This window comes from Drosophila takahashii, chromosome 3L, assembly GCF_030179915.1.
Source record: "Drosophila takahashii strain IR98-3 E-12201 chromosome 3L, DtakHiC1v2, whole genome shotgun sequence".
Taxonomy (NCBI): Eukaryota; Metazoa; Arthropoda; class Insecta; order Diptera; family Drosophilidae; genus Drosophila; species Drosophila takahashii.
This window is the reverse complement of record NC_091680.1, coordinates 10,882,644-11,401,110: the sequence shown is the minus strand read 5'-3', so window position 1 is coordinate 11,401,110 and position 518,467 is coordinate 10,882,644. Positions and strand designations below refer to the sequence as shown.

The window sequence follows — 518,467 nt, the reverse complement described above, 5'->3', positions numbered from 1 at the left end:
GTGGGTGTATTTAGAGCTTATAGAGATAGAGGTTCCCCCTTTGTGACTTCTCCTTTTTCTCCAGCTCCTCCGTTTGCTTTCTCCGCGTTCTGATGGGAGATCGAGTCGAGCTCAGGCCAGTGGCAGCAGATCCTGATGCGCTTCCTCTGAATCCTGTTCTGGTTCCTCCCTCCTGCGGCATTAATTGCTGCTGCTGCTCGGCCCGTAATCAGGTTACTTCCTGCCTTCCCAGCTCTTAGGGACTTCTTTTTTTCGGTCTTCTCTGGCCTCCTTTATTTACTTTTAATTACTTCTATCCTGACGAGAGAAGGAGTGAGTGAGAGAGAGAGAGAGAGGGACAGAGGGATGCCCGCTCATGTGTGCCTGTGTGTGTTAGTGCGAGCGCTTTGCAAATTCCTTGAAATTGAGCCTTTCGTTGCCTTTCCTGCCTGCCTGCCTGCCGTCGTCGTCGTCGTCCTTTCGTCCTGTGGGGAATCTGTCGGGATTGGGCGGTCCTGGGTCCTGGGGCCGGGGGGTGAGTGTGTGTCAGTGTGCTAGTCGAGCTCCAGCAGAGTGTACATCGTGATATCCCGCTACGAATCGCTCTGTTCTGCGCTGCTGCTGCTGCTGCTGCTGCTGCTTCACCCCGCTCACTCTGCCCACCGCTCTATGCGCTCATTAATAATTACAAAATATCCGCACTGTTCATGGCTCTGCCTCTGCCGGTTATTTTTGGATTAGTTTTGGATTTCACTGATTTTCTATTTTCGTCGCCTTGTGATCCCGAGTTGATTTTGTTTCAGTTGCAGCTCCCTTACTGAGTTCCTAAGTTCGTCATCCCAGCGGACGCTCCATCTCATCGCTCGTTCAGTATCGTTGTGGATGTTCCGATTTGGCTGCTATCTGATGTTAGTCCTGCCGCAATTGTCCTTTGTGTGCCTGCAACCAGCTCGATGTGACCGATGTTGATGTTGTTGGCGTTGCAGGCGACGGGGCTCATTTTATTGGTTTCGATTGCCTGCGATTCCTTTCGCCTTAACTTTGGGCATTGTTTGTTAAGCGGTTACGGCTGTGGCTACGCTTCTCGGGGAACTATGGGACATATTAGCTAGATCTGAAAGTCTTGACTTAGTTCTTTGACTTTAACACTGCAAAAGTTTCAAATAAAATAATAGAAATTAATATAAATTGATTAAATGGTTTAGTTTAATTTTAATTTTTTCATCTGTTTATTTCACAAATATTTTCCAGATTTATGATCAAATGTAACATTTTATTTTGCTTATAATTTGTTAGGTTTTTTGTAATTTTTCCACTTTGTAGTCATTATAATTTCAAGTTTTTAAATCACTTTGGGTAAATTAATAGTTTTTAATAATTTTGTTTATTGCCACAATTTATATTAATATGTTTTATATTTTTAAATTTATTTTTGGTTAAGTGCAAGAAACAGGAATCGGGGCGCGTCGCTTTTTGCTTGAAAATTTCACGCTATTGCTAAAGAACATCCTCACACTCACACACTAAAACTAATTTGTACACCCATACATAAGCATTCCCTCAGAAACACACGCACACATACACAGGCAGACACTTTTGTATAGATTTTGTCGAGTTGCCGTTTCTTGTGGAGTCCTTTTTTCAGGTTCTCTTGTACCGTCTGTGAGTTTTGCCAGCCGCGTTTCGTCCGTTACATTTTCTCAGCTGAGCGTTTGAAAACCGTTTGGCAGGACAGCCAGTTGGCTAGCAGTCAGTTGGCCAGCTAGGAGCCGAGCAGGCTTTGCAGGACGAGAGAGAAACGGAAAGAGAGAGAGGGAGAGAGAGAGAGCGCGTGAGAGTTGGCCAAAAATAGCACGAGCCTGAGCCCGAGAAAGTGTGCTACAATTTCTGCAAAGACAGTCTCTCGCTCTCTCAGGACCTCTCACTCCTGTGTGTGTGTGTGTGTCGGCTGGCCTGGCACCTTTTGTGTGCTCTGGTGTTGCCTTGTTGTTATCCTTTTGGGCTTTTTGCAGAAATGTCACCGTGCACTCTCAGCTTTGGCAACCCCGGCAGTTACACTCTGTTTAGCATAAACGCTTGCTACTTGGCTCCAAAGTCGTCCTTTTCCCCTACCTCTCAAAACCTCCTTTTCCACCTCCCCAACCTCGTCTATCATCTAGCTGTGTGTGTGTGTGTTCGTGTGTCGTCGGCCTGCCTTTGTATTGGTTTTTTGTTTTTATAAATTTTTTCGCATGTGCTTTTTCCTAAGCACATTTGATTTGTATGCCACTTTTTGTGGGCTCCCTTCCTCGGGGTTTTTGTCCTCTTGCTAAATTTCTCGCGCTTTCTTGCACATTCGCACATATCTCGTTAATTGGTAAGCATGCGTTTTCCTGGGAATTTTCTTGTGCCTTTGCTTTGATTGCTTTTTGCGGCAAACCGAGAAAAAAAAGAAAGGATTTGTCAAGGCAACGACTGAAGAAGGGGGGACAGCGAGCATTGTTTCCTTCAGCCTGTTCAACTTGACAAAGAAAAGCGAGCTGGTATGTAAATTCCATATGCATATGCAAACCGCTTTCTCTTCGCTTCTCCCCTCCCCTGTGTGTGTGTGCATATTTTATATTCAATGATAAGAGTTTGACATTAATTAAAATGGCAAGAGTTGCGTGTGTGCGGGGCTCACATTCGACATTTTACATTTCACTTGCAGCTGAGGGAAATTTATGCCGTGCTCCTCGATGTTTTTAAAACGGCTTTTGTTTGGCTTGCATAAATACTTTCATATTGTATGCGAGGAACGACGACAGTTATTAATGAGTTTTGGCCCCTGCCCCCGTCGCTGCCCCTTTTTTCTCTGCTACATATTTGATGGCCCACAACAGGGCTTTTAAATATGCAGTCCCTAACTTGAACTTGCATACTTAATGCGTTGGCAACTTTCTAATTACTTAATCCGATTTTACAGGCCACGTTTTCAGGGGCAATCCGTCCCTCCATCTCCTGCCCATCGCTTTGCGAATACTTTCCTAAAAACTGATTAAGTATACGCCAATAAAACTAGAGGTCTTCAGTTCGTTAGCCCAAACGGCTCAATAAATGTAAAATTTCGGCTTTCATCAGAAATGAAAATTATGGATCCTTGAGTGCTCCCAAAACTGCGCTCTACTATTCATAAAACTGAACCAAATTGAGCAGAATATCCACGGTGCAAAAAAAAAACGGATAAACTAGCTTTTTTTGGATCTTTAACTATTATTTAAATTTAAATTTATTTAAAATAATTATTTTGTAAGTGTGAAATTGGGTTTGTGAGTACTTTTTGAATACTGAATAGAATTTTTATATTTGTAAGTTTGTAAATTATGAGTGATACAATTTTTTTTTAAATTTTTAAATTATTGAAATTATTTGTTCTTACTTTGAATATAAAAGTTTGAAATTTTTTTTAGATAAGTCATTTAAAAGTTTCCAGTTTTTAAATTTTTTCATAAGCATAACGAAATGCAATATAAACTTTTTGACACCGACAAATTGTAGAGCAAGTTTTTCAAAGAGGTCAAAATTTTTTCCCGTGTTTTTAACGGAGACGAGTGGCAGATTTCATAGTCAACTGCCATTCAAATATTCATGTGCAGGGCTGGAATCGGCTAAGACTTTAAGCCATTAACCTCGTGGCCGCTGTCATCATCAGGGGCGTAGAAGGGGGGTGGCAGCAGCAGCAGCAGCAGCAGCAGCCTGTGCCCTCCATCGCCCCCTCTCTGTCGCTCCCTCTGGCGCTGTCTCACTCTGACGCCCTGTTGATGTGTGGCTGGGCACGTTTTTGGCAATTAAAAGCATATGCGGGCTAGGCCGCCTCCTCCTCGGGGCTAATCAACGAGGCCGCCCCAACAATTTGCTTGAAAATTGAACAAAGCAAAGGGCGTGCATGGGAAGGGGGCGTGTCAGGGGAAGGGGAAGGGGGGTGGCAGAGGACGGGAGGAGCAGCTGCCAAGACGATGGAGCTCACGAAGACGAAGAGGCAGAGTGCCTACCACAAGCAAACACAAGCGAATACACACACAGAGAGAAGCGTCTACGAAATTCGCTCACCCACACATGCCCGCACTCACCAATACATACATACCACACGTTGCAGCAGCAGAAGGAACAGACTCCTTTTTGCCGTTGCCTTTTGTATTTATTTACTGCTTTTTTCTTTGACTTTGCGTGTGCCTGTGTGTGTGTGTGAGCCAAACTCGGCCAAATTTTATATATGTGTGAGTGTGAGTGTGTGTTAGTGCGTACGTGCGTGTTGGTGGTTTAAGTTTTGGATTCAAATTTCCCAGCAGACTGATGTGATTCCTGAATTTGCCTTTGCTATTGCACTACTTTTCTTAATTATAATTTCCATAATTTAAACGCAGAAATCGCAATTCGGGGTTTTTTTTTAAATATATCCAGCAGTTTTCTCTCGCTTTTTCGTGCTTTGATTTTCCATGCACACCAACACTAACACACTCGCGCTCTCCCCACACCAATACTGCAGCAGATACGCCTTTTTCGCGACATTTGCCAAAAAGTTGATTTATATTTCCTTTTTAATCCAGGTCACTTGATTGTAGAATTTTTAAGGAATTAAATTTAGCGTTTTTTGCTTTGTCGGTTACCAAAAAGAGGTGGAAAATGTATCTATGCCTGGGCTTTTTAACAAAATTTGTATCCGCTCGGCGTTAACGACTCGACTCGACTCAACTCGCTCACGGACTCAGCTCGGGCGTGTTTGATTTTTTTGCGGAGACCGAGACCGACTGGCACAGTGGCACTTACATCACGAAGCCGCGAAAATTCTGGGTGCGACCGGGCGGCCGAAAAGAGCCGAAAGGACGAACGAAACAAGGATTCTCTCGGCTGGGAGCTGAGTTGAGCTCGGCTTTTGGGTTTCGCATTTCGCGTTTCGAGTGGAGAGCTTTTCGGCATCGGCATCGCACTGCTGGCACAGTTGTTGTAGGTCTCAGTTGGTTGCCCTGCTCCTGTAGCCATAGCCTATATATGTCTGTATATATATATATATGTTTATATATACAGATTGTTGTTGGTGCAGGCTTTAAGCACACGCAACTGCTCCGGCTGTATGTGTGCGCTTTGTGTACTACCGGGAATCGTTTTGCCTCCCACTGCCAACTTTCTCGCACACAAATCAACATAAATCAGCTAAATCGTCAGGATACAAGTACACACACACGTACACACATGCACACTCCCCCGCCAAAGCACTGTATTAGTAGTAACATACGAGGGCTGAGCTGCAAGCACAGGGCTGGTTTGCATACAGTGCAGTGACTAGTGGCTGGATCTCATGGCGTATGCGTAATGCAGTTGATGGGCAAATCTGTTTACCCATGACTGAGCAAATTTTGACTGGGCAAACTTCATTTTAGCCTGAAATTGAACTTGATGTTTGGCAAGTGTAATCCGGCCTTATTGAAATATTAAATTATAATCTCATCGCGAGCTCAGCGTTAATTAAATCGTCCTGTAATTGCTCATTGATATAACTCGTTGAATGGCAGTCTGCTGAAATTTTTTACATTAACCTCTATAGATAATGGTGTTTCGATTTGCGACACTAAATTATAAATGGTACATATTTAAAACAAATTTTATATTTTTCTATCATATTTTCGGTTTTACAAGTTACTCAACAATTTTTTAATCAATAAAAATAAGTTTATATGATGACAGATTTGTCAGTTTTACCAAAATAAGGAAACTATTAACCAAAAGAGACTTTTCCGTAAAATATGATGTATATTTTATTGTGTTTTTTATTGGTTTATTGTGGTTTAGTTAAAAAAACTATTCATGACAGGACAAATTAGGTTAAAGCCACTGTTAATTAATTTGTAATGCATGTGGTTTTTGCCACAAAGCTCAATATGCAATAAGCAGCCAAAAAGTAGAGGAAGGCTTATTGTTTTTATTTCACAACTTTCCGAAAAAGTTACATGAAAATATAGTACCTTGTTATCATAATTTTATTTGATCTTAAAATAATTAGAAAAAAACTCACATTTGGTTCATTTTAAGGAGAGAATCTCTTAAAGATAATATATATATTTGAAGCAGTAATAAATTACAATTTTAAATATTCTGTTTTAGTCATATTTTCTAATAATAAATATTTTTAAAGGGTTAATGCATCCTATTTTTTCGCCATCCGCTCGCAAGCCAATTAATGATTAAAGCCGGCTCCGAAAGAGAGATTTAAATGTCGCGCCATCCGCAATCCCAATGTATCTCCCGCTGTCATATGCAGTAATGGCTTTTAAAATATATATCGCCGGCCATTAAATACATTTCCGTTCCGTTCCGTTCGGGGCCCCTACGACCTCATACATGCTATATACACAGAGTTAGCACACAAAACCGGTTGGCAAATGGACATCCAGGCGGCCATTTTGTGGCCACAGGACAACGATGTGGGAGCAGGCTGAGGCTGAGCGAGTCCTTTGCCGGCGATGTCAACCAAGTTGACTTTTCGATGCGCACTGCTGATTTTTTTTAATAAGCATAAATTTTGGCACGTAAAGCAATATGGGTAAGCCGCAGACACAGACTCACTCACACACACGCACACTGGCAAACCTACTAACCGTACTAACGCCTTCCAACTTGCCACGCCCCCCCCCGCTGCCCTCGAAGGGCGCAAATTGATTGAGTCTGCCGTTGTCATTTGTCGCTGTGGCGGTCCCAAAAATTTATGAAAATGAAATGCCACACAGCGCTTTTCCGCTCTTCCGCTTTTCCGCATTCGGCACGTGTGTATATGTGGAATCTGGGCTTTATGCCACCGTTCTCTGTGTGTGTGTGTGTGTGTGAGTTTCGCTGTAAGGCTGAGAGGCAGCGTCAAATTAATGAAACACATGCAGAGTCGCGTAATTTGTCATTTCGACAAATTTTTGAATTATTTAAACGGAAATCTTAACGTCAGGCAGCCAAACAAAATGTGCGCGCCGCGATTTATGCCACTTTCGTGGATTCGAAATGCGGGTGTAAATGTAACTGTGACTTCTACTGCGACTCACACTGTGACTGTAGCTGAAGCTGTGACTGTGACAGGAATGGATGGCGGTTTAAAGACGCCGCATGATATTGCCAAGCGAAAAATACCAGCCAAAGCTCACAATTTGCATTTACGCGGCATCATGTGTGTTTGTGTGAGTTGGTGTGTTATTCCACTTTCGTCTGGGAAAAGCTGTATGCATTATGCATATCCTAATATCACCGGGGATATTGGTCAGGGGAAGTCCCTAACAGGAACATTATATTGAAAATATATAGTTTAATTTTTTAGTTTTGACAACAAATAAATATAAAATGTATACAACTTTTATACTAACTTTTATAATAGTCCTTAAAAATATTTTATTTATTTTTAGAATGTTGTTTTGTTTGTAAAAATTTATAAAACGGTGATCAATTCAAACTCAAAATCTAGAAAAGTGTTTACTTCAAAAACCATCAAATTGCAACCAAGATCCAAGAGTTCCTCCTCCAACTGAATATCCCTCAAGTTAGGATTTTTGGCAGTTTGGTGGCATTGTTGCTTGTTTCCATTTGCTTTTATGCGCCCGAAAAATGTTGGCTTTTGGACAAGGACGATGGGCGGTGGAGGCGGGGCGGAAAGTGGGATGTGAATGTTGCTTGGCTTAATAGAAACGTAACTGCGTACAATTGCTGGCTGCCGTCTAATGGGGCACGCACACATCGAAAGCCAAGCCAACACACCCACAGGCAAACACACATGAACTCATGCATGATGCTGCCAAAAAATGCTGCCTTATCTCATTTGAATGCGCCTCGAATACTGCGCGTTAGTTGCTCTGCTTTCCTTTTTTTTTTGTTTGCCACAGCTCCTTTGGCTGCTGTGCGATTTCGTTTCGGCATTTGTTTTCATTCGCAGCGATATTTGGTGCTGTTTTGCATATTTTTGCCATAATCTGTATTATCGACGATTGCGACGCAGCAGCAGCTTCAGACCCGCCGCTGAATTATGGCCAAGTTGGCGGGGAAATTGTTTCGTTTCCTTCTGCCGAGATATTGTTTATGCAAGAGGCTCCGGCGGAAGCCCCCATATGGCATACTAATTGGGGCGGCGAAGAGATAAAGACCTATTGCCGCTAACAAATATTAAATATTTCCTCAGTCGCCGCCTGAAAATGTCACTCTTAATTGGGTGACTTTACATATATTTGTGTATGTCTTTGGGAATACTTTGCGGCAGCCTGAGCCTGAGCCCCCGAAAGAAAATTCATTCCGTTTCCACTCCGATTGCGACTTCCACTTCCATTTCCATTGCTTTTTTATATTTTATTTGACTTTCTCCTCTTTTGGGGGCAGTGCGGATTTTCTCTTTGCTCTGGTCGTTCCGTTCTGTTCTGTTCTTTTCTGTTCTGCTCTTTTTTCGGGTCACTTATGCAAACAAAGTTATTAATTACACTTGCCGCTAGTTGGGGCGGCTGATGCTGCGACGGCCCAAGGACAAATTAAGTGGTCACCAGTGCAGAGGGCCTGGCCGAGGCAAAGTTGAAAAACGGCGAAAAACTGGCCGAAAAATGACCGCGACCGTAGCCATTGGCCATCGACAAATAAAACGTAATGCCAGCTACAAATTTGACCCAAAAAGATAAATACTTTTGCGAAAGTTTTTGGCCAGGCCAGGGCTTTGCCTGTTCATTTTACGTGGCGCGCAGCACACGTTGCGTATACGCCATGGCCGATTGCCTGCGTTCACGTTACGTATACGCCACGCCGCCTAGTTCAGGCAGTTACTGCTCCCCTCTGTTAACTTTCCATTGTTGTTGTTCTTCTTATTTTTTTCCTGCCTTTTAAATTTATGTATCTAAATTGCTGTGGAGCAGAGTGGAGCATTTTGCATGGCCATAAATCGCTGGCAAGCCATGGACAACAAAAAGAACAACAAATAAAAAGCAGGGCAGCCGCACCGAGTGCGCTAAAAATAAAATGTGAATAAATAATTTGCACTGCGTCATGTCAGAAATTTTAAACACATAATTAACCGCTTATTTAACCCTTCTGTTGGCCCCGTTCCCTCTGTTTCCTCTGTTCCCGCCGCTTCTGCTGCGCCAGATTACTTTGGTTGGTTGTGCTGGGGATAGGGCTTTCCGAGGTTGGATGCTGCAGGGAGGCCACATGAGAAGCGAAAGCGCTGGAAATTCATTAAAGTTGTCTATGCTCGGGGCGTTCGCAGAACGACAATCGGGGCCAGCCCCGCAACAATGCCTTTTCTGGGACTGGGCCAGTAGGGGCAATGACGACAACGACAACGACAATGTTCGAAACAAAAGCGAAACAAAAACACCAACAGCAACAGTGTTGGTAATGGGCTAAAGGGGCGGGGTCCTGCCATATTTCCATTTGTAAAACAGCAGGAGCAGCGAGCTTCGAGCTGCGACAGGACACAGTTAGCCCCGAAACAGTGGACCTCTGATCGGAATACAAATTTCCACGCCACTATACCATAATGGAGATAATTTATTTAACTCAAAATGTAGCGAGTTGATTAGGAGAATATTTGGCAAGTGTTGCAGGGATTTCATTTACATCTCATTGAGCCACGAAATGAACTCACCGAAGTCTACAGAGCCTTGCAAAAATAGTTTGGGTGGCTTTAAAGGAATGTGCGATTCGTAGGGGTTTTAATCGAGTCTCTAAAAGTGAGATTTGAAAACATAAAAGGACTGTCTAAATAATTAATTTATTTGGACAATTTCAGTACAAAACTTAACAAATATCTACTTAAATGACAATCAATTTTTTAAAAATTACAGAATTTTCAATTTCCATATTTTCCTTAAGAAACCATATCCTTTTTTCCTTCCTCGTCCACTGTGCAGCATAAGCAATAAATGTGTCTCTGTGTCCATGTGAGTGCCACCTCTCTGCATGGGATAGGAAGGCGTTGAGAGGATGTTTTTCCTCTCTTCTTCCATTTCCATTTCCCACTCCATAGCCATTCCCACTGCCATTCCCTAACCTCCCTTACCTAGATATCCAACATGTGTTGGCTGCCGGTTCTGTGCCATCTTTTAATGTGCCATACACCTAACTCCGACATGGCCCGTTTCATAGCTATACCATACCATGCCATGCCGTCCCATGCCATCGCAATCCGATTCTGGGTTCCATTCCCAGCATGGCCATCATGATCATCATCAGCAGCATTGCCAGTGCCAGCTGCCGCCTCTTGATGGGTGGGCGTGGCAAGGACATGAACGCCTTTGCGCGCACTTAGCAGCTGGACATAGTGAAAAATGCATGTGCACAGCACAAAAACAGGGTAAAAAAAACATAGTAGAAAAAAAAAAACGCAGCAGCAGGAGAATAGCACACGAAATGTAGGCGACAACAACATTTTTTAACTTTGTCAATGGAGCAAAAGATGGGCAAAATAAGAGCGAAAAGAGCAAAACAAAACGAAGGAAAAAAATATCATTTTAGCTGGCACATTTTCCCTGATGCTGCTGACCCGCCCAGCAATATTCGATGCGGCTAAAAAAAAAAAAGAAAAACAGGCAGTTGCCTTACAAAGGAGCAGGAAGTGCAAATGTTTCTTTCGCTTTTCGCATGTTTCGTCCCTTTTTGCCTGTTACTAAATTATTAGTGTGACCCAAGCACACACACAACCAAACAAACAAGCTGTTGGGAAAACGTTGTATACAAAATGGCGCCTGAACTTTCCGCTAGTTTCGCTTTTTGCCATTTTGCATTTTTAAAGTGTTGGCGCGACACACAGTCAGAGATCCGAGTTTCCAGATCCCAAAAGCCACTGCCAAGTTCTCCAGATCCCCAAGTCGCGTTATGGGCGCGGCCCTGCTCTTATTTTTGTTGGACAGCTGACGAGCCATTAGCGTGAAAATTGGCTCTAGCCCTCTGCCGAAACCGAAAAACTTTCTGCTTTCAGTGGGCGGCGGTGGCGGCGGTGGCGTCGGTGGGCAAGGGGTCGTATACATAATTTCGTCTGTGCTGCATGAATTTTTAAACCAGCGAGCTGCGAAGCGCCCAAGCGCAGGTAGCGCAAAAAAAAGGAAAATAAATACAAAAAAAAATAAGGCAGCGTAAAAATCCAAGAGGCAAAAAGTAAAACAGAAATGGCAACACTTATTAATGTTTGAGCAGGCCAAAAGCAACAAGAAAAACAGCGAGAGCTTACAGCGCAAGCGTTTGCCCGGGAATTTCCTGAAAAGCTAAGAGAGAAGAGAGAGAGAAAGGATGCTGCAGAAACAGAAACCGAAACAGAAGAAGAAGCAGAGCCAGAGTTTTCCCTGCTCTCACTTTCGAGTTTTCCTCTCTTTGTTGTGCGTTTTGGCGCTTTTGTGTCTGCCCGAAATCACTTCGTCACTTCCCCTCGCTTTCTTCTCTGTTTGCTTTGTAGATTTCAATCTCTCCTTGTAGCTTGTTGTTTCTCCTGTTTGCTGTTGTTGTTGTTGTTGCTACTGACTGCTCGCTGGCCGGGCGTACATGTGTTTGTTTGTGTGCATTTTCCTTACACCTTACGACCAAACAATTTCCCACGCACCACGCACTCAACTTAATTTTTGTTGCAACATTATATTTTCGTGTGCCACCCGTGAAACACACATATACAGCCCCCCATCACCACCCCCTCCCCTTTCCATTTGCGCTTAATCTGAGGTTAAATACATGTGTTAGTTGGAAAGGCTCTTGTTGTTGTTGTTGTGGTTGCCATTTTTATTTTTACTGTTATTGCACGAGTGTGCGTGCGTGTGTGTGTGTATGCGCCATTTTCATTTTATATGCTGCTTAGCTTTCAGTGCGTGACCTTTTCTTTCATTTTTACATTCACTTGCCATCAGCATTGTTGTTTCTCCTGTTTTGTATTCTGTGTTTTTTTCTCTGTTTCGGTTTTTTTCCTCCTTTTTTATATTTTTGTGTGTGTGAGCATAATGTTTTCCTTTTTGCGCCTCATTGCAGGCGAGCCACAAAATCTGCTTTTGTATATCTGGCGTCTTTGAAGCAGCAAAGGCAGAAAAAGCAGCAGAAGCAGCAGCAGCGGCAAAGATCTTATACAAATTAGCATAATGGATTTTTTTTGTCAAAGCGGCGTCGTCGTCTTGGCTTTTGTAAAATCAACACCGGCCGCTCCCTTTCAAAAAACCGCCCTCCCCTTTTGCCCCATGTATTTTGCGGTTTTGCGTCCCTAATCACGATATGCATTCACATTTGCCTAATCATTTGGCTTAATTAATTGGCCAGGTGAGCTGGGGCCGCAGGATGTGCCACCGCAAACGGTTTTATTTTCTTTATTCCGGTCTGCCGGGCGAAGCGGTCGGGTCGGGGTAACATTTTAATTTATTAAAATCAAAATGTTTGAGCTTTGATTTGCGATTGAGTCGACCGCAGTTCAATTAGTCTAATGCGGTCTCTTTTGGTCGGAAGCGTCGAGTTGATTTCCGAAATTAAAAAGTGAAATTGAAATGGTTTGGGGGGATTACAGATAAGCTGATGATTTGTTTGAATTACAGATTCCGATGCTTACTTAATTCTCACGATTTTTCAGAAATAAAATAAACATATTATTGTTATAATTGAATTGGAATTGAAAGAGCGCTTCCTTTTAATTACCAATATTACTATAGAAAATTAAATTTTGTATTTAGATTTTTGTAGTTTTTAATGCTTTTCCTTAAAGTAATTCTTTAATCTAAAATGGTGTTGACAGTATTTTGAGTTTCAATTTTAATGTTAAATACTTCACTTTATAATTTAGGTTTTTTTTTGTTATTGTAATTTTTACATTTTATTCCTACTTATTTTGTGAAATTTTGTGTTTAGATTATTTAACTTATCCGTTTATAAAATCTTAATTAATTGTGTTAAAGCAGTTTTAAGCGTTTTATTGTCATCACAATTTAGCAACAACCAGGCAATGTATCTGGTAAATTGGAAACATAATTCACATTAATCTTCGCTAGCCATGGAAACTATAAACCAGCTTGCCAGACGTAAGCTATATCCAGAACAGCACCATAATTCTTGCGCCCCGAAATTCATACTATAAATATGCAAAAGCGCTGCTTTCATTAGATGCATCCGACCTTTTCCCGCCTGTCGGCTATAAATTCTCATTAATAAATCAAGTGAAAAATCAAAAGTGTCTCATAATAAAAACTAATATATGGCTGTGTAAACAAACACACGTACACATTTAAACGGGGATTCGGGGGAGATATCAAGCATACGCATTGTTGTACAGGTGCGAAAAGAGAGAGAGAGAGAGAGAGCGTGAGAGCGAGAGAGATGCTGCTCTCTGTCAGTCTGCACAGCATTCGAGATAATCAGATTGGAGCTTTGTTAAACTGATAGCTGCACACCAAGACGAGAGAAAGAGAGAGAGAGTATGCTCTCTGTTAGCCAGGTTAGCGGCCCTTGCACGCGATGTTGTGTTTGAGTTATGACGTCATTAAAACGCACAGCCTCACCTTGTTCAAATATGAAATAGCAAGCAGCCACGGCCGAAACGGAGACCCTGCCTCTGCCTCCTGGCATCTGTGAGATGTCGCCGCTGGTTGCCATACTATATATGTTAGACCCACATATAGGATAGGATAGCAAAGGATATCATAGGATAGTATGGGATACCTGACCATGTGTGTGTGAGCTTGAATTATTTGCGCGTTTTTACTCATATTTCCTGGCATTTTATCACTTTGGCAGCAAAAACCTAAGCATACTTTTTGGGCCATGCGTGCTTGGGACCGTTTGTCATGCATTTTTCATAGCCGAGCACACAAAATGTCAACGTCGCCACTTGAACAACAATAACAGCTCCACCACCATTCAAATGTGTCCCAGCTCCTCTTTTCTCCTCTCCTCTATCTGTATCTGTCTCTGTCTTTGTCTCTGTCGCTGGCGCTTCCTCCATCTCTGTCCCTCGTTCTGACATTTGTTTACATATTTATGTCAGTCAGTTGGTCGCTAGGTTGCCTAGCTTCAGCCTGCATCCCCTCTCCCCATGATTCCACTTCCCATTTTCATCTCACTTTTCCCCACTGTGGCTTTGGCTTTGGCTTCAGTTCACTTCATTTCACATCTCGCAGTCGCCGCTTTTCCTTTTCTGTGTTTGCCTGCCATTCACTCTCGCCCGCTGGCTGTCTTCACTGGGTCCTGGCGATGGCCCTGCTCCTGCTTCTAGTCCCTTGTCCTACGGCTGGTGTTGGTCCTGGGTCCTTTGTGTTTGCCTTGCCTCACTTCAGGGTGCCTACACGCAAAGAAAATATCGGAGAGCCTTTGGGAATTGATTCGTCAGTAGTTCAAAATTAAATAATTTAGGATTATTTGTACATTTAAAAATTTAATTTAATTTTAAATAACTCCACAAATGCTTTTTATTTGCATTTAAAATTGTATTCTTACAAAAGTATTTTGAAGCACATCTTGCATTAAAAAAACATTTTCTATACTATTAAGTAAAAAACGTTATAAAAGATGGCTCATTCCACGTGAAACGTGACAGGCCAATTTGGGTCAAATCTCAGAATCAATCGAAACTTTTTTTTTCGATAGAGGATTGAAATATAAGGATCGGTTTTTATTTTTTTTTTTTAACACTTACCGTTTATTTTTAAAAAATAATTTTCTAATTAAGCTCCGATTTTTCAGTTATGCATCACTTGAGACTCGTTTGAGTTATTTCAATATTTGGTATGCAACTTTGTGGGATATGTTCATGTCTTTCAGAAAAAAAATTTTAAAAATTTTTAATTTTAAAATTAAGTATTTTTTAACAGAATTTAAATTTTAAAAAATTCTGTACGCCGGAATACACGCGGTTTCTGAATAAAAAAATTATCCCCATATTGCTTCATCAATTCTTTACGAAGTGGTAAAATAAAAGTTTTGTATTTGCAAGACCTACTAGTAAAGACAACGATTTTAGTTTGGCAACTTTGCATCGAGCAACAACAGCGCAACGTGTAAGAAAGGGAAAGCACTATTGCTGCTCTCCCGTGTTCGTATTGCTGTTCTCTTCTATCTATTTATACTATTTATTTTTTTATTCAAACAAATTCACAATTTTAAATATAAAAAAAACTACATTTAACTTACTAAAAATTGGGGAAAATGGTCATTTCTAATTTTTAATCTATTAAAATGAATAACATGAAATCGAAAAAGTACTAAAATAGTTCAAGTTTTTTTGTTAAGTGCAGGCATCATCACGATGAACATCTCACACCCGTCTGGCAGCTTTATTTTGCAGCCTGCACTTCAGCCTTCACTCAGGCAGCGTTAGGTGTGGGCGTTGTCTGATCTTTCATCATCGTCAGCGTCAGAGGCAGCTCCATCTCCAGCATCCAGCATCCAGCATATAGCATCAGAATCAGAATCAGCTTTAGCATCAGCTCCAGCTCCTGTCCGTTGGCTTGGCGTCCGAGCAATGGACAGTTTTATGGGCGAATCACACATACATGGAGATGTGGCCATTACAAACGTGCATTATATAGGCCCGCATGTGCGCTCTTAAAAGTTTATTATGTACCTGAACTGAGCCCGCCTTCCGGCCGCCTCGACCATTTGACTTCTGAGTTTGTCTCTAATAAAACAGATTTCTGCTTCTGCTCCTGCCCGCCGCGCTCTGCTTTATTATACACGAGCGTCACTTCCGGCTTCATTACGCCACACGGAGCAGTTGCCAGTTGTCAAAACTCATTTCCAGCTGGTTCCAGTGAGTAAAAGCCCCAAAAATAGTTTCGCCAAAGGGGAGGGGGCTTTGAATAGCTCAACGACCAGCAGCAGCTATTAATAAACCTGTGTCAAACTTTTATGAACTCAGCTCAAAAACGCAACTTTTGTGGGCTCTCCCCTGCTGGTAAGCGTTCTTTCACTTTGCATTAAAAATCAAGTAGCCGCACTGTGGTGGCTCTCAGCTTGTCGTCCATTAACCCCTTCTTGACCAAAGCGGCAAATTAAATGAAAATAAAACTGAACGAATCGTTTTAAAAAAGGTCTGGAGTTAACATTTTTGTGGCTTTTACAAATATGCTTGTGGACGGCAGTCCATGTAGTGACGAAGCGCACGAGGAGAGTGTGCGAAGGCGACTACTATTATATAGCCGCAAAATTGAAAATCTGCTGTGATAGTCCGATCGTAATGAGTAATACACCAATCGAAAGGTATTGCAAAAACTTAAAGGATTGCATACCAAGACTTTAAGAAAATCAATTGGCTTGGGAGAGAGAGCGGTGAAAGTGAAAAAATGAAAATTTCGAAATTTGGAGCTGTTGGGGCCGGTGGGGATAAATGCCCCCTCGCAATGTTTTAGTTGTATTCCTTTTGAAAATACCCGTCGAATGAGGGGTCATTTGTCAAAATCCGACGCTCCGTTCAAAAGTTATAGCCAAAATAAGATTTTCTTCTTCTTCCCAAAATGAAAATTTAATTCTGTTTGTCAGTTTGTCAGTTTGTCAGTTTGTCAGTTTGTCCAAAACATGTTTCTTAAGTTTTGAAAATTTAATATGACGTTCATCCCATCGATATAAAAAACTTTTGTTCTACCACTTTTGGAAAAACTCGCTAGTTTAGCGGGAAAACAGCTATAAATAGCTAAAATTCGGAAAGTGTAACTTCTATTCTACTAAAGCTACAGACTTGTGCTGCATCTTGTTTGAAAAGTATTTTTAAATGCTATAAACGCCTTCTATTTGCAATTTGTGTAAATGTAATAATTAAAAAAATATGAACAAAAGACAATTTTTTAAAACTTTTTTTTTAGCTTTTTTTTATTTTTCTCAAAAACGGCTCTAACGATTTTGGTTAAAACCTTAAACTGTATAGCCCTTGAGATTCCTTAAATGTTGGTATATAACACATTACTGTAAAAAGTCACGTTTAAAAGTTATTTTTATTACGAAAATAGCCACTTTTGCCAGCTCGAACAATTAACGCTCCCTGAGTATTGAATTTTGTGGGAGGGTATCCGAACTGTATTTTAAGGTTATGGAATCAGTAAATTTGCACTTAAGAGTTCCATATAGGAATCTTTTGTTCTACGACTTTTGGAAAAAGCCGCTACTTTAGCGGGAAAAAAGCTAAAAATGGCTAAATTTCGTTAGTTTGTAAGTTCTACACTACTAAAGGTACAGACATGTGCCATACCTCGTTTAAAAGGTATTTTGAAATACTTTTTAACTTAATTTGTTTAAATACAATGGCTTACAAATTATGATTGACCAATTTAAATTTAAATGTATATATTAGCTCCTATGAGAGCAAATGTAAACAAACAAAAACTTCTGATATCAAATAAAAACACCTCTTAACGAGGTAAAAAACTAGTGACGATCGCACCTTCAACATACAAAAGTTCTGATATCAACATTTGTGACGAAAAATTATTACACTCGTCATTAAATAGACTTTCTAATATTTTTTTATTCGGCACGCTGCAATAGAAAATGCCTGTGAAGGGAAAAAGGCTGGAATAGTCTGCTAGGGCGGGCCGAATGAGAAAAGATTAGAAAGTCTATTTAATGACGAGTGTAATAATTTTTCGTCACAAATGTTGATATCAGAACTTTTGTATGTTGAAGGTGCGATCGTCACTAGTTTTTTACCTCGTTAAGAGGTGTTTTTATTTGATATGTTCTAAGGCCCCTTTGACCATATTGTAATATGTTCTAAGGCCCCTTTGACCATATTGTAATATGTTCTAAGGCCCCTTTGACTATATTGTAATATGTTCTAAGGCCCCTTTGACCATATTGTAATATGTTCTAAGGCCCCTTTGACCATATTGTAATATGTTTTAAGGCCCCTTTGACCATATTGTAATATGTTCAAAGGCCCCTTTGACCATATTGTAATATGTTCAAAGGGGCCTTTGACCATATTGTAATATGTTCTAAGGCCCTTTGACCATATTGTAATATGTTCTAAGGGCCCTTTGACCATATTGTAATATGTTCTAAGGCCCCTTTGACTATATTGTAATATGTTCTAAGGCCCCTTTGACCATATTGTAATATGTTCTAAGGCCCCTTTGACCATATTGTAATATGTTCTAAGGCCCCTTTGACCATATTGTAATATGTTTAAAGGCCCCTTTGACCATATTGTAATATGTTCTAAGGCCCCTTTGACCATATTGTAATATGTTCTAAGGCCCCTTTGACCATATTGTAATATGTTCTAAGGACCTTTGACCATATTGTAATATGTTCTAAGGCCCCTTTGACCATATTGTAATATGTTCAAAGGGGCCTTTGACCATATTGTAATATGTTCTAAGGCCCCTTTGACCATATTGTAATATGTTCTAAGGCCCCTTTGACCATATTGTAATATGTTCTAAGGCCCCTTTGACCATATTGTAATATGTTCTAAGGACCTTTGACCATATTGTAATATGTTCTAAGGCCCCTTTGACCATATTGTAATATGTTCAAAGGGGCCTTTGACCATATTGTAATATGTTCTAAGGCCCCTTTGACCATATTGTAATATGTTCTAAGGCCCCTTTGACCATATTGTAATATGTTCTAAGGACCTTTGACCATATTGTAATATGTTCTAAGGCCCCTTTGACCATATTGTAATATGTTCAAAGGGGCCTTTGACCATATTGTAATATGTTCTAAGGCCCCTTTGACCATATTGTAATATGTTCTAAGGCCCCTTTGACCATATTGTAATATGTTCAAAGGCCCCTTTGACCATATTGTAATATGTTCAAAGGGGCCTTTGACCATATTGTAATATGTTCTAAGGCCCCTTTGACCATATTGTAATATGTTCTAAGGCCCCTTTGACCATATTGTAATATGTTCTAAGGCCCCTTTGACCATATTGTAATATGTTCTAAAGCCCCTTTGACCATATTGTAATATGTTCTAAGGCCCCTTTGACCATATTGTAATATGTTCTAAGGCCCCTTTGACCATATTGTAATATATTCAAAGGCCCCTTTGACCATATTGTAATATGTTCTAAGGCCCCTTTGACCATATTGTAATATGTTCTAAGGCCCCTTTGACCATATTGTAATATGTTCTAAGGCCCCTTTGACCATATTGTAATATGTTCTAAGGCACCTTTGACCATATTGTAATATGTTCTAAGGCACCTTTGACCATATTGTAATATGTTCTAAGGCCCCTTTGACCATATTGTAATATGTTCTAAGGCACCTTTGACCATATTGTAATATGTTCTAAGGCCCCTTTGACCATATTGTAATATGTTCTAAGGCCCCTTTGACCATATTGTAATATGTTCTAAGGCCCCTTTGACCATATTGTAATATGTTCTAAGGCCCCTTTGACCATATTGTAATATGTTCTAAGGCACCTTTGACCATATTGTAATATGTTCTAAGGCACCTTTGACCATATTGTAATATGTTCTAAGGACCCTTTGACCATATTGTAATATGTTCAAAGGGGCCTTTGACCATATTGTAATATGTTCTAAGGCCCCTTTGACCATATTGTAATATGTTCTAAGGCCCCTTTGACCATATTGTAATATGTTCTAAGGCCCCTTTGACCATATTGTAATATGTTCTAAGGCACCTGTCGGGTCACGCAGCCGCAGCAGCTAATTAACTTGTAAATCCGTACTCTTATATCAATTGCATCACGAAAGGCATCTCTCTCTATTTATCTCTCCCATTTGTTGTATGCTTGCATTTTGGGCCCAGCATTCGGCTGGCTGGCCCTTCGTAAATTCAGTATGAATTCTGATCTCGCCATAAAACGCATTCTCGTCTCGCCTGCTGTACTCTTTCGATAATAAATTGTTAACAAGCATAAACCAACCCAATTTTCTTATTTTCGTTTGCATTAACTAATAAAAAAGCTTATTAGTTCAACATTGGTGACCCCGACGTGATTCGTACAAAAACAATATTAAGTGCAAATCACATAAATAAGTCTATTTATTGACTTTTCGTTGTTGCGGCTGCGGTGCATTGGCGGAGCCAGAAATCATTTGTCGAAAAAATAAAGCCTTGAATGCAGTGAGCGCTATAAATAAATAGCATTTTTGTGTTGCCGAAATTTGCATAAAAATTAGTTATATATTGGAGCGTACATAGCCAATTAACGGGCCGTTATTTCTTCGTTTGCTTTGCGCTCATCTTCCCGCTGAAACCGAATTTCGGGCATTTCGTCTGCTTGTGCCGTTGTTGTTGTTGTAGCCATGCCTACGGGAATTGCTGGAGATGCTACCGCTGATGAAAACAGGGTGATATTTTTAAAGCGCAAGGCAACTGCTTTATTTAATAGAGTGGAGCGTTTAGTGGATTCCCTTTCAAGTGCGGCGTTAACTTCATGCGACGAATCCGGGCTCCACGTGAGGTTGGAGCTGATTGATGAGCTTCAAGGAACATTTAAAAAGGTTCTTGGTGAGCTCGAAGAATTGGATTTCGAGGAAATTGAAAGTGATTTGAGTGAAAAATTTGATGACATTCTCGTACTTTTGAAGTCATCTGTTCGATCCGAAATTTCAAAGCGCGCCTCACAGCTCCTTTCGCACTCAACTCTTGCTGACGGCATCACTCCCGGAGCTTTCGGCCTCCAGCAGCGTCAGCCTCGACATAGGGCAACATTACTGCCTCCACTTGAGCTTCCAAAATTCGCTGGAGGTTATGCAAATTGGTCTGATTTTTATTCTATGTTTACCACTATCATAGATAGTCACCCTGATCTCACCAACATAGAAAAGCTGCAGCATCTACGATCATGCCTGAGGGATACTGCGTTGGAAACTATTCGCTCGCTGGAAATTTCGGACGGCAACTACGCAATTGCTTTGGATTTACTGCAAAATAGATTTGATAATCGTCGTTTGGTTTTTCAGGCACACATTACTGAGATCCTGGGAATAAAGGCGGTGCAGAGTGGTTCCGTTTCGACACTTCGGGAGCTGTCGGATAAATTCAACGCTCATATCCGCGCTCTTAAGGGGCTGGGCACGACGGAACAAATTGCAGGATGCATCATCGTCCAAATCCTGTTCCAAAAATTGGATCCGGCAAGTCAGGCCAAGTGGGAAGAGCGTTTAGAGGACCCTGCCTTCGTCAACTTAATTCCTACTTGGGAGTCAATGGCATCATTTCTGGAGCAGCGGTGCAGGACGTTGGAGACGATGGATTTTGCCATGGCAAACTATGCGCCGGGCATTCAGGTGGGAAGTAACAGAATACCCAATACGCGTAGATCAGCATTTGTTGCCTCGAATTCGAACCCTTGGATCTGTATATTCTGTAATGATGCAGGTCACTCCATTTCTTATTGCCAGAATTTTAAAGCCCTGTCTCCTACGAATAGGCTTCAAGAAGCAAAACGGCTCTGTCTTTGCATAAATTGTCTTAAGGTTGGTCATCAAGTTAGGCAGTGCAATTCCAGTAATTGTCGTGCATGCGGATCGAAGCATCACACCCTGCTTCACATGGGAAACTTAGCTTCCCTTTCTTCACAAGAAGGAGCACCTCTTCAAGAAGCAATTCCGTCTGCATCACCATCTGCACTGCCTTCCACCTCGACTGCTCTCATTGCACAGGATTTTAGTAATGATATTGTGCTCTTAGCAACGGCAAGCGTATTAGTAAAAAACCGCTCCGGAGTTTTCGTTCCCTGTCGAGTTCTACTCGACTCTGGCTCCCAGCTGCATCTAATAACGTCCCGATTCGCAAGCCAGCTTCAAGTAAAGAAGATAAAATCTTTAGCATCTGTTACTGGAATAGGAGATTCCAGTTTTGTGACGGATGGTCATTCGGTTAATATTACGGTTCGGTCCCGAACTTCCGATTACTCAGCCAACATTACCGCGGTGATTGCTCCGAACATCACAGAGCGGCAGCCTAGCTTCAATGTCGACATCGGCAATTGGAAAATACCTAAAAATATTCAGTTAGCGGACCCCAGTTTTTATACTCCCCAGCGGGTGGACCTTTTAATCGGAGCCAGCCTCTTTTACGAGATGTTATGCGTTGGCCAAATTAAGCTTCCACATGGATTACCCCTACTTCAAAAGACTCGTCTGGGTTGGGTTGTTTCTGGAGGTTATGGCCTCTCCAATGGCTCGTCCTTATTGTCGTCTCAAGAGTTACCCCTCGCTAGCAGGGAGAATAGTTTCGATCGGTTAGATGATCTTCTTCGACGATTTTGGGAAGTGGAAAGCTGCGCCGAGCCAATCATACGCGCTACTAAGGAAGAATTGGACTGTGAAGCACATTTCGTAAGACACGTTGTTCGTTTGCCAGCTGGGGATTATTCTGTTCGTTTACCTGCCAAGCTCAATCTAGACCTCTTGGGAGAGTCCTACCAGCAAGCTTATCGAAGATTCTTGTCCCTAGAGAGAAAGCTAAATCGTCAGCCAGCCTTGAAGGCTCAATATGGAGCATTCATAAAGGAATACCTCGATCTAGGACATATGTCATCAGTGTCTGCCTCTGACAGCGGGTTGTGCCGATACTTCTTGCCTCATCATTGCGTCATAAAGGAAGATAGCTCCACCACAAAGCTCCGCGTAGTTTTTGATGGATCGGCGGCCAGCTCCTCAGGGTATTCTCTCAACGATGTTCTTATGGCAGGCCCTGTAATTCAGCATAAGCTGTTCCAGATTCTTCTTCGGTTTCGTTCACACCCGGTAGCAATCACAGGAGACATCTGCAAAATGTACCGCTGTGTTAGGGTTCAGCCTGAGGACAGCTATTTGCAATGCATTTTGTGGAGGGATTCCCCCCAGGATCAATTGCGGGTGTTTAAGCTAGACACCGTTACCTATGGCACGAAGCCAGCATCATTTCTGGCTGTGCGAGCTATGCATCAGCTGTCAGCAGACGAGCATACAGCGTTTCCGCTTGGGGCTGAGGTCATTCGTCGCGATTTTTATGTGGATGATTTGATATCTGGAGCCAAATCCAAGGAAGAAGCAATCATCATTATGGATCAAACATCAAAACTTCTAGCCAAGGGAAAATTTAAGCTTAGAAAGTGGTGCTCGAATGTGTCAGCTGTTTTGGAGGGAGTTGCAGACAAGGATAAGGAGTCTTATTTGAAGTTTGATGATGGAACTGATTTTGCAAAAACCCTAGGTCTCGCTTGGGATCCAGTTTCTGACCAATTACTGTTTTCCTTTTCGGTCTTACAGTCAGCGTCAAGACCTTGCAGGCGATCTGTCCTGTCTGCAATAGCGCGATTTTACGATCCCCTCGGGTTGGTTGGACCTGTGATCACAAAATCGAAAATATTCCTTCAACAACTGTGCAAGGAGAAGTTATCCTGGGATGAAAGCCTCCCGGAGTCACAGAATACGGAATGGAGTGCTATATGCACGAGTTTTGGGCAAATTAAGCATGCGTCATTTCCTCGGCTGGTTCTTTCTCCAAACTCTGAGAGTGAGATTCATGGATTTTGTGATGCCAGCATAGAAGCATATGGTGCCTGTGTCTACATCGTTTGCAACGGCCGATCTCAATTGCTTTGCTCAAAGTCAAGGGTAGCCCCCTTAAAAACACTCACTGTGCCCAAGCTGGAGCTTTGTGGGGCTGAACTCCTGTCTAGACTCATCGCGGAAGTTGCTGGGACTAAGGCATTTGAGGGAAGGTTATACTGCTGGAGCGACTCTGCTGTTGCGCTTTCATGGATCCGAGACGAGCCCTCCAGGTTCAACATTTTTGTAGCGAACCGAGTAGCTGCCATTCAAGAGCTAACTGAGTCAGTAGAGTGGCGATATGTTCCAACTTCTTTAAATCCAGCTGACATTCTCTCCCGAGGTGCTTTTCCTGCTGAGCTTAATGACTCTCCTTTGTGGGCGCATGGACCAAAATTCCTTTGTGGCCCCAAAGCTGACTGGCCGGCCCCAATCATTGCTGAAAGACCAACGCTTGAGGTTCGCCGAAAGATTTTACTAATAAAATCTCCATACGAAGACATAGTGGCTAATTCAAAATTTGCCAATTCCTTCGCCGCCCTTCAAAGAGTTTTCGGATACGTCTACAAGTTTAGTAATCGCATCCGTCGCCCTACGCTCACGGTGTCTGACCTTCAAGGCGGTACTCGGCTGTTGCTTCGTCTGGTCCAGCGCTCACATTTATGGGACGACATCAAATCGTTGCAGTCAAAGGGATTGGTGCACCCATCCAGCTCTATCGCATCTCTTTCGCCATTTGTTGATCAATTTGGGATTCTTAGAGTGGACGGCCGGCTAAAGAATTCTTCGCTGGATTTTAATGGGCGCCATCCAATTATTTTACCACGGAGTCATTCGGTCACTGCTGCCATTATTACTCACTTTCACGAAAGCAATCTGCACACTGGACCACGGGCGCTACTCGGCATAATTCGATCCCAATATTGGCCTATTGGGGGGAGGAAGACGGTGATGAAGGCAGTAAACAAATGTATTAGATGCTATCGAATGAAGCCTCGACTAGTGGAGCATATAATGGCGGATCTTCCAAAGGAACGACTCGATGGATCTCATGCATTCGAAGTCACTGGCATTGACTTTTGCGGACCATTTCTCTACAAGTCAGAAGTGCGAAGTAAGCCTCCAGTAAAATGCTACGTTTGTGTCTTCATTTGTTTCGCCACAAAAGCTATTCATTTGGAGTTGATTAAGGATCTCTCTACAGTGTCATTTCTACATGGCCTTAAACGATTTATATGCACTAGAAGAAAGCCACGGCAGATTTGGTCTGATAATGCAACAAACTTTGTCGGCGCTCGCAATGAATTGCTCGAACTAAGGCGCCTATTCCTCAGCAATGATCATCAGAAAGCTACATTGGACTTTTGCCTGGCGGAGGCCATTGATTGGTGTTTCATTCCTCCTAGGTCGCCTCACTTTGGCGGTCTTTGGGAAGCGGCTGTGAAGATCGCTAAGCATCATTTTTACCGCGTTGTTGGCACTGCTGTTTTAGCCTTTGAGGAGTTGCGGACCTTGGTGTGTCACATTTCGGCGGTTGTTAATTCTCGACCATTAGTCTCGATTTCAGAAAACCCCGCTGATCTGGATGTGTTAACCCCAGCACATTTTTTGAATGGTGGTCCGCCTTCATCTTTCGTCGAGCCAGATGTGACCAGTCTCAACTTCAATCGCTTGGATGGATGGCAACGCGTGGCCTACTTGCAGCAGATCTTTTGGTCCCGATGGAAGGAAGAATACCTAACACTTCTGCAGCAGCGCTCCAAGTGGCGCACCCCCAAACCGGGCCTGGTTGTCGATGACTTAGTTCTGGTCAAGGACGAAAACTTGCCTCCCATGAAGTGGCCCCTCGCCAGAGTGATTGAGCTGCTGTTCGGTGGAGATGGCGTTGCTCGAGTTGCCGTTCTGAAGACAGCCTCAGGAGTGACAAAGCGAGCAGTGAACAAGCTATGTCTGCTGCCCCTTAAGGATGATGTTGAAACCCAGGCTTCCAACGGGGGGAGTATGTCGGGTCACGCAGCCGCAGCAGCTAATTAACTTGTAAATCCGTACTCTTATATCAATTGCATCACGAAAGGCATCTCTCTCTATTTATCTCTCCCATTTGTTGTATGCTTGCATTTTGGGCCCAGCATTCGGCTGGCTGGCCCTTCGTAAATTCAGTATGAATTCTGATCTCGCCATAAAACGCATTCTCGTCTCGCCTGCTGTACTCTTTCGATAATAAATTGTTAACAAGCATAAACCAACCCAATTTTCTTATTTTCGTTTGCATTAACTAATAAAAAAGCTTATTAGTTCAACAGCACCTTTGACCATATTGTAATATGTTCTAAGGCCCCTTTGACCATATTGTAATATGTTCTAAGGACCTTTGACCATATTGTAATATGTTCTAAGGCCCCTTTGACCATATTGTAATATGTTCAAAGGGGCCTTTGACCATATTGTAATATGTTCTAAGGCCCCTTTGACCATATTGTAATATGTTCTAAGGCCCCTTTGACCATATTGTAATATGTTCTAAGGACCTTTGACCATATTGTAATATGTTCTAAGGCCCCTTTGACCATATTGTAATATGTTCTAAGGCCCCTTTGACCATATTGTAATATGTTCTAAGGACCTTTGACCATATTGTAATATGTTCTAAGGCCCCTTTGACCATATTGTAATATGTTCTAAGGGCCCTTTGACCATATTGTAATATGTTCTAAGGCCCCTTTGACCATATTGTAATATGTTCTAAGGCCCCTTTGACCATATTGTAATATGTTCTAAGGCCCTTTGACCATATTGTAATATGTTCAAAGGGGCCTTTGACCATATTGTAATATGTTCTAAGGCCCCTTTGACCATATTGTAATATGTTCTAAGGCCCCTTTGACCATATTGTAATATGTTCTAAGGACCTTTAACCATATTGTAATATGTTCTAAGGCCCCTTTGACCATATTGTAATATGTTCTAAGGGCCCTTTGACCATATTGTAATATGTTCTAAGGCCCCTTTGACCATATTGTAATATGTTCTAAGGCCCCTTTGACCATATTGTAATATGTTCTAAGGCCCCTTTGACCATATTGTAATATGTTCTAAGGCCCCTTTGACCATATTGTAATATGTTCTAAGGCCCCTTTGACCATATTGTAATATGTTCTAAGGCCCCTTTGACCATATTGTAATATGTTCTAAGGCACCTTTGACCATATTGTAATATGTTCTAAGGCACCTTTGACCATATTGTAATATGTTCTAAGGACCCTTTGACCATATTGTAATATGTTCTAAGGCCCCTTTGACCATATTGTAATATGTTCTAAGGCCCCTTTGACCATATTGTAATATGTTCAAAGGCCCCTTTGACCATATTGTAATATGTTCAAAGGGGCCTTTGACCATATTGTAATATGTTCTAAGGCACCTTTGACCATATTGTAATATGTTCTAAGGCCCCTTTGACCATATTGTAATATGTTCTAAGGCCCCTTTGACCATATTGTAATATGTTCTAAGGACCTTTGACCATATTGTAATATGTTCTAAGGCCCCTTTGACCATATTGTAATATGTTCTAAGGCCCCTTTGACCATATTGTAATATGTTCTAAGGCCCCTTTGACCATATTGTAATATGTTCTAAGGACCTTTGACCATATTGTAATATGTTCTAAGGCCCCTTTGACCATATTGTAATATGTTCAAAGGGGCCTTTGACCATATTGTAATATGTTCTAAGGCCCCTTTGACCATATTGTAATATGTTCTAAGGACCTTTGACCATATTGTAATATGTTCTAAGGACCTTTGACCATATTGTAATATGTTCTAAGGCCCCTTTGACCATATTGTAATATGTTCTAAGGGCCCTTTGACCATATTGTAATATGTTCTAAGGCCCCTTTGACCATATTGTAATATGTTCTAAGGCCCTTTGACCATATTGTAATATGTTCTAAGGCCCCTTTGACCATATTGTAATATGTTCTAAGGCCCCTTTGACCATATTGTAATATGTTCTAAGGCCCCTTTGACCATATTGTTATATGTTCTAAGGCCCCTTTGACCATATTGTAATATGTTCAAAGGGGCCTTTGACCATATTGTAATATGTTCTAAGGCCCCTTTGACCCTATTGTAATATGTTCTAAGGCCCCCTTGACCATATTGTAAAATGTTCTAAGGCACCTTTGACCATATTGTAATATGTTCTAAGGCACCTTTGACCATATTGTAATATGTTCTAAGGCCCCTTTGACCATATTGTAATATGGTCTAAGGCCCCTTTGACCATATTGTAATATGTTCTAAGGCACCTTTGACCATATTGTAATATGTTCTAAGGCCCCTTTGACCATATTGTAATATGTTCTAAGGCCCCTTTGACCGTATTGTAATATGTTTAAAGGCCCCTTTGACCATATTGTAATATGTTTAAAGGCCCCTTTGACCATATTGTAATATGTTCTAAGGACCCTTTGACCATATTGTAAAATGTTCTAAGGCGCCCTGTGACCATATTGTAATATGTTCTAAGGACCCTTTGACCATATTGTAATATGTTCTAAGGCACCTTTGACCATATTGTAATATGTTCTAAGGCACCTTTGACCATATTGTAATATGTTCTAAGGCCCCTTTGACCATATTGTAATATGTTCTAAGGCCCCTTTGACCATATTGTAATATGTTCTAAGGACCTTTGACCATATTGTAATATGTTCTAAGGCCCCTTTGACCATATTGTAATATGTTCTAAGGCACCTTTAACCATATTGTAATATGTTCTAAGGCACCTTTGACCATATTGTAATATGTTCTAAGGCCCCTTTGACCATATTGTAATATGTTCTAAGGCACCTTTGACCATATTGTAATATGTTCTAAGGCCCCTTTGACCATATTGTAATATGTTCTAAGGCCCCTTTGACCATATTGTAATATGTTCTAAGGCACCTTTGACCATATTGTAATATGTTCTAAGGCCCCTTTGACCATATTGTAATATGTTCTAAGGCACCTTTGACCATATTGTAATATGTTCTAAGGCCCCTTTGACCATATTGTAATATGTTCTAAGGCACCTTTGACCATATTGTAATATGTTCTAAGGCCCCTTTGACCATATTGTAATATGTTCTAAGGCCCCTTTGACCATATTGTAATATGTTCTAAGGGCCCTTTGACCATATTGTAATATGTTCTAAGGCCCCTTTGACCATATTGTAATATGTTCTAAGGCCCCTTTGACCATATTGTAATATGTTCAAAGGCCCCTTTGACCATATTGTAATATGTTCTAAGGGGCCTTTGACCATGTTGTAATATGTTCTAAGGCCCCTTTGACCATATTGTAATATGTTCTAAGGCACCTTTGACCATATTGTAATATGTTCTAAGGCACCTTTGACCATATTGTAATATGTTCTAAGGCCCCTTTGACCATATTGTAATATGTTCTAAGGCACCTTTGACCATATTGTAATATGTTCTAAGGCCCCTTTGACCATATTGTAATATGTTCTAAGGCACCTTTGACCATATTGTAATATGTTCTAAGGCCCCTTTGACCATATTGTAATATGTTCTAAGGCCCCTTTGACCATATTGTAATATGTTCTAAGGCCCCTTTGACCATATTGTAATATGTTCTAAGGCCCCTTTGACCATATTGTAATATGTTCTAAGGCCCCTTTGACCATATTGTAATATGTTCTAAGGCCCCTTTGACCATATTGTAATATGTTCTAAGGACCTTTGACCATATTGTAATATGTTCGAAGGCCCCTTTGACAATATTGTAATATGTTCTAAGGCCCCTTTGACCATATTGTAACATGTTCTAAGGCACCTTTGACCATATTGTAATATGTTCTAAGGCCCCTTTGACCATATTGTAATATGTTCTAAGGCCCCTTTGACCATATTGTAATATGTTCTAAGGACCTTTGACCATATTGTAATATGTTCTAAGGCCCCTTTGACCATATTGTAATATGTTCTAAGGCCCCTTTGACCATATTGTAATATGTTCTAAGGCCTCTTTGACCATATTGTAATATGTTCTAAGGCCCCTTTGACCATATTGTAATATGTTCTAAGGACCTTTGACCATATTGTAATATGTTCTAAGGCCCCTTTGACCATATTGTAATATGTTCAAAGGGGCCTTTGACCATATTGTAATATGTTCTAAGGCCCCTTTGACCATATTGTAATATGTTCTAAGGCCCCCTTGACCATATTGTAATATGTTCTAAGGCACCTTTGACCATATTGTAATAGGCCCCTTTGACCATATTGTAATATGTTCTAAGGCACCTTTGACCATATTGTAATATGTTCTAAGGCCCCTTTGACCATATTGTAATATGTTCTAAGGCCCCTTTGACCATATTGTAATATGTTCTAAGGCCCCTTTGACCATATTGTAATATGTTCTAAGGCCCCTTTGACCATATTGTAATATGTTCTAAGGCCCCTTTGACCATATTGTAATATGTTCTAAGGCCCCTTTGACCATATTGTAATATGTTCTAAGGACCTTTGACCATATTGTAATATGTTCGAAGGCCCCTTTGACAATATTGTAATATGTTCTAAGGCCCCTTTGACCATATTGTAACATGTTCTAAGGCACCTTTGACCATATTGTAATATGTTCTAAGGCCCCTTTGACCATATTGTAATATGTTCTAAGGCCCCTTTGACCATATTGTAATATGTTCTAAGGACCTTTGACCATATTGTAATATGTTCTAAGGCCCCTTTGACCATATTGTAATATGTTCTAAGGCCCCTTTGACCATATTGTAATATGTTCTAAGGCCTCTTTGACCATATTGTAATATGTTCTAAGGCCCCTTTGACCATATTGTAATATGTTCTAAGGACCTTTGACCATATTGTAATATGTTCTAAGGCCCCTTTGACCATATTGTAATATGTTCTAAGGCCCTTTTGACCATATTGTAATTTGTTCTAAGGCCCCTTTGACCATATTGTAATATGTTCTAAGGCCCCTTTGACCATATTGTAATATGTTCTAAGGACCTTTGACCATATTGTAATATGTTCTAAGGCCCCTTTGACCATATTGTAATATGTTCTAAGGCCCCTTTGACCATATTGTAATATGTTCTAAGGCCCCTTTGACCATATTGTAATATGTTCTAAGGCCCCTTTGACCATATTGTAATATGTTCTAAGGCCCCTTTGACCATATTGTAACATGTTCTAAGGCACCTTTGACCATATTGTAATATGTTCTAAGGCCCCTTTGACCATATTGTAATATGTTCTAAGGCCCCTTTGACCATATTGTAATATGTTCTAAGGACCTTTGACCATATTGTAATATGTTCTAAGGCCCCTTTGACCATATTGTAATATGTTCTAAGGTCCCTTTGACCATATTGTAATATGTTGTAATATGTTCTAAGGCTCCTTTGACCATATTGTAATATGTTCTAAGGCACCTTTGACCATATTGTAATATGTTCTAAGGCCCCTTTGACCATATTGTAATATGTTCTAAGGCCCCTTTGACCATATTGTAATATGTTCTAAGGCCCCTTTGACCATATTGTAATATGTTCAAAGGCCCCTTTGACCATATTGTAATATGTTCAAAGGGGCCTTTGACCATGTTGTAATATGTTCTAAGGCCCCTTTGACCATATTGTAATATGTTCTAAGGCCCCTTTGACCATATTGTAATATGTTCTAAGGCCCCTTTGACCATATTGTAATATGTTCTAAGGCCCCTTTGACCATGTTGTAATATGTTCTAAGGCCCCTTTGACCATATTGTAATATGTTCTAAGGCACCTTTGACCATATTGTAATATGTTCTAAGGCCCCTTTGACCATATTGTAATATGTTCGAAGGCCCCTTTGACCATATTGTAATATGTTCTAAGGCCCCTTTGACCATATTGTAATATGTTCTAAGGCCCCTTTGACCATATTGTAATATGTTCTAAGGCACCTTTGACCATATTGTAATATGTTCTAAGGCCCCTTTGACCATATTGTAATATGTTCTAAGGCCCCTTTGACCATATTGTAATATGTTCTAAGGCCCCTTTGACCATATTGTAATATGTTCTAAGGCCCCTTTGACCATATTGTAATATGTTCTAAGGCCTCTTTGACCATATTGTAATATGTTCTAAGGCCCCTTTGACCATATTGTAATATGTTCTAAGGCCCCTTTGACCATATTGTAATATGTTCTAAGGACCTTTGACCATATTGTAATATGTTCTAAGGCCCCTTTGACCATATTGTAATATGTTCTAAGGCCCCTTTGACCATATTGTAATATGTTCTAAGGCCCCTTTGACCATATTGTAATATGTTCTAAGGACCTTTGACCATATTGTAATATGTTCGAAGGCCCCTTTGACCATATTGTAATATGTTCTAAGGACCTTTGACCATATTGTAATATGTTCTAAGGCCCCTTTGACCATATTGTAATATGTTCTAAGGCCCCTTTGACCATATTGTAATATGTTCTAAGGCCCCTTTGACCATATTGTAATATGTTCAAAGGCCCCTTTGACCATATTGTAATATGTTCAAAGGGGCCTTTGACCATGTTGTAATATGTTCTAAGGCCCCTTTGACCATATTGTAATATGTTCTAAGGCCCCTTTGACCATATTGTAATATGTTCTAAGGCCCCTTTGACCATATTGTAATATGTTCAAAGGCCCCTTTGACCATATTGTAATATGTTCAAAGGGGCCTTTGACCATGTTGTAATATGTTCTAAGGCCCCTTTGACCATATTGTAATATGTTCTAAGGCACCTTTGACCATATTGTAATATGTTCTAAGGCCCCTTTGACCATATTGTAATATGTTCTAAGGCCCCTTTGACCATATTGTAATATGTTCTAAGGCCCCTTTGACCAATATTGTAATATGTTCTAAGGCCCCTTTGACCATATTGTAATATGTTCTAAGGCCCCTTTGACCATATTGTAATATGTTCTAAGGCCCCTTTGACCATATTGTAATATGTTCTAAGGCCCCTTTGACCATATTGTAACATGTTCTAAGGCACCTTTGACCATATTGTAATATGTTCTAAGGCCCCTTTGACCATATTGTAATATGTTCTAAGGCCCCTTTGACCATATTGTAATATGTTCTAAGGACCTTTGACCATATTGTAATATGTTCTAAGGCCCCTTTGACCATATTGTAATATGTTCTAAGGCCCCTTTGACCATATTGTAATATGTTCTAAGGCCCCTTTGACCATATTGTAATATGTTCTAAGGCACCTTTGACCATATTGTAATATGTTCTAAGGCCCCTTTGACCATATTGTAATATGTTCTAAGGCCCCTTTGACCATATTGTAATATGTTCTAAGGACCTTTGACCATATTGTAATATGTTCTAAGGCCCCTTTGACCATATTGTAATATGTTCTAAGGCCCCTTTGACCATATTGTAATATGTTCTAAGGCCTCTTTGACCATATTGTAATATGTTCTAAGGCCCCTTTGACCATATTGTAATATGTTCTAAGGACCTTTGACCATATTGTAATATGTTCTAAGGCCCCTTTGACCATATTGTAATATGTTCAAAGGGGCCTTTGACCATATTGTAATATGTTCTAAGGCCCCTTTGACCATATTGTAATATGTTCTAAGGCCCCCTTGACCATATTGTAATATGTTCTAAGGCACCTTTGACCATATTGTAATATGTTCTAAGGCCCCCTTGACCATATTGTAATATGTTCTAAGGCACCTTTGACCATATTGTAATATGTTCTAAGGCACCTTTGACCATATTGTAATATGTTCTAAGGCACCTTTGACCATATTGTAATATGTTCTAAGGCCCCTTTGACCATATTGTAATATGTTCTAAGGCCTCTTTGACCATATTGTAATATGTTCTAAGGCCCCTTTGACCATATTGTAATATGTTCTAAGGACCTTTGACCATATTGTAATATGTTCTAAGGCCCCTTTGACCATATTGTAATATGTTCTAAGGCCCCTTTGACCATATTGTAATATGTTCTAAGGCCCCTTTGACCATATTGTAATATGTTCTAAGGCCCCTTTGACCATATTGTAACATGTTCTAAGGCACCTTTGACCATATTGTAATATGTTCTAAGGCCCCTTTGACCATATTGTAATATGTTCTAAGGCCCCTTTGACCATATTGTAATATGTTCTAAGGACCTTTGACCATATTGTAATATGTTCTAAGGCCCCTTTGACCATATTGTAATATGTTCTAAGGCCCCTTTGACCATATTGTAATATGTTCTAAGGCCCCTTTGACCATATTGTAATATGTTCTAAGGCACCTTTGACCATATTGTAATATGTTCTAAGGCCCCTTTGACCATATTGTAATATGTTCTAAGGCCCCTTTGACCATATTGTAATATGTTCAAAGGCCCCTTTGACCATATTGTAATATGTTCAAAGGGGCCTTTGACCATGTTGTAATATGTTCTAAGGCCCCTTTGACCATATTGTAATATGTTCTAAGGCCCCTTTGACCATATTGTAATATGTTCTAAGGCACCTTTGACCATATTGTTATATGTTCTAAGGCCCCTTTGACCATATTGTAATATGTTCTAAGGCACCTTTGACCATATTGTAATATGTTCTAAGGCACCTTTGACCATATTGTAATATGTTCTAAGGCACCTTTGACCATATTGTAATATGTTCTAAGGCCCCTTTGACCATATTGTAATTTGTTCTAAGGCCCCTTTGACCATATTGTAATATGTTCTAAGGCCCCTTTGACCATATTGTAATATGTTCTAAGGCCCCTTTGACCATATTGTAATATGTTCTAAGGCCCCTTTGACCATATTGTAATATGTTCTAAGGACCTTTGACCATATTGTAATATGTTCGAAGGCCCCTTTGACAATATTGTAATATGTTCTAAGGCCCCTTTGACCATATTGTAACATGTTCTAAGGCACCTTTGACCATATTGTAATATGTTCTAAGGCCCCTTTGACCATATTGTAATATGTTCTAAGGCCCCTTTGACCATATTGTAATATGTTCTAAGGACCTTTGACCATATTGTAATATGTTCTAAGGCCCCTTTGACCATATTGTAATATGTTCTAAGGCCCCTTTGACCATATTGTAATATGTTCTAAGGCCCCTTTGACCATATTGTAATATGTTCTAAGGACCTTTGACCATATTGTAATATGTTCGAAGGCCCCTTTGACCATATTGTAATATGTTCTAAGGACCTTTGACCATATTGTAATATGTTCTAAGGCCCCTTTGACCATATTGTAATATGTTCTAAGGCCCCTTTGACCATATTGTAATATGTTCTAAGACCTTTGACCATATTGTAATATGTTCTAAGGCCCCTTTGACCATATTGTAATATGTTCTAAGGCACCTTTGACCATATTGTAATATGTTCTAAGGCCCCTTTGACCATATTGTAATATGTTCTAAGGCACCTTTGACCATATTGTAATATGTTCTAAGGCCCCTTTGACCATATTGTAATATGTTCTAAGGCCCCTTTGACCATATTGTAATATGTTCTAAGGACCTTTGACCATATTGTAATATGTTCTAAGGCCCCTTTGACCATATTGTAATATGTTCTAAGGCCCCTTTGACCATATTGTAATATGTTCTAGGGCCCCTTTGACCATATTGTAATATGTTCTAAGGACCTTTGACCATATTGTAATATGTTCGAAGGCCCCTTTGACCATATTGTAATATGTTCTAAGGGCCCTTTGACTATATTGTAATATGTTCTAAGTCCCCTTTGACCATATTGTAATATGTTCTAAGGCCCCTTTGACCATATTGTAATATGTTCTAAGGCCCCTTTGACCATATTGTAATATGTTCTAAGGCCCCTTTGACCATATTGTAACATGTTCTAAGGCCCCTTTGACCATATTGTAATATGTTCTAAGGCACCTTTGACCATATTGTAATATGTTCTAAGGCCCCTTTGACCATATTGTAATATGTTCTAAGGCACCTTTGACCATATTGTAATATGTTCTAAGGCCCCTTTGACCATATTGTAATATGTTCTAAGGCCCCTTTGACCATATTGTAATATGTTCTAAGGCACCTTTGACCATATTGTAATATGTTCTAAGGCCCCTTTGACCATATTGTAATATGTTCTAAGGCACCTTTGACCATATTGTAATATGTTCTAAGGCCCCTTTGACCACATTGTAATATGTTCTAAGGCACCTTTGACCATATTGTAATATGTTCTAAGGCCCCTTTGACCATATTGTAATATGTTCTAAGGACCTTTGACCATATTGTAATATGTTCGAAGGCCCCTTTGACCATATTGTAATATGTTCTAAGGCACCTTTGACCATATTGTAATATGTTCTAAGGCCCCTTTGACCATATTGTAATATGTTCTAAGGCCCCTTTGACCATATTGTAATATGTTCTAAGGCCCCTTTGACCATATTGTAATATGTTCTAAGGCCCCTTTGACCATATTGTAATATGTTCTAAGGACCTTTGACCATATTGTAATATGTTCGAAGGCCCCTTTGACAATATTGTAATATTTTCTAAGGCCCCTTTGACCATATTGTGACATGTTCTAAGGCACCTTTGACCATATTGTAATATGTTCTAAGGCCCCTTTGACCATATTGTAATATGTTCTAAGGCCCCTTTGACCATATTGTAATATGTTCTAAGGACCTTTGACCATATTGTAATATGTTCTAAGGCCCCTTTGACCATATTGTAATATGTTCTAAGGCCCCTTTGACCATATTGTAATATGTTCTAAGGCCCCTTTGACCATATTGTAATATGTTCTAAGGACCTTTGACCATATTGTAATATGTTCGAAGGCCCCTTTGACCATATTGTAATATGTTCTAAGGCCCCTTTGACCATATTGTAATATGTTCTAAGGCCCCTTTGACCATATTGTAATATGTTCTAGGGCCCCTTTGACCATATTGTAATATGTTCTAAGGACCTTTGACCATATTGTAATATGTTCGAAGGCCCCTTTGACCATATTGTAATATGTTCTAAGGGCCCTTTGACCATATTGTAATATGTTCTAAGTCCCCTTTGACCATATTGTAATATGTTCTAAGGCCCCTTTGACCATATTGTAATATGTTCTAAGGCACCTTTGACCATATTGTAATATGTTCTAAGGCCCCTTTGACCATATTGTAATATGTTCTAAGGCCCCTTTGACCATATTGTAATATGTTCTAAGGACCTTTGACCATATTGTAATATGTTCTAAGGCCCCTTTGACCATATTGTAATATGTTCTAAGGCCCCTTTGACCATATTGTAATATGTTCTAGGGCCCCTTTGACCATATTGTAATATGTTCTAAGGACCTTTGACCATATTGTAATATGTTCGAAGGCCCCTTTGACCATATTGTAATATGTTCTAAGGGCCCTTTGACCATATTGTAATATGTTCTAAGTCCCCTTTGACCATATTGTAATATGTTCTAAGGCCCCTTTGACCATATTGTAATATGTTCTAAGGACCTTTGACCATATTGTAATATGTTCTAAGGCCCCTTTGACCATATTGTAATATGTTCTAAGGCCCCTTTGACCATATTGTAATATGTTCTAAGGGCCCTTTGACCATATTGTAATATGTTCTAAGTCCCCTTTGACCATATTGTAATATGTTCTAAGGCCCCTTTGACCATATTGTAATATGTTCTAAGGCCCCTTTGACCATATTGTAATATGTTCTAAGGCCCCTTTGACCATATTGTAATATGTTCTAAGGCACCTTTGACCATATTGTAATATGTTCTAAGGCCCCTTTGACCACATTGTAATATGTTCTAAGGCCCCTTTGACCATATTGTAATATGTTCTAAGGCACCTTTGACCATATTGTAATATGTTCTAAGGCCCCTTTGACCATATTGTAATATGTTCTAAGGCCCCTTTGACCATATTGTAATATGTTCTAAGGCACCTTTGACCATATTGTAATATGTTCTAAGGCCCCTTTGACCACATTGTAATATGTTCTAAGGCACCTTTGACCATATTGTAATATGTTCTAAGGCCCCTTTGACCACATTGTAATATGTTCTAAGGCACCTTTGACCATATTGTAATATGTTCTAAGGCCCCTTTGACCATATTGTAATATGTTCTAAGGCACCTTTGACCATATTGTAATATGTTCTAAGGCCCCTTTGACCACATTGTAATATGTTCTAAGGCACCTTTGACCATATTGTAATATGTTCTAAGGCCCCTTTGACCATATTGTAATATGTTCTAAGGCCCCTTTGACCATATTGTAATATGTTCAAAGGGGCCTTAGAACATATTACAATATAGTCAAAGGGGCCTTAGAACATATTACAATATGGTCAAAGGGCCCTTAGAACATATTACAATATGGTCAAAGGGCCTTAGAACATATTACAATATGGTCAAAGGCCCCTTTGAACATATTACAATATGGTCAAAGGGGCCTTTGAACATATTACAATATGGTCAAAGGGGCCTTTGAACATATTACAATATGGTCAAAGGGGCCTTAGAACATATTACAATATGGTCAAAGGGGCCTTAGAACATATTACAATATAGTCAAAGGGGCCTTAGAACATATTACAATATGGTCAAAGGGGCCTTAGAACATATTACAATATGGTCAAAGGGGCCTTAGAACATATTACAATATGGTCTAAGGGGCCTTAGAACATATCAAATAAAAACACCTCTTAACGAGGTAAAAAACTAGTGACGATCGCACCTTCAACATACAAAAGTTCTGATATCAACATTTGTGACGAAAAATTATTACACTCGTCATTAAATAGACTTTCTAATCTTTTCTCATTCGGCCCGCCCTAGCAGACTATTCCAGCCTTTTTCCCTTCACAGGCATTTTCTATTGCAGCGTGCCGAATAAAAAAATATTAGAAAGTCTATTTAATGACGAGTGTAATAATTTTTCGTCACAAATGTTGATATCAGAACTTTTGTATGTTGAAGGTGCGATCGTCACTAGTTTTTTACCTCGTTAAGAGGTGTTTTTATTTGATATCAGAAGTTTTTGTTTGTTTACATTTGCTCTCATAGGAGCTAATATATACATTTAAATTTAAATTGGTCAATCATAATTTGTAAGCCATTGTATTTAAACAAATTAAGTTAAAAAGTATTTCAAAATACCTTTTAAACGAGGTATGGCACATGTCTGTACCTTTAGTAGTGTAGAACTTACAAACTAACGAAATTTAGCCATTTTTAGCTTTTTTCCCGCTAAAGTAGCGGCTTTTTCCAAAAGTCGTAGAACAAAAGATTCCTATATGGAACTCTTAAGTGCAAATTTACTGATTCCATAACCTTAAAATACAGTTCGGATACCCTCCCACAAAATTCAATACTCAGGGAGCGTTAATTGTTCGAGCTGGCAAAAGTGGCTATTTTCGAATAAAAATAACTTTTAAACGTGACTTTTTACAGTAATGTGTTATATACCAAAATTTAAGGAATCTCAAGGGCTATACAGTTTAAGGTTTTAAAGAAAATCGTTAGAGCCGTTTTTGAGAAAAATAAAAAAAAGCTAAAAAAAAGTTTTAAAAAATTGTCTTTTGTTCATATTTTTTTAACTATTACATTTACACAAATTGCACATAGAAGGCGTTTATAGCATTTAAGAATACCTTTCAAACGAGATGCAGCACAAGTCTGTAGCTTTAGTAGTACAGAAGTTACGGCTTTCCGATTTTTAGCTATTTATAGCTGTTTTCCCGCTAAACTAGCGAGTTTTTCCAAAAGTGGTAGAACAAAAGTTTTTTATATCGATGGGATGAACGTCATATTAAATTTTCAAAACTTAAGAAACATGTTTTGGACAAACTGACAAACTGACAAACTGACAAACTGACAAACAGAATTAAATTTTCATTTTGGGAAGAAGAAGGAAATCTTATTTTGGCTATAACTTTTGAACGGAGCGTCGGATTTTGACAAATGACCCCTCATTCGACGGGTATTTTCAAAGGGAATACAACTAAAACATTGCGAGGGGGCATTTATCCCCACCGGCCCCAACAGCTCCAAATTTCGAAATTTTCATTTTTTCACTTTCACCGCTCTCTCTCCCAAGCAAATTGATTTTCTTAAAGTCTTGGTATGCAATCCTTTAAGTTATTGCAATACCTTTCGATTGGTGTATTACTCATTACGATCGGACTATCACAGCAGATTTTCAATTTTGCGGCTATATAATAGTAGTCGCCTTCGCACACTCTCCTGGTGCGCTTCGTCACTACATGGACTGCCGTCCATAGTGATATGCTTGGAGTTTTTATATTGGGGCACAACAATAAATATGCCCATAGCTTTGATGGGTTAATTTACAGAGTGCCACTTCCTCGCCGCTCCTTTTTCTCTGACTTTGATTAACCCTTTTCCCAAAGCTGCTTAAAACTGCAACAAAAGCAACAACGAATCCCCAAAGCAAGAGCAGTAACAAGATTGTACTCCAAAAAGCCGAGCAAAGTTATGTGCTTAAAATAAATAAAATTCATAAACGCCAGCATCGAGTGATGGGGTCGCCACAGGGGCGTGGGGCAGGCAGGGGCGGGGGTTAGAAGGGCGACGAATCGAGGGCCGCATGCGTTAACCTTTGGCATTTTTAATTAAACGAACAGGGCATAAAATATCGACACTTAATTTGCAAAAAAAAAAAATAAGAAAAAAAGATGGCAGGCAGAAAATTAAGCAGCCAGTAGCAAAAACAAAGCAGAGGCGTGGTGGGGAATTTTATAAAATGATAAAACGATGAGTTGTTGAATACTATTATATTTATTTTAATATTATAACGCGAAGGCAAAGTCAAAAAAAATATGTAAATTCTAAAAATAAATTAAATTAAAAAGGAACGAAATGTACCTGAAATACTTTATAGGAAATAGTAACAAAATTTTTTTTTTAATATTTCTTCAAGGAAAATTTTTTTTAATACTTTTTTTAACTCATGTATTAATTTAAGTTTGCTGTTTGTTGAAACAAGCAAAAAGTGTGTTTCAAAATCATTTCTGGGATTTTAAATAAAATAAATATTTATTGCAAGAATTTCATTATTACTTTATGAAATTTAAGGATTAAGGAAGCTCTAACCGAAAACCCTTCTAAGGGACTACGCTCATGTTTGGCAACAACAAGAACAACACTGGTCATAAAGCAGCTGGCTGGAGCAACAGCAACAGCAACATCAGCCGAGGCGATTTAACGAACCGCACCGAGCGCAGCCGAGTGTGTTGTATTGCATTAAAGGTGAGGTGAGGTAGGGCGAGGTCCTGGCCAAAACGAGGATACACGGGGGCCATCAGGGGGCGGGGCGGCAAATGAACGAGCCTATTAACGGCAACAAGGACGACAGCAAATGATTACAGCAAAAGCAACAACCACAACAGCAGCAGCAACATCAGGTAATGGGCGGGAAGTCGGGTAGTGGGGGTGCTGGGCCAAAAGCTGCGTCGAGCTCTTAATTAAGAACTCATGTTAATTGTAATTATTTGGCACATGAAATTTTTATTAATTTATGCCGCTGGCAGCGGCAGTGGCAACAAAGGTGTAAGGTGTAAGCCAGCTACATAGTTGGCCGATGTCGCCGCGTCGCTGGCGTAGTGTTAATGATGATGCGGCTGCTTAGTATGCCGGTGGAGGCGTGTGTGTAACGCCGTAATGCCATAATGGGCCTGGTCCGGGTTCGGGTCTGGGCCTGGGTCCACGGGTCCACGGGTCCGGGTCCTGGAAAAGTCCCGACCTGGCGTTGAAATATAAAACGAGCAAATGATGAGGCCGCCGCCGCAGCCACTGGCTTCAGCTTCTCATCATGAGTGTGTAGTACAAACACACGGCAGTACACACGTGCTATATAGTGCGGATCTCTGCAGATTATGGGCGTTGACAGCGTTGCCAGATGCCGGTCTAGAAAGTCCTTAAAGTTTTCCCCCAGGAGTTCCGCAACCTAAATCAACCTTGAAAGCGGGTTAGCACATTATATACTTTTTTTTTTTATTAATAAACATGTTTTTACCATTTTAAAGTGCATACTTTTCTTGTATCCCCCTTTCAGTTTTAAATTGAAAATTAAAACCAGCATTATTTATTTTAAGCCCTTATTTCCATTTTGTCATTCAAAGGTTTTAATTGTTTCACAAGGCTTGAAAGGGTTTATTTTGTGGAAAAGCCACTTTAAAAGCAGACTTAAATGCTATGTAACAATCAGTTAATCTTTGCGGTTTTAGGTCATTCGTTATACCAAATGTTTTAAATCATTTAAAGTCTCTGAGAATATTTTAATAAATATTGACAGTTCTTTATGCCGAGTACGACTTTCAATGATTTTCTCATATTCCCAAACAAATCCATCACATAAACTAGTTCAATATTGCACTCAGGAGGCGGAAACTGTATTCCCCCAGATCACTCTGATTTAAATCGACATGGAAAATCCTTTTCAAATCACCGAGAGAGGTGGAATACAATTTTAAAAACAATTTCCCCTAATGCACAGCCGCCTTAATGTATCCATTTGCGTTTAATCACTTTCAATTAAGTGGAGACTAACGTTGGTTCGGTTCCCTGGCAAACTGACACATTGCTGGAATATTAAAAATAGACGAGAACCGACACCCGATATCGGCGGACACCTAAGCACCAGCCAACAACAAAGGCGGGCTTAATAACAAGAAGCGGCGGTCAAACAAAAACAAAGTGTGGGAAAAAGGAGGAAAATCGGGAAAAGAGGAAAAGCGAGAGGCAAAAAAAGAAAGGAAAAAAAACAGGACCCAACCCAGCTCAACCCCTAGTGAGTTGTTATATCGTGGGCTACGTTTGAAGAATTTATAAATATTTTATTAAACTGTGCGCTGCTTTGGCAAGTTTTTGCGAGCGTGCGGGGATTTGCCTATGCGGGATGATGATGAGACTCGGGTTAGGGTCTCTGATACTCCCGGGCCCCCACCAGGAGCCACCAGGACCACCCTATGAACCCCACCTAAGCTCCACCCCAACCCCGACCCACTGATGATAATAAAAGCAAGCTGCGAAGCAAGGCGCGCGCTTTGATTGATTGATGGCTGAATGAGTTTCTGGTTGGCCTCATTTCATTGCGTAGTCATCATAAACTCACGAGGCCACATCCTCTCCATGGGCCAGCGTATATTTGCGATTGTTATTGTTATTTTTTAGCGCAGCTTAGCTTTGTTAATTGCGGACTGGGGTGAAAGGATGTTAAAGTGTGCGTGTGTGCGATGGGGCGACCGGAAATGGAATTTTGCAGTCACACGCACACGTTTCCGCTGGCTGTCTATGCTCATTTTCACTGATTAAACCAGGCAGCCGGAGCCGAGGGGCCAGAATGCCCCTAACTGGATTAGTATTTCACAAGCAAATTGAGTGACAAAGGTTGACAGTTGCTGCAAACACAGATACTCAGGCAGAGCCATCGGTGAATGGAGAAAGGCAGTCATAGCTAACACACAGTCAGCCATCTGCCTTTTTCCATTTAAATTTCATGCTCTTTGCATTCGCACAGGATATTGCTCAAGCATATACAAATATTTGACGATTATAATGATAGCACTCACACGGGTTGGCCCAGAGTGCGGTGATAATGATGATGTGTAATGCTGGTGTCAGATAATTTATGACATTTTTGCATGGGCTAAAAATAAAACAAATGTATTTGCACAGCCACACAGAGATTCCACTTGGATGTAACATCGATATCTCCATTAAAATGGAAATGAAATGGAAATTTTTCCAACCATACAGCCATATACACCAAACACCGCAAATTGCGACTGCATTTCGGTGTCATTTTCTGATTGAGAGCGATACAAATGCCGAGATACTGGGGATCCGAATGCGGATTGTTGATGCATATGGAAAAATCAAGGCTACACAAAATATCGCATGCATATGCGGGCCGGGGTAGAGAAGCTCCTGACAATTTTGCTTTTCACTCGCTTAAATTTTAGATGACATTTCTATGCGAACCCTGTCATCCATTCACCCATTCATCCATTATTTCTCCGGTTTTCGTCGCTGTTTGCTGTTGCAGTTTCGAATTTCATTACAATTTTTCTTTTGTCTCGTGTGCCGAGAGGAAATTGCGAAGCGCCCCTCGCGCCCCCGCTATTGAAAAACAAAAAGCGAGCAAATAGTAAATGAAACTGCTAACTGCTAAACGAGATGGGGAGTTGGTTCCTGCTACTGCTCCTGCTTTTGCTTTTTGAGCGACTGGCGGCTGACTGGCAGATGCAGCAGACGGCACTGCAGCACTGCGGCTTTTGCTGTGGCATCAATGGCAGCTTGATAAATGAAGCATTTCAATTAGTGGCAAAAACAACACCGAGCAGCGGCAAAAGAGAAAAACCAAATGGCTGCCGCGTCTAATGATTTTCCAGCGCGGTTCCTCGCATTGAAAGTCTCGCCTTGAGCAGTCTGTCATTTTTGCTCCAGGAGTGGACACGAAATTCCTTGGAATTTTTCGTTTTCTTAAGTTTTAACTTAACACGCAGTTCCTTAGATTGTGTGGATTTTTGAGGATCGCTAAAATAATTATTTTGTTTTAGCAACCAAACATTCTACATATTTTTTACGTCTATATACATTTGACAATATACAGCCCTTATTTTTTAAGATCTGAGCGTAAACTTTTTTAACCTGGATCTACAACCCAAATTTGGGTTCAACAGTATAATGGACATTTCCTTGACTAGATAAGCATATCTAGAATATTTTACTTTGCACCATATTTTACAACCTGCGTCATGTAAAATATTTTAATTTTCTACAACATGTAATGTAATAAGACAACCATTTGTAATGCTGGGAAATTTTACAGAACATTTCTTTCAGGGGAAACCTGGGAAAAGCTTTTAAAAGAAACTTGAAACTTTGGATAAAAGCTAACTTTTGTGATACAACTTTAAGGATAATAAGAACTTTTAAGGACATTCTGTTATATATATTATAATTAAATATAACAATATCGCAAATTATTATTATTTAATTGGCTTTTAAATTTATAGATTCTACCTATAAAAAACATTATTCAAACCAATTAAAAAAAAACTAATACCTTTAAAAATAGAAAACAATTGATTGTTATTAATTAATAATTTGTTAACTATTTGACTTCCTTAAATCAGGTGTAGATTTATAATATCTTACAGAAATTAAAGATAAGTTGCTAGATATTAATGCAGGTAAGGTGAATATAAACTGCTACTAAAGGCGCCCACCCTTTTCCTTTTATCTGCCTGAGCGGTACATCATTATAATCTTTGCTTTACAGACCCGCCCTTTAAGCCGTCCCAAAGCAACCTTTGCTCCCCGTTTGAGTTCGACTGCAGTTTGTTTTTATAAAATTAAAAGTTCTACAGCTAAAATCTTCGACCACGCAGCCCGGCTGGAGAGCTGAAGGAACGTGTTTTATCTGCAACAATTGCTTGTTGATTTGACCCGAGCCCGCACTCCGCACTCTGCACCCCGCATTCGGCCAACGTCCGATGGCCCTAAAACTTTTGGCATAGACTGAGACTGACCCCGGCCAAGGGAAAACCAGACAGCCCGCCTGCCAAAGACAATTTACGGCCACGACGACAGTCTTCTACAAATTATCGTGTGACAAAAAAGGAAAAGAACGTGGCCAAGAAGCTGCAGATGGAAGGGATGGGAGATCCTGCAGACCGACCGGGTGGACAAAAAACTTTTGCGGCCAGTTCGGTTTGATAAGAAATAATTTATTTGCGGTCAGTGCTACATAGGTGAGCTGGCAGGTGAGCATCGGATTTAAAAATGATCGGGAGCGAACACGAAATTGAATGCTGTGAACTTTCGTTACTAGCTTAATTAGGGTTTGTCGGTATAAATTTTCCTTCAATTTTCCCTAAATGGCAAATGGAACCAGAGGAAAGTGCTTTAAATTCATGCACTTCGCTGTGGCCGCCATACATATTATTTTAATTTTTATATCACTGCCTCGTGTTGCCCGGCAGCAAGTTTAAATTACATTTCTGATTTAAAAAGCGTAAAGAGCATTTGCATGACGGGGCTGGTGAGGCGGGGGATATAGTCTAAGGGCAAGCACATTTCGCATTGCAATTCACATTTCAACTTTTTCATTTATCAGCCTTTTGGCTTTTAAATGTCCCCAACGTAGCTGTCACTGACTGACTTTTGACTGTCCGGTTTTCGTTTTCAGCTTGGCTTTATTTCTTTTCTATATGTGTATACTTTTTTCCGTCGGATTTGGGGCACGCCCCCCTCGTGTACTTAGTAGACAGAGCAGCAAGGAGAGAGAGAGAGCAACAGGCGGAGAATCGGAGCTAGAACTGGACTTACTTTTTCAGAATCCAGAAACCACTCCTCTGCCGCCCCCGGCGTGTGTGCCATGTCATATGAAAGCCACAAGGTTGTATGCCAGTCGACAGTCGCCATGACATTTCAAATTTACGGGCTATGACAAAGTGAGTTAAATGCATTTTGAGAAGTACTCTCTCGGCCCAGGCAAACACACAACCCCTAGAAGTGAAAAGAAAATCCCAAAAAATAAGAAAAAAACAAAAAAAGGAGGGGAAACCAAGAGCAGCTGCATCTGCAGCGGCAATCTGCCCTTTTGATGTTGCCGCAGACCCAACTTTTACATATATTTAAAGATCATGTACTTACTAAAATTACAACGCATACACACCAACACCCCTAGCAGACTCACACACACACACACCAGCAAGTGTTTATGCACTTCGATGTGTGGCTCCAATAACCGACTTTCCATCCTCCGACTTTCTGCGCCTCCTGCAGCAGCCGCTCCTGGTGTTGTTGTTATTTGCAAAAGTTATTCATACGCCACGTTGACAATAGTAGAAAATGCAATTTATGTTGGAAAAACATTGCGTAAGTGCATCTGAGGCGAAATTCAAGTAGCTGCTGCTAGCACCCTCATCCAGGCAACGAAGACAACGGCAGACACAGCAGCAGGCAGGGGTGGGGTGTAAGGGGGATTTTCGGGGACTAAACCTGGCTTTCAATAAAAAAAATTAGACACACAATATTGTTCACTTAATTTGCTAACTAAAATGAGGAATCAAAAAATATTTTAAAAAATTTTAAATAAATTTTAAAAATACTTAAAAACAAACAAAGAAAATAAACCACAGTTGACTTAAATTATATATATTTTTTAAAGCATTAAATTTTTTTTATTTATTAAACCCCCTTTTTTTAACTCCTGCCCACACCCCTGCTAGTAGACACATGCTGAGGCTCAGGCTCAGGCGGTGGCAGGCAGTCATGTAAAAGCGTTGCCATATAAAACATCTAGAAATTCCAATAAAATTTTCATGCAATTTTCCTCGCACCGCTTTCACATGCAGAGTGAGCTGTTCCACCCCCTCGTTTTCCTGGGCTTCTCCTTTTGGCCAGCTCATGGCTTATGCCGCCTCCTCAACTTTCAGCCATGGACTATGTTCGTGTGTGTGTGAGTATGTGTGTTTGTGGCAAATGCATATCTAAGACACTCAATAAGTAAAATAAACAATGCCAAGAAAGTGCCAAAATCAATTGGCTTTCTAAATGTCAGCCAATGCGGAAGTGCACTCATCTCGGAGATGGTCCTCTTCTATAGACACCAACTGGGCCAAGGCCACAAGCAAATAGAGAGCTCTTTGGTGTAAACAACAAATTAATTGTGGCTCACCTGAACTTTGGTCCCCAAATCGATGCACAAACTTTGGGTCCTTTGAAATTTCCGAATAAAGTTTATGCAGATTGATGGCAGCAACGAATAAATTTTAATTTTGGTTCGAAAACATTTTAATTTATTCCCCTATTTGTGTGATGTTATTTTTTCCCCCCACGAACATGTAGTAAAATTTAACCTTTTGATGTTGCTGTTGGTATGTTTAAGATTTTGGGTATAAAGTTGATTGAAGCGGTTGGTGTATTTTTTGTATTTTTTCGGTGGGCGGCATTCATTGGTGGTCAGGCCAATTTAGCAGCGCTTAGCCACAGGACACGGGGTGAGTTGGACAAATTCCATTGGACGTGGCGAAAAAATTTCATTTAAAATATATTTTGCACACATCACAAGTGCGGCCGGCTGCAAGTGTAATTTATGCGTCTTCACACACTCGCACACACGCCGAGTGAAAATGTGTAATGTTGACCCGATGCCAGGGATGTCCTGGCTGGAGCTGTTGGATGCTAGCTGCTGGATGCTGGATGTCCTGCCAGCCATGGCTCGACGCTTTTCATTTTTCTGTTTTGGGGCTAAAATACCAAATTACGACATAAATAATGCATAGATAACGAAATTTATTACATTTCATGTATCAGGCCGGCTGGCAGTCAGTCGGGGCGAAAGTCCTGCTCCTCGTTCTGGTCCTGGGAACGAGTCCTGGTCCTGGTTTGGGCTACGTCCGGCCTTTGGGTCAGCAAAAGTTTCACATCAACTGCTGGAAATGTTTGAACGGGCGACACTGTCGCCTTCTTAATTTATGGCTCGTGTTAGTTTCTCTGATTTGCCAGGCAAAAGTTTATCGAAGCATTATACTCTGCTCCTGCAGCTTGCAATTTAAAAATGTAATTGTTGCAAGGATTAATCGACAGCCACACCCTCAAACCAAACATTCATGACAATGCAAATTCATATATTCAAATTCCAATCAAATTACTCTCAAACCGTTTTTATATCCCGCTTGTTTATGCTGTGAAAATTAAGTTAGCTGAAAGTGCGCCAAACAAAAAATGCAAAACTTTTTGCGGTTTTTTGTGCTTGGCAGGCAACGTCGCCTCCGCATCCGCATCCGCGTCAGCTTCACTTGACGGCTATGCGGATGCGGATGTCTTGCTCATATCGCAGCCAGTTGCTTATAATTGCATTTGCATATTATTTCCCTTTTATTGCACATGTCGCCCGGCTTGACATGCCATCACTTTGGGGAGAGGAGAGGACCAGCGGAAACCCTTAAACCATTTATTTTTTGCACCCTTCTCTGGCATTTTTTATTTTGCCCAGCTTCTCCTTCAGCTTGGACTGCCATTTTTATTTCGCTGAAATGTTTATAAAATGGCGGCACGCTTCCGGCAACAGCAATAACAACAAAAAAACTGAAAGAAGGGCATCGCCAAAAGAGTTAAAAGTTAAGCGTCTCTGGTGGGAAAAAATTATACCGAAATAATTTGCATATAAATTATGATTGAAGGCGCCGGGGCCAAAGGTGTCAAGCGTGTTGACTGAAGCCCCACGGAAGCGGTCTTAACGCTTCCCCGATCCCAATAAATAGTGATAGCTACCCATTTGGATGTTGACGAGTCGCAAATCCACCAGTTTTTGAGCAAAGCAATAAATATCTCGACAGCTTCCCGGTCAGATTCCACTAACTTCTGGTCAAATTCACTCAGAAAATAATTTGGTGTAAATAAGAATACACTAATTCTTTAAAAAAAATGAAAAAAACTTGACCCCTCTAAACAATATATTTGACTATAAAAATATTTCGGAAATACATCTAATATTTGTAAAAAATTTAATATTTTTTTTAGATTTTTAAAATATTTTTTCTTTGAATACTCATAAATCCAGAACAAGGATGTAGTTAAAACATATATAATTTTTTAAGATATTTAAGATTTTTTTTTAAATATTTAGTAATGGTTTTGAAATTCCAGTGTTTATATTTCGTTGAGTCTTCGACTTGGTTAGTGACGCCGCAATATCCTGCACACTTGTAAACGGCTGAGCCTCCCATTTCATCGGCAATCCTCGTCGTCAGGTAAACAATGCTAATGCATATGCTTTGGCCTGGCACTTTTGAAGGGGTTTTCGGGTTGGATTGTTTCCTGAAGGGAACCTGCACTTCCGGCACGCATGAGTTGGCGGTCTTACGTCACAGATCGTCAGCGTCAAGGAGCCAGAGATTTCGGAGGATTGGAGCGGGTGAGTAAATGGTGCACGTGTTTTCCTTTTTCTGGGGCTCCCAAATCAAATCTGAAATGAATTTACCTTTGTTGATTTGCGACGGCTTTTGCATTTTGCCTTATTACACGCAGACATGCAGACATATAGACACAAAACGAAGCGGGACGATGGCACACTAACGTGGCTTGTTGATTTGCTGGCAAACCCCTAGCGATTGCTCGCTCGGATTTCGAAATGAGCTCAAGACAAATGTAAATATTTTTTAGTGCTCGCTGGGAAAAGGGACGAGGACGAGAAGGATGGCCCTGGGTTGGGTCTTATGATGGATGATTGTGTGCTTCCTGCAGATTTGTAGCCGCCGATAAACTCAATTTGTTTGCTCTTAAGTGCGGGAGGTCTGAAGGGGGATAAAGCCGGTGGATGGGGGCCCGTGCTCACAGGATCTCACATTACGCATACGCCGTGTTGTGACTCCCGATTTGCCATACGAGGACGCTGCTGATTGTCAAAGTTTTTAAAGCCGATACTTACGCGCTAGTGCGACACTCGACTTGTCGTGAGGAGTTTATTTTCAATTTGATGAGAACTTCGCTTTTGTCGCCCATTTGCACTTTTCATGTCTTTTCTATTGCGATTGTTTGTGCATGTGTGCGGGTTTCGCCTGAATTTCCTTTAGTTTTATTAAGACAGCTGCCTTTTTACGACCCGCCCCATAACTTATGCTCTCTGGCAGGCAATGAGCCATATACTTTTTACTTATTCCTCAATTATTGTTTATGTTTTCATAGCCTTTTCCTTTGCCGCTCCCCCGAATACGAAGTGTGCGCAGCCAAGAAAAGAGCATTTAATTGCTTTATTCGACGTGGAACCTGAACTGTGCGCACGGAAAATTATTAAATGCTATTTATCACTCAGGCGACAACGGAAATGTGTCTCTGACACTTACAAGAACGCCCAAGGAGGGCGGCGAGTGGCATGTGCAGCTGCTAAGGAAATTGGCAGCATCTGGGAAAAAATTGCACTTGAGGAAATTAAAAGTTGCATTTGAATGCCACGCACGAGCGTAAAAACTAATATCCGCCCTTCAGTTCATTGTTTTTTCTCTGGAAGAAATGATTTTTCATTCGACAAGAGGGGTCACTTAAGTAGATAGAAAAATATAAAAAATAAATTTTAAATTCATATATTTCATACATGCAGCTTATGTTTTTAAATGATTACAAGTACATTAAACGCATCATTCTTAAAGTATGCCACAACAAAGTATGATCGCAGATACTGCCAGAAGGTAGGCAAAGATACTCAGCCAGCTACGTTTACGCTATGTAAAATTCATGTAAAATATCGGGGCATCAGCGCCCTAAATTCCTAGACATATAACACAAACAGGGCGGCGATGGCCGCCAAAAAGGACAGGAACGTCGAGGCGTACAGCACGGCACAGGTTGTGTTCATCCAGGATACCAGAGGACCCACGGATAAGGAGACAATCAACTGGGCGATGAACACCATGCTGCTTATGATGGCCACATCGGTGCCCAGACCTCGAGCCTGTTTCAGCGGCACAGTCTCGCCGTTTTTAATGCAGAACTGAAATATAGACAAAATATATATACACGGTAGCTTTAAAAATAATTACTATTTTACTTACACAATTTTTGGCGTGATATCTAGCCACCAGTATAAAAGGCACTGTGAAGATAGTTCCATAAAGAATTCCTGCCGACGTGCTGAACACCAGAACTCCCCATTTAGTGGGCCACAAGCCGAGCACCAGCATTCCAATACCATAGTAGATCATACCACTAATGTAGACAGCCTTTGTGCTGAAATTGTATGAAAAAAATTTAATTTACCATTATGAGAATATAAAATTAATCATAGTATATACCATGTTATGATTTATTATCATTATTTAATGTTGATAAGTCATTGAATGCAGCTAATATGACAAAGATTTGTAATAAATTTTGATTGCATAGCCGTGCCTAGAGCATTATAAATTCAGTTAGAATTTTACAAGCAACAAAGCAGAGATTTCTAGCCCTATAAATTATTTAAGCCCATGATTACAGTTATAAGACGAGAGTCAGAGCTTTAGCATTTACGATACGATTAAAAATTAAAAGGAAAATAACAGGAAAATATTTAAACGAGTAATATATATTTTTTTAAGATTTAAAAAACTGTATTGAATGACTCGACTTTTGACAGGAAGAAATTGTTTTTTAATTAAGATTTAGTTTGCAGACTTACCCGAACCACTTCATCAGCTTGGTGACGGACAGCGAGTAGATGGAGCAGGAGAATGCGTAGATGGACATTCCCCAGCAGCCAAATCTGACTCCGGCCTCGTAGTTGAGGGCGGCCTCCGTGCCGGGAGCAGCGGTGGGATCCCCGTGGAACACCGCCTCGCCCACAAAGTCGGTGAAGTAGAGGCAGTAGGTGACGTGGCCCATCCAGCAGAAGAGATTGGTGAGGGCCAGCATGCGCATCGAGTAGGGCATGATGAAGATGCTCTTGAGATAGGCCTTTAGCGAAACGGGAGCATCGTAGTCCGCCTGGGTCTCCAAGTCCTGACTCTTGCTCTGCTTCTCCAGGGCGGGTGAATAGCCATTTTGGTAGCTGCCCTGCAAGGCCTCCTCCCTCTTGGGATCATCACTGGCCATCTGCAGCTCCAACTGTGTGGTCTCCTGGATATAATAGATTGTGTTGTTCTTCTTCTTCAGCTCCTTCTTGATGGCCTGCTCGGAAAGAGGTCGCAACAGCTCATCCTGTTCGATCAAAGTCAGCGGAATCTCCCGGAACGTCGTCACCGTGATCAGATAGCACACTGCGAATATAATGGTGACCAGGGTGAAGACAGTGGGTATATTTCCGCCCATAAAGCTGCCAATGTGCGTGGTTTCCCAATCGACTCCTCCGATGGCATATCCAATGGTTCCTCCAAATCCTGCGAACAGGGCAAACATGGTCATCGCCTTGGGCTGCTCCTCCGGCACACACATATCCAGCAAATAGGTGCGAGCGGGGGTTTGACAGGTATCCGCATCGAAATCCAGCAGAACCATGCCCAAAATCGTAAGGATCACGGCGAATTTATAGTCGGAAGCTGAGGGTCCTACTGTGGCCTCACCCGAAACCAAGGCGGCCACTGATCCTGCCGCGGAGGAGGTAAGGTTCAGGACTGGCTCTGCGTATTCATATCCTGCGTCGCCGAGAAGCTGCCCCAGATCCTTGCCATAGGGCACCAGGATAAGGCCACACATTATGCCAAAGGATAGAATCGATATAATCGGACGTCGGCGACCCCAACGAAGCTTGCAGCGATCGCTAATACTGCCCAGTAGCGGGGACACAAAGAATCCAATCAACGGCGAGAGGCCCCAGGTCATGGACATGTGCTTGTGATCCACACCGATTTGCAGAAGGATCGGGGATACGAAACTTGTCTCCGCCGCGTAGGCAAACTCAATGGCCATTGCGATGGCGGACAAGCGGAACATCTCGAACCTCGTCTTCCGGCGGAAGACATGCGAGTAGTCGCGATCCTGTTCACGGGCATGATTCTCCCGGGTCTTCAGCATGTACTTGATCATCGGGTTCTTGGCCGAGGACAGCTGATTCGCCTGCGAGGCGTCGGCAGTAACTCCAACCATTTTGATCTGGATTTACTAAAAGTGGAGTGGAGAGGAAAAATTTAGAGAAAGTAATGATAATATTATAATGTACTTTTACTTATTTTATAATCAATATTTAATATTATTTAGTAAGTGATATTATGGGATAATCTTTCTATATCAGTTTAATCACGGTTTCGTGAACCTAAGAATCAATAAAAATTACGAAAGACTTTTAAGACTGTTTAGGGTACCTTAATCCGAAATTGTATATAATTCTTAATCCGAATCTCAGCTTAAGATGTTGCCGCATACCCGAAAACTTTCCACTGCTTGGGTGCAGCTTACAAAATCTATTAGGTCACATCTGGGCTTAATTTCCCCTATCGCAATCTTTAATTGCCAAACGGCGGTCGTGCTGTTTCTCATCTCACCCAAAGCCCACAGCCCAAAGCCCACAACCCAGAATTCAGAGACATTGAACCGATTAAACTAGAAACATCTGGTGCGGCACGTCGAAGCGTCGAAGAAGCGTCAAAGATCTCTGATTAATTGAGCTGCGCGGCCACGGTGCAGTGGCGAAATATAAGTATAAAAAAAGAAAACTGAATTCATTTCAATTCCAATTCAATTGCACTGAGCCCGCAATTTGTGTCACTGCCTATAGAATATGGAGTGCGAACCCTGAACGGCGTTATTTGTTTACAAATAAATTCAATCACAGCGAAAGACAAACGAGAGTGAATTGTGACTCGAAGGCTTATCGGGGTAGCGAAATTGAAATCGAAACTGATTGTATACCCCAAAATGAGTTCAAAAACCCAGTCGCAATCGGAATACTCAAATAATAGAGACTTTCTGAGAAAGATTGTAATGTGGGCTTTGTTGGGAACTAAGGTAATAAAAAAGTTTATTGGAAAAAAATATTCCACGTTTCGTAGAAGATAAAAACTAAAAAAAATACTTCTATAAAATTGAGACTTTTCTATAAAATTGCACTTAAATTTATGCTAAAAACTTACTTCGTTTCTTATTTGGCTAATATCACTATTTTCTTTATCTATTTAATCACTCGTCTTCGATTCGTATTTAGCTAATATCACACTTTGCCAATATTTAAACACTAGTCTTCGTTCGCTCAATTTCTCTTTTGCTTGAACTTGACAATCAGCCACATTTTCGAATTATTGCTAGCGAACACTTTTGCAAATTGACGGATCAGCGGTTTATATTGGGTTCAATTGTATCTTTGCGGGCGATCTGTAAACGGCTTTTCAGAGGCGGCACCAAAACTTTCCTACAACCAAAACGTCGCGTGTCCAAATCGCAACTGAGTCTGGGTCTCCGAATCTTCGAATCACCGAGTCTACAAGTTTCTCAATCTCTATCAAAAGTCTGAGCCATTGACCAAAACCTATCTGCTCCCTCACGTATGGAGCACTAACAACAAGAATAATAATAATAAAATCATAATAAAAGCTCGAATAAATTTAAAATACAAAACATCTAATTTGTACGCCGGCACTCGAGCTGTCCCATTCACATTGTCGCAAATCCGTGGTAATTGAGACAAGTTGCAGGTCATGTGGGTGTAGGCACTACTCTCTTTCTCCTGGAATCTCAAGTTAAAATCCAAATCGAAATCCCCATTTTGGCCACGGGTTAGATGACCGACGTTTTCTGCGCTTGAATATGTATATGAATATTCTTCGAAAAACAGCGGTTCGTAATTAAAGCGCCGCAGACTAGGTCAATAAATGTTTAAATAAACAAAAAGCAACAAAAAAACATATGAGCTTTGCAAATTAATTAAGTCGCCGCTGGCATTAATTGCCTGTTACGATTAGGAAGTCACTTGATAAGCATTCCGCAGTTGACAACTCTTCGCGGGTGTGAGTGAATCACTAGTCCGAAAGAGGGGTCAAGGTTATTTGGGGGATTTGAGGAAATAATTTACATGCCTATCCGCTATCCGTTAGCTAAATATTATAAGGCTAAATTCACACGTCTTCGGCTCAATAATCGGATGATTTCCATTGTTGCCGCTTTTCGCTTTTGGCTCCATGGTGATTAAAACGTTTTGTAATTAATATGATTATTAATATACGGCTGTTTAAAATGCATATTACTTTATTGTGGGGGTGTGAACCGGCTGTACTGTGGATATCCATTGCATATGTAGGTTAAAGCATATAGGCAGTTTATTTAACCGCCAATTGAGGCGTAATTGATCTTCTTATTGTGCGCAGGCATGAACCGTGTTATTAGTTTATTATGACTCCCTTAATTACGGGAGAAAATCACAAGAGATTTATTTAAATAAACTGCCTGGGAACAAAGGCGGCTCTTAAATCTTAAATCTGCTCAGCCACTAAGTGCTAGGTACAAAATCCTACTAAAATACCTATGTAACTGAGAATTTGTAAAGGAGTTCGAACTAAAATATAATATTTACTTGTCAGGAAAGGTATTGTATTCATTTATTTATATTTAAGCAAGTTTTGCAATGAGCGAAAATATTTATTTTTTTTTGTTATTTACTAACTTTTAAATATTTGTATTACAGTCAATAAAGCAGAACGACGAGGAACCGAAGTAAAAATATTTATGTTATTTACAACTCACATTCCAAAACTTTAAAAATAAGTATAAAAAGGCGTAACCACATTTTTCAAATAAATAAAGTGACCTTTAAAATGACTAGGAAATCTGTTATTATTTATGACTGTTCAGCCACTTTCCTTATTAAATATTTATTGTTTTACGAATATATTCTTTTATAAGTTTTCACGTTACATTAAAAATTGCCATTAATGTAATGCCAGCTTAAGAGTTTTTTTTTATTATTTAGATAGTAGATAAATAAATATCACTTTATTAATAGGTCAAACTAACCTCTATTTATAATTATCCTTGATCCGCTGACAGCCCACGCTCCCTCGCAATAGTATTATTTTCGGTAGTTTTGGTTCTATTTATTGGTGTTTTTCTAAATATGACTAATTTTGTTTATTTTTTAACGAATTTATGTTGATTGAAACTTTAACGATCACGGTTGTCACTGCTCTGCGGTTTGCTTCGGTAATTCACTCACTGTCCCGGTTTTGTTTTAGTGTCAATAACTTATACTCCGTTAAAGTTTTTCTCTTGCACAAGTTGTTGAACATAAAATATATTTCGGTTTTCTTCAATTTCAATTGTTTTTGCTGTTGTTGCTTGGAGCGGGCGTGGGCGTGGCAGTTGTGGGCGGGCGGCGGTAACGAATTCACTCTCATAACTTTACCCATGCAGTTGGTGCTGGCAAAAGGCTAACGAAATCAATTTTTGCACCCCCGTCGCAGTCCTCCGGTTTTTGTGTTTGCCGCGGAAAGTTGTTCCGCACTCTATCGCGAATCACTTGCACTCCGGCGAGTTATTAATTTTTGTAGATATTTTTTGGATATCCGGTCGATGGCCGTTGGATTTGTTATTCGCCTTTTTCTTTATTTTTTGTTAGCTTTCTTGTTAAAGTGCTGACATTGCCGCTTGTCGGACGCGGCGGCAGCTGTTTACTCCGTTGGCCTGAACGCAGCGAAGATTTTGGCAAGACATGAAAGAAGTGGTGGCCTGACAATTTCCCGAAAACTACGCAGTTTCGAATCTTGTCCCCGAATCGATACGCAGAAAATGGAAAATTTATGTTCTATTTTTTGCAGAATCTTTCAAGTGCGGTGCCTTCTTTGCCTCAGCTGCGATGACTTTGGTTTATTTTTGGACTGCCAAACGCCTTGGGACGACTGCTCGGGATGATCTTGGTCTGGTCTGGTTCGCTCTGCGACTGAGCGGTGGGCCTCTGGACGCACCAATTTATACAGCATATGTGCGGGTAGCAGTGGCAGCTCTCTCGCTCCCCAAACTACTGCTCTCTATCTCGCATCGCTATTTTCCCTCTCCGATCGAGACGTCTTATCGGGTCCGGTCGGGCCTTTCCTTTCTTTGTCTTAGGAGCAGTGGCAACACGGAGAAAAAAGATAATTCTTATTTTTATTTGAACTTATCAAAAGTGGCGAACATATGGTTATATATTTTCGGAGAGTTTTATTCGGCCGTTGTGTCCTATCTTGTTTTTATTGCTTGGATTGAATTATATTTGGAAAAACCTTCTAATCTATATTTTTGAACAATAGATGCATCATAATGACTTTTAAAATTTTGTTTTTTCTTATGAAACGGATCTTAAAATATTTTTTAATATTTAATATATCATACAACAACGTATTGTTTTTATGTACTAACATTTTCTAAAGCTAATTTTATCGAGCTATTTATTATTATCTAATTATTAAGTGACTCTACATAAAGACTATTAATAAAGGGTGAAGTATATGGAATGTAGTCAGTATTAATTCTTAATTATTCTGATTAAAATATCATATTGATTAGGGTCTGCATTTCTTTCTCTGCACTCAAATCTTGCCATAAATATTGATGTTGATATTAGGTGTTTTTTCTGCCTTGCTTCAGCTCATTCGCAATGCATTTTATCTGACGACATAGCAATCGGTGTGTAATTATGTTAATTATTAATTAGCATTAGCACAGTTCCTGGTTCTTGGGCCAATCTTTCGCCAGATTAGATCTGGCCCTAGTGCAGCTGCCTTCAGATTCCATGGACCCGAGGGGGCAGAGTTGGAGGACTGGTGGCTCACCTGAATTTCAGGCCACAGGGAGCACAGTGAACACACATGAAACTAGTTTACCTGACGACGACAGGTTTAAAGCATAGGCATTCATGGATGTAGTAATATGCACAGTGATTCTCGAGTGATTTTCCGAGGGTGGAAAGAAATCCTACATTACACTGACCGCATATGCTGGGAAATTCCACTTGATTTCGAGTGTTTGCTCTTGAGTTTGCTTATTCAGCTCTTTGCCTTATCACATTCGGGGTGTGGACGTTCGGTTATCAAATCTCAGCAGTCTGAGGCACTCGAAACTGCGAATTAGTTGAGTGACTATAAATAATTGCCAATGAAATTTTAATAATCATTTATCGATCACATGAGTCTGGCATTGAAAATGCGTTCTACTGCAGATGGGGGTCTATAATTTTCCCCAAGGTGGGAGCATACTCTATTCAAAAGGCAGATAATTGCATGTGCAAAAGATATTATTGTTAGGACTAGGAAGCATCATTTCTATGTAGTAACACCTCCAGTATTCCAACTCAGATTTGCTAATATTTAAACTGGCATTTAGAATCTATTAACTGATAGAATGGTACAAGTTTCCGTTGACGCCGGTGTCTCTTGTTGCCAGACAATAAACATATTCCACGTCAAATTATACATTTAGATGCCTTGAAATGGCAATGTGAGCCACGAAAATAAAACAGATATTAAAGTATGGTGTGCGATATGTGTTTGTTTTTGTTTTGACTACCGTTTATGACAAACTTTCCATCTCGTTTCGGGCTCATCAAGATGCTAAAATATTCCCCAAGAATGACAGACAACTTCTGGCTTGAAAAGGCGGGACTTTTTCGCTTTAAGTGCCGGCTTGTATGGTTCAGATTCGGATTCTCATATTTCGAGGGTTGTGTTTGCTTTAGTTTGCCATATGCCTGATGCTTTGTTGGCATGAACTATTAGCGGAAATCCGCGACTTTTGCCAGCGACCAGATCTCCAATTGAAGCGAGTGTGTGGCATCAAATAAGCGATTCGAATTATGTAAAAAAAAGTGGTTAGGCCTAGTCGGGCGGTGCGTTTATCAAAACCACTGAGTGGTGTCACCGCGGTTTTGGGTCATTGACTTACCTAACTCCTACTCTCATTAGGTGCACACAGAAAAATCATAGCCATAAACACACATTCTTAAGGTAAATAATATTATCTGTTGGACATAAAAAATTATTTGTTTGTTCTACTTTTTGGGAGTTTACAATGATTTATTATCACTTTTTGGGGTGTCCTACAAGAAATCTTCCACAAATACAAGGTATAAATAAATATGTTTTATATGTACTTACAGATTTGTTTTTATAGGTTTATAACTATTCCTAAAAATATTTTATTGATATGTTAATAAAGTTTTATGGATGATAAGCCCAAGTTGGAAGCCCATGTGATATGAGAAATATGGGGCATAATTCGTTTTATGGCCACAATATTTTGGATGAACTTACGGCTTCCATTTGCGATAGACGCTGCAGAATTGCCGTGCCAAATTAATAGCGCAAAGCCCGTCATTGTTTGCAAGGTTATCATTGCGACTGGATCTTCGATAAGACCGAGCAAAACTTCTCGTTTGTTCTCTTATCTCCATAAATCTTTTTGTTTTGCTAATATTTAGCCTAAGGAAAGTACACAGCAACGGATGCGCATAAATAATCAGCTGCAAAGTATTTGATAAGCTTTAAAAAAGACTCTGTCTGTAGGAGAGTAAATAAATTAATTGGGATTATATCAGTTTATAAAGTTTTTCAATGCTGAAAATTCCGTTAGATTTTATACTTGCACATTGCTAAATGCTACATAACTTTATTGCACTTGTAGCATTCACCTTTTAGTGGTGAATTTAATTTTTGATGAATGCCCAAAAGAAGGCAACATAATTTGAGACTTTTCTTGAACTTAAACACAAAAAAATTTAATAAATAAATATTTATAGAAAATGTTTAATTTTTTAAAATTAATATTTTGGTAAATTTTCTTCCCGGAAAAATGAATAATTTAATATGGACATTTTACTTCAGTTTTATTTAAAACTTCTATAAGGTATTTTTGTGCAAATCAATTATGCCCAAATTGACAGGGATTTTTATTTTTCCGGCCTTGAACTTGCTTGTAGGTAAATTTCCAATAACTAATGTTTCAATAACGATTCCCTTTAAAACAAACATTGCCAAAAATGAATTTTAATTAAGCACTCAGAGCGCACAAATCAAAGAGTCGAGACTGCCCAAATCCGCTTCGGACTTCAATCAGCTAAATTGACCGGCTGATTGAAGACCCTCCAGTAAGTCTCTCTTGAGCGGAACCCGGGTTTTGAGTGAGGAGCTCCTATAAAAGGCGGCCAGTGCTCTCCGATTTACTTCAGAAGCTTGTGTCCAAGGAAGGGCAGCAGACAGCCGAATAAAGGGGGAATAAACAAACCTAGATAAACACCAATTCAAAGGGAAATGTTGATGGAACGGTTCTCGATCGGCGGTGTTGGTTTACTGTGATTTTTGTTTCGCGCAAACAGTGAAAATTATAAAAGTTTCGAAGAACTTGATTGTTTGATTTTAAAGTGTTTGTTTTAAAATTCGTTGTAAAGGAGTAAATAACTGTGCTTTTGTGTCCATGGTGCCGATTGATAACATTCTGCAAAATCACGTTTTTCTCATCCAGGTCAAAAAATACTTAAAAGGTATTAGTATTGCGATATTTATAAATTTATTAAGAGGTTAGTGCCTTGGCCAACAATTGGCCCCTTCAATTGCCGCTGGATAAATATTAATATACGGTTTGCTGAAATCGTAATATGTGATTGCATCAGCTGGAAAACTGAGAAAGATACAGGGAAAATTCGACCACTTAAACTCTTTGTAATTGATGTATAACAGTTAAGTTACTTTATGGAGTCAATATGAGTTATGGCTTTTCCAACTAAAAATTATAAATCGAAAACATTTTTGATAATGCTTCTCTTTAAAGAAGTTCCACTGTATTCCGTTCTGCAGACGATTCGGCTCGTGCCGCAGTCCTGCAATTCAGCGTTTTAGATTTCAATAATTTGGAGCGCTGGAGGCGCCAATTTCGAAGAGCGTCTGGGAATTCGTACCCCGTCTCTAATTTTTTGCAACTCTTATCTTATTTCTAGCAACGCATTACGATGAAAGATTTGAAAGCGGAGACCCCAGCGAGCGGCAGTCTCCCAAAACTGGAGAACAGCAGGGTAAGTGCAACCAAGGCAAATCCCTCAAATTACTTGAGAACCTAGTGAATGAGGATTACACTGAAGTAAATGAATAAACATAAACAAATTTAATAAATACATTTCAGGAAACCTGATGTAATACAAGTTTTAAATGAATTCAATTGAAATTAAAATAAATCTTAAACAATTTGTATTAAATATAAACATTTTTTAAAGTTTTTATTATTGTAATTACATTTTAATCCATTAAATTTTCCCAGTGTGGCAGCAGTGGCGAGGCTCTGCTAAAGCCATCCTTGCTGCCCATGGCATTGGAATCGTCTGAGCTGGCGCAGGATCAGAAGGCCCGGGATAACTGGGGCAGTTCGCTGGAGTTCCTCATGTCCTGCATCGCCCTGAGCGTGGGATTAGGCAACGTGTGGCGGTTCCCGTTCACGGCTCTGGAGAACGGAGGCGGTGCCTTCCTGATTCCCTACCTCATCGTCCTGTTCGTGGTGGGAAAGCCGATTTACTACATGGAGATGCTGCTGGGACAGTTCTCGAGTCGTGGCATCGTGCAGGTCTTTGACTTTGCGCCCCTAATGAGAGGTGAGGTTATAAGGAAATTTAGGAAATAACTTATTATATTTTAATGATTTTATTTATTATTTTAGGTGTGGGCTACGCTCAGCTTTTGGCCCTTGGCGTCTTGGCCACTTACTATGCCTCTGTGATGGCTCTAACCCTTCGATACTTCTTCGATTCCTTCGCCTCGGAGTTGCCGTGGAGCTTTTGCCGTCCGGAGTGGGGTGATGGGTGTGTGAGTGTGGCTGGCGTTGAAAACCTTCAAGGTCATCTGGCGCAGAACTTTAGCTCCTCGACGCAGCTCTACCTGCAACGCATTGTGCTGAATGAAACGGATTCCCTGGATCAGGGAATAGGCTATCCGAGTGGCAGCTTAACCCTGATGCTGGCGATTTCCTGGCTCACCGTAACGCTGATCATCATCCGCGGTGTGAAAAGCTCGGGCAAGGCGGCTTATGTCCTGGCCCTCTTTCCCTACGTCGTGATGTTCATCCTTCTAGTGAGAGCCCTCACCTTGCCCGGTGCCTACGAGGGCGTCATGTACTTCCTGACGCCGCAGTGGGAAAAGCTCTTGGAACCGGAAGTGTGGTACAATGCGGTCACCCAGGTGTTTTTCTCCCTGGCCGTCTGCTTCGGTGTGATCATCATGTACTCCTCGTACAATCGATTCGGCCATAATGTCTACCGGGATGCCAATATAGTGACAACTCTGGACACATTCACCTCGCTGCTCTCGGGGGTGATTATCTTTGGGATCCTGGGCAATTTGGCCCACGAATCGGGCACCAAGGACATCGCCAGTGTGGTGAAGGCGGGTCCCGGTCTGGCCTTCATCTCCTATCCGGATGCCATTGCCAAGTTTAAGATGTTCCCACAGGTGTTCTCGTTGCTCTTCTTCGCCATGCTCTTCATGCTGGGCGTGGGCAGTAATGTGGGCATGGTCAGCTGTATTATGACGGTGCTGAAGGATCAGTTTGTGAACATCAAGCTGTGGATAATCGTGGTGTGCCTTTCGTTGATTGGATTTCTGGTGGGTCTGATTTACATTACTCCCGGTGGTCAGCATATCATAACGCTGATGGACTTTCATGGCGTTACCTTCGTCTCTTTGGTGTCGGCCATCTTTGAGCTGATTGCTGTGGGCTGGATCTATGGTAAATATTTATTAAAAATCTTTAAATTTACTATATGATATTTTAAACTTTTCTTCTAGGCACCAAACGTCTCTGCCAGGATGCGGAATACATGCTGAACATTAAGACCTCAAATTACTATAGGATCTGCTGGTCCATTGTAACTCCACTGGTAATGGTGGTCATTTTGGTCTATAGTTTGCTCACCATGCGTCCACTTAGCTACAATGGTCAGGAGTTCCCCTTAGCTTATAGAGGTGGGAAATATTACAAACCTATTTAAAAAAAAAATTACCCTTTAAAGCTCTCTTCTTATAGTTTTCGGCTGGTGTGTCTCTGGTTTCATTATTGGCCAGTTGTTCTACTGGGCCTTCTATGCCAACTGCCGGCAGCCCAAAGGATCACTGAAAAACCGCATTAGCAACTCAATGAAGCCGCACTGCGATTGGGGTCCTTTGGATCCCAAAAAGCTGATCGACTACCAGACGTTCCTGCGCCACAAGGATGAGGACGATTCCAGGGAGCTGAATCGTCGCGGTGTTTGCAATACAGCTGGAGATCGAATTTTTGGCTAAGCCAGAATTTTTATTTTACATTCTTTGCTTTAATATTTATTCCTAATTGGAACTTTTGTATGCCAACTTGTTTAGTTGTACTTAATATATTTGATATACAATTTTTTTTTATTCACACACACAAAACGAATGCAAACAAAAATCAATTAACTCAAAAGTTTACTCCTAAGCAATTCGAATGGCTGCCAGTTTGAAGTTTTACTTTTCCATTTTTGCCATGTCAGTTCTTTTGTTTTTTTTCTAACATTTGGCCAGACGGCAACAAATTGCTTCGACTGGCCGAAGGTAAGACAACTTTATTTGAGAAATTTTCAATATTTAAAACTAACAATTAGCAAGGCTGCCCCATCACTCCTCTCCTTTTTCCTTTTCGCACGGACATCTCACTGCACATTTGGCAGACATTTATTTGAGTTTCAATTTGTTTTGCAAGTTTGACACACTTTGCATATAGTTTTGGCCTCATTGTTGCTGCTTTTGCCGCCATTGCTGCTGTCCATCTGGCCATCTTCATTCGCCAGTTTTGTTTGCGTCAGTTGAAAATTAATGTGTCGGTTCTCTGGACCTGCAAATGTCTAAATTAAAAGTTATTTCGGCTCTTTCTTTTCTGTTTTTGGCGGTTTGGGTTAGAGAGACATCTAAATGCATTTTAGCAAATGCACATGGAGTTGTCAAGGACAGTCGTCGTTGCGTTTGCATGACATTTGAGCTGACTTGAGGCTGACGGGCGCATTACGTATACGCCGCGTGGAATATCATGCAGAATGAATGCACAGAGACAACGGCGAGGAAATTAAAAAAGTTCCCCTCCAAATGGCTTACGCTCTGATTTCACTGCTAAAGGTGCAAGAAACAATATCAACAGGGAAAAACTTGCCAGCAACAAGCAGCTAACAAGCATTGAAGTTTAATAAAATCCTCCTTTAAGGAGCCGGAGCCTCTCTCCTCCTTTTCAGCACGGCTGCAGCTAATGAAATAACTTTGTGGCAACTTTTGCCTTGCCGGAATTTGCTTAAAGCGCAAATAAAATTGCCGAGATTGCAACTGCGCGCAATCAAAGGCGTTCGAAATATTTAAGCAGCGCCAAAGCAAACAGGGTAAATAAACTTTTGGCTTTAAGCGCGCTGCCGCCGCGCAAATCATTTACAATAAACGGAAATAATTTGCCGAAAAACGCAGTGGGTCGGTGGCGGTGCGGTGCAGTGATGCACGTAACCGAAAAAGAGGAAACAATTGAGGGCAATTTATTAAACGGGTGCGCGGCTTGCAGCGGACAGTCGGTGGAGATCCGGGGCTCGGGACTCGGGATTGGGGATTGGCGAGCATCAAAATGAGTGCGGAAAAAATCCACGCAAAAGGGAACTTAAAAACAGAGAATATAGAGCAGTTGCGGAATGCTTTAAACTTTCATTTTCAGCGACTATCAACTGTGCATATTTTAATAAAACTTATATAATAAATCAAAAAGGTAGGAACGGTTTAATATTCAGTTCAGCAAGTATTGATTACAATTTGAATTGTCGGCTTGAATTTAAAAAGGTTTTAGAGTTGTACATTTTTTTAGTCCTAAATATAAAGGTATTTGAAAATTTACGCCCAGAAGCTGTGATGAATTTGCCGTCTTTTTGTGTTTGCCGAATTCATGGGATACGAACTAAGTGCAACTATACGAACATATTTAAGTGCAAAATTTTACCGAATTCCAACAGAAGAGATTTCAGTGTTATAGCCGCATTAAATTATTGTGTCATGTTTTTCGATCAAAAATAATATAATTACTGTTGTTTTCGGTTCCTGTTTTAATTTCGTGTTTCTGGGGCAAACATTTAAATATATTCCTTCCAAATTAAATTTATACAAAATGTTTAAAATTGTATTAGATTTAAAAACGAAGTTTAAAAAGTATGTTTAATATAGAGACAAAGTAATACAACCAAAAAAAGCGATTCTGTCCCTTAAAACGTAGTATATTTTAGGCCTTAAAGACCACAGGACTTTGTTAAAGGCTTTGTGTTTTTTCAGGTGACCAAAGGAGGTGAAAGTGCTGTTCACAGCGGGAGTGCGAAAGCTGCTCGTCATGCGTGCTGGCAGCGGGAATCGTTCTGTGACGTTTTCAGCGTTTTTGTTTTGCACTCTGCCAACTTCAGTGTTTTCAGGAGGTCCTGCTCCTGCTCCTCCACCTGCCCCTCATCCACATCCTTTTCCATCTCCATAGTCACCGTCATCGTCAGCAGACAGCGTCTACCTGGCTACGTGAGCCGCTTGAGTGATTCACCTGCTCGCCGACATTTGCATTTTGCATGCTGGAGCGACTCCTGCCGGCTTTTGATGGTGAGAAGGAGGTGCATGAGGTCCTTGCTGCCGGCTGTTAGCTGCTGGTAATGGCTGTGACAAGCATTAGGGAATTATTTTAGAGACCTCGCATGCGGCGGCCATTAAAGGAGCTGCCGCTGACGATTTGATTTGTAGGCCAAGCTCACTCTATTTTTTTGTTTCAGGAAAAGCGAGATAGAGATGCAAAGCCAGTGGCGTCCCAGAAACTATACCGAAAAGCCGAGAGCCCCTGCCAAATGGCGAATGCAAAAGGCGAAGCCAAAGCCGTCAGCTGCAAAAAGCTTGCCGCACCTTTTATTGTAATCTGCATTTAAGTGGCTTTCTTTTGTGCTCCATTGGGGAATGGGGAATTTACTATTTTTTCGTGTGGATCTCTGTTTTTTTTGCACCTTGCACCTTGCTCCTTTTTTTTGCACCTTCCAATTTGGCGCACTTTTCTTGGCGACCATTGGCAGCAATTTTTCGGCTAACTGCCGCTCGTTTGAAATGCTAATATGCAACTTTGACGCGATTGCCGAGCGCCGTTTGCCATTTGCCATTTTGCCGGCGATTGCCAGACAATTTTATTTTCGTTACGCTTATGGGCGAGAGATAAGGGCCGGATGCAATTTTCCCCACCAGGGAATCTAAAAGGATCTCTCTCGACCGCTTTTAAAGTCATCTTGGCTTTAAGAACCGTTTTGGCACCGCTTTTTCAGTGCCCGTCAAACTGAAATTTCTGAATTTCAGACTGCAAGCGAATTACTTTCGGCATCCGGCAAATTGATTGCCATCTGTGGGCCCGCTTTTTCCCTTCCCCTTTTTTTCCCCCCCATTCCGTTGCAATTTTCATACAATGCAGCCTTTGGCCTGAAAACGACTCCACCTCCTCCTTTTCTTTTCGGTTTTTTTCTGGAGCTTTTCCAGTGCATGCAAATATACGTGAACGTAAAAATTTCCATATAAACTGCAACTCGCTCCCCGGCAATTCAAGTGCAAATATGTTGGCATGCCGCACTTGAGTGTCAAGTTCCCGGCACATGAAACGCAATTGTTATGAATTGGCCGGGCTAGTCGACTCGGCCACGCCCGCCCGGTTCACCGCCCACAACAAACAGGACAGCACACTATATATATATGTGGACTCATACATAAGAAGGTGTTGGGGCGGAGGTGAGGCCACAGTATGCAAATGCAAATGGATAGATCAAACAGACGTCATCACAACTGAATGCTGATTGTTTGCCGGCATTTAAAAGCAAGTGCCGAAATTTATTTTCACTGTCCCCAGAAATAAATTGAGTGGCCAGCAATTCCGGGTGAAATACAAAGCCTTCTCGGTTGGGAGTTTATTTTAAGAATGCTGTTTACGGCACAGGAAGGTGAAAAATCAACAAAATTAGTGAGTGACACACCTTAAGGAATAGAAGAGCTTTTTGGTTTGCATGGAGAGTTTTATTAAAGAAAAGTAAACAATGCAGCAGGAGGAAAAATGCAGAATAAAAATCGTTTGGCTAAGGAAAAATAGACAATTGAATCCCAGCTCATGCTATGCAATTTTTTTTTCAATTTTTCTTGCTTGAAATTATTTTTTTAAATTTAGATAGGTTAAACAAAGGCATAACAACGTTAGAATATTTTTAAGAATAAGTCCCCCTCTTATATTATCTTTAAATTTTGGTGTAATATTTTCTGTTTTGGCCTTTAGCTGTGTAAACAAGTCAAGAGAGAATCAATTGTCCGGCTGAAAATCAACAAGTGAAGCCCCTGAAAGGCTCTTCGCTTCGATAGGCTGATAACCTGTCTGAGCGGCTAACTGGCCAATTTGTTGTTCCGATTTCCCAGCTTAATGCTGACAACATATGGCCCCTATCAATCGGCTAAAGCCCAGCCGCATCAAAGAGTCTTAGGCCATTCGATCTTCTTTGGAGAGGTAGGCACTTGTTTACTCCGTTTCCACACGCTTTGTTTGCACCTCTGAGCTGTGTTGTGTTGTTATTGTTTGTGTCACCAGTTAGAATCCCAGTTTCAGTTCCACTCGGAGTCACAGGAGTCTCAGTCTCAAGGGGCTAAGCCCGCCGAGCTGGAGGACAACAAATGCAGCTGTCAGAAAGAAGTTTACTGGCCAAACGCACTGAAATAACAAATGTGTAAGTGGTGTGGGGTGGAAAAGCCTGGGAAAATAGTAGGGAAAAGCCTGGGAAAAGCGTTGGGACAGCTGCAACAGCTGGTTCCCGTTCGTGTTCGTGCTCGGCTGATGGTTGTGTGATCCTGGCCACAGAAACGTTGATTGGCCGGCGCCGGAAAAAGAAGTTATAACCATCAAGGCGGAAACGGATGTGGCACAGACGTTTCCGCTTTTCCCCCAGTCAACTGCACTCACACACAAATGCACACACTCGAAATTATATTTCAGTCCGGCACATGCGAAGCAAACTCTTTTGGCCACCAACCTAACCCTTTCACCCGCTTTTCCTTTTCCTTCCTGTGGCAACACCGCACAATGCCTGTCAAATAAAATCATTTTGCATTGCACAAATAGAAAATGGGAAAGAGGAAAGAGGAAAAAAGGGAAACTCAACTGCGTTTAGCGGCAAACCACAAGCACTTCTAATCAAAATATTAAAGAATTTCTTTATGGCTGCCGTCTGCGGTTGCTGTGAGCTGGAAATATTTAAATTCTGCAACTTCTAATTGAATGAGCCGTTCTTGTTGTCTTGCCACTTTGTTGTGGCTTTCCGCCCACACACACATTGTTTATTGGAGGATTCGGGGTGAGCCATAAAAATGGCAACACGTGCTCATAAAACTAACATTACATGCCGCTAGTTGGGCGTTTTCCCTTGGCTCTTTCCCGGGTCTCTAATAAACAACTTCCTTTGATTATTTTTAGCAAGGCGAAAGCGCGTTAGCAGCTGCTAAATGGCCCAGAAAGTTCACAGGGTTAGCCAAACTGGCCATTCTTCGTTTGCCAACTTGTATATTTTATTATGGCGTGCATTCGGCTCACCACTGCGTATGCGCAATGTGGGATCTAACGAGGAAAACCCCTTGAGGTAGTGGAGTCACACGTGGCTGGCAAAAATGGGAAATATAATTGCTAAGGCCGGGCAACTATAACCGATCCGATCAGAGCATTCACTTTATGGCTATGGGAAAAGTTTTCAACTGCTCTCCAAGCGAGAATCCCTTAAAGCCACCCTCCTTCGACTGGGTGCACTAATTATTTGCATGCAAAATTAAACCGTTAAACAGCTCTGCTGTAGCACACGATTTTCCCTTTTTCCGAAAACTCACGTTTGCCGCGGGGGAGGGGTTTGCAAATTTGCATCTTTTGTTGCAAAACTTTCATGGGCCCAAAGTTACATGTTTTGCATTTGACTTGCGCATGGTTGACACGGTCGATGGGCGGGAAAATGGAGGTGGGGAGGGGATTTCAGGGGGCGGGAAAAGCGCGGAAAACTTTTGTACCTTTGCCGACGGGCGGCGGCGGCGGCGGCAACGGCAGCGAACGTAGCGCGTATGAAAACTAATAAAGTGTGCAACGTGCAATGGAAAATGGCGGCGTGCTCATTTGCAAACATTGCCAAAAGGGCGGGGGAGGAGTAGGGGGAGGGGAAGGGTTCTACAACAACTTGTGCCGCTTTAAAATGCGATTTCCCAGTTTCCTAGGCATTTTCCAGCTAACCAGCTAGCATCTTAAAGCTACATTCGCTGCCAGACAAATTAGATCAAAGTCGAGTCAGTCGCTTTTCGCTATCTCTGTGTTTTCCCACGCTTTTCCCGCGCTTTCCCCGGCCTTTCCTTTCCCTCTCTCTCACTTTGGCAAGCGCTTTGACAATTTATGGGGCCGGCAAGCGTTGCCAAAAACGGGACAGTTATGCCGTTTGAGATAATTGCATTTTATTGCCTTTTATGCACTCTCTCCCTGCCGGCTGCACTTAATGCCACGTCGAAAGGGAATTCTTTAAGTTGGCCATTTGTTCCGGCCCGATATCTCGGCTCTCTGCTAACGCTGCACTTTTATAGTCGGCCATCTAAGGGCGTGAAATTGTTTAAAGTAGAGGAAAGTAAAGTAAAGTTCTTGCCGAAAAGGAAAAACTTTTTCCCGCACCGCGTTGCGCTGAAAGATCGTTGTGAAAAGTTGAAAACACTGCAAAGCACTCGATCCTTATCGAGCATGGCCAAAACGTTTGGCAAATTGTCGCCATAAATAATAAATATTAACAAAAGCCGGCGATATCATTGTGCCGTGCCAAATTGCCCTCGCTTTTTTTCCCGGCTGGCAATTTGAATTGCATTTTTTCCCACTACCCCCTCATAATGGCGGATGTTAAGCAGAATTAATAGGATTGGATTAGCTGAATCTGATTTCCGAACTACGAACTAGTTGCCAGAACTTGACGTTAGCCCCGTTATCTGCGCCCTGGAAATTAGCCGGCATAAGCACTTCATATGGGAATGGAACCTGCCGACTTCGACTTGGGAAGTTGTGCCAAATGCCGGAGTCACGTAAGCGCCGCCAGGATTGCAACTGCAGCTAATTGGAGATGGCTCGGAGGAGAAGGAAAAAATGTTATGGCACCTCCTGCACGTGATGGCGACGAAACTCATTAGCAGAACTTGGTCTGCAGATCGCTTTAATTGCGGTTATTAAATGCGGCATATCAATAAATTAGTTGCAAATGCATAATTCCTGTTTGAATATCCTTGGCACTCAATCAAATTGAAATCCAGCACCCATACCGCCCCCCTTATGACTTGTGAACTCGTGAATAATTAAACCCAAGAAGGATAATATTTGTCTAGCAACTACAAGGCGGCTGTCTAATAAGAAGCCAAACTCTAGACAGACTCTAGACAAACTGACAGCCAGTCAATATGGCTAATACGACACAATACACTGGCTGTCGCCTGAGAAACGGATGCTGCTCCCACCAATTGGCTGGCTGTCTGTCTTAAAGGAACCAAGAAACTTGAGTGCATTTGCGCAAATTGAAAGCTGTCTTACAATCTGGCCAACTACCTGCCAAAATATCTCGAGACTTTGCCCATATTCTTGCGCCTTTTGTGGCTAATTATGTCATTTATTTGGGTGAGATGTCATTTGGCTCGGCAAATTTCTGACATTTCTGTCAACTATTTGGGTTGCAAACTGAGCCAGTATGCCAAATACTTGCCACAATCAAATATTCATTACAATATCCAGCTATCAATCAAGGGAAAGTATCTCCAAAATAAAAGAAGCAGTCGCGTAACTTTCCCGCCATTTAAATATGCCATGAGACAGAGGCTTGTACACATGTTTAACCTAATGAATTTGCATACGAGAGCAGCGAAGAGGGTCGCCGGGTTCCCGGCTTTCAGGGTTCCCAGGGGAATTGTAGATCAAAAGCGGAGTTTCGCCATTTGGGGATGGAGAAACATGTGCGATTGGCATGGCGACACACGTTCATTAACGTCAACCGTATTTATGTCTTACCCCAAGACGAGGACAAATTGGATGCCGTATTTCGATGGTATTTATTTCAGACTGACTAACTGAGATTCCAGCAAGATTATGGAACATTTAGGTGTTGATTTTAATGCTCAACTCTTGTCCGAACAATGGTCCTTTGTGGGGATTCTTATCTCATTGTTTGCACTGACCGGGGCAAAGGGCCTTTCGCATTCCCTGCGATAATTATTAAACAATAAAAACAATAAACTGCCACGACACCGAAAAGACAAAACCAAAAAAAACGAAAAAAATAAAAACAGATGAAAACTCAAAGTAAATGCTCGTTTTAAGAGCTGCCAAGGTGCGCAAAACTTTTATCTCCCGTTGCGTTTTCCCCGCGCTTCCAGTAAACTGTGACCACCAGCAGGGAAAACATCAAAAGAGTCTCGAGCGGAGGAGGATGAAAAACGGAAGATGGAGATTCCTGGGCGGACAAAAGCACCGCCAAGTGCACTTTGTAAGGAGAGCTGTAAAACGGGCGGCATAAAAGAAAGTGCAGAAAGGGTTTGTCGAGCGATAAGCAGAATTTATTTTTCTGCGGGTATTGACAAGCGACAAGTGGGGTCGAGTGAAATGTTGAAATGTCTGAGGGGAGATAGAGAAGATTGGATGCGATCCGGATTCACGGCTTTCACAAATGCTCCAAGTGCTCGCAATGCTGAAAAGTGTATGGACACTGGCGCCCGAACAGGGACCGCTGATTAGCGCCCGAGCAGGGACCTCCACTTAAAATTCCTAGCGACGCATCGATAATTTATTATGCAACTCTGTTTGGCGGACCTTTTGCCTAGGCATTTCGTGCCAATAAAAGATTTACGCAGTCTGAATTTTAAATGCCCCGAAATTCGGGGCAAAAGCTGAAGCTCAGTCACTCAAATGCGAAGCTGCGAGCCAACCCGAAGCGAAACTCGTATACACCTGGGAATTTTGTTAATTACGCTGAATAAATGCAGGAAATGCCGAGTAGTCGAATCAAAAGAGAGAGAGAGAGAATTAGATGTCCTTTGTGCCCGATAGGATAGCAATTTTCGATGGCTCATAACTCAAAACTGGATAATAATCGAGAGGCAATCTGAATTCGAAATACGCTTCAGCAATTGCACAAGACGTGTGGATTTATATATATTCTTTTTATTATTATTCTGCCTATGTTTTTTCCTACCCCTGCTTTAAAAAAATCCACTCATAGACCCATATAAAAATTCCTTTTGAGCCTTATTAAAAAATTCCTGGCCTGTCAGCAGCAGCAGGCCGCTTTAAGCGGGTCGAGGGAGTGGGGGCGACTTCTGGGCCAACTTCCCATTCTTATTTTCAATACTATGGCCACGCATAAAGAAATCAATCAGGCGGCACAATGCAGGCGAGCTACCAAGCGATAAGTTGCTCAAAATGACTCGACGAACTCGGCGTTTAATGGTCCGTGAAACGTGAAACACTTTTAGCTATCTTTCGGGAGTCAGGGGCACGGCTTCCTTGGCTTTTAAAACTCACATGTAAATGGCTGCTAATGCCCGGCTAAGCTAAGCCCCCATTTACTTTTTCCTAGTTCGGGCATTGAATTATGCATTTTAATTTGGGGCCAGCCCGTCAAAGGCACGGGCATGGAACATTTATTATTCGACTTTCGGCTATTTTCAACACTTTAATTTAACTTTCGGGCACTGCATTTCCTTCTTGGCCATTTCTTTTCCCCAGTTCCCCAATCCCAAGTCCCAAGATGGCCGACATGGCTCGTGTGTGGGGGATGGGGGATGGGAAACGAAAGTGGGCGGGATGTCCGGGCGTTTGCCTTTGTAATGGACATGTTAGACGATGGCAAAAATGATATATGACTTTTTCATTTCCTTAATGAAATTAACTTTCCCAGTTTCGGCTCCTTAGCTTTCGTTTTCTCTTTCCCAGGCGTTCGTCCTGGCTGCTTCTACATTATAATGCCAGCCAAATTGCGTTGATTTTTGATGTGGCAACAATTCATTTTGGCTCATTAGTCGGGCCAGCATGCTGCTGTCCATATATCATTATCTCGCCGGCAATCTCGGCATATGCAGTCGGGCTTTAATGGAGCGCGTTAAAAGCATTTCATTCCCAGCTGACGACGACCATCCGCAATTAAACTGGGCCAACTGCCCGGCGAAGGGCTTAAGCCGATGTACAATAATTTTAACTTAGCAGCCAGGAGCTTCCGTCCAGGTTTAAGCCTTCCTCCAGCCCCCCCTGGCCATCGTCCTGCCCGTTCACTCGATTTCATAGATTATGCGGCTTATGACTGGCCCCGGTAAATGGCCAACCCATGTAAGTTCCTGTTGGCAATCTGTGAGTATCTGTGTTCGGGCTTTATACGTTTGAGTGTGTGTGGACCGCTGACGGTGAGCAATGAGCTTTCTTATGCCATAACTCTGCGTTAAGATGGAGGTGCTGCACTTTAATTATTTGCACTCGGCTGAGCGTGACCTTAAACCGAAAAGAGGCCCAATTAAACCCCAAGTCGGTGGCTTTATAATTGAGTCTCTGGCTATGCAAAAATTCACAAACATTCCAGCTGCAAAATTGTTTAATAATCATAACTTGTATTCCTGGGCAAAAAGAGAAGCAGACAATGGGCCTGTTGGAAGAGAGGCTTTTTAGAAATACTGCTTTCAAATATTTGATTTTATTTTCCATTTTATATCACTTGTTAATTGGCTTAAAAAACCTACAAAAGTAGTTAAAGCTAAACGAAATGCATAAAAATAGTTATCACTGACAGCGCGCTTTTGAATATTTAAAGCAACCCACTTAATCCGCATTGTGGTTACCCAATTAACCCGCGGTTTCAAGTGTTTGGTCCCATTGTGCGTCTGGCGTAAAAAACGAGCCATTTATTTAATTGAAAATTGTCTCCGCTGTCAGCGGCAGCAGCAGCAGCAGAAGCCGAGGAAAAGCAGAAAACCAGCAGCCAGAAGGAAAAGCGTGAAAAGCAGAAGGGTCTACCAGGGAGCAGACTGTCGGCTCCTCCAGCGAAGTGAAGTGGAGTGCATGGGCCACGGCCACTTGAGAAGCCGGTTGCAGCTGCAGTTTTTCATCGCTGGGTAACCGGGAAAAATGAAAGAAAAAACCAAGTGAAGATCTCGAGAGAACTCGCAGCTATTAGTTGTTTAGAGGCGTCTGGAGGGGACAGAAAACTAGGGGGCTCCAAAAGGAAACTCAAACGGAAGGGATGAGTTGGTCGCACGTGGCCTGCTTCATTATACCCGGAAGTAATCATAAATTCCGCACGCATCGCACGGCAGTTGGACAAAACGGAATAATATTTCGCCCAGTGTGTCAGTCAGTCAGTAAGCTACCTTTTTGCCCTAGAACTGAGGAACCCAGGACTGTCAGGGATATAGAGTGGAATAGTGGTAGTTAGGGGGTGGCGAGTAGCATCGTGTTGCTAATTTATGGCCGAGGAAATGAAAGTGATAGAGCTGAAAGCAGCAGCCACCGGTCGAGTGAGTGCCTCTGGGCCATGGTTAACATGGAGGCATACTACTACCATACTCTACCATTTCTAACTGGCTGGTCAAAGGTGGGCGTGGTAGAGGGCGGATGATGCCCTGATGCTCCGATGGTCTATTGCGAAAGGAAAGTGTGACGCTTGACAACTGAAGACAGTGACAAATTAGCTTGGCGCGTGGTCGGTGCGCAATTTGCATAATGAGCCTTTGACAAAGATGTGTGGCCACAGCACTCGCAGCGTTCTATTTATGACTCCGCTCCGATTTCAGTCATTTCAGTCAGCCTGATGGCAATAAAGTCCCAAATGAAAACGTCAGCCGACGCACTTTGACACCTTTTGGCCTTTTTTCCGGGGAAGGTGGAGAGATGGCGAAAGCCAAAAGCCATCACACACACACATATCGAAAGTTTGGTCCGGGCTAAAAAGCATTTTCACGTTGAACCAGATAAAAAAAGAAAGGAAACTCTCAGCTTGCAGCTCGTTTTCTTCGTTTTCCTCGTTTTTTGCACTTTTGAATGCCAAGTAGCAGGAAACGAGCGACGAAATGTGCTACGGCCTAGAAATTTTTATTGAATGCCTGCAGGTTTTATTGATGTCATTTAAAGTCGCTCAAGTTGCGCTCGGCCTCGTAAAGATGTCAGCCAAATTACATAGTCAAAAAGAGTTGTTTCATTCGCAGGGCCATGAAATAAAACTCAACTCTTATTGTGCCCATGGAGAATCTGCAGTTAACCCGACCGAACTTATCTCATGAGCATTTGCCTTTTACGTCACTTCAGGATTCAGGACTTGGCCTTCGTTTAGAGCCGAAATTGCTGGGAAATGATTGAAAAGTGGTTGCCATTCAGTAAAACTGATACTGAATTTACAATCATTTTTGTTTGGCCAACAAGGAGAGCCAAAGGTATGCAAACTATTTTCCCAAAAAGAGCAGGCAAACTTCATTAGGCTGCAGCCCACAGGGCGGATGGGAAATTTTTGCCTCTGTGCCATTTATTAAAATTTTAATATTGCCCGGAAAATGGGCAACATAATTACACATGGCAATTGGCAGAAAGATTAAGACTTCAGGATTTGGGGAGCCCTTTTGGCCACCCAATATTCGACTGCGGTTTTGCTTCGATTCTGGTTGTTGGCCCATTGGCTGCTGGCCAGGAGCTTTGCTCCGCTCCGTGTGATTCGTGTAATCATTTGGCAATCACAATCAACTTGTTTGCTATCGAAAAAACCAATTATTGACCCGGCTACATGACCACGTAACGTGCAAACAATTGCGGCCATGTTCGAACTTGGCCAACACCGGACACCAGAAGACAGAATGTTGAGGCTTTCCCTGCTTTTCCCTCTTTTCTTTTTTTCTCCGCTTTTTGTCGGTTTCAGATGGCAGCTGCCAGGGAAATGTGTTACCCATGTTGGGATTATTTATTTATAGGCCGGGTGGGCGGGGTTTTTTGGTAGAGAACTTGGCAGATTTCTGCTCATTTTACTCATTTGGTTTTGTCAACATTTCGTACATAGTTCTGTGAAATGTGAGAGGGTGCAAATCTATGGCCATAAATTGTGCACACTGCCAAAAGTTTTGACACATTTGTTGCTGGTGGTGCTGGAATTCATTTAATACATTTAAAATATTTTCCTACCCCTCGGTAAAGTGAAGTTTTAATGCGCGGCAAATTGGTTTGAAAAGTTGCTGTGTGTGTCCCCAAGAATAGTGTAAATGGGCCATTAAAGTGTTGAGTAAATGCCTGAATAAATACGAATTCCCAATAATGTAATCCCTTAAACTGTGATCGATTGGCCCTGATTGACTGGCCAGAAATTAACTTTCTTGGCCTTAGCAACTCAGCCCGAATTCCCGAAAGTAATTGCAGTGATTGACCTCAGTACCGCAAGTGCGGCCGAGACTGAAGCAGGATTTTCCCGGCTTCTTCTGGCCACAAGCCACAGTCAAATCAGCGTCTGAATGCCAGGGAATTTCCCCTCCGTTTCTCATTCAGTCATTCACTCAGTCATTTAACCATTCTACCCTTTTTTCAATGCTTCAGAGCCACAAATTGGCGTCGGGCGCCTTTAAGTCTTAAATGATTCGGAGGCAAGGCCATAAAGGAGTCGAGTCGAGTGTCTCTCCAGAAACAAAGCACACTCAAAGTATTTAATAAACCGACTGGCAAACACCTCGGCAAACTCATAAACCACACATCAAAAGCAATGAGCTTATGATAATTTACTTCCACCCCATAACCCTTGAATACTCGTTTTTCCGGTTGGGGCCAATGCCTATCATTTGTCGCTTAGTAGCTGTGAGGCCCGAAAAGCGCTTTCACATGACAGTCGCGTTAATTATATGCAAACACAAACAGAAAGAGAAACAGCGGCCTAATCCTCTGATGGTTATCAGCAGGCAGGCCGACAAATTAGCCCGGCCAGATTGTGCGGCTCTCGATGATGAACTCAGCTCATATTTTTCTTGGCGGGGCTTATTAATTTATTAAGTCGGCGCTAACTTTTGTGGCCCCAAACAGACAGACGGCTTAAGTTTTCAGCCGACAAACAAACAAAACTACAAAAACAATTGGCCAAAGTTGGCAAGAAGCCGGAAAAAATGAACGAAATTCTGGGAAAAGCCTCTTTGCCAGCGGCGTTTGTCGCTTCAATGTCGCTTAATGTCACCAAACTGCGGGGCTTAATTATGCAGCATCACACATATATATAGCCCATATATATATAACCGATTTTTGGCTTAGCCAGTTTATGGTTACTTGAAAATTCAAAAGTTTTCCAGGAAATGAAAGTTGGCGCAATCGTGCAGAAAAGTTCAGAGTGGGCAAAACAAAGCAGAAAAAAATAAAAAAAATGGAAAATTACGGAAAAGGAAAGGCCAGGAAAAAAGTTTCGGGGGCGTGACACAACTAAATGCATTAACTTTGTTTTTTTTTTTGTTATTTTTGCTAGCGGCCTGCCTGCACTTTAATCTCATTAAGGGGAGCGCAGAGCAAATTATTGATTATGTCGTTAATAAATATTGACTCGCCACTCAGTACGGGCTATTAAATGCAATTTAATGAAAGCCGCCCATGCGGCGTATGCGTAATTTGATAGAGCAGTTAATTTAATCGATTTCTGCACTGTTTTCAATCAAATGGAAATGGAATCGCGAAAGAAATCGCAGCGGAAACTGCGGCCGTGGGCCCATAAATATTCATGGTTACTATTATTTATTATTATTATAGATTTTTTTAGTCCTGGTGCCAGCGACTAATTAACAACGCAGGCAATCCTTTTGCTCTTAGCTTTCGAGGACATTAATGATGTAATCTTCGGCAACCTGACCGAAAATGTTGTGCCCTCCATGTCCTGACATTAAATGGCTTTGTGCTTCGTACTTCATTAGGCTCGTGTCGTTGGCAATCAATGTCCTTTGTTCCCGGTAAAAGCAGGCACTCCTCCTTGGATTCCATTCCTTTGGATGGTGACGAAAATTAACTTAGTCACACATGGAATCTGGCAAATTTTAATGCTAATTTCGTTAGGCTGACACATTAAGGCAACGAGGAGGCGTCTAAGCCAATAATAGTATTCCCCCAACTTGCGAGCCATTAATGCTGCATGATCTAGACGACTAAATGCAGCGCCTAAGTGGCAGGTGCATTAAAACCTGATTCGGCATACGGAATCAAAGCGGGCGACATTAATCACGAATTTATGAGGCATTCAGAGGCACCCGTAGTAGAGACTTGCAGTATTTGCATATTAAGATATAAACCTTGACACAAACACAAACACACAACTGAGAGGTCCTTCGAAGGAGACGGTGGTCCTGGAACTTGCTGCCACAATTTGAGTGCGCGATTGCCACAGGATTTAGAGATGAAGATGGAGCCTGTAGCCTGCAGCCTGCAGTCTGAGTGACGTGGCTGGTTGTTGCCACATGCATCAAACATGATGCATTCGCCATTAAATGGCAGCCACTTAAAGCCTTGAAAACGGCCAGAGATTCCCCCTCTAAGAGTTCAGGGAAGTGCTCCTTCTTTTCTGCCTTTAAGAGACCAGAAACTTGGCTCTCAATTAACTGAAAACTTTAAGTGCAAACCCGACGACTTGATTGAAGATGCTGGGTCTCTTTCTTGGGCTCAGTTTGATTAGGCTGCAGTAACAGTAACAGAAACTAAGCAAAAACCCATCAGTTCAGTTTGGCCAAAAGTTTTGTCAATTAAAATATGAAAAATACCCCAGTCCAAAGTCCAAGTCCATGGACGGAGATGGAGATATAGATGGAGCTGGACAAACACTGGGTCCACTGAGCCCCAGTGCCAGTGCCAACTAATAAAAAGTTTCTGCTGCCAAGTCGCAAAATGACATTGCAAGTAATATTTTGGCTATATTTGGCCCAACTTTCACTTGCAACTGTTGCCACTCACTGAAGCAGCGGCAGGACGAAAAGGACGAAGAGTCGCCGGACTGGAATTTGCATGCGCCCAGAGAGTGCCAGAAACTTTTATAATTAATAAATTATTTATGAAGAACGAATGAAAAGATGGGGCCAAGGAAAACAGGAACAACCGACTGCAATTCACTTCATTTTAAATAATGAAAAATTGCTTTGCTTTTGCCTTTGGGTTTGCCCGCTCGGCCGGCGTCATAAATAAACAAGGACGACCAACAGGACGACGAGAAGTTTTGCGCACAAAGCGAAGGAGCCAAATGCAATTTCGCAACACCAGCCTCGAGTTCGACTGGTCCATTCAATGATCCACAACAGATCAGGGCCGCCAGTGGAGCAGAAATGCCAGGAGGTCCTCGTCCAGGGATCCAATGCACTAATCCATGCGGAATTGCGAATCGCCCAGGGCGCCAAATTAATAACAAAAAGCCCAAGCTGAAGCTGTGTAGCCCAGTGCCTCGCGAAAATCGTACAATTTGTTAGACGTTTGGCATTTGAATTGATTGAAAGCGCGGCCGAGTGAGCGATGCGATGCGGAACGTGAATGGAAATCGGAGGGGAAAATAAGGAAAGCCGGAATGGTAACGGGCGGGCATTCAATATCAATTCCTGGAATTTATAGCACGCCGAAAAAGCTAGTGCAGTAAATTGAAGTTCCAAATGTGGGCTACAAGTGAGGCGGTTTCCATGAGAATCCAAGAGTCCCTAACAACTCGATCATTTTTACATTTTTACAACTTTCTGATTGGATTGCGATTGCAGTCATCGAGCTCAAAGGTGGCTCCAAGTCTAAGCAGTTGGCCTACAGCTCATCCCTAATTCAATGGAAACCGGAAAGTTTCAAAGCCAATGTAAGTTAGAGTGGTATTCAGTTGGGTGGGCTTTGCTAGGGGCATCTAAAGTTAAAGAATTTATTTGCTAGTACTTAATGTTGATTTAATTTAAGTCATAAACATAACAAGAATTTAAAGTAATCATAGCTCGAAATTAAAATAAATTCTTCAGTAAATAAAAAATAATGTAAATACTAATCAACATTTTGAAAATCATTTGTTTGCTTTTAATTTATTTGGATTATTGCTCTGAATACCAATTTTAAATTAATTTAAAATTTGTATTTAAAATGTTTGTCCTTTAAAAGTATCTATCTTTGAATATTTGTTTACTTTGCATTAAATTTTTTAAAATTTTTTCAATAGTTTTATTGGTAAGTAGTGAAAGAGATGAGCAATTGTTATTAACAATTTATTATTAAACCATATTTATTTCCAGATAAAAAATTGACTGATGGTTTTATTTCTTTTATTAAGGTCCACTCTAGCCTAAATGCTTGTGCATATGGCATTTGATCGCCTTTGTGCTGCTGTGAGCTGTGAGCTGATGAGCAAGCTGCTGTGCTTTTATCCACTCTGGCACTCGGGCTGCTACCGATATGGGATAAGTGCTTCCTGCCGATGCAATTGCTGCATCTGGCTCTAATGATGCCATAATTGCCTTTGTTCTGCTTGCCAGACTGTAAGTGATACGAGTGCGAGTGTCTCCCCACCTGCTTGGTAGCTTGGCTTTGGTTGTCCTCGTCATCGTCATTGTGGAGCAGATAAATGCCGAGTCGTCATAGTGCACATAATTGCCAGGGCGGACAAAGCAGCGTCCTTAAAGCGTTTTCCAAAGCGGGGGTATCAGCTTCCAATCACGACGGCCCCCTGAAAAGGCAACAGGAAGAGGGTGGATTTTTTGGGGGATTTATATTGTAGTGGAGAGGGGAAAAAAACAAGGAAGCGCCTCAAAATAAAAGTCAAAAGTGTTGCCAAAGCATAAAATGGACGACAGTCCGTGAAATTAAATGCCAGCAGGACATTGAAAGCGAGCTGAGTCCTGCCATTCCTTCCATTCTCCCTCGACTTTCCACTTCCCACTCCCACCGAAAGCGATTTGTGTGTGGCAGCGAAAAATTCACGCACAATTATTTTGCAACGACAAAAGTCATTAAAGTTCCCTTTTGTTATGTGGCAAATGTTTATGTAAAATTTATTTTGTTTCCGCTTTATAAAAGCCCTGCCATCATGGAGTGGTACATATATCTGTAAATAAAAAAAAAACAAGAAAACTAGCTGCGAAAACGGCACAGAAAGTTGCATTGTTTATGTTTATGGCTGTTGGCACATGCTTTATTTTTACGCAGATTTATTTATGGCTATTTTTACTGCATACTTTTTAACTGCTACGGATGGAGAGGAGATGCCCCAGCTTCTGGTCCCGATGCTAACCTCAATTCCCCAGACAGAGTCCGACAAAAACGGAATCCTTTTTTCTATTGATTTTTCGCCTGGCCAGAAGCGATTATTTGTTTTGCATTTTCCACGCCGTCACCCAAATGACCCCAAACAGCACGCAGATTAGAGAGTCCTGGATTTCTGGGGAGCTCCACTGATACCCTGATACCATGATGGCATCTCGAAGCAGTTTCACGCTCCCCTGCGCCCCAACACTTTTGTGCAAATATTTATTATTGACTACTGAGCTCTTTTGCATTGAATTATCACAGCGTCGCTCATATGAGACTACATAGCATCCCACCCACTCACAATTCCCCGCCAATTCCCAGCGCCTATTAACTCATGACAACGACAACTGATTTCCCAGCGGCCTGCTTCCTACAACTTACACACAAATTCAAATTGCATTTATCTAATTTTGAGCTAAACACGCAGCCGCAGCCTTGGACTTGGACAACATGGCACTTCCAAATCCCCAAGCGAAGGCTTTGTTTGCCGATCCAGTTACAAAGCCCCTCCCCATCACTCAAAACAGGAGTGATGATTGCTTCAAGTGATTATTCAATGCCTTTTGCCATCGGCCAACCTGGGTATTCATTTCACTTCACTTCGCTGTGGAGGAGTGGAGGAAATCCCATTGATCAGGCGGCCTTTCAATTTAATAGACGCCAACGCCACGCTAATGATTCAACGGAATTCATTCACCTTTTGTCTGGCCTCTCATGCGCCATTACACCATTACTCCATCTGCAGATAGAGATTCAGAGGATATTCGATATAGGATATAGGAGTTGTATTGATTTGCATGGTCATGTTTATGGTACAAAGGCAAATCCGCGACTCAGCTCAACTTTAGCAGGTCGTGCATTTCAATTGATTCCCCTTTCGTCCTTGTTGCAGTTAGTTTTTTATCTACCATCCCAGAGAGAATGTGTGTGTGTGTCCTGTTTCCTGTCACGGATACCTAACTTGAAAAGAAAAAAAAAGAATGGAGCTTTGCAAATTACTTGCCAGCAGATGCACACACACAGTTGGTTAAGAGCAGCTGCTGGCGTCACTTTAAAGCCAATGTACCGTGAAATCGGGCCTGCAACTCAATTACGGGACATAGAATGAACTCCTGCCGATCAGACGGCATTAACATTAACATTCTCATTTGGCTTGCTGCCCCGACGCGGGATTTATATATTTATTAATGCATTATTGAAAAGCATTAAGCATTAAGAGATTAATGCGTCGGTAGACCAAAGCAATTTCATTGCGGCGATTGGAGGGGTTTTTCTGTTCAGGATTAAAGTCGGCAGAGGAAATACCCTTTACTGCACTCGCAGGCGCTTGCGGGGCTTTCCATCTTGGCTGGGAAAATCCCTAGAGATCTTTGTGTTTGGAATAGTTTCTTCAACTGCCTTTTCAGATTCTTGTTGGCCAGGTTCTCCACCGGCTACATCATCGTGATTCTCCTCGTTTTCCGAATCTTCACTCAGTATTTCCATGGCACAACAGCTTGGAAACCATCCCCTAACAGCACCCTTGCGTCTCATTCCCTTGTCCTTCTCATCCGCCGATAGCTCCCTTTCACCATACAGCCAGTAGTCCTGAATGCGAGTCACCAGGATGGAATCACCTGGTTGCAGAGCAATGCGAGGATCATCGGTGCAGGGAATCTGGAGGGATATCCACAGACCCTGCGACAGAATGGGCACCCAGTGACCGGTGGCAGGACGAGTGCAAATGTAGCGGCGAGTGCGGGCCCTCTTATCCTTTTTCTGTTCCAATTGTTCCTTTGTAAGAGTGTATTGATTACAACCCTCTGCAACTGGCCACGAAATGCCATCGCCTGAGGAGAGGAAAACCTCGCGGCAGTTAATCCACCAACCCAAATTGTAGGGGAAGACAAAGGCTTTGATCCTGTTGCCAGGATATGCGTTGCGACGAAACACCGCCTTCTTCACGATCCAACTTTCGATCTCCGTTTGGTTCCTGAAAATCACCTTCATTTGCATGTAGAGCAGCTTGATGCTCGCCAATCCAATGCCCGTCGTCACTCCAAGACTAACCACACAGGCCATCAAATTAGTTGGGGTCAAAGTAACCGTGGCCAGGTGATCCAATCCTTGGCGGATATAATGTCGCTTTTGTACTCCTGTGATAACGGCCGAGACTATAATGATACTTCCTTGAATGCTGGCCGAGAGGAAGAAGAGCAGGAAGTAAACGAAGCTGGCCTGATTGTACCAGCCCACACAGGTGTTGATCCACGGGCAATGGTGATCCATCTTCATCACACAGCGATCGCAGCGGCGGCAATGATGCGACCTTGGAGCCTTGTAGCCATCGCAGCGCAGGCAGAACTGCAGGAACTCCGTGTCCTTGGCGCTCTCAGGATGCCACTTGAGCGGAATGAAGCCAGGACCCACCATCAGCGACTTGATAAAGTGATAGAGGGTGCCGAAGGTGTGGAACCAGATCAGCGCATAGTTCACCAAGGATCCCGGACCCTTGCCAGGTGTCCACCACATTGCATTCATCTCGATTACCGTCCAGGTGACAATCAGGGTGAGAACCAGGAGAGTGATGGGTCCCCAGTGCAGGAAGCGAGCGAGATCATCCATTTTTCACTAGAGATCAAGGCAGTAAGTTCTTTGATTAACTTACTTTTTATTCTACTTATTCAGTGAGTGAAAATTCAGGGTCTGCTCTGTGTGACATTCCCAATCTTTTGAGTCCGGCATTTAGTGTAGTCAACCAGGTCCAAACGAAAATTCTCCTGGCCAAATGGCAGATTAATTAATGTGGGGCCCGCGGTGTTTGTGTGTAATTAAATAAAGCACAACTATTTAAAATTCCACGGCAATTCTGGGATAATTTATAAAACGTATTTAAGGCATCGGCAACAGGCAACAGAGCCACTGCCGAGTATAAATTTGCTCTTAAGCCGCAAATGAAAAATATTTTAATCATACAAAAAAATACGTAAATAAATTTAAAAACAATAAAAGTGCAAAGTGCAGGCCATAAATAAAGTGCAGCCTTAGTGCACAGTCGTCATCCTGGCAGACACACTGGCCCGACTTTCCCACATGGCTGCTGCTATTATTATTATTAAGAATTAATAGCAATATTTGCTGACGCTGTGTGGCTTAAAAAACGAAATATACAACCCTGAATACGATTTGCGGGGGCGGCAGCAACAAAGCAACGCACGAATTCAATTGAATTTAAAATGTGCCATAAATTTATTGCATTCAATATGCGAACAGTTGGGAAAGTGTGTGTGTGTGCGGGCACAAAGAACGGTATTTTGGTATTATTTATGGCGCTGCATATATAACAATAATATTTTGGTAGCGCCAAATTCTTTGCCAAACATTTACTAATGCCATTAATTGATGATAAATGTTTCGCCGCACGCAGACAAAATGTAATCGATGCCGGGCAATAGAACGCACTTCAAATGCACAAAGAAATGAAAAGGTATCGTATTCAATTGGATATACCTAATGTTATTCATGCCAATAGCCAATTATTATTAAATATCCATGGATATTTAATATTTAATAAGTGTATTAATTATTAAAAATTTACACACTTGTGCTTGGCGAGGGGTAAACTAAAAATATTAAAATATTAAAGCATACATATAAAGCACTCACCTTTTTTTCAGTGCACCGATTTCTGAATGGCGCTGCGAAATCAGAAAATTCGGTTAGCAGGCTTTGTAATCGGTTGGTCGGACTGTTTCGGCCTCCAGCTGGTGTCCTGATTTTGTTTATGAAATAGTTGCGTGGGCAGTTTGGGCCAATTACTCGCATACAGTGCGGCCCCCTGCAAAGCGCACACCCTTTGATTTTCCCGCTTGAGCGAACACATGGCCGTTGGCCGGTAATGAGTCTCCGAGCGGGGATTTGTGCGACTTGCAAGTCTCGTTAACTCGGCTAACAAGCGCCGTCATATACCACAATGCGACAATCGGGCCTAACAAGCCAACGGGACAATTGGCCAGCAGCAGAGGTGCAAAGGTGACAATGTTGTTGCCGCGTAGATAAAGCTTCCTCAATTGGAATTTAAAATGTATCCACAAGTGGCCACATATCCTTAGAAGTGGATAAGCAAGAGATACACTCATAAAAAAAAATCGAAGAATTTCCTTAAAATCTAGAAAATTCTTTCTTGAATTTTTGCCAAAGGCGACCTCACCGTTGTTTCAAGAAATGGTTTTTTTTTAAAGGCACCATTAAAACCAGAAAAAATATTTCTTGTTTTAAGAAATTATATTTCTTAAAACAAGAAAGGGTTTTTTAGAAAGCCACCATAAAAACAAGAAAAAATATTTCTTAAAACAAGAAAGGCGATTCTTGTTTCAAAGGTGGTTTGTTTCTTGTTTCAAGAAATTAAATTTCTTAAAACAAGAAAGGGTTTTTTAGAAAGCCACTTTTTAAACAAGAAAAATTCTTTCTTGTTTAAATTTCCTTTCAAGAAATTTTATTTCTTGATTTAAGAAATAATATTTCTTGAAAGGAAGTTTAATATTAACACTGAAACCCTAAAAATAAAATGTAACTTGGTTTTTTCTTTTGCATATTATATTTATTTACATTTAAAACATTTAACACTTAACATTTAAACATTTTTAAATAACACATTTTTGACTCAAGAAAACATTGTTATTACCCAAGGTCTGTTGAACTTCATATGACCTAAGGTGATCCATTTTCTTCGCCTTTCCTCATCTAGAAAAAAAGAGTTATTGGGATATATCATTAATCATTGATAGATTTGTTTTTAGATAAACAACTTTTTTGAAATAATGTAATGCTAATAATAGCCAAAATACAAACACGTTGGTCAGACGACCGAGAGAGAGGAGCAAGACAGGTAGAAAATGAAGGGTTGAAAATCGAATTTCAGAGAGAGAGAGAGGCACGGATGAGACACGTACATACATACATATATATTTACATACAGTCCTTTGCGCGAAGGGAGACCGAATGTAAGCAGGGCAGATCATGTCATTTTTAAGAAGGAGCAGAGAGAACTCGCGAGGCGTAGGTCAAGCGAGCGAGAGAGAGGAGCAGAATATGAAAGGGTTGAAAATCGGGTTTCAGATCGGGTGAGCCGCAAGTATGCCGTAAGTATGTCAAACAAATACAACATATTTTTCTTACCTTAGAATGTTTTAAAACAAAATTACAGCTTTGCCAAACAAATTATTTGGCTGATGCAACTGCAGGTATTTTCACTCTGAAAAATAAATAAAATGCGAGTAATAGGATAAAGTTATTATAGAACTCTACACCCACAAATTTATATACAAATGTATGTATGTACGTAGCTCTTAGCTAAAAAACAATTCAACTGAATGGTATACGCTTGGTAAAGAGATTTGAAATTTATCCTTTAATTACATACATACAATTGTACGCCCGCTACACAAAAAATTATATATTTACATACCTTTGAATATTTGGAAAAAGGCTTCACCTCTTATCCGCTTGAAAATCACGTCCATCACTCACGAATTTTTTTCACAACTGACGCTCGGGGGATCAGAGAAGTCGGTAGCCGGGTAGGCCTTCGTCCCACTTCGTTTTTCTTGTCGTTAACATTCGGCAGCCGAAGGAAGGCAATGGCTACTTTCCTATATTCTAGGGTCATTTCATTCATATATTCAAAGGTGACTTTGTCCTAAAATACGTACAAAAATGTTTTGGCTGCGACGGCAAAACAGACATATGAGATTTTCATTTTTCTATTTTTAAGAAAAATTCTTTCTTGAATTTTTTCCATCAAGAAAGGTTTTCTGTATTCAAACGCAAATTTTCTAATAACAAGAAATTTTTTTTCTATTTTCAAAGGTAGGCCGATTCAATGGCGAGATTTCCAAAATTTAGAAATTAATTTTTATGAGTGTAGGAGGTTCAAAAGCAAAAATTAAAAATTCAATTTGCAGCTGTGAACGCCAATCGATTGGGAATTTAATAACGAACTCAACGAGGTATGACTCTAAATATTTCGACAATGCAGTATTTCAATTAATCCTTACACAGATTTTCGGGGAAAAATAATATAAATAATATAAAAAATAATAATTCACGAGAAGACAGCAACTGAAATTTTTTCTTCAGCTCCATCCGAAATGCAATTGCTATTGGTAGGTCAACTGAAACAAGTGATATACAAGATCAAGCACAATTTAAATACAATAGCAATAATATAGCAAAGTTGCCAAGGTGAATGAACGGAAAGAAGGCGTCCTCAGTCGTAATTTAAAACACATATCCATGACTGCCCCATAGCTGGTGGCTACATATCCTCGAAGCCCTGCGAAAAAGCAATCTATTTTGCTCCGCAGATTAGATGGCAATAAAATTGATTGAAACATAATTGCAAATTGATACAATAGCCAAGGAAAATTGCCCGGAAATGCCAAGAGCCAAAGGCAATCTATAAGCGAAACGAAAATGACTTCAAAGCGAGAAACGACCAGAATCGTAACGCGTCGCCATCGTATCGACCATTATGTGCAGTTAGATGAACATCTGAGAGCAGCGCGGAACTCGAAACTCGTCCTCAAGTGAAAGGGGTTTCCAAGGAACAAGGAATAATTTCTAAGTCGGTAAAAACTCGTTGAAAAACAGAAACAGAAATAATACAATAGTTATGACATTTATTATAAAAATAAAATAATATAGGTACCCTCATTATATTTTCCCATTCATGGATACAAATTCAATTATTCCTTTCTTTTAGGAAATTATAATATAAATTTAATATATTTAATGGGATTCGATTTAAACATTTTATTTAAGCCTTTTTCTGTTTCGAACTTTATATAAATCCATGTGGACTTATTTTTCCCCAGTGCAACCGATGTACTTCTTTCTGCGAACCTTGTGGACTGGAATCGCTTCAATTATGCTTCAAGTGGCCCCGGAGCCGTTAAGCATCTTATAGTTTACCATATAATTTTTCGTCAATGCCAAGAGTTTATTACGGCTGCAGAGTGACTGCAACTCGCGAAGTGAACAGCCAAGGGCGGCTTTTGTGCACAGCTCGAGCTGCAGATGAAGATGTGGATGAAGATGCTCGGTCTCTGTATCCATAGAAACTTTTTACGCAAACTTATTTACTTAATTTGAAAATTAAATTCCGGCATTAAAACGCATAAATGACACTTGAGCCCAGGACCGAGCCCGACTCGCTGGCAGTCAGTGAGTCTGTGTGTGTGCCCGTTTGAGTTTGTTTTTCTTATCAAAATGCCTGCGGCAGAGTGCTGGCAAATACCCTCGCATACGCCAGAGAGTATATATCCCTTAAGACAAACAACGCGTGCAAAACGAGTGGGGCTTTTGCGGGGAGAGGCAGAGGGAGGAGTATATGGGATGCGGCTGAAACCGAGGCTGAAACCGAGGCTCTGAGCCTGGCCAAGTGCACGCTTAAAAGTCAAAAGTGCAGAAAAATGCATGGCATACAAGGGGGATGGGTTGAAAGGCGGGCAAAAACGCAGAAGACGTTGCCAAGACAAACAAGCCAGTGAGGAAGGCATATAAATTGCGTTACTTGTGCGGGTGGCTCAAAAAGAGTCAGAAAGGCGAAAGGGGAATGCCGGCGGGGGGTAAACGTTTTTGGTGTTTGACATACGACGTGCATTAGCAGCAAAGTCAAGGATTAGCGCCACTTGTCTTGAGAGCCCGGCCCAAACCAAACCAGCGCCGCATGAAATTTAAATACATTCCCGCCATTAAAGTGCCTGCGAATCAATTTGGCCAACATATATATGTGGAATATCTGCGATACATACTGCCCCAATGGGGCGCGAACGCTTAATGCGGCCAATTCAATTTGGCCAGCACACGGGAGTCCCATAAAAGCCATGCCCGCACATTGGACACAATTCGGCATTTAAAGCGTTTGGCTTTAATGGCCTGAACTGCGAACTGCAGGCCAAATAGATAACTCACAAAAAAGCCAGAAAAAAGCGTAAAAAAGGGTTTGAAAAAATGAGCGAAAGGCGGAAAGCAACGGAAAGAGCGGAAAGACGTCAAGGAAATGCCAAAGCTATCGCAAACGCGTTTCGCAATTTTTGAAGGATGTGTTAAGTCAAAAAATATGCAAATTCCACGAACACACAAACACACACACAGCCGTGTTCGGCCGGGCAGAGTTAATACGGCCCAAAGGCAGCCCCAGGAGCCCCTAAGAGGCCCCCTCCCCTCCCCACATACAGATGTATAGGATAGACAGGAGGCACACACACACAAACATATAGATGGGCGGCTGTGCGGGCGCCGTACGTGTAATGCATACGAAAGTAGTGAAAATATCATCAATGGCGAAATATGAATATCTAAAAGGGATAACGAAAAATGGAGTCAAAACGTACGGGGGAAAAAAATAAGAAAATTGCGAGCTGGAAGTGAGACGAGCGCCAAGAACAGAAGGCCTGGGCCTGGGAAAAAGTGCAAATGTCAGTTTCGAAGGGGAAGGGGAACGGCTCAGTTGAACTCGGCTCATGACATTTGACTGAAAACTAGACAATTTCCTGACTCTCCGACTGCTGTTGTGCCGACATGTTCTGGTAATCAGATTTCCCCGTAATTGCATCATGTTTAAACTTCGCGAAAGGTATTCAGTTTGATATTATCTCATTAATGGCGAATTCATGGGCCACAACTTTATTTTGGAGCGCAAAAGGAGCTTTTAAAAAACACTCAGCCGGAGTCTACGATTTTGGCTCGGCCTCTTTCTCCGTCTGAGATTCACAGATCCTGTGCCACGGCCCGCATAAATTTGGCGAGAGTCTGTTGTAAATTACATTTGAAGTAGCAGCTCGCACATAAATCTTTAGAGTCGAGACCCGAGGCCAGTGAGGAAATAATGCAAATAAAAATAACACGCCGATGGGACAATACTCGAACATTCGACTCCAAGATACCCGGGGCTGGAAATCGCTCTGCAGAAAGGTATCTAGGAAATAGCCTTGACATTTGAAGATCATGCATTGCTTGATAACAGAATACAAATTCTAAAAAGCATTTCAATGCGTTTTTAAACAACCTGCAATTGCAATAAATTATAAATTCTTTTTTGGTATTATAAGTAAAAATCCTTTCCGATTTGTCTTTATTTTTAAAAGAATTTTCTGAAAATTATTACGATCTTCAAGTATTGATAAAATTTTCAATGCCCATGTATGTAGATATATATTATGGCCCTTCTTCTTGGAGTCTATATAATATCATATAGATATTAGATATTTATACATACGATTTTGATAATGGCACGCAAGTCCAATAATAAATTGTTATGAACCCTACAGACTCCACGATAACCGGTTGTTAAGACAGAGAAATAAAAAAGCACAAATGCCCAGCCATGCAAACACTGTGCGACAAAACTGTGTCATTCCCAATTGTCGCCCTGCATCGCTGTCTGTATATGTGAGCAGCTGCAGCGGTGTCTGTGTCACACCGACAGTGTCCTGTGACTGCGTTTGTGTCGCCGTTTCTGTTTATGCTCCTGTTTGTGTGCTTGTGTGCATTCGCATCCGCCATTTTGTCCGAGGAGCAACTTGAATTACGTACGCCGCAAGTGAAGTAATGAGCACACAGCTGCAGCTTGAGGGACTTGGCGATGGGCAAACAAGGACGGCGCACCGGAAGCGGAAATAAATATTAAAGCTGCAAGAGGCAAGAGGCGGCAACGGGCAGCCACAATAAATACGATATAAATATGCGATATTTTCAAAAGTCCAACTAATAAATAAGCGCTGCCAAGAGCTCGCCCATAAAGCAGGGGCCTCCCCTCGTATTTTTCTTTCTATGGCCAGCCAATTGGATGGCGAGCTCTTGGACATTGCCTGATAAACGATGCTAAGCAAATAATATAAATGCCATGCAATTTATGTGGTGTAAAAGTTTGTATTTACCCGCTCACCCTAGCGAGTCCATATCGCTAGAGTGCGGCGAAATAAAAATAAATATGCGAATTCAAGATGTTTTATTGAGTTATGACTACAACTTAACTGAGCAAACTGAATAGCTCTCCCTGGCCATAAAATGAATAATATTTCTATTCCGCTTTTATTAAATATTCAACGCCACTAAATTGTATTTTATTTTATTACGGAGATGAGAAAGTAAAAAACCATTTTCCTTTTTTTATGATTTTTTGTTTTTAAGAAAAGAAAAAATATCTATTATATTTTTCCCAATATTTCAATTGTAACTGACTCTTGAAAGGATTTCTTAAATTGTAGCATAACCTCTCACCCACTTTCTTCCTGTAATTTGGCAAAAGTCTAATATAACTGTAAGAGCAAAGGCAAAAATTCGCAGAAGCATTTGCCATAAGTTTGCCAGCTCATTTTATGGCTTTGTTTCATTTTGTGTACTTGCTCTGCACCTCGGTCTGTTTATGGTCTGAATTATTGAAATTGACTGGCAACTGGCAACACGTTGTTGCCAAGGGGAAAGTGAGTCTGCTCTGGCGTAGTCGGAATAACTGAGGGATAACTGGGGGAATAAGGATGAAGTTCATCTCATTTCGGGCGGGACAGGTGCACCAGGTGCGTTTCATTTGCCATGCAAAGCTAAATGAATTGCACGTCAAAGTAGTTAAAAGCGGCCAGACAGTCGGACGGACGGATGGGAGAGCAGATGGATAGACAAGCTGGCTGACTGGAAGACTGGTAGACAACAAAGGCATAATGCCAAGTCATTTAAATTGCTCGAGGACAGGCAAATCAAATTGTGAGACAGGCGAAGGACATGCAAAAACTTAGAGCGGGCCACATGCTTAAGTAACTGGTGATAGACAACAACAGCAACATCCCCACCAACATCCAACATCCAGCAGCAACATATACCATCTATTGCATGTTGCAAGTTGCCAGCGGCGACGACATTGCAGCTTTGGCCAACGGAGCGACACCAATCTGGCCCAGAGTAAAGAGGATAGATACCCTATTTCCAGGCCCCAATCCCAATACCAATCCCTATCCCCATCAGCATCCCCAATCTCCCACCACCCACAACATCATCATCATCATCGTCTTCATCCTCGCCTGGAACCTCTGCATTGTCGTCATCTTTTCAGAGTGCTTAAGGGCTGCATAAAAGCATTTATTATTAGATTTGATTCAATTTTCTATTCACTTACGTTATGAAAATGTGGCTCGCCGTGTTTTCCCCACCAAGCTTTTGCCGCTTTTGTTGCTCGCTGCACTTAATTCACGGCGGTAAATAAAAATCAATGCTTTGCTTTTACTACAACCGAACGATACGATACGATGCTACGATGCGAGGCGAGGCGAAAGGAAGCGAAAAACGAGAGCAATCGCGTAATTTCATTTGCATAAAAGTCAATTGGATTTCGTGCCATGGAACAATTTCAATAATTGCAAACGCCTGCCATACATTTCGAGCTGCTCTAAGCCAACGTAGTAGGCCAGTCTTCTATTTCAGGACCTGGTTTTTAGGTTGTGGTCCTGGGCTCTCTCTCTGCTCTGTCGCCATTGTGTCGCCCGCCCACCGAAAAGGCCGCCCACTTTCGGGGCGAACTGAAGTTGCTGGCCAAAACACAGACACATGGAGACCAAAAGCCAAAGGCGACATCCATAAACTGTAATCAAAAGCTATTATCTCTGCTGGGTATCCCCCTTCCACCCCCCAACGACCACCCACCATTCCGGTCTAGTTTTTGGCAACATTTTTCTAAACCATAAATTTCGAAAGCAAATTCAATGGAATTCGCTTGCCAAAAATCGCAGGCTTCCGCTATTTCCAGCTAGCCGGCCATGTTTGAAAATTTAAAGAATTGGCCAGAAATTTAGACCGACAAGCGGGAATAATGGAAACTGAATGGTTTATTTTTTGCCTAAATAAATTATGAAAAACTGAAATGCTGCTCGACATAAGCTGATTGCCGCCTGTCTATATTTATTTATTTAATTATTCTTTTTTTGCCCTCCTTTGCCGCTGGCAAATCCCTCGAGCGAAATTGTAAATTAATTTGCGCGCAACAATTTCGATTTTAATAACTAGAAACATTGTCACTTAGTTTGCATATTTAATTACACGTTTTTTTGATAGCTTTATTATTATTTTTTCCACTTGCTTGCAGCTTAGTTTGCCAGGCATATTAAAGCGATTATGGGAGTGACTTAAAGCCTTGGAAGCGAGGTCACCGAATCACATCGGCCAGAAACTAATTTCAATTTGCAGAGCACATAATTAAGTTAAACTAATGCCAATGCATGCGGCGATAAATTGTCATGGGCCAGGCCTAAATAATTCATTACGCATTCTCCACGAGCAACGAGCTGACAAAAGCAGGATATTCGTATAAGGACCTTTGAGATGTTAAGAAATATTACTTAGATTTTTGGGGTCCGCCCGTGTGTGCATATATTAAGACATAAATATCAAGTGCAGGGCCAAAAGCATATTGTAATGTTGCAGATGACGAGCTGGGCAAGATGGCAAAGGACGTGCACATTTGCCAAAAATTACAGTTATTACTGCAGACAGTCGTCCTTGCTGGGCACCACCACCTCATGCGACCCACAAGACGCGATTGCGGCTGCATTGGAAAACTTAATTCAATTGCCGGGCGGCAGGCACATAAATCCTGCACTTTATTGCATCCGCAGTACGCAATGCACAGCCCCAAGCGATGGCGGCACTTTTGGCAGGAGCTCTTGGCCATTTTAATGAGCTAACGAAAATTTGGTTTATTAGATGTACGAATGTGGCACAGTGAGATATATCGAATCAGAGGCGGTGCCATTCGAAATGGGCCATCAATTTTTATTTACCCCCCGATGGCATCGTTTCCTCTTCTCGGCAAGGAGCAATAACAGTAAGCAGCAAGCAGAGCGACCGGAAGTGGAGCACTTTAGCGACTTCCGGCGACCTCGAATGGCCACTTCCTACTCTCGATATTTGCGTGCAACTTTTGAGTTAATTCCCCTGTATTTGCCTTGTGATTTCCTTATTACATTGGCCCACTGCCGCTCGGTGGCTTTAAGTCCCCAGCTGGCAGCTGAAAAAGGCTTAAACTGAGGCGCTTAGCCTAAGCCCCCGCCCGAGCTGAAGTCCAAAACGAAGCGAAATATCATATCGCACACAATGCAGCCTCGCAATTAGACTTAAATGCATGGAGCCGTGCAAGGAGCAGCGGATCCTGGATCCAGGATATCGCCCCTCCCGCCACTCCTGCCTTTTAGACAAACAATCCCGGGACCAGACCGAAAAAAATATATGAGAAATGCGCCAACTGAACGTCGCGGCGGGGTAATTGAAAAGGAAAATGAAAAACATGCCGCGAGCCAGAGGCACTGAAACAAGAAATGAAAAGGTGGAGCAGAGCAGGCCGGGCAACGAAGTCGGGAATACCCTTCAGCGAGGAATAACAAAGACAATGGAGTGCTGGGCTCCGCAGCAAAAATATAATTCTTTAAATATTCCCCGACCACTTTAAGCGAACATCTTCGCGGGGTTTTGGCATCGCGACCCCTTGGGAACCCATCAAACCCCGAGCTTCTCAGTTAATAAAAGGTAATAACGACAAAGTTACCTCCTGTTTGTTTGTTTTTTGCCTTTCAGCCGCCTCTTCCGCTTGTTTCCCGAGTCCGGCCAGCCACTTGCGCCTTGTATCTTGAGCCCGAATGCAGGTCATTTGGCAATTAGGTCGCCGCCCTGCCTGCCGGCGCTTCCTTTTGGCTGAAGCTCCCCAAAAAATACAAAAAAATACCATGCCCAGTGTCATTTGATTTATGCATTAAATTCACCACCGCCCACGATTGCTAATTAAATTCTACTCAAATAATCAAACAGACAATCTGCAGACGTCGCAACTTCCCGGCCACTTTAGAATTCGAGGACCGCCGCCACCAGCAGCCACAACAATAACCACGGAATGCGACTGCAACAGCAGCTGCGGCATCTGCAGCCTTTCTATTTACCCGTTTTATCTGGGAAAAGGCTGTCAGCCTCTGGAGCACTCGGAAAAAAAGGTACAGAAAGAGCAAATAGGACAGAGAGTGCAAGGCCTTGAAAAGAAAGCTTTTCTTGAAATTAAATAGGAACTTTTAAGAAATAAGAAATATTTTCCATAAGAAAAGGACTTAATAAAAATCATTCTTTCAATTATAATATTAAAAATCAACCTATTTATATTAATATTTATATTATTATTTAAGTTAGGTTCTTTTTCAAAATCTTTTATCATTTATTATTAAATAACCATTTATTGACGACCTTCCTTTCTTACAGAAAATATTTGTATTACAAAATAGACTCTCCTATAGAATTACAGGAAATATAAGCAACGACAGCTTTTAGCCTGATAAGATAAATTTCCTGAAATACCCCTTCCACTCTTAATGAATACCAAAGTCAAATAAAATCTACCAAGTTCAAGGACGAGTTCGTAATTATTTTTTCAAGTGCACGGAGTCCTATGGCTTCCACTTTTTCACACTGCTCAAGTGGCCAGCGGAGAGCGGCGTCCTCGAGCATAATGAACACTTGACTCCTTTGGCTTTTGCCCGTCCTGCAGATGACAATGCCCGGCGCAAACATTTCACCGCAGGCTAAGACAAAGGGCTGACAAAATGAAGCGAGTGGTTCGCGAGTCCTTGGGTCCTTGAGGTTTCAAGTGGTCTTTTGAGGCGCAAAATGGGCAGAGCCGGCTATAAAGTTCCGATGCTCTCCAATTGACCCAAATAAGGAATGCAGCAGCAGCAGCGTGGATGTGAATTCTTTATGCCTTCTTGGCGAACGAAAATATGCGAGCGATGCTGATACTTACCTGTTTGAAGCCATCTCTGGCCATCAACATAAGTTAATACAACTAAAAGCCCCCCGAGGGATGTGTTCACGTTCCGCCGGCATTCATTTGCCTATGTAAATTGTGGGTCCCGCATAAATTACAAAATTAGTCGGGATAGGAATAGGAACACACGAATTTCGTGTCGTGTCGTCATCTCAGTGTCTGCCGTGTCTGGCGTAAAAACTATTTCAATTTAAATTCTTATCGTATCGCAAACTAGGCAAATGAGTCGGCGAATCTCCGGCTTCATCTCCATCTGCCCATTGGCAATCTTTAAGAGGCCTTGTGCTACCTTATTCTCGAATGTCCTTGTTGCCAATGTTGCTGGGCCATAAGCCGCTTAGCTTTCACTATTGCCAGGCCTAACTTTTAACGTTTCGACGCCTTAAAGATTGCCTTCGGGCTCCAGTTTTCATCTGAGCCCTCACCCACTTCGCCTCCTGGTATCACATATCTTACTTAACGTGCCTGCGAGACTTTTTTCATTAGGATAAGTCTATTTTATGCCAAACATCCGCCCCACAAAACACACAACCCGGCACACATGGCACATGGAAGTTTTTGGATTCGTTCTGGATCCTGGAGTGGAGAGTAGAGAGTCTCGAGTCCTGAATCCCGTTGCCAAAATGTTTATTTGGTTCCTCGTGTTATTTATTTTATGGCACCTTTTGCCATACTTTATTTTTGTGCTATTTGGCTGCTTTTCGGCTACAGCTGTGACGCCTGCTCCTCGATGGCTGCTCATCGATATAACAATATCCTTTTGATGTAATTTCCGCTTATGGCTTATTTTCACAATGGCAGGTGTAAAGGTAATCGTTGATTGTAAGTGCCTGCCAAGGCAGCCGACAGGATTTTATAAGCTAGATGTGTGTGTGGTGTGCTATGGTGTGGGATGATTGTGTGTTTGTTTGGCTTTTATGTCAATTCTCAATTATATTTCAATCATTTTTATTACATCTCCTAATGCCCAAAGAAGATTACTTGCCATCATAAATAAGTTATAAATTTAATTGGAAAAGCTATCTCTGTGTGAGTGTGTGTGCTCGCCATTTTGGATTGGATTCATGGCTTTTGTATCTATGTGTGAGGGGTGGGGAAAAATCTCTGTCTGTCTGCATCCGTGCGCTTTCTGTGTCTGTGTATCATGCCTCCCCATTTCCGTCGCTTAATTAGTTGCTAAATTATTACCACTCCGGGCTGACACGGCCGCATCTCAAGTGACAGCCAATCGATACGAAACTCGACGCTCTGACCTGACCTGCGCCGCTCTTTATTGTTGCACATTTGATTTCAATTGATTTGCGGCACGCTTGACACTCGCGACACGCGACGAAAACAATGCCAATCATGGCTGGCAATTCGCGTTAATTTCCACATGGAATAAGGCCGCATAATTGCGGCACTCGTTCCGCTGAAAATTGGCTTAGCTGGCATTGCGTATACGTCGCGTGGTTACCCAGGGGTATGCGAACACAAAGCATACGCCCCATTGTGCTGGCAATGCTTGTCCGACCAATAAATTAGGAGCTTTTGTAAGGCTGGTCAAAATGATTGGTAATAAAAAAAAATGGCTATAGCATCAGCGGCATTAAAAATTAAATGTCTTTAAATAATTTATTTCACTTTAAAAATAAAACTCGATTTTAAATCCTTTTATAATGATAACTTTAATATATACAAAATATTATACATATTTTACGAACTTTAATTGTTAATGAGAATCAGTATAATAAACATCTGTATCCCCGGTATTTTCCGTGTGCCCAAGAAATTACAATTAAGAATTTATAATTAGCATATAAATTGCCGGCAGATGACCATTCAACACTAGAAGGCCTGCAAAGAGAGATCAAGAGTGCGCCTTAAATCAAATGGCAATAAGAATGAAATCTCATTACTTACCAATAAATTTAAATCCACTCGCCTGAGCTCTTGAGTTGCACGCGTTCGCTTGGCATTCAGGTGTTAAGATATACGGCAGCACGCACCGTGAGTTACGGGTTGCTTTATAAATAAATACGTTCGTGGCCCAGTTCTTTTTTATTTTCAGTCGTATTTTGGCGCAGCTGCTTGTTGCCAAGGTGCTGATTGCAATTACTTGTGTGTGACGACGACCCGTTACTGTCGAGTGGCGAATGGAGTATGGACTCCAGGACGCCAGGACGCCAGGACTCCACGCCCACTCATTCGCTGCCGCTTGTTTACGGCCGACCACATCAGCTGTGGTGAGGCAGTGCCACTGGCGAAAGCAACAGGCAATAATGCGGCACTTGTCCGGGAAATGGGAACCCCAGAACACAGGACCCGGCACCATCACCCCTACTTATACTCCGGCACCAGGATCGCCAGATTCCCAGCCGATGAATTGCGTGACTGTGCAAGTGAAGCTGTGGATATAATAAAAGTAATTAACAAGTGTTTGCGCTGCATGATGCGGAATTTCAGGCGCGGATAAGCGAGCATACGTGTGGCATATGGAATACGGTATATACGGTATACGGGAAACGGGAAATGGAGGTGTGCACAAGGCATACTGAATACGGGATTGGGTAGGGGAATTGCTTTAAGTGGCGAACTCAAAAAAAAAAGTCTAATAACGAGCCCGGAGATAAAAGGGAACCGGCGATCAAATCGAAATGGATCGGAACCCATCCCTAGTGGAGCCGAAAATCTCTCGACAAATACTTTTGACAGCCGGGGATATTTGATGCTCGAAAAACAACAGAACGTAAATTGAAAAGTTTTACACTTAATGCAGGTGAGAGTGTGCGTGTGCGAATACGAATGGGTGTGGGTCTACACCCAGCTATATGTGTGTGTGTGCCTCCGATTGTGTTTCGTAACTCCGCTCGAAGGCCCCGAGCTGGAAATCAATTTGTGTGCATTTATTGAAAATTGAATTTCCAATGAGCAGCGGCGCGTGCACACACATGTTGCTCCTGCAGGACGATAGCTTCATCCTTGAATTGACTGCTGAAATGGGTCTAGTTCTACACAGTATTGGGCAAGGGTCAGGGGTCAGGCTTGTTCCTGCATAATTGCCATGTAAAACGGTTTGTTCGGCTGCCGCTTACGTAATCCCTCCAATTTTGTTGCAGCCAATTCCAGAGGCACTCTAAATTCAGCCCAGTTAAGCGGACCTTCTGTTCACAGTGGAAGCGAAATACATATATAACATTTCAGAGGTTTGTTCTTAATGGCCTGAAGTGCTCTTTAATGACTTGAAGTTTTGGTCTTAGATATTTTATTCGTTACTTGAAATAGTTTTGTAATAACACTAGCAAAAGCTGTCATGAATAGTCAACACTTTTTGGTTTTACTACATTTATATTTGATACTCGTATATGCAGATCCTTGCAAGAACTTGTCTTCCACATCCCTTAAGCGTGTTAGGCGCCTGTCCTATGGCAAATTCAATGATGAAGCTCTCCGACTATCGAAATATGTGGTGTCTGTGAGGACAAGAAGTGCCAGCGTGTATTTTGGGGACAATCATTTCTGCTCCGGGGTTATCCTGACGCCATTGTTTGCTTTGACCTCAGCACATTGCCTGATTGAGTAAGTAAGTGCATAGTTTTCATTAGAAACTACTGATCCCTAATTAACTATCAAGCGATCGGAGGGTTGTGTACGACAGTCGAAATCTGGTCGTTGTTGCCGGATCTGTCAATAGGTTTAAATATATTCCGGGCAGGAGTTTTTTAGCTCCTGTAGACAAGATAATATTGCCTGATAACTTTACAATTTACAATAAGCAAAAAATGGCACTACTAAAACTAACGAAGCCACTTCCGAGGTCTGATAAACATATTTCTCTGGCTAAATTACCCGTTATACCTCCGAAAGCGGGTCTCAAATGTCTTGTCGGGGGCTGGGGACAAATGTTTGATGTAAGTTAAAATCGAAAGTATTTTATCGTATTGATGATAAAATAAATTAATATTTTCCTTTAGGGTGGACCGAGAACCGCGAAATTGCTTTATATAGACGTGACCTTGATATCAGCCAAAGAGTGTGACAAACAGCTGAACGTCAAGGAAATTGACTTCTTGTGCGCCATAGACCCTGATCCTTTTACGCACCAGAATCCGTGTATTGGGGACCTGGGAGCTCCTTTGATGCACGACGATGTGGTCTACGGGATCGTGAGTCTTCTCATGGGGTGCGGCAAAGGCGACTGGCCTTCTGTTTATGTCGATGTATATGCGAGTGTAAAATGGATCGAGGGAAAGATAATCAGCAACGGAGGTACCACATTATCTGTTCCCATTAAAATGGAATTTTTTACAGGGTCATTTTTACTTTTTGTAATCATATACAAAATTTGTGTGAATTAAAAATTTGTTAATGTATTTATAGAAATCAGTCCATTCGATTTTATAATATCTTTGTAATAAAATAAATGTAAAAAATAAAAAATAGCTTTTTCTTTTTTTTTACTTATTTTACAATTTGTGATGTTATTTGTAATAATTTGTTATTAATTTTAAATGCCTTTATATTTATTAAGATTATAAGAATACTCCACCAAAAGTTTTTTCTTGTTCATCATTTTGCTAGACTTTTAAAATAAGTCTTCTGTAAATTGTAAACTTTTCCAAACTATCGAAACGCACATAAATAAGTTTATTTTGTGTGAATAAATCTGCTGGCAATTGCCAGGGGTTTACTTTAAGCGCTTTAATTGATTTCGGCTCCTCAGCTCTCAGTTCTTGCAATGGATTCCGGCTAACACTCGGCTTTGGCTTAACAACTAACCAAATGCCAGCAGCAACAGCAACAATTGCGGATTGTGCTGCACTCACGAGCGGGCAATAAAAAGGGCAACCGACCAGAGAACGACAAGATGTACTCCAGTTGTTATTGCTGCTGTTGTTCTGGCAAAGAGTAAACTTGAAAGGCGGCAGAAGGGAAAAAAACGGTTACTAGGTCAGTAACACTGCCAGAAACACGCGTCTGCAGGCGGATTCTCTCGCCTTTTGGTCGCTTTGCAGACAAGTGCGTGTGCGCCCGCTCTCTCAGCCGGAAAATCCCTCTCGCAGCCGCCCTTTTTAGTACACTGAGCACAGCCTCCGAGTTTTCCGAGGCTTTCCGAATGTTTTCCGAGCCAGAGAGAGGGCTGGATTTTTGTAGCTTTGTCGCCCGGCCGGATTTCGATGCCCAACCACACCTGCTCAGCATCCAACTCAGTACTCAGTCGTGCGCGCGTCAAACAGGACGATTACGGCGGAAAGTCACAAGGATGCTGGCCCTCTAGCGGTCTAGGGAAATCGGAAAATCGCAAGAAAAACCCATACGAACTCCAGAGCGGATCGGGCCCAAAAAACCGAATTCGAGTCGAGTGGTAAAAGAAACCGCAGGGCAAAAAAAGAAAATAGAAAAAGAAAGGCAAAAATATAAACGGACGGGAGTCGCGCGCATTAAGTGATAATAAAGTAGCGGCAATCATTTTTAAAATTGTGTGCCAGCTTATGCAAATGTAAAAGTCGCTTAAGAGCCAATTCCCAAATATTCCTCAAGTTTCGCCCCGAAAAGAAAAAGCTAAGCAAGAAAAGCCGCAATTTAAGTGTGCTGTGTGTGACCAAACAACTTACAAGCCACCGACAAAAAACCAGAAAAAGCAAGAAAAAAAGGAAAAATAAATCTCAAGGACTGGAAGGAATTGTAAGCCGCAAATGAACAGCGACAAATGCTCGGCCCTCTTTTTTGTAAGTTGCCAAATTTGTCGAGGCCCCATTGACTGACTGACTGAGTGAGGGAATGACTGAGGGAATGACTGAGGGAATGACTTAGTGACTGACTGCCAGTTCCCCGACCTTTGGGTATTGACGAGCATTAATATAAACAGCGAAATTTGTGCTCATTATTTGTGACTTTGGACCTCGTTGGCATGGGAAGTTGTCAGAATCAGAATCAGACTCTGGGGCAGAAAAATAAATTATCAATTATCGAAGCACTTGTCTTCGAGTGCCACGCGCTGCTCAAATTTCTGCGGGACTTAAGCTAATTACAGGGGATGTATTTTTGCCATAAAGACATTAAAGTGAGTCAGGTATAAAGATATATTTTTGGCACACAGAACATAAAGGCAGATATATTAGAAATGATAGCAAATTGAAAATGCAGATATTGGCTGTGATGGCTGCCTTTGCTTTTTCGGCATGACATTGGCATACTAATCACCTCATTGAAATGCAAATGAGCTGCCTTATATTATGGATTTTATCTGCGGCCTAATAATTTTCCTGTTACATTTTTATCTCGCCGGCTCCGCTAAATACCTGCCATCGCGTTTTGTTTTCCATCCACGGTCGCTGGCACGTGCCCGTCGTCGAGGGAAAAGGAAAACATTTGTGTGGGCGCTCGTTATGCCTTTTGAAAGGCAAATTTTGAAGGTCTCGACTCTGGACGATGCCTATCATCTGGCTGTAAATTACTGGGGCACCGGCAAAGGTCAGTCCCGGATTCAGTATTATTTTCAGTTTCTCAAAACCCGAGAGCAACGTGTTAAGTTGCGAATGAATAGAGGCGAGAGTCGGGCAAAAAGTAATCAGCCAGTGGCTACAAAATAATTATTTAATTAACGGAAGTGCCTCGGCAGGACAGCAGTGCAGCAGCAGCTCCTTTTGCCCTAAATGTCCATTCATTCGTTTCACTTATCTGGGTCCGCCTGTGCTCCAAGACGCCCTTTTTGTTTGCGACCCCCCTTCGTCGGCCGACTCAACTCGCTGCCACTTAAACGTCCGTGACGTTCAACTTTAGGCTCCTAATTTAAATTTAATTAAGTGGGATCATTCGTTTAATGGAAACCGGCCGAGTCGCAGCTCTCGTCGCACTTTGCGTTAGTTTTGCCATCGTCGTTATAACGAATAAAGTTGCGAGTGCCAGTGCCTTCGAGGCTTCCAGGCTATATGAATACTAAGCGTCTGTTAACCTATTTTCTAAATGCGCTAAATAATCCCCTTTGTCGCCGGTGCTTGAACCACGAACCTCCGGGACTCTGGACTCTGGTTTTTATGGGCCCGGCTAAAATAGACTACCGACTGCAACTTTTCACTCAAGTGGTTTTATGTAGATTGCTTCGGTCAATGTTTGCCTAATGAATGAATGGGCCCAGTCGCTGGGAAAGGGTTCTCTTTTTCCCGCTTTCGCCCGGGGGATTAGTTACTGTAACTGATATGATTACAGAGTGGTTAGGCAGCAAAACAAACTTCAAAGGCTGGAGAATTTCAAGTGCGGGGGAATGAACTCTGGCTGGGGATTTTCTATTACCCTTTTACATTTACCGATAACTTACTTAGCCTTGCTAAATTTTAATTAGCATTTTCTTTTAAAAATAAAGGGGAAAAAGGAAAATAATTCGGTAATAACTTTCAAAGTTTATCTGAAATCCAATATTTGCCTTGCTCTGCATACTATTTTGATATCTCGTGAAGATAAAATCTGTGCATACATCGTTTACACAAATAGTAAACAACAACTTAAATCGATTTCCCCTGAATAAAATCAGATAGGCAATGCCCAAGTTATGAATATTTATCCTTGAAAAATACATGAAGCCCGAAAATGTTCAAGAGCTAACGAGAACGAAACGCACACAGATGGGCCAACTGTGTGCGGCATACCTCAAATAAGCCGATTTAAAAACAATTTCAAAAATTAAACCATTATTAAAGCCGGGGGGAATGCAAACGTGAAACGTAAAAAAATGCCCCACATATATGTAAAACGGCGATCCAAAAATAAAATTCCAATAACCGTGCGTTTCGGGTGGCTCGAATGTGGGCGGAAAAACAGGGAAAACAGGGTAAAAAGGCCAAAGGGATATGGAAAACAGACATTTTCGAGAGGACCCACAGACCGACAGCCAGAGTCACACAGCCAAGCGGGCAGTCACTCAGTCAGCCTGAGCTCTGCAATTTTAAATAATTAACAATAAAAGGCATAAAACAAAAACGTAAACAAAAATAAAGCAGCCAAGGGGAGCGCACCAAAAACAACATGCATAAAAGACATTTAAAATAAGCGCAAAATCAGCACAAAAACAGTCAGCGAACCGAAAGGATAACGACTGGGGGATATGCGCCCAGGGGGCGGTGGGCGAGGAAGGCGTGGCAGGGAGGGCTGATGGGTGGCAGGGGCAACAATAACTGCACAAGCTGCTGGCACAGTGACACACTGACAACGCACAAAAACAACAGCAGGAGCAATAGCAAGAGCAGTCGCAGGAGGAGATACTCCCCCACCCACACCCACACTCACACACCGCACACCTGCATATAGACCAGGTGTACATATTTGCATACAGTTCACTGGGCACACACACTCGCACCCACTCACACTCGCACACACACTCGCACAAATGCGAGCCTCAGCGGAAAGTGAATGGAACGCGACAGTTGCCAAGTCGGCTGCCATTGTGCCAGGTGGCAGTTGCCAGTTTACCTGTTGCTACAGAGCAAGAAAATACTTTCAAAATTAGTAATCAAATCAAGATAGCTAAAATATAAATCTATACAAATAAATCTTAAATTTTTGAATGACTTATCAGCCTTGGCAAACATACTTTTATCTCAAAGGTTTGTGAAATATAGTTTCTAAATATTTTTTTTTAAGTTGGTGTTAAAATGCTCATTTTTTTCAGAATTTCTAGTATTTTTAAGTTATTTTTCAAAGATTTAATATTAAAGGATTCAGAGGATTAACGATAGATTTGTTGTCACATAATTTTTCAAGAAGTAAAGTCTTAATCCAAAATTTAAAGATAAATCAATTTTATTAAAAATTTGATTAAAACATTTTTTTTATTTACATCACAAAAATAAATTAACGAGAAAAATATAAAAAATTTGTTCACTTACCAAGAGTTTAAAGTTGTTCCTTTCATGTTTTCATTGTTAATTAAATTTAAACTTTAATCTTTAAATTTATTTTATTTTTATTCAACAAAATTCTTATTTGACTGACGTACCTACGATTTATTTTTCGCAGTGCAGTTGCCAGCTTTCCAGGTGCCAGAGACACGTGCAGGCCAACGCGTGCCAAAGTGAATAGCTTGGGGGGTGGTTCAAAAGGGTGGTCTTAAAAAACACACTCTAATTTGCCCCAATAAGCAGGAAACGTTTAATTAAGCACACAAAGCCGAAAATTTAAGCGACTTACACGGACGCAATTTGCATGATAACCTAAAACGAAATCTCCCGAAAATCTTCTGATATATATTTAACATACTTTAATGCCGCCCAACCCATCGCTGACCCGAAAATACAAATGCAGGCAGCACAAATTATGCAAATGCTGCGCTAAGTGCGGCAAAATGCTCGCAATGCCAGCGACGACAAGCGAACTCCACAGCAACAAATACATCTACAACTACAACTACAGCTGCAGAAAATAAGCGGAAAAGCGGAATTAACAGCAACAACAAGAGGAGTCCTGTTCCGCAGGAATAGCAAGGATATAGCAATAACAACAGGGCAGCAAAGGCAGCGAAGGCAGCATCAGCAGCAGTATCAACGGGCTGCAAAATGCGCTTTGGCTTAAAGTTGAGCTGCCTTTGGCCAAGCTTTTTATTATGGCTAACATGGAGCAGTGGCGGCGACGGGGGAGTCAGCGCACAGCCATCATTAACCGAGAAAATCCCATTAGGTGAGTAACCGTAACCGTAAGCCCAATGCATCTGACAGCGACTCGAGCTGCAGCCTCCCTCCTGCCCCTCAATCCTCCTCCTCCTGCCATCCGTGTCCTGGTTTTGTCCTGGCACTTACTTTTATTTTATAACCGCTCAGATGCACACGCCTCAGCTGGCTGGAAAATGTAAGGAACGCCCCCGAAATTCCCATTCTCTCAAGCATTCGGAAAACCCACCTTTCAAGACTGAAAATATTGATTCAAGAACATTTTGCTTATAAACCCTTTAAGTGTTTTCCGTAAATATGTTTGTTTATCTTATTACGTTAAGCGGAATTCAGTTATGAAAATAAATAGCTAGGAAGTAAAAATATTTAATCCAAAGTCTAAAAGGAAATACATCTTTGAGCAAAAATGTTTCTATAAAATTAATTAGGATTATTTGTATGAAAACTCTAATAAGAATTAACACTTTCATATTTTTAAACAATATAAACCTTCTTAAATCAATAATGTTTTAAGTTTCTTGCTATTTTTCCTTTGGGAATCATCTGCCGACTGAAGTTTGCCAAGAGTCAGTTTCGTTTTATTCCCCAATTTTTCCTTGGCCACTTTGAAAACTGAAACGCCACGTTTATTAGCTTGCTGCAAACGCCACTTAAAAATTGGCTCAAATTGCCCACCACAACAATAACAACAAAACAGCAGCCCAGAATGGCAGCAACAAAGTTTTTTCCCAAAAATAAAAATAAAGAGAGAAGAAAAAATTACAAGAGCAACAACACAAATAAAATTCGAGAGCAAAAGCAATTACAAAGTTTAAAGTGCCTTTGCTTTGAACTTAATTGACAATTTCGATGGAGCAGCTTCCCCGAAAAACCGAAACTTTTCCCCGAGCCGAGCACTAACAGCACTTTTACACATCTTTGCATGCTGCTGCTGCCGCCTTCTACCTCTCACCTGGAACCGAAACCCAAACAGGTGCCATCTTCGAGCAGGGAACCGACGAGGTGCAGTCGGCCTTCAAGTACGCGATGCTCAATCACAACCTTAACGTCTCATCCCGCCGCTTCGAGCTGCAGGCCTACGTGGATGTGATCAACACGGCGGATGCCTTCAAATTGTCCCGACTGAGTGAGTATCTTGGGAGGGTGGGAACTCGATTCAATAATTCAATTGGGCAAAATGCGAACACAAAACTCTCGTTAGGCGATAATTATCTGAGCCATTGAATTTTGATTCTCCTCTGAATTGAATTCATGAGATGCAGTTGACATCCATAAATATTTCGTCGTTCCCGCAGACAATATAAAATGTAAATACACCACAAGATATCTCGTTACGCTGAAAATGTATTAATTATGCGCATTTTTAGCCAGTCTTTCATTTTATTTTGTTATTTTTCCATTTTCATTTATCATTTGAATTTGTGCCCTCCACTCAGAGGAAAAATCATTAAAATTGCTCATCCAACTGGTTGCGTTGTCGTTTCGAAAAAATGTCTATTAAAATATAATTAATCTATACTTGCAATATATTTTAAAGTTTAAATCAGAATATAGCAAATCATTAAATTAGTTAAATCAATCAAATTAAAATTAGTTAAAGTATGAATCCAAGCTTAAAATATAAAGTAGGACATACTTAATTTTAAATCAATATTCAAAAATGCCATAAATTAAAACTCATATTTTTATGTGCTTTTCCCATTCGCTTTCTGCAGTTTGCAACCAGTTCTCAAGGGGCGTATACTCGATGCTGGGGGCCGTTTCGCCCGACTCCTTCGATACACTGCACTCCTACTCAAACACCTTCCAGATGCCCTTCGTGACGCCCTGGTTCCCCGAGAAGGTGAGCCCATTAAGACATTAATAAATATTAAAGCGAGGCCGAGCGAGTGCCAAGGTCGTTTGCCTATTTAAATATGAAATATTAATCATACGCACTGTTGGCTCGCAATATAAATTGGTAACCTTGAAAAGCCGAGAACGCAGCCATAGCCAAAGCCCACCCAAAAAGCACTCCGGACACAGCTGGGCCAGTGGCAAATATTTATGAGCCGCCCAGGTACAAATCATTATAAATACTAGTGAGCTGGGACCCGGCCGGGCAACCTGGCCACTTGTTTCTAATGATGTCCTGCCTGCCCCACCAGTTGTGTCGTGTGCGTGCGCTTTAAAAATTTATAACACACTTTTGGCCTCGTTTAGGCCGAGCGTCCTATAAATCAACCCGGCAAATGCCCGAAACGAGCCCAAAAGAGGCTCCAACAACAATGAGCACTCAATAATGATTCATGTTTACTAACTCGCCATGTCCTTTCTCTTTCTGCCGCCTCGATTTGCGGCTGCTTTCCATAATTTTCGCGTTTTAGGTGCTTACGCCATCGTCTGGCTTCCTCGACTTTGCCCTCAGCATGCGCCCGGATTATCATCAGGCCATCATTGATACAATACAATTTTATGGCTGGCGCAAAATAATTTATCTCTACGATTCCCACGATGGTGAGTACGAAACCAGCATGCATACTAATACATGTAGAATGAGGAAGCGGATTCGAAAGGAGAGAAAGCAGACCGAGTCAATAAGCATTTTTCCGCTTTCGCTTCCCGCAACCTCATCTATGCAAACTATGTAGTCGGAAAGGGTCTGAATATAAAACACTTGAAGAAATAGTTTATTGTTTTTTTAAATATTATAAAATTTAGTTCTCTCTTAAATCGCCAAATGGGTGGCTTCTATTTCCCAATTATTTTTAACCTTAAAGAAGGTTTATTGTATTTTTTAAAAAATATACAAAATTATCTTTTTCTCTTCCTGCATTAAAAAAATATTTTCTTAATTTAGAACAAATTTGTATTGTCTATAATTGCTTTGCAAGTTTTCTTAAATAAAAGAAAAAAATTGCAATTATTCTGTAGTTTTCTGCAAGTGAAACTATTTTCCCCTTTTTTACTCCAGCGTAAATTTGCTTTGTTATAAGTTTCTGCAAGCATTTTCCATTTACCCAGTGCATAAATAAAGTTTAATGACACAGCCGTCTGCATTGACTCCCCTCTCCATTTCCCCTTTTGCTCGCTGACATTTTGCGCCATTGGCAGTCGGACAATTGGTTTATGTGGCCACCGAGGGACGGATGGACGGATGCCAGTGTCTGGCTCCTGCATTATTATTATTAATGAATGCCACGTGAAAATCTTTTGCGGTGGCCAACAGCACTCAATCAATTCGAGCCAGTTCATAAGCCTCATCCTCGCCTGTCTGTGTTTGCTAATCTCTCTTCATTTTCATCCCGCTTTCACTTGTATTTCATCGGCTGTTCTAAGCCGTGCCAAATGCTTAGTGGCACTCAATCAATTTTGTGGCTTCTTGTTAGCAGCTTAATAAATTCTGATTGCCTGCATATGACTTTAAGACCAGAGAGAGCCAGAGATATGGCCAATTAATAGATACGGGGTAGACAAAATTGCCCGGCAATTTTTCATTTTTCATGAATTCTCCTTTTCGGCTACTTGGTTTATGGCCATGTTTACATGGCAACTTCTGGCACGTAGCGCCTACGCCTCTTAACGGCCTTTGTTTTTGGCCAGGCAACTGTTGTGTCCTGGAACGGCTTCCTCTTTTGTTTATTCCAAGCGCCAACGAGTTTATTACAAAGAAATAGGAAAAACATTTTGCGCCTTGCCATCCCAAAAAAGAGAAAAAAAAAGCAAAACAAAATTGGGCCAAAAAAAGAACTATTTATGGGCAATGGCCGGCTTCAGATACGATTTTTCGAGTGGCGTGTAGAACAATCACAACAGAAACAACCATCGATGCAAACACAAACAATATTTCGTTATGGGATTTTTCCCCACTCGCCGCCGGAATCTAATTCATGCGAAGTGGGCCAGCGGCTTATAAGTTTATTCTCGCTTGTATTTACGACTTGGCCGAGAAATTGGCTTACACACATTTTTCTTTTAGCTGTGAAATTATTGTATTTGCCCGCCGCTCGTCGAGTTGCCCGAAAATTCCGATACGTGCCAGGCCGGCGGCTATGCTACATTATATATTTACGCAGTCTATGTGCGCGAGTGTGTGAGATTGTTCACTAAAAAACACTTGTGCCGCCTGCGGCTATTGGATTTTCTAGATCCAGACAAGAAAAGCGGGCGGGCCATCTACAGGTCATCAAAGAAAAACGCGCACGAGATTCGCTGTTTAGGCTGTACTAATTCTTCGAGCCTTTATAAAGACTTAGCCTTTAAGTCTTTAATTGAAGAGTTTAGCAAATCACATTGCAGGTATTTTGTACATAATTCTGGCAATTATTTGGGATTATTTTGATAGCTGGTTTAGTTAGCTTCGGAGTTTAGATTAAGCCGAGGATTACCAGAATAAAGGTCTTACGTTTTTAGTTTTTTTTTCAAAAATATTAGAAAGTTAAAAAATAATAAGAATAAATAATGGATTTGATTAAAATACAGATTAAATTAAATACCTTGGTAATCTTTTGACAATTGGAACTCAAAAAGCTCAACAAAATGTATGCTCAATATAAAGAATTGGTAAACAAGTATTTTATAAATATAATCATAGCCAGTCAAGGTCTTTGATTGTATTTGTTTTCAAGCTGGCATTTCAAAAAAAACATTTCAAGGAAGCCCTTCATAGAAAGTATCTGCGTGTACCATCCCCAAAGAACATACAATCCTATCACTTTCCACTTGCACGATTGAAATGGCAAGAGGAGCACACAAACGGAGCTGAAATAACTTCATTCCATATGGGGCAACCTGGCAACTCGAAAGCTCGGCAGCTCGGCGGGCCATCCGCTTGACATGCTAACTGCTCCGAGCAGCTGTCCCGCTTCCAGTCATCGACGCCAGCCACGTCAAATGAGCCGTATAAGCAAATTTCCCACAGACAGAGGCGGTGCCAATGAATTGCAAAGTATTTGCACGTACGAGACACTAGAACAAATGACATGTACGGGCCAGAGTGACAGGTGGCGATGCTCGGCTAGCCGGTTTCCAGCCAGATTCGAGGATCTCAGGTCATTGAGACAAACCGAAAAATCTCGCCTTTAATTTGGTATTTTTTTCTCTCTTTTTTTCTGGCCCACCAAATCATTAATTTTATTTGTTTCGCAGAGTGTGGGTAAAGTGTTATGTCTCTGGTCTTTTTATAAAGGCCACAGCCCAATTTTCCATGACCCCCATGAGTCTGCCACGTTGCCATCGATATTTCTGTATGAAAAAGCATACAATCTGTCAACAGTCTGCAATGAAAGAAAATGTCTTACTTACACGTATGTGCGTATATATATTGCTGTGTATATATGTGTGGGCCATGTGTGTCCTGGCAGCTGCCGAAAATGAAGAAGGAATCTGGGGAGCAAAGAAGAAGAAAAAGCGCGGAGTAGGCGTGGTCCTGCCCATTGCCGTGTTAACAGCACATTGACTTGCCGTGAAAGGAAATTTATTATGGGGGCCAGGGCGAGAAAAAAAGAATAAACATTCCACGCAGGAGTCGCAGATACACAGATACACAGACGCCGAGAGACAAATACAGACGCACATACAGGATTCTTTTAAGGACGTGTGAAAATCTGCTTGCTCATGCTGCAATGAATACGTCAGCAGTTCACTCAACCGGCCAGTATTGTTTATTAAAGACACCAAGGACACTACCGCCTAGGTATTAAAGATGAACCCTACGGCTAATCAATGCGACCCCCTGAAACCCAAACTGCAGAATTATGCAAATGGTTCTGTTTATAGATGAAAGACTTGATTGTCTTTTGCCCCAAAAAAAAAAACCCCCGAAAACCCATCGAAATCGAGACAAAGAGAAAGGCTGGGGCCCATCAAATATGTATCCTTCCATGGCAATTCAACGTTCGATATGAGTGGTTTGTGTGGATATAAAAATCTGAAACGAATCTGCCATAGAGTGGGCATCATGAATAATAAGCGAGCGCTGATTGTTGCCGCCATAGAGAGTGTTACATAATTTAAATCACAGAAGAATTTGCATAAACTGCGTCAAATGGCAGCGCAAATTGCGTTAAGACAACGACAACGACGAGTCCTTCGGCCAGAAAACTGGAGATGCGGCCTCCGGTTCCGGCTGACTGCCATTAATTTAACCATTATGGGGTTTACTGCGCTTTCACTTTCATGTTATTTGATACTTTTAATGCTGCCAGCCGACGGTTTTCCCTGCCCCTCCCCCCCCTTTGGAGGCCATTGAAAACATATGCGCAAAGCCTTTGAGCTTGTCAGCATAATTTCCACAGCTTTCCCGGGAGTAACAGTAGCCAAACGAACGAGGCCGTCGACGACGACGCAGTTTGTAAGTAATTAAAGCGGCAAAGTTTTTGATAGCACAACAGGCGAAACAGGCGGACCAGTAAAAAAGCATAACAAGCTGCTAAATTGGGGCGTGGCACACGGTGCCCCTCTGTGTATCCTAATTAGGGGCAGTTAATGCATAAATTATGGAATATTCGGATTTGCAGTCAGTCAATCGGGAAATGAATAGCAACCTACAGCAGGCAATGTTTTCCCTTTCAACTTTCTCCATAGTAATTACATTTGTTTATCTGTTCCGTTCCCCCTTCTCATCATCAACTTTCTTCATAAAATATGCCAGCAAATGTCTTCTTGCTTGTTAGCCGTGTGCGATATCTGATATCTGATGTCCTCCGTATCCGTATCCATATCTCTGTGTATCTTTGCATCTGTTTGTGGTGAGCTGGTGTCGCTGGCGAAGGCAGGAAAACTTCATTTCCGCAAAACTAACTTTTGTTTAACATAACAAATTGTCTTGTTTACTTTTCGCATCCTAGTGAAAGTTGGGCGTGGCTCTGTGGCTGACAGATTTGCATAGCCACTGGAAGGAGCGAGAGATAGTGGCCAAAATTGAGTGGCAGCGAGGCCAGCCATCTTCGTCTCCTGGCACTTTTCAAATTCAATTTCAATTCGCCTTTGCTACTCGAAACAAATTGAATTTGACCCGGCAGCACGGGAAAAAATAAAAAAAAAAGACAACAAATATAATTGTGAATTAAATTCGTTACATAAACGAAAATGAAAGAGCACCGGCCACAGCTCGAAATAAAACAATAAAAATCAACGGAAATGCTCAAACACACACAGAGATACCAAAGCGGATGGGGACTTGTGTTCTGATTCGGATTCGGTTTTGGGATTGGGATTGGGGTTCTGGGTGGGATGCCAATTTCGAGGCATAAAGTCGATGGGCCAAACGGGGGTATCGGGAATCGAGAATCGAAATTCGGGAAACTCGAATTATATGCGGCGGGGTGAGCCACAAAAATGTTTTGATATCAAAAATGAAATAAAACAAAATCCTCGGCCGCAACAGCATGCTCTTCAATTACACTTTCGATTTTCCGATTCACACACACAGAATATACACGCGCATACGCACACCCCCTAAATCCGAGCGGCAAATCTCAAATCGAAAAAAGCGCAAAAATCAAATCCAAACACAAGCCAAGCGAATGGAAGCGAAATAGAGTGGGTGGTTTAGGAGGGTTAGGAAGTTTAGGAGGAGGAAGTGCCGGCAAATGAAATTGTATAAAAGGCAAGGCAGAAAATTTATTGCACAACGAGCGGAGCGCACAAAAAATGGCCGCTCACTCAGCCACACGGACACGCACACACACCCTTACAGGGAGATATAGCATCGGGAGTCTCTGTATTATTCAGGGCAATTTGATACCCCGAAAGGATATATGCCATTCACAAAGGGTGTCGACTTCTAGCACTTTAAATGGTTTCTAACTACGAAATTCGAATAGTTTTCATAGGTTTTTATTGGCTTAACATTCGAATTCGAAGTAAGTTCATTTCAAAAACCATGTAAATCGCCATTTCGGAAAACTAATAAAATAAAATTACACAATATTTACAGAATTTTAAAGAAATTTTTTAGCTAGTCTTATTCTTTTTAACAACATTTAATTTAATTGATCTATAGTGCAGAATTTTTTAAATTAAAAACATAAAACATAAAAAAGTAAGATATTTAAAGTTTATCTAAAATATTTATTTATTTTCCTTAAACGTTGTTGTAAGTATTCTTTTGTTACAAAAACTAAATTTATAAATGTAATTTTTCCTAAAATATAATTTTACTTATTACAAAATTGTTTAGCCCATATCACCCCTTAGTACCCTAGAACTCTTGGAATATATGTACTTGCCGCACATAGTGCAAATCAAAGCAACAACAAATTGGAAATGTATTGAGTACGCTCCGCCCGTGCGTAGCAGTGGGCGTGGCAACCCGTAGCAGTTCCAGTAGCAGTGGCAGCAACAACAAATGCCTAAATCAAAATCCATCCGAAGCCAGAAGCAAAAAGCAAATCCCATTTTATCCGCAAACATAAATTGAAGGCGCATTGGAGTTGCACCGCCATGTCTCATGCGACATCCACCGAGAAGAAGAGCCAGTCGAGATTTTTCCATCTCCATCTCTGGCTTTTCCTTGGTTTTCCACAGCAGCTCCTTCACATTTTTCCATTCGCCTTCCTTTGTTTGCTGCGTAGCTGTAGCTGTAATACAAATCATCTGGTCCGTCCGTCTCCCGGGCTATCTGTTTGTACGTATTCCTCTGTCCCAGGCGCATTGAATCGTTGAGTTTTGACTCGTAAAGTTCGAGGGAAGGAAAGGGAAGTCCTGCGGGAGGGGCTTGGTAGAGAAGGAAGGGCTGTAGCTGTAGCTGTAGCTGAAGCTCGGGGCCCTGCGCTCGGTTTAAGTGCGAATGAAAGCAGTTAGTTGCAGCCATAACTCAATAAGCACAAATGCAAATTGCGCTGGCAGAGAGGCTTCATCGGAGTAGGCAGAGGGCCGAGGAGGATAATGCCGGAATACAGGGGGCCCCCAAAAGGATAACGATGGGCCTGCCAAGTGGCTCAAAACTTGGCCTTGCCCCGGGCCCTGGCATTGCCAACATGCCGCAGTTGGCCTAAATTCTGGGGCCCATCGAGGGGTATCTGCTGGATACGCAGTGGCATGTACGCATCCTTGTATCCGTTTTCGGTAAATTTCAAATTGAAACTGATTTTGCTCCTTTGGCTTTTGTTTGTGCGGGGAAGTGGGAGGGGTATGAGGAGGTGGGCGTGTGTGGCCTATTTTTAGACAAAGCAAATGTCAAGGCGCAGGCGACAAAGAAAACTGGAGCGTTGTGTAGGCAGATTTGAAAGGACTTAAGTCTGAACAGAAATAAACCAGAATTAAAGAGTAAAAGTACTCAAATATGACCAGAAACGTGTGGCGAATCAAATGAAAAATACAAATTTAAGCATGAATAATAAAAATCAATTTTTATCATTGGATTTCTAACCACTTTTTGAGAAGCTCAGAAATTAAATTCAAAGAAATCGAATTGTAAAGCCAGATAAAGTGTACTTATATCACCAGGTAATTGAGGGCATTTTTTCAAATTTATTTCCATTCCTTTTTTATAGATTACCCAAAAATTTGATTTCATTGGCCATTTACTGTTTTTCTACAGTTTAAATGTCAAAGAGGACCAAAAAAATGGATTTTAAAAGCTTTATAAAAAATACTTCCTTAATTGCAAGCTTCCCACAATTCTGTGGAAAATCGAGATAAACTCGGTTGATAGCAGCAGTTTATTAGCATTGGTTTCTATAAAATAAGGCGATTATTCCCGAATTTAATTCAATTCACCTTAGACAAGCTTTGTGCATAAGCAGATTTCATCGTGAATTTTGCCGAGAACTTGATTTCACGTCGGGTGGGTGGTTGTTACCCCTTGTCTGACCCCTTCCAACCCCTGAGCCCCTGGGCTTCCTGTGGATTGCAAATGCTCGTGTTGTTGATAAGGGACTGGGGATTGGGGGCCCAGGGGCCCGGGGCCCTATTCCTTTGCACTGGCTAACGACTCGCAAAACTGTTGATGGCTGTAATTTGTGTGCCCCTGCTAATGCATCTATGTATCTGGATCTGAATCCGTAACTGGCCATCTAGCCATATGGCCGGATGGCCCAGAATGTGTGTAAATTTGCCCGAAACTCAGTTAATTAACAGGATCACACTTGATACCCCGCAGGTCTGCTGCGCCTCCAGCAAATATACCAGGGCCTGCGCCCCGGCAACGAGTCCTTCCAAGTGGAGCTGGTCAAGCGCATCTCCAACGTCAGCATGGCCATCGAGTTCCTGCACACTCTGGAGCAGATCGGCCGCTTCGAGAACAAGCACATCGTTCTGGACTGCCCCACGGAAATGGCCAAGCAAATACTCATCCAGCATGTCCGCGATTTGCGACTCGGCCGACGCACCTACCATTATTTGCTGAGTGGTTTGGTAAGTGTTGCTGTTCTGGGCACCCGAAAACCAAAGCCAAACCCAAAACCAGAACACAAAAAACGTTTAATTTAAGGAACGGTGGAAGAAATAGTTAAAATTAATTATTTACAAACAAATTAAATACGAAATATTTTTAAAAACATTTTTCTTAGTACCTTAGTTTACAAATAATAAAGAAAATATCAACTTGACTTTTTTTTACAGTTTTTAATATCTTTTTATTTATAAAAATATTTCTGGAATAAAATTTGATCCATTAAAAAATAAAATTTAAATATTTTTTAAGGACACCTTCAAAACAATTGAACAATACACCATCCTACAGCCAATTTAGCCCACTGTACCTTTATCAACCCAATTTCGATTCGATTGTCTTGCATTGCAGGTCATGGACGATCGCTGGGAGAGCGAGATAATCGAATTTGGTGCCATTAACATTACGGGCTTTCGCATCGTGGACACGAACCGGCGGCTGGTGCGCGAGTTCTACGACAGCTGGAAGAGATTGGACCCCCAGATGAGTGTGGGCGCTGGCCGTGAATCGATTTCGGTGAGTAGCCGAACGAGGCCAGCACACTAGTTTGGCAGTTAAATATTTGCGGGGATTTAATGTTTATCCGGAGAGAGGGGAAGGACACTCGGGAGGACACTGAAGCACAGAGGCACCGAGGCACTGTGCCACTGTAGCATAGTTTGCGGCGCTTTGTCGATGCTCAGCGCTCTGTGTGTTTGCACTTGTGTTTGTGTGCTTCTGTTTGTGTTGCGTGTAGTCAAATACTCGTTCTCTTATTCGCATTCCGGCGACAGATTCCAGATTTCACTTTTAGCGAGCGGGCAGGAGACAGATAGCTATCGCACAACTTGCAGTCAAAGGCACATGTGTCCTTGTCGCCGCTGCTCCGTTGTCCTTGTCAATGCGACCGGGACCTAGACGTATACACTGAGGAGAAAGTGTGTTAAAAATAGCAGGCATTAACAAAAACAAGTTTATGATTTAAAGATTTAAAGATTTAGAAATAATAAATTAAAACGGATTTTTTACTGACAATAAGAACATTTAATATAATTTATCATGCATTAGAAATATTTTCTCTTTTCTGCAGTATTTCAATATAATTATTTGGAATAATTAAATATAATAACATTTAATATCTAAAATTTTCTATGAGCAAGAATATTTCTTCCTGTGTAAGAGAGACAGCCTTGCGAAAGCAAGTTGCTTTAGTTTGCGCTTGCTGGCTGTTTATATTTGTATTTCCTTGGCATTATCCTTGTTGACAAAGATTTCACTTTGTGGCGCTTAAACGTTGGCTGAATTCAGCTGCAGGACAGTTCTCTCCGGTTCGGTTCAGTCCGGTCCGGTCTGGTCCGCTGTCCTTCGTATTCGGTCCGTTCCGGTCCAGAAGCTGGACCGCTGCTCTCTTTGGCAGCGCTTGTTTGTTTATTTGACTTGCGTGTGTGTTCTGGGGGAAATTCACATTAAAGTCTTTGTGTGGCATTCTATTTCGCTTAGCCCGTGTTTGCCCAACCGGCCAGTAGGCCAGTTTAAGGACTGCTGCCCAGCCAGCAGTTAAATATTAAATCAAAGTTTTTCCCGCTGCTTTTGTATGGGTTAATGTGCGACACGTTTCGTGGCTCAACTCCCGCCGGGCCTGGGGCTAGCTTAACCCCTCGACGCCCATCAGCATCATCACCTGCTCCGGTGGGCTAAATACGGCGAAAGATAGCTGCGCCCCAGAGGGCAATGGCTGGCAAAATTGTGAATAACAGCGTGTAATGCACTCATTAAATGCCGGCAGCTAAGCCACCTCCTCGCCAGTGCCGAATCCACGGGGGGCTTTATTGACCAACATCCACCATCCTCTAGGATTATTCCCAAATCAATGCTTTTGGTTAGGGTTTCCAGTGGAGTACAGTCAACAAAATAATTAGTTTTTTGGCCGACACAACGAAAATATTTATCCAAATATGGATTGTCATACCTTTCTGAAAATTTTATTTTTAGGGCATTTTTCACAAAAAAACGTGATGTACCCCTTATAAAAAAATGAAAAATTGGCGAAATTTTTATTTTTTCAAGATCACACGGAAAGCGTCATTGATTTTTTTATTATTTTGTTATCTGTATTTTTGGTGTAGGACCATTTTTGGACAAGTTACAGCAAAAAAACAAATAGAAAAAAATCAAAATTTTAACCAAAACCTAGATCTTAATTTTCCACAAAAAAATAACTCTTTTTTGACCGAAACAACGGAAGTATTTATCCAAATATGGATTGTCATACCTTTCTGAACTCGTTATTGAATTTTCAATCGATTGGCATTCAAACCTGGGAGTTTTACTTTTGTCAATTTTTCGCAAAAAATCATGATGTAACCCCTTATAAAATAAATAAAAATTGGCGAAAATTTTATTTTTCCAAAATCACACGGATTGTTCTGATATCACCCCCTACAACAAAATCCTAGATCCGCCACTGTTGAGGAAAGATTATCTAAAATGTAGTCCAAATGAGTCAAGGTAATATATGACCTTATCTCATTTTTAAGGATAATTATTCCAAAAATATATATGGGAAGCCCATATTTTAGGTAATTATTTCAGATATTTACATAATTTTAAAAAACTTTACGGTATTTTTGTTTTTTGGCAGTATAAATGTAAACTAAAAATCTTGCAAACTTTAAAGTTATTAAATCGAAACCTTATTTTTTCTCCGAAACTTCAGGCCCAGGCGGCGCTCATGTACGACGCCGTATTCGTCCTGGTGGAGGCGTTCAACAAAATCCTGCGCAAGAAGCCGGACCAGTTCCGGAACAATGTGCAGCGGCGCAGCCAGACGCTGATGGTGGCCCAGGCGGCGGCCTCGACGTCCAGTGATGGGTACAACTACAATGCCAATGCCAGCGGTGGCTTCGCAAACGGTGGTGCGGGTGGCGGGGGATTCGCCGGCAGCGATTCCGGCGGATCCGGTGGCATGGCCTCGCGAGCACTGGACTGCAACACGGCCAAGGGCTGGGTGAATGCCTGGGAGCATGGCGATAAAATATCGCGTTATTTGAGAAAGGTGAGTTTAGATCCATCCGTGTTCGCGACGACGATAGTGTGGACACAATGTGCCGACATCATCGACATCGATACACCTGCCTGCCAGTCGGGCAAACTGACAAAGCAATTAAGCACACATACGCCCCGTGTTGCACCCAACCACCCCATGTTCCTGTTTTACGGCTCACTCTGTACTCTGTACCCTATATGTGTGTATTCATCTCCTGGTTTCTTTGCCTCCGCAGGTGGAAATCGAGGGCCTAACCGGGGACATCAAATTCAACGATGACGGCAGACGCGTCAATTACACGCTGCACGTCGTCGAGATGACAGTAAACAGCGCCATGGTATGTGTTTTGTTGTCGAGTGTTGTTTAGTGCTGCCCAGTGCCGTTTGGGGCTGTGGGTAATGGTCCGCGCGGCGTTAAGCCATTCGGGGAAAAGGTAAAGCTAGAGCCGTACTGCTGTTTGCACTGGGCAACTTCTGGGCACTGGTTTTCACTTGGCTTACTTCAAAATAGAGACTGAAATAAGTCGAAATTAAAACAAAGGCTTTTACTTTTTACTAAATGGTACTTAGTTATAAAAATGTTTTAATTTAAAACTGGTAATTATTCAAATAAATTTGCTGGTAATTTTTACAATAAAAAAAATACAAAACATTATATTAAAGCATTTTATGTTAATTAAATATAATAAGATTTAATTATCCTACAGAATTAATTACAGTTTGAAAAGAAAAAATGTGCTCAAATAAAATTTAATAACATATCTACCATTTACTTTCTTATGTTAAAAGAAACTAAATTTGCCAGTCTGTTCTAGTTGGGAAATAGAAAATAATTCAAAGTTAGGCAAATATCGATTCGAGTTGCTCCCTCGTGGGGAGCAAGGTGTCGATGTCTGCATTATTTATGGCCTGCCCAACTCGGTAATTTATAATCTTTCGGGACTTCTTCTTTTCTGACAACCCAGGTCAAGGTGGCCGAGTGGAATGACGATGCCGGGCTGCAGCCCCTAAATGCCAAGTACGTCCGATTGCGTCCGCACGTGGAGTTCGAGAAGAACCGCACCTACATAGTGACCACTGTCCTGGAGGAGCCCTATATCATGCTGAAGCAGGCGGCTTTCGCCGAGAAGCTGCACGGCAATGACCGCTTCGAGGGATACTGCAAGGACCTGGCCGATCTGCTGGCCAAGGAACTGGGCATTAACTGTAAGTGAATGCGCGATGCCCTGCTTAATCGGCCGTGTGAATTCCCCGCTCACGATATCCGATTCAATGCACTTTTGACTTTTGATTTTTTTAACTTAACTTTTGATTTACTATTTGAATGGTATGTGCTCAAAAAAAGAAATGTTCAAAATAGAACTGCCAGAACTTGTATTTATATAAACCACATTGCTTCCTTTTCCTTACATTCTACTGTTTTTAAGTAATTCATTGCATACGTAATTAATTTCAGTAACCTAATATCTTGAAAATATAATAAATTATACTTTTAAGTTGTACTAAAAATGTATTATTTACTTAGTTATTTGAATTTGAAATAAAATCATCATCACAAAAGTTAAATTAGTTGTAGTTCTCAATAAGCAAAATATTTTTTAAAATTGAATACTTTCTAACAACTTCTTAAAATGTTTTTCTATAAGATTCAATATTAACTTATTCCCCCTTTTTCTCTTTGTGTCAATTGCAGATCAGCTGCGCCTGGTCAAGGATGGCAATTACGGCTCGGAGAAATCCAGCGCCCATGGTGGCTGGGATGGAATGGTGGGGGAGCTGGTGCGCAAGGTGAGTCGAGTTCCTCCTTTCCCTTTACCCCTTTATAGCCCCCGGCAAATGAACTCGTTCGGTTGCAGGAAGCGGATATTGCGATTGCCGCCATGACGATTACCGCCGAACGCGAACGTGTCATCGACTTTAGCAAGCCGTTCATGTCGCTGGGCATCTCCATCATGATTAAGAAGCCAGTGAAGCAGACGCCCGGCGTGTTCAGCTTCATGAATCCTTTATCGCAGGAAATTTGGGTGCGTATATGCTGGGAGGAGCTTCCCGAGTTCCTCGAGTTTCACCAGTTTCCCAGTCCCCGTTACCCATTTCCCATTTCCCTATCCCCCTTTCCTTTTGGCTGCGTGCACTTTGCTTCATTGGCGCTCAGCGGAGCGATGCAACTCGAGATGCTGAGGATTTTCCCTTTGGCTTTCCCGGCTGAAAGCGAGAGATTGTCCAGGTCCTGTAAACATTTTAATCAAGTCCTGGCCGCGACTATTGATATTGCCAGCTGGCACTTGACACTGCCTCCAAAATTTCTAATTATTTCCCGTCCCAAAAACCGTCTTAGACTCTCGGCCGTCTAAACACACAGCGCAATGTGTTTATTTTCACTTTGGTAACGAGTCAAAATGTTGCAAAAATTGCGCTGCATACAAATGGGTAAAGTTTTTAAACAATTTCTTCATTTCTGTTTCTGTTTCGCCGCCGTTTCTGTTTTGCCTGGTAATTTTTACGCTTGCCAATTTTTTTCCCCTATTTTCATTATTTTTTTCGCCCCCCTCGAAACGTTTCTCGATGCGAAGGCTGCTGCTGTTCGGGCAAAAGTTTGCGGCAAAGTTTCGACTTGTATATTTATTTCTTCTGGTTTCGGCTTCAACTTGGCACCACGTAAGCTCCCAAAGTTTAATAGAGTAAACGACAAAGTTTTTTGTGCTTTTGCCACTGTTTGCCTTTTTTAACATTACTCGCATAAACACAGCAGCCCGGCAACATGGAGAGTTTTCCCGAAATTACGTGGCCGTCAAGTTTTAAATTTAACGCTAGTCGCTGGTCCGAAGTTTGGCGCTCGAGGCTTGTTTAAATAATGGCAAGCCATCAAATTTGTATGAGCGTTTAGTTGATGTTTATGTTGCACCAGGGTGCTTCAACTACTCCCGAAAATTGGGGGATGGGCTAACTGGGTAGACAATTAAACCAATTATATGGGTATGCGTACTAATGCTCAGTAAATGCGCAAAATTATGACGACGGAGGCTGTTAAATTTACGCCCAATAAAAAATTCATAAAAAAGGGGCACAGCCCAAATCCGAATCTCGAAAGTCAAAGAGTGTTGACAGCGCGCGACAAACGCAAAATTAAATGCTAATAAAAGCCGGCGAAACAGCGCGCCAAAGTGAAAGCTAATGCGTAATTTGACATGAGCTAAAAAATTACAAATGCAAATTAGTTTCCAGGGGTTGGGTTGCGTATAACTGGGCTCTAAGGATGAGGAAAGGGATCCCAGGAAAGGCGAAAGGCGAACGGCAAAAGCCAAGGCGCAAAGTTAACAAGCTAATAAAAAAGTCTTTTACAAAAAATTTATCATAAATTAAATGAAGCATTTTAGCTGCACACACACTGGCACACTCGCAATTTGAAAAGCAACAACACAAGCGGCACAATCCTACTTAGGCGAGTGTGAGAGTGTGTGTGGCGAAGCCATTCAGGCATATGAAAGCGGCGGCGACAAACGACAAGGACACACCTTTCCTTCCGCACAAAGGCGCTTTCCATGGCAGCCATTCAGGTGCTGACAGCTCCGACACACACACAAACACTGGGAGGCCTTACAGTGGGAGAAAAAACGGGTGCTAAGAAATAGAGTAACTAAACAAGGCTGACATAACTCAGTTCCAGTCTTAAGTTTCTCAAGAAAAAGTTAAGATACCCAGAACCACTGGACTTTAATGATAAACAAAGACGCCTTTTTTTAGGGTTTCAAATATTTTTATACACTAATTTATTAAAATTACTGATGATTTAACATCTAATATGCTAATCTGGCTTCTAAAAGTTTTTATTTAATTTCATAAAAAAGATATGCATTAGAATTAATAAGATTTTAAATTTTAAATAATTTGCTTCAACAGGCATAAATATTTTCATTAAATTAAAACAAATTTTCCTCTGTGTAGGCGCAGTAGCAACTGTTGCCAGACAGCCGCCAGCAGAGTTTCTGCTCCTGTCGATGTCCTTGGCTGCCATTGTCTTGCTCCTGCGAACCCGCGCTCCCCTCACCGTCGCTCCATTAGGTTAATGTTCCGTTATTTTCTAGGAAGCCCCGGCCGCTTCCGCTTCAATTAGTTAAGAAAATTTAATGAAAAAAAGCAGTAGCAGCAGCAGCAGCCGGCAAATTCGCAGTGGCTGCTTGCACAGGTGCCAGGCCATCTCTCCATGTTCCACGTCACGAGTGTCTCATGTTTACCTACCATACCTACAACTTTCTTTTTCTTTCTCTTTCTGCTTTCACCTGCCAACAGGTGAGCGTCATCTTCAGTTACATCGGCGTGAGCATCGTGCTGTTCTTTGTGTCGCGCTTCTCGCCACATGAATGGCGCCTCGTGCAACAGCCGCAGCAATCACAGTCGCCAGGTAAGTGCCACCTGTACTTGTGCCTGTACCCACACACCTGTTCCCGCCAGCAGCTGGGTTATTTGAATATTGAATTAAATTGCGCGCTTACGAAAAGTTCACGCTGAAATAGGAACAACAATGTCTTAATGTGGGGAGATCCTTTAAGTGAATGCTCTGGGAAATTAGCATTTTCTTAAGACACACCCCATTGTCTTGTTTTAGAAAGGGAAAACTGGATTGAGACTTAATTCATTTATATTTTTATTCAAAATGTATTTATAAGTATTATGCACTATACATATGTTCAGTTATTTCTATGATATGTCCTAAAAAGATATACGAAAATAAGCCTTATACTTATATCCTGAAGTTTCTCTTACTATAATATACTTAAATTACTCTTTATTTTATTAAAGAGAATTGCACTATACATTTTTGGACATATAACTTTAACAACCGAAATTAAATTTATAAATGACATAATTTTTACTTAATCTTAAAATTAGTTATTGATGTGTGCTTTAAATGCGAAAGTTATATTATATTCTATTAAAGTACACTATTTCTTCGAGTGCAGCCTAACGAGATATGTATCTGCGTTAGCCAAAAAAGCGGATGCCAGGCGGAAGTCCCAAAATCTCGTAATTGTATGCATCTGCTACAACTTTTGACTTGTTTTGCATTCGATTTCATTTGATTTCATGGAAATTCAATTATTTCAATTCAATTTGAGTTTCCCACTGGTGCTGCTGTTTTTGTAGGAATTCTGTTGACAATCGGAGCGAGAGACACATATGAACTGGCAGTTAGTTAGTAGTCAGAGCGACAGAGAGAGAGGAATTCAGAACCGGCGATGTGGAGTGGCTGTTCATAACAATCTATTGACATCCTGCAAAACATCCTTAATGTAATTTTAGCGGAAAGTAAACAACATTTTGTATGCAGGCAGCGTTTACAGACAGTGTAAAAACGGAGATAGATAAACAGAGACCCAGTGAAAAGAGCGGGACAAAGGCGAGTGCAAAATAAAACCTGGCAGAGATGCAGGAGCACGAAGGACACGCCATGCTGGCACTAGAGAATCAGCATCCACATCAGGACATCCACAGCCACATCCACATCAGCATCACAAGCTGAATTTGCCGGAGGAGCGGCAATGTCATCACATCTCCGCCTGGCAGTCAATGGCTTTGCAATTGAAGCAAATGGGGAACAGAGACTTGGCTATGGGTTTGATTGCATATCAATTAGAGCAGGCGCAAAAAGCCAAGCCAAACGAAATGATTGAAACTTGGACAGTCGACATGGGCACGTACAAGGAGCTCACTCCCCATTCGACTCGCATTCACACTGAGAGAAGAAAGGGGATTTCAGTTGGGAATTTATAATTTTTCAGGGATTTTAATCAGGAAATTTCAGGTGTAAATTTTAGTTAGTAATAGGATTTAAAAGACAATTATTTAAATTAAAAAATGAGTCTAAAAATAAGACACCTTTTTTTACCGTGCACTGGCAGACTGCGTTTGCCGTCTGCGGTTTTGTTTTGCGGCCAACTCACAGGGCTCCTGGCCCGCCCCCTTTTCCGCCTGCTCGCCCTTTCAGATCCGCATGCACATCACGAACAGCTTGCCAATCAGCAGCCGCCCGGCATTATTGGCGGCGCCCCCCTGCCCGCTCCGCCCGGACCACCCACTCCGGGCGCCCAGACGGCAGCCGGGGCCGCCGCCCTGCAGGCCGCCCTCTCCGCCGGAAGTCCCGGAAGCGGAGGCTCCGCCTCGACGGCCGTGAACGAGTTCAGCGTGTGGAACTCCTTCTGGTTCTCGCTGGCCGCCTTCATGCAGCAGGGATGCGATCTGTCGCCGAGGTCCGTGTCCGGACGAATTGCAGCCGCCTCGTGGTTCTTCTTCACCCTGATACTCATCTCCTCGTACACGGCCAACCTGGCCGCCTTCCTCACCGTGGAGCGCATGGTCACGCCGATCAATTCGCCGGAGGACCTGGCCATGCAGACGGAGGTGCAGTACGGCACTCTGCTGCACGGCTCCACATGGGACTTCTTCCGGGTGAGTAGAAAATTTACAGGTACTGCACTGCACTGGGGGAAATTAATTGGTCAAATTTATTGATTGAAAAATCGTTCGGATTCGATATTGAATGCTCATTTTAAAATAAAAATTTAAGCGGTTTAATATAATTATTTAAGATATCTTACCAATTTATTTTTAAATACTTCAAAATAAAAGATCCACAATTGCAGAAAGTCGTCAGAAATAATAGGAAAGGGATTACAAAAATCTATTCAACTGCAAATATTTTTTTAAAGCAATTTTATTCATTTTTTGACCCAATTTCGGGATAATTTTTCCCTCTGCATACCTTGTACATATGTACGTATGTACCTACCTTCCTGTTCGCCTGGCTCCCCAGACAATTGCGACATTGCCGATTGCCTAGCAGCCAAATTAATTTCGGGTGCTCATGTCACACTCATTTGACAACCGCACAATGGGCAAATCAAAGACAATAAAAGCCAACAGTCAAGAGCTAGAAAACCATTAGAATTTGCGAGCTGAGCCTTTTGAGACGTCAAAATTGAGAGGGTCCCAGCCGGGCCAAGGATTAATTTGTGTTAGACGAGGAATAAAAAGCAATTTGCCGCCCGTTCCACTCAGACCTCCCTTCCATTCCCTCCATTCCCTTAGCATTCAGTAGCATTCAGCAATCCACATTCCATTTCTCCGGCCGTCAATCGGGCCAAAAATGCAAAAGAAATGGGACGCAATTCTATTTTTTATGGCTACATTTATTTGAGATGCTTTTAAGCACACTTACGCTCGGCTGCCTCGCCATGTGAGCAGATATTTCTATATATTCGGGTATATATATATATATCACCCGACAGTCGTTGTGGGGCGACTAGGACCAGGACCTCGGCATTATGTTGATGGATGTCTGGGTGAAGCGGGTGTCCCTATCCGCCTGCATCCGACTGTCCCAGGATGCCATGGCGTATACGCCTCAGATCCGCGTATTTCGTATTCCTTAGTCCTTACTTAATATTTTCGCTCGCCTTTTGTGCCCGCAGCGCTCCCAAATCGGACTCCACAACAAGATGTGGGAGTACATGAACTCGCGGAAGCACGTCTTCGTGCCCACCTACGACGAGGGGATCAAACGCGTGCGCAACTCCAAGGGCAAGTACGCCCTGCTGGTGGAGTCGCCCAAAAACGAGTATGTGAACGCCCGCGAGCCCTGCGACACAATGAAAGTGGGCCGCAATCTGGATACAAAGGGATTTGGCATCGCCACGCCGCTCGGTTCGGCGCTCAAGTGAGTACACTGCGCAAAAATTAAGAATCTTAGTCCGAGCATTTGGAGTTCCTTCAAGCTAGAGTCAAGCAAAATATTAAATATTTCTTTTTGGATCAGTTTTCAAAATAACTTTGCGGGAAAAATCCATACATCCCCTATGCAGACATCTGTATTTATTTTAAAAATAAGTGTAAAAGCTAAAAATAAAAGGAGCTTAGAAGTCAATTTCCAATTTAACAGCCATTCGACATAATTCTGAAAAATCTGATTTTGTCTATGAATTGTAAACTTTTAAACATCCTTACCGATTTCCAGAAAAGTTAATAATTTGTTTTGCAACTAAAAAGAATGAGTGGACAAATACAAATTACAATTTTAATCTTATTTGAAATCCCATTTTTATTAGTGAAAATCAATTTAATGCCATTTTCAGCCTTTTCATTTCAACCTTTTATCAGAAACGGTTAAACTATTAAAAAAATCAAATTTAACAGCAATCCCTTATACTCGCCACACTCTGAAAAAATTAAACTTTGTGTGTAAAATAAGAGCTTTTATTTATCCAAATCATTTTTCATCAGAGTCGACGATTGGATTTAAAATACAAAATTAAAAAAGTGAACAAATATGAAAATCTTTGTTAGTGAATATCCAAATTATTTTTTACTTCAGTAGCAATCAAATTAAATATACAGAAATGTTCGCCTGTTATTGTCCCTTTCTCTCGAATTTTTTGCGGAAGTGTTTCCTATTTTTATGTGGACGACTGGCAACACTGATCCAGATCCTTTTACATTGGAATTATTATTTTGTCATTTTTTTAAAGTCTGAATTCTAAATTATAAATTTGAGTGTAGACCCGGAATCTGGGTGCCATTGGGGAGTCAGAAATTGATGCCTTTTAGGGTGAGGAGCTGCTGAGTTGTGGACCAGAGATGAAAGCTAACCCACATACTTAACAAAGGCACCTCTACTCTCTCCTCCACTCCACCCACTCCCCATTCAACAGGGACCCTATCAATCTGGCCGTGCTGACGCTGAAGGAGAACGGCGAGCTGATCAAGTTGCGCAACAAATGGTGGTACGAAAAGGCGGAGTGCAATGCCCACAAGGACGGCGAGGCCTCGCACAGCGAGCTATCGCTGAGCAACGTGGCCGGGATATTCTACATACTGATTGGCGGCCTGCTTGTCAGCGTGTTCGTGGCCATCCTGGAGTACTGCTTCCGCAGCAAGGACTCGCGCTCCGCGTCCGGTGGCTCCGGCATGGGAATGGGCATGGGCATGGGCATGGGACTGGGCGGCGTGGGCGGCGGCAGCCTGGGCAAGGCCAATGGCTCCATGATGCTGGGTCCCTCGAGCGCCGTGCCCGGCGTCATGCCGTCCTCACATCAAAGGAGCACGCTGACGGACACCATGCACGCCAAGGCTAAATTGACCATTCAAGCGAGTCGCGACTATGACAATGGACGCGTCGGGGTAAGTTGCACTTACAGAAAAATAGCAATGTATATTTTGTAATATAAAAAAATAATTTTAAGTGAGCTTGCACACTATTACTTGGTAATTACGCATTTAATTCAATGATTAATTCCTTTAAAAAGAGACCCAAAACATAGTTATAGTTATAGTTAATTTACAAAAATATTTTACGAGTTAGATACTTGTATTTTATTTTTGCGCTGGACAAAATTTTTTTTTAATGACTTTAAGAATGTGGTTTTAGAATCCAACGTTTTTAAAATGTGTCTAAAATGCTTACTATAATGTTCTTTTATTTAATAAAAACATAAAATATTTCTATGGTATATTTAACTAGTATCCAAACCAGCTAAATTTTTTAATCAAATACCAAAACATTAAATTTAAATGTAGGGAATATTTTTCTGAGTGCTGTTAACAATTCCTGATTGCAGAGTGGTAGAATTTCGTCCTATTTATAACGCACTTGCGATGTCCAACCATGTATCGATTCTAATCCACGCACAGTATCTGAATTGCGCCTCGTTGCAGTACTATCCGCCCGCCCAGCTCTCGGCCACGCCCCCCGACGCCGGGGACGCCCTGCACATGAACGCCCACGGGCAGGTCTGACATGAGCACGCGCAGGAGTCGCGCCTCTGACGCACTCCCTGCGCCCCCACGATCCGCCGCATAATGGCCAACAGTCGCCAGGAGACGGAGAAGATGATGGGCGGCGGTCACGGCGGCCACGCTGGTCACGGCGGCACCGTCACCGTCTCCGTTCCGGCCACCTGCTCGAGCAGCATGAACGGCAGCCACGAGGGCAGCCTCACCCTGTCGCCGGGCAGCGGGAGTGCCACCCTGATGCGCCACTCGCCGGACATCAACCAGCATCCGTATGGCAAGTAAGTGCTCGGATGGGATGGAATAAGCTAGCTATAAGGACACCTAGTCGTAAGTGCCAGTCGAAAAGCCAAATAATGGACAGCCACACGCAGTCGGAAAACAGGACAGGGGCTCAATAAAAGCTGCATACTTTGAGGAGTCCTTGCAAGAGTCTGAGATATTTCGCCATTTTCTTAAAATATTTTGCTAAAAAATTTTCAAATTAAATATAAAATCATAACATGTTTTTTTTAATTAATTTTTTTAAATAAATGTGTTACAAATTTAAAGCATTTGTTATATTTAAACAATTTTATCTTATGATCTAGAAAGGAATGCATAAAATGTAGAAAATCTTAAATACTTCCCATAACTCACATTTAAATACATTTTAAAACCGAAAAATTCTTGTGCCATTTAAAAAGTGAAAGCAAATTGAAAATTTAACCATTTGCAAAAGTGAAAACATGAGAATGCGTTGAAAAATGCATAGCCCACTTTTGGAGCGATTGCATGCCAAATTTATGGTTATTAATTTGCAATAAGTGCGCAGAGGAATTTTAACAATAAATCTCGACGCCGAGCGATGCAACAAAGTATGCAGCTTTATTTATGCGGCCGCATTCAAATAATTGCGCTGCGCAATCAGTTGGCAAATTTTTTTTAGCCTGTCAGCGATGCAATGCAAATGAATGGTATAAATTATTGCATTGCTGTAAACAGTCAGCTGAGCTGTGCCGAGGATCGGATCGGATGAGATGCCGGCAGGTGGGATGATGATTATAATGAGTGGTGAGGGGACAAACAAGCGAATGACAACTTACATGAGGCGGAAAGGACAACATGCGAAACACGAAATAACCATAAACACACACATAAATACGCGGCCAGCTGCATACTTACATATACACATATATAAACACTGCAATTCATTGCATTCAAATGACTGATTAATATTTTTAATAAACAACAAATGCGCCGCAACTCAATAGCTAAAGAGAAAATTGTGAAAACACGCACAAAACATGGGATAAGTGTTCATAGCGGGATATTACATTCGGTTTTTTTTCATTTCCTCCTCAATTATCATTGCGGATTTGTTGTCGCATATTTGTTTATAATTAAATTACAGAAAATACTGGCTAAAAAACGCTAATGAATACAAAGCGAGTGTCAGGCGGGGGCCCAACACAAATATTGTAATAAATTAATTAGCGCTAAATAAAGAAAATAGTTTTACTCATAGTGATGCTCGTGAATGCAAAACAAACAACTGAAAAAATGAGACGAGTGGCTAAAAAGCAGAAATTTAATTAAATTTATTTTAATTGAAATTGTTTTGATTTCTGAGCTGCTAAAAGTGGGAAGAATTTTCACAGATTATTACGTTTTGCCATTATTAATCCATTTTTGTTAGGACCGAGATTTATTTATTTAGCTTTTTTACTAAACGTTGAATGCCCCCAGTGAGTAGCTACTAACTATTAGGATAGGCTAGATATAACGTTTGAATTGTGAGGCAAATCAAGCAACAACAAGAGTCGCATACTTCCGCATTGAATTTGGACAAAGCAAACAGGATGTAGCTGTAATTATTAACTGTAAAAACATGGAAAAAACGTACTCTAACTGTAGTTAAATTTTAGCATATTTAGTATAGTTTGCATTGACATGGGTCACGTTCTTTATTGTACATAAAACAAGCGAAATGCCACGTTACTGGGCTAAAGTTGAACACTAAAACAATAAGAGAAGAAGCGAAATACCATAACAATGATCAAGTCATATCAAACGGCATTCAAAATGGTACTAAGATTATCCAAACTAACATAACAAGTTGAGCATAAAGAATTAAATTTTAAAAAAATATTAAAAACTATTGTAAAATATTTATGAATTTATCGTTGTTAGCTCAGATTTGTGTGTGCATAAAATTGATTAGCATGTTTATTTTTAAAACCATTTAAAACTTTGGTTTACACTTCCCATCCTTTATGGTTTTTGGTTTATGGTATTGCTGAATGCCTAAATGTTTTATAAGCCAGGCTGGGAGATCTCAAACAACAACTGTTGCAGGTGAATTGCATTTAAACTCAATTTTAGTTATTTAATCTACGTATGACGAAATCAAAACTAAAATCAAACAAAGCCGCTAAAGTGCATAAATAAATTTAATATCAATAGTAAACAGAAAATTCAAATAAAACTACCGAGATATATGTATGTGCAAGTGCAAGAGTAAATACCTATAAATATAAATGGTAAACTGTCTAAGCAAATAAGTGTTTATATATATATATCTACAAATACGTATGCGAGCGGACAACTAGAAATGTGTTGCCAGGAAGAACTGCGAATCAAATCAGATAATAAATCCCAGAGACAGAGAAAAAGCCAGACCCGAATAAAAACTCAATTGACACCGCCACAAAAAGCATAGGCAATTCAAGCGAATTTTGCCCACGGCAACATGACTACAATATTAAAGAGATCAAAAAACAATTAGTATTAAAAAGCATAGCCGTAAGTTGAAATCAAATTTGAATACGAAAAAACTGTATGTATTTTTATTCACTGACACTTTTATTTTAATTGATTAAGTTCGGCCGTTGCCCGGAAACCCTTTGAGATTCCCATTCATTTTTTTAAACACCCCTCACATATAGTCGTGCATAGCCATGTGTATAAATTTCAATTTATTTGTAAAATATTACCAAAGTAAATACATGAAAATGAGCAGCAGCAGCAGCAGCCGGCGAGGCGGGACATTTGATATATTTATTAATATTTAGCAAACATATTGTTATCGAATTGCATTTAACTGCCCGAAACCGAAGTGAGAGCATAATGAAGGCAAACAAAGATGGTAAATAAAACTAGCATAATAATAAACATTTTAAACGCCTCGTTCTTTTCTTGAGTCACGGTGGGTCAATCTGAATCCGAATCTGATGGATCATCTGGCTGAGTGAATGAATTATCCAACTCCCTCCCGGGTGTCAGTACTCCATTCTTCGGGCTCGTCGTTAATCCAAATGAATTAAGACAAATTTGGCTGAGCAAATAAAGCCGCCTGGCTGGTACTTTCGCCCGGTCGAAGCCAACTGACTTAGGTAGCTGAAAGCATTTGCACAAATTGACGGTCTACCGCACTTGCCACATGCGGCAGCTGAGAAATGCTGGAGCACTCGCACACACACAAACAGGCGGCAGAGGATGGCTTTATTATGAGGTCGCCGTGTGCACTGCAGTGACATGGAATACTACCCACGAACCACCCAGGAATAAACCACCATCCCCAACCAGAGATGGGAAAGGTACTGCCTTTATGTCCTATGAATAAGTTATCGAACTTTTGAAGTCAATACTTAAAAGTGATTGGAAATAAATTTCAAACTTTAAGGGACTAATCCGTATCAATAGGATGAGTATCAATAAATTAAATATTATTTAAATATTTTAAAAATATTTTTGGAAAATGTAAAGGTAAGATTATAAAGTTTCCTCAGTATTCCTGAGAATAAGTTTTATAATACAATATCAATAATTATTCAATTAATTATTTAAATATTTTTGGAAAATATTAAGGTAAGATTACTTACTTTTCTTATATTAAGGTATGGTATAAGGGTACCAAAAACATGTACCTACATTTATATGTACCAAAACTCACCCCCATCTCTGCTCAAACGCCAAGTAGCTAGGCCTCTCATGCCGATTTCGGTAAACTATTTACTGGATTCTCGGGCTGTGTGTGCAACATGAGCTAAATGCGTTTGCGGTTGAATTGTTGCCTTGCCGTTTGTTTTGTTGCTTTTGCCTTTGCCACCAACTCCACTGCAACATAATTAGAAAGCGGGATGGCGGAATGGCGGGGTGGCTGGCAAGTCGGAAGTCATGATTCACGAGTGCCGCACACGCCGCAGTAATTAACACACAAACAGCCGAGTCAGTCAGTCCCACCAACTGCCAACTGCCGGAGTTAGCAGGGCGGCTCAAGGATGCCCCGTGTTGGCTTAAAGACCACTGCAAACCTCAAAAGATCTGCACCACACAACCACCCAGCAGCACTCACTCTCACTCACATTAGCATAAAAACCACTGGGCCAAAGCGGAGAGTTTCGGGCCAAGAGACCCTCGCCTCCACCTCCTTGGGGTATGGAATTTCCTATTTGACAAGTGCCAAAGTTGGGCCGTCATAAAATTAGCGCCGTTTTTAACTTTGCCCAGTACACAAAGGGCATCAGATGGAAATGGTATGGGGAAAGATGGTGGGTCGAATAGCCTCCGACATCCCTTTCCCCAAATGTGCTGCTCCCATCCCAAAGGCACACACTAAGCAAATAAAGAAAAGGCCAGCCAAAAGTGGAATCATAAAAAGGAAACACCGAAAATATTCAAGCTAAGGATGAACTCGTGAGTCAAGATATCAAAAGTTTTCAAAAAATAATATTGCATTTCCAAAAAAAAATTTTTTTTAGAGGGGATGTTGAACATTGATTTAACAATCAAATATTTAAATAAATAACAATATTTTAATTATGTTCAAATTAGGTCGGAGTAATTCTCGTAATTTTGTTATATTAATTCCATTTTATGTTCATTACGAAAAATTAAAAACTCAAAATGCCTTTAAATGAAACTGATTGCAAGTTGATTATAATTAAAATGTATTAAGGAAATATAATAGTATGTTAGCATATAAAAAAGGAAGAAATACAACATCCATAATTCAAGAGGAGAAGTGAAAAGAACATTTTTGAGAATTTCCAGAGGAGTTACTGCCATCTCTAGCGTAAGTTTACTGATTTTTGAATACCTTTCGGACTAGCGCAGGCCCCTCGCGACCCTTCGACTGCGGCATAAAAACAAATGAGGCCCCAAACGGGCACTGGCACTTCGCTTCACGGGCGGCCCAGTCGAGCGTTCCGTGATGAAATGGCAAACATTCCGGCCGAGTTCGGCCATTTCTCATAGCAAAAGTAAATAGGCTACCGGGCCAGAGGGCGCTGCTTTGATGGCTCTAATCGATCAAAGGCAAACGCCAAATCAATTGCCCGCTGCCTCCTGCGATTCGGCATTCAGGATTTTGGTGCGGAAGTGGCCACGGCAACGAAAATCACTTACCATAATGAGGGCCTAGATGGTCCAGACCGCCCGGATCGCATATACATACATACGTACATGGGTATTTTATAAGTACGTGCTAATAAATCTGCCCGAATGTGTTTATTTATTTGGTTTCCGTAGCGGTGGAGCCTGTCACTGCTGCCTTACACTTTCCATTGATTTATGCCGACCGCGTTTGTCGTTTTAAATATTTATCGAAATGATTGGCGTCCACTTGGCTCACATCTTAATTATCGGCCCGGCCGGAGTTGAATGAAAATGCATGAGGGCGGGCCAAAGCGCCTCAATTTACATGGCAATGGAGTTGCGAATACCAAGTGGATTACACTGGTCAGCTGGATTATGCTTAATAAATTATGAGATATATTTAAATTATGAAGTATCGAACATTATCTCAAATAGGATTCAAGAAAATAAAAGAAATTCTAAAGATATTCTACTCAGCTAATAGAACCTTACAAAAAATTCTTAAAATATTAAAAATATTAAAATAGAAATAAAACAGCACAATTTAACGTGCTATTCTTGCTTTAACTGATATTAAAAATTCAAGGCAACCTACATTTATAAAATATAAATTCAAAAAAAAATATTATATTATCATATCATATCACACCCTTGTTGAGCAGTGTATTCCAATTAGGACGCGGCATGCGTGCTTCGAGTGCAGCTCCGCTTATACCGCTGTACCGACGGGCTTAATGAGCGGTCATCTTCAATTAATGTGCAAAATATGCATTCACCATTTTTAATTTATTTTAACCATCCTTCCGCGACGGCCCGGTTGAATGGGAGCGGAACGGCGTGGCACGATGGAGTGGCAAGTAATGCCAGGCGCTGGCTGCCATATCACTTACCTTGCATATTTTATTGAAATTCAACACCCGCATATAAGTTTTGTGTTACTAGCGCTGGCCAGCGTCCACGTAAATTGCCAAATTACGTTGCCAGCATTTCGAATGTGGCCGGGAAGCCCTAGAGGAACTGTAACCGGAGAGAGTCGTCGGGGAAATCGGTCCTGCGCTGTCCGCCTGTCTGCGTGCGCCTTAATTACCCGTTATATTAGAACCGACTCCAGCACTCCAACACTCCCCGTCTGTCCATCGCAAGACGGCTCGTATTTTTCGGTCCTATAATTGATATTTTGGGAATTGCGGGTCTGTCTTGGGCGTACGTTTTGTGTTGCGTAACATTCAAAACGCTTCAAGAATATTAAATTCGGCAATTTGGTGTGGAGTCCTCTAGCATGATTATTAGGACTACAATTCATAGTGCTTTTTCAGATAATATTCACAAATTGTATATTTTTAAACAATACTTTTTAAATTCACGCTTTTAAAAGTATTTATTATCATAATCAAAACCTTTTTATATCTTTTAAAATTCGTAATCAAAAAAATTAACAAAAAATGAATAAACAAAAAAATAATCCAATTGAACAACAAATTTATGAACCCTAAATATTGCCATTTTATTTGGTGTGTCTGAAATCTTTCTTACTAAAAACAAACTTAGCTGTTATCCAGATCGAATGTATAAATTCTTAATTTAATTTAATCATCATACCGTCAATATACCGCACAAAATTCCAATAGATCATTACACACATTTTATTGGAAAACCCCCGTTTTTCCGCCGCGCTACCTTTTTTTTTGGCCCGTCCATTATTAAAAGGTTTTGCGGTTTTTCTGTTAACCAATTTGCTTGTTTCCCGTTTACATGTGGATGCCATTTTGGATATTGAACTGCCGTCTCATTCCGTCACTTGTCCGCCGCTCGCCGGCTGCTGGTGAAATATTGAAAACTTTTGTGCGGTCGCCTGCTGGATTTTTATCCTTGTATCCTTGCATTTCCGCAATTGTCAATTAAAAGTATTACGACGGGACCCAGGGGAGTGGGAGGACGAGGGCGAAGGCGAAGGACGATGAGTATCGCCCACAAAGAGGCATGTAAAAATCAATCAGAGGACGGCGACATCGACCGCATTAGCTGGCCAACTAGGCGAGGAGACGAATCGGACGAATGGAGCCGAGAAACCGCAGTCAACTTGCTGATTGCTCTTTGTCCTCTGGCCATAATCCCGGCAACGAAACCAAGCCCAAGTCCTGCTCCTTGTATTTGCCTCGCCTCCGCAGATCCTTCGCTCCTCCGCTTCTCCGATTCTCGGATTCTGCGGCTGCTGTGGTGGCCTTTGTGCTCGATTTAGTTTCGGGCCGAAAAACTTTTGCCGTCTGCCAATACAAGAGTAATTATCGGAAATGCGGTCTAGACGTAATCCCGGCTAATGAGCAGTTACGACTCCTTCAAGTGTCGCCCCGGACAAATTGAAATCCGTTGAGTTAGTGGCTGTGTTCGTGGCTATGTGGCTGTGTGGCTGTGGATATGTCAAAATATGAACTGTCGTGGCATTAATACAGCGAGTGCATTTGACAGACCGACGACGGCAACTTCTGCTAAACTTCACTTTTCTTCTTTTTTATTTGCCCCAAACTGAAGGACAGACGAGTCGCAGTCCTGACAGCTGATTGATGCATTTTGCAATTATTTTTGACGCTGCCGGCGAGCTGAGATTGAAAACTTGTCAGTTGCATTGACGGAAAGTGCGGAAAAATGCCGAAAATGCACATAAATGATGCGACAACGAGATCGGTCTGTTAACACGATTTATCAGTTTAAAAGTGGAGAAGAGATTGTCTAACTTAAATCAAGAAACTACAATTACTTAGTGACGAATCGCAGGTCTTTTTAAAGTGAATGTAGAAAAATTAAAGCTTAAAACCAATTAAGTTGGAAAAGCTACAAGAAATAATGAAAGGAATTTCGTAAAATTTTTATAAAGGGTTGGAAAAAATCCTACACCTTGAAATTTTATTTAAACTGAAAAAACTGGCTTTAACTTGTTAAAAAGGTATTTTAAAATGCTACATTGTTCGGCAATAGAAACATTAATACGCTGCACGCCCAAATGTAAAATCATTTTTCGTCACAAAGTTAATTCGTTGAGGAGCAAAAGGTTTAGCTTTCGTTGATAGCCACCTTCAAAGAGAATCTTTTTCAAGAACATAAGTAGTTTTAATAAATCAGTTGTTTAACTTTCTGACTTTACTTACTACCAGAATTGTCATCACTGCGCTGTCCAAAGGGAGAAGACCCAGGGGAGTTTCAGCACACGCCTGAACAATTTTTATTTGCCACATTTTATCTACATCGAAACTTTGGCGTAACAAAAGATTAGCAAAGTTATGCCAAAAGAGCGAAACTTGTTCTTCCTGGGCTCTTTTTTCTACCTGCCTTGCCTTTACCGGTTGTAACAATTTTTCCCTGGCCAATTCTCCGGCGTGCTGGCGGAAAATGCATAGAATTCAACTAATTAAGACGCAGGGCGAGGAAGAACTGAGGAACTGAGAAACTGAGGAGAGCGTGCGAGAGATCTTATCGTTTGTGCCGAGGTGCTGAAAAATATTAGAAAGTTTCGCTGCCTCAGAGGAAACTTCTGCCTTTGACCAGCGGCAGAAATAAAGTACGCAAATGACAGCAAATCCTCAGGACGACGATGAGGATGACGACGATGGCGACGGCAAAGGGAGCGCACTGCAATTTTCTGCATAAAAATAAATTGGCTGGGGATCAAGCTCGAACTTAAAGAGCCCGGAAAAGCGCAGGTGGCTGCGGAGCGAGGAGTGCCAGATGCAAATTGCTTAGTTTTATGGCTTTGGCTGCAGCTAATCGAAGTGAAGCCAATGAAAGGTAATAAGAGTTCTGCAAGTGCAGTAGTTGTCGGGTGGGAAATAAATTGCAATTGCAGATGGCCCTGGCACACACTTGATTTTATTCGCCCCGAGGCGACGGAGACAGATAATTGAGTGCCGAAGAGTGTGGAAAATTGATGTACGGCTTCGTTGTATTTATGAGAGATACTTTGCACTACTTTTCCCTCTTGCCAAATTGATTACCGCAAATGGCCAGCAACTGCGCTTTAACTGGATTTTAAATTGTCCTCGGCCAACTCGCAGGATGCGCAGAGAATGTAAGCCGCTTGTAAGCCGAGCAAGAAATGCGCCATCCCTTTTTGGTATAATTAAGTATTTACTTTCACTTTGCCGTCCAAGGGTGTGGGGCCCTACTATGGCCATAGATGTAGCCGGGACAGGAAGCGGAAATGCGATGCGATGCGGCAGGGAAATCAAGAAGCAGAAGCCATCCGAGCACCGACATGAAAACTAAGCGAAAAAGCAATTAGAGCTAAACAATGAGAGCCAAGGGAAGAGGAAAGGGGAGCAAGGCGGGGCGGGGCAAAAGGGAAAAACGATGCTGTCTCTGCAAACTTGATATTATGGGGCTGCCATGTGTAAAATGCAGGCGAGCACGAAAATCCCAGAGAGCTGCCAGAGGGGAGTTGGCAATAAAAGTAGCGTGTGCATATTTCAAGCAAAAATGCAACATAAAAACATTAAACAAATGCCAGACGACTACGAAGAAGTAGGCGAATGGGCAGACCCAAATACAGATGCAGTTTAAGGGGAGAGGCAACGGGAGGTATACTTCATGTGTCGCTGCAAGGACTCGCATAACGTATACGTCCCGTTGCCGCTGCGATAAGTGTGACAAACTGACATGGCAGCTGAGCTCCTCCTCGGCCGATCCAGGCTCGTAATTTGATATGAATTTGCAATTTACACTGACAATTTTCCATAGCCCAACCCCCTTCCCCTAAAAAGGGCGGTTGCCTTTTGCGTGCAACGTGGCGTATGCGTAATTATGGCTTTGCCAACGGCCACATCACAAGAAGAAGCACCGACTTCAAAGCTGAAATCGGAGAGCCAAGCGGCGGCCCCAGGTGCACCGAACTTTGATTAACCCATTTGCCATCTACGCGACAAGCACACACTGAAAACCAGAAAACCAGAAAACTCCACTAAACTGGGACATTCTATGGACCAAGGATCGGGATCGCATCGCGCGTTTTGGTGGCTTTCCTATCAAAGACTAATTAAAAACTTTGGCCAATGCCAAAAGCACAAAAAACGCTTGCCATGTGCAAAGTTTTGTCATTTGAAAATTTAAACAAAAAGCTGAGGCAGCCAGCGGCAGCAACAACAACTGCAACAAGTGCTGCTGCTGCTTCTGCTGCCACCGCTTCCTTTGCCACAGTGGCAACTTTGAAATTAATAAATTATTCATGATAAATGAAAGTTGCGCGAGTTTCTCGTGGCTAGGAGAAATTTTCGGGGGAACTTTTGCTGGGCCAGAAGCTGAAATCAATGCTAGTACTAGGGTACTTTGAAATCAATAAAGTTGGGGTGGAGTAAATAAAATAGGACAGCTTTATGCGGGCTCACTGGCCTCGGGCAGTCACTGCAATTGCTGGCACAAATTCAAGAATGGATATGTCAATCAGAACGCGCCGTTAAGCAGCATAATCAAGCTGGCAATGGTTTTTACTTCGCGCGCTGTGGCATCGCTTTTTATGAGCTGCAAGCCGAGCCAATTCAAATTTCTTCGTTTTTTTCAGTTTTTAAAGATTCCTGGCAGGGTATCAAAAGGCAATAGAAGACTGGATAACATTTTATACAGCCGAAATATTTTTAATTCCAAAGAGTCTCGAGCTAGAGATTGAAAATTGTCGATATTTTCGATTAATATCGATATTTTTTCAAGCTCTACTTTGACCAAAAGAAATCATTTGAATTTTAAAGTCTCTATAAAAATATCGAAAAATATGCTAAATTTTTTAAATTAAAATATCCATGGAGTTCATTTTAAGGATTTTTAGTTATTTTCTTATTTTATTTTATCTTATATACTTATACGAATATTATTTCACTGCACCTATAAACCGACAGGGTACATTCCACTTCCGCACACACTGTGTTATTTCTGCCAGGTGGCAGGGTTTTTAAAAACGTTGACATGAATAAATATAATAAATGCAGTTTACCACTTTAACAATTTGTCTGACGTCCGTGCCTTTTTTTGGGTTTTTTTTTGGCCTGCACCTTGCGGACCGCTTGGTTTTGATTTTTTGTCCAGGGACCCGTGAATCGTGAATCGAGGATTGCGAATCGGGAGTGAAAAATGCATGTGGCACAAATGGCAATCAGCGACATTAATAAATAAAATCGTTGGTCTTTTGCCAACCGACAGTAATAACATGCACGGGACAAACAACAGAAATCAACAAACAAAATGCGATTTTGGGTGGAGCGGAAAAAAAGTGAACGAATTTGTTCGCTGTTTGTTGTTTTGCTTTCGCTATTTGCTGTTTGCTGGCAAACAGAACTACACCCAAAAAAAAAATCCTGAGTGTCAATTTAATAACTGTGGGTTAAAATGACACTGCCCCTAGGATCAAATTTTTGGGGTCAATTTGCTCCCAAATGAGTGTCAAAAGTACACCGCGTTTTCAGAAAAATCGTATTTGATACTAAATAGTGTCATTTTGATAAAACTAGGTTCACTTCGATCCCAATAATTATCATTTTTGATTTTCGAAGTTCGAAGTTCGGCGATGTTTTACTCTAGTATCGATTTCGTTTATACTTGTCAAGAGTTCGCTCGCGCGCAAAATGGTTCGATGGCCCAGTTGGTAAGGCGTCTGCCTCTGATGCGAGAGGTCCCCGGTTCGAAATCCAGATAAATCAGAGTAGGTAAAAAGTTTTTAAAATGCAAATGTATCATTTTAAGAACAAAAATGTTAAGTTGTGTTAGATTACTGATAAAAAAAAAAAAATAATGGTGTTGCGAGCGGGATTCGAACCTCGTTCCCCCGAGCACAAAATAATATCAGAACCTAACGCCTTGGCCCCTGAGCCACGCCCATATTAATTTTTCCCATGGCAGAATGGTTACAGGAGCTTTCAAGCAAATGTCAAATTTTATTTAATACTAAGAAAATGACACCGGCTAGTGGCTCTTTGACACCAAAAAGGGTCAAATTAATATTTTCGAAAGTATTAAAGTGACACCAGAATAGGGTCAATTTAATGACGTTCGGATCAAAGATTTTTTTCCACTCAATAGTGTCACATTGACACCTAAATAGGGGCATATTGATGACTACTTTTTTTTGGGTGTATGTCAGCATTTTTCATTATGTGCCAAGAGGCGGCGGAAAGGGAAAGGGCAATTGTTGTGTTGCAGTTGGCATCATTTTTTAAGGCGCCACTTGAGTGGACAGCCATCGAAATGTAATTACAACGCAGATAGCATATTTTAATTAAATTCTGCAAAATCAAAGGGCAGAAAAACCAAGAGCAAAGCCATCGCAGCTATCATGTTCGATGCAATTTCCAGTACTTCCGGTGTGTCACTCGCCATCGTGAGGCAATGGAAATCCATGTGGACAGAAGTACAAAAGTTTTGTGAGCGGCTTATGCGGCGTATGCGCAACGCAAAGCCGAACAATTTAAATTGCACAAAAAGTGCCAGCACGTTGCTCTCTAATTTTAATTGTGGTAATGCGGTTTGCCGGCTTAAGCCCAAGCCAAAGCCCATTTTGGAGAACCCCTCGGCTTTTAGCTGGGGGAGTGGAACGAAACGAAAGGTAACCGCGCTGTTTGTCAAACAAATTAGCAAGCTGCCTAAGAAGAACTTGCAGTAGTTTTGCAACTTTGCTACTTTGTTATTGCAGGGCAAACAATTTTGTGAAAATTTAATTAAACTTTCGCCGAGTGCTGCCACTTTAAAGGACACTTGCCAAAGCCGAAAGCACGAAGAGGCAGGGAAAAGGGCAGAGAAGCAAATGAAGACTGCGAGGCAAAATATGTCAAAATCAAGGAGACTTTTCCGACCATCGTACGTTGATCGATTGACTCGTTGCCCGAGCCCATTTCATTTCGGACCAAATTGTTGGCAACATTTTTTAACTTTTATTGTTGCTGTCACTGGCAGAAGAATCGCCGAAGACTACGTGTCTTTTCCACGCTCGCCACTCATCAATTTTCCTCGTCCCCTCTTGCCACTTCGTTCGCCGTCAAAATGGGCAAAAAGGAAATGGGAAATGGCCATGGAAGGCAAACGGAAAGGGGGCGGAAACAAAAGCGCTCCAAAAAATTATGCTAGCCCATTTGCAAACAAGCCACTCGACCGATGCTCAACAACTGCTGCAATTTTCGGTTTATAGCCCTTGCTCCTGATCCTGCCACTGCTCCTGTTTTCTGTTTCAGTTTCTGCTGTCCTTCTGCAGGACGAGTGCATTTGCAGCTTAAACTCAATCAGCTGTAATTTGCACAATGCGGCACAGCAAAAGGGGCTTACTGCCATCGAAACGAGTTGGAGTGCATTAACCAGGAACAGAAAACCAGGAACAGGAACAGTGTACAGTGGCCATCCTGGATATCATCATCTTTGCTCTCCTCGCAGTTTGATTGCTGCCGCAGACACGCTCAGCATGTGTGAACCCAAGCCCACTCGGCTAGATAAACACACGGCCATCCGCTCGGAAGTTAATGATTATGCCAGATTTTCGGTTGCACTGGCCTTCGGAATTTGCGTATTATTTTAATGCCGATAATTTCCGAATAAATGCTTCATTTACCGGCGGCGAGACTAGCAGTCGAGTGGATTGCAAGAGCCATTGCAAAATTGCTGAATAAATCAGAAATCGAGCCACTTACACAGCCACCAAACGATTGCGGTCTGCTGGCCAGTAGTCATTGTTAAAAATGCACTCGGAAAAATGGTTTAGCTAAAAAAGGTTTAAAAAAGGATTAAGTTAATTAATTTCAAAAACTGAAACATATCCCCGTAAATTATTAAATACATTTCTGGGAAAAAAAGGTTTTCAGATTTCAATTATTTAAATTTCTGGTTTTGTATTTCTAAGGTAAATACATTTTTTTCTACCCATTTTTATATAGCTCTGATTTTTGGAGCAATACTATTATTATAACTGGCTTATGACCCACCATCAATGCTATTGCTTATTAAAAAAAATATTTTAAATAAATAAGTATTTTTTCAATTCGTAATCATAAAAAAGTATAACTTAAATCTCTGAAATGTTTTATATTTTTCGGCCATCAAAAACTACAATTGTTCATTGCAAGGAAAAAACCTTTACATAAATTCAAATGGGATCCGTCAGTCATATTTTCTGAGTGTCCTACACGTGTGTTCCGGGCGAAGGATTTAAAAGTTGCAAATGGACACAAAAGCGATTTCCAGCTTATTGGTTCGGCATTAATAATTTAATGGGCCCTGCTTTTGGCCGACGCCAGCAGTTGTTTAGTTTTGATTTTGATTTCGTTTTCGTTTCTTACAAGCTGACACAAGCCACACACCGCACACGGCAATATCGCATATGTTGCAGATCCGGCAAACGAGTTGAGGACCGGAAATGGCCATTTTCTGCCCGGTTTTTCCGCTTTCCCCAGGACCATTGTCACCTTTTTTTTCTGGCCGGCCAAGGAGCTGCTGCTGAAAAGAAAAGGCAGAGCAAAAACAACTGTCAGTGGCTTGTTGCCTTTTTATTGGGTTCCCCTTTTTTTTTGTGTTTTTGAGATTTCGCTGCGTGTGTGAAGAGGGTAGCTTTTTATGCGTCCTGTCAACGCAGCAGTTTCCTTGGGCTTTTGGGTCCTCGAAATCCAAGTGTCGGCTGACAGCCGGCTGTTGGCAGTTGCCAGTTGGTAGCTGGCAGTTCCTGTTTCTGTTTCAGCTTCTGTTCCTCTTCCTGTTGCACCTAATCGCATAAATGTGCTGCCAATGAGTGGTGCTGCTGCATATTTCATAAGCTAACAGGCCGGGTGTTGCCACCCACCTGGGAAGGCATGTCAAGGCAAAAGTTAACAGGATCAGCTGGATGAGCACAGAAGGAAAAATATATCGGGATCACAAATTTTAAGTTTAAAGAACGGTTTTGAAATTGAAGCAAAGTTCTAAAATAATGTATTTTACAATTAAATTATGGTTATAAATTTGTAATTTAATTTCCCTTTCTTCAAAAAGGGTCATTTAATTTTTCTATGCAGAAATTCGATCATTTTATTTTATGGAAAGAAACAATATTTAAATTATGGAATAAAATTTTAAAAAATTCTAATTTAAAATCTGAAGAAATTAAGTTTTAAATTTCTAATTTTCCAAGTGCATCTAAAAAGATACAATATCTAAGAGCTGCACTCCTGCAGCAGATTTAAAGTTTTTAAGTTGCCTGACCATCATTCTGCCTGGACGCCATTGATGGGCTTGACCAGCTTACCTGACCCAACAAAAGCGCCTTACAAGGGGCACAAAAAATAAAAGTGGAAGTCGGAGGGCAGGGTGGAAATGCGACAGGCGGAGGCAACTTATTTGGCAAAGGATTTGGCCTGGCTTAATGATAGTTTCAATTATCGCCCATGCACTCATAAAAAAAAATCGAAGAATTTCCTTAAAATCTAGAAAATTCTTTCTTGAATTTTTGCCAAAGGCGACCTCACCTTTGTTTCAAGAAATGGTTTTTTTGAAAGGCACCATTAAAACCAGAAAAAATATTTCTTGTTTTAAGAAATTAAATTTCTTAAAACAAGAAAGGGTTTTTTAGAAAGCCACCATAAAAACAAGAAAAAATATTTCTTAAAACAAGAAAGGCGATTCTTGTTTCAAAGGTGGTTTGTTTCTTGTTTCAAGAAATTAAATTTCTTAAAACAAGAAAGGGTTTTTTAGAAAGGCACCTTTTGAACAAGAAAAATTCTTTCTTGTTTAAATTTCCTTTCAAGAAATTTTATTTCTTGATTTAAGAAATAATATTTCTTGAAGGGAAGTTTTATATTAACACTGAAACCCTAAAAATAAAATGTAACTTGGTTTTTTCTTTTGCATATTTTATTTATTTAAATTTAAAACATTTAACACTGAACATTTAAACAATTTTAAATAACACATTTTTGACTTAAGAAAACATTATTATAACCAAATATGTAGTTGCAGGCATAAAAAATTATTTTCTTCGGCTTTCCTCATCTGGAAAAAAAGAGTTATTGGGATATCAATGATTTGTTTTTAGATAAGAATAGATAGATGTTTTTAGATAATAGATAATAATGTAATGTTAATAATAGCCAAAATACAAACACGTTGGTCAGACGACCGAGAGAGGAGCAAGACAGGTAGAAAATGAAGGAAGGGTTGAAAATCTAATTTCAGAAAGAGCCACATACATACATATATATTTACATACAGTCCTTTGCGCGAAGGGAGACCGAATGTAAGCAGGTCAGATCATGACAATTTTAAGAAGGAGTAGAGAGAAACGTCGCGACGCGTAGGTCAAGCGAGCGAGAGAGAGGAGCAGAATATGAAAGGGTTGAAAATCGGGTTTCAGATCGGGTGAGCCGCGTACATGCATAGATATTTACATGCATACATAAGTATGTCAAACAAATACAACATATTTTTCTTACCTTAGAAGGTTTTAAAACAAAATTACAGCTTCGACAAACAAATTATTTGGCTGTTGCAACTGCAGGTATTTTCACTCTGAAAAATAAATAGAATGCGAGTAATAAGATAAAGTTATTATAGAACTGTACACCCACAAATTTATGTACAAATGTATGTATGTACGTAGCTCTTAGCTAAAAAACAATTCACCTAAATTGGTATACGCTTGTTAAAAAGATTTGAAATGTATCCTTTAATTACATACATACAATTGTACGCCCGCTATACAAAAAATTATATACATATTTACATACCTTTGAATATTCGGAAAAAGGCTTCACCTCTTATCCGCTTGAAAATCACGTCCATCACTCACGAATTTTTTTCACAACTGACGCTCGGGGGATCAGAGAAGTCGGTAGCCGGATAGCAGTCGGGCCGAGTAGGCCCTTCGTCCCACTTCGTTTTTCTTGTCGTTAACATTCGGCAGCCGAAGGAAGTCAATGGCTACTTTCCTATATTCTAGGGTCATTTCATTCATATATTCAAAGGTGATTTTGTCCTAAAATACGTACAAAAATGTTTTGGCTGCGACGGCAAAACAGACATATGAGATTTTCATTTTTCTATTTTTAAGAAAAATTCTTTCTTGAATTTTTTCCATCAAGAAAGGTTTTCTGTATTCAAAGGCCAATTTTCTAATAACAAGAAATTTTTTTCCTATTTTCAAAGGTAGGCCGATTCAATGGCGAGATTTCCAAAATTTAGAAATTAATTTTTATGAGTGTGTCCCAGCCTCGTGCACCATTGCACATGGTACAGACCTCAGATTTCAGATTTCCGACCTCATGGCAAACAGGAGCAATGCGTTTAGGCCCTCGATGCTTGCTTATCATTTGGCCAGAGTTCTGGCCGTCCTGTCCTCCGGATCGTCCTTGCTCATTATGGCCAAAAGCCAGTTGGCCGCGTTACGCCCGTTAGCCCCTCTTCGTCTCTGGTCTCTGGTCTCTAGTCTCTGGTCATGTGACAATGGCAAGTTATGGCTCAGCTGGAAAATGGTGCAACTTTAAAGGTCTTCGAATGAGCACACGGCTCACTGGGTCTTAAATCAGTGCGATTCTGGTCGAGAAACGGCACTGTTTCCGCTTTCCGATCATTTATTTAAGTTGCACTCAACACAAAGTAAAATCGGCAACATTTGATTGCCAGTTCTGGCTTTACTGGACTTTGGCCCTCGGCCCGAATCCCTCGCAACTTTCGTTTCGTTTCGTGCTCAGCGAAAGTTAGTCAATGCGCGCAATTTGCTAAAAATAAACAGACTGGAAAAAAGTCAGGATGGGTGCGATATTGAGAAGAAAGCGGAATATTGAATGCCCTGAGGTATCGCAATCAACGGGTTTGAACTCACACAAAAATCAATGATTTTATTTTTTTAAGTTTTATTAGGCTTTAAAAACCATAGAAGTGGTAAATATGGTGGAATAATTAAATATATGTATAAAAAATATTGTTTGTATTTAAACAAATAAAAAATTATTTTCTTTTTTAGCACAAATGTTTGTTAAGCTTTGATAAATTCAACCATTTGAAAAAATACCTCAAATATTTATTGAACTACATTTGAGTATATGAAAAATATAAGAAATATTGTTTGTCTTTAAATAATCTAGAAAACGAGGATAAGCTATAAATATCTAGTTTTAATCTTTAAAAGGTAGGTAATCCATGGTATTGTCTATTTTCAAATGTTTAAATGTGTATGTACTGTTTCGTGTACCCTTCGATTTCAGGGTATAATGAGGGTCATTGGTAACTTGAGTCTTTGCTACAAAGTGTTCTCCATCCCAATTCTCCTTCTTGTTTTTTTTTTTTGGTCCCCTCTTCATTTCTGTTTGTGCTGCGCTTTTGGCGGCCATTCGGAATGGTATTCCAGAAATCGGGAGTCGAAGGCGGGAAGCGGGTCCAAAGTTCTTTCTTATTCCGAGTCGACTTTTGGTTGTTTGAGTTTTCATTTTTATGATATTGTAATATATTTGCTTTCAGCTCGTAATTGACATGGGTCGTTTGTTTGGCCAGCAGCTTGCACTGAATTTTTCCGAATTTTTCGTCTGCCTTAAAATTGATTCGGCGAAGGGGATTTTTTATGCTTTTTATTTTTTGCGTACCAAATTGGCCGCGCTCCGGTTACCTCAAAAGGTTGACGGGAGCGGGTTTCTAGTCGCTGTTTGTTCAGCTGCCAGTTCATCGGCAGGTTCTGGGAGCTTATTAAATTTCTTGGCCAACTTTGTAATGGCTTCATTTCAGTCTTTATTTTTCTCTGTTCCCTGTTATTGTCACAAAATTTCGGGCGGAATTTTTGATGGCCGAGCATTTGCATGGCAAGAAGTCAGAACATCAAATCTCCGCTCACAATTCATAATCACGCCCCAAGGTGGCATCAAGCGAAATGAGTGTCGCATTTATGTGATTTTCCTACCGAGTGGGGATGGTGTGGGAAAATCCACTTTCCCCGGAAGGCAGCAGGGCCAAATTGATAATCATTTGCTTGCCCGGGAAGCTTGAGGAATTTGACAAAATATTAAGTCGCATAAATTCAAATGCGAGCCAAGCCGCAAAAACTTATGAGGGGCATAAAAAAGTTGCCCCCGACAAATTAAAATACTTTCGGCTAAATACTTGGCAGAACAACTAACCCGCAAGTATGCGCATTAGTGTGAGTCCTTTGCGAATATCCTTGTGTGTCGGTCGGTCTACGGTCTACGCCCTTTGGAAGTTTTTGAGCGATTTTCAGTGGCTCAATGCGCTCACATTGGCCCATTTCTACGCAACTTGCCAAACAAATATAAAAATAAATTGTTGTAATAAAGCGCCAAGCCCACACACACATCGGAGCTGAGGCTGCTGGGCTAAGACTTTGGCTGTATCTTTTCTATTGCCACGTTGTTGAAATCTATTAGCCACATTTAGTGTGGCTCATAAAATTCTATTGCATCATTTGTTTCTGGTAACTGGGCGGGTTCTGCTTCTGGTTTCGCCACTGCTCGAGGATCCTTTTCTGGTTTTTCGGCACAAGCAAAAGTATTTCAAAACAAGTTTTCTGGCTGGCGAAACAATTTGCCGCGCTTTCGCACATCGCTTCTTGCTGCTGATAAGCAAATGAGTTTATGGACAGCCAGGGGATTCAGCTCCATACATATATACACACACATTTGTACGGACGTAACCCGACCCCACTGAACCCTTAAGTGCTATGAGTTACAGGCCCTGCATGTAGACGTAGCCCGTCCGTCCCATTGTCCTGACCTCCAGTTCCAGTTGGTTCGAAGCAACAGTGATGGCGTCTAATTTGTTCGCTCCCCCTTCCCACGAGTTTTGTGGCCCGTTGGAAGCCAAAAGGCTTTTGGCCTAATGCGCTTCAAACTATGCAGCAGCACGCAAAACAATTTCAACTCGGCCAGCAGCAATTTCGAATGATTTGCCATAAGTTTTGGCATTAAAGCGACTCCTGAAAGTGGGGATTAAAGAACAACAAGGGGAAGGAAAATAATTTGGAATGTTTTAGGAATTTATTAAGTTTTCAGGTTAGTTATTTTACAAATGTATTACATTTTATTTAATTTGTTATGCAACAAATCTAAATTATGTTAGTTAAAAGAGGAATATTTAATATTTACCTTATATAAAAATCTGACTATTTTAGCAAATATTTTGAGCATTTTGTTAATTTCTTTATACACCAAATATAAATAACAATTGTTTATAAAGATTAATATATAACTATTTTTAAATGTTTGTTTTGGAAAAGTATCTTCTTTAAAACCAATTATTTATTACTGTAGAATTTCCCTAAAATAAAATATTTTTGGAATAAATCTAAATTTATTATTGAACACCTGAATATTTGCATTTATATGGCGACTATTATTTTGACCTTATCTGTACACCCCCCTCCCCGATCTAAACTGCCCAAATGTGAACGAGTTTGAGGCTATCGATGGCCCTCGCTCATTGCCATTTCCATAGCCATTTCCAGAGCTGTAGACCATGGCCATTCCCTGGCCTATACTGTGTGCCAAATGTCAATCACTTTGAAAATGTAGTCAAATCAACTGTCAAATAAGCGTTGCATTGCCCCATATGCGTGCTTGTGTGTGCGTGTGTGGTGTGTGTGTTGTGTGTGCGCAGCACTCAACGGCAATTCAATTGAAATCAAATATGCAACAGCAATCGAGTTACCCAACGAGACGGTTGCCACGCCCCTCCCCGCCAGCCGCCCCTTCTCCTCCTCCTGGGGGAATGCTATAAATGTTGCTTGGCGTGTTATGTAGGTGTTTGCAAGTATGTCACCATCATCACCCAGGAGAAGGGGTGGAAAAGGGAGGAGGGGGTAGTAGCCACAGCAGTGTGCAAACAAACATTGTTGTAATTGCTGAAAGTGTGTCAAAATGACAGGCAAACCCAGTGTTTGGAGACGACGAGAGAACAACCTGCAACTTCCTTGGAGCAAAGCCCCAAAAGGTTGTTTGATTTCCCGCTATTATGCCACCAAACACCTTCCGTGATCCTCAGGGTGGCCCTGAATCGACGTTACAAACTCCACACTTTATCAAAGCCTCGGAAAGATACATTTTGCAGGATTAATTCACTCTATAATTTCAAATTTGACTTATATCTAACTTTGGATAAAAATTTTTAGCTTGAATGTTCAAGATTAAGAATTTAAGAACATTCATAATTAATTACACATACTAAGTATAATAAGTTTCTGAAGATAATCCTTAATAAACTGTATTCAACTCTTAAATTTATTTATACTTTTAGAGCATTTTGAGATCTGCTTTGACTACAATTTTCTGACATAAGCATGGTATAAGATAATCTTAACTTACAGTCTCTCTAATACAACTTTTGGGATGACAACCTTCTGCCGCGGTAAATCAATTTCCATAGCCACGACTGGCTAGGCCCCAAGGATATCGCAACTTAATTTCAGCGTAAACCGCAGATCCCTAGAAATAACGTCAGACACAACAACACCTGCCCAACACACCTAAAGAAACCTATGGGCAGAGACCCACACAGACACACTGACAGACAGATCATTAGCAGGCAAGCGTAAAAAACGCTGATTAACGAGTCCTTGGGGAAAAGAAAGGACTCCAGGACGCAGCGAACTAAAGCGGCTCCGGTCAAACTGTCGGTGGCCTCGGGCGAAGATTACAAACATAAATTTAAATTATGTTAAACAATCCCCGATTCAAGGACATTGGCAATGACATTTATTGTATAATTTATAGCCTCTTTATTGGCGCCGAATGCCATTGTAGACTCTATAATATTGATTGCCAAATAATTGAGATTTTTCCTTGCGCATAAAATTTGTTGCCATATTTTATGGTCATACTAGGAAATTACACGACCGCCCACTCGCATGTGTGTGTGTAGTGGGGGCGTGGCCAAGTAGGCCAGAAGAAACAGAAAAAAAAATAAAAAGGAAAACATAACTACGCTCAAAAGCTCGTTTGGTCGTTTATGATCTGGGACCAGGAGCAGAGAAATGTCCTCGGGCGTCAAAGTCATAGTAATAATCACAGGGAAAGGTTGCCCCTTCACCCCCCTGGCCTGTCAGGGGGCGTGGCAAAGGGCGTCAATAAAATGCCGAATGCCGAAATAAAATCGAAATAAAAATCAGCAAAAAGGTGCGAATATATTGTCAAGGAAAAAACGAAATAAAAAAAGCGGTAGCTTAGCCAAAATGGCCAGCCGAAATGGCCCGAAATGAAAGGTGCAGGTGTGCTGGCGCAAAAAGATTTCCACCGAAATGTTTTTTTCCTCTCTTCGGGGTGTTGATTTGCCAAAGATTAGGGGCGGTCGGCCGCTGGCCTAATCCCAAAAAAGGAGACTCCACGGGAGCAAAAACAACACTCAGTTGAGGCTGACGAATGGAATGGATGCTTAAAACTTCTGCTGGAAAGTAGGCAATATATTTTTTATATTTTCGTGAACAAAAGCTGCAATAGCCAGAGCCCGGAACAATGTTTATGGCTCTATGGCTATATAAACACCTACAGCAGTCATATAATTTACCGGATTTTTTTTTCTTTTTCGAGTTAATAAAGCTAAAAGAAGGGGCATGAAAGTAATCCACCCAGGAATAGGCAACAAAATTTTAATTATCAAATGGACAGCAAAGGAAAGTGAAAGAGTTTGGGATAAACAATGGAAAGGAGAAACAAACAAAATTCCATTTAATTTAAACAAACTATTACAAATAAAATAATGCTTATGGTGAAGTCAAGAACAATGGCGTTAAAATTGAAAATTTAAATTACTTTGGTGACTATCTGGTACTTGAAAACAAATCTAACGCTTTCTTCTGAGATATGATTTTTTGTGTGGATAAAAACTAAATATAACAAGAAAGGAAGCTACCTTCGGCCAGCCGAAGCTTATATACCCTTGCAGATAAAGTAATACTCACTCGGTGCAGTTCCAGGGATTCCATATTCAGCATTTCTATTTTTGAATTTTGTTTTTAAGTAGTCAAGAATTAAAACGCCTACTTCCTACAAAGTAACAATGAATGTTCTTATATATGTTTGAATATTCCTATGGGAGCCTTAAGATATAGTGGTCCGATCCGGCTCGCTCCGACATATGTACTACGTGCAATAGAAAGAAGACTTTCGGGAAAGTTTCATCGCGATATCTTTAAAACTGAGAGACTAGTTCGCATAGAAACGGACAGACGGACAGAAGGACATGACTAGATAGACTCGGCTATTGGTGCTGATCAAGAATATATATACTTTATGTGGTCGGAAACGTCTCCTTCACTGCGTTGCAAACATCTGACTGAAATTATAATACCCTCTACAAGGGTATAAAAATGCAGCAGTTGTTCGAAACTTCCCTTTATTCAGGCAGTTCATGCCTCCCGGGCAAAATGCCACTTGCTTATCTCATTTCATGCAAATCCCAAGCCCAAAAAGCACAGAACTTTCAGCGCAAATAAATTTACATTAGCGACAATCGACTTTCACATGAACTGGAAGCCCGGGGAGCGTTTTCCGCCAAATAAGGTTGCAGTTTGGGGAAAACAGAGTCAAAAGTGAAAGGGGGATGGGGAAACGGGAACGCACTTGGCGGGGATTAGCGCAAGGATTGACTTTAAGACGTCAGCCAGTGGGTACATAAGCACTCTGCCCGGCAATAAAGAAAAAAGGCACCCGGCAAAAGAGTCCTGGCTAAGTCCTGGAAAAATTCGGGGGGGATGGAGAGGCACAGGATGTCTGCTGCGTCTGTGCCGACGAAATGGCATAAATTTCAAAGTTTATTGCATAAATTGTCGTATTTTGAAAATCTTATTGCCTTTATAATGCCCCGGCCAGGCACTGGGCCCACCTGTCTGCCCCCTGTGAGTCCTGTGAGTCCTGCCAGCCCTGTGAGCCCTGCATCCTGGCAGGATTCCGAGCTTGCGACTAGGGCGTATCATTTACTTGTTTGCGGCAAGGGCTCCTAGGCGCCCGTTGGCTGATGCTCGGGAGTTTTTATTGCGATAATAATCATAAAACATGCACTTAACAAGCAGCTTGAAATATGAGACCCAGCCGTAGCTCGAACTTAAATTTCTGTACGTTTTATTGGTGGCTGATTTATTTACCCGCGCAACGCAAGGGGGATAAAATAAGCAAGTGCGAAATTGAGACTGCAAGTTGGAAATCAAGCGCGACTTAATTGGATATGTCGGCTAATTCGTTTGTAGGCACAAACAAATTTGTTAACAAATTTGCCTTAATGCCGCAAGAAATATTTACACAGTTTTCCCACTTCTTATTTATATAAGTATGTATTGTGGGGAGCTGCGTATCTTAAGTAAGCCTTTCGACCTTCAATGAGGCATGTGCCGGCAGCAACTCATTAAGCCGTTGGATAGCAAGGGATGTCCTGGCTCCGGCTGCTTTGGGTTGGGAAATGGGGAAATGGGGATGGAAAAGCGCTGGTAGCCTTGCTGCTGCGGTTTATTTTCGGCTGTTATTATTTGTTTAATGAAATAAACGCACGACTTTCATCTTCATAAAACGGCATTATGGCATTAGCGCCGCAAATTTATGGGGCTCACCCCTCTCTTCCAACTCGACACCCTTTTACCCGCACCCGTCGCCGAAAAGCAGAAAAACACAAGTGAAAAGTCAAGCTGAAGACATTGACTAAGAAATACTCTTTTTAAAAAAGAAAATATAAAAAAGTGAATAGCCTAATCCGTTCATGGTCAGAAAATTAATACGATTTTTTATTAAATATAATTGCCTTGAATGAATGTTAATATAAATATTTTCCTAGATATTTAGTTACATAGAATACCCTAATTATTTATTTTCAAATAAATTTCGCGTCTTTTGAAATACCAAACTTATTGCAAGCCTTAATTAAAATTTTACCTTTTTATGTAACAAATATGAGCGTTGTAATTTCCACCCTTTGATAATTATATGTTAGCTAAATAATTTTCTGTATAGAGTAAATTGAACCACAGCATTTGATTTAATACCAAATTGGAATATATCACTATGGACGGCAGTCCATGTAGTGACGAAGCGCACCAGGAGAGTGTGCGAAGGCGACTACTATTATATAGCCGCAAAATTGAAAATCTGCTGTGATAGTCCGATCGTAATGAGTAATACACCAATCGAAAGGTATTGCAATAGCTTAAAGGATTGCATACCAAGACTTTAAGAAAATCAATTGGCTTGGGAGAGAGAACGGTAAAAGTGAAAAAGTGAAAATTTCGAAATTTGGAGCTGTTGGGGCCGGTGGGGATAAATGCCCCCTCGCAATGTTTTAGTTGTATTCCTTTTGAAAATACCCGTCGAATGAGGGGTCATTTGTCAAAATCCGACGCTCCGTTCAAAAGTTATAGCCAAAATAAGATTTTCTTCATCTTCCCAAAATGAAAATTTAATTCTGTTTGTCAGTTTGTCAGTTTGTCAGTTTGTCAGTTTGTCAGTTTGTCCAAAACATGTTTCTTAAGTTTTGAAAATTTAATATGACGTTCATCACATCGATATAAAAAACTTTTGTTCTACCACTTTTGGAAAAACTCGCTAGTTTAGCGGGAAAACAGCTATAAATAGCTAAAATTCGGAAAACCGTAACTTCTATACTACTAAAGCTACAGACTTGTGCTGCATCTTGTTTGAAAGGTATTTTTAAATGCTATAAACGCCTTCTATACGCAATTTGTGGAAATGTAATAATTAAAAAGATATGAACAAAAGACAATTTTTTAAAACTTTTTTTTTAGCTTTTTTTTATTTTTCTCAAAAACGGCTCTAACGATTTTCTTGAAAACTTTAAACTGTATAGCCCTTGAGATTCCTTAAATTTTGATATATAACACATTACTGTAAAAAGTCACGTTTAAAAGTTATTTTTATACGAAAATAGCCACTTTTGCCAGCTCGAACTACTAAAGCTTCCTGAGTATTGAATTTTGTGTGAGGGTATCCGAACTGTATTTTAGGGTCATGGAATCAGTAAATTTGCACTTAAGAGTTCCATATAGGAATCTTTTGTTCTACGACTTTTGGAAAAAGCCGCTACTTTAGCGGGAAAAAAGCTAAAAATGGCTAAATTTCGTTAGTTTGTAAGTTCTACACTACTAAAGGTAAAGACATGTGCCATACCTCGTTTAAAAGGTATTTTGAAATACTTAAACGCCTTTTTAACTTAATTTGTTTAAATACAATGGCTTACAAATTATGATTGACCAATTTAAATTTAAATGTATATATTAGCTCCTATGAGAACAAATGTAAACAAACAAAAACTTCTGATATCAAATAAAAACACCTCTTAACGAGGTAAAAAACTAGTGACGATCGCACCTTCAACATACAAAAGTTCTGATATCAACATTTGTGACGAAAAATTATTACACTCGTCATTAAATAGACTTTCAAATATTTTTTCATTCGGCACGCTGCAATAGAAAATGCCTGTGAAGGGAAAAAGGCTGGAATAGTCTGCTAGGGCGGGCCGAATGAGAAAATATTAGAAAGTCTATTTAATGACGAGTGTAATAATTTTTCGTCACAAATGTTGATATCAGAACTTTTGTATGTTGAAGGTGCGATCGTCACTAGTTTTTTACCTCGTTAAGAGGTGTTTTTATTTGATTTATTTATATTGCAAATGATAAACCCAATGATTATATTTCTTATTGACTCAAATAACACATGCATCCAAATTCATCCGAATTCTCTGTAAAATAAAACTGGAACAAATTATGTAATTACTGGCCGGGAATTTTCATATACCTCGTGAGGAGTGCATAATTCCCGCTTATTCCATTTAGTTGTGTTTTCGGTTGTGTTGATTTTTATGAACTTCGCTGAGCTTTAAACTTTCTGTGGCACACTTTCCGGCGTGCGTGGGGTCACAGGCGCTACGTGGGGTCAAATTCGTGATTCGTGAATGGGTTTGAGTGCGGGTGAGGGTGCGGGTGTGAGTGCGATAAACGAGTGTGGGACGCTTAATGGGCCGCTGCCTCTGTTCTGTTTCAGCTGGCACTGCATCTGGTACTATAGTAGTAGTAGCACTGCATCTGCTAACCTAATTCCCTATTCCCATTCCCATTCCCATTGCCGGGGAAATGTCATGGCCAAAACGCTCCGTCATGCAATCATTGGGCGCAATCAGGGCACACACGCTTTGCATGCACCATTTGCAGGGCTCATTTGCTCCGAAAGCAGCCACAAACCATAAGCCCCCATCCCCCGCCCCTGCTAACATATAGAAAATGTAATTTTCATATTTCTTGCCAAAAGTTCTGGCAAGCCAACAGCGACAGTAACGGAAGGAAAGTTTCCCAGTGATGCATGGCTGGCCTCTTACCAAGTTCACAAGGCGCTGAAATGTCTACCATAAAGAATGGGGGTGGAGTTTGCGGAGATGATGGAAAAAAGCAGAGCGTCAGGGATACAACCACATGGCATTAACAATTGATCAGGGAGGGGGATGGTAAGGGGCTAAGCGAAAAAAGTGTTATCAAGTATACGACGAGTAGACAACAACGAAAAATTGAAAAGAAATAATAGCAGGTGCCGAATTACATGAAAAATCACTTAGGAAAATTAAATTTCACATATTTTTCACTTCAACACCGAGACACGGGGCCATGTCTTTGAAGTTCCTCCTTTCTTCCACTTTTCCTCTTTTCCTGGCAGCTGTGTGTTGCGCCACCGCAAAACATGAGTAATGCGTTGTTCAGCAGGGTTGAGAATGCCAGGTGCCACGCAAGATTGCTAATGCATTGTCTCGAAATAGAAAACTTTGGGCCGCTGTAAATTCATTTAAAGTCATCTAAATCAATTACATTATTCAGCACTTGCTGTCAAAGGCAGGCAGAGAACTGTCAAAACTCCGGCCCTTCAGCGATAAGAGAAAAAGCAGGAAAAACTACGCAAAAGCTAAACAAATCAAAATGTAAATCCAGCCGGAGTTGGAACAGTTCGCAGAGCAGAAGGAGCCCCTCGAAATGCTTCTGGAATTGCACAAATAAAATATAAATACGCACACAGACCATAGAATTTGAAAATCGTTTTTGTCGTTGTGCAGATTAGCAAATAATGCAGGAGACGCAGACAGAAATAGAAATAGAAAAAGGAATCGGGACACTCAGGAATCGGGATATACTAGCACTCCTTGCGGTTGCTGCATCATCCCAAATAAACGCCCACACTTATCCTGATCTTTTTCAAGTTGCAACACAGAGAAGAAAAAATAGAAAAGCAAGGTAACAATAAAAAAATCAAAAAAGGGTACAACAAATTCGGAAAATGTTACTAAAAAATACAATTTAGAAATCACAAGTTTTTAAAAGCTTTTTTAGGGTGTCAAAAAGTATGCTCCAATATATTTACGATGTTTATTTTTCCACTGCATACTTTTAAACACCTTTGTAAATGTTTTGAAAACGCTTAAGAATTTTGTGATTAATCGCGGAAGCTTTTTCCTGTTTGTACCAAGTTTGTTATCATTTTTTTTGAATATTTCTCCCAGTGCAATTCCCCAGCTGCTGACTGTGGCCAATGATGCTTGACGTTTGGCACTGCCAAGTCGTCGTCGTCAACGCCACAGCACCTACACACACTACAAGGGATTCTGGGGTTCCGGGGGCAGGCAGCCAGCCAAGACAAAGGCGAAAAACAAACAAACAGACAAATAAAAATACTCAAATCCGTTGGCCAAAGCCAAACAGGAGTCATCGTTGTCGGGCTCGGGCTCCTTGAAACTTTCCACTCGACTGGCTTTCGAACGCATTTTCATTTTCCGGGGCAGCATCTTACAAATACAGGGAAATTCTCAGGGCATAAGCTCCCAGCCGCACGCACATCAATCAACATCCCCCTCCCGCCGCCCACCAAAAAACAGCCGAAAACGGGGCCAACTTAATTTCTCATGTTACCTGCCCACAAAACTTAAGCAACATTTGATTGAAATCATTTTCAACAAGTCAAGTGATGGATGGCCAACATGTCGGGGGATTAGAATAATGACGATGGGAATCGACATTTGATTTTCTGCGGCTCTCCGGAAATATTAGTTTGACGTCGCCGAATCAGGCGATTAAGAATTAAGAATTGAAATATAAATATTTTTCCATCACGTTTTGTTACTTCCTACTTGAATTAATCTTTTTTGCAAAGTTGCAACTTAATTTTCCGCGTTTCGTCTCAATCGAAAGGCAAAGGCAAAAAGCTTGGAAGCTTTTTACATCAATTTCTTGGCAAAAAGTTTGCGCACAAAACTTCTTGGCCAAGTTTTATGAGTGCTGTAAAAGTTTATTAAAAAACCGCAAGCAAAATATTATTCCTAAAATGCGAAAGAATTTGAATGGCGGGGGAAAACGGACGAAAAATTTCCGTTTAACTGGTGACCTTTGAACCCCGGGCTTAGCTGCAATTTAGTTGGCTATTTCAAGGTCGCACACACACACAGGCTCATGGATTGAGCCTTTTTTATTCAATCTATATGTTGATGTAACGCAATCTGTTACAGGGTTCAATTAAACGAGGCACACACACACACGGACAAGAGCGAAAATTGAATTTTAATGAATCAACGTTTGCACAGCCAGAAAGAGACGGAGATGGCGGGGGAGAAAGAGAGGTTGGAAGAGTCACACATGTCGCCGAATGGCGGCCATTTATTTTGTAAAAAAATAGAATTGAAAAATAATTTTGTTTTTTGAAAAAAGAAACAAGGAATGGCTCTCCTCCGTCCTCCCGCTTAACGCCAGAGATTTGCCAATCGACATTGATTGATGAAAATTGATAAATTGCGAGCGCAGCAGATACCACGTATGCCACGGCGTATGAGCAACAAAACTAATTGCGCGAATTGCGTATACGACACGTGCAACCTGCACTTAAAGTTTGTCATGCTTGCGAATTTATTTACGACATGTTCGGAGTTGAGAGTTGTGAGTTGAGAGTTAAGACTAGAAGAGCAACAGCGAATGTCAGCAGCAGACGATCAAATTGTAAAACTCCTGCACATAAATCTTGAGTTTTTTGTGTCCTCCTGTCATAACTCTGCCGCACACACACACAACAAACGCACAACAAACACAATCACTGGCACAGGACCACACCTGTTTCGTCCTGGACTTTTTGTGCAGTTTCATGAATTGCGTGACGCATTTTTACGTGCCTCCCCACCCGCAGACTTGTACTTTTTTGTGGGTCAACATGAAAAGCAAACATTTTACACAGAATTCCGCCTTAAAGCATTCACAATGTCTGGCCAAATAACTTTTTGATATCAAAATACTTACCAATACAGCCAACTTTTTGCGCAAAATGCCCCGAAGTCCCGGGGGAAAAGCGAGAAATAAAAGTTGAACTTAAAATTTGAAGGTGAAACTGATTTTGATGGGGAGACTTTAAGAGCTCTACGCCTCCCCCTCCCCGGCTACAATAATTTCTTATTAAATTTTCCAACGCAACAAACCCCCGCCGAAAGGCTCGATTGGAAATTCATGAAACTTTGCCAAGTAATGTTTATTTTTTCTGCTCCGCCTCCTGCCTTCTATTTTCCATTGTTGAAGTAATTTGCACGGCAAGGAAAACAAGCAGAATGCCAAAGCAAACAATTTGAGCTCGTGGAATATTTTTGATTGATTTCATTCGCCTGGCGCCAGGTAATTGGCCAGGTCTACGCGTTGGTCGACGGTTTGTTGACCAAAACACCATAGTCGAATAATGCAAATGCAAATGGAGCTGCATCGTCTAAGTGGCCGACACCCAATTTTATATTATTAGCCACTGTGCAGGCCTAGCTTTGCCTTCGCTACACTCATAAAAAAAAATCGAAGAATTTCCTTAAAATCTAGAAAATTCTTTCTTGAATTTTTGCCAAAGGCGACCTCACCGTTGTTTCAAGAAATGGTTTTTTTGAAAGGCACCATTAAAACAAGAAAAAATATTTCTTGTTTTAAGAAATTAAATTTCTTAAAACAAGAAAGGGTTTTTTAGAAAGCCACCATAAAAACAAGAAAAAATATTTCTTAAAACAAGAAATTAAATTTCTTAAAACAAGAAAGGGTTTTTTAGAAAGGCACCTTTTAAACAAGAGTATTCTTTCTTGTTTAAATTTCCTTTCAAGAAATGTTATTTCTTGATTTAAGAAATAATATTTCTTGAAAGGAAGTTTTATATTAACACTGAAACCCTAAAAATAAAATGTAACTTGGTTTTTTCTTTTGCATATTATATTTATTTACATTTAAAACATTTAACACTGAACATTTAAACATTTTTAAATAACACATTTTTGACTCAAGAAAACATTGTTATTACCCAAGGTCTGTTGAACTTCATATGACCTAAGGTGATCCATTTTCTTCGCCTTTCCTCATCTAGAAAAAAAGAGTTATTGGGATATCAATGATTTGTTTTTAGATAAACAACTTTTTTGAAATAATGTAATGTTAATAATAGCCAAAATACAAACACGTTGGACAGACGACCGAGAGAGAGGAGCAAGACAGGTAGAAAATGAAGGGTTGAAAATCGAATTTCAGAGAGAGAGAGGCACGGGAGAGACACGTACATACATACATATATATTTACATACAGTCCTTTGCGCGAAGGGAGACCGAATGTAAGCAGGGCAGATCGTGTCAGTTTTAAGAAGGAGAAGAGAGAAACGTCGCGACGCGCATGGTGGAACTATACAAGGTGATCTCGTCGCGAGAGCTGCCCTCTTTTGAGGACGTTATTTGTGCCAGTCTCTATCTAGCTTTCTCATTCTATCGCTTAAGAGAGACAGAGAGGTAAACATATTTAACGTCCTCAGCAGAGCTGACGAGACCACCTTGTATAGTTCCACCATGGCGACGCGTAGGTCAAGCGAGCGAGAGAGAGGAGCAGAATATGAAAGGGTTGAAAATCGGGTTTCAGATCGGGTGAGCCGCGTACATGCATAGATATTTACATGCATACATAAAAAATAAATAAAATGCGAGTAATAAGATAAAGTTATTATAGAACTGTACACCCACAAATTTATGTACAAATGTATGTATGTACGTAGCTCTTAGCTAAAAAACAATTCACCTAAATTGGTATACGCTTGGTAAAGAGATTTGAAATGTATCCTTTAATTACATACATACAATTGTACGCCCGCTATACAAAAAATTATATACATATTTACATACCTTTGAATATTCGGAAAAAGGCTTCACCTCTTATCCGCTTGAAAATCACGTCCATCACTCACGAATTTTTTTCACAACTGACGCTCGGGGGATCAGAGAAGTCGGTAGTCGGGTAGTAGTCGGTCCGAGTAGGCCTTCGTCCCACTTCGTTTTTCTTGTCGTTAACATTCGGCAGCCGAAGGAAGTCAATGGCTACTTTCCTATATTCTAGGGTCATTTCATTCATATATTCAAAAGTGATTTTGTCCTTAAATACGTACAAAAATGTTTTGGCTGCGACGGCAAAACAAACATATGAGATTTTCATTTTTCTATTTTTAAGAAAAATTCTTTCTTGAATTTTTTCCATCAAGAAAGGTTTTCTGTATTCAAAGGCCAATTTTCTAATAACAAGAAATTTTTTTTCTATTTTCAAAGGTAGGCCGATTCAATGGCGAGATTTCCAAAATTTAGAAATTAATTTTTATGAGTGTACAGCTTTTGCTTTTGCTTTATTATTATGCAAATTCCCCAACGCCACCGAACTAACAATGTCATTTCCGCATAAAAACGCCATGAACGCGCCACATTTCCGTCGCAATTGCCGCCATTTATAAAACGGGCCGCAATTTGGCCAACAATATCAAGGGACGAGGCTTTCAGCATGAGCCAGCAAATTGTTTGCGTTAGTTTTTGCAATTGACAATGGTCGCGGAATGAAGCTGCTGCCACCTAATTGACCACCTAAGTAATGGACGTGCGACAAATTGCAGCCAAAGAAAAAAAGTGGGGGTTGTAAATGAAAAATAAGGGGGCTATCTCATTCGTCACAAGTTGGCTTCAAGGCATCTGAAAGGATTTTTGGGAAATTCATATAATAATTTAAAATATCTCTATAAAAATGTAGAATATTTTATACATTTTTTTGGGGAGTACAGAAATTTAAGAGTAAGTGTAGTTCAACTTAGGGCTATCGCATTTTCATATATTTTAAATATTCAAAAGAATGCCTTGTAAAATGCTAAAAAATTTTATACAATTAAAAAAAAAATCATAATTAAAAAACTGCTTTAACTTGAAAGTAGAATAATTGCCATTGATTTTCCTTACCTAAACGGGGATAAACCTTTTATAGGCTATATTTTACAAAAGAACTTTAAGCAAACTATGCTAAGACAGAGGTTTTTCTTTTTCTTACCGTGTATTAACCAAACGAATGAAAGCAGCAAGGAGAACATTTGACAAATTCGACAAACGCTCGTAAATCATTGCCACCTTTTGGCCCGAAAGGCCAGCGCCAGTCAGTTGGGCAGTCGGGCTGTTGAGCTGTTGGGCTAACCAGCCACCGGAATTCCCCAGCGGCGGCTTCTCAGGGATTGAGTGGAAGCCTTTGTTGCCCGCTTCCAAATGCCAACTGCCAAATGCCAGTCGACGATGTTGCTGTTGTCGCTGTTCATGTCGCTGATGTTGCTGTTGTTAGATTGCAGCGTGCTCGCCGTGCTAATTGTTACGCTTGACAGGTGCGTTTGACAGTTGAATTTGACAAGTTTATACACAAGCCAAGCTAGCCGAGCTCTTGGGGCTTGGCTCTAAGCGGAGGGAAAACCCAGAGCGGAGTGGGCCAAAATCTCTCGAACAAGCGGGCTGGGAAAACCAGCAAAAAGTAGGCAAAAAACAGGAAAATTATTCCAACAACTTTTGCAAAGATTTGACATGAACTCGTATGGCAAGTTTCGGAAAGAAACGAAAAAAGGCAGATAAAGTAAAATGGGAGCGGGCATTTATGTATGCTCTTTAAAATCCATTAATTTAAGAATTTTTTTGAAGGTTGACTAAAAGTTTCCATTTCTTATTGTACAATTTTCTTTAAAGTACAATTTAATTTTTACCAATTAAAGCAATAAAAAATTGTATCAAAGATTTGAAATTAAATATAAAAAATATATCATTATTTTTTTTTGAGAGCGGATCTCAATTTTTTACTCTAAAATGGCCATTGAATAACGTAAACAAAAACTACAAAAGGCCAATTCCTTTTTGAAATGCCCTTAAATATAGTAGTTTAATTTTGCATAATGCCAATTTAGTTAATTGCGTGCAATATATACCCACAGCTAATCAATGGACCAAAAGCTCAGCACGAATAATACCCATAATATCTGGCAACGAGCAACTGCACAATTTCGATTGATTTCGATTTGGGGAAAACAGTGCAGGTATGCACAGGTGCTCTCCAGAGTGCAGTCAATGAATTCCGAAAGCCGAACCCTCTCTGCTAGAAACAAAATTTCACTAATTAGTGCTGAAATTCGCTTTTGTGCAGCGGGTGCGATAATTAAATTGAAAGCAGCACCGCAAGTATGCAGCGTTTAATTATAATTTCGGGGCAGGACGGCCCTCGGAATCGGGGGAAATCAGCGAAATGGGAATCAAATACTCCGCCTCAAATGAGGCACCAAAAATCGCACAGCACCGTCAAAATGATCGGCCGCACGTTTGCAGCGAGTAAATTTCGGTTTTGGTTCGGTTCAGTTACTTTTTTCGTTTTGCGGTGGGTTAGGAGTGGGCGAGAGATTTCTGCCAACTTGTTTATGCAAATTGCGTGACTCGGTTCGCTTTGGGGAAAACCCCCTGGCAAACCCGCAGTCTCTGTGGCAGCCATAAAAATTATACATATAACATTTTTGGGGCACCCATACCCGAAATTAAATGTAAGTTTATCATTAATATCAGTTAGCCTTTATTAGTGCACGATTAAAGTTGGCCCAAGAGTAGTGTGGGTGGGTTGGTAAGGGGACTTTGCTGTTGACTGCAAACTTTATCAAATTGTTTGCATGTTTGTCCTGCCTGTCGTTTATCAGCAAACACCCTCTTGCCCGGAGTGACACCCCACAGGACTCTAGCCGCAAAAGAGTGATAAAAATGTAAGCCACAAAAGCGTGGCCCACACACACACACACACATTTTGGCCCCCTTTTCTCTTTTCGAGTTTTTTGGCTCGTTTGACTAACAAGCAAAAGACAGTGACAAATTAGTTTTGGTGAGCTGCTTATGTGAATTTTCATGCAATTTGCATAATGAGCACTGCCCCTGCATCGCAGTGTATGTGTGTGCGTGTGGTGTGCCTTTTGGAGTGACATAAAAATGGAATAAAATTAAATCATGGCTGACACTTTTTGAGTAGTGCCCGTTTCTGGCTTGAGGTTTCCCCATTTTCGGGCACTTGATGAATTGTCCTGCGAGCGCCTAAACAGCCATGAAATTCCCACCCGAAACTCGATTATTTATTACTTTGACAGCGAACAGACAAAGGATGGTAAGGTAAAATCCAGCCGAGAGATAATGATTTAAGGAACTGGCTCGTTTAATAGGCCCCATCGTTTTGGGCTGCTAATTTAAATTTTATTTCTGGCAATTTGCCAAATTTGTTGCCATTTGTGATGACACGCTCGTTTTATGACAATGATACGGCCGGAATGCCATTGCCCTCCGGCGGAAAGGCGGGAAAGCTGGGATGCCTGGGTGGGCTGTCTGTTTCGTTTTCGGTTGACATTCATTGAAATTCATGTCGCGTGGCCGTTCAATAATAAAATGCAAACGCATAAATAAAAAATAAAGGTAAATAAACGCAAAAGGGTTTGCTAATGGCCAGCCAGTCGAAAAAGAGGCGCCGACATCCTTTTGAAGGATGGAGAAGGTTGGTAATAAAAGCTGCCTTGATGGGCGTAACGTGCTGGTACAGAGGAAAAAATATATTTTATTAAGGCAACACCAGTGTTTATTCCAAGAAACCCTTTGCAAAAAATATTGAGTCCTTCATAGGCCATTAAATATTATTTATTTTTTAAGACTGTATTTTTATAAAATGGTTACCTTCTTGAATAAATTTTTAAAAATTTTTTTGTTTGGACCTCAAACTAAAAAATGTTTTATTTTCGAATGAAAATTATTCTTAATTTATTTCACAGTATTTTAAGATATTTTAACCGCAGTCTAACCTCCGGTTAGGCTTTTTTTTGTGCTGTCCGGTTTAAAGATAGAACTTAAAGCTGAAGCGAAGTCAAGCGGTGGAAATATAGGCATGTATCCCTCGCCGTCCCCCTTCGCATGCATTTCAATTAGACGAGGCAGCCGGCAAAATGTGCAACAAAATTAAAATGCGCATTTATGCAGATTTGCACATTGAAACTGTCACGGCAACGAACTGCCAACAGAGGCAGGAGGAGCTGAAGCCCGTAGTAGCTGGTAAACAATACCCCGACTCGCTTTCAGCCCCTCACCGAATTCGCCGACCCCTTTTTGTGTCTCTGGGTCCTGGGCACAATGCGTGCCCACCTGGCTGGCAGGCTCTAATTATTTTTCTGCCGCTGCAGCGACTCACCTGGATCTGGCTGCACTTCGCCGGCATCCTTTATGCCCCTGCCACCGTATCCTGGCGCTTTGTGCTCCTGTCTGCCTTCTGCCTTCTGCCACTGCACAATAAACAGGTAAAACTGAGCGGCATAAAGCAGGATCCTGCATCCAGGATCCACCATCCAACTCCTCTGCTCTCCGCTCCTCTCCGCTCCTCTCCTCTGCTCTCCGGGCCAAGTTTCATGTTGCATTTGCATAATGAACTGTTTGCTTATGTTTCGCATCATGGACATGGGGGCCTGAGCTTGGGCCTAACATTTTAACCAAATTGTGTGCGCTCTATTATGCAATCCCAGTTTCCATTCCAGGCGAACTAATTTTAAAATGATTCGCCAAAGCCATTGGCTTGCAAGTGAATTCGTCGCAAGTGAGAATTAATTTGAAGATTTCATGGTACTAAGGTGTAATTTTTAATCTAAAAAATCAAAAAAAAAATGTATATTCATAGCCAACACCAAATCAAGCAAAATGGAAATATCTTTCCATATCAGCAGATTCTCCTGTGAGGCGCACGTAATATATTAAAATATCCTGCCGACATGCGACCGACTCATTTGCAACTTCTGCCCTCTCCACGGGCCAAAACTAACAGCCTGACAATAATATAGCCCACTATCGATATGGATATTATGGCGGAGCGCGAGATCAAGCAGCCATTGTGTGCAATTCCCATTTGCCATTTTCAATATTTATTCTCACCAGCAGTGCTGCCATCACTCAGCTTGAAAAACAGGACAGATAAGCCACAAAAAACAGGGAAAAAAAGGACAACAAATTTAAGAAAAGGACAAAAAAAAGGACAAAAGTAAATGTGCCTACATTTTTCTGTTTTTACCAATGGGTTATATATTTACTTAATATAAATGGATTTTAAATAAAATTTAATTATGTAATGATCTACTGCGCCCGACTCACAACCTTCTTTGTTTGATCATTTTACCATGGTAAATTTTTGTGCGTATACGTAATAATCTAAAATTATTATAATAATTAATGCATTTCAAGTAACTATATTCGTAATACAAAAAAATTAAATATCTGCGTCAAACCCGAAAAAGAGTCGTTCAAATCTGATTTTTTTTTCTGACAAAAAAGCAGAGAGTAAAAATTAAGAAATTTTAAAAGTGCTTTCCTCTTTTTTTTGCTACAGAAAAAATCGTACTATAAAGAAAATCCATCGACTGCTTTACGTCTCTTTGATAATTTGTAAAAAGAATTATTTTTTAAGTGCCGAACTGTAAGAATGATGGTTAAAAAGGCATTTTAGCAAATAAAAACAGGTTTATACACTTTCGACTAGCCAAAATAACACTCAAAACCTTTTTTTTGAAAAAAGGATAGATTTCCGGATAGGGGATGTTTGAAATTTTTTCCGGATAAAGCCGTTAAAAAAAGGACAGATCTGTCCGGAAAGAGGACAAAATGGCAGCACTGCTCACCAGCGCAACAAAAGGAGAAATAATTTTAAGAGAAAAGATGGGGCATAAATGTAGCCCTCAAGAACAACAAAATACCTCTTAAAAAATCAAATATTAAAATAAATAAATATAAAATAAATCAAAAATATTTTCATTTTTCAGCCTCTAAAAATGTATTATTTTTAAACACCTTGGGATTTCCAGGAGCAAACCCAATAAAATCGAAATAAAATTCACTTTGCGATATCAGAGCTTTTCACTTTGCTACAGACAAATATACGAATCAACTGCGAATGCAATATACCCATGGGTGCTAATGGCAGCGGGGACTGCAGAAAAAAACGCAGATGAGAAAGACACAGCAAGGCAGCTACAACATATAATAAAAGTAATATGCTCGGCACCAATGCATTTGCTGCCAAGAATATCAATTTCAATAAAATACAAGAGACTTCCCCACACACACTCATACTCACTCACATAGGCACACGGATACACACTCACACAATTGCATGTTTTGCCAGCAATTTCGAAAGTGCCGCTCATATCGTTTTCCTCTTCCTTCGCCTTACACTCGCCCACTTTGGCCATAGTTTTTTGTCGAAACTGTCAATGCTGCCAAGGAAAGTGCCGAAAAAAAGGGGCAGAGAGGGAGAGAGAGGGGAATAGGGAATGAAAAAGAGACAGATAGAGAGCTCCCGCTGCGCTTTTGGGACCCATCGTCTTATGCAATATTTGCTTTGTATTTTTAAGAAATTATAAAAACGATTCCAGGCAATGCTCGAAAAAATACAACAGGAGCCAGAAAAAACCGAACGCAATCAGGGCAAAAAGGAAACCAATGCAAAACCAGGGCAAACCAAACCCAACTTACAATCGAACAGAACCGAATTCGAATCGCTTTTGGTAATGATATCCTAGTGAGCTCTGGAGGACGAGAACGAGAGCGAGGACATCGTCAAAGACCTCTGGCTAACCATTTCTATTTGTTACCCCGGAGTGGGCGTGGCGATGTCCGGGTGCAACTCAAGTGTCGCCGGTACATAGCCTTCAATCTGCCGGAGCAAACAGAATTTCGGAAGGAGTCCAACTTCCTTTCAATATTGGTAAAAGGAGATGTGAAATTGGTAAACGAGTCGACAGATTAATGCTCTCAATATATGGTATTTTATCACTGAAAATATTTAAGAACTAATTATTAAATAAAATAAATGGAAAAATATGATAGCTTTGATAAATTAAATGCACTTTCATTTTAGCAACCCAAACATCTTTGATAAAAAGCCCCAAGGGTAATTTTAACTCTATCCTTCCGGCCAAGTTGGAAAGATCCCAAGGGAGGGAATATTTAATAGAGAATGCGAGATTGTTTGTCGCCTGCATCGTTTGTCTTTACCAGAAACTGCAGTTGCAATGGACTCCCTGTCCCATTTTTAGCCATTCTTGGCCCCTGCTGCGTTTTATTGGAGTCGAAATTGAATTTCCATTGGGGTTCTTTTACTTTTACGACAGGTGCTAAGCAGGCGATATAATGGGAGAGGTGACCATTGAAAGACTGTTGATTGCATTTGATTTATTTGGCAAAGGACATGTCGCAAATCATAAACGCAAAAACCCGAAAATTTGTAACATGTAAGCTGCGGCCCACTAAGCGAACAGGTGAAAATTGCCAACATGAGTTGACAACACGACAGGGACAGGTCAGAGGATCAGAAAATGAGCAGTCAGGACAGCAGCAGGTATAAAAACTATTTCCTATGTCATCCTGTCGGGCGTGGAGCACTTGAGAGCCATGACTGCCCTGCATTTTTACCCGCCTGAGTCACGTCCTGCTGCAACAGAACAGAGCAGCATATCTCTATATATATATTATATTTAGCTCGTGTTTTTGTGTGGGCCAGCATGATAGCCACAAATATGACAACTGCAACAACTGGGCGTGCCAAGTGGTCTTGGCCATGTATTTATAATGGTCAAATTGAGAGCTGGGCTTGTGGCTGGGAATTATGCATGCCGGTTAGCGACGAAAGCTAGTTTTCAAGAGGTGATAAGTATTTTCTTGTGGGCGATTAACTTAATAAGTTGTAGTAGTGTGACCAAGCGTCAGTCTGTAGCAGACAAAGTAAGAGTGTGACCATATTACTTAAAGAAAGTTAGTTTCGTTCAACTTCTTATCAAATTACATATGCCATCAGCTTTATTAAACACAACACAATTAAGTGCCAAACTTGCGGTTGGAAATTTCGCAAAGAAAGCAATTTGTCATGACATGATATTTTGTTTATCCAATCGATGGGCTGAACGATAAACTTAATTAGCGCTAATTAACTCTTTATAATACCCCATAAAATCGCACACGCACACACACTCGCCGTTTCCCCTGCCGGAATTTAAATACAATGGTAATTAATCAAGCGAACGCCTAAAGTCAATTTCAACAAATTGATTCAAATTTGTTGGGCAAACGCGCAGCTTAAACGGCACGGCACACGGCAAATGGCACATCCCTTTCGCAGTCACAGACGCCGAGTCAAACAGTCAGAAGGGCGTTCGGTGTAAGCCTGCTATTTGAGTTTGGCAACACGCAAAAGGCTGCCGCAGTTGGCAACACGTATACGCAGTGCGCACCCCACACACACACGAGGGCAAACATTTATTGCATCAATTAAGTTGGACATGTTAATTGCGTTAAGTTGAAACATCACGCACAGGCTACCTGTTCAGGTGTTTCCCGGCTCTCCCAGCTTCCTGCTGTGCTTTCAGTGTGTGTGTGTTACATTGACAATGGAGGTGGAGGCTCAGGCTTTTGGCCAAAAGCGTAAGCGTCAAAGGCACCAAAGCTGTTTACGCATTGCGTGCTAATTAGAATTGGGTTTGAGTTGCGACTCCCCAGGCATCGTGCATTTGAAATGTGACTTAAATTCAATTAAATTGCTAATTATCAGGAAAAAAAATATAATAATAATAAGGCAAACTTTGATTAATTGCGTTTTGTCTACCGCAAAATGAATTCCGCTTGAATGGCTGCTCTCAAAAGTATGCTATTTAATTTTCGCACCCCCAAAAACCACCCACCCTTTAATGCAAATGCCATTACTCAGGCGTTCAGGGGACTGCATCAACAGTTGTCGGAACTTGCCTTAACCTATCGCAACTTGGACCACCTTATTATAAACCCACTGCGGGTCCAGCTCCACTTGGAGTTACATAAATCACCCGCGGAAACCGAAACGTGGAAAAGTTCTTGCTAAAATGTCTGCGCCAAATGTTACATTTTCGTTAAACAGCAAAACGGCGAAAATTTATGGCAACCTCTGGCCGACACGAAAAAAAATGAAAATAAAGAAAAGTAAATACAGCCGCAGAACAGCCAGAAAAAAAGTTGAAATTAAAGCGACATTTCGCCAGTTTCACCAAATCTGAAAATTAAAACGACACTTGATGTTTTGATTTTTATTTCGCATTATTTGCCAAAAATAACCGCGCATTAAACTCGAAATTATTTTTGCCGCACAATTGAGCTCATAAATACTGTCTCAATTTCCACAAATTAATTCGATGCAAGTGTATGGAAATAAAACAAACAGAAACTATTGGTTAAATGAGGCTTTTTTTTGCTCTTGTTTTTGGCCAAAATGAGTATGAAATGCGCGCGACAAAGGAACCGCAAATGCGTATTGGCTTTTTATGATATTAATTAATTTGCAATGAACGCAGACTTGGCTAATATATGTTCCACCAAATGCATTTTAGTCGGTGGTCACCAAAACACAATCGGGTTTCGCTCCATTTCGCATTTATTTGCACCTGTCCGCCGTGGAATGTGTTTTTCTACACCGTGTTTATCTGTAAACATGTATGCATATATGCGGTTATTTATGGGCCGTTGTTGAATTTGATGTTGTTCTTGCTGATTGTTATTACCGACCCCGGGCGATGGTTAAATGAAATTTTGATAAACACAAATGTTTGACATGACTTTGAGGCAGCAAACAAAAAGCTATTTTTACGCAGTTATTGCTGGTAGTTAATTAAATCGAATTAAATGCAAATGTGTGTGTGCAGATAGTTATTTAAATTATAGAAATTACATTATGCTTAATTGTCAATTAAGCGAACCGAGCCGAGCAGAGCACAAATGAAATGATTGAATGAACTGCAAACAACTTGGATTTACATTTGCCACGTGCTCAGGCACTGAAATGGAATCCCACAGGTTGCATTAATTGGGGAAGGTGGAGGATCCGGTTACACCTGGCTGACTGTGCCGCCTCATCAATCACCTGGCGCGACTAGCTGCCACGCCCTCGAAAAGGGGCTGCTAATGATTTATGATCACGGAGCGGGGAGGGGGATGTGGAGGGAAAGCAGGGACGCTAAATGCGAAAATTCAATCATTTAATTAGGGCAACACAACAAAAGAAAATTAATTAAACTCTTGAACTCGGCGAAGGTGAACGCCAAAGAAAATTTAATTCAATTTCGGTCACGCCCCCCCCAGGGGGCTTATTATTCGCATATTTCCAGGGGTTCCGAAAAGGGGGTCGCAAAGACAACTGCCCTCGCTTGACATTTGCATTATAAATTGTCCCCCAGCTCGATTCCCATGCACACGCTGACATTTCGTGATGGGAACACGTAAAAAATTGCACATCCAGCGACTTTGTCAGCGAGTACATGAAAATTCATGACCCTCCGCCAGCTGCCTGACACTTCGAGCATTAGATGGGCGTGGCCGGGGGGCAGCCACACATCCAGAATACCGGATCCCACTCCCTAAATATATATAGTATATCCCATATCCCATAACCATCTCCTTCGTCAGCTGAATTTTCGTGTGTTCGGGCTAACGGAAAAATCTGTGCTGCGGCATTTTAAAGCCAAATTTGATTTACATTTCAATGCGCGAAAGTGAATTTTTGTCGTTCCAGTTAGACGACCAGACGCCATTTTGTTTGCGTGCGTGTGTGTCTGTGTGTGTGAGTGTGCGAAAGAGAGAGTGCATTTGAATTTTTATTTATTTTAGTTGACTTTTGCATAACTGCACTAAATTAAATTACTCAGCAAGAAAGTAAAACAGAAGAGTTTTGTAAAAGTCGAATAGAAAGTACCCTTTATTTTTAAAGACAGGAAAAAAGTTTTAAATCGAATTACTTTAAGCGATGATAACTTGAAAATTAAACACATTTTTCCAATTCTTTTAATTTTACTGAAATGAGCCACAGTTACCTCTCAAAATGTTTAATCTACTTGAAAATACACGCCATTTCTTTTCGAATCTCTCAAACCACCAATCCAACCGCCTTCGTATCGCATCCCCACTTTCATTTGACAAAGAGTACCAACTTTGCCCCATAAAGCGAGCTTCTCCAAAAGGCAAAGCGCTCACAATTTGTCATAACTTTCACAAAACTGTCGCACCAAGCATGGCAAAACAACAATAACAATAATAACAACAATAACTGACTGGGGCAAAGGAACAAAATAAAAATAAAAAAATAAAATATACTAAAAACGAAATGAAAACTGCCAAAAATTGCAACCAACTGCAGCGAGTGAAAAAAAATTTGCATTTTTATTGAATTGCAAAAGTTTTTTCGGTCACTGCTGTCACTGCTGACTGCCGGGCCAGAGATCCCAAAAAACGACCCCCTTTGCCACCCGAAAAAATACTCCCCCCTTACTGGTAAATCGGAATCCAAACCGGAACCCCATTCGCGACATGCGAGCAAGTGGAAAATTGCAATAATATTGAATTTGGCTATTAAGTCGTTAAGGCTTGTTTGTTTTGATGCCATAAAGTCCGGTAGAAACCGGAGTTCCGTTACCAATATACAATATCCACCTCCAATAAACAGGACATAAATACATGTGCCACGCCCCCTATATCCCTGACAAAACTATAAGTATATGTGGGTGGGAGGTCCTTTTATTATGACTGCCATTGATTGCCTATTTAGAGGCGCACGTGACTGGCAAGTAGCCGAAGTTTAAGCCAAAATAAAAAAGAATATGTGTATAAAAGTTGGCGAGACGACTGAGCTAAGCGAGCGTAAAAATTAAGCGGCCTAAATATTTTTTATACAACTCATTTTATCGCAAACTTTTAAGCCATTTAACCGATTTGGCGACACTAAAACAAGCGTCGCATTAACATTAGCCCGCACGAAAATTGATTCATAAAAAAGTAGTCCCAACGAAATAAACTCGGCATAGTAAAGTATAGCATGTGGGTCGCCTGTCATTGTTTGGTTTTTAAGTGAATTTTAAAAGCCTTTTACCAGTTTTTCGCTTCATTTGCTGTTTTATGTCCCCCTTTCCACACAGACAATATTGAATCTAACGAAAGGAAGGATGCAGGCGGCTTGGTTTTGAAGCTGGGGCGTCAAGTAAATGGTTTTATTTATTGACACATGTTTACTTATCGGCTGCCTGGCTGGATGGATGGATGGATGGCAAGGATGGATTCGAGGGTCTGGGGATAAAGGTTGTCATGCTTCATTTAATGCAATCGAAAGTCCCCCCGGAACTTCCCGGAAAAGCAGCACGTGCCCTTCTCATTAGGTATCCGTATCGGAGAGCATATATCTGAGTATCTGCTGATAGATGCGCTCGTTCTACGGCTTAAATGTGGTAATTTTTAATGCATGAGCCTGGCTCGTCAAAACAAATGTAATGATTAATTGTGCGAATGGATTGCCATTCGTTCCGGGGGCCATAAAATATTAAATAAACTTTAACCAAACTCCTGATGGCGTCGCTGGCTTCAGTAGTTGTAATTCCGGACTAATTTGCTCAAATTATAAATGAGAAATGCTTAAGCTGCCAGAGTGTGCCGCATGCAGTCATATGTGAGCTTAGATCTGGAATTACCCACAGCCGAGTGCCCAAATACGTAATTACAGTTATGAAGCTTTGGCTGACGTAGTTACACACAGAAATAGCCGACCTAAATGCACATTATGCCAGCATATTAATGACGATATCTCCGCCCCAGAGTATTATGCATATATGTGCACTGCCTACGCACCTACATATAAGGAGGATTGTGTGCAGGACGCAGCTATTTAATAAATACGGGCATACCCATATATGTATGCAGCAATCGCAGTAACGGAAACACGAGCGGGAACTATCAGATGACCAGGTAACTTGGACCAACCAACTTGGCAGTGAATCTCAGCTCGAGGCTCTGACATGTTAATTGACCGGATCAGGATGCTGTGAAGGTCGAAGGTCGTCGCTTTCCCCTCCAGAAAACTTTCTTCTTTTAATTAAACACACATAAGTTTTCCACAGATTTCTTGCACACACTCTTGCCTCTTCGAGTTTGAACTTTCAAATTAAAGACACATTTAGCTCGCAAATCACAGTCAACACAAGGGGGAAAACCAAAAGAGAAAAAAAAGGAGGGAAAAACAAACGGAAAGCGGAGAAAACCGTTCTGCACCATTAATTCTAATGTTAATGCCAGTCGAAGGGCCTCGGCAATGTCACAACAAAGACGCATCATCGATTTTATTCGACCTTCGATGGGCCGCCAAGCGAAATAATGACGGGCTCCTGCTTTTGCTCCAGGTCCCAAACTTCAACCCTCGGCAAACAGTTGCAGAGAAAGAAAGGTTTCGGTTTTTATACCCGTTACTCGTAGAGTAAAAGGGTATACTAGATTCGTGCAAAAGTATGTAACAGCTAGAAGGAAGCGTTTCCGACCCCATAAAGTATATATATTCTTGATCAGGGTCACTAGCCGAGTCGATCTAGCCATGTCCGTCTGTCCGTCTGTCTGTCTGTCTGTCTGTCTGTCTGTCTGTCTGTCTGTCTGTCCGTCTGTATGAACGCTGAGATCTCAGAAACTACAAAAGCTAGAAGGTTGAGATTTCCCACACATATTCTTTGGCTTCCTACGCAGCGCAAGTTTATTTTAGCCGAGCGCCACGCCCCCTCTAACGCCCACAATCGCCCACTAACGATTTTAAAATGGGTCCTGCGCCCACATCTTTAAAGATTTCCGAGAAGTATAAATGCAATTTTGTTGTGTATATTTATACCTATCGAAATGTAGAAGACATTTTTCAAATCGGACCATTCATTAAAAAGTTATACGCAATCAAAAATTATATATCTATCTCCCTCGCACTCCCTTTAGCTGAGTTACGATTAGTAGTCGGGACACCAACCCGACACAGCGTTCGCACTCCCTTTAGCTGAGTGACGGGTATTAGTTAGTCGGGACAACAACCCGACTATAGCGTTCTCTCTTGTTTTAATTCTTTTTTTAAACTTCTAAATCCTTTTTTTTATTAACATTTTTTCAGATATTTTTATTTCTAAGCATAATATGGCCAATACTTAATCTCTATAGACACAGAAAAAACATTTTACCTACAGGCATCTTAAAGAGATAATAAGGAACATATAAGGATACCACATAAATCATAAGGAAATCATAAATTGGCATACACTTTTTTAATACACTTTCCACAAAAGCTCTTTAATCTTAGATGAATATTGAAAAATTTATTTATAAATATTAAATATCTTCCAAAATTTGTGGAAGTCAGGAAGTTATTTTTTCCAATAGATCTAGTCCAATTAGGAAATTAATATTTCTTCCTGTGTGATGCCAAGTGCCGGACAAAAGACCAGCAGACATGAGTTCTCCGGACACATGTCAATTAAATTTGGGCTATGGCTCGCTGGCTCGTTTTCCCGCTTTTCCCATTTTCCCGTTGTCCCGCCCCTCGGGCGACAAGTGCAGCTGGGCGTGGCCGCACAGTGGGACAATGGGACAGTGGGCCAAGTGGGCGGTGGTCGTTTTTAGCGGTGTCAGCATTTTCGCAACATTAAGAGCATTTTAAATGGCGCATAATTATATTGGACTGGCACATTTAGCGGTCGCCCCGAGGCGAAAAACACACACTGCACTGCATACGGCATACTGTCTAATAAACTTTACAAAGCCAGCAGCAAATGGCAGGGCACGAAAACAATGACAGGAACAACAGGGAACATGGTTGGGAAGGAGCGAAAGGCAAACGAAGTTTGCCGCAGGACATGTAAATGCAATTAAAACGCTGCCTTTGTGCCACGCCCCCTTCCTTCGCCTTCGCCCACTGGCAAAAGCAAAAACTGTTGACTGATGCCAGTGAACGTTGCAATCGCAATCGCATTGATTGCAGCCAGTGTACTAATTAACTTAATGGTTATTTCAGCACTGACCTCGGGGCGAAAAATATATGTATATGGCATAATTTTCAGAAAATTTATACATTTTTGCTTTGTTTTTTTTTCGGGCCCTTCTAAACACATACATAGTTTTGGAGGCAGGCACTTGATTTTTATGAACATTTTCGTTGCCTAATTGAGTTTTCTGTCGGCACTTTGGGGCAACGTGGCAACGCTAATAAAGTCAACACTAAAAGCCTCGTTCAATATTCAATTAGACGCACTAACTCCCAATCACATACACACACACATACACTCACACAGAGACAAAGGCACGCACATTTTGTTTTCACCGCCGTTGTCACCATTTTTGAGCTGCCATTGACATTTCCGTTTCCGTCGCGCGCTCTGATTCAATTAGCACAAACCGTCGAGGGCGGTGGGCGGTGGGTGGTGCTTTGTGGGCGGGAACCCCATTGTAGAAAGCCATGCATATGAGCCCGCTAATAGGCGCAATGCTGGCTCAAATAGTGGATAGAAAACACCTCAAGGGTGGGCGACGATAACCACCCACCCACCCCACTCAATTCCCTGGCAAACTTGCTCCAAATGACACGTGTAGAAGCCACAATGTCTAACGGATTTTGCAGTGCCAACAACTTCAAATTAAACAATTATGATTCCGCAATTTTGACATTATAAAGTTATAAAGTTTCAGGTTTCGCAGACTGCTTACCTTTGATGTCATTTCTCACAAGGTTATGGCTGAAATACTTTTGCAAATCGATATGTGTTACAAATTTTGTTGCAGAAGTGGGTAATTAATAGATGGGGTTTAAAGTTGTCTAAAGTATTTAGTTTCAAAGGATTGTGTTTCAATGGGAAATTTAGTAAATTAAGTAATTAAAATATTTTAATGCTTTGTTTTACTTAAATACCTGTGGGAATTCAACTTCAAATTAAACAATTAATATTTCATGGAGTAGGTACCTATAAAACATTTTTTTGGTATTATAAGGCTATCATATGTCAAGTCCCTAATAGCTGCCCTATTTTTAGTTCCCCATCTTGTAGAACCGCCACGCGTCCAAGTCGTAAAACAATTCGTGCCCAATATAGTTGGCTGGGTGATATGTGGTATGATGGACCCCTTTGGGGCTGGTCATTTGACAAGTGCCAAAGTTGCCACTCGTAAAGTTGGCGCAATAAAAGGCAACAAAGGCAAAGGAGGCTCCATGGCGATGGACTCTATCTGCTAGGAAACGAAACAGGCCCAAGGCAGAAGGACCCTGGATACTGGCCCCTGGTCATAAATATTATGTCCATTGTGGTCATAAAAGCCCAAAGACATTCGGCAGGCGAAAAACAAACCAACAAAATAAAACAAGGCAGCAGCAACCAAAAAAGAAGGCATAGAACGAAAGAGCCGAGCAGGCAGCAAATTTAATTTATGTAAATTAAACTGGCAAATAATTGGCCCGGAGGCAGGGAGCCAGGGGAGTGGAGAGGAGAGGAAGCGAAGGCTTCTGCAATGGCAATTACTTAGACGATAAGACGAAACGAAGATGCCGATGCCAATGCCGATGCCCAGGCCGTAAGTAAAAATGTTGAATGTGCGCTAGAATTTCCCTAAGAAATCGCTGCAATCAATCAACGTGCAATGGCAACAAGCAAAATCAATTGAAATTGAAAGATGATTTCCCTGCCCTGGTCTCTTGGCCTCGCCTCGGTCCAGGATCAGGGGAAGTGTCTGGAAGGAAACTCCAGGGGCTCCAGGGGGCGTAGGATGCAGGACTCCTCGATGTAAACGAGCGCCCGCAAGAAAAATCACTTACATTAATGAGTTCAAGTTGTTTTTGCCTTGCGGCTGCTTCTTGCTGCTTGGTAATTTATAATGTCAGCAGCCAAAGGAACCTAACCGAACCTAACCAAACCGAACCGATTTCAGTGCATTGAAAGAAAGTATATCTCAGTTAAGCCTATAGATTAAGATGGATTTATTAATGCAATATAATGCTAAGAAATTATAGGGTATACCGGATATTGAACTCTTGAATGATTTTAGAAAAATAAATATTTTATTACGTATTATAGTGGTTAGAGTAATTTAATATTATTTTCACATCTTTTTAAGTAAAAAATTAAGACTAATTCCCGTTCCCAATCAAATATTTCTCACAGTGTGGAGTTTCCCAGAGCAGAAGTTACATTTCCATGCACAATTTACACCAATCTACAAGCTACAACTACACATGCCGAGGAAAAATCGAGGAAAAGCAAAGCAAAGCTTGCGGCTGAGCTAATCAATCTCGTGGCATGTCAGCCAGTCAATTTGTGAGCATGTGTGAGTTCATATGTACTCGTGTGTGTGTGTGTCTATTGTATCGCTTGTAAGAAGTTAGTCTAATTAAATAAATAAGTGCATGTGATTTATTTGCCAGACGCAAACAGAAAAAAGCGAGGCAAATGGAATAACAGATAGAAGACGAGAGCTTATTGATGTTTATATTTTAGCAGATACCTCGCCATTCCATTCTTTTCTGCCTCCCATAAATCCATCTATGTCGCCTGCCTAATTGAATGATACAAATTTCATGACAACCAATAGGTTACCATGACAGAATTATATTCGTGCCATCGGGGGCTTTGCGAAAATAATTAGCGGACGCAAAAAACTTATGGTTTTATTTTTCCAATTGAATACCACTAATTGCCAGTTGTTGAATCTGTTTTGCAGTATCAATCCAAATGTCCAGCTGTCACGAATATTTGTTGAAATTCCTAAATTTATTAGCTTCAATTTATGGATGCATGTTTTTGTGTAAATAATTAATTTCCTCAATAATTAGCTATATAAGTTGATACTAATATTTTGTTGACGTCCTAATACATTTTTTGTTACAATGTTTTATGGCTTATTAAGACCACTTTAGCAAATTTGTACGCATAACATTACAATTTAAATTAAGATAATTAATTTCAGTTATTCTTGCCTTCATTACGAGTTCCTTTAAAAAAACATTGTGGTAGCTTAGTTTAAAGTCTATTGATTCTCGCTGGCTTAATGCTCTTGAGTTCACAATAAACAGCTTGATCTTAAACATGATGAGCTCAAATGGTAGAAGGTGCTTAAAAATAAGCCGACTATTGTGGCCTTCACATAATAGGTTAAATTGGTTGAAAGTATTAATTTACAAAGGAGAAAGTAGTTGTCAATTCGATGCTTACTTCCTAATATTTTATTTAAATTCGTAATTTAAGGAAATGTTTTTGAAAGTCTTTTGATGTCCTTAAATTGAATCTGCGCCATTCTGTGCACTTGAACTCTGATTAAATTCCTTACACCGGACTTGGCTATTAAGGCCACAAATGGCTATATTACTTTGCCTGCCCCCCCGTTTGCCACTTGGACTGGGCCATTTAATTTGCCAGCCATGCCACGCCCCCTGGCCTCCGCAGCAAAAAAGGGCTCTGGCCGCAGACGAGGGCGACCAGGCCGAGGCCCACATGCTGCACAAAGGATTTAATGAATTTTGTAAATTTATTAAAGCCGCACGCATTGCAACGTTTCGCCGGCTTTTCGTTTTTCGCCTTGCAGTCCCTGCGACAGACGGCCAAAACAAAAGCAACAACAACGAAGGGGGCGAAAAATTTAATTAATTGCAGTCCAGCAGCAGCAGGAAAATTGCAGTATCAGGAGCAGGATCAGGAGGTCCTGGCAGCTCCTGGCATTCCACTAGCGTAGCAGTAGTAGTAGTAGTGGTAGTAGTCGCCTCTCGGCAATCACCGGAGGCGGTCCAAATCGGCATGGCCTAATGATTTTCCTGTTATGCCAGTGTAGAGCCAAAGAAAACATAATGAAGTCGGACAGAAAGAAAAGCTGGTCGGGAATTCGGAACAAAATCGTTCGGGGAACAAGGATAACGACAGCGACAAGGACTTCATTACCAAATTGAGCGGCGACTGCCATCGATGTTGCTGCTCTTGTGCTGTGTAGACTCCGTCGTCGCTTCCGTTTCCGGCTGCACTGACTGACCGAAGGAGCTGCACCAATACCAATGCGCTGGGCAAGCATCCTGCGACGTCGTCGATATATATAGAGATATAAACGTGGCCGAGCAATCAAGCGGCGATGACGATGATTTCCTTTCAAATTCGCTGCCTCTCTCCCTTTATGCTTTTCCCTCCCCCTCCTTCGCCTCCTCGCGAATTCCGCCTTGGGCTTAAATATCGCCTGGAAAATCCATCAAAATCTTTGCCGACTTTTGAGGCCATAAACTTGTGATTGATACCGAATTTAATCAACTCGAGCGCATTTGGCATCTCTCTCGGTATTTCCAGTATCTCGTCTCATTTCGGTATTCTTCTTTTTCGGCCTTCCTGTCGGCCGCTTCTTATATTTATACCCTTGCAGAGGGTATTATGATTTCAGTCAGAAGTTTGCAACGCAGTGAAGGAGACGTTTCCGACCCCATAAAGTATATATATTCTTGATCAGCATCACAAGACGAGTCGATCTAGCCATGTCCGTCTGTCCGTCTGTCCGTCTGTCTGTCTGTCCGTCTGTCCGTCTGTCCGTCTGTCCGTCTGTCTGTTTCTACGCAAACTAGTCTCTCAGTTTTTGAGCTATCGGGACAAAACTTTCGCAAAAGTCTTCTTTCTATTGCAGGTAGTATATATGTCGGAGCCGACCGGATCGGACAACTATATCTTATAGCTCCCATAGGAACAATCGGAAAAAAAAAAACTTTAAAAAATTCTAGCTTCGGTGTTTTTTGAAATATTACCTTCTACTTTTGGGGATGTTATTTTTTAAATATTTCTGAATTTCGAATTAATTTTTTAAAAAATCGGACTACTATATCATATAGCTGCCATAGGAACGATCGGAAAATTAATGGAAAAGTAATAGGAAATAAATTCAAGCTTCTTTGGTTTTTATTGTATTATCTTCTACTCTAGGATATGACTCTTTTTAAATATTTCCGAATTTCAATTTTAATTTAATCAAAATCGGACGACTATATCATATAGCTGCCATAGGAACGATCGGAAAATTAATGGAAAAGTAATAGGAAATAAATTCTAGCTTCTTTGGTTTTTATTGTATTATCTTCTACTCTAGGATATGACTCTTTTTAAATATTTCCGAATTTCAATTTTAATTTGATCAAAATCGGACGACTATATCATATAGCTGCCATAGGAACGATCGGAAAATTAATGAGAAATATTAGAAAATTGAACATTTTTGCGATTTGTTAATTAATAGGAATGATCTGCAAGGGTATATAAGCTTCGGCTGGCCGAAGCTAGCTTCCTTTCTTGTTTTAATTTACGCCTCGCAGCACGATTCTGCATGGCTTATCACAGAGATTGGCAAACGGTTCTGCTTCAGTGCACTTCAATTAGTTGGCCCTGCCGGAGAATACGACACCAGTCGGCAGTCAGCAAGTCTGACGGATCATCCGTCCGGCGTACATTTTTTTGGGCCATTTCCACGGACATGGTACATATTTATTTCTATGATTATTTTGTCCTACGCAGAGAAAAATTTAGGTATTTAGAATAGCAATTAAAACAATTTTATATTCGACTTTTTTTATTGTAATAAAACCCAATTAATTAAGAAAGCCATGCACAAATAATGCTGTATTATAAATATTTCTTAAAATATTTTAAAATTCACCAAAAATTAACTTTGCATACAAAAATGTAAAGAAATTGAAATCGATTTTTTTTTTTTTATAATTTAGGCATTTTTTTTTGATAATAAAAAGATTTTTCCCTTGTGCATTCCATGTTTTTTCTCTGCCCTTGTTGTGGTTTTCATTTTCAATATGCACAAAAAAAAGCACCCAGAATTCCGGATGTTCATCAGCCAAATGAGGGGAAAGCTGGCCAAGAAGAAGACCCAGAAGGCCAGTGAGAAGCGGAAAATGCTTTCACTCCGATTCTGGGCCGGGGTCAGGGGTCGCGGCGAGTCGAGAAGGTCGCTCAGCTTACAAATTTCAATTTGACTAAAATTGGTTGACACACATTGCAGCAACTGCAGTGCACTCTCTTGTTTTTTACTGTCTTTCTGCCCCTGTGTTACTGCGTGTGTGTGTTTGTGTGTGCGCCGCCAAAATATTCATGCAAATGCACTTAAAACATTTTAAAAGCGTTTCTGCGGTTCAATTTGCATAATTCCAGCCACACTCACACTGTAAAAATGCACAACATTTTACCACTAATGGTGCATACACCCATGAAAGTCTGTGTGCCAGTGTGTTTGTGTGTGAGCCTGCACTCTCGCACACATGTGCATACATTTAATTATCGAAATGGCATCCGCCATGCCCTCCGCCCCTTTTTCACGACTTGAACTACATTTCAGTGAAATTGACCAGAAGCAGACATTAAAGTGCACGTGGCCAGCGAACGGAGTAAGGCGCCTTGGTGTCCTGTCCCAGTTGACAGGATTGCAACAAAGGAATCGACCGAATCGTAAGCAGTTTATGTCGAATTCAATTAGGCATATTATAAAATTTATTAAGCACTGCTACAGAATGAAAATCAAATAGAATTTGTCAATCTGGTAAATATTTATGTAAGACAAACGATTAACTTAAACTGAAATTGATCGGAAATAAGGTCCTGAACTCTCTAAAAATAAGATAACAATTTTTAAGTTGATTCCTAATGATTCTAGATAATAACAAATATCATCATAAATCAAATTGTCATTTCTTTAAAAAGGAATCAGCTTCATAAGTGGTTTATAATCTTAATATATCATTTAACATGATATTGCTTCAGATAAACATTGTTTTTCGTGGCCATAAACACCCCTCAATTTATGTGGATTGTAAGATATAACATTAAAAATCTGACTATAAAAGTGTAGGAGATTAATGCAATTTTACATCTGTAAAAAATGTTACTTGTGGATTCAAAGATATAACATTACATCGCTGTTAGATTGCCATAAAGACCCCTGCTGTAAATTTTCAACCCTCTAGAAAAATAACCATAACTACCCCTGCGAAGATGTGGATCGAAATACATAACATAACATAACAGCAGAAAATCAGGACTTTTCACCCTTACTTTAGTAACATTTCTGTTAGCATTGCCTTCCACTTTTATGTGTTCTCACCTTAATTTGAGGGGTAGGCACTGTAGAAAATAACATTTTTGTATTAACATTTTTCTTTATATGTACAGTTTAACATTTTCAGCCCAAAAGTGTTCTCACTTTAATGTAAGGGGTAGACACTGTAAAAACTAAAATTTTTGTGTTAACATCTATCGTTATATGTACATTGTATCCTTTGAGGAGGTTAAAAATCATGCATAATCATTAGACAAAATACCGAGCAAGTTAACCAAAGTCACGCACCAAAGTCTGCAAGTACTTGTGATAATTGTGAGAAAGACTGCTGGAGAAATTTACTTTGGGACGCAGTGCATTCGGAAAACATTTGCCTTAAATGCCGCAAACCAAAACTCAGATAGCTGAAGAATGAAATAGGCACACAGGCACACACTCGTGATATTGCAACTGGGTTCCGTGCACGTTTCTGCCACATATGCAACCCATACCCTGCCACCCCCCACCCCAAATGCCACCCACTCGCGCGCTTGAACTCAATGGTGCACCACAAAACGCGCAGCCAATACGCCCGCGGGTCCCTGGTAACTTGGGATCAGGGGGGTATTGGGATATGGGAATTGGTATCGGTGTTGGTACGAGACAGAGCAAGAAAAATATATATCAATGAAATATAAAAACTCAATTTGAAAAAATATTTTATCTACAACATTTTTTACAATTATTGTAAGTAAAGAAAATACTTTTTTCTATGAGAAAACAGTATTGCTAATCAACGCGGAATTATTTAGAAATTAAGTATGTATGTATAGAATTCGAGTTTGATAAAAAAAAATCAATGGAGTATTTCAGAAATATAAAATAACTTTTTAAGTCACTATAGAAAGGTTTCAAAGCTTATAAATATTACGACTCGATATCTGTTAGTTTTTTTCTCCGTGCGATAACGGCTTTGGTATTGGAATGGATGCCAACTAGCACGCGAGATATTGATGTGCGCAAAATATGCCAAATATCAGTGAGGAGGAAGGCCCATACATTATACAATACACACATGTGTGCACGAGTGTGTGCTGCCAAATCAAGCGCAAGCCCAAAAGTAGCAACAAATAAAATTTTATGCGCTGTGCGAAAAGTTTTCCTTTTGCATAACGCCCAGCAAATACAACGGCCACAACAGGAGCATCATTGGGGAAGGCAATGCCAATTTACATGTACAATGCAAAAGTTTCGATTTTATTGTGTGGGAGTGGTGTGGGGATTTCTTCTTTTTTTTGGGGGGGGAATGGGTGGGTTTTTGGTTGAGATGTCTGATTCTGTTTGTTTTCACTCTGACAGCCATAGGAGATCGAAACGTCCTCCGTTCCGTTCCACGTTCCCCGATAAACACAAACGGCAGCAACATCGAGCGATTGGCGCTGCCGGCGATGGCCAAAAAGTCAAAAATAGTTTCGAAACGCCATTTGTTGTACTTATTTTCGGGAATGCCAGTTAAGTGGAGGGACTTCATTTGCCATTACATACTCGAACACAACCAGAAAGAACTTTTTGATTTTCGGTTTTAAATGGTTAGCCAACTGAAAAGGGGATTTTAGTGGAACAGTTTCTACGTAATCGATTCTTTAAAGCATTTCAGGAAATTTTATTATTACTATTATTAAATGTAAACTATAATATAAAAACAAGAGAGAACGCTATAGTCGGGTGCCCCGACTATCAGATACCCGTTACTCAGCCAAAGGAAGTGCGAAGGAGATGGAGATAAATCCGCCGTAACTTTTTAACGAATGGTCCGATTTAAAAAATTTCTTCTACATTTCGATAGGTATTGATAAACACCATAAAACTGCATTTTTACTTTTCCGAAATATTGAAATTTTTAAAATCGTATATTAGCGATTGTGGGCGTTAGAGGGGGCGTGGCACCCTTTTGAAACAAACTTGCGCTGCGTAGGAACTCCTAGAATCTGCATGCAAAATGTCAATCTTCTAGCTTTTATAGTTTCCGAGATCTCAGCGTTCATACAGACAGACAGACGGACAGACAGACGGACAGACGGACAGACGGACAGACGGACATGGCTAGATCGACTCGGCTAGTGATCCTGATCAAGAATATATATAGTTTATAGGGTCGGAAACGCTTCCTTCTACCTGTTACATACTTTTGCACGAATCTAGTATACCCTTTTACTCTACGAGTAACGGGTATAATTACAGGCGAACTTAAATTTAGCTATAGCTGCGGGGCCTTAGGCTAAAAAATATTTCAGGGAACTATTTAAGCAAAATAATAGGAAATATGATACCTACCTAAAAACATTTTTATAATCATTTTTTTGAAATGAAATCAAATCTAGAATATGAAAATGTTGTTATGTTAAGATATCTTATTTTTATCCCAGAGGAGTGAAGCAAATATTTTGTAATATAATCCAAATGTAAGGAATTTTATTTTTAGTAAAATTTTACGAATGCCTGGGGCAGATTTAGCTCTGCTCTCTGGAATTCCGATAAATGGTTGGCTATTTCAAACATGCAACTCTTCGACTTCTACTTATGCACATCCACTCAAGCCGAACAATGAGCGAGATGGATGTGCATATGTACATATATGCACTCTAATGTAGTTTATACCCACAATTTAACATGGTCAGCTACCGCAGATGCAGTGCAGTGCCTGGCCATGGCTAATTTGCATATTGTCTGGGTCAATTGCATTACAGACGCCGGATTCCGATTCCGGGCGAGTCCTAATCAATTGGATTGTTGTGTGTTCATAAACCGAAGGCTAATCAGTTTAATATTACGTTGGAGGTTCCTTAAAAGCTAAAGGTTTTCATGGCAACGGGATTTAAGCGCCATATTTTTAGCCTGTTATGCAATCTGCTTAGATGAAGCTGTGCCACGCAATGGAATCCTCAGTCAAGGCCTCCAACGTATTAGCGAAACCCATGACAGTTTAAATTTCCACAGAGCCATTTTTTGTGCTGCGCTTTTGTTGCATATTTCAGGGCGCCGCTGCCCCATTGCTCTTGTTGGCCAGGAAACACAACGAACTGCCAAATGGCTTGCGCAAAGCGGAAGAAAAACTAAAACAAATGTCAGTCGTAGTTGACGCGTTGCCACCGACCACCAGAAGCCACCGGAGCGGTTCCAGTGGTGCTGCTGCCCCACCTCCTCTCTCCAGGATCCCCTGGATGCCCAGGATGCCGCCCCCTGATCCCCGCTGGCTGCCAGCGAAATGCAAATGTCATTTGCAGTTGACACTTGACTCAGCACTTCGCACTGTCCTAGGGCACTTTGGGGTTTTCACCTGCGTCTTCGCGCCCGCTTTCCCGCTTTTCCCACCCTTTGGCTCGCCCATTTACTGCATTCGGTGGCACAATGGCTGCTATCCTCACACTCCCGCAGACACCGGCAAATAAAAGAAAGTAAAATTAAACAAAAGTTGTGTGGGCCAGGTCGCAAAAAAAAAACGAGGATCTAGAAATGGAAGAGAGGAGGGGTGAAAGGGGCGACTAATGCCAACTGAACATGAATAAAGTCGTGGCCCCTTGGGAAGCTGCCACCGCTGCCATGTCGTCGTTATTCTCGTGGTCGTCATTAGGAGGGCAGACGTCAAAGTATGCGCTTTGTTTTTGCTGCGTGCCATGCAGCGTGTTAATAGCCAGGCACCCGTGCACCCGGGCACCCAGGCCCCAGTCCACCAGGCACTGCACTGAGAAAAATATTACACAAGTTGCTAGGTAGCATATTAAAGAAAATATGTAATAAGATATATGAGAAAATCTACTTTTATAACTTAGCCAAGTTTTATTTCATCTTTTAATGAAAATAATCGAGACCACAGGTTGTTGACTCTTTGAAACTGAATAATTTTAACACGTTTTTTATAAGTAGCTAAATATTTTAAAAAATGTAATTACATTATTAGTACTTTTTATCAACATTCATTAGGTTATAACATTAAAAAACCAAAAAAAAATCCCAAACATTTTATTGTCTTACTTAAAAAAACATATTTCAAAATTTAAAAATATTTGATTTAAAAAAAATGTTTAAAAACTGTTAAGCAAAGTAAGAAATTAATATACTTTTTACTTTCCCTCTGTGCAACACCGTGAGGCATGAAACCGCTTCCCGCCCAAAAGCCAGAAGCCGAAGTTGACAGAGTTTGAGGAGGGGAGGGGCGGTCCACGTGGACCAAGAGCCACGGCAAGTCAAGTGCTGCAGTTGCCGTCGTGTGGCGAAAGTGAAGCCTGCACAGCGTGCAGCAAGTGGCTGACATCTCGTGTGGCTGTTGGGTGAGCGTTGAGCACATTAAATTGATGCGCTTGATAAGGATTACAAAGAAAAGGTGGCTTAAAGTGAGCCAGTACTTGAGGGAAAAGAGAGGGGAATTAAAATGGCTGGCTTTCTTAACATTGCAATACTGTATTATTAAATATTCAGCTTTATTTATTTTCATATTAAATTTTGGAATTTAATATAAACATTAAAATTGACAGGGGCAATGGTGCGTATGCGTAATTAAAACGACACTGCTCGGATTTTTTGCTGAACTTATGAAAAGCTTTTTTAAGGTTTGCCTCGCATATACAGTCACTAGAGGGCGGCACTTGGAGCTTTTTTTAAATTTTAAAATAAATGCCTTAAGTCAACCGACTTTTCCCACAAGAACATTATTCATATTTACTCCGATTGAATAATATGCACCTAGAAAAATATTTTTTCCACTTTGGCCCAATGGGTTTTATTCCACAAATATTCCACATTATATAAAAATCAATGCCAGTCATAGGCGTATAATTAAATATCGAAATATGCATGATTAACTTAAACAAATTTCCCCGTTCAACTGATTTTCATGCCATGACAATAAAAAGACTACGCAAAACTTTGCCTCAGAGAGGGAGAGACAATGGAATTGCAATGATTGTAGAGCCGAGTAAATAAGCCAAGAGAGAGGACTCCATATTTTTGTTTATTTTTCAGCTTCATCCCCACCCTGGGGAATGCAACGTCGAGCAGTTGTCGTTCGGCTGGCACGCAAGCGGTACACAAAGCTCCGCACTCCGGAAACAGACACGGATTTTCTTGAACTCGATCACCCACACCTAAAGGAAATAAATCTTTGAAACTGATCATTAAGTCGGTATTTTTCACAAGTAACTAAACCCTTTTCGTAAATGATCATGACCTTTAATGTGCTGGAATTTTTGCTCATCTGTTTATTTTGTCCCAAAAAAAATCAACTTAATATTCAGTGCTAACGAAAATAACTTTATTACCAAGGTCATGGTTTTTTTTTTTTGTAATGCACTGTTCATAAGTTCTAAAATTAAAGGATTTTGTGATTGTGGATAAAACCCACATTATTAACATGTAATATAACTAATTTGTTTATAAGTAATTTATTTGTATATCATTAATATAAATAATTCATTTGTATATTATTGATTTCAAAAAAATTTTAATTTATTTTAGTTTGAAGATCTACAATGTTTGAGGAGAATAGCAATCCATCTCCCGAAAATGCGCTATGGACTCTTCAGGGTCGCGCAAGACCAAGTCCTGCCCAGAGGCTGCACAACCTCACCTCGTCCGCCTCATCGAGCTCAACACCCGGCTTGCCCCTACCCCAGAATATCTTCACAAACCCAGCCATCCAGCCCTCCAGCGTAATTAACCTCAACCACTCTACCGACGTGGTGATCGGTCCCATGACCCAATATCAGGGACCGGTATCCATATACTATATGGATTATATGGAGGCACACGCCATGCAAACGGCGGCAGGTGAGTCCCCGATCCTGAGAGCAACGGAAAATTATAATCACGGTTGGCTATCGAGATTATAGATAATAGATTTTAATCGGAACTGGAATATTTTTAAATATTTTATTTTAACCACACTTTTATTTTCTTGTAAAACTTCTTAAAGTTTTTGGTTATTTTTATATTTGGGTCGAAGTACCTACTATTTTGTACTTTGTGACCATTTTTTAAGTAAACAATGCGAGGTGCTAGACTTTAGCATACATTGTAAGTAAATTAAAACATTTGTATAACTTTGAAAAAAATCAAGAATTTATTTTTTTAATATAAATCGATTTTTTACCCAGGGAAACATTTTTATTTTGTAAACGATTTATTTTTATTTATACCAAGTTGTGTTTCATATCAATTTTGATATTTTCACTGATTTAAACTAAAAATGTTTGATTACAGAAAGGTATTTCATCTGAACTTTGGTATAGGTGAATAACTCAGAATATTTGGTTTTACAAAGCCCTTAGTAACAGCCTTTTATTAATATATCATGATTATGATCAGATAGTGTGAAAAGCGTAAGTGCCAATTAGTTTCATAACTTGATCGTCCACTCTGCATCAGATATGGGTTAATAATTTAGCGGGAAGAACAGAACAGCTAAGTGAATAATCGAGGTAATTGAAATGCAAATCGGGTGGCGGGATTCCTGGAACCCCCATAATTACGGGAACTCGGGCAGAAAGAGAGCAGCTCGCTCAGTTGCACTCAGAAGCAGTGAGAGATACGGCTGGTTATCCAGTGTTTGTGGATCAATCTTTGCGCCACTTGCGATGCACATCGCATATTGCGCATACGTCACGTAGTACAAAAGAGAAAGGGAGAGAGAAATACGAGAAATAAGAGTGCAAAGCGTAAATGTGTAAAATGTGATATGGCAAAGCAACAACAGAAGGCCGGCGATATCATGACACACCCGCGCCCCCTCCCCCACCCCCCTTTCACACCCCCCTTGGCCTTTCTTCACACAAACAAACACGAAACATGTCAACCAAGGGTAGAGCGAGATGGCTGCTTCTCAGCGCTTTTGCCATTCGTATTTCTGTTTCTGTTTCTGTTCCATCGACAGCTGCGCCGCATTTCAGTTGTTTGTGCGACGGGTTCAGGTGCGGTGGCGGTATTAGCGGCACTCCGGCGTCCGATTATCGGTCAAATCCATTATAAAACAATTAATATCCGCAGCGCTTCTGCACCCAGTATTATTGGTGTTTGTGCAGCCATTTACTTGTGCTAATTCCGATGATTCAGCGGACAATTACTCATAAAAGATATCGCCTATAATGCCCAGTGTTGTGCCCAGTTGTGCCAAAAAGTTGTGATAAGCCACCGTGGAACGCAGTGCCATGAAACTGCTGCTGAAAGTTCACTCGGAGCGCACGGCGCGCAGGAGACGTACACCGGAACCCAGTTTAGCCCACTCCCGGGATTCTTCAAGTATATATATCCAGAATATCAGCCATTATCACAGATTTTCTACTACAAAAATTTTATTTAGTAGCAGCTATCAAACAAATCACTTTCTTAGTTGCACAGAAAGGATGTTTGTTTAAAAAAATCAAGAAACCATCTTGAATATTATGAATCACTGGTTTGACGGTTTTTTAATCTTGAATGATTACTCATTTCCTACAAAATTTTGTTGATAGTTCCTAAACGACAATAATACAAACATATGACAGAACAATAAAACATTGTATAGTTAACCTCCTTATCATTTTAAATTTCGGTTTTGTATTTCAAATAATAAAACATCAAAGACTTTTGGTATGCAAATTTAAAAGATTTTGCTAAAGCACCTTAACCAAGTCAATAAATCGATCCCAACCGTGAGCTCTTTGTATACCAAATGCTAATTGATCGACTTTCGCTAACTCAGGCATCAACAGCAACAACGCAAATGGCAGTGGCAACGCCAATCGTGGACGTGATAAATCGCCATCAAAGCAACTGACCCGTAACACCATCCTGTTGATCACGCTAATCCTGTTGGTCCTGGCCACCAGCTTGGTGGTACTCTACGTGGAGCTCAATCGACCCCGGCCCGAGTTGCCGAGCAACAAGGCCATCTACTTTGGCAACAACTACGACCACGACACGTGTAAGTGCACGGGACTCGGATTGTCCCCATAGCCAATTCACCAATTTTTCAGTTCCGAATTTAGGAAACGGCCATCTGGTCATCGACAGGAAGCAGTGGGGAGCCTCCAAGACGCGAGCCCTGACCATTCCCCTGCGGCGACCCATTCCCTACGTCCTGATCACCCACATCGGAGTGCAGTCGCTGCCCTGCGAGAACATCTACAAGTGCTCCATCAAGATGCGCACCATCCAGGACTCCGCCATTGCCGAGAAGAGTCTGCCGGACATTCAGTCTAATTTTTATGTGAGTTTTTTTTATTTTTTTTAAATTTAAAAATAGCCAGAGAAAAATTTTTTTTTAATTTAAATTATGTATGTTTATAAAGAGAAATATTGTATTTCAAATTAAAGTAGCTTTTACTACATTTATTTGTTTAAACATATTTAATTTGTTTTATTTTCCAAAATTATTATGACTGTATTTTGATTTAATATTTTCATTCATTTAAAAATAGCCAGAGAAAATTTTTTTTAAAATTTAAATTATGTATGTTTATAAAGAGAAATATTGTATTTCAAATTAAAGTAGCTTTTACTACATTTATTTGTTTAAACATATTTAATATGTTTTATTTTCCAAAAATATTATGACTTAATTTTGATTTAATATTTTCATGCGTCAGATTAACAAACTGACTTTTTAAAAATACATTTATAAAAAAAGGTTTAAAAATTGTTATAAGAAAATTTAAAAAATTGAAAGTAAAAAATCAAAAAAAATATTTTCGAGTGTAGTAGCAAAAAGAAATCCCGGCGCGTGCATTTGTGTTCCCGGCACGTTCACGTGCCATTTTGGGCATTTCGCTTTCCGCTTACGCAAATTGTCAAATTTCCGTATTCGTTTCGACCAGGTTTCGGATGAAGGCAATATCTACGTAGGCCGCGGCTGGGACTGGGCCAACACGTATGCGAACCAGACGCTGGCCATTACCTTTATGGGCGACTACGGCCGGTTTAAGCCCTCCGCAAAGCAGCTGGAGGGAGTCCAATTTCTGCTGGCCCATGCAGTGGCCAACAGGAATATCGAAGTGGACTACAAACTAGTGGCCCAAAATCATGTAATTATTTATTATAATTTAGCTGTAACTATTTATAAAATATATTTTTGTATTCCAATATTTAATATTCCAGACCAAGACCACCAAGAGTCCGGGGGCTTATGTCTATCAAGAAATCCGGAACTGGCCGCACTTCTACGGCTGCGGAATGGACGGGGCCCAGGCCTGCGGCATCGAACTGGGAATGAAACCGGAATCGTGGGATGCCAAGCAATAGCGACAGACTTCTTACCACCTAAGTGTATCCAAGCACAAAATATATTTAATACCTTATACTAAGGCGAAACGGGCTTTCTTTTAATCGGTTATGCTGGGCTCGAAAACACAGCAAACCGGTTGGGAGCGGGCGGTTTATTTATAGAGCAGTCAGATCTCTCTCCCGCTCTCTCTGGAGCTGTTTGTTTGAGTGTCGCTCGAAAAGCTGGAAATTCCCAAGCCGCAGTCAACCTATCAGTACCGGTACCGAGTACGAGTACCAGTACCCCCATACTTATCCCCTATAGACGGGCCAAAACACTCATGGGTTGTATGTGTACGAATATATGACAGCCTTTGTGCGCCAGTACAACATCATTATCGGTAGCTTCACTTCACTTGTATGGATGATGTTGTGATTGCTGTGGCTGCCTTTGTCATTTATCTGGTTTTCAAGTTAATATGTACAATATAATATTCTCTGATTTACAGGATGGCTGGAAATAGCCCAGAAATATACATGATTATATTGGATATTTCCCAGTTGTGGGTGTATACTGCGAGCCCTTAATCATTAACCTTCAGTTCAAAGCCCTTAAGGTGTGACGCACATTCGTTGATCATCCAAAGCCACAATGCCTGGAGAAATAATATATTTTTAGATACTTTTCGGATCAAAAATTTCTCCCAAAACTATGACGTATTCACAGCACATTACAAGAAATGGCAAATGTGGGTGTGCACCTTAACCCATCATCATCACTGACCTTCAGCTTAGCCCCCCTAAAAGAGTGACGTACATTCATTGACTAATTAAACCCACAGCGCCTTAAGAAAAATAATTATACCTACTCCGCGGAACGAATTTTTGGCTTAAACAATGACGAGAGTGCGGCACGTGTAGCGGCCAAAACAAAAAAAAAGAACTGAAATGCGAAGAGGGAACCAAGAAAGTAAAATAATTAATAATAATTAAGGAAAGAAAATGTGCAAAAATAGGTATCTACAAATAGATATAGTGATTGATTTTGCAGCTCATGTAAGGAAATTATTAACTGCTTCATTGGAAATGATTTACAATAATTACTGGCATTTTTCGCAATAAAATGGGTCAACAAAGAATAGATTGCCTGGCTACAAAAGGCATAAATCATTAAGTGATGTTCGGGCTTGAACTTGAACCGTATACACAAATAACTAATAAATATTAAAGGCGATTCGAGAGCTTATCAGTGTTTTAAAAAACACATAGAAACAGAAATCGGAAATCGTAAACATTTTTGTCACGCTTTCATTTTAAACCTTTTTAAATTTCGGAAAAATAGCGCATTCGGAATTCGTTTCGCCAATTGATAGCTGTTTACGATTTATCCATCAACAGTTTCCCGGCGCCCTTTTCAGACTATCAACGATAGGGGAACTGCCGCCGTTCCCCTGTAATTACATTAAATATTTTTCAACGCAAGCACAATGGGTCAAGCTGGAGTTGGGAGAGAAAATGCCGTGTATATGGCTGGGGCCCAAAGTGAAATAGCCAAAACCGATTGCGGGCCACAAACAAAACAATTCTCGGAAATGGTAGCGCAATTTAAAATGTTCAAAATTTTTGCCCACACTGCACTGTCTGTACCAAAAGTGTTTCGGAGCCGGGAGAGAGCCGCAGATCTGTGTTGTTTATTGGTTGAACAAATACAAAAATATAATACGTATACGCCGCTTTGTCTGTGTCGATGTCGGTGTGCTGTGCTGTGGTGTTGTGCGGACGACTAAACAACTAAACAAAAACAAACAGTCATCGTCAGGTGGGCAGGGAACTGGAGAGCCCGATCTCCAGCCACGGGGCGAAGCTAGAAGTATCATTATTAATTTGACTAATATCTGGAAGATATAAAAAAAACCCGAAATCGAGAACAGGTTCCCCAACTCGGTGACGCACGGAAAAACCGAAAGATGCAGGTCTGAAAATGCAGTTATCGGAATTCTTTCGATTTCTTCGGATCACTTACTTTCCGTTACAAACCCGTTTCGTTCGTTGATTAACTTATGTAAAAATATATATTCCGAGAAGAATGTTAGAATTAGCTTAGATATAATATTGTGATGGCTGACAGTATATATGAAATTAGAAGTATTATTAATTATATCACTTAAAAACCGCTATTAGAATGATTGAAAAACCAAATTACTCATGTCAATATATTCGCTTCTATATTTAAAATATAACTAATATTTATACTTTTGATAAGAGTTGCTTTATTTATATTTATCCCAATATTCTTTATGGTAGCTACAACCATTTAGATTTTTTTTGAATTTTTTAGGACAAGGTTTTCCAGTCTCCCCGTGAAAATCTTTTCAAAAATCATTTATTAAAATGCAAATCTGTAACGAGTTGGACCGCCTTAAAATCGGACTCAAATCAAACAACTTTGGTTAAATAATAAAAAGCCGACCGGACCGCTCTTCCCGTCTCTCTCTATTTTCTCAGCGCTCTGCTCTCTCTCTCTCGCTCTCACGCTCCTACACGCTGCCAGTTTAGACGCTCCAGCTTTTCAGGCCGCTGCGATTTGATCGCCGCTCAGTTGATCAGAGTCACTCGAACGCGCCGCTGCTCAACAATTCGGAATTGGCGCGAAAAAATATAAAAAAAATTGAACTTACAAGTTTTTATACCCGTTACTCGTAGAGTAAAAGGGTATATTAGATTCGTGCAAAAGTATGTAACAGCTAGAAGGAAGCGTTTCCGACCCCATAAAGTATATATATTCTTGATCAGGGTCACTAGCCGAGTCGATCTAGCCATGTCCGTCTGTCCGTCTGTCTGTCTGTCTGTCTGTCTGTCTGTCTGTCTGTCCGTCTGTCCGTCTGTATGAACGCTGAGATCTCAGAAACTACAAAAGCTAGAAGGTTGAGATTTCCCACACATATTCTTTGGCTTCCTACGCAGCGCAAGTTTATTTTAGCCGAGCGCCACGCCCCCTCTAACGCCCACAATCGCCCACTAATGATTTTAAAATGGGTCCTGCGCCCACATCTTTAAAGATTTCAAAAAAGTATAAATGCAATTTTGTTGTTTATATTTATACCTATCGAAATGTAGAAGACATTTTTCAAATCGGACCATTCATTAAAAAGTTATACGCAATCAAAAATTATATATCTATCTCCCTCGCACTCCCTTTAGCTGAGTTACGATTATTAGTCGGGACACCAACCCGACACAGCGTTCGCACTCCCTTTAGCTGAGTGACGGGTATTAAATAGTCGGGACAACAACCCGACTATAGCGTTCTCTCTTGTTTATATATAGTATAGACGCTCAAATATTTACGTGCTGCATCGGTTTTGTTGGCAATTGGAAGTGCGTAAAAAATGCGAAATATATTACACACCTAAAAAATTCCCAAGTTGAATATACCCAAAATATGTGTCCACAAATTAAATACAATTAACCAATTAAATCAGTGCTTAAGTGTAAACTAGTTCGTTTTAAGCTGATGCAGCTTATAAAACGTTATTTCTCAGTGGAATGTTAATTACCCTTTCGAAATGCCAAAGGAAACGAAATATTTCCTGGGCAAAGCCAGCTATCGAAAAACCGATCGAAAATCAATTAATTTGCACATAGGCCATATTTAATGATAATTTTGAAAACACGTAAAACACCAGAGTTGTTAATTATTATCGATTCTCGAGACAGAACTTGAAGCAACAACAAAGAGACACCCATATTGTGGCGATCAGTAAGTGTGCGTGTGTGTGTGTGAGTGACAATGGCCGCCGCTCAAATGTCCGTGTATTGGTGCGCTCAGTAAACTCAAAGTGCCATTTCGTTCCTCATTTGTAGCCGTTGTCGTTGTTCGGCATTCGTTATACGGTATTCCATTCCGCGTTATCTCAAAAGCCCGCTCTGTGCCAACTCTAGCACATCGGTACTAACATATATAGTACACCCCTCACCCCCTTCGATATTCTTTCGGGTTTATCAGAGTTCTGAGAATTCTATAAAAGAGAGTTACTGTCTTGCATTTGGCACAACTCACGATGAACTTAAATTCTTTCCCCAAAGACGTCATACGATATGTCTTTAATGATCTTTCAACCTTTCGAAGACGTCACTCGAGAGACTTTCAAATATCCAAAATTAAGCATTTACCCCTAGTAGCGCTTGTAGCAAGTGTGGCTTGTGTTTCGTATTTCTCGGAATCCACTTAAGTAAATTTACTACGTCAATGATTATTGCTAATTTGCATAAGCCTTGCTTTCGTGAGAGCTTATTGACCAACTTTATGGATCGAATAGAGGGGTATACAATATATACAATATATGTGAGCGAGCAGTAAACTGAATATATCCGAGCCCTGTTCGAAACCCGCATGTCTCAATTAGACAAACTTCATTGCTACACAGCAGCTGCACTGCTATTTATTCGTATATTTCTCTATAGACAGGCCCTCAGGCAGTAGAGCTTATCAACAATCGTGTATACATGTACTAAAAGCATTGATTATACGTATAAAGCACAATGAAGCTGGAAGTTAAAGTGATCTAATGGACTGTGATAACACAAAAGCATTAGAAATTATCAAATTAAAAATATAATTACCTTGTAAAAAATAAAGTGGTGACAAAATAAAATTAAAAGTTTTATCTCGACCGAAAATTTTTAAAAATATGTTCAAAAACATAGGCAACAAAACAAGTTTATCAATTTACGATAATAAATTCTAAAAAAATTAATTGTTTTAAAAACATGCTATAGTAAATAAAAAATAATTTAGTTTCCTCAAAGGAAGTGAAAACAAAAAGAAAACATGTGTCAACTTCCTTAAAACAATTTTATCTAACATTAAGCAACAATTGAATTTCGAACAAGAAACCCGGAGTGCAACCCATATGAACTCAATTCAAACAAAGACTTTCTTCGAAATTTATCATTTGACTTGCTCATTATCAACCAGTTAACCGGGAATAAAAAAAAACGTATTCCTATTTGCAGATGCTCATTATGTGATGTTTGCGTAGAGCTGCGCCCAGTCAGCCGATCTGCTATAAAAAAAAAACTAATCTCCGGCGAAAATGTTCTGTCCAATCTGCTAATAAGGAGGGACAACACATAACGCTCAGAGATCCAGAGGAAATAATAATCTGGTTACGTGACCGTTCCGATAGCCCGACATGCATTTCAGCAATGAAACGGAAATGATCCAATGTCCCAATACGAAACGCAGAGTAATTGATCCGTCTGCTCCAAAAAACTGCAGTACTTCGTCCACCGATTCGGGTGTTATACTAAACGATAATGCGGCAACTTTTCGGCCGGATAAGGAGACCAAAGATCGGGGGACGGACGAGGGGCAGGCCCAATCGAAATCGGAAGCGAAAACGGAACCCAAGCGTATCAGCATCGAGCACACTGTGAATATAACAAAGGAGAAGGCTGGAAAGACATCATCATCGCCGGCGGTTTCCATACGGAGCACAACCATTTCGATTGTTTCCATCGATGAGAATGCCATCGACTCCAGTTGTATTGATAGTGATTCGGAGGGCGATGCCGAGGATTACACGGTGCAGAAGCTGGGTCACCAGGTCACCTACCCGCCCCACAGTTCCCACCTGCGCGACCTTAACCAGGGTCTAACGGTGATCAGTCGTCAGGTGGCGCCAGGTGGTCAGGCGGAAGTACCGCCTCCAAATCCCCTGGAAGCTGGTGTAGTGGCCAAGCAGATATTAAACGGTAATCTGGCCCTGGCCACGCCCACTTCTCCGGCCGGAGGCGTAGCAACCCAGGGAATCGGTAGCATCGCGCTGACCAACTCCACGGACGTGACCTTCGGTGATAAGCACTTCTACGAGGGACCCGTGACGATACAACAGTTTCTCATCGACAATCGGGACAAGTGGAAAGCGGGCGAAGGACCAGATGGTGGTCAGGATAATCCCGCCTTTAATGGAGGAGCCACAGCAAATGGCAATGCGCCGGGTAAGTCATCCAGAGTTAATTTAAAATAGTAGGGAGAAACTTAGGATAGGAATTGATATCAACTTTGTATCTTTTAATTTGTATTCCAATTTTATATTTCCTTTTAAATATTTTACTCAATATTTTTTTGTACACCCTTCATATATAAATTATCTAGTATTTTCACTATATATCCTTAATACATATCGCCGCTATTTCCTGCTGCGTTTATGTTTACATTCCTTCTCTGTCTTCACCTTGCCTCGGTTTTGTTTGCTTTATTGGGCGATACTGAGCGCGTGTGGCGATTTGTTTACCCAACCCAGTCAGACAGGCAGTTGGCCTGGTCTAACGACCGTGCTGCGAATGGTAGATTAGCAGATGGCCCACAAAGCGGCTAAGCACATGAGATACGCATAGAACAAATACTACATTGTACTGGAATAACAACATAAATGCAGTTTATTGCGCAAGGCCACAGAGTATATGAAATTAATGTAGGAAAAATTTCAAGAAAATACCAAATCGAAATTCATACAGTTTATTTCATTGGAAAATAAATAAAATGTAATTAAACTATCTAAATAAAAATACAACTTATAAAACTGGAATAGTAAATTTATACTTTTTTTTGCATTATATTCCGTTAAAAATGTTATACAGAGATTTTAGCACGGATATAAACAGTTTTTTTTTCACTTGAAGCTTATTAAAATTCATTAGTTTGTATGGAAAATCACCAACCGAAATTGGTCTCCCACAAAACGTATTTATATTCATGAGGGTAGTTTTTGCACGAAAAGAATTGGGAATTTTTTAGATTTAATAAGCTTTCCTATAGATCCCTGAAAGCCATGTTTTGTTACATTTTTATTTAACCAGTTCTTGTATATTGTGATTTCGATATAATTATGGAGCAGAAAAATAACAGATTTCATTCACGAAAAGAAAACGTATTTCTCCCGATCCAAGGTCCCTTAGGCCGTAAATCAAATTGGTGAAAACTTGCGATAAATACGTGAAAAAACAATAGCAGCTGCCGACATGCAATTGTTTACTTGAATGGTTTTCACAATTACCATAATTAAAGCGCCACCGAGATATATGAAAATTCAAGTTTAACCAGGCGACTGAGTGTAAATTTAGTTAGCTGCAGTTAGGTACTCTGATTATATAGACAGGTGATTCCCCTGGATCTGGCAATAAATAAATAAACGCCTCTGTGGAGTGGGGGATTTTTTTCATTGTGTATTTGTATGCCTTAAATACTTGCTAAATGAAAAAGTGAAATAACAAGAATGAAACAGGCATACGCACGGATCGGGATCGGAAAAAGTACCCACCGATCGGCTTCAGTTGTTCATATGGAGCGATCGGACAATGTCGAGGAACGCGCTTGAAATTTGCCTAAAGTGTCACGAGTTGATCGTGGATAATTCCAGTCGTATAGAATGTGATAATGGGTCGTGTGGGCGATTCTGTCATCGCAAATGCACGGAATTAACTGACGATCAGCTCAAAGTACTGGATTCGGTGCCCAATTTGAGGTGGAAGTGCGACATGTGTCTGGGAAAGATGGAAACTGGGGCAAAAATGAGCCAGTGGCTGGAGAACTCCTTGCGGGAGCACGAAAAACGATTGGAGATCCTAGAACAGGGTCTAGAAAAGCGTAAGATAATAATCAGATCAGTAAAATTTACAAGAACGTACTGATTTTACCATACTCAAAATCCTTTAGGGAAACAATGAAAAGTTTAAAGACAGAACAAATTATGCTTAAGGCTCTAATCGCAGTTTTCATATATATTTGATTGATTGATCCTTCAAAATCGTAGAAATTTCTCAAGTGATTTTCCTAGCTTTACTTTTTCAAAAGACACCCCTTGACTTCTTCTAACCACTTTTTCACTAACCCACAATTTAACGATCATTTTGCAGGTTCCAAACTGGATGATTCGCCGCAGACACCACCCCTCTGCCCTTTTTTGCCCAACACCATTGGGCGTAAGGCCGTCACGATAACGGTGCTTTTTGTGCTTTTAACCCTTATGCTAGGCGTCGTACTGGCCACCACCACAAACCTCTTCGACAAGACGTTGAACCAAAGTAAGCTCAGCGACGTCGACGATTCCAGACAAAATATTCCAATCAATTCAACAATAGGTACAGTTTTGTCCTCCACCAAGTGTGCAATAGAGCTTCCGACTAATCAAAACTCAAATTGGCGATCGTGTTCTAACATATCCTATCTCACCCAACCAGCATGTGACTAACCCATCCTAATATCATCCTGTATGTAATAACTCATTGGGAACTGTGTGTTTTTATGTTTCGGTGCATTATCCATTTTGCTGCTCGAATTGCGCGTTTCTGATCACTGGATCAGTGTTGTGAAGTGAACCATAATTCAAAAGTGTGGCCTAAAGTTCAATTGAATGGAATATGCCAGTGAATCGATCTCGTGCATCACCTATGCATTTGCCCACAAAACAATGGTAGTTTGATCAAAAATTTAAACAAATGTTTTTTAAATAAAAGAATTAGGATTTTTTAAAGGAAAGGTAGGTATTCCTTTCTTTTCTAGTTTTAAAAAAACATTTTAAATGGATAACAATTTAATAAAAATTATGATCATCTAGAAAAATGTAATAAAAGTGATCTAAAATGGAAAATTTCAATTCAAAATTTAACAAGTTTATTTTCGAGAAATCACTACTATTGTTTTGACCCATCTTGTGCCATGCTAATCCCCAAACTCTCCACGCAGCCGACGATGTGATCGATAATAGCACCTTAGTCATCTTGAAGGTGGCCGAGTGGGGCGGTAGGCCTGCAAAGAATAAGCTCGGTGTTCAGAAACTTCCCATCAATAGGGTTGTCATCTCGCACACCGCCGCCGAGGGTTGCGAGTCGAGGGTGAGTAGATACCATATTCCATGTCCCGATCATTCCTAACAACATCCACATCCGATTCCCCAACGAAGGAAGTCTGCTCGGCGCGAGTGAATGTCGTCCAGTCGTTTCACATGGACAGCTGGGACTGGGATCACATTGGCTACAACTTCCTGGTGGGCGGCGATGGGCGTGTGTACGAGGGGCGTGGCTGGGACTATGTGGGCGCCCACACCAAGGGCTACAATACAGGAAGCGTTGGGATATCCTTTATCGGAACCTTCACCAAGAGGAAGCCCAACGAGCGGCAATTGAAGGCCTGCCAATTGCTTCTGGAAGAGGGTGTACGTCTCAAGAAGTTAACCCCAAACTATCGGCTTTATGGCCATCGGCAATTGAGCGCTACGGAAAGTCCCGGAGAGGAGCTCTACAAGATCATCCAGACGTGGCCGCATTGGTCACACGAAATCTAATAAGTCATGTATTATATGTTTATCAAGTAAATAGAGTCTGTAGAAATATGACCAACAGATGAACCTTATTTGATCTCATTACCCCCATACCCCTCATAAAAATTTGAAAAGAAAAAGGAAGTGGTTGAGTTGAATGGAATATAAGACCGATCGTTATGAGTACTACATGAGTGCCATAACGACACACGGATGTATGTATGAATCATTTTAAAGGATTTTGAAGGCAAGAATGAAAACCTTTGAGAAAATCTATAAGGCATTTAAAGTTTTTGTTTTAAACAAGGGTTAAATTGATAAAGATAATTTTATTGATTATAAAAATAAAAAAATTAATAATTCGATCTTTAAAGTATTTGAATTCATTAAAAACAAATAGCAATGTAAAAAAACAAATGTAAAAATCAATGTATAAATGGATAAGATTGGCCAAAATCTAATCGGTTCACAATTATCGAGACAATATGATTTCTTTTTGGAATATAGTTTGTAATAATGAATCAATTTTATACTTTTGTCTTGAACCTATATTTTTTAAAGCATATTTAATTTTCGAAAGAGTTTTCATTCAACTTTTCAAAACTCCAAAGGGGTTAACTAACACAGCTGATTTTTTTGAACCAGCTGATGATTCCGAAGTCCATATCGACGGAAAACTGGTTGTGATCGGAATAAAGAGCTGGGGCGGTTTGCCCACGAGGGGAACGTTACAGCCCCTGAATCTTCCGGTCCACAGAGTAATAATATCCGATACCACAGCCGAGACATGCGAGACGAGAGTAAGTATATCCTATATTCCTATATTCGATCCACCTAAAAACTTCTTTATCATTTAGGAAGCCTGTTCTTATTGGGCCCGAGTGACCCAGAGCAAACACATGGACAGCTTCAACTGGGGTCAAATGGGATACAATTTCCTGGTGGGCGGTGATGGGCGCATTTACGAGGGGCGGGGCTGGGACTTCGAGGGTGCCCATACGCGGGACAACAACAACAGCAGCATCGGTATTAGCTTTATAGGAAACTTCCGACGGAACGAGCCAACCCCGAAATCATTGGAAGCCTGTCAGCTGCTCCTCGAACAAGGTGTTCGCCTAAAGAAACTAACTACCGATTACCAACTACTTGGACATCGGCAAATAACGGGAACCTTAATGCCCAGCGAGGAACTCTATAGGATCATTCAAACCTGGCCACACTGGTACAATCTGACGAAGACTTGGCCCGACCTGCATATGATTCAGTAGAGATTCACTAGTTATAATTAATCAAATTAAGTTCGAATAAAGGTGCCAAAAAATACGTTATTGAAAGTTTATGTTTTTTAATTTTATCATCAACATAATTAAACTCACACTTTGAGGAAATGATCATAAAACACACAAAACTAATTTATTCATGATGAAGGTGTTTCTGAATTGGAGTTCGTAAAACTGATCAAATAACTTGGTTATTGGCCCACTAATATTTGTATAATAATGGTATTTAATATTTCACTACTTTCTCTAAACAAAATGCCGCCTAAATTAACTAACTAAAATTCAAAATCGATTTTTAACCTTACATAAATGTTTTGAAAACTAATTATAACCCTGAATAATCAACAGATCAGGACAATATTGGTGGCGGATTGATACTGCGGTTTGTGGAGCGTCAGCAGTGGCTCGCCCAGCCGCCGCAGAAGAAGATTCCCGACTTGGAGCAGCCGGTGAAGTTGGTCATAGTGCTGCCCACCAATTCGGATGACTGCACCACCCAGGCGCAGTGTGTGTTCCGAGTGCGCCTGCGACAGTCCTTCGATATAGAGTCGGTACAGGAGGACGATATAGTCTTCAACTTCCTGATCGGCGGCGATGGAAATGTGTATGTGGGACGTGGCTGGGATCAGGTGGGCGCCCACATGGCCGGCTATAACTCGAAGAGTCTTAGCCTGGCCTACATCGGATCTTTCCAGACCCGCAAGCCGTCGGACAAACAGCTCAGCGTGACTCGTCTTTTGCTGCAGCGCGGCGTTAAGCTGGGCAAGATAGCTCCAAACTACCGACTAACGGCGGCCAGTAAATTGGAGCCAACTCTCACCCAATACAAGGCGGATGCCCTCTACCAAAGCTTCGGCAACTGGACTCATTGGTCGTGAATAGTTTAAGTTATATGCGCATCTCCGATATTTGGATATTATTATTCATATTCGCATTGATATTGTAGCGTAAATAGGTGTTCTCCCTTAAATGTGTGGCATATTCGATTTAGTTAGAATTACGATTTGTTTGAAAAAATGTGATATTAAATAAAGCAAAATGATTAACTTGAGGAATTTCAATCATGGTCAAGGGGTGAAAATCTAGCTGATAACTGGGATCGGGGATTTTTCTTAGGTGCTTTCTGGAGCTGCTAGAAACCGGAAAAGGTGACTTACGCGCATACATACGATGTAAGATGCCGTGCCAACTTTGTTTTGGTCTTCTCTTTCAGGGGACTCCCCACTTTTTAATATTACCTGTTTATCTGCCTTTTTTGCTGCTCGTTTACCTTAGACGATACCGCCATAAAAGGAGGACTTTGAATAGCGAAAGTTAAGCAGAAAGCGTATCGCAAAACCTTTATATTGCTTAAAGAATATTGTGAGATTCAGGGGACATTTTTAAGATAAGAATAAGTCAGTAATATATGTATAAACTGTCTCAAAATACATACATTTTATTAAAAATCATAAATCGATCTCCCTAAATCGCAAAGCTTTGATGATTAATAAAAAACTTGAACATTTTTGCAGTTTTCACAAGTTTAATGAAACCTTTACAATTCTGAATTTATTTCTTTCTTTTCTTCTACCTATGTATGTTAAATTAAAAAAAAACCTGCTTCATGCGAAAAGACTCTTAATAACTGTTTATATGAGATGAGTTTGATGAATTCAATTTTAGTTCCATGAAAAAGATGAAAGCAAATAAAAATGCCCAACCCTAAATTTAATTTTAGACTACAAAGCCAATAGGTGGGAACAGGTTCAAATAGGGATATTCAAAATGTATACATTTTTAATCACAATTCTGCTGCCAGACAGAGATGACTAGACTAACGCATCTGTTGATGCTGAGTGAGAATATAAAGAATGTATAAAATATATATAAGTACTTTAAAATTGGAAATTTCCTTACGCACTTTTACACAAGTGCAATAGACAATAGACGTTTAGGTACCGATCAAATTAATAAGCTACAATATTTGTAAAAGATTGCATTTTATAGAAATTAACGTATACAAATTTTGAAATAAACAAAAATTGGAGATAAAGAAATGCTAAGCTTTTTCGCAAGCTGAATATATTCTCATCTTATGTGGCTGACCAATTTCAGTGCGCTTTCAGCTGTTGTATTGAATAGGCTTCATGCAATCACTGCATAACATGGAAAATCCCGAGTTGAATGGGCTGGAAGAAAATCCGAAGAAGAGCTTCAATATGAAGCGGATGTACTTTGCAGTATTCCTCTTTTTTTTCATAACTCTGCCAATGGGTTACTACATTTGGAAGAGGAGTGAGTGTAAAGTAATCATGGAATATATATTCTTATCAATTTGGTTTAGGTCACCGAAATGATCTCTCTATAATCGAGCGGGCGGAGTGGGGAGCTGATGAACCCATTGCAAAAGATTTTCTAAATCTGCCAGCCCAAAACGTTATTATTCATCATACAGCCACTGAACAGTGCGAAACTAAGGTAATACAAATATTTGTTCTTCAGGTTTATAAGATCACATATCTTTTTCCCATCCTCAGAATGTTTGCATACACCGCATAAAGATGCTTCAAGAATACCACATGAGTAGCAGGGATTGGCATGATATAGGCCTGAATTTCCTAGTGGGCGGCGATGGAGAGATATATGAGGGGCGTGGCTGGGATGTACGTGCTCAACCAGTGAGGGGCTATGAAAATATATCCATTAGCATTGCCTTTATTGGTACTTTCACAAGCGTAGAGCCCAATGCTCGACAAGTTGAGGCAGCCAAGCGGTTGATGGAGGACGGAGTTCGCCAAAAAAAGTTGCGTTACGATTACCACATCTACGCCCAGCGTCAATTTGAGCCCACTGAAAGTCCTGGCCAAAAACTATACGAGTTGATGAAGCAGTGGCCACGTTGGTCAACTATTATCAGGCAACTTCATTAAATATCAATCTTAATTAATAAAAGTTTCGGTATAAATTTAAAAAAAATTGTAAATGTAGTGTTATTCTTTTTATAACAATTCCAAATATTAAATGAGAAAAAATATGCTTTTAAAGAATTGGCTTTGTTACCTATAATAACCAATCAAATATATTTTGCTCAAAAAAAATTATAAATTGAAAAACGTTTTATATAAATACCTACAGATGTATGTATGTTTAAAATGAATTTCAAAATCATCAAAAATAAAAATGCTAAAAGAATATTTCGGTGATATATAATTAGAACATGAGGCTGACTAACCACAGTGCAAAACTATCCGTTGTTTTGAGTAGATCACCGTCTAAGTTTTTAATAAAAAATGGTTCCTGGAGAAAATTGGGTGAATAAAAGGATGAACAGGCGGTTATGCATAGCATGTTATATATTTTTATGCATACTCTTACTGGTCGGTCACTACTTTTGGAAATTGAGTGAGATTAAAATTGGTTATTACTGGATCATCAATACTTATCAGTTTATTTTAGACCACCTTCGCAGAGATCTCTATATCGACCGCAACGTGTGGTATGCTTCTCAGCCTAAGGAACCAATGAAGCCGCTAAATCTGCCCGTTGAAAACGTAATTTTTTATAACATACCCACTGAAGAGTGCGAAACATTGGTAATTAATGAATCATACGTACTTTCATAATTACTTATTTATTTTATTACTGTTTTAGGATGAGTGTATTAAGATTATACAGTTTATTCAGATAGTTCACATGCAAGTTATGCGTTGGCCTGATATAGGGCCGAATTTCCTGGTGGGCAGCAATGGAGAAATTTTCGAGGGGCGTGGCTGGCATGTACAATCTGCGCCACAAATTGGTTATGAAATTGAATCCATAAGCATCGCTTTTATTGGTACGTTAGAAAAAGAAGAGCCATCAATGCTACAGACGGAGGCAGTAAAGCGTCTTTTGGAAAAGGGAGTTCAATTGCAGAGTTTGGATCCAGATTACCACGTCTATGATGACAAAAAAAAATTTGGTCTAGAAATTTAGTTAAATGATCGTACGACTCAAAGGACATTTTTAAGATTAATTCTAATCCCGTAATATACAAAAACGTATACAAAACTCATAAATCGATCTCCTCAAATTGCAAAAGCTTCGATAATTAATAAAAGCCCTGCATTTTAAAATTATAAAAACCAGCTTAATATAAACAGACGTGGAGTAACTGTTTTTATAAGAAGAGTTTAGTAAATTCAAATTTAGTTCCATCCAGAAGCAGGAAAGCAAATAAAAATGCCCAACCCCTAAAACTAATTTAAGATTACAAATCCAATTGGTGGGAACAGGTTAAAATAGGGATATTAAAATGTGCATAGCTTGTTTATCTTCCCTTTAATCTATACTGTGCTGCCTTGAGGTCAGACAGAGATAACAACTCATCTGTTTTGTGCGTTTTTACAAGATGTTACGACCTACATATGTCATGTGAATATCCAATAAAAATATTTTGTACCCCTTTTTCAAGAAAAAATATATAAATTGAAAAACGTTATTTATTATATTTTATATAAATACCTGCATATTTATGTAGGGGAGAGTGGGGGAATTTCGTCACAGGGGCAATTTCGTCACCTGCAATATCTCGGAATCCATAAGTCGTAAAAATATATAATTTTTTTGTTTTAGTCCTTCAAGACGGCCAGACACAACCAATGCATTTGTTTTGCACAGAAGGCCAAGATAATTAAGCTATAATATTAAATGTGTTTTAACAGTTCAAAAGCTACATTTAGTGCTTGACGAAATTTTTTCTGTATGCCACAATTCAAAAGGAATAAGATACACGATTTTTTATACAATACACAGTGCTATAATGTGCATTTCTGCGTCAGTGATTTTTAACTTCGCGCCTAATTTCGCAAGAAAAATAATTATTTCTAAAAAAGTACGGTCTGGGGAAATTTCGCCACCCTACGCTAAGGGTAAATTCGCACCTATTTTAAATACATATTTTTATATTTGACGAGCTGGCTAACGAACAGACTACCAGCAGCAGCAACAAATATAGGACGTCAACAAAAATGGTACGCTTGATCTGTGTAGCATATTTTCAGGCGTTAAACTCCCTACATTTTTCAGGTGACGAAATTTCCCCGGTGGTGTGGTGATTTTACCCCCCTGTGTGACGAGATTGCCCCAGTATATTGGTTTTACATTTTATTTTTTTATAAATCACCAAGCTAATTAAAAAAATAGGGGAATGTCACATTTTAAAGCTTGGTGCTAACCGCATTCAACAATAAATATAGAAATATGATAACGTGTCTCAAGATGGACAAAAAATAGCTTTGAAAAAATGCTGACGAAATTCCCCCACTCTCCCCTATGTTTAAAATGAACAAAAATAAAAATGCTGAAAGAATATTTCAGACAAAGTGATATATAATTAGAACATGAGGCTGACTAACCACAGTGCAAAACTATCCGTTGTTTTGAGTAGATCCACCGTCTAAGTTTTTAACAAAAATGGTTCATGGAGAAAATTGGGTGAAAAAAAGGTTGAACAGGCGGTTATGCATAGCATGTTATATATTTTTGTGCATACTCTTACTGGTCGGTCACTACTTTTGGAAATTGAGTGAGATAAAAATTGGTTATTACTGGATCATCAATACTTATCAGTTTATTTTAGACCACCTTCGCAGAGATCTCTATATCGACCGCAACGTGTGGCATGCTTCTCAGCCCAAAGAACCAATGAACCCTCTAAATCTGCCCGTTGAAAACGTAATTTTTTATAACATACCCACTGAAGAGTGCGAAACATTGGTAATTAATGAATCATACGTACTTTCATAATTACTTATTTATTTTATTACTGTTTTAGGATGAGTGTATTAAGATTATACAGTTTATTCAGATAGTTCACATGCAAGTTATGCGTTGGCCTGATATAGGGCCGAATTTCCTGGTGGGCAGCAATGGAGAAATTTTCGAGGGGCGTGGCTGGCATACACAATCTGAGCCACAGAGTGGTTATGAAATTGAGTCCATAAGCATCGCTTTTATTGGTATGTTCGAAAAAGAAGAGCCATCAATGCTACAGACGGAGGCAGTAAAGAGTTTTTTGAAAAAGGGAGTTCAATTGCGGAATTTGTATCCAGGTTACCACATCAATGATGACCAAAAACTATTTGGGAAAAATATTCAGTGGCCTGAAATGATGGTTAACTAAAAATACCCTTTAATTTCTAAAATAACAATATATTTTCCATGAATTTAATTCTAAATAAAGGTGTGCAAAACTCGTGAATAATTATATTTGTGTCAGGAGGTCAACATTTAGCAGATAACTGTAATCGGTTTCTTAAGGCCAGTGGACTTTTGTTCCAAGAAACCGGAAAACCACAATACTTGGGCTCAAAGATGTGAAGACGAACTAACGTCTTTCAAATCTGCTGTAGAGACATAGGAGCAAGTATACGCCCTCTGGTCAAAAGGGGGTTTCCATCTTTCAGACTACTCACTCCAATCTAAGATCTCTGTCTAATCTTAAGTGGGCGGCGTTTAGAGATCAGTCACCCTGTTGCGAAAAAAACACCATGTATCCAAAGCTTTGAAGCTTTTTCAAATATACACTTATTTATAGGTATGAATATGTCTTATCAACGAGCTTACGAACTGCGCAGCCGCTTCGCAGTTTTGAATGAGTCGGGGATTTTTTTCAGCCGTCAACAGAAATAAACAACAATCAAGCGAACTTGCTAATGGGTCCGGCTCAGTTCAGTTGGCATCGGACTTTCGTCTGGAGAGGAACGATCGGTTGGAGTAGGGTTCAGTTAACACTCAACAAAATCTCAAGATGCAGAAGACCGCGGTAAATGCTCTCCCAGAAGAGCCGATTTCTAACGTTAAAAGATTTCCCCGAGAGCTTCTCTATCTCTGTGCAATTCTCCTGATGCTCGTGGCCTTAGTGGCCGGCTATTCCCTTTGGGTGATGAGTAAGTTTCCTAAGCTGATCGAAGATCGATTGAAATTTAATTGGCAATTCAATTGTTAACCTGGTTTAGCCCACACCACGAGTTCTCCGAACAAAAGCCTGCACATACTCGATCGCAGCGAATGGCAGGGGGAACCCCCGAGCGGAAAGTACCCGCACCTTAAGCTGCCCGTCTCCAATGTGATTATCCACCACACGGCCACCGAAGGATGCGAACAGGAGGTGAGTCTAATTTTGGGATTTTTAATACCTTAATATAAAGATTGGAAGTTATATATCAGAATACTTAGGCCACAAAAATGACTCATAAAATTCCTAACAATCTTAAATTTATCTGGTTGAAACACGTTTTTTTCTCATTACCCAAGTGGTTCATTTAGGTCATCGCTTAGACTTTGGCGTTATTTAACTAAATACACACCTATAGTTGATAATAATATACTTTCTAATTACCTAGACTTCAACATTATTTAACCATATATATAAAAATTCTAATTAACATTTTCTTAAAATCGTTCACTATATAAAGATCATTTTTTGTATTGATACCCGAAACCTTTGAGGGAAACCCCCCAGCATAAAACCCACGTTATAAGCCAAAAGCTTATTCGAAAAAACCCCGGTTCGCTGATTTCGTATGCCACAAGCCGGCATAAGAAAAAATCCCCTTCTTTCGCACTTTCTTGAACTAATTGTAAACTATTCTACAAAGTGTTTTGGCCAATATTTGTCAACTTAAAACAAATACAATTGAATGACTTACAAACGATGTTCTTGATTTTTACAGGATGTTTGCATATACCGAATGCAGACCATTCAGGCATACCACATGAAATCTCTGGGCTGGGTCGACATTGGCTACAACTTTCTGGTGGGAGGCGATGGTCAAGTCTACGTGGGACGCGGTTGGCATATCCAGGGTCAGCATGTCAAGGGATACGGCGCTATATCCATTAGTATTGCCTTCATCGGAACCTTTGTGAATATGGAGCCACCGATGCGACAAATTGAAGCTGCCCGGCGACTAATGGATGAGGGAGTACGACTTCATAGACTGCAACCAGACTACCATATCTACGCCCACCGACAAGTCAGTCCCACCGAAAGTCCTGGCCAGAAGCTATTCGAACTCATGCAGAATTGGCCTCGCTTTACGCCAGATGCGACATCACGTAAGGAAATCTAAAGCAGAGAATGATGAACATGTCTTTACTTTTGAATCCTTTTCAGTGCGCCTCCTCAGCAATGCCACCTTGAAGTTTGTCACACGACCTTATTGGCTTGCCCAGCCACCAACGGTTGCGCTTAGTCCTCTAAAACTTCCTGTTGAGACTGTGAGATTTGTATCCACCAATACTCAATCCTGTGCCACCCAAGCCGAGTGCATTTTCCGGGTGCGCCTCTTGCAAAGTCTTCATATCGAGAGCATTGGCTACAAGGATATTAACTTTAATTTCGTGGCGGCTGGAGATGGCCACATTTACGAGGGAAGAGGTTGGGACCACAGCTGTGAGGCCTCAAAAGATGGAGATGATCACGATCTCAAAGAACTTGTGGTGGCCTTTGTGGGTCCCTCAAGTGGCAATAAAAATCTAGCCCTAGAGCTAATACAACAAGGCATCAAACTGGGTCACATAAGCAAGGATTATAGTCTAATTGACGACTCAGAAAAGTCATAGAAAACTGGAAGCAGGGGGGAATGAAGCTTTACCAGTGCCATCCCTGTGCCATCTTTCCAAGTGATATTAATTTAAGGACTAGCTTAAGTCATCGAAGATATCTCATACGGAATACGTCATTAGTCTCCTTTGTATTTATAGAAATAAACATGCCTTTATTGAGTTTCAACAGCTGCTATCTTTTATCTCATTTGAACGACTACGACTAACATTTTTGAAAACATATTGCGATTTGTTTTTGATTTAAAAAACCCTGACTGGCTTCCACTTAACGATATATACAGATGACACACTTTGTGCTTACAACAATTGGCTAAAATGAAATTCGTAATTGGAAATTTGGAACGCGAACATGGCTACTACATAGAACTTAGAAAATTAGGCTACAGTTAGTGAGACGACATCCAATTGCAGTGGATTTGGTTTAGTGGTCCAAGATGCGCATATTGCCGGAAACGATCTTGTTCTCGAGGATGGCGCCGGCAGGGATATCGATCCGGTCGCCATGGTTGGCAATGATAATGACAGTGCCCTGTGGATTTAATATACAATCAAAAAGAAGCACATAAAAAGGAAACCCCAAAACTTACGCGCAACGAAACGCCACGACCAAAGGTAACATCACCACTGACGGTCAAATGATCCAGCTCAATGATGTCCGGGATGTTGGCAAAGCGACCCAGGAACTCCTTCACCTTGGAGAAGTGGTTCTCGCCCAGCTTGACGAGCGGCGTGGTGGGGAACATGCGCTGCGGCGACATCACCAGGCTGCCGTTCTTAAGGGTGTACAAATTCGACATGACCAGCAGCAGATCGGAGGACTTCTTCACGGGCAAGAAGCGGGAGCGGGGCACATTGATGCCGAAGGCGCCGTCGAAGCTCTTCATGGCCGCACCCACAGCAGTCTCCAGCTGAATGACACGAAGGCCATTCTCCAGCGTCTTGTTGTTCACGATGATCTCCATGTTTAAGGTGCGCTCACGCAGAACGCGATCAATGGCTGAGGGAATTCGAAATCGTTTTAGTTTCAATTTAAAGTAATATCTATAATATCTTTTATCTCACCTGCCAGGTTGGCCCAAATGTTGTTGGTGTTGAAGAACTTGAAGGTCTTGACCGACTTGAAGTCATCCACATGCTCTGGGGGCACTTGGGCGATTTCCAGCAGACGCAGCTTGTTCTCCATTTGAATGAGAGTACCACCCTGGAGGAAAGCAAACAAATTATTATATTTTATATATTATTAAGAAAATATTCCTACCTTAACATCAGCACGGGTCTTGTCGGTGACCTCCATGACAAACTCCACAGGAGTGGTGGCTCTCTCCTCGCCCACCAGCTTGTTGAGGATGTTCAGATCGACGGTGGCGCCCAGGTTATCGATGTTGGACAAGAAACAGTACTCGCGGCCCTCCTCGATGAACTTCTTGAGCAGACCAGAGTTGCGGAAGGTGTCGTAGAAGTCACCGTGACCGGGAGGGTACCAACTAAAATATGAAAAAAAAATATATACAATTAATAACAGTTCATTTCTTGATAGCCCGATGAAACTCACGCCTCCATATCCTTTTCGACCTCAAAGTCCTTGGCCACGGGCAAATAGTGCTCGCGACTGATGCGCGGGAAGCAGCTCTGGTTGAAGGTGTGGATCTGCACCCGGAAGCCCTTGTACTTGCGCACAATCTTCTCGGTATCCTCGTCGGTGTTGAAGGAGTTCATCAGCACCAGCGGCACATTGGCATCGTATGTCTTGTTTAGGTGCTCGATTTGCTGCACGGTGAGATCCAGGAAGGTCAGATCCGAACGCACGGGAATCACACTCTTGGGACCATGGCAACCCATCGAGGTGCCCAGACCACCGTTCAGCTTGATGACCACCAACTTGCCCAGCATGTTGCGGATCTAGATGCGAATCGAGATTGTTATTAAGAGTCCTTTAGAGTAAAATATCATTAGGGTGGTGTGTTAGAGAGCAGAGGAATTGGTTAAGCTGCAGTGATAGCCGAATTTCATTAGGGTTTAGTACTACAGCGCAGTGATTACAAACTAAAGCCAAACTAAAGACTACACAATCCAAAATCTAAACAAAGCGTCCAAAGCCCAATTAGGTTAGATTTGAGCCGTGTTTTCTCAAGAGTCAGAAAAACAGAGCAGAGACATTGAGAGTGAGAGCCGTGAAGCGTAGAAGTTTAGGTAAGGGAAAACGCTTTACCTCATTCTAGGTGCGATACACACGATTATGCATAGTATTTATAGGCAGACATAGCCATATATTCAGTATTCAAATCAAAGAACATGAAAGTATGCAAAGTTGGTAAACAAAATTAAGAGAGTTGTAATATCATCGGGATGAGTTCGATTCGGTTTCGAGATGTGATTCTTTGGCGGGATAACTTGGAGGTTTTTGTTTTGTTTTTATGGGTCTAAAGACAGGCCCTCGGCATACCTGCTCGTTCTTGGGCGCCTTAAGATTCGAGTAGTTCATCACGGCATTTTCGGGCAGCTTCTGGATCTTGTTCCAGTCCAAGGCGGGTCCCTCTGAAAGATTTGAGTTCTTATAAGACCATTGATTAAGGGAAACTTTGAAATAGGATTGTTAAAAAATCTATAGTCGACACTATCGATGTTTTTGGCTATCGATGGTGGTCACAATCAATGCTATCGATAGTATTAAAAATTAAAGAAAAAAAATAAAAATTGTAAAAATAAAGGAAAATTATGAAAAAAAAATTATTGAACTTTTAGATCGATTAAAATGAAACAAAATTCGATGTTAAGCTTTAACAATTAAAAAACCGTCATGTTCTTAAGTATATACTTTAAAATATTTTTCTTTCCTTAAAATATACCACAAGTTGCATGTAAAATTCAATAATTTTTTTGGAGCGATAGTATCGATTGTGGGTTCAAACCATCGATAGTATCGATAGTGCTTTCGATTTTTTTACCAACCCTACTTTGAAGTAGACAACTTACCCTCCTGAATAAACCGTCCGAACAGTTCGGCGAAACGATCCATTTCCGCCTTGAGGGCAGGCTGGCGGGCCTTCTCCGTGGTGGCCAGCAGACGGTCCACATCGTGCTCCAGCAGCAGCAGGGCATCCCGCTTGGTCACCTCGTGGAACTCCTTCGAGTCGGAAGGTGCTCGCTGATGGCCGCGCACCTGTAATGAAAACATAACAAATCAAAATCATAAGTTACACTTGGAGAAACTTTCGAGCCGAGGCATCGATTAGCGTGGCTAGCAAAGCGCATCCGTCGGATGCACTCAAGTGACAAAATTAGTGGGGGAAAATTGTTGCTATTGCTTCGTAGCTGTCGCAAGTCCAATTACAGGCTTGGGCTGCCACCCAAAGACCAAAACTACGACTCCAAAGCGGCGACAGTTTTCCTCGAAGCCTGATGATGACAAGTCGCTGGCTGCTATTGAGTTTGCTCCTCTACTGGGGTGGCCAAGAGGTCTCCTCGGGTGTGATGGACAACTTTAATGATGGCCTGAAGATGGCTGGCCAAATGTTTGGCATTAACACGGCCGCAGATGTGGCCAATCTGGTGGCCAAGGCCTTTGCGGGCCAATCAATGACTAACGTACCCAACCTGATAAGCTATGTGCAGAAGAGCTTTCAAGGGCCACAGGATTACCACGAAGAGGAGCAACCGGAAGAGGATCAATCGGAGCAGCAGTCGGAAACGGAAAATGCCCAGGAAGAGCCGCCGGCGGAGAACAGCACACGAAGACCTCCTCCTCCACCAATAACCTTTGATTCCGGGCAAATCTTTACGAATATGCTGAGGATGGTGGGATTCGATACCCGAAAACTGGGAGCACTTGCTTTGAATGCCTTGATTATGGTGGCCCAAGCGGTGAGTTTGAGTCTTATAAAATCGTATCTTTAATCAAGAGAATTTCTCTTCAGATTGGCAGTACTTTAGTGCAAGCTACTCGAGGAGGCAAAGGACCATCGATTGATGCTTCGGAATCCCTGTTCGAACCCAGCGACCATCGACCCCGATCTCTTTCCATGGGCTCACCCATCGATTGGTTTATGCAACGTTCCGATAGGCATAGCAAACGACTTATTAGGGATATCATGGATCGGGATCTGCCCGAATACATTGTGGACATGATCGAGTCCAAGGAGAAACCGGAAGAGGGAAGAAACGCTGGTTGCTTGAAGCTGCTTATGTGCAAGGGCAAGCCCATAATTTGGGGAATGCAGGAATCGCTGAAGAAACGACTGGCTGGAGAACCTGGAGAGCCCGAAGAAGCCGAGGAATCGGATAGCTACTTTAACAAGCGAATATTCTTTAAGTATTTGCCCAGTCTAAAGGATTTCAGAGTGCATAGTGCATCCTGTGAAGCGAAATATCACGAGGATTGTCCCAAAAATGCTACTACCGGAAGTTTTTTTTAAGAGCACTTTATCTGTAGGATATTAGATCGTTTAATTGAAAGTATTTATTTCTTGGTAAAAGGTCTTGAGTATTGTGTTTTAGTCCAAAACGAGTTGTTCTTCTGTTTGAGTTATTCGATTCACGTTAAATTACCAAAGAAATTATCCACAAAATTTATTATTGGAATAGTTTTTTATAGAACCTAATAATAAAGATCCTTTATGCACAATTTTAAAATTACAATTTCATCATAAAAATGCTTACTGACGAAATGTGCAACTATTACGACATTTCCGAAGTTATGACGTACTCAAAATAGCCTAAACAATTTTCCACCCATCATCATCATCTGTGGACCCAACAAACCCTGACTATTTAACCGCTTAATGATGAGTTCGACATTCCGATTTAGTCAAGGATGATTACAGAGATAAGCCTCAGCCATCCGGGATTAGAAACCCGGCTTAGTGTTCCATGAAACGACCTCTAAAAGTGCATCTGCCCTGGCAAGTTGTGCAATAATTTGCAAAATCGCAAGTTTGTCAACTACCGCCTCCATTATCGCCCCGGCTGATAACTAATCTTAAGGGATTATAAAACCTCATCATTGCTTTACGATTTCGAGATCTAATCGCTTAGATCTGGGCGTTCCTCCAGTCATGTACCCATTATTTCTATGCCACATCAATACCGCAAAAGCGTGGCCTGATAACCAAAATTAGATTTCACAATTAACATAATGCCGAGTACGTTAGGTATTGCGAAATTTAGTTCAACCAACTTTGAAACCTTCCTTATCGTATTCTTTTCTCGGACCTTTCGTAACAAGGCGACCTGCTTATCGATTAATAGCTTGGTAATAATGATTTGGGAAATATGCAATCGTAAAGAAACGGCTATAATAGTGGGGTAAATATTTACAATTTATGTATGGTTTTGACATTGACATTTAGCCAAGGTTGTCATTAGCTCTCGCAGATGGCAAACCCACTATAAGAGGGGTAAACAAAGCTAAAGCCCAAACAAAAACATTAAGAGGGACGGAAAATACTCCACAAGACAGTTAAAAAGCGCCACCTATCGGTCGGATCGTCTTTAAGCCTTGTCAATCAAAGTAGACAAATGCAATTGACTTGTGCAAAATAATTGCTGTAATCGCTTTTATTTTGCTGTTTACTTTTCGAAATCATTACGCAAAAGGCGGAATACTAAGCAGGGAGTAGAGTGAAAAACACGTGCCACGCCCACGGCGCCTACGACGATGCCAGACGATTGCATGTGGGTTATTTATAAAGCAACCGCACTGGCCGCCGATGAGCCATTCGAGCCCCAACGATAAGCCAAAGTCAGAGGGCAGGTGTTTGAACTTCGGCAAGGTCAACATGCTCAAGATAATTTGCTAACGTTTCATTGATGCTTCTGGTGGCGCGGCTTTTTGTTTTTTTTGGTAAAAGGCTTACGCATTTCGTTATACACTCATAACTGAATGAACTCAAAGATCGCACAAGCCAGTGCTTATGTTTTAATACCCAGTACTTGTAGAGTACAGGAGTATATTGTATTTTGTCTAAGGTATGTTATAGAAAAAAATAGAGTTGGTAAGGTGAGGATAGAGATAAAGATATCCAAAGACATCAAAATTTCCCATCGATCGGACATCATTTGAATCCTTTATCCCCTAAAAGTATGCAATTCTTTAAAAGTTCACAAATAGTGATCTTTCAATACGAAATCTTTAAAGATTATTAAAAGACCAATAAGTAACTCCTAGTTACCAACCGTTCTGAATCTGGTAATTACCGTAAATTAAATGATTCTTGCCCATGTCGTATTTTCTTTCCCGATAAGATACCAAATGAGTTGCAAAAAAGAAAGAAAGTGCAAAATGATTGCAAAAACATCCTAGGAAATGAAATAGAACTGTTCTAGGAAAACCTTTTTCTTTCGAAATATGTATACGATTAAGTTGTGGAACGATTACAAATTTTTGACTGGCGGAAATTAAAATTTTTAGACACTAATATAAATGAGATAGAACACGAAAGTGTATTGGTTTATAGGTCAAATAAACTGATAACATTTTCAATTTACGTGTTAAATTTTTTACACGATAAGAAATTATTTACAGAGGTGTGATTGTTTAAAATTGAGTGTTTTTCACAGCTTGAATATTTTTCAATTCGGTTGTAAATTTTCATTTAATTTCCGGATTTAATGGTTGGTTGCTGGAAGTACGTTTCTTATACAGTGGTTTTCCAAGCAAAGCTTTGCTATAATCAGAGCTATAAAGATAACTCTTTGAACTTGGCCCAAATATCGTATAGCCAAAGCAATTCTCGGTAGAGTCTAGAGAACTTACACCGGCGCGCTCCAGCAGAACATCGATGGGTCTTATTCCGGAGGGCATTGTGAACGTTGGAGCACTACTATAGAAATCTCACTATTGAAATCTTAACTTTTCTAGTGTTTCGCTTTGCACTCGCGGTAAGAACGTAGGAACGAGAGAGGAAGGGAGGCGCAGAGCACGAAAACGAAGCTCGCTGGTCGAGTGTGCAATTGAAAATAAAGCTGGGATCCAAACGAAATTTGAATTTCAATACAACATTTTTCCAACACGCGGCGGCAGCGGGCGGCGTTGACGTCGGCAGCGGCAGAACGGCACTGAAAAACGCGGCGACAAGTGAAGTGAAGCCAGCAACAAGTGATAGCAAAAAAATATATACGTATAGGAAAAAAAAAAAGAAAAGAAACATGTGTGTGTTTAAGTGTTGAGCAAAACAAAAATTAAACAAAAGGAACAAGTGGAAACAACAAGCCGGCAGTCGTGAGCGAGGGGGAGGGGTTGATAATGGGAGAACAAGAAGAAGAAGAAGAAGCAGCGGGTGCTTATCAGTAAAATAAAAACAAGAACCGCTTCTACATTTCCAGGGGCATGTTCCAGTGATAAGAACTAAGCAGATATATTCCACGATTATTCCAACTGACAACAAATACCAAGCAATTTTTTTTGGTTACCCCAAAAAGACACACTCACACTTATTAACCCTCAGCGACGAAGGCGACACATGCCCGTACTTTGAGGTCACTTGAAGGTTAGCGCTAAGCAAATGCAATACATAGAGCAGAGAAAAATAAAGGCAAAAAAACCAGTCAAGAGGGCAGCTATAACTAAGGAAATTGGCCCATAAATGGAGCCCAACTGGAACCGGCAAAATGCGTTGCATACGCTGGAATGTGCAAGCTGCACTCACACAAGCGCAGCAAGAGAGGCTTGGAATGAGAGAGGGAAAGACCGGAAGACAACGGGATTTTATTCCCTTTTGCCCAAACTTTAAACTGTGAACTGTAAACTTACCTTAGCTTCGTGAGGAACATCCAACATATTTAAGGTTTTTGTTTAGAGTAAATTTGTCACTTGAGTAATTTAGCAATTAAGCGTCACTAATTTAATTGTTTTTGTAGCACACACAGAGAACACACACACTCACGGAACCCGCAGCTGTATGTGATTAGGAGGGTTTTCCCAAGATTATTCGACGCTGTTCCGATTTGACGATACGAACAACAAGAACGGGCGATACGATATTAATTTATTGGTCCAATTTTCAAAGATCTCGGCGTTCTCTGCTGCTGCTTCTTCTTCGCCACTCAAGAACAGCTGTTGCGCCTAACAGCACGGAAAATTAACATAACAGCACGCTGTTAACGAATCAGCTGTGACAGCAAAACAAAGGGTGAAAAAGGAGGGCGAAAACTACGCAAATTTTTTAAAGAAGCCCTATTTATTCCGAAAAACCTAACAAAACGCCTTAAAAAATAGTATATAATTAATTTTTAACGTAATGGGAGTCTGTCTATCCTGCTGCGGCCAAAGTGCCGAGGAAACCAACCTGATGCCATCGCCTGTAAGTCTTGAAAACCAAATGAAGACTTTGTAAAAACCTGTGTGATTTTTCCAGGAGGAGCGCCGGCAGCAGCAGTTGGATGCGGCGGAAAAGCGTCGCCAGGAGAACGAACATCGGGGCATTAAAAATCCGGATAGCGTTAGGCGGCAGCAGCAAAGATCCGAGGAAATGCAGCGCCGGGAGGAGGAGGCCGCCCGCCAGGGTCAAGGGCAGTCCAATTTAAGGGTGATACTACCTAAAAAGAAACACATTCCTCAAGTTCCCTAACTAACAATCCCTATAATTTCAGTGGCAAACGAGCTAAAAGGAGGAGGTGACCAATCCTGGTATTGCTTATAAAGCACATCCACCTTTTCCCCTATATGTTAACTGCCTTTTGACCAGGCCTTTTGTACTGCTCCGTATTTGTATTGCGTGATTTACAACCTGTATTCCGGTCTTTATATCTATATGTATTTCTAACCTTTGAAAACGGCTGGCTACCAAAATGTACAACCAAAAATAAAATGTAAACCAAATTGTCATCAGTGATCAGAAAATCCAAAAGAAAACTTGAATGCTCGGATTAGTTTTGACTACTTCCGGGAGATCTAACTCATTTTGTCATTCCTGTTTTAATAAATTTACTGTACAAAGCACTTAAATCAGAAAATAAATTGGTTTTAAACACATATCAAAAACATAAGTGTATTTTCCAAGGGATTTTAAAAGAAATTAATTTTAAAAAATGAAGAGCTTGTAATAATTTTCATGTTTTTGGCTTTAAATTATATATTTCTTTCGGCTTTATAAGGAAATTTATAGTAATACTCGATTACAATTATACTGTCATTGGATTAGAAATCAGATTGTAATGACTTTAATAAGGAAGTACTTTAGCTGCCAAATTCGAAAGTAAGTCTAAATTATTTTTCATGATTTAAAAAGTAATCTTAATATATAATAAGCTACAGTAAAAAATAAGAAAGAAAGAGAAAATGTAACTATTTAAATAAAATATCAACATTTTTAAATCTATTATTTTCTAAAAAGAACCGTTATTCCGTAACGGAACCAGATCAATTTTCTAGTTAGGTCGATAGTTTGAACCGATGATTATCCACATCTGATTGCTCCATGACCACCTGGTAACACTGCATCATGTGGGGTGGCGATAAAAGGGGGTGTTGTAATGGATTTGATAGCATTCCAAGGCCGGGCAATGACGACTCGTTAATCTAATAGGTGTCCAATCTCTTATATTTTGTTTACGCGAAGTCCGTTCACTGTTTACCCGCTCAGTCTGCACTCGCCGGTTATCAGCCATCGGTTATCAGCCCGGAGAAGCTATGAATTCCCGCTCCCTCGCTGATAACATGGTTATAAGCTATCTCTGTGTGCGTGTGTGACTTGTAGACCCAGTAGCTTCATTCGCTCATTGATCGGTGGTCACTCGACGCGGAAAGTTGTTAGGAAAAGCGCGGAGAAAATGGCAGAATCCACATCTTCGGGAATAAAGCGGGTATTGTCCATCCAGAGCCATGTGGTGCACGGATATGTGGGAAACAAGGTGGCCACCTATCCATTGCAGGTCAGTTATTTTAATTTTTATCTCTCGAAAATTTTCCACTCACTTTGGCTAATTAATCGTCTATTTATAGTTGCTGGGCTTCGATGTGGACCCACTGAACTCGGTCCAGTTCTCCAACCATACCGGCTATAAGACCTTCAAGGGTCCCGTTTCCAACGAGAAGGAATTGGGTAAGGTCAACCAGAATCCACAGATTTATAAATGTAAATGATACTGACGATTACGGTAACCCAATATATTGAATACATATGTATGTATATCAAAATAATTTCAAGAATTTAATTTATAATTTAAATGATACTAATGATTAGCTAACGGTAACCCAATGTATTGAATACACATATCAAAATAATTTCAAGAATTTCAAGATCTTTCTATTAAGAATTGAAAAAAAAGGTTTTAAGGTTTTAAGAATTAGCTATACAATAATTTTAAAATATTTCTTATTATGTGGAAATATTTTATTTTAATATCTGTGGGCTTGAAACTATATCTTTCATTATCCGTAGTAACTTTAATTCCTTTTAGCCACCATTTTAAAATGTTCCTTAGTATGTTAAAATATTTTATTATAATATCTGTGGGCTTGAAACTGTCTATGTCTTTCATTATCCGTACTAACTTTGATTCCTTTTAGCCACCATTTTCGAGGGTCTGGAGGAGAACGAGCTGCTGCCGCTCTACTCGCATCTGTTGACCGGCTACATTGGGAATCCCCTATTCCTGCGACAGGTGGGCCACATTGTGAAGAAGCTGCGACAGGCTAATCCCGGCCTGGTGTACGTCTGTGATCCCGTGATGGGCGACAATGGGCAGCTGTATGTGCCCAAGGAGCTGCTTCCAGTGTATCGGGATGAGATCATTCCCTTGGCAGACATCCTCACTCCAAACCAATACGAAGTGGAGCTGCTCACAGAGAAGGAGGTTCGCAGCGAGGCGGCCGTTTGGGAGGCAATGGATTGGTTCCACAAGCGTGGCATCAAAACGGTGGTCATCTCCAGCAGTGATCTTGGCCAGCCCGGCGTTTTGCGGGCCTTCCTGAGCCAGGTGAACGGACCCCGTTTGGCCATCGATATTCCGAAGCAGGGCGGCAAGGATCTGGTCTTCACCGGCACCGGGGATCTCTTCGCCTCCCTCTTCCTGGCCCACAGTCATGACAGCAAGGATATGGCCAGTGTCTTTGAGAAAACCATCGCCAGTTTGCAGGCGGTGATCAAACGCACGGTGGCCGCCTTGCCGAATGGTGGAAACGGTCCCGTGAAGGCAGCCGAACGGGAACTGAAGCTGGTGCAGTCCAAGACGGAGATCGAACAGCCCCAGGTGCTCCTCAAGGCGCAGCGGCTTAACTAGACCGGGTGGAAAAACGACTACCTTAAATATACATTGTACTTGTTCACGGACAATAACCTTTTGATACCTTAAGATCGGCAATTGCATTGTTATAAATCTACAGAGTGACGGGTTAAGTACCATACATAATTGATAAAACAGCAGAGATCAAATATGATACCTTAAGTTAAACTTTTAAATGCATTATTCTAACTATTAACTATACAAATAAAAATATATATGCTCATTGTACTTGTTCACGGACAATAACCTTTTGATACCTTAAGATCATTGTTATAAATCTACAGAGTGACGGAATAAGTACCATACATAATTGATAAAACAGCAGAGATCAAAAATCAAATACCTTAAGTTAAACTTTTATATGCATTATTCTAACTATTAACTATACAAATATAAATATATGACCATTGTAAAACGAAAAACCGACAACCTGACAACCTGTTGACATCTCAAAAGACCCACACGATACGCTTCTTGCCCTTGGCGAGCAACAAGTGGCTATATATAAGATTGCAGCCGGCCGGCGAGAAAAACAAACCCGAAATAGCAAACAGAAGATATGTGGCTGTCGGTTATCTTTATTGCCTGTCTGGCCGGCGCGAGTGGATCAGTGGGTGGAGTGGGTGAGGGTAAGATCCCAGCGGAGCAGGCATTTGTGCCCCGCTACACTCCGGTGGCCGAGAGCAAGCGACAGGACTTGGATTTACCAGCGGAGGTGGGACTGGAGCAGCAGCAAAGGCCTCCTGCAGGCGACAAGAAACCCTGGCGACGAGTGGAGTACGGTTACGATGGGGTTTCTACGGCTGCATGGGCTGCTCCTTCGCCACCAGCTGCCATCTTGTCCATTCTGAATCCCCTGCTGGCACCGGGACTGCTCCTGCTGGGCGTAAACTTAGGTGCCCTGCTCTACATGCTGCTGGGACTCCTGGGACTGGCTCCTCATCGAAGCGGCGGCAGCAGCCGGTTGTCCAATTCCCAATCCTGGCCTGACAATGAAATCCTCTACCGCCGAGACAGACACAATCTGGATGAGGGCAAGGAAACGGCTGTATATTTTTAGATATAGCGCGTAACGCAAGGCTTTCTTTCCAACTTATCAAAACATATATAAAAAAGTACATAAATAAATTCAAGGTTAAAGTAATGGGTCAAAACTGAACTGAAAAAGTGAAATGGGGCTAAAGGTTGGTGGGGTTAGTGTACTATCTATATCTATGGTTATAGCTATTGTTAGTTTGAACATGGATCTGTCTCGGTTAACTCAAGGCAAACGCAAGCTTAAACGAACTGAACGAAAGTGTGTGGTCCTACTTCTTCAGGCGAAACGAGGCTGCCCGATTGAATTTGACCAAAGGCGGCTCCTTGCTGGACGATCCGAGTGGTTTTCTCGTTAGCGTGGAGGTGCCAGCGAGGGCTGTTGGGAAAACGAAAGGAAGATTATAATCAAGGATTAAATAATCGAATTTTATGGAACACACCTTTGGCCATCAGCGCCCGTGGACTCTTGCGCACATAGTTGGCGTTGTATTTGACGTTCTCCTTGGCCAAAGAAGCAGCCGCCAGCGTTCGCTGAAGTCCTTGGGCGGTAAAGTGATTGGATTTAAGCAGAGCTGCAATAAAAAACGGTAAGTATTATTTTAAAAGCCACATAATGTAAATCATCTTATATTACTGATAAATTAAATCAATAATAAGTTATTATTAATCGAAATATGCTTTGGAAAATTGCAAACTTTCCCGAAATGGTTTATAAATATTTTTTAATACATTATTACTGATAAATTAAATCAATAATAAGTTATTATTATTATAAACCCGTAATGGTTTATAAATATTTTTTAATACATTATTACTGACAAAATTAAATCAATAATAAATTATTATTAGTCGAAATATGCTTTGGAAAAATGCAAACTTTCCCGTAATAGTTTATAAATATTTTTTAATAAATTTAAAGAGCAAAATCCTACCCTTTTTGATCTTCTCGTTGCCGCCACGAACATTCTGGTCGGATATCAGATCGCTGACCAGTCGCTGGTGGACAATTCTCGGCTTGGTGACCGTTGCCGTGAGAGCTTTCCGGGCGCTACTACTGGAGGGGCCAAGAACCTGCGTCTCGTTGAGATTTCGCGGCCTCTTGAAGGTCCTGTGCATCTCCTCCGAATCAGACTCGGTGTCCTGGCTGTCGAATTCCTCCATACTCAAGTGCAGATCGTCGTCGCTCTGGGCCGCCTGCCTTTGCCGCTTCTTGGCACTGGCCGTCAGGCTGCAGGAGGGCTCTTCTTCCTCTTGGCCACTGCGCAGAGATTCGGGCACCAACATCGGATCCATCTCGGCCATTTTGGTGTTGGCCTCAGAGTCAGCGAACCGCATTTTCCGCAGCAGCCTTTCGAAAACTGCCTCGATTTCCGGCGTCAGCTTTTGTCCATCTTCCAGGCGATCGTACGTCTGGTTGAGCACCTCGCAGGCAGCCCGGAAGGACTTCCGCATCAGGTCCAGGTTCTCAACCAGCTCCTGGTTGATGGCGGTCACATGGCTGTTGAAGATACTCTGCTTGGTCAGCTGCAGCTCGAGATCCTTGTGCTTGACGTATACGATTAGGATCTGGTAGGCCTTCGACTTGTTCACCTCCCTCTTCAGGCTCTCCAGATCCTGGTAGGCACTCTCCATTTTACTCAGCCAGGCGGGCAGCTCCTCCTTGTACTTCTCCATCTGGCTGGTCAGCGTGCTCATGTAGTTCGCAAAGCGACGATAGTCCTAGGAAATAAATTAATAGTATTAATTGTATGGAACGCAATTAAAGCAAATGAAAATGTGGTATGCAAAATTATTTAGGTTTCATTAAAAATATAAACAAACACTATGGTTAAAAAGTATTTTAAAAGAAACGAAGAAAATCACTACAACTTATTATTAAATATTATTATTAATAAAACAAACTAAGAAATAATTTTCAATTTAAATTTAAAAAAAAAAAAAAATTAAAAAATTTTAAAAAGGTTGCCAATTTTAAACAAAATTATTTGTAATTAAAAATATAAACAATTTAATAATATTACTATGGTTAAAAACGTATATTAAAAAAAAAGTTAAATAAAATCCTCACAATTTAATATCAAATATTCTTTTAAGACTAACTAATACAAAATATTCAAATAAAATTTAAAAAAATGTCATACAAACAATTTTAAAAAGGTTGCCAAAATTCATGGGCAATAACCATATATTTTTAAGAAATATAAATTATTTTTTTTAGTAACAAATAAATTATTTTTTAAATAAAACCGCCAACGTAAGCCTTACGTCACGTAAGCACTCCCTACGTTTTTCATAATCCTACGAGTTTCAAAAAACAGCTGATGCTGCCCAATCGAAAATCACTGCCGCATTTAAACCAAACAAAGTAGCTCAAATTTAAATAAAATGCTGCGAAATGCCCTGCATTTAGCTACCCTAGGGTTGCGCCAGAACCGAGTGACCAAAACCTCACCCAGATTGCTTTTAAGCCTGCAAAATAATCCACAAACAGCGGAAAATCTACAAGTGGCGCGCGATTATGCAAAGGGCAAGGACAAAAAGAAGGAAAAAGGCGGCAAGGGAAAACCCGGCAAGGTGGAAATCAATGAGCAGCAGCTGCGCGAGATCCTTAATCTGGATGGCCTAAATAGCCAGATGCAGAAGTCGGTGATGCAGATGAAGGACGACTTTGTGAAGCACCTGTCGCTGCGCTCCACCAGCGGCGCCATCGACACCCTGCGCATCAAGGTCGATGGCCAGGAGCACGAGCTGCAGGAACTGGCTCAGATCTCGCGGAAAAATCCAAAGACCATTATTGTCAACATGATCGGCTTCCCGCAAACGATTCCCGACGTGCTGAAGGCCATCGAAAAGAGCGGCATGAACCTGAATCCCCAGCAGGATGGCACCACTCTGTTCATACCCATTCCCAAGGTGACCAAGGAGCACAGGGAGAATCTGTCCAAGAATGCCAAGGCCTTGTTTGTCAAATACCGCGATGCCATTCGCGGCGTGCAGAACGAGCACATCCGCAAGCTGAAGAAGCAGCCGGAACTGGGCAAGGACGATGCCTTCGCCGCCCAGGCTCAAGTCGCTGCCATTGCGGACCGCTTCATCTCGGAGGCGGATAAGTTGCTGGCCAGCAAGCAGAAGGAGCTGCTGGGCGACTAGAACTAAGACTGATCCTGCTACAAGAGCCTTAATAAATCTAAATACATGTTGAAAACTCGAACAAACTCTAGAGCCCTGCGTGAATCATTCAATTTTTGTTTCATCATAGTATGCCAGGAAATTTCTGATTTGTTCAATTTAATTCTATGTGAAATAAATTGAATGTTTTTCAATTCATTTCGAATTGACTGAATGAATGAATAATTTTTATGAATTTTTTGAATTTGCTAGAATGTTTGAATGTTTTTCTAATTCATTTCGAATTGAATGAATAATTTTTATGCATTTTTTGAATTTGCCAGAATGTTTGAATGTTTTTCTAATTCATTTCGAATTGACTGAATAAATGAATAATTTTTATGATTTTTTTTGAATTTGCTAGAATGTTTGAATGTTTTTCTAATTAATTTCGAATATTATGAATGAATGAATAATTTTTATGAATTTTTGGAATTTGCTAGAATGTTTTTCTAATTCATTTCGAATTGACTAAATGAATGAATAATTTTTATGAATTTTTTGAATTTGCTAGAATGTTTGAATCTAATTCATTTCGAATTGAATGAATGAATCAATAATTTTGATGAATTTTTTGAAATTGCTAGAATATTTTTTTAATTCATTTCGAATTGAATGAATGAATGAATAATTTTTATGAACCTTTGAAATTTGCCAGATTTTTTCTTGAAAACAAAAACTGGAAAATTTGTAACAAGTCAATGTTAACTGTATAGTAAATAAAATTCAGGCAGATTTAATCACAAAATTATGGACCTTTCTGCTTCAAAAGAAATTGTCATTTGAATTATTTCAGAATTCATTCCATTCAATTCTATTAAACTCAAAATTCTTATTAATTGATTCATATAAGACAAAAAAATCCAAATAATTTATTGAATCTATTCATTATTTCGGAACTCATGCCATTCATGCATTCAATTCTATTAAACTCAAAGTTCTAATTAATTGATTCATATAAAACATTGAAATCATTGAATCCATTCATGCAGGGCTCTAAGCAACACTAGTTAGTTAGATCTGCAACTCACCTCCTGGCACACTCGCTGGTCCACGCACATCGTCTTCCGGAACTCCTCCAGCTCCTTCTTCAGCGTCTGCCGGTAGTTAATGTTCTTGATCTTGCTGCGCATGCCAAGGACGTACTCCTGCAGCTGCCTGGCGGCCGCATATACAGCGTCTATCTTGCTGTACCACGACTTGAGCTCCTGCGGATCGAAGCCACTGTTGCCGGCGCGCTCCAGTTGCGTGGCCTTGGCTTCCAGCGCCTTGTTGCGCTCCTTGAGTCGCTCGTTCTCGGCCACCACCTCGTCGATCTTCTTCACATAGAACTCGGTGGGCATCTTGGACTTCAAGACATTCTGCTTTAGCGTGGTGCGTATCTTCTTGGCCCGACTGGCGTACTTTAGCGTGTTGTAGGTGTCCTCGTAGGTGAGCGAGCTCATCGAGACATTGGCCACCATCAGGGTGCGGCAATTGCCGCCCAGCGAGTCCTTCAGGATGCGTGTCAGGTTGGAGTCGCGGTACGGGATGTGCTTCAGCCCGTCGGCCAGCTTGTTAATGCAATTTCCCAGCGCCAAGAGGCTCTTGTTGATGCTCGCACCCTCCTTGAACCGCACTCCAATGCCCTTGGTGCTGGCCGCCCTTTCGCTGCCCGCCAGATCGATCATGCTCAGCTTGACGGTCCTCTTGGTGTCCGTCTTGCGCTCCGTGATTCGGATGTGCACCTGGAAGATGGCATGTGACCGCGAGCTCTCCGCATTCGCATCCGTGGGATGCTGGGTGCGATGCGAGTTGCCCAGCATCAACATTCGCAGCAGCTCCTCGGCGCTGTAGATGGGTGTGAGGCAGAGACCGCTGACCACCACGCCATTGGTGTCTTCACGAAGCTTGAGAGGACCCGATTTGGTCAGGAGATTCATCACATGCTCGTTGTAGACCTCCAGATAGGATACGCCCACGTCGAACTTGCGCACATCGCTCTGGGATTGGATTTTATCGAAGAGATCCTGCATGGTGAGGAAGGTCAGGCCGGGATGAGCCTCGCTGCCCAGCATGGTGAAGGTTTTGCCGGCGCCAGTGGCTCCATAAACAAAAACCGAGCAGTTGTAACTGGAAAATAATGTCTTAAATGGGTTTCTATATAATTTATACCATTACTTACCCATTTAGCACCGCGTCGACCAGCGGCGCCGTGCACTCCTCGAACAAATCCTGGTTGGAGCTGTCGATATCAAAGACCCGGTCGAAATCCATGGTCAGCTTCTTGTTCATCCGCTTGGTGATGTCGCGATACTGCTGCTTGGCGCCCTGAAAGAAGAACTCGTCGTCCTCCTCGTCGGGATCGAAGAGCAGCGCCGATCGGTCCATGACCTTGATAATACTCCGCTGCTTCTGCTCCAATTCCCGGACATTATACGGCCGTACACGCACCGCCACTTTAATGTTCGTATGCTGTTCCGAAGGCATTTTTTAAGTATATCTATCTCTGCCCGTCACTTTGTTTTCTTTTTTTTTTAGCTAGCTAGATTCCCTAGCTTTTATCGGCTTTTGTCCTTTTTTTTCCCAGTTTCGATATCCTCGCACATATAATTTTTCTCGTACAGCCTGAAGTGATCGTTGTTGTTTGAATCGGGGCTATCGGCGCCTGCGCTTTGGGGGCATCTTTATCCAATTTGCTTTTGCGCGCTCGTTCTCAATTTTGAACTGTATTCCCAGGGCTGCTTTGGTATGTATCGATAGTTCTGGCAGGGCTGCAATAATAAATTTGAAATGGTTATTTTTCGGTATAGAGATGTTTTTATTTGTAAATGAGCCTAATTAAGGTTAATAGTAAATAATTTAAAAATTTACCAACTAAACTAGTTGAACATTTATGTGTTAAGTGAAATTGTAAAATTAATTGATATTTTTTTATAATACAACTCAGTTATCGATAGCTGGTTTCGCTATCGATGAGCCGCCTATCGCTTGCCCTGCCATCGCTAGCAAAAAGAACCATTTTATTTAAAGCAGCAGAAACAACAAGTTTTTTTAACATCCCGCACACGAAAGACAGACAAACAGAGACGAAACAAAGCCGCCGAACAGAATGAGTGCAAAAGTATTATTCGCCTGCTCCAAGTGTTTCTCGCGCCATCCGTACGAGGAGCTCTCCTCCGGCCAACAGCTATGCAAGGTGAAAAGCGAGCCCAAAGAAAAAGCAAGAAAAAACAATAAAATAATGCCAAACCGACGCCGCAGAAAATGCAATATCAGCAAAAAGTGTGTGTTCTTGTTTGTTTGTTTGTTCGCTCAGCGAGCGAAAATGACGCGGCGTTGGCAAAAAATGTTGCTGCGCAAAAAGGCGAAAAGGGAAAATGCTCAAAGGCAGAAGAAGAAGCAGCCAGGCGTCGCGTCGCGAAAATGATTTAAACAACAAACAAAACAAAGGAAAACAACCATTTGAAGTACCTAATAAACCAACGGATAACCTTGAACATTTTCTGATTTCAGGGCTGCCGTGGTTCTACCTCAGTTGGTAAATGTACTTACTGCCGCTCGGAGTTTCAACCCGCCACGTAAGTACGATAATGCAGCTATATACTATATAAACCAATAAATATATATATATATAATCCGCAGCAAATCACAGAGTGCCTGCAAGAAGTGCGAACATTATCTGGGGAAGTACGGAAAGCCCAGTGCCTGCGAATGCTGCAAGATCGTCGCCGCCTTCGGGGGCTCCAAATGCATGCGGTATGTTTGATTTTCTATATAATCGGTTACTTAGATCCTATGGTAGTTCTTTCCAACGAATTCAAACGGCCCTGTAACTTGAATGCACAATGTTTGCTTACTCTAAAAAAGAAAAACCGAAACCCGATCCCAAATTGTGCCTTCAAAGTACATGACTTTGCAGATACTTCTTTGCCGATCCGATCTCTATCCTCGGAACACCAAAAACCAAACCAAACCGTCTCTTATGAACGCAAAACATTTCTCTTCTTCTCTTTTCTGCCCGCCAAAAATCAAAAACCAAAAAAAAACCAACCAAATAAACCCTATCGCATACACACATATAGATGCGCCAGCTACGAGGCAAAGTACGGACCGCCGGTGCAGTGCGATGAATGCAAGCTGCGATCAGCCTTCGACAGGCGGGACGAGAACAAAAAGGTCAGCAAACTCTGGAGGATTGCCACTCGGAAGCAGCAGCCCCTAATCTTAGAAAAAAAAACCCTAAAATTAAGCCTAGCGAATGTAGAGAAACCTGTACCATGTACTTGCGTTCATAAGAGACCGTGTTTAGTAGTCTAAGATTATGCTACCTAAGTTGTGAAAGGTTGTAAAATTTACCCCTTGTCGCCGGCAGGTCAATGGCAAACTCCTCTGCTGGCTGTGTACCTGCGCCTACAAGCGAGCTCTGCTCAAGGCGCAGCAGGAGGGCCGAATACCGATGTCCAAGAAGCGGCCGCACGAGAAGACCTCGTCGTCGCACAGAGACAACGCCGCGGCCAAGAAGCCGTCGCGCAACGAGCTGGGCAAGAGCGCCGGCGGTGGCAATAGCTCCGGCGTGAATGCGGTCAGCGGAGCAGGATTAGATCTTCCCGACAAGATATCGCGCGGAAACGGGACCATTGCAGCGCCGGCTGCCATTACGGTGGACACCAATTCGTCGGACCATGTGGTGGCCATCACATACCTAAAGGAGCGCATCGCCAGCCTGGAGAAGCGCCTGAATCAAAAAGACAAAGAGCTGCTCGAAAAGGACAAGCAGGTAATGCGAAAAACCCCTTTTTCGAACCCTTTTTATCAAGATTATAAGCGAACTTTTCCACCCTGAAATGTGCAAAAAATATATGTGCACAAAAACCAGTCTAAATTCCATAAAGTTTCCGGTCAGCTTTGCTTTCCTTTCAAGTTTGTGGTAATTTCTACCTAAAATGTAGAACATTTAATTCCCTCAAGTCAAGTTTTACAAGTTTATAAATTAAGAACAAAGATAAGCTAATGAACATAATGATCAAATAGTTTCATAAATTTGCTATAATCTTAAACTGATACATAAAGATTATGGTCAGCTTTCCTTTCCTTCCAAGTATGTGGTAATTCCTACCTTAAATGTAGAACATATAACCTTAAACTGCAATATTAACAATTTTACAAACCCCTTCCAGCTGACCGAACTGAAGGGCAAGAATTTCGAGAAGGAGAACGACATGCGCAACCGACTGAAGGAGGTGGAGCGACTGCACGACATGAAGGTGGACAACTTGAACCGCAAGATCGCCAGTGTGCTCAAGGAGTTGGCCGTGCTGAAGAAGAGCAGCAACAAGAAGACCGCCGCCCTAAGCAAGGCCGAAAAAGAGGCCATAAAGCGGGAGAACCTGTCGCCCAAGGAGGAGATCCTAACGGCGGCGGCGGTGCCGGAGAAACTGGTTAAGGCGGAGCCCGCCGATCTGGACAAGGACGAGAAGAGTCGCGACCGCGACGAGGAGCGCAGCGAGCAGGAGGATCGGGCCAGCGTACGCTCGCGTTCCGGCTCCAGCAGCCCCACGCCCTCGTCCAACTGAGAGGCAACGACTTCCAGCTGCAGGAGCGGCAGGCCAGGATTCAGGATCCACGGACTCTGGATGCCGCGCCCTTTTAGTTTTTCGCTATACAAATTTATATTTTTGTACTTTTGCTTTAATTGTAATATAGTTTTAAAATATTGTTTCACATCGCCCTTTTATGTCGCTCATCCCTGCCGCGCGAAACCTGTCCCTCCCCCTCTCTCCAAAATGTAACCCAAATCATCAGTTAGAAAATGTAATTTGATAGGCTCAACTTAACGAATTCTTCTTTAGTTTAATTCACGATGGAACAAAACACAACAAAACCGAAGCATTGTTTACATCTTAAGAAATATAAAAGTTGGGAAAGAACCAAGTGGTATTTCAACAGTCGTTATATTTAATAATGTAAGATAACAAAATGATGTGCTAGTGGGGCTTGGGCTTGTGCCCGTCGACGTAGAAGTTCCTGGTCGCCTTGGGCAGCTCCAGTTCCATGCCCTCCATGCTCTTCTCGAGCAGAATTTGGCAACCGAGGCGGGAGTTCTCGCGCAGGAATGGCGCCATGTCGAGCAGGTCGTCCTCCTTCTCCTCGGCCTCCTTCAGCTTTTCGAGATAATCGTGATTGACGTACACATGGCAGGTGGTGCAGGCCAACGAAGCCTCACAGGCGCCCTCCATTTCGATGCCATGACGATGGGCCAAGTACAAGACATTGTCGCCCACTTTGCCCTGTATCTTGGTGCGTTTCCCGTCCTTGTCCACATATGTGATGTTTACTCTGGTTGGGTAGATAAATCCCTGGTTATTGGGTGTATAATTAGCTAACCACCGAAGGACTCACATTTCTTCCGGGGACTTGGGATCCTGCCATTCGTACTCGCCATGCCGCCGCGCTGCAAAGTCATCCAAATTTCATAATCTCAGCGAGGGTTTTCTCATTAAATTTTAACTGATTCTGCGGGCTGTTTGGCTTCACTTACGTGCTGTGGTGTGCAGAGCATTACTGAGTGTGTAGATCGCGGGCCTGGCTATTTGTTTGCTAATTAATTTGCAGGAATTACGAACTGCAGACCGCCGCAAAAGTAAACAAAACATTTTTTTTGAGGTTACAGTGTCATATAGAGATGGGCATTTGTCGATAAGTCACGGGTTTATGAGATAGATTATAATCTGAATCAGAGAAAATAATTTTAGATATTAGAAAACCTTTATTTTAAAACTTTTTAAATGTTAATTGTATTTTATTTTATTTACTTTTTCAATTTATTTTATTGGGGAATTTGTTTTTTAAACTGTTACTGTTACTTTTTGGGAACTGTGACTTAGTGCTATCGATGTCTATGCTTTTGGCGGGCTTTCATTTAAAATTCAAGGAGTTGATTGGATTAACTCCTGGGAAAAGGCTAGCGAAAGCTTTCCTAAGTAGGATTGACATCTGGGGACCTAATTTAAATATGCACAGCTTTTAATGCGAGCATAAGTGAACAAAAGAAAGATACAATATTGTAAGAGGAATTTTCAATTTAGAGTTACTGATACCTTATAAAAAAGGTTAGTAATTCCATTTATTTCTAGTTTACAATAAAACACTTTCCATAACTGAGACATTCATATTCCTTTATTAATACTGGATTTCGATTAGTCTTAAAATTTAATTGGACATTTAAAATGTAGCTATTAGTAAATGAATAAATATAGTACGATGCGTGCTTAATTTTGATGACTTTTTGGGTGCAACGATAAACAAGAGTCTTGGGGAATCACTAGGCTGCCGAAGCTGCTACCTTTGGGGGCTCTTCACTTGGCTTCCGGAGCTGCTGCGGAAGCTGGAGCAGCTGGCTCCTTGTGACCGTTGCCATTCTGAAAGAGATCCGATGGACCCACATGCTTGATGGGGATGACCCGCTCCTTGGGCTCCTCCTTGGAAACTAGCGGAGGAACTGTTATGTTGAGAACCCCGTCCTCCGACAAAGTGGAGGCAATGGCATCCGAGTCGAACTCCTTGGGCAGCGGATAGCGGCGAACGAAGTGCCGCGAGACATGCCCATGGTCATCCTCCCGCTCCTCATGCTTTCCCTCGACCACGATGCACTCGTTGATCAGTTTGACTGTGATTTCCCCCGGCTGAAAGAGTCCCACATCCAGGTGGACCTCAAAGTTGCCCTGCTTATTCGGTGCTCCACTTCTGCCCAAGGCGGCCAGCTCTCCGCTCCTTTTATTGGCCACCAGGTGATGGGCATGTGCCCCCATCCGGGCGATCATGCCCAGGGTGTGCAAGTCCAGGTCATGATGCTGCCGGGAATGCATTCGCCTGTACAGGCGATTCGGGAACATGTCGTGGCCATAGTACATGGAGTCCGGGGAGTCCAGGTTCAAGACAAAGGGAATATCTGGCATTTTTCCTTTCCTTCCTTTTAGCTTCCCTGTGTATCTGGCGGAAGTTCGATGAACCGACGACCCAAAAACTGTCCAAGGGTTGATTTACCAGCGGGGTGTTTAATTCGCAATCTCGGCTGCAATTTGGCGCTCAATTCACCTTGACTTTTCCGACTCGAATGTGGAGTTTTACGGGCTCGCTGCAACCTTTTATAGAGCCGGAAAAGCTTTCCCCCACTGACCAAAGAGCTTTTTTGGAGCAGCAACTCGGCGATTCGGAGATTCTGGGGCGACATCTGGGAACCTTCTCGTGGCCAAGCTTTCGGAGATGCTACGCTATCCAAACCGCAGACAGCATTCGAATGGGATCCGCTTTAAAATAAACGCTTTTACAGTGGAACCACTGTAATTTGTCAGAATTACTTTTTAAAAATATTTATAATATTTTAAGGTCTTAAAAAATTTTGAATGAAAAATTCATATCCTTCTAGGAAACTAAATGTTACATTTTACATGAAAAATTAAATATAAAAATGCTTACATGTTTTAATTTTAAATATTCATTTATTTACTCTTGCACTTATCAAATCATTTGATTCTCTTATATAAATTTCTAGTTATAGAACCCATACTGTAGATCGGAAAGCAAGCTATGTATGTCTGGGAGACTATCCCAACCTATTTGAATTTGAAATTCAAAGTGAAATCGGATCGAGAGACCCAACCGGCTCCGTTTCTAGCGGACAATTAGCGGCATCTCCAGCGCCGGCGTCAAGAAAACTATCTAAACAAACAAGGCGACACCACAATAATCAGACTGCGATAAGCCGACGAATCGCGAAAGTCTCGTATCTCGAGCCCACATAAATGGATCTTCTGGGTCCGGCGGGCAAGTCAGTTGTTATTCAGCTGGCGAACTGCTTGAAAATCGTGCTGCGTTCCATAACTACAATGGCCACCTATGAACAGGTTAAGGATGTACCCAACCATCCGGAAGTCTATCTTATCGACGTCCGACGAAAGGATGAGCTTCAGCAGACGGGCAGCATTCCAGCTAGTTTAAATATACCCTGTAAAAGACCCTCTACCTTTCTATTTTTGGATACATTTATCATTTCTATTTCTTATCTTGTAGTGGATGAGCTGGACAAGGCTTTCAATCTGGATGCTAATGCTTTCAAGAACAAATATGGAAGATCAAAGCCGGAAAAAGGATCTAGGATCATATTCACCTGCCGGTCGGGAAATCGTGTTATAGAAGCTGAGAAAATTGCCAAGGGCCAAGGATACTCCAAGTTAGTTTTTAAAATCTTAAAATTAGTTTAAGTATTCTAAAAGGTTTGAGTATTCTTTTTAGTGTGGTGCTCTACAAAGGATCGTGGAATGAGTGGGCCCAAAAGGAAGGACTTTAAACGTAACAGATTTTATAACCATTTGGATTTTAAATTATTTGTTAAATAAAAAAGCACATGGAAAATGGGTATTGAAATAAATGCGAGCTTATAAAACTACATAAACCAGCACTATTTCCATAAATACTTTAAATTGATCACACAGATTTTTTGTGGATAATCAAGGGTTTTGGTAAAAATAAAATTTTTAGCAGTATGTTTTTTTATACAACTTGACCAAAAATGGTCAAAAATAAAAAGTACGTTCTGTTTTGAACAAACTAACAAATTGATCCAAGTTACTATTTGCTTGATTTAAAAAAAAATGGAGCATTTTGAGTAATTTCCAGATTTGAAGCTCCAATTTTTAATAACAATCGATTGGGAATATTGTTAATGTTACCTTTTTTAACTACACCCATGGAAAAGCTTATTTAAACTACCACACCCGCACTTGGAAAGCGAGACACTCTCAAACTCTGCCTCTCTTTCGCCACAAAAAACTGACCTGCCCCAAGGCGCCAATGAGAGAGAACATTGTTTAGCGATAAAATAAAATGTAAATAAAGTCAGTTTTTAGTACCCAGAGTACGCGAAACTTCTACAAATTTCTCTAAAAGGCCAGGCAACAACCCCTATTTAAATGCCATTGCCCGATTTCAGGCAAAGCGGAAAATTGCATCAGCAAAGGGCGAAGAAAATTCGAGAGAATGCCGGTGGTTTCTAGACTAAATAGATTTCCTCTCTGCCAAGAGTATAAATAGCAACCGGTGGGGCACCGCTCTCTCAGTTCAAAAAAATCAAAACAACAGTCAACAACTCGCTGCAATTAAAATAAAATTAAATTTCGCAAGCTTGAAAGAAAATAACAAAGCTAAAAAATTAACACTGCAAACGGGAAAATCTTATTGAAAAAATAAAATATTTTAATTAGATAACGCAATAATTTGAAATAACTATTTCAAAAGATAAAAGAATATTTCAAAGCTTACCAATTCGTGATTTCATCAGATAAATATAATATTTAAATACCCATAAATTAAAATTTAAACCACAAATCACAATGCGTTCGCTACCAATGTTTTGGCGTATGGCGGAGGAGATGTCCCGCATGCCACGCCTCTCCTCGCCCTTCCACGCCTTCTTTCACGAACCGCCCGTTTGGAGCGTGGCTCTTCCGAGGAACTGGCAGCAGATTGCCCGCTGGCAGGAGCAGGAGTTCGCCCCACCGGCCACCGTCAGCAAGGAGGGCTACAAACTCACCCTGGACGTCAAGGATTACAGCGAACTGAAGGTCAAGGTGCTGGACGAGAGTGTTGTCCTGGTGGAGGGAAAATCGGAGCAGCAGGAGGACGAACAAGGCAGCTATAGCTCCAGGCACTTCCTTCGCCGCTTCGTCCTGCCCGAGGGATATGAGGCCGACAAGGTCAGCTCAACTCTGAGCAGCGACGGCGTTCTGACCATCAGTGTGCCCAATCCTCCAGCGGTGGAGAAGACTCTCAAGGAGCGAGTGGTGCCCATCGAGCAAACTGGGGAACCGGCCAAGAAGTCCGCTGAGGAGTCCAAGAACGAGACCAAACAGCAGTGATTCAGCTAAAAGAGCACCTTACCAAATAAAACAAATGCTAGTGAAAACCTATTCAGTAATGTAGATCTTCTCATCCCTATGAAACAAAATTTAAAGACATATAAAATTAATAAGTTAGTTCCAAATCCATTTTTGGATATCTAAGTAGAAGAAAATAAATTTAAAAATGATTATTAAGCAAAATAGTGTATTTCTTTTTGGGTTAAAAGTCTTCTTAAAATATGGTTCATAAAAAAAAAGATATTGCTCATTTACAACTTTCCTCTTTGGCTAATATATGCACACAAAAAAAAGCATGTTGGACCCATATCTTTTTTACATGAAATACTCTTCTCGGCATATCAAATTAAAATTAATCTTAAATATATCGATTTTTTTTGGGTCTGTATATTATAATATGCCTTATTATTATCTTTGCCTTAAAAAATAGATGTATAATTTTATGATACCTTTCCTTAGATGGAAATAACCCCCAAAAATACTTTCCATTTTGTCTGCGCTCGTCTGGCACCTTGGCCCCATGCCTCCTACCTTTTTCCGCTTCCTTCGATGATTCCGATGACGTAGCCACTTGACGCGGGTCCAACTGGCCGTAATATTGTCGTGTGCACCTCGTTGGCCTCGCCTTCACCGCTGCACTTGGCCGAACCGATCTGTTACGATTCGTTTCGATCCCATCCGATGCGCCTCGGCCGGATGACTCATCTTCGCCATCGGCCATCCGCATCCGGCGAGGCCAGGCGACCATCTATAAAAGAACTGACGGCGGCGGCGACAAATTTTATAAGAATTTCGGACTCGAACGCAAGCGAATCGTTGCCCTAATCCCGTCGAGAAATGTCTCTGGTGCCCACGACATATCGCGATTTGTCGCGGGAATTCGATCGTCCGCGGCCGCTCTACCAGCCGCCCTATGATTTCCACCTCTATCCGTATTTGTGGGACGATCCGCGTGTCTGGTGGCCATCGCAGCACACCAGCAGGAGTGACTTGCTCCGACCGCTGGACGAACTGGTGACGCGGCGAGTGAGGAATCAGCTGATCCAATCGACGCCCTACGAATGGGCCCATCCCATGCGGTGGGACAACTACTATTCCGGCGAACGGGTGCATGTGGATGAGAAGGGATTCCGGGTTGACATCGATGTGCGACAGTTTCATCCGCACGAGATTGTCGTGAAGACCAATGACGACTACGTTATTGTCCAGGGAAACCACAATCGCCGCAGCGAGGGCTCCAATGGCCTGGTGGAAAGGCACTTTGTGCGCAAGTACCTCCTGCCACGCGGCTATAATGCTAATGAGGTGATCTCGGACATATCCACCGATGGCATTCTCACCATCAAGGCTCCACCACCGCCGCCAGCCAAGTACTACTCCCCCGGGGAGCGATTGATCCGCGTCCATGAGACGGGAAAACTGGCCCTGCCCTGGAAATAGACCAAAATCACAGAATCCGGAAGGCAAACAGTGGAAAGTCCCACCCATCTGAAGCGCCTAACTCAAGGTGAACTATTTTCGGACAGCAAGCAAGTGCAGCCGAACATTTAAATTGGATTCAAACATAAATAAAATACAGATTGTACTCGTAGGTAATATATAAAATGCGCAATAAATATTTGCTAGAAACATTGGGCTTTACGGAGGGGTCTTGGCCCGGTCGCGCCCAAATGAAGGCGTCAATGTTTTAGGTGGGAAAATAATTTCCCAACTTTTATAGAAAATTTATTTTTTTTAATTTTAGAAAATTTAAAAATCATGGTGTCCGAAATAATAACCATTTAGCTTATATATCAACAACATACTTATTTATTTCTGATAATAACCATAAATATTTTCATTTCTGATTGTTTTTCAAACTCTTAACTTTCTGATATATTAACAAATCATAAAATATAGAAGAAATTGTTTAAACCAACTTCCAGAAAAAAAGAACAACAAAGGTAATTTAAATTTTCCACACCAGGTGTACAAATGATTTAATAAGTTATTTCTCAAGTCTTTAGCTCGTTTCAAATGCAATGCAATAAATAAGGAACATAAATGCGGGGGAATGATGGATGATTTCGGGGGATTACAATATAGAGTTGATTCGGGAATACAATGGGGATGTTGACCAACTCCAAATCAGCTCTACTTGGCGCTGCCGTTGGTGGCTCCGTTCTCCTTGCCCTTCAGCTCGCTGGCATTCGGCTTGACGTTGAGATGGGCGGGACCCACTTGCTGGATCTGGATGATGCGCTCCTTGGACTTGTCCTCGATGGCCTGCGGCTTGGGAATGCTGACGGTGAGCACGCCATCGGAGGATAGCTGCGAGACGACCTGCTCGGGCTTATAGCCCTCAGGAACCTTGTAGCGACGGACAAAGTGCCGCATAATATGGCCATGATCGTCCTGGCGCTCCTCATGCTTGCCCTCGACCAAAATGGAGTCGTCCACCACCTTGACGTTGAGTTCGTTCGGCTTGAACTGGGCCACGTCCATGCACACCTGGAAGCCATCCTTGCCCACCTGAGCGGTGGCTGGCCAGTGGATGTCGTTGTGCCGCGACATCTCGCGACGAAGGGCCATCACCTGGCCGGCGGGCGACGAGGGGCAAATGGGCGAGGCGCAGGGACATCCGTTGATCGAACGGCGACGCTCGTTGCCATGTGGCTGCAGGTAGCGGGGATGCATTCCCAATCCAAATTCGTACATGGGGCTGCGGGGCTCCTGGAGTTCGTCCACCAGCGAAAGAAGAGTTGAAAGCGCCATTTTGACTTTTTAGGTTAGATTTTGACCGGGGTTAAAATAATTCTTCTCTTTTTGGTTAGGTTGAATGAACTTTTCTGACTTGCAAAGGTATTTTGTTCCTTTTCTTTTTTAATTTTTCTTTTTTTTTTTTTAATTCTGCTTTTTAAGTTAGTCACTCGGACTTGCTTACTGCTCGATTTTTGAATTCGATCTGTGCGCTCTTCGAAAAGCAGGCCCCCTTTTATACCCCACTGAGCTTTTCTAGAAGAGTCCGGAATGTGCGAGAGAGAGAGAGAAGAGAGAGAGAGAGAGAGCGTACACGGAGAGAAATAACTTTAATGTTGTTGTAAAATTAGTGAGTTAAATAAATACGTTTTTATTATAACATATTAGTTTACTTTTCAATCCAATAAAAATAGAAAACAATACTTTGTTAAATTTGCAAACCTTAATTAGGCCATTGGAATGAATGTGAGAAAAATAAACAATTTCATGTTACCAAATACCTAAACTTTTTCCAGTGTAGAGAGTGGGGTATGTGCGCCTGCGCAAGTGACAGATAGAGAGGGAGAGAGCATGAGTTTGAAAGTGAGAGGAGAGTAGAGCCCGAAAATTCTAGAAGAGTTTTGCAATTTCTAGAAGAGTCCAGCAACACCAAGGAAGAAAAAAGAGAGTGGTTGAAATTTCCTCGTGAGAGCAGCGCAAAAGAGAAAGCCGGTTAACGGCAAACAAAACAAAACGGCAATTTTCATTATTTTGTTTTTCCTCTTTATTGTTAAGTACATTATTTCTCTGTCTTTAAGTTTTACTGGAATACTTGTAGTTGTTGTCACATATGTTTTTAGGAAATCAAATATCGTCCGCTATCTCCCACGCTTAGTAATTGAGTGCTTTTCCCGTCAGCTTTCTCGGCTCGTTGTTTTTTGTTGTTGTGAATTGCAAAAGAAAACACAAGAAACATTTATGGAATAAAACGCACGCCTACTCGTGATGGTTATTATTTGTTCTTAATTATATGTTTTTTTTTTTTTATTTCAGTCTTCACTTGGAGAGCTCCTCGGTCTTGGCTGCAGTGGCTCCGTTCTCGCCCTGGTTTTTGGCCAGGAGTATGGCCGCATCCACGGCGGCCAGCTCCTCGCCGCCCTTCTCCTCCACTTTCTCCGCCTTGTCCGCCTTCTCCACCTTCTCCGCCTTCTCCTCTTTGCTGTCTTCTGTGGGAACTTCGGGCTTTTTGGCCAGCGGCATTTCCACATCCTCGGGGGCTGTGGTGGTGGTGATGGTAGTGGTTCCATTACCGTTATTCGAGGCTACGGCCACTTCGTTGGCATTGGCGTCCTCTGTTTTCTGCTCCTCTTCGCTGCTTATAACGGGTTTCGGTTGGGGCTTGGTTTTGGGGTCCTCCTCTTTGGCAGCCTCTTCGTTTTTGGCAACCACTTCCATGGACTCCGGTTCTGCAACGCCATTGTTGGCACTGGAAGTGGCAGTGGTTCCTGCAGTGGAAGGGGCTTCCACTGCAACGGCGGCAGCAGCAGCCTCATTGGAAAGAGAGGGCGAAAGAGCCGCTACTTCCGACTCCATCTCTGTCTCCTCCTGACCATTGCCGTTGCTCTCGGAGAGAGTGAGCGAGAGCGAGGGAGTGGGAATGGAAGTGGTAGTGGAAGTGGTAGTGGAAATGGAAGTGCCACCGGGTGTGGGTGCAGTCGGAGTGGATGGCTGTTCTGCCTGCTGCTCTGCCGGCTTCGGCGGCTGCGCATCCTTCTGGGGCTGCGAAATCTGCTGGATGTCCACGATGCGCTCCTGCCGTTCCAGGCTCCCCTTAACCACTGGAAGCGGCGGCGGCGCCTTGACCGTCAGTATTCCGTCCGAGGAGAGGGTCGAATGGACCTCGCTGGGATCGTAGCCCTTGGGCAGGATGTACTTGCGGATGAAGTGGCGCGAGATCACCCCATGTCCATCCTCCTTCTCGTCGTGCTGACCCTCGACCACGATGCAATTGTCGATGGTCTTGACGGTCAGTTCCCTGGCGGCGAACTGCTTCACATTCATGCTCACCTGGAAGCCGTTCCGATTGACCACCGAGTAGGCGGATTTGCTGGCCGACGGCTGGTTGGTGATACCACCACCACTGCCACTTCCGCCGCCGGAAGTTCCCTTGTCGCTGAGCTCCTTTTCCAGCTCCAGCAGCGACTTATTGCAGCAAACGGTTTTTGCCCCAGCCACACGGTTATACGGATGATGACGATGCTGAGGCGGCGACGACGACGACGACTGACCCTTAATGGGCACCCACATCATGGCATTTCCACGCCCCAACCCGCGACTCAACTGTGGGGCATGCAACTGTGCGGGGGCATCCAGGGGATACAGCCCGAATCCGGCCGAATCATCTATATCCATGGCCAGGCTGCGATTGAAATCGTGCAGCTCCTCGGCCAAATCGAGTATAAACGGTATCAGCGACATTTTCACTTTTTTCCTTTCTTAGCTGAGGGTTTTCTATATGTTTTTCTTAATTTATCTTTTCGATTAGGGATATTGGTTTCTTCTGGGAACCGGCGGCGATCCGTTCTGGTCTCCAACTGGACTGCGTTTGAGCCCTTATGGCTGAATGCCGGCGCTTTTAAGCGGCCGTGCAGCGCTGAATGGAAAACCTGGTCACTTCCAGCCGCCTTCCAGGCCAGCTCCCAGGCGAAAAACTATGAAACTCCTCCGGAGAACTCGCCAGCGGGAGGGGATGGCAATAAAAAACAGCCCGACAAGCCATGTACTATGCCATTCTGCGGTATATAAACCGAAATAAGAGATACTTTTCCTATATCCCAGTTAGCCAGAGAACAAAGAAAGTACTCGTATTCCAGGGCGAAACCAGACAAACTGCAGCGGTGCAAAAAATAAAAGAGGCAAACCGGCTTGGAACCGAGGGATATATGCACGAAAAACCCCCCCAGAGATGCCATCTCCCTTGAACTGGAGATATATATTTGTATATAACCATATAGACGACACGGGGTGTATGTAAAGTGGTCGTGGTGTTGCAGCTGAATTCCCATTGCCGGCATTGAGCGAACAGCTGAGAGTCTCGTGCCGGTTGCCGAGTCGCCGAGTAGCCGGCGATAAACAACTACAACAACAGCTGGGCGGCAGTAGCCTGGAAGCTACAAATCCGATTTAGCTGGAGGACTGGCTATCGCAAACCGGCGTCGCGTAAACATGCGCAGTTTCAGCGTCTGGAGCAACCCATACATATGGTCTGGCCATATATACCGATACCACACAGATGATGATATGCTGGATTTGTATATTTTTACATAGCCAAGTGCAAGCGATGGTAACCGGTTGAAAAGCTCCAAAAACATCATCATCATCCAGACGAGGGCCAGACAGTGGAGAGTTTGCTAAAATTTAGTGGGGCCCCGAACTCAACTTCGGGATACATTTTACATTTTATATGCCTGTATCGCAGCTGCAGTGGGAAAAGGGCAAAAACCCTCAGAGATTGCTGCGTACGAGATGGCCCCCCTTATGTATGTGCAATGTACTTGGATTTATTTACCCAACCAGGGGGAGAACTTCGCCAGACGGGCTTTCTCGTACATACATTATGTGACCACCTTTTCGAAGAGACAACTTCCATTGCGTTGGCGTTGGATTGTGTAAGCCCCGGGCACATACCACATGCACTCCAGGGTGGGGAAGAGCAACAAAAAATGGGGCCATAAATAAAAACTTGAAAGATATAAGAGCTAAGGATCGAGTTCTGGAACTATATCTACAAATTTGTAAACAAATTGTACTTTCAATTACTTAATTTGGGAACAGATTAATTGGAAATTTGAATGGACAATTTACTTACATTGATAAATCTTTTCTATTAAGATTTTCTGCCTTCTAAACTATAAAGAAATGTATTTTTAGTTAAGAGGTCTGAAAGAAGAGGTTTATCCTAAAAAAATTGTTAGTAGTAATACAACACATTAAGATATAACCCTTATAAAAGTAGGATCATTTTCCTTCTTTCAATTTGTCACTTTATTTATATTTCCTTCTTAAGTGCATTAAATTAAATTTAAATTACATTACAATTTTGAAACAATTATATTTTACTTAAGTTTAATAAAATTAATTTATGTACCTATTATAAAAAAATAAATAAACTATCTTTACATTTAAGTCACTTTATTTGTTATTAATAAAACAATTTCCTAAATCCTATACTCAGAGAATCATTTATTTTAATTAGATTTCTCCTACCTCAGAACGTTCTCCTTCCATATTAATTAAAGTTAATAGCTTAAATGTCATGCCATAAAAAAAATTGTTCTGCAGTCTCGAAATTTCGCGAATGTACTCCATCCTCCGTGGTCTCTGTCCCTTCCTATCTGCTATTATGGTATATACACATAATATTTGCCGGTGCTGATGCAGCGACTTATCACTCCAGCAGGCCTTTTCATCTTCATCCCCACTCCCCTCCGAATTCCTCATTTTCAATAGCGATACTCTCGCTTTCAACGGCAGATAATGCGTAATTCCTGCAAATTCGAGAACTTTTTGCGATATTTTCAGGCCCGAGAAGTTTCGTGGCGCTTCTAGATATTTGTGCCCCAAAGCACACAGACGGGGCACACGCACACAACGGCGACACTCGCACAGATACAAAAGCACCCATACAACGAAAGCGGGCGGTTGTGTAAATAGCCGGCACTTTCATTCAACCGGCGTCAGTTGAATTCAAAAAGCCGAAGCGATAACAGCTAAAGCAAAAGTCACCTATTAAAAACAAAAATATTTTTTAAAAAGAATTAAAATCCTAAAGCATTTAAAATGGCAAACCTACCGTTATTGTTGAGCCTTGCCGACGATTTGGGCCGCATGTCGATGGTGCCCTTCTATGAGCCCTACTACTGCCAGCGCCAGAGGAATCCCTACTTGGCCCTCGCAGGACCCATGGAACAGCAGTTGCGCCAGCTGGAGAAACAGGTGGGCTGCTCGTCCGGAGCCTCGGGAGCCGTTTCGAAAATCGGAAAGGATGGCTTCCAGGTCTGCATGGATGTGTCGCACTTCAAGCCCAGCGAACTGGTCGTCAAGGTCCAGGACAATTCGGTCCTGGTGGAGGGAACCCATGAGGAGCGCGAAGATGACCATGGCTTCATCACCAGGCACTTCATCAGGCGCTACGCTCTTCCCGAGGGCTATGATGCCGATAAGGTGGCCTCCACTTTGTCCTCCGATGGAGTTTTAACCGTAAAGGTCCCCAAACCACCGTCCATCGAGGACAAGGGTAACGAGCGCATCGTCCAGATCCAGCAGGTGGGTCCCGCCCATCTCAATGTCAAGCAGAATCCCAAGGAGCAGCTGGAGCAGGACAACGGCAACGACAACGACAAGTAAGGGATTCGTTGTCAAGGACTCGCCGCATTTAACCATTATCAAAGTCATGTATCTGTTTTATAAGCTGTAGCTAACCGGGGACACCCTAACCATTCATATAAGCCATCAGGGGTGTCCTGCTTTAATCTTAGTTTGGAATATGTATTACTGAAATTGGCTGAATTAATATTACCAATAAAAATAAAATAACTCTTAAAAATATCTGGTCTAATTGCTTATTTTTCTGGGTGGTTGAGGAGAATTTTTCTAGGCTTTACAGTTTTATCTATACTGTTCCATTTTTAATTGTTTGTAAGAATCACCTCATCTCACAAAGAAGAAAAAGTCTCTTTAAAAAATTTCAATAAATACATTTATTTTTAAAGGAAATATTTTCGATTTTGTAATTTCGTCCAAAGGTCAAAACATGCGTCTTTGGCATATAAATCCCTATTAATTAAAATTATACTTGGGTAAAATTGTTTTTATGTACATTGTAAATATGTAAAGATTACAGATGTACATGTAATTGCAATTAATTCGAAAAATCTTAAATTGCCCCGGTTCCCGACTTCGCGAAGCACTGGCGAAAGCAGACTGCAGAATTGTTTGCAGCAAACAAAAGAACTGCAAACATGGGAAGCGGCACGAAGCGAAACGAGAGTTCAATGCACTTGCTCCAATGAAAATACAGAATATCAGCTCCGTTGCACTCCGAACGAAAGCGTTTAAAAAGTCCGATAAGAGAAAAACATTTTTAAAATAAATATTTCACTTTTGTACATATGTATGTATGCATATACGTACTCCTCTTTAACTGTTCTTAATGCTTTTTTTTTGCAAAGAGAAACTCCCAGAACAGAAATGTCAAGAACTTTCTAGCTCCCTCCCGCTCTCTCTATAAAAAGCCGGCTGTGCTAGAAAGAGCGAGAAGATACGAGAGAGAACGCTTGTTGAATTCAGGGGCGGATTTAAGGGGGAAGTGGGGTTGGTTCACCCCAAAACGAAATTGTATTATCAATACAAAGTCAATGAGTTTTAGCTAAGACCGATACAATCACTCTAATGTCTTCGGTTTTAGGCTCCGTGAATTATCTACTAAGTTGATCACTCATACGCACTGTTGCCTTGAGTCAAAAAGGTTTTTTAATCTATATAGGTGGTTGGATTTTTGATCTACCTTTTTTTAAACCAATTATTTTCAGCGAAATTTATAATTTGACAAAATTAGAAATTGGAGAACGATTTGTTTGACTAAACTCTAGTTGTCATACGACTCGTATGAATAATATTTAAATAAACTTTAAGACCATTGTCCACTTTTCTAAAAAAACATTATGTGCTTTCTTTTTTAAAACATTACTTTTATTTCACTTTAAATACTATTTGATCTTGGAATAGAAGACTATAAGTAAATTTATTTAGCCTTTTAATTTTAGTAAATTAATATAAATCGAAAGTCGTAACAATAAATTAATTAAGCTTAAAATTAGATAATGAGATAAATAAAGCATAGCTACTTTATAAGAATAACTAAAATGCTTTCCTAATAAAAGCATTTTAGGGTGCCCCCTGAAATAAAACTGCACATCCGCCCCTGGTGGCATTGCACTAGTGTTTGTGAGCCCAGCGTCGGTATAAAAAGCCGGCGTCGACGTCGACCGAGCACAGTCGAAATTCGAAAATTGAAGGGAAAAGTTGACAGGAGCTTCAGAGAAGAAATAAAAGAAAAAAATATTTCCTTTGTCTAGACAGGATTGTGAATTAAAGAAAAAAAACAGCAAAAATGTCGATTGTACCACTGCTGCACTTGGCCCGTGAGCTGGATCACGACTACCGCAGCGACTGGGAGCATCTGCTGGAGGATGACTTTGGTTTCGGAGTCCATGCCCACGATCTGTTCCATCCCCGTCGCCTGATGCTGCCGCACGGTTCCCTGGGTCGTCGTCGCTTCCTGCCCTACGAGCGGAGTCATGGCCATCATCACCACCACCAGTTGGTGCCACGTCGCCAGTCGGGCGGTCCGAATTCCCTGCTGCCCGCCGTGGGCAAAGATGGCTTCCAGGTGTGCATGGATGTGTCGCAGTTCAAGCCCAACGAGCTGACCGTTAAGGTGGTGGACAAGACCGTTGTGGTGGAGGGCAAGCACGAGGAGCGCGAGGATGGACATGGCATGATCCAGCGTCACTTTGTGCGCAAGTATACGCTGCCCAAGGACTTTGACCCGAACGATGTGGTGTCCACCGTGTCCTCCGACGGCGTGTTGACCCTCAAGGCCCCGCCGCCGCCCAGCAAGGAGCAGGCCAAGGCGGAGAGGATTGTCCAGATCCAGCAAACGGGACCTGCCCACCTGAGCGTCAAGGCGCCTGAAACTTCGGAGGGAAAATCCGAAAATGGCAGCGGCGAGAAAATGGAGACTGGCAAGTAAGCCAGAAGAAGAAGAAAGAAGAAGAGACCGAGATTCGCTGGCGAAGAATAAGAAGAAGAATTTAACGGAGAGAAAGGAGTGTTGCAGCGCGCTGTTCGGAGAGTGCAAGACTAAAAAAAGGATACACCACTAACACACCCATTGTATTACTCTCTCACCATCACACACAACCCCACACACACATCATCACATCTTAGACCTAAGAGATTTTAACTCCATTTATCATAAAGAAAAAAAAAACATTTTAGTCTGTATAATTAGGCTAAAAACTGGAGAATTCAATGCTCCCTTTGAGTTTATATTTTTGTAACAAGAACAGGCGCAACACTCGGGAGAACTTATATTTCATTTGCGAAAAAAAAAAACAATAAAATATACGAAAAAGAAGTCAGCTGCGAGTTTTTCTTTGTTTTCTTCCCCTTTCCTTAATTTGCAATCTGCACATTTGCATTTCGGGTAAACCGGTTTTCACTGGGTGTTGTTCACTTCACTGAGGGCTTATTTGCATTTTCTGTCCTTGCCCTTGGTTCTTACCCAAAGAACATTACTCTTTTTATTAACCTTGTAAAGTGATTGATGTTTTAAGAGATTTTTAATCATTATAAACATTGTTCTCCACGTTATAGATTTTTCTAGAATGATAATTTTAAGATTGTTTCCATTTCGAAACCCCGAAGTTGAAGAAATTTTACTTTATAATTTAAATCAGGGACCAAAAGTAATCATCTGTAATTCTTATTTTTAAAAATAATATTTTACTAAACATTTTTTAGGGCCTTCTTCGATTTTTTTTTTTTTTTTTTTGAATTTTGAGGATTTTATGTTTTAATTTTAGTAAAACGAGTGAAAATAAATATTGATAAATAATAATTATTCTCGGTCCCCAGTCTACGGATGCTATAAACTAAACCCCAATAAAAATAGCTCTCCCATCTAATTTAATCAATTGTTTGCACATATTTATTTAAATATTTAATACATAATAAAAAATTTAGTTGCCCGTTCTGGTTTCTTATTGGGTTTTTATGCTCGTAACTTGTAGCGATCATAAGTATTTACTGTTTATGCTATGTCTATATCTAAAACGGCTTTTATTCATATTTCTCAGCGGGGTTTTTAGATACGGATATATCTTCATTTCTTGGCTCCATGGAGCTTTCGCTGTTAACCGCGAAAAAGCTTTTAGTGGTTGTCATGTTGCTGTTGTTGGTTTTATCTTAGTTAGATGTTAAGTAAAAATGTTTGTTTTTCTACTGCTGCGGCTGCTGTCAATATGTTTTTGCTTGCATTTATGCATGTTATGTATGTATGTATATTCAATGACGCTTAATCACAGATCAATTTTTTAAAATTTCATTTGACTTAGAAGTTAAGAAACAAAACACACACTCTACGCTTGGACTAAATAATTACTGTCTCTGGTTGGTTTTTGGGCTTTTTGGCATGGACAACTTGCTGAACAGACATATATATATGGAATCAGAGAGGCTGGATGATAGCATTACACGAATACAGGATAAATTATACATCGATTTAGCGGCTAAATCTAGATTCCAAACTGCCGGGGGATTCTACATATTTGTTTTCTTTTTTTGTTTTGTGTTTTGTTTTAATCATTGCAGTCTCAATTGTTTATGGGTTTTGCTATATAAAGAGGAGAACATAGGGATTGTTGGGCCGCTGGCCACGATCTGTTCTGGCTTTTGAAGCCCCTTGGTGTGCGGTATAAAAAATAGTATTTCCTTTTTACTTTCTATGTGGATCTCGGGGTCCCCGTCGACCAGCGGTGAATACTTGAGAGCAGAGGGTTTCAAGGGGGGCAGAGAGAGCACGCAGATCATAGTGGATCTCACTTCTGGAGAAGACTTTCGCAGCTGCTGCTGAGATTTGGCAACGACTTGAAACTGAGCCGCGATCGATCCACCTGGGCGTCCGCAGAACCATGACCCCGGCTGCTCTTGCTGCCACTGACCCCATCAACTCCCCGGTCAAAGGATGAGGAGATCACAAGCGGATGCTGTGGATGCTGCTTCTGCTGGCAAGCGTAGGCGGCCGGGGGCGATAGTGGCGATGTGGGCAGATCGATATCCAGCACGGTATCCGCCTCGCCGGGCTTCAGCTTGGGATCCGAGTAGCGGCGAAGCTCCTCCTTCGGCTGCTGACCACCCAAACAGTCGGTGGTGCAGCAGCCAATAGGTAAATCTACGCTCATCATGCCCGAGTGGCGGTAGTCGATCTTTGGCGGCGTGCTGTAATCGTAGGGATGTACGGCAGTGTCTGGACCCACACTCGTCTGGTCGCTCAGCACATCGCGGTTCTCCAGAAAGATGGACGAGTTGGAGTAGCGCTTTGTCTGGTGCGGCTTGTAAACGAATCCACCGAGTCCATTGGCCACCGCATGTGATACTCCTGAACTGATGGACGGCGCCTTGTGTTCGCCACTGCCTGCAAGCAAGAAATGTTGTTTAATAAATTGTTACAATTTAATTTTCTAATTTTCCAGCCACTCACCACTGAAGCTGCTCAATTGCAGGGCATGTTCGCGGCCTGTGTCCGTCGAGATGCCGCTGGCACTGAGATCCTGCCGTGATCCGGCACACAGATCCGTGGCCGAGCCGCGACTAGAGCCCTCCGAGTGCTCCAGCACGTTGTGTATGGAATCGTGGAAGGGTGTCATGCTGCCCGATCCCTGGGGACAGGGCCGGAATGAGGAGATCTGTGAGACAACGTCATCGAGGGCCCAGTCGCGGTCGTAGTTGTGCTGCGACTGCGAGCACTCGATATTGGCGGCCACCGCCACTTGGCCCAGTTGCTGGCCACTCTGCTGCATCTGCTGGTGGTGCCGCTGGTGGCCATGTCCGTCCTCCGTCTGCGTGCAGGCACTGCTGCTGCTGTGTGGCACCTCCAGTTCGGCTGCCATTTGCAACATATGATGCGGCGATGCGTTCAGAAGGCGCTGCATCTGCTGATGCAGGCCCAAACCCGCGGCGCCGCCACCGTTTTCCATCGAAGCACAGCTCGCCTCGTGGGCACAGTGTCCTCCGGCCGCACCGCCGGCATTGATCTCCACCGCTCCGCTGGCCGAACCGGCATGAGCCAACGGCTCACTGAAGTGCTGATGATGGGCGGCAACTGGGGATGGCGGTGCCAGGGGGTGAATCTTTTCCGGCGCATTCTGAATCAGCAGAATTCTGTAAGAGAAAAGTTAGATCATCAGAATATTTTCAAGACTCTTATACAAAACAATTATTAAATTTACTATGGAAACAATCATCGCCTCATTAAATTTTATTTATGGTAAATTAATTGAATTGCCCTATTTGGAATATCAGTATCTAATCCATAATTTCTGATGAATAGATGAAAAAAACCTATGATTTTACCTCTTAATTTGTAAGTGACTCAGAGTTTGTATACATTTTATCTGAATTGGAAATAAAATCAGGAAAGCCCCTAAATGGTATAGAATGGAAAATATTCAGGTTATTAAAAAAGCAAATAAAGTGCATTGAATATTAAACATTTTCAAATATTTCCCAATAATTAAAACCAATAAAATCGAGTATGTGCCGAATATTTGTCTATAAAAACCACTGCGATTCAAATTATATTTGTTTACACAATACTTGCTTCAGACAAGGTCGATTTACAATTTGGCGAAAAATGAGAAATCACAAGTGCGAAAGGCTAAACTAAAACAACAATAATTTGCATGAGGGTACTGTTAATTGTTTATGAGAATGCAATTAAGCCTTCAGTGTTTTATATGGCAGTAAAAATGTAAATAATAGTACAAAACCAAAACTGGCATTTAGAAACTTTAGCTACATTAATCAGAAACGCATACGAGCACGATTCCACTTAAATATCAGACTACTACTAACGAGACTTTTAACAATGAGCTCATTCAATAGAATATTCTGATTTTTAAATACGGATTTATGATTGTCTCTGTTGCATAGAAATGTGATTTCTCTTTGTCTGTAGAACACAAAGAGATAAGAAACTTCATCCGCTTGTATGGGATAACAAAAACATAAATTATAAATTATTTCAGACTGTAAAATTGCTAATTTCTCACAATTCCTTCTATTAACAGTGAAAACTACACCTTATAATTGGTGTTAAGAAATGTTTCTCACAGTTTACAAATTTCTTAAATATGTTATTCAAAACAAGAGAGAACGCTATAGTCGGGTTGTTGTCCCGACTATCTAATACCCGTCACTCAGCTAAAGGGAGTGCGAACGCTGTGTCGGGTTGGTGTCCCGACTAATAATCGTAACTCAGCTAAAGGGAGTGCGAGGGAGATAGATATATAATTTTTGATTGCGTATAACTTTTTAATGAATGGTCCGATTTGAAAAATGTCTTCTACATTTCGGTAGGTATAAATATACACAACAAAATTGCATTTATACTTCTCGGAAATCTTTAAAGATGTAAGTGCAGGACCCATTTTAAAATCGTTAGTGGGCGATTGTGGGCGTTAGAGGGGGCGTGGCGCTCGGCTAAAATAAACTTGCGCTGCGTAGGAAGCCAAAGAATATGTGTGGGAAATCTCAACCTTCTAGCTTTTGTAGTTTCTGAGATCTCAGCGTTCATACAGACGGACAGACGGACAGACAGACAGACGGACAGACGGACAGACGGACATGGCTAGATCGACTCGGCTAGTGACCCTGATCAAGAATATATATACTTTATGGGGTCGGAAACGCTTCCTTCTAGCTGTTACATACTTTTGCACGAATCTAGTATACCCTTTTACTCTACGAGTAACGGGTATAAATATACCTATCAATTATACAATGCTTGAACATTTTAAATAATTAATAATCCTACGTTTAGCTAAATATTTGGATTCTATTACATGGAACGCATTATCTAATTGCAACCTGAAAGCCTAACATTCATTCAACAGTTTAAATCTCGGGTTATATATCCCTAATTAGCCATAGGAATTTTCTGATAAATGAGCCCAATGCATAATCCTAATTTTTCGAAAAATCCCTAACCAGTAACCAATGATCTTGACCTGTTGCGTGCCTTCCAGCGGTGACAGAGATGGAGATATGCCTTGCACTGGATGTACATGAAGACGATGCCGCCGGTGAGGCCGACGGTGACAACGGCCAGCTTTGTCCAGAAGGGCCAGTCTGAAATGGCGAGAAAACAGGTAATTAGAATCCGTTAAGAGCAAACACTCGGTCTAATAAGAGCCCAGGTTCAGGCAGGTAAGGCAATTATATAATTACGGATTCCGCTGAGCGGTTATTTGACCTGCCCGAACCCGAGACTGGAGTATACTAACACCCCGCACCTATTAGGCCACGTTGCACATCGTCGGCGGCCCGCTCGATGAGCACACAGAGCGACCAGATGACGCACAGGGCGGCGGCACAGTGGAACAGCACGGAGCAGCACAGCCGCCGCCTTTCAATGCCGGAGATGTCAAGGCTGCGCCACTGCAATTGCCAATCCAATCCAATCGATTGATTCCGAAGCCAAACAATATAAAGACAAAATTAAATAAATTAGCTGACTTTCGATGAAATACTACAATGTGACAACTGCTCACCTCGTTGAAGGGCTTGATCTTCGTGTGCATGATGAAGGGGAATTTGCAGAGCTCGCAGGAGTTGGTCTCGGAGGCGGTGAGCCATTGCTGCAGGCAGGCCTGGTGCACGTACTTCAGACTCCCGGAGCAGTAGCACGGCGTGAGCAGCGGGTTCTGCGGATCACTCTCGCAGTGGCAGATGCGGCAGATGTCGCCGCTGTTCTGCGAGGCCTGGCTGCTGCCCGATCCGAATCTGGAAAGGATTAGGGGAGGATTATAGTCTTTCTATGACACTATAAAAATAGATTTATTTATATAAAATAGTTCTTAACAAATAGTTGATAATAACTTCCACAATGACATCATTAAATCATTATTAAAATATAACAATTTTATTTCCTAATATTTTTTGGATTTTCCTTTAATACTGACCACAAAAGCCCTAAAATTCCAAATTACTTATTCATAAAGTATAAACATTTAAGCAATTTGAATAATAAATAACAAATAAAGAATGTAATTATTAACTGTCTCATAAAATATGAATATTTAGGTCACCGTATCCATGACGTCTTCTTTTAGATCACTTTAACTGAAATATTACGCTATTTCGTGCGCGTTTAGATATAATTGAAGACTAGAAAACATTTGTTTTTTACGGCAACTTTAAAAGCATCACGAAAGCACTAAATCAAATCGATTATTAGATATCAAATAGTAAAAAATAGAAAACTTTTTCAACCCAATTTTGTATTTATGAATTTATTTAACAGTCTTAGTACTCGCACATGTGTAAACCATTAATCAATTGTTATCGAGGCAGATAATGATGTATAATTGAATTATTACATCATTATTTATGGGAAAATTGATTGAATTAGATAAATTTCTAAAACAATCCAAACGAATGTAACTTGCAAACAACACAAGCAGTCAATGAATATTTATTAGTTCTATTATGACCAATGCAATCATTCTAACTATTCCCGGTATAATCAAAACTTCAATTAAAAATATAATCGAATTAAACAAGTAATTAAATGTGTGTTAATCGTACGTGTGAGAATTGCTCTTATCTTAACGGCATTTTTAATTTATGTTTTTATTTTGTTTTTATCGTTTAGTGCTGGATAACATTGCGTCTGTATTAGTGAAATCATATTGCATGAAGTCATTCCTCATTTTTCATTCATTATTAAGCTTGAATTTAAATAAATGATGAGGCAGATGCAGTTTGATGCAAGTGAAAATGAAAAGAAGTCATTGACACTTGCTGGTTAAGTGGACAAAATGAATGAATACAATGAATCACAGTAACAGTAGTTATCAGAATTTTTAGAACACTCTATATCTCACGTTCTTACAATGGGAGTGCTATAGTAAGATTAAAATTAAAACACACTCACTTTTCCTTCATAAAAAAATGTTAAGTTTTTTCCAAGAAACTTTTTCTTTACATTGTTTTAGGATTTCTTATAAAATAAATTGTTGATTAAAGAGTGAGCAAACAGTTTTCTTAATACCTGGATTTTTTTTATATGTTTTATTTCTAGAACTTCCCAGAAAGTCTATATGTACGTTAATTCTTCAGCTAAACCTTATAATGCTGCTATATCAGGGGGAAATTTAATAAATTTTATTACTTTTTTTGCAAAATTATAAAAGAAGATAGAACGATGGGTGAGTATTATGGGAACATTCTACTTTCCCTGTGAAAAGTGAGCATTCTTATTCGCACCCCTTCCCCAGAATGGACACATATCAATTAAGTTCTGATGCGGTTCCCTTTGGACTGCGGCAATCTGGTGCTGGTTTATGGCCAAGGCAATTAGCTCCGTTGGCCGCCCTATCATTATGGCTGGCGAACGCCCACTCAGCACCTGCGAGGGGCTTTCGAGGGGTCCGGGGGGTTAGGGCGGTGTAGTAGTGTAGTATCTAATCTAACTAACGGCGAGTGGATGGTAAAACTTTTACTTTCAACCTCATGGATGGATGCACAGGAGGAAAGAAGGATATTTGCGAGCTTGTTTTATCGAAATAACCTAATCATCGTGCTGATATAAAAGTTTATATGTAAAATACGTTGTTCGGTACTTTTAAAAACACAAAACTTTTTTACAACAAATCCATTTTGGAGAATTTTAATGACTAAATACTTTGTGCTGACCAAATACTTGGAACTTTTAATCAATTTCAAACATATTTTTAAAATACTTATTTTCTGTGAATTTATTATGTTATTTCTACTAGCTTATCAAAAATATGATAAATGAATTATTATATTTTAAATTAGTAATACAAATTTCTTTCCACATTCTTAATTTTTATAACGTTATGATAATGTGTCGAAATGGGAATTTTTGTTAGAAAAAAAAACTTTCAAGTAATGACTAATTTCCTTTTATTTCTCTGCAGTGTAGTATACTTTTTCCCTGCCAATCTGCACTATCTCGAGTACCTCTGTACGTGTGTCTGTCTGCCGCTGTATCCTTTTCAGAGTTCAGGCAACCAGTGCGTGATTGAGGCGAAGGACAGCCCAGTCAAAGGCTCTGCCAGCACATTTGTTGTGGCTGTCGACATGGTCAGGGACATGGAACTGGACACGTCCTCTTTACTCCTGCCTTGTTTTTTTGGGCCAATCGACTGACTGACTGGCCTTGGATCGATGAAAGAAAGTGGAAAACAGAGAGCGGTTCATAAAGTACACAACCGCAAGTACACATGTTTGTCTATCCATCTATGCATGAAAGGGAACATTATCCTTTTCTTGGCTCTTCTTGCAAGTTAAGGACATGCGTAAGTCGCAAGTTTTACGACTTCATTAGACGGCAGACAGTCGCCGGCTGGCCATTTCATTTCCACACCTCTTGGAGCCACTCAACCGAAACAGCCTCATGACTTGGCATTTATGGGCCTTTCGGGAGGGCAAATTGCCGGTTCGACATGGAGAACAACAAATTCGAACTCAATTAGAACGGAAATGTCGATTCAAATCCATAAATACACATTGTACATATGTAAATTCTTGTCGATCACAAAATATAAAGAGAACTCTCGGAAAGGTTTCTCACATTATTGATCGGCGTTTTTGTTCTGTTTGCTTTGTTGCCCTCCACAATTTGATTAAGCGACATCAAAGGGTATATAGATATGTGTTTGGAATATATATACACATATGAATCGCTATCGCATTACCAGGTAAGAGAACGCGAGGCATGTGCTTTATTTCAGCGAAACTAAAAATAAAAAACCTTTTCTTGTCGGGTTTAGGGTTTCAAGTGCAATTTGCATTTAAGCATTCACTGCTCATCGTAGGTTTTTTTTAAAGCCATTTTGTTGCTCCTGACAAAGTGCTTCCGATGAAAATTTCCCCGAATCGGGTCTTTTTTGGTAACCGAATATCGATGTTTGGTAATTTAATGTGGGATTCTACTTTCCTTATTATAAAAAACAATTTTTAATTATATTTAGAACGATGACGGTAACATTTATTACATAAAATTAAGAAATGGTTTGTTTTTATCAATTGATGGAATAAAATATTATTTAAGAGACACTAAACTGTAATTATTTTAAGCAGAAATAAGTTTGTTTCCACTGATACTTTAGTAGTGCTAGTGACACTAGTTACTTTACTAAATAAAACCATAATACTTTATTGTTCAACTTAAGGTCTGACCCACAAAGAGATCTTTATAGTTTAATTATTCAAGGGTCTGTCGGTAATTCCGCAGTAAACGTTTTTATCTCAGGGCTTTCCATGCTTTTTGCGTAAGATTTTAGCCTTCTGAGCAGTTGATGCCCCAACCGTGCCCACTTTTAATTACAACTAAATTAGCGCATTTTATTAAATTCCACGCCAGAACAACGGAACAGGGCACGCCCTCTGCTCCTCCTTCCCCTTCTCCTTTCTCCGGACCAGATGAAACAAGTAATCTTCACATGGCGCAAAGAACCGGGTAATTCCGGGGGATATCGAGGGAGTGGTTCAGAGGGAGGGGAAAAATCGGAGTCAGGCGGGGTCCAATTCAACTGTTTTGCGCTTTGTTTTCGCTGCTCCGCTTTGTCCCAACGCTTTTTGATATTTTGCGCATTATTTTTGTGTGCGAGCTGTGTAAAACTTATTTTTAAGTCCCAACTGGTTTAAGTTCAGGGTAATTAATGCAAAAGTTATACCCAATGGGGGCGCCAAATATCGCCTTTGTTTATGAAACCTATTCCGAACTGCGGGCTGCCAATACACACAGAACTTGGGGAAAAGCCGCATCTTATCAGTGGTATATTTTCCGCTTCGCTCCATTTTACATTTTCATTATACTGGACAAATATTTGATGGTAATTGCCCAAGCCGCCACACATAAACAGCAACAATTGCCAATGTTGATTTAGCAACGACACCTGAAATAACAAAAATACCAGCTAAAGGGAGACACATTTACACACTCCAATGACAGATTAGATTTGCGATGGCCGGGTGATAAGCCCCAGCAGTCTGACATCGAGGGTGTTGACTGGACTGGGGTGTATTTGTTAACAGTGCATACATAAATATATAAATTATAAAGCTTCGCAAGAGCTTCAGATATTTATGAACACAAAAAAACACATTTCGCTTAATGCACACGCGAGCAAATATTACTGAATATATTTAAATATTATTTGTGTATTTAAATAACACATTTTCTTGGATAATTGTGGATAATAACAGTAATATATAAAACTAATATAACATTGCCAAATTTGTTTTATACGATTTATGGTACTTAAGATTTATTTTTAACAGAAACGTTAGCTGTTTTATACGACTAACAATAATTTAATATTTTTATAAAATATTAAAAAAAATGGTCAATGCTCCACCGACACTTCTGATTAAATTAAAAATAAACCGCGGTTGATTTATAAATGTATAATTGTTCAAACAGATAACAACTGGCGCCTCGTGTCAAGTACTTGTCAACTTCCCAGCTACGTAAAGCCCATATTTGCATTTCAATCGAAGTGCCGATCGGCTTGGAACAAGTATGGTAAGTACAAGTCAATGTTATTAACTGATGTTTAATGGTTGTCATTAGCAGGTGTTAAGTGCGGATTAGAGAGATAAAGATCTCAGCTTTTGCTAGAGAGTATAAATTAAAAAAAAACTAATTTAATGGAGCATATAACAGTGATATCATCTAGGGATGAATCATTTTCTGCTTAAAACTGTCGTATTTTTGTTTTCATTTAAAGGCATATCTTATCTGGATTTGGCTCAGAGTATGGACAGCTGGGTTTCGAACATACTCTACTTTTTAGCAATTACAATCTGCGTTGAGAACTTAATTATCTCGGTTCCCCAAGCGACAGACAATCAAACATTTAAATCATGTCCGTTTCAGAGAGCTGCAACGAGTCAATCATTTTCGGGTACACCCGATCATTTACTCGTATCCGTTTTGATTAATCGCTTCGGGTGAGCGAAATGAAATGAGCGGTGAGCGAATGCGATCGTGTCATGAATGATCGTTTGTGATCGTTCAAGTGTGTGATCTGATCGTGTGTGAACGTTCGGCTTGAAGATTTTACCCGTTTGTGATCGAATATTTTGTGCAATCGATTGGTGTGATCGTGCTTCGCGCCTATCGGTATGACAATGCAGTTCGTGTTATTGCTTTATATTTGGCACAACATATTTTTATATTTGCACAAAATGACAACAAGTAATAGATTTTAAAAGCGTTTTAGAACTAATATCAAATGGAAGCTACACGTTGTCAGGCCACCGGAAAGGAAAAAGTTTCATATGGAATAAATATTTCTCAATAAACATATATGTACACACAAAAATAAAACTTGGTAAAATCAACTGTAATAATTGTCAAACAGGCCCTAACCAGCAAAATTGTCAATTCTACTAAGTAAATAGTCATTTCACAATAACAAAATACACACAATTAGCAAAGACCAAACCAAAGCAAAAACAAAATACACGTAACCATTTTAATAGTTACGTAACTATCTTTGTTGGTCAATTTTACCAAGTTTTTTTTTTTGTGTGTAATACATTGAAGTGCACTCTCCATCTATTTTATTTCGTCGTCACAAGAAATCATATTAATCCGTTCACAATCTATTCATGTACAACTGACTCGAGGTCGCAATCATCGGGAACGATTGAGCGCTTCGGAACGATCATTTTGTTCACCTACACCCGAAGTTCAAAATCACATCATTGATCGTTACGAAGCGAGTCGGGTAGTTGATCGGATCGTACTTTGGCTTTCGGGTTTGTTCGTGATTATTCGTTGCCGAGTGAGTTTACCGGATTAAACGAAAATGATCGCGCGATGATCGATCGTACTCGATCATACTCGTTGCAGCTCTCTGGTCCGTTTCCTGGCTATAAATAAACAATGGACAATGCCAAGAAGAATGTCAACCATCCCACGATTTTTCAATTGCGTGCTTGCACTTGCGTTTTTTTTTTCTGAGTGGTGTACTTGAATAATATATAGGGTTTTCTTCTGTCAAGGGCATTTAAGACCCCAAAAATTAAGAAGAGAGAAAAAAACGAACACTCACCTGACATTTGCATAGTGCTGGCCGGAGTTCCAATCCACATGCTCGATATCCGAAGAGGTTTTGGCGTTGTCGCAAGGCATTTTTTTCGTAACTTTATCTGTGTAAGCTAGATTGCAGGGTATTTCATAGTCGTGGCGATCCTAGTCCGCTATCTAAAAAGAGGGGTTTTCAACCCCAAAAAGGGGGCTCCTTTGTCTTTTATGCTGGTTAGTCTTGCGCTTTTGTTATGATTCTCCGCTGGTTATTTGTTTATTCCCAACGATAAACAGAGGCTGTCGCCGTCTTTATTTTTAGCGACCCTGTTGGCAGGGGCTACTTCGATTTTTGCACAATGTAAACCGAATCTATTGCACTTTTATTTTCCTTTCTTTTCGTTATTTTTCCTTTCAACGCCAACGAACTTCTGGCCGTGTGTGTTTGTTTGTGTTGGTAGGTCTATTATTATATCGGTTTGCTTATGCGCGAAGAGCGTTGTTGCGAGTGATTGGAAATTTGTAATTTCTGACCCCACACCGACCCGTTTAACTACCCTACGCTTAAAGGCTATGCTTTCAGGGACTACACATATTTTTCATGTATTTTAACAAACTAAAAACAGAGACACATCCTCTCACTCGATTTCACCAAAACGACGCGACCAGTGTGACTGCTGGTGGGACAGTTGGAACATACCAAGAAGTGTGCCCGCACTCGAATCACGGAAATAATCTTAAAGATACTTTTTTGAGAAGTTCCTTATTTTTTAATTAAAATACTTATAAAACTTATTTTAGAGAATATTATAATTTCATTACATACCATTACATTTAAAACGAATATCCGGGTACCATCTATATGTCAATGCCCCAAATCTTTTGGTCACCCTAAAAATTGCTAACGTATTCTTTAAAATAAATTCAATTCCATTTTAGGTAGTTTTGCAATTCGGTCCATAAAAGGATGGCCAACGCCTTAATGAAGAAAATAATTGTATTCAAATATATGGTTTAAGCTTCTCCCAAGTTCAATAGAACATTAGAGTAAACCAAACAACTTTTATCCGGTTTTAATGTAGGTTTTTATTATTATACTTTTCCGTTAAATCCATTATTGACAATGACTACAAAAAGCGGATCGATTTAATGCTGCCGATTTTTGATAACAAACGGGGTTCATTTCGGTTTCGTTACGCGGGTCTTGGACAAGAGTTACGATCAATCGCTGCTGTTGTTTATAACCATAAATAAAGGCAACACAAACTAACTAAACTCTGAGGGATCGGATCGGTTGGCGGGCGTGGCCCGGCAGCCTACAAAGTGTAGATCGACTTGACGTTGGAGCCCTGCTTGACCATCGTGTCCTTGTGCAGCTGGTACTGCAGCGAGTTGTTGCGTCCCAGACGCAGGGCATCGCGCAGCTTGTGGCCAATTTCCAAAGCAGCCTCCTCGTTGTTGCCGTTGGCAGTCCAGATGGCTAAAAAACAGATCCCATTGAACAAAGGAATTTGACAAAAGTTGGGGTGTGACTACTTACAAATCTTGTTGCTCTTGCCGCGAATGTTTACGACAGCGCCACAGATCTGGTCGGAGTGATCGAAGGCCTCGCCAATCAGGCAAAGCAGCTGGAGGGGAAAGCAGAAGTAGTTAGTCATGTGAAATGTGTAATAATCTTCTGATTACTTACCACATCGAGCCAGAGGTTATCCAGATCGCTCTTGGAGCTCTTATTCAGTGTGATGACCCAGCGACCGCCCTGCTTGTTAGCAGCATCCTCCCACATGGGACTTTATATAAAGAAACACAGTTAATAAAGTAAATCTAGTAAGAGATGCAATTCAAAACCCACCGAATGTTCTTCTTGAAGAGCGAGTAGTCACTGCCCAGTTTGATCTCCGATGGCGGCTTGATGTGGTTGTACAGGCTCCAGAAGTCCTCGACGGTGTCGAAGCTGGTGATCTCGTTCTGCATGTCCTCCCAGGACTTGGACCGATCGTTTTCGAGGTACCACAACGTCCAGACGTTCATGAGCGGGTGTTTGAACAGGTGCTCGGTGCGCACAGCATCGTCGGCGGCGACGGCACTGGTGGGTGCCGCGGGCTCACCAGCCTCCTGGGCATCCTCCTTCGGTTTGACCTCCTTGACCTCGGCCTTGGCGGGGGCGGCAGCCGATGGAGCGGATGGTTCCGGACGACCCTGCTGCTCGCTGCTGGGGGCGCTGGTCTGCGGGAGAGAATATCAAGATTCAAGGAGGAATTCCAAGATTAGATTGGCTTGGCTTAGCGACTGAGCGCACTGAGATAGTATTACTTTGAACATGGACTTGGGATTGGCAAAGTTCTTCATTCTGTGAAAGTCGCTCTGCATGTTGGCGGCCGTGTTTATTGGATGCGTTTGATGGTAGGATCAGTTCTTATCGGTTCCGTAGAGGATTCGGATCGGATTCGCCGTGATTCACTTGCCGCTCTCTCTGTCGTGGTGTTTGTGATACTTGTGGTGGTGGTGGTGGTGCGTGTGTGTGCGCGAGAGAGCGAAGCTTTTGATTTCTGTTCGAGTGTGTGTGGATTTCGGATTGTTTCTTGATATCTTCCCTGCAGTTCGCTTTTCACTTGTGTTTTATTAACCAAATAACTAAGTAATGATAATACAAAAAACTCGTTAAACTTGTTGGTATATTGAGTGGTTGGTTGGTTGTTTGGGGGTGTAAGTATATATTGAGTATATGTGGAGTTTATCCTGCTTCACTACTCTACGCTACTGGTAAAAAAAGGCGAACAAATGTTCCTAGCGAACTCCGAATCGAAAGTGGCGATGGAATTACAGCACACACACACACGCGCACGTACTTGACATAAAAACACAGATTGCCTGTTGAAATTGAAAGAATTGGAATTGATGTTTTATATTTGAGTTAAAGAGTTTCAATTTTAGTTTAATTTTTTGTTGCGGCTAAAATTCGAGACTGCGTGTGCGAGTTTAAAGCAGCGGCGCGATTAACTGAAAAAACGTCAGAGAAAGGAGGTGGAAAGTGGAGAAGGAAGGAAAACCAACGGTTCTTGGCGATGCTCGCGACTGCGACTGCAATGGCCGACAAAAATATGATTTAACTGTTGTTCGCGACTGCTTAATTGCAGTAATTCACTCTTTTTTCTTTTTTAGTCTCTCTGGTTCGCCTATTTATGTAGCAAAAAGAAACAGAAACCCCACACACACACGCGCGACGTCTTGACAAATTCCAGCCACAGAGAGAAACGAGCGAGAGAGAGAGAGAGAGAGCAGTGAAATCGTGTGGTATGCAAATGCGAGAGGAGAGGAAAGAGAGCGAGTGACCGCGAAAGCGAGATAGCTAGATAGAGACAGACAGAGAGAGCGATAGCTATGACGTAGACAACAGCGTGCAAGTAGCAATTGATATTTAGCAATTATTGTGCGCGAAATAAAGGCTTCTGATTTGGTGGGGGAACGAAAATAACGGTGAACACAATGATGATGATGCCACGCCAACTGCACACTTTTCCACTCGACTGTCGCCTCCCCCTCTTGTGCAACAACCCTGTTTTTGTTGTTCCTGCCACGGCTCAGCCGAAATCGAAATCGAAACCATGCGGCTTGCCTTTTCTCGCCTTACCTTCTCCGTCTCCAACACTACCATGATTTCGATGGCAAAGGTATCGAAAGTATCGCGGTTCGGTTACGCACTCGCTCTGCGTAGGTGACTGGGCTTAATTATTATTAGAATTATTAAATTCTTTAATTAAGTTTGGGTTTTTGGTGGCCAGACAGTGTGACCAGAGCAAGGAGGGAACTTAGTGATGGGAGGGCGAGGGCAGCTGCTGTCGATTAATCGATGCGGCAACTCTGGTCATGGCTGTCAGTAGCTAGTTGCTGTAAAACTTGGCATACCGTTAAATTTAAATACTCGCCGTTTGTGATAAAAGCTTTCTGAAATCTATGACTTTGAATTTAAAGACTGTAATGTAAATAATAGTTATGCAGTATAACCATTTTAATCACTTTGATAAGCTAATAAACAATTGCATTGTTGTGTAATTTTATTTTGTTGGTTATCGTTCAAGAGAACAGTAATTAAACAAAGTTAATTATGTTTTCTTTGTGGTTATTCATTATCCATTAACTTCAAATTTAACATAACGAGCTAGCTTTTATAAGTATCTTGGCAATTAAGATATTTTAATGGCTATGGTTTTTTGGCCGTAACTTCTTCTTCATTCTTATTGTTTAAACTTAACGATCATAAATTGCTTACATGGAAACTCTTTAAATAATTTGATTAAAACCCACAAGGAAGTTAGATAAACTGACAAAGCCAATCTTAGAGCGTTAATCGAAAATATGAATGCAAATTTAATTGACATTTCGTCTGTTTCCCACAGCACGATCGCCAGCAACGTCAGCGCCATTTATCATACGCAATTATTTGATATTTTAAAGGCAGCGCAAAAATAACAATGTATTATAAATAATTATCAACCAAATTTAAGACGGAGAGGCTCAAAAAACCTGATTTTTGGTTGGAAATTAGGTCTTCGTTTTTATTTAGACACTGGCATCATCAATTGGAATTCAATAACAAAATGACAAACTTAAGAATGAATCAATGAGTTTTCCATATAATAAGATTCTAGTTTGTTTATTTGTTTTCAAGGCGGTTTCCAGAAATCACCAGAATAACAAATTGAATGAATGAAATAACAAAGTATCGAAATTGTTTTAGCCAGAACTGGGACGTCAGAGGTTATGTTTTTGCCACATACATAAGTTTGTTTAACCTGTTGATGAATCATAAATAACCCAGAACCTTAGTTGTTTTCAAAGCTGTTTAGTATTAGGAACCAACGAAATTCTATCTGGAGATTGGCTCGCCTTTGTCTGCTTTAAAAATAGCCAAAAGATCCCAAAAACACAGTGGGAAACACTCGGCAACAGATGAAGATGCGGATGATGATGATGATACTACTTATGAGGGATGATGATGGCGATGATACTACCGATGAGATGATGATGTGGGGCTTTGGATACGCTTGACTTTCAAAATAGACTGTGTTGCAGTAGTCGCAATCCTAAGATTCAAGATGTTTACGGGCCTGGAACGTGAAGCGTGTTTATTATTTAAATAGTTAAGGGGTTATATACCTTTTTTGAGCGAAAAAATTAAGGGAACTTTGGATTTTTTTTTTGGTGTGTAGCAATTATTTTATGACAGTGAAGTTATTATTTATTGATAGTACATGTTTTTATCGAAACAACAAGCCTTTGTTCTTGAAAAAATATGAATAATTTACGAAGTTATGGCAATTCTTTCGGAACCCTTTTTTTTTTATAGTGGCTTGCGGTGACCACGATGGAAGTCCAGCAGGTCAACTGATATCAAAAAACCAAAAATTTTTAGTTAGTATAGTGTTATATCCAGTTCGTGAACGATTACTTTTAAGAATATTTCCTTTTTTCTGCATACAGTAACAATTTTTCCAAAAAGTTGATTTTTCAAGTTCTAAAAATTTTATTAAAAAATTCTGATCTGCGAAATTAAAATTGGCGCATAAAAACTGAATCGTTCACGAACTCGGCACAATCATTACGAATAATTTAAAAAAAAATTGAAGAAGATCGATCAAATAGTTCTTGCGCAATCGTGGTCACAGCGAAGGCACTTTTGGAAAAACACGACTTTGAGATAATCGCATTCAAAGTTTTACGTTGACGTTGCAACTATTGAAGTCGAGGGCGTCAAAACGCTGTTTTCCTATCGAACTATTATTCGGATCTGTATGAAAATTTGGGAAGATGTTCTCTAGGGGATATACTTTAAGATTCAGCAAAAAAAAAAATTTCGTTTTTTTTTAAAAAAAAAAAGGTATATAACCCCTTAAGTCATTTTGTAAACGAACAACAACTGCGCAGTTGCCCTTGTAAGCGCCTAATAAGCGGCTTTCAAGAGTTCGGCACGATCGGAATCCCTTCCCGAAAGCCAAAGATCCGTGGGCTCTAATTACACTTGAGCCGGGCTTATTGAACTGACATTTGATCGCCTATCCGAGTGATGTGCTTACCCTTACCCGTTTATTACCCATCGCATCGCATCTAATTATGCAGCACGGACTTCAAGTGCTTGGCGCATGTCTAAACAAAAAACTTCCGCCGATCTACAGGAAACCCGGAGCCAAAGTTAAAGCTAAGGCAGTCAACTTTGCATTAATTAGAAGTAAAAAGTGATTGAGTCGCTCAAAGATGCTTAATTGTAAATAAATCATAGCCAAGTGGTTAGTGAGAAAAGTATAAGATTTAGAGGTTCGACTAGGGGGTACCTTATCGTTAAAAAATCTATAATAAATGTCAAATATAAAATATGTAAAACCCAAGAATTGGAATCTAGATTTCTTGCAAATAAAAAAATAAGGGGAAACCATCTAGATAATATAAACCAAACCAGATTTGAGAAATCCAAACGTCGAATATGCCTAACAGAGCAGCGAATTCCAAGAGGCAAAAAAAGTATCTTAAAGATACTCGAGAACTGACAGCCAACGAGCGCTGAAAATGCCACTTGAACCGAGTCGAAAAGGGTTCTGAAAAAGGCAACAAAAGATGGGTAGACCGCAAAGCTATTAGATAACTAATTGACCAAGCGGCATACATACAATTAATGATGTTTTCATAGCATCTCTCTGAATATATATCCGTAGAATATATCGGCAGCCGAGTGAGAAGTGTGAGAAGTGCGAATTTGAGCGACGTTGATAATGAACTTCAAATTGCCGCCACTGGCTGTGGGATTCGAGATTGCTTGATTCTCAAGCTGAGTAAGAAACCGGACAGGTGAAGCTCAGTCTGCTGGTCAGCGGAACACAACGCAACCAGCACATCTTCATTCAGATTTATGCAAAACGTAAAAAAAAACAATACCGAGCCGAGTTGAAAGTTAGTATATAAGCAGTGCCTACGGATATTCAGTTATTAGTAGCCCGCCAACTGCAGAACAGCGAAAACGTAGTGATACCTGGATATACACAACCCCTTTTAAAACCCATCATATTTCGATCGGAATCCATAATGAAGTGCTTTATCTTGGCTGCTTTTCTGCTGGTAAATGCAGAGAATTTGCATAATTAAGCTGATATTTACGATCGCCTCTGAATAGATCCGAACCATTCAATTAAAATCCGGGTTATAAATGTCAACTGTGTGCGAATCGGTTGGCAAAGTGCAAATATAAAAGTTATACAATGTGCAAAAATTAAGCAAACCTTGGGTTACATGCGAGATGAGACTTTAATCTAATGATATGACATCATCTTTATATTTTGTGATCTCTCTGATACGTTTCGTTTCTCTAAAGAACTGTGTAGCGTGTTAAATTGGCCATAAAATTAAAGCCAGAATTTTATATTTAATATTAACATTCATCTCTTTTATTTAAGGCCACTTTAGCCAGCGGCGAGAACATCTTCAAGATCAACATTTCGCCCGAGGAGGCTCAGCAGTTCTTGAACAGCGCCCAATTGCGTGGCATTGGCGATATCGAATATGCACCGAAAACCGGAGAGAATCCTTTGCCCGAAGCCCGCAACGAGCAGGGACAATTCGTGTACATGGGCCGTGTGATCGAGCATCCCGAGGATTATGTGGAGGAGCACTACGATGCCCATCAGTACCATGGTCAGGATGGTCTGGGTCAGTTTGCCTACGGCTACAGGGACTGGAATCAGGGCAAGAACGAGAAGCGCGATCACGAGGGCACCGTCACGGGATCCTACAAATATGTCCAACCGCATGGCCGTGACTTTGTGGCCAATTACTATGCCGATAAGACCGGTTTCCATGTGGAGGACAACCGTCCGGCTCATCTCAAGCAGCCGGCCACCAAAACCCCTGCCGTTTTGAAGGCCGAGGAGGAGCATTTCCGCCTGTGGGGTGAACTGGCCGCCGCCGCCGGTCACAATCCCGATCCCTATGCCGCCGAGTACCAGCAGGAGGGTCGCTATCAGCCCACCGAGGACGAGATCAAGCCCTACGTCCACGAGGAGCAGCCATATGTGCCCGGTCCCGAGGAGACCGGCGAGCCCAAGGGATTCTTCTACGCCTTCGACTACAATGTGCCCCTGTTGCGCAACAAGGAGGAGCGTGCCGAGCTGGAACGTCTGCGGGCAGTCAACAACAAGGACGAGTAAGGGTCCTTCGGGATTTTTAGGAGATCCATCGCATCCATGGATCGCCTTGTATAGGTCGTTCTGTAGAAAGTAGCAAAAAACATTCCACATATTTATTGAATCCTTCGCTAAATAAATAAATCGCAGTTTCAAATACACTTTTGTCAAATACGATCTTTTATTATTACATACATATACATATAAAAATGTGTGTTTTTGTGTATTGGCTTTTCATTCGCAAATGTGTGTGTGTTTGTTTGTTGTAGAAGTTTTTCCAGGATGTTCCGGAAAAATCTAGATAAACATAGTTGGGTATATGAAATAATCAAAAACTCTCTTTATTCTAGAGTTTTCTAGAACCACCCATATTGCTGTCAACTCGCCACACGCATTTTCATTATAATTTTCTTGCCCGGTCTCTCTTTTCAAGTAAAATTATTGCTTTTTGCTCTTCGCCTAGAAGACTTTTAATCTTAAACTAGTTTAATTTGTATTTATAGTGTTATGTTTGTTGCCGTTTCTGTTGTTGGGTTCGTGCTTTAATTAAATTCTAATTATGCACGAGCATTTCTCATTTACAACCAGTTAAAAACTAGCATATACTTTAGGGTTTATTCGTTCCGACTCACAATTAAGGAAACTCTGGGCTTTAAGTATAATACCAATTGGATGCGATCAATTTTGATTAATTCTCATACACTCCACCTGTATGGCACCTTAAAAAAAAAGACTAAACACAAATATTAAAGTAGTTTACGTTTTGATGGGATTTCCCCGTACTTGAGGTTTTTCCTAGCAAACAAAATTATATTTTATTCGGTATACGTTGTGTATGTGTTTTGAGTTCATCAGTTAAATTCTTCGATGTGGAAACAAAATTAGATTTTCGATTGAATCACACTAGAAATTTCGTTCTTTTATGGAAATACGTAGCTAACTTTATATACAAAGTCAGTACATGTATATACTTTTATATGGCAGCATTGTTCAGTCCGATATTGCAGTTGAAACTTTTTGTTTTACCTTATCGTTTTTTTCAGTGGAGTTTCCCGAATATTTATTCGAATTCTATATTATATGAGTCGTGAGTGGTTTCGTTTGAAGTTGAGGGATCGGGTTAGCACAAACAATAAACAATAAACACAGTAAAGGGTTAAACATTCCAACAGTATCAATTACAACACAACAAGCACGCACAGAAAATAAATAGAAGGTACGGTACTCAATAAGAGGAACTAAAAGTTAGACTTTAAAAAAATAAAACATAATAGCGACATTGCGGATCTGTATACTGTTTTTCTCGCACTCGGGTGGTATACTAAGGTACATAAGTTAGTTGTGGCCTTATACAGCCGGCTTTAAAACTTTAAAAAACACCCCCCGTTCTACAGCCCCTCAACTTCAAAGCGTCGAGATCAATCGATCCAGGATTAGGGTGTTTGGATCTGCTTCAGTTTCTTAATACTTTTGCACGGATATGGATATGGACTGGGAAATGTCTGGTGGGTTGCTCCCCGATGAAGTAATGGATGACGATCTGGGAATGGAGCTAGTAGTTAGTCTAAGATGTGATGTGCTGGGATGTTCATTTGGCGCATGAGTTTCATTCGACGATTGTGTGTTAAATACATTAATTCTTGCTAGGCTCTTGTCGCTCTTTTGGGCTTGTTGTATATAAGGCAAACTGTATGCGAATCATACATATATTGAACTATGTAAATACGTTTATCGTTTTGTCAGTTAAATGCCGGGGAAGATCCTGGGAGAAGCGCTGCATTCGTCTGTCGTCTATATAAATGTCTATGAGCTGGAGAGCATGGCACAACTGTTAGTGGCTATCCAAAAAATTGACCAACGGTGTAAACGGGTGTGTGAGTGTATACACTATATACTATATATATATTCTGTATATATAAATCTTGTATATGCTACACGACTCTATCCGCGACTCTAAGCCCTAAGTGTGGTGCCCTCTATACTGTAAATTCAGGATTATATCTACTTTGCAGCCGCTGCCGCTGCTGTGGCATTGGCCGGCGAAACTTTCAGCTTGATGAACATGCCGTTGTCGCCATTGCTGCCGCTGTTCAGATCCAGCTTCTGCACCTCGCACTCCAGATTGTTGATGCAGTTCTTCTCGTACTGCGTGGTTCCGTTGTCCGAGGCGGCGGCGGCGGCGGTCTTCTCCGACGGCTGCTCACTGGGCGCCACCTTCTTCTCCTTGCTCTTTTTCAGCGCATTCAGCAGGGTCTTCTCTTTGCTCTTGCCCTCCTTATCCTTGTGCTTGTTGTTCTTGAAGCGCGGGAAGATGCAGCCGTTGGGCAAGAAGCCGCCCAGTTTCTCCTTCTTGGTGGGCGCAGCGGGCGGAGGAGTTGGTGTGGCAACGGGAGCAGCTGGAGCTGCAGTTGGACTGGGAGTTGATGCGGCTGATGGTGGGGGCGTTGAGTTGCTGGCACCATTGGTGGCTGCCGGTGGAGCAACCTTTACCTCTGGTTCGGCCTCCACCGGAACTGTTTGATTGTCCAGCACCATTGCTGATCCATTCGCCGAGCTTCCCGCATCCGTTTGATCCACACAAGCTTCCTCCAGTAATGCTCCCGATGGCTCCTGCTGTTCCGCCTGCTCGCTGGCCACCTTGTTGTCCAGTTGCTGGGCAAACACGGCCAGGGTGATGCCATTGCCATTGCCATTCTCTGCCAACTGGGACTCGGGCAGGTGAGCTGGTGGCGAGCCCGCCTCGCTCATTGCAGCACCAGCAGCACTAGCCGCCCTCGCCGCATCCGGCGACTTGGGAAACATCTGCTGCGTGGTGATGTTCTGGTAGTGCTGCTGCTGGCGCTGCTGCATCATCTGCTCCTCCCGCTCGCGATCGCGCTGCGCCTGCACGGCATTCCACACGTCCTTCAGCTCGCCGGAGATGTCGCGATCCTTGAGTATTACGGCGTTTCTGGGGAAGGAATTAGATTTCAATTGGGAAAAATTAAAATGGTATTTTATAATAACTACCTGACTAGTTTCACGCCTGGATTCATAGCCTCCACAAAGTCACACATCAGCTCCACCATGGCTCGTCGCTCCTCGGGATCTTTGCTGTGGCGTCCTGAATCCTTCAGAACCTCTGGATTGGCCATTACGGCAAAGACAATGGGAGGACTTCGCGGACTGCCAGGTGGCACCTGTAGCGATACAAATGATATAGATAATTACAATGTTGATAGCATACAAAATTTATTTACCTAAAGTAATAAAAACACTATGAAATATAGGTAAAACAAAAATACAAAAAGTAAAAAAAAAATATTTAATGTTTTTATATCCCTTGTATTATATATTTATTATTACCTAAAATAAACTTCTTTAAAAAAGCGTTTATTCAAGTTGTGACTTAAAAATTGCAATTAATCATTTAAAAGAATTTCAGTCTTGAGTCTTGATTGAGAAGTAATAAATTGTGTATCCTTAACTTCAAATTTAAAATAAAGAGGTATAGGCCCTCCTAAGAAAATTTAACTACATTGTGACCAGCGCATTAATAAATAAGCTCGAAGCTTGTGGCGTTAGTATGATTTAAAATAAATATAAATACCAATACATCCAGAAAAAAATTCTTAAAACAGTTCTAAGATCCATTCAATTTTAAATATACAAAAACAGATAAACTGTTTTCAACTTTAAAAACGAAATCTGACTACTTTTATCTTTATTTCAAGAGAGTTCTTACGTCTTGATTTCAAGAACATTTCTTGTTGGGATTGACAACATTTTGATCTTATCTTTTTCCGCCCTAATTTTTTCTCGGAGTTTCTTTTCTTATCAGAACTCACCCGCATGCCGCCGTAGAGGGGAATGGGATCGCTGGGCTCCTGCGGTATCACAATGCGCGTCCAGCTGAGGACGTTGATGAAGAGCTCCTCGCCGGACTCCGTGGTGGTGCGGATGCACATGTGGGGCTGCGGCGGGTTCTTGAAGTGGCGATAGGCCCGCGAGTGCCGATAGCTGTGCGGCGGCGGGGAGGAGTTCATCAGACTGAGCCCGAGTCCTGTGATGCCGTTGCTGTTGCCCTCGAGTTCCTGTTGCTGCGGATCCTGGTGCATCGGTAGCTGGGTTTCCGTGTCCAAATTATTGTTGTAGCAAATTGTTTCGGTTTGTTGATTCTCATCGATGGCAGTGTTTGTATTGGTTTCCCCTCCTTGCTGTTGTTGCTGCGGTTTTTGCTCCTGGGCGGCAGCCTCGGGTTCCAGTTCCGCCGCAGACATGGTCTTGGAGTTATAGTTTTAATGTGTAGAGCTTAGCAGTCTTTAGTTGAATCAGTTTTTAGTTTCAGTGAAATATCCTTTTGTTTTTCTTTCGGTTCCTGGTCTAAGCTTCAATTCGCCTTGCGGCGAATTCGATTAGCCGTGTTTTCGTCCTCTTTGTTCTACCACGCACTCACACCAAAACACCAGCTCTCTCTCTCTCTCGCTCGTTCGCAGGCTCGCCGCCTTCTTACAACATTATTATTGCTCCTTGGGTCCTGGCTGCGTGCCTAACTTTTGACCTTTGGCGTAATTAATGGACTTGCCTGCATATTAGGGGCTATTGCGTATTATACCCCCCCTCGGTTGACACTAATATCCTCCAGAAATTCAAAGTCTTTTATCTGGCACGCACACAAAGGCAAAACACCCTTCTGCTCTACACACGTACAAGTGGGAGTTGCTCGTCTGCAGGGGAAGGGGGAGGAAGAGAAGAGAAGACGAGGTGAAAACATGAAAATGGAAAAGTTCAAAGCGTTTGCGGTGCCACACTTACACATTTCACTGCTTTTCATTTATAATAATCACTTTTCCATTGCACCATGCACACAAAAACACACACGCACACACAAACAAACGGTCGCAGTTACATACTTATTTATATATGTACACACAAGATGCGTTTTTCTGACTCGCACTCACATAATTTCCCATTAAAATGGGAAAACAATGCAGCCAGCCGAACGTGTGCGCTGCGCTGATTTTTATATTTAGCTTTTTAGCAGCTTTTCATGGCAGACGGACACACGGGAAAACAGCCGATTTTTCCGACAACCCAACATAAACAAAAAACTAATGGGCCAGTGTTGCCAGATCGGCTGCAAGAAAAGTGCAGAGTTGCAACCAGGGGTGTCGTTACTTAGAAAATAATTCTTATTTTTAAAATTGCATTGCTAAAACTAAAAACTAATAGAATTAATGGTAGAAAAATTAATATATTTGATTATTTTTTATATCCAAGTGACAAATCGATAAGTTCCATTTATGGAACTAGTTCCATGAACCTATCGGAACCTAATCAATACATTTGCATCCCTGGTCCAGCCGGTTAATTTTTTGCACAAGCGCTGGACAGAAAACTGAAATAAAACGGCTTAAAGTGAGATATAATCAATAGCCACCATTGTAAATAAACAGTTAGGCAACGGGCTATTGTTGGCAAATCAGTTTCCAGCGCGCAACCCACTGAATTTGGAACAAGTCGGCCAGTTCGGCCCGCAATTTTCCCACGGGGGTGTGTGTATAACAAAATGGCGTCCTCGCAAGTCTCAAACAAATCGGGCTCCGGTTGGCCGCGCCGCGGCAGCCAAGGCCAAGCGGACGCAGCCAGCAGCAACAACAACGGCACCCAGAAGTACACCAACCAGGCGCTGACCATCAACCGAACGATCAATCTGTGGGTATCATCTAAAACATAGGAGATCTATGGAGATGATCAACGTACTTTTCTTTTTAGTTACCCCCTGACCAACTACACATTCGGCACCAAGGAGCCGCTCTTCGAGAAGGACCCATCGGTTCCGTCCAGATTCCAGCGGATGCGCGAGGAGTTCGACCGGATCGGAATGCGCCGGTCCGTCGAGGGAGTGCTCCTCGTCCACGAGCACGGACTGCCACATGTCCTGCTCCTGCAGCTGGGCACCACATTCTTCAAACTGCCGGGCGGCGAGCTGAATGCTGGAGAGGATGAGGTCGAGGGTCTGAAGCGATTGCTCTCCGAGGTGAGCTGAAAATAGGAACCCTAAATGGGTGTTAAAAATGGGTCATCCGGGTATTCAGGTCAAATTCTTGTTTCAGAAGCAAGGTTTTCAGTTTTATAATTATATAATCATTTTTTCAAGTCAAGTTTTAAATTCTTTAACCCAAATATTATCTTTAGGATATCATATTTATTGTTACATCTACTAAAGCCTTAAATCAAAACTATTTTCTTGAGAAATAAGTTAAACTATTGGCACCAATTTGATTTCCCATACGGTTTCAAGGTTTTATCCCTACCTTAAATTTAACAAACGAACGAGAAAACGGCCCTAAAACTTTTATAAAAGTCTTCAAAATTTTAAGGTTCAGATTTTCAGATTAAAATGTATCTAATATAAATTGTAAAAATGTAAGGACCATATTTTTATGTAAACTGCCTCCTAACTATTTACTCTACCTAACTCTCATTGTCTTTTAATCATTTTCCAGACGCTGGGTCGTCAGGACGGCGTGAAGCAGGAGTGGATTGTCGAGGACACAATTGGAAACTGGTGGCGGCCGAACTTTGAGCCACCGCAATATCCGTACATTCCGCCGCACATCACCAAGCCCAAGGAGCACAAGCGGCTCTTCCTCGTTCAGCTGCACGAAAAGGGTAAATATCCGCCAGGGGGTTCTTTTCGGCCCCTACGCGTAGGTACACATATATCGAGCACACCGTGTGTCCAGAATATCCATCTCTCCATGTATACTTATAATATAACCTATAGATTGTTTTTGTTTTGCCAAAAACCGAATACGCTAACAAACCTCATGTCATATCTTTTCAATGCTGTTTAGATACGGACGGGAACGCCAGTTACGATGTACCCTGAGCTGTTCCATTAGCGCCGTGTGTGTGTCGTATCTACCCAACTCAATTCTCAAGAGTGCAATGCCATAGAACAACAATCGAGCAAACAGAACAAGTCAAAAAGAACAGAAAAGAAACAAACAAACAAAGAAACAGATCGCAAAGCGGGCGCAGGCGACATCTTAGATAGTTTTGATTCTAGTCAAGTTTTTAAGCCAAATTGTTACCATATTGTTGCTCAGGACGGCGTGTTGGCATATTTTGTTTTCTCCGACTCTTGTCATCCGAAATTCAAAGATTGTTCTTGTACTTAATTTTGTAAATATGTCGACATACTTGTGAGACTGAGCGCAGCCTACTTACCTATTTATTTATCTGCTAACTTCTACTCTTACTTTTGTCAACTGTCATGTGTTGTTCATCTTAAGGTTGTTGTGTAATTGGTTGTACCAAACCGATCCACCGGGCAGGCAGCAGAGAGCATTGTAACGTTGCTGGCTGCCGCAGTTATGCGCACAAATCTCGCGTGTCTTGCAGATTTGCGTGCATGCAGTGCAGCCAGGTCGCCAGTCGCTCCTTAAATTAAGCACTCGTTTATGTAAACACAAGCAAAATACTCTGTTTATACTTTCTTTGGCCCATATTTGCTAATGCTTACCGCCTTCGCTGTGCGCTGACATGATTTCAAGTCCATTAGCTGAATCATTTCGGCGCACAAAACGAACCGCGCACATATCATGTAAAATGTTGCTCTTAATTGAAATTATGTTGATATCTGAAACTAGAAGACTTTGCTTCACAGCGAATCCTATTCATTAGTCTAACGAATCCAACTATGAATGTAAAACATAACGCATACGGCAGCGAATCGATTTTTAATATGTAAATTGTACAACCGATTGTAATACCCCTAGATAATATACATATATTCTGTGAATTTGAATGCTCGTTGCTATCTATCTACATACATGAATTCTGTCTCTATCGTTTTCTGTAATCTAGCACTATTTGCTGTACCCAAAAATTATAAGCTTGTTGCTGCGCCATTGTTCGAGCTATACGATAATTCGCAAGGCTATGGACCGATCATCTCCTCCCTGCCGCAGGCCCTCTGCAGGTGAGTTAAACCACTTGGATCTCAGTTCCCAGACCTTTTACTGAAATATATACTTCCCTCCACAGATTCAACTTCATCTACATGTAAGGGCAGACAGAGGGATCCGCGCATCCAGGTCCAGCAATATTTAAGCACCAGCAGCAGCAGCACCAACAGATTTCAGCACCCCAGATCAATCAGAGCCCGTAGATTTCCATTTCATGTGTGTGTGTGTAAACGTACATAATTGTATTGCAGATAAAATGGAAAGAAAGCCAGGCCCTTTCACTTGGCAAATAGAATCGACAAAATGTGTGCTTTATTTGTATATCTTCATCTTTAATCTATTTGCATTTTGGGGGTTGTGTGTTCTGTGTTCTATCAACTAAACGTTAGACAATGTTTGAGAAATGTTGAGTATAGTTATGAGATGGGTTCTGGCCAACTGGCGCTGTCCCTATAGCATGTACTCGCCATAGATTTGTTCGAAATATTCGCGTTTTCTGTAATTGGAAGATTAAGGGGTTTTGAGATACCGAGAGGTACAAAGCAAAACGATTAGTAAAACATATCTAGCTCAGTACCAACGGCAATTACTCTACGTACATTTCAATTTGCTATTGTTAACATTAAATCGTGAGACTCTAGTTTACGGATGCTCTTCGGAGTGCGTGGCTTGTAACAAATGAACGAATCAACAAAAGTCTGACAAGAAGCTCACAACGAAATCATCGAACTGAAGTACAGGAACCGTTTGGTGTGATATTTTTTGATTAGAGTTAATACATTCTTAGTGTCTAGATTAGATTTTGTTAATTATGCTTAATGCCACACGTACAAAAGATGCTACCAAATATTGCGTGGTGTTGCGGTTTTGTGATCGATTTGAGATCTTTACCACAACTTATTGTGATAGAACTTGAGATCGTAGTAGCCCTGATCGGTGAGGCCGCCGCCACCGCCGCCGGAGGAAACGGTGGACAAGGCATCCGTGTTGTCCTGGCCCGGCGAGGTGGCATCATGGCCGGGCGGACGGTTGATCTTGACCACGCCGAAATCCTCGCGCTCCATCTGATCGAACTCCATTTTGGTGCTGGGCATTACGGCCATGCCGACGCCAAAGGATCGGTTCTTCATGCCCGTGTGCTGCTTGCTCAGCTGGAAGGCCGGAGGTCTCCGGTTGTCGCCCACAATGCTCTCGGCCACCTCGGGCGATCGCACGGACGGGGGAGTCGGAGTGTGGCTCTTTGGCGGCGGCGGTGATGGTGGAGTAATCACCTCCGGTTCGGGTTCGGGTTCCGGCTCGACCTCCGGCTCAATTTCCAGCTCCGGCTCATAGCTGTGGGCCTCCAAGTCGGCCAAACTCTGCCGCTGCAGCTGCTCGGCAATCTCTGCTAGATCGTGGTTACCATTGCCGCTGTTGGAAAATTTTGTTTAAGACTCGTTAAAACTAGACTTTATTTTACTAAAGAACAGGGTTCGTAAATATCACCCATTTTAAATATCCCTCAAAAACAAGCCGACTGTGATGAAAATAAATAAATATCAATCACGATACAAACAAAATTGTCATCGTTGCTCATTTAAATACATATCGCTTACTGATGAAATAATATTCATAATAAGGAATAATAAGGAATTTGAGGGATATTTTACGAACCCTGATAGAGAACAAACAAAAAACAACACTCAAACATTGAATTAAATATCATTGATTTTATTGCTCGAGAAAAAAAAACGAAAATAAGTTACGACCAACAATTATGTAGTTAAATGTTAAATGATAAGTTATATGTTGTAATCACAATTTGTCAGGTATTTTTGTATGTATGTCTTGTGTGTAACGGTTCCGATTTAGTGGCTTGATTTCTCTATTCTTTTTTTGCAGTGGTTGTTTTCTTGTGTTGTGGGTGGTGGTTTTGTTTTTGGTGGTGGGTGGTGTGGCATGCGGCAAGTGCAGATCCTTCTGCTTGTACTCGTACATTAAGTAAATTCATCGATTCTTTAAATTAACTAAGCGAAAGTATAAATAATTGGCTAAAATCAAAGCTTTGTACAATTGTTATATATGCTGATAATTCAGTTTATCTAGTTTTGATTTATATTTCTGATTTTTTTGTATGTGAAGTCAGCCGTGTGCAATTTTTGTGGGTGGGCTTTATCTATTTGATTCTGAAAGACAAACGAAAAGAACAAAATGAAACCCAAATGAAGACCAGACACAAAATGATAATGCTATTGAAATTTACTTAGTTAATTAAAGTATTTACCTGTTCGATTCTGCACTGCCATTACCTTTTCCGCCCTTCGAGTTGCCGGCATGAATTATCTGAAAATAGAGAGATTTATTAGGCCAAGTTTTGGGGTCAAAATAATTAGAGATAAGATCGGTCTATTAACTTGTATTAATATCCATTTCGTGGGTCATACAATTCAATGAATTTCTCTATTAATTGCTCTGTATAATATAAATCCTAGTTACAAAACGCAAACTAGTTTGTGTTGCCTCCAAAAAAGAAAAAACAGCCCCTTAACACGCAGCCAAAAGTAACACCCCTGATTTCAGTGCTATTTCACCCCACTCATTTAACCGGAAGTGAAAGCCAAAGTATAGCATTCAAATTTCTCCATTTGGAAGAGTTTAATTTACAGATTTGTCCTGAAATTTATCGAATTGCTGATTTTCTAACCTAATTGAAGGTTATATTTCAATGGTCGGTACTGTTAAAACAAAAAACACAAGCTTCAAACAATAAATCTTGGGAGTTTTGCACTCGAAATTTGGTGCACTTCACTCGGTTTTGATTTTATCATTCTACTGAACAGGTAAGCCGGCATCGCCGTGTCCAAGTTCCGGGGATCGAACCAAGTAAATGGTGGTCTGGCAGTTGGGGCAAGTGGTGCACATCTCGGCATCCGCTGGTGCTGCACCTCCACCACCGCTTTCCCTTGGAGCATTGCCACCTGCTCCTCCTCCTGGAGCAGCTGCTGCTCCTCCTCCGGCAGCTGGTGGAGCACCGGCTTGTGGAGAGCCAGCTGCCTGCGGCTGAGAGGGCTGTGGGTCAGGTGTATAATTTAATTGCTTCGAAGGTAGCCCATAAACCTTGTTATATTTACATATCCATGCTGAGGCATCTGATGTTGCGGCTGCAACTGATGTTGCTGCTGGGTTGCATATTTGTTCTGCATTTGGGCATCTGGTTGAATAACTTGCTGCTGTTCATAGACCGTTTGCGGTGGGATTTGTTGCTGATTTTGCATTTGCTGCTGGAGGACATGAGCCCGTCCCGAGGGCGGTGGATCCATGCGAGTGGGCTGCCCTGCAGCAGGTTGTTGCATGTATTGCTGTTGCAATTGCTGCTGCGAGGGCACAGCTGCCGGCGGGGGCATCTGCTGCACGGCATCCCCTGGAGGTATCTGCTGAAACTGCTGCTGCTGATTGGGATCCTGACCGCCAGAAACTCGAAGGGGAGCCACTGCTGCAGGATTCGCTCCTGCTCCTGCAGCTGCCTGCGACATGTTCTCCCTCTCCAAACCAGAATGGCGAACTCTAGGCGGTCGGGCAAAGGCATTGGAAGCCAGGAAGGCATCATCCACATCCTGCAAGCCAGAACGACGCTGGAAGGGATTCTGATTGCGTACAGGGCCACTGCGGCTGAGGGCATCCAAAGGACTCTTGCGAGGCTGTGATTAGGATTGTCATTCAATTTCGTTGCCAACTTCAAGAGGCATCTTACATTTTCCGGATTCCTGGCCTGGCTGGGTGTCAGACTGACCTGACTGGCCTGCTTGTGACCTACAGCTGCTCCTGCTCCTCCGCCACCACCGGCATGGCGTGACTATAGACCAAGTTATACACTCATCATCTGAAGTAGAGTTTTATTTGACCAACTTACAGCAACGCTCGTCTTGGAGGCATGATAGCCACCACCACCACCGCCTTGGCGTGCCCCGGAGGCATTACTACGTTTGGCATCCATAAATTAAATCACTGGAAATTAGTAAGCCGCACGAAAAACTTGGCACAAATCGCGTCGAAACTGGTTGATGATTTTTTTCAGTTAAAAAAAAAAAGTATAAAATACAAATATATTTTTGTATACAGGAAGTCGAAAGAGCTATCCGACTGCTAGAGAGTATAAATTTGAACTGAAGTAAAGCGGGGTTTGCGTGGGGATCTTGCAATTGACAGATTACAAAACAGAACACCCAGCCAACTAGGATAAGGGTTTTTTTCAAAACCATTTATTTTTTAGCTATCTAACCAAATATTTTCCCAAACATAGTTCTTGACCTTAACATTCCTTTAAAATTTCTTATATTTATCTCTTAGGTTTCCTTACAATAAATATCCTCAAACTATACTAACATCTGTGGAATTTGACCTTACATTTTTTCTCTTTTAAAGAGCAATTTCACTAATCACCAATATCCAAATAAAAACCCCTTGCCATCTTTTCGGTTAAGTTAAGTAAAGTGTCTCAGTACCTCGGCCATGCTGCAAGTGGGACGTGGAGCCCCATATCGTCCGGACGGAGAGATCTGTGTTATCTGCTGGAGCAGCACATTCGGGCCCGACTGCTGCTGCTGGGAACCACGCCGCCGGTTAGAATCCTCGCCCAGGTAAGTAGCACCAAAGAGCTGTGTGTTAGGACTGTTGACGATGAGGTGTTATATCGTTGGTTATCATTGGTTAACAGTTAGGGTTTCATGTGGAAAAAGAGTTAAGCGACCATTAGTGATATATTTAGGGTATGTAGTGGAATAAGTAATTTTAAATCTCTGTATAGAATTGGTGACTTTATAGCAATGATTTTAAAAGAATTAGGTTCGTTTTTCGTCCCTTTGTTAAATTAAAAGTGTGGTTTAAACCTTGAATTCGTATGAGAAATCAGAGTTGTAAGCTTCCATTAAATTTAACAGGCGGATGAGAAAACGGGACATATTTAGGGCCGTTTTCGAGTCCGTTTGTTAAATTTAAAGTAGGGTTAAAACTTTGAAATCGTATGAGAAATCATTGATTTAACCCTACTTTACATTTAACAAAAGGACGAGAAAACGGCCCTTAATCTAAGATTAAGATTTTATAAGATCGTATTTTCATACCTTTGTTAAATTTAAACTGGGGTTAAAACCTTGAAATCGTATGGGAAATCAAAGTTTTAAACTTCCTTTAATTTTAACAGGTGGATGAGAAAACGAGTCATATTTAGAGAATTAAAGAAGCGAAGCAAGCAACAGGCCACCATTAAAGCAATGTTATTAATCAACTCGGGCCGAGTTTTATCGATCAGCGGGCTTCCTTTGGCAAATAAACAAACAAATCTAGAGTCCGATTTGCATACGATATGCAAATGGGGCCAAAAGAAATGGCCATTTGAGGCCGAAAGTGAAATGTTTCCTGCAGCGGCGAAAGCAACGCCTTAATTGCCACGAACTGCGACGGACTGTGGGGTTATCAGGAAGACCGACGTAACGCCTCCTCCGCACCAGTCCAATCCCATCCACTCACCTGTTCGTAATGTGCAGGCCATTCGGGGTGCGCTGCGGCGACTGGGCGTGGCCGTGTCCATTCGCGGAGGCCGCATCGTTGAAGAATCCCTCGTAGAGTACGAAATTGTTCGCCTGCGGAATGATTCGCTGCAATCCGTAATGTTTGCTGAGGAAACCCAGTAGTTTTTCCGACGGCCGGTCCACCGAGCACTTTAGTGGCGTCCACTGTTCCTCGCTTAGCATCGTCTGGAAGAGACGCTTTCCCAGGCCGGCGCGCTGACGAGACTCGTGGATGTAAAAGTCCAGAATGGATGGAGCCTGCTCCACCTTGCGCGTCTGTCCGGACTCGTCAAACAAATACAGATCCTTGGTGCCCACCTTCAGTAGACCGGTGACAGCGCCGCTGGAGAAGGTTAATAAATATATTAGTTTAAATTATTGGAATTATTCAAATTTTACATATATTTAACCATTTAAGGTTGAGAACAAAGTGCAAGAAGAATGTAGAGGTAATTCATATTTGTTAAATGAAATTTTACAACATAATAATAGAACTATAGGGAATTTTGAATAAATATATCTTGTGCGGATCCACAGGGGTGACATGGGTGATAATACAACCCCCTTTAGTGTGAAAAATGAAAGGATATTTGGTATTAAAAAAGTATGCAACAAACAAATGGTTTTGATATCACCCCCCACAACAAAATCCTAGATCCGCTACTGATATAAAAGCATATACAGGTCAGATATTCCTATGTAGAAGCGGTTTTATGCTATGATAAGATATATAGAACCGTTCATTGATCAAAATTATAGATCTTTTAATTAGATAGATCTGTATTACTCACTTGTGACCCTGCTCACTATCCGCCAGCAGATAGATGGTCTGGTTATCGGACATCCTCAGGCGCTGGGCCGTGGTCACCGGCTTGCTGAGGCCCTGCGAGGTGGCCGACAGCTGGCCCAGCCGATCGATGATCTCCGACATCTTGGTGGTGGCATCTCTGCGTGGGTGGTGGAGTGTGGAAAGCGTATCGGTTAGTCGGATCGAGCCACTCGGATCAGCACGCCGCGTACAGTTTCAATACTCACAAACACTGACGCCGATCGCCACGAAAGGTGTGCGGCAGGAGGTTCGATGTCACCTTGATAATTGGCTGCGGAAACAGCGGCTTGATATCGAAGCGGAACTCCACCATTATGCTGCCCCTCGATTGTTCTTTTAGTCTATTTGTTTTGTGACTGTGAGTGTGCGCAGCCCCTGCAATTGAGAAATGAGAATTGCGAATTTAATGGAGCGTTGCGAAAGCGGTGCGCAAACAATTTGATTATCTGATGCCGCTCGATTCAGCCCGACTTTGGCTTTCAGCTTTGTCTATTTGGCTGTGGGAATTGCTGCACATGCAATCAAGCCAATCATTGCTGCCTTTGCCCGCGGCCCGCCTTTGTCAATGATTCAGCAGATGCAAGCCCACACGTGGACACTCTAAAAAAATGTATCTCGAAAATATTTGTAACTTTATGAAAATTATGACACTTTTTAGAATTTTCTAAGGAGAAATTGTATGACTAGAAGTCGGACTACAAAACCCTCTTTTAAAAGTGATTGTATCTTGAATTCTGATGTGTAATAATGACTATAACTTGTAGGATAGTGTAAAACAAGAGAGATCGCTATAGTTGGGTGGAACCTCGATGAAACAAACTTGCGCTGCCCAAGAATATGTGTGGGAAATCCGAACCTTCTAGCTTCTGTGGTTTCCGAGTCACTGAGTGACTTCCAGAAGTGTCGCCGGAGTCACCTCCAGGCGTTACTTCCAAGTCACTTTTGAGTGACTTCCAGAAGTGTCGCGAAAGTGACTTCCAGGCGTTACTTCGGAGTCACTTCCCGGAGTCACTTCTGCGTGACTTCCAGAAGTGTCGTCGAAGTCACTTCCAAGCGTTACTTCGGCGACACTTCCCTGAGTCACTTTTGAGTGACTTCCAGACGTAACTTCTCCCTGTTACATACTTTGCACGAATACAACTATTCTCAAGAGTTTCTATTTTAGGGGAAAAGGAGGATTTGAATACCTGAAGATTTCAAATACAAATTCTTTTAAAAGATAGATTTTAGTTTACATTTAAAATCTAAAATATTAATTTGATTTGTGATTTCCTTTGTGTTATTCTTTGTGAATTAAACTTTCTACCGGTTTCTTGTATCTTTTAAATTGCAACTGAATTTCATAAGATACAATTTGTTTTCCAAGTGTACTTTTGGGGGCAAAGCCTCGGCATCAGCATTTGTTTTGCTTCTGTTGCCGACTCCGCCTGTTGACCTAAATCATCGCATTAGACTCGGATTACAATCGAAACTGTTGCGTTCGACGGGGATCTTTTGCGACGGGAATAGAGAATAGGGACGTGGCTTCCGCTTTGGGGGCGTGTCTGTCAGGACGAAACGTTAGTCGCTTGCATGCCACTACCGCCTTTGTTAATTTGCAAGTGCAACGAACTCTGCGAACTGAGTAGTCGGAGAACAACGATAACGCAGAGCAGAGCTTTCAATTGTAATTACCTTTGATGGGGCGGGCAGCAAAACTTTTTCCCTTTGTTACGGTTTTGTCAGGGGATAAGTTAAACAACTCTCTGCCGGCGTCGCAGTTAGCAGCGCTGCTCGGGTTTCCAATGCGATAGCAACAGAAAAGCCATTGTCGGCAAATGACGTGTTTTCATTTCGTTTTTACATATCAACAACACCTACAGCCGAGCTCAAATTAGAAGTTCTTAAAATGAAAGTGAACCTTAGTCCAACCTTCAATAAATCATGTATAAATCTAAATTATCTGAGGTGTCATTTAGGGACCTATTGTACTTTCGTTGGATGAGTTAACTGAAAAACCCTCAATATGATGTTGATACAAATTTTTAAACTTTTGGAGTAATTCCCAAAACTTTTTTTTTAGCCTATGGGATCTTTGAGGATAAGAAAGTTCCTAAGACAGACATATGATCATGTATTTAAAATTTAATTAATTTGGATGATGAAGAACACAACATAAAATGTATTTTTGTACATTTAAGCGGAAGAAAAGAAAAGAGAAGGTAGGTTTACAATGTTCAGAATATGAATAATCACTGAAACGACATTAAACCACAGAACAAATTCTCGGTGCTGATTTGATGTCCTCAAGTGTAAGTTGCACATGTACATGGCCCCCAGCAAAGGGGACTACCTCGTTGTTGTTATTGCAATGCCTGTTTATTTTTCCAGTGCATAACCGTTGACGTTGCCATACACAATCAGCCCACTTTGTAACTGTTTATGAACCAACAGCAAGCGATGCAAAACAAAAATACAAGACGACAAAAAAACTGACTAAAAAAACGAGAACAACAAAGAAAACCACGCACCGCACCAAAGGAGTGAGAGCGAGAGGTGAACTGCAATTCTTGTGCTCCCCTTTTTGCTCCACTTGTAAATGTGTCAAGTGAGCTTGTCTCTCTTGCTCCTTCGTACTTACATATGTATACGTATACGAAGGTGTGCACTGAATGTGAGAGCGTGAGAGAGTTAATCAGCGGAATTAAAATCGCGTGCAGCCGTAAACAAGTCGAGTGTGTTAGAAAGGAAGGGGGATCGTCACATCTAATTTAACGGTTAATCAGTAGACAGCACAAAAACAATGCGGCATGGAAACAACAGTTGAAAAACAAATCAATCGAGAGGTGCAGACAATTGGCAAGCCGAATATAAATAGTCATTTCCCCATTAATCTGCCTGGTGATGAAAATTAATACAGCAATTTCACACTTTCTGTCTAGAACTATAGCTACGAAGCCGAGCCTATCAGCTGTCGGCTGGAAAAACAATCCCACAAAGTGTCGTGTCATTATGCAAGCCTCCAGCAATTCCATTAAAAGTGGGCGGTAATAGTCGAGGGCGTGGCCTCACTAAATTCAATGTTGCTATAAATGGAAGTACAGTGGAAGTTATATAATTCTTACTTTTCAGAGATGTTTTCCAAAACAACATACACGCTCCTCTTCCGAATCCCCATAATCTTCTGGGTTTTGTAGAAATCCCTGGACCTCTCTTTATTTATCACATACAATTTAAAGATTCTATAGTGGATTTTTTGCAAAATAAATCATAAAATGTTTTTCAAAAGCCCTATATTTCTTAGTATACACGTGAAATAAAATTGGTCAAAGGTTACTGTTGTTTATAACTGAAATCTATTAGTTTTGTTAATTTCAACCGAAATATTACAATCGTTAGTTCAAACTATCAGTTCCTAAAATACTCAATGGGTGTTCGAGCTAAAGAAGTTGGACTGCTCAATGATTTTTTTGGTAAATTAGAAACCATTATCGCGTCAGGCACTCAATGGGCATAATAAATTAGGCAGCTCGGAAACCATGCGATTCGGATCAGGTGACGAGCCTACCTCTATACTTAGTATGTCCATGGAAGGTATACAAAATGGAAACGGACTTGGTTGGAAATTTATGCAGCAACAAGGTCAATCGATAAATGCAGACCCGAAAGGAACACCCAAAACCCAAGACGAGTTGCCAAGGCAAGGGAAAACTCAAAATAACGGCGAACGACAGGTGCCGCAGCCGCTGACAGGCTCAGGTAAAGGTACAGGTGTGGACGGTGCTGCTAGTCCCCCTGGATTTTCCTTCTTCCTTGGGTTCTATGGTCGCTCAAGGCAACGGCAATTAAAAACAAGTCAACTGTTTACGGCTTTGTTTGGTGGAAGTCGTTGGCCGAAGTAAGCTTTAAATATGCATGAGAACATGTTCAAGCATGCACATGCACGCACAACACGCAATGAATTGTTTATCGTTATCGATAACGTGGCAATGAAATACTTTTTGCGGTCTCGCCGCATTCATTTTGTTGTTTTTGCCGTGTTTACCACAAACGAACGATCGCGAACGGTCAAAACAACTTGTTATTCTACAATTGCAAAAAAAAAATTGCCATAGCAACGATAACAACAACCAGAAACCGCAGAGGGAATTGCAATTTGAGCCGTCACTGTTGTTTTTGTCGCTTGCATTGCACGCGCCTCGTTTTGTTGTTGATTTGTATCTAATTGCTGGAGACTAAAAAAATACGAATTATGAGCTATTGAGAGAAAAAATAAGAGAAGATTCTACACTCTACTTAATACGCTGCAACGGTGGCTTAATATTGCATCAGAAAATAAGACTCGAAAAGTTTAAATATAAATCCAGCCGTTTTAAAAATACATAGAGCTTACACCAGCGGTAATCAGCTGAGATTTCGGTTATTTTCCACATCAATGATTAATCATTAATGCAAAAAGGAAAGTATTGAAAACAGGGGGATCAACCAGACACAAAAAGTACACTGCGCTTTGGAACTGATAAGCACCTTTCGAAATACAGTCTTACTTAAAGGCCTACTAGCTTACTATTAATTTAAAAGCAAGCATGATAATTAAATAGATGAGTGGGTGAATGTTATTTCAAAAGATTATCTATGGTACGAACCGTAATCTTAATACGATCAAATGGTATACTTCAAGTAGGTTTTAAACCTAAGAACGTTTACAAATTTAAGAAAAAAAAAATTGATAAAGAGAATCTTCAGCTTCAATGAGAAGTTCGTGTTATGGAGTTTGGTCTGTGCTTAGATTTGACCAGCCAACCAATTCCTAGAACGTGGGTCATAAATGCCACACTTGTTATTTGTTTGTCGATAATTTTTGAGGTAGTCTTCCGATGTCTGGACCGAAACCCCGTCTCCTGGCAATCTCGCCCAGTGTTTAATGGTGCCACAAACGATAAGGCTCGATGGTCTGCTGCTGGTAAATCCAGTTCTAGGCGGTTCTTCTAAGCACTCGAGTGTCGCGGGTTTAATGACAGCTAAACCATAATTGTTCCTATTGTTTATATTTTTTGTGATAAGCAGACATTGTCGCATTCATGCAGCACATGTTGGGTTCAAAGGTTCATGTCCAGCCAAAGCAATTCACTCGCAATTGAAACTGATTAAATAAGAATTGAGCGTAATTCTCGGATAAAAAAAGGAAGGAAGGGTGATTTGAAAGTCGTGGTGGACTCACCGAAAAGAAATCACTTGTAAATTAGTTACAAACATACTTTTTTCTCTCTCTCTTTTGTAATGCTTATCGTTCGATCGATACACAGAAAAAAATCAAACCAATATGAGCTGGTCAAATAAATGTCATTTACAAAATATTAATTTTGAAGTACGAATTTTAAAAGGAAAATTGGTAGATAATAAAAAGGTTTTTATCTTTTCCGTTATCCAGAGAACTTAAATATTTTTGTGTAACATTTTTTTATATTTAAATAAATTTTTCAATAATTTTTTCTCTCAGTGTTTGTGGTCAGTGAGAAAAGAGAGAACAACAAAGAGAGAAACCGCATTTGTGTGCGTTGAGCGGGTTTTCTTAAAAGGGCGATCGACTGTTTTTGAGTCACTTGTGAAAAATCAGTCATCGCGAGCAGTTCGACCAAAGAAAACCCGCTGACACAACACAACGCTAACCCAAAACCCACTTATCAAACAAAAACAAATAACAGCTGGGCAGCAACGCGAAGCGCGTGTGCAAAAAGAAACGAGAAAACATACACAGAAAAAAGCACAAGATATAAGAGATACACAAAAAAGAAACGAAGCAAAGCAGCGGAAAATTTTGGGGACCAAACAAAGCCGGAGCTTTTGCCGAAACCAACAAGAAAAAAAAACCCAAAAATCACAACGTGTTCGCCGGTCAAGATGAGCGGTTCCGTTTTAAGTTTGGCGCGTCCTGCAGCCGCAGCAGCCACAAATGGCCATAATCTTCTGGCCAAACAGCTAAATTGCAATGGCAATGGCACCGCGGGCGGGGCGGCCAAAACCACAGTGGCCTCGGCCATAACACCACCCAAACAACCCCAATTGGCGGCCAAGGTCATCCAGCAGTCGCAGATCGTTTGCTTCGATGTCGATTCGACGGTGATTTGCGAGGAGGGCATCGACGAGCTGGCCGAATATTGCGGCAAGGGCAGCGAGGTGGCGCGTGTCACCAAGGAGGCGATGGGCGGGGCCATGACCTTCCAGGATGCCCTCAAAATCCGGCTGAACATCATAAGGCCCACGCAGCAGCAAGTGCGGGATTTCATACGCGAACGACCCAGTACACTGAGCAAAAACGTGCGGCGTTTTGTGGCCCACCTGAAGGCGGAGGGCAAACAGGTTTACTTGATCTCCGGCGGATTCGATTGTCTCATCGCTCCGGTGGCCAATGAACTGGGCATTCCCCTAAAAAATGTCTATGCCAACAAGATGCTGTTCGATTATTTGGGCGAATACGATAGCTTTGACATCACACAGCCCACCTCGCGTTCCGGCGGAAAGGCCGAGGCCATCGCCCTGATAAAGCAGGAGAACAGCGGGGATTCCCTCATCACAATGATCGGCGATGGAGCCACCGATCTGGAGGCCGTACCGCCGGCCAACTATTTCATTGGCTTCGGTGGAAATGTTGTGCGACCGGAGGTCTATCGCCGGGCCCAGTATTACGTAACGGACTTTGAGCAGCTGATGGCGGAATGAGATTTATACATATGTATACATATAACAACGGCGGGGGAGTGGCGAATTTAGTATTTGAAATCAACGTGTTATAGCTCTTAGTGGATGCACATGTTATATATATGTCCAAGTATGTGTGTATTGAATGTACTATATAGTTCGTAATTAAATAACAATAAAAAGCGATAGTAAAATGATGGAAAAAACAACAAGTGAAATCGCACGAGGCGACTTTGTTACTGTTGCTCTTACAGAAAATGTTAATCACGCACTGTTAGTGACGCAGCACAAGTTGTAAAAATACCGGGTGCCCCGTTATTTAAACCATTGAAGTTCTTAGCATTTAAGAATATAAAATATAAACAAATATTTAGATTGAAAAGATTCTAAGCAAATAAAATGCACATGAAAAAGTATTTCGTATTTTTTTCCGGAAAATAACTCTTTTTCCTTTGAAGGTGGGTCACAAAGTTTTTATTTGCATTTAAAAAGTTTAATTAAAAAATACAAATCAGATTTTAAAAATGTATTAAACCAATAAAATAAAAAAATAGAATACTCTTATGGTGGGAAGCCAACTTTAAAGCACTCAAATAAAAATTTTGCTTTTATTTTATAGAACTATCTAACGGCGATGTGGTGCCCTCCTTTTGATTTTTAAGATCTTGCAAGTAGGTTAGGCAATTAAGTATAACAATTAAGCTTAAATGTTTAATACTCTTAGCCTTGTGGAGCACTTAACAAACGTTACAATCGTCATTTATGTTACAAAAATAAAGGCAAAATATTTTTTTTGTGATTTAAAGTTTTAGAAAGTCTAGCATAATATGGATTTGCCTTGTACCTCTGACGTCTATCAGATCAGTAAGCCCCTTACACCCAAAAGCTATAATTATATGCCTTATTGCAATTAGAAAATTTGGAACGGCCATAAAGTTGGGTGAATAGTAAGGGAACCAATAAAAGTTCGTGAGAAAGTATACCCAGTAAATATTTTGTGTGGTTACTGAAACAGACAAATTTTAGGACGATTTTTTTAGTTTACCGCAGTTAAAATACCTGATGCTGTTTTTCAGTTATCTTTAATGATCCATTACAAAGAAAAATTGTGTTTTGTATGTGAAAGAAAAGCCATAAACCATCATCATTGTGGCTAAGCATAAACAGCCTTTTCTGCACTTGCGATTGAAGACCAACCGTTTTATTGCCCAAGCTTGATTTCCTTTCGATTTTAGCACGAAGGTGCCAGCAATTGGCGGCTCCAAAGGCCGTTAAAACCAGAAAGCAACGCCTTCCGAAGCAATTATCAATTGCTGTAATCGACTCCGGCGGAGTTAAAAACAGTTGGAAACCAAAAAAAAAATACAAAAAACAGAGGCAAGGCCGAAGCGTGGGTGTCAAGCGTGGGGCGGTAAACCATGAATGGAACGGGGGGTTTGGCGGCCAACGTCATCGTGTTTAATTGTCGGCGGGAAACGCTTTGAGCCAGCTTAAATGTGGACCATATTAGGCGTGATTCGACTGCCGTTTGAACGGCATAGGGGCGTGAATTAAGGCCAGGCTGCAGTCAGACGCAGAACGGGAAGAAAGCAGCCGCCGATGAGATCAGCTGCCTAATGAACTGGGCTTAAATGGGATACGTTATGCCCTGCAGGTGTAATGAATATCTTTTTGGGAGCTACAGTAGAAATTTTACAAGAGAGACTTGTCATATAACTTTAATACATTTTCATTCTTAAAACTTAAATGAGTTAAAAAATAATGATTCTATAAAAAATTCTATTACGAACCAATCATTTGCCTGAATTTTAAAGATTATATATTATCTGTGAAAATGATGAAAATTTATAAAAATAAAATTAAAAACCATAATTTTTTGGAAACATGTATTGGTGGCCGCTGGTGTCTTATGGCAAAGACTTTAGAACAGAAAATAGGAAAGTCAATATTCCCATAAAGAGCAACTTTTTATAAGAAGTGGGGGTTGCAGATGTTGATACTCCACTGTACTAAGCTGCTGTCTTTTGGATATGACTAGAATAGATTGGTTACAGAACTACCCATTGCTTGGAAACATTTGAATGGCCTTTGCTGTGACTTGGAAGGGAACCCGAAACTGATTGAAAACTTTGTGAAGAATACATAATAGATACAAATGCCAAGCCAATGACGCACTCTGTGAGCATAGCATAATGGCCGCTGCTGTGTCTTGGTAATGACTTCAGAGCCCGTCGCATGACGTAAAGATGTTTTATTTATGTGCCCACTGAGCCACACGGCAGCGGCACGAACGCGAAAGCGGTGGGCAGCGGAATGGAAATGGATATGAGAAATGGCATAAACGTAAACAGAAAGCTTGACGAGGGCAGGCTTACCTTACCGCAACGATGGAAACAGTAAAACTGAAGCGGCAACCTCGGAGGGATTGGGCTTTGAAAGTGGTCTCTCGGAATATCTCACGGCTGTGCGAATGCTCGTTCCAGTTTCCAGTGGCACTACGGAATGCACTACTCCGGCTTTTCTGCTGCTGCTGCTACTGCAATTTTCGCCTACGGATGCTGCGCGTTGCGATGCGGTCGTATCTATGTGTCTCACTCACACACTCGCGGGGCGGGGGCGTGTATATTGATTTTGAAATTTGTCTCAATGCGGCCAAAAAAATGTTTACTAGAACTGGGTGTCGCTTGTATTTCCGTGTTTGTTTTGCTCTAACACATAATTCCACACACCTGGTAAATTCGCCGCTGTTTGTTGCCTTTGTTTGTTTGTGTATGTATACGCGCCGCTGTGGAAAATCGGAAAATCGGATTAAGGAACCGGATGGCCGTTGCCGCGAAGCGTGGGTATTGCACGAAAGTCGGTTAAAAACTGAGCAGCGTTTGCGGCGAGCACAGATTTTGGGGGTGAAGGTGGCTAACTTGGAGCCAGACGCGAAGCTTTGGCTTGCAACACAGTGGTGGCAAACTGTTGATTGGTCTATCGATAGTTTGGAGATGGGAGTTTTCTTAGTGAGGCATGCGTTTTCCATAATTTATATTTTAAAACCTACATAGACATACCAGTATTATTAATTAAACTCGTCTAAAATAAGTATAAGATTTATTATTTTGCCTGGTTTTTTTAATTATCTATTATTTAACAACCCCCTTTCACACACCATCTCGGTCTAACCCCACCTTTGTCAAACTATCGATAAGTTAAATGACCTAACGGCCACACTTTCGCCAATACGGTCCCACCTTGAGTAATATCAAAAATTACTAATAACAAAGGCTGCGGCTGCGGAAAAAGGACCCAGCGAGAACGCCCGAACGCTGAAAACGCCACAGCCAGCGCAGAAATGCCGAAGAATGGGGACGCCGGCAACCGGAGCGGTTCCGGGACCACCAGCGACGGCTGCATCTACCCGGACGACGTCATAATGGGCGTGGGTGTTGCATTCAACGTCCGCTACACGGGCTGTGTGGAGGTCAAGACCTCAATGAAATCCCTCGATTTTGAGACCCGCACGCAGCTGGCGCGGTAAGTAAGATAGCTAACCGATGAATCATAAGTGAATAATCATGTGTTTTCCACAGGGAGTGCATCAATCGGGTGTGCGAGGCGGCGGGCCTGAAGTCCGCTGGCAAGCGGCGATTAACCAGCTTCATATCGGATCGCCCCAGCATGCAGCACGCGGGCACGAACATAATCATCAACGTTTCCAGCCGAGCCCTGTCCCTGAGCAACGTGGAGTCGGGCGAGGTGATCGCGAATCACAACATGCCGCGCATATCATTTGCTTCCGGCGGCGACAACGATACTCTGGACTTCCTGGCCTACATAGCCAAGAACGAGGATGAGTGGCGTGCCTGCTATGTCCTCGAATGCGCCGGCGGCCAAAGCGAGGATCTAATCGTGACCATTGGCAAGGCCTTTGCCCTGCGCTTCAATGCGCTCAGTCGACTCAACGAACCCGCCGCAGATTGCAACATCAATCAGAGCTGCAAGGAGAATGTGAAGGAGTACTACAACGATTTGCCAAACAAGCTGCCGCCGGAATTGCCGGAGCAACAGCAGCAGGTGCAACAGCCATTGCATCCGCATGCGCCGCGTGTGGCCCAGCTGAATCTGAAGAAGCCCCGCGATCGTCTGAGCAGCAACCTCATCGACCTCAACTCCCCGCCACCCGATCAAACGACCAATAAGCTGGGCCACTTCGATCCCCTGCACGCAAGCACGGCGGCCAACTCCGTTTTGGCCACTGTGCGCGATGTCTTCGATGGACCGCAGTGCCCACTGACGGCGGAGGTGTGGTTCCATGCGGGCATTTCAAGGCCAATTTCGGAGCGCCTGCTGCAGCAGGACGGCGACTTCCTGGTGCGCGAGTCGCAGGGAAAGCGGGGACAGTATGTGCTAACCGGATTGGAGGGCAAGACGCCGAAGCATCTGCTGCTCATCGATCCCGAGGGCGTCGTTCGTACCAAAGATCGCATCTTTGACAGCATTAGCCACCTGATCAACTACCACTGGGCGCACGCACTGCCCATCATATCGGAGGATTCCGAGCTGGTCTTGCGTAATCCGGTGCGAAGACCCCAGCAAGATCAGGCTGCTACTCCGATTGCAACAGCTTCTTCCTGAACCCGAGGGCACAATCATACGTATACTTACTACCACCCATCATATACATAATACTTATATATATACCGGCATCTGCGTACACGCTTAGATTTAAATGTTGTGCACTCGTAGAGAATATCTTTTATATATCGTCTGTGTAAAAAACGAAACCATATATTTATGGATTGAATATATACCTACATATTTACAAATATGTGTGCATGTCTACAGTATTTTCCACTCGAATGCGAATAAATATGATAAACTGGAACAGAGATTTGGGGTTTTTGTCTGCAATTGCCAATAAATAATAGAAATACACACTGCAAATGCACTTCACACAAGAGTTGGTTTATTGTGATCCCATGCAAATCAGAACATCATCATCTACGCGCTATACAAATCTTAGTTGCGACGACCAAAGTTGTTGGTGTTGGGCTGGGTCAGCTGCAGGCCACGGATGTTGTGGAAGTCCAGCAGCTTCAACATCTCCTTGGTGTCGGCGTCGACCTCGATGATGTCCTGCTCCAGAGCGGAGACGGCCGGGACGTAGTTGTCGCGACGCTCGCGCTCCTCCTCCTGCAGCTTGATGGAGATGCCGCGGACCTGCGAGTGGCGCAGACGGCCCATCAAATGGGTGACATAGCTGGGGGAGAAATTAAGATTAAGTTAGAAGTAAATCATAAGAGGCAAGATCCTGCGAAACTCACCCGGCAATCTTGTTGCGCAGGGGCTTGGTGGGGATGATGGCCACCTCCTCGCAGATGCGCTTGTTGGTGTGGAAGTCCAACGTCAGGCGAGTGTAGTACTTCTCGATGATGACCTTAGCGGCCTTCTTCACCGTCTTGGTTCGTACGCGACCCTGTGGAGGATGGTTAATAAGATTAGTAACAGATTTCACAAAAATTCACTCAATTCCTTTGCTTCTAAGCTTCACATTTAAGCATTTTTAGCAAGGTTTTCAAATTGTTGCGGCATCTGCTGGCGTGCCTTTTAAACCAGGATACACATGTTTATTGTTTATTAGTAAGTATTCCGTTATATTGCTCTCCGAATGGGTTTTTTAGACCCACAACTAAGACGCGGCACATAAATAATGCTTTTTTGGGGTAGCAATATTTGACTATGCACGTGGGTAGCAGCTTTTGGCGTCCACTTTTTTGGGTTATTTGTCCGTTTCCGTTCCGATTTTATCCGGCATTTCGTTGGTACGTACCATTCTGTTGCTCGATGGATATTTTAATCACCGCTAAAATGAGAAATTATCAATTATTTTAAGGAAAACGTGGAGAAAAGAAATTTGTGAAACCTACCTTGCCGGAAACGAAAGAAAAAGAAGGACGCCGTGTGACCAGACGGGTAGTGTAGAAAATATACTAAAACATACCAAAATATACTGAAACATACCGAAAATATACCATTCAAATAAATGTCCCAGGGTTGATGAATTGGATAAGCATTGATTTAATAGAGGTGGAGAAACATCGATGAAATCATCGATGTTTTAAAATTATTCAGGGTATTCCCTAAACTGTTGAATTGTTGAAAATTCAACAGAAAATTTCAACAGGGGGATTCCCTAAACTGTTAAATTGCTGAATTGTTGAATTTTGGTCAGCTGTTAATCAGCTGTTCCATACAAAGTCAACTTTCAGAAATTTCAGCAATTCAACAGCCTCGGGGCTGATGAAAATTTTGTTGAATTGCTGAAAAGCCAGAGTTGTCACCTTTTTTTAAAAGTCGTGGCAACTCTGTAACATTTTAGTATCACCAGTACGCATTATTTATTTTAAAATAAACTTTGAAAGCATATTTGTGGTTCTTTTTACCTTGGTAACACTTTTAGACAGTAACTAGCAATAATAAATCAAATTTTACATGCTTTAGATTCCGTGAAATTTTTCAACAAATAACAGCTGTTTGAAAATTTAACAGGAACCATTTTGGGTCGTTCCCTTAATTGCTGAAATTTTTTGTTGAATTTTCAACAATTCAGCAATTCAACAGTTTAGGGAATCCCCCTAACAATTAAGGGAACGTCCCAAAATAGTTCCTGTTGAATTTTTGAACTGCTGTTATTTGTTAAAAAGTTTCACGGAACTTAAAATATGTAAAATTGAATTAATTATTGCTAGATACTGTAAAAATGTTTGGCTAAAGGACACCAAATATGCTTTCTAAAATAATTTTGAAAAAAATATGCGTACTGGTGATACTAAAATGTTGCAGAGTAGCCATGACATTTACTAAAAAAGGTGACAACTTTGGTTTTCAACGATTCAACAAAATTTTCAACAGTCATGAGGATGTTGAATTGCTGAAATTTCAGAATTTCTGAAATTTCCCCCTAATAGCATATCTGGATGTCACTGCAACCGTTTGAAAATCAAGTAATCGTCCTAGAAACTCTACGGATTCTGTGACACCTACGAGTATGAACTCTCCACTTTGGTATGAGTCCCCGCCAAGTGGTTGTCGACTTTGGTGTTTCAAGATTCTTGGTATATCTGGAATAGTTTAGTATATTTATTAGAGCGTCGGTAAATTTAGAAGATCCCGCCGCGGCCACACTGGTTCTTATCGTTGTTGTTGTTGTTTGTGCTTTTCGATCGCGGATGTGTGCTTTTCGATCTCGCGATCTCTAATTTCTTTAGCAATACACATATATATATATTGCACAGTGACAACGGATAAAGAGAACAACAACTGCATATATGCGATTTAGCAGGCGTGTTCTACAGAGTGCGTGGGTGTGCGAATAAATAATAATACGAAATGAACGACCAAGAAAGACAACAACTGCAGCAGCAGCAGCAGCAGTCGCAGCACCACCAATACTATCAAAGCGACTGGAAGACGGTTAATAGTAATGGAAATTCGTTATCAGACAGCCGGGATTATGATACCAACTCGTCGCGCAATTCGCTCTCCGGTTCCCCGCCCGCCGCCTCGAATTCCTCCTGCTCCGGATCCCTGGATTTCGACAGGCCGCTCACCCAGCTGCTCACCCCGAAACTGGAAACCGATGGTCTGGGCATTATCCACGGCGATAGCTACAGTATCTACGGCAGCCAGGCGGCGGAATCCACCAGTGGCGAGCAACAGGTGCTAAATCTGGGGCCATCCCTCAACTCGGAGGACGTCCAGGCGACCTATGGGGCCCTCTTCATCCAGGAACAACTCACTCCATCCGCACAAACTCACCCACAAGTTGTTGCTGCGGAGGCGGAAAACGTTTTTCCGCTCGAGGATCAACTAACGCCCATGCCCATCACGGTCATACCCATCACATATCATCATGCCACCGAAAACCTGAGCTCCAGCCACGCTGAGGTTCCCCTGATAGCCAGTCTCAGCGAAAGCAGCGCCCAGGTTTTTAATCTGGATGACATCTGCTTCACGCTGGAGTACCAGTTCGAGAACCAGAAGCTCGTCCAGGTCCAGCCGCCCACGGTGGTCTCCTTGAGCATGGTGTCCACCGAGGGTGCAAGCTCTGCAATAAACTGTGATATTGACCAGGCAGCTGGAAACCCAAACTCCAGGTGCTCCGAATCCAATTCTCCGGCTTATTTCACTATTGAGACGAGGTACTCCATTTGCATGTTTACTCTCCGCTGCATGTGCTTTCTGTAAAATAGTTATTTCTGGAATGATTTTGGTTTTGATTTAGATTTTAATTTAACTAATATTTAGATCAGTTATATCTGAAATGATTTTTAGAGATTTGTATTTAACTAACTTTTAGATCAGTTTGCATAAGTACCATATTCCCCAGTAATTTAAATTCTTAACGTAGACAAATAATTTTATAGGCTTTTCTGGAATAATCAAAACTATAAATATATATGCATACATTCTTGGCAATATATGTGTATATTTTTTTGAAATATTGATATATTGATATTGATATATTAATATTTGAGTGCATAATTAATTAATTAAATTTATAATAACCGCAAAAGAGAATATTCCAAATTCCACAGTAATTTAAATTCTTAACATTTAAATATAATTTTAAAGACTTTTCTGGAATAATCAAAACTATAAATATATTTAGCATACATTCTTTGCAATATATATGAATATATTTCTTAGAAATATTGAAATTGATTCTATATTTGAGTGCATAATTAATTAATTAAATTTATAATAACCGCAACAGAGACTATTCCAAATTTAAATTGAGGGTTGATTGAATTATGATTAGGATACAGAAAGTAGAAAATATTTGAAAAATATGCTTTTTGCCAATATTTTATTTCATGACAGACCTTGAAAGCGTTCGATTGCCTTGGGGAGCAAAATTCTTAATTTTGATTTGCAATCGCAAAAAAATTGTTTGAAACCCCGAATAATTGCATATTTTTAGTGCCATTTATGAGTAGATTAAATGCTGCTGTTTTTGTCGCATTTGGCCAATTATAGTGGGCCGTCAGGTGTGCCCTCCGCATTCTGACCCCCGCCCAGGGACACGACCGCCCCTCTTTTCTGCTAATTTTCCACTGCCCACACACAAAAAGACCGAAAGAGAGAGAGAGAAAAAAGGAAAACATTTGCCTAGCGTCTGCCGTGACGTGTCCGGCTTTTTTCTGTTTTTATTCCGCTTTTTGTTTGGGCCCCCCGCTCGAAAAAAACGAAAATCGAATTTTCATATTTTCTTCCTTGTCGAGAATTTTGTTGGCAAATTTCAACCATTCCAATGTCCACTTATTACAACGCGGTGTCCGAATCGCTTTCAAGTTGTTTGCTAATTGCCTGATTTGTGCTCTTAGCCAGCTCGATACGACTATCGTATACCCTCGTTTTTGACATCATAACGGCTGGGCCTCCTCTTCGGCCGATGATTGTATCGAAATCATTTGTTTGGGCTATAAATAGTTGCGCCGATGAACGCATTTAGATTTCTACCCCCACTCCAATCGTCGAGCAGAATGTATAGATGGATATATGCATACATAGATGTATATTTGTACAATACAATGTGTTGGGCGGAGACGGTGGTCGAAATTTTCCCCAAAAACTCATTCACACTTGGTGTAAAGAAGCCGGTTTTCAATTTATAGCGCTGCCATTGTGAAATTCTCCCCCGATTTGGCATTATAAAGAGTTCTCGAGTTCTCTCGATCTATTCTATTATTTCTATTATTTCAAAGGGCAAAGATCGTATATGTGTCACAAGGCTTTGTTGTCTAGTACAAGTTAAATAACATGTATTGCTGATAGGGCTTATTTTCGAAAAAAAAAGTATTTTAAATATAGCAAAAGAAATCTGTGCGACGGAAACCGAGTAAATAACGTGGTGATAAGTCAGCAAAGCTGAAGGGTTTACACCATGTTTACTCGAATTTCAATAGATATGATACTAGAGAATCGACTGATTAGAACTAAAGGGTAAATTGAAAGATTAGAGTTTAGTTGGTCTAGCTGTTCTATGTGTAATAAATGGCCCCTCAAAAGGTATTAAAATAGTCATAAACTTAATTTACCTGTCCTTAAGTCTAAATGATCTGTTGTGATGGGGTTAGTCCGGTCTTTTCAACATTGTTGTTGCTCTTGGTTTGTTCATTATTCTGCGGTACAATAATTTTTCAATTTTTCATCCGTGCCTTGTGTGTTGTTTTGCTCCTAGCCCCCTTTACCCCTCCACTAAACTCGACGACGACGACGCCTTTTTGCTATTTTTACCGCCATGAGTAGTGTTCCCTCAATCATATTTCTCATTTTTCAGCACTCCCGCGATTAGAAGGGGGCATCTCGATGGGTGAGCCTGTGTGAAGGGAAGGGAAGGGAAGGGTCTGGGGGAGGCACGCCGCCCGTCACTCAGCCTGCCAGCCGTCTCAGCACCCACGCACTTGTTTTACTATTTCCCTCGAATTTTTCTTTATAGTCTCGGTTGCCGCCTGCTATTTTCCTTTCGGCATTTGTTGTGTTTTGACCATGACAACATTAAATTTTAATTAATCTGATTAATAAGGACCGAAGAGCCTCCAGTTTATTTCTACTTGTTTTTTGCTGTTTATGTTTCTGCTGACGCTCTAACCCCACTAATCGCAATCTGTGCAATATACATATATATATGCATATATACTTGTTGCGTTTATAATTATATACAAAGATCTTAACGGCCCACTGACACACAAATCGGGTGGAATATACATATGCGCCCCGCCCGATGCGATTTTCTGTTTGTTTCCAACTGCAAATTCGATAAATTCCTCCCCCTTTTGGTTTTTCCCCCACTTGGTCTGATCTTCCAGCTATGTGGATGAGTACGATCCAAATGAACCGGACGAGGACGAGCAGCTGGCCCACTGCATCCAACCGGGCTTTCTGCACCAAGATGTTGATGAGGAGGAGGAGGAGGAGGAGGGAAGGCAGGACGAGAACGACCAGCTCATGGCGATGGCCTACGAGGTATCCACACCCAATCACCCAATCCGCTAGCCAAGTGTCTAACGTGCCTTACGTTGCCTAACGCTTTTTGTAGCGACTCGCCATCCTAATCCTAGTGTTTAGTGGAGATTCCGATTCCTGCGATTCCGCTGTAGGCGTGTGTAACCAAGTTTTGTTAACCATCTAGCGGTGCGTAGTGTCTGCTTACATCGAGTACTATAACTGGCTGTTCCCTAACGTATCATTCGAAGAGTCCCGCATGATTCCATCTGATCGTAATTGTCTTATTCCGAAGAACATACATCTATTAACCTCTTAACCAAGGACCGTAAATAATCGTTATCTGAGATTTTTATTTTAAAAAGAGTTCTAAAATATATTGTTTTAAACGTCAAAAATAACGTTCTGCATGTCAACAAATCTGGAAAGCAAATTAACTGTTATTTGTTCATGTCTAAAGTGCATAAAAATCTGTTAAATTGTTTATTAAAACTTGAACAAATCTCAGTAGGCCTTTAAAAATCTCAAAAAACGATTATTTACGGTCCCTGCTCTTAACTACTTTATTGTACCGATCTAACTGCCATGTTTTTCCCACGATCTAGAGTTCGGATGAGGCTCTCAGTCGCTATAGATGCAACTACGAGAACTGTTATCGCAGCTACAGCACAATTGGAAACCTGCGAACGCATTTAAAGACGCACACGGGTAGGTATCCTTACAAAATAATTATTTAATTTGAAATGTACATTTTAAGGATGTCGAAATATTTAAAAATATTGTATCGATGATATTTTTTATTGAAACAAAAAATCGAAATGATATGTGATATATCGGAAAAGAAATATCTAAATATCAGATATTTTTGATATTTTTGTTTTATTATTATTTTTTATTAATTTTAAGCTGCATAAGGCATGGCACCCAATTATAGCGTTCTATCTTGTTTTTAATGCGTTTTCTTTGATTCTGAATGCTATGTCTTGTCTCGATGAAAAGTGAATCCACTTAAAAGTATAAAAAAAATGTGGAAAAAAAGATCGATGATACCTGATAATTATTCAAAAAAATATCGATGAAAATATTTTTTTTAGGCTAATAAAATCGATGTATTGATATTTTGATATATTTTTGACATCCCTAGTACATTTACAATGTACACTTCACATCCGCTTCATTTGCTCATTAACAAAAATAAGTACTTTAAGTTGCAAGTCTCTGCGAGAGCTTTCCTCAACGCCACTTAGAATATCCTCGAGATATTTGTAGAAAGGATCCTGGGGTGGTTCCGCTGGCTTTTCTTTCAAAGCCTTCTCGATGAGATTCATCACATCCAGAAACTTTACTTGAGCCTGATTTAGATTATCGCCCGTTGAACTGGGTAAACATCCACATGTTGGGTCATTTGGCAATTCGTTGGCATTATTGCACGCAGATTCATCGGCAATAAACTCCACGCTGCCGTTATCCATCTCACCGAGATATTCTCCCTCGTTTTTATACTCAATTATGAACTCTTCCTGGGCAAATTCGTTGTTCTCGTGGCTCCGTTTGGCTGAGGGTTCTTCCTCTGGATTACTTTCCTCAGTTTGCCCAGTTTCCGATGAGTTAATGGGATAGGAACACCTTTTCTGCCTTATGTGATACCTAAGAAAGCCGAGATTTTCAAATATATAAGTGGTGTTCTTGTTGTTTTTGGGCTTTTGAATTTCCCGCACGTAACGGTCTCTTAGGGTTTTCCACCTAATTTGGCAATGGTCGACTGTAATTGTAAAGTGGAGAATAGATGAAATTGGAGAGAAGATGGTTTATGCTGCATAAACAACTTTATTTACCCGACTTTTGACAAGCATCGGCTACCACAGTCCAAGCGAGCTCCCTTTCGGATCTCGTGGCCCTTTCATACAAACAAGGGTTCTCCTTAACGCTCTTAATTAACAAATCGTCAAAATGTTCCATGTTGTTAAGATTATTTTCAAAAATCACACGACTTTCGCAGAAATCCGACGCGTTCTTGCGCTGCGTAAAATAAGTAAACGCGGAAGAACAGCTGACGCGCGTCAGGTGTTTTCCAACACTGATTGGCCAGTGGCTCAGCTTAGCAGAAGGGAAAAGGGGGTGATGATTAAGCTTTTAAGACATTTTTTGAATTATTATAAGTAAAAATTTATTTGTTTATATAAAGCTAACTTACAGTGTAAAACTATGAGCTAACTGAGAAATTTAAAGCGCTAGCAACTAAGGCTTTCCGCTCAACTAGACAGTTTTCTTAAATGGTATGTGCTAAATTATGTAGTTATACGGGAGAACGAGATGATTTTGTTATTAAAATATAAAACATTTTTTGAATCAAAAAAAAGTTTTTTTTCATTTCATTAATTTTTTTTCTTAACTAAGAATGTAGGTACAATTTAAGATTATATAACTGTCCAGATATAAATTTTCTTTTTATTTCAATTCAAAGAACATACAACTTGGTATTAATTAGTTTTAGTACGAAGGGAATTAGTGGTACTTCCCCTAGAAATCTGTGTAACTACCCTTACGGCATTGCCATTCATTGCACATATGTACATATGCATGTCCATACATGTTCATATATTTTCCTCCTAATAAAACGCTTACCCGCTTTCCTTTCCAGGCGACTACAGCTTCAAATGCCCGGAAGACGGATGCCACAAGGCCTTCCTCACATCCTACAGCCTGAAGATCCACGTCCGCGTCCACACGAAGGTGAAGCCCTACGAATGCGAGGTGACCGGCTGCGATAAGGCGTTCAACACGCGCTACAGGTGAGCAATCATCCATCGATATATATATATATATGACCAATCACCAATCTACCAATCCGCCAACAGATTGCACGCCCACCTGCGCCTGCACAATGGCGAGACATTCAACTGCGAGCTGTGCCAGAAGTGCTTCACCACGCTGAGCGACCTGAAGAAGCACATGCGCACCCACACCCAGGAGCGGCCCTACAAGTGCCCGGAGGACGACTGCGGCAAGGCCTTCACCGCCTCGCATCATTTGAAGACGCACCGGCGGACGCATACGGGCGAAAAGCCGTATCCCTGCCAGGAGGACAGCTGCCAGAAGTCGTTCAGCACGTCGCACAGTTTGAAATCGCACAAGAAGACGCACCAACGGCAGTTGCTCAACAAGGGACGCAAGAAGAGGCCACTAAAGGGGCAGCAAAAGGAGCAAAAGGATCCCCAGCAGGAGGAGCAGGATGAACAGGAGTTCCTCAAGGAAGATCCGGCGGAGATAATGGTGCTTAATCCAGGCAGCCACTGCTCAGAAACCACCAGCACGGACAGCGGAGTGGTGCTGCAAACGCTTACGCAGCAGAAGGATCAGTTGTTCATCCTCCAAAGCGACGAACCTCTGCTGCTTCCCGAAACCTCACAGGCCTACCAGCTCTCCTACGCCGCCGAGGAGGAGATACCCAGTCCGTGGATCGACGCCGGCGTGCTTGTCTCCAAGCCCATCATTCCCATGGCCCCGCTGACGGACGCCTGCGTGGCCCTGCCCACCGAGATGCCCACTTTCGTGGACCTCAAGCCCACCTACGGCAATGCAGTAAGCGGCAACATGGCTGATCCGCAGGCGGAGACCATGGATGTGGATGCCGCGATGCCCACGCCCACCTTAGAGTTGAACCAGCAGAATATCGAGGAGCTGCTCAAGCAGGACAGCAGCTTCGACAACGAGGAGGACATGGAGACGGAGTCGCTGCTCAACGACATCCTCATGACCATCGACAACAACAGCGCCCTGTTGCAGGCCACCCTGCAGCAGGCCTCCCAGGTGCCCAGCGATGCCTCCGGTCTCGTGGAACTGGACATCAGGGACAACAAGCCCACGCTTAAGCAGATCACAGCGGATGCGGGCATCTGCAATTGCACCAACTGCAAGTGCGATCAAACGAAGAGCTGTCACGGCGGGGATTGCGGGGCAGCTGCAGCTGCTCAAAAGGCCACCAATTCCAGCGGTGGCAAACGCATCTGCGGCAGCGTGGCGCCCACCAAAAAAGTGAGTAAACGCGAGGCGGAAATGAACCAGAACATCGAGGATGTTGCTTTGCTGTTGCAAAACCTTGCTTCAATGGGCAGCGGTGGCTCCTCCGGCGGCGGCGGTTGCTGTGGAGGTGGTGGTGCAGCTGCCAAGCCATCACCACCTCCTGCTGGAGGCTGCTGTGGAGCGCCCAAGGCTGCAGAGCCCGTAAAGACAGGTTGTGGGTGTGCTGGAGGTGCTCCTGCTCCTGTTCCTGCTCCTCCGCCCTCGGGAGGCTGCTGTTCGGGCAACCAGAAGCCATCAGTACCTGCTCCTCCTCCTCCTGCAGCCTCGGGCTGTTGCTCTTCTGGCCAGGCGAAAGTGCAGGCTCCAACAGCTCCCGCTCCCGCTCCCGCTGCCGCCATCAAGGGCAACGCCTGCACCTGCAAGAGTCCCGCGGAGGGCGTGGCCAACGGCTGCTGCGTGGTCATCTGCATTAAAACGCTGCAAGCGCTCCGCAAAGTTCTGACGCGCCGGAATCTGAACCTAATGCTTTGTCCACAGCAGAACTAATTTAAGTACTACTTATGTACACTAATCCCGAAGCCCCCAGAAACCTACAAGAAACCAAATCAATCATGTAATCAATCAAGTATTGTGCCTGTAAAAAGTATTTCCCCTTTTTAAATAACCGGAAAGATAACCAAAAATGAACGAAATTGTCAAAGTGCATTTAAGCCAAACTATTCAAACAAATGTGATCCCAGCGGAGGCTGGCCGCGCTACAACTTACATTACAAAAAAAAGTAACCCTATAATCACTACGAGCCCCAAATTATCTAGAAACCCAAAGCAGTTTCCGGTCAACTTATAGAGCTTTTTGCAAACTGACAAAGATATGCCAACCTTATCGGGCAATAAAACATGGCAGACTACCTAGTATATGGCCAATTGATACATTTGTTTCACCAGACAGTTGATAAAATGCCGTCTTATCTAAAGCTCTTTGTTTTTGTACTTTTTTTGTTTTAATATTTAACACGTTAAATATCATTGAGTTTATCTAAAACTAACAATTATAATTTATTACTACCCCAGGGATCCAAAGCGATCCATGTCTTTAGGGACGTAATATTAATGAAGGGGTTCATTTGTTAAATTGTATCAAATATAACAAAATACTTTTTGTGTTTATGACGCTTTATATCATGCCAAATATGAACAGAAACATATTTTCTACTGTTTTCTTATATACCCAAAGTTAAATCATCTGTATAAAGTCGAATAAAACATAAAACTAAACTTGTTGTTACGATTCTTATTGCTGCAATATTGCTGTTGCCGCTGTTGCTCCTGCTGTTGCTGCTGCTGTTGCTCCTTTTGCTGTTGCTTTCGCTCCGGAATGTGGAGAGGCAGTTTCGAGACCGACAAACGCAGTTTACTAGACGCTATATACAGAATGTGCTTCCATTGACCCCTCTGATCCACTGATCCACACTTGTTTTCTAATCCTCGCCAGCTGGTATGACCTCCTCTAGACGCCGCACGAACTTAACGCGCAGTTCCGTCACATTGTCGCCCTTCAGTTGATCCTGCACACACAACACTACACCATTAGCGAACTATGAAAAGCGTAGGAGTATTCCACAAAGACTTGCCTGCACGAACCAGCACTGCACCTCCAGCTGCACCATCTCCAAGGCGCCGCGGATGCAGCCGCTGAGTATGGCGCTGTAGCGCAGATTGGTCAGGTCCGGCGGCAGCTCGACGAACTCCGTCAGCGGATTGCTGTCGAACAGCAGCGAGAACTCATCGGAGGCCGCCGACCAGTTCGAGATGGTGGGCTGGATGTTCAGGTAGATGCGGAATGCCTGCTGCACGCGATCGGCCGTCTCGCGCATCTCCAGGCAGCGGGGCGCCGAGGTCCTGGCCAGAAAGTCCTCGATCAGCCGCATGCCCATGTTGTAGCCGATCCGCTCCAGCTGCTTGTTCACGTCCTCGGCGTTCTCGAAGTCGCGCAGCATCTGGGTGACGAGTGCCCCGTAGGTGAGTGTCAGGAACTCCGAGTTCTGTGTTTGGTTTTTTGTACAAATGGGGGAGAAAGGAAAGCAGACAGCGAATAAAAATCAATCCAGAACCAGAATTAAACGTTTTATGGGCCGGTACCAAATGTGAATCTATAGCCATTACAATAATCTACGCACAAAATTAGTTCTAAAGTTTATAAACAATTATTTGTATTTATTGTAAGTCATATTGATTTATTGGTTTCTTAGAATCGTTCTTAAGATTTGATTTTTAGATTATATTATTGAGCTCTGCTTGCTATGACTATTTAGACCTTGTTCCCAATTCCATTTCGATAGGATGGGTGAAATCAAAAGTAATTGCACAATTTGTTAGTTGTTAAGTTGGAGTAACTTTAGTAAATAACATAAATTTTCTATTAAAATAATTAGATAACTCATAGCAAATAATACAAATAAATTCGAAACTATAAAAATTGAAAAGGATGCGATATACAAATCTTTAAATGTTAAATATAAAATAAAGGAAATTTGCAAATGAAATTGAATTATTTCGCAAATGAATAAAGGGAACAAGGCCTGGATATTCGAAAGGAATAAGTAAGAATTTGAACCGAAAGATGTGAGCCGAATAAATCAGTGTTTTACAGTGAGGAGAAGATGGGGACACAGAGCGACTGGCTTACGACTATAAACTACGATCTAGTCTAGTTTGTATCTACGGCTAGGCAGCGACTATTCCGATTTGATCGCCGTTATGGTAATGCTTGGCGTTTGGTGGGGTGCGATCAGTTTCGGCGGAGCCCTCGCCGTGCCCCGGCTGAGGGTGATGCCGCCACTGGGCGCCATGGGCAAGCTGCCGCCATCCGGACCCGAGGAATCCTGATCGCCCTTCTCCTGCGCCGAATGAAAGCGACCGCCCTCGCCACGCGCCCGATTCATGGCGTGCCGATGGCGAGATTCATGCAGATACTTGCAGCGCTCCTTGGGAATCCGTGACTCCAGCTTGGCCCTGGCCTGCCGCCGGATGAGGATGCGTTTGTACTGCTTGGCATTCACATAGAGCGGCTCCTCGTCCGCCTCGCCCTTGGAGCTCTCGTCCTCGCTGTTTGTATTCGTCCCAGTAGTACTTGTGCTGACATCGGCGCTTATATTATTGGCTGCAGCGCTGGCCGCCGCCGCCGCTGCCGCTGCTGCTGCTGCAGCTGCAGCCACCGCCTGTTGTTGTTGCTGCTGCTGCTGGGCTTGCTGGACTTGGGATTGAACCACCTGCTGCTGCTGTTGTTGCTGCTGCTGTTGGGTGACCACTGTACTGGCAGCCGCCGCCATGGCCGTCTGCGGCACCATGATGATCTGCTGACCAGCGCTGGGAGCCGCCTGACTGGCGCTAGCCGCCGGTGTGATCTGCACCAGCTGTCCGTTGATGTTGAGGTAGTGCGGCGTGGGCTGGGCGGCCATGGCTGCTGCTGCATTGGCCGCTGCATTCGGATCCAAGGCGGCAATGGTGGGCGTCTGATAGAAAATGGTCTGGCCATCGGGCAGCTGCATCACCTGCATCTGCGGCTGCTGCTGGGCCGCCTGCAGCATGATCTGGTTGGCCTGCAGCGGTATCAATTGCGGCTGCAGACCCGTCGCCGTCTGCTGGCCCTGCGCCTGTTGGCCAATTATTATTTGGGCCGCTCCGGCGGGCAGCATCGGCATGGGAATCACTTGAATGGGCTGCGCTGTGGCAGCTGCCCCTGGATTTGTGGCTCCTCCGGCTGACGTGTTTACATTCACATTGTTGCCGGCTGTTGCTGTTGTGTTGTTGCTGCTATTGCTGTTGTTGTTGGCTGCGGCGGCGGCGGCGGTGGAGCTCATTCTGGGCGTGGCGGCTGAGGGGCGGCTGGCGGCGCTGAAATGGTTTTCCATTGCCCGTTTGCTGGGCGTTTCTGTGTCGTGTCTCAACCTCAAGCCCTCAACACACACACACACACTTACTGGAAAAGCGAATGAAGCCGATTTTGAGGGTGGTTGGCACGTCAAAGATTCGTTCTTAGGCGCTAGGCAAAAACTAACCTTACAACTAGAACTAACTATGTATCTTCTGTGGCTAACGATACCGATCCCCTGCTAGCTGCTCGATCAACTCACCACTTTCTTGGCGTCCAAACGGGAGGCTTGTCGCGACATTTTCCGGCTGTTTACGTTGCGAATTGTCCAATTGAAAATAGAATCTCCTGTTTTTCCGACTTTTACAGAGCAGGGTTGTCAGGGTGCGTAATCACGACCAGGGCTGCATGCGCTTTACATATCGGTTGCAGTCACGGTGGAGTGCAAGTATCGGTTAAAGTCACTGTTTAGAGGGTAGGGTCTTTGTCATTGAACAACAGGGTGAGAATAAGTTCGTGCAAATCATTTCCAAGTTTCTAGTTAGTTATAAAAATATTATTAATCAATTTAAATTGTCTGAAAATTTGCTAAGCGAAGCCTGAATACCCTTATTAAAGAAAACAATGTTGCAGCCCTAGTGTAAACGATTTTGAATATTTCCTGATTAATTTTAACGCCATCAGTTGAATATTTAAAAATATGTTAATACAGTAAAACTAAATTAAAAACAAAAGAAAATTTCTACCATTCTTTAAAATTGGTGATGTGACAAAAATATCGATTGTCGCCAAAAAACAGCGATGTATCTAAAAAATTTCAAACCATCGACGCATCGATGTTTTCATCGATGTATCTCCACCACTACCGTAGACAAGTGCATAAACATTTGATCCAGGTGACAAAAAGTAAATAAAGGAAAATTTTAACCGCATCGCAAACAGTCGGCGAACAGCACCTAGAAACTGCTCCACGATGGCTTCATTCTTCAACGTTGGCGCTTTGGGAAATGTTTTCTCCACTCCAGTTGGCCAGCGCATAGGTGAGTTAGTTAGCGTATATACACCAACCCCCCACCCCCCGTCCACGAAAAACCGCCCACCGGAAGCGGGGTGTGTTAAATCGTAACATTTTCCTCAAATACAACGCATATGCGTTGATTTTTGCGCATTTGCATTGCCAGTTGTCCGATTAGAAGACGTTTCATGCCAGTCCCAATCAGACTGGGCCATTGGAAAATTGAATTTTCACAACTTTCTTCGTCCGTTGTTTTCTTGTTTTGTTGCTTTCTTTGCGAGTAGTACACAGACACACACAGGTATACCGAAACAAACTGATTTGTTGTTGCCACACTATTACTATGGCAAAGCGTTTATCAACCGCAAAATAGTCTGATAAGATTAACCCTTATGTGGGTGTACAGTCCAATTTGCAGGTGTGACAGGGCAGATAAAAGTTTGTGTGTCTTTTTATGGAATTGCTCACCTTTAACACGCACACACACACAAACACTCGTCATTCGGTATTGTTATTGATGCGCTCTTGTTTTGTTTGATTGCTTTTTTTGCCCACCCCCTGCCCCCTTTTTTCACCCATAGTAAGGGCAATTAGTCATCGTTGCCTTTGGCCGCTAGGTTACATAAAAAAATATGTGTTAATTTATTTCGTTTTCCCCTTTGCCTCGCATTTTCGCCATAATTTCCATTTGCCGCTACACACACGCACACACCTACATACGTAGCTGCATTTTGGCACTAGTATTAGTGCCTTACTAATTTGTTGCTTCATATTATATTTTTTTTATTGCTCATATTTTGTTGTTGCCTTGCGGTTAGCTTTTCCGTTTCGCCTACCCGATCACCCGATCTCTTCTACATATCTCTTGATATCTGCTGTACGATATCCGATATCCGAGAAATGCATTTTGCCCGCCTGCATTTGTTTGGACTTAAACGAGTTGCATTTCTGCCTTTGTTTGCGCCTTAAAATTTACGCAAGTCATTGCACTCGCAAGAGCTTAAGTGATATTCGGAAAGATTATACTCACCCACCTGTTTGAAAACTCAATTCCAGCTGCCCATATAAACAAACAAAGGAACGCAAGTAATTAGCTCAGGTTTTCGCACAGTTAATGAGACGATCGATCATAATAATTAGATCTCACAGATCAACAGACGCAAGCATTAAGTTTACATTATTTAAAATTCAATTTTAATTCTCAAATTGTTTATTCTTGGGTAAAATATCATAAACGGGTTGTTTTTAAATTTTGTATATTTTCATATTCAAATTGGATAATTAATAATTAAAATATATCTTTATTTAAAAAAGAGTATTTATACCTATCAAAATGTAGAAGACATTTTTCAAATCGGACCATTCATTAAAAAGTTATGCGCAATCAAACAAATTTTATATAGCCATCTCTCTTGCACGCCCTTTAGCCGAGTGATGGGTATTAGATAGTCGGGACTATAGCGTTCTTTCTTGTTTAATGTTCAAAAAGACCCTAAAATATGTAGCTCCTCTTAATATAAATATATCTTCATTTAATATTTAAAATAAACAGAATTTACAAAAAATTATTAAAAACTACTATTATACATTTTTTAAAGTTCGAAAAGACCTTAAAATATGCAGCCTGTGGTACTCCTCTTAACTCCTCTTAATTTAAATATATCTTGATTTAAAAAAAGCGTACTTATTATTTAAAATAAAAAGATATTTTTAAAAATTTATTTAAAACTATGTTTATACATTTTTCGAAAATTTCGAAAAGACTTTAAAATATGAAACCTGCCATACACCGCAGCTCTTCATTCAATAAATACAAAATTAGTATTAAAAATCAATTTGCAAATGGATGTTTAAACTCGTACAAGTTTAAAATATGTATTTCCCTATGAAATTGTAATAACTCTGAGTATATTCCAAATTTCTCTATAATCTTTTATCCCTCAGAGGCCGCCACCGATGCCAACTTGGCCTCGGAGAACTGGGCCGCCAACATGGAGATCTGCGACATGATCAACGAATCCTCGGACACCGCCCGCGATGCCATGCGCGCCATTCGCAAGCGTCTCTCCCAGAATGCCGGCAAGAACAACCAGGTGGTGATGTACACTCTTACTGTCCTCGAGACCTGTGTGAAGAACTGCGGCAAGGCCTTTCATGTCCTGGTGGCCCAGAAGGACTTTATAAACGAGCTGGTCAAGCTGATCGGTCCCAAAAACGATCCGCCCGCTGCCATGCAGGAGAAGGTGCTCAGCCTCATACAGATTTGGGCGGATGCGTTCAAGAACCAGCCGGATCTCAATGGGGTCACCCAGATGTACATGGAACTGAAAAACAAGGGCATCGAGTTCCCAGCCAACGATCTGGATGCCATGGCTCCCATCTACACGCCACAGAGGGTGAGTTGTTAAATGTGGGATAAATCTTGGCTACTACAATTACAACTTCCATTGTCCCACCCTCCATTTAGAGCGTTCCCGAGCTGCCGCCCCAATTAATGGCCGCCCAGCAGCACACAATCTCGCCCCAACACATGGCTGCCGCTGCCGCCGCCGCCGCTGCAGCCGCTGCTCCACCCAGCACAGGTCCCTTGCATCTGACGCCCGACCAGGCGGCCAAGCTGCGCTCCGAACTGGAGATCGTCAGCAACAACATGTCCATCCTGAGCGAAATGCTCAGTGTCCTAAAGCCCGGCCAGGAGTCGCCAGATGACTATGCCCTGCTCAACGAGCTCACCTCCACCTGCAAGGAGATGCAGTCTCGCATCGTCGATCTGATCGGACGCGTCCAGGACGACGAGCTGACCGCGGAGTTCCTGCGCATCAATGACGAGCTGAACAACGTGTTTTTGCGCCATCAGCGGTACGAGAAGAATCGCTCGCAGAGCCAGGGATCGGCTGTGGTCACCTCGCCTTCGGCGGTGCTGGGCGCTGCAATGGGTCTGCCCACCGCAACGGTGGCCACGCTTCCACCTCCGCCCACAACTACGGCTGTCAGCAATACGCCGCAAAGCGACCAGCTGCTAATCGACCTAATTGAGAGCAGCGAGGAGGCAGCCCAGCTGCCGCAGAGCTTGGGGCAGCTCAGCTTGGGCGGAGGAGCACCTGTTGGGATCCAGAGGGGAGCACGACCTGCCGATGAGTTCGATATGCTGGCACAGTCGCGCACCGATGGCAACCAGTAAGTAGTAATAATTATTATACCTATAATATCACTAGTTTACAGCCAAAATGCTTCCCAGCGATTGACCCCTAGATTACAAAAATACCACTAATTTTTTTTTTCGGTGGCACAGTTTTTTTTTAAAAGGTTTTTTAAAGTTCAAAGTGTTACATTTCGGACTTTGAATTTCTTCTTATATCCCGGGAGATATCCACACGTTTGGGTTTTGGTTTTATTTTAAAGTCAATATATCAGAGCTTAACTTTGCCATACAGATAAATATGATTGGATAAGTAATGGCAGCGCAGCAGCTCGACAAAGATGAAAAGTGTGTTTTTTGGTCGATTGTAAGTCAGCTGTATATATCGTAAAAACTCGAAAAATAATCCGTTGAAAAATTAAAATGGGTACGAACTTAAAGTTTATATCCTACCGAAGAAAACAAGCCGGCTATGGCTCAAATTCATGGAAAATTGGATTTATTGTGGATTTTTAAAGTTCGGATTTTTTCACTTTTTTCTGTTGACAGAGTCCAAATTTCAGATTAATCGTACGCGAAATGTAAACAAAAATTAGTGGTGATAACAACCGGGTCAAAAATGAGCTAAATCAGATATTTAAGAGCTATAAAATTATATAAATAAATTTAATTTTTAAAAATTCTTTAAAACATATAAAAATGCTTGCGTTAATAAACCATAATCTTTTTAGTAAATCGGACTTGTTAAGGGACATTCCCTCCGTGGACGCAGCTGCCGGAAGTGTGGCGGCCACCGCCGCCTCGCCTTACAAATCACCGAATCAACCGCAGCAGCAGCAGCAGGCTCAGCGCTCTGCCGGCGATCCGCCGCCGGTGGTAAGTAAAGTGAGTAACCAGCCGCCAGGCAGCAGGTCTAACTAATGGCGTTCGATTTGTTCCCTTACTTTTTGACCTTGTTTCTGGCCATTGATTTGAAACACTTTGAATTTACAATTTGAAAAACATTTTGGTTCTTTTGTTCTATGCAAATTGCGTTTGGTTTTCGTTTCGATTCCGTTTCCGTTTCGTTTTGTTGTTCGGTTGGCGCCGCCCACACAGTCGACGAAAGAGAATGAGATCGACGAGATGGAGGCGTGGTTGGGCAGCTCAGTAAGTAGCCATACGAATCGCATTTAGCCTTTTCCCAAGCTCATCTTACCCATGCACTCGGCTTTGGTTTCTCGATTTCCATAAACCTTCCTTTTTGCTTCTTTGCTTCTGGCACTAAACTCTAAGTCTATACAACATGACTAATAGGTAATTTACTTTCCACAATTAGCACATCGAGGGCATTGAGGAGCTGACCAGTTCGGAGTTTGACAAATTCCTCGAGGAGCGGGCCGCTGCCGCCGAAAATCTTCCAACGATCAATGCATCGAACTCTGCCGCCAGTGCCACGACAGGATCGCTGGGAGCCGACAGCTTACGAAAGACACCAAAGAAACCGGGCGCCGAGGAGGATCTGCTCGCCCTCTGAGTGATCTCCGCCAGCAGCACCATCGGCATCATCGGCTCTAATTGTTTACTCTTTCAAATGTTATACACACCCTAACATACTTATGCATAACGTCTATATGATAGCAGCTACATATTAACACTTTATGTAAAATGCTTTTGATTTTTACAAAAACTGCAACGATAACTATTGATTATATTCCAAAAAAAAAACAAAAACGATCTTCTGTTGGTCTAATTGTAAGCCACGTCTACACATATTGATGGTAATTTTATGTATTACGTTACAAGTCTATTTGTTGTTTATTTATACATATATACATACATTTATAAAGCTAATTTATTTTACAAAATCAAACGATCGAAAAGATAAAACTAAAACAAAAAGGAAATACATTTCAAGCACATACCGAAAATGGGATGTTTTTAATGGTATTTAAGGGGGGCTTTAATCCGAATCGTTGTCTATATTCATGGCTTGAGTGGCGGCTCCGTAGGCCTCGTCCTCTTCATCGGACGAAATCCTTTGAGTTTTTCTCTCCTTAGGGGGTTTTTTCGATCGCTCCTCCAACTGGCTCTCCAAATCCCTAATATAAGCCTTTTTGCTGTTAATGAGCAGTAGGAATTTCTTGAGGAGTTCCTCCTCCTTTAACTTGGAGTCCTTCACGTACTTTTCATATTCATCAAGGGATGTGGTTTTCTGGATTTGGGATTCCGGATCTGCAGCTGCTTGAGGCTTCTGCTGACCAGCTTCGATGGCTGCGTCCAGTAGCTGGTAACAATTGGACACTTTTCTCAGGGGAACCTCCAAATACAGCGTCTCGTATCCTTCGCATTTGTACATCCTGAAGAATGGTTTTTCAACGTCCTCGAAGCTTAAAGCATAATCGAATCCTTGGAGACCCATGTGTGTGGTCATGGCGTTTTTGCACTCGGCAAAGAAGGCATCGTAGGACTGCTCCAAATCACTTGCTGCCGTCCGTAACTCCTCGTACTTGAGACTTCCTCTATAATTTGTATTATCTGTGGTCGACAGAAAGTCAAAATCCGCCTCGTCGTCCATCCAGTTGCTGCGGACATAAATAAAAGGTTTGGTGTCCTTTTGACTGTGTGAAAGCTGGGAGCGCTGCAGTAGTTTAACCACAAAGATTGACATTTTTAAATGTTTTTTAGTTTCACAATTAATTGTAAATTTAGCGGCTCTCAACAGCTGTTATTTGTTTTGATTTTGAGCAACTGCTGTAAATTAAGAGAAACTTAAATAGGGTATTCCCTAATTTGGTGAATCGTTGAATTTTGGTAAGCTGCTCACTTACAAATATAGAGGTTAAAACTAAAACTAAAATTTTTTTATTTTTAAATATAAGATTTTGAACAACTGGTGTAAATTTAGAGAAACCTAAATAGGGTATTCCCTAATTTGTTGAATTGCTGTATCGTTGAATTTTGGTAAGCTGCTCAGGTTAAAACTAAAATTAAAATTATTTTATTTATTAAAAATTTATTTATGTTTTAATTTTTAAAAGTATTACCTATCGGAAATTCCCAAAATAATAAATAGTGGAAGCCAGGCATAACATAATTTACAACCATGATGACAGCCCTATTACCATAACCGTTCCGCCAGCATTGTCTAACACTGGGCTCGCTAGACTATCGAAATCGTTATCGGTCAGCCCTGTTTAAGTTAGTACAAAGCCAGTGGGAGGAATTAAAAAGTTAAACGCTCTGCACCCCTATTGTTTACCCCGTTTTCGCTGCTTTAAACGATTTGGAAGCCGCAATGCTCGACAACTTCGTGGAATTCGCCAGCTACTGGTGGTTCCGATACCTCATGGTGCGTAATGGCCGCAAAATTACGCATAAATTCCACTTGAGAAGCTGCGCTTCTCTCTATTCAGCATTCAATTAACTCTACTATATTTGTAGGTCACCGAGCTGTACATGGTGGAGAAGTGGGAGCGCATAACGATACGTGAGTGTTATTTATTGGCCAAATAAGCGGGGGAATATCCGGGATTCGTCATGCTTCAAGAGAATTTTCACGCTTATCGGGGTTATTATTGCTCTCGTCTTTTGCAGACGTCATTTTCATGGTGCTCTTCTGCGTGTTCTGGTACTTCAACTACTCCGTGCTGCTCTCCCTGGCGGGATTAATTGGCCCCAGTGCCTCGATGGCTGATATTATGCCCGGCGGGGTTCAAGGACAGGGCATCAAGGTCACGTAAGGGACCCCCTCTCCGTTCCAATATCCAAAATATACGCGTATCTGTACCGCGAAGCTTTATCTAATCCGCACGCGTTTATACACCGCAATCAATCAGGGGAACGAACGAATGGAAATTGCGGCGACACATGTCCAAAGAGGCGATCTAATCGCCTGCTGATCCGAATCTGAAGTGGGCAACACCCGGCGTTTAATGTAGTTATCTAGCTGTAGTTACACCTTACAATTCAGTAAAAGTAAATAAACCTAACGCTTACACAATGGCACTGTGAAATAGTTCAAAAAACATAACACAAATGTTGCATTGTTTTTCTGGTTTATTTTTTGTTTAATTTTGAAGAGGTATATTCCCTTGTTTATTCCGACTTAACTGGTGTGCCTTCCACTGTGAAATAGTTCATAACAACACGATAAAAATAACTCAAATGTTGCATTGTTTTTCTGGTTTATTTTTTGTTTAATTTTGAAGAGGTATTCCCTTGTTTATTCCGACTTAACTGGTGTGCCTTCCATTTTGTGAATCATTCGTTAGCGTTAGCTAAATCCGTACTTCAATGCTCTAAGTGTTACAATTCATTACAAAAATATATAGATAGCCTATGGTGTATGCGTACTGAATATGGTAGAACTAGTTTTGTTTTGTTTTTCGTAGAAAAGAACGTGCGCGTTTTGTTATTCGAGCGAAGATCGCACACGGTTTGGGATCAAATCGAATTGGGGGTTTGCAAAGGGGCAGTTTGGCTGAGTTTTTCGGGGTTGTGGGTTCGGGGTTCGACTCACTTAGCCTACGCTACAAGCTAAACTCTTAGAACTGCTCTTCAACCGGGTTTTCCATCCATCCATGCAGGAAATAAATCAATGGCTACCATCTAACTTCCTCTTTTGCACTGCAAGCCTATTTTGTTGTTAGAAAAAGATCTTAGACTAATTACTTAGGGGGCGGGGGGAGCAGGCGGCGATGCAGTCACCAGGTGACAATCATCCCGTCCTGTCGCTCCGCTCGTTAGGTTACAGATACAGATAAAAACTGGCTACAACTAACTGTACAAAACTGGCCGCTCTTCTCATCCACCAGCGCTACATTTATGCGCACTACTAGTTAGGATGTGGGGGACGTGCCATCCAGCAGCACCGACGCCGCCGCCATCTCCTCGTTCTGCTCGACGTACACCAGTCGCGGATCCTCGCCGAACTCCAGCCGCCCGTAGCGGGCCACCAGCGGTGTCTTATTGCCGGTCACCTGCGGCGCCCGTGGCCACTTTCGCTTGGGCTTCGTGTGCGTCAGCATGTGCGACTTGAGGTTCGTTGACTGGGCGAAGCACTTGGAGCACCCATCGATGGGACAGTGGTAGGGTCGATCCCCGGTGTGTATCCTTACGTGCGTGCGCAGATTGAAGTCCAGCGAGAAGCGCTTGCCGCAGCCCTCGAAGGTGCACTCGAAGGGCTTCTCGCCGGTGTGCACCAGCTGGTGGCGCTTCAGCTTCGAGCTCTCCACGAAGCTCTTGCCGCACACGTTGCACACATGACCGCGCGGTCCGTGCGTGTGCATGTGCTTGCGCATGGCCGAGTGGTTGCGGAACTCCTTGTTGCAGCCGCGATGAGTGCAACGGAACTTGGGCTCCTCGTCCTCTTCGGCGGCGGCGCCTGCGGCTCCAGCCGTCTGATTCGGCGCTGCTGCCGCCGCTGATTTGGTCACAATCGCCGTGGGACGCGGGCGGCTGGCCACCAGTGGCGGTGGAGGCGTTGGTGTCGCCACCTGAGCTGCCGCCGTGAGTTGCCTCTTTGCCACCTTCGTCTGATTGCCCGCACTTTTCAGTCGCACATTGGTGCTGCTATTTTGGAGCACTAACTTAGGGAGCGCCGCCTGCGGCGGCGCCACCGGGGCAGGAGTGGTTGGACCTGGTCCCAGAGCCGCCTGCATTAGCTCCACATTGTTCGGCATGTTCTCGATTAGCTCGATGTTGCCGTAGGCCTCTTCCAGCTGGTTGTCCGCATAGATGAACTGCTCGCTCAGCGGCTGGCTGTCCTCCTCGCCCTTGACGTCGCCCATAAAGGCATTCACCACCTCCTCGACGTCCGTGACCGCCGAGGCGCTGAATGGATCGGGCAGGATGACGTACTCGTTGCCGATGCCATCGCTCAGCACATCGTGGTTGATCATGTGCTCGTCGATGATGAGCTTTGGCATGCCGGCGGAGGAGCCTTCGTTCTGGGCGGCGGATGCGGAGGCAGAGGCGGCTGATGCGGATGTGACGGCTGCCGAGCCCGGTGGCTCCTCCAGCTCCTCCTCCTCGTCCTCATCCTCCGAGTTCAGCGAAGACCAGAGGGTGACATTGAACTCGTCCTGGGTGATGCGTATGGGCACCTTGGTTTGCTTCCAGCGCTTTGCAGCTGAATTCCCCATGGGCCTCTCCACGCGACTGCTACCAAAGAGCTTAAAATCCTGCAACTGACCATTCGAGCTGTTCGAATCCTCGGCGGCCTTCATGTAGAAGTCGCTCTCCAGCTGCTCCTCCTTGATGTTGGTGGCCTCGATGGTGGTCAGCATCTCGGAGGCGATCTCAAAGGCATTTGTCATGGCGGGCGCCGCGGCCTCATCCTCCTGCTCGGCCTCCTCCTCCTCCTCGGCATCCCCGTCGCCGTCGCACGAGGAGGTCATCTGCTGTCCATCCTCCTCGATGTAATCCTCATCGTCGCTGGTCTGCTGCATGATGATGGGCGGCGGCAGGGCATCCGCCGTGGCCACTGTGACCGAGGTGAGCCTGTCCAGCCGATCCACCGGATAGTATTCATAGTGCTCAAAGAACTCGCCGGTGTCCACAACGATATTGGCCTCGTCATCGTAGTCATCGATGATCTCCTCGATCAGGAAGCTCTCGTTCTCCTCGCCCATCGGATCGCCCGCCAAAACGGTGTAGGGATCCTGCTCGATTGTCGTGGTGGCCGGTAGAACGTGGGTGAAGAACGCCGACGAAGTGCCGGATGCGGAGGTTAAAGGCAGTGGCAGCGGTACCGCCGCCGCCGCCAGGGACATGTTCTTCACAATGGGCGCACGGAGCTGATGAAGAGGCGGCTGGAAGTTCCCACCGACGCCGATGTGATGATGATGATGACTTGTCATCGCGGCTGTCTGTGTGCGCGCCTGCTGTCTGTATCCGTGTGTGTGTGTGTGTCTCTCTACCTCCGAGTGTGTGTGTGTGTGTTGTGCGGGGCGAGCGTGCTGCGAAAAAAGTGGGCAATTAGTACCTGGCCAGAAATCGGCAATACGCAAATATATATCCAAGAGTCTCGAGTCCCGAAAAACGTACTTGTTTTTGTCGGTATTGCTCTTTCCCTCCACCCCTTTTCCTGTGGGTCTCTGCCTCTGCCTATCGTTTATTGTGCGACGGCGACGACGGCGGCGGCAGACGGCGAATGATGCGTACCGCTCGCTCTGGCTCCGCCCGCCACGCTCCTGCTGCCCAACGGCGGGTTAATCCTCGATTTCGCTGACCCACCGATCCCGCTCACCTCGGGCAGTGTAAATATTTTGAATTTTGCCGGTAAATATGGCGGAATTGTATTTTCCAGAAACGGCTCGTTACTTTCTCTCGCGCTGCGTGTGTGTGTTGGTGCGACTGAGTAGGCGACGACAGGCGCTACGAATGCAACCCTGCGCGCGCTTTGTGTATATGTCAAGCGTTGTACGTGCTTTCAGTCACTACACCTGCTCACTTTGCTCCCCAAAACAAAACAATTTAATGACAATTATTAACTAGTAATTGCATTTCAATAACCTGCAACTGGTAAACCGTTTATTAGCTGTAAATACGGCGGCGTTCTGTCTATCGATAGGCGATAGGTTTGTTGTTCTGCCAGCAGGGTTGCCACCCCACACGAAACAAATGCGCAATAACAAAAAATAAATAAATTAATAGATTTCATTTTTTGTTTGGCTATTTACAAATCTGTGCTCTTAAATAACTAGTTGAATTTCTTTAGCAACAGCACTTCCGGTAGATAAATACGCTTTAGTTTTGCCTCCACAAAGCGCTCGTGCTGGGGTTTCAATTGCTCGACGTTGTGGTTAAAATCAGTCTTGTTAAAATGCACCGACTTCCTGTCGGCACTCAGGGATATATTATAGTGCCGACATTGATCCTGAAGTCCTGCCGGTCCATCGATTAACAGTAAACGCAACAAGTAAGGAACCGGCACCGTGAGCTGTTTGTTGTTGTAGGCATGCGTGAAAATCTGCAGCAAACTCCTGAAAAAATTTTAATTACTATTATAATTCTAAAAATACAATTATTATAATACCTTCTTATCGATTGCAACTTGGTGGCAGCCAAGGCGCACAGAATGTGTGGCAATTGGGGCAAAGCCAAGAGAACTCTGTATAAATTTCCCTGCTGAAACGCTAAACAGATACCAAAACACAGCTTAAAGGTCGCATCCTGACGCACATGATCCGGTAGGATGAGGGCACGAGCAAAGGACTCGGGAGAGCCTAGATTGAACACCTGATATAGGCACTCTATAAAGCATCTTCGCTCCAGTTCACGTATAGTGGGCTCTACCGAGGATTCCTGGCCTTCCAGTTCGTCATAGCAGCAAAGCACTCCGGTGAGGCACTCCTGCAAATGCTGGTTGCAAATCTTCGGATCAAACTTCTCGATGGACTCCTCGCACAACCGATAGCGACTGTAGGCCAGGAACATGACAATGGGCTCCAGCAACCGGATCTTCTGACGGGCATCGTACATCTGTATCACAATCTCACGGCGTACAGCCCTCAAGCGATCGAAGATGAAGTCGTAGGCCTGATTATAGGGCTTCCGAGTGTCCAGTATGATGCTACAAAGTTAATTGATTAACTGTACAAGTTGATATTAACACCGAAATACTTACTCCTTGAGCAGATATTCCACCGTTTTGGTTAAAGCCGCCTCTGTGCGCATTTCCTTGGGCAGGGGCATCTTAACATCGGCGGCGGAGCGCGTAAACTCCTTGACCAGGACTCCCGGAGTATTCTTCTGACCATTCTTCAGTTCATAGTAGTGCAAAAGCTTCTCGCGAATTCGCCTGAAATAAATTTAGTTACGCCTACGTAGTGCATATAAGGAATATTATTTGAGATACCTACATTTTGGCCTCTCCATCGGGACAGAAACTTTCGCAAGATCCTCGAACTTGGGCCATTTGTTTTTGTTTGATAAATACTTCGTGCAACAATCTCCGCCCGCACAAACAAACCAGGGCTGAAGAAATCGTTGATCAGGGGTGTAGCAAAACCTTTTTTGTGGGGTTCAAGAAAATAACAACTTTTTTCTAAAATCTGCAGGGAGACAACAGAAAGAAAGGCTGATATTTTTTAAAAGTGTTCTTAGAACATTTTGGGCTAATAACCCAACATTTCCAGAAATTGATAATGGTTTACAAAATTATTTTATTAAATCATAATTAATACAATTTGAAATTTACATCCGTAATATTTTGGAAATTTAACGCACCTTGTTTTTCAAACCCCCCTTGCCACGCCGCTGAAGTAAGCAATCAGCTGTTTGGGCGGGCTGGGTTGTCAGGTTGTTTCGACTTTAAATTTTAGTAAATTTCGGTTTCGATTTTCCTGGCCCCGCTCAAAACGGAATGCTTTCACGACATCTAGGAGCGTTTTTCCGAAACAAACGCCATGTTTTCAAGACATTCAGTGCCCACATTCGGAATTTTCTTGCTACCGGCTTCAGCAACAGGTTTTCCCTGAGGGTGGCAACTCTCCTCCCTTTGGTAATCCTCCGATCGGCGGATTGCAGGCAAAAAGATGGTCAGGAGGTGAGGCGACCGGGTCGGAAGCGAACCATGAGCAAGGTCAAGTACGAGACGAGTTTGGAGGGCAGGGCTCAGCTGTATCTCAACGCCATGAAGACGCGGTGGGAGCAGCTCCACAAAATGCCCGGGCTGTTCTCCTATCAACTGCAGAAATCGCCTCAGAGCCGGAAAATACCAGGAAATTGGGGGTTCTACACGGAGGTGGGAATCCATAATCTATAGACACATAAATTAGACCCTCTTCTCCTTCAGCTCAATGCAGAACGATCCCTCAAGCGCCGCCGTCCACAGACTATTGAGAACCTCAATCCCACCTTCAAGCCCTCAATGTTTAACTTCAACAAAGTTGATGCTCGCGAGATAATCATGACAATTGATGATGCCAACGGCAGTCCCGAAGTCCAGATGATCATCAACAAGAGCCCGATCACCAAGTATCACACTCTGATCTGTCCGGAGGTGGGAAAGAATCATGTCCAGCGAATTACCCGCGAGGTACTGCAGTTCTGCATCACCTTCATGCGGAGCATCGATGACAAGGACATGCGCATGGGTTATAATAGTCCTGGTGCCCTGGCCTCAGTGAACCATCTGCACTTTCACCTACTCCACATGCCCCAGGATCTGTATATAGACCAAGCTCCCTTGGATGAGCTGGTCGGCGGTTATGTCTATCGATTGAGCCGCAGGGCGCCCACGGAAGGCATCTGTATGGTATTCAATGAGAGCGACTGCGATGAGTTAGTGGCGGAAAAGGTGGAACAGCTGTACAAGCTGGCCATGTGGATGTGCCAGAAAAATATGCCGCACAATCTGTTCATCACACAGGATCGTAGACCTGGCCAAAGCGGTAACGTTCAGGTATTCGTGTTTGCCCGTTCCGAATACTGCGTTAACAAGGATTTGGCCGACTTCAATGTGGGATTCTGCGAGTTGGCTGGTTACATTCCCCTGCCAGGTGAGAAAGTCATTCGTGGGAACTTTAAATCTAAGGCTCACATATTTTACAGATCCCGATAAAGTGGAGAATCTGACGGAGTTGCAGGTACTCTTCAGGATTCGCACTGTCACTGGCGATGCTCCAAAGGCTGTATATGAGGAAATAACGCATATTGTCGAGGGACGAGAACAATCGCTTTGGGACCTGCCCCTGACGATATAGAACACTTGAAATAAACAACCAGAGGCTTCTTTCTAGGCTAACTTTACTGTTTGATTACTGTCACACTGCTGCAGCTGCGAATCCTTTGCCCATGGTGGCCTTGCTGATAACCTTGGTGTTGGCAGCAATGGAATAATCCACCTGGGACTTGCCATTCTGATTCCTCACCAGCTCCGTCAATTGCGGCAGCGAATCGTTGGCCACACTCTGGCTTATTGCCTCAAAGAAGGCCATGTAGTGATGCAGGTTGTGACTGGAAGAGGTAAACATATAAAGCACCCTTAGATAAGTTAAGATAAGCCACTTACATCATTAGTAATATGGGACCTAGTAGCTCATTGGTTTTGTAGAGGTGATGCAGATAGGCACGCGTGTGTTTCTGGCAGGTCAGGCACTTGCAGTTGCTCAGAGGCGGCGTAAAATCCTCTTTAATAGCTTCATCTGTTACATCCAAGAAAGGCTTATGCTCTCCTGCATCGTGCACAAAACCAAATGTCAAAGCCTTGAAGTTCAAGGAGGCACAGTAGGCGTAAGAAGTGTCGAACACATCGATTCCCTGGCTGATGAGTTCTAGAACAGTTACAGGTGTATAAGCCCCTGTCATTAGCCTAGGCTTGTCCTCTTCCAGCTGCTTAACGCAGTGCTCCACAATGCTCAGCAGTTTGGAAGACTCCAAAGTGGTGGCCGACAATCCATTCGTGTGGAATCCCTCGAAAATATAGCCCCCATAGCTTCCCGCTGGCTGCTCCCGGGCATGCTTGATGGACTGCGTCCTGGCAAAGGTATTGTAACCGCCGACAATGGGCGCCAGCAGAGTGGACTCCACCTTGCCGCGGTTCTCGTAGATGTAGTGCATAAACTTCTCCGTCCTATCGACTGATTTCTGAACCCTCTTCTTTGCACTCTCCAGATTTGTGTCCGCATCGCAGAGTCCCTGGTAGATGTCCGGCTTAAAGCTGGCCACCATTTCCAAGTAGCGCTCGGGACTAAGCGATTCCTTGCCTCTTCTCGTGAAGAGTGGCTGAATGTCCCGGTCGTTGCCACCCGAAGGCGTTGATTCGCAGGGATCTCGCAGCAGAAGGATGTTCGGCAGTCCGGGGAATCCCACGTAGTCGCTTAGTCCGCGATCTCCGCTGCTGTTCCATTGCTTCAGTGCCTCCGCCATTTGGTCCATGGTGGACAACGTGAACTGGAGCACCTGTGGCTTCCGGCTGACATTGCTCTCGAACACATCAGCACTGAGCCACGGAATACTGCCTCCTTTAGTCGTCTGCAGTAGAAGCGGAGTCCTTAGCTCGGGTCCTCCATCCTTGATCCGCAGTTTACCCAGGCGGCCTGAGTTCTTGGTGATGCTCTCGATCGTGAACTTCATGCCGGCTCGAGTTTTTATTTATCTTTGGAATGAATAATACCAACCGCACGTTTAAGCGGTCACCGATATCGATAGCCGATAGCCAACATTGCAGGCCTTTTGGCTTTTTATCTCTAGATTTGGCTACCAGTAATGACACTTCTCATGCTTTGTAGCTAAATTTAAATCAGCTTTATCTGTCCAAAATATTTTATTGACAGCATAGTAAGAGGCCATATATTAAGTAATCACATTTCCGGCGATTTTTGACCCCCTTTTGCTTCAATTTTCTTGACTTCCAACTGTTCGAATAAGAAACTTTTTCAAACTTTTGATGTGAATACGATCTGACAACCCTGGACAGTTGGCGCCCCTATTCTCCTCGTTCTTGTTGTTGTTTCCCCAATCCAATGCCCAGTTGATTTCGACTTTTCGGCGCTTCACTTCGCTTTCGGGGGCTTGTTCGCTTTTGGAGCTCCACTGGCGCTGAGTGGATGATTTTATGCTGTATGCGCAGCGCACTTGATGGCAATTGTTGTCATTGTTTTAGTCGTGTGTGGAATCGGATGTTCGGTGTCTCCCTCGCACAGCGGTAAAATGTGTGCGAGTGTGTTCCGTTCCGTTCGCGTCGTTCATTGATTTCCTAATTAAGTTTATAATTAAAATTAATTGAAAAATTACTCATGTATGTACGTATGTGCATGTACGGACATGTAAATTGGATGACCGCGTGTGAAAGCCTATTAAATAAGTTATGTTATGTGCTTACAAGTTCCCCTCGCATAAACATACAAACATATGAACCTACGTACATATGAATAATAAATTGCTTTGAATTCGAAAACGAAATTGTGCCAAAAACATCAGCAGCTAAAGAGGTAATTAGAATAACAATAACGCAGATGCAGCTTTTTAAATTGATGACTTCCTTGCGGTCGCCGTTGTGCTTATAATTAACAGAGTCTGCTGCGGCAATTACATTATTTATTCTAACAAAACGACTATAAAAATTCCTTGAATAAAAAAATTCCATCGCAAGTTCAGAAATCTCCTGGCTGCCAGTGTTGCCAACCGCCCGCACAGCCGTGGCCTTGGCGAGATCGCTACCTGTTCACGTATTTTACGACCCGAAAGAGTCGTAAATGTGAAAGAACTGTAAAAACTGCAATAAAACTTAACATTTATGCGCGTTCCAGGTGGTCCTGCCAAACGCCCAACGATGTGGCAACCCTAGGCAAATGAACTGTTTTACCTGCCCAAAACGCACAACAACAATAACTAAAAAGAACAACTGCAGGAACGAAAGAGAGAGCGGGCAGCTCAACGGATAATTTAGTGGAATTTTCAAAAATAGCAAAGACAGCAACAACGGCGGCGGCCATAATCCCCCAGCGAGAGCACAATAATCAAAGATTAAATCAGGTTTATATAGAAAGGGTTAGCATGGCGCAGGAAGAAATACACGTTTCCTAGCGCAGCAACAACAACTACAAACACCTACAACTGATTACACTCACACACGACGTGGAAAACGCGAGAGCGCGAGAGAAATATTGTTTATGCGGGGAGTCTTATGAATTCAGGAAAAGCTGTTCATGCGATATGGGATTTAATGAATTAATAAAAAATACAAGTAATCTTATTAAGTCGACCAACAACATAAATAATTATAAAAACGAAATTTTTAAAGTTTACATATAATTTAATAAAATAAAGCTACGAAATTAAAGAGATCTTAGTTCGTGAAACAACAAATTATCATGAACTGAAAGCCTTTTAAGGACTTGCCATAAACACAGTAACAGAGCGAGAGAGAGGCAGACAAAAGAGCGGCGACGCCGGCAGAGGCAGTGGAGAGCATAAATCGCTGTCGCAGCGCTCGCTTGCATGTTTTTCGCTCATTTTGCTTTCGTGTGCGTTGCGGCAATGTCGTGTTTTCTCGCGGCGGTGAAAACACTCTGCAACAACTGTAACAACAACAGCAACAACGATAAGATTTTCCGTTTTTCCGTATGGAAGCAGAAGCACTAGCGGCATTTGTTTTGAAAGTAAAGCAAAGGCTGGCGAGAAAAACGAAAATATAAAACAGAGGAAGACGGAAAAAGCAACGCCGCTGCCGACCGCGCCTCGCTCTATGTGTGTGTTGTGTCTGTGTGCTTATGTTTGTGCGTCTGTGAGCCTACCGCCTGTCTGTGTGTAAGTGGGCGCGAACGTAAAGCCGAAAAGGAAGTGAAAATAGTGCAAAAAGGCCAAGTAATAATAATAATAATAAAATAGGCAAAAAGACAGGCCCCAAAAGAGACCAGACCAGTTTCAAAAAGCGCCTATTTCCAGGCTCATTGCTGCCTATGTATTAGTACGTGTGTGAGCGGCAGCAGCAGCAGCAGCAACAACAACAACTAGAAGCGACCACATACGGTGGAAAAGGCCTTTTTTCAAGGAGCGAAAGGCAGTGCGCGAGCGAGCAATAAGAATAATAAATTACACTTTGCTATAATAAGAAAAATTTATACATACACACACACGCGGGAGAGGCCCACACAAACACACATGTGTTTTCCCTCGCTGTGTCGGAGTGGAAAATTGTAATAAAATATGAACCGCAGAAGCAGCGGCCAAACGAGAAAAACGAGAGAAAATTTCGAAATATCGCATGTGCCATTTTAAGCTTTAAATAAATTATAACGTACAGTATTACCCAAAAAATAAAAAAAAAACAAAATAAACGAAAAATAAAAATCCAACAAAATGTCCTGCATATCGAGCAACTTCAGCTCCTTCTTCCTCAACTCGCTCAACGATCCTTCAGAGTTTTCCAAGTACTTGAGCAATGGCGAGCTCAAATGCACTAATTTCGAGGAATTTCAAGTGTTTGGCTGCGGCGCAGGCGCGCCGACGCAACAGCAGCAGCAGCAGCAGCTACAGCAACAACAACATTATCAGCAGTATTCCCACACACATTTACCCAATGGCAGTCCGGCGGCAACGGCAGGAGCGGATTTTCCCAATTACGAGCCAACGCAGACGTCGCACCGGGAAAATTCCTCCTCCGCTAACTCAGGTAGCTCTGTTAATCCCGCACACTACGCTTCCGCCGCTGCCTCGGCCTCTGCCGGCGTCGAAGCCAGCGTAGCCGCGGCGCCGACGTCGAGTGGTGGCGCAGCAGCAGGATCCACCCCCCTCACCGCCACCCCGCCGAGCAATCGCTGGCCCACGGCGGTGGCCACGCCCAATGGCCATCAAGCCACCGCCTCGGCGGCAGGATCAGTGCCCCAGCACTTCGATGGATCCTTTGAGTTTATCAAATATCTGCGTCACTCCACGGACTTTACACCCAGTTCGGCGAGCAGCGCCAGCGAAAGCATCGCCTGTCCGGAAAAGTCAGTTGTCAGTGGAAAGCCGGGAATCCCGGCAGGCACCACACCACCCCCGCCTGCCCAATCGCCCGTGGCCAGTGGTCTAATCGATCTGGATACCAGCACCTCGCAGAAATCACGCTCAGCTTCCCGCAAAGTGGCCGCTTTGTTGTCTTCCGTTTCGCGGGCTTCCAACAGTCTGGTGGACACCAGCTCCTCCGCCCTGGATGTCTTCGATCACGACTCGAAGCAGACGATCTTCGATCTGCAACACATGGCCTCCAACGGGTCTTCCAATTCGAATGAATCCTCGCTGGAGATGCTAGCATTTCCCAATTCGCACCTCAATGCCTCCAATTCGAACACCTCATCCGAAGGAGCGGCCTGCGGAAGTGCGGGCGAGTTTGGGGGGCTGCTAACCGGCGCCAGCTGTTCCTCCTCGACGGCCTCGTCATCCTCGCATGCCCCCAAACTCCTCGGAAGCTTTGTGATCAAGGAGAACTTCGAGGTCCATCCGTCGCACAAAGTGGAGGAGGGCATCTTCCAGCATATGAACAAGCTGCCCTCGAAGAAGAAGGACACGCTGAAGCAACTGGGCGTCCGGTTCACCGGACAAATGACGCTGACGGACAAATCGATTGTGGTGGAGAACTTCATCAAGTTCTGCGAGGTGAGTTACGAGTTACGCTTCCCGAATTAAAAAGGGGTTGGGTTTCAGAGGTTTTCGGGGTGTTAGCGAGTCAAATTTCTCTTGCCCGAGAGAGCTCGGTGCCCATTTCCATATGCAATTTAAATATTTGCACATATGTACGCATTACGTATTTATTTATAATGATGGTCGGGAACAGGGCTTGTTGGGGTCTAATTAGGGGTGGCCACCACCGCTTTCCACCAAATGTTCATCAGATGTTTTCAGATCTAAGGGAGCAATTTCGGAGGAAGTAATTATATGAATTTCTATGGTTTTATTTTGTTAAATAACGATCGAAAACTTTAATGTCGCGTAAGAAATATTAATAAATGGCTTCAAGCTGGGGGTCAATAGATAGTTATTTGATAACAGCAACTGCTGATAAGTCACTCAATTAAAGGCCTGAATTAAAGGTCAATTTATCATAGGTCTTATCTAACTGATACTATTTCACATAACTTTGATGATGTAGCGCACAAAACACTTCAAATAGGGTAATAATTTATTTATGTTAATTTGTTAGTACCTAAACATTTCTTTAGATTATTATAAAATATGTATTACTATCCCAAAATTAAAATGTAAAACTTTTTTCTGTGCAAGCGCCACCTATATAAATATATAGTACATACAATTTGGGATATTCATAATATAAACATGCACCCTATCTATATCCTATATCACACACACACTGGCGAATTTCCACCCACGTTCATGCCCATACACGCATTCAGGATTCCGTTTGCCCCCCACTCACACAAATGTCATTATAAATTGTAATAACAGGAGCAGTGATGCCGACGCCGCAGTCAACGTCGACTGCAGCCAACCACAAATTCAGCATACAACTGTAATCATGTGTGCTCAATGTATGTATGTCTGTGAGTTCTAAACACCTATACATGCGGGGGGGGTTAAATCCCCATCGCCCCTCGCCCTTCTACCCCCCTTCTGTACAAACACACATACGCAGACACGTTTGGCGCCCTTTTCAACACTATGGCAGTCAACCCCAAACACTCACCACGCTCATTACGCTCCGCTTTATCACACACAAACATACAGAGTCACATCTAGATTTGTTGGCCACCCATCGCACCACCCAACCACCTCCCCCACCCCCCCTCTCTTAAAAACTCGCACACACAGAAACATTCACCAAACTATGTACAAAATGGCATTGATGGCATAATACAACAAAAGCAACAACAACTACTAGAGGGGGGAAATTACGAAGAAGGCGAAGCAGAGAGGAAGCTAAAACCCCACCGCTATTACAACATTTTAGTTCTAAGACGCTCTCTTTTACCTACTTGGCTCCCTAACTCAAAATTGTTGCGCTCTCTCATTTCTGCAGTAGCTGCTCTCTCCTGGCTCCCACTTTCTCTCTGCCCTCTCTGCTTCCCCAATTCAAAACTTACTTGAAGGCTGAACTACCAAAGTGTGTGTAGTTGGGGGTGTGTGTGTGTGAGTTTGGGGGTGTGGGTGTGGGCAACCCCCAAAAGCTTGCTATTGAGTAATTGTATGTGGTCCCCCACCTTCTCCACCTCCTCCTCCTCCCCTTCTTTCTCCTGCTCGTCCTTCGTCTTCTTCTTCTCCCTTAGATTCTTTGGCTTCCACTCCTTACTTTCTCATACATACAATCATCAAGTTACTTGCAGGGGGAGGGGGAAGTGGAGGGTGGGAAATGGGGAGACGTCGGACTGTCCGCTAGCTGCTTGGGCATGTCCTTTTCCTTTTCCGACTCTCTCGATTTCGGTGTGTGTATGTGTGTGTCTGTATTTTATCAACACATTTTATACATGTCTCTATCGGAGGGACCATTAGTACAGTATTACTTGCCTAAGATTAAAGTTGGACAAAGTTAATCACTTTTTGTGATTTAAATTAGGCTTAAGACTTTGCTCAATATAATAACGGATTGTAAACGATCGGTAATTATATGAACTAAACAAATTTGGATTTCAATTTTAAAATTAGTGAGTATTTTCAAGACTAACAAAAAATAAAAACTAAAAAAAAAAAAAAAATAAAATAAAATAAAAATTTCGAAAAAAGAAATATAAAGATAGATAAAATTTTATGACTGAAAAAAAAGCTTATGAAAAGAGTTGAATGATACTTTTGAAAGGTCACTGATACGGAAGTTCGACTGTAAGTGAGGCTGTGGATGTGTGAGTCGCCCAGCGGCAGCGTTGAAGGCTACTAAGTGCGCATGCAGTCAGCTCACCCACACAAGTGCACTAGGGTTTGCCCAACTTTGCGGCCGTATGTGTGTGTGCAAAGGACAGCTTAGTGGATGGGAGGATGAGAAACGGTGTGGGGTGGTGGGTGGCTGGGCGAAAAAGGGGGTGGGGCTTGGGCAGGTACAATGTCTCGGCTTCGCACAATTTACGCGCACACACACACTCACACTCATACGTGGAAAAGCAGGCGCACATATGGGGCATTGATTATAATTTTAAATTATACATATGTATGCGGGCACATACAGATATAACTGTACTTGCCGCATATAGTCATCATATACCGGATTTTAGATGTGTATATATGTATGTATATGGAGGCGCACATATGTTTGTAGGTTTGTATAATTCTAACGCACACATCAAATATTTAGCTTTTGTGCAACGTTTTGTCGCCTTTTGGGGACACACACACACACAACATTAAATTAGTGTGAGGTGTTTTTTTCCGGAATTTAGAGCGCATTTAGAACGGGTTTACCTTAATTAAAAAACCCCAAATTAGTTGCCTAATGAAAAGGTGGAAAGCGGGGAAATGGGCGAAAGGGGTGGTGAGAGCTGTAACCCTTAACCCTTTAAAAACCTGTTAAACGAGGAACACACGCACCAAAGAGTGAAAGTGTGAAAATTTCCCCCACTTTTACACACAAACGCACAGGCAACCCTCGCAAAAGGAATCAAAAAATCATGGCAGCAACAGTCAAACGTTCGGCTTTTGTTGCTGTTGTTTTTTCTCGGCACGCACAAGCAACACCCACAACAACATGGGAAACAACAACAGTAGAAAGGAAAACAATTCACACTTGTCTCAATACAAACAACAACAAACCGCATCACACCACAGACAACAACCGCAATCCCGCCACACACACACAAACACGGGCGCCCCCCAAACACTCGCAGACACCCGCACATCCACACTCACGTACACTACGTCACGCACAAACACAAACCATGTCTGCCAATAAGTTTGCAAAAAAAAAAAAGGAAAAAGAAACAAACAAAAAAACAGAAAACAAAAAGCGAACACTGGGAGACGCAATGAAAACAGAAACAGAAAACAGCAGCGAAAGCAAGAACAAAATACCGCAACACATTGCCACTGCTTTCATTCTTCTTTTCCTGGTTCTATTTGTTTTTTTCTTTTTTTTTTTTTTTACATATTTGTACCCGTTAGTGGTGGATTACTAGGGTATATTGTAATTAGGAAAGATATACACCGATAATATGTAGATCAGTCTGCTTAAAATCTGTAAGTTGTAATACTTCTACAAAAACGACATAGGGTATAGGAATTCCATTGCATACTAAGCTTGCCACGCCCCACGTTTTTTTATTACCAAACGGGTTGATTTACGTTCTTACTCTTCTTTTTTTAGTCAATTAAAATAAAATTCTAATTAGACGAATAGGCAGTATCCTTGAAGTTAACCCTAATAAGTAGGCAATACAATTTGTAATTGGTTGTTTTTTAAAAACAGAAATTTTTCAAATTGAGGTCTCCATATGTTGTAATAATTGGAATGATACCTTCAAGGACATATAAATTTAAAACTTCTTTTATAAAAGAGGTTGTATCCACTTATATTTAGAACCTCGTGATATTTAAGGAATGATAAAATACAGGTCTGGTTTCAAATAAAATATTTTTAAACTTTAACCAAATAGAGGGTATCAAATAGTTGGGAATATAGTGCAGTATTGTAGTTTTTTGTGCTTTCTGACTGCGATACAGTTGAGTGGCCATGGACGTGGGCAGAAGGGGGCGTAGGGACGTACCACTTGGCCCATCGGCTTGACAGCAGCAACAGTGCGGCACTAGCCCCCAAAAACCACGATGTGCGCCACACCCCCCTTTTGGATCCCAACGCCCCCGCATAGTTGCTTGTTAATGAGACACCTGGAGAAGTGGCCAGGTGTCGGCTGCCTGTCATCGCTGAAAAGGAGAGAAAAAAAAAGCAGAGAGATTGTGGAGTGGCTGTCAGCCTGAGTTTTCCTGTTCCTCATCTGAGCGGAGTTTAAAGTTCCCGGTTACTATTTTCCCCAAAAGCAAGATGGCACGTCACTCCTTTTTGCTCTATTGATTTTTAACATAATCAAAACCCAAAATGTATGCAGGCACTCACACACAGAGACAGACATACGGGAGCTGCTCAGTCAGCAATTCGCATGTGTGAGAGACCCTTTTTTGGGGGTGAGTGTGGGTGGTGGGGTGGTTGGCAACCCTGGGTGGGTTGGTGGAAACCCTGATTATGAGGATGTTGATAAGTTCCGACGACGAACGGAACTGAACTCTCTGCCAAAGCCGAAGACTCGCACTCACACAGTCGTCCATTAAGCCGCTGCCTGCGCCTACCATCCTAGCTGCTATCACACACAGACACTCTCAAACACAGACACTCACAAACACACATACACTCACACGAAGAGGCTTTCATGGTAACCCTTTGAAAAGGGGGGCTTTTGCAAATAACCCCAAACCCCCCGTTTTTTGGGGGAAAATGGCTTCATTGAAAATGTTGTTTGCTTTTCTATTTGGGTTTGCTTTGCTGCCTTTTCTGCTTCCTTTTTCGCTTCGCCCTATTCTATATTTTTACACTATAAAATATACATTGTAAGGGTGTGAGTGTGTGTGGGTTAGTGTCTGTATGTGTGGAGCTTTTGCTTTGGCATGTTATTCAGACCCATTTTCCTCCCATACCCCCCTTTTCTGCCCGCCCATCGTCCTTTTGCAAGTTTTTGGCTTTTGTGTAAAATTTTCGTTTTAAACTTTTGCGTTGTACACGAATTATAAGTTTTGATTAGTAGTGGGCAAAGTTTTCGCTCGCATGTGTATGGGTTTTTAAAGGGGGGTGGGGGTGGGTGGATTGGTAGTTTTTGGTTTCCACTGAACATATAGGTATTACTATACATTATGTAAAGCAAATACATATGTGCAGTCATAGAATTTGACGTCAATGAATACACATATACATTTACGTGGAAAAACAGCCTAAAAGTCGAGAAAATTATGCTAAAAAGTGGTAGAATGGGGGGTGGGTTCTTACATGAAAGGTGTAAGCTGGTTTAAAACTAATGGAAGGGTGGTTAGAGGGGAAGGGGGTGTTACCAACCCGTAAAACCGGTATGTCTGGAAAATTAACTATCAACAAGAGTTGGATTTCTAATTTAATTTTCTGTAAATTAAAAGGCATTTCTACTTGGTTGTCTGAAACTAGAATAAAAGGGATTTCAATGTTTAGATAACACCCCTATCATCATTAAACTATTATATAATAAACTGGAATATCAACTCGATGGGTTAGGAATTTTAAGAACATATTAGAACATTTATGGCTTCTACATCTGGCATATGTACTAATTTTACCCCTTTATGAACTATCCCCAACAGGAATACGATATCAAGGACCACAGGCCATGGCTGTCGCTGAATCAGTGCGGTCTGAATAAGCCCGAGCAGATCAAATTCGCTCGATATCTGGGCCAGGGACTGCCGACGTTCACGCTCTTCTGCATTTATAGCAATTTTAAGAATCTGTTCTGCACCAAACGCACGGAAATGTGAGTATCATCTTCTCATCCTCATCCTCTCCCCCGATAATTGAATATCCTTGCCGAACTTTGAGTAGCCTAAAAGCATGCTATTATAATTGATGAATGTCCTTTTTCTGTAGCTACACGAAGGACGGCTACAATCTGCCTTACATACTCGACAAAACCAAGCGCTTCCTGGCCAACACAACAGCTGGTAAGTGGAATCTATATCTAAATATAGATGTAGATGTACCCCCTAGACTTCCCCCCTCTCCGTCGCCATCCCCGAATCCCGTGTAGTGCAAATGCAGCAGCAGGCATCATCAACCAAAAATGTATTCAGGCAGAGGAAAATTAATAAAAAAGCGAGACATGAAAGCCGAGAGGCGAATGTGCTAAATTTTAAAAATACACTCGAAACTAGAAGTGCTTACATTCATTTTTATGATTTCTCTACTTTGCACTTCTCATTTCTATTTCTATTTCATGCACTTTCCGTTTTATTTTCAAGAAAATTACAAAAAAATCAGAGAACTACCTACAATTTGGCCTGCCTATTTTTGCAAAATTTCGTAAAATAATCAATTTTGTCTGCGTGCGCTTAAAGCGAACCAAAAAAAAAAAAAACAAGGAAAACAATTTTAATTTTTGACTTCAATTTGTTTGTGTTTCCTCTTTCTTCTTCTTTTTCCAACGCATACGCTTTCAATCACTAGGCGACAATACCAACAACAACAACAACATCACCAACAACACCAGTAACAAGACCAACAACAACACCAGTACAACAAGCACATCCACACCGGTCAAACAGACACCACAACAACAACAACAGCAATCCGAGCAAGATCTGCTGGCACCCAACTCACCTGCAACACCGAAACTCGCAGCAGCAGCAGCGGCGGCAGCGGCACAAGCAACAGCAACGGCGGCAACAGCAACACCAGTGGGAGCAGTCACGCCCACACAGACACTGCCACGCACAAGGCCTGCCACGCCCACAATGCCGGCAGGAGCAGCAGCCGGAACGCCCACAACCCCACAACAGCAGCAGCAGCAGCAACAGCACCTGCAGCAGCAACATCAACAGCAGCAACATCAGCAACAGCATATGTTGCAACATCCGCACCCTCATCCGCATGCCCAGCTTTCGCATCCGCACACGCTACCCCACTCACATCCGCACCACTTGCAGCCCGGAACGCCAACGCGTAGTTCGCATCCCCAGCTGCAACATCCGCATCACTATCCGCCATCGCCGCATGCACATCCGCACCATCATCCGCATGCCCATCATGCCTTTGCCTACGGCCATGGTCATCCGCATCCGCAGCAGCAGCAGCATCATCCGCACTACTATCCGCATCCGCACGCGCATGTCCAGCATATGGCGGCCATGGGATATCCGCAGGCAGCTGGCGGAGCAGGAGGTGTCGGGGGTGCCGGAGGAGCTGGAGCAACAGGAGCAGGGGCCGCAGGAGGAGCTGGTGGCGGGGGATTACCGCCCACGGCCATGTGAGATTGGGGTCGGCGTGGCGCCAAGGACAGCGGTGGTGGCGCCACCTGTTGACACGCATAGGCTGTTGTGCAGAAAGGACATGGCAAAGGATTCAGGATTTCACCTACCATCATCATCCTCCCATCCTGTCCTAGTTTATATAGTTTTCCGTTGATGTGCATCGTCATACCGTATTTTTTAATGTGCTCCTCGTTTTTAGTTTATGTTTCGTTTATTTTAGACTAATTTTACACAAGCTTTTTGCCAAATTTTTATAAAACTATGCAAATTTTGTATTACGTTTGACGACGATAAAATGTAATTGTTGGACAACGATCGATCATTACCCCAAAACTATGCAATGTTATTCCTTGAAAAGAGATTATTACATTTACACATTACATTAAACACACACACACATCACACCTTTACACACTCACCAACACACAAACACACGAGTATAGAAAATCATGCTAATGCTATTTAATATGGTAATATATATAAATATATATTTTAGTAAGCCAAGAACAAATGATATGTATGTTAATGTAAAACCTAACTAAATCCTAACTAAACACAACATACGATATATATGGAAATTGTTTGCGAACCCAGAAAATATATATACACACCTAGCAAGAAGCGATTGAGAGAAAATCGATTTGATTGTTGTTTTTACTTGAGATTTATTGCCTGCGTCGCGCCTCTGCATTTGCGCTAAGTCAATTAATAAAGTGGAAAACTTTCCTTCTCTGCGGGTTTCCAATTAAAAAGCGATTGCAAATGTTGCAATGAATGGTTATAGATTTCTTTCACCTTGGGGCCATTTTTATCATCGATCATCCCGAGCCAAGAACAACATGCGATGAAAGCTGAAATTGGTATTTTATTCAAGTTTTAAAAAACAATCGGAAAATGTATTTTAAACTATTGAAAACCTACAACTTTTGTCTTACTTTCAGGGCAGTTGAAATGTTTACTTAATTATTATTTAGTAAAAGGAAATAATGGAATGTATATTAGTTATTTTCAAAGTTATTTTAAAATTTAACTATTTTTTTTAAATATATTTTTTCCAAAATTTGTTCTAAGCTCGAGGGCGGTTTTGAATAAAAATCGATTTTCACACATGCTTGGAATGCGGCTTCCTCAGTGTGTTGGCTTTACGATTCTCTCTTGTAGACCTCAAGAACATGGCGGCGGCCAACGATGGCTCCCTGGAGTTCGCCAGCGGCAGCGGCGGCAGCAGCAGCAGCAACAGCAACACGAGCAGCAGCAACGCGAACATCGGGAGCAACAGCAACAGCAGCAGCAGCGGCAGCAGCAATGCGGTGTCTGGATCAGGGATTAATCCGAATACGGTGGCCATGCCAACGGGCTATGTGACACCTTCGACGGCGCAGCAGCAGCAGCAGCACCAGATGGCCATGGATCCGCGCTATGGATGTGCGGCTCCTCCGGCTCTTCTGCCTCCGCCACCGATGCCTGCTCTGGGTCCTCCGCCGCGATCCCTGGAGCAGCTCATCATCTACGAGAACTTCGACGTGCACGAAACGCACAGGATTGAGGACGGGGTTTGCACTCACATTAGCCGCCTGCCGCCCAAGAAGCAGGAGCTATTGAAACAGTTCGGTATACAGAGTAGTAGCCAGCATTGTCTGAGCAATTATGAAAAGTACATACTCATCGAAAACTTCATCAAGTTTTGCAATGTGAGCAAAAGTGTATCGAAAGCAGTTATCAGGAGGCACCACTGTAGTCTAGCGGAGATTTGTTCTTTGGCCCACCCCCAATTGGCGTTCGAAACATTGGCTCTCCATCTATGTAGATCTCAAAATTGCATTCTCATCAATCGATTAAGAGGGCAATGAACAAAACTCTTGCCCGTCTGGGAAAGTAAAACGATCCTAACGTCTTTTACCATCTCCTTTCTTTTGTTTTCTTTCTGCTTGTAACTTTTAATTCGATAGGAATATCAGATATCCGATCATCGACCCTTTTTGGACTTCCACGAGAGCGCTTTATCCAAATGTGAGCAACTTAAATTTGTACGATATCTGGGCCAGGGGCTATCCAATCTGACGCTAAACAAAATCTATGTGGCCTTCAAGGAGCTGCTGGGAAATGGAAGGCCCGAAAAGTGAGCCCTTCATTAATATTGCCAAGTAATAATTAATTTAAAGATATTTTTTCAGAGCTGGAATGGAGGGCTATAATTTGGATAATCTTTTAAAGAAGAAACGAAAGAATCTGTATAATCGCATGCATGCCGCAGGTAAGTATTTAGATCAGGGGTGCTCAGTCCTATGGCACACGAGCACAATTGTTTTTGTAATAGCACTAAGCATACGGCAGTGCACTCGCAATGCTTGCCTATGCACGCCCCGAGTCCTCTTTGTGTCGCTGTCCGCAATAAATAAGAGCGAGCCAAGCCAACAACAAATTTCATTGAACTTTTTTTTTCTCCTCAACTCACAGTGCAAAGTGTTGTTGTCTTTTTCATGACTGTGCCTGAGTTGTTACTTGCGTGCGTGTGATTTTCTTTTAATTGTGTTGGCAAGGGCACTGCCGTAAGGCAATTTTGAGCACCCCTGATTTAGATCAATTAAAGTCCTTGTATAGGAACAAAATAACTTTTCCCTTCATTACAGCCCCCAGCATTGATTTAACTGCCTACGAATCGGCCCAGCATAATCCCCAAGCACACCTGGCCACGCCACGCCCCCATCACGCCTTCGCCGCCCTAAATGCGGCGACGCAACGCAGCGAAGTATGCAACGAATTGACACACACGGGTTTGCAGTACAGTTACGCCGGACCCCGGTAAAAGCTTATAGCCCTATCCAAAGGAAATGCAATCCTCATCGCCAGATGAGAACCGAACCCTTATACATATACATATACTTCTTCCTGGAACTGGACCAGTAACTGTTGTGTCTTCGAAACATAAAAAGAAAAACATTGAAAACTAAGTGCTAAATTAAAAGGGGGGACAAAATCAGGGGTCCCCGGATGGAAAATGAAAATACCAGAGACACTAGTAAAATTAGCCTAAATGTTAACAAAATTAAACTTAAATCGAATGAAATTCAATTAAGCCAACCAGAAATCAACACGCAACAGGCAGGAGAAAGATTAGTTTAAGCCAAAAAACCAGATATTTATACGCAAGGTAACCATATACAACATATACATATTACGAGTATATATACACATAAATATATTTCTGTAGTTGCCATAGCGCTTAGGGTGCAGCACACTTCCACATGGCCAAATCCTGGCCAGAACTATACAAACATATTAGCTTCGGTTTCCTTCCAGCCATATCCCATATCCCAGATAAAAGAAGCCCAAAGATTCCCATCCCCCATGAGCCGCAAATTAGTAGTAGCCTCTAGTTGATAAGCGAAAAAACACCAAAATTAATGAAAAACACTAAATCAAAGACCTCCCAATGAAAGTTCCCTAAATACGCATACTAAGTAACTAACTGTAGAGCCTAGTTGTTAAGACGAAAGACAAATTTTTAGCATAGAACTGGCGAGCGGCACAGACGATTAACAAACTAAATATTCCTATATACAATATACATATTATATACAACAAGCAGCATAAAATTCAAAGTGGATATACGCAAAAATCAAATGCAAAGAGGCAGAAATACAACCAAAACATAGCAATTGTAAATGATATATACCAAATATATTCTATACGAGCAAACACACTCCAGTTGTTTTCTTCTTTACGTTACCGAAACTGTTTATTTAAATTTCTCACTATAGGTATTAGGTATATTTAGCTTAACACGCAGAGGTGCGTACGATTAACTGGCAGAGAGCAGGATATTGAATATAAAAACTAGAGTACAGTACAAAGGCAGTTTCATCTAACTACTATTGAGCGATACTAACTGGCGCTCTGATCTTTATCTCCTCTTTTATTTGAAATCGCGGCAATTTGGAATTGCCCAAATGGGGGGGATATATATGCGTTAAATGCCTAGTTGGTCTCCTTTTTGCGCTGGGCCTGCTCGCGATCCAGCGCCCTCTGCTTGGCCTTCTCGTAAATGGGCATCAACTGCCCGGTCTCGCCGAGCATCTTCAGCAGCTCCACGATGAAGGGCAAGTAGTTGTGCTTGCGCCGCACATTCTCCACCTTGTAGCGCTTCTTCTTCTGGATCTCGTACTGAATGTAGGTGCGCAGACTGCTGATCTCCGTCTGTCGGTCCTCCTCGGTGTCCATGGCATTGGGTGCCGGGTTGAGCAGCTTGTCGATCTGCTGCTCGTAGATGCGCTGCCTGTCCGAGATCAGGGCCATCAGGTTGAAGTGGATCTCGCCGTCGCTGTAGCGCTGCATGCGCTTCTCGATGATTGGACGCACCACATCGATCCAGTTCTGCTCGGGCCTGATCTCCCCGAGATCGATGGGTCCCTCGCGCAGGCCATCCAGCTCGTAGAGTCGCCCGCCGATGGGCATGTAGCCCACAAAGTGGTACACATCCTCGTCCTTGTTCTGGTTCTTCATGTCCAGCTCGAAGAGCGTCTGGCGGGCAAAGGAGTTGTGCACCGTGCGGATCTGACTGGCGTTGCTGAGGGTCAGACCCTTGTTGTAGGGATCGAAGCACTGGCAGAACTCCTTGAAGTTGGTCAGCGTCTCGCCCAGCTTGATGTCCTCGTGCTCCAGGTTCATCAGCAGGCTCAGGATCGCCTGGGTGGCGCAGGCATTGTTGATCACCTGCTTGGCAAAGAAGATGTTCTCCCGATCCAGGACCACTTTGCCGGCGGGCTCATCCTCCTGCACCCACTTGAACAGGAAGATCAGGCCGTGGATGGGCTCCAGATTCTTGAAGGACTCGCTGTCCAGGCTCCAGATCTCCTCCACCTGGGCGCCATCGCAGCCTGAACGAGAAAAACCCATGGAATTATTAGCTTCTGCACTCCCAATTGCCGGCGTCGCTGGCAAAGCGCGCCAATAACTCACCGAACTCGCGAATCAGCTCCGTGAACACTCCGGGATCGGATTCGATGAGACACCAATTACCAGCACCGTCGCCCATTTTTCCCAATAATCACTTAATTGTCCTTCTACCGTAGATTTTAATCCGATGAAAATTTAGATTTTACTGCACAGTAGAAATTTTTGTCAACTCACAGAGTGCGCGGGGTTGCCAGATGCGGCGATTTCGACAGCTGCTTTTGCAGCCCTGGCGAACCCAACGGCAACCCAACCCTGTCCGCCATGACACAAAGCGGTGTAAGAAGAAGCAGAAGACGAAAAAAATATGTGCAAGCAAATCTCGCGAAAAAATGAAATTTGCAGCACTTGCCGTGTGTGAAATGTGAACGCAGAGTGCACAGCACAACAACGAGACAATAATCAGCATTTAGTGTTTATTTCGAGGGCTAAAACAACCGCTGGACCGCCGTAAAGATGAAGCGAAAGAACGACAATTGCCTGCTGCAGCAGAGGCAGCAACAAAAACGCTATTTGTCGTAGATATATGTACATATATTTACCATTATATATATATGTATATGCAAATCTATACATAATAAAGAAGTGTCCGTCGGTGAATCGGATGCGCGATAATAAATAATAATAATAAACGCAATTAATTCGAACTAAGAAGGCGCGCGCGACGAAGAGGAAAGAGGCGAGAGAAAAAGAGGCGCGAAAAGTTCGCAACAAAATGGTTGTCTCCAAAGACAACAACAAGCGTCGCCGCAAGGAGACGGAGACGCCTCCACCGCCTCCGCCCGTCCCGCCCACCGCCACCTCCACTTTGGCTCCTCCAGCGGCGGTGGCGGCCATTGAGTCCTCCCCCGAAATGCCCAAGAGGTGAGTCTATCCGTCTATCCGATGGATAATGTTTATGGGGCTTATCCAATAGTACTTACGTGTGTGTGGCACTACGGAGATGACGTCGCAGCGTTGGGTGATTCGACTGGGGGGTGGGAGTGGGGGGTTCAGTAGGGGGAAGGGGAAGGGGCAGACTCAGTTCAGTTGTTGTATAAGCCAGCGTCAACAGCGTGTCGTGGCGTTGTTGTTTTCCCCGACGAAGGGGTGTTTCGCATCCGCCGTTTTTGGTGGGAAGGGGGGAGCTGGGGGAGATCTCCCCTTCGACCAGGTGCATGTGTATGTGTATACAGTGGTTAGTCACTAAGCTGAATATTCGGCCAAGATAATTAGGCGATATTTACCTTCGTAAGCTGTTCAATTGCGTCGTTTTATTCGGCTACGTTGTAAATTCAGCCAGATGTCTTATTTTATATATATTTGCTTATACCTTTACCATATTCACATTTAAGGAGAATGATTTAAATAATTTTTAAAATAGTGGTTACTTTTACTAAGGGGTATATTTCTTAAAATTTGAAAGATTTTTAAACATTTTAATTTTTTCTTAGTTTTTACAATTTTAATTTAAATTTTTAAAATTTATAATGTAATTATAAGTTTAACCGAATTATTTAAATTTATATTATAAATATCAGTTTAACCGAATTAATTAAATTTATAATATAGTTATCAGTTTAACCGAATTATTTAAATTTATAATAGAATTATCAGTTTAGCCGAATTTATTAAATTTATAATATAGTTATCAGTTTAACCGAATTATTTAAATTTATAATATAATTATCAGTTTAGCCGAATTTATTAAATTTATAATATAGTTATTAGTTTAACCGAATTATTTAAATTTATAAAATAATTATCAGTTTAACCAAATTATTAAAAAACAAATTTTGACCTCAATGATTAAGCTTTAAGATAGCCTTCAGATAGAAGATACACGTTTAATGCTTAAAGGAAATATTTCATATTTCTTAAAGTAATAATTTTGCAATATCTCAGCCTTTTAAGAAGTCCTATCTAAACTTTTCCTTTTATCGATTGACCACTGTTTATGCTCCCTCGTAATTCGAAGCTGCGATGCTTTTATTATGATCTTAAATTAATATTGACTCTCCCAATTAGTATAATGTTGCCTTGTTGCCAATTACAAATCGCTCACACCGCTTTTCTCCTCACCTTCCACTTGCAGAACGAAGGTCCAGGCCCAGCGGAAGTTCGCCCAGGGTCAGAGTGCGCCCAGCAGCTCCTCGAGCCTCGCCTACAGCGCAGCAGCAGCAGCGGCGGCGGCAGCCGGAAGCGGTCCCAGCACCTCCGGAGCGGATAGCTCCCAGCCGCCCATCGAGATCCTGCCCAACAAGTGTCCCAAGGCGCAGGACTTTCTCACCTTTCTCTGCTTTCGCGGCACTCCGGCGCTGCCCGCCCACCTGGATTTCCTCAACCAGGGCAAGTCCAAGGAGGCGGAGGCCACCTCGGCGGGAGCCAATAACAATAACAATGGGAAGAAGGCCAACAACAGTCGAGCGGCGGGCCTGACAGCAGCGGGCAGCAAAAAGAAGCGAGGACGTCCGGCCAAAGGAGGCGGCAAGAAAGCGGAAACCGAACCCCCCTCAAAAGCAGCCAGTGATAAAACCAATCTCATTGCAGCCGGAGCACCTGAAGCTCCTTCTCCTAATCCTGTGCTGCCAGGAGCGGTGCGCAAACGAGCGGAGGTGGTCACCGATGGCAATCGACGAGGAGCCAGGGGCAGGCTACCAGTCGGAGCAGCTGTTACCCCTGAGAAGACAGGAGGAGCAGCCTCAACCAACGATACAAAGCGTCGCTCCAATCGCGCCAGCACCAAGGAAAGTAAGCCCATTATAGACGACGATCATTCAGAGGACTTCGAGGAGCCAGAAGCCGATGAAGATGAAGATGAGTTCTTCTCCGCTCACGATGCCACCTCGCGAAATGGGGAGGAGGTCAAGGTAGACAGTCCGGTGAAGGCGGAAGCACCCACCAAACGAGGACGACCGGCGGCGGCGGGCAAGAAAGCTGCGGAGCCATCGGAAACTTCGAAGGATAAGGTGCCCGTGAAGCGAGTTAGGCAACGCGAGTCGCCTATATTCATACCTTCACCCGAATCCTCTGGTCGCATGACAAGACAGCGGGCTTTTTTCGAGCCCGTCAAGGTTCCGCCGCACCAGGAGGAGCCTTCTCTACCAGAGCCTCCCAAGGAAGAGCCCAAAAAAGAACCTGAATCGCCAGCTAGCAAACCCGAAAAGGAGCCGGAACCTACTAAGCTCCAAAAGGAAGCCAAGGAGAAGACGAATTCCAGTATTTATGCCAAAGAAGCCAAGCAGCAGCTGGAGAATGGAGATACCGGGCAGCATGGAGCGACGGCCAAGGGCAAGAAGAGCCTGAATGTCTTCGATTTCAGTTCGGATGATGAGCAGCCGCTGGCCAAGTCCATCAAGCTGAAAAAGGGTGCAAAAGGGGCGAGTCCCAAGAAAGGAGCTGCTGCTGCAGTTGCTCCAACGGCCAGGAATCGCAAGGCGGCAGCTAAAAAGCAGGAGAAGGAAAAGGAAACCGAGAAGCAGAGGGAAAAGGAAAAAGTAGTAGAAAAAGAAAAGGCCAAGGAGAAGGAAAAGGAACCCGTACCAGAAAGCAAAGTGGAGGAGCCACCGAGTGGCGGGAAAAGAGGGAAGGCTGGTAAAAAGAAAGCCGAGGACGCGCCAGCCGATGAGCAGGAGTTGGCACCGCCCTCCTCGAAAAAAGCGGCCACCCAAGCCCGCGGATCTCGGAAGACTGCGAAGAGCAAGGCTTCCGAGGATTCCGCCGAGCTGGAACCTCAGCGAACGCAGCGACCCTCACGCAAAACCAAGGAAGCTGCGGCCATCTACATGGGCATCATTGGTCACAAACTGCAGCTGGCCGATGACGAGGAGGATGATCTGTCCATGAGCAGCTTTCCCGACATACCAAACGTCAAGGAGATGGAGAAGATGGAGAACGAGATCAAGCGAAATGCGGCGGGAAAGTTAAACGTGCCGGAGGCCACGACGGTGCCTTCGGCAGGCAAATCAACCCGTAAGCCGTCGCCCCGACCCAAGGATTCACCTGCTCCGGTGGAGGAAAATCCTCCCTCTTCACCAGAAGTTGAGGAGGAGAAGCCACCGCCTCCAGCGCGACGTGGTCGCCCGCCCAAGCTGGGCAAGACTGCCGTGACCGCTCCACCGCCCGCCAAGCCGCCCATCGAGGGAATGCTGGTGAAGAAGGGCTCGCTGGCCAAGATCTCCGAGCAGCAGGCGAAGCCCAAAGCCAAGTCCGAACATTCAAAAGTCGACTCCGACGAGGAGGAAGACTTTCTCATCAACGAGGAGCTAAACGAAACGAAGCGCAAGCTGGAGAAGAGTTTCAGTGACTCGGATGATGAACCGCTGGCCATCAAGGTGCCCGTGGTGGCGGCGGCGGGCAAGGAGAAGGAAGTGTCGCCGCCAAAGGTGAGCAGTCCGCCGCCTAAATTGGTCACGGTGCCATCGCCCATCTCTGTGCCCACGCCTGCCGTTTCGGTGGCTGCACAACCACAACCGACCACCACTAGCAGCACCACCACCACCCAATTGACCATGCTACCATTGACGGCCAAGGCTACGCCAACGCTGGGCGCCATGCCCATGTTTCCCTGCATGCCCGCCAGCTATTCACCGCTCAAAACGATGGAGAAGAAGCCACCGGTGCCGACGTCCAAGATCCTCAACGTACCCGCCACCTATGCGCTGCCGGGAAATGCTGGTGGTGGGCCTGTGGGTTTCCAAAAGACCTCGTCGTATCTCCCGCAGGCATCGCCGCACTACCATTCCGGCTACGTGCGTCCACCACCGACGCCCACGCATCAATTTGGCGGAGGAGGAGCTCCGTCGGGGAGTAAGACTCCCTCGCAGGGCTCCTCGCCGCTGAAATATCAAACGCCACCGACTACCTATCCGCCGCCCATTGAGGCGTATCAGTGTCCCAAGATCAATCCCAACTTTCTGACGCCCAAGTACGAACGCAGTCCACTGCCCAGATCCTCGACCAGCAGCTTTCCCAGCCCCTCGCCGGTCAAGTTTCTGCCCGCATCGGGAACCACGGTGGGTACTACAGTGGGCACACCTTCGTCGGCCACCAAGAGCCCGTTGGCACCGCCGCCACCCTCACCGCCAGTCAGTCAGGTGGTCATCCAGACATCCAGCTTGAATCTTAGCATGAGCATTGCGGCAACAGTGAATGCGGCACCTGTGGCATCCACTTCCTCGGCGGCGGCGGCGGCGGCAGCAGCGGCTCATCAGGTAACAGCCACATCAACGCCACCGCCCGCACATAGCAACAGTGGAGGAGCAGCCAACTCCGATCCCCTGAAGGACGAGATTGGTAGTATTCTCGCCCAGGCAACTCTAATGCCCAGCAAAGAGGAATCAGGCAAGATCTTCGGCATAGCCAGCGTGAGTTTGGCCCAAAGTTCGGGGCCGGACAACACCAAGTGCACCCTGGGCAAGTGTGGATCGATCCACAAGCCTGTCCTGGGACCAGTGGTGCCCACGGAGGGCTACTTTGGCGACCAGCTGTCCAGCAAGGAGCGGCGCAAGGCCAAGGTGAACATGACGCACGAACAGATTCAAAAGTGGCTGATAGAGTGCTCATCCAACCCGGATGAGATTCAAGACGATCTCGATGATGATTTCGATGATAGCCTGAGACCCCAGCAATCTACCACGCCGCCGCCCACGCGAGATGATAAAGAACTGAGTGCGAGCTTCAGTTCCTCGTCGAAGAACACGCGCGGCGATCTGGGAAAGAGTGAGAGTGCCTGGTCGGCCAAGGGACCATCGCTGAAGGCCACGCCCGTGCTGGTCACTCCGCCCAGTCGCAAGGAGCAGGAGCAGGCGGATTTGGACCATGACAAATCCGCGACACCTGTGAATCTAACCCAGAAGATTACATCCAATGAGTCGCCGGCGGTTGAGAAGAAAGTCAGCGAACGGAAGGGCAAGGAGTCAATTAAAACTGCTGCCTCCAAGGCTGCTACTCAGCCAAGAAGTGCTGCTGCCACTCCACCAACTCCTGTTTCCTCCACACCCACTCCTGTATCGCTCACTCCAACCAAGAGCAGTCCCACTCCTCCACCAGCTGTTAAACAGAAACCGGAGAAGGGCAAGAGAGGTGGCGCTGCACCTGCAATAGCTTCTCCGCCCCCGGCACCCAATCCACCTCCCAACACCAAGCGAACGCCTGTTTACAACCAAAAGAACGCCAAGGCGCAGCCCCAACAGGCGGAGGTTAAGCCCGCAGTTAATCCGCCCAGCGGAACAGGAACCAAAAAGGAGTCTGTCTATGCCTTTGGCAAGGAGGAGGAGTCGTCCAGCAGCAAGCCAGCAGGCAATCGACGGCCAGCTGCCGTTTCCAATGCGCTGAGTGAGCGATCTCCAACCAAAAAGCGAGCTGCAGCCGCAGCGGCAGCCACGGCAGTTCAACTGACGCTCAGTCCCACGGAAAACTGCAAGATTGAGGGGAAACCCAAGACGGCAACGGGAAGGGGAGCTAAAAAGCAAGCAGCTCCAGTTCCACCTACTCCTGCACCTGCATTACCCGCAGAACCCAGTGGAGATTCGGATGCAGAGGGGGCCACCTTCTACATACCCCTTCAAGGAGCCGGCGTCGGAGGCAGCGGCGATGGCGGCATCCAAGGCGTCGCCGTAAAACTAGGAAGAGAAGGTCCCGATGGACCCAATCAGAAGGTGGTGATGCAGGCCACTTTGGTGACCAAAGCCCAGATGGACACCAATTCAAAGCCCCTGCCCGAGTCGCTGAATACCAATGAGCTGGTGAAGACCCTGCTCCATGCAGCCAGCAATGATGCGGCCTCAACGACGACAAGTTTAAAAAGTTTACCCAAGGCGAGCACATCGGCGGCAGCAGCAATTGCTCCGGGTGCCTCCTCCACCTTAGTGCGTGTGAATTCCAACTCTTCGCTCTTCTCCGGTTCGGCGAAATCCCGTACAGCTGCCCAGACGAGCTCCACAGCGGCGGCGGTGGCCAAGAAGTACAAGGATGACACGCCCATCAAGATGGCCAACAATACGGCCTTTCCGCGACACGATGATCCCACCCAAATGGTCGAGGCGCCCATTTTCAGGCCCACGGAGAAGGAGTTCGCCGATCCCATTGAGTTCATCGAGCGCATCACACCGATAGCAGCGCGGTTCGGCATCTGCAAGATCATTCCGCCGGCCAGCTTCAAGCCGGAATGTAGGATCTCCGATGAGATGAGGTTCACGGCCTACAATCAGTATGTGCACAAGATGCTGCATCGCTGGGGTCCAAGTGCCAAGGAGCTGAGTGCCATCAAGAAGTACCTGGCCACCCAAAGCATTGTGATGAATCATCCGCCTTGGATTGGCGGAATGGAGGTGGATCTCCCTAGATTATATCACACAGTTCAGGAGCTCGGCGGCCTGAAGGAGGTGATCGAAAAGAAGAAGTGGGCACGCGTCGCGGAGGAGATGTGCATACCCAAGCTGGCCCAGGATCGGGTGACCAAGCTGGACGACATATACTGCAAGTACCTGCTGCCCTACGACACTCTGTCGCCGGCGGAGCGGCAGAAGCTCTTCGACGAGGTGGAGGCCGACTGGGCCAAGCGGGAGGCGCGGGCGCGTCGCAACGCGGATCGTTTCGTGAACACGGAGAGCGTGTCCAACGAGGAGGACGACGTGAGCAGCGACGAGGACGAGGAGTCCGAGGAGGAGATCGATGGCGTGTCCATGGAGTGCATAGTGAAGGGAAGGAGCATGCCGCTGAGTCAATTCTACAGGATTGCCAGGAATACGATGGCTTTGTGGTTCAAGAGCACCGATCCCACGGTGAATGAGGTGGAGGCCGAGTTCTGGCGCCATGTGGCCGTCCGCGATAGCCATGTGTGCGTCCATTCGGGCTCCATCGACAGCTCCGGTTGGGGCTATGGCTTTCCCAGTCCCGGTCCCAAGGGCAAGGGCTCCAACTATGCCAGGCATCCGTGGAATCTGAAGGTTCTCACCAACAATTCCGGCTCCGTTCTGCGCTCCTTGGGTCCTGTTATGGGCGTCACTGTGCCCACGCTCCACGTGGGCATGCTCTTCTCCGCCTGCTGCTGGTATAGGGATCCACATGGCCTCTCCTGGATCGAGTACCTGCACACCGGAGCCTCGAAGCTGTGGTACGGCATCCCCGACGATCAGAGTGCCAACTTCCGTTCGGCGCTGACGTCCCTGATCCCGACGCACTGCCAGAACAAGACCATCTGGCTGCCCTGTGATACGGTGATGGTGCCACCGCACATGCTCACGGATCGCGGGGTCTCCCTGTGTCGCATCGAGCAGAAGCCGGGCGAGTTTATCGTGGTCTTCCCGCGGGCCTACACCTCAAGTTTGGCCACAGGCTATGTGGTTTCCGAGAGCGTTTACTTTGCCACCATGTCCTGGCTGGATTTGGCCAAGGACGATTTCAGGGTGAGTCTATTTAACTAGTATGAATTCAATGAATTATTTGGAATTTTTTGTTTTATATGAATGAATTAGTTAGAATTTGGAGTTTAATAGAATTGATTAAATTTGAATTTTGAGTTTAATAGAATTGATTGAATGAATGGCATGAATTCCGAAATAATTCAAACGACAATTTCTTTTGAAGAAAGAGCCATAATTTTGTGATTAAATCTGCCTAAATTTTATTAACTATGCAGTTAACATTGAATTGTTAAAAATTTTCCAACAACAAAAATATGACAAATTCAAAAAATTCATACAAATTATTAATTCATTCCTTCAATTCGAAATAATTTAGAAAAACATTCAATTTATTTCGCATAGAATTGAATTAAACAAATCAGAAATTTCATGGCATACTATGATAAAATAAAAATTGAATGATTTACGCAGGGCTGAATTAAACTAATTTTTAATCTTTCTGGTTCTAGGACATCCATGAGAGCTGTGAGCCAGCCATGTTTTCGCTGGAGCAACTGCTGTTTGCCTTGGGCTATGACCAGCGTGTCAACTCCGAGGCGCTGCATCAAATGTTGCCCATGCTTAATGATGTTTGCGAGAAGGAATCTGCAGCCAGAGAGCAACTAAGGGTATTTAAAATTTTACTTTCCAGCTAAGCAAGCTAATAATTTATTAAACCTTTAATTTTTCTAGGCTGCTGGCGTAACGTCCACCGAGAAAGTGCAGGCTGAGAAGGGCCAGAAGGCCAAGAAACAGCAGCAGCCGCCATACAAGTCCATCGAGAGCGAGTGCGACCTGTGCCGCGCCAACCTGTACATATCGATGGTGCGCACCGAGGACGGCAACATCTATTGCCTGCAGCATGCGCTGAAGAACCTCAACAACGGCAACATCCAGGCCAAGCAATGCAAGCTAATCTACGCCTACAACGTGGATGATATACAGCAGCTAATCCGGCAGCTGCAGGAGAAGATCAACCACAAGGCGGCGGTAAAGAAAAAGTAGCATCGTCGGCGTCGTTACTAATCGGCGGCGCAAGAAAGATACAGATACGGATAAGACTGTGGATTAGGAACACCGCTGTACATATAAGATGTGATTCGCTAGAATGATAATTGGGTGAAAAATAGTGATGACTACGCGTTGAACACACACACATATGCTTATGCAACGTTTATCTCCCAGTTGACTAACTGACACTATTACTAACTGTATGATAAGAGTGTAGGATCGATCGGATATAGAGATGCACATCTCAAAACGGCAATGCTTTCAACTTTGACTAGTTTATACTTTTTACTGATAAAAAGTTTGCAATGATTTTTGTTTTCCATTTGGTTTTTTTGTTATGCAATATGTACCACCCCCGCCCCCGAAAGTGTTATTAACCCCCCCACTTGTGTTATTGTATATAGAGAGCCTAGTATATATATGTACGTAGTTAGCTTTCGGATTAAGTCAGAGACCCTCAAAGAAACCATGCTAACGTGTTGCAATTTCTACTACCTTTTATACGCTAAGATAACGAGTAATTACCATAGATACCCAGCCCCATAGAGCGGTAGTTTCAGCACTAACAATAGCAAGGGACCGTCCCGGGATGGATCTCCGTCGACTAACGAAATCCAGAGTTACTATCGATGATAGCAAGTATGTGAAACCATACTGTCCATTCAACCAAAAACGATACAGACGAAAAATCCATCAAGGACAGACGATTGCGATTGCGAGAGAACTTTTCACTAGATGTTCAATGTATTTATATAGTAGTAATACAATATTTAAGTAACAAGTGCAACAATAAATCTTAACGCGATATATCGAAGCTGCCCTGTCTAGTTAATGCTACTCCAACTAATAGCTACAATTGTCTGGAGGGGGGAGGTAGTTATCCTATTTGGTTATCCTAATCCTTGGCTAGACCTTGGGCTTCTTCATCGCCGGCGGCAGGCATTCCGCACTGGCCACCGCCTGACGTTTGACGCCGCAACTGGGCATGTTGGCCACCACATCCTCCATCTGGCGCTTCAGCTCGGACACCTGGGTGGTCAGTTCGGTGATGCTGGCGAGGGCCTCCTGCAGGCGGCGATCCTGCACCTTGCGCGACACCTCCAGGCTGCGTATCTTTTGCGTGAGTGTCCTCTGGAGCTGATACTGCTTGAGCAGGTGCTTCGAGACGCGATCCCTCTGCGAGGATTCCGGCTGGGATGGTTTGTGGCTGGCAGTGATGGGGGCCAACTGAACGATGGCCTGCTGCACGAGGCCGTGATCCACGGGTCGACTGATACCGGTTCTCCGCACGCCACTGAAGCTTATGTCGCCCAAGGCACTGCAGACCACCAGGCGAGTTCCGGCCGCCGTGGATTCCGCCAACTGTTTCCGGTGCTCCATCTTGAAGTTCACAGCAATCTTCTCGTCGAAATGCTCGATGGCCATGGAGGATATGTCGCGCAGCTCCTGCAGGACCTCGTGCGGTCGCAGCTGCTTGGTGGAGGTGCTCAGAATGCGCAGGATGCTGTTGATCTCGTCCAGAACGCGACCCGGTATGAAGCAGCAGATGTTGAGGTCAATGAACTTGGAGTACGTCATGGTGAGCATGGAAATGCGGGTCTCGATGGAGGTGAGAATGTCCGAGTGGCGGGATAGGATGTGGTTCCTGAAGGGGGAAAACCCAATCATCAGAAACATCTCGATGTAACTAGAGTTGCAGATATAAAACTCACCTGCGTTCCGATTCTCGTCGTGGCAGCATGGATTTGATGCGCTTAAAGTTCTTGGCATGGGCCAATATTATCTTGTTGAATCCCTTGTTCAAAATTTGCTGGCCAAGGTAATTAAAAACAGTGCACACCTTAGGTGGAAATGGAAACGTCTAGTTTTGGTCACGGTTCGGAAAAGAGACACAAGCTGACTCACCTCTCGCTTCTTGGCCACCTCGTCGTAGGGCATCAGCTCCAGGATGTCCAGGATGACGGTTTGCGGCAAATCCAACAGATTCATTTTTCTACTTAATTCTATTTTCGAGCGACGGATTTTATTCGAGAATATTGCTATTGTTTTTAGTAAGGCAGTGATTGCAGCTCTTTGAAAATACCGAAACGCTTAGTATTTTTGAAAATACCACGGTGAGCTAAAAGATCTAAAATATACCAACAAAAATCTGGTAGATACTGTACCGTTATTTTATTTGAATTCCTGATTTTTGAAAAATGACGTTTTCGAAATTATTTATTTGGAATGTGTGGTGAAAGACAATCTATTTTGAAATGCAATAATAAATTAACACGTTGACATAATCCTGAATTTTCAGAAAAAAATCCGTACTTTCGCCGAAACAACGGATTAAAAACCTATTTTATTTCGAATATTTCTGATTTATTTACAAAATGGGGAACAACAACAATAAAATGAGCATGCAAATAAAGTTAAGCTTGTATCAGAAATTTGCTAGCATCATGAATATCATTAGCATAGGGTTCCAGCTCAGGTTTCTTCTTAGGAAAGTAGGGATTGTGCTCGGGATCGGCATTCAGGCTGGGAACAAGGAATAAGGTTAATAAAAATTATTTAAAGAAATATAATCCCGTCTTACTGGTAGAAATGGGTGGCCTCCTCGCACTTGACATTGTACCACCAGTCGCAGGCGAATTCCTTCTGATTGAAGATGGTTCCGTTGGTGCACAGGAACTTGGCGCCCTGCTCGCCCTCGCGTCCATCGTGGCACACGTGATACGCCTGGCAGCCCGTCTCCACATTGGCATACATCCCCGGAGTGGCCGGAACATTGTGGCAACTGAAGTGGGTGTGCGGAACCTCGTGGTAAACCGGATAGTCCACGCCCGGAACTCCGGGTATTTTGTTCAGATCTTGCTTCTCCTCGTGATGCGGCGAGTGTTCCGCTTGCGGGGGATTAAACAGATATCCGAATTTCTGTAAACATATCAAGTATCAAACCATTGCATAAGATACAGGCCAGAGCTCGTGCCCCAATCCGGTTTGCTACGAGTAGTGTCTCATTATAACCATACTCGTGTGTACAATGTACATACAATCCTACATCTATTGCATGCTACAATTTTTGGGTCAAAAGTGAACGTGGCTAAGACACCCAGAGCTTTGTCAATTGGGGTGGCGCACGCTCCTCTTAATTGATTCCTCAGCATAACTATACACTCGAGATCCGATCCTCACCTGAACTTCGATGGCCACAGTCGCTCCAATCACGACCATTAGCCAAAAAGAGAAACAGCCCAGCTTTGGCATCATTATGTTACACTTTTCCGCCTACGTTAGAGTTTCGGTAGCTTTGGAGATTTTGAAGTTGCAGAGACGACCGCTCGAGTTGGGTTTGAAAATCAAACTGAGCTGCAATTTTCCAGCGGCAACCACTTGAGCATGGAGCTTTCAAGGGTACCGATCCGATTTCTGTAACGGTTTGGTTTGGTTTTGATTTTCGCAGCTGGAAGCTGTTGGCCCAAGCTTTTTCAAATTTCAAATTTCAAATTCCAAATTGGCAAATTACTTAGCTCTGCTTCAATTATTGCCAAAGTAAACGAACCGCTTGGAGCTTAATGCTCCCTCGTCCCCACATAATTATAATAAGTATATGAGCGATGTGGGAAAGTACAATGCAGCCGGGGCTGGGTTTATTTTGCAAGATACAAATTGTTTACGCTTAACTAGCTAAAAACGATGAATTCCCATTTCGCTTGGCCTGGCTTAGACGCTATAATACGTGGATGGGTTGGCAAGCGATGGGTGGATGCAACTGGATACACAGAACAAAATGTAAGATAATTATTCCGAATATACTAACAAATACTTCAAAAGATTTTTAAAATAACAAAATTATATACCCAAAACATTTTTGTTTAGTATAATTAACCTGTATAAAAGTTCATTTTTGAATGTAAACCAGTTTTCTAAAAAATTTCTTTTAAAAATTGTATCTAAAAATCCTTCAATTTTAAAAATATAACATTTAAAATATTAAGAAAAATATATAATTCTTGGAAAAGTAAGGTACTTTTAAACAGTAGATCTTGTTCTGTAAAGATGAGTTTACTAACAAAATTTCATTTAAAAGTTAATTTTTCAATGTAAACCACTTTTCTTTTAAATTTCTGTTAAAAATTGCATCTAAAAATACTTCAATTTGAAAAATATAACATTTAAAATATTAAGAAACATATATAATTCTTGGAAAAGCAAGGTACTTTTAACCAGTAAATTTAGTTCTGTAAAGATGACTTTGCTAACAAAAATTTCTCTCTGTGTATGGGCTGGGCATAAATGGTTTGCAAACATGGGAATGGGAATGGAAATGCACTAATCGGTGAGCGGGCGTATGGCAAAAGTTTTGAAATGATATGCACATGGGTTAGATAATGGTTGCGAACCACTCGTAAACTTAACTCTTGGCTACTGATGAACATAATCCATAAATTCTACTAAATTTGGGCATTCACTGCACTAAAACTAATAATTCTTTCGGCCCGTTTGCTGCAGGTCCAGTTTGTTCAGCAGATCGTCAAACTCGCTGAAGAGCTAAACAAAAAAAAAGAAGTGGGAAGAAGAAACAAAGTTATTACATCAAAGCCCACTAGAGATCGGTGACTCGTCGACTCACATGGGTTGTGCCATAGCTGTCCACATAGGTCTTGCTGCCCCGGGAGGTCTTCTTGAAAGCCGGCGGCAGCGGACTGTGACCATGCAGGAGATTCACATTCTGATAAGATTGCGCCTTGGCCGATCCGGCCAGTGGGTTCGACTGGCTCTTCCCGGCCACCGTGGGCGCCAGTTCCAGAAAATTGGGCACTGAAAGGGCGGAAGTTAATATCTAGTTACCCTTTGCAATCTAAATCGCTACTCACTCTTCTTGGGCTGCAACTTGACCTGATTGAGGAGGGGATTGTGCAACTGGAGCTGCCTGTAGATGGGCAGGGCGTGCTTGGGAGGCACCACCACGTGCTGGCGACCCACCACCTGGGGGTACAGGTAAGTCGTCTCCACCGTGGGCACCTGGCGGTAGTGGTACCGACCCTCCCGCGGCGTATACCTCCCATCCGAACTCAGGGCGATGTGGAAAACGGTGCGCATGGGTTTGTTGTAGTACTGATACACCTGAAGGAAGAATATGGAATTTATTTTTATACATTTTTTCCATTTAAATTTGAAAAATATTTGAATAAATAAAAAAAAATTTCATATTAAGTTAACAATATTTAAATATTTATAATTGATAAAAACAAATAGATGAAAAAGATAGCAATTAAAATGTAAGTAGAATATTAAATCTTAACTTCTTAGTTGTTTCTTTATAATAGGTATGTTTACCCTTTGCCCAAAGTTAATGCGTTTGTTTTTATAGCTTCCCAACATACTAAAATATAGCAATAAAGAAATTCATTACTTGTTTATTTTCTAAAATTGTATTTAAATTGCTGTACGCTGTAATAAATACTTGCTATAAAATAATACCTATTAACTTCTTCTACAAGATCTTTAATTATCATCCATTGACTTTATAGTTTAAGCTAAAGCCAATGAAAATAAAACACAATTTTTATTACTATGAAAATGAACTTGAAAATGAACGCAAAACGGTTTAAATTAACAAAAAACATTACTAAATGATTAATGGATCTGTCCTTAATTTGCTTACTTTGAATGTATGGTATGTCTATATTTAATATGCATCATAATGATTTAAAGACCACGCCATAAAATAGACAGATAAAATGGTACATCATTTTTTAGAAATATTTATTTTATTTACCGTAAACCTTTTCTTCATAAAACTATAAAGATTAACCCTTCCGAAATTCTTTCTTTTTCGAAATAATAATAGTTCTTAGAACCTAACATTTGTTGATCATGGTCCTAATCCATTTCCCAAAAAGGATCTCCCGCTGATATTTACCTGAGGATTCCGCTGCTCGGGCACTATACCATCTGGCACTGCGATGCCCTCCTTTTGCAGGCGATTCAAGAACAGGCGATCCGTCTCAAAGGCGGTGTCGGGTATCTTGCCGCCCGCATGTGGCAATACTTGTTCACGATAGATTTGGCGTTTCTTGAAATTGAAATGGGTTTTTTTATGATCGTGTTTAACTTGACGAAACGCAGATCGGGCGTACACACCTTGTGGTTGCGTTCCGCAAACTCCGAGTCTTGGGCAATTATCGAGGGACCTAGGCAGAGATATAGTATTGCGATCGGCACGATCATCACATATGGGGAAGACATTTTCATTTGTTTTTCTTGTATTTTGAATTGAATTCCAACAATTTCCTGATCTGGGAGCTGAAAAGGTCAAGTTGATCGACAGGCACTCGCGCAGGCGCGTAGACTTTGACTTCTGCAGACAAACGTTAAGAGCTCGGTACACAAATCCAGATGCGAGACATTCTTCGACATTCGACAGGCAATTGCACAAGACGACGACGGAGGCGACAGATGAATGACGAGCAGAAAGAACGATCACGTGACGACGGTTGCCAAAGCTACCAGGTAAGTGGTTATACTATATACTCCACGATCTTAGATCTCCGATTTCGATTTCCGATCCGATCTTGGAGCTACGTTGTGGACGCGTCGACGGTGCCAAACATAATGAATGCAAATGCATAAAGTCGAAACTCTGCCTCCACCGACGTCTTCTGCCGACGCGCTCATCATCATCATTATCATCGTGAAAAGCAGAGCTACCAGGCCAAAAGCCAGCAGCCGCTTTATTTTTAGGCTCTGAGCCCTGAATGATTTCCCATTGGTTTTACTTGCTTCTCAAAAATCCCAACGGCACTTAATATTTACCCACTATTCGGTGTAGTTAGTTTTATTTGCGGTTTTTAACTGGAAGTGGCAGAAAAATCATTTTAGTCGAATTGCCTCAATTAATCTGTAGGCCCCCCTCCGTAAACCCCTTCACAAAATCCGAGTCCCAATCCAAATTCATAGTGGGATGATGGGTCGGCTACTTGACTTGAAAGTCTGCACTGCGATCGAGGAGATCCCTTGGTGCCTTGGCTCTTACATCTTTGTTATACATAATTACGCTGGTTTCTTGGACATGGCAATTTTTTATGGTTCCACTACAACCTTTTTCTTGTCTCGAGTCGAAAGTGAATGGCTGAATTGGATTGCTTCGGATTGGTGAGCCTTTTGTTTTTGCCCATTCGCAGTTGTTGTTGATTGCGCCCTCAAGTCAACACTTTTCATAAACGTTTCATACTTTTATTGATGGTTTTCGTTATTATCTTAAATATTTGTGTATATTTTTTTTAGCCCCACTTTTTCTTGTTGGCAGCCACTTGCCGTTGAATTGCTTATTTGTCTCAAGAGGTCTTTGATGTTTTCTTTTCAAGTCAGAGAAGTTTTAAAAGGTTTTTGTAAATAATGCGGTTTATTGGCGATTGGGCCTTGAAGGTATTGTGAAAGTGAAGTGGCACTGGGTGAATGCTTGAAAGGCCTTTCCTGAAGGATAATTGGTTTTATAATGCATTGTTTACTTATTTCCAAGGCACGTGCCTTGAAAAGGATTCAAAAAGCTATGAAAAAGGCTACCCAATTTTACAACAAAATTAGTGATAAAGCAAAATATATCATATAATTTTTAAAGTTCATTAATCAACTTTTCAACATTTAAACTTGATAAAAGGTTATAATGTATGTTAAGCTTTATGTTTATCTTTTCAGGGTGAAGACGATGGCCAGTTATGCTCAATTATGTTTAAACTTAATTATAAAAAAAATGTATAGCTAATATTATCGAATATTCCCACGCTTCCGCATTCAATAAATTAAATATTCAAAACGCACATGCCATTGAATTCATAAAATACAAGCTTATAAAATCGGTACTCCACATAAATATTTAATGCAAAACTTGGAGAAAGTACTTTCGAAGCAAAGATATAGGATGGCGATAAGAACGCCTACGAATAGATCAATTGAAATGCCGAACACAAAAAGCCCATAGTAATTGCGATTGCACAATAGCGCACCGAAAAAAGGTTTTACATTTCAAATTACAATAGACAGAGCATCGAAAACCACAAATAAAAGAGAAGCGAGTCAGCTTCTGCAGTTTAGTAGATTGTAAAAATCAGACCTTGGCGCAATCAAGATGCAACAACATTGGTCCGTAACATCCAGCCATTTTATTTATTGGGGGTTTATAGTTAACAATAAATCTGCTAACTTATATTAACATAACTATTTACTTAAATAAATATAACTTAAATAAGAGTTTAACAAAGCAGTGTTATTAGTACAGATTATTCGAAGACTCAAGAAAGGAGTAAATTTTAGCTGATAAACATTCAATCGAGTTTTCCAATGATATTTCAGTATACAATAAATTATAATTTGAACAAAGAACCCTAAAGGGCTCATGAACTGCAAAATTTGACCTACAAATTGGCAGGTGAATTGGGCGAAAAGTTCGAGTGAATCTCAAAGGGACAGCGATGTCAATGTAGCTCAGGAGACGCGGGGAATTTACCTCACCCAAAAGCAGTTTATGTAAAAAAATTACTCCACCGCACATTCTGCGATGTTTTAGAGATTGTAAATCAATTAATTTTAATCTCGATTCATAGGGTGGCAAGTGTCTATTCGGATCCCAGTTTAGCTGACGCAAAGCGAATAATAGAAACTGCTTTTGAACTGACTCAATTAGTTTTTGTTGTTCATTATATTGAGGGCTCCATACACTCGAGCAATATTCCAAAATAGGGCGAACCATGGAAACATACAAAGTTTTTGTTGTGTATGGATCGTCAAACTCCTTGGCCCAACGTTTTATGAAGGCTAAAACCCCCCTAGCTTTACCAATAGTAACGGAGATGTGGCTTTTGAAACATAATTTGCTGTCGAATAAAACACCTAGATCATTTACTTTGGAAATACGTTCCAAAATACAATTCCCGAGATAGTAGGGTTGAATATTAGCTGAAGTTCGATAAAAAGACATCGACTTGCATTTTGCATGGTTAAGATGTAACAAGTTAATGGAGCACCAAGACTGTAATTCATTTAGATCCGATTGTAGGCGGTGGTGAGAGATTTGGTCGGAGTATGAAAGGCAAATTTTTACATCATCAGCATACATTAAAGTAGTGGCGAAAGATATGACATTTGGAAGATCGTTTATAAAGAGTACAAACAGTAGTGGACCTAAGTGACTGCCTTGGGGGACACCAGAAAAAACATTTACAACAGAAGACAATTGATTATTAAAGAGAACGCGTTGAGTTCTATTTGAGAGATATGCCAAAATCCAGTTTAGTAAACTTGGTGGAAATCCAAGAAGAGAGGAGGAGACCCTACCAGAGATTAATTATTTTAAATCCCAGCCAGCCTTGGACCTCGGGCATTTTCGAAAAATTTGTCTCGAACCATTCGGGTCTGCTTTTCAATTGTGGGCCCAAAACCAAAAATAATCGTTGCGGTCGCTAATTGGCCAAGATTCGAGCTTCCTGGAGGGGCTCGCTCGTCGAACTCGAACCCATCACAAATGGTCCAAACTCGATGTCAAGGATAAGTTCCATTCATTCCCAGGCCTTTCCAATTTGCATCTTCTGTGACAGAAGATGACAGGCCAATACCACGATCTGACTTTAACATCTCCTCAATATCGATCGTGGCCCGACTGTGGTCCACATCTTTGCCTTGGAGGTTACCTAATTGGCCAAAAGTCGAGTTCAATTGCCCGTAATGCTTGAACTTGCCCCTTGCCCACCAGTTTTGTGGGTTTTTGTGTGGGATCGAACAAGCAATTTAGTGAAAATAACATATAACATCAACAAACCGAATTCGCTTCGCTTCTGTCCATTGTGCACTTGTTACCAATTAAGAAATGACTATTCACTCATTGGTAATTGAAGTTGTTCGAGACGGGCTTTCGGGTTTTTGGCCATTGAGCGATTGGATATTCCGAAATGATCACAGCAAGTGCCACGCGTTGAACCCGCAGGCCAAAAATGGCAAGAAAAGTTCAGGGTCACGTACATGATAAATTAATATTATAATATTAATTAAGTGTTGAATAAAAAGACTTTCCTTCAGTTTACATTCTCATATATCATAGTTTTTGTGTATATTTATATCTTTGTTTGGTTTACATTTTAAACATCTTTCAAAAAAGTAAACATTCATATCAATCTTCGTTCTTCTGAATATGTAATATGGACAACTCTAAATACTTTTCTGGGCAGATATACTTAGAACTCGTTGCGTTCATATCAATATACATATGTACAGCTTTTACATTTTTCACTGCTTCGTTGTCAGCACAGGATCTTAAATGCAAAATAAAATGTTTCAACTTGTGTTTCTTCTTGTTTTATTTACTTTAGAGTTTCGCTAAGTATTTCTTTAAATAGCTATAATTAAAATACAAAAATATGTATGCAACAAAAAAATATGTTTACATATAATGAATATCGGGGCAATTCAATGTAACTTATTACTCGGCTAGATTTCGTATAAAAATGGTATTCTCTGAGTAATTTAGCTCATCATATTTGGAACTGATCGACTGCAAATTGCTTCTTTACAATCCTCTTTTACGCTTACTAACTAAACATGCTAAAAAGTTAAATAATGTTGGCAAAACATTTGCTACGGAACAAAGTAAAAAGAGGGGAAAAAAAGGGCATGAAAATATGATTTCTGTTTTGGTTTTTTTTGCTTTTAGTAATACTATTTTAGAACAGAGAGCAGGGGGTAGTTTTGGGCCGGGTGCTACACAAGTCTTTTTTAGCTCTGTACTAAATCGTACTAAAATCAATAGGAAACGAGTGAAGTGCACTTAGTACAGTTCCAGTTTGAATGCCGCCTGAATCGATTAGGTCTGTTCTAAAACGGCTATCAACTAGCTTATACCCCTACTCTATATAATTGCAAGTGTACTAAAACGTGCTAAAACGGCATAGTGGTGCTCCAGAGTGTGTGCTTAATATAGTTACAGTAGGCACTCGCTTAGTAAATCCCTTTCGGTTCTCAAACAGACACACTAAGCAACAGACAAAATGTACAAAATGTGGGCGCAGTTTTACATCTAACAATAGTTAGATTATTTCTAGGAAGCGGAGCCTCTCTCCTTTCTCTGTGTTTTGTGGGTTTCTATTCAACGTTCTCTTCTGTACCAGTGTAGGCTTTCAGTATATCCTTGATGGCCGCCTGGGTGCCAAAGCTCAGGGCTGCGATGCCGCAGAAGGTGATGAGGACGTTCTTCCACAGAATCCAGTTGTACTTGCCGAAACCGGTCTCCCAATGGACAATCAGCTCAATGACCACCTGGAAATCAAAAGGATATACAGTTAGTTAGAAGAACAATTTAGGAAATGATAGTTTAAACTTACCGGGAAGATCAATCCCAGGATGGAGAAGCAGAAGGCACCGATGAGACCCATGAAGGGGCCAATTTTGGGAACAGCCACGGCCAAAACAACGGCGGCCGTGACCATCACTGTGCGCAGCACATAGTTGACCAACGTCGGACGCTTCTTGCACTTCTCCTTGATGCCATCCCAAACGATCTCCAGGCACACAAAGAACTGCAGTCCAAATGTACAATAGACGGCCAGGGAAATGAGCACCTTGACCGCCTGGGCGGGCCACTCCTCGATGGGCAGATTCAGGGTGATGCTCTCCTGGGTGTCCGATCCGTAGCGCAGATAGCCGAGGAATCCCAGCAGCATGTAAATCAGGGTCACGCCGGACATGCCCTGGCTGAGCACTCCGCAGATGCCGAGGAAGCTTTGCGGCGTCTTCATGTTGTTCTCCAGCGGCATCACCACTCCGATGGCCTCCATCGCAAAGATGGTGATCGAGAAGAACTGCGGCAGGGTGTGCCAGGCCACGAACTCGCGATTCTCCACCGGTGGCAGTTCCTGAACCAGGTAATAGAACGTAATGCCCAGTCCGAGGCCCATGAAGCCGTTGGCCACCATCGACACGGGCGCCAGGTACTTGAGATTCGGCACCCAGGCGATCAGGATCAGCGGCACCAGCATGGCGCAAATGAGCATGCGCAGCGACACCGCCGTTCCCGTCCAGTGGGCAATCAGCTGCTCAAAGTTCGAGGCCACAATCACCGTGTACACCGAGCAGGTGCCGAAGTAGGTCAGGAACAGACCGAACAGGATCGAGAACTTGGCCACCGGGGCGAAGCCACGGCACCATTTGGGTCCCTTCTGGAAGGCAGCCTCGGCGATTTCGGCAAAGGTCATCTTGGTGCGGCGTGTCCTGTAGTACAGCTTGTGACCACATTTAACCTGGAAGAAAAGAAAAGAAAAAACTTGTTAGGAAAAGGTCTTGAACGGGACTTATGATACCTAAAACAACGTAGTAGTGATAACAAAACGGGCTCAAAATCGATTGTTTAATCATTGATACACCAAAAAAATTATCATTGAGTTTCTTAAATTAATACTTTTTTAAATGAAACTTGGTATAGAATTAAACTTACAAAATATAGACTTTATAACATTTAGTATAAAATTATCACTATTACAATTTTAACACTACGACAATAAAGAGTTTAAACTATGATTTTATGTTGTATAATCAGAAAAAAGTGATTTTAAATATTAGAAATCTCGCCATTAAATCGGCCTACCTTTGAAAAAATCAAAAAAAAATCTTCTTACTAGAAAATTTGCCTTTAAATATAGAAACCCTTTCCAGATGAAAAAAATTCAAGAGAAAATTTTTCTTGATGTTTTTATGATTATTTTCAGTTTTTTTTATGAGTGTAGCGATTGAAATTTGTATAACATTAATATTGATCTCAATTTTACATTTTGATTTAATTTTATTTAATTGGTATCTATATATCAAATAAAAACACCTCTTAACGAGGTAAAAAACTAGTGACGAACGCACCTTCAACATACAAAAGTTCTGATATCAACATTTGTGACGAAAAATTATTACACTCGTCATTAAATAGACTTTCTAATATTTTCTCATTCGGCCCGCCCTAGCAAACTATTCCAGCCTTTTTCCCTTCACAGGCATTTTCTATTGCAGCGTGCCGAATGAGAAAATATTAGAAAGTCTATTTAATGACGAGTGTAATAATTTTTCGTCACAAATGTTGATATCAGAACTTTTGTATGTTGAAGGTGCGTTCGTCACTAGTTTTTTACCTCGTTAAGAGGTGTTTTTATTTGATATCAGAAGTTTTTGTTTGTTTACTTTTGCTCTCATAGGTGCTAATATAAACATTTAAATTTAAATTGGTCATAAATCATAATTTTTAAACTATTGTATTTTAACGAATTCAGTTAAAAAGGCGTTGAAGTATTTTAAAATACCTTTTAAACGAGGTATAGCACATGTCTGTACCTTTAGTAGTGTAGATCTTACAAACTAACGAAATGTAGCTATTTTTAGCTTTTTCCCGCTAAAGTAGCGGCTTTTTCCAAAAGTCGTAGAACAAAAGATTCCTATATGGAACTCTTAAGTGCAAATTTACTGATTCCATGACCCTAAAATACAGTTCGGATACCCTCACACAAAATTCAATACTCAGGGAGCGTTAGTAGTTCGAGCTTGCAAAAGTGGCTATTTTCGTATAAAAATAACTTTTAAACGTGACTTTTTACAGTAATGTGTTATATACCAAAATTTAAGGAATCTCAAGGGCTATACAGTTTAAAGTTTTAAAGAAAATCGTTAGAGCCGTTTTTGAAAAAAATAAAAAAAAGCTAAAAAAAAAGTTTTAAAAAATTGTCTTTTGTTCATATTTTTTTAACTATTACATTTACACAAGTTGCATATAAATGGCGTTTATAGCATTTCAAAATACCTTTCAAACGAGATGCAGCACAAGTCTGTAGCTTTAGTAGTATAGAAGTTACGGCTTTCCGAATTTTAGCTACTTATAGCTGTTTTCCCGCTAAACTAGCGAGTTTTTCCAAAAGTGGTAGAACAAAAGTTTTTTATATCGATGTGATGAACGTCATATCAAATTTTCAAAACTTAGAAAACATGTTTTGGACAAACTGACAAACTGACAAACTGACAAACAGAATTAAATTTTCATTTTGGGAAGACGAAGAAAATCTTATTTTGGCTATAACTTTTGAACGGAGCGTCGGATTTTGACAAATGACCCCTCATTCGACGGGTATTTTCAAAAGGAATACAACTAAAACATTGAGAGGGGGCAATTATCCCCACCGGCCCCAACAGCTCCATATTTCGAAATATTCACTTTTTTACTTTCACCGCTCTCTCTCCCAAGCCAATTGATTTTCTTAGAGTCTTGGTATGCAATCCTGTTAGTTTTCGCAATACCTTTCGATAGGTGTATCATTCATTATGATCGGACCATCACAGTAGATTTTCATTTCTTCGTGTATATATAGTAGTCGCCTTCGCACACCCTCCTGGTGCGCTTCGTCACTACATGGACTGCCGTCCACAGTGATGTTCACTTACCAGAATGTAACTGCAGTGCGTGCAAATGAAGGCGGTGAAGATGGTGGAGAAGATTCCCATGACGATGCCGGAGCACATGAAGGCAAAGGGCATGCCCAGGATACCGGTTCCCAAGGAGGCCTTAAGCAAATGCGTAAGAGTTTCATTATCACTGTGGAAAATAGAGGTACAAATTTGTTAATTTAGAAATGGTGAATTTAAAGATTTAAAACTTACGTTGTGGGATGTTCGTTGTCTCGCAGGGCGAAGGGATCGAAGTCATTTCCAGCCAAGGCCTGCTCGGTATCCGACTTGCGGGGTTGGATTTTGTACCTGAAAGTAGGGAATAAGATAAAACCGTTAGTTAAGGGATTTTTCGGAGTGTTTAGACCCCCTTCTTCACCACCTCAACTCCACATTGGTGGGTTCTAAGTCGCCGCCCATTGTCATTTCTGCTCGGTCCGATCGTCTGTGTAAAACTAAAACTCGCCACGGAACCGCAGCGGTTTCTTATATGCTGACAGTGAAATTCCCTTGCCACGGAATTGCTGCATCTGCAATTACACTTGTCGTGCCACCGTCGGCTCAAAATACTACACTTGTAACTTAATGTCGATCGAGTGAAAAGGAAAGAAAAAACCGCTGCTGCAGTCGAAGGCATATTTGCCGGCCGAATTTGGTCAGGCCGTTTCTGATTGGCCTGGTCGGGCCAATTGACGGAATCTATGGATTCCGATCCATTCCAGAGTGACTGACTTGCTTTGCCGATTCAGTTGCATCAGCCATAAAAGAAAATTGCCAACGGCAACTGCAAAAAATAAGCCTGGTTTTATGCTGGAAATATTTTGCAGTCTCGGTTTTCAAAAACGCCCTAAGGTATGCTATTCATTTTGAAGACCCTGCCCAAATGCTATCGTAAAAAAAGTTTAAAATATAATATTAAACTACTTATTACCTAAAAAAAATTGCTTGAAGATACTAAGATATTGAAAAATATACATGGAATACTTCTGATTATGATGATATATCCATTGATCTCATCCTACAATTGTTCTTTCAAAAAAAAATATACTAAAATATAAATCATCTGGAATAGATGCTGATCATTTTAGTTAGTTGAAACCTCAAATAACCCCAGCCATATTAATTAGCATTTTTTAAGCTCTCGTTTTTATAAGTACCGGATGCAAATCATTTTAGTGACAGCGCGTTTTTAGCACACGGATACTGAAATACAGGGTTACTGGTAATGGCTGATACTTAAACCCCCTTTTTAAATTACATTTCCGGAAAAAAAGGCACCCAGAAGTATATACATACAACTGTACTAGTATATTGAAAAGATGCGATTACTTTTCCATTAAAAAATTCCTATCAGTTCAAGAGCAAAACTCAGGTTATCAGCTATAGTTCAATGATTCAATCTATACTTATAGCACCGTCATCAAAATAAGTTTTTGAATGACAAGAGTAAAGCGAAAAACATTCGAATATTGTGTATATAACTTTAACGAATACAATTACTTTGGTCAAAGTGCAGTAGAATATTGAATATCATCTTCTGGGCAGAAGTATAGAGCTCACACGTGTGCTACTAAAATATTGTCATACAAATTGCTAATTTATTCCCAGCCTTTTCCGTTCGTTCGAACTATTTTGCACATTTTATTTTCTTGTTTATTTTCCCCAACAATAATATTTGCATGTAAAAGGCAGATCAGGAAAATCGATATTTGCCAAACGTCAGCAGATGGATGCATAAATATTTTGTTGAAAACCTGCCAGCAGCACCTTGAACTTGGGAGATAACTCACCATATTGATTAACAAAGGCGCTTAAATGTACGTAAGTGAATTTGCTTTTGATTTTGATTTATTTCTATATTGCGTTCTACGGTAGGAATTTATATTAGGTATTAGGTACACCGCCTCGCCTTGACAGGCACTTACGTGATATGCGCTTATTAGAAGGCAAAAAAGACTGCTTGATTATAGAGTTACTATTTCAAGTTACTCGTATTTATCTGGAGAGCATAACCCCGGCTCTCGAACCGCCAGACATCTAATATTTTAATAACTCCTCTACAGAATCGAATAATTGATAATTGTGACTGTAATCAATCTGAGCTGCTCATGTCAAAGTGCCTGGCTTTACAAAGCATTTCTAGTCGCAATTTAGACGTCGCCACATCAAAGGCCAATTAGCGACAGCGAGGCACTAATCTACTCGTAAACTTAATTGGCAAACATGCCACACCAGCAATTTAGGCGACATATTTTTAGCACACTGACCGGTCGGCGATACTCACATGACTTTTCCCTCGCCGGGCAGGAACTGCTCCATTTCCTGGGGCGCATGCTTGGAGCCGCTGTCCTGAAAAGACCGATAAGAATTCCAGCAATTAATAAAGGTAATTGCTCAATTGGGCTTCTAAGAAATGCTCACCACAATGTTAACCATCTTGAAAGCAGCTTTTTCTCTCCCTCAATGTGAAAGCAAACTGCAAAGAGATCAAAGGAAATATTATTAATTTTTGTTTTATTTAACATATCATCTATCCCTCAATTTTAAACCGAATCAATAGCCAATTGATCACCATTTAAGATCACATTTCGCTGTGTGTAGAACAAGCATTCCTCTGTTGATTTAATAATGAATTTTAATTGAGATTGCGGCGCCCAGACACTTTAATATCTGGCGAACTGGCTATTTCCAGACCAAAACTAATAGAATCCCCTTTATTAGGTAAACGAACGGACAGCATCTCTTGATTTGATTTGATTGTCTGCGATTTGTGACTGAAGTCTTCCAATATGCAAAAGTTCAATTGCCCGTTAATTGTTTTGTGCGACTCACTTTCAAATTGAGGCGACTGTCTTTAATTTATGGAAATAAATTCGTATAAAAATGTGACAGCATTTTTGGCAATTTGTATGCAAATCTTTTTTAAGGGGAACCAATTGAGCATAATTTCGTTCGTTTAAACCTGCTCTAATGAGTTCTATTTTTAGTCCCTTGGATGTCACAAGTATTGTGTTCTCGATGACAAATTTCGGTTAATTGGTTTTTCCTTTTTGCGTTTCGGTTTTTGTGGCCCAGTTCTATTATTAATCCGTTAAATCCCAGTCACATGTGCCATATTTCACACAGTAAATACTGTGGCAAGTATCTGCTGAGTGGGTGAGTTTTGGTTTTTGGACTTTGGACTGGCCCCCAAATGAGTTTCCCTTGTACCATATATTTATAAGGTATTTCTCTTTTCAAGAACCTAAAGTTATATGGCGACTTTCGGCTGATAAATGATATATTTATGGGCATATATTTTTTTCCCCCTTTTACCATTTTTGCATATCAATTTCCAGCTCTCAGACGCCGCGTAGACAGTTTCGGATGTCTATAGATGTCTTTTGGCCGTTTGTTTTGGCCATGTTTCGCCGCATATTTGACAGATTTCGCAACCAGGTTGAATGACCTCCCACTTGACTTGGCCTGACCTCTGCCCAAGGGTCCGGGGAATGCGGGAGATAAGCCCTCTGGAGAGCACGATTCACCCACTTGGGGGCCAAAGCAGCTTCGGGCTGACTTTTACAGCCATTTACAAGCCAAGGCAGTGGGAATCGGTTCATATATCACGTTATCTAACCCAAGCGTCACAGCGAAATCACACACAAGGCACTCAATACCCCCGATAAGATATGGAATCGAACTGTATTATCGCTCAATGAATGAATCAAATTTTTAGAGAACGCAATATCTGCGTGCGGCAAACGCAATATTTTGGCAACACAGACGAGTGAAAGAACCTTCACCCAGTGAAGACCAAAAAAAAAAAAAAAAATAACAACAAATGTTGGCACACATTTGGTAGTATTTTGTTTTATTTTCTTTTTTTTTCTCACTGTTCCTATATTTTTAGTTGTAGGTGCTTGGCGTTTGTCATGCCAAATGTTTGCCTTTATCGCATACATAGTTTTCACTACTTTTTCCCCCGAAACCAGTGCGAACTGGTTCGCCCGATTTATCGGAAGATATACCTACATATATATATATTATATATGTGCTCGTCTCGGTATTATCATTTATTTCGGTTGCGTGAGCAAAATGCATGACACGGCTAAAATCGAACCTAAACATACCCAAACCGATCCGACATTGGGAACAACTACGGGGCACGGGAATTGCCGAAAAATAACTCGATTGCATCATTTTAATTGAAACGTCTTTAAAGTGTGGGTGCGTTTACTTTTTCTTTTACTTTTACACGACTGATAGTTTATTGCCCCGCTTATTCCCTCAAAAACATGCCTATATCACATGATATAAATGTATACAAATGTGAATTGATTTTTTTTATTAGATATCTAACACTTTATCGTTTATCACTTTATCTTATTGAAAATCTTACAATGTATTTACCTCGAATATACAAATTTTAACTTTGTTAAGATGCACATCTTTGAGATACAATATTGTTTTTGAACTGTATTTATTTCTGTATTTATTCTTAGCCAATTATCACCTGCCTGCCAAACGTGACAGATCACTAAAAACAAAATCAAAACCTTGAATATCGAAAACCTAGTCAATGCAAAATATTTAGGGAATCTTAGGAAAGTAATGCCATATTATTTTTAAGTCATGCTAAGTGAAAACAAAGAATCTGGTTAATGGCATGCGAGCGTGAGAATCGCTAGAAAAATGCTGTTGCTGCAACGAGACAGCTGGCATAAATTAGAACTCTTTATATTTTGCATGGCTGTCTGGTGTTCTCTTAAACTCTCTATGGTTTTGTTTTATATTCAGCAGCATCCCGACATGCTGAGAGCCAATATACAGTCAAAACCCACCCGGTCGAGCCCCTTAGCCACAAGGGAAAACCACGTGTTTCGACTTTGTTGCTGTGGATTTATTTTTAAAATGCCATTTCAAACGGACCTTAAAAAGTGTTTACATTTTACGGGCAAATCATATATTTATCGTTAGGCCTGACTCATTATAATGGGAAAGAACTTAACAAGCAGGGATGTCTAATCATAGGGAACCCATCCCCATAGGCATACATTATCCGATAATGCCGTCACTTCTCCCCACGACATCCGAATGCGTTCTGCGTAAGCATAACGCGATACTCATTCTCATTCTTGGCAAAATCTGTTTATATTTAGCCTCAAGTTCATCACAGCGTCGTCGTGCTGCAAAGCTTTTCTAACATTTCATCAGCCAAAAGTTTTGGGGGTTTTTTATCGTACTCGTGGAATGCATTTGCCACATGAGTTTTTGGAACGGGTAAGTTGACTCTCCTTATCTAGTGGTCAACAAAAGAGGTAATTGTTTCAATTCCCCCTTTAGAGCTGTGTTACGTATGCATGTTTATTTTGGGGACTCATTTATAGAAAAGAATTGCGAGTTCAGCATTTGCCGTAGACTTAGTAATTATTTTTGTGGTTGGGTTTTCTCGAGAATTTTAGTGAGATAGTAGAACATGACTTTTGAAAGCAAACAAGGTTGTGACTTTGCGGAAAGGACTGATAAAAATACAGGAAATATTATTGAATAGGAGTGGTATCTTTTTAATTGCTTTTTAAACATCTAGGTTTTTTGCTTCTAAGTCATTTCGTAAATCTTAAAATCTCACAATATATTTAGGCAGCTGTTCTCTGACGTTTTAATGAGCTCAAAGATCACATTTACGTCATAACCTCCATATGCATATGAATAACAGGCCCGTGCCATTTCAATGAGAAACTGCTGATCAAATAGAGCTATCAATGAGCTTCTACAAATTCTCCTTATCAAGACGGAGACACGAGTCGGAAAAAGAAACCCGCAGTAACTGTCTGTCGTAAGCGGTTTGTTCCTTTCGTGTTATCTACAGAAGCTTTGGAAAGCAAATGCAATTTGAGGTGTTTAAAATAATTAACAGCAATTGGAGAGTTTGCATGCGGTCGTTGCATAATGCCAATCCTGATAACAACCCACGCACACATTTTCGTTTTAGATAATGTGCGGGGCTATATGAATATATGGTTTTTATGGATTCTTTTTTTTTGGTAATTGTTTTCTGCCAGCAAAGCGGCACTTTTTATTAGAAAGTGTTTTTATCGAACCACCATTTGTGATTGCCGTTCAATGGTCCAATCGATTTTGAGGGGAAAATGGAAGGCTGATAAAGAAACGACCTTCTCAGGTGTTACGGAAATTAGTTGCGTCTAAAAATAAATCATTTTCTGTCCGGTCAGTTGGGGCAGAAAAGGCAGGCAGGCGGTCAAGTGTAATGTCTGGTGGCAAATTGCGCAAATGGCAAATGTGGACAAAAGAGCGGAGGCGATTGACGGCAAAAGATTGACAGCAAGAATAACAGTAAACAACAAAGACGTTAAAGGATAAGAATGGGGCAAAGACCTAGAGCTAAATGCCCTTACATCACAAAATGGTGATCAGAAATCAAAGTCTTTAAATAATTATAATAGTTATTTCTTTTAAAAATACATTTTTAATTTTAATACAACCAAAAATGATACTAATTTCTCAGAATGGTTTCTTATATGACAATTAGAATCCCATAATTAATTTACAGTTCCATCCTACAATCTTTTGTTATAGTTCACAGACAAATTTAAAATTCCCAATCCCAAAATCGCATGTACATATGTAAAATAGATTTATTCTTGGAATATGTCAAATGTCTCGAAGGCCGCCCACGCAATCAACAGTTGCACCCACGTTCGCCCCCTCTCTTTCTGTATGTAGCTCTCACTCTCTCACTCTCATTGGTACTGCCTTTTCTCCCACTTGCCTTTCTTGGACTCCAGTCTCTGACGTCATAGTTTTACTGCGTCTTTGACTTTTGCTTGTAAATTTCTGTTATGCTAATTACCAACAACGACTATAGCACCAAAATCAATAACACAACTACAAGCTGAGCGCGTTAAAAGGGAAATGGTTACATCGTAAAGATATGGCCCAGACAGGCACACCTCAACTTGAACAAAAATCATTTTCTATAATAACAAAAAAATATTGAAGTGATATCAAGTAGTGAAATAAATAATAATAATAATATTTAAGACCTGATTTAATTGTGGAATATTTTTGGCTTAATTTTTTTGTTATTTAATGAGGATAATGAATAAAAGTAAAGATGAAGGGGATATATTTTTCAAAATGCTTGATCAAATCATGAATATTAGAACCCACTACATAACATTTTAAGGAACTATTGATATTATCACAAATCAAAAACGATTATATTTCTGCCTGTACGCCCATCCCATTCTGGCCTGAATTCCTTTTGACCATGTCCTTGGTGAGTCAGTTCGGATCGGTCTGAAAGTGGGTGGGTGCAGTTCTAGTTCGTGTGGGCGGGTGAGGTAATTGCATTGACGTGTGCAGATAGCTGTGATAGTAAACCATTTTTCCTCATTTTTTTGCTGTGCTGCTTTCTACCACTTTTTTGGTCCGCTGGCATTGGGGGGAACTTTCCCTTGGCTAAGTGCTCAATTACAGCTAAATTACGTATTGCAATTTAGCGAGAAACGTGGAACATCAGCAAGTCAAATGGGGAAACCTATTCGCAGCCATTGAACTATCGCATACACAAACAACACACTAAGCACCAAACTGCAGTGGAAAGCGCGGGCACTCGGGAAAATGCTAATATTCCATTCATGCCTTAGAAAAAGGAATTCTTGAAAAAGACCCGAAAATTTAATTGCTCGAAAATGTATGTAGAGAACCGGAATGCAAATAACGGGACAGGTGCAACGTGGTCATTATAATGTCGACGTCGCAAATGCACGCGTGTCGTCGAATTGTTGGGTTTTATGAAAAGGTTTCGGTTTTAATTGTGGTTATAATTGTCACTGCGGCTATTTTGGGGCCGATTAAGCCGCTTCTTTTATTCTTTTGTCGGATTTTGGGGGCTCTCACCTACACTACACCACACTTTTTGACAATGTCAATTAATTATACACTTTTTCGTGGCTTCCACTCGAATGTTTTTCGAATACATAACACATGTGTGCCAGTCAGTTGCACTCTGCCTTTGCTATTTTCAGACAAACCCAATTTTTCTGTTTCTGCCATGTGCTTCACGTCGCCCTCTTTCCGCTTCCTATCCCTTCTCGCCAACTGTACATATAGTTTAGGATTTCTGGTTCTGGTTCTTACGTTTCTTTGTTCCTTTTTCGGAGTGCTGACGGTACACGAAATGCCGCGTAAACCAAAGACTATATCTCCCGGCTCTCGGTGTGTCTTGGCCAGATATTCGATTCAATAATGCCAACAGTTCAACCGTAGCGCTGCTGGCTACCAAAAATCGGACGTACCTCCCACGAAAACCGGGCGGATTGCGCGAAGACCAAAGAGCAACTGTGAAGAGCGTTTGTCAGTCGGCTGTTTAAATACTCGGCGAGCGACCGTTGCGAGAGCGCGCCAAAAACGCAGCCGGCTCTGTGTAGCTCTGTCAATCTGGCTATTTTACGGTTAAATTTTAACTTTTTTAGGGAACTTAGGAAAAGTTTATATTTTAAAACTTAAGGGGGATTCCCTAAACTGTTGAATTGCTGAATTGTTGAATTTTGGTCAGCTGTTAATCAGCTGTTCCATACAAAGTCAACTTTCAGAAATTTCAGCAATTCATCAGCCTCGGGGCTGATGAAAATTTTGTTGAATTGCTGAAAAGCCAGAGTTGTCACCTTTTTTTAAAAGTCGTGGCAACTCTGTAACATTTTAGTATCACCAGTACGCATTATTTATTAAAAAATCAAGTTAGAATGCATATTTGTGGTTCTTTTTACCTTGGTAACACTTTTAGACAGTAACTAGCAATAATTAATCAAATTTTACATGCTTTAAGTTCCGTGAAACTTTTCAACAAATAACAGCTGTTTGAAAATTCAACAGGAACCACTTTGGGTCGTTCCCTTAATTGCTGAAATTTTTTGATGAATTTTCAACAATTCAGCAATACAACAGTTTAGGGAATCCCCCTTTAGATGTTTGAAATCAGAGATTTTAAAACAGTCCTTAAGCAATTAATAAATGTAAGTTAATACATTCATGCTTAAGTTGGATTCATAGTCTTTGAGAGCTTGATTTTTTGGTATATTCTTATAAATAAAATTAAAAACATTTAATTATAAAATAAAAATACGTGTTGTTCTTATGTGTTTACATTTAAGATAATTTATGTTCAGTATTCATTTTAATTAGTTTGGAATAATTCTTAATAATTCTTAATTCCTAATATTAAATTAAAAAAAAAAATTTGTTCCTTGTTGTGTGTTTACATTTAAGATATTTTATGTTCAGTATTCAACATAATTTTAACATAATTTAACTAAATCCTTAAATTGTGTATATATTTTAATATTCTAAAATGTGGATTTTGACTTTTTCCCGCTAAAAAACACTATTGCTTTGAATGAGAGAAAAGAGAGAAAGAGAGCCCGAACGCATAAAGCCGGTAATAGTTGATATCAAAATTGGGCTGAAGAGTAAAAAGAGAGGGCGGGCAGCGAACAACCAGGAGGCACCACACAAAGGACAACAAAAAGGATGCGCTGAATTGAAGGAGAGCGAGCGAAGCGGGAGATGAATATTAAGACACAAAGAGAGACCGAGAGCAACTCCTAAAGGGCAAGGGCCTTCTCCACATTTTGGATGACGAAATCTAAGTCAAGCTTTTCATAAGCGTGGCCAATTCTATAGTTTCAGCTTCGCCGGAAACACGAAACTTTAAAAATGGAGTGAGGGCAGAGCGGTGAGATCCTTGGCAAAGAAATTGATAAGCAGCTTTTCATCAGCAGTCAGGAAACAATTTCTGTTCTGGGAACCAAACGCCTGGACATAAATATTTATCCAATACTTTTGCTCGCTCACGATGTTTAATAATAATTGCCGCCCGCTCATGAGTACGTCATCGTTCTACAACTTTCTATTGATGAAATTCACTTTGGCACAGAACCGGTTTGTTTTCGCAAGTCATTTATCAATTATTTGCGATATGCGAATGAGCTGATTACGTAGAGCTACCGAATAAACAGAGGGAAGAAGATAAAAACAATATATCATGAAAGACCCTAAGGGAGAACCATATCAGGGATAGCATAAAGGATATTCATCATTCAATCTATACAAAATGTTTATGACTAGCTATCTTTTAAAAACAATTTTACTTTACACTTAGTAACTTTTCTATCAAGGTTTTATTATCTTTAATAGAATATAATTCCAAATCATCGTGGTCAAAAAATGCTTATTCATAATCATTTTTATACCGAAGCACGTTTTAAAATTGTAAACAAAATTCTAGAACAATACTTAATTTTTTTTCTCAGAAATGTGTCAGGATTTTAATAAAGTATCCTCTGAATAACCTAGTAGTTCACTTCTTGACATTGTAAACCCACATTTCGCTGTCAACCAAAGCTATTAATTTTATCAAAGATTGTTTTCAGAAGAAAAATAAAAAAATATATTTATATTTAATAAAAATGAGAGATATAAGCTCGCGTGCCCAATCCCATGGGGTCTATAAATATAAGATAACCAGACCAAATCAATAGATAAGCGTGAGTTTGAAGTAATCTTAATTAAAATAAGTTTTATTAACCATTTCCTGGGAAATAAAACAAAGTTTAGTTGTTTGATATAGATTGCAAATTTCAATAATTCTGGACATGAAAGCACCTATTTATAATAATAAACGCTTATCACTTGAGTTCTAGGTCATTTGCGGGTAAAAATAAAACCATTGATAAGAAGCGGGAGTATCATACGAGAAAAAAACCCCATTGAAGAAAAACCAATTTGTTAAAATGTAAAATTTTATTCCAAAAATCTTTGCAAATTGTTTATTACAGTACAATAATTTTGATTTCGCATAAATCATATGAAACCGCTTGAATTTCGTTTTGATCTTCTGCAAATCAAACCAATGGTGGTTAGCATTTACATATTTGCGTATACCGATAAAACCTATGAGATTTGAAATCTACAAATGTAAAGTGGTCGGGGCTAACATGATTACAATTTGAGCTTGAACTTCAAATTAAATGGAAATTGCACTGGATACTCTTACAATGGATTAAAGTATTTTATTTGTTGCTGATTCGATTCGATTCGATCCGATCTGATAGATGTGGATATTACAAGGGGGTCTTGTCTGACTGTGTCTGTAGTTTCTATGCGTTGGCCAGTTTGGAACCGCCATTCAGTTACTATTGAGTTGAGTTTGTGCTATGGCTAGGTTAGCTGTAGATTCATCTGAGTTCGATTGAGTTGAGTTGAGTGATTGAGTGTAGTTTGGTGTCTTTAAAGTGGCCTCTTCGGTTGCGGAGTGCATGTGGTTTTCCCGTTAAAATCTCCTGTCAATGGACGTAGTGTCTTAGTGTCTATCAAAATAAATGGCAGTTAATTGCATATAATGGTATATCAAAGTAGCAGTCGTTTAACTCGTTCAGGTGGTCAACACGTATCCCAATTTTTTTGTTTTATATATTTTTGCCTCCTCCACACGCGCTATGCATCCGAATTTTTTTCAGCGATATCTTCTATTTGAAGCCCAGCGCCCTAAGGCTTCAAATAAATGAACCGTCAGTGCTCCTCCGGCGGTGTACGGAACTCGGAGATCCAGTCGGTAACCCTCAGCCGGAAGATCTCCGTTTTGGTCAGGATCCAATCACGATACTGGTGAGGTATATACTCAACCAGCTTGTCTGCGATATCGGGGTTCTTGAACATGATCATATAGATGATCAGCAAATTGATGACGAAGAGAACGAGAAAGGTGACCAGTGAGGACAGAGCGGCCCTCGAGAGAAGATTCAGCCATGAACCGCCATTCGAGTTCTTCTTCTTTTGATTGTTCTTCTGATTCGACTTGGATCCTGAGCCATTTCCAGTTCCCGACGATCCTGCCGATCCTCCTGCATTCACCGGTTTGATTGTCAGCTCGTTGTCTCCCCCAGCGGCGAGTTTTTTGGCTTTCGCTTTCTTATTATTTGGCTTTGTGGATTTTTTTCCGCCATTTGCTTGGGCAGAGCTAACATTGGAGTCCCCGGCTCCTGCCATTTTCTGGGCTGTTTCCTGGGCGGCCAAACGTTCACGCTCAATGAATTCCGGCTTGTAGTTGGCGCAAATGCTGACCTGGATAATGAGGGAATTGGGGGAAAAAGTTAGATGGGGAAAAAACGGACGCCACTCGAGGGCCACTCGAGTCGAGGAGCACTTACCGTATTCTTGGCCGCCTGCTGGCAGTCCTTTTGCGTCGAGCAGCAGCCCACAATCTTCTGCCAGGCGGGCGCCAGGGGATTCCCCTTCAGATCCAAGTAGCGCAGGCGACGCAGCTGACCGAAGCTAATGGGCAGGTGCTCCAGGCAGTTGTTGTACAGGTCCAAGTGGCGCAGCTGCTCCAGCTGGCCAAAGTCCTCGGGCAGGAATGTTATTTGATTCTTGCTCAGATCCAGTCGCACCAAACGTGTGAGAATCGAAAAGTTTTTCTAACGAGAGGTATGTAGTTGTGTGATATTTAGGAAGTGTGTTTGGTGAGTGCTGGAGGAGCTACTTACTCCCAGGTTCAGGAGGCGATTGCTGGAGAGATCCAAGACAGTGACGCGCTTGAACGAAGCCTGCAAGGAACAAGGACAAACTGAGCTGAGAAACGAGTGGCAAAACAAGACCGACAAAAAGAAACCCCCGAAAAATGTAACTGCCTCAGAAGTCCCTTTCTTTTACTTTTGGATAAGGGTATGTTGGAGATCAATTAATTAATGTGCCTGGAAGTTCGTCACTATTACATTTTAGAACCAAAAAATATATATCAAGTATTAATATTTTTTTAAAGTTTTACGAAAAATGGATATGGAGGCCAAAACTCTAGAAAAAGTGTAAGTAACTTTTTCATATGTAATTTTAATAATTAAAACTAAAAATATTAATTAAAATTTAAAAATTCGTTGTGTCAAAAGATAAAATAATCTTAAAAGGAAAAAAATTATTCAATAATTTTATTGATATTTTGGCAAAAATAAAGTACGTGGTATTTTGAAGTCGGGACACTCAATTTTCATACTCGTTTTTCTTTTTTTTTTGGCAACCTTCTCGGTTTTTGAGGGGTGGCAAAGACCAAAAATCAACCCCCTCGAGCGAATTCAACTGCAATTTCAACCACACAAGGGTTAAGGGGTGCTCGGTAGAGAGGGAGGAGAGGAAGTCAGCGTTAATTGCAAGCCAGCCGGCAGAATAACAAGAACAACGAGAAGCGGGCAGATGGAGAGAAGAGAGAGGAAGTGGGTCTCTCTTTCTCCAGGCCAACACCACCCCCCGGCCCTCGGCTACAGGAGCAAGCGAGATAGACAGTGACTAGACATTCGCCAGACAACAGACGTGGCCCCCAAGAGGGAGCGGGACGGGGGATAATGCAGATAGAGACACCAAGAATCGGCGCTAATTACTTGTACTTGTTCTTGTACTTACAATCTCCCGCACCGGTATTTCGCTCAGCTCGGAGAGGCTCAAGTCGCAGGACTCGTCCACCACCCGCTCCTTCACGTTCACCTTCACCTTCGCCTTGTCACCGGGCTTCGGCATTTCGGCGATATTTATTTATCCACAATTTTCGCTTTAGTCCCAGCTGTTGTTTTTCGTTGCAGTTTCTGTTTACCCGAATCTCAAGTGATTTTCAAAAGTCCGTTTTGTGATAATGGCACCTCGGCGAAAGCTGCGCGTGAAAGCTCGGAGAATAACGAATTCAAGTCCGATAACGGCAGTATTTCATAGGTCTAAAAATACGGGCATACTACTGACGTTTCAGATACGGTTATTTTGATTTTAAAAAATATTTAAACTGTCGACAGAAATTATTTGTTTAAAACTACAAAATTAAATACGGGGGCTTTCATCATATTCACTCGGGGTAGAGATTATTAGAGCAAATCCTGGATAAATCTATTCCTTGTTGAAGCCAGACTGATGTATTATTATATCCGAGAATTTCGCATCACTCTGTCTTCTTATTTCCCACTTAGGCGTTCGTCTTTTTTATGCTGAATTTTTGCATTTTCGCATTTGAAAATCGTGGCTCCGAATCTTGGAAAACCCCCTCAGATTATTGAAGATTATTTAAATGCAAATTTAAGTGATTAAACTACTGAATATTAAATGGAATTTAATATGGAATGGAATGGAATGGAATAGCACAGGACATAATCATCAAATAAAGATAAAATTGTTGTATTTTGTACAATACGCTAAAATCTTATGATTAGAAATATAAACCTACAACTAACACTACGTTTCAAGCCGATTTAATACAATTGTGTTAGATTTTGAAATAGGTACTTGCTCAATGTTTAATAGCTATGGATTATTTTAGCTTTAAACTAGGGGCGATCCTTCTAGTTCGATATCAAGGTTTTCAGAAGAATTTCTATAAATCGTGTGAGCACTAATTTATAACATTAATTTTAGAGATCGACCATCACTAAACTTAAGCTAACTTAAAGTACTTTGCCTAATTTTAGCTAGTTCTACGCGTTTCAATTCAATTTCCATTTCAAGTAATTGATTCTTTAATCGAGCCGTTTGTAGTTCAACAATTTGCTTCTCTACTTCGTATTTGTGTTTTTCAGCTGCTCTGGAATTCTGGTCTATATAATACTGCTGTTGGAGCTTGAACAATTCTATCTGCTCGATTTCAGAGTGGACTGTTTGGTTGTCTTGAGGGGAACCGCTATCCCTTAATCTTTTCGCCATCCATCCTTGTGAAGCCTCAAAGCTGTCTGTCTCTTGTTCTTCGATATCATCAATATTTTCCTTGAAAAACTTTAATAGCAATTAGTGTTATTATTTAAATATGTTCTTTCAACTTACGTGCAGTAGTTGAGAGGTATCTGAGTTCTGTGAGCTGATTGAGGGATTTTCTTCTTTGGCTACATTTATTAATTGAAAATTTCCTGCAAGCATAAAGAAAATAACATTAACTGTATTTTTGATTCTTATTTAAGGGTATAAAATACAATTACCATCACTGTCAAACTGGTTTTCCAGCGGAGTGGTGTTGTTTACTAGACGCCTGTCACGGCTCTCCGACACTGAGGTCCTGGAACACCATGAGTTTTCCGCAGCAGAGGATTCCCTTTCCTTGTCCCAATTTTTAACGCCTCTGTACTTGTTCCGGGAGTTTTTCTTCATATTATCGTATTTTTCCCGCAGGGTGGAACAAGTACGCTGTGTCCCCGTTTGCGCCTGAAAATCCTTGGCCAGTTGCTCCCAGCATGCTGCCTTTCTTTGCCAGGTTTTGGAATCCTTCTTCTTGTCCTGCAGAATGTCCTTCTTCGACAGCACCAGATCAATGAGAACATGTTCCTCGCGCTCGCTAAAGTTTTTCCCTCGAATTCTTTTTCTTTCGGACATTTTGACAACAAATTAAACGTACATAAACACAGAACAGCTGTTTGCGAATTTATCGACATCTGAAATTGCAACCCTGGTCGGAAATTGAGAAGAGAATTATTTAACCCGCCCTTTTGGTTTTTAAAATGTGCTTTCTACTACTTATTATTAATCATTGTTCATTAAATTGTTTTAATACTACCAGCTATTACCGTAGCAAAATTTTTTAAACTTTTAAGAAAACAATATCAAGGTGTGGATTTTCTGATGAGACCAAATAACCCCCAGTTAAAGCAAAGCACCTTTCATTTCCCAGAAATACTCGCAAAATGTCAGGTAATTTTACATTTATTGTGTAAAACAAACAGATTTTTATCAAAAGTCTGCGCCTGGCGTTCTTCCGGCTGCAGCTGGCTACCGCTGCTTAGTCCTCCTCCTCTTCAGCAGCTCCGCCGCCGCCGCCCTGGTTCTTCTTCAGGTTCTTCCTCTTGACGCGACCGGGACGGCCGCCGCCGAAGGGCGACTTCAGGGAGAAGTCGATGTGCTTCTGCGAGTCCAGGCGCACCACGAACGAGGGGATGTTGACCACCTGCTTGCGGACACTGTGGAAAGGGAAAAATATTATATTAGATTAGATAAAGCCGGGAATCAAGGAGGTGGCTGCGGGATTAGGGCTAGAAATACGTTCAGTGCAACTTACGCTAGGCGGGCATTTTGCAATTTCGATTGGAGTGAACGGAGTCACATGCGCAATCTCAAGACGTTGAGAGCCGGTGCAAGCATAGAAGCTTGTTCGACTCCCAAGTGGTCTTACTGAACAGAACAGAGTTATATATCTGATAGGGCGACGCTGGGGTCGCCTGTCCAAGCGATATTTACCGAATGTGACGCTGGCGGATGAGGACGCGGGCGTGATGGATGGACTTGGCCAATCCCAGCTTGAACACCTGCGTCTGCAGACGGCGCTCCAGGAAGTCCTCGATCTTCAGGCCCAGCACGTAATCGAGCTTCATGCGGGACTCGTCCAGGACACCGATGCGGACCAGACGGCGCAGCAGGGCGTTACCTGTGGGTGGAGAGGGTAGAAAATCAGTAAAGGATTCTTAAGGTGATATGAAGATTTCAGTAATAAAACTGCCTTCAGTGTGTATTTGCTAACGTCAATGGTTATTTCAGACAAGAAGTGTCAGATTATTTATTTTAATACAGTTCATCATGTCGGGTTTGTCGAACTTTCAGGAGTAACCTGGAGTAACTTACCCTGGAAAAGACGCTTCTCGTCCTTCTCGTCGAGGGTCAGCAGCTCACGGGCGGCCTTGCGGATCTTGGCCAGGGCGTACTTGACGCGCCACACCTCGCGCTTGTTGCGCAGACCATACTCGCCGATGATCTTCAACTCCTGGTCCAGACGCGCCTTCTCATAGGGGCGACGGGGAGTCACGTAGGTCTTCGAGAAGACCGAGGGTATGCGGCCGTTCACCATGGTTCCGACAATTCACAGAGCACTAGGAAGAGGGAAAAGTTGGGTTAATTTCGGTAATCTTTGTGTGCTCTCGGCATCTTAGTAGGTTTTGCCAAAACTTTGGTTCAACTCGGTTCGTTAGTAGTTTACTTAGCCATGGCATGATTATTTCCAGTGGCTATCGCATATTTACAATTATTTTTACAAGTTTCGGCGGAGCTCCAATTTTTACTTACATTTGCTCACGTTTGGAAAAAGGGAAAGAGGGAAAAAAGCGGTGGTTCGTGGGGCCGTGGGTTTTTGGGGGAAACACCCTAATTTATACCTGGGGCATTTTTATTATCTTTATTTTGAATCTTAATGGTAACACTATTTCTGTAGTTAACGCAACGTAATAGCCTATTTACACTAGGGTGGAGTTATGGAGGAGTTATTGTTATTGGAGTTATTGACATAACCCTGTTTATTTTTACATAGACTGTTTATAGGCAACTAGATGTGGGCAATAGTTAAGTACTTTCAGGGTCTTTGGTATTTCGGAGTATTTTTTTGTATTTTAAGGTATATTTTGTATTTATTTCCTATCGTTGAAGGTCCATAAAATAATCAACACAAACAACAAACACTTAATGTCATTTACTCGATTTTTGGAGTTAACCCAGTAAAAACACTTTTTTGGAGTAATTCACACATAGTGTAACTAGACTATAACTCTCAACCGATAGTTCCAGAAATTAATATTAAAAGTAAATATCCGTAGACCATACAGAGTTAATGCCCAAAATTAAATTATATTTAATTATAAACAGTTAATTTTTAACATTTTCTATTACTCCAATTATTTAAATATTTTTAGTATTTTTAGCGCTGCCTGTCAACGATCTGGCAGCCCCCTTTGACCATTCACACAAAAATGGCGGCGTCTGTCCAATGAGATTTCAAACTAAAAACAATTTAACAGCGCGATGAATGCAAACAATAGACGGAGTTCCGTGAGTGTTTTGTTTTAAACAAATCAATTAAACGACCCGACTAACAGTTAATTCATCGTTTTTGCAGTTGCGCAAGGCGCCGGCGATGGAAGAGGATGCGACAGCAACATCGACGGCGACCAAACAGCAAATCAAGCGACGCATCAGTTTCAGTGGCAAAAAGTTCGTGCGGTAAGTACAGTATGGGAATTGAGTCGCTATATAGATAATCTATATAGCCTCTATACAGGGAATTTGTCAACACCAAGGAGACCAACAACTGGGACGACTCGTACGAGGTATCCGAACACCATGCGGAGGACAGCACGGGATCGAGATCAGGAGCAGGATCAGGATCAGGATCTGCATCACTACCGAAGGTTCCCCAAGATGCGGACAAGGAGAACGTTCCACTGACCAGCCACCAAGAACGGGAATCGATCGAAATGAGCCTGAATCTCCAGACCAGCGTGGATGTCACCATGTTGCCCGGCGAACCGAGGAATATATCGTCCAGAAAGTCCACCACCTCCATTTGTCTGTCCTCCGAGGAGCGAAAGGTGCTGCAAAGCAGCCTCTACGATCTCCAGACGATGGACAAGACCTATGATCTAATGTCTCAATCTCTGATTCCCCGCACCCAAATCCCGGCCAGCATTTGTGAGGATTCCTCGCTCGAACTGCCAGCTATTAACAGAGGAAAAAGGGTGAATACCCCCGTAGCCAAGGCAGCCACAATAAGTGACTCCTTCATGGACATTACTCCATTGGGATTCGCTGATCCTGCTCTTGCACCCGTTGTTCCTGCTCCTGCTCCTGTAGCACCTCCTGGCCATCCCCCAACGCAGCCGAGTTTCATGGAGCTGGAAGACGACAGCTTGATGAGGGAAATGCGCGAGTTCAACAAAAAGGAGAAAAAGGCGCCGGTTCATAAGTCACTTTTCATGGACATAGAGGAGGCGCAAAAGGAGATCAAGAATAAAACCCAACATGGACCAGTTGATATATCCTTCGACTGCCCTTTGAATGGTTTGTATGGCTTAGCCCGGAATTCCTTTCCAATTTTTATTTATACACTGGTGGCAAAAATAATAGAAACGATTTCTTCTCATTTTCTCACTAATGAAAGCTTTTTTAAAGTATATTCTAATAGCTTAATTTACAATCGTGTTTTTAAATATTCTTCTTTACAATTGTAGTCTATTTTGAAGAAATGAAGAACTTAACTCTGCCCAAAATGAAGAAAACACGGAAAATATAGGCAACAATTTTGAGGTTATCTTCGATTTTATTTTTTAAAAAACACTTAAAAATTCTATAATTTGTTATTATATTTTTTGTTTGGTAGCTGATAAAATGACCTAAAAAATAAGGTATGTTTCATTAAGATCGGTCCACAACTTACTGAAATACAATTAGCGAAAATTTAGTTTAGTTTTGAATATGATTACATCGCTAATTGCTATCAGATTTGTAATGTTCTAAATGACATTCATTTTATTATTCGTAATTATATTGAAAAGGAATTTCTAAAAAAGCCAATTAGATACATTCAACTAAAATGCCCCACTTTATTTCCCAGTTTCCGAGGACCGGGATCGCTCGCCATCGAATTCCTTCGAGAGCAACAACAGCACCATCAATTTCATGAAGGACGAGTCCATGCTCATACCCTTCGACATGATTTCGGGAAAGAACATTAGCAAGAAGCTAAACTTTCGCCAACTGAACGATGAGCTGGAGGCGGGAAAGATTCAGATTTTCCCAAATGGTCCAAAAACGCCAACGACGGATCGCAAGGCCAAGAGAAATCGTTTCTTTCATGGTCTTGAAGAGGAAGCCGCGGATGACAGTAGTCCAAAGAAGGATATAAGAAGCATTAAGCCAAGGGGAACGTTGAATTTCAGTGAGAATATGACCATGTCGCCGGCGCTAGCAAGTCCAGTTCGCAAGGACAAGGAGAAACAGAAGGCGCTGGATGACAAGAGAAAGTATCGATTGTCGCAGGCGGATGAGCTAATGCTGGACAACACGAATTTCCTGGCCCATGCCAAATTGGGCGACGAGACTCAGTCGAGAAATACGTCCAAGAATTCTACAAGAAGGGAGACCACATATGAAAATTCCGAACTGAATTTGGAATATCCCGCCAGCAGTCAGAGCTTTCAGCCTATGCCAAACTCCAAGTCTCGACAGACTATTAATACGGCCGAGGAAATGCTGCAGGATCAGTTAGATTTTCCTACTTATCCTGGAAAGAAAAGTGTTCCCGCACGTCGCACTTTACATCTCAATGAATCCATTGATCAGGAAGCGAATGATATGCACGTTAGGAAGAAGATTGTGACCACGGAGCAGATCGTCTATGAAAAGTCTACAATTAACCAGCAGGGCTGCACCAAAACCAAGCGCAGGGAGACCATTTTATTGCAGGAAAGCATGGAGCAGGACATCATAAGTCCCCTCAAGGAACTACATTTAAAACCCAGCGCTGTTCCTAAAGAAAGGGCCCAATCCAAGGCTAACCACACTCTTTTTTTAGCAGAGCCCATGGAAGAGGATTCGCTGTGTAATATAAAAGACTTGGAAGTTTATGATGCGAGTACTGAAGGAGTACCAACTGAAACCATAGGAGCGATAAACCAATCGAACGCAAATGCTCGCTCCAAATCCAGACAAACTCTAGTAATGTCAGAACCCATAGAGGAGGATGAGAGTGTTCCGCAGACCAAGACCAACTCAATAACCCTAAAAACTATTGATAGATCAGCTGCACCGCAGCGACAAAAATCCAGGCACACTCTCTTAATGTCTGAGCCAATTGAAGAAGAACTTGCTGGAGCCAATCAATCCCGTTTAAAATCAAGAAACACTCTTCTCATGCAGGAGCCAATTCAAGAGGATTTGGTAGTTCAAAAGGAAGACCATTTAGTTGGACAGCAAAGATTTAAGTCAAGGCAAACGCTCGTCAATGCCGAACCCATTGAAGAAGATGTTTCAGTAGCTGAGGCGCAAACTAAAAAGGCGGATTGCTCGACTTCCAAGGCAAGTCGCACTCTTCTAAAGTCAGAAACAATAGACGAAGATGTGTGGCAGCAGAAACCGGCGGATCAAACCAGGGAAGAGCTTAATGATAAGTCCATAAAGTCGAGACTGAATATTCGGATGTCGGAAACTATAGAAGAGGGTCACAAAAATAATCAGTCTCATTATAAGTCAAGACATACTGATATTAAGGAAGAACCTATTGAAGGCACGACAACTAAAAACCACAGTCGATCATCCAAATCTCACCAAAACCAACTAATGGCAGAACCCGGTAATAAAGATGAGTCAATGGCCTACAAAAAAAATCCATCTCATTGTATGTCAAATCGCACAGTGTTTATGGAAGAATCCATTAGGGAAGTTGCATCTGAAACCACTGGCCAGCCAACCAAACCTCGTCAAACTCTCCTTGTGGCCGAACCCATAGAGGAAGATGAGGAAATTTATAATAAGCCAGGCGAATCTATGAGGCAAATGACTCATAGAGTGAATGACCAAACGATGCGTCAAACGCTTAATAAGGCTGAACCAATAGAAGAGGATTCGGAGGTCTGGAAAGAGCCAACGAAAAAATCGATCTTTTCTAAATCCGACCAAGTATCTACACATCGATCTTCAAAATCAAGAAACACACTTGTTTTGGCGGAGCCCATAGAGGAGGATTCCGACGCCCTTAAACCAGCAAATCATCACGGGGGTCACCATCAACGGAAGCCACGAATCACTCTTATCACACATGAATCCATTCAGGAAGACTTCAAAAACGGAATGGAGGAAAGTCGACCGCAGATGTCCAAGCACAGACAAACGCTTCTTAAGGCGGAACCCATCGAAGAAGATATCAGTGTCCATCCTAAAAGCAAGAACAATATGGAAAATAAGAGTGCAACACACTCTAGTGGATATGCGACATCGAAATCCAGACAAACTTTGCTTATTCCGGAACCCATTGAGGAGGATGATCTTCAAAGTTATAACCATGGAGGAATCAAAGGTTCGACCGAGTCTATTGAAGAAGATGTAGCCGCATTACCAGCTGAAAATTCTAAAAATACCATGATTTCAATGAAGCACAATGCGGTTTCTGCAGCTCCGTTTTCCAAAAGACATACTTTGCTCCTATCAGAAGCCATGGAAGAGGACGAGGAAAGTCCCGGACTAAATTATAATGCAGCTAAGGAGCAAAATTCTGGAAAATTTAAGGGAATGTTGAACGCACTCAAGGGCTCTATATTCGGTCGTTCCTTGCCAAAAGAAGAGAAAGAGATTCGTGGCAGTGCTAAGACTCACCAAACCATGCTAATGTCCGAGTCAATGGACTTCGAAAGTCCTTTAAAAAGCACAGACTTCGATGCAATCACTCCAGTGCCGAATACCAGAATATTATCAAGAATCAAACAATTGTCCACTTACACGCCCGGAATGTCCTTGACTGAGTTCGAGGATCAGGAGAAGATGTGCAAGACACCGGTACACGAAAAGATCCAAGGGATTTCAGGAAGAAAGGAATCAGAATCCGTGCTGGGAACTCCAATACGTCACGTCATGCTGAAACGCTTGCCCTCACATCTCACACCCAATCTGCCAGAGTCGAAAAAGCGACATACCATGCATCTGTTTGCGGACAGCAACATGGATATTACCATAGATGATGAGGAGCAGGAAGGTGCTTGGGCTACGACCAACACGAATAAATCCCGCAGGACCTTTACGGTGGATCCGATGGACGCGTCGGTGCAGCCAGTTAGGGATTATCATCCAGCGATGGCAGAGTTGAACAAGAAGAGCTCTCTCGACATGCTGGAGTTGCCACAACCATTAAAATTAGAGTGTGTAGATGCGGAGGAGAAACCCATAACCATCTCGGATGTGACGACTTACTTCGAGGAGCAGCGCAGGTCCAGCGAAAGGGAGAGCGGCAGCTCCAGCGATAGAACCTTCAAGAGCTATGCCGCTGCGAACTCGAAATTCATTAACCTGACCATGAACACGACAATCTTTGCAGCCACAGAAGATTTGGATGGCGAGGAGAGGGAAATAGAAATAGATAAGGAGCGACTTAGTCTGGTTTCCACGCTGGCCGAGGAAACGGACAACGACGACGACGAGGAGGAGGTCGAAGAGAAGCACCAACCAAAACCCGAACTCTGCGAGGATCAGCTGAAACCAGCGGTCATTGCCGGCACCAGCGGCTCCTGCAAGAAGTGTGGAAATTGCAATCAAACCATGAGCGAAACGACGCTTAGCAACGATTCCTTTTTCCTGCCGCTTAAGAAACGCTGGGATTTTACAAGGCAACAACAGAGGTTGCGTGTCATCAGGAAGAAACCCACTCTGAAGGAGGTCAACCTGTACTGGGAGCTGGAGGAGCAGTCGCGGATGTCGAGGTGCCAGGAGACCGACGATTCAATGGACCAGACAGGAGTGGAGGAGGAGCTGACCACGTGGAACAAATCGGCGCTTCTAGAGCTGTGCAAGATGTAAGAAATGAATGGATTCAATGAATTATTTTGAATTTTTTGTTTTATATGAATGCATTAATTCGAATTTTGAGTTCAATAGAATTGAATGAATTTGAATTTTGAGTTTAATAGAATTGAATGAATGAATGGCATGAATAATTCAAACAACAATTTCTTTTGAAGTTTAAAGGGCCATATTTTTGTGATTAAATCTGCATGAATTTTATTTTCTAAGCAGTTAACATTGATTTGTTAAACATTTTCCACTTTTTGTTCTTAAATGATAACAAATTCAATTGGAAATGAATTAGAAAAACATTCAATTTATTTCACATAGAATTGAGTTAAACAAATCAGAAATTACATGGCCTACTATGATAATTTCTAAATTTCTAAAATCTAAATTTCCTTTTAAATAGACGACTTCAAGTTCAACAGAAGCCCATGGATAAGCCCACGGAATCCTTCTTTGCGCGCCTCAAGCGGTTGCTGGTCGACCAACAGCCAAACTGGATATTCGACTTTCAACGCAAGATCTCCCAGCAATTGATATTCAGCCACCGCCTGCTGACCATGTTTCGAATTGTGGTCAACTACAAAACCGAGGACGTGGAAGAGTCAGCCATTAGCGTGGTCTCCATTGAGCTGGACAACGAGGTGACCACGCGAAAGGAACACTGGACAGCGCGGGAGCACTTTCTAAACTATCAATTGAGTCTCAGGCTGCCCTCGAATCTAACTGACGCCCTTGAAGGCAGCGATGATGCGTCTTTCCTGAAGTTCCTCAAGCACATTGATCAGCGAGTTGTGGAGATCAATCAGTCGTTCCACAAACTTCTGACTGTTTTAGCGGCGAAGAGGGCGAGGCTACTAAGGTAAGTCTATAAATTTGTGTTTCTTACTTATTGGAAATCAATCATATAAATGTTGAATCTTTTATTTTTCAGGCAAGCGAATCGAACTATTGTACAGAAGGTCGTTCGAAAATGCATAGAAGAGGAACCACTTGTGCGTCTGGAGAAGACCACTTTTGTAATTGATATTGCCAATACGGAGGACGTCTCCTTTATGGACATCCGGCGCCCCGAACTGCATCTCTTCAATGAAAACATTCAGTATCTGCCGAAGGGAATTGCTTTCCTGGAAGCATTTCTTACCGATCCCGAGCAGTACCTTAAAACATAAACTTTATATATTAAGAAGAACCTATTTTACAATATGTATAAATTAAAACATTCAGTTTCTGCCCAAGGGAATTGCTTTCCTGAAAGCATTTCTTATTGATCCCGAGCAGTAGCTTAAAACCTGAACTTTATGTATTTAGAAGACCCTATTTTACAATATGTATAAACTTAAAATAAATTTGTTCGTTTTTGCCAAACGGATTTTGTTTTTTTATATTGAGGAAATCATTGCTTTCCGATAGTTTATCACTTACCCAGTAAGTTTTCCTTTAAATGGGATGGCTTTTAAAGGGTTAAAGTTGAGGCTTTTCTCCGTTTCAAACCCAAAAAGATATTACAAATATTTTAGTTAAAATAAAATAAATAGAAATGAAGGGTAATTTCTGCATTTTAGTTTACTGGCTTCTCGCACTCTCGTTTACAATAATTAAAATAATAATAAAACTTAAGAATAATTTAGTTTCCTCTTGCGTGGCTGCTGAAAATTAAGGAAAGCTTACCCAGTAAATTTTCCTTTTAAAGGGTTAAAGTTAAGCCTTTTCTTCGTCATAAACCCACAAATATATTCAAAATATTTTAGTTAAAATAAAATAAATAGAAATGAAGGGTAATTTCTGCATTTTAGTTTACTGGCTTCTCGTACTCTCGTTTACAATAATTAAAATAATAATAAAACTTAAGAATAATTTAGTTTCCTCTTGCGTGGCTGCTGAAAATTCGTTTCGTTCATCCGGATCACTTGGAAGCTGGAACTAGTTGAGTGCGTGTTTGTTTGCTTTTGCTTTTGCTTTGTTTATGTTTATTTCACGAAGACAACACAGACATATTAAGATCCAAAATATATATAAGTTTTTATATATATATATATATATTCATGTTATGTATTTAGGGTTTTGTGTGTTTGAGTGGTTTTTGTGGTTTCTTAGCCAGATGGATGTATGGATGCATGTGAGTATGTGTGGTGTTCCTTGTTTTGTGTGAGTGTGTTTGTGTGTGACGTCATTCGAGGGTGGAAAGTGGAGGACTTAGTGACCTCCAGTTCTTCTTTAGACGCGCGACAACTGCTGCAGCAGATTGCACGGCCAGAACGCCTCGATGCGCTCCTTGAGCAACTGAAATGGATACGAGATCCAGGTAAGTACGGTCTGTGCCAGATGGCCCATCGGCTCCGGATACTGGTGGGTGGCCAGGGCCAGCAGGGCGGTTATGGAACACAGGCCAGCCGTAAACAAGATGAAGAAGGGCAGCTCCTTCTTGGGATAAACGGAGACCTCGTGGAACGCCGGCAGGAGTTCGCGATCCGCGCACTCGGTGCACGTGGGATATGGATAGAAGAGATGGCCGCGCTCCAGCGGATACGGCAGCATGCGGAAGGTGCCCTCCCAGGTGCAGTGCAGCAGATTGAGGGCCCCCTCCACCTGTTTCCAGTGCTTCAGATGGAAGAACGCATAGGCCAGAGCCTCCGAGTCGCCGCGCTTCAAGATGTGCTCAGGCGGCAGGATGAGACGCTTCGTTTCCAGCAGATACTTGGGCACATGCGGATTGAACTCCACCGCCCGGTGAATCGCCTCCACGGCGCTCATCTCGGCGGGACTCAGCCCGCGCTTGGAGGCAATGTCCGGCGAGAACTTGTCGGCCACGGCCCGCGCCTTTAGCAGAGCAGCCGTATAGCAGATGGTCGCCGATTTCGGCAGCGAGATGTCGTCGTACTTGGCCAGAATGGCATGGCAATCGGCATAGGCCTGCATCTCCAGCAGCGTTTCGATCAGATTCTCGTGTATATTCAGCACACTCATGATCGAGGGTATCTCCTTGGTCAAGTCGCGAAACATCTTGGCCGCCTCCTTCAGCTTGCCCAGCTTGCGGGCGCACATGGCCAGCCGCCGCTTGATGTAGATCAGCACATTGGTGTCCCGCCGATGCATCCCGTCCGCAATGGCGCCCTGGTGCTGGGTGGCCTGCGACTTGCGATAGTTGATCTCGGCCACTTTGAGCGCTGTCTTTAGTATCTTCTCCGCCTCCATAATGGTCATGGCCTCCTCCTCGGCCAGCAAAATGTAGGCCGGCGCACATTCGGCATTGATTTCCAGCGCACTGTGCGCCGACTTGATGCGCTGCATCGGATTGCGTTCGCGCCAGGCCGTCTGCATGATCTCGTACTCCTCCTTGCGGGCATCGCCCTCGCAGGTGAAGAAGGTCTGATGGTCTTGGGCACTCAAGTTCATGTCGTAGTAGGTCAACGGCTCCTTGCTGGTGGCCCAAAAGAATCGCTGGTACTCGGCGCCGCGAAAGAGATTCAGGGGATTCCGCCAGACCTTGCATTCGGGCATTTGGGTGCCCGTACTGGTGGTGGCACTACCGCCGGCGGAGGCACCAGCTCCGCCCGATCCACCGCCGGATCCTCCGCCGCCATTGCTGCTGCTGCTGGAACCGCTGCTGCTGCTGCTGCCGCTGCCATTGCTCGACTCCGACTGGCCATCGCTGCCGTTTATCCAGGGACTGATGTGATTGATGGACACTTGCTCTGTGGATTGCCAAGGGAAATTAAAAGCTAGCCAGTGGAAGGACAACCCCACTCACCTATAAAAGAAGTGCCGTACTTGCGGAAATACCACCACTCGAAGATCAGGATCAGGCCCGAGATCAGGCTGGAGGTCCCTGTGAGCGCCACGTAGAACTTGGGCGTCAGTGTGCTGAGAAACATGGACGAGTCCCACATCCTGCTGCCCGCTGCCTGCTGCCCCCTGCCTGCGAAGTTGTGTATTCGACGCTCGTTTCGCTGTCGCTGCTGTTGCCCCAGCTCCGTCCGGAGTTTGCCGCTCGCCGGGATGCGCCTGGGGTGCCTGCGGTTGTTGCGAATACTCTGTGCACTCGCACTGACCGCCGCCGAGGGGTTGGATCAATTAACGGTTGCCTTTCCTGGCGCTATCCTTGCGCGAATCCTTGCTGCGGATGAGACTTTTTTCCATCAAGTATTCGAAAGGGGGGTAGAGGTGGAGATACATCGATGCCAACATCGGAGTCATCGGTAGCATCGATTACTACTGTCCGCAATCATCGATGTTTTTTCCACCTCTAAGCGATGTTGGAAAATAACACTTTTCCCAGAAATTTCTGCTTTCCTCTGTTTTTATAAATATTTAAATAAATATTAAATAAATATTTTGTCTAGTCCCGCAATAAAAATTATATTTGTATTGTATGGTGAGTTGTCGTTTTTTTTACCAACAAAAATTAAAAATAAAATAATTATTAAATCTCAAAAATATTTGATTTTACCCACTTAAATTATTTTTTGAATATATTTAAAATTTTCCCAGTTGCTAGTTCTCCCGTACCGATAGTTTCCCAACTATCGATAGACTCCTCCCAACCTGCGCACCACTAAAAAATGGCCGCTTTGCAGCAAGTGCACTTTTTTTTGTATTAGACTAATCCGATCGAAACGCGCACGTAAAGCCCCGAATTGGAGCTGCTGTTGAACGGAAAGCCATCAGTGGGCAGCGGAATCATGGAGCAGGTGACGGAGACCAAGGTTCAAACGCCGGAGACGGTCCAACCGGAGGAATCTCCCCGAAAAGTTGAGCAATCTGAGGGCACGGAACCCAAAACAGCGGCGTTGGAAACGCCACCAAAAAGTGCGGGTCCCACTGATTTGGAGGATGAGCTGGCAAATCTCAATGGTGGCGACGAGCTAGAGGCCGGCCTGGACGAACTGAGCTCGCTGGAGCAGGAGATAGCCAAGCTGCATCACATTCGACCCCCGGAGGCTGCAGATTCCGCAGCAGATTCCGCCACTCCAAGTGGCGGCCACCCGAGTGATAATCTCGGACTGGAGGCACGCCTGGGCGGTGAGGACGCGAGCGGCGAGTCGCCACTCCTCGAAGATGGCCACGATCCCTCGGGCAACGGCCAGGTCAGCGAATCCCCCCTGGAAGAGGTGGATCTGATAGCCCTGCTCAAGGGAACAGACACTAGTCACGAGCAGCCCGCCGAGAAATGCGCCCTGGAGAAGGCTCTCTCGGAGTTGGACGGCGTGGAGGGGGAAGCGGATGTGGGTGTCACCATCGAGGGCGAAGGGCAGTTCGAGATCATGGAAATCGACGACGACGAGGGGGAGGCTTCCACGCGAAAAGTCAGTCCCAAGGTGCCTGCATCCAAGCCATCTGCACCCTCCGAGGAGGAACCTCGGCGTTCTTCTATCCCCAAACACAAACTTTCACCGGAACAGGCCAGAGCCGTGGCCCTGGAGCAGATGGCCGGGCTCAAGCCGAAGCCGCGTCGCAAGGAGCCGCCGCCGGTGGTCAAGCCAGTGGACATTGTCAGCTCATTAAACGACGATTGGGATGACTACGACTCGGAGGAGGACAAGCCCGCACCCACGACTGCAGTGGTCACGGAAGTGATTACCCTGCCGCCAGCTCAACTGGTCACCAAAAAGCCACCCCTTCCCTTGCCCCTGAAAAAGGCGACCTCGCCGGTTAAACCCGCTGTGAAGTCGCCCATGTTGCTCAACAACAAGATCACCGGGGTGAAGGTAATGCTAAAGACCGTCAGCCAAAAGCAACTGGCGGCCTCCACAAATCCACAAGTGGAGAAGCCCAAGCCATCGCCGCCCAAGGAGAGCGAGGAGCCCACTACAGGTATGAAAATATTAACTAATATATGTAAACTCCCTTTTAAACAAACTAAATTTCCAGGCTTCAAACGCATGCGTGTAATTAAGAGGAAGATTATCTGGGATCCCGATGTTCCCGAGACGAAAAAGTCCTTTGCGCAGTACGCCAGCAGCACGAAGGCAACGGCAGCGACGAAGGCACCTTCTCCAGCACCGCCACCAGCACCAAAAACGACTGTCAAAAGCATTTCGCCCAACACAACGACGGTTAAGAAGGAGGTGGCACCCAAGAAACGGGCAGCCACACCAACTGCAAGGAACTCCAAAGCTGGAACGCCAGTTGGAGGAGCCACCGAGCGGGGTTCGTCCCCCGTCAAGCGTCGCGCGCAGACGCCAAACGCCGTTCTGGCCAATGGGGGAATACAGAAAAAGAAAAAGGTCTCGGAGATCGATCGCCTGATGGGCGACGAGGGAGCGGCCAACATGATTCACGCCGTGGAGCACGAGCAGCGCGAGATGAGCGGCGGTGAGGTGTCCAACAAGCCGCTAATGCGCAAACGAGCCATGACCATAACCGGCCGGGTGAGTACTGCTACTAGAAACTAACTAGAATTACCATCTAATATGTGTTATTATCTATACAATAGAACCAGCAACCTCGGGCTGCAGTGGAACCCACGCCGCCCAAAAAGGCCACTGCCGCTGATACCGTTTTCACCAAGACCACCGCCAATTCATCCGCCAGCAAGCCACGCGCCTCCGACTCCTGGGACTATGTGTACAAGCAGCGCGCCAGCGAGGAGTCCATGATCATGCGTCGGCGCTCCAACAGCTCCTATTCGAGCAACGCCTCGGTTAGCCGCAATTCGCTGGACAATAAACCCGGAGCGGCCAATCTCTCGGATGATGCAGCCGAGGCGAGTGATCCTTCCTTCAAGTTCCTGAAGCCCGTCAACAAGACGAACCAAAGGGGCGGCGAGGGTGCCGCCTCGTCCTCCTCCTCGCAAACGCTGGCCAACGATATGAAGGCGAACAGTAGTGGTGGTGGCGAGCTGGTGGTCCTGCACAAGGTCAACAAGGTGGCTCATCTGGTGATCCACACGCATCGCGGTAAAGCCGGACACACGTACAGCAGCCATGTGTTGGAGCAGTTGAACGAAACGCTGGCCAACATTGCACGCAAAAGTGAGTTCAACACGGTGCTGTTGACCACGGAGGGCCCACAATTTTGCCAGGGCATCGATTGCCAGGAACTGGTGCAGGGTTCTCTGGAGAAGCGCCGGGAAAGCGCCAGTCGACTGTCCACAGCCCTGAAGTGAGTAGAAATAACTATATTATATAGGGTTTGGAATTTAACACACATGTTAAAAACATGTAAAATTGTACAGTGTGAGAAAAGTTTTTGACATGTGTGTCAAAAACAAAAATGTGAAAAACAATTGTTAGCACACACAGCTCACTTGTGTTATTTACACGACGTGTTATTTAATAACTTAATTGTTATTTTTAACCGTTTCAAAGCATATAAATTTTTTTGCAACTACAGAAAACCCTGAATTTTTCAGTTCAACATATATTTTTGACGTTTTAATGTCAAAAACTCATTGCGTTAAAAACAAGTTGTGTAAAACAAACGTCGTGTAAATAACACAAATAAACTGCGTGTGTTATTTAAATTTCTAACATATGTAAGCTACTATTTTTTAACACTTTGACATTTAACATGTTAATAACACAAGTTTTTTACAGAGTGTGTTATTTTTCGAACCCGTTTATGTACAGATCAAACTGTTATTAATGCAAACATGTACTTTTTAGAACCTATCTGCGCACTTTGGCCACATTTCCCAAGCCCTTGGTGGCGGGCATCGTTGGCAGCCTGATTAATCTGGGCGTTATGCAGCTGCCCTTCGCTGACTACGTGGTGGCCGCTGATGATTGCTGCTTTGAGACAAACTATGCCAAGTTGGGCCAGCTGCCCGAGGGCTATGCTCTGTGGCATGGCCACGAAAAGGTGTCCAGTCAAGTGGTAAGTATCTAGAAATTTCTTTGAAGTTTAGTTTTCTAAAGCTACTTTTTTCCCTCAGCACTCGCGCTTGTTTCTGTTGGGTGAAAGACTGTTTGCACCGGAACTTTTGGGACCGCACAGTTTCGTTGACAAGATCTGCAAGCCCCGCAACGTCAACCAGGAGGCTCTGGCCATTGCCAAACAAATATCCACAAGCTCCGCGGAGGTAAGCTTAACCATAACCATACTTAATATTATAATACTAATATCATATATCCCGCAGATGTATCGCACGCTGAAAAGACTCAATCACTCGGCCACCAATGCCGCTAGTTTTCCGCGTCTGGATGAGGAACTGAAGGCTATTTCGGAGCAGTGGCTGACGGCCAGTTGCGTGGCTAATTTCAAAAGCTACCTTAGCGACGTTGATTTCTAGAGCATAGACTAAGAGTTATTGTATACCATATATGCAATGGTAGATCAATTCAGATACATATAAAACATTTAACAATTAAAATCATACATTTAGTTCAGTCCCTGTAGGAGTTTTATTCTGGACTATTAGACTATCGCCCTAAGAATTTTTTTACACCTACCGACAAAACACATGTGTAATATTCTGTATCCCCATGTAAAGTTTAAACGCAGTGTAAATTTTATGAAAAATTTAAAACGAAGGGAAAGTTAGATCCTTTTATGTTATAGTTCAAAATTAAGGACGTTTCAATAAACGTGCTTTGATCGGGAATTAGTGTTCTCAAACAAAGAAAAGTTTACGACTGTTGATGAAAGTTTACGAATACTGAATAAATCCCCAAAAACATCACCCTTTAAAGCATTTCCTTGGGCTCTTAAATACTTGATTTTTGGTTTCATATCATATTAAATTACTCGATCATTTAATTTTTACCAATTCATGAACTATACAATTCCCCATGCAATATAATGTGTGTAATATGAAAGTAACTGTTGAATATAAATAAAAGATAAACTAAGAATTCCATTTGTTTACTGATTTATTATGGGAGTCTAGAAAAGGTTTCTATTAATGTTTCTATTGAAAAACTGTTGAAAAAGTTAACGAATCCTCAATAAATCCCCAAAAATATCACCCTTTGCGACATGTTTTTAATTTTAAAGCATTTCCTTGGGCTCTTTTGGTTTCATATTATATTAAATTACTCTATCGTTTATTTTTTACCAATTAATGAATGAATTAATGATTCCCTATGCAATATAATGTGTGTAATATGAAAGAAAATGTTCAATATATATATTTGTTTACTGATTTATTATGGGAGTCTAGAAAAGGTTTCTAATAATGTACAATGTAATGCATGCAACTAGATTAAACTGCTACTCGGGTCTGACAGCTCACTTCCGGCTGGCTAAATGCACTATAATCCTCTTCAGATTTATCCTGCCTATTTGCGAGGCTCCACCGTTTCCAGCTCCGCCTGGAGGCGCAACAGTCGCACGTAGGTCAGCAGCTTCCACTCGCCGAGCGGCTGATCCTCGGGATGCACGAAGGTGGACATGTAGGTGACCAGCTCCTGGGAACCATCCTGGTCCAGATCGGCGATGAGCATCGAGTGATCCTGGTTGTTCAGATCCGGCTGGCAGACCATCTCCTTGCGTTCGTGCCGGCAGAACTGGATGATGTTGCTCTGCGAGGTGTTCTCGATGCGGGTATCTGCGCCCACGAATTTTACTAGCAGCACGCTCTCCGTGATCATGTTCATTTTGTAGCTGCCGGTGGAGATTCCCCCGGATTTGGTCTGGTTTTTGAAGGGCAACCCAAAGGATTCCCTCTTTTGCTTAACGTGCCTGAAGACATCGAACTCCTGGTGATCCTCCGCTGCCTTCGTGCTCCTCCGCAGCCTTTGATGTTGCTGTTTCTTCTGAGCCTTCTCCTTATCCTTGATGGCATTCATGTTCTTCGTGTGATTGTTGCTGGCACTTTTCTGCACATTATTATTGCTGCTGGCGGAGGAGGAAGAGGACTGTTTAGATGGCTTAACCAGGCCATGCCACTTCCAGAACTTCATCACAAAGCCGGACATCTTGGTGTCCTTGAAGTGCCACTGGGTGGGCGCCATTCCATACATTCCACTCTGGCTGTAATTCTGCACCACATGCGGCCTGCCTTCGCGGACTTCGGTTAGGACAAAGGTGACATTGCAATCCTCCGGACAGCGTCCACGGTTCTCCACCACCAGTTCGCGACCGCTCAAGGAGTAGATGTTCCTCTGGGCATCCAATTCGCGTCGCTGGCCGTGATTCCTGTGTTGCGCTATCTTCGAGCTGGCCAGCCGCTGGCCAACAATGGATTTGTTGGTAATCAGGGCATAAATCTCCGCCAGACTCTTGGACCTCTGCTGCTCCGTGCCGTTTATCCGCTGGCAGGTGAAGCTCACGTTGCCCGCCTCGAGTTTTAGGTTACAGAGCCTGTCGCAATCGTGGATGCGGAAGCCATCGCCAATGGGAGCTCCCCGCCTGCCCGACAGCAGGCGCAGCACATTGCGGGCTTCCAGTTGCGCCATGGACTCGTGCTTCAGCTGGGCCAGCGATTTGGTGCGCTGTTCCAGGGATAAACTGGTCACCAGCAGCAGATCCAGCACGCCATCGGCATCTAGATCGGGTAGAATCACGGGAAAGTCATAGGCATCCACCTTGCGGGCGGAACGCTCCTTGAACCACCACAGCCACTCGCCGGAAACCGGATTAATGGCCCCCAGTTCGCCATGTTCGTCGAGGACCAGGCAATCCGACTTCCCATTGCCATCCACGTCGATGAGGCTGCAGTCCAGGGCCACCGGTTCGTCCACCATCTCCACAAACCAGGCCACCGCTCCCGAGGAGCCAATCAGGCAGATGATCCCGTTGCGCCGCTCGTTGCCTGGCCGGGATTCCGGAAAGAAGGCATCGCCGCGGTACATGAAGATCAGGTTGTTCTCCCACGACCGCAGACCGCCCACCACATTGACGCCGCCCTTGAGCTCCGCCTTGGTGTAGTTATTGAACCAGTTGTGGGTCCTCACCCGATCTCCGACGGCTGGACAGGATCCGGTGCCATCGGGATTGCCGCAGGGCACTAGCCACACAAAGGAGACGACGGCAAGGAAGCAGAGCAGCAGGCTGGCGATGAAGCAGCCTTTTCTGGCCACCGACATGGGTGTCCTTTTGCCCGGCAAATCCTCGCCAGTTGGATTACCACCCAAAATGGCCACATTATCCGCATTCGAGTCGAATTCACTGTTGAACTGGGACAACTCGGAGCCCACTGCCCCATTGTCGCTGCTCAACATGACGGAGCGGAAGGTGTTCTGCATGTTGGTGGCGTAGGTGCTGCCCTCCAGTTGGAATTTCTGGCCAGGATTGGCGGCCGGGTGACGCGTCACAATCCTGGTGGCGGTGGGTGCTGCTCGGGTGTGTGGCGATTTCAGGGCCAGCGTGTTCGGTGGAATGCGTATCCGTTGGGACTGCTCCTGCTGAGGATTCTGCTGCGGATTCTGATGGGTCTGCAGTTTCTGCTGCAATTTCTGGCGAAGATTGGCGGCGTTGTGGATCTCGATCTCCTCGTCGGACTCGGAATCGCTCATCGCCTGACTTAGTGGCGCATAGATGCCCTGGTGGCCAGCGGTGGGCAGGGATTCGGTGTGCAGCATTTTAGCTGCAAAGAAACCAGGAGGAAAAATCAATACTTTCCAGTCGGTAAAAAAGGTAACGGAAAATAGTACGAAAATAGTGGGAAATCCCCTGGTAAACCCACCTCCGTTGATTGGCCCAGTAATGCTTGTAACATCCACATAGCTACTGCTTTTCGGTCTTTATTGGATTAGGCGAAACATTAATTAATTCCAGTACGAAAACACCCTTCAAAAAAGCTTTCCGCAAATTTAAATTTGTGCACAATTGCCATTCGCAGCGGTGCTGGTGTTATCGATAACAGTGTTGGCTAACTTTAAAACGAAACTTATCGATAAGTGCGTGCAACCGATAGTTGCCAAAACGCCCACCACCACATGCAACAACAACAACTACGTGCGTGAAAATTAGTTAAGTTTTTATAAAGAAAACCTGGTTAAGTGACTTTCAGAGGGCCATCGAGCAATCCACATGCTGCGGGGGAGTGCGGGGCAAAGGGCTTTAATCAGCAGGACAGGCCAAAAAGGTCCAGAAGCGTGAAAAAGAGTGAAAACTGTGTGTGTGTCGAAAACGGAACGGAAAACGGTGCCAAAAACGCAAAGAAAAGCTGCGAAAGCGGTGCAAAGCGAACGGGGCGATAAAGCAGCAGGTGTAGTCGAAACGCGGGCATATAGAGATATAACTAATCTCTGGTTTCCACCGATTTGCCAGCGAAACATTAACCAACCAACACCCACACACGCACTCCGCCTAGCTTCTCTGCACACATACATACAGACGATTTGCGTAGTGCAGAGCAGTTTTCTTCATCACATCCACATCTCGTAAATACATCAACTACACCCACACACATGTCCTACATGATGGCCAAAACGCTGGAGGAGCAGAGCCTGCGGGAGTGCGAGCACTACATCCAGACCCACGGGATCCAGCGGGTCCTCAAGGACTGCATCGTCCAGCTGTGCGTCTGCAGACCCGAGAATCCCGTGCAGTTCCTGCGTCAGTACTTCCAGAAGCTCGAGAGGGTGAGTTCTTAATTAAGAAACCTATTAGTTATAAACTTTTGCAGAATTAAAAGATAGTACTCAGACTTACTAAGACATGATTAACTTGTACGATTCAATTTGTATTTTAGGTACCAAAAGTAAACATACTTTGAAATTAAATAACAAATCTCCACTACGCGTTGACTAAAAGGGTATAATATATTCGTAGAAAAATCTGTAACAGAAAAATGAAAGCGTTTTCGACCCAAGAAAATATAAATATTCTTGATTAGGATCTCTAGACGATCTGTCCGTCCGTATAAAGATAGAGATCACGGAAACTATAATAGATTTATCACACTGCCACGCCTATTTTATTGTGTTTATTATTGAAATCGGTCCATTTACTACATATCCCCAAAATCATTATGTATCCCCCCAAATGTATTTTGGAGTTATTTAACCCTCCTATAAACCAGGGACCGTAAATAACAGTTATTTGTGATTTTTATTTTAAAGGGCCTACTAAGATTTGTACAAGTTTTAATCAACAATTTAACTGGTTTTTATGCACTTTATAGACATGAACAAATAACAGTTAATTTGCTTTCTAGATTTGTTGAAATGCATATACTTTGTGGACAAGAGTAAAAAGAACGTTAGTTTTGACGTTTTAAAAAAAAAAAATAACAGTAGTCTTTTTAAAATAAAAATCACAAATAACTGTTATTTACGGTCCCTGCTATAAACAACACAATACATTTCTGATCAGACATACACCTTTATTTGCCGAGAATACATTCAGCTTGATGTACATGTTTCAAAGAATCTTTTAGTTGGGCCTTCCTGGGCATTAAAACCAGGTTACCCCGTCTATGTCCTGGTTTCCTGGAGGTTTTCCAACTTTGATTCCATCAATACCAACAAGCATTCTTAAAATATTTTTTGTCTGATCTCTGGACTTTTAAATGGCCAAAATGTTTAGGGGACGAGGGCGTGACTTGGGGACCAACGATTACATGGGACAGGTTTTCTTTGGCCTCGCCCTGGGCTTGGCGCACCTGGCCCTGGGCTTGGAGCACTCCATCCTCTTCCTGGGCCTGGGACAAGCTGGTTTGGCTCGGGCGCACTTGGCCTTGGGTTTGGCGCAACTCCTCCTGGGCTTCGAGCACCTGGCCCTCGGCTTGGAGCAACTTTTCATCGGTTTGCCACACTTGGATTCCCTCCTTTTGTCACAAACATTATCTCTTCCGCCGACGGGGTTGCCGCCACCAAAGAAATAGTCCGTGGGGCCAGTAAATCCCGTTTCACTATCCATAGGGCTAGCCAAGCTGCTCTCACTGCTCGAGGCCTCATTGGTGTATTTTAGTTTTAAGAGCTTAGCTGGCTCCTGTGGGAGAGAGCATTTAGCAACAGTCTTAGCCCGCGAATTCTTGAGTCCCAAGCAATGTTGTAAATTACGTTTATACGTTTAGTTATTTTAACTTACCACACTGTACTGGCATCGATGGCGAAAGGACATCTCGGCCCATCGCTCCATAGCTGCCTTCGCTAACTGCTTGTCCGTATAAAAAGCACCATATCGCTTCTTATAGTCCCTCAGGAAGTTGATGTAGGCCGAATTTGTCGCTGTACCTTCTGCAGCAAGTATATCTTCGTATCCCGGATAGTTGATAGAATCGTCCGACTGGAGCGAATCGTCATCTTTGATCGTTTCTTCAGAGGTTTTTTGGCTTTCCTCGAGTTCCTGGAGTAACTTTTCAAACTTCGATTTAGCAGCGGTACCCTGTGTAGCCATATATTGTTCGTATAAGGCCTCGAAGGCAGTTTTGTTGGAATCGTCCGACTTGAGTGATTTAGCATCCCCTATAGTTTCGCCCGAAGTTTCCCGTGTCATCGCCCCTTTACTACCCGGTTTACTTTTCTGGGGTTCCAAATTGCTCATTTTGTTTGCAATCTTTGTATTTTAAACTAAACTTGAATTTTGCACAGAACAATTTCTTAAAAGAATGTAGAAAATTATGTATGAAACTGGTTGTACAGAATTTGATCAGGTCTTTTTTTATAAGCAAATACTTGTGTACCGTACGAAAGTCTTATACAAACTGATTGTATGTGGGCATCAGCACGACAATCTGGAATTTGGATTTGAATTAAGGATCTTTAGCTACTGTGATTGCCTGTCTGTATTGAAACTACTTTGAAATACTAAATTATTTTTCCGATCTCTATGATCCTATACTTTTTACCAATTGTAATTAAATAAATATTACCTAGGGTTTGGTAACTGTTAAAATGGATAGTAACTTGTAATGACTCATTACTAATGAGTCTCGTTTTGTAACGCTAGAATTAGATTAATAACAAAAAATAATGGATAATATATAATATTTCGTAATATTTAATAATAATCATATAAACGTTCGAAAAATTCTCAAGAGAAAGCAAGAATATTGTCGAATTTTGTAATTTATTCTAAACCTCACATATTTTATGACTAGATAAGAAGTGCTGGTAGAAGGTGTTTAACTTATCATGTGTGATTGAGTTCGCTTTCGAGGTTTTCAACCCCTCGAGAGCAACAAGCGGCATTTGCTTGGCCATTTGGCTGCCGCTTAAACGAAAATCAATACAACCTGTGGTCTATTTTTGAGTGGACAGTTAAGTAAAACTCGTCCTGAGGCTGTTTTTGAAACACCAATGCTTGAAATGCCGTCCACTCGTTGGGAGGACTGCATTCTCTCTGTTGCTGGGGAAGCTTTAAAGTTTATTTTGGAAGGCAGGTTGCAGCGAAAGCTTGCAACGCTGCAATGTAAATAGAACAGCGCACCTGTGGAGGCTCCTCCTCCACCCCTTTCTCTCTGGAGAAAGGACTTTGGACTTTGATTTTGTGGGAGAGAGTATGGGTGTGTTGTGGCTCTCTGGGGCAGGTTGCCTGTTGAATGCCGGACTCGGTGTCAGTTGGATTAGCGTCCTGTCGCCGTGCAGAAGCATCCTGCGTCCTCGTATTATTTTTCGACCCCCGCGCGCCATGGGAAACCAGTTGAGTGTGAACAGCATCCAGGATGCGGTCATCGATCGCTTCCGCTCGGTGGCTCTGACCACCGATGCCAACGGCGCCATGCGCATCCGTTCGTTTTCGGAGGGGGTGGTCACAACCGCCCACCATCACCAGCAGCACCAGCAGAACCAGCAGCAGAGTCCCCACTGCAGTGGACGCGGTGGACGCATCCTGCGCGAAAGCAGCATCGACGGCGGTGTGGCCATGTTCGATGCCCTGCTGCGCGACGATCACGAGCATCGCCTGAGCCTGGATGCAGTGCATCGGATGCGGCATGTCCGCACATCCTGCACCACAATTCCCGAGGAGGATGCCATCAGCGATCGCAGCCTGCAATTGCATCTCTCCACGATCGCCCGCGAACGTGAAAATGAACGTGAGCGTGAACGGGAACTGGAACGTGAACGGGAACGGGAACTGGAACGTGAACGTGAGCAAGAGCGAGAGCGAGAACGTGAAGTAAGTAGGAAAAGCGGAAAAAGTGACTTGCGAATTCGGAATGCGTAAAAGCTTTTTGGCGGAAATTATTCAAAGTGTGGGAGTGTGCGCATGGGAAAAGCTTTGATTTCATTTCGCGTTGGTGTGTTTTGCTGATTCGGTTTGTTACTGCAAGTTACGATGTCGTTAGTTCTGGCAAAAATAAAAACAAGGACGAAAATGTAGTGATGAATGTGGAAGTACTTAATTCCCTATAAAATATTTGGAGTAAACCTTGATTAGGTGCCGAAAACTACGCTATATTTTTATTTCGGAACCCTGATAAAGTCTCTAAATTTTTAATGTCATAATTGATTCGAATAATTTATAATTTAATTTTTTTGGCGGTCAGAATATTTAACAAATTGGCATTTCCTGTGAGCAGAAAAATGAAAAAAAAACCTGATTGGACAAAAATTTTCATTAGTAATGGCTATTTACTTATTCTAACGTTTTAGTTGCATTTCTTTAATCTGAATAAAATAAAAAGTTTTTATTTTTAAAAACATTGATGTATTTATGTATTGCCCTTTAAAAAGTGATAAGTTTTATCTTTTAAGATCCAATGAAGAAATAAAAAACTAAGTTATTTATTATTTCAAAAGTAAATATACTTCATGATGCTTCCATTTATCTTAACTTCAATACTGATAGTCTCAAAAAAAAGGGTATTTTTCAGGTAGCTTTTTGCCAGTTAATGTCGAATTTGCACTTGAAACACGAAGGGAAGGCCAGCGAAATCAAAGCACTCCCACTGCTTTTGCCTTTTGGTACTTTGGTCCTTTTCTCCTGCGAAAGCTTTCCCTTCCGCTGCGTCACAGCTGTGTATGTGTGTGGGTTGCTGTGCGAAAAACTTTACTTTTTGGCCATCCGTATATACACATCTATACATACACCTACACTTATAGAGGAAACCTTTCTCCTTTGCTGTGCGTTGTGTTGGTGAAGGTCATCCTGTCGTCGTCGAGATTGTATTTGTGTCCGTGTCTGCGGCTCCGAGAGTTTGCTTTCGTCCTTTCGGCTGCCTCAGTCACTTTTTGGCCACCGTCAGCTGCCCATCGTCGTACCTTCTTCTCGTTTTGCGAAAGTTTAACTGCTCAATTTACCATTTTCCATTTCACCTTCTTGCGGCCTGTTTTCGCCTGATTGATGGCCACGCGATTTCCGGCGCTCCGATCGTCGAATTGTCCGGTTTAACGGCCGTGTTAATGCCGTTTTTACGGCTGTCATCGCTCCGTCCGGCGCTGTTTTCGCCGGCTTCTGTTTAACAGCCGAATCGTGCCAAGAACTACGCCGGATACTTTGTCGCCAGCCGACTTTGTCCGTCCGTCAAATAGCCAGGCCATAAAATAAATATAAAAACAAACAACAATCAATTGTTGGCCAAAAAAGAGGGCAGAAAAAGAGTGCTAAACCGGAAGTAAAAGGAAAACAGACGAGACTAGTGAAATGGTGGGTAAACTGTCAAGTATTAAGTACGGTTAACTGGGTAACTTATTTGGTTTGGTACGGGTTTTTATGTCTGTAGAATGGATCTTACTTAGGTTAATTGAATGCTGCCTCTCTAAAATTGTTTACTTCATTCTCAACCTATTGCTTAAATCACACGAAATTATTATCCTTTTTAGGATCAACAATTACATTTTACAAACAAAAACGTTTCTCAATATTAATTTTATATAAATTGCCGTTATGTTTTATATCCTAAATGGTTTTTCGTAGTTGGAATCGAACCTCAACCTACTGAATTTTTTTGGAAACCTTTATAAAAGGAATCTTATAAATTAAGAACGATGAATGTTATAGGTATTCATGCCATTTGACATATACCATAAATTCTGATCATATCGCACATTCCAAATTTTATATGTGGAAAAAATACAACTTGTACTTAAAACTAAAAAAAGGATTTAATTTTGCTTTAGTTCTATCTGTTTTTAAAATTATTTTTTATAACCAACATTATTCTCAAAATTAAATTAAATTATATAATTTATGCTCTAATTCTATCTGTTTTCCCCCATCGAGGACGCAAAAGCATTTGCCATTATAATTTTAAGTGGCTCTTAACTGGTAAACAATTCAGATGATAAAATTGTCCCATGAATTATATTGTTATTTTTATTAGGAATTATTTCCCTTTTATGCATTCGCATCGCAAGAAAGCAATTTCGCTGATATTTTTAAGTGGAGCCGAAGAAAGTGATTTATGATTGGATACCCTGGGGATTATGCTTGATACGCTGGATATTGCAATTTGGCACAAAAGCTTTGCTTATTTTTGTCCTGCCATCGAACTTTGTGAATAATTGAGTAGCGTGGAGGTAATACAATCACCGTTCCTGGAACCTTTTCTTCTCCACCTCCAGGTGCTCTGGTATCGCATAAATAAATTATCGTTTATTTTACGCTTGAGTTGGGGTCGCCATTTATCGGGAATCGAAACTTTTATGTAAATAATACGCAGAGAAATGTATAAAAGACCATTGTGTTTGGGGAAAAGTTTTCTGGCGAAATGCGTATCCGTATCTGCCGGATGTGGCGACCTTTTGTGTGTGTGTGCCGATCCATTAAGCGGCTTATAAACGCAGCTCCCCCGACACCGAGTGTCCATGAATAATTTGGCTAATAAAGAAAAAGGCTGCGAAACGGAGCGCAACAGTTGCCAAATTAAAAATTTTCCTTTTGCCGAATAAACCTGTAAATCCTTTTGTCCAGCTGACGTCATTGGGTAATATTGAAGGATTCAGCTGTCAATTTTCTGGATGGCTGTTCGTTTGCTGACAGCTGTGACGACGATTGTGGCGTGTCCTTTTTCGCAGGACATTGCCTGGCCATCAAATGGGCAGCTGGATAACCCAAAATCTATGGGGTATATATATACGCACGCCTTTTGTGTGTCCCCAAAAATAATGTTTATGCAGGCCGACAAAAAGGTTTTTGTCCAGCATAACTGATGGTTTCAAAAAGGAGAAAGAGGAGCATTTTCAGGGGGCGTGGCAAAACAAAAAGTTCACTGAATTGGAAATTTCGCTGAACCAACTTTCGAGGCGCCGGAGGGCCGATGGAAAAGCGGATGCAGCACGGTTTTTATATTTTATACGGGTCTTTTCAGCCATAAAGTGGGAAAATTTAAAGTGAGAGAAAAGCGCACGCGAGTGCGAAAGAGAAGGATAATTTTTGCGTCAAGTAGGGCGCAAAATTTTAATTAATTCGATTATAAAACGCAGTCACACACACACACACACCTGTGGGGAAAAGGAGGAAAAGAGGTGGAAAATGGCGACAGGAAACGAGCTTTTCCGCATTTTAGTGCACCAAGTTCCTCCCGCATCCTGTTCGTCCTGTTCACATGCTGAATCTCTCTGTTCCATGAAAACTTTGTCCGTTGACAAAGTGAATTCAAGTGTGAGGCGATAGAAAGTTATGGCCAATGTTTGGCTTGGCCCACATTTAATGAGTTCTGCTTGGTGTCCCGAAAGGAATTTAAATTGCCAACGCGTCAGGAAGAAAAACTGAAAAGGAGAAAGGAAGGAATTTAAAAGGTCCCTATTATTTATAATTAATTTTCCCAGAAAAGCATTGTTATCTATATAATTACTGGTACATTTTATTAAAAAGATTCTGAAAATCAAAAAGAAATTTTATTAAGAAAAACTTTAAAATTTAATTTTAAATGAAGGTGTTTAGAAAGTTTTTTTTTGCAATCGGAAATGCCTTCAAAAATCTAATTTTTACAGTCCTCTGAGTCACCAACTACTAATGATGAATTTTGAATTCCCCAAAGAGTAATAGAAAGCTCAATGGGATATCAAAATGCCAAGCAATTGTCATTTTGATAGACATTTTAATTTACACGACAGGCAGCAAGGAAGAAGAAAATATTTTTCTGATTCACCCGAGAGATGCAATTTGAAATGCCTCGAAATGAGAATGGAAAGCAGCTTTCCCAGTGGACTCTGGGGACGCTGCAGCCAATTGTAGTCGGCACTAGACTCTCCTGAGAGGCTTTTCTCCTCCGGGCGCTGCACAAATTGGCATACTTAACCTGTCGTGCCACCTTCTTGGCCTCAAGGTTCTCCACCCCACCCATAACCACCCCCTCAGAATCCAACAACTGCCACACCGGCGTAAATCCCAACTAGGCGACATCGAGGGCCCTTCGCCTCTTGGCCACCTTGAGTTTCTCTCTTTGGGCTAACGAGAGCATTGCATCCAATGGCTTCAAGTGCCTAAATCTGTGCACGTTGCGTATACGCCATGTGGCTGCGGGGCATTAAATCTACCGATGCCTCATAATTGTTTTAATGTAATTGTTATTGACAATTTATCAAACGTAGTGCGAATGAATTTGCATGTTTGTTATATGGGCTCGTGAAACTATAAATCGCCAGCGTAGCAAATCAAATTGGTTTCCGTCGCTGCCTTGGGCAAATAAAAAAATATATAAATTGTATATATACTTAAAAGCCGCCTACAATCTTTGGATTTCTTTTCGTTTTCCATTCCGCGATTTTTTCTCGTCTTCTTGGCACTGGCGCTCAAATTGATTTGTTTTGCGAGACTGCCAAGCACGAGGGACTGAGAAACCCCTTGAATTCTCCCACTTTTACTTACATATTTCAGCAAATATTTATCTCTCTTGGCCGCATAATTTGTGGCGACCATTAGCTGCTCTTTTGTAGTTTGTATTTGCTGTGTATGATTCCTATTTGCGGGAATGTTCTTTCTAATATTTTTGTGAGCCTGTGGCCACTTTTACTTTCTTTTATGTCGCTTGTGATTGGCCGTTTTGTGGCTGCACTGGGAAAGACTAAAATTTTAAATTTAATATTTAAAAAAAAAACACATTTCTTTTCAAGAATATTTTTGTATTCGTCTTTAAATGCTGAAATTTAATTATCTAATTTACTTTAAAAGTGTTATTTTTCAGTGCATTTCATTAATTTGAAATCTTTTATTTTATTTTATTTAAAGTTTAAGTGGCCTTGAATTTTTCCAATGTCATATTCAGTCTTAATTAATCCTCTTATTGTTGCTCATTACACCTACCTCTTTCCCTGTTTATTTTTACTTGTTTCAACATTGTGTTTTGCGTTTACCTCCATTTATACATTGAGAAAAATTCGGTAGAGTTTATTATTTGTGGTTCATTTTTTGGATTTATTTGTATTAATATTTGGATTTTAAAACAAATATTAGAATAACACAGAAAGCTGTTCCAATATAAGTAAATAAAAAACAAGAAAGGAAGCTAGCTTCGGCAAGCCGAAGCTTATATACCCTTGCAGATCATTCTATTAATTTACAAATCGCAAAAATGTTAAATTTCTTATTATTTCACATTAATTTTTCGATCGTTTCTATCACAGCTATATGATATAGTAGTTCGATCTTTTAAAAATTAAAATCGAAATTCGGAAATATTTCAAAATAGTCATATCCCAGAGTAGAAGGGAATGTAATAAAAACCAACAAAGAAATAATTTTTTTCCCATTAATTTCCATTTAATTTTTCGACCATTCCTATGGCAGCTATATGATATAGTAATCCGATTTAAAAAACAAAAAAACCGAAATTCAGAAAAATATAAAAAAAAATATTCCCAAGAGTAGAAGGTAAAATTTAAAAAAACACCGGAGCTAGATTTTTTTTACGTTTTTTTTTTTGATCCTTCCTATGGGAGCTATAAGATACAGTTGTCCGATCCGGTTGGTTCCGACATATATACTACCTGCAATACGACTTTTACGAAAGGGGTCGGAAATGTCTCCTTCACTGCGTTGCAAACTTCTGACTGAAATCATAATACCCTCTGCAAGGGTATAATTATTCCCTACAAAAAAATTGTTTTTAAATTGATTATTTTGTTGGGTTTTTGTCAAATCATTTTCATTATTTATAGAAAATATAAAACAAATTGTTTTGAAATATGAAACGAAATTATAAAAAAGGCTTATACATTTTTTCCCTATGTAATTACACACTAGAGCTACTGTCCAGCAAATCGTTAGTCTTTTAGCCGCTTAAAAACCTACCACAAACCGCAAAAATGGTCGGCAGTTCATCCGCCCTACACCACATAACGGTTTCGCCCACCACCCCCAGCCACACATAGACACACGCAGCCACACTCTCACACACTCATGTGAGGGCAACTAGTGTGGAAAGATGAAGCCGCCGTCGCTGCCTCGGCCGACGTCGGCGCAGCGCCTCTGCCTGCGTTTACTGCGACGCTGACGTCGATTGTCGCAAGTTGAACGCGAATTTCGAATTGAGTTTTCAGTTTGTGTCGCGCCTCCGTTTTGTAAATACGCGAAAAAAGACAATCGCTGAATCGAAAGTCGCGACTACTGCAGCAACAATAACAACAGCTTATAACAACTAAATAATTAAAACGGAAACAGCGGGTAGACAAACACAGAAAAAAAAAAAAACAAGAACCATATGAACTAGAAGAACAAGAACACTGTGTGTTCCTTGGCAATTGGATTAATTAAGCAATTATAAATGGCAGGAAAAACAGCAGAAAGCGAAGGAGCCAAGTGAACAAAATTAAATTGGACACTAGCGGGAAAAATAAATCAAATATTTATGTGTATAATGCGGGGGTCTAGTGACGCACGATCTCATAAATATATTTTTAGGATTTCTTTTTTATATAATTTTATATTTCATAGCCGTTGCCGCTCATTTATGCCAATTAAATTTGCTGCGATTTCTTTTAATAGCCTAAATGGCGTAAAAATTAATCATACGCAGTGGAGAACAGTCTTTAATTTACTTGGACCTTTGAATTCACGATTTTAAAATATTAAAAAATTTAATTTAATCTTCTAAAATTCGGATTTAAAAAAAATACATTTTCAAAAAAGCTTATTTTTATTTCTTGTTAAAAAACCAAAATATTAATCATACGCAGTGGGGACACATTTTCATTTAGTTTGTCTTTAAAGTGATTTCCTTTTTTTAAAACCACTTAAATAGCTTTTTGTGTGGTTTAAATTTTAAAGTTTTTTATTACAGAGCTGTTCCTAGAATTTTTCAACATATTTTATTCAGCCATCCGCTGAAATATCGATCATACGCAGTGGGGCCCCATTAGTTTCTTTCGTAGCCCTTCCATTCCCCAACTTTTTAAGTGGCTTACTTATTCGAAAGTCCGTTTTTTGGCTACCCAAAAGTATTTCCAATTTAAAGAAAATTGTTTCAGAGCTGTTCGCAGCATTTATGAATATTTATTTTTATCAAACTTTGACATTGGATTTGTCATTGCTGCTGGCGGCTGTTTTTGCTCGCCTGTCCACGCCGCGTATACGTAATATTTTTATAATATATTTCTGTCCGCTCTTGTTTTTTTTTTCGCTTTTGTCTTTCTTGTCAGCAAAGCATCGTTATTACAAATCCGAGAGTGAAAATCTTAGAGATATTCTACAGAAATCCCACGTCGCGCGTTTTTCATTAACTACTACTACAACTACTGCTGTTTGTTGTTTGTTTTTCTGTGTCCATATTAGAAGCGAAGCGTTTTCACAATTTGTTGCACATAAGTAGCACAAGGCACCAACACACGGATAACTAAAGAACCAAAACTCACACACAGATACACACACCAACACACTCACACAAGCACCAACACAGGAGAAACATGTCTAAGGTTTGCCATAAATAAATGAGTCTGTTAGTGGCTGTCATAGTTTGTAGACCATAAGTCTAGTTTGTACGTCTATTCAATAAGCGCTCATTCATCAGCACAAACGGAAAATAACAAAAACAGAATATTACAAAAAGAGTAAAAAAAACACCCTCATAGAGGTAAATATTTAGTATTCTGTTGCACAATTGTGTGCATTCGCTTTTGCTTTTTTTCTCCTCCTCTGCGGACTTGTCCCCCACAGAAGTCGACGCCTCCGCTGGTTTTTATTCATGCTCATTGGATGCAACAATGCCGCCATGTCCAATATACTATATGCTGTACGCGTCCGGATCCATTTGTCGCCTCATCAGGGTTTTATTGTCGCCGTTGTAACTCACTTTCTCTTGTTACCTCCCGACAAAATCCAGCTATTAGAGAAAAAAAAACTTTAAACCTTTATGCAGTTTGGTAACTGTTTTCAATTGAAAAACAAAAAATAAAATATTTTCATGAATAAAGGGAAAGTAATTTAGGGATCCTAAACAAGGAAATTTCTCAGTTATTGTTGTCAAAACCAAATACATTGTTGATATACAAGTTTATTTTCCGAGAAAACATATCGCTTGTAGATGGCATAAGGAATCTGAAGTTGGGCCTTCCAGGCATTAACCATATTCCTCGGTTCTGTGAAAGCATCTTGGTGGGGAATTTATGGGCTTTCGTAACCGTTTTTTCGATATCTTGGTTTCCTGGAGGTTTTCCAACTTCTTTGATTCTGGTACTGCCAACAAGCATTTTTGATACATTTTTGGTCTGATCTCTGGTCCTAAAAATGTGCCCGAAATATATAGGTTTTAGGGGTCCTACGATTACATAGGACACGTTTGCTTCGGACTCGATGGCTTTGGCTTGGAACACTTTGGCATGGGGCACCTTGGCTTAGGCTTGGCGCATCTCGCCCTGGGCTTGGAGCACTCCATCCTTTTCCTGGGCCTGGGACAAGCTGGTTTGGCTCGGGCGCACTTCGCCTTGGGTTTGGCGCAACTCCTCCTGGGCTTCGAGCACCTGGCCCTCGGCTTGGAGCAACTTTTCATCGGTTTGCCACACTTGGATTCCCTCCTTTTGTGACAAACATTATCGCTACCGCCGACGGGGTTGGCGCCACCGAATAAATAGTCCTTGGGAACACTTGCTTTCGATTCCATTTTCTAATCACTGTCCACAGTTTTTGAGAAGGCTGCTTAATATTTATTATTTGTATATCACTTACCTATCTATCTTCGGGAAAAACTATATTCGAAACACGAATTTTTCACTGCCAATTTGGTTTACGGAAAGTACAAAATAAATATGAAATTTGTTTTGAATTTTATGAGGTTTTTTTCAACAGTTTTTTTTATTTAGAAATAGTTGTGTCTCTTACGAAAGTATTATACAAACTGATTGTTTGTTGGCCTCAGCAAGGCAATCTGAAATTTGAACTTGAATGAAGGGTCTCCAGTTACTGTGTTTGTTTTCTATTTTGAAAATATTTCAAAAGTAATTTCCTAGATCTACTTTCAAAATTTAAGACATTCTCAGGTATTTTTGCTTAAAGAACACTTTAACTGGAGAAAAGAAAGAACCTTTACGAAAATGGGAAATATATTTTAAAATCTTAAAAATTAAAATATTTAAAGTTTTTTTAAGATATAAAATCCTTCAACAACTTACATGTTAATAGCTCTGCGGGCAGCCATACAAGGTTATTAAACATAATTGATTTCGTAATAGATGAAAATGCCGGGTAATTAGGCTTCATTACCTTGCCGTCACCGCATCTTGGCCCACCCTTTGCACATGTCGCACCCACCTTTTCCCACCAATTGTCGTCACCTAATCAAAACCTGCATTTGTCATGATTCCCATAAATGTTATTTGCCGTTTTATTAGCGAACCCCGTTGATAAGGCGGGTGACTGGTGACAAGACTCCACTTTAAAGTCAGGGCCCATGTACGTGGAAAATGAACACCCATCCAATCAGGCGGGGCCAGACCGCAAAGTCAGCCCATCCGGGCGGGGATTGGATTCAATTTACAATCCGAAATCGATTTCCGTTTAATATGTCACAGGGAACGTTGCCAAAAGCTGAACGTCGCCCGGGAAAATCGCGAGGAATATCGCAGAGGGTCAAAGGGTGATGAGAGTGGGTGGGTGGTGGTTGCGATGGGTTGGGCTGGGCTGTGTTGGTTGTTGGGTGCTTCATGGCCATGTCCATGGCCAGGGCCAGGGCTATAAGTCGACTGGGCGCCGACTCCGCGTCTGCACAAAGGTCACGGTCACATCGCCAGGCACACGCGCCTCTCAAAGTGCCGGGTTCTGGGTTCTCCGTTCTCGGTTCTCGTTTCTGGGCTCTCGGTTCTGGGCGCTGTCCCTGGCTAAATGGTCGTAAACAAAGTTGCAAAGTTTTGCAATTGCAAAAAGGGGGGGAATCGGGAATGTTTTGATACTGCCACCCAGTAAGCTGACTGCATGATAGAGTAGAGTATGCAATTTACATACTTGGCAGCTCTGAACTTGGGGCTTTGGAAATTATTCATCAAAGTTTTGCAGTATATTTGCTATTTTATAGTCCGATTGTTTGGAATCACTTAAGTAGTTATTTGTATTATTAAAAAAAAATAAATAATAAAAAAAAATAAATAATAAAAAAAAACAAATATAATAAAAAATATATTCACTGATCTCCCAGCGAACTTCCCATAAAGTGAATAATCCAATAATAGATTGTCTAATTCTTCTTATTTTATACCACAAACTTAAACTAATTTATTTTTAACATATTTTGGAAATTTTAAGATGTTGAATTCTATTAAATTTATCATTTTAGTTGCTGAGGTAATAAGCTCGACTTTATCTCTGCTTAATTAACAGACATTTGTATGCCAAACGTTGATATTTTTGGGCGGCAGCACTCGTTTATCTTCTGTTTTGACACCTGACTGCCTGACTTCAGGTTCCTTCAGCTGACTGGCAGCCACCCAAGAGCTCCGTCAATTGGTGGAGGCGACATTCGGCTGGGGGAATTCATTGAGTAGTTCGTTATCGTCGATGAACAATCCATGATCGGCTGGCAAATTGCTTAGCTCACCTATTAATTGCGGTTTTCTGTTTTTATTTTGCTTTTGCCCACCGCTTTTTGTTTACACTATTCCTGCGTACTTCATGCGATTTTTGGTTTGGTATAATACACGAAATGTTTAGACAATAAAAATTAATGAGCGACGTCGTTCATTTGAAGTTCTTGGCGGGCCACAATGATGTTTATGGCTGGCTGGTAAAATAATTGCGTTCAAGAGGTTGCGGTCGGCTGGGTGGGGGAATCAAATCAAGTGCAATTATTTTTATATTAAATGCAAACACTTCGATATGACTTGGAAAGCATTTTGGTTTTTTGATTGAAATATGTTTAGGAGGAAAATCATTTTTTGTTGATGCTTTAGCTGTTTGGAAACAATTTTTAAAATAATTTTGTGAGTTATTATTGGAATAGTAAAATGTTATGCAACTCAACAGACTAATAATTTAATTCATTTTAAAATTCCCAAAGCATTACAGCAATTAGTTATGATCTTTAACATCGTATTTAATCCAGATAATGTCCGTTTTGGCAACCCAAAATGCTGTCTGCCTTCGAGAAACCATTAAAGTGGACCATCCCAGCCTATTTATAGGACACTGATCCTAACGCATTTCAATTGCAGCCATAACTGCCAGCGAGTGACAATTTAATGCAACTTAATCAGCATCTTGGGACAGCAGCTGGCCATTTCTGCTCGAGTGGTTTGACGTCACAGTGGGAAACGGACTGCAATTGGACAGCTGGACATTGCAGCTTTTGGGTGGGAGTACGGGCACCTCGGGATTTGATTTGCATAGGGACTCCGGGGCAACCGGAATGCGCAACAAAAGTCAGGATGTAAAGCTCTTTGGCTTCCCGCTTTTGGCTTCTCTTTTGATTTCCGAAGCGGTAATATGGAGCTTATGAGTTGCGGATGTGGGCGGGAAGAGCTTTCCCGGGTGCGGCGCATCTCGTGCTGCACAAAGCAACCACTGGTTGCAGTTCCCAGAGGCCCATTGAGAGTGACGCACATTTATCTGGCTTTTAGTCAAAACGCCAACGCACTTTGAAAGTTGACTCCTGCAGCAGTTTAATCATATCATTTCCCCCTCCGAAATTTCAAAAAGTGAGAGCAATATTTGTTGATTGAGGGGAAGTGTTAAGCTTTGATATTTGGCAACAGGGTTCAACTATTTATAGAATATTTGTTACATATATATTACATGTTAATCTGTCTTTACTTGGTCTATAAATTATGCATATGTTTTCTCTCGCGAGATATTGAATAAAGTGATAATGAACCGCGATTTGTGTGCCATTAAACAAACCCAAAATACTCATGATATTGTTATTTTTATCTTTATCTTTGGCAGGAACAAGTCAAACTGGATGCCAGTAGGCAGGTAATCAGCCCCGACGACTGCGAAGATCTCAGCCCGATGCCACAGACAGCAGCTCCACCGGTTCGCCGGCGTGGCGGAATCTCCGCGGAGCCCGTCACCGAGGAAGATGCCGCCAACTATGTGAAGAAGGTGGTGCCCAAGGACTACAAGACAATGAATGCCCTGTCCAAGGCGATCGCCAAGAACGTCCTCTTCGCCCATTTGGACGAGAGCGAGCGATCCGATATATTCGATGCCATGTTCCCCGTGAATCACATTGCCGGCGAAAATATCATCCAGCAGGGCGACGAAGGCGATAATTTCTACGTAATCGATGTGGGCGAGGTCGATGTGAGTATATTAATGGGTTTCTGTAGGGTAATCAAATTTGTAAACTTGTAAAAGACCAAAAAAATATCGACATTATAATATTTTTCGAAATCGAATATTTTTTGCAATTGAAAACATCGATATTGTCGAAATAATATATCGAAAATATCGATAAATTTATTATTTAACTCTTTTACGTGTGTTTGAATCTTTAATAACCTATTTAAATCTCTTTTAGGTCTTTGTCAACTCCGAACTGGTGACCACCATCAGCGAGGGCGGCAGCTTTGGCGAACTGGCCCTCATCTATGGCACTCCACGCGCCGCCACCGTGCGGGCCAAGACCGATGTGAAGCTGTGGGGCATCGACCGCGATTCCTACCGCCGCATCCTGATGGGCTCGACCATTCGCAAGCGCAAGATGTACGAGGAGTTCTTGTCGCGCGTCTCCATTCTGGAGAGTCTGGACAAATGGGAGCGGCTGACAGTGGCCGATTCGCTGGAGACGTGCTCCTTCGATGATGGCGAAACGATTGTCAAGCAGGGAGCCGCCGGCGATGATTTCTACATTATCCTCGAGGGCTGTGCGGTGGTGCTGCAGCAGCGTTCGGAGGTGAGTGACCGAGATTCTAATCTGTCTCACCTGCAGAGATCCACAATAATGAAATCTATCTTATCTAATCAGCAGGGCGAGGAACCCGCCGAAGTGGGCCGTCTGGGTAGCAGTGATTACTTTGGCGAGATTGCTCTGCTTTTGGATCGACCAAGGGCGGCGACCGTCGTGGCCCGCGGGCCGCTCAAGTGCGTCAAACTGGACCGGGCGAGGTGAGTAGTGGAGTCAGCTGAGGAAAATTAAAAGGTTCAGATTTTTATGGCTTACCTAACTTAAGAAAAAATTGGTTGCTAGCCCTTGACAACTATGTATGTTTATGAGGTTGTATTTTATTTAGGTCTATAAACTTTAAAATCTATTGGCATTTTGAAACAAAACAAAAATACATCTTAATTAGGTTCCTATTAAATACAATTTATTGCCTTTTGAAGCAATAGAAACATAGTAATAATATATATGATGATAAATATCACTCTAAACTTAAAATATTCAATTTAAATTGTATTAATTATAACCAAACAAAATACAACGTTTTAGAAATCTGTTAGGTTTGACCATATAAGTTTTAACACAATTCCCAAACTGTTATATTAATAATAAAACCCTTTTTTATCACAGATTCGAACGAGTTTTGGGACCCTGCGCCGACATACTCAAACGCAACATTACGCAGTATAACAGTTTCGTCTCGTTGTCCGTTTAAGTCAGCAACAACGACAACAACCACTACAACAGAGAGCAGAAGAGCAGCAGAAAAACAACAACATCAACAACAACAACCGACAAACAACAAACAAAACAACAACGCAGCGAACGTCAAGAACAACATGAAGGCGATGAGAAATAGGTGGATAGAAAAAGCAAAAAACAAACGCTCAGCAGCATAAACAAGAAACCGAAAACTATATAAGTGTGTAAAGTTAATTGCCACAAAGCCAAGGAGTTCGCGATTCTCGATCCAAAGATTGAGAATGCGTGGGGGCTGCGGGCCAAAAAAAATGTTAATTATCTGATTCTGTATGTTGTGCTGAAGTTACATAATTGTGTTATGTGTGTGTCTCTGTGCAAAGGTTGCGGCGGCATGTTCCCCACCCCGCAACCCCCGATTTCGGAGATGGTTTTCCCCAGGCTTTATCTATATATTTCACTCAACTTCTCTCAAGTTCTTCGGCTCATTTCGGAAGACACAAACCTATTTGTATAACTTATGGAACATGCTGCCTCCCCCAAAAACGTTTCATTAAATATCCAACAGACATCTGAATGTTTTTTAACAAACAAAAAAACAAAAATAAAGAAGATGAATATATGTGTAATAAATAAAATCATACAAAAAAGGCAACACACACTGGCACAAAACACAGACACACGAACAACTCACACACGCTCATACGAGGCATGAAGTCATGGAAAAAGATAGGAAAGGAATGAAAAATTGTATTTCGCTTGTATGATTCGTTATTTTGTGTCTAGAACAAAAACACAACGGCAGCAATTAATTAACCATTTTAATTTTAATTTTAGTAAATTATATTTAAACGTAAACGCGTAGCACATGAAGTCAGCGAGTCAGAAACTATTTAATTAAATATTAAAATCATGGAAGTATTCATGATTTTTCTACATGTTTCTTGTTTCTTCATCGAACGGTGTTTCGTAATCTTAACCTAGTTTTATGATTTCTTTAATAACTAATTTAAGCTTGAGCACAGCGAATGCCTGGTTTGAACTGTTATACAAAGGGGTATTCCAGTTTTTGAATTTGTATGTATTTTTTTTTTTTAGAAAATTTAAATGAGAAAAATTCCATTTGTAAATTTTTGTATTTTATATATTTTGATTCAGTTTGTTAAACACTTATTTTTAATAATTTAAAATTTTCTAATTTTGGGATTCAATTTCGTTAAGATAAAATTTGATCACAGTGCAATATTCATGGAATACCTCTAAAGTTTTGAAACTGATGTACTTGGCATTTTCAACGACTGCCAGCTAATGAGAAGATAACTTTACAAGAATTTAAAATCTATTTGGAAACGCAGAGTTTGGGTGTGTGCGTGTGTGCTGGGTGAGTGTGCGTGTGTATCTCTGTGAACTAATGAATATTACCCAAACGAGAAGTTGCATTTACAACACTCAGAAAGAAAACAGCCAACAAAACCAATTTGTGTGTATATATTTGTAAAGCTTATATCTGCTCGATAGATCATTATCTTTAGCTGTTGCTACATCACACACACACACACACACACTCATTTGCCACACAGATCGCAAATTTACTTGAAGAAAGTCATAACTCAAAAGAGCGATTTTGAAATGCGCTAACGCGGAGATAAAAAAAGCTTAAGTTTTGACACTTTTACAGAATACCCAGAAGTATATAGCGAAACGAAATCTGCATTGATTTTTGAGCTATGACACACACTGTTAGTAATTGAGCAAAATGCAAAAAGGTTGAGCCTAGGAAATTTGTATGGGGTCTGTGCCGTGTGCAGGCCACGCCCATTTGGGCGTAGATGGAACCCGCCGGCGGGTTAGAAACGAAAGAAGAAGAGGAGGGCATGCTAAAAAAAATTAACTTTAGACCGAAATGCAGGCAGTGGTTATAGAGATATGGAGATCGAGTGGAATACAATTAAATTAAAAGCCTAATATTATCAATGTAAAATCGTATGTAAAAACAAAAAAAAAACAAGGCAGAAATCTATAAAAACTGACAAGAAAACCAACAAGAAAAAAATGAACAAAAAAAACACAAAAAGAAACTAAGAAATAAATACATTTACATAGATGTTGCAAAAATCAAGCAAACCGAAGCTACTCCCATGGATTCCCGAAACCCTCTCTGTAGATTTGCGTATCCTGTCAGTGAGCCCCATGTTTCTGGACGCCATCTTCTTTATACCCACACTCTTTACCTATTTGCTGATCGGACTGCTCATCGTCATCCTGTGCTTTGTGGTGGTCTACATAAGCCACAAGATATATGTATCGGTGTACGACAACCTCCCGCTGGCCGCCTTGCCCGGAACTTCCCGCCAACAGATACTGGGATTGCGCCATTCTCATCATGCGATGACCATGCGGGAATACCTGGATGGCTCGCTGCGGAATCCGCGCTCCAATCAGCCCAGCTTGCGCTCCGTTTGGATACAGAATCGGTCTCAGATCTTGGAGTCTTCTTCGGGTAAGCTAGTGCGCCAGTGAGTCAGTCAGTCTTCCTCCTGGGTTCCCTCTCTCTCTGTAGTCCTGCGAATAGTTTTGTCCCTGGAACCTTGCTACCTGGTCAGCGCCGAGTTCGATGTGAGTTCCAGCCGCAAGGCCATCAGTTTCTTGTGCAACTGCCGGGATGGTCCAACGTGTGCCGCCGTAGAACCCCGTCCTTCGGGTTCCGTGCACATCGTCCGGTTCTTTGACCATCTCTCCAAGATACCGCGCCTCAAAGTCATGCTCAAGTGCAACCAAAGGCGGCCGGAACCCCGGCTGGATAGCCGAACGCAATTGACCCTCGACGATGTGATCCAGGAGGCCAGGGATAACCAGGAGGCCCAGTGCACGGACACCTCGGCCGCCTGCCGACCTGCTGGCTCGCGACGAAACTCCCGGCTGCCGGATTAAAAGGGTGTGGTTATTGGATGTTGGTGGGGGGTGATAGGCCCTCTAAAAACCGACTGCTTTAATGCGGTATAACTCGTTTTATTAAATTGTATACAAAGATCAATGGGGTGGAGGTTCCAGGGTCGACGGGCTGGTCAGTGGGTCGGGCGCTGAGCTCACGCCAGTTTATGGAAATCGCGTGACAACAAAGGTGAAAGTCAGTGGAGCAGTGGCGTAGGTGTCCCCCCTCTAGAACAATAGTTATTTCTGTTTTTAAAGAAGTTGGAAATAGTTTCCCAATTTTATTTGTTTAAAATTAGTTTCCAGAAATTTATAATTACTAGCTTAATGTTCTCATTAGTTGTTCTTAATCGTTGGCTTTGCTTAACCCTAACAGTATAATCTAAAAATGTTTTGTAAATAAATAAACCACATATTACGCATTTAATGGCATAACAAATAATTGGCATTTCTGACAGATTTTCTCAACGTCTCCATAGCCGGCACAAATCAGAAGTCCACAGCTGATTAGTTATTTTGTTGAAAAAGTGGAACAATTTAGTCACGTTAAATTAAAATTCTTTTTTTTTAATTTCCAGATGAATTTTTTTTTCTAAAGTTTAAAATTTTTAAATATATTTAGGTATTTAAAAGTCTGGTTTTAATCAAACTTTGACTTTTGCAGATTTTTAAAGCTATTTTCAAAAACATTTTATTCGATTTTAACATTTTTAGCAATAACCATTGAAGATGATTTTTAAATTTTTTGTTTACTTTTGTAGGAAAATCTTGAAGGAGTTAATGATCTTTAGCTATAGGAACACTATATTTTTGGAAATTTCTGGAATGAAAACTATTTATAGCTACGCCCCTGTCCCGCAATCTTAATTTGTGCGGCCCGTGTTTTTTGGGGCTTATCATTCTGACTGTGGTATTCGTTATCAATAGATAAAAGGCTCTCCAGACCGGGCCGTTAGCCTGGGGCTATCGTGCCTAATTGCCGAAATCACTAGCCCCCCAACCAGATCTCGTCGCCACGAGAGACCCCAAGCAATTCGCTTGACGCCATTTCATTCTTTATTGACGCGGCCAATTAAGAAGGCAGCGTTGTTGAGTTGATTTGATTGCAAGGCGAATATGAATGCGGCTGGAATTCCTCCATGAGTTATAAATATAGCTCGTTCTCGAAAAGTGGCCAGACGTGAAAATCGGTCGCCCGATCGATTGGAACTCCAAACTGGAAAACTTTTCTAGCCTCGGCCCAACTCACAGATTCTGTTGCACAAGAAAGCTTATCAAAAAATAAATTAAAAAAAATAAAAACAAAAAACTGGACGCACAACAAGTAGTCCCCACATCCACACAGCGACAACAGTCTGGCAACGAAGCGTATACGTAATGCGAAGCAAAGTTCCATTCATTTAACGCTCTCGGCTCGTTTCAGTTCTCGGGCAGGTGTCAAGCGACGTACACGAACGAAACGCCGACGCGGTCACAGTTCCAGAATATCATATACATGCTATATATGCTCGGGTGGCTAATTAACATACGCATTGCGACTACCCGTCTCTTTACCTGAACCTGAGCTGTCTGTCGGTTTTGGACTACAACACACACCCATCCACATTTCTTTACGGGAACGCACAAGGAGTACAAAGTCAGAAGTAACAAATTTTGAAATATATATTTGTGTATGCAAATAGCGATCATCATGCTGGATCCCATTTCGGACGCACCGCTGGTCTTGGCCTACGTCTTTATGTCGCTGCTAGTGCTGATATTGTGCTTCATACTGGTCAATGTGGTCCACAAGCTGTTGTATCGCAGTTCCAGCGGCGAGATATCTTCGGTTCCGTTCTCCGCAGCCGCACAGCCGCTGAAGACCTCCATCATGGAGCTAGACGCCATGAAAACCGGTTAGAATGATGGCGAGCAGCGCAGCTGGCGCGAGAATCTCAGTCCGATGTCGGAGCTCCGGTTTTAGTTCGGGCGATTGGAGCACGAAGCACGAGGAACGAGGAAAAGGCAGCTGCAAACCACCCACAAAATCTAGACGCCTGTTATGATGATATATAAACGTAAAAGCAATTAGACCTAAATACACGAAACTAGGCTTACGAGTAGAAATTAACTACATTTAACGCGCTGGTCCTCTAGTCAATTAATTCGTTCGTTCGTTTTTGCCCTAAGGTTAGGTTACATGTACATTGATATTGTAAATAAAGTAACTTGAACGATAGCTGAACAACGGCAATTAAGGTAGATTGGGGGCAAGTACAAAGCACTTAACCAGTAAATGTCGCCTGATCAATGCGTAGAAAAGGCACAACAGCCTTATCGTTGCAGTATCGAGACGTATAATTTGTGAGTCAATCAGAAACGTGATAAGAAACCCCTGACTTAGTCATAGATTTATACATAGTTTATTTAAAATAGCATGTTCATCTATAAATTTGCAATTAGAGCGCAGTTTGTTGTTGTGGTAGCTGGATGAGTTCGGACTGCAGGAGTCCTCAGCCTTCGGGCCCTGGGCCACGCAGCTGCGACAAGATGTGTGTTAAACGGTGTTGGGGGATTGGATGAGCGTTGAAATGATAGCAGCACGCTGCTGGTGGATCTGCGGCAGTGTTATCATCAATCTGTGGGATCGCTGTAAAGAATCAATTATTAGTTATTCTTAGTTTGCGAATAATTTCAATAACTCACCCCGAGAAAGTCTTTGGATGCTGCGACGTTAGGTCATCATCCTGGCTGCCAAGGGCCTTTTTCACATACTACATAAATAATTATTTGTAATAAATAAGAACTGAAATATACTTTGGTAGCAAAAACCTACCATGGGGTTTAATATAATCTCCTCCTCCATTTTGTTGATCTGCCTAACTTGATCCAGCACATGGGTTATGTTGTTTTGCACGTTGAGGAACATGTCCGGTGAGTTGTATTTCTCTGGATCGTCTTTGAACAACACCATGCCGTCCTTTTGATTGATGCTGGCATATATTTCACCCGATTTTATCTGCAGTTGGACAATAATTAATTAGAGTGAAATAAGATAAATTTGAGAGAATATTTTACCATGTTGAGGATGTAACGCTCTGCTTCGACTGCGCTGGACAGCTGGACACGACTGGCCACATCGCTCAGGGAAAGGGTCAAGAAGGTTTTCGTTAATCGCTGGATGTTCCGCTTGTACAAGGAGGTGGCTACCTAGAAAGTAAAAAATATTTTAAAATTAAATAAACAAAAATGTATGATAGTATTTAGTAAAACATAAAATTTTTCAGAGAAACCGGAAATTATTTCATTTTAGCCGTATTAACTTCCGCATCAATTTAAATATTCTCTTTATTTGAAACGACAAGGTATTAAAAGTATGGTTTATGACATTGATCCACCTTGAAAAAGTCTATATATGCGTTATATTTATAATTTTGTTTTTGTGTGGTTCTTTGTTGGCTTTTCTTTGATCTTTCAGAATAAGAGTTATCAAACAATTTTTTATTTAAATCATTTAAGATTCTCAAAATACTTGCCTGCTTGGCCAGTCCCATATTGTTATCACGCGTAAATGCTTCACTGTACTTGAGTATGATGATCCGCAGCTCTTCGCTGGACGAATTCGCGTACACATTGACCAGGTCGTGGTAGTGATTGGCCATCGGCTTCATGAAGCGGCCAATGACCTGTGTGTTTTTTGGTATATACGCTATCTGCAATTACAGATCATAAGATTAAGAAACTGATATATGGATGGAATCTTGTCTTGTCACCTTGCCCTCGACGATGAGTGAAACCATGAGAAACTTTTTGTATGCCTCCAGCATGATGTGCGACATGGCCATGGCCGGCGTGGTGATGCAGACCTCGAAGAAGTACAGGGCGCGCTCATAGTTCTTGACCGCCGTGTAGATCATGCCGCCGTAGTAGAAGTACAGCAGGAAGTACTTGGCATCGTTGTTGGCATCCTAGAAGGGGGAACTATTAGATCTTCTTATCCTCAAGAGGATTTCTAACCCAACTACCGTGTGCTGGGACTGCTGCTGCTGCTGCGTCTTGCACTCGGCGGCCACGGTGGAGATGTCCGTGATGTCTGCCTCCAGATAGGGCAGCACCACGCTGAAGTTTTTCGCCTTTAGGCTGAGCAGGCAGAGATCGGCGTGGATGGGCGTTAGCTGGGTGTCCAGTTGGCGGATCTGGTCGATGGCGCGCGACAGGATGCGTATGCCCAGAATGCTGAGGTTCTTTTGGACCACGAACTCGGTGAACAGATGGCATGTTTCGTAGACTAAATAAGAATTATTAGAATAATTTTAAGGATAACTATGAGCTAGAAGGACTGTAACCCACAGGCGCAAACGGCAAAGCGCAGTTGCTCCGGCGTGTTGCGCTGCACAAAGTCCCGCATCAGCTGGATGAGCTGCACCGGCTCCGGATTCGCGGTGGACGCACTGTGCAGCTTCGCGAGGAGCACATAGAGCACGCCCAGCGAGTGCTGCTGCATGTCCAGGGTCTCCAGCACGTTGTCCAGGATGCTCCAGTTGCGGGCCAGCAGCGACAGCGACTCCGGCAGCTCCTCGGCCAGCTCCCGAAAGCTTCCTGGAATCCGAAAATAGACGAAATTCGCATTTAATATCAAAACAAAGGCGGCGCCGACGGCGAGTCCCCGGTTTTTAAGTGCTCGCTGGAAGCCGGTTGGCCAACTTACCGGATGCGCTCAGCGTGCGCACCTGATTCACGTAGTTTTCCAGCGCGCTGCCCATTTTAGGTAACTCCGAGACTACTTTTTGGCCTATTAAGTTGCGAAAATGCGAAAAATTAATTTCGCGAAATAACAAAATTGACTGCCGATGAAGTAGAGCTGGAACAAAAAACGATTTCTCATCGATACCATCGATATCCTGATTTCACGGAAAACCACTGTTTTTCAACACTGGACTATTAACAGGGTAGACAAACACGCCATCTATAAGTGTAACAGCTCTGTTACTCAACAGTTACAATGTTATATAGGGCGCGTGATTTAAAAAGTTATGCAACCTGTTGCTTTTGTATTTAAATAAATTGTAAATCTGTAAATTTTATTGTTACAAAAAAAGGAATTTAAAAAAGATGTAATCAAGTAGGAGAAAAAGATCGGAGTAGATCAAAATAGTCACGAATTCAAATTTCGATAGTCGGTGCAGAAAAGCTGTCATCTCTAGTGCTTACCGATAACAACAAGTGATGTTTTGTGTCCCTTAAAATTAGCGAATTAAATGTAAAATGGATATTTCCCCGCGTATTGTTTATGTGTGCAGCCTGTGCCTCCGCCAATATGATCTGCAGGAGGATCTCCGCGGGCATTTGGTGTATTTCCACGGCTACGAGCCGATTCCGGCGCCCAATGGCAAAAACAAAACGGCAAAGACTTCAATTAAACAACAAACTCCAGTCGGCAGGATTTGCCAGGATAAACAGAGCTTGGAGCTGCAATTGGAGGACTCAAAACCAACGCCAAGTGAACTGCTGCCCATGCCCTTCAAGGACTTTCGACTGGTTCTAAGGGCCAACATGCAAGAGCCGTAGGTATATCCAAAAAATCAAGTTAAACTATTAACAAATAATCATTTTTTGCAGGTGCTCCTTCAGCCGGGAATGTCCTTTTAAGTTCCAGGATTCTAACAAAATGGAGCTCCACTCCAGCTGCCACAAGGGCGGCAGCTTCTCCTGCTGCGAATGTGGCCTGGAGCTGCCCAACTGGAGGCGTTGCTCGGCTCACCTGTGGAAGGCCCACCAGGTGGATGTGGATCTGCTGGAGTGTCCCGCCTTCGACTGCAACTACAAGTCACCCATTTCCGCACTCGTCTGGCGACACATGCAGGTCCACAAGAAGTGGCGACCCCGGGTGCTTCGCTCGTTGGCCGCCGTTCAACGGAGGCGGAAACTCAAAGAGCAATCTGGGGATGTGGCCACACAGCCTCCAGCTCCGCCTCCCGCCTCCAAGAAGAACAAATACTATGCGGAGAAGACCTGCGAGATCTGCAATCGCAAGTTCGTCAATGGCAAAACGCTTTCCAAGCATGTCAAATCGGTGCACAACAAAATCAAGCCATTTATCTGCAATGTTTGTGGGAAGAAGACGGCAAGAAAGGCCAGCTTGATAGTAGGTTTTTGCTAGATTTAGTCTAAATAATATAACTAATAATTGTCTCCCCCAGATCCACATGCGTCAGCACACCGGCGAAAAGCCTCTGAAGTGCGGCGAGTGCAAGTTCTCCACCCGCGATCCAAGTGTCCTGCACAAACATCGCCAGCGCCACGACAGCCAGGACACCAGCAGCCTGAAGTGCAGCCAATGCGAGTACTACTGCATCCAGGCCAATGCCCTCAAGCGTCACATGCGCCTCAATCATGCCGAAGCCTATCGCGACTTGTGCTGTGATCTTTGCAGCTTCACCTCTATAAATGCCGAACGGCTGCAGGCCCACAAGCAGGATCATCGGCAGGGTTTGATCACGAATTGTGAGGATTCCATGGATGCCTCGCGTGCCGCTGGCTTTAAGTATCCTCGCAAGCTGGGCGACAAGAATGGCGAGGTGAGTTATACTAGTATCTCAGGTAATTTTTGAATCAACTTGAATTTTTTCCCAGATATCAGCTGACTGTTTTATGCCGCTGGAGAGCGTGGATTCATTGCCCCATGAACCTGCTGTGGATACAGGTGGCGTGACCATACCAGCCCCACCTTCCGAGGACACTCAATTCCCCACGTATTTGAAGGATTAATATTATAGAACTTTAAATTATTCGATTGGTTGGTAATTCCTTTGATTTTTACTTGTTTATTTTGTGTATATTTATTTTATATTCCTACGTATTTATTTACAATACAACTTGTTAAATGTCGGCATGTCCAATGCGCTGTAAAGAGTTTGTTTTGTATAAAATAATGTTCTCATGCAGTTTGTTTTGGGGATTTAAATGCTTGTTTATTAAGTTGTTCAGTTTTTCCATTTAATTTTAATATCATTTTAGAATCTGATATGATTTTTTTTTGCAACATTCGAATTATTTAGTCATGCTGGTTTACCGTGTTCCGCTTTTAATTATCAGTTACGTTTTTCTTTAAACTAATTTAAAATTTAAAAATCTACTCTGCTGGCGACAATCATCCGGTTTCAGTTCGGTTTCAAGATCAGCGCTTTTTAATCTAGGTTACGACAGAAATGTTTTCAATTTTCATTTTTATTCATTTTGGGCAGTTTCGCTAATAACTCGTTAAGTTTTTAATATTTAATTTGATTTAATTAGTTTAGTAGTTGAGCTTTACGTTTGGTTTTTGTATAATTATTTACGCTTGAATGTAATCAGCAGTCGGAGATTCGCTATAGTAATGGAAATAAGTTACCACCGAGTTTCGAAAATAATGGATTTTAACATTTATTGTCTGAGTTTGATTCGAATATCAAAACATGTTCACTATTTGAGAGTGCAACTGAGTGGTACATCATAATGGAAAATAAAACGCTCAATGTAAAATTGTTAATATCATACAGCTTCTATTTGTTTTATTTACAGTTCTTAAAAGGAAGAAGAGCATCAACAAAAATATCATTTCGACTGATTCACACTCTGCTGTGTTGTCTTGTTTTCGGAGTCCCTGATCCCTGCTCCCTCCGTTTTTGGCCAGACGATCCCCGATCTGCCTTAGATCTTGGTCTCAACGACGGCTTTTTTCTTCGACACAAAAGGGATGTTCAAAGAGAGAATACAAAATAGAAAAGGATTCGATTAAGTCAGCTGCCATTGAGCCCAGAGCCAACATACGAGGATTACCATGCAAAGATTTGGTTTTAAATTGATTTGATTTGGAATTGATTTGGTTTGGTGGTGAGGGAGCAGGCGCTAGATGATGTGGCATGAAGCGAACTGTGCACTTTGGAGACAACAACAAACAACATTAACAACAATGGGCGTGAGCTGACTGAATGACTGAATTCGACTTCGATTCGACTGGTTTTTTGAGTACTTTGATTAAATTGTTGGCTTGATTTAGCTTTGATTATGCTGATATTATCCATGATCACTACAACGTCTATTAAACAACTAACGAATTCATCTAGCTTCTATTGTTTATTGACATATTCGACTAACCACCGCGTCCCTCTGGCGACTAAATTACGTTTACGATGCATCCATCAATCTTAAAATGTATAACATGTTCCACTTACGATCTATTACTCTTGGAATTGTCGATTAATTCGCTTACTCCTTTGGATTTCTTCCTATTTATTTTATTTGGTTTCTATTCATCTTTTCTTTTCTTTCGTTTTTGTGCGCCGCATAATAAATGCTGTGGGAGTTTCTGAAACATTCCCCGAAAAAACTAACCCATCTGACCTCTTTTTTTAGTCGGTTCTTTGATTAGCATAGTACGATACACTTAAAGGCTATTAGGAAACAGTTGTATCTACATAGGTCTATGAGTACTCAGTAAGAACCAAAGACACGAACCTAGTGGAAGTTTTAACTGGTCAGATCTGTCCGAATTCTGGTCCTCGTCCTTCCGTGTGTCTTACGCAATCGTTAGTATGTACAGTGTGTGTAGGGCGTTTGTGTTCCGCGGGTCGAGTTGGGAAATCATATATCGAAAATACATACGAAAAACCCTAGGCCTAGAAAATTGCTTATAAAATTGCGCGACACTAAAAAATAAAAACAGACAAATTGCGATCTATAAAATAGACGATAATACAAATAGAACGAACAAATTCCTGCGATCTGTAGCGGATACGCTCTCATATAAATGCAGTTTAAAAAACAGGTGAACGATTTTGATTTGAATTTTTTGGTTTTGATTTCGAAAAAGAGTTGCCTTTTCTTTTGATCGTTTCATTGTTGCGTTTCGCATTCGCGTCAGTTGTATTTGTGGTTTCAGTTTCAGTTTCTGTCTTTCTTGATTCTGTGGTGGCGATTCTGGTTCTGATTTCTGTTCCGGGGCACAATTCTGCACGTTACTGGCCTTGGAGCATCAGACCGTGGTCACACGGTCGATCTCCACGTAACGCACAGAATTGTCGCTTTGTCAGCAAATCACCTCCTTTTCATCCAAAACGGCCGTGTCCATCGAGCTGAGCGATTTGAGTCGCGTCTGCAGCACCGAGGAGCCGCGCAGCTTGCGTTTGATTTTTCTAAGTAAATTATATTAATATTGAATTATTTATGGAATATAAAATAACCCCGCTTACTTGTAGGCAAAGGCAGCGAAAGCACAACACGAGAGCACAAAGATGAGGCAGAGGGTGGCCAGGATCTCGGCGGGCAGCTTCATCAGGGCCGAGCACTGCAGGAAGGTCTCATCATCACCGGAGGGGCAGTGGACTACGCCATCGCACCAGACACTGGCATTCACACAGGCCCCCAGCTCGGCGCATTTAAACTGGCAGTCGTCTAAGGGACAGGATTTCATTAAAATTTAATTTTAAATCTAAAGATGATCGTTTTAAAATTACCTGCCATGCTAAGCGTGGGCCTGGGAATCAGTTCCATCCAGTTGAATGAGTACTCGCCATTGCCGGGACGCAGGAACTCCACGCTGATGGCTCGGGATCGATTGACTAGCGCAAAATTGGGCCTTTCATTCCAGCCGGAACTGAAGATCTCCACAAATTCGAAGGCACTCGAGTCGGGACTCAGAGGACAGGCCACAATGGTCAGACCTAAGGTATTAGTATTTATTTATTTATTTATATAAAGCAAACTTAAAGTTAAAACTATAAGCTAACTAAGAATTAAGAGCTCTAGCAGCTAAGGCCTTCAGCTCGTCTGAGGTGTTGAATTAGATACATTTTTAATTTTATTATTAGAATTTAGATTTTGAGCTTAATTTGGGCTTTTTCAAGGTGTCGCTTTAGTTACATTTTTATTTATTATTTGAAATTTAGATTTATAATTTAATTTGGGCTTTTTCAAGGAATGAGAAAGGATTCATATATATATACTATTAAATTATAAAAAAAAATAGTAACTCACCCTCTGAAGTGGTCAGCACAGCCCGTGACTTGGTCTCACACCTCCAAGTATCGGTTTGAACATAGGTCGTGTTCAAGGTCTTCGTGGGATTGTGTTTGCTTAGGAATATAGCCTTCAGCCGGACGTACAAGAACTTGTTGCCATTCGAAGGCTCAATCAGCCAGGGTCTTGAGCGGCACTCGACCTGAAATAGATAATTGTATGATATAATTTCATGTAACCTCAGGCTAACAGAGGCCACATACATCGCCAAAGGTCATGTCTATAGTGCCACTGGGTCCGAATTTCCTGCGACCATCTTTGCAACTAGTTGGCGCCTTTACGAACTCAAACATGCCCTCGAAATTAACCGTGTCCGGATCATCCAAGGTGGTCATATTGTGGGCAATGAAGTGCACCTCCACATCGCGACTGGTGGAAGTGTACTCCACTGGGAGGTGGGATTGGTTGGAGGAGTTGCACATGCAGCCGCGATGCAGTAGAATCGAATCGTGATAGGGTCGCTCAAAGATCTAAGTTAAGATTTATAAATTATTAAGGGAACTTGGCTTAAAGTGGGTTATACTACCTCAATTCTAACATTGGTATCCCCATAGCAAAAGGATCGATTGATATCCTCATCCACTCGCGAATAGCAAGCCCTATTCGTGGTCGTCACTTTTCTCATCTTGATCCTGACCCTCTCGCCTCGCTGTGCCTCGAATTTGTAGATGCACTTCAGGTTCCTGGTGCCTCCCCTTCCGAATAGAAAGATATTCCGCACACTACGGAATATAGCTGGATCCTTGCGATCCATCATGCTGCTTAGGAACTTCCTGTTGCAATCGTGTTCCCCGCCACCCCAGGGCAAACCATCCTGATGCAGGTCTATGAATTCGTACTTCAGCTTGAAGTCCAGGGGTCTAAAGGGGAAGGTTAACATTGATTTAGTTATATATTTCGAAGGAAAACCCACCTCAAAACTGTGGATTCCGTGTTGCGCAGCTCAAGAGTGATGGCATCGCTGCTGGAGACATAGCTTTCGGAGATCGTACAGGGTCTGGCGTAGGTCTCGTTGATATTGGAACGATCGCAGGTTCTTGGTATAGTGCCCCTGCAGAATCTGGCAATCACATTGGTGGAGTTCTGAGCATAGTGGCCCAAAGTATTATAGCTGCTCGTCTCGCTGGCACTAAATTATTTATTATTATTAAAATTATTTATTTATTACTATTTTTTAGACTACCAATTCAAATCCTTGCAAACGGGCGCATCCCTCAGCGTTCCATCCCAGATGCGCAGCATTCCACTGCAATCCTCCTGCGTCTGCAGCACTCCAATCGCACCCACCGAAGTCTCGTCCATCTGGCCAAACTCCGGATCCAAATTAAACTTCAACACGGAGATCCACACCTTGAAGCGCGAGAGGGGCTGATGCATCCCCGACTGGCTGCTCGTGCGGCGCGACAAACTCAGGTGGTCAAAGGTCTTGAAGACACCCAATCCCTGCAGGTGGTACAGGCACGTCGAGTTCGGAGCCAGCGAGTGCCTGGGACTCTCGAGGAGGCCGCGACCTGCGCCGCGAATCCAGAACTCGCAGGGCTTCTTGTTCTTCGAGTACGTGGGACTCTGGATGTCCACGAACTGCACTTCGACCTGCGGATGGAGAAGGCAAAATGGTTTGTTGGTCTATCCCTTTGGACAGCCACCTTTGGTACCCGGTACCCACCTCCAGCTGGAATCCGTAGAGCGGCAGGACCTGCGACGAGGTGCCGGTGAAGGTGCCAAACGGCGACGTGCTGAACTCGACCAAAAGCTCCGGGCCGCTGGAAACGGCCGCCGGCACCGCCTGACCTCCGCCGCAGAACTTCAATATGATGGGGTCACGTGTGGTGTAGCCATCGTATACGGTCACGTAGTCCTGCGGGTAGCGAAAGGACATCGAGGGAGACAGAAAGACAGACAGAGAGAGAGAGAGAGAGAGAGGAGAAGAACGTGGGTGAGGAGAGAGCGAAATGAGTGAGTCGAACGACAAATGTGGGTGGTGCTTGTTGATTTCACCATGTGGGTGCCACTAACTAACTACACAGTGGAGAACCATTCCCAAATTAAATAGAGTGTATTGTACTTAGAAAACTAGATCCTAACCCGTATCAGTATCAAAATAATTAATGTGCGCTATTCCGCTTGCTTAATTAAATGTATAATGACTATTACAAGATTTTCCTTGAGTAGAAGAAACTAAATAAACATTTCTTGTAATTCATCGAATAATTCATCAAGAAGTTAATTAAAATGTAAAATCTTTATATATTTTAAAGATTCTATTATTTTTATCCCTAACATAAATAATTTTTTTTTTTACAAAGCCTATCTAAAATAATTTATTTAACTTTTGCAAATGTAATAAGTGTAAATTAATATTTCATATTTTCTTAGTGTAGTAATTGAAGCTAAAGGCCGAGTGTGGCCAAAAAAGGGGCGGTGGGCATGGTAGGTGGGTGGTACGTAGTCAAACTGAGTGCGAAAGAACGGTAATTGCTGTAAAGAAGTGGACCCAAAGTGCAGCTGGCTCTCGTATTACTTAATGGCCACTGTACGTATACGTGATTTTTGGTTACATTCCGCTTCCCAGGACGATGGAAAGTAATGGTGCGGTGTGTTAGCAAAGGGTAAAAGGGGGCTTTTATAAGGACTTGGAGCAGGTCTAAGTAGTTGAGCACAATGGCTTTGATGTGTCCGGCACTTGATGCCCACTAAATGTCGAACATTTTAAGCTCATTTAAAGTTGGTTTTAAATGAATGAAACATGTTTATGCGGTATACGTTTAATATGCTCAAGGACTTGTTTCGAGAAGTTCGTTGTGGTAAATTGAAGCCTTTGGGTATGACCAAAAATGTTGCGCTGAATTTTGGTTGTTAAAAAGATATTAAGCTGAGATCCGAAAGATATAATCTCTTATGATCTAAATGAAGTGAGACAGACAAGTACACAAATTTTTCAGCCTTCTGTGGTTTTTAAAATATTATATTATGGTATCCATTATAATACCCGTACTCCCAGCTCCCATAAACGTAAAATGTGCGGTTTCTGCTGGCTTTGGCATTTGGCGCATAATTGTGCGCATTTTAATTGAGTTGCCCTTGCGAAATGTGTAGGTGGAGGTGTACAATGTACATGGGGGGTAATGGCATTCGCATTTCCATTCGTTCTGAGTCCCTGTCCATGGGGCATTTCCTACCTTTGGCCAACGCATGACAAATTAGTTTTGTGGCCAGCGACTTTTTGCATTAATTTAGCTGAGGTTTCTGTTTCCGGGTCACCCTTGTTTGTGCAGCTGGCCGCAAATTTAAACTATGCCAGGGACCGCAGACCAGATTCCGGTATTCGGGTATTCCGGAGCCACAGTCCGCACACCCGTGAGTGTGGTCCAGGTAATTTGTGACCGCAAATTTATTGAAAGCGCGGCATTTGTACAAATTAGTGGAGACACAGATGGGGGATATAATATATATATGGAGAGATTTTCCTACTGATTTTTGTTGGGTATCAGCACAGAGAAAGAAGTGCTTTTTTTTAAATTAACAAAAAAATTGTAGAATATATATATGGAGAGATTTTCCTACTGATTTTTGTTGGGTATCAGCACAGAGAAAGAAGTGCTTTTTTTTTAAATTAACAAAAAAATTGTAGAAAATTTTAATGATATTAAAAAGTTAAATATTTTATAAATTTTCTTTTTTTAATAATATAAAATATGTTTAAATTTCAGAGCAAATTTATTTTAAAGAGGGAAATAATAAAAATGTATGAACCCATATGTATCAAAAATTGGTAGTTTATTTTAATGAATTTCCATTCTTTTTTTTCCAGTTGCCAGGCCCAGTTTCCCATTCCTTTCGTGGATCTCAGGCTGCGGGGCTTTCGCCATCCGGCGATTATTCACACATGCCGCACCGAAATGGCCAGCACTTTTGGACATTTTGGCTTAAGAGCGCGAGGACAAAAAGTTTGAAAAAAGGAGGTGGGAAATGGCGAGCGCAGGACAATTTGTAGGCAAAGTGCAATGGGCCCAGGATCCTGCAATCCTTGCAAATGGCGCTAACGTCCGAGCGGATTGCTTTCCAACTGAATAAGCAAAAAGTAAAGGGGTTAGCCGGGCTATATCTCCGGGTTAGGAGGGTGCAAAACGGAGGAAGGGCTTTGCACGCCTTGCTGCCACAACGAGCATTTAATGGGGGAATTACCGGGTGGCAGGAGCACTGGGTTCAGGGGTCATCCTCCCTTCCTTTTTCAGTGGCATTTTGTTGCGAAGCGAAATTGAATAGTTGCTGATGACTAAATGGGCAACTAAAAGCAAAATTCCTCGACACGGAAATCGTCAAAACGTTTTAGTGGAGATTCATCCCCCTCCCCCCTTCTTTCGGGGGATTGGGGATGCTGTAGAGGGGATGGAATGTCTTTGACCGCTGCGGCAGATCAGCTTAAAGCGCTCTGAATGGAGCCCGGAAGTGGGAAATCCATCAGGAGTGGCATCCTCGGCTCTTCTGCTTTTGTATGATGAATGCCCGGGGCAATTATTTACATGGGACCCTGGCACGTTCGTCCACTAATGTCCTTGATGTCCTCGGTCCTCAGTCCTTCGTCCTCGGTCCTCAGACCCCAAACATCAAACCTCCTTTGTGTGCGATTTATGATGTGCGTGCCAAGTGTTCATTAATATAAATCCAATGACAGATTCTTCCCCTCTCGCGTGTGTGCTAATGAATATATTATCCAGTCTATAGATATCCCATAGATGTCGATTTACCCAGATCATTTTGATTTGTTGTTTGTTTGCTGGGGCTCTGGGGTTTTGGGGTTCTAGGGGGCAGTGCATACATTTATCTTGATTAATTGTTCTCGAACAGCGAAAGATGGCGAATAATTGTTGCTAATAGTGGGTTAGAGTTATATATTGGGTGGGTGTTGGGTGTCAGAGGTCAAGTGCTCACTAGCTATTTCTACGACTAAAATTGATTTGTGGCAACATGAGTTTGAATTGAGTCTGAATTGAATCGCATTGAACTGAACTGAGCGAGGAGTTTTCTTTAGTTTTGCATTACCGTGGATTTCCATTTGGGCTTTACATTTTCCTATTGGAGAAAATATATACATACATTTATAGACACTTTGGTTTTCACTAATTTTATAGCAAATTCTAGTTTGGTGCAGTTTGTGAAATTAGGTGGTTTTCAAAAGAGAAAGTTTCTAAAGGTTGTTTGGGTGAAGAATGCTTGACATTTTGAAAATGCAAGAAATATTTTAAATCTTATTTCTCTTTAAAATCCTAACCCGCGGAATTGCATTTTAATGAATATAACTAATCCAGGGAAAAGCAATTAATTCTCTTATTTTTCTGGCACAGATAAAAATCCGTCCTTCTTTAATCCCCCTTTAGTTTCTTTCTTATTTTTAATATAATTAAGGCACCATCATTAAAACCTACTTCTTGGAGCACTTCCTTTCCAGCATATCCCTTTCGCCAGCTTATTTCCACACTTCGTATCCCTCATATTTCCCATTAATCCAGCTTATCCCCCATTTATGCTCCATTCTGCATACACAATGCTCATTAAGGGCTCATCCAAAAGTTGCCCCTTTAAGTTGGGGGCTTTACGGGGACTCCACTAGCTGTCCCGCTCCCCGATGACAAACAAAAAGAAGGGCTACGAAATTAACACTTCCCGCGTTTGGCCAGAGAGAGAAGCCTATCGAGTGCTCAAGGCAATGTCGGACGGAGGACTTCGTCCTGGCGCTCGGACAAGGATGGGGATGCGGATGAGGACTCGGACTCGGACATCGGATGTGGAGGCGAGCACACAATGCCGGGGCAATGACAGTGGGAAATTCCTGGCGGAGCAGTGGGCGGTAGGAAAGGGAGTGCAAACAACTGATTTCAGATTTTTGCTCATTTCTTTTTCAATTTGTCGTTTTTTGCGCAGTTTTTCCACCAGTTTTTCGCAGCACTCCCCTCCTTCTACACCCTCCGAATTTTCCAGCCCCTTTTTGCCGGCCACTGGCCAACAGAGGAAGTAATTTTTATGCTGGATCTCTCGTTAAAGTTGGCAAATGCAAACACCGTGGACTTCATACAGATAAACCCGAGAGATACTCAGATGCAGATACAGATACAGATAGAGATACAGATACAGATAGACAGAGAAGAGAAAGATCGGAGCGAAGTGCATTTAAAGGCAGATTTAATTACCTGAATGTAATCGCAGTCATTCCATGTTTTCAGCCTCGGCTCGAACTTCTTGTCCTTGTCGCTGGCACTGGGCGGCGGTGCCATTTTGTTCGCCGCTGCCGTTTCCTGGGTGGAAATCCAGACCAGATTGCCCTTGGGCTGCTTGACTAGAATCAGGGCGTGCTTGCCATGGGGCACGTCGTGCTGTGTGGACAGGAGAATTAAATGCAAATTAATGAGCCGCAGCGCACAGAATGTTTTGTTTGACAGCGCCATTCCTTTTGTGGGATTGCAAACAGAAAATAGGAATAGCAATAGGAATGGGAGGATTAATTGGGGCATTTAAATTACGTAAACTTCGTTCTGCGCAATTCTCTGGCCCGATTCAGTAAATGGTGATTGATCTTTGTGCTTTACATTGTATTTGTTCGTACTCAAATGGGGAAAGTAATTTATTCGACGTTTAGAGAAGGCAAACATTTATTTAGATTCTAATTTAAATTATGTCCTGTTGAGAAAACGATTTCTTTAATCTTATACAAATTTGTTTAACAACAGAAAGGAGGACAAATTGGGTTTCACTTATTTTAACTAAAAATATTTTGTACTTGTTTTCTTTTTGGAAGACCTTTATTTTCATTTTTATTTTAACTTTTAAAAATTCTATTGCATATGTAAAAATGTTACATATTTTAAATACAATTTTTTTTCATTTATTTATTATTTAACGAATTTTTTCGTGTTAAACCTTAATTTTTATTTTTCTTTTAAATATATAAAGATATTCAAACTAGTGTATGTTAGGAATGTTGAATTATTCCACGGACCTACTGACAAATACAAGTTTATCAAAGACTCTATTTAAGAGACCGCAGTTATGTTGAAAGAGATTCTAATTTCCGGTTTCTACAATGGCACCTCGGAGCTCAGTTATCCCCGCCTAAGCCAGCGTTGCCCATGACTTTGAACTACGTGACTGCCAAATATAGGCACATTAAGTGCTATGGCTCGAGGACTGGGGAGCCAGTAAACAATTTGTAATTTTAAAAGGACGTCCACAGCATGTGAGGCCTTTAACAGTTGATTGCCAATGGCAACGAGTCCTGGCAGCCAGGACCACCAGGAGAATCCCCGTCGGGCGGCAGTAGACATATTAAAAATGCCAAAGAACGCTTCTCTGCTCCTCCAGTTAATTATAATAAAAGCCCATTCTATTTTGGAATGTAAATTGCCATTTAATTTTTTTCTTTTCTTGCCTCTCTTGATTTTTGAACTTTGTTGTGGCATGAATAAAAATAAGGCAGAGAGCGTATTTTTATGACCCGACAGCAGCAAGGATGCCCGCAAAATCCTGCGTTGGCAGGAGGTGTCTAACCTTTCTGGCCTGGCACGCCTTGTAAACCAGAGCCTTCGACTAGCTGGCTGGAGTTTAATTTCGTTTTAATTGCTCTTTGCTCACCTGTCGCACTGCGTAGTAGCAGGTGAGGTTGCGCGGATAGATCCCGGGGAAGTTGGGCGACTGCAGGCGACAGGGCTTCTTGTCGCAGTCGCTGAAGATCCTGGAGCAATACGTTCCGGGTATAAGGTCACCTGCGAATGCGAGAAGCAGGTGTCACAGCCAGAAATTATATTTAATGGGTCATAAAGAACAATCTTAGTTTGGGAAATTCAAAAATTAAATCAGGATGTGTTTGTAAAATACTTTATTTCTGTTGGAATGTCTGTTTCTAATATAAATTTTGTATGTATATTTTTAAATATATTATTGTATTACAAAATACAATTATGTAATATTTTATAAATATTTTGTAATAATAATAATATTATTATTATAATTAATTCTCATTAATAATTCTCTCATCACTATTTTCAAAATTTTTTCCAGTAGATTTATTTTATTATTATTTTTTTTTAAATCTATACAGAAATATTTAATTATTTGAAGTAGTTATGTTAGTTGAAACCTAAGAATATGCATTTTAATATAAAAACTTTATTAAAAATTTAAACCAAATAGGATTATAAAATATTCAAAGTTAGTTTGAACTTGTGTTACTTTTAAAGTGATTCCCACAGAAATATAGCTTTAAATAATAACGAATCAATCTAAGAATTCCCAACCATTATAATTAAAAAACTCAATTATTTATTCCAGCAACTCACCCAGATAATACTTGGGCTCCGTGTAGTTTTGCTCGTCCTTGGCCAGTGACTTTTCCAGCGAGGCCATAAAGGTCTTGTTGTTGGCATAAGCGCTGAACAGGCTAAAGTCCTGGCCATAACGGTCCGAACGGGCTCCGCTGGAGTTTGTGAAGTCCTCCAGGACACCGCCGCCTTGTTGTTGCTGCTGTTGCTGTTGCTGCTGCTGCTGATTGAGGAAGCTGCTGCGGTTGTGCCACTGGGCTAGCTCTAAAAAGAAGGAGGCAAAGGACTCGGTTGAGCGGATTAGGGACTCCAACTCAAACCCTGCGGTCGCACGCACCTGCCAGCTTAATGCCCCCGTAGCGGGTCACCGAACTGTCCCTGGACAAAACCTTGTATCTGATGCGAAAGTCGAAGTTGTAGCCACTCTGATCCCTCGCCAGTCTGTGGGTTATATATTCGTTAGATTCGTGGTCGGTTAATTGTATCGGGGATAGGAAATCGCACCTGTTCAGCCGGATGGTGAATATCAGGGAGCGCGTTTCGCTGTAGAAGAGCACCGGTCCCCAGGAGCTGCCGCACCACATGCCACCGATGGGCGTTCGCGCGGACTCCGCTATCTGCACATATCCATCCGGACAGCCCTCATGCACGTACGAGGTGAACCTGCCAATCGTGAAGCTGTCCAGGGTGACCTAGGGCGATTCGGACAATGAACATGTGAGATATGTTATAGAGCCCTTGCTTTTGGGTGCCCCAAGTGCCCATAAAGTTAATAGAGCCACCTGATTTCTTTTGTTATTATAATCGTGTGAAATATATAATACTAGAAATTAGTAAATTAAACCTGAAAATCTTTTGTGTTCAAGTAACTTTAGAAATTTAATAAATGATAAATAAGATACTTGATATTTTATTACAGAAAACCCTTTTCTGTGGTAAAAAATATACCATACATGATAATGGATATAATGGATATACTTTGTCTTTAATAGTCCAGTTTTGGTAAAAATAAATACTCAATAAATCACTTTAAATTTTCAGGAGTTTGTAAGTTCGTAAATATTTTCCTGTAATTACATTTAATTTTATTTTTCTTTTAAATGTCTGACCCTAATCAAACTCCGATTTACTTTATTATTGAACATTTTCTGCATTTCTTTCTGTAAAATCAAGGAGAATGTAGGAGAAATGCCTTCTTCGCTTTTCAATTACATAACCATTTATTGTTGGCTCTGCCGTCGGGGGAAGGGAATCGTTCCCACGACTCCCAATTGCATAAATCTGCTCGAATCTAGTATAGTCTCTCGGCTGGGCATAAAATATTTGCAGGAAGTGCCGAGAGGAGGGTGTCGGTAATAAAGTTTCGGTCAGTGCTCGTAGCTCAGTGGATATCAGTGCCGAATGCTCTTGGGACGCACTCGAGCATGCCAAAGGCTTTGGCTGGCTGCCTGGTACTCCTCCTTTAGCTCCTCCGTTTGCTCCTCCTTTTGCTCCTGCTGCATCCTTCATTCCAATTGGAGGTGTGAAGTGGCGTAATAACTAACAGGCGCCGGCACTTGCTTCCTGCCACCCCCCAAAAAAGGGGTGGTGGTGGTGGTGCAGGATTTGCTACGCTCCAGCGAGTGGCTTTGAAATCAATATTGCTTCTGCCACCCCCAACAACCCACCACCACCCCATTACACCCCCTCCCCAATCTGCCAGCGCCATTGTTGTTGCTTATCTTTTAATGGCGTAGTTTATCCCGTTACAAAATGAAATGTGAAAGGCAATGGCAGCAGCAGAAGGAGGAGAACCTCTGCAGTGGAAGATGCACTGAGGGGAAAATCTAGTTCTATAAAAAGTGTTCTATTGAAAAATCCTTTTTTTCTAAAAAAAATATTCCATCGCCTTCGAGAATGTGCTTTAACTCTGTTTCTTACTTTAAAAATAATATCGCTTTAATATTATTTAAGTACAAAAATTGATGAAATATTTATTCATGTTCTCTATAAATGTACATAAATAATTATCATAATATTTAATGGAATTCAATACAATACTTCTGCAATCTAATAAGATACATAAAAAATAACTTAAAAAATAATAACCATCGAAATATAACCGTATATTATTAAGTTGTTTAATGACACCCAATTTGTATAAATATTTTTTTGTGTAACCCGATATGAACCCCGACCCCTGACCCGACTCACCTGCACCACATCGCCATGCTGGCCACCTGCCGCCGTGAAGGTGAGCACACACACAAAGGGCACGCGATCCTGTTTGGGGCGGTGCAACTCCAGGGCGTAGGTCTGTCCAATGTCCCCGTAGTAGGTGCGATTACAGCCTGCAAATATATATTAAACGCAATTAGCGTTAGTTTGGCAATTAGTTTGTTTGCCTCACGCGCAGCCAGGCAACCGCCAGTGATATTCCTTTCCAAAAACCCCGAACAGGGGAAACTCAGGGGGATGGGAATACCCCAAGTAAACCCCTTGAGTTTCCCGAGGGGAAGGGGGCTAAGGCAATTGTCACGCCATAAATCATCGCCAGAGACCAAGGCAGATGCTAACACAAAGTATCAAATTAACATAACATTAACTTCATATGCAAACTGATTGGAACGCAAAGTAAACTAATCCATTTACTTGAATAATTTAAGGTACTTAACTTTTAATGTATTCACATTTCGGAGGAGAGTGGAAAATGTGTGCCAGGCAATTTGTGGTAAATTTATTCAACTTTATCTTAAAGATAAATGTTTGGTACTGCGTTGATTTGGTTTAAGATTGAGTTTATGAATAAAATGTACTAACTATTTTTTAATACATTTAATTTGTGCTCCTTTTTAGTTTTAATATGATTTAAAATTGAGATGATGCGTTTATATACCATGGTTTTATTTCATTTTATTATTAAATTCAAGCTTCATCGCAACTTTATTTATTAGTTTCTCTTTTCTTTTCTTTTCTTTTCTTTTCTTTTCTTTTCTTTTCTTTTCTTTTCTTTTCTTTTCTTTTCTTTTCTTTTCTTTTCTTTTCTTTATTTTTGTTTGCTTCAGAGTATTTCAATAACAAGCCATTCTTGATTGTTGTTTTGTTTTTGCTTGAAATGGATATTCTGAGAATATTCCAATTGAATTGTTTACACTGAATAAAAAAACAGGACTAACCCTTTAGCCAGCTTTCACTCGATTACGTATTCGAATTCGGAATTCCTTTTCATAATTGAATGACCACAAACTGGAATGATTTATGCTTGTGCGATTTGCATTTATGGAATTAAGTTCTGCCCTTTGTAGTTGTCCCCGAAAATAAAAGTAGTTTGCATGGAAATAGCCAATTTCGTCGTGCCCCTTCAGGATCCACAATCTTTTCGCCCCTGGCATTTCAATTAGTTTTATTAAAAATGCATACGATTCGGAAAGAGACAGTCCTTCGATAAAATAACTCAATTCGATATAAATGGCTCAAGTGTTGGTAGTTGTGCTGCTCTAATTGCTTTCTGTTCATTCAATCAAATTTATTATGCGCTCAGCCATCAATAGTCAATTAGATAATTATGGGATTGCAGGCGAAATCAATTGCGCCCGCTGTAGGCGTATTTCCAATTTGATTGCCTGCCCGATTGTCAGTGGGTTTGTCTGTCAGTCAGTCAGTCTGTCAGTCCATCAGTTTGTCTATCATGCCCGAAAGCAATTTTCGATTTTGCGGGGGCGTAAATATAATTGCCACTGCAATGGTTACTAATCATAGGCATTGACCATTTAATTACAGTTTTTATGGGGAACAAAAACATCAATTTTGTTGGTCGAAGGCATTACTTTTGCATAAATATTTTTGTTTAATTAAAGGGAAACTTTTTAAATACAAATCATAACGCTTAATACTCTGATAAATAAAATAAAGTACATTATTATTATTTAATTTTTCACAAACGTTAAGTTTTTTTAGTGTAACATTTATACATAATTTTTTCAGATCTCAACATGGTTTAATATCTTTTCATGTTCGTGTACAATTGGAATTCATATTTATTTTATATATTGACTATTAATTGCAGAGTCTACAAGGACTCTTTATCTTTGAGTGTTTCAACAATGGATGATTTAAAAAATATATACAGCAAGGTGGGACTATCTTTATTTCGAAACTGCGTTGCCCCCCAAACAAGCGCAAACATATTTGCCCCCACGATAAGCTCGTTGTTCAATTAAAAACCCCACGAGTTGTCGCTGTCCTTATTCATCACGGCGATTGCCTCCCCCATTTGGGAGACCGTCTCATTGAATGTCATTGAAAAATACTTAATTAAATTCATCAACGCTTGACATGACGCGCCCGGCAGCAGCAGCAGCAGAAACAGGAGCAGCAGGAGCAGGACATCCTGGAGGGGGAGGAAGTGGAGGGCTTACTGGCAGCCAATTGGCAAAAGTGAGAAGTTCACTTTGCCGCCATTATGAGGGCCATTGGAGGGCCAAAGGGGGCTGTAAAGTGGGTGGCTCACTGGGTGTTCCAATCTGTGTGATGCCCTGTGAATGTGAGAGTGGGGAGTGCTTAATTACATTTACACATGAAGGCCGTGTTTACAAGAGCGGCCAGTGAATGGATGCAGCGGAGGGAGATGATTGCCGGACGGTTATGGGGTTTGACAAGCTTGATTGCTTCCAGGTTCGTACCTGCCTGCTTTCCACGAGGATTCAGGCTGCAGGCCATCGAGGACCTTACAAATCGATTTGGCGGGGGATCTTTGGCCTTGTTTCGATTTAAACTCACAGTTCGAGGGGCATATTGATTAAATAAATAGGTTAAGGATTAAGATAACTTTCAGAAAAAAAACCTAAACTAAAAACCAGCAGTAATTTTTAATTATACATTTTTTAATATTTTTTAAAGCTAATAATAAATTAATTATAAAGGTATTTATTGAACCATATAAAATAACAGACAACATTGCGTATACGCAATAAAGCACTGTTGGAAGAAGATACCTTAATGAAATATTTAAATTTTTGAACAAATATTATATTTTTCTCATGATGAAAAGCCATCTCTTTACCGCCTTCTATAGTCGATGTACCCGCCCATTTTAATTACTACTTTTTCACCCATCAATCGCCTGGTAAATTGAACAAACAGTACTTTCGCGGGCCATTTCAGCCTGTTTCTCATTATGCTTCGCTTTACCCAATGGCCTTCGACACATTGTTATGTTGCCTTTGCTCCATTAGTGGACTTTTCGCCTTTCAACACTTAAAACAATATTTAATTTGTTTTCTTTTGTATTTAACAAATAATAAAAAGTTGGTTTATTTATTTTTAATTTTAAAGCAGTTTCTTTTTTTGGTTTCCAAATATAAACAAAATTTTTTTGACAGCAACATAGCTTGCTTGACTTTAAATGTTGTGTATGTGCTTCATAAACTAAAAACAAGTATTTTTTTAATTCTCAAAAATGGGTATAATAAACTTGCTTAGTTATTCTATTTTTTGAGAAGCCCCTACCTTATTAAAGGAGGAACTGAAAGTTTTTTAATTGTATTATTTTTATTGATTGTGTTTTCAACGGTAAATATTATTATTTCCACTGCAACATAGCTTGTAAATGACTTTAAAAGTGGTTTATAGGATCAGAAACCATTAAGTTATTTTTCTTAAATCTCTTAAATTGCTAGCGTAACTTGTTTAAAGATCAGTGTATCAGTGTTAATAGTAAGCTCTACTCACGTGTACAAAATCGCGGCTCATCGCTGCCGTCGCCGCAGTCGTTCAGATTGTTGCAGTACTTGCTCAGCGGCACGCATCTTCCGTTGGAGCAGCTGAACTCGGCCAGGGAGCAGCCCGTCGAGGAGGAGGATCCAGATCCGGGTGCCAGTTGTAAATTGGCCGGTTTGCCGGGACCCAAGGAGCTCGAGGAGCTGGAGCCGTAACTGGATGGGGAGCCAGCTGCTCCGGATCCGGAACCGGGTGCACCTCCTCCTCCGCCTCCGCCTCCTCCGGCTGCAGCTGCTGTGGCAGCCATGCCCAAACTGATTCCCAGGCAGAGGAGCAACGTCAGCGTCGCCGGAAGTGGATGTCGCCGCTGTTGATGTTGCTGCTGTTTCGGTTGCTGCAACTGCTGTTGCTGCTGCTGCTGCTGCTGTTGGGACTGACAATGGCCGCTGCAGCTGGAAGTCATTGTGGATGTTGCTGCTGTTCCTGTTGCTTTAATTGCACGACATTGTGTTGGATTTGTCGTCACTTGCTGCATTTTAGCCACATTTCTGTGTCGTTCATTTGGCAGCCATTTTCTAGGCCGCCTCAGTTTGCACCTCGTTTCTCTCAGTCTGCTGGTTGCTTTTGTTGTTTTATGTGTTGGTGTTTTTGTTGTTCTTGCTTTTGCTGGGGCAGTGTTTGTTGCAATTATTCGTTGTTTCAGTTTCTTTGGCCTTTTTCTGCTTTTGTATTTCTGACGCCATTTCAATGTCATTACTGTTGTGTCTGAAAATATTGAAGAAGTATTATAGAAAATGGCTTAGATTTCATTTTATTTCATTTATTTAAGTTTTTTTTAGTAAGTATTTATAAATTTATCTATTAAAAATATATTTATTTTATTTTATTTAACTATTTTTACATAAATTACATAAATTTATTAATTTTCAATAAGGTTCACTTAGTTAAAGGGATAAAAACAATAAATTACCACAATTACCACATGTAAATGGTAATATGTTTAACTTATTTTGGCGACATAGTTTTATCGTTTTTCAATTATCTCTAGTTTCAAACATGAGCAGTTCACCAGTGTTGCTATTTTTAATTTCACACCTTATTTGCACACAAATTGAAAAATATACGCCGCGCTCTAATTGTATTAGAATCATTAAAAATATAATTGAATTCGGTACATAGTGATTAACAATCATGGGTTTACACAGAAAATGTTTTTCGTTGTTGCTTGAAAATAATTTAAAATATTCAAATGTCTGGGGCAACAAATTTCCACATGCCTCGCTGACCGATTACACGCCAAATTTATGGCCAAATATTTATCGTTGCGCATATATAGTACAGTACATCGGTTGTATTCGAACATCGAAATAAATTCTCGCGATGCGGAAACCTTCGACCAATGAAAATCATAAATATTTGCAGCGTAAACAATTTCTCCGCATGTTTTTTTTTTTTACCCCCCGGTTTTCTTTTTGTATTTGTGATTTTCCGTTTTATTTTTCGGTTTCACTGCGACTTTCTCGCATATTTTTCACGCCGAGCTAAGGACGAATTTTCACGCGCGTTGCACATTATGGAAAGTTACGAGTATTTTTTTGTAGGGTTTTTCTTTTTTTCCCCCAGTTCTTGTTGTTGCGCTCGCTGAGCGTGTAACGGTTTCATTTTGTCCTTGTTTTCCGACTTTTCCACGATCCACTCTACACAATGGATGTACATGTATATGCATAGAGGTCTGGCCTCCGCCAGTCGGTCGGAATTGATTAATGTGTTTTCAGTGTTCAGTGTTCAGTTTTCAGTGCAACGAAAAAGGGGTTTTTCTGGGGCTGTCGATTGCAGCTTGCCAGTGATAACGATGAGTAGAAAAACAACAGCGCCCCTCCACCTCTGCGAATGATTTATGAATGTTGTTCGGGTGTTCGGGGGGCCCTTACAACGCCTGACCCCAAAACACTGTCCAACAGCAATGCCGCAGAGTCGGCAAGTCAATGAGTGCCGGAGCGTGGAAATTACAGCATTCGGCCAGCGAGAGCGAAAATCGCGGAAAAGCAGGCGACTACAAAAAAATAGTACCTAGTTGCATAATTTTAAATTAGACGCTCAGACATGGAGCAGACATGGGGTAAATGGTGGTTTATGGCGGGACTCTCGGGGAAACGGCATTGGATTCTCGGGGACAGATTCTGAAATTCAGCGGCGTCAGCAGACAGCAGATGACGCCGGGAGCCAGACGGAAACTGATGCCCATGTTTTTTCCAGCGAGCTTGTTGCACAAGGGAACACGAAAATACCAGAGGTTCATTTGGATTCGAGGCAAGTGGAACTGCAGATGGAGATGGAAACTCCCTGGCAGTTGAGGACATTTTTTGGTAAACTCCCCGACAAGTGCAGTTAAGTCACTTTCAATAAACTTTTTGTTACAAATTGGCTTTGGATGCGGTTCGGCATCAAGATAAATGAGCTAGTTTATGTGGTTATAAACGGATAACTGATTTCTTACTATTTCAATCATGTGTAAATATTTTTATTGTATGTCAGAATTTATTTATTTATTTAATTTATTTTTCCCAGTTGCTTAGTTTCTTTAAAGTTTTTTATTATCCTTTTACTTTATAAACTTTATTTACTTTCATATTTAAATTTCGTATGTTAATTTTTTAAATATCTCATATTAAAACCAGTCTTAAAGCCTTTATGCTCTTTTTAAGGACCCTTCGCTGTAACCAATATGCCTGTGGCGATTGTAGCGAAGCCAGCATGTTGTTTTTAACATTTTTATGGCCGAGAAGCACTGGGCCACTCCTCCCAATTCCGCCCTGCAGTTGGCCATTACAATGTCTGGCGTCAGTGAAAATCGCCACAAAACCGTGCAGTGCTAAAATAATCCCCCCGGGGAGAGGAGACGAAAACTGGACGTTGTCTAGTCGTGCATTAAATTGCTAATAAGTTTTAATGTGGCCAACTTTGTCTCAGCCAAATGCGCTGTCTTAAAGCAAAACATTTTCATTCAAATGGCTTCCCCTTAACTCAATGTCAAAGCTATTTGCTGCGATTCTCCACGAACAGAAGAGCGTAAACAGAAGCTGTGTTATTTTTCTTCTTTTCTGTGTGTTTTTTCATCTCATCACTGCAGTGGCTTATCAGGCAGGAGCCGCACACCCGACCAGATATAGCTATCCCCATATCTGTTTACGAGCCAGAAGATGGATATGGAGCTGCTGCCGCTTTAATGGATCTCAAAGGGATGGCGTCGATATCAAGTTTCGTCAAGCACTAGGATGTGCGAATGTGCCTCCCCCTTGGCACCCCGCGTTGACTTTCGTAACCTCACATCCTACATATATTACCAGCCCCTCCACATATGCAAAATAGTTGCACATAAAAAGTGCTGAAGGACTTGAGAATTCTTGCAGCCAACGGCTGGTGTCAGTTGTCGTTACTGTGCTACTGTTGCTGCTGTGTTGGGATTGTCGGTAGTCATCATCGTCTTTATCATCATTGCCTGAACACTGGCTCCTGCTCATCCGCAGTAACTTTCTGTGGCAAGCCGGAATGGAATTTAACTTACGGTACACGTGAAGAAAATGTAGGCTCAACCATTTAAGGAATATTTAATAATAAGGTTTGCCATTAAATATGGGAAGTTATTAAACGTTTACTGTAAAATATATTTTTCTACTAATATAAAAAAGATATGATGAAAGATGATGATATTTGATGATGATATAAAGGTTTTACTGATTTTTATCCAAAAAAATGTGTTTACCTTTAAAAAATATATTTTAATGCCAGCATCGAAACAACAAAAATGCAAAGGTAGAAATTAGTTTTTTTCTAGTATTTGGCATATTATAATATTTAAATATTAGGAAATGTTTAATAATATTTTCTCTGTGCATGTCATTCATTTTCCTTTTCGCTCCGCTCCTTCAGATTTGCCCCTTCCCAAAGTTTCTCGCAATGGGATTGCAATGGCGCAGCGGAAAGGGAAGTGCAGGCACAGATACAAAGACAGAAACGGACACATGCACACCATACACCACATGCACACCGCCTGCATTTGTGGGCGTGTGACTTTAAATTTGTGTTGCATATGCGAGGGCGTTCTGGCCGCTGTGGTTCAATGCATCGAAATGGCGGCCCCAGACGCCTCATTAGCGCTGCGATTCGCAGCCAAAATGCCAAATGATAATTGCAGCAATTTGGCCCCGAAAAATAAGGCGAGACAAATTGTATTGCACAACTTGAAAAGTTAGTCGACGCAAATTGGTGCCAGCGGAGAAGGGAGAATCGCGTTTTGGGGTTGCTTGCAAGTTGGCAATGGGGCTAAATTGTAACGAGCTAACACACATATTCCCAAGTATTCCCAAGTTGCCCCTTTGCCAGAAGTCAAATTTCTTTTCGGCACGTCAAACTCAAGCTCACGTCATCAAAGTTTTCTTTTGGCAATATGTGTGAGCGCCATTACGACCGGAAATGCCACACAGGAGTTCGTGTATGTGTGTGTATAAGCGCGTCAAAGTTATTTAAACACCAAGGCGACTTTCATCATCTCGAGTTCCGTGGAAAAAAAGGCTCTCACATGTATGTAGATATCCCTTTGCCGCCCTTCTTCCTTCTTTTTTCGCCAAGGACTTTCACTAAGCGGCTTAGTGGAACGAAGGCTGCAGATCCCGAATCCTGAATCCTGGCTGGGAGCCTCTGTTTGCGGGCGTGCTTGTTTACCTAACATGGCTAATGAAACTCGAGAGAGAGTTGGAAGCCTTCATTTCTTTTGGCAGAGCTGTTTGTTTTAAGTGCAAAAAATCCCATTGAAAAGGGTACTAAGATATGCTTGTTTTAATACCCTGAGTGAAGGAGAAGCACTTATTTGGACAAACAGTGGGATTTCGATGGAGCAAATAGACGAATCTCTGGGGAACATTTTGAATAATGTATTCTTGAAGATTGATTTAACAGGCAGAAAGAATTTATATGTGAAATATTTATATCTTATTTTCTTAATTTTCATAACCATCCCCAATTAATATTGTTTTATCCTTTCTCATTTAATTTCGTTTTACTTGTCACTCAGCTTAATAAGTTTCACTCCTCCCAGAAGAATTCCCCTTTATTTTTCACTTTCCTGGAAGTCATAAAGCTGGCACATGGGCAAATTAAGCTCACTTTAATGGACATTTGAGATGTCAGGATTTAATTACTCCAACGACACGCAACACTTGAAGCCTTCATTGCGATTTTCGGCCAGAATTGATGGCATTTTCCTTTCGGCTGTCACTCGGCAATAAAAATGCGAGCATTCAAAATCGTTTCAGTCATTCGGGGGGCCACCCGTTTTTCGATATTCAAATCGATTCGCTGGCATTCCATTGTTTAGCCTTTGATTGTCATTCACTCGGCGCGGCGTTAAAGTGTATTTTAATTTGATTTCATTGTTCGCTGTCATTTGCCGTCATTTGATGGCCGGAATGAATATGAATTGAATTGGCCGGGATGGCGGGAATGGCTGCTTTTTTGGGTGGTCTTCGCTCTTCGGTCTCCAATGACATTCATTTCATTGCGTTTCAACAATTCGATTAGCACCGAAATTCAGGAAAGCTTGATGGCCCGATGTCGGGAGGCCTTTCCAGTGACACGGCTTTTTAATTAGTTTTTAGTTTCGGGTGGAAATGCCATTCGAAATGGGATGGCTAATTAATGTGACAGACGCAGGACAGGAAGCGGGAAATTTGATTTTCATTTGAGCATTTCATTGTGAGTCCGGAACAAAGCGAACATGGGGTATTTAATGAGGGGTATTAAGTGCCTGAATTTGGGGTAGAGTGCTAGCCACATATGGAATAAATAATTAAGGGGAAACGAAATAAAGTCACTTCTTTTTTTGGAAGGCAACCAAAGACCATTGAATATTTCATTTGACCCCACAAAATCACCGCATTCAATTCAATAATGCATGACCAATATGCCTAACAGTTGTAGCTGACGAAAAAAAAAAAGAAATCAACAGCCTATTCGTGTTCAAATAAAATCTTAATAAAAGAAAAATACGACCACTCGATACGACCGTTGGCTTTTTAATTAAAAATTTAGTGACAGTTGAAATGTGAAATATCAAGCATACGCCGTGTTGTTCCACTTGAATTCGGTGATTACTTTTGAATGAATTCTCCGATATTTCCCATGCATGACGAGTAAATATTGGCATTGCCCTTGGCAAATTGGGCAACCTTTGATTGATATGCGTTTAAATCGATTGGAGTGTAGAGCGGAGGGCCTCCAATCTCGGCGTCTTGTGCATATGTCATTAATTTCAAATGCCCAGCTATGCATACGGGGCAGAGGACAGCCCCCGACATAACTGTCAGGCCTGTCGACTGTCGCCTGTCATCCCCGCGTCCTTCGTCCTTCGTCTTTCGTCACTCCTCAACGTTCCATCAACGATTCATCGTCGTCATCTCTCCGGTTGATTCCGCTTCATGCCGCCGATGTTTTTGCCATTATTTTGCTTAGCAAATATTCAGAATGTGTGCGTTGATTCTTCTTCGGGCGCATTGCATGAATTACTTTTGCCTTTGTTAAGAGCAAACACAATGCCTAAGCTGATGATGGGAGCCTGACGCTGATGCTGCTGCTGATGTGCGTGCCAAGGATTTGTGAGCTGTAAAGCATTCAAGGATGCGCGACCCACATATATGTGCACCGGGAAAAAACTAACTAAATTTGTAACAAACGCCCACTTTAATACCCGTGCTCTCTTGTTCTTATGGTTAAATAAAAGTAGGATTTATTTGGCATGAGGATGAAATATAAAGTCCTACAAGCATTTTTATAGATCTATATTATTATTTGTTATGATTAATTTTATAATATTAATATAAATATTTTTAATATTTTTGATACATTTTATTTTGTTAAAGAACTTCGATAATAAGCGCAAATTCAAATAAAGAAAAATTCTTTATTAAAAATATATATTCGGATATTTCTCCTTGTGGACTTGCAAGACATTCAAGACAAGGCCTAGCAAATGGCAATGGTGGCTGAGAAAATTCTCCCAATGCTAAATATTCAAATCAGTATGGAGACCGAGGCGCTGTCGTATTTTGTATTTTGTTTTTTTTGTAGCTGCTAAACATTTGTCACAATGTCGACTCGCATCTGCCGGCGTTGGCAAATGGGAAGGAAAAGATTTTCCCAACAACTTAGCAATGGCGCATAATTCCTTTGTCGAGTATGAGTGCGTGTGAAATAATTTAAGGCTTCCATTTTATTTAAAGGGAAAATTGTTTTTGCCACAGTAATTTGTTTTCTATTCAAATTTTCCACCAGTTTGGGCCAAGGTGTGGACTTAGGGGACTCAGGCCCGCTGTAATTCCCTTTAAGTGCCGAAAATCAATGGCGAAAAGAAGCCGCTGAACGTTAGTCACTTTTTGGCCCAAAGGCAGATGAATGGCCCACCTTTTTTTAGCTGCTTTTTTTTTTGCGCCACCCACCAAGTACTCCAAGTGGCACCACTCGACTTTCCCAGCGCGAAGTGGCTTGCCGTTCGGAATTTTGCAACAAATGGCAAAGAAAAATCGAAATAGAAATTGAGAAAAAAAAATCAAATTTCAAGTGCTAGTCGAGAGCTATTTGCATAATGCGACTGCTGCATGAATAAACCATGTCGAACCAGGCTCTCCCAATTCGCGGTGTTTCCACTCCCCCGCTTTTCCGGTTTTCCCGCCGCCTTTTCCCTCTTCATTCCACTGTCTGTGGAAGTAAAACGTTTAAATCAAATCAGGCAAGGAATGTTTTTTATCCCAGCTAAAGCTGCAGACAGCAGAGGTTATGATGATGCCCACACATATATTTCGCCTTAAACCCATACGGAGAGAAAAAAGTAACTCACAATTTGTGGAAAATAAATTGATTTCAAAAGCATACTAACAAAAGGAAAAAATGTTGTTCCTAAACCAATAGTTTCTGCTTCAAAATGTATTTAAATAAATATTATTTTCGGTCCCTGAATTTTAGTTTTTCAACCTTTGCCATTTTCTCTGTGTATGCGATAAGGTCCCTAACGCTTGATTGAACATTTTTCGCCCAGAACAGCTGCAAAGTACCTTTCCATATCGCAGGCCGCTCATCCCCCGCTTTTTCCGAGGACAATTTATGTGGCTTTAAGGACAAAGGCGTCTGCCGATGGGCCTTTGCCCTTATAAGTATGCCATGAAAAATGTATGGCGGCGCGCATAAAAAAGCGAGCATAAAGGAATATACCCTTTGGAAAACTACACACAGAACTGACAATGAATATCAAATGTCAATGACAGCCGCAGCGTGGAAACTATTCCGCAGGACGAAAAGGACGACGAGCAGGACTCGGGCCAAATATGAAATAAATCACTGGACGGGTTATTGACACGTAAGCAAATATTTGCAGCCACCAAGGAAATGTCAACTTGTTCCCATCGACCGCTTTTCCTCCCACCCCCACTTCGCTTTTCCACCTTTGCCTGGGCAAACACGTCGGCATGCAAAGCAGTGGAAAAGGGAAAAGTCCCAAGAACTTTCCTCCGGAAAACTGGCAGCCGCCTGCTCGTCAAAACTGCGCTAGCATGTCGACAGCAAAGTCCACTTAATCCAAATTCTGTAAAAATTGTCAGCGCTGGGAAATGGGGAGCTGCTTTTCCTTCAACGTTGACTTTCCCGGCGATAAGGACGGCAATGTCAACCGGCTGACGTGTATGTGAGTGTGCGAGTGTGTGTGTAAGGACATTTCATTATGTGGATGTGTGCTGTTTGCCTGGCATGCCATGTCATCAATTTCGCCTTGAATTTGTTTACCCGTTTGGCCTGCTGACTGTCATTCCTGCGGAGTTGTCGGAAAATTGTGCGGGGAAACTTGGGGGAAGCGAGGAAAATGAGCACAGATGAGGTGGCTATTTGCCGTAATCTTAGGTCGAGCAGTTTACGGCAAAGGGAGCGAAATAGTCTTGTCTATCGCTAATTAGGCCGTTATGTGCCAAGGAGAAGTAGGTATTTTCGAAGAGAGTTAAATTGGAGCAGAAGAATTCATCTGCCTGTTTTAATTATTTAGGGAAATGAAAATAATTTAAAAAAAATGATAATATGATCGCTAAAATGTTGTTGTTAATCATTGATGTCCTAGATAATTTCGAAGAAACAACAACAAATTTTTTTATCCATGATTGCTTCTTGGAATTAAAAAAAAAATTCTTTAAGAAAATTGAACTGGATCAAAAGATTATTTGTTTGAATTATTAAAAGAAAAGCCAAGTTTACTAAAATGATGAGTGCAGTAATCTAATATTAAAGAATATATTGAAACTATTAAAAAAATGTTTATTTAAGTTCTATAATATTAAAAAAAACCAATGGTAACGTATGTCAAAAAATTCAATTTCTTCTTTTTCCTTTGCTTAGGTCCCCTCACATTTTGCGAAAGTAATATTAAACAGCTTCTTCAAGTTAAGACAACATTTTGTTCAAATAGATATTCCGATCACACAACTAATGGCGAAAGGGAAGGCAAACATTTTTCAGGTTAACGACGCTCGCACAATGTTCAAACAAAATCATCAGGGTCACGATGATGATGTCTTCTTGCCAACTCATCCCCTTTTCGCCTATTTCGGTGATGTCTGCATCTCCCTGTCGTCAGTTCACGCATTTTTCTCCCCTCTCCCCAGGTAAAGTGTTCAATGCATGTCCTTAGACACACCCACACACACACAGGTCTCCAGTTCGCCATCCTTCGCACATCCTTCCACTCATCGCATCACTCTGCGTCCCCGCATTCCGCAGTTAAGTGATTGGTGAAATGTATTTGCATAATTTTTACAGATTTCTCAATGGCTGTCATGCATAATGCTCGGCAAAGGACCTGCCAGCCAGCAGTTGCAATGATAGCCCAGGACCTGGAGCCTGGGCTCCTTGGTTAGCCACCGTCTCCTTGCGTCCCTTTCCTCCTTTTCCCGAGTTACCCGAGCAAACATGCCAGTTAAGCTTCTCCTTTGCCGATGGTGATGGAAGTTTTTGCATATGCGAATATTTTATGCAGATTTATGTCAACTTTTTGGGCTACGTGTCCTGCATCCTGGCCACGTGCATTTATTGAATTAGTGTGTGCTGGTGAGCCTGCCATCTTGCTATCCTGCCAGCCAGTGTTGTAAACTGCCCTAAAATGTTGTAAATTTTTCGGGCATCAGCTTGTCCTGACACCGGGCGGAAAATCAGGGGGCGGGGGCAGGGACGGGTGTTATAAGTAGAGAACAACACGGGCCCAACTGTCAGGCAAACAACGAAAAGTTGTTTGTGCCCTACTCAGAAGGAAGACTCCTCCAGGCCACCCACTGGGCACCAACGACCCACCCACCCACACACGCATGGACGACAACAAACATTCGCATTTGTTGTTGCCGATGTCGCCTGTCGCCGAAGCCTGTTTCCTGTCGCGTTGCGACCTATTCCCCATTTCCCTGCCTCTTTGGTCTCTCTCCTGTGTCCAACCACTGCCCATTTTCCTCGCATTTTCCCTTTATACCCTGTAACTTTTAAAGTAACAAAGGCATGTTTAGTTATAGGGATGATTTATTTTTCTAATGGCAATTTAAAAACAATTCTTATAAGCTCACTACTAAAAAATCTACGTACAATCTCTACAATTTGTAAATATTTTTAGAAATCAAAATGTGTATTTTTTTTTGTATATGGGCACTTCCAAAAAAAAACCACCAAGCCAAAACCCTTGAAACTTGAATAAAACATATTTCCACATGATTTTGCCCCGATATTAGTTTCTAATTAGTTGGATACTGAGCTTAACTACAAATTGGGAGTATAGTTTGATTATTTTTATGACAAACCCCACCAATATACGCAAAAATCAGTTTTTGGCTATTTTTTTGTTATTTTTTGGACCTGTCTTCTGTTGTTAATTTATCCTATAGGAATGCTAATATGTGACATTTTTCTGTACTGAATGCTTCATTCACATACTAAACTATTAAGTTAAAAGCAAAACATCCAGCAATTCAGAGATAGAGGTAAAGAAATCCGCTTTACAAAACAGTCGGAAAAAATGTCCCGAGCGACATGTCCCGAGCGAATGTGGTTGAAACTGCATTAAAAAAAAACGGCAAGGAATTTTTGGGTGAAACCAAAAGCATTTCACAGCGACATGTTTGAACAACATTCTAAAAAAAATCGCATTCAAATATTCCATCAGAATTCGCTAATTTCTGGTATTGTATGAACTTCCCCGAAATCCACTTCTATTTTTGTCCCGAGCGAATACGGCAGTTTTTTACCGATATCTTAAAAACTAAAAGTGATACAAAATCAAGATTTTTACCAAAAATAGAGCTTGGGAAGAGTGAAAAGAAAAGCCCATAATTAAAATTAAAATCCATTGTTTTACAATTTTTTTTCAACTTTAAAGGTGTGCAAATGTCCCGAGCGACATTTTGGAAGTGCCCATATCAATAAATATAAAATTAAGAGAAAAATTAAATTAAATTGATGAAAACCGATTTCACTGAATACATTTTGTAAATAAAATAATAAATTAGAAAGACAATTTTTTTTAGAATGCCTGAAATTTAAAAAAAGTAATGGGTATCTCTTTGCAATATTTCTTCTATATTTTTTTATAATGAAAAGAGAAAACTTATCTCCAACTTTATGATGATTTCCACAAAGGGAAGACCGAGGGAAAAGGCTGGAATGGAAAAAAGACTTCAAGTTGGAGCTTGAGATTGAGAATGGGAATGAGAATAAGGACGGGAAAGAAGTTTACCTTCTTCAAGTTGTCGCTGCGACTTCTTGTTTGTGTTGTGCGCTGCTGCTTTTCCTTTTCCATTTCCATTTCCTTTGTGTCCGTGTGTGAGTTTCCCCCTCAAGTCAGCCGAAGACTGAAGTGGGACAACACTTAATTTTGTGTAAGTACTCACTCAGCTCATTAACTGAGCCAAAAGGAAACTGGGCCTCGTCTCGTCTCGCACCGGAAAATGCAAATACCGAATTCAAAAGCTCTGGCCCCCAGCGCAGGGGAAATTAAATTTAAGCACCGAAATGGACGAGCAAAAAAGCCGAAAAGAGAGACAGGCACCCGGAAAAGCATGAGGAAAATGGCTAAAGCAATTTACCAGCGGCTGTGGCGCATCTTCTTCTTCTTCCTCAGCTGGCCAAGTGGTAAAATGGGAATAACAGAGGGGAAGGGAAAAAAGTGCTTTCGAATCCGTTTAGTTAGCGCCAAGTGGAGCCATCAATCAGGAGAACACACTCACGCACGCACGCACGCAATCATTGCGAATTAGGCCGGGGGTGTGGGGATTTTCCTGGGCTTTCCCGGGGGCCTTCCAGATGCGATCGCTGACCATAACTCAGCTTGACGCTCCCCGGCAGTTTGTGGTCAGCAACAAAGCCAAAAACTGCAGTTTCTGCCGCTTGAGTTATGGCCATAAAATGGCATTCAAAATTGCGGAAATGCCAAACCATGAATTTCTTTGTCGCAAATGAAAGGAAACTTTTGGCAGCGAATTGCAGTCTCTCAACAATAAAATAGTCATGCCATTGATATTGAAACTATCACTAAAATTCACTCTTTTTAGATTAATGGTCTGAGTAATTTGAAAGAAAATTTAATGTCGGTTTCCTTGATTTAATTCGTAATAAAATCATTGAAATCAAATTCACAGTTGTAGAAATGGTAATCTATAAATTTAGTAGCAAACAGGATAATATAATTATAATAATTTTAAAAAATGAAATGATTTAAAGTTTTTTTTAAATGTTGATCTGGCAAAAGACTGGTCAATTAATTTAATTTGAAATTTCTTAAATTAAGGAATAAGGAATACAATGTAATATTGCAGTTTAATTTAATATTTAGACCAATAACTTCACATCCGTACAAGAGAAATGTGTCAAATAAGATGTCAAGTAAATTCACTTTGCCCTGGAGTAGCAAACAATTTCCGGAACTCGTTCTGCCAGATAAACGAGATGTGTCAGCTGAATAAATCCCAAAGACTTTGCTTGACATCACCTGTGCGACTTCTCACGTTGACTGCTTTCAGGATTCCAGGTAACTGCATCCTGTGAATTTTCCATCAGAAATTTTCAATTGATATTATCAATACCTATTTGCTAAGCCCAATAAATCCCGAAACGTCGTCTAAAATCTGTATTTTGTCACAGGTGAATATAAAATGTTTCCTCAAAATATTGTCATTTAAGTTTGGTAAATACTTTTTACGTTATAGGATCAACTGGATAATATTTCATTAAATATCTATCGGTAACGATCAATTTTTATTTGTTTTTTATTTGTATTCTCTGAACAGCGCTATCTTATTACTTGGGCTTATATTTAATTTATTTTTGTGGACCATTTTAAACGTTTTTCATCGCTTTAAACATGAGAGTAAGCTAAAACCACTTTAAATAATTACAATGCAGTCGGCAGTAGGCTGAAATTACAATATGGGAAACCATCCGAATCACAAAAAAAAGAGAGCATCACAATATGAAAATATATGTAGATCCCGAGACCGCAAAGCGCACATAACTATGTATAAACAAACAAAACCACAATGGCGAAACAACATTTCACTTAAATTAGAAGCGAAAATGGCGGAAAAATAATTCAGAGGAAGTCCCCGTCTGGGAAGCAGAAGCAGAACCCCACGATTTCAGACAATAATATCTGTGTCAGCCGCAACAAAAACGGCAACAACAATGGGTAAAAGAGGGGGCATGCCCCTTGCCACGCCCCCTCAACTCTCAACCCTCAACCCACTTCAACCCTTGGTGGCCAGGTAAATGGCGGCTAAGCGCCAGAACTCAAAAACTTAAATCTCCGTGTAATATTTTTCCATAAAACCCGAGGAGTTGGGCGAGGAGTTTTGGCCACATATTTAATGCTGCAAGTTGAACTGCTGACTGGGAGGAGAGTCCAACCCGGCAGGTGCTGATAGAACTCATTCGAGTTGCAGGAAAAGTTGCACGGAGGATAAAGAGTTGGAGGAGCTGGAGGAGCAGGAGCCACTGGAGTAACTGGAGCATGCAAAGCACATCCGAGTGGATGCAATGGGTCTCCGGGGAGCGAACGGAACGGCTATTGCACTGGTGCGACAGGTTTAAAGAGGTCAGCCGGCTGAACAATGCTTAAAACGGACCCAACTGGGCATTCGCTTTCTGGCCAGGAAGCGCTGGAAGCGGCGGAGGGAGAGTCACCAGCAAAAGTTGCCCATTCAACCAATTAGCCAGAGATTATTTCATCGATTTTTGTTAACTCCCCAGGCAAACGGAAATGTCAGGAGGAGCAAGGGATCCGAACGAGCAATCACCGGCAGAAATTATAATATCATACTTATAGTTTAAAAACTGTTGTGAATTAATTTGATTTTTAATGGATTTTAATTTTAAAATATAAAAATATATAAAAAGAAATATAATAAATACGAAAAACGAATAAAAGGAAATATTCAAATGTGAATCCTTAAAAATTCTTACTTTTTATAATCCTAATCCTTACAAATTTATAATTTAATTTTCTATATTTAGTTAAACTATTATTAGTTATACTACAACAAATTTTTTAGATTTTTTCCTTTTTAAAAATAGTAAAGCTATGATCTTTTATGCTCTCTAGATGTCCAGTGGAGGAGATATATTTTTATATTTTTCGCTCTGCATAAGACTAGACAAAGCCACTTTTGCGTGCGCCCAAGACAAAGACAAAGCCAACGCAGCGGGGACTCCGAATCCAGCATCCACCATCCAGCTGGGACGCCGCCCGCTGCTGCGACTGGCTTTTGTGCGGTCCAGGATCCAGATCCACAGGCACTGCATGTGTGATAAAAAAGGATAAGAGCAGGGAACTAACACCCCGACACCAGGACACCATGATACCATCCGCTGCCGAAGCCAAGACAATATGCTCACGGCTCCATGGATAACTTCGTGGTTTGACAAAGCGACGACGACGACGACGACGTCAGCATTGCATGAAAAATGGCACTTGATAAGGTGCCCGAGGGTGTAGCTGTGGCACTAGGAGTGCGGACTAAGGACGCAGGACGAAGGAGTCAGGAAGTGTGAAGCGGCGTGCATAACAAAATGGAGCAGCAGCCTCCAAGTCGGGCTGTGTGTGTTTTGGTAGCAGCGGAGTTGCATTTTGCCCCGCGGGCTGCCATTTGTCTACCCAGGCGACTTCCTTTAACCCTCTTTTTCCCAGCGAGTAAATAGCAAAAGGCGCGTAAGGACCACCGCTCCTCCTTTCCCACTCCTGTGGCTTATGGCCGTAAGTAAGTGGCTCTTGGTTAGTTCGTTTGCGTTGCCACTTCCGCATCACGAGCGCCGTTGTTGTGGCGAGTCCTAGTCATCCTCCATCCACCATCCACTGGCTTGTCCTAATTTTGCCACGTTCCGTTTCCCAATTGGAGCTCAGAGCTGGATAAACAGCCATGGTGACCCCTTAATCGCCGTAATCAACCTAATGGATAATAACCAGCGGAAGTCATAATTGTGCAACTGCAACTGTCACTCATAACTGTCAACGGGCATTACCGAAAGTCAGCGGAACGAATCTGAAGCAGCAGAAGGAGGTCCTTATTTATCGCCATCAATCTGCAAATGGATTGTGCTCCTTTGTCTTTTCAGGGGGGATTTTGGTTTCCGTTTATTGAATTGTTAAAGTGGCATTCAATGGTTTTTTCTTTTAGGTGTTTCGTAAGACTTTTAATTTATCTGTATATTGAATGCAAGGATTTGTATTACATATTTTTATGAAATATAAAACAAAACTTATTAAATTGCTTGATATAATTTGCAAATATTTGAATCAAGGTCGAAAATATTAGATTATGCTAGTCATATTTACTTAAAAATATTTTAAGTCACTAAAAACAGAATTTCATGTTCAAATGAAAGTTTAAAAGTAATATTCTCCTATTTAAAATTAATTAAAACCGCAATGGCTGCAAAACAGAGATTATACTGTTTTTTTTTTTTTAATTTTTTTGTAATTCCTATTCTTGGCACTGAGGTATTTTCGTGAATTTCCCAAAGAACTCAAGCAAAAGTTCGATGCACGACCTTCGGGTGACAAAGTGGCACTGCAATTTGCAACATAATGTCACAATGAAGGCGAAGACGCCTCCTCGCAGGATGCTCATTGTGTGTGATGGCCTAATCAAGGACAGCTGGCTAAAGGAAGCCATCTGGAGATGCTGGGTGTCTGGTTGTTCGGGTCCCGTGACTGCACTGCCAATCGCTGCAAATCAGCGCGGAATTACCTCATCGATGGGCCAAAAGGAGGGGACAGAATACTTTTCTGGGCCCTCAGATGCGCACGTTGCAAATTAACTTAATGCGGGATTTTTCTAGGGGGCTCAAGTAGAAGTTGGAGGAGCAGGAACAGGACGCATCCTGGCAAGTTTGCTTGTCTGCTTCCGCTTGGCAAAAGTGTCCTTGAGTGCTGCTAATGCCGCTGCATTGGGAAGGAAACGGAAACTGCCGACGAGACAACTCACATACACACTTAACGAACGGGCTAATGGCTGACTCCTAGCCTCCTTGCTCCCTGGCACTTGGCAACTTTTAGCTTGTTAAGTTTTTAATAAAATAAGAGATTCCCTCCTTCGAGTGGCTGCACTTCATCTGGCCATAGATAACTTGCCGCATGAAAACATCAACAGCAATTGAAGCAGCCCTTCTAGTCGGCGGATATTATAAATTTTCAATTTCATATCCTTGCTCTTGGCTTTCTGGCTTTCAGCCTTTTAGTCGGCGTCTTGGGCTCTTGGTTATTTTCGCAGCGCTCTAATGAGTTTTCCCTTATGCCGAAGCGCTTAAAATGAAAATATGTTTGCTTTGCGGTTCTGCATCCTTCGCATCCTCTTCACATATCCTCGGACAGTTGTGGTCAAAATAATAGGAGTGGGGAAACTTAAAATAATTGTTTGTTTTTAGGAAATACAAAATTTATATGGTGAATATTTGGCTCAATATATCTATGTTATTTGCTATACTGAAATTTAGTTAGATATTTTATTTGGTGCTACCAATTTAACCGCTGCTGTTAAAGCTCCATACACAGCATTTCGATGCGAGGCTCCTGCTCAAGTACTTCGCCACTTTACTTCGTCCTTTTTTTTGTGCGATCTGATGAGAGCGTATCCTTGAGTTCTTTTCTCAGATCCTTTTGTTTTCTCCCCAAAGGATGAGGAAGGTGCTGAGGCATGCCAGAAGCCGGGAAAAATGCTAAAGGTACCGCCACCGACTAAAGTCTGGCCAGGAATGCGGAGGCGGTGGATTTATGTTCCATTCATTCTACATATGCTGATTGCTATTTTCCCCATTCTCGTTCTGCCCGGCTCTTTGTTGCCGCACTTTGCGAATTATGCCATCGATTTGGGTTGCCTTTGCCGACGTTTCCCACAAATGGAAACTTTGGCAAGTGCTCTTCAAAAAGGCCAAATAAAGTTTGTGTGCTCGCATGTCGAGGAACTAATTCAGAACTCAGCACTAGTTCTATTTGATAGCTATAGTCAGTGAATTGCTAATCTCGAGTGTACATTAAATAACCTTCATTTATTTAAGAAACAATAAAAGAGAAATAACAAAAAATAATAAATTAATAAGAGATAATTGAGGTAGTATTTCAAGTTGTCAAATATACTTGAACAAGACAAATGTTAAATAATAAAATAAATCTCCTGATTTTAACGACTCGCTTAAAGTGGCAACAATGCATGAGTCAGGGATTTAAGATAGCCTTTTTTTAACTGCCAGCTCAATGCGACTTTACTCAATGGCTATTTAAAGTTCATAAGTATAATAAAATACCCCTGAGCACAAAGAATTGCATTCGTTTTTCCGCTCCTGTAATTTCAATAATGCAAATTGAAAATTGTGGGTAAAAAATTATCATATTGTATTGGCACGGCTTCCGCATTCCCATTTCATTTAAACTCTTCTTAGTGGGAGCTACGCAACTTGTATTTAATTTAATTGCGCATAATTTGTATTTTTACTGTTGACGTGACGGGTGACTGCATTTGATAAAGTCGGATGAAGGGGTGGTGAGTGGGTGGGTGGAATATGAATTACGGGAAAAAAGGAAAATGTCAGGCGCGCAAAAATGTCAACACGACATGCAACAACATGGACCGCAACAACTGAGACTGCAGCAACAATGGGGGAAAATATGCAACTGGTAGAAGGAAAGGCAGGTGGGCGGTATGAAAAAAAGGGGGGTGGGGATGTGCCACCCCTCTGCCACATGCTACAGTACATGGTTGTACGTAGTACAGTAGTTTTGCAGCTGCCGTTGACACAGATTTAAGACACACACACTCCCTCGCACGCATATGCAAAAATGTGGCCATAAATAAGCGTTGCATACTTTTAAGCATGCATTAAATGAAATTGTGGGCGTGGCAGGATGGTAGGCTGGGTGGCCTGGAGGCCGACTTTAGTTTCATTTGAAGAGGCAGCTTTTAGACGATCCGAGTGCTGCCCCAAATCGATTTTGGATAGGCTATTACCGCACATATTGCACAGGCCACACTCGAGGGCGCTTATTTGGGGTGGGTTAGGCGAAGTGGGCCACCCAAATCGATGCGACTTATAGGTGGTTAAGTAATTCAGTCGGTGATAATGGTGCAGCATTAGCCTAGCTGGCTGGCAGGACACATTCGCAAGTGGCAAGCGGGAATCTGGAGGGCAATCCTAATGGGGTCCTACAAAATTAGTTCGGCGATTGATTGGGCTGGGAAAAATGTACTTCTCCGAGTTATCTGCTTTCAAATTTACATTCAAAAAAAATCATATAGTATAGAAATTTTTTCAAGGCGAAAAAACTTAATTTTCCATAATCTAATGATCTCTGAAGATAACTGGAGAGTAAGGTATATTTTGGTATAGGAATTGTTGTTAAATTCTGTTGTATGCTGAAAACTGCCTTCAGTTGAATCCAAAAATGTAAAAATTTAATTTGACACAAACCGAAAATGGTTTAAAATATTTTTTAAAAATTATTCAACATCTTTAAAAAGGTTATTACCATAAAACAATATTTTAAGCCTTAAAATATAAACATTAAAAGTAATTAGAAAATTTGCCAAAACGCCAGCAGATTAAGACATCTCACTTGCTGAGATTCCAACTCTAATTCCAACATTTTGGCCGTCGTTTACTGGCAATTAGCAAGGCAAACGCAATTTGGCAGTGGAGTCCGAAGAGTTTTCCCGGCAGTGCAGTGCCTCATTAGGACCGGTCACCCACTGAGCACTCCCCTGAACCCCTACTCCTCCTCCTCGACCGGCTGCTGCAGTGCATCTGCATCTCCATCTGCTGCCACTCGAGGCGTGCGAAAGTTGAATTTTAATTTAAATGTGACCAACTTTATGACTCTGGAATGAGTTCAACAGGAGAGCTCGAAAGGCTCGAGTTGAGGCAATGATGTTTGCACAAAAGGAAAAATATCAACACACACAACTGGGAAACGGATGCAAATGATGTACTCACACACTCGTCGTCCTCCTCCGGCATTACTTTGCATAACGTATATTTCCGCTTGCTGATTTCGATTTAAATGCAGTTGTGCTCTTTTTATTGAATTTCATTTGAAAAATTTCCGCTATTCAATTGTGAATTGTAAATTCAGTGGAGCTTATTTTATAACCGAATAAATAAATATTTCTGTAGCTGCTTCTGTTTCGGTTCGGTTTCTGTTTCTGTTGCGGGCTTCGTGTAATCATAAATAAAAGCAAATTGTTTTGTGGCCATAAAAACACTGGCAGATCTCTGCCGGAGCAAAAAACTTGTTTATTTGCAGGACCCTCTCTGTGTATGTGTTTGTTTGTTTTGCGTTTAAAAGAAAATTTCTCTCATTGCCAGTTTGTTGTTTTTTTTCGCCTCTTTGTGGTGCGTAATGGGGCAGCTGGTGCTGGGGATTTGTGGACGGAGCAGGAGCAGGAGCAGTTCCTGGAGCTTTATTAGAGCCAACTGGCTGCGGAACGTGCCACGGCAATCCGACAGGATATATGTAATAAGGATACGCTCGCCATTAACACAACGTCTTTTGAGGCAAATCCTCCGGCAAATAAAAATAAACACATAACACATAAACAGAGGACGGAGGACAAAGGACTAAGGAAGCCGATGAAGCTGGAAACGACGGCATTTGCTTATGCCTGCCATAATTTATACCCAACAGTCCAAACAAAGTAGACCAACACACACGGTTACACGAGGAATAATATTTGCATTTCTTTAGGCGATTTTAAACCCTAATCTTTGAGTAGTTTTAGTCTATTTTTCTGAATTTAGTTTCACTATATTGTTTTTATTTTGTTTTTATGAAAAACAAGAAAATCAGCAAAACAATACTAATTTTTATTTTTTTTAAAACCTATATTTCTTTTGAAATTATGTTGAATAAACTTTTTAAAAATAATCGAAATATTATTGTGGGTAGCCTGTGATTGTAAATAATTATTTAAATTCCTCTATAAATATATATAGAAATAATTATTTTTTTCAGTGCACAGAACACGAGACTCAGGCAGCCTTTGATAGAACAATTAAAGTGAAATTGGTAGGCAGACCCACAGATACACGCGCCGAAAACAACGACAATGAGACGAACGTCTGGGAATCGTATCCAGAACTCGTTTATGCCACAATAATAATTCGAGGACATTTGTATAAATTTGCTATTGCATTTTATTGGCTCGTCCTGTGAGTCATAATATTTGCATATGTGTGCGTTCGGCATACGAAATGTGAGTCTTTATGGCTGGTTGCGTATACGCAACGTGGCAAATGAGCAAATCAATGCAATCAGCTCGAGAAATTGACCAAATATTGTTGCTAAGACAAAGGCCTCTCGGAACACGTTCAATTATGTACAGGATACATATATCATATATATGGACGTTGCCAACTTGATTCCATTTTCATTTTAGCCAGAAATGATTCTCCCTTGCCTTTGCATTTGGCAGCCACAAATTATCATCAGCTGGCGGAGCTTTAAAGAAAACTGTTGACAATGCAGAGACAACAGCGGGCGCAACAACAATTTCATTGACACACTTTTCCACATTTCTTCTCCGGCGGAAAAACAAGAGAAAATGTTGACTAGCAAAATCGATGGCCTGAAAAAGCCGGGGCGAGAATAAAGCAAAATAAAAACCGAAAGCAAAGTCGCAGTAAATCGCACAGAATTCGCCCTCCGCCCACCGCCTTTTTCCCCATTTTCCCCCTCGAAATCCCTCGAATCTGTGGCAGTTGTACGTGTCATTTGGCTGCAGTTTTATTTGCTCGGCCATAATGCAAGTTTATGTTTATGGCCCTGCTCGGGGGTTCCCTGCAGCTGGGCGCCGGAGCCCCTGACTCTGGCCATTGAAGTTAGCTGATCTTGCACTCGACTAAGCGGAAAACACACAAAACCCAAAGCTCGGCGAAAAACAATAAATGGGCCAATGGCTGTAAAATTTCTAGAGCGAAGTCCGGTTTACCCTGAGATTTGTAACTGGAAATAAAGGGAATTGATACAGAATAGCACAAACATTTTATTTACCGACTGAAATATCTGGGATTTTGGAATGCATTTTAAAATTTCAAAAAAGGTGTCTTAAAGTATGCAACAATATATTTTTAGACCAAAAGAGATGTGACTTCATACAGGAAGACGAGTATCCTTTATTTATTTTACTGCATACTTTTAGACACATGCATAGAAATAATTCTCTCTTACCAGAATTAATTCAATAAAGCCCAATGAAATTTTTAAAAATATATTTAACAACACCAAAATCTTTTCGCTTTCACTATTGCAATTGTACAGCTTTCTTAGCCTTTCAAACTAAAAGAAAGCCCAGCTAATACCCTTTCACCTCGGGGAACTCTCTCCCGCTGACCCTAATCGTTGGCACATGACGTCGCAGCGACTTTCACGATGCTGCAAACTGTTAAAAATAGATTTCGCCTGGCATTTTGCAGGCCAGACCCAAACCGAGCTGTGAAATCAGGCTTCTTCTCCTGCCCAGACTCCCTTTGCGAAGTCAGGACCTGGACTTGGGCACGTTTCCCTTGCGCTGCCGAGCAATGAAATGTTCTAATGCCATTTGCAAGTGGAACGGAAGGAGCGGAGGGCATTTTCACAGGCTGGATGTTGACTTTTCGGCTTGCAGACAGACGGGCGACATTTTTTCGTTCGCTATTTCGCTACGAAATAAAAATGGAAAGTTGGCATAAAAAGTAAACAGCAGCTTGGCCGCGGGGGGAAGTGCTGCTGGAGGTAACTAAACGGAAAGCAAAAGCCAATGCTGCAAGAACTAAAAGAAGGGAAGGGAAAAGCCAGTAACTGCAGCTGGAGAATGGGGAGAAGTCACTAAATCAGGTCAGGGATTTGCTTGCCGAATGCTTCTCTCTGCAGTTTTCCTCTGTTTCTGTTTTTTTTTGGTGTGGCTTTGTTTCGTTTTCTTTGGGCTTTTGCCTGCTATTTTTTTCGTTTTTTTTGGCGGCCCTAGGAAAAAGTGAAATTGAAATTACGTATACGCCGCGGTGGTCCCGATGCAGAAATTAATTTAATTACGGCCCCGGCAGACGGCAAACAACAAATTGAACTGAAAAGCCGGTCAAATGAGTGCGTCACACATTCAAGTCTCTTTATGCTTTGTGTGTCACTGGAGCAGTCAGTTGGCAGCTGGCTAAATGGGGGTTTTGGGTTGGCCACAAGGATAGCAGGCTGAGGCTGGGTTGTTTGCCCGACAACCGCAAGCTGCATTTTTAATTGCGCACACGTGCGAAGCAGCTGCCCCAGGAAAACTAAAGGGGGAGCAGCTGAGGCTGGGAAAGCCGCCCGGAGGATGTGGGAGCTCTACTTGAACTCATTCGGCGTGGAAATTATGGCACGCTCAAGTTGATTTTGACAGGCAGCAGGCGCAAGTATTCCCAAACACACACACACTGGCATACGCATCCTTGAATTCTGGAAAAGTTTTGCGAAAATGTTCGGCACGTTCGGAGGCCTCTAGACCGCAGAGTCCTGATCCTCTCCAGAAATAAGTGCACAGAAATAAATTGTATATTTTATGATTTTTATTCTAAGCTTTAGGTATCAAATAAGTTGCAGAAACTCTTTAGATTGTTGTTGAATATTTTCTTTGACTTGTTCCATGCGGTTAAAATATTTAGAAAAATAAAAGAAATATATTAAAAAAGAATATTATTTCTTATGTCATAGGAACTTTGTTCTAAGAGAATGTATATTCCATTTTAAATAAATAGAGAATTTTCTAATTATAAAATGTATTTTTCGCCGTGTGGCAATAAGTGTCTAACTTGCAAATGGCAGAGCAGCAAATGGCTGCTCCTCCCGGGGCAGGCTCTTAATTGATATGCAATAAACATTGGCCACCGAACGGCTGGCTGGCAGAAAGGCAGGCGAATGGGCGAATCGATGGAAGAGCTGGATGTTTGACTGACAGACAAAAGCTGGCACAACTCCGACAAGTAAATCCGGGCAGGACTCTATTTTTGCCCGCACTTGCCACTTTCTCAGCTTCTGTTTTGTTTCCTTTCCGACGCTCCCGTTTCCGTTTCCGCTTTCCCCGCTTCCCTTCTCTTCCGTTGGCCTGTCAGGCATTCAAGTTTAATGCGCTTAGTTGGTCCGACTCCATCTGCGTTTCAGTTTCTGTTTTTGGCCTGGATCTGTGTGCTGTCTTACTTTGTTTCCCTGAATGCTCCTCCTGTTGGCCATTGTGTAACATTTAAGAAAATTGAATTACAATGTATTTTGGTAAATTTAGCAAAAAGCGTTGCCTTTCTAATTGAGTCTCTGTGGTCGAGGCCCAAAACGCTTGAAATGTACGCAACGTAAATTGTATAACAAGCCCATTAGACCATAATTAAATGGCTATCTTCAGTGGCTCAAAGTGCTGATATAGCTGGAAATTGCTTGCAGTTAAATACTTAGTAACAATGCCTCAATAATCAGCTTGTACTTAAAATCTAAATCTCTCCTTCCAGATTTCAATCGACAACAAATTTACGTAGATGAAGACTTGGGCAAACAAAGAGTTTCAATTAAGATCTCTCAACTACTCATTTGTTATGCATTTACATAGACAATGATGTGTTGAGTGGGCTTAGAGCTAACTAAATAGTGATTGAAAGTTTCAATTTAAGACCAGGGCATCCCATTAAACATTAGCTTTTTGTTCTTAACTTTTGCTTAAAATTTTATTTTGTTTTTTTCATAATGATAAATTATTAAAAATATTAATTTCAAATATAATGGGATAATTTACTTACTCATTTTGTCTGACGCAACAATGCTATTGTATTGGCTGCCTTAATGTATTGGCTTTGGTTAAATTTTATCACGTATACGCCTAGTTGCGCATTGTTGGCTAGCACCGAAAATGGATGAACTTAATGGTAATATAATTCACAGTTTAATTTGAAGTTTGCGTTTCGACTCGCGTTTCGAATGCTGAATTACACACAAAACAGACCAAATAGGCAAAAATAAAATAGGATAGAATTTGTTATAACAGACAGGACACGCACACACACACAGCAAGACAAATGCCAGCTGCTGTTTTGGATGTAGTTGTGTTTTTGTATTCCCACGCTAGTACTAGAAATTTGTCGCTGCTTTTGATTGCCATTTAAATGTGCATATTTAATTTGTTTATTTATCGGATGGAGCAAGGCCTCAAAAGGAGAAAAACACGCAGCTGAAATGCAATTTAGGTTTTAATTTTAATTTATTTATGGCCATTTATTTAAATTCTACCGAAAATATTTGCCGTATCCCATTTTTATTTGAACGCCATTTTAGCTTTTGTTGTGATAATTTATGCAAATTATTTTCGAATTTTCCAAGCCTGCTCTGCTCAATGGGGCAATTCGGCATTTCCCTCTGGCCGCCAGCTCAATAATTCATTATTGATTGGCAGAAGTTGTGTCGAATGGATAAACTTTGACTGAACTCAGATGAATCGACAGAAATTGAATTAAATTTCAATGATAATTCGTGTAGCTTAACTGTTACTGAAAAACATGTACACATTTTAACGGAAAATTAAAATAAAGTATTTATTATAAAAATGTGAATATAATTTATGTTCTTTAAATGTTCGGTACAAAAAATAGAACCCTCTTATTTATTAAAAACATTAAAGCCCACCTCCTAAATTTGTATCCTCTATAAAATTTAAATTATCGCCTGAGTGAACATATATATCCACCTCCTACCGCATAATAACTCTTGCACTGAAATAATTCGCCTTTGAGGTAAGGCATTTCCGCCCTTCCCTCTTATTTTGCGAACGGAATTCGTATGCAATTAATAAATTGTTGTCTCGTTTCTTACGGAATTTATGCATCGCAAAATTAATATTAACGCCGGAGCGTGTAAATCCCGTTTGGCTACCAACAAAGAGATTAAAACAAAGCGGTTGATTAAATTTTTATGACTACAGTTTATTTATCCACTATTGCGGCAATATCATTTTTCCACTAGTTATTAACTACTCTTACTAGGGGGAAAGAAAAAGGCAATTAAAGAACAAGCAAGCATGATACGAGGTTCTCGACTTTTAATTATCCTCTTCTCTCTGTGCCAAACTTCGAAAAACTTTTTCAAGGGGAAAAAATGTGTTTTACTTTGTCACACTTTAATTAATGATTTTACAAAGTTTTACAAGTTTCAAATAATTTTGTAAGTCTAATTAAGAAAATATTTGTGCTCAAAAAAAAGTTCGTTTTTATAAGAAAAGCTTTAACATGTAAAAGTTTGAATACTTTTAAAAACTGCATATTTATTTTTTTAAATAAAATGAAATATTTTATCATTATTTAACCTATTTTAATTTATTTAATTATTATTCTTCAAACTAATACACCCTCCGTTCTCGATTACCCAGTATAACACGTTTAAATGTCATTTTAATTAAAATAAAAACGTCCGGTTGAACAACTCCCGATTTGTTTATAAAAATGGCAGCTGGAATAATTGTATTAAGGTCGAGTTGCGGCATTCGGGATGGACACGTTCCAGTGAACCGTTGCCCAATTTGAGTTTTGTTCAATTTAAAATAATTAAAATGCCGCATATAAGCCTAGGCGCAAATCCTTTTCAGAGATGCCGAACCTTTTTTGCAACCGCAAATATTATAATGTGCCCCGGATGCCCAACCGATTTTCGGTCGTCCTTCGGCCTTCCAAAATTTTTGGGTACTTGAGCGTTGCTAAGCAAGATTTATGAGCCGCCAGAGGGGGCGTGGCATTGCCATTGCCATGGCCTGTGCACTGGTTATTTATTTTTTTGTTGGTATTTGCCAAGGTCTTTCGCTTTGTTTGCCATCTTTTGCGGCCTCCGAGAAGTTTTCAACTGGCCTTGCTCTTGCCCCTTTCCTCCTCCCCGACCAATGACCATTAGTTCTCATCTACGGGTTGTGGCATTTAAATAATTTAAAACATTTGAACGTTTTGGGGCAATTTGGTTAATGGCCTGTGCCTGCGAAGCAAAGGGTTCGAAGGGTTGGGAGTCCCCAAACGAGCTCGTAAATAACGCCAGGCCAACGATAACGATTCGGCTGTCTCAGCTGCCTAATGTGCACGATCAGAGATAAATCCGGGAAAAGGGATAAATAAGCTACCAAAAAACTAAGCTTAAAGACTTCGACAGCTTTAAGGACATGTGACGCAGGTCCCTGCAACGCTCGCTTATGTGGCGCACTAGTTCAAGGACTCGTCCAACTAGCTCCAACCCAATTACGCAAAAAAGTACACAAGCACACTTTTGAACAAAACCCGGTACACACAGGGGAAAAAGTTGTAACTATCGAGTTAAAAGTTGAATTCAATTGTCTTGTTTGTAAATAAATAATAATTTTCGCAACTTTAGGATTGATAAAACTTAAGATAGAAACTCAAATATATGATTTAAAAATCTTATATAATATATCTATAAAACTTAAATCTCTCAGTTTTCTTTGTAAATTGAAAATAATTGGATAATATTCGGAACATGTTATAAAGTTTTAGGTTTATTTTCATGGTTTTCCCCCGTGTACGGACTTAAAATAAATGGCATCCAACCTGCCCTGGCAACCTTTAACCCTAAAAATGCGACCCGACCTAGAAATGTGTGTTTGCTCGCTTTCGTTTCGCCATTTGCCATACGGCATATGGGCTATGGGTATGGGGTATCCTTTTTTGCACAAAGCTAGCGTGCCATGAATTTTTGTTTATGCTTGCGGGCAAAAGATAAACACTGCCACACACACACGTAATATGTGCCAATGCCAAAGGATAACGTGGGGAGCACACACACACACACATATCCCGACTGACGACTGTCGACTGACAACGACATAACCACAAGCAGATAGCGCAGCTTATGCAAACGTTCAAGGACACCGATGCAGCGATGTGTTGGTGCGAGGCTTTCAGGCTTTCAAAGTGGCGCCTGCAGGTTATGCAACACTTTTGTGTTTGCCCTGTCTGTGTGTGTGTGTGTGCGTTCCTTTCAGTTGGCCCAAAACTCGGGGCCTGGCTTTAATTGCTGGCAATTTGTCTGGCTAATTTGCTAAATTTGACACCTCAGCGAGCGCGCACACACTTACAAATTAATGACGTCAAAAATATAACTCTCGCTCTCTTTTCCTCTGCCTCTTCCTCTCGCTCTTCGGTCAGCTCTATTTGTGTGTGTATGAGTGTGCGTGTCAGCAGCTGCTGTGTGTGTGTGTGCGTGCTGTTTTCACTTTCACTTTCATTGATTTTCAAGCATCGCAACAAATGCTGGCCACTCACTGCAATTTCCACTGATTAATAGCAGATTTTTCACACAATTTATTGGCTAACTTTTCGCGGGAAATATATATGGATTTTCTTTTATTTTCTCTTATTTATTTTTTTCTATTTTTTACTGAACACTTTCTCTGGTTTTTCTCGGTCGCGTGGCTTCTTTGCGTGGCATCCGTTGGTCCGCTGACAGGGCAGCCCGCAATTTTCCACGTCGAACTGCGCTCGCTGCCAAAACTGAACTGAGCTTCTGCCAAAAGCGTTGCCATGGCCAAAAGTAGCAGCAGCAGCATTTTGCGAGCTGAAACTGGCTTCGAAATACTGGTAACAGTTTTGCAGTTGGCGGCGCAGGCGCTTTTCCGATTCCGATTTTCCCTCTTCCGCCCTTTCCCCCTTTTTACGTCACAGCTCGCATCACACTGTTGCGTCCTGTTTTTCACTCTCTTGGCAGCTTTGTTTACATTGTTTGAGGGTATTTTCCTATTTTCGTGCTGGCATCTATAAATAAAGTTACGCATACGCCACGTGGGCTCGTCGAGCGAGGTGAGAAGCCATCAATCGCGTGATTGATTGCGGACATCTATTTTAGGCGTTAATAGGAAATTTTTCTGAAGCTTATATTATAATCAGGAAACTATTTTTGGGCAAATTACCAAGTAAAAAAAATTATTAATAGGAAATACATATCTGCAAGAATTTTCTAGTTTACGCCCTGTAGCCAGTCAAAAATATTCGCACTTATAAAATTTAAATCAAATTACTTTTTCGACATTCTTGCACCCAATAAACGTTTAGCTGGCAAAAGAAAATTTCTACAGGACCTCAAATTACTAGTTGTCCACGTGTCGAGCAAATTACTTGCCACAACTCAATTTGAAGGCCACAAATGCCCCAAAGAATAACTCGAACACGTTTTCTTTTGTCAATATATGTGCGCTTTTGGGTTAGCAATTTTCACGCTGATTGGTTTCCAGTCATTTTTCGTTGTTGCCTTCGCCTTTCATTTATTTTGTTCTTCGGCCAGAAACACAAAAAGTCAACGAGCCAAAGCCAAATGTCAACCACCCCTCACTTTCGCCCGCATCCCTCCAAGGACCTACGGAATTTAATAATGAAATAGCCCCGTCGTCCTTGGCCTGCGAACCATTTTCAATTTTCCACTTTCGGCTTTCGGCGTTTGGCGTTTGGCCTTCGGGCGAAAATGCGTTTGAAAAATTTCCCAACGAAATCGAAACAGGTCAAACTTTATTTATCCCACGTTCGGTCACGAACTCGCTACGCAGTTGCAATTACTGCATCAAAGAATCATTTGCAATAACTAATTAAAAGTTATTCCTCGCCGGATAATTTCATTACGCTGCTAACTTTTTTTCTGTCGCAATCGATTACATTCCCTTTCCACCCGTTTTAGCCATGAAGTTCGATGTGGGCCATAAATAACAACAAGTTAGGCACTTTCCCTATTAGGGGCGTGGCATGTTGTGTGGGCGTCCCTTGGGAAGGGCAGAAAGTTAAGGAAGCGGCTGAGACAAAGTCGAAAGCTGGAAAAGGGGATGCTAAGGATATCGAGCCGGAGGCCTGGCTGCGATTTTTATCAATGAACGATGGGCGACCTGACACAGTTATTATGCGAAATCAGTGGGCGGCTGTCCTTGTTTGTCCTTGCGTGGGAAGATTGTTGCTGCTGTCGATGAGATGAGTGGCATTTAAGAAGGGATATTGGTTTCGTTTTCTTGAAAGTCCGGAATCAGGGAAGATTAAACCTTCAGAAAAAGTTTGAGCTGAGCTTATTATAGAAAAACGGTGCTTAAAAAATTAATATTTGTCTCAAGTTTTTGAGTGTGACTAACATTTGATAAAAAACTAATTTAAATTATTAATTCAATAATTGCAACGAATGTATTTTTATTACATATTCCAATTTAAGCTATTTACTAATATTTATATTCTTTAATATTTTGTTTTTCAAGAAAAATATTTTTACAAATTCTGTTTTAATGACTTTTAAAAAGGCATTTTTTCCAGTTTCCACGGTAGAAGCTTATGAAAAATTTGGCTGTAAAGAGAGTTGAAATTGGCCTTAACAAGGTTGGTAAATCTATTTGTAGAGCCTTGCCAGCGCCAGAAATCAATTACGGTCTATTCAAGGGTATGTCCGAAATTGTGACTCTAAATCAGGCATGGAATTCCATTCAGTGAGGCTTCAGTGGGTTTTAATTTCTCCTCCTCTGCTTCAGAGCTCTCATATCTCTGGACTGTCTGCCCGCCTGCCACTCAGCTGGCGGCCATATCGTCCTCAATTGAGGGCCAATCGAGTGGAGATACTGGCTGCGCTGGAACTTTAACGACATCGGCATCGAGTACCCGGCTAATCATAACCGATAATGGCCAGGGGGCGGATTTTCGTGCATTCAACTATCTAACCGGCAGTTGGCAAGTTCTTTTTTGCTTTTTTGGCGGGTGTTGAGCGTTTGCTGCTCATTAGGGCGAAACTGTTGCAAGACTTTTAGTCCTGGCGAACTTGCTCTTTGTGTGTGTTGGTGTGTGTGTGTGCCCGGCGCACTTACACTTAATTGAATCCTGCGGGCGTGGTGGATGGTTGGGTGGAAGGATCCTAGTCGGTGGGTGTTTGGGTTGGGAGGATGGGTGGATGGTGGTGAGCCCCTGAGGCATGCGGCATGCCAAAGCGTTTAGCAACCAAATACGCTTTCCTCCCGATTTGCCCCTGCCTTTGTTGTTGTTAGAGCTCACATCCTGCCGCCGGCGCATCCTCATTCTCATCCTCAATCTCGTTTTCATCGGAATTCACATGCATATCCCATCCCCATGCTTATTTTCATCCTCATCTTCATCCAGTGAACCGGGGAAGAAGGAAAGGAGCCACTGAGCGAGGAAGCGAGCGGCTCTAATTCAATTAGCAAGTTCAGCGCCAAAGCGGCAAATGGCTCGTTAAACACGCTGTGTTTTTGTAGCCCCCGCAGCCCCGCACTTTACCCTTGCCTAAGTGCACTCAGAAAATATCTGTTGATCTACTTTGGAAATTTATATTATTTATAATTTATAATTTATAGTTTAATATTAATGTTAAGACTAAGAAAGGATACCTTTATTTATACATCAATATTAGGTCTAAATGTTTTTTTACCTAATGTATTAAAGGCTACGGAAACCACATTTATTACCCTCACCCTAAAATAGCTAATGAAAAATAATCCTTGCCAACCAAAAGCGTGATTCTATATAACTTTCTTATATATAAAAACAATTACACTAAAATATAACCAAAATGATTGGAAAATAACAATTTTTAAGGATATACACGTTCCTACACTTTGATAGCGAACTTAAATTCACCTTTTTTAATTTAATTATACACTTTTGTATTCCTAATACTATAATTTTATTTAATTAAAGTTTTTGCCAGATTTCTCTAAGTGTATTACTTTAGATTCAGCATTTGGCTGCGCTCGTCGTCTCCTGGCGTTGGGTTTTGTCCTCCTGCTTAATGCCACTTCACTTGTGTTTGCTCGTTTTTATACCCTTGCAGAGGGTATTATGATTTCAGTCAGAAGTTTGCAACGCAGTGAAGGAGACGTTTCCGACCCCATAAAGTATATATATTCTTGATCAGCATCACTAGACGAGTCGATCTAGCCATGTCCGTCTGTCCGTCTGTCCGTCTGTCCGTCTGACCGTCTGTCCGTCTGTCCGTCTGTCCGTCTGTCTGTTTCTACGCAAACTAGTCTCTCAGTTTTTGAGCTATCGGGATGAAACTTTCCCAAAAGTCTTCTTTCTATTGCAGGTAGTATATATGTCGGAGCCGACCGGATCGGACAACTATATCTTATAGCTCCCATAGGAACAATCGGAAAAAAAAAACTTTAAAAAATTCTAACTTCGGTGTTTTTTGAAATATTACCTTCTACTTTTGGGGATGTTATTTTTTTAATATTTCTGAATTTCGAATTAATTATTTAAAAAATCGGACTACTATATCATATAGCTGCCATAGGAACGATCGGAAAATTAATGGAAAAGTAATAGGAAATAAATTCTAGCTTCTTTGGTTTTTGTTGTATTATCTCCTACTCTAGAATATGACTCTTTTTAAATATTTCCGAATTTCAATTTTAATTTTATCGAAATCGGACGACTATATCATATAGCTGCCATAGGAACGATCGGAAAATTAATGGAAAAGTAATAGGAAATAAATTCTAGCTTCTTTGGTTTTTATTGTATTATCTTCTACTCTAGGATATGACTCTTTTTAAATATTTCCGAATTTCAATTTTAATTTAATCAAAATCGGACGACTATATCATATAGCTGCCATAGGAACGAGCGGAAAATTAATGGAAAAGTAATAGGAAATAAATTCTAGCTTCTTTGGTTTTTATTGTATTATCTTCTACTCTAGGATATGACTCTTTTTAAATAATTCCGAATTTCAATTTTAATTTGATCAAAATCGGACGACTATATCATATAGCTGTCATAGGAACCATCGGAAAATTAATGATAAATATTAGAAAATTGAACATTTTTGCGATTTGTTAATTAATAGGAATGATCTGCAAGGGTATATAAGCTTCGGCTGGCCGAAGCTAGCTTCCTTTCTTGTTTAAACATGTTTTATTACATTTTTTTCGCTAGCTGGCGCCGTTTTCATGGCACCGGAAGTTGCCACACACATACATCTATACATAAAGTGTGTGGCAAAATGAGCAATGAGCAAATGAGCAAAATGTTATAAATTGCCAAAAGTCCGCTTTAGCGTTCCCTGAGCTTTTCTTTGTTCTCACCGGTTTTTTGTTTCCCCTGTTTGGTTTGCAGATAATGCACGGGAAAATCTTGTTCACTCTGCTCACTGACCAAATGTGTGGTCCAGGGTTCAACTCCAACCCCAACTGCCTTCCGTTCAGGATAATTATGAATGTGTGGAATGCCCTGGCCGCAGTCTTACCTACGTTTAATTTATGCACAAATAGCCCGAGCAAATTATTCGCTTTGTTCCGCAAATGTTTTTCGAGTGAATTGTGTTTGGTCAGGAAAACCGGGCGGAAAAAGTGGGAAACTTTCGCCGGCGTTTCATCTTCCACTCCAATATCTATGGAGATTAACGAGAGTGTGGTGCTGGTGGTGGCTTTTCCTTTTCCACACATTTCCCGCCGCCCTTTCATTCCGACCATAATCGCCTTTTCTTGCCAGTGGCCGGCATATGCCCATCGTTAGCTGGATATCCTGGCTGTCTGGCTTTGGGTCGCAGGACCAGCAAACTGGTTACCGATTCCCCAATCCGTTTGCCCTTTGCTGGTATTTTCCAGCGAATTTTCCTTTTTGCTTTTCACACATTTAGTTGGGTTTCAGTTTTCGCCTCGACCAATTTTTTGTTCAGCAGTCACCGCTTTTTTTTTCAGCAGCTGCAGCAACAAAAGTCCATTATCCTTTTCGGCGTTATCGGTAATCAATTTCAGTGGACCATCGGAGTGCCGGAAAAAAGTTTCGGCCCTCTAGTAGCGACGGACCAACAAGAGCGGTAGTTTCGAAAGTAACAACAACAATAACAATTGTTAGTTTTGAAATATGCACGACCACCCAATCGCCACCCACCCACATGGAGCCTAACAAAAGCTTTTGAAGTGCTGTTTGCTGTTGCAGCTGTATTTCCATCACCCATGACCTACACTCGAAATTGTTGTATTGAATTTCCACACATTTAGTTAAATTAATAACAAAACTCTATATAGCTTTCATTGGAATTTTTAAAATAATTTAAAACACTCATTTCTCTTAATGATTTAAACCAGCTTTCCAGTTCCATTTATTTTGAATTAAAAAGTTTACCACATAAACTGGATTCACTGTAAAATAATTTTAACAATTTAATGATATTAAAAATAATTTCTATATAATTTCTACATCCAATTATTTTTTTTTGTATTAGAAATAACTTAATTTACTCTGTGTTTTAGATAAACATTTTGGTATTTAATTAATACAATTTTTTCTTTGTAATTATTTAAAATTTCAACGCATTCTATTTTTTTTTTGGTGCCCAAGCGAATTTGCGAGCGCATTTTGCACTGCAATTTCAGTCGCCCCAGACGAATAATTCAATTGCAATGTGGGGCAATTTTCGTTGTTGTTGCTGCTCGGTGGCGTTGCCGCTGTTGGCCAGTCACTTACATAGTTGTCGAGTTGTTGAAAGTTTGATTTTTTCTCCCCCGAACCAGCTTTTTGCCCTCGCCGTTGATGTTGCACTCGCAATTGGCTACAAATTGGCTTGTCGAATTAGGAGGGTGGGCTGAATAGAGGGGAGAGGCTAAATCAGGATTCAGCCTTGCGCTAGATTTCAGCAGCAAGTGGCTCCTAATTGAATGCGGACAGCTGCAGGAGCAGCCGAGGGATCTGCTCTCGCAAATATAATTACGTTCTCCATACACCCGTTCACTTGTCCGTTCGTACATATTTCTCCTTCTGCTCGTCAGATGAATTATGCAGATGCTCCTGCCGCTGCTGCTCCTTTTGTCTGCCTGTTCATTTCACTGCAGTCCTTTATCCTGGCCGAAGAGGATCCTAAAGGCGGCGTCGGGGGAAAGTGAAACTGTAGCTGATGCCTCTCCTCTCCTCTCGCCCCAGTGAAAAGCGCTTTTCAATTTGGCGGCTTGCCTCAACACAACTCAAACCATCTGAAATGGGCTCTCGGTTCGGCTTTCACTTTTCAATTAATTCTTGTGGCGGCCGCGCTGTGGTATTTTATGTAAGCGCTCCCCGGTTGCCATTTCAATGCCCTGAGGTTTGCCAAATGGGTTGGTTGGTTTGATTAGAAGGCAGGCAAATTATTAAAAGTGCTTTTAAGATTTTATGATATTTACAATAACTAAGTTTAAGTACTTAGATAAGTTTTTATGTCTTATAAAGACGAAAATGATATTTCTTAGCAAATTCTTAGGTGATTATAAAATCTAATATTTATCATAAAAAACAAGACAATTATTTAGGATTCATATTTTTTCATTATTATATTCAAAATAATTTGTATAAGACTTTTACTGTGAAATACAATTAGTATTTTAAATAAATAATGTGACTTAACTTTTTAAATTTGTATATTATAGTGCGATCTCTTTAGGATGTTACCTTTTCAGCATTTTTCAGAGGCCAAAACATCAGGCTCCCCTGATACGCCACCATTATTTTTGGCTCCGGCTTTTTTATGTGGGTCAGTGCGGAATTTGGCTGCTGCTCAGAGCGGCTGCCAAGCCACGTGACTATTTGGAACAATTGCAGGAGGCAGTGTCCCGGGATGGAAAAACTGGCCGAAATCCACGGCAACAATGTGGGGCGAGTGTGTCGATTAGCCAAATTGAAAATGACAAGCTGGAAGCGAACGAGAAGCGCCCGAAACTGGGCCATGGAGCAGCTCCAGCTTATTATGCTGAAGATGATGCAGTGGGGCTGTGGCTGCACCCACACCCACCCAAGGGAAGTGGGTCAACTGTTTAGCGAGTGGCTGCCAATAAGAGCGCATTGTAGGGTCGAGAGAAAAAAAAACAAAAAAGAAAAAGCAGAATAAATAAACGGGCAAAATGTATATTGGTAAATCTCAATTTCCAGCGGTCCACTCGGCGTATGAGTAATTTTCTCTAAGCGGTTTACAGAGCACCGTCCACTCCACTCCACTCCGCTGTATTTTCAGTCCGACCGACTGAGGTTCAATGCAAAATCCGATATACGATTTATTTTGGTTAACTGCACATCCAATAAACTGCAGAAAATCGGGGGAAACAGGGAGCCAAGGGGATGTGATGTGTAAATATTGACTTTTGAAAATCGAAATCGTCAAAATGTTCATAAAAGTCCAATGGAAATCGTTCAGCGCAGCAAATATTTGGCCCTGCGAGCAGACATGACTCCACATCCTGCATCCCACTCCTGGTCGATTCAGGACTTTTTCGACTGGCTCCTGCGGATGTGGATGTGCATGACCATGGCAACTTTGACCATCCAGTCAGCCTTCACTCCTCTTTCCTTTCTGACTTCAGCTTGCTGAAAATCACAGCGTATAAATAATGAAAAGCGATTTAATTTTTAACAGCTGCAGTTTGTGTGTTGTGGAATAGAGTGACGATGTGGGGTGATGGGTATGGCATCGCGTGTTTTTGGCTCGACTTCTTTCCTCCTGTCGTCGCATGCTGACCATCCTAACCCAATTCAATCCCAAATAACCATCCTGGAACGACTTAAATGCTCAAATTTCACACTTCATTTGGGCACGACTTGCAGCCATGGCAGCTGGGGATTGGAAAGGATTTGTAGGGGGTTTGGCTGGTTTCGCTGATGAAATTTCGGGCCATCAATTATGGACATTCACAGGTGGCTGCGGTTTGTGGCCAGCAGATCAAAGGTATGGGGTTTCATTGGTTATTTTTACTTGGAGGATTATTAAATTGAAAATATCTAAAATGTATATCGCATTGACTGTTTTAATAAATATTCCGATATAAATTTATACAGGTTTATATCTTCTGAATGCACGGCCATCAGTTTAACGAATATTTTTTCAATCAATATTTTGATTAATATAACTTTTTGTGGAGTAACTTTCAAAGGTGGGAAAATTAATTAACAATTTTTTTTATTCCTGTTTAAATTGATTTAAGATTAATGGATTTTATTTATAAAAACAAATATTGTCTTTTTTAAGCCGTAGTTTATATTGGTTTGACCTGGCCAGTGTTTTTTTGGTTTTTTACTTAAAGCAACTCTCTGTGATCTTCTGGCCAAACATGTTACCTTAAAACTCTTTGACTCTTTACGACCTTTGAAACTCGGCTACAATTCCCCAAACGTATTTGCTAATGACTTCTAACATATTCCCAGCAGTTGTAAGCTGGCTTTTATGGTCCTAATGTCTGGGCCATAAACGAAAGTTTTGCCATTATGTAATTTTCACATTTTCATATTTCAATTTAATGCCCCAGTTGATTGAATCGGACGCTGCACCTGAACTGCTTACAAATATGACTAAATGCCTGGTTTTTGGGGCCGTCTTAATTGCTAATAAGACTTGGTCGTTAAAGTGTAAGTGATTCATTTTCAAGTTTAAAGGCAGGGCCAACTTAGTTGCCGGTTTTCTTAGCTCCTCGGAGGGAATACGGCGAACAGCAAAGTTGACATTCATTATGGCGGGCGAAAGAGGGGAAGCGGAAGCTGCTTGGCTCGCCATTTTCTTCCATTTCCGCCATTTCATCGCCGGGACAATGGGGACAACAGTGGGGAGTGTCCTGTCCGATCCTGGAACTCCTCGTCTGCTGCCCCCCTTGGCTGGCCCCTGGCTCATCAAAAACTGTTTGAAATGAGTTTTTATTAGTTTTTGTTGCTGCCATTTTTTGCTGTCACTTGTTGTTTCCTATATTTCTCTCTGCCCCTCCCCTTTCTATGTGCTTCTGTGTGTGTGTTGTCTTTTTTTTTGCCTGTGCGTGTTAATTAAATTTCAAATGCACAAAAGAACTAACGACACGTTGAGAGGAGAAATTTCAAAGGGAACGGGGATGGATGGCGGTCGAATAATACCGAACCCATTCTCTCGTTTTAATTGCATCCATGTGTGTAAATGAAAATGTTTGCTGTGTGTTTTCCTCATATTTTCCCCCCGTTGCTGCCCCTCTGTTTTGGCATTTTTGCATTTAAGCAACACAATTTGCAACAACAAGGAGGAGAAGTGGCCGGCAAGCTCCGGCGGCAAAGATTTAGTCGGACCAACGCCAAGTTTCTGGCCATAAACTTTATTCCGGGGTTTCCTAGTAAAATGTTTTCCTCTTTGCAGCGTGTATATCCCTTTTTTTTGGCTTGTTGTTTGGCAGCATTTGTTTTGTTATGGTTTTAATTAAGTTTTAACTGGCGCTAGACCAAAAATGCACCACACCAGATCTGAGCGTCGAGCTCCTAGAATTGTTATAATTCACATGCAACACGCTGAGAAATATGTATAAATTTACTTTTATGTTGATTAGGAATTTGTTTAATTTAAATTCTTTTATTTTTGTCCAATTTTATAGATTCACTAAGACAAATTAATCGCCTTTAAATTTAGAAATTGATTTGGAGTCAATGGTGGGATTTTCTTATTTAAAATAATGTTTTTTAATTTATTAAACAATATAAAATCACTGAAAACTTAATATATAACAATAGTTCTATGTTATTTTATTCCCTATTTAATTTCCTGTGCATATGCCTGGCAAACACACAATGGAAACCGAAACCTTGCCCATGAGGCGGCTTTTAGCTTTCGGTTTCGCTTGGCCTGGCGGGATCTTTCCCGAGTTTCCCGGGAGGGAATGGGGACGAAGGGGCTATTTCGAGGCTGCTGCTGCTGACAGGCGACGGGGAAATTGATTAATGTGACTTGTAAGCGGCGCCAGATGGAAAATGGAATGGGAGCGGTTGGCGGAAGAAGGGAGCCAACCGTTGTAAACGGCCTAGAAACGTTGACTCGAAACTGCAGCAATTTGTGGCAGAAATTGTTGCGCCAAAAGTGTCACATGCAATTGTGCCCCAAGTCAGGCCCAACACTATGACAACATCTATTAGCCAAGGTTCTGCGTCCTTGGGCTGCGTTTAGTTAATAGCCTACACCATAATTAACAGCCGCCGAGCAAACAATTTCAATGTTTGCCCTGAAATGAAAAATGATTTTTGGCCTTTGTGGCCTGTTCCACGTGGCAAGGCATCATAAATTTCCCTCTCGACCCGCTCGCCGTGTTCAAAAATTTCATTATGCGAAAGTGAGTTCCGTTAATGTGTTTTCCGAGGAGGCGGCGAAGAAAATGCGGAAAACTCAGGAGGAGCTCCGGCAGACATACCAAATTATGCACAAGACAAACAGTAAACATTAACGACACGACACGAGAAAAGCGGGGGGATCTTAAACATAAGAAGGAAAGATAGAAAGTCACGTACTAAATACCGAAAAATAAAATTTACTTTTGAGACGAATTATAATAAGTGTTAAGCTAGAAAAGTTTAATTCTACTTTAAAGGTTTTATTTTAATAATTAGCAATATAAGGATTAATTTATAGCCCGTTGGCGAAGCTGCAAACAAGATAAAAACTAAACAAGATCATAAATACTGATGCTAGGAACCTTGACGTTATATTCAGAGTCTTTCAGAGTGCCACATTGAAGATAAATTTGTTTACATTGATAAATAAATTGGTTTATTTTGAAATCGATCTATAGAGACTCTTATTCCCCACAGAATATAATCTCAACAATTCGCTTTTTAACCCACTCAAATAAATATAATCTTATCAGAGTTTTAATTCTTGCGACGTAGAGTTTTAAATTTGTATTTTAGACTTTGGGAATGTGTGCACGAAACTATTTATTTTTTTTAAAACTCATTTTTCTTATGAAACAACTCATAAGTATAAATAAAATAATATTTAATTAATTTTTAAGTTGTTATAAAGACGTCTTTAAACATTGGCAACGGGGTGCCGCCTCCTACACTGAATTCTGGTGAAAAAAGAATACGATTACTTAAATACCGGATTCTGTTGCTTACGGTCTTACCGTTCCGTGATTAGTTTAATCGTACTCCGCTTGAGTACAAAGAGAACAAATATGACTACACCCAAGGCCAAGTGGTAGTAGTAGGCAAGCCAGAAGAACCATTGCCAAAAAACGTTGCCACGATAAAAGTACGGAATTAGATCCAGGACCCAAGACGTGCCCATCATCACACAGATTCGCACTAACCTAAGGTATCTGTAATATATTTAAATAGTATGAAGTGAATGAATTTCATGTTTTATAGTTATAAATCGGCAGCTCTTACGAGTTTCTGTTCGAGTTGTGGCTAGATAGTATAAACTGGGCTACATTTCGCTGTACTTTAATCAATTGAATGGCCGTGAGGGCGAACATTATCCAGTTGGCGATGGTTAAAACCAGAATTGGTCCAATGAAATATATGAGTATAGACCAGGCATTAGCTGCAAACAATATAGATATAAGTAAATATCATACAATACATCAAATATTCATAGACAGTTTAAACTTACGATTAAACCAGCACTGAAAGAAACCAATAGAAGGCGTCCACTGAGATGTAGTCAAATCTCCCAACCAATTTCGATCTATTAGAAATATAACTGCGGTTGCAAAACCTGCTAAACCGCAGACAAATGCGCTGTAGGAAACAAACAGATAACGTGGTTCATTATTATGATTGATCGCTAGCAAACCAATTCTTAGTTTATGACTGATAACAAAGAGCCAGAGAATACAGCACGTCGCAAAGAAGTATCTAGAGTAACCTGTAAGTGAAAAGGTGATTGGTATTTTGTTGGCTTTCATATTTAATTTAAATAAATAACCTGCTGTTGTGCACATCTCGTTCATTAGACTCCCATATCTGGTCAGAATCCACATAAGATGGTGTAAGGATAAGCTTACTATATAGCAGATAAAGCATTTTCCGATTATATTTCGCTTCTTATGTATAAAGACATATACTGCGATAGTGAGTGCATTGCAAATCAGGGAGATCGCGACAACTTGGGGATTATAAAAAGGTAAACTTAAATACTTTAGGATTTTAAATCTAAGTATTTATTTTACCATTAATCTCTTGGTCCGCCTTTTGCCTATTTTGATACTCGCAGGGCCTGTGTGCGACAAAATATATTTGCCTTAAATGGTCTGAAGAGAACGGATTGACATAGAGACAGAATGTGTCTGTGCTCATTGTCCACTTTTGCGACCGAAGACCAAAAGTTCCGTTCTAAAAGAATTCAATTAATAAACAAAATAAAAGGATTTTTCATAAGACAAACCTCGAACAATAAGAGCTCATCTTCCGTCAGGTCGTAAAATGCATCACAGTACTCAAACCAATCACTTTGAACGATTACGTCTTTGTTTAGATACAGTATTGTCGTAGTACCGTTCTCCAATGACATTTTCATATAGTGATTACCCGTGACAAGTTTATTTTTCGCCTTTTCACTGCACTCGCCGTCGTCTAATATTTCATTCCGGGGGCAGCAAACCCGGACACTTGGTGTTATAAGTAGTACATTTTTTGTATCAAAATTTTCACTGCTAGGAATATTTGCCCAAGACTTGTTTGGAATAAGTAGCACAAAAAGTAAAAAGAACAATTTCAGAACCATAATAAAACAGTTCCCTTTGAATTTCAAAACTCGACTGGTCCTGATAGCCGAAAATTGTAAATTTATATATCCAAAACCCAGCTGAGAAACTGATTACTCATATTCCCTGCAGAATTTAATGTTGACGCTTGGACTTTTAAAGAAATAAATATAAGTTCTCTGATAAGAGTCTTGAGAATATATTACTATAAAAGAAGTTTATGAATTAAAAACAATTCGTTTGGTTTTGTATTTCATGAGTCATATCATTTTATGAATGGACCCGTTGCAAAACTAGCACGAATGCTGATAAAATTTTGATTAAACTTAAAAACTTTAAAAAAGAAAGAGAAAAATTAAAAAAAAATTTAAATTTTAATTTTAAAAACCCATCTATATATAATTCTTTATATGAGTATTTAAGCTATATAATAGTCGTGCGATTTTTATTAAATTAAAAAAAGTATTGTATATTCAGCTTCTTCTCAAATTTATCTCACAGATTCATAGATATCTGCACAATTACATATAGAAATAATAATACTGCCCATAAAATGTCAGTGCAATATTCCATACTTTTAGTAGGTATACGCCAAAAATACAATTTGGTCTTTTCTTCTTATTGCTATTTTCCATTTATGCGAATAAATTGGTTATTCAAAAACAACCTCAATTTGCAGCTTAAAAATGTAATGCCAACACCAATTGCTGGCATACAAATGCTGTGTAAAAATAAGTTAACTGACTTCGAATTGGCTGCCTGCGCAGAGTCCTGAAACGCGAAATTTGCATATTCTGCATTAAGTCAACAGGGCGGATGGGTGTTTTCCGGGGTGCCAGAGGGAAAAGAGGAAAAACCGGCAGGGGCGAGACATTTGCTGCGTTGCTGGCGTGACATTTGTTTGGTTTTAATTTCGGTTTAAAGGTTGCCATGGCTGCCAGGATCCCAGACTCCCAATTCCCATTTCCCAGCCTCCGATCCCCCCAAAACCCTGCGGCCGATGAAGTATTCTGGGTGGACCGAACGAAACACTTGCTGTCGTCGCAACTGGTGAATGCAAAATTGAAATATTGCATGAATTGCAGGAATGCACTAAGCCATGAAGTAGCCACCCCTCCCCCTCTCTTTTCCCCTTCCAGTGCAAAATGGGCATGGCCAACACACGACGTCGTGCAACTATTTAATAAACATCAGCTGTGGATGGAGTGTCCTCTTCCCTCACTCATTTTGGCTGCGGTTGGAGTTGGAGGAGCTTTTGATGTTTCGCTCGGCTGCATTTAATAAGCTGCCGGAGCGGCAAAGGACGCACAGGGGGGCGCAGGAACAGCTGGGGGGCGTGGCCAGGTCCTTTGACTGCAAGTCAATGAGGCCGCCTCGGGGAATTCTGGGAACATTAAGCAAGAAGCCGAGAACATGCCACCTCCAGCTTTGAGATATACACTATCATTTTCGATTTTGGTACTCTTACATTTCCATCATTGATGGACAGTTTTGAAAGAGGAATTTATTTATCGCCTACTCAGTCACGAAACTCATTCTTATCGATATCAAAGCCTTGCTTCTTGACACAACAGACATCGTCTTTGTTTTTACAATGACCCACTGGTCTGACAATATAGCATTCCTCTTTGTTTAGACACGAGGCCATAAGCGAGGGTCTGGATATATAAATGTTGGTTTCGTCACAACCTGAAAAATGTTTAATATAAATAATTATTTAATATTATTTAATATTTTGTTAAAGATATAAACATACGCAAAGGCAGGTAGGTACGTTTCGCCAACATATAAACGTCATTAAAAGTAAGTAAGAAAATGAAAACGATCTGCAGGAACATTGTGAAGCAACTAAATCAAGATAGTCAAGATGCTCTTAGAATTTCTACATATTTATTAATGAACCAAGCGGTGAAAATGTAATTGGATTTGGTTATGCCAGCTTATTTAGGGCTCCATAATTTATATGCCCTTTCGATTTGTTATGCAATCTATTGGGTTCCCTGCTCGGTTTACTTGGTGAAGCAAGTGCGAGTGGAGTACAAAAGAAAAATGTTGTTTGCGAATGTTGGTAAACAAAAGGGAACAGGCGCCCTCTTGGATTTTCTGACTGCTCTGGCTGGCTGCCAGCTGCTTGTTTGGATGGGTGGGAATCCACAATAAACCAGGACCTGGAACTACGACGGCAACGGCAACGGCATCTGGAGCAGCAGCAAAAACCCAAAACTATTTGCACTCAACAGCGGCAACAAATGTGGCTGCGGTGTTGCCTTGTGCTACTTACGACTGCCATTTGATGGCAATGGCGATGGCGATGTCGATGTTTTTGCCCTGGCCCAGCAGCCAGCATCCTCGACAGGATTCCAAATACCAAAGTATTCCTCGATTCCGAGCTGTGCAAATATGAAGGCGCCTGGTGATGTGTTTACAAGTTTGTGGATTGTTGTCATTGTCGTCATCTGGCCGGGCTTTCAGCCTCAACTGGCTGTGGCTACACCCCAATCTTGGCCAGCACTCGGTGCTCAGTCTCAGCCCGCTTTTCATTACCAATTGCAGAGATCCCCCTGCCGTCCCTCAGCCCCCAAATGCAAACATCAATCAAGCTGCATTATGCAAATATTCGCTCGAAAGTTGCAACAAAAGCGCATCGAGCGGGGGAAGAAACTGAAAGACGACAAATGGGAAATCGGAAATGGGTGTGGGTTTGGGATTTGGTCTAGGGTTGGGGTACGGGTTCCGGATTGGGTTCTAGAGATTGGAGAGCAGCCTGTCAGACGTCAAAAAGCAGTTGCTATCCGTTTCACCGCCTCCCTAATATCCCATCATCCATCGCTGCTGTCAGTTGCATTACTAAGACAACAAGCAGAAGGTTCATCAGTTACACTGAAATAAAATACTGAAAGGTATTCAATACTTGGGATTTCCTTTGGTTCTAAAATGTTTATAAAATCAAAAGGAATTGTACTAATAGTAAAGCTAAACAATTGTACTCTAAGAAATAAATATATTTGAAAAAATTTTCATGATTTTATTAGTTATCTTTAATTAGTAAATTTATTAAATTAAAATGTATTAGTGATTTTAAGCCAAATTAAAAAAATGTATTTAATTTTCCCCATATCTTGCAAGCACTGTTTAAATTTTTCCAAGAAGGTATACAAAAAAGTAGAGGAAGCCAGGCCAAGACAGCTGCCAATAGTTCGACTCGGCGGGATTCGTTTCCAGGGATTCTCCGGCTCGCCGTTCGCCTGAATTAAACGATAACGAGTTTTGGCTTTCATCGCTTCATTTTGAAGCTAAAAGCAAGTGAAGGGTTGCTGGCTGCCAGCGCCAGAAAAGCCAAGAGCCAAGATGGAGGACCAGAAGAGCAGCAGGACTAAAGAACTGAAGAGCCAAAGGGCCAAAAGCCGGCTTTTGTTTATGCGTAAAGTTTCGCGACTGTGGAACTGAGCTCGAAATGTAGGGGGATTGCATTTGGCGGGCAGGATGAAATTAAAACGTCTCCAGCAATTTATGCCAACACTTTAAAGGGCAGCTCCATAGGGGATCCCCGATCCCGCACACACACACACACACACATGCATTGTATTGTATTGAAGTGCCATACAGCGAATCCATATTCCCGAATTCCATTTCATTTCCCTTTGCTAACTTTCTGCGGGAGTGGAGCTCTGGATAACTTTTTCGCTGCTGACAATAAACAAAGGCGGGGGTGGCAAATGGAAAGGAAAGGGAAAAGGAAAACAGAAATCTTCCCTGGCTTTTGGGGGCGGGGCGGCAGGAGCAGGAGGCGTGGCAAATTTCAGTTTGGCCCTCGTCTGCAGTTTGTTTAGCTGGCAACACTTTGTCGGAAACTTTGCATAAACTTTGAGTTTGGCTTTATTTTTTTGGAAAAATTTCGAGAAAAACTTTGCAAATTACTTTTACGATTTCCGAACAAAATGCAAGACATACAAGAGCAAAAATTGCCGTGTGCCGTTAATTGCAAGCAATTTGCGTTGCATTAAAAGTTAATGCCAAGTCTAAGTCCGGAAAATTCTCAGGGCTCGCCGAAATATGCGATTTAATGGCTTCGCCCAGGAAAGTTTGCAAATGATGAAACACTGTTTGGAATTAACATGCATATTTGATGCAACTTCAGCTGCAACTACAACTTCATTTCACTACGCCCCCGGGCCACGCCCACCTTTTGCATAATCCTTCAGCTGTTAAGTAGTTCTGTTGGGGAAATAAACAATTTAATTAGGCGGTACGTAGGTCCATGTGTGTCTGCGAGTGAAATCAAATATGCGTAAGCATCAGCTACAAGATTGCGGCACCCCCGCCCGAAAACCCAAAACCCAGACCCTGGAGTACTTACACATACATATCTAAACACGACGCAGGCATGCGTAATTAAATTTACATGAATTTGATATTGAGCACACAGCCCACACACCGAAATATCCTTACACACTCACACACACACGCTTGGGTGAATTGCGCGGCCTGCAATTAGCATTGCCTACTTGGCAGCGCAGAACGCAGGAAACTCAAATTTCTATTGCTTTCGAGCGCTTGGCTTGGAGTAGAATTCTAGCATTTGAATGCGTGACACACACCTACAATCGAGGTCATTGCAATAGCACTGCGGTGTATAGATTCGAAGAATTTTTTATGATTTTTGGTACCGTGTAATGAACAAGAAAAATCCTTTTAACGCATGACAATTATTTCTCATTAAAATATATAGAATTTTATATTCCCAAAGCATTTTAAAAACACCGTTTATTATAATAGATTTATATTTCGTTTCACTTAAAAATAAATTAAATAAATTAAAAATCTCTAAATATGTTGTTGCATACTTTAAGGCACCTTACTGCTGTTTTTAGGATAATATAATAAATATTTCATAAAAAGATGAACAGCAAATATCATATTGAGAAAATTGTATAACTATTTTCAGGCATTTTTTCCAACATTGTTGACCTCAGTTGTGCTACTCATGTACGTTCGAAAGTGAGACAACGTACTGACACAAATGAACTGTTGCGAAAGTTCATTCCGAAGGGAAAACTTTTGGCATTGTCTGATTCGCTGCCCCTCCCTCCTAATTGGCTGCGACCCCGCCCCCTTCCGACCACCCCTGTCGAGCCCAATGAATCTCTAATTTGGCGCATTTCAGAGTTCATAATAATTAAAATTACGCGCTGTGTGCAATGTTGTTTGTACCCGCCGTTGTTGTCCTTGTTATATGTATTATTTATGGCTTGCGAAACTTTGTCCTTGCGACTTTTGCCTTTGACTTGATGCCAACTTTTCGGTTTTCGTTCGTGGCATTCATCAACTTTTTGCGTAAACGTCAGCGATTCAGACAGGCAGTCAGAGAAAGAGGGTGAAGCGAAAGAGTTATAAATGGAGATATAAGTCAGTGCTTTTGTCACATTCCGATGCGCTAATCTGATTATGAAAAGCGTTTAATTTCTCTGAATAATTGCACTTTTCTGTGGATGCTGATTGAAAAAGTGTATATAATGTATGTATGCTAACAGCGAGTTGTTGGAAAAGCTGTTGGAAATTCTGTTTGACAAGGACACGACAACAAAAGCGGCATTTTGTTATTATTTTTGTTATTATTCCAGCTCTTGGCAATGTCAACAATTTTGCGCTTTTATCTGTTTGCACAGCAGACGGGCTCCCACTTACCTCCCTTTCCCCCTCCCCCTCTCCTCGGCCTCCGATTCAGTGTGTGTTTAACATAAAGCGATTAATTGCTTTTCATTAAACGCAGCTCGCACTCAGCCATCTCATTTGCCCACGCCGCCTTTTGCCAGCTGCGCTTATTTAACTTTTAATTTGAAGTCGCGTTGCGGCAATTTCGAAATGTGTTTACCTTGGGAAAACGACTTATGCCAGAAACTTTAGAACACTCTTGAACCAGAGCCGAATAAGATCAAGATAAAATAAGAAGAATTTAGACCAGAACACAAAATTTAGAGTATATTTAACAAAAATAATTTAGTGGCAACTTTCGGCATTTTTTAGTTATTTTTTTAAGTATCAATAATTATGATTTCTAGATTTCAACACAGATCAATTGGGAACTTAAACGCAGTAAAACTTTCCATATTTTAAATAAGAATTAATCACTAATCAGCTACACTAATTCCTTAAGACACTTTTTAACACTCAAATCCAAAATTAATCCTGAACTTAATTATTTTAAAAATTTCTCAACTCTTTGCTACTTGATTTCTCTCATAACAAGTATATTTCCCCCCATATAAAACACTTTATATAAAAACATTGTCATCAATAATTCTTATAAATTATGCACATCTTGCGTAGACCTTCGTAAATGGCCGTTAAGCAGTCTGCGCCATGAAAAATATCATTCTGAGCCAGACAGGTGGGCAAACAGTCGCTCAACTGGCAGATATTACGCCAAGGCAACGCCCAGTTTACAGTTCAAAGGTGGCTGGAGGTCAAGGCCGAGCCTACACACAGGCCCAGAATTTGAGGCAATCCTCGGCTAGACGAGTCGACAAACAGCTGGCCAAGTAATTGGCGTGGGCTTAACGGCAGGGCAATCAACCAGGCGAATATCCCTGGCCAATACCAATGCGATTACCAATATAAGCGATATATCATCTTATTTCAGCTGTCTGCTTACCAAACGCTTTTTTTATGGCCCTGCTAGAGAGCCATCGAAGGCAATAGAAACTTTACAACTTGCAGACATCTTTTGGGTCACAGACAAGAATTTTGAACTCGACTTGACTTCATTGATGGCCAAGCTGGTAGGTTCTTGTGTATGTCGGTTGGTGTTTGCATACGATGTGGAACATTGGCCCTAAGCTCCATTGGACATGGACATTGGCCATTCAAGTGGGGTTGGTTGGTTTTAGGGGTTCACAACAACAGAAGTGCATTGAAATCGAGCAAACTCTTGGCTTGAAGTTTCCGAAAAGCATTTCCTTGTCACCATCGAACTTTTCGACCCATTGTACTGATTTCGCCTGCATTTTGTACTTCTACTGCCACAGGGACCAGAGGACCAGCCTTAGCCTTGGCCCCCCGAATAAGCCATGGCTAACAGAGGTCTGTTAACAACCACGTGCTTTCCTGCAAGTTGGCGATTCTGCGCAGTGGCGGCGTTCACCTCTCTGTTCTGCTTGCTGTTCCCAGTATTTGGCCACGGTGCGTATGATTGATAAACCAAAATAAATATTTGCCAGCCTCTGCGATGCATAAAGTAAGGGCACGAAAATACTTGGGAATGGGATTGTGGTGGCTTTTTTAGGCGTTGGTCGCACGTCGTCGAGGGGTTGTGGCCCCCTTGTATAAGTTGGAGGGGGGCTATTCCTCCAAACATCTGTGTTATGGAAACAAACATACAGACTGACAGCAGTGACCTTGAGGAGGCTTTTGCATTGCCTGTGAAACAGGAGAGCGCGTGGCCCAGTGTGTTTGTGTGCGTCACGTGTAAGCAGTTTGGCTTATATACCAACTATATTTATGTAGGTATTTTCACTGGCCTCCTTGGCATTGTAAAAACCAATGGAAATTTAATTTCTCTTTGGGGCGGCATTAGCATTTTCTGGGCCCTGGGTTGTCATGGTTATTATGCTTATTATTTCAAGGACTTGGTTGCCCAGACTCAGGTGTCGATTAAAGCTGATTAACCGAAACACAGAGCAGCTGTCGTGCCAATTGCGGCTTTCCCTCTTCCACCCACAACTGCCAATGCATTGAATTACCATTTAATTGTCGAGGCAACACACCCCCACAGGATGTCTGCTGGATTTGCAACTGTCAAAGTGACAAACATGGGGCACTGCCTCCTCCATTCACCATTCATCCACTTATTTATGCCTTTTGAGCATTTGTTGTGCACTTGGAGCTCTCCACTTCTCCAGTTCTCCAGTTCGAGTCGTGTGCAGTGGCAGCCACACACATAAATTGCTTCTGACATGCTCCGTTGACTTTTATGAGCGAGGATTGTCTTTGGCCCTACTCCTAATTAGAGCCATGTCCTGGGGAGTCAAAAGGGGAGTCAGGAGGTGAGCTCCTCCATTTAACAAGCAGTCATGTCAGTGGCAGACTCCCAAAACTGCTACCGCAAAAGGAAAACTTTTGCGAAATAGAAATGTTGCAAAATATTTTGAAGCATTCGCCTTTCTCCGTTTCTTCATTTTCCCATTTTCCATTTCCCATTTTCCCCCTTGCTCTGGCACAAAACAACTTTTTGTTTCGTTCAGGTTAAATGCGCGCGAATTGTTTTTGGCCAGCCAAACTTTGTGATTTAACTTTTGAATAACCGCCAAGAGGGCGAAATGGGGAAAGCAGCGAAAGAGAGTGTGCCAAATATTTAAGTGAAATTCTTTTTCCGCTGACTCAGCAGACAAAGGATCCTGATCCTGGTGTCCTGTCGACTAGTTTGTCATTTGCGAGCGCACTTAACGACCAAATGCCAGTCAGCAGCCAGGAGCTGCTGTCCCTGAAAATTGGGATACATTTAATGCTCTTAACCTTTTTATGCAAATTACCATTTCCTATTCTATCCATTTCCGGGTTTTTTGCTCCTCTTCCCTATTCTTTAGTCACATTTGCGACTAGGAGAACAAACAGGGATTCTGCTGTGGTCTCAACTTTTAGCCCAGCTGCTAATCAACCTGTTTGCTTAGGCCGCTGGGGAGTTTGTCCAGGATTTTTTAATTAATGCACACATGCGGCGTATACGTAATGCGGGCAAGATCAACCACAGAGCCAATTAAAATATATTTAAATTATTTCCCTTTTGTGGCACTAACATGTTTACAAAGGGGAAATCACTAGGAAAAATGTATCTAACTAATTTATTTTTAATACACTTGATTTATCATTTCTTTAAAAGTGCACACACAATATTTTTGCAACTTTATGAAAACGAAAGTGTGCAAACTAAAGCCTTTAGATTTCCATATAAATTTATTTTTCTAGTTTATTTGCATCTCACAAGTAAAGTTGGCCCCGCTTATCCCGTGCTTCGCTTTATGGAAAAGTTATGAAAAATATAAATTTGAAAGCACCAACGAAGTAGCCTGTTGTGGTCAGCAAAAGTGGAAGTGGGGGGGCCAAGGCGCCTCGTGGTTGACCGACAATTTATTACAATCACGTCAGAACTCATTTGAATGGCCGCCATCCCAGCCGCAGTTGCCGGTCGTAAATCAGATGCTGCACTGCAGCTGATAATGCCGAAAGTGGGGCGGGAATTAAGTTGCGAACTGGGCGGGAGTCTAGCTCCACTGTGGGCGAGCTGCTCAATTGAATTGGCCGCCGACTTCTGGCCAAAAAACGAACGATCCAAAGGAGCAGGATGCGCTGCTCGCTTTTTCGGCTTTCAGTTTTTCAGTTTTCATTTTTCAGTTTCTGGGTCAAAGGCAAATGGGTCAGACGCGGAGGAGCCCACGATGGAAGGCCGTATAAATCACAGCGAAAGTTGCCGAAAATGAAAAGTGAAAATTGCTTAAATTTTATTTCACCCAAGGCCTCTGCCTCGTAAAAAGGATGTATTAAAGCAACCAATTTTAGCATTCTGAAAATAATTGCATTAAAAAATGTTTTAATTTACTGAGAACTTTAATTGATTAATGAAAGATTAAAGTTATTTATTGTAAAAGTGCAATAGGCTGGGCTTTAAGATCAATTTAACTTCAAGATTGACCTTCTATTTGTTTTATTTACTTCCCTGTCTTCTAGATTTGATGGAGTCGAAGGTAATATGATGCCAAGTTGGGGACTAAAATGTAATTAAATTTCTTTGTATTGCCATAAATTTTTGAAATGATTTTCTATTATTGTATTAATCTTTGACATCTTTAGTTTTTTTTTTAAATCCGTTCTAGTATGCAAAACAAGTTCTGTGCCAACAATTAAAACATAAATGAGACTCTCAAAACCCGCTACATATTGTATGATTAATGATGGAGCACTGCAAGTGGTTCCCTAGTGGGTTGCAAGCTCAAGATCAAGATCATTGGGCTCCTATGCCATGGCTGCAACATGACTTGGCTAGATCCGAGACAGTGCCTATATAAACTGGGCTTCGGTTGGCTTAAATTCATCAGTTACTTGGAAGTCACTACCAGTTACGGATATCCAGATCATCATGCGCTTTACTCTGCTCGCTATCTTCCTCTTCGGAGTGATCTTTGCCGTTGTATCCGCCGGTGGAAATGGCGGTGGGGGTGGAGGCCAAGGAGGCTGGCAGAAGAATGGAGGAGGAGGTGGTGGTGGCCAAGGAGGCTGGCAGCAAGGAGGAGGAGGAGGAGGCGGTGGCCAGAAGCATGGAGGCGGCGGAGGCGGCCAAGGAGGCTGGCAGAAGGGCGGTGGAGGCGGCGGCGGTGGCAAGCACGGAGGTGGAAATGGCGGTGGTGGCAAGCATGGAGGCGGCGGCGGTGGAGGTGGTGGTGGAAAGCATGGAGGTGGCGGCTGGTAAATCCTGAAGATCCCTCAACAAACCAATGAAGATACTCTAGCCACTCTCTACGATCTGATGCAGTATGCCAAACTAAATTCTTTGGCAATGCTGTTCTCCTAACAGCAAAGCCTCTTTCCTTACCTTTTTTCTATTCTCAATTGTATTAATCACACAGTATTGAGTTCTGTAGTGTTGAAACTAAATAAATAATATTTTCTTGCAAATCGAAAAGCACAATTTTTAATGGGGCTGGTTTGAAGTCTGAAATCCTATTTTCCGCACCTAAAAAATCATGATCATGGCATTCACATATTTTTTTATTTTTATTTCAACCATTTTTCGCAAAATAATAATCAAAGGGAAATCAACTATTGGGCTTGTGTTTATATAGTTGGAAAAATAATAATTGTCTTAAAATGATATATCTAACATTAAGTTTCAGCTGAAGTTCCCCCAAAAATAAACATTTTAAATAAGTAAACGCTAAGATAAAAACCTTTATCCAGACCTTGCTGGCCACTCAAGGGAACCTGCATAAAGCTGCACAAATTGACTTGTTTATGCGATAATTTCGTGGAGAAACTCCAACAATTCGATTATTTAGTGATTTCGGAGGATTTTCTAAGACTGCCAGGGGACAAAGAAAGGGCAAGGGAATAAAGGGGAAAGGCACTAAAATTGAATGGCCTGGGCAGCTCACAGCTGTTTGCAGCTTCACATGCCTCGGAAAATAAAACAAGATTTATTTAGTTGGCCCGGCATTAACTGTTGCCCCTTTGTTATGGCCAAGATGCCCCTTCCTTAACCGACAGAAACTCTTCTATAACGACTTTGTATTCATGTGTGCGTGTGTTCCGAAGGAGCCAGCACATAAAACTCAGATGGGTTTTCTTTTCATTAAAAGCGGATTTACGCACACACAAAGTGGAGAAAGGTGGAGAAGGAAGAAGGACGTAGGACGAAGGAGAAGGAAGTGAGAGCAGCTTATTGCACAATAAACACGAACCCCAGCCAACCACCACACATGCACACAAATTATGAGGCTGGCCAGGCGAAGAAAAGTTCCCTCGATGCTCAGATGCTGACTCAGCTCCCAGAAGTTTCACTCCTTAGTCACAGAAAAAAAAAATACAATGTATTTTGTCATAATAAAATCATATATTATAACATTTTATCAAATCAGAAATTGTAAAATTACATATCAATATCAATATTATTTTAAGCTTATCTTTAATCTAATATGAATTATTTTTTAAGTCGTAAAATGTGTAAATATTAATTTCTGTGTATGATTTTCATTTTCTATTAAAAGGTAACTAATCTGATAAAGTATTGACCTCATAAGTTTAAGTGTGGAAGAATTTGTCAACGGATTATACTTTTTAGCAGTAGTTCAGTGAAACTTAAACCTACAAATTATAAATTTTTCCCTCGTGAACTAAAAACCATTCAATGTTCATTTTAATAACATATCTGTTTTTTTTTCTTTGTATAGAAGAGAGTTTAATAATATTATAATTTGCCCAAAAAGAATTTAATATTCTCAGTGTAAAAAACGAAGGCGATAACGAATCCACAAAGGCAGTGGGGATATGTGGGGAGCCTTTAGCCTTTGTGTGCGTGTGCTAGTCGTCAACTGGTCAATGTTGTCACAGACGAATGTCAACAAGAGATAAGCCATTCATTTTATTCATTCATTCAGGGCCAGCCGCCCAGCTCCCTCCCCGAACATCCCCCGATCTCCGTCTTTGGCAGTTAACTATTCCGTAATTTGAGACTTGTTTGCTGTCACTCGAGACGAAAATAATCGACTTTGCCACGCCGTCTTCTTTTGCCGTATCGCAATCTTCGAGGAATTTCGGTCGCGACTTGTCTCAGATTTCGTGGGCAAAGACCGAGTAAATAAAAACACGTATACGCAAGGGCAGCTTTGTGGTCCGAAGGATTGAATACCCTGAAGGATACGTCAATTATCGTGACCATTGGTTTACATAAGCTGTGTATATATATTTTTATGTAAGCGTATTTTCCGTAAGATAAGCCCAATCGATTCGTGGAGTAAGCTGTCTGCAGCAGATGAAAGTTACCCCATGTTGATTTTAATGAATGGATGGGATTTCTGTAAGTTTTATTCGTATTTTTACTTTGTCCCGAAACCGTTTGATGCTGTTATGTAATTTAAGGACAATATTTTACCGAAGATTTTACATATTTTCCCCCCTTAACCATAATTAAATTTCGCCTTAGCTACCCCAAATTGCAATACAATTTTCCAGGGCATAAGAAGCGAAAGCCCAGTTGTGATATTTTTTGTGCCATGGCTTGAATGATTATTTTTGTGTGTGCTTCTGCTCGGGCGGCTGATGTGCGAAAGAAACCCAAAGTCCTTTGCTAATTATGCCACAGAGTTTTGCTGTTGACTTTGCCCTGCTCTTGGAAATAAATGATAGGATGCTTGGTCAGCTCATTCACATCCTGGCCATGTTTGTTGACCATTTCTTGGGCTTTTGGCCATTTGCCCGAGACAAAACAAATGTTGCTGCATCCGGAGCAGAGTCCTTCTGCCGTTTGCCCGGCTGTCTGGCTAAATGGCTGTACGTCTGGCTCGGCCTTACACATGTACCGAGTCCGAGTTCGTCCTGCGGCGACCGCCTCCAGTTTTTCTGTGTGTCCACGCCAAATGCATTTTTCAACTGCTGACCAGGACACCAGCTCCTGCTCCAGCACTGAGAGGAAATTTTTGATTAAAATTAATAATTGTGAAATAGAAATACTTATATTATTAGGTAATGAGAGTTCTGCAATACAAATTTCTTTATTTTTAAACATTAAAAATGTCAATAAATTTTGTATTTACTTAGTTTAAATTTTATAAGCCTTTGGCAACGTGAAATCACTTTTAAAGGTTTCTAATTGGTTTTAGACACTATAAAAAGAGATTTAAAACCCTAGTGATTTCCTCGGCACTCTCTAAAAACTTGAAAATATCTACATAAAAACCACTTGAGAATTTATTACCTTAAATAATATTAAACGTAGCAAGGACTTAAAATAATTTTACAGCTAAAGGTGATGATTTATCACAGTGTGTTGATGACTCTGGTTCTGATGCTTCTGGTCGGTCGCCCCGCCTCGTTAGCCACAGCAGCTTCTTCAGCAGGGCCAGGGGAAATTGGGGAAAATGGGTTCGGGCCAAATGTTGCACGGTGAAAAATAACAGAGCACCGGATGTGTCGCCCCCCATCTCCGTCTCCGTCGCCCGACAGCAGTTGGTTTGAGTGCTGTTTGACTTGCGTATAAATGCAATTTACAGTTGCAGGCGACGCCTCATGAATTTTAAGGAGCTGGCAACTTGAACTGGCTGCCACGCCCACTCGGAATTACTTTTGCCCTCGCCCCTTCCCTTTCCTTCGTCCTTTCGAACACCAAACACCATTTTGTATGTGCTTGTGGTGTATGTGCGATAAATGCGTTACTTAATTGTGTGAACTCATTTCTGATAGGTGGGCGGAGTGTTGCTTAAATGCAAATGCAGAGTACAGAATGCCAAAATGGAAATTGAAGAATCGAAGATTCGCATATTGCGTATACGCCTACGTGGCCGGGTATTTACAGTTTGCTGGCCTCTTATTTATTGCACATGTTTTTATTGAATTCCTCGGCAGACAGGCAGTCAGGCGGTCAAAGGGAGCAGCGGGGGGGCGGCGTTATAAATATTTATACCCGGACGTATAATATTGCCAGCATTGTCCGGTGGGCGGGCACAAGAGGCAGGCAGCCAGGCATCCAGGAACTCCCTTTGGCCGATGGTTTTTAAATTGATTTCTCGCATCCATTGTGCCGAAGCCGCCACAAACAGACAGGCAGCTTCAGTTCCAGCCAGATATATATATATAGATATATAAAATCCCTTGACCCTCGATGGCCAGGCATTTATCTTGCGACCCTTTTGGGACTTCGCAGCCCTTTCGCCTTGGCCAGAAATTGGCTTGTCCGCACTTAAATAATAATCAATTCTATTAAATTATTGAGTAAGCTGCTTTCGCTAATTGTGGGTGGCCCTTGGGAGGCAGAGGCAGCAGTAGCAGTTATTACAGCTTATTTGGCCAAACATTTCTTATTTTCCCCTCAGCTGGCCCGTCATCGTGGCTGGATAAACTTTATAGCCAACTTTATTTTCGCATTTCCTTTCAGGATTTGTCATTGAAGTCCCCGGAGCCCTTTTTTCGCTCTCTCGTTCTCGATATTTTGACTGTTATCTGGCGCATTACTGTGATTATTGTCGTTTCGAGGAGGATGTGGTAACAGGTTACGCTAACTACATGTGCCACATGGCTGCAGTCTCTTTTCGATCCGCTTTTTACCCAGTTATTTCAACTGGTCCGGATTAAATTGCATGTCACAGATAAATCAACAAAGGGCGAATATATTATGCACTTTTTTATTTGAGATTTAATAAACGAGATGGAAAATGCAATAAATAAATATTGCACTGCAGACACGCTGACATCTCTTTAAAACGAAATATATATTTCTTTAATGGCTTACAACGAGATTTCCTACATGATATATGCATATATTTAATAAAACCTTTTTTCGGCGGTCTGTCGAACATAAATAAACTTTCATATGACACCGGCCGTATTACTCTTAGTGTTGGCTTGAAGAAGAAAATATTTAAAAGCAAATTGTTATTCAACTTTTAAGCTTTCGGCTTACGAATTGTCTTTTTGTCCTTTTATTCATGCAACATATCCTTGCAATAATTTTAATGGCCATGTTATGAATAGAATGAAAAAGTGAGAAATATTTTATTTATGAACATTTTTAAGTCGGATACGTTTATTTAAGTTCGCTTTTGCCTTTTGGCTGTTTTAGCTTACTATCTCTTCCTCTTAATTGACTTACTATTTTAGTAGAGTTCGAAAAAGGATTAATGTGTATAAAAAGTACAACGATTTATTTTAATGTGTGAGGTTTCATTTCACAAAATAAATATGACAATTTCGAACGAGCTAAAAGGATTTAAAAATTTAATTTATTTCTCTACATTTTTTACATTTTATATTTTTACAGTCAACCCAAAAAGTATGCCCCATTAAATGCCACACATCTAACAGCGCTGTTAACGCCATTAACATAATTGTATTAACGACCAGAAACCAGTTTTTTGAAAGCAAAACTTTAAATGGTGTAAAATGCAATCCAATTTAAAACACGGAACTGCCGCAGGAAACGGCAAAAATCCGGAATTCCAGTAGCTGTGAAAATTAAACCAACAAATGTAAGCAAATATTGTTTATGGTTATTCCTAAACGCAGCACAGACAAACTTTTAATGAGCCGAACCAACATGGGGAGCTGGGGAATTGGTGCTTTTGAGTTTAGCACAAAATTTAATTTGCTCGCTACTAAACTGTGGACTGTGCAAAACCTTCGGGGTCGGGGGCTTCGGTATTTCGGGATTCCGAGTGCGGTTTGAAAATGATTTTGTAATTTTGCACACAGAAGCGGAGCGCTCAGCTGGAAATAGCTGAACGCATGGCACAAATGCGCATAAATAAACATTCCAGGACGAACATTCCTGTGTTCCCGCAAAGGGATAATGCGGCGGAATTGGGGGGTGGGCATTGGGTGGCTTACATGCAGGTAATAACCGGATGCAGCTAATTGAATAAAGCGTGTTTAAGCCGGGACAACGAGCACAGGACATTGCACTCCGTCCCGGGGATGTCAGAGAATCCCTGAGCCCCGAAGGACCGGAGTCCGGTTCAGCTGGGAATTGCTCCTGGTCCACGGAAGCGGAAGTTGCACTCTGCCCATGTGTGTGTGTGAGTCTAAGTATCGTCTAATGGTTAGTCTATTTAAATTTTAATTTGCTTAGCGTTGGGGATTAGTGATGGGAATAAAATTAGATTTTATATATAGCTCATATCACAATGGATATTCGAATTTTTTACCAAATTTTGTTTTAGAAATCTGGACCAAAAATAATGATTTTCCTGATTAAAAAAATTTATCCTTTTTTATGTTTTATAATTTATGAGTTTTTTTTATAACTCACTGAATATATTTACAAATATGGAACTTCTTTCAGAATTTTTAATTAAATAGTTGAGACTATTTAGGCTATATAAATCACAGAACCCCATCCCTACTTATCAAAAAGTGAGTTCATTATACCCGAACCCTTTCTATTTCTCTGTCAGTGTAGTGAATGACTTCCCTCCAGTGCTCACTGTTTTATTTCCGTTTACTTGCGGTAACCAGCTCACCGGCTAATCCCATATACATTTAGCAAATCACGTACGGCACATCAGTCCACGTATGTATATAAAGCACATATAGCGCACCGCAGGCGACTTACCTGCTTTGATGTTGCAATGATGATTAATGAAAACGAATCTATTGAATACGTGCTGCGCTGCCTACGCTATTGTCGCCTCTGGTCCAAACATAATACCCTTAAGACCCCAAAAAAAGACCTGAAATTTGTTGCCCTTTGATTGATTTGTCGAAGGCATCGCATCCAAACACTGCTTAATTGGTACATTCAATGATTGGCAAAAATGGCTTTTATGAACTTAAATTTAAGGCGATTTCTGACGTGATCTGGGCATCGGGGCGGAAGTCCAGGGGAAATCAGGGAAACAAAGGGGCAGAATTATTGTGTGAAAACCGGTGGGGAGAATGCCAGGCAGGCAAAACAACAATTTGATTTGCCGGAAAATCAAATCAATTTCAAAACCAAAGCCTTCGTTGCCTTCGGACGGTTTACGGCTGACTGGGCTGGCTAATTATTTTGGCCAATGGCCACAGACGATGCGGAGGAGGGGGAAGGGGGAATGGCAGGACATGTCCGGGGATCAGCATGCAAAGTCCATTTAACGTCGAGTGACGCCTACACAGAAGACAGATTAACTAGCCATGTTCCAAAGGGCTCCTTCTCACTCCGCACCCAGCCAAAAAAGGCCCAAAGTAGATTACCAAATTTAACACTTCATTGGGTTTTTATATCCAGGACATGGACATGGCCTGTGAACAGAGATACAGAGATAGCCGAATAGCTCGTTGACCCTTCGCCTGTGGCATATTTAAAATTCCATTTTATTTACCCGCACCGCACACTCATCATCAATGGATATTCCATATTTTATTTCATTTGCCGTTTTTAATCAAATTCGCACTCATCGCGCGGTCCCATGAAATATTCAAGTTTCGGCTGTCAGCCAGATGTTGTGGGCTGGTCTCCCGTTCCTGACATTCCCGATCTGGTTCGGAATCGGCAGTCGGATATCATCCAGCCCACTGTCAGCTGCCAAAGGCTTCGCATTTCATTCGCTTTTTGGCATTTTTATCGCCCCGCGCATATGAGTTTTCCCTTTTCTACGTTGACAATATTTTTAATGAAGTTCCCTTCGCTTTGGTTTTTGATTTTTTTGTTTTCTGTTTGCCGCCGCACGAAGTGTCAAATTAAAATAATCAGAACATGACAGCTACCGGTGTGCTGTGGAATCCCCTCAAACATTAAGCCCACGCCCAAAAAAATAAGGAAAAAGTTGAGCCGGAGAAATATGTTTCATTAGCGCGAATTTCGGCGCATTTCTTGCAACTTATTTTGTGCGCTTCATTAAAGCGACAAATCCGATTAGGCCAGCCGAAAAAGCTCCAGTTTGGAACTGGACCAGACTTTTACTAAAATAAATTGAAAATTAAATCGAACGTGAACCGCAACATGAACATTAGGCGGCCAGCGACTAAGCATTTAATGTCAACCCTCAAGACCCTGAAAACCCAGAAAACCAAAAACCATAACAAACACAAAGCAAAGTAAATAAGCAGAAAAGAAATAAGGCGAAATTGCCAGCCAGATCAGCGAATCTCTCGGTACCCTTCTCAATATTCCATCGCAAGGGTTCGGCCCGACTGGAAACTTGAGATTTATTAATTCTTAGAATGATTCCTATAAATTTGTCTCTGCATCTGGGTCCGCTGACCATCGGATGAGATGGCATGAGATGAGCTGGGACCGGGGAACGGAAACTGACAGAGCATGGAAATCTCGGGCTCGGCAACAGCAGATTTTTATCCAGATGAATTGCACTTTGGCATGGGGATCGCAAAAGGGAGGGTGTAAAATATGCTTAATAAACGAAAACACTCAATTAATCTCTGCTATCGGGGAGATAAGACCTTTAGGGATATTTAAAAGCTTTTTTCTTGGTTTATTTTTATCCAATACCCCATGGGTTGTATTTTGGACTGACCCGTTAAAGGTGAATATTGTGCAAAGTAAAATTCTTTAATGGGTTTTTAAAGAAATTAAACTGTCCAAGTTCCTGAGTAGGATAATAATAGTTTGATAAAAAAAAATGATGTTAGGTATTTCGTACTTCCTAATAAGCCCAATACGCCTTTTTATTTTTGCAAAAAAAATTTTACTCGTAAAAAAATCGTTATAACAGACATAATTTGGTTTTAATAAAATAATCCTGTAAAATATTTTAAAATACTTGTAATAAAGTGAAACTGAAATATATTATTTTTGCACTAGATGTATACTGCAGAATTGTAAAATTGTCTCACTTTATTAAATTGCTACCAATTTAGCCTACTTAACAATTTTGTTATGTAAAGTTCAGAGCCCAACAGAGAAGGTCTGGGTCACAAGCCATACGAGGCTCTCAAGAGGTTTTATATTTCCTTATTTTTCCAGTCGCAAACCAATTCCAATGGAATTCAACTTATCTGCCAATACAGCTCACACAAATATCGCATTTAAGCTATCAGTTTTTATGAAGCTGCGCTTAGATGTTGCTAGTTGCTGGTTGGTAGTTGCTAGTTGCGGATTGCAGCCATTGCTGCTGCGGTTGCTTGTGGCCACAAAAGCTGCAACATCGATACTAACCGTGGAACAAACAAAACTCCCATGCATCATGTTTGGTTACCTAATACATTTCTAATTTTTGCCAAACAGCTGAGCTGAGGAGGAGCAACTGGAAGGCACCTGGCCAACTGTTGCTCCCCCGACAGCGAGCAACCTGCAACTTGCAACTTACAACACCAACCGACCGACGACAGCAACTCCCCCATGGAAAAGTGTGGCCCTACAAATTGCTTCCTCATTGGCCACAGCAATTAAAAGTAATGAAAAGTTGTGTGCAGGGCAACAAAAACCATTGCCACATCGTCATCCGCAGCTCCGTCTCCTCATCCACATCCAACTTCATCGGAGGTCTGGATTCGTTGGACTCGTCGCATTCGGCGGATGCGGAGCTGCATTAAAGTCAAACAACGGTAATTATGCAAATTGCAAAATGGAGCGACTGCAACGGCTGTCAGGCGGTTCTCCAGCTCCAGATCCCAGCCATAAAGCCCCATCTCCCACTCCATCCTCCATCTCCATCCGCAACTCTAGGTTTCGTCCAGTTCCAGGTTGAGTCCACCGGCCACACATTGACGTCGCCTTCGACTGGGGAGACCGCAAGTGTTGCCAGTAGGAAATCAAATTAGCGCACCACATCGGGCTGCCAGCTGGGCAGCTCTGGCCACTCGCCTACACAGAGAGAAAATACGAGTAAAATTCTGTGATACGGTCCTTAAGAAATATTCATATGTTTATGTTTTTGGTGGTATGTTTTTATCTTTTTAGTAATAACGTTGGAATTACAATGATTTAAAAAAAAATATTCTTTTCTTTGTATATCATCCATTTATTTTATTGGTTTTTTAAAATAAATGGGAGTACTTTTTGGTGTGCTTAGTTAAAAAATTGAAAATAATGTTAAGGTTTTATTTTTTAAATTAAAAGCTGTAAAAACGTAAATAGTTGCCTATTTTTATTTTATAGTTTTAACGTTTTTTGCTTGAAACAAGCCATTATTTTCATTTTGAAACTCAAATTTTAGGCTGTATTCTAGTGATTTAATCAATAATTAATAATTTTCTTCTCTGTAATTTCTAGCTCCTGTACTAGATGCAGACCGCAGATAAGGCCAGTTGTTGTTGCTGTTGCAGTTGTTGCGGTGGCCACTAGCACGCACAGCAGCAACTGCACACCGGCAACTGCTTACCAGCAACTGCTTACTAGCAATTGCACACCAGCAACTACTCTGCATGTGCTCATATAAGCAAATGTGATTATTGGTCTGGAGGCACAGAAACAGGCCACAAATGGCAGAAGGATGAGGAGCGGAGGTAACAGAGGCATTTGACTGGAAAAGGAAGCTTTGGTCAGCGGAAAGACTGAAAGTGCAGGAAATGGCCTCAAGCGATCATCTTCTAAGCTCTTGCTAAGCCGTAGTCAATTTGCCTTCTGATATGTACGAGTTTAGTCTTTTGCTGGCGTTGTGACTCCAATCCGACTGTCCAACAAATCGGTTGCGGATGAATGTCAGCTGGAGAATTTCCTGAAAGTGTTGGGAAAATACATATGATATTTACCAAATACAGGAAATAATGTTTGTATACATTTGTTACCAAAAGAGAATTCTATCTAACATACATTATTCTTACCAACCAACATACAAATTGTATTTTTACTTAGCCAGTTTCATATAATAAAGTTCATGTAACCTTCAAAGCGTTCGCCCCTCTTTTTTAATAGTGCCCTTAAACAATAAAACTGGCTTTAGAAGATATATGGCCACCAGCTTTTGGGCTACAATAAATGCCAAGTTCATTGGGAATCAATCAGTGCAGAGTCCTAAGCAAACTCTTAGGGGCCAAAAGCCATACGAACAAGGGTCCATGACTAAAGCAATTTTAATTAGTGGTGGCGGGACCAATTGGGAACGCAACTGCCGGCCAGGGACACGTTTTTGGATAATTGACGTTTGACGACTTTTAGACCTCCGACTTGGCCAGTTCCTTGCAGTTCGATTCCTTCAATGGCCCGAACTGCACCGCCTCCAGGCCATAAACTTGAACTCGTTTCGCTGCGTTCGCCGTCGATGTTGCTGCTGTGCCTTTGGTGTTGCTGCTGCTGCTGTTGCTGCAGCTGCAATAAACTGTTGAGGCCGCTTGCAAGTTTTATGGCCACTCCGCCTCCTTGCCGCCTCGCTGGGGAAATGCAAAATAGCGGAAATGGTTCTGCCTGAAAGTGGAATTAGATGGCCAAGTGGCCACCACCATTCGAGGTGTTGAAAATGGCCGGACTGGAAGGTGACGTCTCGGACAATCTGCCCTGGGTTCGCCCATGACAGCTGCGCTAATTGCAAACCGCCATAAAAATGCGCAACATATTCGAAGTGGTAGATGGAGAGAGATTCTAGGCGGAAGATAAACCCCTCCACCCCACAGTGCCACACAAATCAAGTTTGGTCAAATGCATTTTCCAGAAGCAAAAGCGGCGGCACTGTGACAGATTTAGCATGAAAAATCCGGTCACTGAGCTAGCTCAGAAATTTCAAAGCCCATAATTCAAAAACCTCTAGATATAAAGGATTTTTTTCTTTCTTTTTTTCTAGTCAGAATGCTAAGGTGTTATAATTTCAAGGTTTAGCAGTATATATATAGGAAAAACATAACTTTTTTCTTCGTTTTGTCGTCGTAATTATGTAAAAATACATACCACAGCAAAAAGGACGACTGTTTTTAACAGCTAATATTATAAGTAAACGATCCACATCACTTTTGAATAGATAAAAAAATTCAAATTTTTCGCATTTTTTATAAGGGGTTAATTTGTTTCGAATGATTTTTTATATTTTTTTGGTTGAAAATTATAACACTTTCAAAATTTTTAAGAGAATTATGGTACGATTGTTACTTTTTTTAACCTTGTGAAGATTTGTTTTGCTTGCTTTACTATTAGCCTTTTTTGTACAATTTAACCAACATTTGGACCGCAGGATTTATGTTAAACCACAGAGTGGTCTTTATCAAAGAGCTTTTACGGTGAGTAACCCCATTCAAACATCAAGTTAGAAGTTCTGTTGTGTTCTCCACCGCCGAGTCTACGGTGTGTTCTGTTTTTCGCTTAATTGGCATCGGATTGCTTGGATATTTCAAACCCAAAAACAACATCAGCAGCAACTCATCAATACAATGGCCAATCCGATGCGGATGGAACCCCTTCCGCGGGAGCATTTTTCAAAGTCCGAAGCGCGTTAACAAAAATCCTTTTGAACATGTCTGTGCTCCTAATCAAAATTCCAAAAGTCATCAGCTCTTGTTTGCCGACTCCACTTTGGGCACCCAGTTAACTGCTATCCTCCACGGATTCCCGTGGATCCCCTCGATCCCCCAGTTGCAGCTTAATGACTGCCGGCCAGGAATTCTTAAGCTGACTTTTGGTCCACTCGAAGCCAGCGAAACACAACAAAAAAGGACAGAGAGGCCGAAATGGATTTCTTTAATTTATAATTTATTGATGTTACCGATTCTCCGATTCTCCGATTCCCCGATGTCCCTGTGTCCCTGTCTGTGTCCGTGAATTCCCCACAATTGCTCATTAGGTGCCGGGCATTAATCATCGTGGAGTGAGTGACCCAGAGAGACGGCCACTAGGTCATCCGCTGGGGAGGGAAAGTAAACAATTTAACGCCCTCGAGGCGAAATCCCGAAAACTTGCTAATTATCAACACATTTGATGAGATACAAGTTGGGTAGTTCTCGAAAAGGGAAAGCGGGTTTTTTAAAGTTGTTCAAAGGGTGAAGAAAGGATTTATGTTTATACTGGAAAAAAAGAGCAAATAAGTTTTAAATATAAATATATTTAATTTTAAAGGATTTCTGAATTAAATTATTGGAAATGGAAAAAAGTAATATAATATTCTACAACACATTTATTTTGTAATCCCAAGCTCTTTGTATAGTTGAGTGTATATTTTCCGAGTGTAGATTCAGAAGGGGATAAGTCAGCAGCAGAAATCCAATTTCGTTGCACATCAGACTGAGCCACGCCCCCTTCAACGCCCCTAAGAAACTACCGAAGTAAGTGCTGAACCACCTTGTAGCCCCCTTCCCCCAATTCTTCTCCTTCATTCTTCTACTCTTTTCACCCTATGCACTTCCATTCCCTTTACGTTCTTCTTCCATTCCTTGCTTCCTTCCAGTGCGTAGCTGTAACGCAAGGGAAAAAGTGATTAATTTTTGATATTGTTGAAGAGATTGCCTATAAGGTGGGGAGTTAAAAGGAGAGCAAACGAGACAGAGAAGAAAGATTGCAGGTGCCGCTGGAAGACTGAAGCGCTGGAACGAGTTAGAGACCCAAGACCGAAACAGGATACTCCTATGCCTTCTTCATATGTAGGTACCCATATCGCACATCCCTTCTCCCTTCCTCAACACTCCTTCTTCTTCGCGTCTCGCTTCTGTCTGCCAGCTATCAATCAGCTTTTGACATTTTTAACTGGAATTTCATGAAAATTTATTCGATTTTAAATTAAAAACGAAAAACGAGGGGTAGAGCGCAAAAAAGACAGTAAACAAGGACAGACCAATCCTTGATCCTTTATTAGCCCGCGAAGGCGCCTAAAAATACCAGCAATTTGTGGAATTTACATAAAAATTTCTACCTTAACGAGTTTTACGTTCTGTTTATTAGGTGTTCTCGCTCAAAACCCAAAAAAAAAAAACATAAAGAAAAAAACAAACAAATAAAGAATCTTAAATGGCAATTTAATGAACTCAAAATCCATGAAATGAACGTCAAGTATTGGCCATCAAAATTCATTTGCACTCGAGAGTGGCTGTCAGAGAAGGCCGAAATCCCCCAGGTTCAGAATCCAACATCCAGAATACGAACCCAAACTGGATCTGTGTCCGTTTTAAGCCGCTTAAAACATCAGATGATTGCGGCTGATTAATCAGAGGCAAGCATTTAAGCCCCTAGCGAGGGAGGGGGGATGCCGCGTTTATTTGGGCCATAAAAGTGTCATTTATCAAGTCGAATAAAAATGAATCTGTTTTCTGGGTCCCCGCCACACGCAGTAGGTAAGCGTTCTGTCTCCTTTTACCCCGCTCTCTATTCACTTTTAATAGATTTCGCTTAATTGGCTGGCTGCTTTCTTTATGATGCGACATCAATCAACAGATACTCAACTCAATTCATAGCTCTCTTCTTTTAGTCTATTCCCACCAAAATGCAGTTTCGATTGCGGCTTTTACGTTGGAAACGCGCATTCCCAATTTGGGTTTATTACCCAGCCGATTTCCACTGATTGGGCTCGAATTTCGAAATTCTCCCCCGCATCAGTTCTTTGTCAACTTTATTTCTAATTGGAATTCGTTTGCAAGAGGTGGGAAACTACAATCTAACCGCAATGCCATTAGTCCCAGGACCTCCCTTTCTCTCGCTCTGTGTCCCCGGGCACGCACAAAATCAAATAGGACACACACACAGCTCCTGTCTGGTTTCATCCTGGCATCGAACTCCTGTCAATATTTACATTAATTCTCTGCGCTGCAAGCACGCCTCGAAAACCCCGAAACCCCTCGATTCGGAGCCTAGCAACAGCTGTCCGTTCAGTAATGGACACAGGACTACAACTAACCAGGGTCCACACCCTCTGCACAATTGCACTGAGCATAATAATAAGTGTGGAAAAGGTAAAAAGAAATCTAAAAGAAATAATTTAATTGTGTTAATTAATTTTAGAGTCATTATGTCCTACAAAATAACAAAATTGTTTGCATATTTACTATAATACATTCTCCTAAATGAAATTCTTTGGCAAAAAAAGAATTAAAATATATCTCAAAATGTTAATGATCAATACTTATAGTCTCAGAAATCCAACTAAAATTAAAAATACTTTTGTATTAGCCTTCCTAACAATATTTTCCGTTTAAAAAATATTTCCATAAAATCATAAACAACATAACTGACAAGATTTACCTTTATATGTTAGGAAACTTTAATACAATTATTAAAACTTTTTAATGGCATTTTGAGGTATGCATTTTAAATGAAGTTCACTCCCTTCCGAATAACTTTTTTCTTTTTCTAAGTTCATAATTTTTCCCCCCAGTGTACTCCCTTGCCGACTCCTGCTGCCTGCGGTGGTTAGATGACTTTTATTCGTAAACTGAAACAGAAACTAACCGAAACCAGGAAAAGTTTTCGAGCAGCCAGCTGAAAGTAGGAAAAGCGTTTTTGCTGCGGTCTCCGAAAAGATGGGGGTAAATTCAGTCGAAGCCGAGTAGATGAGTAGATTTGAGCAAATTTTCTGCCTTGTTGTGGTCAGTCACCCCTAACTGGTCGGCAGTTAACGTCTTTGGGGCATATTCCTCGTTCAACTTGGTTTTAGTTAATTTATTTCAATTAGCAGAGAAGAATGTGACGCAAACTGTTTCCGATGGGGCAGCTGCAGCAGCAGCAGCACGACTGACACATGTCATACATACACAACCCCCTTTTCCCAACCCTACCCCTATTCCCTAACCCCATTCAACCGCATTAAGCATACGCCACCGGACAAAAGGCAACTTTGACTGTGGCCTTTTTTGCGCTTTTCCAGCTGCTTGATTTTATGGCGCGTGACAATTGTACTGGGTTTTATTTTCAAAGCCCCCTCCTTCTTCTCGAATTTATTGTACAGCAATTGCATTTAAATTCCAGCGAATTTCGTTTAATTAACGTCAACTGGACAACGATGCTCTCGACTTGTGCTTGTGCCCCCTGCCAACGACTATTGTTATTTAGCAATGAGGCATGAGGCCACGCCCCGAACTTAGTCCACTGAAGCCACTTTAGTTTCGATGATTTGCAAACTAAACATAGCCCAACTTTCATCCACATGACTCGCTAAACTTTGGCCAACAATTTTCGGCTGTAATCGAAACATTTTGAACTGTTGGTCGCCGGCGAAGAAGAGTTTCCATGCATAGTTGCACAAAATACTTCGCAGAAACATGCTGAGCATGGGTAGTTTTGAAAAAGCAGAAGTTTATGCAGATGAAAGTATCTGGAGTCCTTTGTCTTCCTGTCCAAATATTGGGAGCCCAGACTTTATTTAGTCACTTTTCAAATGGCGGTTAGATCAAAACAGCGACATTGCGAAAATTTATGAGCTACACAATACAAAAGAGCAAAGCACACATGTGGCAGACACGAGACGAAATCGGATGAACAGACAGCGATGGGAACGCCGTTGAATAAAAATATGTATGGGGCATGAAAACGGAACGAAACGAATGGAAATATTTCATTATACCCTTGTAGAGGGTATTATAATTTCAGTCAGATGTTTGCAACGCAGTGAAGGAGACGTTTCCGACCACATAAAGTATATATATTCTTGATCAGCACCAATAGCCGAGTCTATCTAGCCATGTCCGTCTGTCCGTCTGTCCGTCTGTCCGTCTGTCCGTTTCTATGCGAACTAGTCTCTCAGTTTTAAAGCTATCGCGATGAAACTTTCCCGAAGGTCTTCTTTCTATTGCAGGTAGTACATATGTCGGAGCCAGCCGGATCGGACCACTATATCTTAAGGCTCCCAAACAAATATAAGAAAATTCATTGTAACTTTGTAGGAAGTAGGCGTTTTGATTCTTGACTACTTAAAAACAAAATTGAAATAAATCGAAACGCTGAATCTGGAATCCCTGGAACTGCACCGAGTGAGTATTCTTTTATCTACAAGGGTATATAAGCTTCGGCTGGCCGAAGGTAGCTTCCTTTCTTGTTTTATGCTCATAATAATGACACCAAGCTCGGAACCCGAGCCAAAAATGTTATAAAATGGTTGATAATGTGAGCGATTCAGACTTCTGTCTAAAATGTGTGAAGTTTATGAACTACCAGGCGGGCATTGTAAACAAACAAAACCGAAACACCCGAGCGGCGGGACGGACATCTGGAGTTGTTTCAAGTGTCCGCCTCATAAAAAAGACATCAATTTCGAGTTGGTTTTGGGAATCATAATAATCCAAGAGGCGGCAGAACGAGATCTATGCGAAACTCATTAACAAAGTGATCCAACAAAACATTGTAATTATCAAGCAGCGGCCGGATAACCAGAGGAAAGATGCCTCAGAGCCAATCTTCGGATCGCTCCAAAACGGAGCAAAGAATCGCGGGAAGAAAAGCGCGCTTCTCTATAAAGCCTGAGGTTATTTTCAGCAGCATTCCGTAATTAAACACTTGAAATGGAGTTGGCCGTGGTCCAAGTGGAGGGGCTATAGGATCCGCATTTGGGTTCTGTTCTTAATACCCCTTAAATTGACCGAGGATACTAGGAAAATCGCAACAATGCAAAAACACTGCAGGAAAGATAGTTTTATTTGTTATATTAAATTTTAAGTATAAAAAAATCAACTCCTTATATAAATATCTATTAAATTTATTTGCTAATTCTTAAGAATTATTTAATTTACTTTAATTTATACTTTTTATATAAAATATCACAAGTGAACTTTCTTATATATCCCAAAAACATTTCGATTCCTGTGTAATCAAAATCTATTTTTATTCCCAGTGCATGACACCACCTCCACTGGCTCTCCGCCAAATTTGGCTTATAGGGTATCCCCCGTACAAAACTCTCCCATTTAGCACTCTTTTTCGTTGTTTTCGCACATGTTTGCATTATGGTTCATAATTATAGGCGCTGTTCGTGTGCCAGTAGTCGAAGGAGTGTGAGACGGCGAGTCTGTGTGCTCGAATGTCAGAAGTTATGGCTTCCGAAGTGGGCGTGTGCCATAGCCCCTCCGATTCTGGATTCTGTGGGAGAACGTACGAAATGAGTTGGCAATAATAGCCGCTGGCCACACCAACGCCAACGCCCACGGGGCGAAGAACTCTTCACCTCCTCAGAACGAGATGGAAGCCGGGAGATAGTCCACCTTTCTACCCGCGACTCAAATTTAACAATTTTAAGTACTCTGCCGGCCTTTGTTTCTGCGATTTCCAGTGAAACATGAAAACGGCAAATGAACTACGAATGGCCCGGAATGACTAACTACTCAGGGCCACTTCAGATGGGCCAAAAAGCCGCTGATAAGACGAACAAGGGACACAGAGAAAAACAGAGACCAAAACACGAAAGTGTTAAAGAGCCACAAGAGGGACTTTAAGTTTAGAACGCGGTACAGTAAGGACTGGAATAATAGAAAACTTGTTAGAAAATATTAGATATATAAAAACCAAAAATACTATTATTATTTAATCTAAAATATTTAAAAGAATATAATTGTTAAAATCAATTATTCTGATTAACATATTTCTGGGAATCAAAATTAAAAAACCATTTTCATTTATAAATATTACAAAATAAATATAAATATTTGTATATTATAATAGAATTTTACTGTGCCTGTAAGAATTAAGAATGCTATCTGCTTCCTCCTTCCCTTTTCCCGCCACTTTTTCCAGATTTTTCTTCTACTTACTCCGTCACTCGAAGTGATGTAAATTTTGACAGAGCAAACAATTGAAATGAGACAAAAACACAACCTGGCGCTGAAAGGTGTACTCCGTCGTTCCCTCTCCCTCCCGCACTCTACACCCCTCTCTCTCACTCCACCCTACAGCCGTCTCTTTCTGATGGGCTTGTTTCAAGTGCGTGCCAAAGGAACAAGAGGCAACGCCTGATTAATTTGAACTGATAAGGCCGTCATTTGCTTTTGTTGCTGCCCCGTTTGATGACGAGTGTGGGCTGGAGAAACGTTGCGCAGGCGCAAAACATTTTCCAGGTCATACGAACGAGACAACAGAGCATTCCCTTTATCTTTATCGCATTTTGAGTGAAACATGAGCAATGTTGTTACCATTGTTGTTGTTGTTGGTGTTGTTTTTGTTTACCGCCGGCCACGTTCGAAAACAATTACCTCACAAAGCAAACTCAGAGAGGGCACGAAAGGAAGATAGGGCCGATAAGCATCGAGAAAAGGTTTTAACGCATCGTCAACAACGCCACCAGCAACCAAAAACGCCCAGCGGCGACTTTTGACAACTGCTTGTCCGTTGTCCGTTGTCTGTTGTCCGCTTGTCCGTTGCGAATTCGGCGTAAACCCGCTGACGGAATCTGCCAGGGATTGGTGATCGGGCCTTTGGACTGCAGCTTCCTCTGATTCGCCCTAATAAAGTTGTTCACCCATGTTGCTGTTGCTTTTGCTTCATGCTTTTGCCTGCTTGCAACTTCTGCTGACCGTTAAGTATGTTTGGCAAACTCTAATAGCTTGCAGCTGTGCTCTGCAACTATCTGTTGGCAATCTGAGATCGCTAAAGAAATATCCTCCTTGTCTCTCCCCGAAGAGCGTCGCCCGGCCATACATAATTTAGCCAAGTTGGGGCCATAAACTGCAACGGCAGCTTTAAATTATGAGCGGGTTGGCAGCAGCAACTGCAGTTCATTTCGCTGCCTCACATTTCCAATTATAGACAGGGAAGCATATTTCACGCGGTGACGGGGTGATGAGAAGTGAGAAATACCCTGCAATACACTACAAAATGTAGTAGAAGTGATTTTTAAAATAAAGAATATTTCTTCTATTGTTCTTTAACTTATCTGTCTACAGTGAGAAGCGCAGAGAAGGGCTCCGTTACTCATTGGATTTATGAGCTGTTAAAAGTTAATTTAACCTAGATTAAAGAATTATTCTAAAATTTTAGAAATCTTTATAAGAGCTACAATTATTCGGTCGCTTTAAAAGTCAGCGACGGAAATCTGATTATGTTAATATCTTTTAAAAATCGTAAGGACTTCATATCTAGTATAACACATGTTCTACATGTTCTAACATTTTGTCGTATTGATTAAGCCAAGCGAATATTTCTAGTAATGGTATATCGAATATTATATTTAAAAACACAAATAAGGATCTCAGCTCCTTATACCCCTCGATTCCAGGGTATGAGCAACTCTGGCACTCTCCGCCGCCTGGCAGTTGATCTAGTCTGCTGCTCGTTTCACCTGTTGCCGATGCCGAACTGCTGGCGATGCTGGAATAGCGAACCCCATTCCGCATCCACGCCCCGATCGCTGGCATGCACAACATAAATTCAGGGGCTGGCACACTTGGGTGTTGCGCTGGGCTCCGAACCCGGGTTTCAGCTCTTAGCTCCCATCTCCATCTAAATCTCTCCGGGAGCTCCGGCCGCTGCACTAATTTATAGTTTGCGGACTAGCTGAGTGACTGACAGGCAGGCAGTGAGGCAGGCAGCAAGACTGGCAGGCCAAAAGGACGCTGCGACAGACGGACAAATTATTTGCTTGCCTTGGCGGCCAAAAAAGGCTGCTACCGGTTCGGTTCGATGGAGGCTCGCAGAGATTCCAGGCTGAAGTAGAAGTGGAAGTTGAGGCTGAGTCTGAAGCTAAGGCATTTCGCGGGCTGACCAAAATTGAATGCAAACCCCGAGGTTGACAGGACTGGCCGACGATAACAATCGCTCAGATACACTGGGCACGCAGTGATCCGCAATGCCTGCGCATCTACGAGATACTTTGCGTTCCTTATCGCCGATCAGCTTGTTTCGGGCATTTTCTCGTGTAATTTGCGCCTTGTCGCCTGCTCTGCATACAAATGAGTTAGCCACGGAAATGAAGAAAGACCCTTAAAAATACAGCACTTGCTGTTCGGCTGCCAAATCCTTTACCCAAATCCCCAGCCAAGAGATTCAATTAAAAATATGATTTTGCATAAATCGAGAGCATGGGAACGAATCGGACGGGGGAGTCGCCACAATTTGTATCTAATGAATCACTTGGCCGGAGCTAACCGCAAATTAAATGCTCTTGGACAAAAGAAACCCATCCGCTGTGTTAAATCCGATTTCTGATTCGTGGGCGGCGCCAAGTCGAAATGAAAAATGCTCGGCTGCCTTTGTTATTGCCACTGGATTTTCGGTTACGACTTTATCTTTCATTTGCGGTTAGAAGAGATGAATGAAAATCCGAAAATCCAAAGAAAAAAAATAAAACCAAAAAAATGCGTGAGGCATAAAACTAAAATTGGGTTCCAAGAGTTTCCAGACTGAAGTTCATTAAATTCTGAAATCCGTAAAATATGCAAAGGCGTGCCCCAGCAAAGCAGATTATCAGGGGGCAACTGCTGCAAACTGACTTTTAATATATGATAATTAATTCATTATCGATGCTGTGACTCTCCAGACGGGCAGACAGCGCTGACAAGGATTTCACTTGCAATTAAAACGAACAAGGCACAAAAGTTGCTACAGATGGAGCTCCTTGCAGTTCTCCGCAGCAGACAGACAGGCAGACTGGCAGAAATTCAGACACCGGGCTCCTGGCGGGCAGGCAGCTTTCATTCATTAAAGCGCGCCCCAAACTGAGCCCCGACATGGACTAAAAACTGATTATCTGCATATAAGCCAACTAAAAACTGGATACAGGCACAGTATCAACGGCGAAAAGGCAGCGGAGGAAAATAATTGCCCAGAACTGTTTAACATATCACGAGAGGAGCAGGAGGAGACTGCCGTCGAGTGAGTCTTTTATAAAAATTCGCAACATGTCATTGGAGCCGAGATGCCGTATCGTGAGGCACCGGCACCCTCAACTTCGTCGGACGGAGATGGAGAGCGCATTGTCTCTGCTCAGAGCAGGACATGGACATGGACATCGTCGGGCATCGAGCATCGACGTGGACATGTCAATGTCTATCTTTTTGCCTCGGGCCCACAGTCGCTGTCCTGTCCCCTGATCCATATCGGCCGAAAGTTAACGCTTTAGCGGCTTAAACATGGCTTTTAGCGTTAATTAACAACGAATTTTCGTAAAAATGCAAAATGCGCACGGCAACAGGAAGCTGGAAGCTGAATAACAACAAGTAGACAGAATGTTCGGTGACACGAAGCCGATAAGCCGGCCAACCGCACCAACATCGATGGGCCAACAAGTCGAAAACA

At 41.7% G+C, this 518,467-nt stretch overlaps 73 protein-coding genes and 4 long non-coding RNA genes across 117 annotated transcripts; 39 read left to right on the top strand and 38 right to left on the bottom strand.

Annotated features, from left to right (window-relative positions):
* Positions 1–20,179: 20,179 nt before the first annotated feature.
* LOC138912873 (uncharacterized) lies at positions 20,180–25,450 on the top strand. Its single transcript, XM_070214452.1, has 3 exons — positions 20,180–20,337; positions 20,465–20,637; positions 20,700–25,450. The coding sequence occupies exons 1-3, from the start codon at positions 20,180–20,182 to the stop codon at positions 25,448–25,450; spliced, it is 5,082 nt and encodes a 1,693-aa protein (XP_070070553.1).
* Positions 25,451–45,679: 20,229 nt separating this feature from the next.
* On the top strand, positions 45,680–50,550 carry LOC138913010 (uncharacterized). Its single transcript, XR_011418578.1, has 3 exons — positions 45,680–45,966; positions 49,169–49,436; positions 50,207–50,550. It is a non-coding gene; the product is annotated as an uncharacterized lncRNA (long non-coding RNA).
* A 62-nt stretch (positions 50,551–50,612) lies between these two features.
* Positions 50,613–56,879, bottom strand: Slc45-1 (Solute carrier family 45 member 1). The gene is made up of 4 exons (XM_017145098.3): positions 55,934–56,879; positions 51,675–53,092; positions 51,070–51,244; positions 50,613–51,008 (listed from the first exon to the last, which is right to left on the bottom strand). Exons 2-4 carry the CDS (start codon positions 53,075–53,077, stop codon positions 50,787–50,789), a joined length of 1,800 nt encoding a protein of 599 aa, XP_017000587.2. The 5' UTR covers positions 53,078–53,092; positions 55,934–56,879; the 3' UTR covers positions 50,613–50,786.
* A 3,246-nt stretch (positions 56,880–60,125) lies between these two features.
* LOC108059699 (sodium-dependent nutrient amino acid transporter 1) lies at positions 60,126–63,356 on the top strand. The gene is made up of 6 exons (XM_017145110.3): positions 60,126–60,428; positions 60,882–60,956; positions 61,199–61,526; positions 61,592–62,656; positions 62,716–62,892; positions 62,954–63,356. Exons 2-6 carry the CDS (start codon positions 60,894–60,896, stop codon positions 63,208–63,210), a joined length of 1,890 nt encoding a protein of 629 aa, XP_017000599.3. The 5' UTR covers positions 60,126–60,428; positions 60,882–60,893; the 3' UTR covers positions 63,211–63,356.
* A 19,031-nt stretch (positions 63,357–82,387) lies between these two features.
* LOC108063015 (palmitoyltransferase ZDHHC6) lies at positions 82,388–83,931 on the bottom strand. Its single transcript, XM_017149937.3, has one exon. The coding sequence runs from the start codon at positions 83,828–83,830 to the stop codon at positions 82,535–82,537; it is 1,296 nt and encodes a 431-aa protein (XP_017005426.3). The 5' UTR covers positions 83,831–83,931; the 3' UTR covers positions 82,388–82,534.
* A 1,341-nt stretch (positions 83,932–85,272) lies between these two features.
* LOC138913141 (uncharacterized) lies at positions 85,273–86,775 on the bottom strand. The gene is made up of 3 exons (XR_011418755.1): positions 86,673–86,775; positions 86,384–86,459; positions 85,273–85,948 (listed from the first exon to the last, which is right to left on the bottom strand). It is a non-coding gene; the product is annotated as an uncharacterized lncRNA (long non-coding RNA).
* A 12,558-nt stretch (positions 86,776–99,333) lies between these two features.
* LOC108063023 (blarinasin-2) lies at positions 99,334–100,412 on the top strand. Of its 2 annotated transcripts, none has more exons than XM_044394437.2 (3): positions 99,334–99,614; positions 99,670–99,946; positions 100,010–100,412. In XM_044394437.2, the coding sequence occupies exons 1-3, from the start codon at positions 99,349–99,351 to the stop codon at positions 100,391–100,393; spliced, it is 927 nt and encodes a 308-aa protein (XP_044250372.2). In that variant the 5' UTR covers positions 99,334–99,348; the 3' UTR covers positions 100,394–100,412. The 2 variants fall into 2 exon arrangements, with proteins under 2 accessions (XP_044250372.2, XP_070072048.1); XM_070215947.1 differs by having other exon boundaries at positions 99,335–99,618; positions 100,010–100,408.
* Positions 100,413–101,264: 852 nt separating this feature from the next.
* GluRIB (Glutamate receptor IB) lies at positions 101,265–129,330 on the top strand. Its single transcript, XM_017150043.3, has 17 exons — positions 101,265–101,764; positions 105,333–105,704; positions 106,668–106,820; positions 107,410–107,537; positions 108,061–108,190; positions 115,779–116,032; positions 116,421–116,585; positions 118,765–119,103; positions 119,330–119,431; positions 120,059–120,299; positions 120,787–120,881; positions 120,950–121,117; positions 123,384–123,495; positions 125,080–125,540; positions 126,563–126,807; positions 127,799–128,267; positions 128,778–129,330. The coding sequence occupies exons 2-17, from the start codon at positions 105,584–105,586 to the stop codon at positions 128,880–128,882; spliced, it is 3,288 nt and encodes a 1,095-aa protein (XP_017005532.3). The 5' UTR covers positions 101,265–101,764; positions 105,333–105,583; the 3' UTR covers positions 128,883–129,330.
* Positions 129,331–145,052: 15,722 nt separating this feature from the next.
* On the bottom strand, positions 145,053–146,062 carry LOC138913045 (uncharacterized). The gene is made up of 3 exons (XR_011418620.1): positions 145,943–146,062; positions 145,649–145,724; positions 145,053–145,208 (listed from the first exon to the last, which is right to left on the bottom strand). It is a non-coding gene; the product is annotated as an uncharacterized lncRNA (long non-coding RNA).
* A 42,412-nt stretch (positions 146,063–188,474) lies between these two features.
* On the top strand, positions 188,475–192,743 carry PGRP-LA (Peptidoglycan recognition protein LA). Of its 3 annotated transcripts, XM_017150054.3 has the most exons (6): positions 188,475–188,586; positions 188,923–189,234; positions 191,144–191,365; positions 191,418–191,650; positions 192,258–192,464; positions 192,538–192,743. In XM_017150054.3, the coding sequence occupies exons 2-6, from the start codon at positions 188,937–188,939 to the stop codon at positions 192,679–192,681; spliced, it is 1,104 nt and encodes a 367-aa protein (XP_017005543.2). In that variant the 5' UTR covers positions 188,475–188,586; positions 188,923–188,936; the 3' UTR covers positions 192,682–192,743. The 3 variants fall into 3 exon arrangements, with proteins under 3 accessions (XP_017005543.2, XP_017005545.2, XP_017005544.2); XM_017150055.3 differs by lacking the exons at positions 188,475–188,586; positions 188,923–189,234 and adding an exon at positions 190,347–190,701; XM_017150056.3 differs by lacking the exons at positions 192,258–192,464; positions 192,538–192,743 and having other exon boundaries at positions 191,430–191,569.
* A 3,212-nt stretch (positions 192,744–195,955) lies between these two features.
* On the top strand, positions 195,956–204,291 carry PGRP-LC (Peptidoglycan recognition protein LC). Of its 9 annotated transcripts, none has more exons than XM_017150022.3 (5): positions 195,956–196,020; positions 197,659–198,645; positions 200,563–200,730; positions 202,611–202,765; positions 202,823–203,299. In XM_017150022.3, the coding sequence occupies exons 2-5, from the start codon at positions 197,838–197,840 to the stop codon at positions 203,231–203,233; spliced, it is 1,542 nt and encodes a 513-aa protein (XP_017005511.2). In that variant the 5' UTR covers positions 195,956–196,020; positions 197,659–197,837; the 3' UTR covers positions 203,234–203,299. The 9 variants fall into 9 exon arrangements, with proteins under 9 accessions (XP_017005511.2, XP_017005512.2, XP_017005513.2 ...); XM_017150023.3 differs by lacking the exons at positions 202,611–202,765; positions 202,823–203,299 and adding exons at positions 201,392–201,540; positions 201,609–202,046; XM_017150024.3 differs by lacking the exons at positions 202,611–202,765; positions 202,823–203,299 and adding an exon at positions 203,594–204,291.
* Positions 204,292–205,359: 1,068 nt separating this feature from the next.
* On the top strand, positions 205,360–206,421 carry LOC108063017 (peptidoglycan-recognition protein LF-like). The gene is made up of 3 exons (XM_017149939.3): positions 205,360–205,522; positions 205,572–205,705; positions 205,765–206,421. The coding sequence occupies exons 1-3, from the start codon at positions 205,375–205,377 to the stop codon at positions 206,155–206,157; spliced, it is 675 nt and encodes a 224-aa protein (XP_017005428.3). The 5' UTR covers positions 205,360–205,374; the 3' UTR covers positions 206,158–206,421.
* A 3,539-nt stretch (positions 206,422–209,960) lies between these two features.
* PGRP-LF (Peptidoglycan recognition protein LF) lies at positions 209,961–212,005 on the top strand. Its single transcript, XM_017150017.3, has 4 exons — positions 209,961–210,156; positions 210,226–210,377; positions 210,943–211,327; positions 211,386–212,005. The coding sequence occupies exons 1-4, from the start codon at positions 210,018–210,020 to the stop codon at positions 211,832–211,834; spliced, it is 1,125 nt and encodes a 374-aa protein (XP_017005506.2). The 5' UTR covers positions 209,961–210,017; the 3' UTR covers positions 211,835–212,005.
* Positions 211,963–219,815, bottom strand: UGP (UDP-glucose pyrophosphorylase). 2 transcript variants are annotated; one of them, XM_017150015.3, is made up of 8 exons: positions 219,585–219,815; positions 214,811–214,997; positions 214,281–214,372; positions 213,390–213,736; positions 213,096–213,321; positions 212,900–213,038; positions 212,425–212,834; positions 211,963–212,366 (listed from the first exon to the last, which is right to left on the bottom strand). In XM_017150015.3, the coding sequence occupies exons 1-8, from the start codon at positions 219,609–219,611 to the stop codon at positions 212,259–212,261; spliced, it is 1,536 nt and encodes a 511-aa protein (XP_017005504.1). In that variant the 5' UTR covers positions 219,612–219,815; the 3' UTR covers positions 211,963–212,258. The 2 variants fall into 2 exon arrangements, with proteins under 2 accessions (XP_017005504.1, XP_017005502.1); XM_017150013.3 differs by lacking the exon at positions 219,585–219,815 and adding an exon at positions 218,589–218,791.
* On the top strand, positions 215,078–216,263 carry LOC108063073 (uncharacterized). Its single transcript, XM_017150018.3, has 2 exons — positions 215,078–215,698; positions 215,752–216,263. The coding sequence occupies exons 1-2, from the start codon at positions 215,237–215,239 to the stop codon at positions 216,247–216,249; spliced, it is 960 nt and encodes a 319-aa protein (XP_017005507.2). The 5' UTR covers positions 215,078–215,236; the 3' UTR covers positions 216,250–216,263.
* Positions 219,816–219,889: 74 nt separating the features above from the next.
* On the top strand, positions 219,890–220,772 carry Svip (small VCP interacting protein). Its single transcript, XM_070215167.1, has 4 exons — positions 219,890–220,134; positions 220,189–220,359; positions 220,424–220,460; positions 220,519–220,772. Exons 1-3 carry the CDS (start codon positions 220,072–220,074, stop codon positions 220,436–220,438), a joined length of 249 nt encoding a protein of 82 aa, XP_070071268.1. The 5' UTR covers positions 219,890–220,071; the 3' UTR covers positions 220,439–220,460; positions 220,519–220,772.
* A 121-nt stretch (positions 220,773–220,893) lies between these two features.
* On the top strand, positions 220,894–223,486 carry Pdxk (pyridoxal kinase). Its single transcript, XM_017149968.3, has 4 exons — positions 220,894–221,028; positions 221,530–221,704; positions 221,775–221,874; positions 222,342–223,486. The coding sequence occupies exons 1-4, from the start codon at positions 220,988–220,990 to the stop codon at positions 223,052–223,054; spliced, it is 1,029 nt and encodes a 342-aa protein (XP_017005457.3). The 5' UTR covers positions 220,894–220,987; the 3' UTR covers positions 223,055–223,486.
* On the top strand, positions 223,407–224,199 carry LOC108063048 (uncharacterized). The gene has a single exon (XM_017149977.3). The coding sequence runs from the start codon at positions 223,617–223,619 to the stop codon at positions 224,115–224,117; it is 501 nt and encodes a 166-aa protein (XP_017005466.3). The 5' UTR covers positions 223,407–223,616; the 3' UTR covers positions 224,118–224,199.
* Positions 224,087–229,970, bottom strand: Klp67A (Kinesin-like protein at 67A). The gene is made up of 5 exons (XM_017149963.3): positions 229,428–229,970; positions 228,295–229,375; positions 225,028–225,814; positions 224,536–224,667; positions 224,087–224,471 (listed from the first exon to the last, which is right to left on the bottom strand). Exons 1-5 carry the CDS (start codon positions 229,730–229,732, stop codon positions 224,365–224,367), a joined length of 2,412 nt encoding a protein of 803 aa, XP_017005452.2. The 5' UTR covers positions 229,733–229,970; the 3' UTR covers positions 224,087–224,364.
* Positions 226,411–227,337, top strand: mRRF1 (mitochondrial ribosome recycling factor 1). Its single transcript, XM_017149969.3, has one exon. The coding sequence runs from the start codon at positions 226,481–226,483 to the stop codon at positions 227,243–227,245; it is 765 nt and encodes a 254-aa protein (XP_017005458.2). The 5' UTR covers positions 226,411–226,480; the 3' UTR covers positions 227,246–227,337.
* Positions 229,971–230,233: 263 nt separating the features above from the next.
* Positions 230,234–233,182, top strand: LOC108063038 (protein FAM76A). Of its 3 annotated transcripts, XM_017149965.3 has the most exons (6): positions 230,236–230,441; positions 230,759–230,823; positions 230,888–231,001; positions 231,328–231,421; positions 231,618–232,022; positions 232,423–233,182. In XM_017149965.3, exons 1-6 carry the CDS (start codon positions 230,355–230,357, stop codon positions 232,816–232,818), a joined length of 1,161 nt encoding a protein of 386 aa, XP_017005454.2. In that variant the 5' UTR covers positions 230,236–230,354; the 3' UTR covers positions 232,819–233,182. The 3 variants fall into 3 exon arrangements, with proteins under 3 accessions (XP_017005456.3, XP_017005454.2, XP_017005455.2); XM_017149966.3 differs by lacking the exon at positions 231,328–231,421 and having other exon boundaries at positions 230,264–230,441; XM_017149967.3 differs by lacking the exons at positions 231,328–231,421; positions 232,423–233,182 and having other exon boundaries at positions 230,234–230,441; positions 231,618–231,992.
* On the bottom strand, positions 233,058–233,944 carry Fdx1 (Ferredoxin 1). The gene is made up of 3 exons (XM_017149976.3): positions 233,784–233,944; positions 233,645–233,696; positions 233,058–233,581 (listed from the first exon to the last, which is right to left on the bottom strand). The coding sequence occupies exons 1-3, from the start codon at positions 233,896–233,898 to the stop codon at positions 233,230–233,232; spliced, it is 519 nt and encodes a 172-aa protein (XP_017005465.2). The 5' UTR covers positions 233,899–233,944; the 3' UTR covers positions 233,058–233,229.
* Positions 233,945–234,399: 455 nt separating this feature from the next.
* Hsp67Bc (Heat shock gene 67Bc) lies at positions 234,400–235,383 on the bottom strand. The gene has a single exon (XM_017149973.3). The coding sequence runs from the start codon at positions 235,198–235,200 to the stop codon at positions 234,601–234,603; it is 600 nt and encodes a 199-aa protein (XP_017005462.3). The 5' UTR covers positions 235,201–235,383; the 3' UTR covers positions 234,400–234,600.
* Positions 235,384–235,825: 442 nt separating this feature from the next.
* Positions 235,826–236,696, top strand: LOC108063050 (rhodanese domain-containing protein CG4456). Its single transcript, XM_017149978.3, has 3 exons — positions 235,826–236,251; positions 236,315–236,474; positions 236,537–236,696. Exons 1-3 carry the CDS (start codon positions 236,047–236,049, stop codon positions 236,589–236,591), a joined length of 420 nt encoding a protein of 139 aa, XP_017005467.3. The 5' UTR covers positions 235,826–236,046; the 3' UTR covers positions 236,592–236,696.
* Positions 236,697–237,351: 655 nt separating this feature from the next.
* On the top strand, positions 237,352–238,275 carry Hsp22 (Heat shock protein 22). The gene has a single exon (XM_017149975.3). The coding sequence runs from the start codon at positions 237,634–237,636 to the stop codon at positions 238,156–238,158; it is 525 nt and encodes a 174-aa protein (XP_017005464.2). The 5' UTR covers positions 237,352–237,633; the 3' UTR covers positions 238,159–238,275.
* Positions 238,276–238,980: 705 nt separating this feature from the next.
* Positions 238,981–239,787, top strand: LOC108063043 (heat shock protein 27). Its single transcript, XM_017149972.3, has one exon. The coding sequence runs from the start codon at positions 238,996–238,998 to the stop codon at positions 239,596–239,598; it is 603 nt and encodes a 200-aa protein (XP_017005461.1). The 5' UTR covers positions 238,981–238,995; the 3' UTR covers positions 239,599–239,787.
* Positions 239,788–240,105: 318 nt separating this feature from the next.
* On the bottom strand, positions 240,106–241,057 carry Hsp26 (Heat shock protein 26). The gene has a single exon (XM_017149971.3). The coding sequence runs from the start codon at positions 240,910–240,912 to the stop codon at positions 240,292–240,294; it is 621 nt and encodes a 206-aa protein (XP_017005460.1). The 5' UTR covers positions 240,913–241,057; the 3' UTR covers positions 240,106–240,291.
* Positions 240,953–243,500, bottom strand: Hsp67Ba (Heat shock gene 67Ba). Its single transcript, XM_017149964.3, has one exon. The coding sequence runs from the start codon at positions 243,352–243,354 to the stop codon at positions 241,933–241,935; it is 1,422 nt and encodes a 473-aa protein (XP_017005453.3). The 5' UTR covers positions 243,355–243,500; the 3' UTR covers positions 240,953–241,932.
* Positions 243,501–245,594: 2,094 nt separating this feature from the next.
* Positions 245,595–246,483, top strand: Hsp23 (Heat shock protein 23). The gene has a single exon (XM_017149974.3). It carries the CDS (start codon positions 245,716–245,718, stop codon positions 246,280–246,282), a length of 567 nt encoding a protein of 188 aa, XP_017005463.2. The 5' UTR covers positions 245,595–245,715; the 3' UTR covers positions 246,283–246,483.
* A 1,447-nt stretch (positions 246,484–247,930) lies between these two features.
* Positions 247,931–249,073, top strand: Hsp27 (Heat shock protein 27). Its single transcript, XM_017150009.3, has one exon. The coding sequence runs from the start codon at positions 248,048–248,050 to the stop codon at positions 248,687–248,689; it is 642 nt and encodes a 213-aa protein (XP_017005498.2). The 5' UTR covers positions 247,931–248,047; the 3' UTR covers positions 248,690–249,073.
* Positions 249,074–249,623: 550 nt separating this feature from the next.
* On the bottom strand, positions 249,624–261,479 carry LOC108063066 (uncharacterized). Of its 2 annotated transcripts, none has more exons than XM_044394508.2 (6): positions 260,814–261,479; positions 254,271–254,502; positions 254,004–254,157; positions 253,728–253,848; positions 251,201–251,880; positions 249,624–251,134 (listed from the first exon to the last, which is right to left on the bottom strand). In XM_044394508.2, exons 1-6 carry the CDS (start codon positions 260,891–260,893, stop codon positions 250,539–250,541), a joined length of 1,863 nt encoding a protein of 620 aa, XP_044250443.2. In that variant the 5' UTR covers positions 260,894–261,479; the 3' UTR covers positions 249,624–250,538. The 2 variants fall into 2 exon arrangements, with proteins under 2 accessions (XP_044250443.2, XP_017005497.3); XM_017150008.3 differs by having other exon boundaries at positions 254,013–254,157.
* A 367-nt stretch (positions 261,480–261,846) lies between these two features.
* On the bottom strand, positions 261,847–264,591 carry eIF4E1 (eukaryotic translation initiation factor 4E1). Of its 3 annotated transcripts, none has more exons than XM_017150045.3 (6): positions 264,417–264,586; positions 263,099–263,656; positions 262,638–263,011; positions 262,476–262,575; positions 262,326–262,413; positions 261,847–262,265 (listed from the first exon to the last, which is right to left on the bottom strand). In XM_017150045.3, the coding sequence occupies exons 2-6, from the start codon at positions 263,153–263,155 to the stop codon at positions 262,102–262,104; spliced, it is 783 nt and encodes a 260-aa protein (XP_017005534.2). In that variant the 5' UTR covers positions 263,156–263,656; positions 264,417–264,586; the 3' UTR covers positions 261,847–262,101. The 3 variants fall into 3 exon arrangements, with proteins under 3 accessions (XP_017005534.2, XP_017005537.2, XP_017005539.2); XM_017150048.3 differs by having other exon boundaries at positions 263,099–263,419; XM_017150050.3 differs by lacking the exon at positions 263,099–263,656 and having other exon boundaries at positions 264,417–264,591.
* A 3,159-nt stretch (positions 264,592–267,750) lies between these two features.
* Cpr67B (Cuticular protein 67B) lies at positions 267,751–269,114 on the top strand. The gene is made up of 2 exons (XM_017150030.3): positions 267,751–267,892; positions 268,228–269,114. Exons 1-2 carry the CDS (start codon positions 267,860–267,862, stop codon positions 268,975–268,977), a joined length of 783 nt encoding a protein of 260 aa, XP_017005519.2. The 5' UTR covers positions 267,751–267,859; the 3' UTR covers positions 268,978–269,114.
* Positions 269,111–276,316, bottom strand: LOC108063077 (uncharacterized). 4 transcript variants are annotated; one of them, XM_070215300.1, is made up of 4 exons: positions 276,033–276,316; positions 272,781–273,659; positions 271,963–272,132; positions 269,111–271,903 (listed from the first exon to the last, which is right to left on the bottom strand). In XM_070215300.1, the coding sequence occupies exons 2-4, from the start codon at positions 273,210–273,212 to the stop codon at positions 270,955–270,957; spliced, it is 1,551 nt and encodes a 516-aa protein (XP_070071401.1). In that variant the 5' UTR covers positions 273,213–273,659; positions 276,033–276,316; the 3' UTR covers positions 269,111–270,954. The 4 variants fall into 4 exon arrangements, with proteins under 4 accessions (XP_070071401.1, XP_017005516.3, XP_070071400.1 ...); XM_017150027.3 differs by lacking the exon at positions 276,033–276,316 and adding an exon at positions 273,748–274,054; XM_070215299.1 differs by lacking the exon at positions 276,033–276,316 and adding an exon at positions 273,846–274,054.
* On the top strand, positions 274,270–277,231 carry Cpsf5 (cleavage and polyadenylation specificity factor subunit 5). 2 transcript variants are annotated; one of them, XM_017149985.3, is made up of 5 exons: positions 274,271–274,647; positions 274,708–274,972; positions 275,442–275,607; positions 276,808–276,922; positions 276,988–277,231. In XM_017149985.3, exons 1-5 carry the CDS (start codon positions 274,502–274,504, stop codon positions 277,007–277,009), a joined length of 714 nt encoding a protein of 237 aa, XP_017005474.1. In that variant the 5' UTR covers positions 274,271–274,501; the 3' UTR covers positions 277,010–277,231. The 2 variants fall into 2 exon arrangements, with proteins under 2 accessions (XP_017005475.1, XP_017005474.1); XM_017149986.3 differs by lacking the exons at positions 276,808–276,922; positions 276,988–277,231 and adding an exon at positions 275,793–276,748 and having other exon boundaries at positions 274,270–274,647.
* Positions 277,232–277,638: 407 nt separating this feature from the next.
* On the bottom strand, positions 277,639–292,917 carry Atat (alpha-tubulin acetylase). 3 transcript variants are annotated; one of them, XM_070215302.1, is made up of 7 exons: positions 292,342–292,917; positions 283,490–283,658; positions 283,246–283,401; positions 282,414–282,797; positions 281,390–281,555; positions 279,172–279,230; positions 277,639–278,318 (listed from the first exon to the last, which is right to left on the bottom strand). In XM_070215302.1, exons 2-7 carry the CDS (start codon positions 283,594–283,596, stop codon positions 277,796–277,798), a joined length of 1,395 nt encoding a protein of 464 aa, XP_070071403.1. In that variant the 5' UTR covers positions 283,597–283,658; positions 292,342–292,917; the 3' UTR covers positions 277,639–277,795. The 3 variants fall into 3 exon arrangements, with proteins under 3 accessions (XP_070071403.1, XP_017005468.2, XP_070071404.1); XM_017149979.3 differs by having other exon boundaries at positions 292,337–292,916; XM_070215303.1 differs by lacking the exon at positions 277,639–278,318 and adding an exon at positions 278,598–279,073 and having other exon boundaries at positions 292,337–292,906.
* Positions 279,513–281,045, bottom strand: LOC108063052 (uncharacterized). The gene is made up of 4 exons (XM_017149983.3): positions 280,798–281,045; positions 280,639–280,740; positions 280,019–280,585; positions 279,513–279,956 (listed from the first exon to the last, which is right to left on the bottom strand). Exons 1-4 carry the CDS (start codon positions 280,879–280,881, stop codon positions 279,717–279,719), a joined length of 993 nt encoding a protein of 330 aa, XP_017005472.3. The 5' UTR covers positions 280,882–281,045; the 3' UTR covers positions 279,513–279,716.
* On the top strand, positions 285,445–286,469 carry LOC138913078 (uncharacterized). Of its 2 annotated transcripts, XR_011418654.1 has the most exons (3): positions 285,449–285,574; positions 285,654–286,309; positions 286,395–286,469. It is a non-coding gene; the product is annotated as an uncharacterized lncRNA (long non-coding RNA). The 2 variants fall into 2 exon arrangements; XR_011418653.1 differs by lacking the exon at positions 286,395–286,469 and having other exon boundaries at positions 285,445–285,574; positions 285,654–286,234.
* On the top strand, positions 288,875–290,377 carry aay (phosphoserine phosphatase). The gene has a single exon (XM_017149984.3). It carries the CDS (start codon positions 289,164–289,166, stop codon positions 289,980–289,982), a length of 819 nt encoding a protein of 272 aa, XP_017005473.2. The 5' UTR covers positions 288,875–289,163; the 3' UTR covers positions 289,983–290,377.
* A 247-nt stretch (positions 292,918–293,164) lies between the features above and the next one.
* Shc (SHC-adaptor protein) lies at positions 293,165–294,840 on the top strand. Its single transcript, XM_017150041.3, has 2 exons — positions 293,165–293,483; positions 293,540–294,840. The coding sequence occupies exons 1-2, from the start codon at positions 293,302–293,304 to the stop codon at positions 294,582–294,584; spliced, it is 1,227 nt and encodes a 408-aa protein (XP_017005530.2). The 5' UTR covers positions 293,165–293,301; the 3' UTR covers positions 294,585–294,840.
* Positions 294,841–294,893: 53 nt separating this feature from the next.
* Positions 294,894–295,882, bottom strand: RpS17 (ribosomal protein S17). Its single transcript, XM_017150042.3, has 3 exons — positions 295,780–295,882; positions 295,274–295,425; positions 294,894–295,209 (listed from the first exon to the last, which is right to left on the bottom strand). The coding sequence occupies exons 1-3, from the start codon at positions 295,780–295,782 to the stop codon at positions 294,969–294,971; spliced, it is 396 nt and encodes a 131-aa protein (XP_017005531.1). The 5' UTR covers positions 295,783–295,882; the 3' UTR covers positions 294,894–294,968.
* Positions 295,883–296,920: 1,038 nt separating this feature from the next.
* On the top strand, positions 296,921–306,255 carry MTF-1 (Metal response element-binding Transcription Factor-1). 2 transcript variants are annotated; one of them, XM_017149993.3, is made up of 5 exons: positions 296,921–298,150; positions 300,821–300,977; positions 301,562–301,664; positions 303,598–303,748; positions 303,815–306,255. In XM_017149993.3, exons 1-5 carry the CDS (start codon positions 297,339–297,341, stop codon positions 305,523–305,525), a joined length of 2,934 nt encoding a protein of 977 aa, XP_017005482.3. In that variant the 5' UTR covers positions 296,921–297,338; the 3' UTR covers positions 305,526–306,255. The 2 variants fall into 2 exon arrangements, with proteins under 2 accessions (XP_017005482.3, XP_070070337.1); XM_070214236.1 differs by lacking the exon at positions 300,821–300,977 and having other exon boundaries at positions 296,937–297,668.
* LOC108063061 (uncharacterized) lies at positions 301,670–303,012 on the bottom strand. The gene is made up of 2 exons (XM_017149999.3): positions 302,792–303,012; positions 301,670–302,718 (listed from the first exon to the last, which is right to left on the bottom strand). The coding sequence occupies exons 1-2, from the start codon at positions 302,913–302,915 to the stop codon at positions 302,120–302,122; spliced, it is 723 nt and encodes a 240-aa protein (XP_017005488.2). The 5' UTR covers positions 302,916–303,012; the 3' UTR covers positions 301,670–302,119.
* Positions 305,958–309,254, bottom strand: Bet3 (blocked early in transport 3). The gene is made up of 3 exons (XM_017150000.3): positions 309,113–309,254; positions 306,611–307,021; positions 305,958–306,544 (listed from the first exon to the last, which is right to left on the bottom strand). The coding sequence occupies exons 1-3, from the start codon at positions 309,149–309,151 to the stop codon at positions 306,458–306,460; spliced, it is 537 nt and encodes a 178-aa protein (XP_017005489.1). The 5' UTR covers positions 309,152–309,254; the 3' UTR covers positions 305,958–306,457.
* Positions 307,149–309,252, bottom strand: Nf-YA (nuclear factor Y-box A). 2 transcript variants are annotated; one of them, XM_070214237.1, is made up of 2 exons: positions 309,038–309,175; positions 307,149–308,958 (listed from the first exon to the last, which is right to left on the bottom strand). In XM_070214237.1, the coding sequence occupies exon 2, from the start codon at positions 308,888–308,890 to the stop codon at positions 307,715–307,717; it is 1,176 nt and encodes a 391-aa protein (XP_070070338.1). In that variant the 5' UTR covers positions 308,891–308,958; positions 309,038–309,175; the 3' UTR covers positions 307,149–307,714. The 2 variants fall into 2 exon arrangements, with proteins under 2 accessions (XP_070070338.1, XP_017005486.3); XM_017149997.3 differs by having other exon boundaries at positions 307,152–308,958; positions 309,113–309,252.
* A 446-nt stretch (positions 309,255–309,700) lies between the features above and the next one.
* On the top strand, positions 309,701–314,914 carry LOC108063080 (TOM1-like protein 2). 3 transcript variants are annotated; one of them, XM_070215856.1, is made up of 6 exons: positions 309,701–309,890; positions 311,810–312,261; positions 312,333–313,042; positions 313,736–313,880; positions 314,103–314,153; positions 314,323–314,914. In XM_070215856.1, exons 1-6 carry the CDS (start codon positions 309,824–309,826, stop codon positions 314,518–314,520), a joined length of 1,623 nt encoding a protein of 540 aa, XP_070071957.1. In that variant the 5' UTR covers positions 309,701–309,823; the 3' UTR covers positions 314,521–314,914. The 3 variants fall into 3 exon arrangements, with proteins under 3 accessions (XP_070071957.1, XP_017005523.3, XP_070071958.1); XM_017150034.3 differs by having other exon boundaries at positions 313,736–313,889; XM_070215857.1 differs by lacking the exon at positions 314,103–314,153 and having other exon boundaries at positions 313,736–313,889.
* LOC108063081 (uncharacterized) lies at positions 314,769–316,170 on the bottom strand. Its single transcript, XM_017150037.3, has 2 exons — positions 316,031–316,170; positions 314,769–315,967 (listed from the first exon to the last, which is right to left on the bottom strand). The coding sequence occupies exon 2, from the start codon at positions 315,652–315,654 to the stop codon at positions 314,947–314,949; it is 708 nt and encodes a 235-aa protein (XP_017005526.3). The 5' UTR covers positions 315,655–315,967; positions 316,031–316,170; the 3' UTR covers positions 314,769–314,946.
* A 24-nt stretch (positions 316,171–316,194) lies between these two features.
* ghi (ghiberti) lies at positions 316,195–317,022 on the top strand. Its single transcript, XM_017149961.3, has 3 exons — positions 316,195–316,335; positions 316,428–316,473; positions 316,581–317,022. The coding sequence occupies exons 1-3, from the start codon at positions 316,282–316,284 to the stop codon at positions 316,724–316,726; spliced, it is 246 nt and encodes an 81-aa protein (XP_017005450.2). The 5' UTR covers positions 316,195–316,281; the 3' UTR covers positions 316,727–317,022.
* Positions 317,023–317,153: 131 nt separating this feature from the next.
* phol (pleiohomeotic like) lies at positions 317,154–320,532 on the bottom strand. Its single transcript, XM_017149952.3, has 2 exons — positions 320,034–320,532; positions 317,154–319,945 (listed from the first exon to the last, which is right to left on the bottom strand). The coding sequence occupies exon 2, from the start codon at positions 319,844–319,846 to the stop codon at positions 317,825–317,827; it is 2,022 nt and encodes a 673-aa protein (XP_017005441.3). The 5' UTR covers positions 319,847–319,945; positions 320,034–320,532; the 3' UTR covers positions 317,154–317,824.
* Positions 320,533–320,631: 99 nt separating this feature from the next.
* On the bottom strand, positions 320,632–322,029 carry LOC108063033 (SAC3 domain-containing protein 1). The gene is made up of 4 exons (XM_017149960.3): positions 321,851–322,029; positions 321,616–321,789; positions 321,025–321,561; positions 320,632–320,971 (listed from the first exon to the last, which is right to left on the bottom strand). The coding sequence occupies exons 1-4, from the start codon at positions 321,904–321,906 to the stop codon at positions 320,689–320,691; spliced, it is 1,050 nt and encodes a 349-aa protein (XP_017005449.2). The 5' UTR covers positions 321,907–322,029; the 3' UTR covers positions 320,632–320,688.
* Positions 322,030–322,278: 249 nt separating this feature from the next.
* Positions 322,279–323,736, top strand: LOC108063030 (GDP-D-glucose phosphorylase 1). The gene is made up of 3 exons (XM_070215149.1): positions 322,279–322,734; positions 322,786–323,491; positions 323,544–323,736. The coding sequence occupies exons 1-3, from the start codon at positions 322,354–322,356 to the stop codon at positions 323,693–323,695; spliced, it is 1,239 nt and encodes a 412-aa protein (XP_070071250.1). The 5' UTR covers positions 322,279–322,353; the 3' UTR covers positions 323,696–323,736.
* Positions 323,722–325,180, bottom strand: LOC108063028 (queuine tRNA-ribosyltransferase accessory subunit 2). The gene is made up of 2 exons (XM_017149953.3): positions 324,004–325,180; positions 323,722–323,948 (listed from the first exon to the last, which is right to left on the bottom strand). Exons 1-2 carry the CDS (start codon positions 325,065–325,067, stop codon positions 323,756–323,758), a joined length of 1,257 nt encoding a protein of 418 aa, XP_017005442.2. The 5' UTR covers positions 325,068–325,180; the 3' UTR covers positions 323,722–323,755.
* A 288-nt stretch (positions 325,181–325,468) lies between these two features.
* LOC108063026 (serine-rich adhesin for platelets) lies at positions 325,469–340,095 on the top strand. 5 transcript variants are annotated; one of them, XM_017149951.3, is made up of 8 exons: positions 325,469–325,924; positions 326,243–329,072; positions 334,731–334,900; positions 335,014–335,087; positions 337,554–338,083; positions 338,342–338,511; positions 338,567–338,646; positions 339,023–340,095. In XM_017149951.3, exons 2-8 carry the CDS (start codon positions 327,795–327,797, stop codon positions 339,196–339,198), a joined length of 2,478 nt encoding a protein of 825 aa, XP_017005440.2. In that variant the 5' UTR covers positions 325,469–325,924; positions 326,243–327,794; the 3' UTR covers positions 339,199–340,095. The 5 variants fall into 5 exon arrangements, 3 of the variants coding, with proteins under 3 accessions (XP_017005440.2, XP_070070913.1, XP_017005439.3); XM_070214812.1 differs by having other exon boundaries at positions 326,007–329,072; XR_011418491.1 differs by lacking the exon at positions 339,023–340,095 and having other exon boundaries at positions 325,471–329,072; positions 337,554–337,998.
* A 6-nt stretch (positions 340,096–340,101) lies between these two features.
* On the bottom strand, positions 340,102–341,540 carry Uch-L5 (ubiquitin carboxy-terminal hydrolase L5). Its single transcript, XM_017149955.3, has 2 exons — positions 341,352–341,540; positions 340,102–341,269 (listed from the first exon to the last, which is right to left on the bottom strand). Exons 1-2 carry the CDS (start codon positions 341,425–341,427, stop codon positions 340,371–340,373), a joined length of 975 nt encoding a protein of 324 aa, XP_017005444.1. The 5' UTR covers positions 341,428–341,540; the 3' UTR covers positions 340,102–340,370.
* Positions 341,541–341,600: 60 nt separating this feature from the next.
* Positions 341,601–351,554, top strand: Jarid2 (Jumonji, AT rich interactive domain 2). The gene is made up of 4 exons (XM_017149949.3): positions 341,601–342,209; positions 343,420–349,732; positions 350,200–350,358; positions 350,423–351,554. The coding sequence occupies exons 1-4, from the start codon at positions 342,061–342,063 to the stop codon at positions 350,732–350,734; spliced, it is 6,933 nt and encodes a 2,310-aa protein (XP_017005438.3). The 5' UTR covers positions 341,601–342,060; the 3' UTR covers positions 350,735–351,554.
* On the bottom strand, positions 351,448–352,818 carry pall (F-box protein pallbearer). The gene is made up of 3 exons (XM_017149956.3): positions 352,646–352,818; positions 352,453–352,580; positions 351,448–352,385 (listed from the first exon to the last, which is right to left on the bottom strand). Exons 1-3 carry the CDS (start codon positions 352,727–352,729, stop codon positions 351,647–351,649), a joined length of 951 nt encoding a protein of 316 aa, XP_017005445.2. The 5' UTR covers positions 352,730–352,818; the 3' UTR covers positions 351,448–351,646.
* Positions 352,819–353,123: 305 nt separating this feature from the next.
* On the bottom strand, positions 353,124–354,107 carry LOC108063021 (uncharacterized). The gene is made up of 3 exons (XM_017149942.3): positions 353,921–354,107; positions 353,322–353,659; positions 353,124–353,263 (listed from the first exon to the last, which is right to left on the bottom strand). Exons 1-3 carry the CDS (start codon positions 353,993–353,995, stop codon positions 353,155–353,157), a joined length of 522 nt encoding a protein of 173 aa, XP_017005431.2. The 5' UTR covers positions 353,996–354,107; the 3' UTR covers positions 353,124–353,154.
* An 841-nt stretch (positions 354,108–354,948) lies between these two features.
* Positions 354,949–357,158, bottom strand: LOC108063019 (uncharacterized). Its single transcript, XM_017149941.3, has 5 exons — positions 356,873–357,158; positions 356,652–356,804; positions 355,603–355,852; positions 355,359–355,546; positions 354,949–355,276 (listed from the first exon to the last, which is right to left on the bottom strand). The coding sequence occupies exons 1-5, from the start codon at positions 356,981–356,983 to the stop codon at positions 355,208–355,210; spliced, it is 771 nt and encodes a 256-aa protein (XP_017005430.2). The 5' UTR covers positions 356,984–357,158; the 3' UTR covers positions 354,949–355,207.
* A 3,641-nt stretch (positions 357,159–360,799) lies between these two features.
* path (solute carrier family 36 member pathetic) lies at positions 360,800–373,532 on the bottom strand. Of its 2 annotated transcripts, XM_017150031.3 has the most exons (7): positions 373,334–373,532; positions 367,610–367,664; positions 367,473–367,537; positions 365,402–365,497; positions 365,186–365,336; positions 362,098–363,012; positions 360,800–362,032 (listed from the first exon to the last, which is right to left on the bottom strand). In XM_017150031.3, exons 2-7 carry the CDS (start codon positions 367,622–367,624, stop codon positions 361,859–361,861), a joined length of 1,416 nt encoding a protein of 471 aa, XP_017005520.1. In that variant the 5' UTR covers positions 367,625–367,664; positions 373,334–373,532; the 3' UTR covers positions 360,800–361,858. The 2 variants fall into 2 exon arrangements, with proteins under 2 accessions (XP_017005520.1, XP_070070324.1); XM_070214223.1 differs by lacking the exons at positions 367,473–367,537; positions 367,610–367,664; positions 373,334–373,532 and adding an exon at positions 365,571–365,694.
* Positions 373,533–375,975: 2,443 nt separating this feature from the next.
* Positions 375,976–378,946, bottom strand: LOC108063092 (leucine-rich repeat-containing protein 59). The gene is made up of 4 exons (XM_017150053.3): positions 378,644–378,946; positions 377,737–377,796; positions 377,401–377,667; positions 375,976–377,314 (listed from the first exon to the last, which is right to left on the bottom strand). Exons 1-4 carry the CDS (start codon positions 378,755–378,757, stop codon positions 376,763–376,765), a joined length of 993 nt encoding a protein of 330 aa, XP_017005542.3. The 5' UTR covers positions 378,758–378,946; the 3' UTR covers positions 375,976–376,762.
* A 437-nt stretch (positions 378,947–379,383) lies between these two features.
* LOC108063022 (myb/SANT-like DNA-binding domain-containing protein 4) lies at positions 379,384–380,645 on the bottom strand. 2 transcript variants are annotated; one of them, XM_044394590.2, is made up of 3 exons: positions 380,191–380,645; positions 380,039–380,121; positions 379,384–379,990 (listed from the first exon to the last, which is right to left on the bottom strand). In XM_044394590.2, the coding sequence occupies exons 1-3, from the start codon at positions 380,579–380,581 to the stop codon at positions 379,661–379,663; spliced, it is 804 nt and encodes a 267-aa protein (XP_044250525.2). In that variant the 5' UTR covers positions 380,582–380,645; the 3' UTR covers positions 379,384–379,660. The 2 variants fall into 2 exon arrangements, with proteins under 2 accessions (XP_044250525.2, XP_070071162.1); XM_070215061.1 differs by having other exon boundaries at positions 379,384–379,981.
* A 247-nt stretch (positions 380,646–380,892) lies between these two features.
* Positions 380,893–382,065, bottom strand: RpS9 (ribosomal protein S9). The gene is made up of 3 exons (XM_017149938.3): positions 381,821–382,065; positions 381,440–381,626; positions 380,893–381,162 (listed from the first exon to the last, which is right to left on the bottom strand). Exons 1-3 carry the CDS (start codon positions 382,041–382,043, stop codon positions 380,985–380,987), a joined length of 588 nt encoding a protein of 195 aa, XP_017005427.1. The 5' UTR covers positions 382,044–382,065; the 3' UTR covers positions 380,893–380,984.
* An 813-nt stretch (positions 382,066–382,878) lies between these two features.
* On the top strand, positions 382,879–389,870 carry Spc105R (Spc105-related). The gene is made up of 6 exons (XM_017150044.3): positions 382,879–383,014; positions 383,082–383,185; positions 383,244–384,022; positions 384,576–388,521; positions 388,923–389,378; positions 389,451–389,870. The coding sequence occupies exons 1-6, from the start codon at positions 382,988–382,990 to the stop codon at positions 389,686–389,688; spliced, it is 5,550 nt and encodes a 1,849-aa protein (XP_017005533.3). The 5' UTR covers positions 382,879–382,987; the 3' UTR covers positions 389,689–389,870.
* A 425-nt stretch (positions 389,871–390,295) lies between these two features.
* LOC108063091 (protein ST7 homolog) lies at positions 390,296–392,698 on the bottom strand. The gene is made up of 2 exons (XM_017150052.3): positions 392,268–392,698; positions 390,296–392,211 (listed from the first exon to the last, which is right to left on the bottom strand). Exons 1-2 carry the CDS (start codon positions 392,404–392,406, stop codon positions 390,734–390,736), a joined length of 1,617 nt encoding a protein of 538 aa, XP_017005541.2. The 5' UTR covers positions 392,407–392,698; the 3' UTR covers positions 390,296–390,733.
* A 368-nt stretch (positions 392,699–393,066) lies between these two features.
* HIPP1 (HP1 and insulator partner protein 1) lies at positions 393,067–397,311 on the top strand. The gene is made up of 6 exons (XM_017150010.3): positions 393,067–394,330; positions 394,388–394,887; positions 394,953–395,620; positions 396,124–396,334; positions 396,393–396,539; positions 396,597–397,311. The coding sequence occupies exons 1-6, from the start codon at positions 393,199–393,201 to the stop codon at positions 396,747–396,749; spliced, it is 2,811 nt and encodes a 936-aa protein (XP_017005499.2). The 5' UTR covers positions 393,067–393,198; the 3' UTR covers positions 396,750–397,311.
* Positions 397,312–397,588: 277 nt separating this feature from the next.
* Positions 397,589–400,288, bottom strand: LOC108063069 (uncharacterized). Its single transcript, XM_017150011.3, has 2 exons — positions 400,086–400,288; positions 397,589–399,986 (listed from the first exon to the last, which is right to left on the bottom strand). Exon 2 carries the CDS (start codon positions 399,979–399,981, stop codon positions 397,738–397,740), a length of 2,244 nt encoding a protein of 747 aa, XP_017005500.2. The 5' UTR covers positions 399,982–399,986; positions 400,086–400,288; the 3' UTR covers positions 397,589–397,737.
* Positions 400,289–400,331: 43 nt separating this feature from the next.
* Positions 400,332–419,328, top strand: Pka-R1 (protein kinase, cAMP-dependent, regulatory subunit type 1). 4 transcript variants are annotated; one of them, XM_017149988.3, is made up of 5 exons: positions 400,332–400,986; positions 416,597–416,956; positions 417,174–417,548; positions 417,624–417,760; positions 418,167–419,328. In XM_017149988.3, the coding sequence occupies exons 1-5, from the start codon at positions 400,813–400,815 to the stop codon at positions 418,249–418,251; spliced, it is 1,131 nt and encodes a 376-aa protein (XP_017005477.1). In that variant the 5' UTR covers positions 400,332–400,812; the 3' UTR covers positions 418,252–419,328. The 4 variants fall into 4 exon arrangements, with proteins under 4 accessions (XP_017005477.1, XP_017005476.1, XP_017005479.1 ...); XM_017149987.3 differs by having other exon boundaries at positions 417,621–417,760; XM_017149990.3 differs by lacking the exon at positions 400,332–400,986 and adding an exon at positions 410,764–410,896 and having other exon boundaries at positions 417,621–417,760.
* On the bottom strand, positions 401,709–403,058 carry Mst77F (Male-specific transcript 77F). Its single transcript, XM_017149991.3, has 2 exons — positions 402,437–403,058; positions 401,709–402,337 (listed from the first exon to the last, which is right to left on the bottom strand). The coding sequence occupies exons 1-2, from the start codon at positions 402,890–402,892 to the stop codon at positions 401,963–401,965; spliced, it is 831 nt and encodes a 276-aa protein (XP_017005480.2). The 5' UTR covers positions 402,893–403,058; the 3' UTR covers positions 401,709–401,962.
* Positions 419,329–419,525: 197 nt separating the features above from the next.
* LOC108063058 (uncharacterized) lies at positions 419,526–421,166 on the top strand. The gene is made up of 2 exons (XM_017149992.3): positions 419,526–420,735; positions 420,796–421,166. The coding sequence occupies exons 1-2, from the start codon at positions 420,339–420,341 to the stop codon at positions 421,164–421,166; spliced, it is 768 nt and encodes a 255-aa protein (XP_017005481.2). The 5' UTR covers positions 419,526–420,338.
* Positions 421,167–422,042: 876 nt separating this feature from the next.
* On the top strand, positions 422,043–423,384 carry LOC108063083 (uncharacterized). The gene has a single exon (XM_017150040.3). The coding sequence runs from the start codon at positions 422,839–422,841 to the stop codon at positions 423,064–423,066; it is 228 nt and encodes a 75-aa protein (XP_017005529.2). The 5' UTR covers positions 422,043–422,838; the 3' UTR covers positions 423,067–423,384.
* Positions 423,385–423,552: 168 nt separating this feature from the next.
* CSN3 (COP9 signalosome subunit 3) lies at positions 423,553–426,021 on the bottom strand. The gene is made up of 9 exons (XM_070215498.1): positions 425,854–426,021; positions 425,496–425,744; positions 425,171–425,433; positions 424,919–425,113; positions 424,678–424,858; positions 424,224–424,351; positions 423,982–424,164; positions 423,852–423,919; positions 423,553–423,795 (listed from the first exon to the last, which is right to left on the bottom strand). Exons 1-9 carry the CDS (start codon positions 425,906–425,908, stop codon positions 423,780–423,782), a joined length of 1,338 nt encoding a protein of 445 aa, XP_070071599.1. The 5' UTR covers positions 425,909–426,021; the 3' UTR covers positions 423,553–423,779.
* Positions 426,022–426,338: 317 nt separating this feature from the next.
* On the top strand, positions 426,339–428,841 carry LOC108063064 (zinc finger protein 429). 2 transcript variants are annotated; one of them, XM_017150005.3, is made up of 5 exons: positions 426,339–426,709; positions 426,765–427,290; positions 427,346–427,723; positions 427,779–427,941; positions 428,706–428,841. In XM_017150005.3, exons 1-4 carry the CDS (start codon positions 426,411–426,413, stop codon positions 427,911–427,913), a joined length of 1,338 nt encoding a protein of 445 aa, XP_017005494.3. In that variant the 5' UTR covers positions 426,339–426,410; the 3' UTR covers positions 427,914–427,941; positions 428,706–428,841. The 2 variants fall into 2 exon arrangements, with proteins under 2 accessions (XP_017005494.3, XP_070070694.1); XM_070214593.1 differs by lacking the exon at positions 428,706–428,841 and having other exon boundaries at positions 427,779–428,055.
* Positions 428,662–473,268, bottom strand: LOC108063063 (uncharacterized). 3 transcript variants are annotated; one of them, XM_017150001.3, is made up of 19 exons: positions 473,054–473,268; positions 469,544–469,724; positions 445,223–445,975; positions 441,707–441,843; positions 440,018–440,205; positions 439,851–439,954; positions 439,532–439,777; positions 438,828–438,958; positions 437,390–437,572; positions 436,245–436,274; positions 432,868–433,059; positions 432,385–432,794; positions 432,115–432,330; positions 431,728–432,061; positions 431,405–431,671; positions 431,160–431,343; positions 430,640–430,846; positions 430,376–430,577; positions 428,662–430,318 (listed from the first exon to the last, which is right to left on the bottom strand). In XM_017150001.3, the coding sequence occupies exons 2-19, from the start codon at positions 469,545–469,547 to the stop codon at positions 430,213–430,215; spliced, it is 3,894 nt and encodes a 1,297-aa protein (XP_017005490.2). In that variant the 5' UTR covers positions 469,548–469,724; positions 473,054–473,268; the 3' UTR covers positions 428,662–430,212. The 3 variants fall into 3 exon arrangements, with proteins under 3 accessions (XP_017005490.2, XP_070070693.1, XP_070070692.1); XM_070214592.1 differs by lacking the exon at positions 436,245–436,274; XM_070214591.1 differs by lacking the exons at positions 469,544–469,724; positions 473,054–473,268 and adding an exon at positions 446,306–446,543.
* Positions 473,269–484,625: 11,357 nt separating this feature from the next.
* LOC138912872 (probable G-protein coupled receptor Mth-like 6) lies at positions 484,626–485,737 on the bottom strand. The gene is made up of 5 exons (XM_070214450.1): positions 485,680–485,737; positions 485,436–485,615; positions 485,121–485,375; positions 484,895–485,051; positions 484,626–484,824 (listed from the first exon to the last, which is right to left on the bottom strand). The coding sequence occupies exons 2-5, from the start codon at positions 485,488–485,490 to the stop codon at positions 484,626–484,628; spliced, it is 666 nt and encodes a 221-aa protein (XP_070070551.1). The 5' UTR covers positions 485,491–485,615; positions 485,680–485,737.
* Positions 485,738–487,659: 1,922 nt separating this feature from the next.
* Positions 487,660–488,096, bottom strand: Sfp77F (Seminal fluid protein 77F). The gene is made up of 2 exons (XM_017149948.3): positions 487,970–488,096; positions 487,660–487,902 (listed from the first exon to the last, which is right to left on the bottom strand). The coding sequence occupies exons 1-2, from the start codon at positions 488,049–488,051 to the stop codon at positions 487,733–487,735; spliced, it is 252 nt and encodes an 83-aa protein (XP_017005437.2). The 5' UTR covers positions 488,052–488,096; the 3' UTR covers positions 487,660–487,732.
* A 224-nt stretch (positions 488,097–488,320) lies between these two features.
* On the top strand, positions 488,321–489,222 carry LOC108063014 (uncharacterized; the record flags this gene model as incomplete). The annotated part of the gene is given in 3 exon segments (XM_017149936.3): positions 488,321–488,406; positions 488,408–488,540; positions 488,543–489,222. Coding segments are annotated over 3 exon segments (294 nt in total), but the record flags the coding sequence as incomplete, so codon positions are not given.
* Positions 489,223–496,342: 7,120 nt separating this feature from the next.
* Positions 496,343–496,672, top strand: LOC108063035 (rRNA 2'-O-methyltransferase fibrillarin). Its single transcript, XM_017149962.3, has one exon. It carries the CDS (start codon positions 496,343–496,345, stop codon positions 496,670–496,672), a length of 330 nt encoding a protein of 109 aa, XP_017005451.2.
* Positions 496,673–518,467: the final 21,795 nt, after the last annotated feature.

Coding starts and splice junctions, on each gene's coding strand:
- LOC138912873 (XM_070214452.1), top strand. CDS start 20,180: ATGCCTACGGGAATTGCTGGAGATGCTACCGCTGATGAAAACAGGGTG. Junction 20,338..20,464: donor GAATCCGGGCTCCACGTGAG/GTTGGAGCTGAT, acceptor GTACTTTTGAAG/TCATCTGTTCGATCCGAAAT. Junction 20,638..20,699: donor GCTGGAGGTTATGCAAATTG/GTCTGATTTTTA, acceptor TCACCAACATAG/AAAAGCTGCAGCATCTACGA.
- Slc45-1 (XM_017145098.3), bottom strand. CDS start 53,077: ATGGTTGGAGTTACTGCCGACGCCTCGCAGGCGAATCAGCTGTCCTCG. Junction 51,245..51,674: donor AAGCTGATGAAGTGGTTCGG/GTAAGTCTGCAA, acceptor ATACAATTTCAG/CACAAAGGCTGTCTACATTA. Junction 51,009..51,069: donor GATATCACGCCAAAAATTGT/GTAAGTAAAATA, acceptor TCTATATTTCAG/TTCTGCATTAAAAACGGCGA.
- LOC108059699 (XM_017145110.3), top strand. CDS start 60,894: ATGAAAGATTTGAAAGCGGAGACCCCAGCGAGCGGCAGTCTCCCAAAA. Junction 60,957..61,198: donor CAAAACTGGAGAACAGCAGG/GTAAGTGCAACC, acceptor AAATTTTCCCAG/TGTGGCAGCAGTGGCGAGGC. Junction 61,527..61,591: donor CTTTGCGCCCCTAATGAGAG/GTGAGGTTATAA, acceptor TTATTATTTTAG/GTGTGGGCTACGCTCAGCTT.
- LOC108063015 (XM_017149937.3), bottom strand. CDS start 83,830: ATGGATGATCTCGCTCGCTTCCTGCACTGGGGACCCATCACTCTCCTG.
- LOC108063023 (XM_044394437.2), top strand. CDS start 99,349: ATGAATAGTCAACACTTTTTGGTTTTACTACATTTATATTTGATACTC. Junction 99,615..99,669: donor TCAGCACATTGCCTGATTGA/GTAAGTAAGTGC, acceptor TTAACTATCAAG/CGATCGGAGGGTTGTGTACG. Junction 99,947..100,009: donor GCTGGGGACAAATGTTTGAT/GTAAGTTAAAAT, acceptor ATTTTCCTTTAG/GGTGGACCGAGAACCGCGAA.
- GluRIB (XM_017150043.3), top strand. CDS start 105,584: ATGCGCTTTGGCTTAAAGTTGAGCTGCCTTTGGCCAAGCTTTTTATTA. Junction 119,432..120,058: donor TGACAGTAAACAGCGCCATG/GTATGTGTTTTG, acceptor CTGACAACCCAG/GTCAAGGTGGCCGAGTGGAA. Junction 125,541..126,562: donor CCACATGGGACTTCTTCCGG/GTGAGTAGAAAA, acceptor TTGTGCCCGCAG/CGCTCCCAAATCGGACTCCA.
- PGRP-LA (XM_017150054.3), top strand. CDS start 188,937: ATGTTTGAGGAGAATAGCAATCCATCTCCCGAAAATGCGCTATGGACT. Junction 191,366..191,417: donor CAACTACGACCACGACACGT/GTAAGTGCACGG, acceptor CCAATTTTTCAG/TTCCGAATTTAGGAAACGGC. Junction 191,651..192,257: donor ACATTCAGTCTAATTTTTAT/GTGAGTTTTTTT, acceptor CGTTTCGACCAG/GTTTCGGATGAAGGCAATAT.
- PGRP-LC (XM_070214952.1), top strand. CDS start 197,838: ATGCATTTCAGCAATGAAACGGAAATGATCCAATGTCCCAATACGAAA. Junction 198,646..200,562: donor AGCAAATGGCAATGCGCCGG/GTAAGTCATCCA, acceptor ATCATTTTGCAG/GTTCCAAACTGGATGATTCG. Junction 200,788..203,593: donor TCCAATCAATTCAACAATAG/GTACAGTTTTGT, acceptor AATAATCAACAG/ATCAGGACAATATTGGTGGC.
- LOC108063017 (XM_017149939.3), top strand. CDS start 205,375: ATGCAATCACTGCATAACATGGAAAATCCCGAGTTGAATGGGCTGGAA. Junction 205,523..205,571: donor TTACTACATTTGGAAGAGGA/GTGAGTGTAAAG, acceptor AATTTGGTTTAG/GTCACCGAAATGATCTCTCT. Junction 205,706..205,764: donor CTGAACAGTGCGAAACTAAG/GTAATACAAATA, acceptor TCCCATCCTCAG/AATGTTTGCATACACCGCAT.
- PGRP-LF (XM_017150017.3), top strand. CDS start 210,018: ATGCAGAAGACCGCGGTAAATGCTCTCCCAGAAGAGCCGATTTCTAAC. Junction 210,378..210,942: donor CCGAAGGATGCGAACAGGAG/GTGAGTCTAATT, acceptor TGATTTTTACAG/GATGTTTGCATATACCGAAT. Junction 211,328..211,385: donor TACGCCAGATGCGACATCAC/GTAAGGAAATCT, acceptor AATCCTTTTCAG/TGCGCCTCCTCAGCAATGCC.
- LOC108063073 (XM_017150018.3), top strand. CDS start 215,237: ATGATGACAAGTCGCTGGCTGCTATTGAGTTTGCTCCTCTACTGGGGT. Junction 215,699..215,751: donor TGATTATGGTGGCCCAAGCG/GTGAGTTTGAGT, acceptor ATTTCTCTTCAG/ATTGGCAGTACTTTAGTGCA.
- UGP (XM_017150013.3), bottom strand. CDS start 218,636: ATGCCCTCCGGAATAAGACCCATCGATGTTCTGCTGGAGCGCGCCGGT. Junction 214,373..214,810: donor CGGACGGTTTATTCAGGAGG/GTAAGTTGTCTA, acceptor CAAATCTTTCAG/AGGGACCCGCCTTGGACTGG. Junction 213,039..213,095: donor AGACCCGTGCTGATGTTAAG/GTAGGAATATTT, acceptor GCTTTCCTCCAG/GGTGGTACTCTCATTCAAAT.
- Svip (XM_070215167.1), top strand. CDS start 220,072: ATGGGAGTCTGTCTATCCTGCTGCGGCCAAAGTGCCGAGGAAACCAAC. Junction 220,135..220,188: donor CCAACCTGATGCCATCGCCT/GTAAGTCTTGAA, acceptor TGATTTTTCCAG/GAGGAGCGCCGGCAGCAGCA.
- Pdxk (XM_017149968.3), top strand. CDS start 220,988: ATGACTTTAATAAGGAAGTACTTTAGCTGCCAAATTCGAAA. Junction 221,029..221,529: donor TTTAGCTGCCAAATTCGAAA/GTAAGTCTAAAT, acceptor TGTGACTTGTAG/ACCCAGTAGCTTCATTCGCT. Junction 221,705..221,774: donor TGGCCACCTATCCATTGCAG/GTCAGTTATTTT, acceptor GTCTATTTATAG/TTGCTGGGCTTCGATGTGGA.
- LOC108063048 (XM_017149977.3), top strand. CDS start 223,617: ATGTGGCTGTCGGTTATCTTTATTGCCTGTCTGGCCGGCGCGAGTGGA.
- mRRF1 (XM_017149969.3), top strand. CDS start 226,481: ATGCTGCGAAATGCCCTGCATTTAGCTACCCTAGGGTTGCGCCAGAAC.
- Klp67A (XM_017149963.3), bottom strand. CDS start 229,732: ATGCCTTCGGAACAGCATACGAACATTAAAGTGGCGGTGCGTGTACGG. Junction 224,668..225,027: donor CAACGAGAAGATCAAAAAGG/GTAGGATTTTGC, acceptor TTTTTATTGCAG/CTCTGCTTAAATCCAATCAC. Junction 224,472..224,535: donor ACGGGCGCTGATGGCCAAAG/GTGTGTTCCATA, acceptor TTTTCCCAACAG/CCCTCGCTGGCACCTCCACG.
- LOC108063038 (XM_017149965.3), top strand. CDS start 230,355: ATGAGTGCAAAAGTATTATTCGCCTGCTCCAAGTGTTTCTCGCGCCAT. Junction 231,002..231,327: donor GGGGGCTCCAAATGCATGCG/GTATGTTTGATT, acceptor ACACACATATAG/ATGCGCCAGCTACGAGGCAA. Junction 232,023..232,422: donor TGCTCGAAAAGGACAAGCAG/GTAATGCGAAAA, acceptor AACCCCTTCCAG/CTGACCGAACTGAAGGGCAA.
- Fdx1 (XM_017149976.3), bottom strand. CDS start 233,898: ATGTTTTGTTTACTTTTGCGGCGGTCTGCAGTTCGTAATTCCTGCAAA. Junction 233,697..233,783: donor TGCTCTGCACACCACAGCAC/GTAAGTGAAGCC, acceptor ATGACTTTGCAG/CGCGGCGGCATGGCGAGTAC. Junction 233,582..233,644: donor CCCAAGTCCCCGGAAGAAAT/GTGAGTCCTTCG, acceptor CTACCCAACCAG/AGTAAACATCACATATGTGG.
- Hsp67Bc (XM_017149973.3), bottom strand. CDS start 235,200: ATGCCAGATATTCCCTTTGTCTTGAACCTGGACTCCCCGGACTCCATG.
- LOC108063050 (XM_017149978.3), top strand. CDS start 236,047: ATGGATCTTCTGGGTCCGGCGGGCAAGTCAGTTGTTATTCAGCTGGCG. Junction 236,252..236,314: donor AGCTAGTTTAAATATACCCT/GTAAAAGACCCT, acceptor CTTATCTTGTAG/TGGATGAGCTGGACAAGGCT. Junction 236,475..236,536: donor AAGGGCCAAGGATACTCCAA/GTTAGTTTTTAA, acceptor TATTCTTTTTAG/TGTGGTGCTCTACAAAGGAT.
- Hsp22 (XM_017149975.3), top strand. CDS start 237,634: ATGCGTTCGCTACCAATGTTTTGGCGTATGGCGGAGGAGATGTCCCGC.
- LOC108063043 (XM_017149972.3), top strand. CDS start 238,996: ATGTCTCTGGTGCCCACGACATATCGCGATTTGTCGCGGGAATTCGAT.
- Hsp26 (XM_017149971.3), bottom strand. CDS start 240,912: ATGGCGCTTTCAACTCTTCTTTCGCTGGTGGACGAACTCCAGGAGCCC.
- Hsp67Ba (XM_017149964.3), bottom strand. CDS start 243,354: ATGTCGCTGATACCGTTTATACTCGATTTGGCCGAGGAGCTGCACGAT.
- Hsp23 (XM_017149974.3), top strand. CDS start 245,716: ATGGCAAACCTACCGTTATTGTTGAGCCTTGCCGACGATTTGGGCCGC.
- Hsp27 (XM_017150009.3), top strand. CDS start 248,048: ATGTCGATTGTACCACTGCTGCACTTGGCCCGTGAGCTGGATCACGAC.
- LOC108063066 (XM_044394508.2), bottom strand. CDS start 260,893: ATGCCTTGCGACAACGCCAAAACCTCTTCGGATATCGAGCATGTGGAT. Junction 253,849..254,003: donor TGGCCTAATAGGTGCGGGGT/GTTAGTATACTC, acceptor TCGCCATTTCAG/ACTGGCCCTTCTGGACAAAG. Junction 251,881..253,727: donor CGCTGGAAGGCACGCAACAG/GTCAAGATCATT, acceptor TTTCTCTTACAG/AATTCTGCTGATTCAGAATG.
- eIF4E1 (XM_017150045.3), bottom strand. CDS start 263,155: ATGCAGAGCGACTTTCACAGAATGAAGAACTTTGCCAATCCCAAGTCC. Junction 262,576..262,637: donor CTCTTCAAGAAGAACATTCG/GTGGGTTTTGAA, acceptor CTTTATATAAAG/TCCCATGTGGGAGGATGCTG. Junction 262,414..262,475: donor ATAACCTCTGGCTCGATGTG/GTAAGTAATCAG, acceptor TTTCCCCTCCAG/CTGCTTTGCCTGATTGGCGA.
- Cpr67B (XM_017150030.3), top strand. CDS start 267,860: ATGAAGTGCTTTATCTTGGCTGCTTTTCTGCTG. Junction 267,893..268,227: donor TCTTGGCTGCTTTTCTGCTG/GTAAATGCAGAG, acceptor CTTTTATTTAAG/GCCACTTTAGCCAGCGGCGA.
- LOC108063077 (XM_070215300.1), bottom strand. CDS start 273,212: ATGTCTGCGGCGGAACTGGAACCCGAGGCTGCCGCCCAGGAGCAAAAA. Junction 272,133..272,780: donor CCCTCTACGGCGGCATGCGG/GTGAGTTCTGAT, acceptor GTATCGCTACAG/GTGCCACCTGGCAGTCCGCG. Junction 271,904..271,962: donor CCAGGCGTGAAACTAGTCAG/GTAGTTATTATA, acceptor TTCCTTCCCCAG/AAACGCCGTAATACTCAAGG.
- Cpsf5 (XM_017149985.3), top strand. CDS start 274,502: ATGGCGTCCTCGCAAGTCTCAAACAAATCGGGCTCCGGTTGGCCGCGC. Junction 274,648..274,707: donor ATCAACCGAACGATCAATCT/GTGGGTATCATC, acceptor TTTTCTTTTTAG/TTACCCCCTGACCAACTACA. Junction 274,973..275,441: donor TGAAGCGATTGCTCTCCGAG/GTGAGCTGAAAA, acceptor ATCATTTTCCAG/ACGCTGGGTCGTCAGGACGG.
- LOC108063052 (XM_017149983.3), bottom strand. CDS start 280,881: ATGGATGCCAAACGTAGTAATGCCTCCGGGGCACGCCAAGGCGGTGGT. Junction 280,586..280,638: donor AGGCCAGGAATCCGGAAAAT/GTAAGATGCCTC, acceptor TCCTAATCACAG/CCTCGCAAGAGTCCTTTGGA. Junction 279,957..280,018: donor AGATGCCTCAGCATGGATAT/GTAAATATAACA, acceptor CCTGACCCACAG/CCCTCTCAGCCGCAGGCAGC.
- Atat (XM_070215302.1), bottom strand. CDS start 283,596: ATGGTGGAGTTCCGCTTCGATATCAAGCCGCTGTTTCCGCAGCCAATT. Junction 279,231..281,389: donor CCACTTGCAGCATGGCCGAG/GTACTGAGACAC, acceptor CTCTATTTTCAG/ATAATTCATGCCGGCAACTC. Junction 278,319..279,171: donor GGCAGTGCAGAATCGAACAG/GTAAATACTTTA, acceptor ATTTTCCAACAG/CGGCAATGGTAACCACGATC.
- aay (XM_017149984.3), top strand. CDS start 289,164: ATGAGCGGTTCCGTTTTAAGTTTGGCGCGTCCTGCAGCCGCAGCAGCC.
- Shc (XM_017150041.3), top strand. CDS start 293,302: ATGCCGAAGAATGGGGACGCCGGCAACCGGAGCGGTTCCGGGACCACC. Junction 293,484..293,539: donor ACCCGCACGCAGCTGGCGCG/GTAAGTAAGATA, acceptor TGTTTTCCACAG/GGAGTGCATCAATCGGGTGT.
- RpS17 (XM_017150042.3), bottom strand. Junction 295,210..295,273: donor CTGCGCAACAAGATTGCCGG/GTGAGTTTCGCA, acceptor TTTCTCCCCCAG/CTATGTCACCCATTTGATGG.
- MTF-1 (XM_017149993.3), top strand. CDS start 297,339: ATGAACGACCAAGAAAGACAACAACTGCAGCAGCAGCAGCAGCAGTCG. Junction 298,151..300,820: donor TATTTCACTATTGAGACGAG/GTACTCCATTTG, acceptor CTGATCTTCCAG/CTATGTGGATGAGTACGATC. Junction 301,665..303,597: donor GCATTTAAAGACGCACACGG/GTAGGTATCCTT, acceptor TTTCCTTTCCAG/GCGACTACAGCTTCAAATGC.
- LOC108063061 (XM_017149999.3), bottom strand. CDS start 302,915: ATGGAACATTTTGACGATTTGTTAATTAAGAGCGTTAAGGAGAACCCT. Junction 302,719..302,791: donor CGATGCTTGTCAAAAGTCGG/GTAAATAAAGTT, acceptor TTACAATTACAG/TCGACCATTGCCAAATTAGG.
- Nf-YA (XM_017149997.3), bottom strand. CDS start 308,890: ATGGAAAACCATTTCAGCGCCGCCAGCCGCCCCTCAGCCGCCACGCCC.
- Bet3 (XM_017150000.3), bottom strand. CDS start 309,151: ATGTCGCGACAAGCCTCCCGTTTGGACGCCAAGAAAGTG. Junction 307,022..309,112: donor GTTTGGACGCCAAGAAAGTG/GTGAGTTGATCG, acceptor AACCAAACACAG/AACTCGGAGTTCCTGACACT. Junction 306,545..306,610: donor TGCAGTGCTGGTTCGTGCAG/GCAAGTCTTTGT, acceptor TTGTGTGTGCAG/GATCAACTGAAGGGCGACAA.
- LOC108063080 (XM_017150034.3), top strand. CDS start 309,824: ATGGCTTCATTCTTCAACGTTGGCGCTTTGGGAAATGTTTTCTCCACT. Junction 313,043..313,735: donor TCGCGCACCGATGGCAACCA/GTAAGTAGTAAT, acceptor TAATCTTTTTAG/TAAATCGGACTTGTTAAGGG. Junction 313,890..314,102: donor CGCCGCCGGTGGTAAGTAAA/GTGAGTAACCAG, acceptor CCGCCCACACAG/TCGACGAAAGAGAATGAGAT.
- LOC108063081 (XM_017150037.3), bottom strand. CDS start 315,654: ATGTCAATCTTTGTGGTTAAACTACTGCAGCGCTCCCAGCTTTCACAC.
- ghi (XM_017149961.3), top strand. CDS start 316,282: ATGCTCGACAACTTCGTGGAATTCGCCAGCTACTGGTGGTTCCGATAC. Junction 316,336..316,427: donor GGTGGTTCCGATACCTCATG/GTGCGTAATGGC, acceptor CTATATTTGTAG/GTCACCGAGCTGTACATGGT. Junction 316,474..316,580: donor GTGGGAGCGCATAACGATAC/GTGAGTGTTATT, acceptor CGTCTTTTGCAG/ACGTCATTTTCATGGTGCTC.
- phol (XM_017149952.3), bottom strand. CDS start 319,846: ATGACAAGTCATCATCATCATCACATCGGCGTCGGTGGGAACTTCCAG.
- LOC108063033 (XM_017149960.3), bottom strand. CDS start 321,906: ATGGCCCAAGTTCGAGGATCTTGCGAAAGTTTCTGTCCCGATGGAGAG. Junction 321,790..321,850: donor CCCGATGGAGAGGCCAAAAT/GTAGGTATCTCA, acceptor AATTTATTTCAG/GCGAATTCGCGAGAAGCTTT. Junction 321,562..321,615: donor GTGGAATATCTGCTCAAGGA/GTAAGTATTTCG, acceptor TTAACTTTGTAG/CATCATACTGGACACTCGGA.
- LOC108063030 (XM_070215149.1), top strand. CDS start 322,354: ATGCTTTCACGACATCTAGGAGCGTTTTTCCGAAACAAACGCCATGTT. Junction 322,735..322,785: donor ATTGGGGGTTCTACACGGAG/GTGGGAATCCAT, acceptor CTTCTCCTTCAG/CTCAATGCAGAACGATCCCT. Junction 323,492..323,543: donor TGGTTACATTCCCCTGCCAG/GTGAGAAAGTCA, acceptor CATATTTTACAG/ATCCCGATAAAGTGGAGAAT.
- LOC108063028 (XM_017149953.3), bottom strand. CDS start 325,067: ATGAAGTTCACGATCGAGAGCATCACCAAGAACTCAGGCCGCCTGGGT. Junction 323,949..324,003: donor GGTCCCATATTACTAATGAT/GTAAGTGGCTTA, acceptor TACCTCTTCCAG/TCACAACCTGCATCACTACA.
- LOC108063026 (XM_017149951.3), top strand. CDS start 327,795: ATGTCCTGCATATCGAGCAACTTCAGCTCCTTCTTCCTCAACTCGCTC. Junction 334,901..335,013: donor TGCACCAAACGCACGGAAAT/GTGAGTATCATC, acceptor CTTTTTCTGTAG/CTACACGAAGGACGGCTACA. Junction 338,512..338,566: donor GGAAATGGAAGGCCCGAAAA/GTGAGCCCTTCA, acceptor ATATTTTTTCAG/AGCTGGAATGGAGGGCTATA.
- Uch-L5 (XM_017149955.3), bottom strand. CDS start 341,427: ATGGGCGACGGTGCTGGTAATTGGTGTCTCATCGAATCCGATCCCGGA. Junction 341,270..341,351: donor GGAGCTGATTCGCGAGTTCG/GTGAGTTATTGG, acceptor TTTCTCGTTCAG/GCTGCGATGGCGCCCAGGTG.
- Jarid2 (XM_017149949.3), top strand. CDS start 342,061: ATGGTTGTCTCCAAAGACAACAACAAGCGTCGCCGCAAGGAGACGGAG. Junction 349,733..350,199: donor TGGCCAAGGACGATTTCAGG/GTGAGTCTATTT, acceptor TTCTGGTTCTAG/GACATCCATGAGAGCTGTGA. Junction 350,359..350,422: donor CAGCCAGAGAGCAACTAAGG/GTATTTAAAATT, acceptor TAATTTTTCTAG/GCTGCTGGCGTAACGTCCAC.
- pall (XM_017149956.3), bottom strand. CDS start 352,729: ATGAATCTGTTGGATTTGCCGCAAACCGTCATCCTGGACATCCTGGAG. Junction 352,581..352,645: donor AGGTGGCCAAGAAGCGAGAG/GTGAGTCAGCTT, acceptor TTTCCACCTAAG/GTGTGCACTGTTTTTAATTA. Junction 352,386..352,452: donor CGACGAGAATCGGAACGCAG/GTGAGTTTTATA, acceptor TTCCCCCTTCAG/GAACCACATCCTATCCCGCC.
- LOC108063021 (XM_017149942.3), bottom strand. CDS start 353,995: ATGATGCCAAAGCTGGGCTGTTTCTCTTTTTGGCTAATGGTCGTGATT. Junction 353,660..353,920: donor CTGTGGCCATCGAAGTTCAG/GTGAGGATCGGA, acceptor ATATGTTTACAG/AAATTCGGATATCTGTTTAA. Junction 353,264..353,321: donor GAGGCCACCCATTTCTACCA/GTAAGACGGGAT, acceptor CCTTGTTCCCAG/CCTGAATGCCGATCCCGAGC.
- LOC108063019 (XM_017149941.3), bottom strand. CDS start 356,983: ATGAAAATGTCTTCCCCATATGTGATGATCGTGCCGATCGCAATACTA. Junction 355,853..356,651: donor CCGAGCAGCGGAATCCTCAG/GTAAATATCAGC, acceptor TTCTTCCTTCAG/GTGTATCAGTACTACAACAA. Junction 355,277..355,358: donor ACAGCTATGGCACAACCCAT/GTGAGTCGACGA, acceptor TTTTTTGTTTAG/CTCTTCAGCGAGTTTGACGA.
- path (XM_017150031.3), bottom strand. Junction 365,337..365,401: donor GACAACGAACATCCCACAAC/GTAAGTTTTAAA, acceptor TATTTTCCACAG/TGATAATGAAACTCTTACGC. Junction 362,033..362,097: donor TCCTGGGATTGATCTTCCCG/GTAAGTTTAAAC, acceptor TTTGATTTCCAG/GTGGTCATTGAGCTGATTGT.
- LOC108063092 (XM_017150053.3), bottom strand. CDS start 378,757: ATGCCGAAGCCCGGTGACAAGGCGAAGGTGAAGGTGAACGTGAAGGAG. Junction 377,668..377,736: donor ATCGCCTCCTGAACCTGGGA/GTAAGTAGCTCC, acceptor ACCTCTCGTTAG/AAAAACTTTTCGATTCTCAC. Junction 377,315..377,400: donor AGCAGGCGGCCAAGAATACG/GTAAGTGCTCCT, acceptor CTCATTATCCAG/GTCAGCATTTGCGCCAACTA.
- LOC108063022 (XM_044394590.2), bottom strand. CDS start 380,581: ATGTCCGAAAGAAAAAGAATTCGAGGGAAAAACTTTAGCGAGCGCGAG. Junction 380,122..380,190: donor AAACCAGTTTGACAGTGATG/GTAATTGTATTT, acceptor TTATGCTTGCAG/GAAATTTTCAATTAATAAAT. Junction 379,991..380,038: donor ATACCTCTCAACTACTGCAC/GTAAGTTGAAAG, acceptor TTGCTATTAAAG/TTTTTCAAGGAAAATATTGA.
- RpS9 (XM_017149938.3), bottom strand. CDS start 382,043: ATGGTGAACGGCCGCATACCCTCGGTCTTCTCGAAGACCTACGTGACT. Junction 381,627..381,820: donor CGAGAAGCGTCTTTTCCAGG/GTAAGTTACTCC, acceptor CTCCACCCACAG/GTAACGCCCTGCTGCGCCGT. Junction 381,163..381,439: donor ATCCGCCAGCGTCACATTCG/GTAAATATCGCT, acceptor CCCTTTCCACAG/TGTCCGCAAGCAGGTGGTCA.
- Spc105R (XM_017150044.3), top strand. CDS start 382,988: ATGAATGCAAACAATAGACGGAGTTCC. Junction 383,015..383,081: donor CAAACAATAGACGGAGTTCC/GTGAGTGTTTTG, acceptor TCGTTTTTGCAG/TTGCGCAAGGCGCCGGCGAT. Junction 383,186..383,243: donor AGTGGCAAAAAGTTCGTGCG/GTAAGTACAGTA, acceptor GCCTCTATACAG/GGAATTTGTCAACACCAAGG.
- LOC108063091 (XM_017150052.3), bottom strand. CDS start 392,406: ATGTGGGACTCGTCCATGTTTCTCAGCACACTGACGCCCAAGTTCTAC. Junction 392,212..392,267: donor GTACGGCACTTCTTTTATAG/GTGAGTGGGGTT, acceptor GGCAATCCACAG/AGCAAGTGTCCATCAATCAC.
- HIPP1 (XM_017150010.3), top strand. CDS start 393,199: ATGGAGCAGGTGACGGAGACCAAGGTTCAAACGCCGGAGACGGTCCAA. Junction 394,331..394,387: donor GAGCGAGGAGCCCACTACAG/GTATGAAAATAT, acceptor CTAAATTTCCAG/GCTTCAAACGCATGCGTGTA. Junction 394,888..394,952: donor CCATGACCATAACCGGCCGG/GTGAGTACTGCT, acceptor TCTATACAATAG/AACCAGCAACCTCGGGCTGC.
- LOC108063069 (XM_017150011.3), bottom strand. CDS start 399,981: ATGCTGCACACCGAATCCCTGCCCACCGCTGGCCACCAGGGCATCTAT.
- Pka-R1 (XM_017149987.3), top strand. CDS start 400,813: ATGTCCTACATGATGGCCAAAACGCTGGAGGAGCAGAGCCTGCGGGAG. Junction 400,987..416,596: donor ACTTCCAGAAGCTCGAGAGG/GTGAGTTCTTAA, acceptor TATCTTTGGCAG/GAACAAGTCAAACTGGATGC. Junction 417,549..417,620: donor TGCTGCAGCAGCGTTCGGAG/GTGAGTGACCGA, acceptor TTATCTAATCAG/CAGGGCGAGGAACCCGCCGA.
- Mst77F (XM_017149991.3), bottom strand. CDS start 402,892: ATGAGCAATTTGGAACCCCAGAAAAGTAAACCGGGTAGTAAAGGGGCG. Junction 402,338..402,436: donor ATCGATGCCAGTACAGTGTG/GTAAGTTAAAAT, acceptor TCTCTCCCACAG/GAGCCAGCTAAGCTCTTAAA.
- LOC108063058 (XM_017149992.3), top strand. CDS start 420,339: ATGTTGCAAAAATCAAGCAAACCGAAGCTACTCCCATGGATTCCCGAA. Junction 420,736..420,795: donor GATCTTGGAGTCTTCTTCGG/GTAAGCTAGTGC, acceptor CTCTCTCTGTAG/TCCTGCGAATAGTTTTGTCC.
- LOC108063083 (XM_017150040.3), top strand. CDS start 422,839: ATGCAAATAGCGATCATCATGCTGGATCCCATTTCGGACGCACCGCTG.
- CSN3 (XM_070215498.1), bottom strand. CDS start 425,908: ATGGGCAGCGCGCTGGAAAACTACGTGAATCAGGTGCGCACGCTGAGC. Junction 425,434..425,495: donor GCGCTTTGCCGTTTGCGCCT/GTGGGTTACAGT, acceptor ATTCTTATTTAG/TCTACGAAACATGCCATCTG. Junction 425,114..425,170: donor AGCAGCAGTCCCAGCACACG/GTAGTTGGGTTA, acceptor TCCCCCTTCTAG/GATGCCAACAACGATGCCAA.
- LOC108063064 (XM_017150005.3), top strand. CDS start 426,411: ATGGATATTTCCCCGCGTATTGTTTATGTGTGCAGCCTGTGCCTCCGC. Junction 426,710..426,764: donor AGGGCCAACATGCAAGAGCC/GTAGGTATATCC, acceptor CATTTTTTGCAG/GTGCTCCTTCAGCCGGGAAT. Junction 427,724..427,778: donor TGGGCGACAAGAATGGCGAG/GTGAGTTATACT, acceptor ATTTTTTCCCAG/ATATCAGCTGACTGTTTTAT.
- LOC108063063 (XM_017150001.3), bottom strand. Junction 440,206..441,706: donor AGCATGGCGATGTGGTGCAG/GTGAGTCGGGTC, acceptor GAATCGCCCTAG/GTCACCCTGGACAGCTTCAC. Junction 432,062..432,114: donor ACGGAATCCACAGTTTTGAG/GTGGGTTTTCCT, acceptor CTTCCCCTTTAG/ACCCCTGGACTTCAAGCTGA.
- LOC138912872 (XM_070214450.1), bottom strand. CDS start 485,490: ATGTGGATTCTGACCAGATATGGGAGTCTAATGAACGAGATGTGCACA. Junction 485,376..485,435: donor CGAGATGTGCACAACAGCAG/GTTATTTATTTA, acceptor TTTCACTTACAG/GTTACTCTAGATACTTCTTT. Junction 485,052..485,120: donor CTTTCAGTGCTGGTTTAATC/GTAAGTTTAAAC, acceptor TATTGTTTGCAG/CTAATGCCTGGTCTATACTC.
- Sfp77F (XM_017149948.3), bottom strand. CDS start 488,051: ATGTTCCTGCAGATCGTTTTCATTTTCTTACTTACTTTTAATGACGTT. Junction 487,903..487,969: donor ACGTACCTACCTGCCTTTGC/GTATGTTTATAT, acceptor AACATTTTTCAG/GTTGTGACGAAACCAACATT.
- LOC108063035 (XM_017149962.3), top strand. CDS start 496,343: ATGCGCTTTACTCTGCTCGCTATCTTCCTCTTCGGAGTGATCTTTGCC.